The 576,716-nt window shown below is 45.2% G+C and overlaps 1 protein-coding gene across 2 annotated transcripts; it reads left to right on the plus strand.

Annotated features, from left to right (window-relative positions):
• The first annotated feature begins 53,484 nt into the window (after window positions 1–53,484).
• AMZ2 (archaelysin family metallopeptidase 2) lies at window positions 53,485–467,659 on the plus strand. 2 transcript variants are annotated; one of them, XM_085617284.1, is made up of 10 exons: window positions 53,506–53,772; window positions 62,292–62,376; window positions 64,477–64,612; window positions 102,765–102,867; window positions 130,789–131,071; window positions 164,279–164,452; window positions 190,791–190,919; window positions 421,142–421,305; window positions 457,348–457,524; window positions 465,280–467,659. In XM_085617284.1, exons 5-10 carry the CDS (start codon window positions 130,789–130,791, stop codon window positions 465,424–465,426), a joined length of 1,074 nt encoding a protein of 357 aa, XP_085473410.1. In that variant the 5' UTR covers window positions 53,506–53,772; window positions 62,292–62,376; window positions 64,477–64,612; window positions 102,765–102,867; the 3' UTR covers window positions 465,427–467,659. The 2 variants fall into 2 exon arrangements, with proteins under 2 accessions (XP_085473409.1, XP_085473410.1); XM_085617283.1 differs by lacking the exons at window positions 62,292–62,376; window positions 64,477–64,612 and having other exon boundaries at window positions 53,485–53,772.
• Window positions 467,660–576,716: the final 109,057 nt, after the last annotated feature.

The raw sequence follows: 576,716 nt of genomic DNA on the forward strand, positions 1-576,716 counted from the left end.
AAAAAGAAAATCGTCAAAATGGCCATATAATATTAGATATTCAATTGGCCCATGTGCTTAACATTTCACAAATGTGAGCCAAATATAAAAAAGAAATATTAAAAAGAAATTCATTTAAGAAAAGTTATATCATTTATGAACTGTGTACATCAATATACATCAGACTGTACAAATATCAAATAAATAAAATGTTAAAAAAGAAATGTAAAAAATATAACATAACTATCTGCATTGTACACATCTTTACTGATGACATTATAAAGATGTAAACATAACAGATGCAAATACACAGAAATACAGCTATGAAAATTGTTAAGGAATTAAACAAGAAGCACGACTCATCTCACATCTAAAACTACTCTACAAATGCTCAAAGACACTGCATGTTTCAAACACACACATACACACAATGACACACAACTTAAATGTTGCTGGTGTCTGGCTCCACGGCATTTTGCTGCACAATGGGAAGAGGACTGTGTCCAGGATGTGGGTTCTCTTTATGTGTTCCTAGTAGTAATGTGTTTCCGGTGTGTATTTATTTGCTCAGATGATGCCTTTTCCCCTATTCTTTTCAATTAATAGTTCTACATAGCAAAGATGAGATCTCCTCCTTACACATGTGGAACTATATTTGGCAAATTTATGCCTGAAATACGTCTGTAACAATTCTGGCAGTAACTTTACAGTTGTATTTTGAGTTTTACATGTGTCTATCTTCTCATGTAAGGGCCTGGAGACAAAAACTCATCCTCCTAGGCTTAAAACAATGCCTGAAATAGCTGCATTGCATAGGTGGAAATTTATTCCTACATGAAGGTAATACATTTACAAGTGCGGGAATCTCAGCACACATATTTTTCCATTGTGAATCAGGTCCTATGTGCGGATGGTTTTAGATGAGACATGTGGTTTCCACAGTGTATCAGAAAATGTAATGTATTGTTGAACAATGGCAGGGGCACGAACTGAGATGGCACTTAGAATTTTTGCTTTTAATATTAATAGCATTTGGTTGTAGGTAGGTGGTAAAGATGAGTTTATTGGAAGTTAGTATTTGTAATAACAGAAATCAACAAATAAAATTAGGGTGTGTTTTGTATGTCTGTTTGTTTTGCACCAAGCCAAATTATAATTCATCATGATGAAGAAATTGACAATATTTCGAACCATGTAGAGGACTTAAAACAATATTGTCCTCTAAAAATATCAAGAAATATTGTAATTTCTTGAAATATAAAGCATTCGAAGAGACAACTAAATGAAAAAGTGATGTCCGTTTTCGAAATTGTGTGGACTTTTGATCCTGGGAAGGTAAACTGCAGCGCAAAGTACATTGACCACTGAGGATCCCTATTCCGGTCAGCCCCATAGAAAATATTTTGTAATTGTTCACATTTGTTTACAAAACAGAATGCTTTTTTCCAGTGTATTTCTTTTGTTTTCTTTATTACCTTTAATGACTACGATATATTTCCTTCAAATTTATCTTTTTAATTGACTTTGTTTGGAACTGTTATGATGTTTGTCTCTTAACTGTATTGTTACTTGGCTAGTAGCTTCACACATTTCTCTGATAAAGGACTTTCTCCTTGAACCAAGCTACCAAAGTTGAGGCAGGGTTTCCTCAGAGGAACCACTTTATCTTTGTGTTTGAGATTGTTTGGGTATTCTGACAGCTGAGCCACTGCTCACATTCTCATTTTGTACCTCCTTTACGGACTTCCTCGCCCAAAGTGGCACTGCTGCAATGTGTTTCGCATCTGATCATATGATCGTTTTCAACATCCCTATTTGTATTTGCTCTTATATGCTCTTTTATGCTCCTTTATATTCTCTTTGCAGTTCGCAATATATTGTTCCTCTTGTATACACCGGTATCTTGCATACTACTGCTGCTGTTACTGATCCACTTGTCTCACTCGTTTTTTGTTGTTGTCCTTGATCATTTATAAAGCGCTCTGATACCTGCATGGGTCATGTTTGCGCTATATAAAACTATATGAATACAATAAATAAAATCCCTCTCCAATAGCCTTACAATCTATTTTCCTGCAAGGAATGTCCCTGGGAGCGAAACATGCGGTCTTTGGGCATGAAGACTTCTTCTGGATGAAAGGCGAACCAAGGTAGTAAACATATCATTTGTCATTGTCAACCACTGTGTGATTTGGGCTTGTCTGGCACACGGCTGCCTTATTTAGGCTTATGAGTATGTCTTGAGCTGGGTACCAAGAAACAGTCTCTCAACCCTAGGGGAAGTAGCATATTTCACAGGTCCCTTTCCAAAGACACTTTGAAACAAGCATTTGCAATGCAATAGGTCTCGCAATTACGCAAGTTTAAGCTATTGGCATTGTAAATGACTCCGCCTTTTATTTATGTTTTAAAAACAAAAATAAAAAGCATTGTTATTTCCATTGTTAATAGCTCAAACTCGCGTAAATGCGAGACCTATTGCATTGCAAATGCTTGTTAAGACGAGCACCTGAAAAGGGCATATCTGATATCCGAGATGCAGGCAACAAACCTCTTCTGTGAGCCCGGAAAATGAGGACACAGCTGAATCCTCGTCAGGGGTACTAAGCGCTATATCATGCCATTAAGATATAGCAGGATAATACTGGAACCCTCGACCGCATGTGTCAGAGGGGGGCCCATCCTGATCTTAAATCTGAAGTCTGACGGCGTCACAGCCCCTGCTGCAGCGCCCAGTGTCTAACAGCACCGCGGCAGCCATGAAGCGCTGTAAATGAATGGACAGAAGAAACGCTCTAGCCTTTAAATTCGGTGCAAATAAAATATCCACCAAATGCAACAACCAACTCGATCCAGTAAATTAAATATCTTACTTTTTTTCCTCCGAAATTCGTTTGTTATAAAACTGTTTGCAGTAGTGCCTGTGGGGGCTGGGGGCACAGATCATACTCGCGGACTACGGACTGTCAGAGACCCAGAGCAATGGGGGTCATGGAGAGTAGGAGCGCTATCAGAAGATCAAAGAACAAGCTGCTGGGAGAGGGAATGGGAGGAGGACGGGCAGGGTGGACGCAACAAGCAGACTGTCTGGAAGCTGCGGGCAGAGAGCTTTGTGACTGAACCGAGCTCTTCACCTTATAAGTATTTAGTTATGCAGCACAATATCCTTACTGCAACAACATTAACTGTTGCATGGCTGAACACTTATAATGTCTCAAAGGCGAGACCTATTGGCTATGCCAATGCTTGTTCTTTCTCTTGCTCTTATCTTAGTCTGTTGCAACCTCAGACCAAATTGGCCCCTGCATCTCAACCACACGCCTCTGAGCTGTGCTATATTGTAGTGAATAAACAAAGCAAGTGAACACCCACTGGGAGAAATTTCCGTAACATTCTGCACTTGAACTAGGGGTGGGCAAACAATTCTGTTCCGCAAGCGGAGTTTTGCCGTTTTTTTCTCGCGCAAAAGAGAGAGAAATTGCATGCTAGACCACCTCCCGGAGAGATTTCTAAACGCGGGCGGTCGCGGCAGGTTGCTACCGCTCGCGTAGAGAAAGCTGCCGCTCGTGTTGAGGAAGCTGTAATTCGTGTAGAAAATCTACTCAAGATTCAGATAGAAGCAGTACCCTCTGATGCTACGCATGATGCTGTTCATGCTATTTTACAACGCAGGAGAAACTCCTGGTGCTAAAAATCAGCGCAAATAGCACGACGTAGCACACTCCGCTGCTCGCAGAACTCCACGTAGCGAGGCAGAGTTTTTCGACACTTCGCAGAGCTCTGCATAGTGCGATTCAGCAAACTCCGCCCAGGCCTAACTTGAACCTTGACTGGAGGGTTCAAATCCTGCCTTCTTCCACTGAACCAACAGCTATGTATTTGTGGGCAGCTCACTGTATCTTTCTGTGCCTCAAGTTGGACTAATGTCTGGAATTTCATAAAAAGTAAAACAAAATAAAGAAAACTGTACAACTATGCCTCGTAAAAAACTAACATAACACGAAATTGTCGCAGCACTAGTTAGCGCACTGCACTGACTGCTTCCGAATGTCCCTCACACTACATCCTGGTTTATACAATCTATTGTGCTACTGTTGTTGGTACAAGACCTCATGTCTGAGATGCTGTTCCTGCTGCAATAAAAATGTACGCTTTAAAGTTCTTGGCTGCTTCTAGGTGCAATGTCTGATCTGTCGCAAATACCTAAAATAAAACTATTGCTGTCGCGTTGTGCCAGGGTGTGGCTAAATACCCCAAGGTTGTGCTCATCACCACAGTGACACTAGCACTAAGGTGCTGCAAAATTTGCCAGGGGTGCCACTCAAAGATCCCATAGGGCCTGTTAAATGAGCAAGGGGTGGCACTCAACAAGTCATGATTCCATCCAATATTGTAGGGTAAATTCCTTGCCAAGTCTCCCAGGTCCATGCATGAGTGATGTCTTTTGGCTTTGAATTGTGGGACTTGTAGTATTGTTTATTCCATTATAAAACAGAACTACAAGTCCCAGAATTCCAAGCCAGAAAACATGGACTGGTGCAGCACATCGCGCATGGACCTGAGAAACTTGGCAGCTATGAGGGTATCACCCAATGCACCACAGTGCTACATAGTATGGAGGTGCTAAGGAGAAGCTTACAGAGCATTCCTGCACTTTTGACGCCTACAACTGAGCCATTCAGGGGGCAAGGAGAAGCATCTCTTGAACAGTCCTTGGGGATTACAAGTGATGCATCTCAATGCCAGACACTAAAGCACAACATTTGCACATCAACACCACTCATGACTAACAATCCCCTCAAAAACATGAAGACACAATGCACACTCAGCACCCAGCAACAAACCAGGGGTACAACAGGCCTCTCACATCACTGGATACTTACATTAACTCAGCACATAAGATTCGATACTCCAGAGATCAGAATATATGGTCTGCAATAATTATTGCCTATTACAAGTTTAACCCTGCAAAATGGGGCATAACATGCAGATTCTAGGGCATAAGGTGAGCCCATGGGTCCAACTGAGCGAAGCCGGGATGGTATTTGAAAGGGGTGAGGGGGTGGAGTGCAGCAGCAGACAAAAGAAACCCACACAGCATGAAGCGTGACACACATGTACCTAAAGTGCCCACACAGACAAAAACACAGTACAATGCCTGGTTGAGTGTGGGGGAAGCACTGCTGGAGTGAAAGCTCGGCGAAAGGGAATCACGCACCCCCTGGTGACGCCTACAAGCAGGAAGAAGGGATCGCAAGATAGCCCGCACAAAGGCCGGGCGCCGATGCGTTGTGGCTAGGAAGGTTAAAGAAAGGAGAGTGCGGCGGGAGAGAAGCATGACTGATGGTGCCCGCAAGTTAAGGCCCTGCAGCCTATGCTGACCCTCCTGCAAGAGGCGAGAGGCCTCCCCCGTACATGAAGTGCCCACGTGGGTAGGTAAAAGGATGGCACCGATAGTGAAGCAGGCTAAGGGCACACCAGCGTGGTAAGTGGGAGTGGATAGAAAGCACGCTGCCTGTTAGTCTGTAGCACACCCCCGGTGTGGCCCAAAGTACTGTTAATAAAGCGTAGCGCAATTGGGTTGGGAGGAGGCCCAGAGTGGAGACCTCGGCTTGAGGAGCCTGAAAATGAAGAAACTCTGGGACAGCCGTGCCACCATGGACACATCCGTGCCCTCGTCATCACTCACCTGCTTGCTCTGGGCTGTGCAGTGCTGGTAAGAGAAGGGGGCGATATGGCGTGTGCCATTCCGCTGTCCGTGAGGGCTGCTGGGTGTTGATGTGGCATTCAGCCAGCAGTAAAACTGGGCCTGCACTGGCCAGGGGCTACTCAGGGCTGCATCTGCACCAAATGCCCCCAGCAATCTGCCATTTATTCGCGTTTTCGTGTCTGGGACTGATCAATCGCTGCATCCACACCGGGGGAGGCTGTGCGGCCGGGAACCCCCCTCTCCGTCCCACATGAGGAACAACACCCGGGACCACTGGATAGCTTGAGGCTGGCGGACTGTCCCGACCCCCTCCCGCAGGTAAGGCCGGGGGAAGCGGCGCCGAGGGTCCTGTCTGTGGTCGGCGGGAGGAGAGCAGCCCGGGTCAGGGGCAGGAGAAGCGGAGGGCGTGGGAGAGGGAGTAGGAAGACACGGAGGGGAGATGTAAGGCGAGGGCGTGGGGGAGGAGGCAGATGTGGAGAGAGGGAGCAGTCAGGGCAAGGAGAGGTGAATGTACGCACAGGCAGGGAAAGGGGGACGTGAAAGGGAGGAAGAGAGGGGAAGAAATGAAAGTGCAAGAAAACAAGAGAGAGAAGAGGAGGAAGACGAAGAAGGAAGGGAAGGCGAGTGAGAGCAGGGGAAGGGCGGTAAGGAAAGGTAGTGCCTAAGAGGTAAGCAGAGATAGGAAAGAAGTAGGGGTGAATGCAATAAAACGAAGAAGGACATGAGCTTCAGGATGCGAGGGGGGCAGAGAGAGAACAAGCTTTCGCCACTTTCCTCGGCCACGAAAGTGAAAGTGATCGCGATTGCGATCGCGTGCTGCCGAGGAAAGACACATGGCGCTGCGCGCGTGCACGTTCACGTGCACTGAAGCTTTAGGCCACGGCAGCACTTTGAAAATCCCAACTATAAAATGTCTCTCCGAGCCTGCGCAAGCGCTGGGGCTCAGCGAGACCTTAAAAAAAACGAATGCACATTAAAAGCACATTTGTCTAATAGAAATCTTGTGATCTCAGCTCTCTTTTGCCCTCGGTTTCTGTCTTTCTCGCTGATACTATTTCCATCGATTTCTCTCTCATCTCTCTGGATAGCCTCTCTCACTCCCAATCTCTAGCCTTTTATTTGAACCTCTCTGCCTTGGGCATTTTCTCCCTTCTCTCCCCCCTCTTACCACTATGTTTATCCCCTCTCTCCTTTTATTTTTATTTTTTATTTCCAACTTTTCGTGGACTTTCCATGGTGCACAGCACTTGGAATCCTTGCTGTTTCCTGCACATTAGGAAAACAATGCATAGGTGTGCGAGAGAATTATTCAGCATAATGAGAAAAATGCCCCATTAGTAACACACTAAATTGCTGACAAGCAAAAGGATGACCTTTACTAGCAGGCAAAAGGTAACCTGGCTACTTATAGAGGAGTTTCAGTTAAGAGAAACCACTTGCCACAAAATGTAGCCCACTGGAGTTTTATAACAAAAAACATGCAGTTTGCACCTAACGAGTTTAAAGCATGGCAAAGCTTGGTGACAATGTAAACTGTGCATTTCTGGCAGTCTTTCAATACCCTGTATCGACAGTTAGTGAATGTTCAGTATAGGATATCACTCTGCTAAGGGAGGGGAGAATTTTCTGAAGATAAGTCAAAGGTTTTGTATTTTACTGTTTCTAATTAGTAAGAAACATGTTCAGAGTAGCCCTAAATGGGCATAGTTGGGAACCTCACAAATGAAGATCCGAAGTTTGTATTGCCTGAAAAGGTCTTTCCTCCAAGTCATCACTAGGATTAATGTGTTTTTTATTGAGTGAGGTGTAGACTATCAATATCCTTTTCCATTCTCATATAACTATGGTGATTTAAAAGCGCCATAGCATGAACTGATTGCTCGCTCATTTGGTATACAGGTATACATTTGCTATACCGAGAGTAGTTAGGTTGGAATGATTATAGTCATGCTGGGGATTTGGTTTAGTACTCCTTTTTAGGTCTGGCATTAGCCAAGATCTTTTGATTTTACTCAAATTATGTATATATTATATATACTTGAAGGGGCTTTTAGCCAGCTCTCTTCATCAATTGGTTGGTCGTTGTGTCATCACATTTTGCTTCCATCCACTATTGTATACAGCATGGGGCAATGGGTCAGCCTACTTAAGCTACTGGTTAACTTCACTTTAAGTGACTGCATTTTGTTCTCTCACAAACAGCGCATTCCCTTCACTGGCAGTGTTTTAGTTTGTACTTTATTACTTTAGTGTTGCCTTTGTTTTGAGAACCTGATGTGATAGGAGGACGCTTTCTACAAGCTCTTCATGCACAGAACACTTTCCAGCTTTATCAGTTTCTGTCTCCTGCAAATGCTGTTGTTAATTACTTTTGAAGTGTCCTTTTTTCATTTCACTCCTGTTTTTTCACACCATACCAGATTGAAACTGTTTTATATTAAGTTACATTATTTTTACTATGCACGAATACTCAAAGCAGAACACGTTTATTCTAGACTCACTTTCATCAATGGTTCTTTAATAACCTTTGCCCAGAACGAAAACCAGCCTTTATTGTGTTAAATTTGTAACAATTGTACTTTTTTCTTTTCTTTCCTGCTTCTTTTTTTCCGTTTTTTTCTCTCTTGCCATCTTTCTTCCCTGCCTTTGTTCTTTCTTTCCTTCCTTTCTTTTTCATACCTTCTTTGATTTGCTTTCATCCGTTCTTGTTTTGTCTTTCCTTTGTAACTTCATCCTTTCCTTGTTTCTTTCTTTCCTTCCTTCTGTTCATTTTCTTTCTTTCTTAGTTTTTTTCTCTATTTGTTGACTTTTTTATTTCTATCTTTCATCCTTTTTTAAAGGCAGGAGGCTGGCAGCCAATGATTGGCTTTTTTAGATCTGTGTTAGCTAAGACCTTTTAATTTTAAAGAAATTATGTGCTTGAAATTGTTATTAATAGTGGTTTTAGCCACACTTCATCCATTCATCTGTGGTTGTGTCATTTACATTTTTTCCACTTACTCCAGCATGCATCAGAAGATATGCATCAGAGGATAATGCATCTGTCCACTTCAGCCATTGGTTGACTTCACTATGAGTTACAGCATGCTACCTTTTCTTTTACAAGGGCAGCTTGCCATAACGCGTTCACACAAAGTATTTCCCTTTAGTGCCATGGAGTACTATGGTAGTGTGTGCTTTTTTGAGACAAAAAAAACTATTTTGCCTTTAGCCATTAGATTGATGAAGGCCCAGCAGCTTCCTGAAGAATAAGTTTTTTCAAAAATCATGACACAACTAAACAAGCTTTGCAAAAAGGCTAGCAGCCAATGTTTAAGATGAAATTGAAACATTCTTCATTAGTCTTGTGTTCTGTCTGTGTTGACAGGCTCTGATAAAGATGTAGGATGTAACACTCACTCAATAGCAACAGTTGCCTGTGTACTGAAGGGACTAGTTAGTTACTTTACTCAAGTTTTGCAATTTAAGGGAAGTGTAGCATCATCTTCCGTCTCATTCATTGAGGCTAACCATAGCCTTGTTGGGTTAACTTAAGGTATACGGGTGACATAGCTCTCTTTCATATGTATAAAAGTGAACTGTTCTTATTTGTGCTTTATTATACAGATGTCCACAAGAATGTTTTCAAGGTTTCAGAACTCTAATTAGCCTGCATATTGAATAGTATATTACAGTGGCCAGCAAGAGTGTGACCTCGTAATCGTAAGAGGGGGATTTGAGAAGAACCACAATTATTCATACTGGGGGGCGAAAGTATCTATCTATATCCATTGCTAATTGTGTGATAGAGATGCACTTAGTGTGTCATTAACAGGAAAATTGATGAGTATCATCATTGTATGAAGAATGCAATTGATTTGTTCTCCTTCACAGGTTTATCAAAACAAGTGCTGCTGCCTATCTCCAGAAAGCCAATGGGGTGGCTAACATTTTCTGTAATAAGTAATCCACTGCCCTTGAAGGATTGGAATATTTTCTCCAATGACCTCTCTCTACTCCACTTACGCTCTCATCTCTTTTTCATCAGTTCTATTCTTTCCTCTGCATCGCTGCTGTCCAGGTTCCTTTACTCCTATACTATCCGATACTGAAAGAGCCGCTCTGGGGAAACCGATAAGCGAATTGGAAGTGTCAATAACCATTAAATCGCTGAAAGATAACAAAGCTCCGGGCCCTGACAGGTTTACAGCCAAATTTTATAAATCTTTCAATGAGCTTCTCCTACCAACAATGTTAAAGGTATATAACAATATAGCTATGCTTGGCGTTACATCTGACTCTATGATAGAAGCTAATATCGTAATTCTCCCAAAAGCAGGTAAAGACCCCTTACTACCAAAAACTTATAGACAAATTTCCCTCATCAACATTGATTGCAAAATTGAATACGAAAATATTGGGCAACAGACTTAATGCCTTCCTTCCACAACTTAGAAGCAACTCCCAAGTTGGCTTTATCAAACACCGCATGTCCAATGACAACACCCATCTTCTATGCCATATCCTTGAAAACGCAATTTTTAGCCCCACCCCATCGATAGCCATAACCGTTGACGCTGAGAAGCGGTCGATAGTGTGTCGTGGTCTTTTCTAAACCTATGCTTACATTCCTTCGACCTTCGTGAGCCCTTTATTAAAATGGTCATGGCACTTTATGCAAAGCCCTCGGCAAGCATCGCGATCAACGGATCCCTTTCTGAATAACTCTGCCTTCAACAAGGGACTAGGCAGGGCTGTCCCCTATCTCCTTCCCTCTTTTTGTTGGCACTAGAACCCTCATACTAGATATAAAACAGAATATCAATATTGCTGGGGTGAATTTTAACAACACTCAGGTTAAACTTGCGGCTTACGCAGACAACATCTGAATCTTCTATTCTAGCCATTATGAACACAATCAACACAATAAACACCTACTCCATATACTCAGGTTACAAGCTAAACAGGGTTAAATCGGAGGTAAAACCATTAAACATTCACTGCATGAAAGAGATCCTAGGCACATCTGGTCTGACCTGGCAAACCGGTTACATTAAATATCTGGGGATTGAATTCGGCTGCAACATTATCGACACACTTCTACACAATGAAAACTCTACCCTAGAGAAGATCAATAAGCTACTAGACAATTGGTTCCCCCAGAGGTAGTTAGAGAAGCACAACTGGACTTCACTCACCCGCAATATGTCCCTATAACTGCTAGTCAACATAGGTTCTCCTATACCGCTCAATTCTCCTCACGCCAACTCATACCTATGTTCTTATACAAGCACGATTGAAGTATGTCCCACACTCGCTTAACAATACTCTTCCTCGTCTCACCTCTATACAACTACTTGCTGTGAGAAGTTGGCCTGGTATATGCTGACCACTAATTAAAGTGGGCACCTTGTAACAGTCCAAACAACCCTTATTGATGATTAGGTTAAAGACAACCTTTATTGAAAGCTATCCTAGTGGTAGCTATTGAGAGCAGCCTTCAGGCTAAGTCTCGAAGGAATGTAAAGTAGCTTGGTTTACCAGATTATAACCTCCTGAATGACCAAATGAAAGGAGAACTACACAAGGAAAATATAAAATATATGAATTTATTACTAAACACTCTCTACTAAGCTCTTTATGAGATTAGAGAACAAAGCACACCAATATTAAATCACTAGAATGACAGTAAATAGCACAATACACAGTGGGCTCCAGGGGGAGACCGAACCATACACTAAGAAAGTGGTATAACAACTACGACTTGACTAGACACAGTGCCTAGAGCAAGTAGAATCGCTGGGACCCCAAGGAACCACCCAAAGTAGTGACACAGGGGACCCACGGAGGACGGGTGCAGTGTGAGAACACAGACGCGAGCTCCGTACAATTCTATGGGAAAGTCGTGGTTGGAATTTTAAAGATTAAGGACACTTCGGAGAGGACTTTAAGCAAACCCAGTTAAACATAGAAGGTTCTAAGGCCAGCACCCTTGAGAGTACTGAGATACCCATGTTACCTATCCCAGAGGAGCCGGGTGCATAGGGGTCAAGTGATGTCGCAAACCTTCGTAGTTTTCAATGGCGTGATGCGTAAAAGTGCTGCTGCCGGGAACATGATAAGTGTCCGGTGGAATCCAGGCCTGGATTTGAGGTGTGAAGAACCAGAAAGCAGAGGGGACAGAGTCTGGGTCACTTCACAGTGACCAGGGGCACGATAGACGAATGCCCTCCGATGTCGGGTGTTTCAGGTGAGAAGAGGTGAAGCTTGGCTCTGCAGCCACGGGGACCAGGAGACGTCGACGATGACCAAAGTCCGGAGGGGAGCTGTCCCACAAAGGATGTCGAGTGCTGGGGGGTCAGTGTCCGGATTGAACACTAACAAGCCTTGGCAACTGCAACCCACGCGGTCAAAGGAAAGATGCTTCGGTGAGGACCAGCAAGGTCCTGGGGACCCTCCAAGCTATGGAAAGTCAAAGGCATGTCTGGAGCAACCAGGAAAGCCCACGGAAAGTTAAAGTTACCTTCACCTGGACCCACAGGCCAACGGACCAGGGATCGCGAAGGGACCTTGAGCTGAATCACAAAGTACCAGCCCACGGAACACTCGTGGAGTGTAGGCCGGATATCTTCAGTGCAATTACTGCTCGATATCAGGACTACAAGTAGCCCAAAGCAGAGCCTCAGGGATCGCCGAAAAGCATATGCTGCTGCAAAAGTACACGGTGCACAGGGGTTTGGGTTGCACGGTCCCCACGAGGGATACGGGCCTCAGAATAGCTGAGAGCGCAGATCAACTTCAGAGACCACAGGAACCCACCTCCTGTGTTGCAGAAATCTTCGGAGTCCTCAGGAGCTCGGGAGATGCAAACCGGTCAGATGCGTTTATGTGCCTGCCTTGCAGGGGAGTAACTCCTTTACTCCAAGGGAGATTCTTCAGTCGTCCAGCGTCGTGCAGATCGTCGAAGTACTTGGTTTCTGTAGCAGAGTTTAGTCCAGGTAAAATCTAAAGTACTGTAGTCAGGGGTTCCTACTTTATACCCAAGGAAGGGGTGGGACAAACTCTGGGGACCCACCTATGGGAGGGTCGGGACAGAGGGGTGGCTACACCCATGTCCTTTGTCTAGTTTCGCGCCAGAGCAGGAGCAAATGGCTCCTGCAACCAGTTTGAACTGGACTATGCACAGGGACACCAAATGTGCCCCCAGTGCAGACATCAAAGCACTCTCAGAGTGCACCCACCCAGCCCCAATACACTAAAGCCTGTCTGAGAGGTGGTCATACCTCCCTGTGACAGGAAGCCTATTGTCAAGCCTTCCACTGCTCAAGCTTGCCTCAGCAGCAGGAGGGCAGACTCGTGTCTGTGGCTGGCAGCATTCATTTTGTGATGCCCAGGTCGAGAAAGCTGGTACCGGGTAGCCCGGTAGGTCACAATTGCCTCTCTAGGAGGGTGGAAGGTGTGATTCCAAGGTGTTTGACACCAAACACGACATGTTTCTATGCAGCCATTTTAAAGATAGCATTTACCGCGGATTTATAATGCACTTAAGTATATATGGTTGGCTGCATCACAAACAACCCCAGAATATAGGTTCTGAAGGCTGCAGAGGGGCTCTGCTCATGCAGGTGCACCCTCTCACATAAATCCCAGCACCCTGCCTTCATGATTGATAAGGCCTGCCATAGGGGTGACTGATAGGGTTATATGTGCAGTGATATAGAGTAGATATAGTGAACCTATATCTAAGTAAGTGGTGCATGCACCACCTTACACACGCTGCTGTAGCAGACCTGTGGTGTAATTTGGAATGGTCTCCCAGGGGTGGCATAATACTGCTAATAATGCTGCAGCCCCTGGGAGGCCTCTGGGGTACCTATGCCCTGGGTACATAGTATACCATATACTAGGGACTTATAAGGGTACCCCAGAATCCAATCTGGAGTGTAGCTAAAGTACATGCAATCAATTTAGAGGAGAAAGCAGCTAGGCTGGGGTCCTGGATGGCAGGATCCCAGTCAATCTAAGTCGAAAACAGTGAAACATCAGCAACAAGTGGGGGTAACTATAAGAAGCAGATCCTACTCTCCTACACTTGCTCCTTATCTGATTCACAGAAATGCAGGCCATCCACTCATAAGTATGTTCTTATACAAGCACGATCAAGGTATGTCCCACACTCGCTTAACAATACTCTTCCTGGTCTCACCTCTATACAACTACTTGCTCCTTATCCGATTCACAGAAATGCAGGCCATCCATTGTTTGCTTTGTATTAATCTAGTTCTTTATCATTTCTATATTAATTTGTGTTTAATTTGCTGTCTGTTTGTAAATGCTCCCCTAAAATGTAAGTGCGAGCATTGGATCATTTCCTAGGACTCTGTTATTGATGCTCAACGTCACCAATTTACAAACTTTCAGGTATTATATCCTGTTTTATTTCTAAAATGCTTAATAAAAATCATTTGCAATTAAAAAGTTACTTTTCATTTTTTTGCATGCTTTCCTTCTTTCTCCCTTATGGTAAACTTAAGGTTTTCGCTATGAAACAATTTATGTATACTCTTGCAAGAGAAAAAGTAAACTACCCATACAATAGTGAGTTACATCAGATGAAATAGTGGCACACCTTTACACTCTGGAGCTTTGGTGAGGAAGCTGTACACCTTAAAACGACCTCCAGACACTTTAGACAAACAGAAGTTATGAATGAAATTACAATGGAAGCAAAGAAAAAAGATATTTCCATTACTGTTAAATAAACCCCTTTTCAGACTCTGAAGGAAATTCCACATCCAGTATACAACAATACTCCTGATCTACCAAATACTGGTGAAATCTTATTCAATAATATTTTCAGAGTAAAATCCATAGCTCAAGACCATTCTCCCTAAGCAAAATCTAAGTTCTAGTATAGAGGCGTCCTCCTATATCATGAGTAACCGTGGGATACCTTCTCTTTTAATGAGGCACCAGAGAGGAAACTTTTACACTAATCAAATCTGTTCATCATACATTCTGTTATGGCCGCCCATGTCCTTTGGGGCTATTTAAGGATGGACAAGAATAAAGGTTCACACTCATTAGGAATATAATTAACTGCTCACTCAGGGAATGGGAAATTATGATTCCCTTAGAGAAACCTAAATTACACCTTTATCAAAAAAGACATCTTTGAACTCATCAGATACAAAAGATTACCACCCCCCCCGCCCCGCATTGAACAGCACACTCAAACTATCAGACTTAAGATACTGGATTCTGGAGACTTGGCATTGCTGAGGCTTCTTGATCTATCAGCTGGGTTTGATGTATTCCTCACTTCACAGAAAAGTGCAATCCCATTAACCTCTTCTTCAGAGAACACATACAGTAGGTTTGAGACCAGGTAAAGAACATGAAGCCTGCTTCATCTCTTATGCCCACCCCTTCCCGTAGAAATCTGTAATGTTACCCTTCAAAGTCGCATCTCTCACAGATCTCACCGACATTATCAACTCCCTCAAAGCCACCTGTTATGAAGAGGATGTCTTACCTTGGTACTTCAACAAAGCTCTCTCTGTGGACCCTCTCTCACCCCTACTCAGCAATGTAAATGCTTCCATCATTAAGACATTTACTCACAAGCTCTCAAGAATACTTGTTATCTTCTATGTTATCATCCTAGCACGATGAGAAATATGTAAAGCCTGGAAGAGTGAAAATGCCCCAAACTTTGCAGACTGTCTGAAGTACCTTATATATATAAGTGAATTTGATATGGCCTGTGATAGTACCAGCCAAGATAAGATCTGGGCGGCCCTTGTGGCATGGCGGAACAGATGAGCATATTCCAATGATTTTCACCTGGGCACTGTTGGTTCTTTGCCTTCAAAACATTGGGTCAAATGGCCTGAATGGAATGGAGTGGAATAAGAAAACAGTTGCTACTAGAGGGGTATTTCCTTCCCATCTCTCCTCAGACCCCTAAACATCGAGATTGGAATAACGCGGGAAGAGGAGAGGGGGCGGGTTTCCCCATCTGGAATGCCCACCTTGGTATATGAGGAATAAAAAAAAAAAAAGAATACTTGTCAGACACTCCTAAAGAAACCTATATGAGATCCTGATGACATCACCAACCATTCATCCGCAAGATCATTGAAAGAAACAGTCAATGTTCAACTCTAAGATCATATCAATGATAACCAACTCCGGTACAACTACCAGTCTGGCGCAAATCATTCTGCAGCACTACCTTACAGATTGTAGACGATGCCTTGTTGACCACAGATGAAGATGACCAAAGCTTCCTGATATTACTATTCCTCTCAGCTGCCTTTGAAACAGTCGATCCTCATAAGCACCCTTGAGTCTCGAATGGGATTTACAAGCAATGCTGTTCATTGGTTCTCTTCCTCCCTTTTAAACCAACATCAGTTAGTTCACAAGGGCACCTCCAGGTCCCAAAATATCCCTGTCCCCTGCAGAGAACTCCAGGATTCCATACTATCTTCTACATGGAGCCACTTGGTGCTCTACTCATCAACATGCTTATAACATGCAAGTCTGCTTGAAAGTTTCCTCTGCTTCAGTCATACAACGCCTCAGACACTACCTGCCCTTCATCCAAACCTGGATGTCCAGTGTCTACCTGAAGCTCACTCCAACCAAGACAGAACTCCTGTTATTTGCCAAGAAAGAGTACAAACCTGTCTCAAAGACATGACCTTTCATGGCTTTGCACCCAAACTTTTACTGAATGTCAAATCACTTGGATGTATCCTGGAAACCAATCCACCCTCAAATAATAAACTGCCAAAAAACAAAGGCCTCCTGATACCAGCTCTATCCTAAAGAAAATGCCTCTATTCTTCCGGAAAGTGTCTTCGTAACTACAGTTCAATCCATTGTACTCTGGCATCTGGATGGCGGTAATTCCCTGCTCCATGGCCTTCAAAAATCCACACCAGCACACCGCAGCATGTCTCATCCAGGACCTGAAGAAATAGGATCACATCCCTCCCACTCTGAAGAATCTTCATTGGCTCCCCATACCAGCCTGCATCATTTTCAAAACCAGCTGTATTATTTACAAAGTAATGCCGACTAGCACCCTCACATATCTCATTGACAAGCTCACTGTCTCTGGTGGTTATTTGCACACCAGCAGCCAAAATACCATCAGACTTTAGAATATGAAGTTAAAAAAAAAAAAACAAGGCAGCAGGCTTTTTCCATCTATGCACCCAGGATCTGGAACAACATTCCTGTATCCAGCCACAAAGCTGCTCCAATTCAGGAAAACGTTGAAAACTCACCTCTTTAAAGACCACACCATCACAGTACATTAACCGTCTACATCTCAGGGACCTCTCTGTCTTGGTGACTTTATGCTTGTCTGACTCTGTGCAGCACTCTATTACTTTGTGGCTAGGTTCACACTATAGATATACCATATACATACATATTTACATAATTTCTACATTCCAAAATAAAAATTGAACAGATGGTAAGGGTGTTGGGCCTAACCCTGAGCTGGCCAAAATCCTTCTTGTCGAATAAGGATGTAAGAGTGACAGTTGACCAAGAGTGAGTTGAAAACTGAATGGTTGAATAAAGGGGATCCCAACAGTCTTGCCCTGCCCCTCTTTTATTCAGCCTATGTGTGTAGTCGCTCCACCAGCTCATGATGGATCTCAGGGTCAAAGTTTCAAACTTAAGCTGATGATGTACACATAATCAAACAAACCTATCTGTGATCATAGGGCAGAAGATAAAGTCTTTCAACAGCAAATAAATAGAAGCTATTTGAGCCTTAATGAAGTAAATTGTGTGCATGGGGTGCAACCTCATATTATACAAGGTGCTACATAATTTGAAAAACGTAGCTTCTCATCACTGACACAGATCACTGGTTGAAGATATATTGCTTCATTTAACACTCATTCTACACCAAGCTCCGAGTTAAAAAATGTTTAAAACTCTTGGAAGCGTTTTGACTCCTGACTTCCATTAATAGCTAGACTAATAGTATTGTAGCAACTTGAAATTATTATCTTAAGTTGCTGGGGAAATCTCAATAATTGTTATCTTGGGAAAAGGGTTGGTCAACCAGAGCAACGAAAGGGACCAAATTAAAATATGGTAAATCCATCTTGCTGGCACCTGTAATATCAATTTTAAGCATTTGGAGGTCCTGCAGAAATCAGCTGACAGAGCATTCCCATGCAAATCTAACATGTCCCCTGTGATTCAGCGACTTCATTGGTTATCAGTCCCAAAGCAAATTCAATTTAAAAGTTTGGCCATAAATCATCTCATGGAAAAGCTGCTGTATAAATGAAGAAACAATTCACCATGCCATCAAACAAGGACATTAAATCTTCTTATAAAAATATACTTAATTACACTACATAAAGTAGAAAGGAAAGAGTGGGTGGTAACCTTTTCCCAACGCAGCACATTCCCTTTGTCACTATATGCCAGATGACGTAGGGCATTTGGACCACCTTAGCTATTGAGAAATGCCTTGAAATCACCCTGCTTAGAATAATTCTTGTGAAAATTGTTATAGTATGTTGTTATTTTTATGTTTTGTTTTCAGTGGTTTATAAGCTAGATAATTGACTGAAAGTTTTGGTGAAGGAGGTATAAAGGATTAGGCTTAGAGTGGATATGTCCTGTTGACGAAAAATAATGACCTCCGTTTCAGTGGTGCTGAGACAATTTTCAGAGTGGCGGTGCTGCCATTAATGTTCCATCACTGAACTCATAGGGATTGTGAACAATTCAAGCGCTACACAAATAACAAGTATAGCAAATGAGCCACTCCATTGGGCAAGAGTGGTAAGGGGGAAATGGCCGTTACACGCATGCCGGTTCCCTGCAATTGGAACCACGCACACCTTAACCACGCATATGGGTGGTTGAGCCAGTGTGTGGTCTCAATGCGCGGATGGGTGGGCACATAAAGAGGAAGGATAGGACATGGACGTGGTAGGGTAAGTGGGGGGTTGGGGTTGTTTTCAGGGCTCAGGGGGGTTGGGGTTGTTTTCAGGGCTTGGGGTTATTTTTAGGTCTTGGGGGTCGGAGTTGTTTTTAGGGCTGGGGGGTCAGGTTGTTTTTAGGGCTCAGGGGGTTGGGTTGTTTTTAGGGCTCGGGGGGAGGTGGAGAGGGGGGAGGGTTGTATTTAGGGCTTAGGGGTGTTAAGTTGTTTTTAGGGCTCAGGGGGTCAGGGTTGTTTTTAGGGCTTAGTTTGTTTGTAAGGCTCAGGGTAGGGGGTTGTGGTTGGTTTTAGGGCTCGGGGGGGTCAGGGTTGTTTTTTAGAGCTCAGATCCGGGGGACTCGGGTATGATCTTTACCACACATATCCCTTTACCATGGAATTGTGTGGCTAAGGCATGCATGGTAAAGTCATGCGTGGTAAAGGAATGCGTTGTTCAGACGCATTCCTTGTTCGGCCAGCGTTGTAGAAGCACGCGTGGTTTAGCCATGCTTGCCTCTGTCATACAATCATGGCAAGGGTGAAGTACGTAGTTGTTTGTATATTTTAGGGTACACAGTTGCACATATATTACAAAAACATGAGGTGGTTGAATACTGCCCATTTACAGACAGCACATTCTACATTGTAATTTAAACTAAATTGGCACGGACATATAGTTTGACTAATAAAAATATAGCACACAAACAATAAGGTGTGGAAAATGTTTTTCAGCGATTATGTGTTATTGGGTATCACCAAGTTAGCTGTGTTTATTTGTTTTGATCATATTAAAATATTTTGTTTCTATCACACTTCAGAATGACAAAAAAGAGCTTTATTGGCGCGTTGCTAACTGCGGATGTATTTTGAATTATTGTACAGTTCATTTACAGATATGAAAACTTGTAGGCTTTCCTTCTGCGCATGCAAGATTGGCCCAGTTCGTTTGATAAAATCCTCTCATCTTGCAGTCAACGAAAGAAAAGTATACACCAATTCCCATCATACAAAAACAAGTAGCAATTTGTGAGAAGACAAAGCCTAACATTTGACCCTTGCCTTTGGGCACAGAAAAAGTTACAATTTTAAAACAAAATGTACAGGGCCATTTTTATTGCTCATTCACCTTCGGGACTGCAGAATAGCTATTCTAGCCCCCCCCCCCAAAGCCTACTACCGCTTACGCTCTGTTTTGAGCCTTTTAACTGTAAATAAATGCATGTTTATATCTTGACTTCAAGGAAACAAGACTGTAAGGGACAGGACCACGGACTTTGATGTGAAGTTGAGTATTGATGGCGTACAACTGGGACTTAAGAGTATTGTTTACAATTGTTCCATACTGGAGCAGATACACATTGAACAGTGCCAGAGGCAATGGAGACCAGAGGGACTTCGTAGGTAACAAGCATTTTCAATTCAATAAGTCTTGCCTTTTTAAAGTTTGAGCTGTTGGCATTGCTAATAATAATGCAACACCAATAGCAGCTCAAAGATTCAGTAATGTGAGACCTATTGCATTGCAATAGTTTTTATTTTTTATTTTTTTATATAGCACGAACTTGAGTGAAAGCTGTGTATTTATGTTGCGTTGCACAACCAAGAGAGAAAAGAACATTTCACCAAAAAGGATTGGTGGGAAAGGGGTCTTAAATTTAAAGGACAGTGAGGTGATTCCAGACAGAGATCCTGCTGTACTTCGAGGAATTACCTTTCTGTAAATCACATGAAGACCAGGCTGCTTTTGTCGTTTGGGGAACCAAAAACTAGTAGTAGTCAGCCAGTGCAATTTTTTTAATTTTTCATTTGATATAGTGTCACTCTACCTGTGAAATGAGGTAATGCACTTTACAATGAACAAACAACAATTTTCTTTACATTTAATCTTAAGGGAATAAAATAAGGGAAGGGAGAATTAATTAAACGATGGTCAAGTACATCATTTGAGTGCAACATCTTCTTCCAAAAAGGTAAGAATGGATAATGAGATGTGTGTGGTTGTGTGTGTGGTTGTGTGTGGTTGTGTGTGTGGTTTTGTGTGTGGTTGTGTGTGTGTGTGTGGTTGTGGTTGTGTGTGTGTGTTCTTGTGGTTGTGTGTGAGTGTGGTTGTGTGTGGGGTTGTGTGTGTGTTTGTGTGTGTGTTGTGTTTGTGGTTGTGCGTGTGGTTGTGTGTGTGTGGTTGTGTGGTTTTGTGTGTGTGTGGTAGTGTGTGTGTGCTTGTGGTTGTGTTTGTGGTTGTGTGTGTGGTTATGTGTGTGTTTGTGTGTGTGTTGTGTTTGTGGCTGTGTGTGTGGTTGTGTATGTGGTTGTGTGTGGTTGTGTGTGTGTGGTTGTGTGTGTTTTTGTGTGGTTGTGTGTGTGTGTGGTTGTGTGTGTGTGTGGTTGTGTGTGTGGTTGTGTGTGTGGTTGTGGTTGTGTGTGTGGTAGTGCGTGTGTGCTTGTGGTTGTGTTTGTGGTTGTGTGTGTGGTTATGTGTGTGTTTGTGTGTGTGTTGTGTTTGTGGCTGTGTGTGTGGTTGTGTGTGTGGTTGTGTGTGGTTGTGTGTGTGTGGTTGGGTGTGGTTGGGTGTGGTTGTGTGTGTGGTTGTGTGTGTGGTTGTGTGTGCGTGGTTTTGTGTGTGTTGTGTTTGTGGTTTTGTGTGTGTGGTTGTGTGTGTGTGTGGTTGTATGTGTGGTTGTGTGTGTGTTGTTGTGTGTGTGGTTGTGTGTGGGGTTGTATGTGGGGTTGTGGTTGCAAAAATGCACCCGTTCCAGTGGCGAGCTGGAGGAAGTGTAGTAGATGGCTTCCTTCAATAAAGGTTTGTAATAATGCTGCTACAATTGTTCCGAAATTTCAGCAGCTAAGGCATATTTGAAATGGGTGTACTGGGCGGTGGGTGAAAATGTGGTAACATCTCAGTGTTAAAAGAAATATGACCCATCTTTTTTAAGATTCTGTGTTAGAGTTAGAAGAAACACAATTTGTTCAAAGGTCTGTGGAATGGAAAAGAGGTATGGAGAATTTGCCTGTTCCTATGAATTTAACACATTGGTTGATATTGGTAGAAGTGGAATTAAGAATGGGGACACAACATTCACATTTACCATTTCCATAATGTATATCTATTTTATTTATCCAGGCTAACTGGTTACATCTAAAATAAATCACCCAAGACACAAACATCTCCGTAGATTGAGGCAGAGGCATTGTAATAAGGGAATAGAGCAAATCAATTGCAACCCCAAGTTCCAATACAGGAGGGTAAAGAGAAGTAATTTATGACCACCACATAGGAGATATTTAATGGCCACTTGCATCTTTGATAGCACGCCCTGAAGAATCTTATAGCTAAGCAAAGACTTGCTCAACAACTGCCCTATAAACTTGTCACCAGTCCTGCTGCCAGTGTAACAGCCTGTGTAGATTTTCAGCCTGTGTAGATTTCTCCAATTAAAAACCGTAGCTACTGTGGACCTTGCTGAATGCGCCAATAAGCCCGAAAGCAATGCGACTTCGTCTAGCAAGGTTATGATATGGGAAATACAGACCACTATAGTTTCTAAGGATTTACCAATAAAGGCCGAAACAGCTGATTTTTAGAATGGTTCCGTGAAACATTCTTCGATCTATATAAATATAAGGACTAAGTAGGAACAGTGGCCAAATAAAAAGTTTCATTTCAGTGTTTCTATGACATTTATATGCTGAGATAGCCCTTGGCACAACTTTACCTACCTGTATTTTATTATGGGGACCATAAAGAGAGCATGTGCATTCTCAACTATTCTAGTAGTAGCTATTTGCACCATAAGAGAATAAAGGTGGTTATCGTATCACTACTGTACCTTTGTGATATTTTTTGCCTTTTGACATTAGTGTTGCCGGCTTGTTATATTTGTCCCGGGAAACCTCTAGCCCCAAAACATAACAAGGAAAGAGATCGCTTTCACTTTTGCGAAACAGATAAAGCCGCGAGTGGTGCGCGCGCGCCACAGCGAGCCATATGGTTTCAATTATCGCGCCCGTGTCTGGGCACGATAATTGAAACCATATGGCAGAAATGCGCGTGATAGACACCAATAGGCCATGGGCGGAGCTATGCGCCCGCCTCTGGCCTATTGTGTGCTATCTTTAAAACAAACACTCAGGTAAAGGCCAATAGTAGGCCGCAAAAGTAAAAACACGTGCACGAGTGTGTTCATTTCCAGGGTCCATTTCTGAACCCCGGACAAAAGGACTCTCGCCTGTGCGAGCACTGCTGTGCAGTGCAACGCAGGTCGCGAGACCTAAAAATACAGATTTTGAAGGAATTGTCCTTGTTTGATAGGGAGTGAATAACTAAAAACGATTTCTATAAAATGTGCAGTGGATGAATACAAGGAAGGAGGATGGGGACACAAACTGGATAAGATAGCAGAAGGAAATGCAATAAAGAAGAAGCAACTAAATAACAGTCATAAAAAAGCAAACCAATTGTAAGCTATGAGCGGACAGTGGGTCTACTGTAAATTCTTGGTAAGACCACAATAGGTCTTTTAAAACTTGGTAGGAGAAACTTAACAAGTCCCATTATGGCATCACACCCCACCCTTACCACAACAGAGTATGCATGCACAAATAAATACACAACACAACTTTTGTTTGGGAAAATATAGCTGCAGGTTTATTCCATACAAAAGTAAGCAACATGGTGGGTTATCTTACGGGCGATCCAAGGGCAGGCAGCTGTACCAACCTATGCTGCCCTGCCCGCCTGATGAGTCAAGCACTGTGGAGAAACCAATCAGCGCTACCCTTATGGGGGGTGATCCCCTTACTGGATCACGGGTGATCCCCTACTGGATCACGTGACACATTGGTCGCTTATTACTCACGCCCCTTTCAGGGCGGAGCGTAGCAAGGCATACCCCCGGTTGTTCAGGTCCACAACCGCACGAATGACTAACGGGGCGCCAACGTAGTTGTTCCAGGACCCTCCACACGAGGTTCCTGTGATTTGGCTCTGGCACTCCTATTGTGCTCTTGCATAGGTAACCTTTCTGTACCCATATGCTTCCAGATCGCCCTGTAACTCCGCCTGTGTGACGGGACACTTCAGTCGGCTCAGGGGACACAAGAGGGTACAGACTGGTGGACACCGGTATCAGGGGTCCCTAACGTTCTCCCCTCTCCACAGAACGAGTGGGCAGCGGACACAGAAGAACTGCCTCTGTTGGCCGAGGCCGGGCCCTTTAACTGGGACGATCTAGGAACACAAGCCCCGCCCAGGGAAGACGTCACTCAGCCGGGAGATCCAAAAGGAGGCGGAACCAGGAAGTGGACGAACGGCGATCCCAGGAGGAAGGACGGAGACGAAGGAGACGGTGACGAAGAAGAAGACACGAACGAGGCGAACGAGCGAGAGCAGGTGGAAGCAGGGGGAAGGAGAACCGAGAGACCCAGCGGCTACGGACTCCGCAAAGCGCCCGGCCACGTTCCCAGGGGAGGAGCGTGGCTTGGACAGGTACGGGACCGGGTAGCGGGTTAGATGGGAAGGCAGGAGAGCCCGGGTTAACCGAACGGCTCTTAAGTCCCTCTGTTCTTTAGTTTGTATGAATCCCTCACCACTTATGACACTCAGTTTTCTGTTGTTGTACACACGTATGGTGCTTCCTCACTCCCGGTCCTTGGTGTTAGGGATACGTGCATACATTCCTCAAGACTAATATAGTCCCTTATCTCTCTCTTCCTTGGGCACACGGAGAGCCAACCTCGTGACCGCAGAAAGGACCAAGAAAGAGGGGAGCAGTTCGTCCCGGAGGTCCACGGAGGTCTCAACCACCACAGATCCCGCTACCTTCGCGAGGGAAAGGCTAACCAGCCGGACTAAACGAAAACTTGTAACAATAAAACCCCATATACCCAGAGCTCGTGTAGTGTCCCTCCTTGACGCCCCTTTACAACTGGTGCCAGAAGTGGGATTTCCATCTCACTCCGTCTGTGATCAAAAGATGGAGGCCCTCGTGCAACACTTAATCCAGGGGCAAGAGAAACTCAGTTGGGCCGTGGAGAGACAGATGACATCCGCGCAGGCGGACAGGGAGCTCTTCCAAAACTCAATGAAAGCGCACCTTGAGTCCCTACCAAAGGCCACAGCCGACCCAGGTGTACCGGTACCAGTAGAAAGACGGCTCCCGTATTCCAGCTCGGCCGGAGTGGCCTTACAAAAATACGTTGCCGGGGAAGACCCGGACGCTTTCCTGACCAACTTCGAGCGAGCGGCTCGTGCTTGCGGATGGCCTGAAGAAAAATGGCCTTTCTTTCTGGCGCCCCTCCTATCAGGAGAAGCTCAGGCCGCATACCAGGTGGCCAACCCCAGTGGTTTGACAGGTTATCAAACCATTAAAGAGGTCATCCTGGAACACCTAGGACTCGATGCTGAGGCCTACCGAAGCAAGTTCCGAAAAGAGAGAGGGGTGCAGGGGGAAAACCCAAAGACTTTGTATTTCCATCTGAAAATGGCCGCTGACAAGTGGCTCAAGCCGGAGTCCAGCACCAAGGAGGAGATTATGACGAAAATATACATGGAACAATTTTTGGAGGCCTTACCATTCGGGACCCAAAAATGGTTGAAACAACACCCCCATTTAACCCCTGAACAAGCGGTCGATATGGCCAAGTATTTCGCTCGGGCCCAACCCCGCTCCTACCCCCTGGAACTGGAGAAATCTTTCAAAACCCCAATAGGAGGTAGAAACGAGAGAAAACCAGCCCTCCCCCCTGCCATTCCCCGAACCAAGACCCCCCGTTCTGACGGGCCCCTGCCCAAAGGCCCCCAATGTTTCGAGTGTGGTGAATGTGGCCACATCGCCAGACTTTGCCCGCGCAAAAGAACGGAAGAGCCAATGGATGTGGGGTACCTCCCCCGGAGTGTCCTGTACTCAGCTGAGATGGGTGCCTCATTTTACGTACGTGTGGGGATGAATGGCATCACACTGAACGCCCTTTTAGACTCGGGATCCCGACAGTCGGTGGTCCGGAAAATGTTAGTGTTGCCCCACCAGTATCTGCCCCACCGAATCGTCCACATACGGTGCATACACGGGGAGGTCAGGCCCTATCCCTTGGCCCTAGTACCCTTGACTCCCCATAACGGGCCCACATGTACGGTGAGGGTGGGGGTGGTTGACTCCCTGCCCGAAGATGTGATATTGGGGGTGGACAACCCCGACTTCCTCACAATGTTCAAGCATACCATGGAACAAGAGACCAGGGATCGAGAGGCGCCCGCCTCCGGGCTAGTCACTGCTGAACCCTGGATAATAGACCGAAGCTTCCGCTTCGCCCAGTCTAACGACCGCACCCTGTTTAATGCCTGGGAAAGCGCCCACCTCAACCAGACACACTCTAGAGACACGTATCCCCGGTTCATTATACAAGATGGGCTGTTATACCGGGAAGGGAATAAGGGAGGTGATCAGCAGCTGTTAGTTCCCCAGCCCTTTAGGGACCAGATACTGTTCTTTTCCCATGCACATCTCACAGCGGGTCATGCAGGGAAGGAGAAAACAACTAACGGGGTACTACGGTTTTTCTATTGGCCCGGGGTATATAGGGACATAGAGACATATTGCCAAACCTGTGAGGTCTGTCAGAAAAAGTCCTCCTATAAGCCCGTAGCTGCCCCATTACAACCCATGCCCATCATAGGGGTCCCATTTGAGAGGGTGGGTATGGATTTGATAGGCCCTCTCCCTCGCACCAAGAAAGGACACCTACACGCTCTCGTTATCGTGGACTATGCCACCCGGTTCATTGAAGCGTTTCCCCTTACCACCCCTACCACTAAGAACGTGGCCGACAAGGTGATCGAGTTGTTTTCCCGTGTAGGGTTCCCTAAGGAGGTGGTGACGGACCAAGGGACACCCTTTACGTCCCGCCTCATGAAAGAGGTATGTGCAACCCTAGATATCCACCAGTTACACACATCTGTGTACCATCCCCAGACGGATGGGCTGGTGGAGAGATACAACCGCACCTTAAAATCCACACTAAAGAAAATGCTGACGGCGGAAAGACGTGACTGGGACAGGCTACTTCCCTTGGCCTTATATGTGTTACGGTCCCAAGTACAAAGCAGCACGGGGTATTCGGCTTTTGAATTGCTATATGGAAGACAGCCCCGGTCCTTGTTGGAGATGACCAGAGATGCATGGATCAATGAAGACAACCAAGACCACCGGTCTTTGCTAGATTTCACCTCCCAGCTAAAGTCCAAAATCGGAAAACTGCGAGACCTCGCACATTCCAATCTGGAAAAAAGTCAAGTGAAGCAAAAGAAATATTACGATCACGGAAAAAAACTACGGACGCTGCAAGCGGGTGAGTGGGCCCTGGTATTGCTGCCCTCCAGCACCAGTAAATTCAGGAGCGAGTGGCAAGGTCCTTACCGCGTAACGGAAACCATAGGACGCACCACTTATAAGCTACAGGTGACCCCCTCCAAAACACAAAGCTACCATATCAACTTGCTCAAGAAGTGGCTTGGATCACCTCCGAAAAACGGCCACTTCTTAATACCTACCTACAGCCAGAAGACCTCCACGGTGGGCTCCTTGGTGGTAAACCCGGACCTACCGGACGTACAAAAGGAACATCTGAGAGAGGTCCTCCGTCCCTTTGAGGACGTTTTCTCGGACTCCCCGGGGAAAACCCACTTAGCAGAACACTCCATTGAAACCCCCCCCAGGACAAATAGTGAGACAAAAGGCCTATCGAGTTCCCGCCGCAAAAAGAGAAGCTATCAGGAACGAAGTAAAGGACATGTTGCGGTTAGGGGTCATCAGACCCTCCACCAGTCCATGGTCCTCCCCGATCGTGATGATTCCCAAACCCAACGGGTCATCCCGATTCTGTATGGATTTTAGAGCGTTGAACGACATATCAGCATTCGATGCCTACCCGATCCCGCGAGTGGACGACCTGATTGAAAAAATTGGAGACTCCACGTACATAACAACATTTGACCTCACGAAGGGGTACTGGCAGGTGCCCCTCCGGGAAGAAGACCGGAAAAAAACTGCCTTCTCTACCGACCTAGGGCTTTTCGAGTTCACGGTCTTGCCCTTTGGGCTCCACGGGGCCCCGGCAACCTTCCAGAGGCTAATGAACCAAGTACTGTTGCCATACTCCACCTTTTGCTCAGCCTACTTGGACGACATTGTGGTGTTCAGCCATTCCTGGACGGAACACATACACCATATCACCACAATAATCACCGCACTCCGCCAAGCAGGGTTGCACATTAACGCTCGAAAATCAAGAGCTGCGTTCCAAAGGGTACAGTATCTGGGGTATGTCCTGGGGGACGGGGTCATATCTCCCCAAGAAAAGAAAGTCATGGCCATAGTAAACACCCCCTTTCCTTCCACCAAAAGGGAACTGAGGGGTTTTGTGGGCTTAATAGGCTACTACAGGCACTTTATTCCCTCTTTTGCTGACCTAGCCTCCCCTTTGACAGATCTCCTCCGTAAAGACTGCTCCACGCATTCCCTCAGGCATCCCACAGCTGAGACACTGCAGGCGTTTAATGAACTAAAAGACGCCATCACCTCGGCCCCGGTGTTGATATCCCCCAACTTTCAGAAGCCATTCCTCCTAGCCACTGACGCGTCAGACACCGGGATCGGGGCGGTGTTGTCCCAAACAGGGGAGGACGTGCTAGAACACCCGATCCTCTACGTAAGCCGCAAACTATTCCCCAGAGAGAGTTCCTATCCCACTATTGAGAGGGAGTGTTTAGCGGTTAAGTGGGCGGTGGAAAAGCTGCGGTATTACCTGGAGGGGAGGCCATTCATCCTGTACACGGACCATGCCCCATTACAGTGGATGTACAGGAATAAAAGCAATAACGCCCGTGTCCTCCGATGGTTCCTGTCCCTACAGCCCTTTACATTCTTGGTGCTACACCGCAGGGGTAGGGACAACTGTACCGCTGATTTCCTCTCCCGGTCCTCGCCTCTCCCCGAGTGGGAGCAGCCAGGGGGGGTGGTATGTGATGGGACACTTCGGTCGGCTCAGGGGACACAAGAGGGTATAGACTGGTGGACACCGGTATCAGGGGTCCCTAACGTTCTCCCCTCTCCACAGAACGAGTGGGCAGCGGACACAGAAGAACTGCCTCTGTTGGCCGAGGCCGGGCCCTTTAACTGGGACGATCTAGGAACACAAGCCCCGCCCAGGGAAGACGTCACTCAGCCGGGAGATCCAAAATGAGGCGGAACCAGGAAGTGGACGAACGGCGATCCCAGGAGGAAGGACGGAGACGAAGGAGACGGCGACGAAGAAGAAGACACGAACGAGGCGAACGAGCGAGAGCAGGTGGAAGCAGGAGGAAGGAGAACCGAGAGACCCAGCGGCTACGGACTCCGCGAAGTGCCCGGCCACGTTCCCAGGGGAGGAGCGTGGCTTGGACAGGTATGGGACCGGGTAGCGGGTTGGATGGGAAGGCGGGAGAGCCCGCGTTAACCGAACGACTCTTAAGTCCCTCTGTTCTTTAGTTTGTATGAATCCCTCACCGCTTATGACACTCCGTTTTCTGTTGTTGTACACACGTATGGTGCTTCCTCACTCCCGGTCCTTGGTGTTAGGGATACGTGCATACATTCCTCAAGACTAATATAGTCCCTTATCTCTCTCTTCCTTGGGCACACGGAGAGCCAACCTCGTGACCGCAGAAAGGACCAAGAAAGAGGGGAGCAGTTCGTCCCGGAGGTCCACGGAGGTCTCAACCACCACGGATCCCGCTACCTTCGCGAGGGAAAGGCTAAACGAAAACTTGTAACAATAAAACCCCATATACCCAGAGTTCGTGTAGTGTCCCTCCTTGACGCCCCTTCACAGCCTGCAACAACAAAGAAAACATTACAACATCCTATGTACTTCGCCTGCCAACCCCACGCCGGGTAAGCGGTAGGGTGGGAGACAGCGTGTCCGGCGCAAAGAGGACACCACGATGGCCGGGGAGGCATAAATACCTCCCCCTCCTCTACGTGCCGGAAGTGACGCATCTGATAAGGGGACTCCTCCTAGAGTCCCCCATTATTAGTAGGGGTGGGATATGCCCAAATGGGACTAAGGGGGGCCGCCCGTTTAGGGTGCCCCCCTGCGGGGGCCACGGGCAGCCGCATAGTCCCATTATGGCATCACACCCCACCCTTACCATAACAGAGTATGCATGCATAAATAAATACACAACACAACTTTTGTTTGGGAAAATATTGCTGCAGGTTTATTCCATACAAAAGTATGCAATATGGTGGGTTGTCTTATGGGCGATCCAAGGGCAGGCAGCTGTACCAACCTATGCTGATCTGCCCGCCTGATGAGCCAAGCACTGTGGAGAAACCAATCAGCGCTACCCTTATGGGGGGTGATCCCCTTACTGGATCACGTGACACATTGGTCCCTTATTACTCACGCCCCTTTCAGGGCGGAGCGTAGCAAGGCAAACCCCCGGTTGTTCAGGCCCACAACCGCACAAAGGACTAACGGGGCGCCGACGTAGTTGTTCCAGGACCCTCCACACGAGGTTCCTGTGATTTGGCTCTGGCACTCCTATTGTGCTCTTGCATAGGTAACCTTTCTGTACCCATATGCTTCCAGATCGCCCTGTAACTCCGCCACAGCTCTGGAGGCGGCCACCGTCGCCTAAAGAGCCCCCCCACCACAACAGTTCCTTTCTCCCTGCAACTTCACGGGCCATCTTCATGTCCAGTAGGAATAGATCCAAGCCCACCTGTGCCAAGTGCACCCCAACTTTGTAAAATAACCTTTGGTGTTCGCCCGGCATGGCTCATGCCTGATGAAGCCAAAGCCCCTTGCTCTGCGAATTTGCGCATGGAGCGGTTTATGGTTCTTTCTCCCTGCAAGGATGTGATGGCCTCCCAGGAGGGGGCTCTTAAACATCGCTATCTTCCTTCAAGCTGAAGTGGCTCCCACCTCCTGAACCCTGCAGTTGCAGCTCTCTAGCCTTATGTGCACCCTATCACCTGGTTCAATGGAACCGCAGCCCACTCGTTTATAGGACCGCTTCCACAACCAGCCTATATACTTGGCTATGTGGACGGGGCATTTCATGCATCACTGAAGCGACCCATAGCCTGACCTGGGAGCAGAGTGCACCTCTTAGTTGAGGTTGACCTGACATGTGCACAGACCTTCTCTATAATAATCCATAGCGAACAAGACTGTTTTCCGCCTAGCGCACACTATTGCAGTCACAACTACAATTTGGAGAGAACTTACGCCTACTACCAGACATGCTTGACTAACGCTCTATCACAGATGCCAACGTCTCTGCTAACCAGCTGAGATCCCTGATGCTCTATAGGTCTTGCCCCCACTCTCTTAATGCAGGTTCCTGCAGTGTAACCTTCTGCCCTTGTATGGACGGGAAAATACCTATGACATTGAAAAACCCACTGAACTCGCATTCGCAGGCAGTTCGGTGGGGGGGAGGGGTCCTTAGGATTGGCTCTGCTACATTGCCTGGCCTCCCAGCCCGCAAGCACCCTCTTCTGGCAGCAGCCTATTTGCTGTGTTGCCCATGCAGTATCCGCACCCTGGCGCAAGCCGTCCCGTTCTATACCTCAGCTAACAGACTACCTTCAGTGAGGCAAGGGTGAACGGTTGTATGTTGTGTGTCTGGCCATAAGAACCTTGGTTTGCTTTGGCTGGGATCAAATTGCTGCATCTGTCACCCCCACAATAGTGGCATGTGCAGTTCTATTGCCTTCTACACTTCACGGTGGGACTAACATACCCCACGAGACCACAGAATCGTGAGTGTCTTCCAATGATTATTAGGATCCGAGGTTCCCGGTGTCAGTTGGTGATTATCCAACTGGTGTGGATGGGTTGTTAACCGTGCCTGGCAATACGTACTACCTTAGACAAACCTCTCCTGACCTGCATCTATGTCCTTCTTACACATGGTGAGTAGACAAAATATCGGAAATGTAATATCGACATACAAAAATATCGAAGTCAAAATATCGATGGAATAATATATCTCAGTTATTAATATCGATGTAAATAATGTCGAGATTGTTATGTGTAGTAAATTATCGAGGTATAGTATATCGAAAGACATAATATCGTGTAGGAAAAATATCGAAAAAGGATAGTATTTTGTCATTTTGTGATTTGTTAAAAATTATTGTTTAGAAGTGTTAGAAAATGTTTATTTAAGTGTATTAAAAATAATATTTTTGTTTCTAATAATATAATATTTTTAATTTTGATATATAATTTTAGGAGCGGGATGTTGGGTTTATAGGGGATAAGGGTGGGGAGTGTTTTAAAAATATATATTTGAAATAAAATATTTTAAAAAAAAATTGTACAATTTGAATTTAAATTTTGAACAAAATTGCAATATTTACATTTTAATTAGGAAAATATTTTTATTAGTGGGATGTTGTGTATATAGGGGTTAAGGGTGGGGAATGTTTTGGAAATAAATATTAAATTTAAAATTTTATGATATAATTTTATAAATAAATTTGGGAATAAAATTGAAATTTTAAAATTTTAATAATAATTTAAATGTAATAAGTGGTAATTTGGGTTCATAGGGGATAAGGGTGGGTATTGTATTAGAAATAAATTTAATATAATATATTTAAAAATAAATTTAAATGTTAACATTTTAATAATAAATAAATGTAATAAGTGGGATTTTGGGGTTATAGGGGATAAGGGTGGGGATTTTTTTATAAATATATTTAAAATTTTATAAAAAATATAGCAATTTACATTTTGGTATTAAAATTTACATTTAAATTTTTTTAGAATAAAATAAATGTAATAAGTGGAATGTTGGGGTTATAGGGGATAAGGGTGGGGAGTGTTTTAGAAATATATTTAATATTTAATATTTTTAAAATAAAAAAAGAAAATTTCAAATTTGGTATTAAAATTAAAAAATAAAAATTTTAGTAATAAAATAAATGTAATAAGTTGGATTTTGGGGTTATAGGGGATAAGGGTGGGGAGTGTTTTAGAAATATATTTAATATTTAATATTTTATTTAAAAAAAATGGAAATTTCAAATTTGGTATTAAAATTACAAATTAAAATTTTTCGTAATAAACTAAATTTAATAAGTGGGATTTTGGGGTTATAGAGGATAAGGGTGGGGAGTGTTTTAGAAATATATTTATTATTTTATATAAAAAAATAGAAATTTCAATTTTGGTATTAAATTTTACATTAAATATTTGTATTAATAAATTAAATGTAATAAGTGGGATTTTGGGGTTATAGGGGATGAGGGTGGGGAGTGTTTTAGAAATATATTTAATATTTTATACAAAAATATAGAACATTCAATTTTGGTATTAAAATTAAAATTAAATATTTTTAATAATAAATTACATGTAATAAGTGGGATTTTGGGGTTATAGGGGATAAGGGTGGGGAGTGTTTTAGAAATATATATAATATTTTTAATTTAAAAAATAAAAATGGAAATTGCAATTTTGGTATTAAACGTTAAATTTAATGTAATAAGTGGGATATAGGGGTTATAGGGGATAAGGGTGGGGAGTGTTTTAGAAATATATATCACATTTAATATTTATTAAAACTAATTTACATTTAGAATTGTTCTTTGAATAAAAATGTAACAATTTTAAGAAGATAATTAATTTAATAAGAGGGATGTAGGAGTTATAGGGGATAAGGGTGGGTAGTGTTTAGAAATTAGTAATTAGTTTAAACAAAAAAAAAATAGTAACCCTAATTCTATATAGATTGGAGTGGGAATAGTTAATTATTTATGGTCAGTGTCCAGCACCTACTTTAATTTATTATAGACTGGAGTGGGAATAGTAAATTATTTATGGTCAGTGTCCAGCATCTACTCTAATTTATTGTAGAATGGAGTGGGAATAGTAAATTATTTATGGTCAGTGTTAAGCACCTACTCTAATTTAGTATAGACTGGAGTGGGAATAGTAAATTTGTTATGGTCAGTGTCCAGCATCTACTTTAATTTATTATAGAATGGAGTGGGAATAGTAAATTATTTATGGTCAGTGTTAAGCACCTACTCTAATTTATTATAGACTGGAGTGGGAATAGTAAATTATTTATGGTCAGTGTCCAGCATCTACTCTAATTTATTATAGACTGGAGTGGGAATAGTAAATTATTTATGGTCAGTGTCAAGCACCTACTCTAATTTATTATAGACTGGAGTGGGAGTAGTAAATTATTTATGGTTAGTGTCCAGCACCTACTCTAATTTATTATAGACTGGAGAGGGAATAGTAAATTATTTATGGTCACTGTCCAGCAGCTACTCTAATTTATTGTAGAATGGAGTGGGAATAGTAAATTATTTATGGTCAGTGTCAAGCACCTACTCTAATTTATTATAGACTGGAGTGGGAATAGTAAATTATTTATGGTTAGTGTCCAGCAGCTACTCTAATTTATTATAGATTGGAGTGGGAATAGTAAATTATTTATGGTCAGTGTCCAGCACCTACTCTAATTTATTATAGACTGGAGTGGGAATAGTAAATTATTTATGGTCAGTGTCAAGCACCTACTCTAATTTATTATAGACTGGAGTGGGAGTAGTAAATTATTTATGGTTAGTGTCCAGCACCTACTCTAATTTATTATAGACTGGAGAGGGAATAGTAAATTATTTATGGTCACTGTCCAGCAGCTACTCTAATTTATTCTAGAATGGAGTGGGAATAGTAAATTATTTATGGTCAGTGTCAAGCACCTACTCTAATTTATTATAGACTGGAATGGGAGTAGTAAATTATTTATGGTTAGTGTCCAGCACCTACTCTAATTTATTATAGATTGGAGTGGGAATAGTAAATTATTTATGGTCAGTGTCCAGCATCTACTCTAATTTATTATAGACTGGAGTGGGAGTAGTACATTATTTATGGTTAGTGTCCAGCACCTACTCTAATTTATTATAGACTGGAGAGGGAATAGTAAATTATTTATGGTCAGTGTCCAGCACCTACTCTAATTTATTGTAGAATGGAGTGGGAATAGTAAATTATTTATGGTCAGTGTCAAGCATCTACTCTAATTTATTATAGACTGGAGTGGGAATAGTAAATTATTTATGGTCAGTGTCCAGCACCTACTCTAATTTATTATAGACTGGAGTGGGAATAGTAAATTAGTTATGGTCACTGTCCAGCACCTACTCTAATTTATAATAGACTGGAGTGGAAATAGTAAATGATTTATGGTCACTGTCCAGCACCTACTCTAGTTTATTATAGACTGGAGTGGGAATAGTAAATTATTTATGGTCACTGTCCAGCACCTATTCTAATTTATTATAGACTGGAGTGGGAATAGTAAATTATTTTTGGTCACTGTCCAGCATCTACTTTAATGTATTATAGATGGGAGTGGGAATGGTAAATTGTTTATGTTTACTGAGCAGCAGCTACTGTATCCTATTGTACAGTGGAGTGGTAATAGGAAATTATTCATGTTTACTGGCAGCATCTATCTACTACAATTTATTGTAGATTAGAGTGGAAATAGGTAATAGTTTATGTTTAGTGTTTTAAGTATTTATGATGTTTTGTTATAGTTTGTAGTTAAAATAGTATATAAATTGTGTATATTTGTTATTATTGATTTAATTAATTTAAATAGCATTGGAAGTGTAGAAGTAGTTATTTTTACTTTGGAACATGTACTGTGATTATTGTTAAGTGCAGTGGTTCTAGTATATTTTGAGGTTTACTGTCTGGTATTTCATGAAAATAAATTACATTGATATAGCAATAGTAAACATATATTTTAGTGTATATTAATTGTATTTTATTATTATATATTGGATTTGTAATAATTAATTCAATATTTATAGTTTAGGATAATAAATACATTTAAAGTTATAATGTGATATGTTTACTGATATATGTAATATTATTAGTAGGAAACAAATATTAATATTTTGTATTGCAATAATGGGTAATGGCATTCTGTAATTTTATTATATTTATTGATTTTTATTTTTGTTAAAACATTGTTTTCTATGTGTTAGATATTCATAATAGAAGGTAAATATTAATAATCAGAGAAACACAATTAATAAGACAAGAACATGGTATTTATTGTACATTTTCTAATTTTTTATTGTGTATTCATTTGAGTAAGATCATTCAGAAATATCATTATTTACATTGTAATTAAATTCAAACATATTGAATATAGGTCAGAAAAAATGTTATGTACATTTACTATATTTTCTAACATTTTTTCATAAATTAAAATTAATAATAATGTTGTAGAATTTAGTGTTTTAAATTAAATTTAACATAGCAATAGGTTTTGTAAATCTTTATACAAAACATTTGGCAAATATTTTCATATATAAACATTTTAATATTTGTAGTATGAGGGAGGAGCCAAGATGGCGACCGGGACGGCAGCGTAGACTCCCGGCTCCGTGAACCTCCGCATCCCGCACGGATATCCTGCAAGAGATCCTCAGTCTGCGCTATGCGATCATGTTTGTGAATGAGAGTGGCACCCGATCGTGTGACTCCGAGGTTTCTGGCTGCGGTACCGCCGGAGAAATGTGCATTTGAACTTTGCGGCCCGTGCAGCCCTGGAGCCTGGACCTCGAGTGGACGCCTTGGCCGGGTGGCAGTTCAACAACAGCGGCCTGTGGTGACTGGGTGGAGTCGGTCCACCGGAGCGGTGCTAACCTCGGCCTGCATTTCGCCGTGGTCGCTCCCACTGCTAAGCGTAGCGGACCGAGGGCATGCCCGGGGGTGCATTTCTCAGATTCCCCGGTGATTGCCCCTGCCTTTGACGGTGAGCTGCCCGGACGCCGCCCGTAGCTTGCCCTGATCCTTGCGGGCTGCTCCCGGATTTTCGCGGGAGCTGGTCCGTGGTGGGGACGACTGTTGCCCGTGACCACGCAACGGATAATTTTTGCCTGCCCCCGGAACCCTGTCTCCAGCGACGTGGACCTCGAGGCGCTTGTCCCTGGGTCCCGGCCCCAATACGGGTCGGGCCTCCCCGGCGGCCATCTTGTTGCGATGCAGCCTACCATCCTGTCCACTGGGTCGCAGCGCGATTGGGAGTGTGGGACTTTTGGGAGTGTGGCGGAGCGCTCGCGGAGAGCTGTGCTGGGGTACGGCGACCTCCTAGAGGCCCTTGGTGCCCTTCATTTCTCCTTGGTTCGTGGCGTCGGGGTCTTGGGGAGTAAGCTCGATGGTGTGGCATCAGTGTTGGGACAGTGGCGGCCTGCCTGTCCTCAGGTACACAGGGACTTCCCACACTGCACACAGGAGGACAATGTCGCGGCCACCCCTGCGATTAGTGTACAGCTGGACACTCCGGACAGTATGCTACCGTGTGATCGGCTGGCTGAGGGTTTGATCTGTTCCGGAGGTATTGGACCTGAGTGGGAGGTGGTGGCCTCGTCCCGTGCACGGCCTCCGGCGACCCAGGGACAATTCCAGCAACAGTTGTCTACTTTGGCTGATTCCGCCTTCCTGGACCTTGTGTGCAGTGCAGATCCTGGGGCAGCACTGGGAAAGACGTCCCTCCATGATGCGGACTGTGTTGGTACTCAGAGACTTCCACCCCACCTGTGTGCGTCGCTTCCCGGTAGTTTTTGGACACTTTTATACCTGGGAACATCGGACATGGCGCTGGGTCGAGGGGTAGGCATGGGCAGAATTGCAAAGAGAGGTCAAGGATAAGGCTGATCCTTCGGGGGTGGTCATCTAGTAGACGGGCGGACTCAGGGGTTGCGTACTCTCATGACATAGCTATTAGCATATTAGGTGCATATATGCTCCCCATCTCTCTTTGATATGGTCGCTTTTGTGCTGCTTATTGTTTGCTGTGGGGAGACCTCACCGTGCGGGAGGGAGAAGCCGGGGGTATGTTTTGAAGGCCCTCCTCCAGTTTATTATACTTTCTCTACCCCCCCCGTCTGGTGGGGTTCTTTTCTTACTCCTTTTTCCCTGTTTCTTCTATATTTCGGGTCTAGTTCCAGGGCGACAGGCACACTGCTGGGGGGGGGGGCCGTACTCATTTGCAGAGGTGCAGGGTGGGGGGTTGGGGGAGGGGATTCTTTAGTCTTTCATCTCTTTTTCCATGGCCTCCTTTTTCTTCTCCGCTTCTTCTTGTTTTTTTTTTCTTTTCTGGGATCAGCGTGGTACACCTCCTTTGTTGTGAATCGTTGCCTTCTCATGTGTGCCACAGTTTCCGGGGTGTTCTCTGGGCGTTAGGGCGGGGGCCTGCAGGCGCAACTGTTTATGATATTCTTCCCTATCCTGAATTTCCTGTGTCTGCGCCATTGATTCAATAGATTGCTGTTTATTGCTTACGTCTATTATTCTGCCTGCCTCTTATCGCTGTTGGGAAATTGTTTGGCACCTGATCCTACTGTTTCGTTCCATTATAAAATGAAAAACCCTTTTTCTCCTGGTGTCCTACCTGGGCTGCTCGCTGGCTGGACTATACTAGCATGAAGACTCTGCTCTCCGAGGTGCCGCCTGTGTTCACATTTGATTTTTATTGTTCTGATTGCTTAGCGGCCGGCCCCGGGGGGTTGTAGGCCCATACTTGTTATTGATTGAAATGTCAATAAAGGTTTTTCCAAAAAAAGAAATAAAAAAAAAAATAATAATATTTGTAGTACAAACATGTTATACGGTTTTTATTAATATTAATATGTAAAATATTAATATTAATTTTTTTAACAATGTTTTCAAAACAAACATATTTTTAACACAAATAACATTTTAGCATTCATGCAAAATATTTGTAACAATTTTTCATACATTGTTTTGTAGTCTTTTCTTTTTAGAAATTATAATAATAAATATTTTATATTTTGTAATATTTATTTTTATAATTTTACACATTAGGAACATTTGTTGACAATTTGTAGGTACATGAAAAAAATAGGTCTATTTTTGCTAAATAATATAAAATATTTGTGTGTGAATTTACTTTTTTACCTGATTTAATGATGGTTTTTTGGTATAGTTAAATGTTTTATTATGTTTTGGGCACTCTATTTTGTAACCCGGTAATGTTGTTTAGGGTCATTTGGTTTGAAGGGAAGCTCGCGGTTGGGAGTTACTTCGCGTCGTGAAAGGTAAGGTTTGTTTTATATGTTTTAGATGGTTTAAAACTTTATTTTGAGCCTAGTTAGATAATGTTTAGTGTAGTTGTATATATATTAGTTATATTTGGAAATGTTATGTGTTAGAGTTGCGTGTTGTGTTTGTACGTGTTTTTAACGTTGTGTAGGCATGTTTCGAGAGTTAGGTTTAAGGTGTTTAATGTATATTTAGAACTGTTTTAAATCTAGTACTATTGTTAGTAAGTGTTAATGTGTTGTTTTATGTGGGTGGGAATGTATGTTGCTTTGTTTTTATACTTTCTTTTCTAGGTTCTTCGTTTCGGATGGAGTCGTTTTTTTTTTTAAAGAAGTGTGTGTTCATTTTATTGAACAATATGTTTTTTACACTTCTTTAAATGTTTCGGTTTTCATGGATCGTTTTTTAATATTTTTAACTATTTTCGGGTTTTTCATGGTTTTTCGAAGGATATTTGGTGAATGGATTATGGATTTAATCGGCAGTTGTATTTTTCCATTTTTTTTTTGGGAAACTTTTTTTTTTAAGTTTGGATTGTGTAAGCAGGAAATGGATTTTTCCGACTTTGGAATAAACTTGGTAAGTTAATTTATTATTATTTCTTGTGGGTGGGTATTGTTTAATATTATTGTTTATTTTTATTTTATTACAAAGATTATTAATGTGTGTTAATATATTTTTGACAATATGTATAAATATGTTACACACAGTAATTATTTTTGTAATAAGATAAATATATTTTATGTGTTTGATATTATTGAAAATGAGTAATTAGTCATTTATTTGTATTGGTCTTTTAAAGAAGTGTTTTAGCTATGATGTTTAGGTATTCTAGGCCTTTGGTAGTAGGGTACAATTTTACTTGTTGCTCTAGATATTTATACATTTGTTTAGTTTGTTTTGAGGTTTTTGGAGTTAGCTGAGTTATGGATTGTTCCATTCGGAACTCTTGATAACTCTGTTCTTTTTGTAGGCATGATATAAATCTTTCTAGTGTTGGTTTTGTTCTGCCTGTTGATTGTAGGAAGGCGTTATGCCATCCTTCAACTGCGTTATTAGTTTTGGATTCTCCATTTAATGTGCTTCTGTATACGTTCCACCAGGGAATTAAGAATTTAGGGTTTCTTCTGTGGCCAGATCTATGTAGTCTGCCTACCCATGTATCTTCGAAATAGTCCAATAGTGAACTTAGTTTTTCTTCATTTTGTTTGCAGAAGGCGCTGTCTATTAAAATGTTGTAATGTTCTGTTACGTCTGTGTCAGGTACATAAGCTAGTGCTATGAGTTTTTTTATTTGATATGCAAAAGCTGAATTAGTTGCATATTCAATGCTTAGGGCTGATTTTTGCATGTGTCTCCATAGGCATTGATTAAAATGATAGTAACAGCCTTGTATGGAGGTATGGGGGTGTGTTTTTAATATAGTATTAATCATTGCATGTTCAAAATCTAGGATTATTTTTTGTGGGGAAAAGTTATTTGTTTTTTGTTTTATTGTATTTAATAGTTCAGTGTATGTGGAGTTATGTTTGTTTGGTAATAATGTGTAAATTAATGGTATATTGCAATTGTGATATAGGACATGTATTGTATATAGTTGGAAAAAGGGTTTGGGACATATGGTAAAAGTCCCATCCATCATCCAGTTCTGTGATTCTTGTAGTTTACAGAGATTATTAGCTGTTCCAAATATTATTATTCTTTTGTCATTGTTTTTATTATCAAAAATGACAAATGGTTCTTTGTTTAAAGTTATACTTTGTTCTGGACTTAGAATAACTTCACTATATGTGTGAGGAATTGGGGTTGAAGTAGTAGTGGTTTTTTTAGTACGTGCTATAGTTCTTTTGAGTGAAGTTACAGATGGCATTTGTGTAGTAGCAGTTTTAGGAATTTTGGGAAGCTGCTCTTTTAAAATTACACTTGTAGGTTTTTGAGAACTTGTGCTAGCTTCCTTTATAGTTTCTAAAGCAGATCTGACTTCTATTTCAGTAATGTTTGGTGGGTGGTTATGTTCTCTAGTGTACAGTACTGTTGTTTGTCGTGTTGTAGCACGCCCATAGCACTTATTAGAGTAGTATTTAGTGCATTTCCAGTTAACTTTTAAACCATACACTTTTTCCTGTGTGTAAGTGTATCCCATATAGCATAGTAACATTTTTCCCTTCTGGCTTGTTATGAATTCAGCTCCTTCAGTCATTTTGATGTAGCTTTATCTATGAAAAATATATATTATAGTTATTATATATGCTGTTGTATTAATTTTCTGTAGCAAAAAAAACAATATTTAGTTACTATATACTTACAAAGTTGGTTTTGATGTGTTTGAGTAGAATGCTTTTTCTTCTTTATTTGTGGAATTTTCTTCTAGTATTTTCTTTCTCTGGAAAATAAAAGTAAATGTGTTTTAATAATTGTTTCTATATTTTTATAGGGAATGGTTAGGGGATTTGTAATTTGGATTTAATTAGGGTGGTATTTTAATCTATTAGTTGATTTTTGGTTGTGAAATACTTACTTTTTAGTTGTATCTTTTTTGGTGCTGTTCTGTATTTTCGTAATTTCTTTTGGAGTTTCCTGTAGTGAAAACATGAAATAGAAAGAAGAAATTTATTTATTTATAGTGTATGTATATTGTAATTACAATTTATTAGATTTGAGTCTTAATGAGTATAATATAGTTAACTTACTTTTGATAGTTTTAAATATTTGCTCTATGTTGATTTCCTTATATCTGCAGTTGCAATCCAGTAGATTTTCTTCTTCATTCAATTTCGTTTTTTTGGTTCTGGACTGTGAATGAAGTTGAACTTCTTTTTATAGTGCTTCGGATGTTGTAATCTGTGTTTTATTGGTTAGTTTGAATTAGGAGTGTTTTTATTGGTTAGTTCGAATATTTTTTTTTTTTATTCTGGTAGTTAGTTTCCTAATAAGGGAAACGCTAATTAGTCGTTTTGTGGTGTATTATTCTATATGTATTTTTCTAAACATTATATTATGTATTGTATGCATGAATTGATAAAGTATAATTTAATAATATAGTTGTTTAATGTAGGAAGGTTGTTAGTAATGTTTTAGTAAATAGTTAAATTTTTTAATAGATTTTTAAATGTAGTAAATATATAATAGTTTAATATTAATTTTGTGTAGAGTTAAAAGACATTATTTGGTGTTTATGTTGTTTGATTTTAGGTTTTAATTGAATGTTATATAGTCGATATTAGTAAAATGGAGATATTTTAGTGGTCGATATTTTAGTTTACGATATTTTGTAATGAAGTATATGTATGTTATTGAGTGTCGATATTTCAGGATTTCGATAACTGTGTTTGCGATATTTTGTGTACCTATATTTATGTAGTTCGATATTGTGTGTTCGATATTTTTGTAATGTTTTAAATAAGTATGTGATGTCGATAATAATGTGAACGATCATTTTGTATCGATATATTTGTAGGTCAATTTTTTGTCTTTCGATATTGTGTCAGTGATTCCTTACACATATTTACTGGTTTATGCCACATGGCACCCTGCTGGTTGGTGATACGGAACCTCCTACCCAGCATAAGCTGAAAATCCTGCGTTGCCATTACACCACCTGTGTATCTTGGGTCACACTCCTGTGTCACCTAACCTTGGTTCTAGAGTGCACTTAATCTGCACCGTTTGCCAGGTGATTGCACAGCCTTCTTTGATTGCTAGACCCTGGTGAACACATTAATGGTGTTGAATCTGGTTTGAAACAATATATGCATTGTGCCCTCTATTTGAGACAACTCCCCCCCTTCGTGGAGTGATGGCTACACAGGTGCCTGCACAAGTCACCCAACGGACAAGTTGGCCCTGACTACCTTGTGTTCTGGTGACAGATTTGGAAAGAGCCTTGCCTTCAATTGCTGCCCCCTGGGAAACACACAATGCCCGTGTTTGGTCTGAGACGCGGTGATGCCCTCATGTAGCCTCGAACCCCTGTTCAAACAAGAGTGCCAACTCCAACTAATTAAACCCACACCTAGACAATAGGTGGGGTCTAGCTATCCCCAAGCTTCTGCTATTGTAACCCACGGTCACACGTCCTGTTTAGTTCAAAGTAATAATTAATGGCACTGACAACCACACTGGCCTAATACTGGGCTGTGTAAATGCGGCCCAGGGTGATCTTACAAAATCTGCTTGGTGTGGATGGGTGCAACTTTACCCGGCTGAAGTGCAATCCCTTTGACAATTACTCCTGACAAGATGTGCCAATGCAGGTAGAAGAAAGTTATCCGGCCCGCCTTACTTCCTGTCCCAGTTATCTGAGTAAATTAGTGACAGAAGCATGCTTGGACTGGTAGCTGATACGGTTACTTACGCCTGCAAAACGCTCAGCTCAGCCCGCTAGACAATTGTTTCCATTGGAAAGCGGTGCAAAACAGACCTCCAAGCACTTAAGGCGGTACCTCGGAGTAGGGCTCTAATCCCCCGATGCCCTTTGGATAGGGTACCACATCTGTCTGTAAGCCGCTCAGTGCTACTGATGCCTGGCGCTTCCTGACCCACACCCAGCACTCCCTGATACAATCCGCTCATGGCTGGGACTCAACGGTGCAGCGAAAGACCGAGACATACTAGCCTGACCTTAGCTCTTCACCAGGCTCCCAAACCAGAGCCTTCCACAAACCTAGTGACCTAAAACATTCTCCCTGTGGGGCGGCTGCGAATGGACTGCAAACAACTCCTAGGCATTCTCTACCAACAATGTAAATAGCGTTTCTGGTTGGTTAGGGTATGCACCTAACCCTGGCTGAACCCGCCTCTCTAGTCAGGAGAAGAAAGTACACAATTAAGCTGATACCTGCCCACCCCGTAGGTGGTTAGGCAGAGATACCAGCTTATCCTAGAGGCAAATGTAATGTGCCAACCACACTCCCACAGTGACACTATGCACCCTACAGAAGAGACTCCATACCAGGTTATTTTAATTACCCATTGTATCGTCCATCCAAGAGAAACTTACTTCCATCTGCCTCTATTACCCTGTTCTATCAACCTCATCATGACATTACAGGGATTACCTAACTCATTGGGGCAATCGGACCACCATCCTACAGCTCAGTTAACACCACCCTGTAGCTGCTGCTAGGAACTGTAAATAGCATAACACCGTATGCATCCACTCAATCAGCAGTGTATCCTACTAACACTTGTAGCAGGGCGCATATCATAAGTACCTCATGCCCAATTGAGGCATCACACATCTCATATAACGCACGGACACACAGACCCTTCTGCGATTAGAATTACCACCTCGCGTGCCTAGCAGCGCCCGGACGCATCACGCAGACCAGCCAGTAGAAATGCCGGTGATGACTGGGGTAAAGCCCAAAACAAACAAGTGTCACTGACACTAAGTCAGTCACTAATACAGTAGCTAGCCAATGTGCCGGTTGAAAAAGACTAAGATTTCCCTCCTCCGGTCCGAAGCCCTGCACACGTTGATTTCATTGGTCAGTTTCCAGTAGTCTCTGAGCTCTCGGTCGGCCGTTCTGGTCGTCAACCACATCCACTCACCCCATGTATAGCATCCTGCAGCGCAGGACAAGCCTCACGGCCAGACATAAAAACAGCATCAAAACACCCCGCGCTGCTGCTCCAAACCAGTCCCGTCACACCGCAGAGATCGTCCCAGACTCTGCCCAGGGTGAGCCGAGAGCCAAGGTATGCTGCCCCCTGGATATCTCAGATAAGACCCTTAAATTGTCTAGCGGCGCTAGAACGCCAGCAGCTGAACAGCAGGGGCCGCACTACAAGACTGCCTCCTCTAAAGCCTGAGGCATCAGTGCCTGCAGCTTGGTCACATACGTGACTGGTGGCCCTTGGCTGTATAATCCCCCCAGAGTGTGGCAAGACCCATAATTTGCCTTCCTACACAGAGAACCGAACAATGCCAGGCTTGTGTAACAAACAGGCGAGTGTTATAGATGTCCATTTCTTTAAATCCGGCTATGACAACTCCTGGGTGCCCCCACGCCACGTTAAGATGCGTGGTAACCCATTCAACAGACTGTCCACTCTACGTCGTCACTAGACATTGCCGCCCTCTCTTTGCCAATAAGCTGATTCAAGAGTCATAAATGATTTCCTTGTCACTGTTGGCCTGATCATTCTCGCTACTGAGGCTCATGGATAAGAATTCCGGGGAAAAGCAAGTGTGCCACTCTTTTCTGCTCCCCCGTTGCATCTCACTCAGTCATGCATGTCTGAAGCACACAGAGGCAGGGTTTTTTATTTATTTATTGGGGAAAAGGTACAGCTCCCTGCCACAGACCATCACATAGGCATACCTGTCCTGTACCAGCGACAAGCAACCAAAATATATACCAAGCGCAAGGCCGCAGGTGCGCACAGCTCACCGCTAGGAACATTTCCCCTTCAGGGCACACAAGCAGGCCCACCCGGCGAGAGCATAGCCAACATCACCAACGACCTCAGAAATGGAGCGGCGCCCTTATACAAGTGCAAGCATGATACCAAAAGCGAGGCCCAACGTGCGCCTTTTAAATCATTACCGGACAAACCCATTAAATAGGAACACCGGAGGGTACTTATATGGTGCAGGGCAGCAATGTCCTCTAGTCCTCTTACCCTTAGGTGACGCCCCATGAAAAAACACAGCCACAGGACGCGCAGTGCCCGAAACACGTCTGTCCCAGGCTCCGGCAAGCACACTTCGATGTCTATTCTCAATTATACTGTGCTTTCAATCCCCTTTTGAGGTAGGCACACTCTCAGCCCTTGCACTGTTATCCCGGGGTACAACTCGTGTCTTGAGCTCTATCCTCACCTCAGGGGGGCCATCCTCACCCTGACTGACTGCATGTCCTGCCATACCTAGGCAGTGCTGGTCAAGACACTGAGGGACTGTCGTTCATTAGACTTGCAGCCAGACGCAGGGATATGATAGGGCTTTGTGTTCGCCTGTGGGGCAGTAGCAACAGGACCGCAAACCACTCCTGGAATTTTTCTAACAATATTGTATATGGAGTTTCTGGTTGGCCGGGGTATGCACCCAAGCCAGGCAGAACACCCCACTCCAGTCAGCGGAGCCAGCGAGGATAATCTGCCGCGACTGAACACTGCAACACAGCCTGTGCTGCAACAAACCAAAACATGCCTCAACAGGGCCCAATGGCCAGCCTGACCTAGAGCAAAGGAACCTGCTTGGCTTTTAACAATGCCATCACCAGGGTAAAAGGCACCAGTGTAGCACCAATGCGCACCTGGTGCACTTGGGCCACTGCCGACAATCCTATTTATTTAAAGATTTATAAAGCGCCTGGTGACCCGGAGGCATCCCCGCGCTGTGAAAGCTTGAAATTGGCCACGAGGGGAGGAAAAAACTTATTTAGGGAAAAGCAGAGTTTTAAGCTGCTTGCGAAAACGCAAGTAGCAAGGTTCCAACCGCAAACTGCGGGGAAGCGAATTCCAGCGTGTGGCTGCCTTTACGGAGAAGCGACGGCCTCTAGCACGCACCCTCCTAAACTTGGGAACATTTGCCAGTCGCTCATTGTCCGAGCACAGAGATCTCGAGGCTTTGTACGGGGTAACCATATCACCTAGGATCGAAGGGCCTTGTCCATTGAGGAGCTTGTGAGCGATGCACATTGCCTTAAACTCGATCCTCTCTCGCACTGGCAACCAGTGGAGAGCCTTAAGCGCAGGTCTGGCAGAGGTTCTGGAAGGAAGACCCATCAGCATCCGGGCAGCCGCATTTTGGGTTCGTTGTAGCTTGCCCAGAGTAGCTTCAGGGGCTCCTAAATAGACAGCATTGCTGTAGTCCAATCGTGCAAGGACCAGTCCTTGAACCAGGAGTTTCCTGGATTGGAGGGGAAGCAGAGGAAGGATCTTGCGGACTGACCGCATAAGTCCATAGCAGGTTCTAGCTGTTTTAGTTGCCTGGGTTTTCATTGATAAGTCGGGTTCGAGCCAGACCCCAAGACTCTTGATTTCTTTCTTGGGGGCGGGTACCTCACCCATAATATCGGGCCAAACAGATGATGGAATTGCTGACCACTTCTTGCCCATCAGCATAACTTCTGTTTTGGACCCATTGAGTTTGAGTGAGGACTCGCACATCCAGAGATGGATTTTCTGGAGGCAGTGCAGGAGATTATCTGGGCATTGATCAAGATGTGAGAGAGAGACGACCAATTGCATGTCGTCCGCATAACTCACAATCTTGATGCCGAAGGGGGCAACTACATCCTCCAGAGGGGCCATATATGCGTTAAAAAGAGTGGGACTAAGTGAGGAACCCTGGGGAACCCCACTTGTCAAAGGAAGAGAGTCAGAACGGGAGTTGCCATCCCAGACCTGGAACGAACGGCCCGACAGGAATGACTCTATCCAGGCCAACGCAGTGCCCCCGAGTCCTGCCCTGGCCAGCCGGTGGAGCAAGACACGGTGATTCACCGTGTCAAAGGCTGCACTAAGGTCCAGGAGGATCACTGCCACTGACCCCCTCGAATCCAAAATGCACCTTGCCTCCTCGATGACGGCGAGGAGGGCAGTGTCCGTACCTTGGCCAGGGCGACACCCCGTTTGGGAACGTCGCAGCAGATTTTTAGATTCCAGAAAATGGGACAGCTGGACGTTAACCAGTTTTTCAGCAATTTTCTGATGCCCGGGAGGAGCGAGATCGGCCTGTAGTTGGCCAGATCAGCGGGGTCCAATTGGGGTTTTTTGAGAAGGGCTTTAACTACCGCCCCCTTCCAACTAGGAGGGACGGAGCCTTGGGACAGTGAGGCATTGATCAACTCCAGAACTGGAGGAACAATCGCAGAGGCGACTGCTTTCAAAAACCTCATGGGAGCAGGGTCACGGGGAGAGCCACTTTTCATCTTGGCCAGAGTTTTTCCAACTTCTTCCGATGAGACCGCCCTAAAAGCATTAAGCTGCGGGCGAGGGTCGCCTACTGGACAAGTGTCAGGCGTCACGTTGTCCCAGCAGGGTAGCTGGTTAGGCTGTGGAAGTGAAGTTAAAATGTGGGAGACTTTAGAGTCAAAGTATTTTGCAAGTTCATTACTCCTGTCCGGTAGGGCCCTGGTCAATGAAGGGGGTTGTGGTATCTTTAGGAGTTCTTTGACGATGAGATAGGATTCTCTCGCGGGGTTTGTGACATTTTTTATCCTATCGTCATAGTAAGAGGCCTTAGAAAGTTTCAAAGCAGATTTGTATGCTCTCACAGTCCTCCGGTAGGAGTCTTTACTAGAGTGGAGCCAGTCCTTCCTCCACAGTCGCTCCGCTTTTTTACATTCCTTGCGGAGGGCTCTGAGTTCCAGGCTAAACCAGGGGGCCGAGCCTGTCTTTCCGCTCTTGTCTTCACGGGTTTTTATAGGTATGATCAAGTCGAGTGAGTCGGAAATCCACTTCCTAAAATTGCTATCAGCTACGACAAGGTCCCCCGAGGGGGCGGGGGTCGTCGATTCCAGATCTCTGGCCCAGTCCTCAGTTGAGAGTCTGGACCATGCCCTGTCCTGGGTGTACGTGACGGGCTTGTGGGGCTTCCTGAATTCTCCTGGCCAGAAAAGAGGAACCAAAAAATGGTCTGTCCAAGGGAGGGGGCAAGAAGGTTTGGCCTGGAGGGTGCGAACATTTGTAAAAACTGGGTCTAGCAGGTGGCCCTTGATATGGGTGGCTCCGGTATTGGCCAGTTGGAGGCCGTAAGCAGCCAAGTCTAGTATCAGATCAGCAGCCCCTGTGTCTAGGGGATCATCAAAGTGAATATTGAGGTCCCCTAGCACAGTAAAGTTAGGTGTAGAGTGGGCAAGTGCTGAGATAGATTCTAGTAGGGCGCTAGCAAAGGGACCAGAATGGCCGGGGGGGCGATACACCAGAAGACCTGCCAGAGAGGTTGTCGGGGCCAGATGGATGGTAAAATGGCAGCTCTCTGAGTCTGTGATATGAGCATCGCTAATTCTGCAAGAGAAATAATCTCTATGCAAAATGGCCAGTCCGCCCCCTCTACCAGAGGGACGTACTTGGGACTGGATAAGAAAACCCGGGGCCAGAGCCAAGACCACATCCGAGTCCGAGTGTGTTGTGAGCCAAGTTTCCGTAAGAAACAGGACGTCTAGCTCATGGTCCACGAGCAGGTGGTTAATAAGCAGGGCGTGCATGGGGAGCGACCTACAGTTCAATTCTGCTAATTTCAGGCCAGAGTGTGAAATTGGTGCCTGAGTCAGTTGTAAGTTGACCGGGTGGCAGAGTACACAATTTATAAAATGTCCATCTGATTCGTGTACATAATTACACTGTGCGTTCTTTGTAGGTCTAAGACTTAGTAAGGCACGACGCGAATAGCTCACCCTATCGGTGTCCACGCCCGGCATAGGTTCTGGCCCTAAGCCCGTTCGTGCGCGGACGGGCTTGCCTTAAGCGCGCCTTCGGCAAGCATTCGTCGCGCCCGCTGCGCTCGTCCGCTGCGCTTCCGGTAAGGACACATGCTTTATAGTGGTGGAAAATAGGAACAATGGGGGCGTGGCTATGGTTGTGGGCGTGCCTCTGGCAACCGGCCAATCACGCTGCTGCAACTGGGAATCCCTGCCCGCGTCAGCTGTGTTCGGTCTACTGATCGAGGGGGATAGTGCAGAGACGGCAAGTAAAATCAGGTAACAGTACAATGAAAATTTTTAAAAGCGAGCAATCAGTTCCCTACTCCCGGCTGTGCCTCAGGAGTCTCAGCTGTAAGAACGCTGCGCTCGAGATCGGCGCGCGTTATAACGCAAAGGGGGCGTGGCTATGGTTGTGGGGGTGCCTCTGGCAACCGGCCAATCACGCTGCTGCAACTGGGAATCCCTGCCCGCGTCAGCTGTGTTCGGTCTACTGATCGAGGGGGATAGTGCAGAGACGGCAAGTAAAATCAGGTAACAGTACAATGAAATTTTTTAAAAGCAAGCAATCAGTTCCCTACTCCCGGCTGTGCCTCAGGAGTCTCAGCTGTAAGAACGCTGCGCTCGAGATCGGCGCGCGTTATAACGCAAAGGGTGCGTGGCTATGGTTGTGGGCGTGCCTCTGGCAACCGGCCAATCACGCTGCTGCAACTGGGAATCCCTGCCCGCGTCAGCTGTGTTCGGTCTACTGATCGAGGGGGATAGTGCAGAGACGGCAAGTAAAATCAGGTAACAGTACAATGAAATTTTTTAAAAGCAAGCAATCAGTTCCCTACTCCCGGCTGTGCCTCAGGAGTCTCAGCTGTAATCCTAGGGCCAAGTGCAGCGTTGGATTCCCATAAATGCAATCACTTGCCGGTTGGGCGAAATTATAGCGAACGAACACATCCGTTGAAGGCTAACAAATATGCACATCGCCGTTGAAGAGTACTAGGCGCGGCGTTGAGAAACCGATCAAACAGGGTTACATTGGTGGCCCCGCTGGGCAAGATTACTAGCAATGAACACATCTGTGCAGTTCTAAGGTTTGCTAGCGGACTGCGCAACAGACTCGAGACCGTGACGATTCCCACTACTCGTGATCACCCCCCCGAGCACCACAAAAGCCTTGCCCGGTCGCGAGCCCTCCACTTGCCGCTTCCTCATGAATTTATTTATTTTTGCATATTTATATAGCGCAGACTCAACCCGAAGGTATGGAGCGCTTTACATAGCACGGTATTTACATTACACATTCAGGCACGGGGAGACCAAGTCATTTGCCCAGCATCTCAGGATGTGGTCGCGACCTCGAGGCTCGAACCCTGGTTTTCCTGCAAGGTTTCCCGTTCGGCCATGACGACCCTCCCCACCCCCACGGATGGAGCCGCTTGATGATGGCTTACCCCGCCACGGCCCCTGATCGACCGGGCCGCTCCGGCTGGGGACCCCATTCACCGCGTGGGCAGAGGGCCCCCAAAACGGTTGGGACGTTCTACTCTGCAACAACCTGCTGGTTGTCCGATGCTAGCGAAGCCACTAGGTGTCAGAAAGAAATGGGCCAGCGGTCTTCCCGACCCCAGATCCCCCCCACACCAGCTGCCGCACTCCGCCCATATTCTGGCCGGGGGAGGAGGGCCCGTTCAGAGTTTAGGATTATGCGGAGGGACCTGGAGGTTGGGCACCCCAGGTAATGGCGAGGCAGTTGCAACCGGGCCCACGCAGCCTCTAATACCTGCTGCCGTACACCACAAGCGTTGGAACAACGCTGTTTAAACACAGCCTTTACCGTCATAATGGAAGACCTTAACCCCTAGCCACCGTGACACATGAGGATTACACCCCGCCCGTTGGCACCGCCTGCCCAGTCATGTTGGGACCATGTGAGGCCCGGCCCACTGACGGGCGAGGCCTCCCCCACATGAAGAACATGCCATTGCCTGCAATGTTAAACTCTACACCCCAACATTGAAACAGCGTGTTTTTTTGGGGGGTTTTTTGCGCATGCGGCAGACTCGCACTACCCCGCTGGTCTCGTGAACCCCTTGCAATACGCAGCAGCACTGTAGGGCATAATGGTGTGTAAAACTTCCCCTCAGAGGCACACTTGCAATGTGGGTAGCTGTGGGGGGATGGTAGGGGTGGCAAACCCGTTGCCTCACGCCCAGGCCCGACTCGCTGCCAGGACGACCCGGCTAGATTAGCACCACCGACACCCTGCTTGCCCGCGTAGTTCCAATAAATCATTGAGCTGCACAGGCCATGATTAGCTTAATGAAAACAGGGTCCAGGAAGGGGGGGGGGGGAGGGGCAGGGGGCTGCAGGATGTGCACGGCATGGCAACCCGGCGTTCACCGTTTGCAATCTGGAACGCGTGGTGATGTGCAAGCATGGCACGGCCTCGTTCTATGGAACGCACCAATGCCGAACCCGCCAACAAGATCCCCAGGGATCGACTGCCTCGCCTGGACCCCACCGCCAATCTTTGCTGCCCTGCGACCTGGAAACCTTGGGGGGGAATGAGCCTTACCCTCCACAACAGTTATGGCGCAGAGGTAGGAAGCCCCCATGCGGGTAAACCGAGGATAAGTGCACCCACCCGAGGCTAAGTGCACCCACCACTTCCCGGGGACGTCATGCCGTGCCGACCGGCAGGAGGGGGCATAGGTAGAAGGCCCGCCCAGTCCGGCACAAGCCAGACTTTGAAAGAAAGTGAGGCTGGGGCGAGTTTGCCTCACACTGGAGGTGCCTGACAGAGCCGACCCCTTGACTTTGTGTCCTGTGTTCCGTGGCATCACCCAACTGAGCCAGCAGCTCGGCAAGGGCAGGCCAGCCGCGGCTGGTCCACCTCACTCATAGCCCTGAGCGATCCCACGCTGCACCCCGCCACCGAAAGCACAGGATCCACTAAGAAAAATTACCACTGCGTCGCCTGTCAGTGGGATCGGAGGGGTGAGGAGGTGGGCGACTCACCTCACATAGCAGATCTCTTGCTTGACGACGAGTCCCGACAAACTGACGACGAGACAGCGTGTCGGGCGCAAAGAGGACACCAAGATGGCCGGGGGAGGCATAAATACCTCCCCCTCCTCTACGTGCCGAAAGTGACGCGTATGATAAGGGGACTCCTCCTAGAGTCCCCCATTATTAGTGGGGGTGGGGAAATGCCCAAATGGGACTAAGGGGGGCCGCCCGTTTAGGGTGTCCCCCTACGGGGGCCACGGGCAGCCGCATATGGGGCACAGTTTGCTATCCTTGTGGGTAAATATTACAATATAAACCTCCAACTGCTTGAGTTGTAGAGAAGTGGAATGAAGTCATTGACTTTCACACTTCCTCTCTGTCTCCGGCAGGTTATGTCTGAGAGCTGTGTTATTTTATCTGCTCGGGACTGACCAGTCATAATGAAAAAAACACCAGGGAAGATCTGCACTACAAAACTACAATATTGAAATCCATTTCTCATCCCTAATATATTCTATTTTTAATGTAAAGTCGTCCGTCTTTAATATCTATTATCTCTTTGGTCGAGGCAGTCCCTTACATTGCTGGATACGATAGAGTAATAAAAAGAGGACTACACTTTTTACAAGACAGTGGCAGCGGCAGTGGCAGAGTCAGTGTTACCACTTGCTTACGGCCTTGAGCCTTGGCCTGGATGAATAGCAAACTGAGCTGATAACTGGGAATAAAAATGCATGGCTGTTTTTGCATCGTAATCTGATCATGGCCCTCACAAAAAATAAAGATCTTAGTCGCTGCTTTCAAGTTTATGTTCCTTTACCTTAATTGCCTCGCTGCGCCTATCGATCACTGAGCATACTTGTTTCATTAACAGGTGGCGCGTTCATTGAATTTTTAGCTGTTCAGCTATTACAACATGTCCTCTACAGTTAACCCCGCCTCAGATTACAATTGGTAAGTGATCAGACGCGACAGAGTACTAAAAGAAGAGGTCATCACTTATAAATATTGCTTCCACCCCCACTGCAATGATGTGACTGTAGGAGCCGTTTTTTTCTTTATCAAAGCAACGACCTCTAAGCTTTTCTAAAATATTGTTTAACATTAATTCACGTAAATACCACGCTCCTTTAAAAAAAATTAAACGTGAAAAAGAAAGTGACACTGTTCCTTCTCAACCCGTTCTATACGATGTGAACTATTTTCACGAGATAATACATGCCTCGCACTCAGAAGTGGCCGAACGTATCCGCCATCTTGTAACATAGGTGATTTTTATTCTACGATACCACGGTCACGTGAAAACAAATTACAAGTCACGTTTTACATGAGTCATTTATGATCGCTTCGTGTAGTAAAGCCATGGCTTGCGTCGTGGTTCTGATTTATACTATATGACTCATTCTTTTAGGTCCAGTCATTTTCCCCCTTTTATAACATCATATAACATCATTTTTTCCTGGAATTTCCTGTTTATTATGACTTCAGCTGATGTCCCTCTTTTGTTGCGATTGCGCCTAGGACCAAACTGATTGCTGTCGTTCCCTGGGGAGTCAGCTGTGAGGTACCACAGCTTCGATATTTTCGTACAACGCTACATTGAGAACTTCCAGGTAGATGCTTAGTGTCACCGTGTGTCAAAGTTGGCAACTGCACGAAATTGTGTGTTTTTTGTGCTCAAGTTAAAACACTTTCACTTTGTGCACACGTAGTTTTTCATTATTGCTCTATGTTTTAAAATTGGCTCCAGGTTAGATACGTGTTGTTACATAAGTACATAGCATTGCGTCACTGTGTTCAGATATATACATTGCCTGTAGGCTTTCTTTCAGGCACATTGTATTTATATAGTGCTTACTACCCCTAACGAGGCGTCAAAGCGCATTGCAGTGAGTAGCACGCTACTCTGGGACTCAAAAAGGATTAGTGGTGAAGTAGTATAGGGAAATATGAAATTAATTTGAGCGGTGGACATGTGTCTGTTATTTGGGTTGAAAAGGATAGTGGAGGAATAGAAAAGGGAGTGGTTTGCATTTATATTGCGCTTTTCCACTAGCCTGCGACTTAATAATAGAAAGACATATATCCTTCATTATTCCGTGCATTACTGAGACCATTGACCCTACCGACTGAGTTTAACTGGGCGCCGGAGGTATTTAAGTATCTGGGGATACGGATTTATCACACTCCGGCGGATTTATTCAAGGGTAATCTGTGCACGGCTCTACGGGGACTCCGGCAGACTGTAGCCTTTTGGCGAACACTGAAACTTCCTGTGATGGCAAGGGTGGCGCTATCTAAGATGGTGATGCTGCCCAGGCTCCTATAATATTTTGTTAATTTTCCAGTACTCGTACCACGTAGTTGGTTTAAGAAACTAGACTCGATTTTGAGAGATTTAATCTGGGACGGTGGCCAGAATTGAGTGTCCTTACAGACCTTGCGCCTCCCATCGGCGGGTGGAGGCCTGGGAGCACCGGACTTTGAAGCATATTATTTGGTGGCCCAATTGCAATGGCTGGCAAGATGGCTTGACGGAAGAGGGTTGGATATGCCCAGATAGAAATGGGGACCTTATTGCCTAGAATGCTGGATAGACGTCGGCAGGTTAAACCTATTGGGATGTTACTCTCGGTGGCTATAGCGTGTTGGGACCAAACTATAAGCAGGCCGGGAAATATGAAAATGTATTCCCCATGCATCCCCCTTTTGGGACTACCACAGGCAGGTAGGGGCCCACCCCTCTCAGAGAGATAGTTGCCAGGATGGGAAGAAGCAGGGGTCCAAACGGCGGGAGATTGCTTTAGGGATAGGGAAGTATTACCATTGGCAGATTTCCAGGAATATAATGAACTGCCGGCCGGGCAATTCCTGACTTACCATAATATAAGAGGTGCCATGATTGAGTTGTGGGGAAGAGGGACGACGGAGCCGGACACACACTCAGCACTGCATGTGATGGTGACGCAGGGCTCAGCTGGACATTTGGTGAAGTGGCTCTATCAGGCGATTGTAGAACTGTCGAGTCACCCGTTGAGCCAACTTAATGAGAGGTGGGAAGATATGCTTGCCTCTCAACTATCGGATAAAGATTGGGAGCGTGCTCTGAGGAGCCCCAAGAAGGTGTCCAGAAATGCGGCCTTTAAATATCTACAATTTAACTGGCTCCATAGGACATATCTCACGCCGCACCGGTTGAATGTAGCATTTGGAGGGGGGGAGCGGGTATGTCCCCGTTGCTCGCAGGTTGACGGGGACTGGGAGCACATGACCTGGACTTGTCCGAGGATAATGGACTACTGGACGAAAGTGGTTGAACTGATTAATAAGGTATTGTCCCTCTGCTTGGAATGCTTACCGGCGGTTTGCTTGTTGGGCGTATTTCCGAGGCCTAAGGCTAAGCGATTGCGACTCCTCTTTTCGGACTTGGCCTTGCTTTTGGCTAAAAGGAGAATAGCCTTCTGATGGAAATCGGCAGGGGTCCCATTGGTGACTACATGGGAAGATGATGTCACCTGTTGGGCTAGAGCTGAAGAGCGGGTCTTGATTAAAGAGGATAAGGTCACTAAGCGGCGCAAGCCGCTTGCAGAGCCTTGGGCGGATATAGTTGAAGTTTGGGAAGCCCGTCACATGCCGCTACCGCCACCGGATTTAGACTTGGCTGACCCAGTAGCCTAAATCTAAGCATATACTTGCCCGGGTATGAGAATATAGTAATGGACTTGGGACGCTTCGCGAGGACTTGGATACCTGAGATATAAAATAAGACGTCTAAGATAGACTGGTACGGTGAGACACAGTAGGATTGCCCTCTCTTGCTTGGGCTCCACCCCTGGATACATGTATACCTTAATACACGGCATTTAACTCACTCACCTTCTAATGAAGAAATCCCCTGGTAGATGGTTGTTTACATTTAGTGTTTTTGTTTACAAATAAGATAGAGCACGAATTGGGAACATCATTGTTCCATTATGTGTTATAGGATTATGTTTGGCTATAGTTATAACTCCCATGTACTTTCATATTATCGATACCTGAGATGTGCTTGTAATTATAATAGTTGTGTTACAGAATGGAAGATAGGTCTACGGTAGACGGTTTGACTTCCAATTGGGCCTCTTGTGTCAATCAGCAGAAATACCTGGTTCATATCACTGTATGAAAGTGTAATACGTGCTGATTATCCTTTTTTTTTTTCCTTTTCATTTTTTTTTTGTCTCTTTAACTCCTATTTGGTTCTGTACGTTCAGTATAAGTGCTGAACTCAGTTAATATTGGACATTACAGGACTCGAATGACAGATCATACTCATTTATCCTGACATAGAGATAATAGAATTTGTAATTGTCTGGGTGTTTCTTCTGGTTTGTAAAAGAGATGAGTACCAGAGTACTAATTAATAAAAAGAGGGGTTACCTACGTAGATGTGTAACAAAAACAATTGTACAATGTGGATTTGGAATTTAATATAAACTGCCAATAAAAATGATATTTAAATTTAAAAAAAAGTGCTTTTCGGCTTGTAGCACAATACTCCGGACCCAAACAAGAATAGTTGTGAATTGGTATAGGGAGTTATAAAATTAATTTAAGCAGTGGACATGTGAGTCTTATAGTTGGATTGAAAAGGATAGTGGTAGTATAGAAGAGACACGGGTCTCTAGAAAGTGTTTATTTGTACATCATAACAGCAGGGTTTAGAAGGCTTGTTTGGGAGATCTGACTAGTAAGAGGTTTGAAATAATGCAAAGGGTTGGGTACCTACACTGGAAGAAACAGACCAGGGAGATGGGGTGGGGGACCAGATTGACACCCAGAACTCCGTTGTGGGAAGGGTCCAGGCTCCGCCTAGTGTATAACTCTGATGGGATTCTGAAAGAGGGACAATATTGGTATTTCAACCCTCTCTGATGTCTGGGAATCTAATGGGGTGGTTCTCTTTTCCCATTTGCAGACCGAGTTTTAGATGCAGTGTCTGAAATACACTCAATTGAGGACCGCTCTTAAAAATAATGTGTTCCCTGACAAAGAGACCCAAAAAGTGTTGGCTGGCCTAGTTGGGAAGGGACTAATCTCCTTAACGTATGGGACCCTGATGGGTAACACACAGACCCCCTGACTTGAGTGCTGGATAGGTGGTCGTAGGACCTCAAAGTTCTAGATGGCGCGAGACACTGATATTCCCAGCGGAGGTGGCTATCCAGGTGAACCTCCATTTGATTCACTTCAAAATCTTACACACCGTATATTACACATGCACTCTGCTCCACAGACCAGGTAAGGTTGAGGATTCCCGCTGCCTCTGGGAGTGCGTCCAGGAGGGTGCTTTTTACCATACACTCTGGAGTTTCCCTAAGATTGTTTTTTTTTTAGGAGGTGGTGAGGGGCACATTGGAGGAAGCGACAGGTGTCCACTGGACCTTCAGCCTAGACTTGCGGTACTGGATGTATGGGGGCAGACGGACCACTCCTAGTATCATAACCTTTTGGTAAATCTAGGGTGTATGGTTGGAAAGCGTGCTATTGCTAGGAAATTACACTATGAGATCCTCCCTCAATATCAAGAATGGGTGCAGGGTATGGACCACTGTAGATTGTTGGGGCAGGAAGTCTGGGACTGAGGTGCCAAAAGAAATTTGAGAACATTTGGGGTGGTTGGGACACTGCGCCGGGCTAGATGGGCCATGTTTCGAGGTAGTCTGTCATTGTTTTTCCTGCTCTCAGAGGCGGGCGGGGGACGGAAATATGGGGGGTCCCTGTCTGAGAAGTAAGATGCGCTGACCAGTTGAACTTGGACATGATGCTGAGACGAACTACATGTGACTTTATATGTTTTGCATTAAGGGTACAATGTGACAATGATGGTGGAGGGGAAGATGCTGTGTTGTATTGTGGGTGTTTGGTTGATTTGAATATCAATAAACATACTTAAAAAAAAAGATGTTCAACAATTGGATCACCTCCTACACCAACTGCATGCCCACTCCTCCCAAACACATCAAGATCTAGACCCCAAGCCAGTTGGTATACGGGGTAACTGAGACTGATTAAAACCCACTGCAAAAAAACAGGAGTACAAATGGCGAAAGAGCCAGGACAATCCAGAAGGGAAACCTGTTCAAATCAGCCCCATGACGCTACTATGAAGTGATATGGATGACCAAATGCGCCTCTCTGGTGGACCACATTGATAACAGCACCAACAGAATCAACAAAATCTTTGCCATTGTGAAGTGTTTCACCTCAACAGTGGCCACAACCAACTAAAATCAGTCCCTTTATAGTACCTCTGCAACAACCTCTCTCAATTCTTCAGCAACAAAATTGCTGCCATTTATAGCAACTTCAATCCAACCAATAAACGCCTCCTGATCATATCCAAAGAAATAATATTATCACATGGCTCATCATCACCCAAAAGAAACCCCGCCGCCATGAAGTCCATCTACTCAAGGGCCCCATCGGACCCCTGCCCTCACCATGCCTACTCTGAGGACTGCAACCCATCAGCTCCATGTTCACACCGAATGCCTCCAACCCTTCCGTGACCTTCCCAGATGCTTGGAAGGACAAAACTGTGCTCCCATTGCTGATGAAACTCTTCGAGGACCCTTAACACTCACCAGCTAAAGGTCGATCACCCCACTACCATTACTGGCAAAGGTCTTAGAGAAAATAATCAACAAATGCCTCCCTGAAGGGGTTGGTATGGTCAGCAGCGAGCAAAGATAGGAAGACTCTAGTGAGCTATCTAGTCCACGCCCATAATACGCATTTATCCTGCCTACTGGGATCCCCAGCAGCCTCCTGCTGACCCCTGTAACTGGTGAGCTTTGATATGGGTGATTTGCTGTTTTGCTGACCTGGGAGATACACAGTATCAGGCTGTGGTGGATTTCGTTAGTGCTGCTTGGCCGTGTATGGCTGCACCCTAATCCAGGGCACTGGGGGACCTTGAAGAGGAATGGTGGAGGACCTCAACGAGCCCTGCAGCCTGTGCAGAGAACAACGTTGGGGGAGCTGGCTGACTCCGCTTGACTATGCGGCTGTGCTGGGGGCCTACGTGAGCCACCAAGAGGACTGCTCGCCGCTGGAAGCACTGCCTGATCTGCCCTGGGACTGCTGCAGAGTGGATCCCCTGTGCGCTCACTTTGAACTCCTCGCCTTGTCTGAGCGGACTACCCTAGCCGCTGGCGCCTCGCTGCTGTGAACGGCCTCTTGTAGGGTGGCGATGAGCAGCAGACTCTGTGCGGGGCCTAGGCTGGGATCGCCTGTGGCCCCTTTATCTGCTTTGGGCTGAATGGCATTAAGTGATTAAGACCCCAGGCACTGATGGCCTCAGTTCTACCGGTTATTTGTTCCCCTGGCACCGTGCTAGGCTTCCTATGTAGCAGGAGACATGCGCAAAGGGGATGCTTCTGGCTACAACTCGGCATTGATAGTTTCCATGCCCAAACCAGGTGAGAAGTTGCTGAATGTTTCCTCCTCTAGACCCCTGTCCATGTTGAAACTGGACTATAACATTCTTAGTACGGTCGTAACTGACTGCCTTAATCTGCTTAATCTTCCCGAGGGTCCCCAGCGCCTTGACACCTTCGGGTAATTGTATGCGCTTTACAAATACTGGACATTTACTGCCTTGAGCCCTACCTACAGACCCTCATTACCAAGACCAAAATGGGTTAGCTCCTATAAGGAATACCTCATTAAATATCACGCGGTTAGTTCAAATAATTGACGAGTTGGATCCAGGGACCCACTCAACCTCGAGGGTGTTGTTGTTCAACTTAAAACAAGTCTTTAACTCGCTTCACTGGAGATATTTGATGTCAGTACTGTGGTGGATGGCCCATGGAGGAGGATGGGAAAATGGGGTGTCACTCCTGTACGCGGAGGCGTGGGCTGCAGTCTGGACAAATTGCTGTATCTCGGGACCGTTCGGAGAACACAGGGGAACAAGACATGATTGTCCGCTTACCCCTATGCTGTTTGCGCTGGACTGGATCCGTTTGCACGTATAGTCCAGATGGAGAGATGGGTCCAGGGGCTTCGGTTGCACAATGGGACCACTGCATATCGCTTTATGTTGATGACATGTTTCTATATTTACAGACGGCGGAAACCGGCATTCCCTGGTGTGTGAAACCCGAGCAGGGTTTCTGGTCTTTGTGAACTGGTCCAAATTCTTCCCTTTCCCACTAGTGCCGCACTCCCGAGTTGCCCTGCCAGAGGTACTGTGCGCAGGACTTCACTGGGAATCAGTCACCTTTAAGTACCTGGGGGGGTGCAGGTTTACCACAAAGAGGCAAAAGTTCACGAGGGCAACCTGGGAAGTGTGCTGCAAACCCTCTGGGCCAGCATAGAGTTCTGGTGTACTGTGAAACTGCTGATCATGGCAAGGATCGCCTTGTCTAGGATGGGGGTGCTTCCACGTACGCTTTATCACTTTGCAAACCTCCCCATATGGATCCTACGATCTTGGTTTAAGGTTGCGAACACAAAACTCAGGGATTTGGTATGTGACTGGAGCAGGCATTACGTGCTGCTGACCACCCTTCGGTGACCTACTTAGCTGGAAGGCCTTGGTGCCCTGAACTTTGATTTATTGTATCTCACCGCCCAGGTGCAGTGGATAGCACTATGGCTAGACAGCTGCAGCTTAGCCGAACTGGGACAGATGGGTGACAGACAATGGGAGGCAGCACTCATTGCCTTGCTACTGAGCATCAGACTGCCAAAACCTAAGCCTACCATGCTGGTATCCATAGCTCTTCGATGCTGGTGAAGGACGCTGCGAAGGACAGCACCATGCCGGCCGTATGCCTCTGTGATCCCCATGGTGGGTCTCCCGATAGCTCACGGAGGGTATTTCACAGCCCAGAGGATGCAAAAATGGACGGATATGGGGCTTAGCACAGTGAGCAACTGAGGGATGATTGCGAAAGCTAAACTCGCTGTCTGAGGAGAACAAGGTCCTGGAATCGCAGTGTCTGAACTATGGACCCCTGGCGCGATCTCTGGAGATTCTATGTAGTGGCAGCCACACAGAACCAAGGACCCATAAAGTTTTACAGGTGCTGCTGACATTCGGAGGCGGACGCAAACTTGTATCTTGGTTGTACAAGTAGCTGCAGGCAATATCCGCCTCCACCCCGATGAAGCAGAGGACATACTGGGAGGGTGTGCTGGGCAGGGAGCTGCGGGACAAGGAGTGGGAACAGATGCAGGCCCATCCACATAAGATCTCTAGAAACATTTGATACTGCTACACACAATTCAATTACTTGCACATCACTTATCTTGCAGGTTGAATACTATCTTCATGATGACAGACAACGTGTGCCCCCTATGCCACACGCTGGACCATGATTTCTTGCATATGGCTTGGAAGTGCCCATTGGTGGCAGGATTCTAGACAGCGGTTGTGACACAGAGTTGGGGAGAGTGGAGGGGACACCTCCGGCTTTAACTATAGAGGCCTGCCTGCTGGGCCTGTATCCACGTCTCCACTCCAGTGCGGCACAATGCTCGTGAAATCTGTAGTAGGGCCCCTCACTGTCGTTGGAAGGCTGAGGTTAGCAGGTGGGCTAAACCTAAGGCAACACTCCAAGTTGGAGCTTCACAAACGTCCCATAGCTGATGCCTGCAGTGACCTCACTGAAACTGACGATGATCGCACAACATGACACAGACACTTATAGGTGTGCGAAGTAGGCACACTGATGTCATTGCTCAAGCTGGGCATTCAAGGTGATAACTTGTGGCCACATGCAGGAGGGCAGTTGGGAGGGATAATGTCCGATAGGGAGAGTGACACTCCTTCACTACCCTGGGACACCTGTAATACCACAGTAAGGCCAAGCGCTTTCTGTCATTTTGTTGTTTCTCTTTTTACTTCCCCAGTTTGCTCTTGACTGCCTATTGCCATTACCGCTGCTGACCCCTGTTGGGACTGAACCATACTGTGATTTAAGCTGCAATGTATGTGTAATCATTAAATCACATTATCTTTGTATGTAAAGGCGCTACTGAAGAGCAAAACCATTAAAACATTGAAAAAATCACAGCTGCTCACTGAATACCTCTGCTACCACTAACTCCTTGACACTAACTCCTTGACACCACTCAGTCTGGTTTCAGATTCAACCACAGAACGGAAACTGCCCTTCTCGCTGCCACTGATGACATCTGCATGATTGGACAGAGGAGACACAGTGAGTCTCGCCCTACTTGACCTCCCCACAGTATTTGATATTGTCTTCCAGCCCATACTCATCCAACTGCTACACAACATCAGACGCCAAGTAAACGCACTCCAATGGATCTGCTCCTTCCTGACTACAAGGACACAGCCAGTCAGCCTGGCACCGTACACCTTTGATTCCCACAACCTCATATACGAAGCTCCGCAAGGATTGGCTGGGTCCAAACTGAGGTGGCATGGTGGGCAAAATAACGATGGGTTGGAATGCTACCCCAAGCAATTGCCAGTAGTTGGACTTATTGCAAGCATCCCTCCCAACACCTTTTGTGTGTTTGATGCACAGTCATAATATACACGGTCACTAATAATTCTGGACTGAAACTTTATTAATGGAAAATAATATTTCTGCATCACTAAAATCAGAACTCAAAATACTTTATCCAAAATAACAACCCTTCAGCCCCAACTCATAACTATGATAAAGTTTCATAAAGGTGTGAGTTGAAGCCCCAAGCAGTCTCTCTATAAATGTGTAATAAAGCAACCCCTTGAACCTCAGCCGAAAAAGCAGCAACACCTCTGGTAGATCCTTCAAAAACCTTCGGCATAGGGATGTCCGGTACAATGTATGCCATTGAAGCAAGAGATCAAATCCATGAGCTAATAGAAATATTCAACACTTTCTGGCCTTGTCCTGTACCCCCCATAGTAATAAAAAGATTGTGTGAGTTAAACTAAAGTGTCCAAAATACCCCATGTCAACCTAAACTGCTCCCTTAACATCCAATATATATGTACCAGGCTCTCTTCCTGGGAAAGAGAAGGCTACAACCACAGGAAACATAATCTCTTGATGTCTCTCGGCCATTAATACCATGTTGGGTGTGAATTTAGGGTTTGTTTCAACATTATACCATTCTTTAAAGTTGTAGAAAAAAAAGGTTTACATAAGAGGGCACCATGCTCCCCAATACCTATAGCAGAAGTAATTGCTACCAAAAAGGCCACTTTCATGGTCACAAATTCCAACTCAAGTTAATTAAGAGGCTCAAAAAGGCACCCTCAGCGAGATCCTTAAAAACCAGGAGCAAATCCCAAGGAGGGAGAGTAGGTTGCAGTAAAAGTCTGGAAATAGAAAAACCTTTCAGCATTCTAAAACATAGAATCTCCTCCCCCTCTAGACCCCTCCTCCCCAAGGCTCACCAAAAGCTCTGATTGATGCCCACAGAGCCTTAAGGGTTGCCACAGCTAGCTTCTTATGAAATCCCCAAAACGTTACACTTGATAGGAGAAAATATTTTATAGTACTCCAGTTCTAAAAGTGCTTCCAGTCTTTAGAGTAGCCTTTAAGAGTGGAAGGATGGCTAGATCTTTGAATGGCCCAAGCAAAGTAGAATGGTATGTCCCTACTTTGCAACCCAGTCTTCTCAACCTGCATAGTGATAGAGAAAGGCGTTGAATAGAAAGACATCCTGGTGCTTGTAGAGGAAATGTAGAGTGTGGATGTTTCCAAACAGGAAACAGATTCATGGGTTGCAGTAGAGGGAACCAAGTTCTGTGAGGCCAAAATGGAAGCCACTTTCACCTCTGCTGCTCCTTCCTGAACTCTCAGGAGAAGTTGTGGAATAGGAGAAAAGGCATAAAGTAGAAGTGGCCAGTGTGTAAACAGGGCATCTACTCCACAAGATTCCTGGTTCAGGAAATCAAGAACACAATCTTGGAAGATCTGGTGAAGCAAATTGATTTAGAAAGCGGTCTTGAAATATCTGGCATATTACCCAAAATATCTCTGGAGAAAGAGAAAGATTTTGGTATGAGAGAAAGATTATGCTTAATCTGCCCTTCTGCAGATTGTCTTGTGGGCTCAAATTGACAGCTTTCAGGTGAAATATGTGATGTTGCTCCCTTGCTTCAATCTTCATCACTACCAGTTAGGCAGACTAGTACCCGCAATTTGCTTATGTCATGACGACCAGGTTGTCTGTCTGGACTAGAACATGCTGGAGTTGACGAAGACTTTGAAAATGAGACAGTCTTCAAAGAATTCCAGACAGTTCTCTCCAATTTGAAGATTTTGAATCATAGTAACTCTATTTTCATGCACCTGCAGGTTCATCAATGTTGTTCCCCAACATCGTATGCTGACATCCCTTGTCACCACTTTAGAAAAACTTGGATGAAGAGAAAAGCTGTTGCCTAGTGATCCTGGCTTTATCTACAGCTGAAGATGCATGCAGATTTGAACTGTCAGTGAAATTTTCTTTTTGCACTTAATCAGTTTAAGACTCCGGAACTTCGGCAGATGTACCAGGAGCAGTTTAAGATGTAACCTTGCCCAAGGATGTTGTAACACATGACTCTGTATTTGTATGACTAGCCAAAGCTGTTCCTGGGCATGATGTTGGGACAAAAGGAATAGGGAAACAGACTGAGTTTCTCTGCTGTCTGCTGGAAGGCACACCATTTCTGAAGTGGGCTGATGTGTATGTCTTGTGTTGCAGTTGATTTACCTGACATTTTGATACTTTATAATTAACCTATATAGAATTGAACATTCTTAAATTGCTTGCTTTTTCCTTTGATGGAGCATGAAACAGCCACTCGTCTAGATAGCAGGGAACATACCAACTGTCAGCCTTTAAGATGACCAAGGGAAATCAAACGAGTCATCATCTTTGTAAAAACTCTTGGGGCAGATCTGACACCATATGGCAGATCATGGAACTATATGGTGTTTCCTTAAAATGCAGAACCTCAGAAACCTCTGATGACGTACTGCAATGGGAATGTTGAAGTATGCATCAAAGAGATCCAGAGTGACCCTGAAAACTCCTTGCAGAATCAAAGGAATATCCTTTGAAGAGTCTCCATCTTGAATGGGATTTTCAGAATACTCTTAATGGCTTTCCTTAAATCTGTAACCAGCCTGAAACCTCCTGTGGACTTTAGAATCAAGATGACTGTGGAATCTCCATTTTCCTGCCCCAGCACTGGGACAGATCCGATTGCTTTCTTCACTATTAGGGAATGAATCGCTGATATCATTGCTTCCTTCTTGATCATATTGAGGAGGCACGATGTATAAATGATCAAGGTCTCCGGCTGACCTGAAAAAATGGATCCAATAACCCCATCCACCCCCCTCACAAATCCTCAGGACGCAGGCATCTGAAGTGGGTAGTTGCCAGGCAGGCAACTAAAAAGGTCTATCCCTCCTCCAACTGGCCACTGTGGTTCATTTTCAGCATAGTCGGAAGCACTGAGATTTATTTGGCGAGGAAGGCTTCTCCTTTTGCTCCAACTTTTTGAATTTCCTATCACTCTAGAATATTGATTTTTTTCTTCTTAATTGAAATTTCTCTTCCACTTGTTATCCAAATAGTTTTACCGCTTCAGAAGATATGCCCCCACGTTGAAGCTTTCTGCATTGTATCATTGTGCCAATCCTTTACTTTGATATTTCTTCGAGCCGCAATCGTTGCATCTTCTGCCAGAGTAGATATTCACACTAGGTCAGACGAAACATTAGACAGATATTCCACTTGTCATTCCATGGATTCAAATTAAGATGAAGCTTTTACCCTTACTGAATGGCTTTAAAAGTTCTTAAAATCCCTCCTCTCATGGAAAGATTCGTCCTAGTCCATGACTGTGTAAATGCTAGGTCTCGCATATGAGGCAGCGCATGCACTTTATGTTAGCTTGCAGTGGGCTTACAGCACACACATTGCATATCATTGATTGAATTTGTTGTCACTGTCATTTGCTTGCTTCTTATTCGTTAGTGCAGGTGGGCTTTCCGTCCTCTTCCTGTGTTTGTTCCTTCCCTAGCGTATGACCGCGTTAATCATATCCTTAAAACTACCCATTACCCTTACTCCCTTTGCAGGTGTAACCTTTTTCTTTTTGCTTAAACACTCTACAAGAGTGCATACATTTTCTAGCTGCCTTCCTTGTGTACTTCTCTCACTTGCCGCGCTCTCTCATGTTGCTCTTTCGCTGCCCGTGTATGTCTCCCCCCCACCTCTGCTGTGTTACCATGATGTGCTTATCCCCAGTGCTGCTTTTTTTGCCCAAGTACTTCTCCTCTTGCTCCATATTGCACTCTTGTCTGTTTGCTCCTCCCACATTCCTCTCTTCATTTGCTTCCTCTTGCCTGTACCCTCTATGTTGCTTCTCCCCACCTGCGCCCTCCATGTTGTTACCCAGCACCTGCACCCCTGTGTTGCTTGACCTGCACTAACCTTCTGTTTCTTCCACAGTACTCTTTTGATTCTGCCCTCCCCACCCCTCTGTGTGGCTTTTCTCAACTTGCTTTACATTTTGTAGACACGGGCTTGTCTGCTACGTGCACCAACGAAATAGCGCAACTGGTCGAGTCATAGCCTTCTTTTTATTTTAGAAAATGCAAAAGCTGTGCTGCACAGCATCAGATCAGGGATTCTATACAGCATGACTAGAGCCATTGTCAAGGTCAACAAGTCCCAAAATCTTGACTTTTTGGAATTGCCAATGATTGTTTTATCAGTTGGAGCCTTCAAAATAATGTATTCAGCCAAAAATGTATACACAACCAAGGAATCCACAGATTCAAGGATGGTCTTGTCCATATCATCAATAGGACAGAGCCTGGACAGGAGTCTGGGAACCGTAATGTCCGAATATTTCAATTAACGCAAAATGAGATCCAACATATGCTGGTGTAAGGGAAGACCCAACAAATGGCGCATGCTGAAACTGCCTCAGAATTGCTTCTTAGAAAGAGCAAGGGGGTTTATAATTGAGAATCCCATGTTGTGGCCACTCTTCGTACGGATATCAGGTAATATGTAATTTAATGTAAATAATATTTATAGAATGACTAATATTTTAAAAGGTGTTCTTGCGCTAAGGTATATTATTAGCAAAAAACAGTGTGTAAATTGTGCAAGAAGCCAGGTTTTCAAGGCTTTCTGAAAGGGTAATTGCTTGTGAAAAGTACACAAAAACAAAGTCAAAGAGTTCCATAGCTAAGCCATCTCTACCCAGACGGCTTGGGCACCCACTCTGGATTGGCAGAACTTAGCAACTACCACAGGCTGGGAGAACCTCAAGTTGCAAGTAGGGTGGTATGGTTGGAAATTGATGTGGAGATAGCTTGGGCCAAGAGAAGAGAAGGCATGGAGAACCAATCGGACCAACTTAAAAGACACACTTTTTGAAACAGGCTGCCAATGAAGAGTTCTCAGTGCCAAAGATGCTGAAGAGAATCAAGGCTACTGCAGTGCAAGTCTCGCAGCAGCATTTTGGAATTGTTATAGGTGTTTCATTATCCCAATAAATGAACCAAGAAACTGGTAGATGCAATATTCTAAGCCAGCAGTTCTTAACCTTTTGACTTCAGTCCTCTCCGCCAATGAATCACTACTGGAAGGCGGGACCCCCATCTGAGCAGTTTTTAAAATTTGGACCTCAAAACAATTCACAAAAATACAAAGCAAGTCCATATCAATCAAATACGCAAATATAAGTATAAAATATTTTATTTCAATCACGGATACGACCAAAGGTACACCCATATACCAAGAGGAGAGAGGGAGGAATCGGAGAGGGAAACCCAGCTATTTAGCTCTGTAGCTTAGGCTGAACAGGAGACGCTCTAACAAGGCATGACATTGACTGCTTGCTGGATATTGTTTTTTTTGTTTAAATCTGTTTTTATTGACTTTCAGTTTACATTTACATCAATGCGACTCGCTCCTGTACTGAAGCATGCATCAGAGCACGTATTACTGATACTGAAATACATATCAGGTGCAAGGAGGTAGAGGGTTGTAGCAGTCCCTGGGGTGCTTGTCGCACCAGAATGTTCGTGAGTCCCATGAACAGCTCATACCATGAACATAGCAGGTTACAGTACAATGAAAACACAGTTACATCAATACAACGCATGAGGTCTCTCAAACGAATCGGTACGGACTTCTGAACAGATATCGATTTAAGTGAAACAGTTAAAAACCCCAACAACCTCAACATAGACCGGTGCCAGTATGAATGTGCCTATCCCCACCGCCTCCCTGTTCCCCCATCCCCCATTCTGGTGTACAGCAGCTTAGCTGTTGCTCCCAACCATGTTTCTAGCTATGCTCTCCCATGGTACCTGTTTAGGTATTGGTCATACGTGGAACACTACGATCTCGCTCCAGCAGAACCTCCTTTGCCTATCCCGGATGTGTATCCGTCCCCTCAGATCGTCCCCCTGGGCATGCCTCCCTGGTTCGCCGGAGTGCCTGGAGCAATTCCTCCCATTGTGCAGCTATGGGCGTCTTCCTCAACCCCAGCGTTTCCTCCCGGCGAATGGCGGTTCCCTCCGCTCCGGCCCACGCAGCAAGCGAGCACCTCCAGGCCTGTGGATGAGGTGGGTCCTGCGCTTTCCACCTCCTGGTCAGAAGTCGCTTTGCGACCGCAAGCCCCAGGTCAAGAAACCGGGACGTCACTTCGGTGGTCGGGGTTCTGCGGAAGTGGTGCAGCAGGTAAACTGTCCAGTCAAAGGGTATGTCGCGACCCGTACTTATGCGCAGTGACTCGCTGATTGTGTGCCAGGATGTGTGTAATTTGCAGCAACTCCACAGCATGTGGACTAGATCAGCCCCTGGCTGGGCGCATCCAGGGCACACCGCGTCATTGCAGGGAAAGTATTTGTTGAGAGCCGCAGAGGTGAGATATCCCCTGTGTACAATGAACAACTGTATCTGTCGGAGGCGCATGTTTCTGGGTATGCGTACTGGACCTTTCAATACTCTTTCCCACTCCTTATCCGCCAACTGTCTCCCTAGATCTAGTTCCCATTTGCGTCAGAGAGGTTCTAGGGTGATCGCCGAATGTGTGCGTAGTGACACTGCGAACCAACGGACCAGGTGTCTGCCTCGCCCCATGACGTGTAGATACTGTATGGTTAGGTGTTGGCTGGGTTCTGTGGACATATCACCCCATTTAGCAGCCAGGGCCCTGATTAATGAGCGGTGAGTTGAGAATTGTCCCGGTGGCAATCTCCCGACCTCGACCAGAGAATCATTACGGGAGGAGCGCGCCATCTCGGTACAGGTCGCCCAAGGTCTGTATATCCGCATCCCGCCAGTGTGCAAGCGCGAGGGAGGTGAGCGATCCTGTCCCACTAGGGTATCCTTCCAGCGGTATTGCCGGCGCACAGGGGACCAAAGTTCTAGTGAGGAATAAGCTCCTACGGTAACATCGGTATGCCACCGCGAGGAGGAGCGGGGTCGGCGTCGCTGACTTGGTGGCTGGGTGGAACAGCGCCAGAAGCTGCTCCAAAGAGCGTGGGGGCAGTGTGGATGCGGTGTCCTCCCGACCCCTATCCGCCAACCAGTGAGCGATCCACTGCAGCTGAGCAGCTAAATAGTAGTGCTCAAAGCAGGGCACGGCCGGGCCCCCTTGGTCCGTGGAGAGATAGAGTTTCGCTAGTGACATCCTGTGTCTACTGTTCCCCCAGATGAAGTCTCTAAGTAGTTGCGACAGTTTAGCAAAAAAGGCTGCGGGAACATATAAAGGCAGGTTAGCGAAATAGTACAGTAACCGTGGAAGGATCACCATTTTGGACAGCGCTACTCTACCTGTGACTGTTAGCGGCAATGTGCCCCAAAAGCGCACCTGTGACTTAATGGCCGTGAAGGTCCTGCCCAGATTGCCATCAAATAGGTCTGCCGGCTGACGGTAGATCCGGAGTCCCAAGTATCGAAATGTATCTCCTCTCCACTGTACCCTAGTACCATTTAGGGTGTATCCTGGATCTTGCCTCCCCTCGCCGAACGCATAAAGACAGGACTAACTGGCATTCACCCGAAGACCCGAGATAGTAGCAAAGTCTTGCAAGGTGCCGGCTAACTGGGGTGGGATATCGTTTATGTCCCTCACATACACCAACAGGTCGTCGGCATAGAGCGACACCTGGTGAACTGCATCCCCTAGTGGTATGCCATCTCCAAGGGCATCGCGCAAGGTCGCCACCAGGGGCTCCATCGCCAAAGCGAATAGGAGTAGCGAATGTGGGCACCCCTGCCGGGTACCCCTGCAGATTGGTATGGCGCCAGAGATGTACGGGCCCAATCGCACCCTCACCGTGGAATACTTATATAAAAGGCCCACCATCTGTAGAAAGCCCAATCCAAGATCGTAGCGCATTAGTAACACTGAGAGGTAGCGCCACTCCAGGCAATCAAATGCCTTTTCCAGGTCCAATATTAGGCAACCCGCTTTGGTCCACTCCTGTATACCATCTGCGGCTACCCTGAAAAACCTCCTCAGGTTCAACGACGTGCTGCCCTTAGGCATAAAGACGTTCTGGTTCCTGTGGACCAGGTCGGAGACCACTGGCGCCAAATGCTCCGCCAACACCTTGGCGAGGATCTTACAATCAACGTTGAGGAGTGCTAGCGGCCTGTAGGATCCCAGGTCTGTGGGGTCCCGATCTGGTTTGGGCAAAGACACCAGGTAGGCTTCGCGCATCGAGGGGGGTAACGTGCCATTCTCGAGCGCCGTTGCGTACAGCGTGTGGAGGTGCGGCACTAGGTACTCCCGGGAGGTTTTGTAGAACTCGGTGGGTAGGCCATCCGGACCCGGTGTCTTCCCAGAGGTCATGGAGGAGAGCGCGTCGCCTATTTCCTCCAGGGTGAGGGGGCAATTGAGGGCCTCTTGATGTGTATCGGAGGCTGTGGGCAGCTGGGCCTGTTCGAAGAACCGCTCTAGGTCGTCCCCCGAGCAATGAACTTTTGAGTGTAGTGGTCTACCATAACCTTGTGAATCTCCCTTTGTGTATACACAAGGTCTCCCTCCTACGTGCGCACAGATGTGATCGGGGTGCGGGTGCCTTCTTGTTTTAAGAGCCAGGCGAGTAGACGTCCTGCCCTATCCGCCGCGGCGTGCGTGCGGGCTGTATGTGCCGCATAATTAAGGCACCTCAAGTGCTCCAAAAGCGCTGCATGTTGCGTCTGAAGGTCCACCAAACAGTTTGCGTGCCTGCCACTGCCCTCCCCCTCATACTGTAACAGTTGGGATTCGATGTGGGTGAGTGACTGCGCCAGTTTCTTTCGCATATTCTATGTGGCCCCCGAGCAGTGACCCCTAAGCGTTAATTTAAGGGCGTCCCATTCCACCATCGCATTGCTCGCTGTGCCTTCGTTAAGTTCAAAGTATGTAAGGATAGCATTCCCCAATGAGGAGCGGAATTCGGGGTCCTCCAACGCAGTAGGTTGGAGCCGCCATGTGGGTATGGGAGGCCGATCAGCGTCCCAGCTGAACTGGAGCCACAGGGGGTTATGATCGGAATGTGTCCGCCCCAAGTATTCTGATTTCACAACCAGCGGTAGCAAAGACTGAGATCCCATCATTCTATCTAATTGCACATGTAGGTCGTGTGTCTTTGAATAATAGGAGTAGATGCGTTCGGTGGAGTAAAGGGCCCGCCAGATATCTAGTATCGCCCAGTGTGAGAGCCAGTCAGTGAGTGCCTGCGTCATGGAGACAGCTGACGTGGTACGAAGAGGAGGAAAGGACCAGTCGAGGTGCACGTCGAGCACTGAATTGAAGTCCCCTCCTATCAGCCAGGAGAGCTCAGCGTAGTGGCTCAGTTCCAGCGACAGTTGTGTGAGGAAGGGTATCTGGTCGACATTCGGGGCATAGATCAAAGCCAGCACTAAGGGTTGACCATTGAGTGAGCCCCGTACAAGGGTGTACCTGCCGTCAGGGTCTATTGTCACGCCCGTACTAACGAACGGGACACCCGCCCTAACTCATACGAGGGTGCCTCTTGCATGCACCGAATACATGTTACCATACACTTGACCTCTCCAACGCCTCCGCAGCCTATCTAACTCTGGCTGTGTCATGTGTGTCTCTAGTAAGAGAGCGATTCTGACTGAGTGTCGCTGGAGGTAGGCAAAGATGGAGTATCGCCATGTGGGGGTGTGCATGCCTCGTATGTTCCACGTGAGCATGTTAACGTGCGTCACGGCTGGAGTGGATGGTCGCTGGGGGAACCAGGGGCGGGGCATGCGCCAGTGAGCATAAAATGTGGTGGAGTGTGAAAGCACCGGTCTGAGGTAACAACAATATGTGAACAGTAAAAAACATAACGGCTGGGGCGAACTTTGCGTGTGCGTCCGTCCAAACTTATGCTACCTTGCGTAGGTGAAAACTAGTTAAGGGTGTGACCCGGAGGGGTGTGTGTGTGTGTAGGTAACGGCTTGCTGTCGCTGTCCCCCCGTGTCCTGTGTGTGCAGTGCGCCATTAATAAGTTATGTTATGTTATGTTATTTACTTTTATTACGCGCACAGATACTCGAAGAGTGTCCCGGCGCGATTCAGGGATGACAAAAATAAAAACTCGACCCTACGAGAAGAGGTAAGTTTTAAGTAGTTTTTTAAAAGCCCCAGAGTCTTCAACCAATCGGAGAGAAAGGGGGAGCTCATTCCAGGCGCGTGCCGCAAACAAAACCAGGGAGGCGCCACCTAGTCTATGTCGCTGGAAACGCGGCACCTTCATAAGCCTGAGGGAAGAAGACCTCAAGTTACGCTCCGGCACGTAGAACGAGAACCTTTTCTGAAGGTATCCTGGCCCCCGACTGTGCAGGGCACGATGTGCAAGGGTAAGAGATTTAAAAACAATCCGGGCTCTGACCGGAAGCCAGTGGAGGGAGCGACGGTAACCCTGAACACTCTGTCTGGGACCCAGCCCCCCCAGCAGGCGGACAGCCGCATTCTGGGTAACTTGAAGCTTATTGAGAGCATAGGCTGGGAGTCCAGCATAGAGGGCATTGGCATAGTCCAAGCGGGACAAAATAAGAGCCCGAACCACAGATTCCCTAGCCGCTTGAGGCAGCAACGGAAGAAATCTTCTCAAAATTTTGAGAAGACCGAAACAACAACCTGTCAGACGAGTAACCTGGCTAGAAAAGGAAAGGTTATTGTCGAAAAAAATGCCCAGGTTCTTAACGGTCTGGCTGTTAGACACAGGTGGTGGGAACTCAGGTGGCCAAATAGCCTCCCTGAATCCAGAGGGGAAGTCACCAAACATCAACACCTCGGATTTGTCCTCATTGCATTTTAAATGAGCCGACGCCATCCAATCAAAGACCGAGGAGAGACACCTCTGTATACGGGCCACTGAGGACCCCTGTTTGTCCCAGGTGAACAGAAGTTGCGTATCGTCGGCATATGCAATGACCTTGGCCCCCAGCCCCTCTGCTAAAAAGACCAGAGGAGTAAGATAGATATTGAACAAGAGGGGGCTAAGGGACGAGCCCTGGGGAACAACTGTACCAACTAAAAGTGGTGTTGAAGCCGCCGGGGGTAACCAGACTTGCTGGTAGCGGCCATCCAAGAAAGATTTGATCCAGTCCCAGACCGGGCCCGACACACCAATCTTCGAGAGTCTGTCCAGCAACAACGAATGGGGGACAGTATCAAAGGCTGCCGACAGGTCGAGCAGCACAAGGGCAGCCTTCCCGCCGGCATCTAGACAGTCCCGAATTGCTTCAGAGATTTCCAGAAGAGCACCTTCCGTACTGAAGGAAGGCCGGAAACCCGATTGTGCAGGATGAAGGAGATTCGCACTTTCGACAAACTCAGACAACTGTCTGTTCACTATCTTCTCACAGACTTTAGACAGACTAGGGAGGAGAGAAATGGGTCTGTAGTTTCCTGGCACTGAAGGATCGAGAGTCGATTTCTTCAGTAAAGGGAGGATTTTGGCCTGCTTCCAACAACTAGGAACCCTGCCCTCCTGCAAGGATAGATTAATAATAAAATTCACTTCCTCATTGACTGTTTCTGCTACCGAAGCCAGGAGTCTTGCAGAGCAAGGATCGTCCGGAGAACCGGACTTCAGACCCTGAAGAATTCTCAGAGTGCCCGGGAGATCCACCGGGGAAAAGTTGGAGAAGGAGTGAATAGTAGGCAGAATCACTGGAGCAGAGAGAGAGGAGACAGAAGGAGCCATAGGCCCAGTAGAAGCCAGCGAGGCAGAGAAGCTGTTTTGTATCTTTAAAATCTTGTCTCGAAAAAAAGTAGAGAGCGTCTCGCACCAATCAGTTGTTGCAGGTAGGATGCAGCTCTGCGCCACAGGGGACAGAAAGCTTTGGACGATGGAAAAAATTTCTTTCGAGTTGTTCTTGGCTTGAATAATTCGACTGGCGAAGAAAGCCCTTTTAGCAGAAGAAATCGCTTTATAATAAGTCTTTTGACCTAGCCTGAGTTGCTTCTTCGCTAGCGGACAATAATTACCAAGACGCCAGGCGCGCTCCAATTTCTTACAACCCTGTTTGAGGAGACGCAGATCCTCCGTAAACTAGGGTTTAGAGGGGGAAGCTCTAGACTGTCTAGCCGAGGTGGGTATGGCAATGGCCGCCCAGGAGCCCAACAGCCAGTTAGAAAAGGCATCAAGACACTGGTCAAGGTCTTGTGACAGAGGTGGCCTATTTGCCGCCAGCGCCTTAGCAAAGAGAAGGGGGTCAACCTTCTTGAATGCTGGTTTGTGGCTGACCATTGGACTGACACCGGGCGGGGTCACCACCCATGAGAAGGGGATTAGAAAATGATCCGACCAGGGGACAGGGAGTGGAGCTTTGACTGAAATAGGGAAGTTGGAAAAGATAGGATCAAGAATATGTCCCCCAATATGAGTAGCCTGATCGACCCATTGAGAGAGCTGCGCAGAATGGCAAATGTCCAGAAAATCGCGTGTGTCTTTTAAATTATGTTGATCGAAATGAATATTGATGTCGCCAAGAATCACATAGTGGGAGAACTGTAGAGCTCTCATAGAGACCGCCTCCACACAGGCCTGGAGGAAAGCATGGGCTACTCCCGGAGGACGGTAGATCAGGGACCCACCCAGAGAAAAGTGGGCCGAACAGCAGAGGTTAAAGTCAAGAACTTCACAGCCCACCCACGTGCTGAGCGAGCACTTATCCAACGCCCACGTCTCTTTGAAAATAACAGCCAAACCCCCTCCTCTCCCTGTAGTACGATCTAATCTGCTGATTTTATACCCCGAGGGAATGGCCAATGTGACAATAGGGTCGGAGGAATTGTCAAGCCACGTCTCTGTGAGAAATAGAAAGTCCAGAGCTTTATCGTCTAGAAGCTCAAACACTTCTGCGTGGTGCTTTTTCAGAGAGCGTGCATTGAGTAGCGCCGCCGAAATGACAGGGGAGTTAGATGTTTTAGTGCCAGAACCCACACCCAACTCAAGGCAGAAGCCACACGCCTCGCACACAAAGTCTTGCGACCCATACAAATTAGGGAGCTGCTTCGGATTCCAAGATGACCCCCGCATCTGGATAAGACACTCACGTGAGTAGGACCAGTTGCGAGAATCCTCCTCCCTGAAATGGGCAGCATAACTGGCCCCGGCTCCCGTCGGGCTGCTGACGGGCGCAGACGGGCTTGCCTTAGGCGCGCCTTCGGCACGCCAACGGCGCGCCCGCTGCGCTCGTCCGCTGCGCGAACGTGCAGCGTGCATTTAAATATTGCCGGTGGTGGGGAGACTAGAGCGCGGTCAAGAAAAAATGGCGCCTAGTTCTGTCCCGCCGGAAGTGAGGAGGCTCACACGGCAGCGAGAATTACAATATTGAATGCCCCCAAAAGTATCTCCTCACGAGTGTGCAAATTTCGCAAATATAAAAATTATCACAGATTAAACACAGTAAAAAGAGCAATCAATTGAGCACATTTAAAAGAGCAGCAAAAACATCGGTATTAGTAAGAGTACGAGCAAAATTCTGTCAGCCCTAAAGCACCTGCGAACGTGCAGCGTGCATTTAAATATTGCCGGTGGTGGGGAGACTAGAGCGCGGTCAAGAAAAAATGGCGCCTAGTTCTGTCCCGCCGGAAGTGAGGAGGCTCACACGGCAGCGAGAATTACAATATTGAATGCCCCCAAAAGTATCTCCTCACGAGTGTGCAAATTTCGCAAATATAAAAATTATCACAGATTAAACACAGTAAAAAGAGCAATCAATTGAGCACATTTAAAAGAGCAGCAAAAACATCGGTATTAGTAAGAGTACGAGCAAAATTCTGTCAGCCCTAAAGCACCTGCGAACGTGCAGCGTGCATTTAAATATTGCCGGTGGTGGGGAGACTAGAGCGCGGTCAAGAAAAAATGGCGCCTAGTTCAGTCCCGCCGGAAGTGAGGAGGCTCACACGGCAGCGAGAATTACAATATTGAATGCCCCCAAAAGTATCTCCTCACGAGTGTGCAAATTTCGCAAATATAAAAATTATCACAGATTAAACACAGTAAAAAGAGCAATCAATTGAGCACATTTAAAAGAGCAGCAAAAACATCGGTATTAGTAAGAGTACGAGCAAAATTCTGTCAGCCCTAAAGCCCTAAGTGTCACCAGAGTAGCCTGTGTGGTTAGCAAGATACAGGTGAGGAGCAAGAGGGTTCTCGCGTGCAATCTACTGATTGGTGAAGGGACCCGAGGGGCGTCTGGCGGTAAACCGAGTGACTCCCCCAACCAACCCAGCGGGCACACACAATTGGTGACATTGCCGCCCCACCCCCGCCCCACAGCAACAGAAAGTGAGCTACTTGCGTGAGCGGTGCACCGCATGGTGTAGCATAAGCGTTTTCTCAGTCCATGATACCGTCTGCAGTTTGCGGGGTAACTTCTGGCCCGCAGAAGTCCTCAGAGATTGCAGTTGACGGTGACGATGAGTCGCTCACCACCACCGCATGTCCCTCGTAGGAGTCCAGACGGTCCGCGGGACTTGGGCTGGCGATTGTTGTAACTACTTTCAGCGCATTTTGACGTTCCAGTTTCATTTTATCCGGGGTTAGGGCTGCTGTTCTCGGCATTGTCTTGCGTGTGGTCCCGTGTCGTCTGCGCCGCCTGTCTCTCTTGCCCGGCTGGGTGCCTTCTCCTGGATCAGCCGGCCTCGTTCCCGTCCACAGCCCAGACTCCTCGAGCCAGTCCCATGCCTCCGCGGGTTTTACCTTTCTCAACCACTCGCAATCTGGTGGGGAACAAGAGCGAGTGCAGCAACGCCAGTTCCCTGAGTTGACGTTTCACTGCCATGTAGTTGTTTCTGCGACGTTGCACAAGAGCAGTATAGTCCGGGAAAAACATGACCTGGCTGTCGCCCACAGCGAGACGTCCATATTTCCAACCTCTCGTAGTATCGCATCTCTGTCTCTGTAGTTGAGGAGTTTGAACATGAATGGGCGCAGCCTGGCTCCCGGCCGGGGCTTCTGCGTGGGTACCCGGTGGGCTCTTTCCACCGCAAATTGGGTCGACAGTTTTCCCGGCGGCATTAGTGCGCGAAGCCAGGTCTCCACGTACTGCTCTGGATTTCTCCCCTCTTCTCCCTCCGGCAGACCCACAGCGCAGATATTGTTGCGGCGGGAGCACCCTTCCGCATCCTCTGCCCTGTCTTCTAATGCCTGGATGCGATCCAACATATCTTGCAGAGCAGCAGCATGACTGCGGGTGACTGGCTGCAGTTCCTTGAGCGTTTGCCCTTGGGCGATGACTGTATCCACCAGTTTGCGGTGATCCGCATGCAGGAGCGTGAAATCCGAGGTGACTTTGTCAATCCGGTTTTCCAGAGATGTCCTGGTGTGGTCTAAGGCAACCCCTATTTTCTCCACCGCTGCAAGGACAAAGTCCATTTGCCCGCGAGCGCTGCGGATGTCAGCCCTTCATCGTTCTTGCTTCGCAAGTGCGTATGGTCGGGAGTAGTAGTGCGCAGCGGTCCCTGCTGCATCTTAGCACGCATATGGCCCATCACCAGTTGTTGTGCCGTGGGCATCTGCAGCCAGCGTCCAGCAGAGTGGGCGTGCCTGCGGCGTGGCCGCGTCGGCCGCGTCAAAGAAAGGTCGACTGGCTGACAGATGTGCGCTTCTCGGGTGATGTGCTTAGAAGGAGGCCCCAAGTGCTACCCCAGCATGGGAGGCCATCAGTACACCGGGTTCGCGTCTGCTCCGCGGGTGATGATCCGCAGCAGCCCCCAGCAGCAGGTTCGCACCCACGGAGGTCCTCTGTCACGGCACTTTAGTGGTAGAAGTGTGTTTCAATTGTGGGCGCCTCCAGCCCGCCAGTTGCACCTCTTTCTGCGAAGACAGCGAGAGAGACCACAACTGCATGTCTATGGGTTGGCGCCAAACGGGGACCAGAAGGGGCTGCGTGTGTGGGCCAACAGGGGCTAGCACGTTCCAGGCCGAGGTCCGGAAGCGGGACGGGAGTTCCTCGTCAAGGGGCAGTGTTGCACCCCATGCAACAGCCTGTTAGCAATGCTTGCGCTCCCCGCGACCGCCCCCACCAGCTGGGCAGCAACCACCGAACATTATTTGCGGGGCGCAGAAAAAGGCCAGGGCGTCAGTGCAGCTGCTATGTATGTCTCCCGCTGCAGGCCAACCGCCCGCGTAACTCAGCGGGTCTCAGCTTCTCCGTGGGGGGCTAACAGCAGGTCTGACTGTGGCCCAGCACACTCCCCAGCCACGCTCCGCTGGTCTCAGTTGCGGAGTTGGCGCCGACAGGGCCACAGCACAAAGCCCCGCACAGGCCCAGAGCACGTCCTTCACCCCACATGGCTCCACCTCCTCAGCGCTCACCAGAAGTCCAGGGCAGGCGCACTTGAGGGGTCACACATTATAGGTGCCCGCTCCCCCTCCGCCGTCACCAAGGCCACCACGTCTCACGCCTCCGGGGTTCTACGAGGTAAGGCGCAGGTCTCGTCTCTTCCCGGAAGGGCAGCCTTTACCTCTCAGCGCCGGCACGTACCATAGAAGCCACCTCCTTCTCCGCTCGTTCCCCGCCCGACACACAGCCACAGGGCGCAGATCTGCGGTCGCCCAGGGGTCCGCGGGCCTCTCAGTACTTCAGGCTGTTGTGTAGCCTCCGCCGGGTGGCTCACCGCTGATGGCAGGGCGCAGCTTCGTCCGCCTCCAACACTGGGCCCAGGAGCGTGGGTTAGGTCCTTCCCTCCTCTCCGGAGGATTCACAGCCCAGCGGCTATCTCAGCCCGGGCGCCCACCGCCTTTCAGGGCTCACCGCAATACAGCTGCACCACTCCAGCCCAGCATCGGTCCCAGCGTGGGCAGCCGCCGCCTTCCGGGGGTCGCAGAAGCGCGGCCTCACCACGCGGGAGCCGTGTCCAGTCTCCTGTCTGCAACCGCAGCCACAGCAACGAAGAGGGTACAAGTGGGTCCGATCCGGCCGCAGTAGCTCTACCAGAGTCGGAGTCCACACATTACCAGCGCGGATGGCGCGCAGGTAGGAGGATTATTGCGGATAATAGGGGATTTCGGCTGGAGCACTAAGAGATTGCGTCCACCATGTTGGCTGGCTAGCCACGCCCCACTGCTCGCGGGATATTGTTGCAATAATATATGTGAAGGTAGCATGTTGTTATTGTTGCAATAAACCATAACAATGTTTTAAAAAAAAAAGATTATTACCAGGTCTTTGTCCTGTAAAGGTCCTCATCTTTCAGTGACTTGGGCACCTCAACAATGCCTGAGATGCATGTTAGAGAAGGACGACGTGCCTCCACGTCATTTAGGCTTCTGGGATGGGATGGGAATGTCCCCTGCATGACATATGGGCTTCTGCTCCTGTCCAGAGTGAAGAGACTGCATGTAAAGTTGCTTTCCTGACTTTTTCTTTACTGGTTAAGCCAACAAACGAATTTAGCGTATTTACTGAAGGCTTGAGCCTGTCCATGGTAATGCCAAGATCCAGAGCCTGTTCTGAGACCTGGAGTGGCGCAAAAAGCATGCCCTATTTTGTCAAAATGGGACTACCGTCCAGGTCCTGAGTAGTAGTATACAGAGTTTTGTGAATTAATAGTCCTAGACCAATCTTTTTTCCTGTGCCAAGAGAAGAGGGTCACCTACCAGACTCATTCATGTAAAGCGCACTGCTTCCATGTAACATCCGGACCTTTTCCACGATATTCTGTGTGCGTGTTACATTCATATATGCATAGTGAATTAGTGGCACAAATATGTTAGCTAGTGTTCATGTTAGTATGGTTGCTAGGACTAGTGAAATCCATTTTGGAATTCCCTTGGCTTAGCATGGCACAAGATGCAGCGTGGCTATAGCTTCCAAAGACACTGGGAGTGTATAGTCCACATTCTTGACGATGGGTCTAGTTGGTGAGCTAGATATTGAATTGAGGAAGAGTGGAGAAAGGGCTACCCTTAGAAATTTTGTGAGGACCTTTCGAAACGGAAAAGTCCCCTGCATGGTGAGAGACCTGCACCCTTATGTACCCCAGTTCCATGGATATCTTGACCCCTGGTGCTGATTTTAGTCATGGGCGCATACGGATCAAGTTTGTGGGCAATGATCTAGGCCTGTCTCATGGTAATATGCCCTTGCAAGACCAGGAGGGGCACACCAAGCACTACTCTCATAATGATAGAGAGCTACTGCCCTTGTCTGAAGTTAAGCGACATTAGCGCGGTGGTGGCAGCATACCCATGTGTTTCATAACGGCCAGTAGTGCGAACGTCGCTTTTTACCTTTGTACCTGGAGTGGTGCCCACAGGTCGACTCATGTAAATTTCTGCTGTTGTGTACTTAGCTCACCCTTGGCCTACATGATGACTGTATGTAGCTCTGTGCAGTGCGTGATGCTGGCATGTGCATGCTGTGTGTAAATCACAAAAAGAAGAGGGATAATAATAATAATGTGTGAATATTGGTGAGTAAGTGGGAATGCACCAACCTTCTAAAACTGCCCTCACACACAGCAAGCTGTGTCATGCTTCATCATAGCGCTGCTAACACACCTCTGCACCAGCCCAGCGCTGGAGCAATAGGGGGGGAAAGACAATACAACATAGAGTGCCAGATCACAGGTGAGAAATTGTGCAGAAAAAGTGATATAAAACTGGTCTCAGGGAATCCTTATTACAATTTTAATATTATGTACCCTGTCCAGATTTAGAGGAACGCGGTGCAGGAGGAGAGACGGATTACGTAAGGCGACAGCTCACCTCGCAAGCAAGAGTGCTAATAGGGAGCTGTTGTCACTCCTCCACCAGTTCGGGATTATAAATTAAATAAACTTGGTTCCTTTCCAAATGTGAGGGGCTCTATGAAAGGTGACATCCCCTTTTCTTCTGGATTTATAGAAGGAAGGGTGAGCACCCAGGGATCACAGTGGTGAGAGTCCTGAGGAAAGCTGGGGTATTGCTTTTTGCCAGCTGAAACATGTCAACACTTATGCAGAGTGGAGGGGTTGGCGTCTCATTATAAGCTCCCCAACCCAGCATCCACCTTTCTTGGTTTAAATCTGGACAGGGTACCTAATATTAAAATTGTAATAAGGATTCCCTGAGACCAGTTTTATATCACTTTTTCTGCACAATTTTTCACCTGTGATCTGGCACTGTATGTTGTATTGTCTCTCTCCCCCCCCCATGCTATGTGTGAGGGCAGTTTTATAAGGTTGGTGCATTCCCACTTACTCACCCATATTCACACAGTATTATTATTATTATTATCCCTCTTCTTTTTGTGATTTATTTAATTACTGAGCGGGAGGTTGAAGAGGGTTCTTTATCCTCTACCCCTCTGTTTTTTGTGTATTTATTGTCATGCTGTGTGTGTGTGCCTGTGCTTAATACATAACATGGAGGACTGTGGGTTCCAGTTTGGAAGCCAGGGCCTTGAAAGGCTAATTGGAGGCGAGGACAGCAGCCCCAGTCAGGAGATGTGGATTGCTAATATTCCTATGAGCTGCTGTGGGAACACGCAGTCTGGAGGAAGGAGAGCAGAGCATCCTCTGAGCACATTAAAGGTCTCTCTGATCCCAGGAAGAGGTCAATGGGGCCTGGCTCATCAGCTGAGATAGTGGGTCTGATAAGGTTGGAATTTAAGGACCAGGGAATCCTAATAAAGGGGAAGACGTAGGCCTTTGAACTAGACATATTTCAGTGAAGGCTAACAACCATTTGTAATCACTTGTTACTCCCTTGGCCTTCGTTGTAGGTTAGTTGAAATTTCAGACACTCCCGCTGTAGCAGACTGTCCATTTGGTATAGAACAGGACAAAAGAGAGGACACATCAAGGGAGTTGACAAGCAGAGCCGAATTTCAAAAGACCAGGCACTAAATCACATCTTTGTCTGTAAATGGACAATAAAAATGGGAGAATGAACCCCAGAAGTTGTTCATCATTGTAGACAGGTTCACCACATCGTCAAGCTGCTCAAGACAGTTTTGTGGCCCGGGGGTCTGCTATTCTATCAGCTGGGGGAGGAGCCATCTCCCAGGAAGCCAAGAACACTTGTCCTGTGCCTGTAGCACCAACCTTCTGCCTGTCTGCCAAGAACAGTGTGCCCTGTGAGGAGAAGGAGAGAGCCTGGAAGTGAGAGGTCCAGAGGGAATCTCAGTAAGTGGAGAGAAGTGTGGAGGATTGTTGTTGCAAGAGAGCCACCGATAAATTTTGGACTTTCTCCCATTGAGGCAAACATTGTTGGGAACATAGCCCTTGGCCGTGTTCCCTGTGTGCCAGGAAGGGGCCACTAGGACTGTTGGAAGCATCGCTTGTGGAAGCGAATCCATAAGCGCTGTCGCCCATAGCAGAGGAGTCCCCTCATCCTTCAGAATGATTCATGATCAAGTGTAAAAGCTACCCTGCATCACAATCTCAGCACCTGTACTGTATGTATGTCCTTTCCTGAGCAGTTAATGTACCTACGCAGTAAAGGCAACAAACTGGGAGACAGTGTGTACAAGAGACTGGGCACAATTCGTAGATGAGGCAGCAAATACAGTGGGATACAAAACAAACTTATCATACTAACTATCATGGAAGGTCTCGACCTAATATACACATTCTTTTGTAGGATAAGAATCACCAAATGCATTATTGAGGACTGGAGAACTGAATCGAAGGTACACAAATCTGCTCAACTATATTATCACGTTGTGTCCTCCGATGCTCTCCTGTGTGAGGAGCCAAAGTAATAAGCAAGTTCACAAGAGCAACTAGTGTTGTATAATCCTTGGAATACACAAGATACGTTTCGTCCATTGGGTAGGATATTCCTACGCTATTATTAACACAATAACAACTATGGATGCAACTGATAGTTCTATGTACTAACTTTGCTCTGAACAGGGAGAGGCAAAAGAAAAGCTCTTTCCTTATCAATTGGGGGGCAAAACGAATACAGTGTTATTGGGAGAGAAACACAACAGAATGGAATTGGTGGCCAGGGAACGAGAGTATGGGCAAAACTCTTCTGTCCAATGTCTTTTCAGAGATCCATCACTGGTAGTCTCCAATTGTTCATCTAGCGTAGGCGCTATTGAGCACTGGCGGTGGAGCTGTGCGTCCAGCTCGGATCCAGATCCCACGTTGCAGGGCAAGGTATCTCTCTCTTTAGAATCACAGTCCCTTTGCCCCATTCGTTTACTGCCCAAACAATGCACCACACTCTCTTCCTGTACTCTATCGCTGGTACCTTAGACAGGGTACCCGCACCCTATTCTTCATCCATGAAGTCCATCCCTACTAACCCTATTCTACCTTGGTGCACTGTTCCTCCGTCGGGCAGATGTCATACCCTACACCAAAGGGGTCAAAGGAAGAAGGGCGTCAGACTCGAGATGGACCAAGGGGCAGAGGCTTAAATACAGGTGATCCCACCGGCTAGGCTCAATGGGCTGGGACTTAGGCACAAGTTGACCAACAGAATGGGGCTCCTAGATAGCCTGTCTTTCTCTTTCTCCTTTTTGGTAGTACTGCCTCGTCCAGCATGTCTTTGCTCTGTAGCTCCGCCTTGGTCGTATTCATAGGTCATCACGTTCGACCCCTCTCTCTCCCAATGACTGAAGGGCGTCCCGGACTATTAGCGAGTATAAAACAAACTTTTAGTGAACTGGCAAGGGTAAAATGTTACACAATTTATTTTTCTCTCCCAATTCCAAGTAGTAGGGTAAGCCTTAATTCTGTTACTAAGCTCTGAAAGAATAAAGAAAAACAATATGATCTGCCCATTCCTATACTATTTATCTTAAGAACCTCAAAAGGAAATTTCAAAGCAATGGCTCCTTTGTGTTTCTTGTCTTAGCAAGCTTGTGTTCAATAAGTCATAGAGATCACGACACTTCTACTTTGTAAACCTTCGCTACTGTGCAGGACTGCAGACACTTCTAAAAAAAGATTTTTTTTCTTCGAGGAAGCCAAAATAAATATTTGTTTGTGACCTTGCTCTCATGTTATAGTCGTGACTGGAAAGTCTAAAACTGCTAATTTAACAGAGATCCTCATTGTGTAAATAACTGACAAATTAAGCATAGTGTAGCAAGTACATGAATTCTCCAGCAAAACTTGTTGTTGCAAACAAGCTCCTGTAGAGCTACGTGACCTTCAAACTGTTAATCACTAAAATGTGTGGTGCGCAATTACCGGGGGCATACAGGCACCCTTCCTAGTATTGTGCATCGTGTGCACCATACTATACACAATCTGGGCCATGTGGCATCATTTTCAAGGGAAAAACGTATTCACCAGCTCTAGTAAGGGCTGTCAGCTCAATTACACAGGCTAACTGATAAGGGACTCGTGATGCCTTTGCGACTGTATGTAGTTTTGCTATATCATGTACAATAATGGTGGTGCCACCTGGGCATTCAAACGAAAGCCACCGACATATAGTTCCCCTTAAGGGTCAGATAAGGGAACATCAGTCTAGTCTACCCGTCCTTTCATCTTCTTTCCAATTCAATTCCATCAATTTACAGAAAGGAAGAGCAGTAACATGGCTGGCTTCAAGGTGACACATTTTCTTAAGCATGACAATTTTGCCAAACCATGGTATTTTATAGTCAATTAGACGTGCACTGGTGAGGTGCTGTGTCTCTGTTTATTCAAGGGCATGTTCACAGCTTCCTGTGAAATGAGTGACTAAAGCGAGTCCAACCGATTGTCTTTATGGAAATGGTCACCAGCATGACCATTCCTAGACAGCTCGGGTAGGGTCAAAAGAGAGCGAGAACGTACAACAACAAGCTGTCTCACATACTTACCACGCAAAACAGCACACAGCAAGACACACAATAAGCACATAAATCAAGGAAAACATACAGCCGTAAAACGCACAGCTGTCTTGTTTACTCACAACACAAAACAGGACACAACAATACGTGTACCAAGCACAGAAACGCAGTGTGTTAGTTGCTCAAAAAGACTTGTTCATGCACGTCATGCATCTCATGCGTTGTTAATGCACTTAATTTGCCCAGGGGGCTAGTCTCCTTTCCCACCTTCAACAGTAGGTGACCTAGGCAGGTGACCTCCTGTCGAAAAATACTTGCCCCTTTTTGGCAGCTGGACACGAGCAGACTTGTACCAATACTCACAGGAACACAGTGAAGACAGGACACTACACCAAATGCACATCCTCCACCTCTGTTACACTGAAACAAGTCTATTCAATCCACAAAAAGACAGAAACACACAGAAATATTGGACAAAAAAATAGCCACTTACTAAAAGTGCCTTTTTCAAATACATACTTTAAAACCCATTCTTACTAAAAGATGCATTAGCAAAGTTTTAGCTCATTCGTATTTTCTATCTTATCCCTATGAAGTATATACTTACCTCATTCTATCTTATCAGCAGCACAGCCCTGCAATAGTGGAAAAAAAGGAAAAATAGCAGCTTTTCACATCCAGGACACGCCAAACACACCAGCACACCTCAGCTCAGAACACACACACACTGCACCCCAACCAGCGGGTGGGCCCTGGGCCCACCACAGGGGTGTCCTATGGGCAAACTGCACGCAGGCACTGTGGTGGCAAGCCTGCTATATATATATATATATATTTTTATTTCCGGTCCACTCAGGTGGGTGGCACAATCAACGCTGCCAACCTACTAGTAGCTATTTATTTTCCAGCTCTGGCACAATCAGTGCACTTCACTAGGGATCTATTAATAAAATTACTATGCCAATCAGGGGGAACCTACCACAATGTCAATTTACTCAGAAAGCACTCGCACTGTGACATTGATCAGCAGTGGCAAAATACCCAAAGCATCTAAGCTTAGCAAAAAACGAAAACCAGCACAGCACCAACATGCAGGTGGTGGAGGCAAAAGCTAGGGGAAACCTCACCAAGGATGCCATGTCTAATTCTATTTTACTGTACCACCCTGCAACTCTTGCTGTATCTAAACCGTTGAGCAAGTAACTACCTTGTATTTTAAGACTTTGTATAGGTATCCTGCCATTCTGCATGGTCCTAAAAGGCGCAGCAGAGCCTATATCTCCTACCAGCTAATGCAATTCCAGACAAAGACCCATCATATATTCTACAAGCAGTACTGCCAAAGAATGCACTTTTAGATCGGCGATAGAAAAATATTGAGGAGCAAAAGAAACTGAAAATAGGCAAAGCAGCTTACAACTGGAGGGCCACATTACTATTTTTCCTTTGAACTGCACACAGGTCAGTCCCAAATTTTGAACACAATCAAAATAGTGGGACTATTATAATGTACTAGGTATCCCAGCTCTACATCACCTGTTGTCCACAAAATGGGTGGCACATCTGCAAACACTCAAGGGAAAACAAACACTACTAAACTTATCCCATGCTCACCACATCTAGGCCTTAACTGAAATGAAAAATTCACAATAAAAAGTCCAATTATCTAGAGAGAGCACAAAACATATGCTAAACGAATGCGTCTGAAACACCCACCAATACATGCATAGCACTGTAATATGTCTAATACATAACAGAAGGTAACAATGCAGACTAAACACTTCCCAATATCTATAACCAAGTCGTTATTGCAAACACACAATAAAAACGAATCTGTAAATAAACAATCAAATTCCTATTTTGAGACACAAGTCCTGTCCACTAAAATCTAAATGACGCCCTCACTCCCTCTTCTTTCCTCTGACAGCACAACCAGAACAGCCTGAACGTCACTGCAGGAAACAAAACAGCAGAAAGAAAAGGACAGCATTTGCAAATTGGCTTTTCTGAAACGATGCTACAGCTGTCTCCGGCTAGGCAATTCTAAAATGTGCATCTTAATCAGGAATCTGATGATTAACATCATTGAGTGAACAGTAATCTGTACTGTTTAATTTGCAAAACAATCATTTTCCTGCTAGGCCTGTATCACAAACAACAAATTGGCAGCTTGCTGCCACCTTCTCTAAAACTGTGTTTGTAATTTCTCTGTTTAACACTCATACAACAAAGTCTGGCCTCTCCACCTTTTTACAATAGACTTGGTAAATAGAGAATTGTTAGTGTTAAAACTCTCATTTTCAAATACAGTAACCTGTTGAAATGAGTTCTTATTTTGTTTCTGGAAATAATTCACATTTGCTCTGGACAACTTATTTAAATTCATTTTAGCATTCTTCATCTTTAGTGGGAGCATCTGGTCTTGAAAAATTCATGTCAGTGGTACCTTTTGTTTAAAAATTGATATTAGCTTTTACTGAACTGGCACATTTTGCACCTGCATTTCTCTCTGTGTTTGCACATTTCCGTTTGCTGCATCAATTTTAAATTTACATTTCTTCTTCCAATGCTCAAACCTGTTACAAGGATGGCAAAAGGACACTTTTGACAGCAGTGCAACATCCATACCTGAATTTGCACAAACCAAAACACATTTACTTCCATCCGGTGAAACAACACCTTGCAACTCACTTTCTTTCTCTGCAAACAACTGATTCTGAAAACGTTTTCTGTGCAAACCATCCCTATACCATCATATTTTTCCTTTGAACTCTTTTCCGCTTCATTCCTTCAGAATACCTTCTATCATCTTTCCTTGAAAACAAACCAATATTTACTGTACGTGCACACTAGTCTGATCAGAAAACATTAATCCAGTCCACAAAGAATCTCATGCTACTGGCTCCAGAATACTCCATCCACAGTGTTGTAGAAAACTGTGGATACACACTTTCACAAAACTCATGAACCTATTCTTCTAGCTCTTGTTTTGTTCCTTTAGTCCGTTCCCCATTAATATCTTTTCCTGACATTCTGCCTTTCAGACAAAATAAAAACCTGGCTGTGTGCTATGCAGCTCAGCCTGTCTGTGTCTGACACAGGAGCTGCTCCTTGAATGAGCCCTTCCTCCACAAGACCACTCTTCCCCCAGCGCCTCTCCTGTCCTGTCTGCTGCTTTCAGTCCTCCTGCTCGATGAGCACCCTCCTTGGGAATGCCTTCCTTATCACAAGGTCATGGCAAGCTGGCCACAAACTGAATTCGCATGCTATGTCTTCCACTTTGAAAATCCTTTTTATTCAGCTAAACACTCACAGCCCAGAGCTTGAAACACTTTTTCTAAATTAATACACGTTCCATTGTGGGCAAATGCAAATGCAACACTCCCACTTAGCAGTCTGTGTCCGAAGCTGGAAAGCTCTAAACACAAACATACTTTTCTCTTTCCAGAAAACCTGCCTCCCCCCCCCCCTTTTTCATAGAGAGAGCACATTCAGGGCTGCTGAATTATGAGGGTGTATTTCACCTCTCCAACATTTTTCTAATTTTGCACTCTTCCTATGTCAAAACAAATGTACATTCTTGCTAGTATTTCTGATCTAACCATATTTCTATTTATGGACTATTATTATTATTTATTTATTCTTCATAATGTAAAGGGTCCAATGGGCATCTGCAGAACACAATGACAACAAGTGACCAAATTGAGCTCATTCCAGACATTTTCAAGAAGGGGCCACTCTCATAAACACAGAACATAGTTACCTCCACACGAAAAGCACAGTCACTACTCACACAAACAAGCATTTCACAAGCACCATCACTGACGTCGGTCCACACACCTCATAACACCAAACACCGCAATCAAACCACAAGTCAGCTCAGAGACTGCATCAGAACAAAAGAGTCCAAAAACGGCACCAAGACAAATAGACAGCCCAGAGACTGTACCAAGTTCAAGAAGACAGGCTCTAGCCCCAGACCTTTTCAAGCATAGACCAACTTACCAATTGGCCTGGCAGATTACCTGCAAACAGGCCCAGACCTTTTTGAATACAAGCCAAATTACCAATTGGCCTGGCAGACTGTTCACAAATACTCTGTCTTTTCCAAGGGCCCGCAAACCCCCCAAATTCAAACAAAATACTCAGAAGATTAAACCAAAAGACACAGCCCGTCGACTCATGTCATCCAAACAAGGCAGTCTGCAAACTGCACCCAAAACAGTCCGGAGACTGTACCAATACAAAGGGACAGGCCGCAGCCCCAGACCTTTTCAAATCCAAATCCAAATTACCAGTTGGTCTAGCAGATTACCTGCGAGCAGTCGCAAACCTTTTCACTAGAAAGCCAATTACCAATTGGCCCGGTACTACTCACTAGCATATGTAATCAAACACAAAGCTAGCGGTGGCCCTCTAGAACAGCACCGGATTTGAAAATTACCCAATGTAGGTTATGGTGAAATAATCCAATCACCGTAAGTGTGCATACTTGGTAGACACCCGCCAGCACAATGTCGTTCCAAAAACTGGAAAATACATGTACAATCACCAAACCAAATGCACCACTTTTAAAACTGTAAATTAAATCAAATTCAAATTCATAAGCAGTTTTTATGTTTTTACAAAGGATTCACTTTTATTCTTCGATATTTTTTACACTTTAAAAGACAAAGTTATCCAGAACAGCCGGAACAGCCGACGCGTTTCGTCCACCAAAGGACTTCTTCAGGGCAAAAAGGGTTATTCAGTGTGACGTGCAAGGTATCTTCATAAATTATTCTTGATCTTGTAATATCCTCACAACTGCCAACGTCCACAGTAATGAGATTCAAGGTCAATATATTTTATATCAGAAATACAAATGTCGCAAATGGTAAAGCCAATTAGTGTATAGCAGAAATCACGTCCAATTAGGAACGGACAGTGAAGGCCAGTCAGATTCGAGTATCGTCCAATAGGTTAGGCATATGTAGAAAAGTGAAGATACCAGAATTCGTATCTCCAAGGAGGGTCAAACATCCACCCATCCCATCAGGCAGCCGTGATGGGATGGGTGGATGTTTGACCCTGGTGATTGTACTACTCACTAGCACTCTGTGTCCTGTAAGGGTCCGCAGACCCACCAAGTCCGAAAGAAAACAGTCCGCAAACTGTACCAGGCAAGGCCCACAGGCCTGTGTCATCCAAAGCAAGGCACCGTTTTCCAAGAATCAAATCACTCACCTGGTGCACTCCAGGTTTAAGTCAAGTTATTCTCTACTGCCGACTCTTCGGACCAAACGGACAACTCCAAAGTTCGCCTTCTCAGGACCCCAGCTGGCGACCACTAGCCGAGGATCCGCCGGATCGGAAGGGCGGTGCAGCTGTGACAACCAAGATCGGTTTTATAGATGTGGGGGCCATGTCTGCCCAACCGACCAGACGCCACCACGGCCCCTGCGACCCGATTACGGGCGAGGCCACCACACTTCGTGGGGTCCCTGTTCGGGCGCCATCTGAAGGACGGGGCTCTCTAGGGCCCCGCAGGTTGTACACACAACCACTTGCTATGCCTTCCGAAAATGAAGAGTCGGTCAGACAGTAGAGAATATGAACAGGCTTTATTAGTAAATCTCTGCAGAGAGAGCCCCGGCCAGACCTACACCCTAAGATGGACGCTGAGTGGACTGACTCCCCAACAGGTTACAGTAGGTAAAAAGGGCTTCCCAGCCATCTCCAACCCCACCCACCGTGGAAAAGTACTGGCTTGAGCCGGACCTGAACAATGGAGCACAGAGAGATGAGCGAACACATGCCAGATGGGAACATGTTTTCAGGGATACAAGGCCACAGTGCTGGGTACTCCGCATCTCCTAAGGTGGGGGCAGAAGCTACACATTCAGCTAGTCATGTGATTGCAGAATACCTTATTCATTAGCACGTCAAGGAAATAGCCTTGGACAGCAGAAGAAATATTAACAAAACACACTGTTCTGCTGAGGCAAGCAATGTGAGCACTGAGTCCTAACTCAGGCACAGTCTAATATGGATTGCGAAATACAAAATGGATGCACACTGGCTAACTAAAGCTTACATGCTGCGAGGATAACTCAATGGGTTGCATAATGTGAATACAAATGCATGTATTTTAGCCACACAGTGCTAACCTAAAACAGCACGGCAGAGGCATCATAGGAAAGGGAATTTTAAATGTAACAATACCCAGGCATTCATTGGGAGAGGCATTAATTTAGCACACCAACACTTTTGGATGTCTCATAGCAGTTTGGCACTGTTCACCATAGACTTATTGAAACTGACCCGAGGCACCAAGCTTTCGAGTGTTTAGTTTTGTTGCACGGATTCTGTTTGAAAACAGAACTGTGTCTGAGATCACAGGACGTTAGAATGTAGGGACTGAGTCACCATACCACATCAGTACCTATGGGCCTGAATCCGACTAGCTCATAGTGCCTTACATGCCCTCCTAACCATCCCAGAGTAACAGGTGAATTGACAACCTAGAACACAACACCCTAGTCCTCAAGGGAACCGTAGAAACAGATCATCACCTTTCGCTTTTCACTCATGCATGTCCATAATAAACAAAAGAAAGACACAAGGAAAGTTTCAATATTTATTGAAGCTGTTGTGCTCTATTATGAAGCAACTGTTGTGTGATTAGAAAACATATACAACTGAGCAAAACATTACAGGCAAACTGCATACAATGAAAAGCCCTATCATGATGAATGATATATTTGTCTAAACCTACCCTCACTACGTGAGCACAGGAATATATCAATGATCTCTGGAAGTAAAACCAGACCCCCTACCTGGTATTTTATAGTTAGGTGGTCTGAATCTTAAGTGTAAACTGAGTTTATGCAAGGCTGGGGTGCCTGCTCCATGACCTGTCCCTCTGCAAGAACCCTCCTTACTGTTTTCCCAAAGACAAGTCTCAGTTTATATAATAAATAAGGCCGTGTTGGAAAACAGCAGCTGTGCCCCTGTGTTGTGTATAAACGTTAGGAGCTGTTGCTGACCAATCATAGCAAAACAGGGCACCGTGTTGTTCCACCTTGTACGAAATGTTCAGACTGAATCCCAAGAAGGAGAACTGAATAATAAATAATATGTACAGCATATTTCTAAAATAATATCATGGCACAAAATAAACGTTATGTGTGGCTGTGCAAAGCAAAAGTGGCCTAAAACTTGCAGTTAGGCTAAAATATGGGAGAACCAAGTGGACCATAAAGGGAACTTACGCCAACCCTCCTTGGTCGGGAAAGTAACTTAGTGACTAAATAAAAGAGGTGCAAGTACAAGCCAACCAAATTTACTGCTTTGCTAATAAGCATATTATACAAAAAACTATTATAATCATAGAAAGAAAACATGACATGATAGTTTTAAAATGAGGCCAAATTAAAGTGAGCCAGAGGCACCCAGGATTTCTTCCACAAGTTCAATGGATAGTGAATCTAGAACAGATTGTGGAGGAGCAAAAATAGAGCCAAAATACCACAAATCAGAAATAACACCGACCGTATGCCTCCGAATTCACTGGAAAATAGGCAATGAATAAAAGCTGGTATTACACCAAAGATTTTCTGAAATTACCTGACTAAGTCATTCTCAATGACTTTTAAAAAGTGTGCTATTCCGACGGTGTTGGACACATTAAATATTCAGTGTACTATCTCTCCGACATGCAGTGGGAGATTAAGTTCTCATTGTACTCCATAGAGGTGATGATTCAACTATGTCCTGTGCCTAATACTCTAGCTGTTAAAGTCTGCTTTCTTGTCCACATCAGAATTGCCCTCGTGCCCATATGGAGAAGAATAATTCACCTCTGCAGCCAGGAAACCATAGTATCCTGATATGCGTTTGAAGCAAAAACTGGGCCTTGGTCCGAGTAGAATGACGGGCATGCATATGTTCCGATAAAGATTTGCATATCTTTAATAACAATGCGAGCGTCAGCCAAACACTGTGGCCAAACCCAGAGGAACCTGGAGAAAGAATCAACTGCAACTATGATCAATGTAAAGGCAGTATCAGAAATAAAAGGACCACAGTGGTCGAAATAAATGGAGGTGAAAGGCTTGTTGGAAATCAACTGGTGTGTCTGCAGTGGACATTCCACAGTGGAAGTTTTAATTTGTTGACAATTGTCACAACAAAGGACATATTGTTTGGCTTGTTGAGTCTTCTCTGCACTTAACTTTCAACGTCGCTTTTCACCACTAGCGATGGGATCTTAGAACAGTCCAGGATTGTTTCCTGCCTGTATAGTGTCAATTCTACATGATATTGACAAAGATGTATTGTCCTATGTAGATGATATCTACTTGACGGACGAGAAGTTAAACCCACATTTATCTAGCGTAGATCACATGATTGGAATTTGCTGAAATTTATTACAAGTTCCATTTTAAGAAATCGAATATAGCATTTCTAAGCGTCCTTGTCTTGGGATATGAACTTGTTGATGAGGGGAAGAGTCTTGTCCCTCACTTTTTGGAGAAATGTTCACAACTGCAGCCTCCAAACACTTTAAAGATATTGCAATCCTGATTGGGATTCCTCAATTCCCGATTATGCACAATGCTTTAAATCAATTTTCTGAATTAATACACCCTAATTTTTCAGATTCCTGTTGGGCATGAGAGGATACAGATATACTCAGGTCCTTACAATCTGACCTACTTGGAACACGTCATTTACATACATGCGTAAACATCACAAATTTGGTCATTTGTGTCATAGCGGGTGCAGCTGGATTTTACCGAAGGTGAAACAGTGCTGATTGCATATAAATCACACTTCTATTCCAGTACGAAAATGCATTTTGCATCCACTGAAAAAATACTGACTGTAGTGAAGATGAGTATTCTCAAAGAGCAGCCACTTGCACAAGGGAAACGCATCATTGTCATTACTCCCGTGCCAGCCTCAGAGCCCTCTTTTAAGATATATTAAATGCAAGATATTTCAAAAGCATAGTGCGTGGTTCTCCTTTCAAGTGTCTTTTCAAGCCTGCTCTCCAGACACAATCCTTGTGTGGGATAATTCTCCTCATAGCAGGGTACTCTCCAGCATGGAGCACCCACGTAAGAGGCACAAAGAAGGTGTGTGAGCTTTCTGCATATGGCTATTATTGGCCATACTGAAAGATGGATCAGGAAAAGAGAAACGCTGAGCCTCTGTTAAGGGGCTCTGTTCATCATTGCACAACAGAGACTGTAGTCCCACACTTCAACTCTGACATGTACCAAATGTTAGTGCTTCAGGAAGACTATTAGAGAGCGCTGTGTTCAGCAAAAGGCTAGCCAAATTTCTTAAGGAGCCTTGTCTCCTCCCTCCAGCTTCAGGAATGTTAAAGGTACTCTTCCACTGTCAGATTTAACAGTATTGCTTCCATCCTGTGCAAAGCGCTAGGCATGGGACATTCAGAATAGATCACACAGTCCTCCTTTACTGTGGTTCACCCCTACAAACCAGGTATGTTCTATGAAGACTACACACATAGCACACCTGGCATTTCGGTGATAGGTTCTAGGAAAGTGGATAAAAACTGAAGTGGGCCAGCAGATCTCTACTCCAGTGACACGGTCAAAAGATCTGGTCACAACTATAGATACACAAAACATGGTACGGTACCACCACCACTCAAGGAGGGGCGTGGCCAACTGCCTAAGATGGAGGATGTGAATTGAGCCTGCTCCGCACCCTTCCCCTGTTTATCTTTCAACATCAATGCGACTGCCTTACCCGAAAGCCCATCCACGGCTAAGTACATCGCCCTGCGCTGCTGCATCGGTTGGTGTAATGGCCCGTGCCCTTGTCCTGCCATGATTGCTGCGGCCACGGGTGAGGCCTTGTCTGGCGTGGGCGCCGGAGCCTTTCTGCAGCTTGCCTCCCCGCCCTTCACCGGAGTGGCAGTCGTGCTGTGGACGGAGGGAGGTGGCGCGACAGGCCGTATGCCCATAGCCCTCGGGCTCCACTGACTAAATGCGCCTCTGGACCGCATGGATTGCTGGGGCTCCCAGGCCTGAGGAAACGGCCTGGTGCTGGACTGGTCCCTTCTGAGGCCTGCTGCGTGGGGGCCCTGGCCTGTCCCTTACAAACACGTCCTGGGTGCTCTCTCCTGGTGTGACGCCCCCGCTTCTCTGCGTCCAGGGGCTGGCCCTGTGCTGCTGCCCCACTGTCGACGAGACAATCTGCTGGAGAGCGGCATCTGGCCCTCCCATGGTTTTCTGAGTCGAGCGCCCGCCTCGTCTTTGGAGGTGAGTCCGGCGCTAGGTGTCTGCATCTGCAGGCCTGCGGGACTAGGGTGGGTGCTCGGGGGTCAATCGGGTCTAGGCTTCCCCTCCCTGCACAGTGATACAGCACCAGAGGTGGGCTCTTGGACAGCACGACTCACTTCCCTGTCTGACTGCCGGCTGCTGGCGTGCACTACCAGGAGTTGGAACAGCACGAGGGTCGTGTCAGGCCTGAGCTGTCTCTCTCACTCCGGGCACGGGTTGCAGGTTGCTTAGCTGCCCCACGAGCTCACTGTCATAAGCTATTGGGCCTGTGAGACGTGGGGGCGGCCCAGTGACTGGCTCGAGCCCAGGCTTTCCTTACCTGACTTCGTTCTTTGGCCTGGCCGGGGGCACAGGGGTCTATCGGACAGTGGAGATTACTGGAACAGCTTGGGACCAGACACGCACCTCGCTGGAGGCAAAAATAGATAAAGTGGTATCAGACTTTACGCTCCTGAAGGCCGATCATCAAAAACTTGCTGATAGGGTCCACAAGACTCAACTTGCACTCACCGACTTGCAGCTGAAGTCTCGCAACCACACTGCCACCCTACAAGATCTTCTGGACTGGGTGTGCACTCTTGAAGACAGACTGGATGATGCTGAGGGTAGCTCGCACCGTAACAACATGCGAGTGGTTGGACTCCTGGAGGGATCAGAGGGCCTAGATCCGGTCGACTATACTGCGAGCTGGTTGAAGTAGCTGCTTCCACCCGGGGTTCTGTCTTCCCAATTTTTGGTGGAGCGGGCGCACAGGGTGCCCGCTCGGAGGCCCCCTCCTGGAGCCAACATGCGTCCATTTCTATTCCGATTAGAGATAGAGACACAATTTTGAGAGAGGTCAGAAAAATGCTGGGACTCACCATTTAGAACACATCAGTTATGTTCTTTCTGGACTATACTGCCCAAGTACAAAAATGACGCGGCTCCTCCGGAGCGGTGAAGCGCCAACTCCGCGACCTCAACTTGCGATACTCCTTACTATTTCCAGCACGCCTGCAAGTGGTTAAGGATGGATCTGCCCGCTTCATCGATTCACCCTCAGACGCTTGGGACTGCGTGGCCAGGCCTGGCCATTATGTCTAGATCTGCTGATGACCCTGCCCTGGCGGGTCAGATGTGGCCGGCGCAGGAGCAGAGGGGGTGAGCCGCGTCGTTGTACCCCATTGAGCAAAGCTCCGGACCCAGAACAGATCCTCTCTGAGCGTCAGGTGGCGCCCCAACAGCTGCGACGATTCGCAGCACGAAATCTGCCTCTGTATCAGTATTGTCACAACCCAAGTCGCCTAGTGAAGATGGTTCTTTACCGGCGTGGTCTGGGGACTCAGGCTCACACGTCTCCTTATTATCACTTACCAAACCTCGGACACCATTATCTGAACGTTGTGAACATATTGCATATAATTGGTCAGTCTGATTTGTACCCAATCAGGCTCTGCGTTTTTAAGCTCAAACCCATCCGCCTTTTCCACTCATTTGGGCACCAGAGTGGTGTGGGGGTGGCTCTTTGTTTGGGTGGGGCCAGGCTTGACTTTGCCCTATGGCCCGGATATGCAGTGAACAGGGCCACAGTCTTATTTCCGCACAATATTTTTTCCTTTCTTTCATACTCAAATTCTGGGTAATAGACACCAAGTAATAACTACATGCGCTTCCGCCCCCCCTTCAATCACTAGCTCGTTCACGCATTTGTTGCCATGGTTTGGGACCTCTGTTTGGAACAACTCCCATTACGAGCTGGCTCTCATGAGGTTACACAACACCCAAACAAGTTCTTTAATTTTCCCCCTATACCCTTTGTTGCCCCTGTTGGGGTGCCGCCCAGCTGCCTGCTCTCCTCTCACATGTCCGCACCGCTGACTGAGCTCAGATGCTACTATTGTCCCCAATGGCTCACATTAATGTTGTTACCTGGAACGTGAGTGGAATACATCGCCCCTCGCGTAGATACTCCATCTACTCTTATTTACAGCGCAGGTCCACTGGCATCGCCTTGCTCCAGGAAACCCACCTCCCTAATCTTGAGGCAGATCGGCTACAACGCCGCTGGCGAGGTCAGGTGTACAGCACTAACTTTTCTTCCCAGGCAACTGGCACGTTGATATGGGTGAAGGCAGGGGCCCTTGTGAGGTGGAAGAGGTCGAGCCGATGCAGAGGGTAGATATGTGTTTCTCAAGGGTAGACTTAATTGCCAGCCCCTCCTTATTGGGTCAGTTTATGCCCCCAACGTTGACCAGAACTCTTTCCTTTGTAGACTTTCTGGGGTTTTGGCCCTTTGGAGCTGCTTGCCCTTGCTTATAGGGGGTGACTTCAATTCCGTCCTCAACGTCTCACTGGACCGCTCTTTCTCTCCCCTTACGCGTACTACCGCGATAGCCAGCACATAGGCTCTACGCACTTGGCTCAGTCATTGGCCCCTAATAATGTTTTGATGCTCATGTAACCCCGACGCCAACACATACTCCTTCTATTCACCTGTCCATAATCTTCATGTGTGACTGGATCGTATGTTTGCTTCGTCTTCCCTCCACTCCCTGATTCAGTACACTGAATATATAGGGCGCACACACTCTGATCATAACCTTCAGCTTTTGAGGCTTAGCTGGGACGCTGGACCTCCTCCAATCCCTACTTGGCGTCTTCAGCCGGCTGCACTGGAGGACCACGTTTTTCGTGGGTCTCTGGGCGCGGCAATCTCCGGGTACTTCGCCCCCAATGTCGGCTCCACAGGTTCATCATCACTGGAATGGGAGGCGCCACTTGGCTGGCCACACTCGGGGTTCCTGGTTTTGGACCTCGAGAAGCCCTTCGACTCCCTTGAGTGGGATTAACTTTTTGCAGTATATCCAAATTCGGTTTTGGAGCCATTTTTATTGGTATGATCAGGTTGCTTTATACTCCTCTAACTATTCGTGGGAAAACAGGTCCTTATATATCTGATCCCGTTACTGTAGGTCGCGGAACTAGACAGGGCTGTCCCTTACCCCCTCTTCTTTTCTCCTTGGCTATGGAGCCACAGGCAGAATGCGTTCGTACCCGAGTAGATATGGGCATACCCCTAGGTGACTGGACACACACTATCTCACTGTATGCAGATGATATCCTGTTGTACATGAGAGACGTTCATTCCATTCCCTCCCCATTGGCTCATACTCTGTTGACGTTTGCTGATGTGTCGGGTTGCGCGTCAATGCGTCAAAGTCCTCTTTATACCCCTTTTCGGGATCCACTCAGGACCCTAAATATACCCTTAATGGTAACCAAGTAATGTGGTGTGCCAACTCCTTCCGATATCTTGGCATTCGCATTTATCGGCAAGACACCGACCTCATCGACGGCAGCATAGGTAAAGCAATGACCTCATTCCGCACCCATCTCTCCTTTTGGGGCACCCTTCCACTATCTGTTACTGGTAGGATTACCCTTACCTAAATGGTGATCCTTTCCCGGCACCTCTACTATTTCACAAACGAACCCCTCCACATACGCCCCCTTTTTTAAGGAATTAGAGAATACAGTTAGAGATTTTATTTGGGGTACCTCTCGCCACGTGTCTCCATTAAAAAAACGTTATCTGTCTACAGACCATGGAGGCCTGGCTGCCCCTAAACTAGAGCATTACTATCTAACTGCACATCTACAATGGATCGTCAGGTGGCTGGCCTCCCACCAGCTGAATGACACAGCCACTCTATACCCTCCCCTATCGCATCACTCCCTACTCCATTTGTTTCACCTTTGCTTGCATCCCAAGATCATTGACTCCCTATTGCTTGCAGTAGCTCACAAATAGATCCGCAGAAGCCTCTTTATCACCCGCTCTATACCATATGCACCTGCTATTCCTCTCCAGGAGGGCAGGAGGTCACTGTGGCGGCCGACTTCACAACTGGGAGACGGCTGACATACATGACATTGGGGATCTTTTCCAGGACGGTACCCTCATCCCATACACCATGTCACTGAGGAGGGGCTCCACCTAGGCCACTTTATATTACATCGCTCCCTAATAGCAGCCCTCACAGCCCATTGGGGTGACTAGACCATAGAGCCTCCCACACATCTCACGGTTCAGTATTTACACATAATGGGTACTGAGGGTCACCTGATGCGGTGATTTGCCGCCTCCCTTAGGCAGCACGGTGCAATTACACAAGATCCCTTGAAGCTTCATTGGGAAGGGGACTTATAATGACCTTCCACGGACATAGTCGGCGGCAGCCCTAGAGAGCCCCACACGAATACCTCGCAACCAGCGCTTCTGCCAGATCCAATTTTTTATACTGCACAGAGCGTACCTCACCCCAGCTAAAATTAATGAGTACTCCATCACACAAACACCACCTGTCCCAGGTGCCAATTGGTTAACGCTGACCTCTTGCATATGTTGTGGCGCTGCCCTGCTCTTAATGAGTACTGGAAAAAATAGTCAGCGTTCTTGCTCTCTGCACTGAGTGTGATATTACCTTGCTATGGGAGACCCATGTTTTGCATCTCTTTAAGAGCGGCATAAGGGAACATCTCCCTTCCTGGATTTGGATTTGGCAATCGCTAATCGTCTGATCACTAGGACATGGAAATCTCCTATGCCCCCTCACTTTATGGCGTGGCACTGCTCTTTACTGACGGGGGCTAAAGCGGCGAGGATTGCCATCCACAGAGAAGTTTTGCTAGGCCTCCGTAAACTCCCTCTAGCCGCCAGTTGGGACGCAATATTAACGGACCTACAGAGGTTCAATCCTATGGATCCAGTAGATTCATCCACTGAGGAGGAGCTATAATTTCAGGGGCGTTTACCCGTCCCTATTGGGTCATGATGTCCCTTCATTAATGACTTCTCCAACAACCTATGGCCGATTACACATTCAACATACGTGGCAATTATCTGCTAAAGAAAGAAGAATGGTGCACGTGGGGGGGGGTTGTGTCTGGAGGTCACCTCGGCTGCATAACACTTATAGTTAACTAGGCCTGGGCTAAAATTCCGTTCCGCTCGCGGAAATTGCGATAATTTGACATTTTCGCGTTCCGCGGAGAGCGTGAAAATGTCAAAATTTCCGCAATCCGCATTTTACCGGAAATTTTTTGCTTGCTCGCGCTGTAAAATAATACATCCTCGCGTGCGCGCCATCGCCTTACCTGAATCCCCGCGTTCGCCGACAAGTTTTCTGGATCCGGTCGCGTTCTCCATGAGATGTTGGATTGTTGGTAGCCATTTGCGCTGTCTCGCGACAGTTCGCGCCCGCAGTAACGTCATGCTTCGCGCGATCACGTCTTTCTTCTCGCGATCATGCACCGCGAGACAAGTGAAAACAAGATGGCCGCGCCCGCGAGCAACCGCATGGGTAAGTTGGCGAGCCGCGACCACGCAGAAAATACCGCGAACGGGCGGGAAAAAAACTTCCGCATCTTCGCGATATTTCCGCGTTTGCGGAGATTTTTAACATTTTCGCGATAATTTGCGAAAAATTTCGCAAATTCCGCCCACCCCTATAGTTAACCCTATCCTTTGCTTCCTTTGTCCTCATATTGTTGTACCCCACTTCTCCTGTTAAGTATTTGTTGAACAATATTCTTGCATTGTATGCATACACATGTGATGTACAGAGGTATCTACTCTGTCGGTATCCGTAACTCACTATAACACACTTTTGTTACTCTCACTTACTGTATTTGAAATGCAATACCCTACAGATCTGAATCACCCCTCGTTTTGGGGTCCATTCTGAATGTTCCTCTGTATATGTCACTGTTTTTCTTCATGTTCTTATGTGAAAAACCAATAAACCGATTTACGAGAAAAAAAAAGAAGGGGACTGTAATCCAGTGTTGTAATAATGCAGGCATGCTTGATGCTCCCCTCCAGGTCAAAGGATAGGTCCAGGACTTCTCTAATTTCCAAAGGCAGGCCTAGGCCACTGTGCACACACACGATTAGTGTGAGGCTAGGACCAAAATCAACGGTACCAGTTACATGCAGTCAGGTACTCTGTGAAGTGGAACACAAATGTACACCTTGCTGGAGACATTCCATTCCAACAGTAAATGAGCGTGTGCGTGTGTAAGTATGTATGTATGTTACACTTGTGAGTCTGCCGCTCTCCCTGGCATATTGAAGGTAATTAATTTGCTTACAGAGATACACATGGGAAAATGCTGGCTTATTGGAGGTAATTGATGGCATAAGGGGTACATGGGCAAAATGCTGCCATATTAAATGTAATTCTTGGCATATGGAACACCCATGGCAAAGTGCCGGCACTGGTACCCTAGAGTTAATTCGTGACGAAATGGTCCCCTGTGGCACTACAGGTAATTCTTGGCTTTAGGGAGGACCACAAGGGGATACTGATACTGGTGGGTTGTGTATGCAACCATGATGAAATACATCCATTGTCATACAAGACATACTTCTATACATGTGAGTCACCCATTGTATATGGATGCAGTCATTGGCAAAATTCTGGCACTAGCATATTGTATGTAATTCTTTTCATAATGAAGCATCCGTGGCATATGAGGGACATCTATGACAAAATGCTGGCCCCTGCACAGTAAAGTTAAGTAGTGACATACGCGGGCACCCACTGGCCCATTTGGCCCATTTGGTAAAAATGGGGTCAACTGTAAGGCTGAATCAGGCTGCATTGACTTGGCACACCATGAAAGTACTTTAATATTTAAATAGTGCCAGTACAGAGGATATGTATTTTAGCTAATGTAATAGAAATTGATTATTTCAAATCCATATTTGACCCTATCTTTTTAACAGTTTCTCAGAGGAGAACATTTCCGCCTCATTCCCCCTACTGGATGCCGAAGGTGGGCGTGCTTGCTTCATTTGCTCGTGTTCAGGGCATGTATTACACCCCTCCACTTTCAGAGATAGCCAGGCAGATACACTGGGTCATTGGGGTTTCGTGTGTTTTCACACATTTGGAACTTTTCCTGTGTTATCAGTGTATAATGTCATTCAACAGAAGATTGTTTATAAATATCAAAGTGACAAGTAATAATCGTCATGCACTTGAGCTTTACCGGTGCCTTTTTGCTTTTTTTGGTATTTTCTGTTGTAGATAGGACATCCTGGGGAGGAGATCCTTGCCTTGAAATTGAGCAGTGGAGGAGGAAGAACTATCTCAAATATACATCCTGCTGGAAGTGCTGCACACCTGAAAGGTGAGAACACATTATAAACTCTTTGCAGGAATCCTGCAGAACCCCATGGTCAATCTTATCAAGTGGGCATGGTAGGACGTGTACCAAAATGCTAATGTACCATTTGTAATGGTAATATTGTTTGTCTGTTAGAATTTTGCGAGAACTAAACCCATAGTTTGCATCATTTGAAGTAATGCAAGTTAAAATTCAAGAAAGGAATTGCAGAAGCATGAGTAAGATCCTACTGATGACTTGTGGAAAAGCGAAACCATGTGCCCAATGGTGCCTGTGGAATGCCAGATTGAAGATAATGTCTTGCTGCCCTTATTTATCTGTATTTCTGGATGATCAGCTTTCCGGGAATCATCTTGTTGAATAACAATAGGAGAGTATTATATGTATATGAATACCATTTAACATTTGTATTCAAGATAGTGTGAGGAGGGGTATGATCTCAAGATTTCAGAATACTCCATATAGTAACTTTTGGCACAACAATCGTATCTGAATCTGTCATTTATATGGGTACTGTGTTGCTACGGGTTTATTTGTATGTTCAGAAGTATACACAGTGTCTTTTGAATGCCAGATAGTTGGAGCATTTTGTATATTATCACTCTGTCTGTTCCAATAATGTTAAAACTATTTTAGTGACTGTTACTCGAAATAATAACATCCATGTAATCAGGCCTTACTTTTTCCGACTCACTATGTATAGTTATTTGTGTAGTTGCTGTCATTTCACAGGTAAAACTGACATGTACATATCCCGACACTTAGGAATAATCTTTTATATCGCTATATGCCATGTGGCAGACTGCACGGCTGGCATAGCATGGAGCTGACGCTACCCCAGACCCACCAGTCCTTCAAAGGAGAGTCCAAAAGTACCTGAACCTACATGTCGTTTAACCACTCCTCATTCCCTGACTGGCCCCAGTGTGTTCCATGGGGGACCTGGATATGTGTACACTACACAGCAACCCCAGATAATGCTACCGACATCAGGAATTATTTAGTTCATTTATGAACTGCACCATGCATCCCTTTTCACCATGCCCTTCTTTGGGAGGGAGAGAGTGGGTTAAGGGGAAGGCCTTGTTCCACAGCGTTGCATTAAACCAGGCCTGGTGGTATGGCATTTTCCCTGTATATTGCCGAGACATAGGAACCAGAGATGCGATGAATTGCTGTTTGAATAAGCACAGCTGTTTGCAAAGTCTCGTTCACATGCATCCAGATAAAGTGATCTTTGCTCTCAGAAGTGTGCTAATGACGGGTTTTAATGCCGTATTAAGGTATTCATCAGTTGCTCTCTACAATTTATTGCTCTTTGTATGAATCCTCAATTTGAAAACTATTTTAAACGTTAAGGACACCTAATCCAGCTGAGTCCATCTTCCTGCATTGGGCTCCTAAGTGGGGCAGAGCATTCGAAACAATTTTAAAATTCTATATTGATGTTAATTTACAGCAAGAAGTGCTACACTGTCTTTAATAAGAGACATTTAACCTGAGAAGTGTATAACCTGAACCTTAATCTGGCGTATAAAAAGAGTGAAAGGTCTCTGGCCTTCATATAATGTTTACTGATAAGGGCTGTATTGCACTTAACCCCTTCAGCGCGGCGGGAATTCCCCCGCGGTGCTGAAGGGTTCGAGCGCGGGCGGGGCCATGACGTAACGGTTCCGTCATGAGCACAGCGCAACCGATGCTCATGACGGAACCGTTCCGTCATGGGCATGGAAGGGGTTAATAGAGAGACAGACACATTTGCTCCATGTTAGAACATTGGAATGTTGGGAGCTCCTTTGAAAACGGTGGAATGCTCTGGGTTTCTAATGGCTGGTAGAAGCCCGGAGCATCAACATTCTAATGTTGGTTCACAGCTATTGCTGTGAACAAAAGACGTCAGGGAGCCCAAGGGGATTTCAGTTCCCTCGGGCTCCGTGAGGCCTTTGTGTTACAAATTAGAATGTTCTGCCCTCTATGGGCAGAATGTTCTAATAGCTTTAGAGCCCTCTGTAGCGGGCTCTACTGGCTGGGCCGTCTAAGGCTATAGTTACGACAGGGGGGAAACTATTTCCAATGTAATATAATCTTTCTCATCAGCTGAACATCACTGCTTTTGCAAAACTGACTTTCTCAATTGTCAATAGCAAGGAAGCAAGTGTGGAAATCTACGTAGACCACCTATGTCTCTGTAACTCCTCATTCTATGTCTCTATAGCTCTCCATGTTACGTCTCTACAGCTCTCCATGTTCCGTCTCTACAGCTCTCCATGTTACGTCTCTACAGCTCTGCAGGTTACGTGCCTACAACTCCCCATGTCATGGTTAACTTCTAGCAAGGACATCACAAAGGACTGTGTGAGAGTAGTTTGCTCTCTAGCGCTTTCAGCCAGCAGCTGATCTGTGAAGAGGCATCTCCTCAGGCAGAAGTATCCTTCCTCGTATTTCAATATACCCAGATTCCTAAAAAAATCATTCCACTGTGGGTCGATAAAAACTAGTACATTTAGGAGTCAACTTACCCAATATATAAGATGAGAAATATGCCTTCAAAACTTTTAGATTACAATGAAGACACACTTGTTTTATGCCTGCCCACTGAGACGTCCTTATTGAGTGGTTTCACAATAGGTTAGCGGACCATGATACACAGCAACAAAAATACTCTTCTATTTGGAGGGCAGGAAGTGGCGGATGCGATAATTTTTTGTCATATCTCTACCCTCATTTAACTTTTTTGAAACATCACCTCCTTCTGAGCAGTGTCTTCCTCATGCAACAGCAACTACAATGGCCCTCCAGAGTGGCTAGTCAGCTCTCTTCCTTTACGCAGGGTCTAATCATCCCCTTCTGGTATTCTTGTCGAAGTTTCCAGCTTCTGGTCTGGCAAAGGATACCCCAACCCAGGATCTCAAAAATGTTTCTTTGTTGCGGCTAGCATTGACACCCCAGATTCTGTTGGTACATCAGCTGGAGGATTCCGCCCCATTTTATATAAAAATTACAGATGCTAGTTGTGTATTCCAACAGTCATCTCGGAGACTGGCTCTGGGAAGTTTGCCCTTTTGCTTATGCCACTCAGACAAGTCCAGCCAAGGCATTTCTAATGAGGTGATAGCAGCAAGATTGAGGAGAGCTGGGAGTCCCCAGGCAGTAGCAACCCAAAGCAAGGGTACAAAAGCAAGGTAGTTTGTCCAGTTTAACTAATTGTTAACCTTAGGGGGTTCCAGAGAACAAAGAGCCTGTAAAGGGAATGAGGAAATTCCCTACCTTCAGATGAACTCTCTGCCTCCCTTCCACCAGACTCAAAAGTCTGATCCACTACGAAGGATCCCTGGAACGTCCTGAAACAGCCAGGCCGTTCATATCTTCTGTTTTTGCCAAACCCAAATCATAGGTACCGCTTGGATCTAGCAAATAAAAAATGGATTCTAGTATCACATACACTACATACATGCATCCTGTACTCCCAGAAAATACACACATACAACATTCATGTCCTACATGGATGAACGAATGACTTAATTGCTGAGGACTGGTAGACCAATTTACAAAATGCTGGGAAAGGCAAGTAGGAGACTCCCATGGCACAGGAAAGTAAACAATCCTGTCAGACCAATATCACAATATTGCTGCCACCACTGTAAGTTCTCTACAGCTCTGGGATTAAACAGTAGTCTTGCTGTGTAAAAGGAGGGTGTACAGGGTGTGCCCTTCTGGACCACAGTACCTCACCCTGGGTCTTGATGTATGTTACAAAATCCAATGCAAACACATGATCAGCCTGTGAAATGAGACGGGAGTCAAAAAGGTGCAGCCTGCTATGATGAATTCAAGGCAGTGGTTCACACTCTCTAAAGCAGGGGTATGTTGTGATGTAACTTACCTTCGTCGTGGTGTTCTCCGTATACCTTGCCTCATGTGGAGTGTTCTACCTTCAAAGTTCTTAGAATGTGAGGCTGACCGCACTCGGTCTTTGCCAGTTGCTGCTGGATCGTCGAGGTGGTCGGATGCCAGGCTGCGTTCTTCATTAAATCTTCTATTCCCTTCATCTGTCTCGAAAATGTATTATCACAAGCAACTCAACAATTTTGGCGACGATTTCCTTGTTGTCCTGGCGATCCATGTTTGCTGTCTCCTTGTTCTTGCCGTATTGGATGATTGCCTAGCGTCTGAAGGAATTCTCCTTGTCTTGTTTTACTGCGTGACTCTCAATCGAGGTACTGTGCCCTTTTTTGGTTGAAAGTTGAAGGTTTAAGTGAGATCTTTAGGCTGTTTGAGTCGCGGGCTCCTCCCTAAGCCCAGCGCACGCTCAACAGCCCAACCGACATCGCTACGTCGTTCTCCTGTGAAAAGCACGGCGTACGGAGAATGCGCACTAGTGCGTGTGCGTGAGTAACGCCGTGCGCAGCGTATGACGACAGTTATGTGCCAAAAGTAATATAGAAAAACCAGAGATGTATCTGGTGATACCTAGTGCACTACTACAATACACTATCCAGTGTACGTTTCTCAAAAGGATGAATCAATCACTTTAAACACAAATTTCTCACTATTATCATTGAACCAAAAACATTTGTACATGAATCAAATAAATCCAACAAAACGTTCGTTGATAATGAAACAGTTCTTTCTTTACCCATAGCTCGGTTACAGCAAAATCCCGCTGTGATGATCACATTTTCAAATACATGATTGTTCTCAAAATTTCCCAATGCATTTCGGGCTGAAAACGCAAAGCCCTTCGTCAGGGGAATCTATAAAACAAAATGACAGCCATGTACACAGTCATATGACCTATCTGAATAACCAACTTATGTAAAACATAGTGATTTTGACAATAAGGGCTCATAAGTTCGGTAGGACTAATGCGTTGTTAGAATAAAGCAGTAATGATATCAGGATGTCAGAAGTGAAAAGACAAAAAAAGTAAAAAATAGATTCGAGGATCAAGTCACCACGAGTGTTGAATAACTGTGCATCAATTCTAAACTCAATGTGTTCAAAGAAAAGGTGAATAATTCAAAAGAATGCCCTTCACAGATCCATGCTTGAAGAGAAAGAAAAAAACAATGAGAAAATATTCTAGCTGATCTCGTACCAGAGGATCACAATCACCACGCTGTTAGATGCGTGTCGATTCATCAATAACAAACTGCACGAAGCCTGAAACATGAGGCAGAACAGAAATAAAGAAGCGTAAGTGAAAACCATTACAAGCTGTATGACTGAAACACCCAAGTGCGCTAAAGGTTATCTTACCGACACAAGTATGTGCCGCGTACGGCAATGAGTCCACGGAAACACAATGACTACAAAATAGAAGAAAACACGAAAATAAATACGTGACTCGAGAAAATCGTAAGCCTTAGTGGTGCGTAAACGGAAAACGACAGCAGCTTACCCTAAGCTTAGAGAACTCAAAATCCGTCACCGAAAAGTGTCCACTTCACCGGGATAGCAAGTGAAAACTAGAAACAGAGCATGCGTGTTTTAAACTAAATTCAGTGTGAACGAAAGAGGACTGCATCGGAAAACCTCCGCGGCCATGTTGAATAGGGGAAATGAGAGACACGGGCACTTGTAGCAAGCCTGCAAATGTAACTAAAAAATCAGCGTTATCACACTCGTAACCCTAAATTGAAAGTAGGCAAAACGCAAATGACACTTTTGTATGGCAATAAATAATATAAATAAAATAAAGAGTAAAGAACTCGTACTGTACAATAAAGTTTAACAAATTCAAAAAATGACCTGACATTATGTAACTGTATCAACACTGTCCATATGAAATTACAAAAAAGCATGATGTTAAAAAACAATAATATACATATATACAGCCATATAGACATATGGCACAGTCAGCAGTTTACAATATAAATCATAGAGTACCAGGCAGAGAGATGACAATAATATACACAACAGATGGATTACAGAAAACATGCTAATTCAAATTTATCATTAAGCCCCAATGGGGCAAGTGTTTGTAGGAACCAAATCCAATGTGATTCCCTCTGTGCAAGAATTTTAGGCAAGTTTCTCCCTGGAATGTCTTCAATTACTTCAAGAACCCCAAATTTAAGCTGAGCTAGTGAATGTTTAGAGTCAGTCCAATGTTGTGCAAGTGGGGAACTGATAGTTTTAGTGCGAATCCGACTTTTGTGCTCTGTTATCCGTATTCGGAGAGCGCGTTCTGTCTTTCCTACATAACATAAATCGCATGGACATTTAATAATGTAAACAACGTGATGACTATTGCAGTTGGCACTAAAATGTAGATCAATCTTTTTCCCTGTTCTTGGATGGGAAAGGCTGCTGCCTACCATTACATTATTACAATGTGAGCAGTTCATGCATTTTGACATGCCTTTGTAGGCCTTCTTTGGTTCAATTTTGCATTTGGTCAAAAGTTCTTTTAGATTCCGTGATCTCTTGTATGCAAACAGTGGAACTTCAGTGAACAGGCCTTGGAGATCAGGCTCGCATTTCAATAAGTCCCATCTTTGTAGTATACTTTTTTTTAAAGAGTAAGAGTCCGTTGAGTAGGTGGAAACGAAAACCTCTCTTTTTTTCTCAGTCGGTATCAATCTCTTCCTGAATAGATCTTCACGATTAGACAATTTAGCCCTTGTGGCCGCCTGTTCAACAATTTGAGGAGGATATCCTCTATCAAGGAATTTACTTTTAGAGGCTTCAATGGCCTGCTCGCCAACCTCCAGATCAGACGTGATACGTTTGATCCTAAGAAACTGTGAGTACGGAAGGTGGCGTTTTAATGGCCATGGATGAAAGCTTTGGAACAGCAAAGCATTATTTCGATCTGTCGATTTTGTGAAGACAGTGGTCTGAATAGAAGAATCTACTAGGGTCACTTGCACGTCAAGAAATGCTATACTTGAAGAATCAATCAGGTGTGTAAATTGAATTCGAGAATTAATCTGGTTAAGTGCCAAAATCTTAGTCTCAAGGCTGTTTTTAGACCCTTTCCAGACAATCAATATATCGTCGATATATCGACGGTATAACAGGAGATTTGAGGTCCACGAAACGTCTGTAAGAATGTGCTCTGTTTCAAATTTGAACATAAAAATGTTCGCATAACTGGGAGCCCCAGAAAAACCCATTGATGTGCCATTGGATTGAAGAAAAAATTGACCCTTCCACTGGAAATAGCTATGAAACAAGCAAAAATTCAAAATTTCCAAAAAGAGTTATGTGCCGCCATCTTGCTGTCCATCAGCTGCTCTTCAACATCGCGCTGCCTCACAAGGTCGAGCGAAAACTCACCGCATCACGTAAACTATTTTTATATAGTTAGCGAATTCCTGCAGACTCCAGCGCTCAGCGGTGATCTGCACACCAGTTTAGTAAGTTCCCGGTTGAGTGTTGAACAGCGCCCTTTCACTGTTCTGTGCAAGTTTCAACATTTAAAGGTTACGTTCCTTCATGGATTGTGTACATGCGTGCAGGCACTCTAGCTCAACGGTGATCTGCACACCCTTGGTGAATTTTGAGTAAACTGTTCTAAGAGTGAAAAATTTTGTGTTGAAAAAAAAACTTAACCCATACTTTTATTTGGACTGTGAAGTCATCGTTGGTGGTCTGCACATCTGTTACCATTGTACTTTTGCTGATCCGCTTACTGCAGTTTACTCTCAGTGACCATTTTTAGTCAAGCATTTTTGTTCTTGTTTCATTCTATCATGGCTGAATCACATTCCAATGTTGTTATGCCCCTTCCATTTTTACCTTCTCCAGGCACACCTAGTATCATATGGGAGGATTGGGTGGGAATGTTAGAAAATTACATTGTAGCCCTTGATGGTGTTAACTTTTCGCCAGAAAGAAAGAAAGAAAGAAAGCTTTACTACTTAGTGCTATGGGAAGTGAGGGTCAGCGAGTCTTCAAGTATATTCCTGTTGCCATGGGTGCAAATGGTCAACCCATGGATAACGAATACAAAGAAGCGATTAAACGTCTTGAAACAAGGTTCACTAAAGGAGTAAACCTAGTTATGACAAGGTACAAATTTTACACGCAACCTCAATCTGAAGGTGAAAGCATTGATGATTTTGTGACCAGATTACGTAAACTGTCGGTAAAGTGCCACTTTGGGACAATGGCTGAAGAAATGATTCGCGACCAGCTCATCGTACAATGTCGTGACAGAAAAATTCAGGAGAGATTGTGGGCTGCTAAAGATCCTTCATTAAATGAGGCAATAGATTTAGCTAAGGTGATTGAAGAATCACAGAATTGTATAAAGGAGTTAAGCAAGAGAGACAGACCTAACAATGAAATTACTAATGTTGAGAGTAACAAAGATGTAAATTTGGATATTAGTGCAGTCTCCAAAAACAGTATAAGAAATGTCCATGCCTCTAGTTCTCTATCTAGAATGAAGAACAGAGAATGCTTAAGATGTGGTAGTCAATATAATTGAGCTGATTATAAGAAATGTTTTGCTTTGGACCAAGTATGCAGGAAGTGTGGTCATAAGGGACATTATGTGCGTATGTGCAAATCTTCAGATACCTTGGATAAGGCTAAGTATAAAGTCAATGTGGTTCAACCATGCCCTGTTGTTCAACAAACAATTAACTGTGTGTTGGTTTTAGAAGAAAACACTAATTATTCGGGGGGAACTCGCTCAAGATATACGTAGAATAACTCGACCTACTGCAGAGTTTAATGTGTGTGGAGAGAATGTAACTCTCATGATGGACTCGGGGTCCATGTTCACTATTATACCGGAGTCCCTTTTTCTCACACTATGGAAGGGTGTCACTCTTTTGGATAAGGATATCAATCCCGTTAGTTTTCAGGGTCAATCGATAGACATTTTGGGCTACATGTCTGGGATTATCAAATTTGGTTCGAGGAGTACTCAAGGTAAAGTGTATGTAGCTAAAGAAGGTCCACCAATCATTGGTTGGATGCATCAGTATGATTTGCACATTATCCTCAACCCAAGGTCCCCAAATCAAATTATGGTTGTTGATGATGACATACAGGTTGATCACATTTTACAAGGTGCGCATAAAGTGTTCGAAGACAGATTGGGGTGCGTAAAAGGCTATCTCCACAAAATCATTCTTAAACCGCATGCTTGTCCGCTGCAACACAAATTGAGAAAGGTACTGAGGCAGGGACTGAAAGATCTTCTCCAAGATCTGTTGAACTCAGGGGTCATAGAACCTGTAGAAGCATCGTCATGGATTTCACCCGTGGTTTTGACACTAAAATCTGATGGCCGTTTGAGGTTTTGCATTGACTTAAGATCACTCAATAAAGACATAGTGTTGGACACTTTTCCGTTACCTAACATTAGTGAATTGTTACAATCTGTTGGTGGTGAAAAGTATTTTTCGAAAATAGATTTGAGGAGTGCTTATCACCAGATCAGGTTCCATGTCACTCGCAGCGTTCATTACCACAGAGGGAACATTTCAATTCACTCGCATGCCGTTTGGTCTAGCGTCGGCCAAAAGTGTTTTTCAGAGAATGATGTCCAATATGTTAAAGGGACTGGTGGGAGTGGTCTACTTCCAAGATGACATATTAGTCTCAGGCAAAACAGTGGAAGAGCATAATGCTCTGCTGAGACAAGTTCTTTGGAAACTTGAAAATGCAGGTTTAATGGTCAACAGAGACAAGTGTAAGTTCTTAACTGAACAGGTCGAATATCTTGGCTATATCATATCAAGTAGTGGGTTAGCTCCAAAACGCAACTTGTTGAAAGCAATAAAAGATGCGCCTTCTCCCAAAGACAAGGATCAGCTCAGGTCCTTTTTAGGCCTTGTGGAATATTATTCCAAGTTTGTCAGAAGTTTTGCTGATATCTCGGAGCCGTTAAGGTGTCTTCTCCGTAAAGGAGCTAAATTTGTCTGGAATGTAGAACAACAGGAAGCTTTCTCAAACATTAAACTCAAGATTTGCGATGCAGGAATTTTAGCTCCCTTTAAGCCTGAGTGTAAATCCTTTCTTACGGTAGATGCAAGTCTCACTGGGATTGGGGTTGTATTTTCTCAAAACCAACGTGCAGGGGAAAGAACTATTGCATTTGCATCTAGAACGTTAACACAAGCGGAAAGGAATTATTCTGTAATTGAGCGTGAGGAACTCGCAGCAGCGTGGGGTGTTGAGTATTTTAGGGTGTACCTTTGGGGCTCAAGATTCGTTTTGAGGACGGATCATATGCCTTTGATGAAAATCTTGTCTGCGGGTGGCGCTGGTAAAGGATCTGCTCGCTTGGCGAGGTTTGCTGCCAGGTTGCAAGAGTATTCGTAAGAGATTGAATTCATTCAGGGATGGAGGAATTTGCAAGCGGACTGTTTATCTCGCATGACCTTAGATTGGGAAGTTGTAGACAAGGATTTAGTGAAGCAATCGGAATCTGAAGAAGCGGTTGCCATTTTAAGTGAAGTATGCGAGTGTAGTCAAGGTACATTTTCTAAAGCTCAATGGGTGCATGAAATGGAGACTGATTAGACGTTGTTAGAAGTTATTTCTTTAATCAGGAAAGGTGCTCCATGTGAAAACATGGTTTCGGTTGCTGTCAGACCGTATTGGCAGCTTTTAGATGAGCTTTCTGTAAATGGTTCAAATGTGGTTATGAGAGTTGACAGGTTTGTGCATCCTGATGGACTTCGCTTGCATATCTTTAAACTGGCCCATGAAGGTCATCTTGACCAAGAGATGACTATTAGAAGAATTAAACAAGAAAATTGGTGGCCAGGAATGGATGATCAGATTCGTAGGTGGGTAGAGAATTGTGCTCTATGCAAAGAGAGCGAAAAAAGGCTCCAAGTTGGAAATCAGAAGATCATGGGGCATATTACTGATCCTGGGAAGGCTTGGTATACTATTTGTCTAGACTTTATTGGCCCTCTTTCTGAACTTTCGACAGATATGCGTTTTGCAGTGCTAATAATTGATGTCCATTCAAGATGGCTTGTGGTGAAATTTTTGAGGGATGTCACTACTCAGTCGACTATTGGAGTTTTCGAAAAATTGTTTTTGGATGAAGGTGTACCCCATATGCTGTTAACAGACAATGGTACGCAATTAACTTCTGGTGAAATGCGTTGTTTCTTGGAAAAGAGTGGCGTTAAACACACTTGCACCTCTTTGTACAATCCCATGGGCAATAGTATGGTTGAGCGAGCAAACAGGTTAGTAAAAGGCACCCTTCAACTAGCTTTGGCTAATGGGCAATCCCCCATACGTCTTATTGAAGAGATGCTCTGGGCGTATCGTGTCACTATACATAGTGTTACTCAAGTTTCTCCTCTTCAAAGAATGAGAGGACGGGTACCTGGGTCTCGATTGGTTCCAGGTTGGCTCAAGGAGTGGGTAGTTTCGGGGGGTGAACGTCCTGAGGAGTTTTTTGATTCCAAGTTCAAGGTTGGTGATTGGGTTAAGTTGAAGTATGGTAGAGTCAAAGCTGGGCTAAACAAATTTTCAAGTCCCTGTAAAGTGGTCAGTGTGGGGAAGCATTTTGTTGTTGTCGAAGCAGGACAAAAATGGAATTTGCGCAGGGTAGCTCTTTACCAGAGGAGTGGATCTATTGTCAAGCAATTTTGTCGTGATGAGGGGTGCTCAGGTACTATGTTCATCCCTGATAAGGATCCCAACGTTGACCAAGAGAGGATGGGGCGAGGGGCTGTTGCTGGGTCGAGTGCAGCTTCTCGTGTGTCTGAGGATGTAGTAGATGGTTCTGATTTAAGGTGTAGTGTCAGAACACGCAAACCACCTTCGTATTTACAGGATTATGTCACTGTTTGATTTCTTCTTCCTTTCAATGTTTTTTTTTATTTTTGCATCAATTTAGTCTTCTACTTTCTTCACTTTTCTTTCAGTGTTCATTAAGGAGGAGGCTATGTTGTGATGTAACTTACCTTCGTCATGGTGTTCTCCGTATACCTTACCTCATGTGGAGTGTTCTACCTTCAAAGTTCTTAGAATGTGAGGCTGGCGGCACTCGGTCTTTGCCAGTTGCTGCTGGATCGTCGAGGTGGTTGGATGCCAGGCTGCGTTCTTCATTAAATCTTCTATTCCCTTCATCCGGCTCGAAGATTTATTATCACAAGCAACTCAACAGGGTCTCCAAATTTTTCTGTAGTGAGAGCTTCTTCTGATCAGTGAAAATCATTGTGAGCAAGTGAAGGCTAAGCAACTCGCTCATTATTACCATAACCCCCCACCACCTGCTTCATTGACTTTAAGCATAATGTCCATAGAGACAGTGTAGAAAAGTGCCTCTTTTTGCATGGTTAGCCCCCACTTTTTGCCTGATGTGAATTCGAACTGTAAGTGCACCGGGTCTCTGCTAATCAGGTCCCTAGTGCCAGATCTCTTTTCAAAAACACTGTACCACGCTTGGCACATCTTCAGCTACCCCTGTAAGTCCCTAGTATGGGGTGTCCCTGGTACATGGGTGTGCAACCCAAGTGCCCCCTCACCAAGGCTGTGCACTCTGTCATTGCAGGCTGCGTACCTTGGTGCAGGAAAATTCAGATTTTCCACAGCTTGGTGTAGTGTTGATGAAAGGACGCTTCAAGCCAGGTAGTTTATCTCGTAGATTTATTGAGGTGGTAAATTATATACAGAGAGATAAAGTTAGAGTCTAAGTAAGAGCCCCACCAGGAGCAGCTTCCCTGCTGCTCAGCCATACCACACTTGGCTGGGTAGAAAATCATGATTTTTATTTTGTGGACTTTGGAATGTTAAAGTAATGTTCTAAATTCTTTACATTGTTTGGTGTTGCTGCTGTGAGTTTGCAATTAAAGATATATGCATAATATTGGCCTCCGTGCCTTGCCGTAAAATCCAGAGTCAACATGGCACACTGCCCTGTGTACCATGCCTCCCCAATCACTGGATAAGATATAGGTAAGTCACCCTTGCTGCAGGCCTTTAGCCGTAAGGCAAGGTGCACTATATGGCTTCACTGATTTCGAAGATGTTTGGTACCAAGCATCTTTTCTTAATAAACCCCGCTGATGCCAGTGTTGGATTTATTAATAAATTCACACTGGAGACCCTTTTAGAGGATCCCCTGAAACCTAACCATACACTAGTGGGATCTCTGGATGGTTTTCACCAGCCTGCCACAACCAGACATGTTTTTGACCTCATGGGGTGAGAGATCACGCTCTCAGAGGACTGAAACAATACCTGCTCAGGGCAGGGGTGTTTCACACCTACTCCAGGACAGGAGGGTCTTCCAGGGTAGGGAGCTTCAAAGGCAATGCCGCCATTGATATTCAACCCAGGAAGATAGTCTGCTCCACTTTTGGCTGGAGGAAAGGCTTGAAAAGTGGTTAGATGAGGAGGAGGTCCCCCCTTAGCCTGCACCACCCCTAGGGCAGGGCATGTGAGGTGAACCCCTCTCCTGAAATTCCACCATCTTGAGATGATGAGAAAACCTCCAGTTAGGACTAGGGTAGTGCCTCTGTCACTAGGGGCTGCAGACACTCTAAAGGTAGGTATCCCATTGACTATTACCGGTCTCCCCTTGTAATGCCCCTAAATTCAGTATTTAGGTGGCTCCCGAGACCTAATGTTCAGATTCATCAGACCAAAGAAGACCAGGATGAATGAAGACCTGGTACGCGAGAACAGAAGCCCTGATGCAGAAAGAAAAGGCACCAAACCGTGCCAGCAGCAAGAAGGAATAGGCAATCGCTGCTGCTGTGTCGTCCTGAAAGTACTCCAAGAACCCCAGAGCACATCAAGCCTCCAAGAAATCTCCAAAAAGCTGCCTTGGAGTGAAAGTATCACTCCCCTGCACAGTGCAGGCACTGATACCGTGAGGTCTGGTTTGTTGACTTGCTGCTCCTCGACGCAGCACCAAAGCAAGAAGAGGTACAACAGGTCTGGGTGGTCAGATCTGCCTCTCCACTAAATTTGGAGGGACCAGGACCTAACGGTGCCATGGCATACCAATACCCAGGGTACTGGACCCCCAATGGGAAAAACCAAGAAGAAGAGTCCACACCGGACTCCCAAAGCACCAGAAGCAAGCACCCATCTAGGGACGACAAGACACCTCAGAACTTACTTCCTGAGTGGTCCAGCTGCCCGAGATTGCCAGTCCTAGTTGCCTGCTCCCAACTATACCCCAGACCCTCCCTATAGCTCAATCAATGACCCTCCCTCAGTCCGAACCCCTAAACCCACCTAGCAACATGACTCCTATGACCCCAGCACTCGCACTTAGCCAGCACTCAAGCTCTCCATCTCTCGAGCTTACCTCCATCTCCAGCCCGCCCTCCCCTGGTTCTCCCTGGCCAACAGTATTCCAACACCAAAGTCTTGAACACACCCCAACTTCCTTGCCCCCATCTACAAGACTTGACAACTTGATTTCACACTTCACTAGAATCCAAACTTGATGAGATCTCACTAGAACTACAGCAACTTAAGGGTGACTTACAAAGCCTAATATACATCACCTCAGAGCTGGCGAGCAATTGGTGGCCAAACAGGACTTAGAGGATGAATAGTCATAACCACGATCAATCCAGCAACTTCCGCACTAGGCTTCCATCACCTCCCCCAACCAACATGATCTCCCCAACCTCGACCTCTCCTCACCTGAGATGGAGAACTATACCCCCAACGCCCCCACTCAGCCCATAACACTGCAAGATCCACTATCCGGCAGGTATATTCACTTCCTCTTCCTGTCATATAATTCAACATACTTTGGTAACACAGACAATCTGGGTCAACTCCACACAATTCCTTTGGACCCACACAGAGAACCTAGGCCCAATTCCAGAGCCGTAAACAAGTACAACCGTAAGCGAGTTACCTTCACACATACTACCCCAGCTGGCTCCAAACCTCATCTCAAATGCATATTACTCAATTGTAGATCGACAGTCATATATGCAGCAGACATCACTGACCTCATCCTCACACACAAGCTTGACCTCTTAATCCTGACTGAAACTTGGCTAAATGATTCCTCTGCACCTATCATTGACGTACTAGATCCGCCTAGCCCTGCCATCATTAGATTAGATCTAGTAGACCAGGTGAAGGTATCGCCTGAATACACCTTAACAGCATCCCAATGAAACAGACAAAGTCCCCTGTTCTATCCTCATGCAAATACTCAAGCATCGATATTGCATGTAACAACAGGCTACTATGCAAACTGCACACGATCTACCAACAGGAGACAAAATCTCTTTCATAGAGCAAATTATGGTAGTTATCTCAACTAACATGGGACAACACTGCACCCAGATCTTCCACGGAGATTGCAACCTCCACTGAAATGACCTCAATGACCCTGCAGTTAACAGCCTTAAAACCTTCCTAGCTAACCTAAACCTGATTCAAATCTGTGACAGTCCTACACACAAAAAGGGAGCAACCTTCTATCTAATCATTACTAAGGTCAATTCTATTCAGCTTGAATGTATCGTGCCTTGTGACTGGACAGACCATCACTGCTTGACCTTCCTAATCACAGATTCTGTGAGAACAAATATGGCGCAACTCAAGAAACCCAAACACTGGAAAAGGAGCATGCGAAACATCAACCTGAATGAACTGACATCCCTCAGCAATACCACCTTGCCTCCTCCTGTGGACATGTCAGATGTCCTTGACCTAACCCCTCCTAGACGTGCGAGTGGTCTTTGTCCCCTTTTGGCCGACCTGAGCACCTTCCACTTTTATTGAGTACATTGGGAAACCACATATGGTGCAAACAGGCCGCAGTTTATTATATCTTGCGTAACACATGGTTTATCAAAATACATTACTTGGTTGTTATAATACAAAGCATAAACGGTCAGTATTTAAACAACCATTGTCCTTACAAATTTTTTGACAGCACGACTTGTCCCAGCCTTGTGCAATTGCCCCTGAGCAGGTGTCCAGTGTTTGCGGCTTCTAGGCTTCCCTTGCTTCCGCGATCTGTGTGGGTGGCCGTCCTGTCCAGCCCGGACTGCAAGTCCTATGTCCCCTTAAACCTGACCCATTGCTGACCAAATGCTTGCTCCCAGTGCCCCGGCAGTGAGGCATCCCAAGGACACTGTTTGAGCCACTCTTTGACCTTTGCTGACCAATCACCTGCTTCCCAGTGCCTCTGCTGTGAGGCATCCCAAGGGCACTGTTTGAGCCACTCTTTGACCCTTGCTGATCAATCACCTGCTCACAGTGCCCCTGCCATGAGGCATACCAAGGGCACTGTTTGAGACACTTTTTCTACTGGGCTACTGATCTTTTTTTGTTTGTCTTTGCGTGTCTACCATGCTGCCGGTGGTTCCTCGATCATCGGCAGCTCCCCCTTCATCCGTTAGTCTACGAGATCCCTTGCTGCTCGAGCACCCCAACTATATTGATAAGGAACATATCCCGGGTCAGGTGTACCCCTTCTGCCGCGTAGAAGCTTGGCGTCCTGAGGCTCATCCGAAAATGTCTCATGAATCCCCAGCTGTTCGCCCTGCAGGCTTTTGCCATGGAGATGTCCTGCTTCCGCCTAGACCTCTCCACAGCCCTGTGGTCTAGCACCCCCTTCCATTTGCGACGTGCTAGGATCTCTGTCCATATGGCATCTGCTGGGCGGATCAATCTGGCACTGTCTGCATGGCAGCTAGCTTGGCTCCACAATGACTTTCTACCCCAAGCCAGCCAGATCATTGCCACCCCGGTGTACTAGTACCGTGTCCGGTATTCCTTCCTAATGCTGCGACTCCTGTACTGGTGGCCTAAGTTAGCCCCATCTCAAGCCTGGGCACCACAACCATGTTACTCCTGTGTTGTGCAGCCCTATCACTTTGTACTCCCGCTGCGACAATGCCCACTGCCATGTTCTTCCGACGTAGGAGTGGTCCATGATCCAGACTCTACGCCGGCCACCTGGTGGTCCTACTGAAAGAAAACACTCCTCAGATACTTCCGTGCCAAATGTAGCCTTCCTTAAGTAATCACACATGCAGCAAGCTGGGGAGAAGTCGCTGTCCAAGAGGCAATGCAGGCATAGCCGAGCATTGACTCGTCAGCCCTAGGGATGGGGGCGCTTGATGCCATAATCGCACAGGTTAACTGTCCGAAACATATTTTTCCACTTGCTGGTGTCATTGGCATCCTGCATACCGCAAGCAGTATCTCTAGAGCGAGGAGTTACCCTTTGGCTCCTGCAATGCTCTTCTGAAACCACATACGGCTGTCCTCCAGTAACTTCTGCTCCATAGGGACTGCACTAGGGCTGACCATTCCAATTTCATCATCTGACTTCTAGATTAGTTCTGATCCAGCCACTCCCTCACCATTCCCACCCCTGAGAGAACAGTCTGCTGCTTCCCCCACTCGTGATTGATAATCTGTGACCCATCACAATGGTTTAGTGCCTGCGATTTCTCTGACCAACTAGTCACTTGTACCTTAGACATCTGACCCAATCTTCTAATAGCCTTAAAATAAATGAGCTATGCCTTGTTTGCTTGCTATACTATTCTCATCTACCCTTGTATTTCTATAAACATCCTCTCCCTCGTGGGTGCACTGTCAACTAAATACTTCCCAAATAGCTTCTTAGTCTCTGTGGCGTCCCCGCAATACCATCTGACCTTCTGGCCTGGAAACCTCTCTTCCTCCATGCAGCTCCACCTAGCCGTAACCGCCTCCGACCTTGAAGAGCAGGGTTTGAGACCGCTCCTGACCCGCTCTGTGCCTTGCCCTGTTTTAACCTCTGGCATTGTGTAAGTTAATTTGATTTAGTTTTGCCTTGCTTAGTCTGGTAATTTAGTTTATTCTGCTGCCCCTCGTTTCTTCCTTGCCCTCTTGTGATTCTCCCTCTATTGCAGACCCCGCCCACCTCCCGCTCACCGCTTCCTGTCCTTCCCGCCTCCCAGCTGGACTTTCCCTCCCCTACTTAATGGAGGCCGCTGCGCGGATGAGCGAGCGAGTGCCCTGACCTTCTGGCCTGGGAACCACTCTCCCTCCACGCAGCTATGCCTTGCTGTAACCGCCTCTGATCTTGAAGAGCAGGGTTCGATACCGCTCTCCACCCGCTCTCTGTGCCTTGCCCTGTTTTAACCTCTGGCATTGTGTAAATTCATTTAATTTAGTTTTGCCTTGCTTAGTCTGGTAATTTAGTTTATTCTGCTGCCTCTTGTTTCTTCCTTGCACTCTTGCAATTCTCCCTCGATCGCAGACCCCACCCACCTCCCTCCAGCCGCTTCCTGCCCTTCCTGCCTCCCAGTTGCACTTTCACCCCCCCTCCCCTACTTAATGGAGGCTGCCCGCCTGAGCCCGTCCGCGTCCCGACCGTGGCCAGGGCCAGGGCCAGGAACCCTGGATCTACTACTCCCCACCACTATGACTCCGCCGGCCTCCTCGCACTCAACCCCGGAACATGCAGAGACTGGCAACAGGCGCCACCGAACACGACCCACGGCCAGTTCTCCTGCCTCCACTGCCGCCGGACCTTCACCACCACCCCGGCCCTCAACACCACCGACGCCAGCATCGACAACACCCTCAGATGCATCCTTCTCAACATGTGCTCCGTACACAAACACGCAGGGGAAATCTGGAACATACTCAACTCTCCCTCGCCTGACATCGCCTTCTTTTCGGAGACTGGACCAACACCTCCTCCGCCCCCAACATCAACACCGCCATCCCGGACGGACACAAGATCCAAAGGAAGGACCGCCCCGACCACCCGGGAGAGGGCCTCGCCATTGCCCACATGAGCACCCTGGGCCTCACCACCTCCAGCTAAACCTTCCCCCCCTGCCGATTACTTGCACTTCCAGATCCAGACCAGCCCCAACACCACACTCCGAGGAACCCTTGTCTACAGACCCCCTTACCACCGGACACCCTTCGCCGCCACCATCACCAACTTCATCGCACCCAAAGCCATCGCATCAATGAACTGCATACTCATTGGAGACCTTAACTTCAACCTCGACAACCCCAGCGACCCCCAATTCCACCACCCTTCGTGACAACCTCGCCAACATCGGACTCAACCAACTCGTCACCACTCCGACCCACAGAGCAGGACACACCCTCGACCCCATCTTCGCTGCATGTAACAGTGTCCACTTCAGCCACACAACGCAACCGCCATGGACCGACCACCACTGCTTACATTTCACCATCAACAAACCCAAAGCACCTAAACCAGCCCCTCGCCCTCCACGAAGAAACTGGAGCAAGGTTACGGACGAGCAACTGAACTCCACCCTCATCCGAGGAAGCCACATCTGGCCATCCGACACAAACATTGCAGCAAGAGAACTCCACACCTGGATCTCCATGGCGCAGACCAGCTCGCCCCACTTCGCAACCTCGGCAAACAGTGCCCCAGGAAAGCCGCCTGGTTCACCACCGATCTCCAAGAAGCCAGGCGCACCTGCAGACGCCTGGAGAAGAACTGGAGGAACACCAAGACAACCGAAAACTACTCCACCTACAAGGACGCCATGGCGAACTACCACAACCAAATCAGAACCACCAAGAGAAACTTCATCCACAACAAAATCCTCACCTACTCCAAGGAACTCTTCAGTGTCATCCGGGATTTCACCAAACCACGCAGCGAAGCCACAGACATCACCCCATCCCAAGACCTCTGTGACAAACTGGGAACATACTTCCACCTCAAGAATAAAAAACTCTACGATAACTTCGACCACCCTCAAGATGCTACAGCCACCCCTTCCGCCCTAGAGACACCAGCCAGCCCACCATCTCCAACTGGACACCGATCATGACCGATGACACCACCACGACCATGAAAGGCATCCACTCGGGGGGCCCCCACCAACCCCTGCCCCCGCACATCTACAACATAGCATCAGACACCATCGCACCCGAACTACAACGCACGATCAACACCACTTTCAAGACCGGCACCTTTCCAGACTATTGGAAGCGCGCAGAAGTCAGGCCCCTGCTCAAGAAGCCTACGGCTGACCCCACCGACCTCAAGAACTACTGGTCCATCTCGCTCCTCTCCTTCGCAGCCAAAGTAGTAGAGAAAACAGTCAACAGGAAACTGACACGTTTCATCGAAGAGAACGCCGCCCTAGACCCATCCCAATCCGGATTCCGAAACAACCACAGCACCGAGACCGCCCTACTCGCTGCCACAGATGACATCCGCACCCTCCTGAACCAAGGTCACTCCGCAGCCCTCATCCTACTCGACCTGTCGGCAGCCTTCGACACGTCTCTCACTGCACACTAGTCGCCAGACTACACGACGCCGACATACAAGGAACAGCCCTGGACTGGATCCGATAGTTCCTCGCCGGAAGAAGCCAAAGGATCAGACTACCTCCCTTCCTCTCCGCCCCCACGAAAACCACCTGTGGAGTCCCACAGGGGTCATCACTGAGCCCGACCCTCTTCAACATCTACATAGCCCCTTTCGCAATCATCGTCAGACAACACGGCCTCAACATCGTATCCTACGCTGACGACACCCAGCTCATCCTCTCCATCACCACCAGAGACCCCACCACCGCAAAACTCAACTTCCAGAAAGGAATGCAAGACGTCGCAGTCTGGATGACCAACAGCTGCCTCAAACTCAACGCAGAGAAGACAGAAGTGCTCGTACTCAGAACCACCCCATCAGCATGGGACAACACCTGGTGGCCCAGCGCCCCCGGAAGCCCATCCACCCCCTCAGACCACGCCAAGATCCTTGGCATCGTACTCGACTCATCACTTATCATGAACCGATAGGTCAAAGCCGTCACCCACAGCTGCTTCAACACCCTCCGCATCCTTCGAAAGACCTTCAAATGGATCCCCCTTGAGTCAAGGAAGACAGTCACCCATGCACTCCTCACCAGCAGACTGGACTATGGAAATGCACTCTACTCTTAAACAAGTCCCTACTCTGCAAACTCCAGACTATACAGAACACCGCGGCCAGACTCATCCTCTGCATCCCCCAGCACGAACACATCAGCCAACACCTACGGAGACTCCACTGGCTTCCCGTGGAGAAGAGTCACCTTCAAAGTCCTTACCCATGCCTACAAATGCCTACACAACAACAGACTCAAAAACCTCAACGACAGAATCAACTTCCACACACCCAAAAGAAACCTCTGATCTTCCAACCTCGCACTGGCCAAAACCCCGTGCATCCACCGAGCCAGAGCAGGCGGAAGATCGTTTTCGTACATTGCAGCCAAAACCTGGAATGAGCTACAGGCAGACATCAGACACACCTCCTCACTGAGCAGCACCTTCAGGAATACTCTCAAGACCTGGCTCTTCAGCTAACAGATCTGCGTAGCCACCCTCCCCAGCGCCTTGGGACCCCCACGGGTGAGTAGCACGCTTACAAATACCTGATTGATTGATTGATGTGCCAGCTGCATTGTCTTTTCAAACTTGAGTCCTTCTGGTTCTACTGTCATGGGAATTTGCTTGTGCCTAATTGCATCAATGCAGACAAGGTGTTAATGGACATAATTCCTTAACAGTGGAAGCCGAGTTAATGCTAGGGGAATAACCCAGTTTCTGGGAGCAGTTAAGGAGAATTATTTACTGTTGTTTAATACAGGAAGAGCCGCGTAGATGAAGACAGAGAAACGTGCAATTTTTCCCCAAACAGATGGAAAGGCTATTCAAAACTACAGCCACTGCTGGTGGCCCTGACTACTTTATTTTAAGGTATGCATAATGCCTTCAAATTTAACTCACCCATTGGGTAAAAGCTCAGTGTTTTGTAGAGCTTGTTCGGCCCAAAGACTGCACACACAAACATGCATGCTCGTGCACGCTACCCTCCAAAGTATCTGTTCATGGTAGGTCCAAAAATGTGAGAAAACTAATCTTGCAAGTCAGGTATGTTACATAAAACACCGGGATTCTGTTTACTCCTACGCCATAGAAACTTGTGAAATGAGGTAAAAAAAAAATAGGAAAGTAGAAAAGGCTCGGACTGCTGGAGTTTACAAGCTCCTTGTTAATGCTTGATATTTTTTCTAGCAGGTGCTGTAGCCCGAAAGAGAAGATATCCTACTCTATTTCTCACAATACCCAGTAAGGTGTAAACTCTCTGCCAGAACTCCCGCACAGCTCACTCTGCCCTAGGGCAGTACCATCCTTTTGGAGGACTGTGCACTAACCATATTGTGGAGGCAGACAATTACTTGTGCCCCAACTGCCATTTCCTGATTCACATATGGTGTCGGCTAAGAACACTGGGTTCTACCTTCTTACAGCCCTGTAGGCTTTACATGCCCAATCGTGACAAATTCAACGCAGAGGTACTCGTTGTATCCAGCCATCAGGTGAGGTTGCAGACTGTTAGCAGGAACTTGAATGTCATAAAATCCTTTGATAGGTGCCCTTATGCAAAACCACCCACCTGCAACCGCAGTTGCAATCAAATAAGAACTGGGCAACTCAGCCTTTCATCCATATTGAGATTCTAAATAGAGAAGGGTGAGTGTTTACTTGCCGTTTTAGCACCACAAGCAGTGGTTTAAATGGGCCGGTACTCACCGGTACGGAGTACCGGCACTTCCAAATTTTCTAGCAGTCAGCACCGGCACTTTTCGTTAGTCAAGGGAGAGTACCGGTACCGTGATTGATGGCACGGCAGGCTCAGGTTCGGTATCTCCTCCAAGGCAGGACAGATGCCACTCTGCTTCCGGATCTCGCAATCGCACTGAGCCTCTGAAGTAGACTTTTGCAGAGATGCGGCTAAAGTCCAGAGGTGACCCTTTGAATTTCCCCCACACTGCAGGGTTTTGAGAGAGCTTGCGTCACGCGCTGTGATTAACAGAACAGGGTCTAGCCAGACCCTGCACTGTTCATTAAGTTGGCGTGCAGCGACCATTCAGGTGAAAGTGTTTTAGTCCCCCACCCCACCCCCCCCAACCCACTCTCGGTCAAGTGTGTGAAATGGCCTGGGCTGGGACAATGGTCAGTAATCCAGCCACATTTAGGGTATTGCACTGTCCTTACTAAAGTGAGTGGCAGTGCAGCACAATCCTACACCTTCCTCAAAGCCGTTTTTTAGGTCTCACCTACGAAGCGCGCATGCGCCGCATAGGAGGGCCTTTAGCCATTGTTCTTCAGTTTTTCAAGCACTGCACTCGTGCTTGTGGCGGCATCCACCTTGTGGGAGCGCGCAGTGGCGCGCCACAAGCACAAGTGCATTGCTTGAAAAAGTGAAGACTACTCTCGCGGCCGCACGTCTTGTTTTACTTTGCATGCACTTTATGGCCGCTCTGAGTGCCTTTACCTTGCTTCAACGCTCCTCCCCCACCACAGAGCGCGTCTGTGGTGGGGGAGCTCTTTCTGTGGCCTGTCCCATGTACGCACCTTTCTTACATCTATGTGTTGGTGCTACTCTTAAGGTAAACACCCAGCCGTTTACCGTTGTAAATTCTAAAAGCTTCACTAGTCGCTGCTTTTGGAGGCTGATAATAGTCATATTCTTTTGTAGGAAAATTGAAAATAGATTCTAAATTGTGTGGGCTGTGCTCCTTTAGAGCAGCATCTCCTATTTGAACCGAAAATCTACATTACGTAGTGCCAAACGTGAGTTCACAAGCGGAAAATGTGTACCATATAAATAATCTAAATTGAAATTAATTGTAGTCTGTCATCCTGAAAATGTGGCATAAAGAAGTCCTTCGTGGGCAAAGTCTGGCAACCCCTGAATTTGAGTATCTTTTGCAGAAGCGTACTTTTTGTGGCTCTGTAGGTAGTTGAAAGTGCTATAATTTACAGTACTTCGATAAAAATGCATGTAATATTAACTGTTCAGTTTAGAAAACTACCTTTTAGTGGTTCAACCAGCCTCTGTGCTTCCTTGTTTGCTCCCGACTCCACAAACTCCAGCCGTACCCTCGAAATCCATAGTTATGTTAAAGGTATTGTTATACGCATCACTTCTATAGCATGCTGTCACCGTTGCATGCAAATAAGCTCACCGAGTACTGCCCCCCCCCCACCTGCGATACGTCGTGAGGGCAAGGAATCTTCCTGATATTAACACTTTCCTCCCGCCAGTTGATACAGGACTTGCTGGAAGTGTTTACCACCACGTAGCACTGCAGGGGAGCTGTGGTAACTGCTGCCAGTTGCGTTGACATAGGCTCAGCATAACAGTCAAACAGAGATGCGGGGATCCGAACCTAGGGTCTTGTATCATCAAAGCGTGCGCTCCACCTCTGAGTCACCTCCCTTCACATGGAACAATACTCTAGTCTATAAAAACAGTGAGGATGTGACCCCAGGGTCTCCATCCGTGCTCAATGTTCTATCTCTCCTCCCAGTGTAAAGCTGCACTAGAAGCAGGGTCTAAGTAGTATGGGATCTAATGAAAAGCAGCTGATCAATTCTGCGGTAACGGGAGCCTCAATATGAAGACCCACGCTTACCTCACACAACCCGCGCAACTGCCGGAAGCCTCTCCCATGATACAAAGCTACAACTTACCAGTTGAGTGCAAACTTGAAACTGGCATCAGCGGCTCCCAGGCACCTTTGTGCCTTTCAAGACAAACAATGCCAGCCAGCCTCCCTGCAGCCATCTGCCCCAGATAAAGGTGTCTTGCCCCTGCGTGGGTTGCTCCCCAAGAGCACTGTAGTTCTGGCTCCAGGTGCATCTGAGGGGCCTGCCCTGCTGCTGTTGCTTTCCTCATTGCACTTAGAGTGCCTGCCAACAGTTCCATGATGAACATTCTAGACTCAATTGCACCCTTACAGCTAAAAAGAATGTCCACCAAAGACTCCAAACCATGGTACAATGGTAGCCTAAATGCAGAAAGCCGTAATTTGAGACTGGATGAACGATTGTGGAGATTCTCACTGCCCCTTGAACACTTCACGCATTTGAGAGGACTGAGTAACATCTATAACAAATGCATTAAAAGCTTGAAAGCAAATTTCTTTAGAAACTAACTAGATCAAGCTAGAAACAGCAAAAAAATAGTTTGAACTCGTCTAAACACAATCAAATGGCCAACCCAACCCTTCCCCAGCTGGATCTAGTCCGCAGCCAAACTGCTTCCTTCTTCCATGAAAACATTGAAAATGCTTGCAGATTGCGTTGGAGCACCCTCCAGTCATACCTCATATCAGCCTCCCCTTCCTGGATCCTTGCACCCTCATCTCCCCCCCCTGGGCCCACCCCCAAAAACAATGCTTTGTGGAACTTATTCAAAACCTTTGAGGAAAGCGCCATTCTCAAAATTCTAGCAGTGAAACCTTCAAACCACTTCAGCGACCCGCTGCCGTCGAATTTCTTCAGTGAGATCAAATCTTCTATACTGCCACTTTAGACCAAAATAGTAAATGCCTCACTACTTCACGGCACTATGCCTGACTGTCTGGGCAGGATACCCCCATTCTGAAAAAACCCACGGCAGATCACACAGACCTAAACCACTTCTGTTCAATCACCAACATTCCTACACTGGCGAAGCTCCTCCAAGAATGTGTTCACGTCCAACTATGTAACCATATAGAAGAATTTCGACTTTTAAACCAATTCCAATCTGGCTTTGGTCAGGGCCAAAGCACTGAATCAGCTCTTAAACACATAGTGGACGACATGTTAAAAAATTTGGATCAGACTGAATCTTGCCTTCTAATCCTTCTCGATTTATTGTTAGATTTCTATACAGTTAAGCATAACAATCTACTAGCCTTACTGGAAAATAAAGAATTGGGTTATCAGGATCCATCCTGAACTGGTTCACCTCATTTCTCCACAACAGAACTCCGATTCAAGGCTAATCAGTCCTTGTTTAAGTCCAATACGGTCACTCTATGGGTTCCAATGGGTCGACACTCTCACCCACTCACTTTAACTTATTCATGCAGCCTTTAACTGAAATAACGAAATTATCCAACATCCACTATCACATATACACTGATGACACCCAATTGTACCTGAAAGTCTCCTCCCCCAAATACATCAGGTCCTTCAACATATCTCTTCAAAAAACTCAAAACTGACTTGCAACCACCTCAAACTAAACACTCTCAAAACAGAATTCCTCTTAATCGCCCCGCCCAAACAGTCACCCAATATCGAGGAGTTAATGAAACAACTAACAGCCCTAAACTGCTTACCACACGGTACAGATTCCGCAAGATCACTGGAAATACCTCAAGACAAGAAATTGAACATGCAGAAGCACTGCCACCAAAGGAGCGAACTTCCAAATGAACATCTCAAGAAAAATAAAACCCTTGCTCCACCTCAATTATTTCAAGTCTGCTGTCCAAGCCCTAGTGATTTCCCAGTTGGACTATGGAAGTGCAACCCTCTGCAGCCTACCCAGATACAAAACCGCTCCTTAAAGTCCCTCTCTCTCAACTCTGCTGCAATGCTCATCACAGGTGCTAAAAGAAACAACTTCATCACTCCAGATCTGAAATCTCTAAACTGGCTCCCATGTGAAGCAAAAATATAGGTAAATATTGCCTGCATGATCCATAAAGCCCTACACTTCAACACCCCGAGAAACCTCACACAAAAACTGGAGATTTCCAGTGGCTGCAGATCCTCTAGAAGTACCAGCACCTTACTGTTGGAACCACAGAAATTCTATAAAAAGAAAACTTACAACCGAGCCTTCTCGTGTATTGCCCCAAGAATTTGGATCTCTTTGCCTCTGAAATCAGACTGAACCCCTCAACTACATCATTCAAAAAGGAAGTTAAAGTACTATTGATGAACAAATGTCTGCCCTAGAACCCAACCCAGCCCGACATGGCACGTTGCCTAAACCCATGTTTGATACTCACCTGTTACGGTCATGTTTTTTGACTTGTCGGATTAGTCATTGAGGTGGCCCCTCCCTCCGCTGGGGAGTAGCCGCATCCTGTATCGGTTTTGATTATGTTGTTTGCCCTACATGTTTTTTTCATTCTTATCATTTGTAAACTGCTCTGATACTCTCATGGGTCCTATTTGCGCTATATAGAACTTTTAAATAAATGTTCCATAGAAAACTTTTTCTTCATTTTCCATTTCTCCCATTTAAATAAAAATGACTTTTCATGTATAAATATGGCACAGTGCTTACTCGCCGCTGGGAGCAAGAGGCGTGCTGTTTGTAAATGTGAAAGTTTGAAATGGGAGAAAATTAAAATGAAGAGTAAACTTAATCATTAAGGTAACTTTTCATTTTAATTTTCCTTCATTGAAAAGTATTCAGAGACATCATTTTGTTCTCGCACTCCAATATTGAGTTGACAAGGACTTTTATTTAAGAGCTAAATATCTGAGTGTACAGTTCTTTATCTCTGTGTCCCAGCCTGTATCGTAAATCTGATTGAGCAGTGCTCATTATCAGGCCCTGCTATCTGCAGCCTGATAATAATAATGTAAAATTAACACAACCTTCCCCTAACTTTAAAAATAAAATGTGACCGTCTGCTTAAATAAAAATCAACTCAAGGCTGCGAGCTACTCTGAAGGTGTCTTCGAGCTACTTGTAGCACGCGATCGACAGGTTGGAAATACCTGATCTAATCAGACAGTTTTAAAATTAAACCCTGCACCTGGTGGCAATAAGTATGGATTTATCTGTCTCTAGATCAGACAGCTTGTGGAAGCGAAGTGGCTTTTTGAGTGAGACCTGTTTCAGTGGTGTTTATTCCATAGTGAAGTGCAACACTACCATAGCCTCAAACGTGTTTACAATCCTTAGATGGCTTTAAATTTTCTTAGCAAATGCAGAAGAAATGGTAACCATGAAGGTCTGTAAAGTCTACAATTGTTGAAAAGCTTCTGGGCAATGCAATCACTGCAAATTAGTCTGTCTTACTAGAACATTTGGCCCTTTTAGCATGGTATGTTTTATTACTGCACCTTTCTAATATTTCTTAGCTTATTCCTTAATCATAAGTCTCACAGGAGTATTTCTGTTCTATTTTCTTTTCATTTCTTCAGATGCAGGTCATTCAACATAAGGAAGATGCTTTGAGAACAGCATTGATATCGAAGGATCGTAACCTTGCAAAGCTCTTCGAGCAGGGTACCCTGGGAGAGAAAAGGTTGCTCAGTGAGGCTTTTCGCTTGGACAGTGATCTCTTCAAGCCTGTGATCATACATTCAAATTCTGACTGGATTCCCTCTCATTCTGAGCCTACGCAGGACTTCCAGCAGTTTTATGAGGACCCTTGTCGATGCACACCGAGCTCCAACAAGAGCATCATCTACGTGCAACCCATTGGTAATCTTCTCAAATTAAGAGTTTGTTTGGTAAATGTTCTCTTTCAGGAACAAAGTGCACATCGTAAGCAGATTTTTCCAGAAACGACTTGTCTTGAACAGTTCAGTTGTTTAAAACAATATCTACTGAGACCTTGAGTGTGAGAAGGTGGCCTGATATATGCTGTCCACTAGTTCTAGTGGGCATCTTGTATCAGTCCAAACAACCCCTTATGGTGAATTGGTTAAAGACAACCTTTTTTTCAAAGCTATCCTAGTGGTAGCTATGGAGAGCAGCCTTCAGGCTAAGTCTTGAAGGAATGTAAAGCAGTTTGTTTTACCAGTCTATAATCTCTTGAATGATCAAATGAAAGGACAACTACACCAGGTATATATTCAAAATATATGTATTTAGCATACAACACACCCCTCTAGTCTATTTATGAGACTGGAGTTCGAGGTACTTAATTTACAATGTAAGCAATCAACAGTAATCGCACCAAAACACGTTTGGGCCCTAGTGGCGCACCAAGCCCTATACCAAAAAAGTGGTATAAGAACCACGACTGAACAAGACACAAGGCCTAGAGCCTGTAGAATTGCTGGGACCCCAAGGAACCACCCAAGATTGTGACACAGGGGACCCACGGGGGCCGGGTGCAGTGTGTAAACACAACCGCGGTTTCCCGTTAGCTTCTATGGGCAATGTCGCGGTTGGAAATTCAAAGATTAGGGACACTTAGAATTGAGTCAGGACCAAACCCTTTTGGACTTGAGAAGTTCTAGGGCTAGCACCCACGGGAGCACCAGAGTACTCGAGTTACCTCACCCAGGGAAGCCGGGTGCATAGGTGTCTTTTGGTGTCGGGTCGCGTCGTCGATTACAATGGAAGCTGGCGATGAAATGCTGCTGCCGAAAGAGGAGAAGTGTCCGAAGAGATCCAAGCCAAGATATGGGATGGAAGGAACCTGAAAGCAGAGGGGACAGAGTCTGGCCAGTGACCGAGGGCAGGATGGACCAATGCCCACAGATGTCGGGTGCTTCAGGTGAGTTGATGAGTGTCTTGACTCTTCAGCCACGAGGTCCAGGAGGCGCTGATGATGACCAGGAGCTGGATTCGAGCTGTCCCGCGAAGTCTGTCGAATGCTGCGGTGTTGCCGACCAGATTAGAACCAACAAGCCTTGGCAACGGCAAGTCACTGGAATTCAGAGAAAGCACTGCGGTGCAGACCAGCAAGGTCTGAGGGACTCACCCAGCGAGGGTAAGTCTGGGCACGTCTGGAGCAACCAGGAAAGCCCAATTAGAAGAGGAGTTGCCGTCGTGGAGACCTACTAGCCAACGGGCTAGCGATCGCGAAGGAGCCTCGAGCGGTTGCACTTGAAAGTGGCCCACGGGTCACTCGTGGAGTGGAGGCCAGCAATCTTTGGTGCTGGAGGTGCTCAAGGCTGGGGCTACTCGGAGCCCAAAGCACAACATCGAGGAAGTCCCAGAAGATAGCGTTGCTGCAAAAGTTCACAGTTTCAGGGGTCACGGTTCCACGTCACCCACGATAGCCACGGGCCTCAGCTTTGCTGTGAACTCAGGGTAGCCTTGGGGAAGTCTGGAAATCCACCTCTGGTGATGCAAAGACTTCGGCATCCGGCGGGAGCTTCAGCGATGCAGACCGGTCAGTTGCTTCTTTGGTGCCTGCCAAGCAGGGGAGTCACTCCTTGACCCCAAGTGAGATTTCTTCCGTCTTCTAGTCGAAATAGAAAGTTGAAGGTCCAGGATATATGTTGGAGAGTTTCGTCCAGGGTAATCTCAAGTCGCAAGGACTGGGTTCCCATACTTATACTAAGTTTGGGGGTTGGACATACTCTAGGGACCCACCTATGGGAGGGTTTGGAAAGAGGGGTGGTTACACCCATTTCCTTTGTCCAGTTTTGCGCCAGAGCAGGGGCAGGTAGCCCCTGCAACCGGTTTGAACTGGATTATGCGCAGGGAATGGCGTATCTTTGGTGGATCTCTAGAAACCTCGGACACAGCTCTCTCGCAGGGTGGGCTCTGGGTCGGGACGATCCGCAATCCTCACCGCCTCGTATGGATGCCTGGTCGCAGTCCGTCTCCTTCGTTGGCCTGAGGGAGTTGGCGGGAAAACCCGCGACGTGTACACTTGAAGTCCGTCACGGCTGTAGAAGGGGGCAAAACTGGACCTTCATCTCCGGCGCGTGGGGAAGGGGATTCGTCCCTGTTCGGGCGCCATTAATGTCGTAAATAAAGTATTACGCACTCATGATTTCTATAGGTATCAATAGGATCATGCATAAAGCAAGAGGCTGAGTCCGTGGTATCAGGTTCAAAAGGGCTTTATTCTAATAACTCGAGTTATAGGGAGAATAGTTCCATCACCACAAGGGATCAGGAAGGGTCTTCTGCTCAGAATATTCTCAAACTTTATTCACAGAGTACAGTATATATACATTCCATATTGTACGTAAGCAGGAGCGCTTCAGGCAGAGCAAGAGAGAATGAGATAAGAGCATGTGGGCGTGTAAGTAGGCGTGAAGGTGGGCGTCCATGTGGGCGTCCACTTGATGAGTCATAGGTGAATGTCATAGGTGGGTGGATGCCTAGAGGGGGTTGCGTGATCAGCTGGAACTTTACTGGAACTTTGCCTTACGTGTGCTCAACTTGAGCATGACGTGTAACTGACGTGGGGAAAGGCTGCTGTGCAATCGGGGAGTCTGGAAGTGAGGCCTTCAGTGTCAGGACGACCAGTACATCTTGTATTATCTGATATCTAAAGTCCGGAGCAGGGACTGATCTGTGACATAGGTTGCCCATCACCAAGAGCCGATGTGGCATCTATTTCTTCATTCACTGCGTAGGCCTTACATGGGGGCTATGGGCTTTTCACTGACGTGAGCTTTGCAATCACACAAAAAGAGACAGAAAGGCTAGGCTCTCTCCTTTGCAGACGGGTTGTGTTTATTCCTCCTTCTCCAGGCAGGAATGTGGTTCAGTAGGAGTAAGCAGATAACCGTGCTCAATACTGTCTCGGCACCTCGGACAGGGCCCCTTTGGCTGAGGCCCAAGTGTGCAAGGCCAAAGATATGCAGCTGCAGCTCTCAGAGCGTCTGAGGCCTGAAACCTCTTTCCGGCTCTTGGCTGAGCCACAAAAACGGGCTTTCATGAAAATGACACGAGTGCAGGAAAACATGATGCAAAACGTGTAGGCCTCAATGCAGATTTGTCGTTTCTCTCATGGGAGACTGGATGATGGCAGGCCACGTTATAGCATAAGCATCATGATAGACAGGCCATGGAGGGGAAATGCATGGCGTACATGCATGTAAACAAAAAACGTTTGGGGAACACATAGGGGACACATAGGCCTCATAATTTGTATTTCCTCAGTTCCCCCAATGCAGGACTTCAAAGCACCAGAGAGTGCTCCCGCCCAGCCCCAATATACATCTGCCTGTCTGGGAAGGTGGTTACACCTCCCTGGGACAGGAAACCTATTGTCCAGGCCTCCCCTGCCAGAGTTTCGGTCAGCAGCAGGAGGCCAGACCCGTGTCTGTGGTAGAGGCATCCATTTTGTGATGCCAGGGCTTTAGATAGTCCTACTGGGTTAGACCAGCGTGAACCTGTCTCTTCCCTCTAAAAGGGTGGAATGCTACTCCCGCCACCAGAACTGGTGGGCGGGGGTAGTATTCTAAAGCATTTGACACCAAACACAACATGTTTCCGTGCAGCCACCCCAATGTTAGCATGCACCACAAACAGCATCAGAGGAGATACTCCGAACACTGCAGAGGGGCTCTGCTCATGCAGGGGCACCCTCTCACATAAAAACCAAGCACTCTGCCTTCAGGATTGTTAAGGCCTGCCATAGGGGTGACTTATAGGTTTTATATGTGTGTGCAATGGTAGTGATATAGGTAGCCAATACCACTGTAAGGGGTGCAAGCACACCCTTTCCCAGGCTTCAGTAGCAGACCTGTAGGGCCATTTTGGAGTGCTTCCCAGTGGTGGCATAATACATGCTTCAGCCCCTGGTAGGCCTCTGAGGTACCTATGCCCTAGGTACATAGTATACCAGATACTAGGAGCTTATAAGGCACAGAATCCAATTAGATATGTACCTAAGGTACATGCAAATCATTTTAGAGAGGAAGCAGCTAGGCTGTGGTCCCAATTAGCAGGGCCACAGCCAGACTAAGGTAAAAAAAACAGTGAAACACCAGCAAAAAGTGGGGGTACCCATGTCAAGCAGATCCTACTCTCCTACATTGAGTACCACATTTATCCAGGCAAAAGTAGATTTCTACACCCTTACATTATGAGGGTGAAATCACCTAATTAAAGGCCCACCTGGGCATTATTCTCTTGCCATTTCTTTTCTATTATACAGCCAGAGATTAAAAGAAGTTCATAGGAGCGTGGTCCTGCACACTTTTACTTATGGCAGTGTTTCTGGTTCAGTCACTGAGACCACTTCTTCCAGATAAGATTGAGTGTCTAAGTTGTGGGCATTGATGACAGGAGATCAGTGTTCCAGTCTCCTTTTTAGGTCTCGCCTGCAACAGTGCATGCACTGCACCCGCTCTCGCTTGAGAGTGATATTTTATACATCAAGGGGCTTGCAGCCTGCCCATTGCTTAACATTCGTTGGCTTCATTGTCACTCTTATTTGCTTCCTTCTAATTGGCCAGTGCATGCTGGTTTAACATGCTATTCTTTCTGCTGAAGCATAGACCAAGTACTTATTGCTTCAACTTGCTTACAGTCCTGCCACTGATCGCGCTGTTATTGAAGTACTACTTTTTTTCTTTGTTCTTCCCTGGCATTCTTGTTGAACCTCTTATGATTTGTAACTGTTTTACAATGCCACACGCACTTCAAAAAAGTCCTTTTCTTTTCTTCTCTGAAATGAATGTTTATTGTGACAACAGATGTTGTCTGCTACCAAATGTATTCTCACTAAGACAGGGACATGGGCGCAGTTGCTTTCTTTATGTGATAGTTTTTTTTTCCACGTATAGGGATATTAACTGATTTGCTCAGAATCACAGGGATGTTGTGCTGAGACCTAGAAAGCATTGGCAAAGCCAAAATGTCTCGCCTTTGAGACTATTGGCTCTGCCGTTGCCTTTTGTTCATGATGTGCAGCATGTGCATTGCCAACTTTGGCAATGTTTGGAGCCATGCTGAATAACAGTGTCACAGCTGTCCAGCGTGGCTAAAAATAATAATAAACAAGCATTAGCATAGCCAATCTGTCTCAACAATGGGAGTGCCTTTTACAGAGACGGCGAACGGGGCATTGCTTTTGTACAGCAGTTTTTTTTCTGACTTTTTAATGAATGGATGTGTGCATTGCTGAGAAAAAATTTTAATTTGCGGAATGAGATGCACTTTATATTTGCTTGAGGGGCTCTTTTGTTTGAAGCACTGACATAGTGAACCTTGCCGTATTGTTAACAAACAGGCAGTGAAGAGCCCATTTAGTGCCGTGAAGCTAAGCACAAACATGTAATGCTGCTAGGGGGATAGGGGCATGGCCAGGGCCGCTGAAAATACCACCCCTGGGCACAGATACACTGACTTTTTAATGAATGGATGAGTGCAATGGTGAGAAAAGATTGTGATTTGCAGCTGGGGTAAATGCCTAAAACATTAAAATGTAAAACATACACACACTGCAAATATGGAAATGACACCAAAAATGTTTGCTTGTATTACATGCACGTTTGTATTTTGATAAATTGAAAACATTCTTGAATATAAAACTATGTCTATAATCCTTAGAGGAGTTACCCTCAATACGCTGTCCGTTTTTTGTCTTGAATGCTGTATGAATCACGTTCCAACTTGCATATTAACGGTGAAAAAACACGTAATTTTGGGGGAAGAGTTTTTGCAGGGACGACTGGACACAAAGGTTTGAACCCCGCCACCCCTATACTGAAAAGCGAGCATGCAGCAATATCGGTGTCTTCTGAGGCCGTGTTGGAATCAGTCAATCCTCAGTCTGTGAACGTTAGGATTTCACTTGTTAATGATAACCACTTGACTAGCCTTAACATGGCGATACAAAAAAGTACAGGCCTTTGGCAGTTTGTATAGGTTTGTTATAAAGCTAAGCCTGTCACAAGATGGCCCCCATTAGGGAGGCGTAGGGTGATGGTGACGTCAGTGCATCACTGACGGTTGTGCGCAGGTGGCTTTTGTTTGCGTTTGTGCATGTCACCTGGCTGGCTCGCCATTGCTTGCGCAGGCCCCTCCCGGCACCAGCTCGCTGCAGCACAGCCGCTTTGAGGTGAGTGCCCTCCAGAGGCGGTGCATCTGTAGCACTGGCCTGATGAGCGGTTGTAAAATATGCCATCCTTGACCCAGGCTCAGTGTCCTAATCCAGGATGCTGTTCAGCAAGGAGGAGGGTGGGCCACAGAGCCCAGGAGGGAGGGGTACTAAGGCTCCATAAAAGGTGAGGAGCTAAAAGTGGGAGGTCATATTGTGCCTTGCGGGGATCGTGGAATGAGACATGGATGCATGATGAGGAGCAGGGTCATGGGTAGTTACTGAGGCACCATCGCAAACTTGAGAGAGAGATCTTTATTCTGAGGGTATGTACAATGTAGGGATAAGGGGAAAAGAAACAGCGCTTGAAGGGAATAAAAACACCAGCGCTCCTGAGGAGGGCTCGTAAACCAAGGTAAAAGAAGTTGCACAATTGATCATAAATTGAGGGATAGTGGAGGGATAGTGTACTTGGTCCCTACTCGCGTGGAGGGGTTAACACAGGAAGCGGCATGACAAATCCATGCCATGGACAAATGAGGAGAAAGAATAAGAGAGCGACAATGGAGCCAGGAAATAGGTAGCCTATGGTTGGACTGAAGCCCACACAGTAGATACAGCATGTCTCTTCAAGATGGCACATGCTCTGTCTACAGCTGAGACCTAAAAAAGACTGTGATGCATCCAGCACTAATACATTTTTGTTTTTAAAGCGCATTAGCCCTGGCTGCTTTATATAGCTTTTTAAAATTTGTTTTAGCCACTCCAGAAAACATCTATGCTGCTGTACAGCATGACTACAAAACATTGCCAAAGCTAATAGCTGTCATGGGCGAGACCTATTGAGTTTGCCAATAGTTGTTTGTATTTTGTCGTACAAATTGTATAGATAATGGCAAGTCCAAAAAATGTGTTTCATTTGAATAAGGCTGAAACTTAGCAGCTATTCATGGAAAAAGTAATCATTAAGATGTACATATTTTCTTCTATTTAGGAAATGTTCAGATAGATTTTAACGAAAAAAGCTGTAAACAATACATTTTTTAGTTACATTACACATTTGTGCCTGCATTCTTCTCAGCGGACCACCCATTCAAGAGATGTATGCTCCCTGAAAACGAGCCTGTGTCCTACTTGCTCACTTTTATTCCACTCAAAGTGTGCTATAACATCAAACACATCAACAACACCATAACAGGAATCAACAATACATTCTGGTACCTCCATAGCGTTCATTTCACCACAACAGGCCCATTTCACCACCAGGGACTGTTAAACTGTGCCGAATCAGTTACTTTGTTCCTCTATCTAGTAACGTGCTATAATTAAGTGATTCCCCTGTATCTTTGTGTGCATGGTGGATTGATACATTTGCAGCATACTGGTTTCACCAATTAAAATAAGTTGTTTGTGAATCATTTTCTGCCTAGGCACATAAAAAGTGTTATTTTGGTATTTTTTTGTAAGCTTGGGGTATTTTCTTTGCTTATAAGCCTTTTCTTAGTGTGAGGTTCTCTGATGCATGCAGTACGCTGATCAATTCCCCATGAAGAAATTCTGATTAAAGTTTTATTTTAGGTCTGCCTCGACGTTTCCGAAGTCCCCATCACAGACTGGTGCCTGTTTCAGTTTGTGTAGATAATTCTGTATTGTAAATGGAAAAAAAACTGTACAATATAATATTTCATTGGCTATCAAATCATTATTGGATTTAATGTTTTGCATATGACAGCAATGTCACCACAAGTCTTATAGCTTCATGCAGTAACAGCAATTGAAAGTAAAGCTTTAATTACTAGACTCAAGTAGTGGCCATGGTTTTATCTCTCCCATCTGACCTTTTTACATACACTTTTCTGCGCCATGTGAGTATCCAGCTCTCCTGATTGTCAGACATGGCACCACGAGTGGGGTCTCCAGAGGAAAGAAGAGGATTCTGATGATGTGCTGTTACAGCCATAGCCCTGTCTTTGGAACTGCGAAGCAAAGTTTGAGTCTCAGCGTCGACGCAACATCTTGTGATTCTGGGCAAATCACTTAATCCCCACGTGCCTAAAAAAATAATGTGACCTTTAGTAATGTAATGCTTTTTTGTGAAAAGCACAGCAATACCTTTGCGTCGCGTTTGTCCTTATAAAACAGTAAAAAAGCAGAGGGGAGAGGATCACAGTGTAGAGTGCCACCAGGCCTCTACTCTGTTTTGTTGCAACCTGCACCCTGAGGGCCAGGCTTGGCCTGAAATATACAAATGAAGGGGACAGCGGCCGCTTGTGGCCATTACCGTAAAGCTCAAGTGTGTATTCCTTTATATTGTATCGCCTGCGCATAGGGCCGAGCACCAGGTTCGCGAGGTCGCGCACACGACCCTGGTGATGAGAATTGGTGGCTTTCCCCGCGTGCGGAACACCCGTTACCCAGCGACTGCCTGGACTCGAACCGGTTGGGGCGCAACCATGAGGTGACTTGACAGCGAGGGAGCTATGTTGTTATCCGGCAGCTAGCCTGCTGAATGTGCACTCTCGTTTAAAGGGAGTGGAGACTTGCCCAGGCATCATCTGCTGCTGACCGGTACGGTGTGCCCCTCTTCGGCTGCATTCATGGCTCTCCGCATGTGCAGCGAGACCCGCTGTGGAGATTTCAGAAGCTTGTAGCGCCATCTGGCGGCCGCTCACCCAACAATGCATCCAGTCATCGGAGAGCTGGCAATAAAAGGTGCTCGGCGAATAAAGTGGCCCTGCGGGAGTGAAGGGGCGTGCCACGCGTTTGGATGTGTCTGTCACACATGAGATCTGCCGGTAAAGCTGGGACAGCCCTGGTGTGGGACGTGCATGGACTCATGTATGTAAAACGACCATGACAGGAAGGTGCACACTAAGTTGCAGTACTGTCCTCAAAAAGAGAACTGGTTATTACGCATGAGGATAATTAGTGAAACATCAGAACAAGTATTTGTGGCCCAGGAGTCACCAGCAGAATGTGAGACTGTGCATGCGATTGTGCCACTGAGTTAGCCCATTCCAGTAGCAGTAAGGCCAAGGTACAGGTCCACAGTGCCTTGAAGGGGGCGAGAGTCACGTTCATATGCCACCAGTGCCCATCACGAAGATGGAACAAAAGGCAGCTCCAGCTCCTTGGCCTCCAGACCCATATGCACAGGCATCGGTGGCAGCGCTACCACCATTCAGTGAACTTGCTGACCCAGCAACAGAGGCTCCGAAATGGCGCTCCTGGATCTGGCAGCTACAGCACTACTTTCGCGCCATCCGTGAAACCAACGGAGCAGTGAAGGGGTCTCTGCTGATAGATTTAGGGGGACAGAGCTATATGACGTATTTGAGAACCTGCCCAAAAAAGGGGGGGGACAATGACTTTGATGCAGCTGTGGCTGCCTTGATTAGGCATTTTGATCCACAGCTGAATCGAGGATATGAGCGTTTCAAACTACGCCAAGCCCGGCATGCGGAGGAAGAATCTGTTGACATGTTCTATGTGCAGCTCCGAAAGTTGGCAAGCACATGCGTGAACATAGACCAACCGGACAAAATCCGTGCCCAGATAATCCAAGGCTGCAAGTCAGCGGCACTCAGATGCCTCATGTTGAGGCAGCTAGGCATCTCCGTGGACGGTATCATAGTCCTAGTCCACGTACATGAGCTGTTCAACAGCAGTGCAGACAATATGGAGGTAGCCCTAAGAAGGAGCGTTGCACAAGGAGGGGCCCCAAAACTGGTAAAGGTGAAGGAAGGGCCGATGCGATCCAGAGATGCAAGAGGCCTGCCTGCCCATCGGGTGCGTTGAAGCCACAAGGGAGTCTATGTGGAAGCTGTGGCCTGGAGCATCGGACACAGAATGTCTGCCCTTCAAGAGGGCGACCCTGCTCCAACTGTGGAAAAATTGATTTGCCAAGGTGTGTAGAGGCGAGCAGCTAGGAACTCAGAGAGGGTACCCAAGCAGACAGTCTGTGGCTCTGTGCCAACTGTCTCTTGAGGGGGAAGTAAATATATCATATACCCGATGCCGGCACTCCAGGTGGTCCAATGGATGATGAAGAGGATGATTATGTGTTCATGGTGTCGTTCACTGGGAAGGAGGCCAACAAGAAACAGCACCCTCCCATGTGTACTGTGGAGATTGGGGGTGCTTTCATAACTTCCTTAATGGACTCTGGGGCATCTGTGAACCTCATGGACTCAGCGCAGTTTGAGAAGATCGTACCGCTCCACTATCTAGCTGCTACCAAGGCATGAATCTATGCTTATGGGGGCACCAAGCCGCTACCCCTGAAAGGAACTGTGGAAGTCGAAGTGGTGAGTGAAGGTTCTGTGTCATGGAGGGAGAAACCTGCACGCTGCGGAAAACCTAGGACTAGTGTTTTTTGCAAAAGGGGTGCACGAATCACATGCCGTGGAGATGATGGAAGAATTCCCCCAATTGTTCATCAGCCTCGGTTGGCTCAAGGGAAAACACAAAGCAATTCTACCGGCAGCGCTGCGCCATAGAAGGGGCCCTTGTCACCTGAGGCAGCAGATGGAAAAAGAACTCTGGGGCCTGAAGCAAAAAGGGTCATCAAGAAAGTCACAGCCCCACACCCGGGGTGTCCCTGTTTGTCATCACGCCTAAGCAATCTGGAGCCATCAAACTGAGTGTTGATAGTAGGTTCTTGAACAAAGCCATCTGGCGGGAGCGACACATCACGCAGATCATGTGCGACATTGTGGCATACCTGAATGGTGCCCAATGATTTTCAAAGCTCGATTTGAATGCAAGCTATATCACCATGTTCTCCACCCACATAGGCCTCAGGATGTACTGGAGGCTCAATTTGGCATATAGTCAGCTGTAGAGGTGTTCCAATACTCCATTGGGGAGACCCTCTCGGGTCGGGTGCTCAACATAAGTGATGACATTCTGATCATCTCTGAGAGCCAGGAAGATGTGTGGCTAAGAACCATGCTGCAGTGGCTGACAGAGTGTGGACTGACACTGCATCAGAATAAGTGCTTGTTCAACCAAAACTCCATTGAGTTCTTTGGCTACATCCACCCAAGGGATGGCCTGAGGGTGGACCCAAGGAAGGTTGAGGCCATCCAAAAAGCGACCATTCCGCACAACGCAAAAAAAAGTTGAGAGCTTTCTTGGCATGGCAATGTAATGCATCCAGTTAATCCCAAACCTGGCCACCTTATCAGAGCCACTAAGGGTCCTCACACGAGCAGACGCCCCATGGGAATGGGGGCCACAAGTGGACAAGGGTTTTAGACAGGTGGAACAAGATCTCTTTGACGACGGCATATTTTGATTATCATCGACGCGCGCCCTGTTGGGATGGGAGCAGTGCTCCTACAAGAGAAAGCGGAAGGCGTCCCCATAACCTACATGAGCAGGGCGCTGTCTGACAGAGAGATCCATTACGCTCAAATTGAGCGGGAAGGGTTGGCCATCCGGTGTGCGTGTTGCCACCTCCACTTGTACCTGTGTGGTCATCGATTCAGGGTGGTCACCAGTCACAAACCATTGGTACCTTTGTTTGAGGGATCTAACCGGCTGGCCCCTCCGAGGATTGAGTGATGGGCTGTGCAGCTCCAACCGTACTCTTTCAAAGTGATCTATCTCCCTCGGGCAAACGGCCCCGTGGATTACTTGTCCAGGCACCCGTCCACGCCGGAGGGTCGAGAATAAGCAGACAATGGTGAGGGTACTGAGGAGTTTGTACAGATGGTAGGTACACGAAGCGTGCCCAAAAGCTCTTTCCATACAGGAGATGTATGAACCTACAGCACTGAATGAGAGCCTTGGAAAGACCAAAGAGGTGCTTTCCAGGAAACAATGGAAGCACTTCTTCTGTGGAGCCAAAACGCTGATGCAAGCCCAGCAGGTCACGAGGAACCAGCTTTGGCGAGTGAAGGATGAGCTAAGTACCAGCAAAGGAGGTTTGCTTCTCAGTGGTCAACAGATTGTGGGTGCCAAGGAGCCTCTGGGCCCGAGTGATTGACCTAGCACACCAGGGTGTGGTCAAGACAAAGGCACGGTTGAGGGGCAATGTGTGGTTCCCCATAATGGAAACCCAAGTAGAAGAGAAGGAGCACAACTGCCATTTCTGTGCAATAACTATTAGGGACCCAGTGCTGGCCCCTGTGATCACTGAAGAGCCAAGCCTGAGGCCATAGTCGAAGGCGGGCATGGACTCTGGGAGTTTCCCAGACGGCCGCCTTACGGCCATGCTAATTCACTCCCACTCAAAATTCCCCATGGTAGAGTTGGTGCAGTCAACTGTGCTTTACAGAGTCAAACCAATGTTGGAGAAAGTATTTGCTCTGTTTGGTCTGCCAGAGGAGCTGAAAAGGGACAGTGGACCCCCGTTTCAGGGGCAGGAGTTCCAACAGTATCTGACTTCCCTGGCAATATGACACCGGACAGTGACGCTGCAAGGGCCCCAAGCAAACTGGGAAGTTGAGCTTTTTATGAGGACTTTGAACCAGGCCCTTAGGATTGGGGCCGAACAAGAAGATGATGCTGAGTATTACCTGCATTGCATCCCGAGGGCCTAAAGTCAGACTCCGCACATTACCACCAACTGCACGTCAACAGATCTGCTGTTCCAGAGACCACTAAGAGACAGTCTCCTGATGGGACTATAATAACAGCCGGCCATCTTAGACGTCTAAGTGACACAGGAAAAGAAGAGAGCAACTAACATCCGGGTAAGCCTGGACATAGGGGCCATCATCCCTCACCTCCAAGTAGGTGATCACATCATCATGAAGGGCCGTCCGCTGGGATGGACGTTCCAGACCCCATTTGAGGCAGAAACCTGGCAAGTAATGAAGCTTTGCAGGACCATTGTCATTGTCCAGCGGGGACAGCACACTGTGGCCAGGAACATATTATGATTCAAGAAAGTGACCAAACTGTCAGTGGACTTCGACAGGGAAGTTGTGGAAAGTGCTGATGCCAGCGGGAAGTGTTCTTTCACGTCCTGTTCACGGGGCGGAAGGCACTGGCATGGTCCTAGGACACCACCATCTCCCCTGGTGGCCGGAGCTCGTCACTCCCAACGGCTGGTGCCCAAGCTTCAGTCCCGATTTAAGCAAACCTAGACACCCCTGAACCAGTCTGTCGGATCAAAGGAGGGGCGTGAAGTCAGAGGTATGATCTTCGCCCCAATCCACCACCAATCAAGCAGCTGAGGGACTTTGGCTGCCATGTTTGGTTGGCGGAGCGTCCTCGGATATCTCAGTCAAAGTTGGAAGGGATGTAGAGTGCCACTCGGCCTCTACTCTATTTTGTTGCAACCTGCACCTTGAGGGCCTGTCTCAACCTGAATGCTATAAATAAAGGGGCTAGTGGTTGCTCATTGGTAGTGCCTGAATGCTGAGTACGTGTATTCCTTTAAATTTTATCGCCTGCGTATAGGGCAGAGCATCGTGTTCGCCAGGACGCCAACACAGCACATAGGAAGGACAGCCTTTAATCCAGTGAACTTTTCTGTTTTTTACTCAATGCTTAGAGGCGGTACGAAACAAACAAACCACTTTCCCTTCAAGCATGCGTTTGTTTTTATAGAAGCACAGCATGTCCAGTGCTCCCACCCTTCCACCAAAAAGTAACCATAAACAATTTAAGGATAGAACATCCACAAATGAGGTATACCGTCAACATTCTGGAAGTTAAACTACTACTGGAGCAGAAACACGTATATGTTTAATTTTGCTTCAGTGTTTTGAAGCATATGAGTCAAAAATGGCTACAGCCTATCCATCAGAGAAAGCAATTCGGCGCTCTGCAATGGGGCAATAAGCGCTATTTAAATAATCCAAATTAACTGGAGAAAAGGGATGTCTTGAATTGAATTCCTGCTGCGGCACTAAAGATGATTTTCATGCCATGTAGTGGTTTGTTCACACCGTGTATATGCGTGCCTGGGTGAGATACATGCTTCACCTCTTTCCCTACACTGTACCTCTTCTGTCTGCAGCTGTATCCCGGTAGATGGCCTGAGATAATAGTGGTACAGCTTAAGTAGAGAGTGCAGGCCACTCCCTCAAATACCAACCATTATAGCTGCCAACTGTCTCGTTTTTTCCAGGACATTCCCGGCAAGTAGGAGACTGTCCCAGGTAATTCGCTATCTTGGGACAGTCCCGGCAATTCCACTGCCACCCCTAACAAATTAATATAAAATTAGCTAGCATTCGCGCCAAGAATTTTCAATTCTATTAAGGACACGGAGGCGAGGATTATGCTTCTCTTTCTATTTATTGCCACTCACAGCAGCCAATGAAAACTTGTATCATGTAAATAAAACTACATTTCCCATGATGCACATGTTGCATCACATCCTGTAATGCCCCATAAGAACCACCATCTTCGGAACTCATCCTCTTTCTTTGCTTCGAACAGTAAAAGTCCAACAATATAACTGAAGTCCAAACAATAGCTTCCAACGTGGAAGAATCACACCAACTGGGAGATACGTCGTCTCAACCAGGATTACACTTAATCCATCTTCTTCTCAGACCCTGAAAAAATGAGAGATACAACAACCCGTAACTTCTGCGTAACCAGAATATAAATACAAAACGGGTGGGTAACAATTACAATATTGTAATGTAACCGGGTGGGATAATCCTCGCCTCAGTGTCCTTAATAGAATTAAAAATTCTTGGCGCGAATGCTAGCTAATTTTATATTCTATTACAGGACCGGAGGCTTCGTATTATGCTAGTTTAACGCTGATAAAAACCACAGAGGATATATCACCCACCGGTTTATAATAAAACTGTTTAAATGTCGACTCAGAAGACCAATCTGCAGAATGCATAATGTCCTGAACATTAGAACCCAACATGAAGGTCTTAGAGGCCATGGCGCCTCGAACAAAATGTGCTCCAAACACTTGAGTATTAATACCTGCTACCTGCATAACATATTTTAACCATCTGGCTATAGTAGCCGCAGTGACAGGCTTGTAAGGTTTCTGCAAAGCAATTAATAATTGCACCACACCATCAGGCCGACTAGACCTGGTACATTCTTCGTAGGCCTTGAGACATTGAACCACACAGAGCTTGGTATTACCAGGAAAAGCATGATAGTCCACATTGCGTGACATAGTTTTAGTCCTGGAAGTGATATTAAAAGAAACTCATCCAGGAGTAAATACTCTACCTGTAATATCTAGAGCTTTAACGTCTGACGAATGTCTACAGGACGCCAGGTATAACAGCATGGCCAATTTGGATGAGAGTTGTTTCCTTGTCAACATATCGTTGTTGGGCCATTGATTGAATAAGGAAAGAACTAGCGAGACATCCCACAAGGAAGAATACTCGAGTTGGGCGGATTAGCTACTCTAATACCTTTCAAGAGTTTACAAATTAGTGGATGCATCCCTACTGGTTTGCCCTCAAGTTGAGAGTGACCCGCCAAAATGGCTGAACGGAAATTGTTGATGGAACGATATGCCAAACCCTCAGAAGCCTTTTTGGACAAAAAATATACAACATAGGGTAAGTCTGCCCCCACGGGATCCACGTGCTGTTCCACGCACCAACAAACCCAACATTCCCAGGCTGAAGAATACCTCTTCTTGGTGGAGGGGGCCCAAGCTTGGTTGATAAAGTCTGAAGCTTGTTCCGAAAATCCTGGCATTTGCCAACGTTGCCGGAAAGTCTCCAGGCCTTCAGGGACAATTGCCCCAATATTACCATCGGGTGCATCTCTCCATGAGGGCCCTGGAGCATCATTGAAGACCATGGGATCCTCCTGGGGAAGTCGCAACTCACCTCCAACAGTATCGGGAACTAAGGCTACGACTTCCACAGGGGAGTTACTAAAATCACCTCCGCCTTCTGGCACATCACCTGTGTGAACACTCGGGGAATTAGAATGAAGGGAGGAAACGCATAATTCAGATTCGGTGTCCAATCCTGTGAAAAGGCATCCGTCGCCAGAGCCAGCGGATCCGGCCTCCAGCTGAAAAACGTGGTCATTTGACGATTCAGTCTGGAGGCAAACAGGTCGATCTCGCAAAGTCCCCAGATCGCCTGCAATCACTGCACTATCTGGGGTTGGAGCTGCCAATCGCTGTAATCCTTGAGATAGTATCAGACCACAGGAGGTAGCCCATAAACCACAGTGAGACTGGGGCAGTATATGATATCAGACAACAATGTCTCAACGTGGAATTCAATGGAAGGACAAGTTATTCAAAGGTGAGCTGTATATTACAGTATCAGAGGAATGAATCCATACAGAGAGGACAACAGGAGACCAAGTTTATAGGAAAGAGTTGTATTTTCAACAAATGATGAACATATTGCGTCATATGTACATTTCATGTAGGTTAAAAAGCACTGCGTGACACTTAGTGAAAGTGTAACCGAAAGAATACTGTGCACAAGTGCTCGTGGGATTTGTGACGGCGCAAGTGACACATAAAGTGGTATATACAGCGGTGAAACGGCGCAACAGAGAGAACAATGGTACTTTGATTATGCCAAAATTAGGGCATCTACACAGTAAATGTAGGAGATTTCAAAGGACAGTAAAGCAAATGCCCATGTTTGTAAATGCGCCAACAGTAACGCTGTTGAAGTCGACGGCGTTTCGGCCCGTAACACTCAAGGCCATCATCAGGACTGGTTACACATATTTTGAACAGTGCTAGGGTAAAGGAAAACAATTCTCAAAAGCTGGACCAAAGAGGGAAAAAAAGGGGACAGTAGTACAAATGGTGGTGAGCACGGCGACGTATAGTGGTCGTAGGTACGGGTCTGATGTAGGGCCGTGGGTACCGGTGTTCAGAAGGCCAAGGAACAGTGATTGGTCGCGTGGTGAAGGCGAGAACGGGTATCGCAACGGCACACGAGTAAAGTAGGGCGTGCCCAAGTAGGCAGAAGGGTCCAGGCATAGAGTAACTAGAGACCGGGGCCAAGGAATGGTGAGCAGTGTGGTGGTTTATGAGAAGTACCCGAAAACGGAGTGAAAAGAATAGGCATCGCGCGAGGTGATGGTGGAGGGGGTGGGAAGGAGTGCCACGGAGGGGGAAGTGGGATTGCCGGGAGAGAACGGAAAGTGACAGTGGGCAAAACACTAAGAAAGGGACAGGAAACTTACTCGTATGGAAAGGGCGAGCCGAGTGAATCGGTAAAGCTGGACCCCGTGTGGAGTCAGGCGGGTCCGGGGAAGTCCAAACTAGACGGGGGAAGAAAGCTGGTGGTGAGGAAAAGGTCAGGTACAGTGCGGGGAGGGAGACAGCAGGAAAGGAGGAGGGACAAAAAACTTACTCGTTCGAAGAGGGCGAGCCGAACAAAACGGCAACGCTTGACCACGTAAGGGTCCGTGGTAGTTCACGCTAAAAGAGGACAAAGAACAAGGAGTGAGGAAAGGGCAGGGTGGAACAGTGGGGAAGAGAGGGAGTAAGGGAGACACTTACTTCGGGAGGGAGGCGGAGAGCAATCAATGAAGAAGCTGGAAAGGAAAGGGGAGGTTAGAGACGGGCCAGATGGACGGTTCCGGGGGGAAAAAAGGGGGGGGGGGCGCGAGGAGAACATACTTACATTTAGGCGAGGCGAGTGAAACACCGAGAGGGGGTCCGTGGAGAGGGGCGTGCCGGTGTGAATCAGGCAGAGAGCGAAGACGGAAGAACACTGGCGGTAGTTATGTGGTCAGTGCTTCCGGGTCACGAGGAGCGTCAACCAATCCAAGGGACGGAGGAGACGGCAGGACGCGCGCGGATGGGTGCTGGGGCATGATAGGCTGGGAGGTGCTGAAAGGGGAGTGACGTGTAAAGGTCACCAATAGAACGGAGAAGGAGTCATGGCAACCGATGGTGAAACAGTCCGTAAGTAGCGTGTGTATCGCTCGAATGGGAAGAGGAGGAATAAAGGGATGACAATTGAAGGGAAAACAATGGAAACAATATGGTCATATCCATAGGTCCAAGGCGAGCCAATTTAGGACGGATAACAGCTTATGCAAGAATTACAGTAATTACAATACAATCGTTTCAATTAAGCAATGGGCAAACGAAAGGCAGTAATCCTGATAATACATCATTGGTAGACATATTTAAGGTGGGGGGGGGCGGCAGGGAGGGGAAGGGAAGGGAGGGAAAGAGAAGGGAAAGGGATGATATTGTGTAAATAACAAAAAGAACACATAGCAAATTTATAAATGAATGTGACCAGTATACTTTAGGGTAAAGAGAAAGCAAAATAAACAAATTAATTACTATACGTATACTTTGGGGTGAACCAGGGGTGGGGGGGGGGGTTGGGTTGGGGGTTGGAGAGGCGGGGTGGGGGGGGGGTTGTGGGGGGGGGGAAGTGATAGAGGGGGGGGGTGGGGGGGAAAACAATATGTACAGAGTTCAAAATAAATAAGCAAGGGTGGAGATCGTATCAGCTGTAAAGAAGACAGAGCAATAGATCACAGTCATGCACAGGATAATAATCATGCAAGGGTAGAGTTCCATTCATCAAGGGAGTTCAGGCCCTGCTCAATGGAGTTAAAGCGAGAGATCCAACGGCATTCACACCTATTTAGGAGTCTTTGGGTATCACCACCTCTTAGTGGGATGGACGGTTTGTCAATTACCAGCCAGGTGAACTCTGCTTCACTGTGATTCTTTTCTTTGAAGTGGGAGACCAGGGGGGCTGTTAGGACTCCACATCTAATGCGGCTGCGATGTTGTAAGATGCGGTCCTTTACCATCTGGGTGGTTTGGCCAATGTATATTTTATCGCAGGGGCATTTTATCATGTAGATAACGTTCTGAGATCTGCAGTTGGTGAAGGAATGTAGGTCAAATTTCAACCCATTATGTTCAAACGTCTTTGTATTGGTTGTAGAGGAGCATGCTGCGCATCTTTGGCATCTATAGTGGCCGAGCACCGGCGGTAACTTCCATGAGTTTGGGAGTGATTCTGATATGCTTGGTGCAGTGGGCCAGGTGATAGCATGCACCAGATGGTCCGCTATGTTTTTGCCCCTGCGGTAAGAGATAAGCTGTTATCCGTCCTAAATTGGCTCGCCTTGGACCTATGGATATGACCATATTGTTTCCATTGTTTTCCCATCAATTGTCATCCCTTTATTCCTCCTCTTCCCACTCGAGCGATACACACGCTACTTACGGACTGTTTCACCATCGGTTGCCATGACTCCTTCTCCGTTCTATTGGTGACCTTTACACTTCACTCCCCTTTCAGCACCTCCCAGCCTATCATGCCCCAGCACCCATCCGCGCGCGTCCTGCCGTCTCCTCCGTCCCTTGGATTGGTTGACGCTCCTCGTGACCCGGAAGCACTGACCACATAACTACCGCCAGTGTTCTTCCGTCTTCGCTCTCTGCCTGATTCACACCGGCACGCCCCTCTCCACGGACCCCCTCTTGGTGATTCACTCGCCTCGCCTAAATGTAAGTATGTTCTCCTCGCGCCCCCCCCCCCCCTTTTTTCCCCCCGGAACCGTCCATCTGGCCCGTCTCTAACCTCCCCTTTCCTTTCCAGCTTCTTCATTGATTGCTCTCCGCCTCCCTCCCGAAGTAAGTGTCTCCCTTACTCCCTCTCTTCCCCACTGTTCCACCCTGCCCTTTCCTCACTCCTTGTTCTTTGTCCTCTTTTAGCGTGAACTACCACGGACCCTTACGTGGTCAAGCGTTGCCGTTTTGTTCGGCTCGCCCTCTTCGAACGAGTAAGTTTTTTGTCCCTCCTCCTTTCCTGCTGTCTCCCTCCCCGCACTGTACCTGACCTTTTCCTCACCACCAGCTTTCTTCCCCCGTCTAGTTTGGACTTCCCCGGACCCGCCTGACTCCACACGGGGTCCAGCTTTACCGATTCACTCGGCTCGCCCTTTCCATACGAGTAAATTTCCTGTCCCTTTCTTAGTGTTTTGCCCACTGTCACTTTCCGTTCTCTCCCGGCAATCCCACTTCCCCCTCCGTGGCACTCCTTCCCACCCCCTCCACCATCACCTCGCGCGATGCCTATTCTTTTCACTCCGTTTTCGGGTACTTCTCATAAACCACCACACTGCTCACCATTCCTTGGCCCCGGTCTCTAGTTACTCTATGCCTGGACCCTTCTGCCTACTTGGGCACGCCCTACTTTACTCGTGTGCCGTTGCGATACCCGTTCTCGCCTTCACCACGCGACCAATCACTGTTCCTTGGCCTTCTGAACACCGGTACCCACGGCCCTACATCAGACCCGTACCTACGACCACTATACGTCGCCGTGCTCACCACCATTTGTACTACTGTCCCCTTTTTTTCCCTCTTTGGTCCAGCTTTTGAGAATTGTTTTCCTTTACCCCAGCACTGTTCAAAATATGTGTAACCAGTCCTGATGATGGCCTTGAGTGTTACGGGCCGAAACGCCGTCGACTTCAACAGCGTTACTGTTGGCGCATTTACAAACATGGGCATTTGCTTTACTGTCCTTTGAAATCTCCTACATTTACTGTGTAGATGCCCTAATTTTGGCATAATTAAAGTACCATTGTTCTCTCTGTTGCGCCGTTTCACCGCTGTATATACCACTTTATGTGTCACTTGCGCCGTCACAAATCCCACGAGCACTTGTGCACAGTATTCTTTCGGTTACACTTTCACTAAGTGTCACGCAGTGCTTTTTAACCTACATGAAATGTACATATGACGCAATATGTTCATCATTTGTTGAAAATACAACTCTTTCCTATAAACTTGGTCTCCTGTTGTCCTCTCTGTATGGATTCATTCCTCTGATACTGTAATATACAGCTCACCTTTGAATAACTTGTCCTTCCATTGAATTCCACGTTGAGACATTGTTGTCTGATATCGTAATCCTTGAGATGGCGTGAGTTCCAGTCTGCCACTACATTCGACTGGCCCGGAATGTACTCGGCTATGACCGAGATCTGATGACTCAGGCAATAGTGCCAAAAGTCCTTTGCTATATCTACCAACATTGAGGACCTCGTGCCCCCCAGCTTGTTGATGTATTGAACCGCCGTGATGTTGTCCATCCGCAGTAGGATGCAACACGAGACTTGTTTGGGTGAAAGAGTCCTGATCACGAACGACCCTGCAAGGAGTTCTAGGCAATTGATGTGGAGATCTAGCTCGCGTAGGGACCAACGCCCTCCTGTGGAAATATTTCCGCAGCGAGCTCCCCAGCCCCAACGACTGACGTCGCTACTCTATGACGACCTCTGGCAGAGAGCCGAAAATGGCCCTGCCGTTCCAAGCCTCTACGTGGGCAAGCCACCACTGGATCTCCTCCCGCACCGCTTGGGAAAGAGGTACTAGGTCTGTGCAAGAGAGACCTTTCTGCAAGTGTTGAATCTTGAGCCTCTGAAGGGCCCGGTAATGTAGGGGCCCTGGAAAAATTGATTGAATGGAAGACGCTAGAAGGCCCACTATCCTGGCAATCACTCTGAGTGAGACCATCTGTTTGGATAACAGGGAGCATAGCTCCTTCTTGATATCCCGAAGTTTGGAGCGTGGAAGACTCAGCTGAGCCGTTTGAGAATTTATGACAAACCCCAGGAAATCTATTGTCTGGGTAGGACACAGAACTGACTTGGACTCGATCACGAAACCCATGTTTTGTAAGGTAACAACGTGGTCATGCGCAACTGCTGAACTGCTAGGGTTGGAAATTGTGCCATGATGAGAATGTCGTCTAGATAAACTATCATGCGCACTCACTGTTCCCTGAGATAAGCTATCACTGGCTTCAGTACCTTGGTGAAGCACCATGGTGCCGAGGAAAGCCCGAAAGTAAGGACCAAATATTCGTACCATCGGTTCCGCCATTGAAATTGCAGGAATCTGCAATGGGGAGGAAAGATGGGAATAGACAGATAGGCGTCCTTCAGGTCCAAGCGGACCAGCCAGTCCCCTTGTTTCAGGAGATCCGCCAAAAGATGGATGCCCTCCATCTTGAAGTGTTTGTAGGTCATGTAATGATTGAAATCTTTTAAATTGAGTACCAACCTGTAACCTCCGCCCTTCTTCTGCACCAGAAAAATATTGCTGCAGAAACCACGAGGGCCCTCATCGCAAGAGGCCATCGCGTGTTTCTGCAGCATTCCTTCGATTTCTGAATCTATAAAATCGCACTCTAGTTGGGAAAAAGAAAGCTGTCTGGGCTGTCTGACCTGATAAGGGGTCTGGAAGTAATCGAGCTGGAAGCCCTGAACCGTCTGAAATATCCAAGCATCTTGAGATAGTTGAACCCAATTGTGATAGAAAAACTGAGTACGCCCCCCCCCCCAAAGGTAGTACAAATACGTCCGGAGCTCTTACCTGAAGAGTCAGGGTTCTGGAAGCCACCCCGGTAGGATCCTCTATTGAAACACCTTTTGTTGAAGCACTGTCTGGTGGGGTAAAAAGTTCCCCCACAGGTGGAGTCCCACTCTCCTCTGCCTCGACCGAAATCTCCTCTATGAGGACCTTCTGAGAACTGGCGGCCAAACGAGCGTCCTCGGCCTCGTCCGGCCCTGTTGAAAACATCAGCTTGAAAAACCCTTTTTTTTATTATTTTTTTTTTAAACCGTTTATTACAAAATTCAAAGAATATACAAAGATGGGCCTACAACCTTCAGGCCGGCCGCTAGCAAACTTGATGAGCATATGATACACACAGTAGAACGCATGCTGCGGCAAAGGGAGACGTACAGGAGTTAGCAGCGTTGATGGCCACACCATCCGGACCCCACATAACGGTTTCTTTTTAACATAAATAACAACAACAAAAAAAAAATCAAACCACAAGGCAACCCACAATCGAAAACAGCAGCATGTGCTCCCCTAGAAGGGGGACCCTACCGATCCATGGGAGTATCAAGGGGGGGAGAAGGTCAGGACAGGGACTGGGTGGACTCCATGCCCGGTACCGGAGAGCTAAACCGGCTAAGGGGACGGGGCAGGCGAAGGATCGGGCAATAACGGCGGGGCACAGATTCCCCCGCGATAGGCGTTCCAGGGGCCCCATACTTTCACCCATGTCCCAGGCTTACCTCTCGCTACATACACCACCTTTTCCCGAAACATGCACCAGTCCATATTTTCCTTCCAGGCCGAAACAGTCGGGGACCTCTGGGAACCCCACAGTTCAGCAATATCGCGCTTGGCAACCATATATCCCAGAGTCACCCACCACGTCTGTGGCGCCGAGTAGTCGGTTGGTTCCCACACGTTCAACAAGCATCTCCTCGCTTCGGGCAGTAGCGACACATGCGTAACCACCCGCAGGACCTCATGCACACCACGCCAGAATCGCTCCACCTCTGGGCATTCCCACAAAATATGAAGAAAGGTCCCCAAAGAACCACACCCACGCTTACACAACCCGTCCACAGCATAGCCCATACGCAATAGCCTTGGCCCCGTTATGTAGACCCTATGGAGTATCTTGAGCTGGACGAAGCGAAGGCGGGCCGGTATGGCCACCTCTTTCGGGGAGGCCACCGCAGAGACCCAGTCCTCGTCGTCCAGCTCCAATCCATCGGCAACCCAAGCCTCACGAAGATTAGTCAGCAATCCCGAGCGGTCATTAATCAGTTTTTTATAGATTAATGAGATCGTGCTTTCCGGTACATGTCCATCCAGCACTCTATCCTCCAGAGGGGAGTACTCCGGGATGGAGGCGACGTCCGGGAAGGCGGAGCATAGTGCATGACAGATCTGCATATACCGAAAGTACTCCCTGTCCTGCAACTGGAATTCCGTCCGCAGCATCTCGAACGTTTTGAATCCCCCCCTCGTCCAGAGATCCCCCACCCTGCTGATGCCTATCATGTCCCACTTCTCGAAGCCCTTCGAGGTCCACAGGGAGCCCAACTGCTCAGATGCGTATAGTGGTGACGCCCGGGTCAAACGATCCTTCCACCCCATCGCTACATTAGCCGCGTGCCACACTCGTACCATGACACGCGTGGGGCCCGTCAGACGTGCGTCGATCGAGCCGGAGTAGAGCGCTCGATTATAGTCACCACCCGGCAGTAGCATCTTATCCATTTCAAAGGCCGGGTTTAGGGCGGGCCCGTATAGGCCGTGATTAATCGCAGCCAGCTGGGAGGCCCAATAATACCGTTTAATATCCGGGAGGGCAATCCCCCCGTCATACCACGGGAGCGTCAGCTTCGCCAGGGCGATACGCGGTCTCCTGTCCCAGAACAGGCGGCGTTGCAAACTCTCCACCTCGCGGAAGTAGCGCGCCGGGACGAGGTCCATTGCATTCTGCAGAGCGTACAGGAAACGCGGCAGCGACATCATCTTAAACAATGCCGCCCGGCCGAGCGGCGAGAGCGGCAAACGCCGCCAACGCGCGACATCCTCCTTCAGACGCTGGAGGGGGGGAAGCAAGTTTCGATCATACCTCCGCGTCCAGGGTAATGAAGACACCCAGGTACCTAAATCCCTGCGGGGCAATCTGGATAGGACAGCCCCGCGGAAGGATAGGAGCCTCCCCAGAGAGAACAGACACGCACGATTTAGCCCAGTTGATGACAAGGCCGGAGTTACGACCAAATGAATGCAATACATCAACCAGTACTATCAGTGATTTACGTGGGGAAGCCAGGTACAGGAGAATATCGTCAGCGTATAGAGATACGCGGTCCTCATACTCGGGGGTCCAGCGGAGACCACGAATAGAAGGTTCACACCGCAGCCACTCCGCCAGGGGCTCCAAGGCAAGCGCAAAAAGGAGCGGCGATAACGGGCAGCCCTGCCGCGTGCCCCTGCCCAACTCAAACGGAGCCGACACTCTACCGTTCACAACCACCTGCGCCAGTGGGCCAGAGTACAACAATTTAACCCAGCTAATAAACCCTGGGCCAAACCCAAATTTCGCGAGCGTCACCCAAATATATGGCCATTCAAGTGTGTCAAACGCCATAGTGGCGTCCAAGGACGCCAAGATGGCCGGCTCCCGTATGAACGGGACACGTGCGAGCACCCCATGCAAACGCCACAGGTTAAGCGCTGTGTTACGATAGGGAATAAAGCCGGACTGGTCCTGGTGGACCAAGTCACACACTACGCCGACCAGCCGATTGGCCAACACCTTGGCGAGAATTTTGGGCTCTGCATTCAATAACGAAATGGGTCGATAGGACGTGACCCGGTCCCGTGGCCTCCCCTCCTTGTGGATAAACACGATGGTAGCCAGACGCTGGGCTAGCGGGAGGGAACCCACCGAGTGGGCCGCAAGGAACATAGCACGGAGATGCGGCGCCAGCGTATCTGGTCGCAGTTTATACAACTCGATGGGAAGACCATTAGGACCCATGGCCTTGCCGGAAGCGACCGAGCGTATGGCGAGGGCAATTTCTTCGGAGGTTGGAGCGGCGTCCAACGACACTCTGTCCTCCTCTGAAAGGGAAGGCAGCGCGATATCTCTGAGCATGGCATGGGAATCCTCTTCAGAGCGGGAAGACACCGGGGAATACACCCCACGGAAATAGTCCGCGAAGCAGGAGACAATTTCCTCCGGTTCAGTGACACACACACCATTCGTTTTCTCAATCAACGGGACAACTCGACTCGCTCTCTCCTTTTTGTCCAGCCACGCAATCAATTTACCAGCCTTATCACCCACATCATACAGTCTCCCCTGTTGCTCTCTACTGAGGCCCCTGGCCGCCTCCGTGACGAGGGCCTTATAGGCCGCTTGCTTGAGTTGGAGAACATGTAATTTGTCATCCGTCACCCCACATTCTAGGTCACCCTCCAACTCGGTTATCTCAGCTTCAACACGGGTCACCTCCTCCCACTCGCGCCTCCGGGAGTGGGAAATAAGGGACAGGGCCTCTCCTCGGAGTACTGTCTTAAACGCCTCCCACAGTGAGACCGCCGATGACACAGACCCCACATTCTCGTCAAAATAGCGCTTAAGGGATTTAATCAGCTCTGCGCGAATGGTGGGGTCACGCAAGTACCAGGGATGGATCGGGACCACCCTACCCTCTCCCCTCGGCAAAATGTCAAAGTGCAACAAAAGCGGGGAGTGGTCCGAAATACCCCGTGCCAAATGGCGCACCTCTCCCACCCTCCCCACATAAGCCGCTGGGACCAGGACATAATCTAGCCGTGAGAGACTACCATGAGCCCCTGAATGGAAGGTGTACTGTAGCTGCGTGGGATGTTTTAAACGCCAACAGTCCACCAGCCCCAGGGTATCCAAGAGGCCAGATAACCACGCTTGGGCCCGGGGGAGATCCCTAGGGGGGGTGACGATCCACTGTTCCGGAAACTACAGCATTAAAATCCCCCCCACCACTAGAATCCCCTCCGGAAGGCCAAGGAGGAGGAGCCCCAGGTCCGCAAAGGTGGTCGTCTGCAGCCCCGGCGGGACATATACTGACACAAAAACGACCACTCTGCCCTCCATTCTGCCCACCAAAACCGTGTAACGTCCCCTATCGTCATGGCGCACCTCATCAATCTCCAACGGGAGCGAGTTTTTAACCATAATGCCCACACCCCTTGAACCAGACGTGAAGCCCGAATGGGCCACAAGGCGGTAGCCCCGTCGATTCATAGCGCAAAAGGAGTTGCCAATGAGGTGCGTCTCCTGCAGAAAAACTATATCGGGCGAAATTCGCTTCAAGAACTGCAGGACCACACCTCGTTTTATCCTGTCCCCCAGTCCATTAACATTCCAGGACAACAAACTCAGTCCCCTACCTCCCATCATAAACAGAAGTCATCACTCGTCCCCCAGAGAGCACTGTAGAGATAACACAATGATACGTTTGCCTTGTGGTGTAAACGAACAACACCCCACCCCAACCCACCCACTCCAACAAAACTCCCCCCTCCCTGCACCCCTGCATGAGCCCGGACAGCCCCCCCAACTTGCAGTGTGCCTGTCGCCCCTATAGAATGAAACTAGCTAGACCCCCTAGAGGAGGAAAGAGTACCCCTTCTAGACCCCACACAACCTCCATGGGAGGGGAATGTACAAAGACAGACGCTTGATCGAAAACAGCATCGTATTCGTCCAGAGTGAGGCCCAATATCGACCCCTCAGTCCCGATCCAGTGGGCCGTCTCCTCCCGCCGCCCCCCCCCCGCCCTCTCGATCACGATCCCCAGACAGAGTGTCCAGCCAGTCCCCGGCCGCTTCGGGACGATCAAAAAAGTGCGTGCGACCATCCACCTCCACTCGCAGCTGGGCCGGGAAGAGCATGGCGTATTTTAAGTTCAGGTCCCGAAGTCGGCGTTTGACGCCCAGGAAGCTCAGTCTCTGCTTCTGGACCGCTTGGGTGAAATCAGGGTAAAGGTTCACCTCCATATTTTCCAGCTTAACCGGCCCATGTAGTCTGGAGGCTTGCAGGATCGCGTCTCTGTCCCGAAAGTTAAAAATCCGGGCAATGAGAGGTCGCGGAGGGGCTCCGACCTTCGGCCTTCCCCCGGGAACTCTGTGGGCCCTCTCCACGGCAAAAAGTTTACTTAGTCCCCGAGGCTGGAGATGGGTAGCGATCAGGTCCTCCACAAATAGATCCACCGCCGCTTCCTCCCGTCCCTCGGGTACTCCGATGATGGGGATGATATTCCTCCGGGCCCGACTCTCGGAATCCTCAAGGCGCCGATCCATAAGTGCACTCGCCTGACTAAGCCGGCGCACCTCCATTTGTAGTGCCGCCACCTCAGTCGTGAGGCCCGATGCGGTTTGGGCCAAAGAATCAACTCGGTCGTTGGTCTTGGAAAGATCGGCCCTCACCAGGCCAACATCCACGAGGACCGCGTCGATCTTCTGTGCCAGGGTGTCAAACCGCTGGCCCACCGAGGCCTTCATCTCGGAAATGGCGCCCATGACGTCGTGGAGAGTCAGATCCGTGGGCAAGTCCGGGGCATCAGAAGGGCCCTCAGGGGACTTGTGCGGTCCGCCGGGAGATCCCCTCTGGAGGGTATAGCGGTCCATGCTGTTGGCCTGATGGACGGTGCCACGCCGGGTCGACTTGGTCTTTGACCGATCTCCATCTTGTTTCGTGGCCATCGCCCCTGGTCCCACAATCGCACCAGCAACGCCGTAGAGGGCAGGCAATCAGGGCCACGAGCTCCGGGGGGGCCACCCCAGATCGGCGGGGTGGGTCACAGCCGGCAGGCAGGCAGGGTCCCCCAGCGAGGCCACACCAACACAAAAAGCTCCGCGATCCCACTTGCAGAGACGGTGCGAAAGCGAAAGTGCGGGGTACGCGACTCGCCAGGCCCGCCGTTGTTGTTCACTTTGCCACTGGGTCACCCCCCAACGCAAATCCGGGGTCCGGCGAGAAGAAGGCCGCAAACTTCAATCGGTGTTCACTCCGGCACCCGAGGTCCGATTCGAGAACGGAAAACGGGTACCACCTCAGCTCAGGCTCACCAACACAGTCCCCTCAACCGAGGCAGGATGAATTCAGGATAGACGTAGGAGGTTGCGGAGGTCCTCGGGAGCCTCGCACCTACGCGGCCATCTTGGTTGCGCGCTAGGCTCCTCCTCCTGAAAAACCCTTTTAATGCCGGACTGCCCCTTATCCAAGGTCGTGAAAGTGCCCACATACTTGGCTACGTCTTTGACGAAACGGTCCCCAAAAAGGTGTCTATCCGCCAGGGTACCAGGTTCTGCCGCCGCCAATTCTGTTAGATTGGAGTCCATGCGCATGAGTATTGATTTGCGCCGCTCAGTAGAGATGGCACAGGTAGCATTACTCAAGAGACAAATGGCTCGTTGAGTCCATCCTGCCAGGACATGGGGGATCTACTGCAGTCTTCTAGGGCCATTTCCAGGATCTTGGCCAGAGGACCGACCACATCCAAGAGCTTATCATGGCACCCACGCCAGGCGCGGTCGATACCCTTCTTGGGGTCTTTTGCGAACTTCTTTAGAAAGGTCAAGAGGCTGGAGTCTATATCTGGGGTTTCGGCCACCTTATCGGAAATATCTGGTCTAGGGCATTCAGAGCTTAGCCTGTTGTGTACCTCTTTATCAAAACATTTGCGTAAATTATCATGCAGATATGCAGCAACCTCAGGAACGGGTAACCAATCCGATGACCTGGGATGAACAATATCAGTGGAGTTAAAAGTAAATGGAGTGGGAATGACCTGAGGTGTTTCCACGTTCTTTGATTTCTTTGTTCTTTTCTTAGGAGGAGACTCATCCGGGGTGTCAGAGTCCAGAGTATCGGGGTCTGTGCCAGTGTTCGGAGCCTTAGCTTTATCAGCATCAGGACGAGGAAGCGAAGAGTATGAGGCAGAATGAGGCCAGGGCTTAGGTTGTTCTGGGGGGGGTGATTGGCGGGGCAGTGAAACCATGGCGTTTCGCAAATTTTTCAAGTTGTTTAGTTCTGGGTTTTAAGGCAGTAGCTAGTGCCTGCTGTACAGTTCCCGGAACTGCTTTCTCCAGGGCCTTGTTGATCGACTCCTGGACAGAGGCGTCCAGGGCCTCAACAATGTTGTCCTCGATGAAAGGATTTTCCACTTCCTCTTCATATAAGGTATCATCCTCTTCGTAATGGACCCAGTCCTCCATTGCGGAACCAAACTTGTAAATATATTTGCCCATAAGGCAAGGAAACAGAGAGGAGTAAAGGGGAGAGCCAACCCACAGCACAGATAACAAAAAGGTACCTAGCTCATCAGCAAATCTGTAGCACAGTTCTTTCAGCCCTCAGTGCGTAGTGGAGCCAAAGAGCAATACTGTACATAGGAGGTATGCTCCCGCCAGGCCCAGATAGATTTTGCAGCCAGCCAGGCGTAGGGGTGATGCTCAGTGGGAATGCCAGTGAAAAATGAGCAGAAACGAAAGAAAAACTAAAGTAAAATGGGCAGTAGTGACATGCGTAGCCCAATCCTACCAAATATAGCCCAATTGGGCTACGCACGTCGAAACCTAAAATAAAAATGAAAGGGGAAGGCTCCTAGCGCACTCGGCTGATTAGGGAAGCCTCTGCGCTTATATTTAATAAATAAACTCACCGCCGTAGGCAGGCGGTACCAGAGAGCGGGGAAAGGTATTGAGTACGGAAGCGCTCGGAGTGCTAAACACCATCCCGCACAGCGGGAAATTCAAACATTGTTCCCAGCGACGGGGAACACAGCGGCATTAACAATATACTTGTCTGATGACAGCGGGAGCGGACCCACGAGACCGGGCACGAGGCTCACGCTGTCAATCAGAAGCGCCACACAATCCGAGGACAGCAATAGACGCGCTAACAATCAGAAGCGCCAAGTTGAAAGGCAACAGCAAGTCAAATACCAACAAGCACGATAGTCGTGCTCAAGCAAATCTAGAGCAGCGCGAGCCGATATCAAAATAAATCTGCATAAATCAAGCATGAGTGTTAAAGAACGTAAATTACACTTAACTGCCTGCGTGAGCAGCAAAGAAAGAGGACGAGTTCCGGTGATGGTGGCTCTTATGGGGCATTACAGGATGTGATGTAACATGTGCATCATGGGAAATGTAGTTTTATTTACATGATACAAGTTTTCATTGGCTGCTGTGAGTGGCAATAAATAGAAAGAGAAGCATAATACGAAGCCTCCGGTCCTGTAATAGAATTGCAAAAGGAATTTCAAACTTTAGGCAAAAGTAGCTGATTTGGAAAAAAATCTCCAATACAGCTGAATGGGAGAATTTTTCCAACTCTGCTACTTTGGCCTTAAGTTTGAAATTCCCGTCTCAATTCACTACAATTCTTTATTTATTGGGTGGACCCTGTAATCAGCACTATGATAAGTAGGCGGAGTTAAACAATGCTAAATATGTGGGTTGGGTGGAGCTTTGGGGCAGTGGGTGTGGTAAATTTTCAAGTAAGTAATAGCATGTTGGTTCTAAGCACACGAAGGAAGAGAGCAACACTGGGCATTTGTTGGGAGCGGGGGCATTTCAGGGAGGTGAAGCACACAAGCTGAGAGAACAACACGGAAACACCAGACTGTGGAAGGGAGTGAGAGGGTCGGGATGGACGCAAGTAACAACGGAGAAACAATAATATGAGTCCAATTGCGAGAGGCGGAAAGACACTACTGAAGCTATCAATCTGTACTTGGGCCATTCTCCATCTGAAGGATAAACTCACAATGGAGATATGAAGAAGAAAGTGAAACTGCACCCGCTGGTCAATGAAATGAAGGGAAATTAGAGTGACAACGACGCCACCCAGTGGTATGTAATGAGCAGGCTCTAAGCCCTCCTTATGCTTTAAAAAAATACAAAAGATTGTCACGTGACAGCACTCAGGCAAGACCTAAAAAGAGACTATTTTATATCTTAAAGTGCACTGAATCATCACATTGTCACATTCATTTTTTTTCTCCTGTTTGCATTATACACTGAAATGAATCATTCTTTCTTTCATACTTTTGCCCAGCATTAGCTAAGCTGGTAAATCTGGCTTTAACATTCTATACAGTAAACGTGTATAAAATGCATGCACACAGCATTTATGCATGTCTTTGTTTGCATGTGTTAGCACAGAAAAAGCCAATTAAAACCAATTGACTTTGCCATGCTTGTTTTACATTGGAAATTCCACGCCACAGAACTTTTAATATTTTAGGGATCAATGGAAAAGCATGGTAGATACATGGGAGCGGAGACCAAGAAATTATGCTCTGGTTATCTTCCAGCCTACGTTGCGGTGTGCCTTACTTTTTTCATATCTGTGCATCTTTTCATGTATGTACGTATTTTCATGTCTGTCCATCTTAAATGTTTCACACGTACAACACTGTGCCATATCCGGAAAATTGTACCTTTATCCTTCAAACATGTGACATTATTGATCACAAAACAAGTTTTTTAAATCTAAAATCACTGACTGAAATGAAATTCCCAAGATAATCGAGTACCTCTTTTGTGAAATTAGTTATTTTTCCTCAACTCAAACAACACTTTTTCAGCGGCTTTGATGCATTCCAAAATACTTCTGCGCTGAAATACAATATAGCTGTTTTAAACACCTTTGAATGAATGGATATTTGTTCATTGAAGGATAGAATCAGCACAGCTGATGGAAAAAGTAAATGTAGAGATCTAGAAACCAACTTCTGAATTGTTTTTTTACCTGACTCACTTGACAACAAATGATTTTGCCAGCAAGAGGGCACCTCATCCTAAAATAGGGCAGCTCAGTGGAGCACGAGAACCCTATAAATATCCATTGTTAGATCCTCGCAAAAGCAGCTTAGTAACAACTGAATCAAGGACAAACAGTGGAAAAAAGAGAATGGCACCACATCCTTTAAGACATATCATCAGTACAGCGCAGGTACTCGGGTCCTACCCCACCCATTGTGGAGCCAGAGTCCATTCTCCGTATCAAAACTCGCCTATGTCCTCAAAATAAAACTCTACTTTATTGAGCAAACACTTAAGTACCTCCAGCAAATGCAGTCAAGCACTGGTTCACCTTGCTCTCCAAGCATAAAGGATACTTGATCATCCACTGAAAACAAGAAATTAAGCTGATATAAAGTTTTGACCTCTGTTAAAAACTTACCATTCTTTGTGATATACGGTGAGTAGTAGCTCATGCGGATGGCTGAGTAACTTTAAAAAAGGTTACATTACTTAAACCCTAGTGTCTATTAAAAACATAGGTTTCTACCTACAAAGGGGAAACAATAAAGCCATCCACTTTACAAGTAATTATTGGGGGCAAGTACCTTACATCAATAGCCTGGTAATCCATGAGATGTGTATCCTATTGAAACTTGCCCTTTATTATAATACATCAAGATATTGTACCCTGAACATAAAATGTTGCACTTTCAGATGGAAATGTCAACCTAGGAGGGTTTTTCAACACAAGTCCATCCCATGTTTTGCACCTCAGGACTTTGAGCAGGGGCTTTATTAGATTTCTTTGCACACAGTGAGGGATGTAGGCTAATTTCTGAGATTACAACAGACTGGAAGATACATGTATCTTTTTATTTCCCTGCATATATAGGTTCTTTTGGGGACTCCAAAGTTTCAACAGAAGAATACATTGGATGGCTGAAGGATTACTGCGAGTCATTTTATTACGGACTGAGAGTAAGGATCCTGGAACCCGTGTCTGTAAAGGATGCAGAATGTGTGTTCCGAGTCAACGAGTACACTCAGAATCTACAGATTCATGCAGGTATTTGTGGAGGGGAAATTCAATTAAATTTTATTTTTTGTTAGGGTGAACTGTTGTGTTGGTTGAGTAAAAGAGGGAGGAGTGTTTTTAATTTTGCCAAAGTATTGTGCTTTTATTAAACAAAAAACATATGTACACATGACAGTCGAATTCTGAAAGGGTTTATTAACAAAAGAAAAATAAATTCTCTGTGAGTCCCTGAGTTGGCCAACCTGGAGGCCCTGTGCAAGTACAAAATAACAAAACACTCTTAGCAAACACAAGGCCCCAAATATATAGGATGTTACCTGTACTCTTCCAATGCGAATCACATAATATTGAAAAACAAAGGTAGTACACAGGTGCCAGAGTCTGATATCTTATACAGGAAGAAAAAACCTTCAGTTGTTACAAGAATGTAAATATTTTCAGCTAAGCAAGCTAATGAACACTTTTTTTGTCTCTGGAGCAAAGAGATAAAAGAGAGGCTTGAATAGACATAGATGGGCACCTATTAAGCCAACACATCTAGTTCAGCACTACTGGGGGCAGCCAGGGGCATCCAGTGAATGACTAAAAGATGTTTTACCACAAAGTGTGCAAACAGTATATGTTTTGATAGATATATATTTTTCACCAGAAGATGTAACAACCCAGGTAGACAAATTGATATGGAGAGGGTTAAAGGTTCTATGCAGAACATCATTGAGTGCTTATCAACCTTTAACCGCAGAGGAACTAACTTGGGTCACTCTCTCTCTTACTCTCTCTCTATGTATGTATGTATGTGTATATATATATATATATTCACTGACAAAAACATAGGTTTCAGGGACGTTATAGTTAGTTGGACATTTCACTCATACAAAACCAGAGAAATTCGGCTGTTATAGTTAGTTGAGCCAACTATAACTCGCGCCCCCGCAATGCACTGCTGATGACGGCACATATTACATCATTCATGACATGGTCAGTGACATCACTGATGACATCATCCAGTGACTGTGTGTTTCTGTAAAGTTTAAATATGTTTGATATATATATGAGATTTCATGTGAAGGTTCAAATAATAATGACTTACCGTACATCTATGTTGATTAACCATCATTAGAAATGAAATTTATAAAGGAAACCTTTGTTGAAGTGCTGCCCAATCAGATGACATGATGTAAAGAATGTAAAAAAATGTTTTTCCTTTAAATACCGTATGCCATTGGATAAACTGCGTCATGTGATCAAGTCCCCCAGGAGGGATGAAACGCGTAATGGCTGCCTTGTTTGTTTAAGTCTTTGAATAAACGAACAGATATTTGAAAAGAATCTTGTGGTCCGTGCTCCCTTCTGCTCAGCTGGTCGGATACGAGAGAGGAGAGTGCTTTGCCGATATTTTTGAGACAGTTTCCGGACTCCTTCTGTCTCTTACACGGACCCCCCCATGATTTGGGCTCACCGGCTGCAAAGGAGCTGCCGCTTGGGAACGAGCGTCTAATTGGAATCCGATAGGATTAACAGCCCAGAGGCCCCCCAACGGAACCAGGACTACGGAGGAACGAGTGTCGTAAACTTGGCAAAGACACAGGTGAGCGAGGGTCGTCTCGGAGGAAGCGACTACCGCATAACTGTTGATCTCTGTTCTGAGTAGAGACCCGCTCCAGTTTCAATTGTTCCGGGTTGGGTGTGGGGTGATTCGAGTGTGGCGAACACGGGCTGTGTGACTAAGTGAAGTCAGGGAACAACCCAATCCAGCCTGATATCGCCAGCAATCTTTCATTTAATTTTATTTGACCAAAACAAACTTCAGATGGCAGCAGACGCATTGAGAGAAAGGGAGGAGGCGGCGGCGGCAATGTTTTGTGATGACAATGTACCGCCAACGGACTACAATACCCAGAATGCCCCAGTGACAGGAAAAAATCCAGGAATAAAAGAAAAATGCAAACAACTTGAGAAGGCAATGAGAACTGAGCAAAAACGTTGGTGGGAAGCAAAGTCCTTGCAGCGCTATATTGACGTAGGGAGGATTCCCCGCGGTCTGAGGATACTCATAGCCCCCAGCTATGAAGCACCGGACCGTGACATGATGCGCGAATGGGAAGAAACCAATCTCGAGTCTTCCCGCAAATTGCTTTTTATCCTAGTCAAATATGCAGAAAAGGACTGCATCAAACTGGCGGATGAAATTGAGTCCTTAAATAAAGAATTGGAGAAAATGGAGCAGCAGGATGACATTGCAAAACTAAAAACCGATATGAAAAAACGACTCAAAAAAGAGGATAAGGGAGCGTAAGACATTCAAATTTCATAGAGACCGATGCGACTATGAACAAGGCCGAATATTTACCTTTGCCAGAAAGTTTGATTCGCTTAAAGCTGATAACACAGACATAAGGAAAAAAGAGGCGGCGAGGGTCAACCAACAAACTGACTTAACATCCGCATCAGAGGGAAGTTCAGCAGCAGAAAGTGGATCAGAAATTGATAAAGCCAAATCAAATACAGCACGCAGGCACTCCCTCACAGACGAAGTGGATTTTTTATGTATGGAATGGCTACAATCCCTCAGGCCAAGAAAACAACAAACCGGGGAAAATCAGGAACAGTCAAAAATAAAAAACGGAGAGAGAGGAGAAAAGCCCAGAGAAGAAGGATCACACAAAAAGTATCCAAAGAAGCAACAGAGGAGATACTGGAAGAAATAGATCCCAGTGCTGCTGATGATGTTTCTAACAATATGACAGTCATCAATCTAACAGATATGATTCTGAACAAAGCTGAATTACAAATACTTGCTTTGGGTCTCTCTTATTGCCCGGAAAATACGTTCAACTACTCCAAGTCTAGAGTTGATATTTACAAAAGTGTCAGGAAATTAAAATTGAAAAAATTCCACGCACTGGCTAGGAAAAAGAATACAGCAATTGAAACAACGCCAGGCAGCTACAGGTCACTGACACAAGAAATGGTCAATGAATCCAACACCATGCTCGATTCTGAATCATTGATTGACACACTCTATGATTTAGCCTGTGAAGGGAATCAAACATTTGAATCTCATGAAACCTTTCCTAGCAATACTCAATCATCCACAATTATAAAATGTGCGACACCGTTTAAACCACCTTCCTCATTTTATCCTTTGATGCTTAAAGATACCATTGATTTATTTCAAGAAAAAGTTATTACTGAATTGAAAGGTCTAAATAGAATGACACACAATGAGCCAAGACGCAGCAAAAAGAATGTACAGGAACTGCAATATCATTCTTTGATAACCAAAATCAAAAACGATAAGGAAATAGTCGTGCGGAGCGCCGACAAAGGAGGCAATGTGGTGCTCTGGAAAAGAGTGGAGTACATTAAAGAAGCGATGAGACACCTGGAAGATAAGTCGTGTTATGGTAATAGTAACAGAGTGGCTTGGAACGCAACGCATACTTCTTATCGTATTACTTTGATGGCATGGCGAGAAAAGGGCTTGCTAACGTCAGATGAATACAAATATCTATGGAAATCCAATCCAACAATCCCGATTCTTTATTTCATACCGAAGGTGCATAAAAACAAAACCAGCCCTCCTGGCCGACCCATAATATCTGCCCGCAACAACATCTTTGAGAACACTTCCATTTATGTTGACTATTTCCTTCAAGAACATGTACAAAATTTAAGGTCATACATTAAAGACACTGGTGACTTTCTCTCCAAGATTAAGAACTTCAAATGGAACAATGAATACTTCCTAATTACTCTTGACGTTACATCACTTTACACCTCTATCAGACACAATGATGGTCTTCGAGCCATGAAATATTATCTGGCAAAGAAGGGTGCACAGCATGAAGAACACAACAAAATGCTTGTTAACATGGTCGAACTGTGTCTTATGAATAAAATTTTTATGTTTCAGAATACCATATATCAACAACTGAGAGGTGTAGCGATGGGGGCCAGCTTCTCCCCCAGCTATGCATGTCTACACATGGGCTGGTGGGAGGAGCAGGTCCTCATGGTAAAACACTCTGAAACTTTTGAGCGCAATGTCAAATGATGGCTGAGATTCATTGATGATTTATTTTTTGTTTGGCAAGGTACAGAGGAGGGAGCTTCGGAATTTATTGAATCGCTTAACAACAATGATCTCAATCTCCACTTTACATCCAATACAAGTAAAACAAATATAGTTTTTTTGGATGTAGAAGTTTATGTGGAACAAGGCAAAATAGAAACTAGGCTACACAGGAAACCCACGGCGGGAAATGCTATCCTACATGCAAGCAGCGCGCACCCAAGCCATCTTATACAGAGCATCCCCTATGGTGAGCTCTTACGTATAAAGCGCATCTGTAGCCACCAAGAAGCTTTGAAAGTAGCACAACAGGATTGTATTAACAGATTCAAGGCTAGAGGATACAGCAAAAAATGCCTAGACAAAGCTCTCACAAAAGTTAACCTCCAAAACATTGATAAAATACCAGACAAGAGGATACAGTCTATGGTCCCTGACAATACTGTTGATGATTTTAGATTCATCCTAGATTTTAATCATCATCAAATGTCAGTGAGAAAATTCATCAACAGACACTGGTACCTTGTTAAACAAGACCCTATCATTGGCACCATGGTACCGAAGAAACCCTCATTGACCTATCGGAAAGGGATTTCCATGAAGGATTCTCTTATTGACAATGATCCTTGCGGAATTGCAGCCAAGGGATCTTGGCTGGCCCAACGACTAGGCTTTTTTAAATGTAAGACCTGCAAGGACTGTCAGCATGGCGTTTCCTTGTCCAGCTATCCAACTCCTTTTGGCGGCCCTGACAAAGTCATTACCAAAGCCCTTAACTGTAAGACAGACTATGTGGTGTATGTTTTAGAGTGCCCCTGTAATTTAAGGTACATAGGGAGTACTATATTACCAGGCCACAAAAGGGTACTCCAACACCTACGAGCTATTAAGAACAAGGACCAGGCATACCCGGTAGCACGGCACTTTCATGAAAAGCATGATGGCAACCCCAAAGACCTCAAATACTTTTTCATTGATTCTGTAACTAGAAACAAAAGAGGGGGTGACAGGGAAAAATCCCTTAGATTATTGGAAATGCACTACATTTTAAATTTGGATAGCAAACACCCAAATGGACTCAACAGCTCTGAGGAGTTACATGCAAGTCTATAACAAGGTTTTCCATCTATAACCTGTCCAATATTTGAGTCACCTTAGCCTTCTTGCCGCGCTATCGAACAACATCTGCCTAGACCATTGAGCTTCTTAATACATAAACATTCCTTAACATGCCACAACCATGAGAATATTGTGGCAATTACACATTCATTGTTATATTTAATAGTCACAAGTCTAAGGGTCCCTTATTGCCTCCACTTGAAACATCTACCTCTCCTTTTCTCTCAACCACATTAATTTTTATCACGGTGTTTTTAGGTATTTTTTAGTACACAATTAAATATGAATGTTTTTATATGTACTTATACTGTATTTTAAGTATATGTTTTTAAGAAAAAGAAAAAATGTTTGGGCATTAAGTCTTTCACTATTGTTTGTCATCTAGCAGGTAGGCACTAACAGTGGTTCAACACACTTATAAATTGGAATATATGCTCATCATAACTTGTTGGTCCAGTTGACTCAACTCAACTTAATGCAGATCATTTAGCCTTAAAAGACATTTCAGTCTACAAATTGGTGAGACAGTGTGTGAACCAACTTTGATAACTTGGAAACATGAACAATTGATGGTTTTAGATATTGTGGTATTTAATATTTAATATTTATTATTTATTGTGTATATTTATGTGTTTTAATATATATATTTATGCACAATTAACTTTTTAACCTTTTAACCATCTTAATTGTGAATTGTTGTTATTTAAATATATTTATTCATGATATTTATTCATATGACTGAATTTTAGAATATGTTGGGTTTTAACACAATAAGAGAAATTTTGAACAGAAGTACACACACATACTGTGTTTAAATATATGCATATGTTCATATATTTATATATTTACATATTTCATTATTCTTTCTCTTTACCTTTTGAGAAGCTATATGTGGCACTAGTGACAACTATTCTACCTCATTCCATCAGGACCAACATGAGCGTTTTTTTAATTTATTCTATTTAATTTATTCAATTTTATAAATAAATTGGGCCCAAATTTTCTGAATCAATATCACTAGTATTTAACGGTGAGCATTACAGGATTTATCCTGAGATTTCATGTGAAGGTTCAAATAATAATGGCTCGATATCACTAGTATTTAACGGTGAGCATTACAGGATTTATCCTGAGATTTCATGTGAAGGTTCAAATAATAATGGCTCGATATCACTAGTATTTAACGGTGAGCATTACAGGATTTATCCTGAGATTTCATGTGAAGGTTCAAATAATAATGACTTACCGTACATCTTTGTTGATTAACCATCATTAGAAATGAAATTTATAAAGGAAACCTTTGTTGAAGTGCTGCCCAATCAGATGACATGATGTAAAGAATGTAAAAAAATGTTTTTCCTTTAAATACCGTATGCCATTGGATAAACTGCGTCATGTGATCAAGTCCCCCAGGAGGGATGAAACGCGTAATGGCTGCCTTGTTTGTTTAAGTCTTTGAATAAACGAACAGATATTTGAAAAGAATCTTGTGGTCCGTGCTCCCTTCTGCTCAGCTGGTCGGATACGAGAGAGGAGAGTGCTTTGCCGATATATATATATATATATATATATATATATATATATACATACATATATACATATGCCAAGGTGTATTGAAGTATGAGTGTCTGAATGGATGATTTAGTAGGTGGGTGACTGACTGTATAAGTGAGTGATTAAACATGTCTTACTGAATGCATGGGTTAGTAAGTAAACTGTGTAAATGTCTATCAGTCTGTCAGTGGTGTGTACGCGGCTGCATGGGTTGGTGAGTAACTACATGAGTGTCTAAATTGGTTATTGATTGGTTGTCTTAGTATCTGTATGGGTGTCTGAGTGTCTGTGTGGGTGGGTGGGGGTGTGTGACTGTGCATAGAAGTGTGAGTTGGTAATTCACTGGGTGTATGAGTTCAAGAGTGCATCTGTGAAGGGCTGTATGGGTGGGTGAGTGTGTGTATGGGTGTGTTGGTGAGTGAATGGATGTCTCAGTGGCACATGTATGAGTAATTACATATGTGAAAGGCAGTATATGTGAGTGTTGGAGTATATAAATCACTATAAATGAGAGTGAGTGATTGTGAAAGTGGCTGTATGGATGAGTGTGTGCTTCTATCAGTGATTGTATAAGAGAGTAAATATGTGTTAGTATCTGTATGAATAAGTGAGGTGGTGTGTGTATAACTGTATAGGTGAGTAAATGGGAGTGTGAATGATTCTTTGCATGATTGACTAGGTGTGTGAGAAACTATGGATGAGTGGTGATGTGTGGGTGTCTGTATAGGTGTATGAGTACAAATGATAGTGCTGTATTGAAAAGTGACTGCATGTGTGAGTGACTGTATGGGTGAATGATGGACGTGTGTGTAGACCTAGGAATCAGTGAGTGGGTATGTAGTAACTGGTATTAGTGTGCCTATGGTTTCCAAAAATGGTATTCTGTATTTTAGAGTGGGTGTATCAAAGGTTATATTAGGTTGTGAGGAGGCGCATCAAATATCGCATTGGTGCTGTCAACAATGATGTAATTTGAGATGTCATCAGTGATGTCACTGCCCATGTCATGAATGCTGTAATATGTGACGTCATCAGCAGTGAATTGCGGGGGCGCGAGTTATAGTTGGCTCAACTGACTATAACAGCCGAATTTCTCTGATTTTGAACGAGTGAAATGTCCAACTAACTACAACGTCCCTTAAACCTATGGGTTTTTCAGTGAATTTCTAAGGTTTTTTAAATGCTAATTTCTAACAATGCCTACAGAGGTAGAACATGTGAAGAAAGAGGAAGAAAGGTGCAGAAAGAAGCAAGAGACATGCAGAAAGAACCAACAGAGGTGCAAAAAGGTAGGAGGGGTTCACAAAGAGACAAGAGAGGTACAGAAAGAGGCAGGAGGGGTGCAGAAAGAAGGAAGAAAAGTGCAGAAAGAAGCAAGAGAATTGCTGAAAGAAGCAACAGAGGTGTAGAAAGAAGCAAGAGAAGTGCAGAAAGAACCAACAGAGGTGCTAAAAGAGGCAAGGGATCGGCAGAAAAAGCAACAGAGTTGCTGAAAGAGGCAAGTGAGGTGCAGAAAGAAACAAGAGAGGTGCAGAAGAAGGAAGAGAAGTGCAGAAAGAAGTAACACAGGTGCTGAAAGAGGCAAAAAGGGTGCAGTAAGACATAAGAGGGATACAGAAAAAGCTAGAGAGGTGCAGAAAGAGGAAGAAGGGTGCAGAAAGAGGCAAGAGGGGTACAGAAAGAAGCAAATGAGGTGCAGAAAGAGGCAACAGACTTGCAGAAAGAGGGAAGAGAGGTGCAGAAAGTAGAAGAGATTTGCAGAAAGTAGCAAGAGAAGTGCAGAAAAAGAAAAATGTGCAAAACGAAGCAACAGAAATGCAGAAAGAGGTAAGAGAGCCGCAGAAGGAAGCAAGAGTGGCTTTTACACCATTAGTACCAATTTAACACCCACATTTAGCAATAAGTAACAGATGACCATTCTAGGTTTGCAAAGGGCCTCCTACCACGCTGTAACACTTGTCGCTGCATTTTTGGTAACGTTTGAGCCGTTTAAGCTAGAAATAAGGCTTTTTTGTTCATATCTGCAGATTAGGGAGCAGATGATGAATTATGTGGCTAATGGAGAAAATGTATAATAGTGCAAACGTCGGTGCAGCCAAACAGTTGCATAATTCCAGTGGCCCTGTTCATACCTCTGACTAAGTCCACAAGTGCTCCTCAGAGATTCCTTCTTTTTATGTCTCACTGAGTTCATAGTTGAGCTTCTATGGAAACGAGGAAGACTTATCCTGAGGTTACCACTCCACAACACAGACTACCATACCACATAATTACTCTCCATAACACATAATCCCACACTACATAATTCCTATAGACTAAATAACACATACTTTCTATCCACATAATTTCATAATGAGAGCGAAGCACATGTCAGGGGTTGCTTTTATTAATTTCAGGTTGGCTTGGATGGTATTTTACCAATCCAAATCCGTAATACTGTGCCTGGAGTGGTAAAAGGCTTTGGTCATTTTACAGCTCGGCAAGGATAGCACTGTGCTAATCCTATGCTTAAAGACTTTGCTATGGGAATGGTAAAATATTTTGTCCCTTTCTATCTCGGTGTGGATGGCACTGTGCTAATCCTATGCTTAAAGCCTTTGATAGAAGAGCAAACATTTGAGGTGAGCAAACTTAGAGTGTCTCTGTTGTTGAGTGCGCTTCATATTGAAGCTGCTCCCCGCCTAAACTTGAGAACTAACCAGAGTTCTCAGCTTCTTTTTTTGCATAATTTATGCGTCACTCTATGCCTGAAAGGGTTTTGTTTGAGATATATATATATTCTACTCTCCTGCACTCTGGCGTCCAGCCTAAATCATGTTCGGTAGCTGCGGCCCTACCTCTCATGAGTTTAAAAGGACTGTGTACTGTGATTGCACAAGTGGTTACCCTGTGTGCCAACAGCATAAACATAACCTTTCTTGTCCAACTCGCATTCACATTCTCATAGCAAGCTACATGGTACCATTAATCTCATGGTTAAAGTGCTCCACAGCACCATTAACCACTAGGTGGTATATAGATGTAGTTCTATGAGTGATCCTATTCCTCTTTACAAAAGACTTAAAGACATCAGACATAAATTGAGGCACATTGTCACTCAGAATGATTTTAATTAACCCTTTTTTCCCAAATACTCTATCCAGAAATCTCACTTCGGAATCTGCTTTTGAAACTATTTCAATCTCAGGCCACTTTGGGAAATAATCTATCATAACAATGAGAAATTTCTGTTTGTCATTCTCCTTTACTGGTCCCATGATATCTGTTTCAACCTTCTCCCTTGGCATGCTAGGCGCGCTCACTGGACATAAAGGGGATTTCAAGGTAACTGGAGTTTTGTCAGCATCGTTCCACAACAAGCAGTCCCTTACACATGTTTTAATATTTATATCCATACCAGGCTACCAATACAAATTTTTACCCTAAATTTGGTTTTTACAATCTTTAAATGTCCCTCATGGCAAATTTTCAAAAGGTTCTCCTTGAGATTCAGATGGAGTAACAGTTTACCATTCATATGATTTTCTCTTCAAAGATGTAAAGTTCTTGCTGCAACTCTTAAAAGACTTGTACATCCTAGCTTAACAGTTTTTTCTCTGGCCACTCGTCAACAATCCACTTTCCAACTTCTTTCAAAACCGTATGCTTTTCCTGCTCACTCATCCATTCTTCTTGTAAAATGACGTTCTCATCCTCACACACTTCAGCAACACAGCAGTCTTCAAACTGTCTCCTGGTAGCATCCTTTAATGGTAATGGAAGGCGACTCAAAAAATGTGCAATTCTGTTTTTAACTCCTGCACGTACCGAACTTCAGAATGGAACCTAACAACCTCAATGACAGGCGTGCCAACCAAGGGGAAGCGTTAAAAAAAAAAAACCTTTGTGATCAGGACTTTGGTAGTAGGTACACATGTTCCCCATATGTACTGTTTAAAATGTTTCATACACATGCAAGTGCTTCCTGTTCTATAACAGAAAATGTCTCCTTAGTCGGAGAGAGCAAACAGGCGACGAAAGCAATTACATTTTCTCTACCATCAGAGTTTTTTTTTTTTTTTTTTTTTTTGAAAAACCTTTATTGACGTTTCAATCACTTACACGTATGGGCCTACAACCCCCCGGGGCCGGCCGCTAAGCAATCAGAACAATAAAAGCACATGTAAACACAGGCGGCACCTCGGAAAGCAAAGTCTACAATACAGTATAGTCCGGCCAATGAGCCGCTCAGGTAGGACACCAGGAGAGAAAGGGTTTTTCATTTTATAATAAAACAAAACAGTAGGATCAGGTGCCAAACAGTTTCCCAACAGCGATAAGGGGCAAGGATAAGAGACGCAAGCAGCAAGCAGCAATACATTGAATCAATGGCGCAAACACGGGAAAGTACGGATGGGAAGCAATATCAAAGATAGTTGCGCCTACAGGTCCCCGTACCTAAAGCCCAGCGAACCCCCCGGAAACTGTGGCACACATTAAGAGCAAGCGATTCACAATAAGAGAGGTGTACCGCGCTGATCCCAGAAAAACAAGCAAAAAGAAACAGAGAAGAAAAAGGAGGCCATGGAAAAAGAGATAAAGACTAAAGAGTCCCCTCCCCCATCCCCCCACCCTGCACCTCTGCGAATGAGTATGGCCCCACCCCCCAGCAGTGTGCCTGTCGCCCTGGAACTAGACCCGAAATATAGAAGAGACAGGGAAAAAAGGAGTAAGAAAGAGCCCCCCCAGACGGGGGGGCGGAGGGAATGTAATAAACTGGAGGAGGGCCTTCAAAACATACCCCCGGCTTCTCCCTCCCGCACGGTGAAGTCTCCCCACAGCAAACAATTAGCAGCACCAGGTTGATCATATCAAAAAAGGAGGGGGGGAGTGGGGAGCATTATGCACCAACTATGCGAATAACCATGAGAGCACGCAACCATGAGTCCGCCTGTCTACTAGGTGACCACTCCCGAAGGATCAGCCTCAGCCTTGACCGCTCTTTGCGATTCTGCCCATGCCTGCCCCTCGACCCAGCACCATGTCCGATGTCCCAAGGTACAGGAGTGTCCAAAAACAGTCGGGAAGCGACGCACACAGGTGGGGTGGAAGTCTCTGAGCATCAGCACGGACCGCTTCATGGGGGGGCGTCTTTTCCAGTGCCGCCCCAGGATCTGCACTGCACACAAGGTCCAGACAGGCTGAAGCAGTCAAATGAGACACACGTTGCTGGAATCGTCCCAGGGCCGCCGGAGATTGCGCACGGGACAAGGCCACCATCTTCCGCTCAGGCCCAATACCTCCGGAGCAGATCAAGCCCACAGTTAGCCGACCACACGGTAGCATACTGTCCGGAGTGTCCGGCTGTACACTAATCGCGGGGGGGGCCGCAACATCGTCCTCCTGTGTGCAGTGTGGAAAGCCACTGTGTACTTGTGGACCAGCATGCCGCCACTGTCCCAACGCTGATACCACACCATCTAGCTTCCTCCCCAGGACCCCGGCGCCATGAGCCAAGGAGTAATGAAGGGCACCAAGGGCCTCCAGGAGGTCGCCGTACCCCAGAGCAGCTCTCTCCGATCGCTCTGCCACACTCCCGACCGTCACACACCCCCAGTCCCGCTGCGTCCCGGCGGACAGGATGGTAGGCTGCATAGTGACAAAATGGCCGCTGGGAAGGCCCGACTCGTATTGGGGCCAGGACCCCGGGACCAACGCCTCAAGGTCCACGTCGCTGAAGACAGGGATCCTGGGGGAGGAACAGATTCAACCGTTGCGCGGTCACGGGCAATAGTCGTCTCCGCCACGGACCAGCTCCCGCAAAAAGCCGGGAGCAGCCCGCAAGGATCAGGCCGAACCAGGGACGGCGTCCGGGCAGCTCACCGTCAAAGGCAGGGGCAAACACCACAGAATCCGAGAATTGCACACCCGGGCATGTCCTCGGTCCGCAGCGCTCAGCAGGGGGGGAGCGACCACAGCAAAATGCAGGCCGAAGGGAGCACCACTCCGGCAGACCGACTCCACCCAGTCACCACAGGCCGCTGTTGTTAAACTGCCGCCCGGCCAAGGCGTCCACTCGAGGTCCCGGCTTCGGGACCGCACGGGCCGCAAAGTTCAATCGCTGATTTCTCCGGCGGTACTGCAGTCAGAAACCTCAGGGTCACACGATCGGTTGCCACTTTCGTTTACGAACACGATCTCGTAGCGCAGAATAAGGATCTCATGCAGGATATCCGTGCGGGATGCGGAGGTTCACGGAGCCGGGAATCTACGCTGCCGTCCCGGTCGCCATCTTGGCTCCTCCTTCTCTACCATCAGAGTTAATTTGTGTCAACACTGCCACCAAACCTTTTCCACTTGCATCCTTTGTGACAATACTCTTCAGGGTTGTAAAGGTGGTGCACTACATGCATCCTCTTTCATTTCCTGTAACACTCTCTGGCACTCATCAGACCGATCAAATCTTGTGTCCTTTTTCAGAAGTTGCTAGATAGAATAGGTCTTGCTAAAAAAGTAGCATAGGAATTTGGAATAGAATTCAGTCCTAAAAATACCTTCACCTCATCCTTATTCTTAGGTGATGGTGAGTTCTTTATGGCTTCTATCAACTCAGCTGTGCGTTTTATGCCCTCACCACTCACCTAATGACCAGATTCTGATCTTTTCTTTAGCAGTTTTACATTTACTCAGATCAGCTGTAAGACCATTTTTGTTCAAGATTCCCAACACTTGCTTAAATCTTTATCATGTTCTGCCCTAGTTCTTCCCATGACCAAAATTCCAACCTTAAAAAAACATGACTTTCATCATATCTCTAACAATTCTTGCATCAGTCTTCAGAACATTGCTGCAGCCGAGGCTAGTCCAAAATTCCCTTACATATTAATGTCAACCAAATGGGCTGATGAACACTGTTAGCGTCTTGCTATCTGGGTGGATCAGACCTTGGTGCCAAGCATCAGTAAGAGCAATAGTGCTGAAATACTGAACCCCCTTGGTCATGGATAACATCTTAATAATTCTTTGGGGAGGGAGGAGCCAAGATGGCGACCGGAGCAGACGCTTGAGCGCCCGGCTCCGTCGGCCCTTGGCCTCGGACTATCATCCTGATTCCTATCCTCGCCGATTTTCGAGGTGCACCGTGTGCGACGACGCGCTGACCACGCCGCCGCTTTCCTGGAGTCTTAGCCCGCCCGGATGCCGGAGTTCTTTGTGCCTTTGTTCTTCGCACTGGACCCCTGCTCTATTGTGGCCTTGGCCGGCCCCCTGGAAGCTCCGCAGTCACCGGACCCGCTGGCGTAAACCTGAGCCCCGCGGTCCCGATCCCGCCTCACACCACGGACTGTCGCCAGATGAGCCGGGGGAGAGACGCCCGGACACCTCCTGCACCCTGCACCTGACGGGCTGGAGCTATAGGGTAAGCCCCGGTGTGGCGGGTCTTCTGGCCCGCTCTGTGGACCGTGCTGTGGGAGGCTGCAGACCCCCTTCTTCTATCGCCTAGTCGGCGGCAAAGAGAGCCCGAGGGAGGGGAAGCGACTGTTGGCTTTCACCTGTTGCGGCGCAGACCTGATGGGAATTGCCTCCTTGTAACGACCCCCCCCTGGCCACTGCACCGTTCAGCGATAAAACATGGCGCTGATTGCCTGCCTGCTGCTGGGGGGTGATGCTCCGGTCTCGCCCGCTACCCGCCTCGCCCTCCCTCTACCAGACTCTAGCTCCACAGTGCCGTCCCGGATTGCTGCCGATGTGGGGGCGCAGCTTCCGCTGACATGCGGCTCCGTTCTGGCTGCCCTGCGGGACTTTCGTCTGCAATTGTGTGCTGGCTTGCAAACACTGAGTGAGCGGTTCGACTCCATACTGTCGGCTGCGGGTCGTGAGCGCCCCGTTTGTTATCAACAAGACATGGGTCTGCCGGTGCTTCTGTCCTCTTGCGGGGCCGCAATGACTGTGTATAACCGTGCTACGCTGGTGTCTGCAACTGGCTTTCCCGGCATCCAGGATCAATCGCTCTCCTGCTCAATTGCGGATACTTTGTTTCCCCGTTCATCGCTGCCTGCCTTGTTGTTGCCTGCCCCACCGCGCCCGCAAGAGTATCCAGCTGAGCGACACCTGACGTCCTCGAGGAATTGTTCACGGTGGCCTACGGCTTCTTTTATGTGGAACTCGTGTACTTTACAGGCCAGGTCTGGATTTTATATGGTGCACAAGGGGACCTCAATAGCCGATCGGCGGCCATTTTGTGACTCTACTTCTCCATCTTCTCCCCAGCGGCCATATTGTCTTTGTCTGCACGGGATGCGGGGCCTTCATGTGGGGGCTGGTCTAATCTTAAGCCCGCGATCGGGCCAGGGCTAGGTTGAGTTATATCACCATGGTTTCACGGCTGGACTGGACTCGGACTGGAACTGTTTGCATATGTTGTGCGCACTCGTCGCGAATTGTCTGCCTTCATTTAAATTGCTGTGACACGTTATCTTCACACGATTGCTTTTGGGTATAGTGGGTTTTCAGTGTGTGGAGGCGTGGCTGGCCGGTGGTCCCGGGCGCTCCGAGGTTACGTGGGGCTCCTCCCCGCTTTCTTTCTTCTTTGTTTTCTTATTTTCTTCATTCTATTCCTACTTTCTCTCTTGTCTATATTTCGGGTTCATTGGGCGACAGGCACTATGCTGGGGGGGGGGGCAGGCCGTAGCCTCCGCATTGGTGTAGGGTGGGGGGGTAATTCACTGTTTTTTTTTAGTTCTATGGGCCTTTTTCTTCTATGTCTCTGCGCTATACTTGTTTCGATTCGGGGTCCGGGTGTGGGGTGGATTGAGTGGGGGCGGCTTTGGAGGGGTGCGTATTTACTCATGTGACTATCCTGTTATCTAACTGCACCGCCTCACTGTCTGAGATTTTCTATGGTCGTTTTAATGATGCTGCTGCTCTCCTGTGTGGTGAAGCCATCTTGCGGACTCGAATCTCCTTGGTTCTATCCTTTACTGACTTTTTTCTCGAAAAAATTATTTTAAAAACCTTAAAATTAACCTTCACTTCTCCTTCCCCTGGTGTCAAGGATCTCTCCAGTGTATACCTCTTGAATCGTAGCTAAGCTTGATCATCAATGCACAAGGGATGTAATGTTTGACTCAGTGCTTAACCGTATTGTGGCCGGCCGGATGGTTGTAGGCCCGTATTTGTTCTTTTACTATGCACAAATAAAGGTTTTAAAAAAAACAAAACAAAAAAAAAAAAAAATAATAATTCTTTGGGGTGGAGGGAGTGATTGTATGCAATGTTATTGTTTAAATCTCTCAAGTCCACCTACAACGAAACCGAAATCAAAACCGATCGACATACTATGCAAACATACCATAAATGTAGATAGCAAGGAAGTGAAATGCAATCACTGTAACATGACCTTAACATTTAAAACGAATCATACCAAGGAGGGGAAGCTACACCTAGCAGTACTAAACTGTAGGTCACTAGCTAAACATAAATATAAGATCCATGACCTTCTTAGGGAACGAGCACTGGACGCTCTTTTCTTGACCGAGACTTGGCTCAGTGAGTGCTCCACCCCAGATGCTCTGGTCGCAATCCCCGATGAATATATGATAGAAAGGCAGGACCGTGATGGTCAAAGAGGTGGCGGTATTGCTATAATCTACAAGTCCACACTGAAGTGTAAGATAATAAAAGCGGATTTAGAAGACTGCGAGGCTTTCTCATTTACCCTAGCAGCAATGGAAGATAACCCCATAGCTGGCCTTCTAATTTACCGCCCGCCAGGTCCACCATCGAAATTTATTACGAGCCTGGAAGAAATGTTAGTACACCCAGTTCTCCGACACAAAAACATTTTGGTACTGGGTGATCTGAATATACATTTCGATAATAAACAGAACCAAGATGCTAATACTATATGTAAGGACCTATTGACTTTTAACTTAGCACAGAAAGTAGAGACACCAACGCACCAAGGGGGACACATTCTGGATCCCATTTTTTCAAATATCATGGAGATAGAGGTTGACACACCTTGGCCTTTTCCCCGGTCAGACCACTATCTTATCCAGTTTACAGTACCCTCCCACAGAAAGAGGCAAGAACAGAACAAGGAGATTACCACTAGGAAATGGAATAATTTCAACCCAACTTCCTTCACCCGGGCGCTGTTGGGAAAAAAGCCTACGCTAGATATAGGCATTAATCTAGCCAATGCTAACCTGGAAATGTAAAATGTAAAACGCTCGAGCGAGTATGGAGGAAGGAGTATTGCAGTAGGGCCAAAGAAAATTACAAAAAGGAACTAACACAATACCATGCACTAATCAAGAAATCCAGAAGTATTTTCTATACTGAAAGAATTGAAGGGGCCAGCAACTCCTCCAAAGAAATGTTCACCATACTTAAGTCCCTCAGAACACACGTAACTAGAGATGACTCTATCGCCTTTACTGAGAGCTGCAACAGGGTAGCAGAATTTTTCGCGAATAAAGTGACTAAGATATACGACACCTTCCCGGTAGAAGCACGGCAGGGTATAGGCCTGACATACGGAAGCCAGACAAATTTTGCAGGGGTGACGCTGGATGCCTTTGAGATTCTCGAAATAGATGAACTTACAGCCTTATCAAAAGGAATCAAATCTGGCTCCCCTCTGGATCAAGCCCGACCTAAAATAATAATGGAGGGAGCCAGTGCAATTATGCCGTATATATCGGATCTTATCCAACGCTCCTTCCAAACTGGCATTGTCCCCACAAGATGGAAGCAGGCCATTGTCAATCCACTAAAAAAGAAAACATCATTAGATCAAACTATATTAGAAAATCTCTGCCCTATCTCACTACTGCCATTCATGGCTAAGATTGCAGAGAGGGTAACAAACAAACAGCTGGTAGAGCATATAAATAGGAATGACCTATTGCATCCCTCCCAATCAGGTTTCAGAAGGGCTCACTCCACTGAGTCAGCGCTACTCATGGCCGCTGAAACTCTGAGAAAATATGCAGACAAAGGACAAACGGGCGCACTGATCCTGTTGGATCTCAGTGCGGCGTTTGATACCGTCTCCCACAAACTGCTCCTCCACAAGCTAGAGACGTGTGGCATCAGACATAGTGCCCTGAACTGGTTAGCATTGTTCCTCTCTTCACGGAGCTTCCAGGTTACACAACAAACATATCGATCCAAAAGTATCCCCCTGTCCCAGGGGGTACCACAGGGCTCAATCCTGAGCCCCACTCTCTTCATTATTTACGTGGGACCACTAGCCGAGAGAGTGGAGAAACATGAGGTGTCGATTGTCTCTTACGCAGATGACACGCAGCTTATTGTTTTGCTATCACAGAACAAGGACCAGGCAGCTGTACGTTTCTCTGAATGTTTAAAAGAAGTAGCACACTGGTTGTCAAATCAGTGCCTCAAACTAAATGACAATAAGACGGAGGCACTGATTGTAGCCAAGCTGCCATCCATATGGTCCATCGTGTGGTGGCCTGATTCACTAGGCCAAATACCGACCCCAAAAGCAGAAGTAAAGAACCTCGGGGTATGGTTCGACTCAGAATTGACATTTGAGAGCCAAATCAGGAAGGTAGCGGGAAAATGTTACGGCGCCATGAAAATTCTGCAGAAAGTTCTGGATCTCCTACCATCTAATGCCAGGAAGACCATTGTACATTCAGTAATAACCTCCCAACTGGACTATGGGAATTTACTATATCTGAGAGTCACAAAGAAGGGTCTGGACAAATTGCAGAGGGTACAGAATGCGGCGGCTCGTCTGGTACTCGGCCTGCCAAGAAGATCCAACGCTAAGAAAACTCTGACAGCTCTCCATTGGTTGCCAGTAGAAAAGAGAGTCGTGTTTAAGGCGATGTGCCACTGCCAGCAAATTCTACTAAAGAAAGGCCCAAGATATCTGCAACCTCTAATCACCAAATACATACCAGGGCGCAGCTTAAGATTGCTGGACAAGGACCTGGTGATTGTACCGAGAATTTTCAGAGCTAGAATGGGTGCACGCTCATTCAGGTACCGCGCCGCAAAAATATGGAATAGCCTACCTATGAACTTAAGAAGAGAGCCATGCGAAAATAAATTTCGTAAGCAACTAAAGACCTGGCTATTTGTGCAACTGCTTCAAGGATAAGTCACGGTTGGCCTTACATCACGGCCGAACGTGCAGTTAGCAACCGCATCTCCTAGAGTTCTCTCGAAGCGCGGGGACACACCAGTGGTGTAACCAGGTGCTCTACAAATAAATAAATAGCCTCCACTTGCCATTGGACTTCCTTGCCACTACCAATGGAGCAACCCAATCAGGGGATTCAACTGGCTCTATTATACCAGTTGATTGTAATTTCCCAAGATCCATTTGAAATTTCCTCCCTTACCGTCATGGGAATATTGACTTTGTGGACACATTGCACAGCATCTTTTTTTTTTTTTTATAGGATTCTGGTTGGAACCCTTTAAGCATCCCTATTTTGCCAGAGAAAGTCTCAGAAAAAGATCTAACGCGTAATGCTTCTGCTTCATCCTCCGCTTGCACAATCATGACAGGTTCAGGACTGTTTGGATCTAAGATCATGCCTAAATCCCCAATATCTCCCACCCCAGTACTGATGGTCCATCTAAAAACAAGTCTATTGAAGCCACCATATCTATAGTGTCTTCCGTAAATCTTTTTGGTGAAATATCAGGCAGTTCAACATGTTCTCCTTATGTGTAAACAAACCTACTAACCAAGGCCTCTCTATTCACAATAGTATATGGAGACTCCGAAATAGCAACAATTTGCTGTTTTACTCCACCAAAATCCATATCTCGCATTGGTCTCTTTTTCATCGTCTGAATATTTGACGTAGTGGGTCGCCCCTTAGAAATTGCACTGTCTTCTTCCTCCCTGATATTCAATACACACATTAGTTTCTGCCCCACCTGAACCATCTGAATCAGACTTGCACTCCTCCATTTAGATTTGTACTGTAATATCCTTCTTTCTCCTACACACTTTAAATATATTACCTACAAGACCGCACCCTGAACATCTCTGTTTACGTGCAGGTCATCTTTTGTCATTGGTAGAATGCCCACTATTCCCACACTGCCAGCATTTTCTTTCCAGCATCTTATAAGGTAGGTTTTTCTTGTTAATTGATTTCTCACTCTCCTCCTTCTTCCTTCTGTTTTCAGTTCGTAGCAGATCCTGCCTCTGTTTTAGCATTAGTTTGTCTTCTGCTCACTCGTCTCTTTTTCCTCCGATAGCACTGCCTTCGCAAGTCTTCTGGTTAGTTCTGCTCTTTTAACTATATCTATCCTCTCTTGCAATGGTGACTCTCCCTCAGCCCCTAGACGTTCGTAAATATTGGGGTTAGATGTGAGCATAACCATTTGGTGATAAATAAATTCATTATGCAGAATTCGAAACCGCCAAGTTAATGCTAGGTTTTTCATAGCAGAAATAAAGGCTTCAATTGTCTCATCTTTGACTTGTTTCCTGTGAAAGTATGTGTACCTGTCTATTCCTACACACACTGTAGGCTTGAAATATGCATCTAAATCCTTCAAGGCTTTAGTAAAATCATCTGCTTGTCCTTGCAATCTCGTTTTTTTCTCAATAGACTGAAGATTTTTAAACCATCTGGTCCAAGACAATGTAACAGTACTTTGTTCCTCTTTCCAGGAGTAATTTTTTTGTCCTCCTTAAACGTGGAAATGAAATATAAAAATATTCACGCCACTCTTCCCACTTAATAGAGGAGTCCCCAGAAGGTGAAATGAAAATCTGTGGTGTTGTGAAATTCCAAGATTTTAAAGTAGGCATTATAACTATGAGAATCCAATAATCGTGGAGAAGAAAATTGCAGGTAATAATCAGTCAGAATTTCTTCAAATGTCAAGTGCACTTACTATAGTTCTGCATGAGGTGCCACTCTTTAAGTTCATGAACGCTAACGTATAGCCTGGCTGAAATACAATGCATGCTCTGCGAGCCACCGAATAGCTGAAGTGTTCATTGGAGCATCCACAACAACTGTATAAAATGGCGATACGCTTTGTATCCAGTTGACAATGCGGGCAGTAACAGAGCCGATTCAAAATGGCGATCGTTTTGTGTCTGAGATGACTTCAAAACGTGACACCTGTGCGCACAACATTAGGGTCATGCGATGTGTTCACATGCAGCACTGGGGTTGTGCGACAGCATTCGTTATGCCTGGCCAATAACATTGAAGATAACTTACAGGTTGTCTTAGAGTAAATTCACTCACAGTAAGTTCATTATTATGTAGCTCAAAGGCATCTCCCCAACTTTCAATGTAGTCGATGACTCAGAACTGTGGGGAACAGGAACAGGCTTCAAAAACTTGTAAGCAAAACTTGCTGCGTTCTCATGCCATTTCAGCTCGTCGCCAGTTCTTTGGAGAATAATCTTCAAGACTCAAATAAGTAGAACTAGCTTTATTGAAGAATACTGGTGCAACTGTACAGGGAAGGCTCCTCACCCAACCAACGCTCCTTTCCAACTCTCACACAGGAATATCCCCATACAAGAATTCTATGTTGGCATAGTAATACAATTCATAGAACAAGCCTGACTGTGCAGCCTATATACTAATCTAGTAACCTAATATCAACACACATCACTCCAGGTTTACAGGTTTATCATCCTTCTCAGGACAGACCTCTTTGTCTGCATTAATGGCTCTCAACCGCCACCAGAATCATGCTGCATTTTCATGCAGGCTCTTAGCAACTTGTCGTCAAAATGTTGTTAACAGTGCAGGGTCTTCCTACAAGAGTCTGGAGCCTATCAGGTAGGAGATACGTTCTTTATTTCATAACAGGCCCTTAGGTTACAGCAACAGTTCCTGTTCATTGGAGTGAAGAGGAATCATATGTGATGTGTCCCCAGTCTTGGGAGAATCAATAGGGAATCTGGCTCAATCAGTAAGTGTAGAGGGACGTACTCCACCCTCTGTAAAACATCTGTAAGGAACGAGAACATAAACTCTATCAGGCCGTCTGTTTGTTTCTGTAAAAACAATGAGGTGATAGATGGAATAATTGAATTAATCTTAGCCACTTGCAATTGCATGGGGTCGCATTCCAATCCTATGTTTTCACCCACCCTGCCACCTCAGTTTGGACCCGACCATATGCAAATCAGTCTTGACCCTGCTCCTCATGGGAAAAAGCCCAGCCTGAACTGCCAGTATGTGACAGATGTGACAAATGTACTGTATGCTTAGGATCTCTTAGCCTTTTCTTAGGGTCACTATTACATTTTTTTGTGTTGTAGTTGTTTATTGAAAACAGAACTATGACTCGGGTGTACAGGACAGGACAATGTACATAGTGTGGCAGAAGGGAAGGATGCTAACAATATCAATAAATAGTAGATCCTTGACGAAGTGTAGGAAGGTAGGATCCTTCTGCATATGTACCCCCACATTTTGCCAGGTGCTAAGCTGGTTTTTGACCAGTCTGACTGGGATCCTGCTAATCAGGACCCCAGTCTATCTGCTTTGTCCCTTAAATTGTAAAGACAAGTACTTACGTACATCCCAGTTTGGATACTGGAGTACCCTTAAAAGTCCCTAGTAAATGGTACTAGGGTACCTAGGGCATAGGTACCCCAGAGGTTCCCCATGGGTTGAAGCATGCATTATGCCACCCATGAGGGACAATTCAAAATAGAACTACAGGACTGCCATTGCAGCCTGTGTAAGTTGGTGCATGTGCCACTTACGTAAGATATAGGTTTACTATATCTAAGTGTCACTGCACTTAAAACCTATAAGTCACCCCTATAGCAGGCCTTTTCAATCCTAAGGGCAGGGTGCTTGTTTCTAAGTGAGAGGGTACCCCTGCATGAGCAGGACACCCCTGCAGCCTACGCCTACGGAATCCATTCTCCAGGGTTGTCAGTGAAGCAGCCATATACTACTTTAGAGGGGCATTATGCGACCGCGTGATGACCAACTCTAAAACGGCTGAAACAAACCCTATCGTGTTTGGTGTCAAACATGTTGGAATCATACTCCCAGACCGGTGACCGGTGTGGGAGGTATGATCCCACCCCTCAGAAACGTCCTTCGTGGGGCTCCCGGTGTTCCGGGTACCAGCCTTCTAGTCCTAGACAGCATAATCTGGTTGCTGCCGACCAGAGACACATTTCTGCCCTTCTGCTGCTGAGCGAAGCTCAAGCAGGGGAAGGCAGACCAATAGGCATCCTGTCACAGGGAGGTGTGACAACCTCCCATACAGGGCTTAGTGTATTTGGGCTGGGTGGATGTGCTTGCCAGTGAAAGTCTGCATGAGGGGCACATTTGGTGTCCCTGTGCATAGTCCAGTTCAAACCAGTCCTGGGAGCCGTTGGCTCCAGCTCTGGCGCGAAACTTGACAAAGGACATGGAAGTAACCTCTCCCCTGTCCAGACCCTCCCCTGGGAGGGTCCCCTGAATCTTTCCAACCCTCTACCATGGGTACTTAAGGGCTTACCTGGCTGTAGAAACTTGGATTCGTCGTGGACATGATTCAGAACTGAAACAACTGCACTTCGACCTTCTGGGCACTCTGGACTTCGCTGGACTTTGTTTGAGCCCGACTTCATCTCCCTCTTAGTCTGCTGCATTGTCCATGCCTGTGCACCATACAGGATCCGTATAGGACCTGTGGAGCATCCAAGACACCTGAAGAAACTCCCCCTTGGAGTGAAGGAGTCACTCCCCTGCATTCGCAGACACCACAACACTGCTGACCGGTCTGCTGATCCCGATCTCCTACGGACTCCGAAGGGTCCAGCAACACAGGAGGTGGGCTCCTACGTCCCTCGAGGCCTGAGCTGCCCTCTCACTCAGTTTGCGTGAGTTGCCGTTGCCAAGGCTTGTTGGTGCTCCCACTGGACACCGACTCCTCAGCACATGACATCCTTCATGGGACAGCTCGTATCCGGCTCTTGGTCATCCTCGACGTCGCCTGGTCCCTGCAGCTGCAGAGTCAAAGTCACCGTCAACTATCCTGAAGTCCCCGACATCGGTTGGCATTAATCTACTGAGCCCCTGGTCACTCTTAAGTGATCCAGACTCTGTCCCCTCTGCTTTCAGGTACTCTTCAACAAGAATCCACATTTAGATTCCTACAGACACTTTCTCCTCTTCCACTAGCGGCACTTTCTTGAAGTCCTCCATTGAGTTTGACAGCAGTTTCCGATGCCACTTCACACCTATGCATCCGGCTCCCCTGGGATAGGTAACTTGGGTACTTCGGTATCCACTGGTGGGGTGGCTCTCCAACCGTCTGTCTTCCACAGGGTTTCTTTGAAGTCCACTGGGAAGGGTCCTTAAACCTTAAAATTCCAATCGCGACTTACACATAGACTTGTACGGAGCACAATGTCGTGTTCTCACACTGCACATGCACTCCGTGGGGACACTGTCTACTCACGTGGGTGGTTCCTTGGGGTCCCAGCAATTCTACGTCCTCTCGACACTGTCTTGACTCGAGGCGTGCCCTCTTTCTTAGTAGATGGTTTGGTCCCCCCATGGGGCCCTCTGTGTATTAGTGCTATTTACTGGTACTTCTTTGCTGAAGTATTGTGTGCTTTGTGTCTATCTCCGTGTGGGAGATACTGTAACGTACTAGATAGTGTTATATAATAAATACATATTTTTATAACTGCTGTCTGGTTCTCTTTTCATTAAGTCTATACTACAAGATTGAATTCTGGTAAAACAAGCTGCTTTACACTCCTTCAAGACTAAGCCTGAAGGCTTCTCTCCACAGCAACCTCCGGGATAGCTTTCTAAGGTTGTCTGAGACGTCTTAAATCAACATAAGGTTTGTCTGGACTGGTGCAAGGTGCCTACTTTAATTAGTGGACATCTTGTACCAGGCCAGCTTCTCACATCGAGGAGCAGCTTGCCCAGTTGCCCCATTGGGAGAACTAAGGCGTGTAACCATTCAACAATGAAGGACGAGGAGTCCCCGGATGAGGGGGCGGTAGGGTGAGTGGAGGAGCGAGGGAATAATAGACGAGAGGTGTTGCATGTTAGTAACCTGGAGTGTTCAACGGGGCAGGAGGAGGTGACGCTTGTGTCAACAAACGGTAAACGGTGTGGGTCTGTGTTAGGATACGGCATTGAGGCATGTCTGCAGGGGAGGAGGTTAAGACAGGAGGAGAGAAAGTAAATAGAGAAAGATGACTAGGAAGAGGATAGTATAAATTAAGAAGAGCGAAAGATGGGAAACGAGAAAGAAGGGATTAGTTAGAAGAGGGGGGGCGCACTATTACATTTTGAACACGTTTCTGGGTATATGATCATTACACTACTCCATGTAATGTTTCCTTAGCCAGGTCCATTTGGGCACATCTGCAAATGCATAAATAATTCTTTAGGTATCTTAAAATGTTCATTTTCTTCTTTTATTGCCACATTTTTGTCTTGAAAATTTACGTGAATGGGTTCCTATTTTTCTGTATTACTATTAAGGCTCCCTGTTTTACGTTTTTACAAGTTTTTACAGATAAATATTTATTTTCCTGTCTGTATTTATTTTTAATTGTGGATAAAAATGGAAATTGGGTTGTTTTTTAATGATTCTGAATGCTGTCAATTATGCCTGCCTGGCCAATAGCTGTGCGGATTGACATACAAGGGATTAAACAAATAATGGAACTTTAGTAACGAGCCTTAAACAGCAGTAGATATGCAGAACCTTGATACCAAAATGTGCAGGTTTTCTTATAAGTGCGTAATTTATCATCTGAGTGTGTTTATATTATTAAGACATATCAGGCATTCAGGCACAAGTGTACATTAACTGGTTAAATAAATGCAGAAATATACACATTTCGACTTAATTTTTTCACAAAACCTAAAATAAATATGGATAAATACAGACGGAAAAGACAACAATATAAATACCATAAAACCGGGAGCCTTAATTACTATTAATGTTTCTACTGAGATTTTACTGTGATTGTGGATCACTCAAGTTGCTCAGATATAATTTGATTCTCAGTGTGGCTATCGATTTCCACTAACCGTGTTTCTTATTGACTTGTTACGCTACAGTAAATGAACATGCCCATTGCCTCCTCCACCCTAGTGTTTACCTCGTCTTTCTCATGCTAGCCTCTTCTGTACTCCTGCCTATGTCGTCAACGCTTGTGCTCTATACATGTCTATATCATCTCTTTATGTACATGCAGCATATTTAATTTTGTCTGTACTTCGTGTACATGAGGTCGCCTTATTTTTACGCATATGAATGTATTTTGTACTCATGCTTATCTTGTCTTCACTCGCCTTGTTTTTCTTTTGCATGCCAATATAATTCTATAGAAGTCCTCTTTTGACGAAAATACTGCAAGACATTGAGAGGAATGAAATCTGATTATACCCTCTTGCTTCCACTTGATTGTTATAATGGTCCCTGATAGTAGCTAACATTTTCTATGCAAAATAGCAAGGACAGAGAAGCTACTTAATTTTCCTATGTGAAGTGACCTTGTACTATAAGGACCAAAAACATGTATGTTTAGTTCCTTATATCTCTTGAAATCTTTGCATGGTTGCTTCTTATGCAAATAATGATGACATCTTTTGCATTTTACTTTTTAATGCTTTTCATTTGTTGCAGCGCGCCTTCTAAGTTACCTAAAGAAAAGGAAACCGAGTGATGCATTTTGTATTGTGGGGATAACAATGATAGATCTGTATCCAAGAGAGTCGTGGAACTTTGTGTTTGGACTGGCTTCATTGACTGAAGGTAATTCATGGTTAACGTAAGGATAAGGGGGTCTTCTCTCTGAAACAATCCATCTCTGCTTCTCCTATTTTTATTTTATTTTATAAATGCATTACATAAAGTTAGGTAATACGCTGGTGATTTAGCAGTATACTGTTAAAAAGAAGAGTTGACTAATTTGGTCAAAAATATATGTTCAGATGAAGCAAGATGTCATCTACTGGTATTGTAGCATTTTCTAATTGCTTACTTTTCTTTTAAGTGTATCTGCAACCTAACAGATTTGTTTAGCCTTTTTTGATCAGACAGACGTCTTTTAATGTTCTCCATCCGTACAGTTCAATTCAAAATTATTTTCATTAGATGAAGCATGCTCATGTAAACATAAGTATTCGAATTATAAAACCTAATGGATATAAATACAGCTTAGAATAATTATTTTAAAATAGTTAGAAATGAGAATGCCTTTATAAATTACTGATTTTAAAGAACTATCCAACGAAATAGTGATCCAAGCTGTGTCTTAATATACATCATAGCAAACCCCTATAGTAGAAGCCTGTCTGGCTGATCTAATTCCATCCCTTCTGAAGAGAGGTCACAGAATATATATCTTAAGCCGCAAGTGGTTAGGACAAACTAGAAAGCCTATGAAAACGAGCACTCTGAGTCTAAAACGAGCAATTGCATGTTTCTTTGAAAACAATATCACGCAGTGGTATGAGACAATATCTGCTGTTGTCAAGTCTCATCATTAACCTTCATTTTGGGAGGTTTGGGAACGAAAATTAAGTATGCTCTGGTTTATTTACTAATATTGAAATTGTAGAAGGTTATCAAATACACTTTACACAGACATGGCTGTTGTCTTTACTATAAGATAATGTTTTCCTTTGAGGTATGTTATCAAAAGGTAACGTTTTCTTTTTAACAATATAGTCTTGTCGTAGCCTAAAGTCAGACTAGAAAGAAAACTTTTGAGCAGGCCAGTTGACTTTCATCTCCTATTATCTTCTGACTCATAGTCTGTAAGCTTTATTCGGTTACAGTATAAACCATGAAAGCACCACAATAAATGCAATGAGGATATGAATATACACACACATATACAGTAAAAAAGATCACCCATAAAAGCAACATCATAAGGGACCATAAATGCCCTGAAATCATTCAAACCTCTCTAGATCTCCCTAATCTCTTTGCGGCTTTTAAAGAACAAGCAACATTAAAAATATTATCAACTGAAAGCAATTATTATAATAGACGGGCTGGTCGAACTTTATTGAATTGATGAGCCTTCAACAGAGGGACAATATAGTCTTTCCTAGTGAATTCTTAATATCTGCAGAATATAAAATGCATGGTGTCCTGTGGAGACACTGGGTTGCAGCCGCTGGGTGGACATCCTGCCAGCCCAGTGGAAATGGCAGCAACTGGGGTAGGAACTTAAGTCTAAACCTGGTAAGCAAGTAACAATCATAGTTATAGGTTACAGTGGTGCGATAGGGCTCTGTACATTGAGTTGATTCCACAAGACATAACCTTGCACCGAGGACTTCTGTAGTAACACTTGTTCCCTGTCTAATGACCTCCGTTTGAGAAAGTTATCTCTGACTTAAGTCTAATCTGCCTTAACAGTCCCCCCAGAATTAGTGACAAGCTCAACCCACCCTAGACTCTGCAAAAGCTCTTTAATGTATTTGAGCCTTGGAATACGAAGGGCATAGTCGAGGGAGAGGCAGTCTAACAAGACCTCCTTGTTCTGCTTCAGATCAAATTTCTACCCAGTGTAGAAGAGGCCGAAGGGCTATTGTGTCCAATAGGTAGCCTACCCCCAATTCTTCATGCACTATAAAGGAGGGAATACATTGGGGAACACAAAGAAGACATCTTAAGAAATTATTTTTGACCAACTGTAAGTGATTGTGCTTGGTGTGTCCCCAGATGTGACTTCCATATGATGCTTTGGAGACACATTTGGCCAAATAAACTTGCGCAAGTTAGTTCTTAACATATCCAACTTTTTTCCATTTAGCATGGGATTACAACACAAGTCTTGAGTTGACCATGACACCCAAATGCAAAACTGGTTTCACCATAGATAGAAGCTGAGAAACCTACATTAAAAGTTTTGTATTTTGTTGTACTGGGTCCTACCTCCATCACATGAGGTTCGCTAGTATTAATACTTAGTTCGAGCTCATCCATGAAGCCATCAAAGGCATCCAAGGGCTTGCAGACCCCTTGTGGTTTTTGCCATGAACACTGGGTAGCCTGCTTAAAGCAGGACAGGCAGAGAACGGACTCCTATCTTCAGGCAATCTGCTCCGCCATCCACTAAGAACTGTTCGAGCTTGTTAATATATAAGGTGAATAGAAACCCTGTTTCCCCCCCCCCTTCCAGTTTTAAAACGGGCCGTACAATTTGAGTCATAAGTGTACCTGACTGTCGCCAATGTGTAGGCATGAAGATCCTTCATAAAATAAACTATATACCGATCAGCCCCATTAGCTATCTTTTGACTTATTAGCCATGTTAAAGAGGAACCTAATGGCTGTAACTTCATATTCATACCTCAGACTGCTAAGCCTCACTCTGAACATAGAAACTGGATCCTAACTGACTTTACCAGAAGTAGGACTTACAGAATTTACTTTCTAATTTCTTAAAGCTAGAGAAGTCTTCCGAGACTAGTGGGTGCAAAACTATAGAATAAATGAGGAGCGTTTTAACACAGCATGCTCTTAGAATAGCCTCGATCAAAATGCTTCCTTTAGAGGGTGGTTAACCTTATCTAGCCATACATTGTTGTTATAGTATTGCTTTAACTCATTTCTAGGTGCTTGTTCGAATTAAGATACCCCATGAATAGGAAATCCAAATACTGAACTACAACACGCATCTCCGAAGGTCCAGTTGTATGAGGTTTTCCTCCTCTAAGATGGAGGACCTGAGTTTTGATGCATTGATAGTTAATCTAAAACATTGCTGATGTAAGCAAGCTAGTTGTTGCTTTAGGCCTCAAAGTTTTCTTTCACGCAAATCTAGTTTGTCACCATAAAATAAGATATTGACTTGTGTCCTGGAGATTGTAGGATGAATCCTTTGGACTATCGCAGTGCATTGGGTTGATCTGAACCATTGCCTATGCTCATTGAAACCAAGGGAACTTAAAGCTGAAATACGACATTTGCCCAGCTTGGCCCACAAGCAACTAAGATCAACCATGTCAAATGCTACACAGTTGTCCATACGGTGAGCATATAAAATGCCTGCCAATTTGAACCTCTGCATGATGAACTGAAGAGTGAAAATCGTATTAGCTATGCTCAGGTTAGGTCTAAAACCTGCCTCTTCTGGAATCGGTGCTAAATTCACCACTTTGGTATCCAAGCACTGAAGGGGAAGTTTACCAAATACTTTCAGTTTGGATATTAGAAGATAAGGTGCCAGATTGTGCTTGGTCCCCTTCTTATAAAGAGATCTGAATAATGAACCATCCCACATAGGATGTATATGGCCAATGAGGATGATCTTATATAAAAGAGCAACCAACATTTTTGCCCAAAACTCAGGACACTTCCTGAGCAGGTGGTTAGATATCCCATCCTATTCGCAATTAATGATGTAATGATAGAGATTGGATTAGTCATTATAATGAATAGCACATCTTTTCACTGCCAATATGGGAAATCAATAGCCTTGTACAGCTTTAAAAAATAAGGCTGCCAAGGTAACTTAGGGATGAGTAACACAGTGGCTTCTTGAATCTTGACTGACCATTAGTAACCAGGCACCAAAATGAATGTCAGTCACCTGCCTCAATAACTTCTTCAATTGAGATCTAGGGTGTTGGTTTCTGCAGCTTCAGTTTTTAACTTAAGCAATGACTTGTACTTCCTTGACTTCCATTTCTGGATGTTATAGTCCCTAAAGGTGTTCTCATGATGATGACAAAGCTTTTGATTGGTTGCTGTAGCATCACAGCAATCCTGATCAACCCAAGGATTTCCTCTCTTTTGCTTCACAACTGGAGACTATGGTTATTGGTTGCATTACATAATTGATTTTAGCCTTTGAGTTGTGAAATGTCCTTATAGTCCATGGTCATGTCGTTGGTACCTTAGGTAGCCCCTTAATGGACCCCGGATATCCTTTGGGTGTTGGTTGTTACACGACAAAGGTTTCTGCCCATTCCTTACATAGCAGTAGGGCCTACAGCTAGTTCTGGATTCCTTTTCCATGCCATGGCGACTCAGCAGTTCACCAGCAGAAGTTTCACTATTGGCAATCACCTCAGACAGACAGGTTAGTGCTTGCTTACAGCGATCTAACAAATTATGACAACTCCAACCTACTTGAATGAAATCAACATGAATGTACTGACATATGCAGGCGTTGTAATGCAAGCAATCAAATGTGTGCAAATAAACAGTATGTCATAAATATGGAGCAAAAATGTCAAATGCAATAGTGGATGTCTATAGTTCGTGCAAATAGATGCCATCTGGTTGCAGCAATATTACCAAGATCCATTATCTATATATTCTCACATCTCCCTCACAGCAGCGTTGGCTTTGATTACAATGACCCTTAGCTGTTTGGTTACACTGTCGAGCTTTGACAACATTTTGTACAAATTCAGGGGTTTCCTTTAGAACTGTGGAATACGTCGGCCTGATTATATGTTGAAGCAGAAAATATACTAAGGTATCTAATTCTATTTCAGAACCTTTTTCTTTGTAGCCATGTAATGTAAGGAATGTGCCATTGTAAATCTGCTGTGCCACCTGATGTTTATCCGTCCTGTTCAGCAAGTCAGTTACAGATTTCTCCATTATCAAAGCGAGCAGAGGGTTATGATCAGGGCTGCTGAATTCTTGCAATTCTGCGGCCGTGGCTGTTTATACATAATTACGGATTTAGCGCATTTGCAACAATATCCGTCATCTCCTGCATAATCTGCAGATTTTAACAAAAAAATATTTTGCTTGTAGCTCAAAGGGATCAAAAGTTATAAAAACAACAAAAAAAGCGATATGTGTGAGCGCAGTAGAATGCCCTTCACAAAGGTTAACTGGTCATCTTTCAGTTTTATATTCCTGTATTTGGTTGTTAAGCGGGTACTGATAGCGTGAAATCTTCACCCAGACAGTATTACTATGTGTAAAAAGGACAAAATAATTTAGTATTACTATAAAAAAATGTGCTGCATTATGCCGCATAATTTGTCTTTTCTTGCCCCATAATTTAGTCAACCCTGTCACATAGTGTGGTTCTTTCTGGCCACATAATTAAATGTCCCTGGTTATGATGAGGGGGAAGCACCAGCAAGCATACAAGCATAGCTGTGTATGACCCACACGCCTTAGTGTTTTTAACAACCTCGGACGACGGGCACAGGGTGTCTACCATTAATTGGGAGAACCCTGGCTTGATCCCTTCTCTGTCAACAGGTTTGCGCATTGGAGTTCTCAAGAAGGCTCTCAGAGATGCATTCTGCCTAGAGTGGAGCTCGGAAATCCGGTATACCTTCCCACCTCTCCTAGTCTGAGTTCTGAAGAGGATCAGGAGCAACCTGGCCCAAGTCAACCTAGTAGCTCTGGATTGGGCCAGGAGAGTGTAGTACCCGACACATCTGGGCAGGATGTCACTTCATTTAGGCCTGTGCAATCCACACCTCCATGCATGTAGATTTAGCTGCGACAGTTGACTGTTTTTGACCTCCCTCCTGAAATTGTGGATATCATGGCAGCCAGGCATCCATCTTCAAAATCTGTTTACCCCAGATGCTGGGAGTTTGTCTCATGGTGTAGTTCCCGGCATACAGACCCATTGCAAGCAAAGTTGTTGGATACTTTGCATTTTGTGCTGTCCTTAGCCCAACAAGAACTGGCCAAGGGCACTGTTAAAGGTTATTTTGTGGTCCTATCTGCGTTTTTGCATTTGCCGGAGAAACCTTTCTTGTTTAAATTACCAATTGAGAAGCATTTCCTTAAAGGTTTTGTTCATATGTTCCCACCCAAATCTTCTGTGATGCCACAGTATAACATTAATTTGGGACTCATATTCCTTATGTGTACCTCATTTGAGTTGATAGGCACCTGTCCTCTGCATCTCCTGATTCTTAAAACAATTGTTCTCATTGCAGTAAGTTCAGCGTTTCACATTAGTAACCCGCAAGCTCTTTCTGTCCAGCCTGCATACACTACCTTTTTCCCAGATAAACTAATATTGAAGACCAGAGCAGAATTTCTGCCGAACGATGTGACTCCCTTTCATGTTGGCCAATCTATCACTCTTTTTGCATTCTTTGCTCCGCCTCATCCCTCGAAGGGGTCGGAGCCTAGAGTTTTCACATCAGTCGTACCAAGGACCTTCAGGTAGAAGATCAGCTCTTTGTGGGGTTCTCTGGGGGCAGAAAAATATCATATTGAAATGGCTAGTCCTCGTTATTCTACCTTCTGGAGCAATTCTAAAAAAATCTTAAGGTCCAGTCTGGCACCTGAAGGTATTCAGAAGATGAGGAATCTGCTGTTAGATAGAGTATCCATCAGAAAGAGTGTTACAGAAAGTAACTAACGTGTTCACCTGGTATCAATGAAGGGTTTTAACTGCCGGATGTTTTTTTTTGCACTTAGCAACTTGCTGAATCTCAGAAGCTTCCATCCTTTGTCGGATATAGTCACACAAATGTCCATGATACAGTTACAATACGAATCCTATGCTTGCCTGTTGTGTGGGAGCAATTCTAAGAAAAATCTTTGGATCCAGTCTGGCTCCTGAGGGTATTCAGAAGGTGTGAAATCTGCGGTTAGTATCCACCAGAAAGAGCGTTACTGAGGTCAAGTAACTTGTTCACCTAGTTTCAATGAGGAGTTTTAACTGCCTGATGTTATGTTGCACTTAGAAACTTGCTGAATCTCAGTAGCCTCCATCCTTTAAAACTGTGAGGTGTCAAGAAGTTTACAGGACTTGTTTGAAGCTAGATCATTGCAGACCTGGATAGTTGGTAGGGCATAAACAAAATATTTCTTTATGCACATCTTAGATGAATAGTTAATTTGACTGATTATTATTAACCATGTTGGATACAGTAACATACATTTCCATGTTATACATTTACAATATGGATCCTATGCTTGCCTTTTTGGTGCAGAGTTTTGAAGTTGATGATTAGGTTTTAGTATTTGGTCATCGGTAAAGTAATTTGCCTGTTGCTAGTGTAATTGTGGTTCTGTTCCATCGACAAACAGTGCAAAGTTGGCTGTCAACATCATTGTTCAAGTTCAGATTTAGAGAGCCTTTTGCCTGGAAACATTGACAATCTATGGCTTAAAGTCTTCTTTCTTGGTGCAAAATTAAAAATGTTTACTTTTTGATGATGCTCCGGCCCATTTGGGTATCTCGCAATTATCTACTGGAACCCGCTCTGGTCAGATGGACCTTTTTACTTGCCCAATAGCGTGGAGGGAAAAACACACAATTATCAATTACTGTCCGCAATTTTCCATAATCAAGGACTCGAGACTTAATCTCTTGGCTCTCTGGTTTTTATTATCAGCATGAAGATTTGCAGATACAAAGTCCTCAATACGAGGCACAACATGTACATAGGCACTAACACAAAAGCTACTCTACGAAGAATCCGCATACGGCTAAAAATAACTAAAAGTACAATCTCTAAAAGCATGAGGTAGAACACCACCAAGCAAATGTCGATACTAGGGACACTGAACCATACCATCTCTGTCCCTACTCTGCACTAGATGACATCCCTACTTAGCAATCCCTTGAGACCCTCATCGAATAAAAGGTGTCAGAGTGAAACTTCATAAGAAGACTTCACTTAGAGAGCTGGTCTAAGTTGCCCCCTCTATCTCTTCGCCTAGCCTTCCTCTGCTCAGGGCTGCTCTGATCTGCCTCCACCCTCGGGGCGCTGTCCCTAATACAGAACCCCAAATCCCAGAACACGCCCTTTGCGCCTCCTCTTCTCCGGGGTCGTCTTTCAGTAAATTTCCACAGAGCGCTGTCCAGTTCCATCGTCCATCGCTTGGCCTTGAGTCCCAGACGCCATCCGCACTAGGAGTTACGATTGGCACATTCCAATACACTCCCATGTCTGGCTTTTACTACATAAGTCAATTTGTGAACAAAGAGCTTCTCTACTAACGAGCAACTGTCCTTGCACCTGGGGTGAGATCATGCAAAGCAGACATTCTTCACATCTTTTAAGTTGCAATTTACTACAGCCTAAAACCTCTACTGGAATAAATCCTTTTTGGCCTATTGCCCTTGGCTAACATAAGAAAATACCAGGCCTTTCGCCTCAACGATATATGCGAATTCTGGCCACTACTTCGGTTACACAAGCAGGTTTCAATCACAGTATTGACATTTACGTCTTTCTTTCATGTGTGGTCAAACTAAACAAACTACAGACACGAAGTCTAGGGTGCACATTTCTAACACCACATTACATTTCACATAAACTAAACTCTATACATTTCTCCAATACGTTTACAATGGGCTTGTACATAGCTAGCACTTCTATTAAAAACAATATAGGTTACACAATTCATAATACATTGCACACAAGATACCTGAGTACACATTTGATTATATGCGGGTGCCGACTAACAATGAGTATAATGCACCCCTACAATTTTCAAACTTTTTAAGCGCTACATCAGTTCCCCCCTTTGATGACATCCGTCATCACACCATTACATTTCTCTTCTTTAGAACTGATTTAAACCACGCTAGTCATAACCTTGCCATGTCAAACTCCCTCTAGTTTCTTAAGACTCTCATATTGCTGCTCCTGGAGCTTCGCCATCCTTTTCTCGTTTGCTTTAAGAGCCCTCTCAACCTTGCCTCCTTGATACCACTTCCATGCCTTCACGCATCCCCACAAACAAATCACACAAACCACAGCAATGATAATTGGCTTCAACACTGATCCCAGAAATCCTCTTCCCAAATTCGCAAACCAGGTTCCCACTCTTCCAAAGCCTAATCCAATCTTCTCCCACACATTCTCCTCCGTCAAATCCATAATCTCCTTGTGAATAGTCGTGATGTTATCTATGTACTTCCCTATCTCCTTCGTGTTGTCTGGAATATATGTGCAGCATTCCTGAACCTTCAATAATTTGCAGACTCCGCCCTCTTTGGCTAATAATACGTCTAAAGCAAGGCGATTCTGCATAACCATATTCCGTATCGACAACATCTCTCCAGCCACCAACAACAAAGATCTCGCCGTGTTCATAGACAACTCATCAACCACAGTCGCCAACCTCCTGATCTTCACATCATTCAACACCACACCCATACTAGGTATCATTGCTCCGTATATGTCCCCAATCACTGCACCAGCGTTCGTAGCCCTACGTTTCCTAGACTGTCGCTTCGTCTCTAACAACTCCAAGTCCTCGGTGTGATAGATCTTCGGGAATATAATGGCCAAATAGCATATGCCATACCAATTCGCAGGTAGCCTGACATAAGCATTCTTCCCACATACATAATATACTGTCGGAATTACTTCTACTGGACCTACCATAAAATTCTTAGCAGAAGCTTCCACTGTGAAGGTCTGAGAACAAGTGCTATGTCCTACTGCGACCTTATCCGTGTCGGATTGAGGCCGTCCAATACACAAATTCCCTCTCTGTACCTCATCCAACGCTATTGGTCCATAACTTCCCTTGGATCTGTGAGCTCTCTCCTCGTCTGTCCAATCTACTGGGCTATCTCCGGTGTGTCGTGTCTGGGTCAACCGTCTGTATCTGTCCTCTACCTGGTCTATGAATTTCTTCTCTATCTCAGATAACGCACATGTCAGGTTATTCCTGTGAGCATGCGCCGTATCCAACTTCATAGTCGGTCTAAAATACTTCAGGAGTCTATCCTCTTTCTTGCTAGAATCATATTTGTTCAAATGCTTGATTGCTGGAACTTCAGGAAGTACCGTGTCAAAATTTGAAAAGAAATACTCGAACTGTCTCCTGTCATAAAATAAACTGAGTAATAGACTACAAGAAATCCCATAAGTCAATGGGAGATGATGATACTTGATACCCTCATCCACTGAAGCAGGCAACTGCATGCACACATAGCAATCCTTCACATCCATCGCATCAACATACTCATACAGCAACCTTGCATACGCATTAAGCTTGAAATCACCCTTGGACAAATCCATGTGGAGTCTGCGATCATCCCTCATCTTCGATATTTCCTGTTCTCTAATACTGACACCACTCTGCCCTGGGGTAATAGGTGTAGGTGCTCCCTGAACCTTCCCCTCTTGCCTGTGAGCCACCATGTATGAACTTATCACTACCGCAAATATGGTGACTATCACAACTCCTACCAATGTGCCTATTATCAATTTAGCCCTACGATGTGGGTTTGCAGGATCTGCCATCTTCGGAATGTACTCAGCGTCCAATACAGTCTCTGAAAGGGTAAGTCTCTTTCTCATCAGTGTCTCTTTCGTGAACTTAGGCAAACCTCCCTAACTTTTCTTCGTTCTATAACGGAAAAATCCCTAAATTTATTCTTCTTCCGCTCGGATCTAGGTTATCTTCTTTTCTGCTTGCAACCTTCTCAAATCAATCTAACATAAGCGCTGGTCCCAACAGCTCCAAGACTCCCTGCAATATTTCGAGCTTAAGAATGATCAGTTCTTGTGGATCTGGCACAGTCGTGAACGTCGGGAACTCCAAATTGTCCAAGATCATACCTCGAATGACACTTAGGAATGGCGGACTCGGAATATGAATCGTCAAAATTCCTTCGATCTCCAATCCCGGAACCTTCAGCAACACTTCCACCCTCTGGAGCGGGACACTGTTGACCAATGTCATCGACCTCAACCTTCCCGTGCTCGGTAACCCTGGCATCAGTCACTTGATATGCCCACTCGGGTGAAGCGTACTTCCGACTTGGCACTCTTGTTCTCTTTGATCTTCTCACACCTTGAGGATTCTCCTCATCCCCTGATTCTTCTTCTGGTTCTTCCGAAACTGGTGCAAGGTCTGTGTCCGGAGCCGACCTCAGGTTTACCCGGTTCTGTCTTGCGGGCCAAACCCTTTCTGCTTCGGTGGCACCTCCGGTCTTCTCCCCGATACCCTGTGCACTGACTTCCTCTTCTTCGCCCGAACTCGATTCTGTACTACCCACTGCACCTCTTGCTCTTTCGCCGGTTTCTGGGTCAGTACTTCTTTCACGTTCTTCCTCAACTCGATTCAGTGCACCCTCAGCCGCTTCAGCAACCCTTACAGCTTGACTGGCCCTCTCAGGAGGCTCTGTCGGCTCACTGGGATCCTTGTTCTCGAGAGGGGCTGTATCTTCCAAGGGTGCTGGAACTCTACGGGTATGAGAAGCATGCACCCAGTTCGGTAAACCTCCACACTTGACAGCGGTGTTCGTGACAAGGATCACTTGGAAAGGGCCGCGCCACCTAGCATCCAAACAACTCTTCCTCACGTGCTTTCGGACTAGGACCCAATCGCCTGGGTCCAAGTCGTGGCACCGGTCACTTGCAGCTGGAACCGTTGCTGTCTGCACCTGCTGAGACACAGAACGGACCACGTCAGCAAGGCCTTTACAATAGTCCAGGATCATATCATCAGTGATATTTATCAGAGCAGTAGCAGGTATTGCAGGCAAACGCATCGCTCTTCCCATGAGGATTTCATGGGGTGACAACCCAGTCCTTCTATCAGGCACACTTCGGAGGCTCATAAGGACCAAAGGTAATGCGTCAGGCCATTTCAGAGACGTAGACGAACACACTTTCGCCATCCGAGCCTTCAGAGTTCCATTCACCTGCTCCACTATCCCTGAAGCTTCTGGTCTATAGCTACAGTGTAACTTCTGATCTATATTCAAAGCAGCACAAAGCAACTTCATAACTTCGCTGTGGAAATGAGTTCCTCTGTCCGATTCAAAGGACGTCGGGAACCCGTACCTAGGAATGAGTTCTCTCAATAATAGTTTCGCTACTGTGAGTGTGTCGCATCTGCGTGTAGGGTATGCCTCCACCCACCTGGAAAAGACACATACTATCACTAATATGTACCTCAACCCATTACACTTCGGCATTTCGACAAAATCCAGCTGCATCCTATTGAAAGGTCCTCCTGACCTCCCTATGTGGCTCAATGTCACAGCAGTTCTTTTCCCTACATTCATCTGTTGACAAGTGACACACCTCTGGCACACGGTTTCAGCCACTGCACGAAACTTCGGGTTGTACCAAGTCTGACGAAACACTCTCATCATGGCATCCCTACCAAGATGTACAGCACCATGTATCAACCTCGCCATGGGATTCAACAAACTTTCCGGCAACACTGCTCGTCCATCATTCGAAACCCATATATCCACATCTCCCTTCTCACATCCAGCTCGTATCCAACTGTCACGTTCCTGATCCGAGACCCCTTCCTGAAGCTGTTTCAGTTCCTCCCATGAGTCTGCCATTGCTAACATCTGACCGTACACCACCTCCTCCCCAGTTTCCTTGACGTGGGTCTCAGTGAAGTTGCATCCCTGTTCTGCACAAAACCGAGCTACTTCATCAGCGTAGTTATTCCCCAACGAAACGAAATCGTTCCCCTTTGTGTGTGCAGCACATTTAACAACAGCAATTTCATCAGGACCTTGCAATGCTTTTAACAGTTTCCGCACATGATCACCATTTCTTATGGGAGATCCTGAAGACGTCATGAACCCTCTCTGGGACCATAGCTGTCCGAAGTCATGAACCACACCAAACCCATACTGGCTGTCCGTGTAAATAGTTACACGGATCTTGTCGGCTGCCAAACAGGCACGAGTCAGAGCAATGAGCTCAGCCACCTGCGCGGAGTGTACTCCTTCTAAACAAGCGGCTTCAACCACACCCGTGATGGTGCATACAGCAAACGCTGCTCTCAATCGACCGACACTGTCTCTTAAACATGAACCATCTACAAAGAAAATCTCATCTGACACTGGGAGCGGTTCATCGACAATGTCAGGTCTCGGTTTGGTGCATAGTTCAGTCACATCGAGACAATCATGGTCCGCACAATCTTCATTATCATCTATAATTGGAATAGGTAACAATGTAGCAGGATTTAAAACAGCACACCTCTTCAGTGTCACATTATCGGCTGCAAGGATAACTTGCTCATAACGAGTCAGCCTATTATTCGTGAGGTGCTGCGTTTTAGTCCTAGTCATCAACAGTTCAACAGAATGTGGCACATGTACAGTAAGAGGATGCCCCATCACAATGCTCTCGCATCTCTCGATGCTGACACCTGTTGCCGCAACGGATCTGAGACATCCGGGCAACGCAGAAGCTACTGGATCTAAAGTAGCTGAGAAATAAGCAACTGGTCTACGGACACCTCCATGATTCTGGGTTAACACTGCTAATGCGCAGCCTTCTCTTTCGCAGCAGAATAATGCAAATGCCTTGTTGTAATCCGGCATTCCCAACGCAGGAGCGCTACATAAGGCTTCTCTCAGCCTCAGAAATGATTTCAAACAGTCGTCGTCCCATGGTACCGGATCACTATACATCCTTTCGCGTCAGCCGCTGTAAAGGCTTCGCTTCAAAGGAAAAGTTTGGGATCCACTGGCGGCAATAGCCCACCATTCCCAAAAACATTCTAACTTCCCTCTGTGTCGAGGGAACTGGCATCCTCAGAATCGCATCAATGCGATCTGGAGACACTTTCCTTTTACCCTTCTCAATTCTGTGCCCCAAATACTGTACCTCAGGTAAACAGTATTGCAGCTTGTTTGGAGACACCTTGTGACCGTTCTCTCCCAGGAAATTCAACAACGCAATGGTATCGACCCTGCAAGCGTCTTCTGTCTCTGACGCAACAAGCAGGTCGTCAATGTATTGCACCAAAACAGAGTTTTTCGGCAACACAAGACCTTCAAGATTCTTCTTTAAGAGCTGATTAAAAATTGACGGGCTCTCCGTATACCCCTGTGGGATACGACACCACGTTAATATACGATTCTCTAGCCTAAATGCAAAAAGAAATCTACTCTCTTCATGTAGGGGAATCGAAAAGAATGCCTGACACAAGTCAATCACTGTGAACCATCCAGCTTCGCATGGGATCTGGAACAGTATCACAGATGGATTCGGTACCACTGGACAACATGGAACAACTATGTCGTTTATTTTCCGCAGGTCTTGCACTATCCTAAACTTCCCGCTTGGTTTCTGCAGTCCCATAATGGGTGAATTACATGGACTACCCATGATCTCCACCAGTATTCCCTGCCTAATCATAGACTCAATCACAGGTTTAATCCCTGCTACTGTTTCAGGCGACAGTTTATACTGAGGTGTTCTCGGGAATTCTGCGTTTGGCTTAACCTGTATCTTCACTGGTTCCACTCCCCTGACTAAGCCGATCTCCTCTCCGCTTAGATCCCACACATCGGTCGATACAGACTCCCTCAAATCCTGTGGAAGCTCCTCCACTGTCAAAGCCGGGTACATTTCCACACACACCCGCTGATTTGCAACCTTAAAGGTCGCGTCATCATCTCTTGTCTGTACCTCTACTCCCTTCGGGGTACAGTAAATTGTGCAATTGAGCTTACACAATAAATCTCTTCCCAACAGACAAACAGGACTAGAATCGCACACCACGAACTGATGTCGATCCCTAAAGTTTCCTATCCTGACTGGAATCGGTTCCGTTAAGGGGCTCACTAGCCTCTTGTTCGCCACTCCAACCACTTGTATGCATTCCCCCGAAAGGGCTACCCCCGGAACTACTGCTGATCTTATAGTTGACCTGGTAGCCCCCGTATCTACCAAAAAGGTAGTCGGGCGTCCGTCGAGTTCTGCTTCCACAAAGGGTCCTCTCTGATCTACCTCTAGAATAGCCCTAAGTATGCAATCATCATCCTGACCTAGACTTAGCTGCGCCAGCAAATCTGCATCCCTCTCCTCTCCCACTTCGAACATGGGCATCTGCAAATAAGTCCGAGCTCCCTGCTGTATGTTCTGCATCCGGGGTGGCTGGGGAACCTGCACCTGCGAGACGCCGGTCCCCCCTTGCATCATTCTCGGTACAGTCACCGTCTGTACCTGTTCTGCCCCAGGGACCTGACCCATTCCTCCCTCCATCTGCGGCTGATTATAGGGGTTCAAGGGACACTCGCGCCTCCAATGTCCCACCTGGTGACACTGGTGACAGGCAGTCGTTTTTTTCAAGATCGCTACATCTATGCCTGTCCTAGGGTCAACGGGCCTCGGCCTTCCCTGACCCTGCGCGTTCTGATTCCCTGTCTGATAATTTCCCTGTCTCCGCCCCACCTGACCCCCATTCGGCGGTCCCTGAGCAGCTTGCATCTGAATGAGCAATAGGTTATCCTTCATCTTCTTGTGCTTGGACTCAATCTCATCCGTGCAGTACCTAGCATACCGCAAGATCTCATCTACAGGCTTATTCTGCCAACAAATCAAATGCTGCTGTATCATGAGACTGACTTCGGGCTTCAAACCCAGCACAAACTTAGACACAAACTGTCCCATGTCCTTCGTTTCCAGCTCATCTAAACCACTGTACTGCTTAAAAGCCTTCAAAAGTCTCTCATAAAATTCATGTACTGTCTCCTTTGGCTCCTGCACTGTCCTGTCTATCTTCACCCAATCGATGTCTTGGGGTGAAACCTTCGATTTCAACCAGGTAATTACCTTATCGTACAGCCTCATTACCACGGGCGACGGACCATTAGTAACTATGTTCCTATCAGGCTCATAGTCCGGCCAATCAACAGCAATTTTACATGCGTTCCACAGGTCTCCCGGAACCACGATATCGAATAAGGTGTTCAGATCTATCCACAACACCTTCGAAATCTTAACGAAACGCTCAACTTGCTTGTACCACTCTGCAGGCTTCTCCCTGAGCCTGGGAAAATCATTCGTAAATGATGCCAAATCCCCCCTGCTCCATGGTACATGCACATATCCTCCATTCGCCACCTCTCTCAAGGGAAGGATCTTTACCTCCTGCAAATCTCCTTCAGAGCTCCCTCCTTTCGCTCCCCTAGAGTTCTTTTTCCTAGCCCATTTCTCTTGCCATTTGTCAAGCATCAGCCATATTCTCATAGCTATAATCAGTTCCCTAGTATGTGACCTTAGACCAACAACTCTTTTCTCTTCCAATTCCCGCTCGGTACAATGCATTCTATGGTTCCCTTGCAATGCTCTAGTCTTGGATAGATCCACCCCATATTCTCTAGCCAAACCCGCCAGTTTCTCATGTGCCACTCGTGCTTTTCGAGTCACATCTTTTGCTACAAAAAGCAATTCATCCGGAGTATATGCCACTACTCTCTCAAGAGGTAGATTCCCATATATTATTTCATCCGCCTCTGCTTTAAGTCTTACTACATCTATCATTCCTGCCTTCAAGGCCCCTTTCAACACCTGACAACTTGCTCCACGTCCCTCATCATACTCGCATTCCGGTTCCTGCTCTCTCCTTTCTTCTGGTAGTTCTATAGGAGCAGAATGGCTCGTAAAGGCAACTGGGGTTGTCCCCGCTCGGCCCATATTCCAGCTCATTTGCTTCTTTGGCGGTACCCATGACCCTGAATCTGATCTTGACTCCATCAGAGTCCTCGGCCTCACCGGTCTCTCGTCCTCTTCGCCCCTAGATGTGTCTGACACCGCTGCTAATGGTGTACTCCATTGTACAGGGCTTGGAGGTCGGGCCGTTGCCCCTTCCAACTCACTTTCCCCGCTTTCTCTCCTCGTTCTTTCTGCCACTCGTTCTGACCTCTCTCTTTCCTCTGATTCCGGACTGTATATCGACACAATCGGTCCAATGGTGACCGGTACCCTTAAGGCATCCGGTAACCTCATCTCTCTTCCAATCCTTCCACTGGTCTCCGACTGACCCTGAGAACTCGCTGTTTCAAACGAAACCAACCCTTCCACTCGGGTCTCAGGCTGGATTGTTACCCTCCTAGAGTCTCCCCTCTCACCCCACCTATCATCCTCTTCATCTGGATTATAAGGGGGTGGTCTCTCGTCTAGCAATCTTTGCAATACCCCATCATCAGAATCACTATCCTCTTCTTTCTGTGCTTTCCCATGCCTTATCCCAGTCTCCTCCATTAGCGCGGGATACAGTTTCGCTTCCTCAATTGTCTGCACTCTCCATCTTTTCTCCGCTGCGTCCCACTTGGCATCCTGAAATGCCCTAATCGACTTCCTCATTCTCTCCTGACTTCTTCCCTTTTCCTTATCATGCGCTGCTCTTATCCACGCATGTAATGCTTCAAACTGTGCTGGTCTTGGCAAGGGTTTTAAGGACCCCATCACCGTCTTCAGTTGGTACAGCACTGCTAGTCTAAATGAGCCATACCTCGGGAAAGCTAGTTCCCCTTCGCCTTGTGTAACCTTGTGCCAATTCTCGATCCAAACTATAGTATGTAACCCCACATTCTGTGCCATGTAATGTGCCGGGGTATCCTCGGGAGGGGCTTCTTCTCCCCCACGAACCACCACATGCTTATCGCCTCTACACAACTCTCGCAAAGCCCTAAGGCACTTCATAATGAGCGAATTCGATCTCGCGCTCTATTTACTTCTTGTTCTCGAATCCTCCAATAACAGCGCGACTCACACCAACCGGCCTATCACAGCGCGACACCCTCTGACGTCACCTTCCTTCGTTCGCAGCAGTTCCCTTCTCCAAAACTCGTTTCACGCTTACTCACGTCCCATTCACACACCGAAATAACCGATTAAGTTACTTCTCTGGCTGTCCGTCCACAGCCTCTGACTGTTCGTCCACAGTCTCTCGACCTTGTTGACCTCGATTGGCGCCCGTCTGCCCCGTCCGGCCAGACGACTCGCCTCTGATAGGTTACTAACACTCCGATCTGCACACCACAACCCACGACCAGCGTTAAGTTGCCATACACACACGCATTCGCTCCCCCTATCTCGGTCCAGGTGATCGATGGTACCTCACGATCTCCTTTGGGTGGTCAACAAAATCTATCTCAGGTGTCTTCTACACCACAATTCCCGGGCTGCGCGCGCTCACAGCCTAATCTCACAATCACACGACATACACAACAACTCCGCAAGACATCACACAACAAATCAACACCGCAATCTACAACATCTCATTTTCATACTCACTCCTGGAACTGCTGCTTTCGGCCGTGCTGCTACTCGCCGTCGATGCTCATCTGCTGCCGTCTGCTGCTCGCCATCTGATGATTCAGCATCACTTATCGTCTCTTGGGCCTCAAGGGTCACTTATCCTTATCTAATCTTCCCTCGCTATCAGTAAGAAACCATCCTCGTTCGCTACCAACTGCTCCGGCCCATTTGGGTATCTCGCAATTATCTACTGGAACCCGCTCTGGTCAGATGGACCTTTTTACTTGCCCAATAGCGTGGAGGGAAAAACACACAATTATCAATTACTGTCCGCAATTTTCCATAATCAAGGACTCGAGACTTAATCTCTTGGCTCTCTGGTTTTTATTATCAGCATGAAGATTTGCAGATACAAAGTCCTCAATACGAGGCACAACATGTACATAGGCACTAACACAAAAGCTACTCTACGAAGAATCCGCATACGGCTAAAAATAACTAAAAGTACAATCTCTAAAAGCATGAGGTAGAACACCACCAAGCAAATGTCGATACTAGGGACACTGAACCATACCATCTCTGTCCCTACTCTGCACTAGATGACATCCCTACTTAGCAATCCCTTGAGACCCTCATCGAATAAAAGGTGTCAGAGTGAAACTTCATAAGAAGACTTCACTTAGAGAGCTGGTCTAAGTTGCCCCCTCTATCTCTTCGCCTAGCCTTCCTCTGCTCAGGGCTGCTCTGATCTGCCTCCACCCTCGGGGCGCTGTCCCTAATACAGAACCCCAAATCCCAGAACACGCCCTTTGCGCCTCCTCTTCTCCGGGGTCGTCTTTCAGTAAATTTCCACAGAGCGCTGTCCAGTTCCATCGTCCATCGCTTGGCCTTGAGTCCCAGACGCCATCCGCACTAGGAGTTACGATTGGCACATTCCAATACACTCCCATGTCTGGCTTTTACTACATAAGTCAATTTGTGAACAAAGAGCTTCTCTACTAACGAGCAACTGTCCTTGCACCTGGGGTGAGATCATGCAAAGCAGACATTCTTCACATCTTTTAAGTTGCAATTTACTACAGCCTAAAACCTCTACTGGAATAAATCCTTTTTGGCCTATTGCCCTTGGCTAACATAAGAAAATACCAGGCCTTTCGCCTCAACGATATATGCGAATTCTGGCCACTACTTCGGTTACACAAGCAGGTTTCAATCACAGTATTGACATTTACGTCTTTCTTTCATGTGTGGTCAAACTAAACAAACTACAGACACGAAGTCTAGGGTGCACATTTCTAACACCACATTACATTTCACATAAACTAAACTCTATACATTTCTCCAATACGTTTACAATGGGCTTGTACATAGCTAGCACTTCTATTAAAAACAATATAGGTTACACAATTCATAATACATTGCACACAAGATACCTGAGTACACATTTGATTATATGCGGGTGCCGACTAACAATGAGTATAATGCACCCCTACAATTTTCAAACTTTTTAAGCGCTACATCAATGACTTCACAATAACTTTAGCTTTTATTTACTCTGATAGTTCGTACTTCTTCTACTTCGAAGCAACATTAGCTGGGTTGTTCGGTTTGTTGTTTTTAAAAACTGGGGACACTGTAGGTAGGACTTTAAAGTTTTTCTGAGAACTGCTTTCAGTATTTCCTACCAGAAGCACTACTAGATCCAGGTGTACATCATGTGCTACTTCTCTGCTAACAGGCAATGGAAACACAATGAGAGATGCTGCACTACAGGGACTCACAGATGTGGCACTCTGAATCCATGGCCAATGTTTGACTGCATCTCCAGGTTGTGTTTTCCATCTTTTTTCTTCATCACCATCATGCACATGTTTGCATGAAAAGTATTTAATATAGTGCTTCTAAACTCGGTTTTGCTGTCTGAGAGATTATTAACATGCAACACTTGAGGGTGCAGGCTAAATTCTGTTCAGGTTTGGTTATTGTCATTTATGTGACATAATGCTTAATTGTACAGGGTTTGATTGGCTTCTTATTGGTCAGTAAGACCACTTCGCAAACGACGAGTGGTAAGGCAAAAACGAATACCATGAATGTGAGACACTGACCAAAAGTATTTCTGGCAAGACATAATTTTCACTGATTGTGTAAATGCAGGGAGTCCACACTAGGTCTGTGGTAAGGTTATGTGGCGGTTATGTTCAGATTTTGGATTCTTTGCAGCAGTTACAAGTGGCTGGTGGCCTCAAGCGATTTCATACAGCCCACAGTGACAGGTGCGTCTTTTAGGGCGCTGGGGCAATGACCCACTCATTGTTTTGGCTCATTGAACCCCCATAAATAAATGATTAGCAAACCTTATTCTCTCTGCAGCAGCTTGACAACTGATCGAGTGAGGAGAGCTCCAGGCGGCTGACGAAGGGTGATGCCCTGAAACCAGTCCCAGGATGTTTGTTTCCAGTCCAGGGAGAACCTGGCTTGGCAGTTCGGGCCGGATTGTTCCCACAAGGAACAGGGTTAGGACTGATTTGCATATGGCTGGGTCTAAACAGGGATGGTGTGGTGAGCAAAAGAATGATGGATTAAACCCAGATCCTTGTGACTGGGGGTGAATGTTTGCATTGTCAAGCATTCCGTCCATCAATTGTTTCTTTTGCATAATGTTTCAGCAAAGCACTGCGCATACAGTCAATGGGGGCCACCGTTTTTTTTTCCACAGCACCACACGCCACTCCTAACACAGGCGCTGTGCAAACAATGGCAGACTGAGCTTTTTTTCCTCACAGCAGGCTTCCTTGAATTTTAATTAATTAATTGTGTTTTTTTAACCAGTTCCGCACTTGCGCTTCAGCAGTGGCGTTGCTGCTTGCGCAATGGCGGGCTCTTCTTGTGTTTATGTTCAGCGTGCTTTCACTTTCACAAAGGCTGCACGTTTCTTTCTTTCTGCACGGCTCACCTTTTTTTTCAGAGCAGAGACAGCCTTGGCCTCTTCATATGGGAGGAGGTAAGCAGGGCGTGACGTATTTGATTTCTCAATGAATTCCCAGAGACCAGTGGCGTAACAAGGTCAGGTGGTACCCGGTGCGAAAAATTGCTTGCTGACCCCAGCTTGACAAAATGGCAAAAATATGTTCAAAACACATATTTTTGTTATTTTGTCACCCCCCCTCAGTGATGACACCCGGGGCGGCCCACACCCACCGCCCCCCCCCCCCCCCATCCCTTCCTAAACCACTGCCAGAGACAGCATTCAACCCTGCAGTTTAATGGCCTCGAAGATATTCACTAAGAATATATTTCTGTGGTAGACAAGTTGATGTTTTTGGGAGGACTCCCTACGGGTCTGACCTTCAGATCGCGGAAGAGGGTGAACGAACTTTATGAAAACAAACATTCCCCCTTCCGCTGTTAACCTGTAGGATTTCGGACATGTTATTTATGTTTCTTTACTTGATTCTTTTACTGAATTCAAAAGTAGCCACAATGACTTTCATATCTTTACCACAGGTTTTGATTGAGGCTCCTGTAATGTAAATCAACAGCACAATTACCTTTTCATGTAGAACACAAGCGGAACATACTTTGTTTAGTCAATCGCAACAACATGAAGTTAAACTACTGCCCGCAAAGACGTGTTTTGCTTTCTGAAACTTGTAATGATGTGGTTTCTACAGTAAACATGAAAATAGATTGTTGTAAACCGATATTCTAATAGAGGACTGCCTTTAGGAAATCAATGATTTTTTTTCTTGCTTTTTCCTCTTAAAAACATTTATAATTCACACTAAACAGTTTGAATAGGTAGGTCGTCTTGTGGTACATTCTTGAAAAGATTATATATATCCGAAGATGTTTCATGTAGTTACAGGCAGAGTCTCTAAAATGAAACATGTCACAAGCAGCGGTACCACTAATTTCTAAACTAATTCACCATTTCCAGAAATTAAATACTTAATATGTTTTACACGTCTTCAATAGGAACTTAAAATATTGGTCAAATTCTGTAAAACGTAGTCCAGTTTTATTTTTGACGCATTCTGCGCATTAACCATATGAGGCTTTTGTGTAGATCTGTATGAAAATCAAACCCACTGTGGAAAATAAGAAAATGTATACCTTTTTCCAGGCTGACAAAAGCAGCCTAACAAATGTCTGTCTCTTGACTTTTGGTTGTTGTTCGCTAGGATCCTTTAGATCATTAGGCGTTTGTGTGTGCGCGCGTCTGTGTGTGTCTGTGTGTGTGGTGGGGGTGTTGGAAGAGTGAGATGGGCAGTCTCTTCCCTCCAGTTAGCATAGCCTTGCCCCCGTGTTTGAGATTTCTTTTCTGAACTCTTCCCACTTCCACAGTTAGCATCCTTTTTGACCCCTTCTTTACATTTATGTGTAATATTTCTCCTATAAATTTGTTCCACCCTCTTTCCTTGAAAGGGTTTTTTCCCCTCACTAATGTATCACCACTCAGTGCTTGTCCCAGAAGTAAATAAAAATAAAAAAAGACTAAGATTGCCATGTCCCTGTTCCCTCTTTTTTGATTTTTTTCTCTTTTTTTTCCTGTTTTCAGTTTCTATTTTTGGTAAATTCTGGTGGGGTTTTTTCAGTACCTTAAAAAACAGTGGTTATCGGTGGTTACACATTTTTGAGCATTAAAAACAACAGAAACAGTATTTTTACGGTGTTTATGGAATTTCAATTTAATTTTAATTAATTTTAATTATTGCTTGCCTTCTGCACTGATAGTGCATGTGTATAGTTAGCGTGTGCACCGGGTATATGAGGTCCAAATATATTTTTACTGCACCAAATTGGACTACAAAGTCAATACTATTCTGCATTATCTCTGAAGATTGTAAAGATGCTTTCAGCATACCATCTCACAAGGGACATTTTTCAGCAGCATTCCATGTGACACTGCGTTCCATGTTTACCAAACATCTGGTGTCATGTTTTCACCACTATCTCAGATGCTTGGTGGCAACATTCTTTTCACATGTACCTGTCACTACATCTTGCATTGAATGTTTAAAGGCTGGGGTGTTTGGCAATTCACTTACACGGGGCAGATGTATCAAAGGATTACACCCATTCTCTGTCTGTGGGTAAATGTGATGATACATATTAGGAAAGATTCTTATAAAACCAGCCATTTTACCTATCAGTGAAATCAAATGTAGCCAAAATATCAAATATGATTTTGATATTTCCCAATTCTCTACAGTTTATAAAATAACTAAATAAGACCGAAACATGCATCGAAACAGTGCATCTTTAGACCTAAGACCACAAAACTGAAAAAGGCAGGAGGAAGAAGAGACAATGTTTTAGTGACATCCATGAACCACAAAACTCAAGCAGAGTAATGTTAGCCGAGTCTTTCTTGATGCTAACTTTTATAACAAAGTTACATTGTATTGGCCCCTTCAGGAAGAAATAAAAATGGCTCTTTCACTTATCTTTTCCTTTCTTTGAATGGCACTTAGTTTGTGGCTGCAAATGTGTTTTTTCAGTGTTTATATGTTTACACTGGTGATGGCTATTTTCCTTTCAGTGGGGTTTTACAAGTTATCATAGGTTTAAACCTAAAATCAGATAGCCTATTTATGATGTATTATATTCACTTTCTCCATCATATTCCTGCCATCTATTGCCACTTTCCCTCCTTTGCCCTACCAATACAGTCACCCCATTACCACTCTTCTTTCCTTTCCGCTAGTTTAGTAATTCTTTCAGTTCTATTAAAGCATGGGGCTCAACTCGTGCTTTCTAGGCAAAGGCATAAACGGGGATCATGCCGCCCGCTGATTGCACTCCTCTATTACCTTTCTGCCTATGTGGGTTCTATGCCTTGTTCTTATGAAGGGCCTTGTTATTCAGTTGAATAACTCAAATTTGTTGACTGATGACAAAACAGGCACACCCCAGAGGTAGATTCATTCTTCTTACACACCATGCTGGTAAAGCAAGACTTAGATTTCCAGCTCTTACCTCATATCCTCTCCAGAGGGTAAGAATTGTTTCTTACAGCCGATTACCATTTGTTTTCACCAACTTCTTTTAAAACATTTTTTTTTAACCTAGTATAAAACGTACTCGGGTTCTCCCCACGGGAGTCTTACTTCTCACTGCAAGTGTTTCTGGAGAGAACCTTGTGGGATTATTTATTTTATTTAACGTTTTTTGAAACACCTGTCTTCACCATTGAAGGTTATGTGTGTGTCGTGTAAGGAAAACAACAGAATAAAAGTACTGGCCACGTCTCCTACTGCATTTGTGTTGCTACTTTCCCCATCTTTCGCAGAACTATTCTGGTGTACTATGAGCTATAAAATGCGTGGTTTACCAGCTGCATTATTGAGTGCTAATCTCTTGATATATTCCAACCAAGCACACAAATTCCATTTCTGGTAATATTTCCGAATGATCAGGCCAACTTGACTGTGATTAAAATGCCTTGGTCTCATTCAAGTGCTTAGACCATCCTGTATGTCATCCTCTTTTGCACGGTGTTAACCAAGTATTTCGATACGGCTACCATCAATCATCAATAGATCATGCTTGATTAACTTGCATAATGTCAGAGCACTGTTGGACATGGGACTTTATAAATAGCTGCTAAGTTTTGTATGCAAGTGTTTGAATTTAGTTCAATTTAAATACATATTTGAGAATCGGCTAAATAGAAGATTGGTTATAAAAGAAGCAGCAAAAAAATAGGCAACATTATGAACTGTGAGGTGCGTATGATTAATAGACTTTAGTGTGTGAAATGGAATTACTCCCCCTCCCCCTGCCCTCTGGTCCTTAATGGGATAGCGCAGTTGAAAATTTGAGCTGAACTGCATTATGAGGCAAAGAATGGCCTCTTCACCAATGGGACTGAGTTGCCTCATACTATGGTTAAAGAATGGCTTGCTTTGAGTTCACTTTCAGTTGATCTGGCCTATGTAAAAAGTAAAAAAAAAAAAAAAAGTGCAATGGTTTCTAATTGTTTTTTATACAACAGAAAACCAAAGAATCTTACATAAAAATGCATGTGTACAGTTAGGATGCCTCAGTCTAGTTTCTGTTCTCTGGCCTAGTAACGATTTAGATCATGGGTCTCCAACCTTTTATGTAATAAGCGCTAGTTATGATCAATGAAAATCATCCTGAGCTGCTAATATTATTTATGTTGTAACAGTAACCACATCTGACAAGAATACATTGGTGATGCAAGCAATCCTTAGCACAGGTACTCGTATTATACAGTAAAATTATGACGTGTTTTCACAGTACAATTCAATCCACTTTACAGAAGAAATGATTTAGTCTCTTTCTTCTAGATGGTTCTTTATTCATTGGTAGTCTTCTTTGTGGTACATAACAGCCAGCCAACACTTGTTTCGTCGCAACTAGGGAATGTAGTCCCGCGACTTTTTCAAGGCTATTCTTGGCTTGATAAATGTATTTAGTAGGTGGTGATAATTCCAAACCACCTATGGTTTCTGTAGTAATGGCGTCACTTTTCCTTTGAATATATGTTCCTTGGCCAGATTCAGTTACTTCTCAGTACTTATTCGACTGAAAATAGAACCGCCGTGACGCCCGTCTCTGGTTTCCCACTTTAACCGGGAAACCAGAGACGGGCGTCACGGCGGTTCTATTTTCAGTCGAATAAGTACTGAGAAGTAACTGAATTTGGCCAAGGAACATATATTCAAAGGAAAAGTGACGCCATTACTACAGAAACCATAGGTGGTTTGGAATTATCACCACCTACTAAATACATTTATCGAGCCAAGAATAGCCTTGAAAAAGTCGCGGGACTACATTCCCTAGTTGCGACGAAACACGTGTTGGCTGGCTGTTATGTACCACAAAGAAGACTACCAATGAATAAAGAACCATCTAGAAGAAAGAGACTAAATCATTTCTTCTGTAAAGTGGATTGAATTGTACTGTGAAAACACGTCATAATTTTACTGTATAATACGAGTACGTGTGCTAAGGATTGCTTGCATAACTGTATTGAGCAGAGGCTCTTAATTCTGGGAAGTCAGGCGGTACTTCCCACCTTATAGCACCGTCAATCTATTAATTCAGAACCTGATAACATATGTGAAATTTCCCTGTGGCGCCTTTACCTAAACCCAAAACCCCAGTGACAGCATTACAAGAATACATTGGTGGCCACCGCATGCATGATAGTCAGCAGTGGTCACCTCAGTGCATCATGCAGGGTTAACTAAACACTCTCTCACACATAGCAAACTTAGTGAATTCTAATATCTAGCAGATGACCCCGTAATACCCTACCAGTTGTTCACATGACCCAAATAGTCAATGATCTCACCGTTCAGGGCGGGTCCAGTTTCCATTTTTGGGATAGGGTCAGAGTGCATCTTGGAATGTTTAATGCTTGAATAATTCATTTTCTATTGCAAACAGTTCCTTGTGGTTTCTCAGTTTGCAGGAAATGAGACAGGTGAGTGACCCTATGGCTCAAAGGACCACTCTGTCCTTTGAGGATTTAATCATAAGTCTTATAACTCAATTTTCTGTAGCTGACTATTGCTTGAAGCTAGAACAGAGCACTGGCTCTTTCTGGGTTTTTCTCTTACTTCCCAGTAAAAAAACTGAATGTAACCAATGTCAAGTAGCTTAATCAGAATCTAGTTTTTTGCAGATTGTTCACTTTGCCAGTATAATCATTTAGAACAACGTGCTTATGTTTTTCTTCAGGAGGCAAATGACATTTATTGCTATCCATTATTCCAAAAATTATTTAAAAATAGTTTAACTTGATGTCTTTATGTAGGATACTGGACATCTGCTTACTCTTTTCTTTCCAGAAAGTGTGGAGAGCTGCACAGGATGCAAGCTTATGTAAGTCGTTGGCATCTGATTGATCACATTATGGATATAAAACTAGTCTTCTAGTACAGATCTTGGTGAGCTTCTCAGGTGTCCAATAAATCATAAGGAATGTTAAAAACATTATTATTTAATGCAGCAGTCCATATAATTTTTTAACTCATATTAATTGCTACTTGTCATTTTTGTTGATTCTCCAGCATAAGCAACTCTACCAATAAGAACACATTTTCCTCCAAGAGTTCATGACAATAGTTGTACAACCAAAAAGCTCCTGGCTTTCTGTGATTTGAACCTCTCTGTGATTAGACATTGAGTGGGCGTCTATGCCTTGAGTTGCAAATACTTAAGGTTAGATATACTCCCACTTGTTTCCGTTATACATACGTTCTATATATTTTCAACTGACTTTTTATAATCAGGGCTCCCCAGAAATGATACAATAATGTCCTTACTGGGTTAGCTCAGTAGTCCTTTAAACATTTTGGACTGCCTGATGAATCTTAGGTTGACTGCCACGTTCCATCGTATTCAATTTTTCTTATTTTCATAATTCATTAACACATTTTTATTGCATTACGTTTAACATTTACACAAGCATTTTAAAAATATGTGGGTATAGAGAATTTGTATAAGTAATCTTTCTTCCAGCTAGATGCAGTCATTAACTTAAGGAGTAGGCCCATGCCGACCCTTCCCGCTGAGCTACTGATGTTCTAAACTTCTTTACTTGAAATACCACAGTGTATATTTGTAAGTTTGGAAAGATCAGCCCTTCTTTTTCTAATAGATCTTCTCAGTTTAGCATAAGATAGCCTGATACTTTGAGATGTCTACTGGAAGCTACTGAATATCCTTGAATTGTAATAATTTTTGTTTTGCCACTAATGGAACAGAGTTAAATAAGAATTTACATTTTGACATTGTTCACCTCTTTTTGAAACATTGATTCTTCCAATCACTTTTTTAAATAAAAGGGTCAATATTTTACCACTTGTATTCACATTCTCAAACATAACCTTGAAGAAGTTGCTCTTCAGTGCTGTTACCAAATATTTTACCACACCACATATCTCATAAGATGGATATGCTGTATTCCAGACCATAACCTCCTGATTTTAGTAGATTTACTGCTTACCCCAGAGCAGTGATACTCAAAGCACGGACAGGGGCCACATGCGGCCTGTTGACCTTTACAATTGGCCCTCTGGTCAACAGCAGTGGGCTGCTGTTTACTGGACTCAGCACGAACATTGAAAATATGTTAAATAAACTAGCAAGCATTTATTTAAAAGTTAATGGAAGTTAACAAAAAAAGTAACTATGGTGTTCTGTACAGCTTAAATTCAAAAACACCTTAATTTTTAAAGACCAAATTTCTCCAATTTCCCATCTATATTGGGGATTCTTATTTTTGGATTTATTATGTAGATGATTAAATCATCGGGAAAAGAAAGTAAGTAATTCTGTTATTTCAGTTGATAACAATAAACATTCTACATGACAATAAAAGTGCAAAGTATTCAAAAAGTGCCCAGCTCCAACATTTTGCCACTACAATTTACATACGACTGCAATCTGGGAAACGGCATTTACAACGCTGCTGTTACAACGCAGGTAGGTAACAACGCGGTCGTTGTAACCTACTGCGTGGTAATAGCACGCGTAGTAACATGCTATGTTCCTGCAATCTATGCAAAAAGGCAAATAATTAAAATTGATATTAAATATTTAAAACCATTCTACATATTTTAAAGCCACAGATGAATTAAATCTCATCTTTATCAGCAAAAGGAAAGGAGGAAAGTATAGCAACAACTCCATGTGCAGTTAAGGCAAATGCCAAAATAGAGTCTTCCTATACAAACATCAGAATCTTATGTTGCTAACAGCCTAGCCCCAAAGCACAATCAGTTTACATTTTGAACAGTCACTTACAGCTATTAAACAAGTATTCCTCATTACTGCTCTTTCGCTGTTAATAACCTATCTACTCTGTTCATAAATATAATAAACTGTACAGTCACAATGGCAAATCCTCCCCTCCATACAAAAAATAGTTTGGCGACACGTTCTGATACCATATTGGTTAAAAGCATTAAGAAGCTAATATTTGTGCTCAATCACCAATTATGTACAGATACATAGTACATGAATAAGTGATTCTTTTTGTTGTAGACCCAGTCTACATGCTCCTCAATCAGGTTTATCTGACTATTTTGGCAATTGATCATAAGAAGAAAATTGCCCACCTCAGCATGTAGATGAAGTTTCTGTGCCAGTGGTTTGTTAAAGAGATCAAAGTGGATTGGTGATAAGTCATCCCTTCCCAGTACCTCGCTTGATTTCAAATCCCGAAGTGAGATCACCATTTATTAATATCTTTGCCATTGGACTTGCATGTGGTGCCTGTATAGCTGTCAATTGCTTTGATCCCAAACCAAACTGTCTTAGTTTCTTCCTTAAGTATTCCAAATTGACACAATGAAAGCCTTGGTGGTTGTATGCAGAATAAACTGCAGGTGCTATCATATATTGAGTTACACTATCAATTGTTGTAATTAGTGTGTGGGTCACTTAAGCAAGCTTTCTCATTAGAATTAATCCCTTCTGATATTCATGCAGTCGATCTGTAATGAGCTTATTTTTCTATGCAGCTTAGATGTGTGAGACTTGTGTATCTTAATTTAACAGAGATTAGTCTGTAGCACTCCCAACTCTTGGGATCCTTGTCTGGTTTAAGTACTAGAGCTATACCTGACTCTGTTCAAGTATTGCGAGCCTTGTTCCCATCCATGATTTAACTGAACAGGTTATACCACACTGGCAGGATTTGACTATGCGGTTCTGTTGGCAGGACATCCCCACCTGCAACCTCATCTTCCTTAGTCTATCAATTTCTTTCCTATTTTGTGATGTGAAATTGGCCTTTGTTACTCTACTCATTGAGTTTGAGTAATAGCAGCCAAATTGAGTTTTTATAACCAAACAAATCCTCCTCCTATGCTCCTTAAACATGCTAGCGAAATGCTGCCTCTGTTTCCTGTCTTGTAAATACTACTGTTGATCCGACTAGCTTCTTAAGTTCTTTGATAATGTCTCGAAATATATCTGTTCTAATTTTCCGTGCTATAAGAGTCCAGCTAGCCTTGCTTTTCAGAGTGCTGAAGTTTACCACCTTCTTCTTTATATCTGGTCTATTTTGCATTTTAATTATGCTTGTCCAACCTAAGTGTCTCATTCAATCTAATAACGGAGTCAAGCATGTTGTCCAAACTGCCAGGTGTACTTATAGCGAACCCCAGTTTTCTCAATTACGATTTGTAAGACACCCTCTCAAGAACCTTTATAGACAAACATATACTTGTTTCACTTCTTTAATTTTCTGGTCATCTAGAACCATCTTTTTATTTAAAGTCCAGGATATACTTTCATTTAGAGCACAAAGAATGTGATACCCACATATTGAGGCAACTCAATATTGATTTTTGGTAATGCAACAATATTCATGGCATCATGTTGATAGAAAAAGAAAGGCTTCTCTCATGAAGGACACTGATACCTCACCCACTGCGGTGGCATGCTTCAGGAATGAGTCTGCCCCTCACCCTTGACATTAAGTTTGTTATCGAGAGTAGACTTCTGAGTAGGAGGCTTCCAATGAGACTTTTATGATGTTTCTTCTCGTATCACAGGTATATTTATGCCCTTCACCAATATAGCTCTCCTAGACTCTTTAGTGCTGAGGGAATCATGGAGGATCTATATGAATGTGATAAATGTACTTAGTGGTAGACTGGGTTAATGTTTTTATTATAGATCCCCTATCCCCCTGTTATAAGACTGAAAATTGATGTGTGACACTTGAAGTGAAAATGTTCCCCTATTTCTATTTGAATGGTCAGCACGTTTTAGCTATTATTTAAATCACTTGTGGAGTCTCCGGCTTTCTTCTGGACTGAATCCAAGCTAATTTTAAAACAGACTATCAATGTGGAATTTATAATGTGGTGAGGTTAGTGAAGAAGTATTTGTGAAATTTTTTAAAAAATCAAACACAAAACCTGTAGAGCTTGCCTGGTTTTAAAGTAGTTTCTGTTATCGAGGCGAATGAGAACAACCAAATGTCTCAGAAACGTATTTTTACAAACCGTATTTTAGTCACATTGCACTTTACTCATATCTGCCATCTATAAAAGATTGTATAAAAAAGATTAATTTGGGGTTGTGTATTAACACACGCAGCTGGCACAGTGTAAACACAACATGCTGTGCAAGGCATATTGAATGATATACACTGTGTTCTTTGTAATAGTTCTGGATGTAATTACTCACCCTACTCTATACACTTCAAGGAAACTCTAAGGAAAGAGCTCAAGGTTCAACCTCAATGACTGTTTAGATATTTTAGCTGATTAAAGTAAGAGAACAGTGTGTGTTAAATAGTTGATAAAGCGATCAGTAGAAGCCAGTACAGAGAGGCTAGGTTCATGACCTTCATTTTGTAGATGACAGTGGGTGGGACATGCAGGAGGGATGACTTTTTGAAGGTAAGAAAGTTCCTAGCTATAACCTGAAGTTGGACGAAGGTGAACTCGAAACAGTACTGCATGTGTCCTTGGAAAGGATTTTGATGAATGGCTGTAGGTAAAATGTGTAAACTGCAATAGTTCATTCTAAACATTGGTGTAAGTAGGTGGCAGTGCTTTGTGCAGGAGCTAAGGCCACTAATTTTTGTTACGGGGTGTCCAACGTTGTTCCATGATGGCATGATCTATAGAAGAGTTTTAGGATAAATTCGCAGAATAACTTTACAAATTCCCAATGGGAATCATTTATATAGTCAGTGGTGTTCATGAGAATCTGTCATAGATCCAACTATTGGTTACAATTGTTGGATACTTCTGTCCTCATAAATTCTGAATTATTTTGCGGAATTTGAAGCTTCTGTTATTTTGGAATAGAAATGGGTCTTTTTTGGCCTTATTCCCTTTAGAGGTCCACTGATTTACTTTGAGGTCAGCCAGAGTTTGTGCTTTGATCAAACGTTGCCACAGAGCTATGCTCTTTTGGTTAAATAAGCCAAATGTTAACTACCTCTTATTGATGCTGTTGATGGATTTAATTTCTGGCTGCTTGAGGGGAAACATACTTTAGTGCAAAGCTGCGACCTTTCGCCATGTGGATTTTCACTGATTTCTTACCACCTTCACCACAGGGACAGCTCGGGTATGGGCCTTGTAGTTAGTTTTGTTTTGCATGAAGATTAGTAAGAACAGTAGCTCTAGATAGTGGCCTTTGGAGTCAAGTTGTGTCCTTTAGATTAGATTGGCTAACTGACTAGTCACTGAAAGTTCAGGCTGTTCATATTCTGTGTGATATCTGGAGCATAGATTTTGGGTGAATCTTTGGCCCAGATATTCAATCAATCAAGGGTTTATAAAGCGCGCTACTCATCCGTGAGGGTCTCAAGGTTCTGGGGGGGTGGGGGGGGGGGGGCGAGTGCAGCTCAGGTTCAGTCAAAAAGCCAGGTCTTGAGGATCTTCCTGAAGGTGTCCAGGGTAGGGGAGCGTCTGATGTTAACTGAGAGCTCGTTCCAGATCTTGGCTGAGATGTAGGAGAATTCTCTTCCGCCTGCTCTGTTTCTGCATATGTGGGGGGTCTCTGACAGGGCGAGGTCTGCGGAGCGGAGGTTGCTTTTGGGTACGTGGAAGGAGACTCTCTCGTTGAGGTATTTGGGTCCGATGTTGTGGAGGGATTTGTAGGCATGGGTGAGTAGTTTGAAGGTTACTTTCTTCTCAAAGGGGAGCCAGTAGAGGTCTCGTAGGTGTTGGGTCATGTGTTTGTGCTGTGGGGTCCCGAGGATGAGTCTGGCTGCGGAGTTCTGGATGGTTTGGAGCTTGTGAAGGAGAGTTTGGTTGGTTCCGGCACAGAGGGCGTTGCCGTAGTCCAGTCTGCTGGTTATGAGTGCGTGGGTCACGGTCTTTCGGCATTCGGGGGTATCCATTTGAAGGTCTTGCGGAGGCAGTTGAAACTGGTGGAGGCGACGGACTTAATCTGGTGGGTCATGGTGAGGGAGGAGTCGAGGATGATGCTGAGGTTCCGTGCGTGGTCTGTTGTGGTGGGTGGGCTCTTTAGGGCGGAGGGCCACTAGGTGTTGTCCCAAGCGGAGGTGGATATTGAAGTTACCTAGGAAGAAAAGCCTATTCGAGAGTGAGTAAAGTTGTGGATGCCCACTCCATTTTGTAATACCCCCATAGATCCAATGTTTATTTAATGGGCAGAAAAAGTATGAATTTAATGTCTACGTAGAACTACTCTTTTGATTCTTCTTCACTATCTGTAGTGGATTCTTTAGATAACAGACCAGACTTTCAGACCATCAATATGTATGGAATGTCACAGGGACCCTTTATGTGCTTTTGTCAGAATACCTACATCCATGTCATCATGTTCGCTCGGTACGCTTGTCTCGCCTGTGGTATGAAAGACTGACTTTTCCTCTTGCTGGTCACTTCAGAGGTTGGCGTATCAAACTAGTAGGTAAAAGCATCCGGTATAACCATCAAAGGGGTGAGTGAGTATAAAGCTCGTTACCTTTATGAAAGCAAGCAAGCAAGCAGTGTGGATTAAGTAGTTGATCATATGAGGTCCTTTCAAGTGACCTCTTGTTGTTAATTCTACATCAAATTGATTCTGTAAGGGTAAACGTTTTACCTGCAGCTATGCCAGTTATCAAAACCAGTACTTAATTTGTAAAAGAATGAGTGCTGGTGCCCAAAGCTCTGCTTTGAAGCCCCCAGCAGGTGTTTTTATGTGTCAGCTCGCTGAATATCAAGGCTGCATAGACTTCATTTTACATTAGGCCCTTTTAATCAACTCCCAGACACCCCATGCTCTATTAACTCACTCTTACGGGTTCCTGCTTTCTCCCTTTGCAATGGTTTTCCATCTTTCTCTTTCCGCTTCATTCCCTTGTTTGCTTTTCCCTCTCTTGCTCTCAGGAAATCTCAAATGAAGAAAAATAAGTGCTAGCCCCCAAAAAAGAGTGCCGGTGGGCCCCACCAGCAACCACTGGATCAAATTAAGCATTGATGAAAACTATTTCTATGGAGATGGTACAACATGCAGCACTGCTTGCGTTCACTCTGGTCCAACTTCAGGTCATGGCTACAATCTTCTCACCATAAAACATCATCTCCCACGATGGTCATCTGCAATGTGAAGAGCATAAATCTAGCCTCCCTGTTCTTGGTGCTCCTATCACCAGCCCCATCAACACCATCGGTGATGTCCCTTTAAAACTCTCACAATATGCAATATTCAAGCCAATACAAAAATTGAATCGAGCTGAAAAACTTTCTGTCTGGGTTCTAAAGTCTTGACAAAAAACACACTATTCATTATTAAAGAAGAACTACCCATCCTCATAAAAACAGGGCAAGCATGCACCGTGATGTTTCTGAAAATGTATTCAGAGTTTGATACAATGGACCATGATGTTCCTGAGCAACATATTACTCACAGCTTCCTGAAATGTTGACTGCCAGGTGATCCAACCCCTATTGCATTGTTTTGTCAGGACTATACAGCACAAGTATATCATAAGATAGAATGAACGCTTATGGAATGTTTGTCCCCTGGCACTTGTTCCCATGGAGTATTTTGTGGCACAAGCACAGATGTTGCAGGATCGCTCGAGTCTGAGGCATTGAGGCTACATCCTCTTTAAAGATGGGTTTTTCTTGCTGAAGCCTCTATCCAAGTCAAGAGTAGGAAGCATTAAGTACAGCATCTGGGCAGAGAATTAGAAGGAGGAATACAGAGACAGAATAACTTTGCTTCTCCAGCCTACTAGCTCGTGGTCCCTCCTGCAACATGTATTTGTTTCTGCATGTTTATTTTTCATTTTGGACCTTTTGAATTATGGCCTCTGTTGTGGTCAAAACCAAGTTAATCATATCCTAGGAACATGGGCTATGCCATATTAGTGTGCTGGGTTCTCCCGGTGTAGCACTTGCTATTGTGAGACTAGCCAGGCTGCTTTTCAGGGTCTGTCATTGATTAGTCCCGTATATGTCAACACACGCCTGTTGTATTGGGGTCAGTTGTGGAATCCTGGAGCTTCATGCCTTTCCCCTTAATTCTCAGTTTCAAAGTGAATTCAAAACAGCTTAGAAAGCTGCTCTGTCTCTTTCAAGCTCCGCAGAAAGACCTATGTCCATGAGAATAAATATAAATACTTAAATTGGATCTCTAGAGTAGTAGAATCAGCCAGTAGATGATGCTTACAAAACTCTTATGGAGATTGCAAACTCTGCATAGTGGTGTCACACTGCAGTATGCAGAGAAGTGTGTTAAGTGTTACAGTATGAAACATTGCAAAGTGTGATAACTGGGTCGTAAAATAAAATGTAAAAGTGTGATCTGATTCTTGTGTAAAATGGTATTCACAAGATGACTCCAGATCACTTAAGACACAATGCTTCAGTGCAGTCCTGGGCATTTCATTTACAAATCATTGTTGAAGGTGTGTGAGCTCAAGTGCATCCATTAAAATGAACCAAGACACCAATTCCACAATGCATTAGGTTATTAAACAAAAATGGTGCCCTTGGGGACATAGAGCCATCTGGTAATTGTATCCTTCTTCCTGCCATTTTCTCACAATATATCTGTATTTAGGGCAATAGAATGCACAGTTTGCCACACTGTTTGCCACAAAACGTCCAAAAGAATCTTAAGGGTCAATCCTAACTCCACTTTTAAAGCCCCCTTTTACATCCTACCATATTTTGAATGTTTTATAGCTTAATAGTTTTAAAAGCACAATTTCCACGAGATTTACCAGACTACTCTTGCACAGAACAGTTGATTCACTTGGATGTGCTCTTTCCATCCGACCAGATTTTGACAAAGGTTACTGGCATATGTGCTTTAAATGCTGTGTGCTACTAATTGTCCACATTTTCCTGTAGGAAGACTCTACAAGTACTTGAAAAGTTTATTTACATCCAAACAATGTGTTTCAATGTTGCTGGTCTACTGTGCTTCAAAGTGCACTATTTGAAATAATTTTATTTCACAACGCAAATCGGCATAAAAAGTAATGACATGCTGGTATCTCACACCCGCACCTACTCACTATCTTCCCCGCCTCTTCACCACTCTGCTGGCGTTGTATGATGGCGCTGGGAGACTCCATATACATTTAGTGGTCCTGTCCAATCATCACAACTTTTTGGAAAGAAATTCTTAGCCGCATTAAGGGAATGGTAGGTTTCCCGCTCCTGGAATCCTACTTGATGATAATTCTCGGTGTCCGACCCCACTCTTGCAAGGCATGACTCAGGCAGAATGGCACCTAATTAGCCACATGTTGGGTGCTGCCAAGCAACTAGTAGCTCTAAAATTGAAAAACACACGTTCCTTCAATAGCTCAATGGTACCCAATGGTCCTTGCAATAGAAATTCTATCTCATAAATTCGCCTGCACAGAAGGGATATTCACCCACACTTGGCAGCTCTCATACACTGCTTGTTCGCTTGGAGCATTTATGTTTTACACCTCCTAGACTCAAAGTGCTCCAACTTTTTGACTGAACCCTCATGTCAAACCCAAACAGCACGTCACCTCTCTTTACCCCATGTCTCTTCCTCACAGGTCCTCCTGAGCTTCTGCATGCGATGGATGGTTACTTTCAACCTAAAGTGAACTGTCTTTTTATCAATGTGCATCACTGTTTTCCTTATCGCTGTTATGCTGAATGTTTTTTTTCCGAACATGCTGAACTTATAGACTCTAGGCTCCCTTTCGTCCTTTGGCGGCCCCTACTACCGCAACAGAAATGCGAAATAGCTATATTATGGCTGGTGGCCTTTACCACCACAATGTAATGGGATACTGAAACTTTTCTTTTTGCAGAGTTTTATATAACGCAAACTTGACCCAAATCGGGTATCAAGCACTTTACCTAGCACCAGTTATGTTACATGAGGGCACGTATTCATTTTGGTTAGGCACGGGGAGATTAAGTGATTTGCCCAGAATCACAGGATGTTCAGCGTCATTGCCGAGACTCGAACCCAGTTCCCCAGATTCGAGGTCAACCGCCCTAGCCATTAGGCCAACTCCTATCCCCATGATGTGCCCAAGGTGTACCGCTTTTTCTTTGTTGTCTTTGTATGCTAAAACGGAATAAAGAGATTTTCAAACGAAATTCACTATATGTTACTAAATTTCCCAAACATAAGTGGGAATAAGTGACCAACTACCTTGGAGATTGGTCTTTACAACCTTCCATCTGTGGCTAGTTTGCCCCACTGGCCTTTAAAATACTCAGTCCGTCTTTATTTTTCCAAAATGCCTTGAGAAGACCCGTGCCAACTGTAAATTGGACTTTAAACCCTATGAAATGTTAGCGCTGTTTGTGGACAGTATTCAGAGTTTGCCACTACATTACCCTTCAGTGTACTATTAATTAATCTACATTGATACATTCCATTGCGATTCAGATGTGTTTGTCCATTTTGATCTGACTCAGAAATGTTTTTTATATCTCAAAAAGCCCACAGTTCACTGTGTATACAACTGAAGAGGAGCACTCACACGCTATACTTTTAGATGAATAAATAATGTGCAGCCTTGACAAGCTACAGTCCATACGTGGGATACCTTTACTCCCCATAACTACTCATGCTCATAATATTTATTATTAAAATGCAGAACGGAGTAATCAAAAACTGCAGTGCTACACGTGTGTGACTGAACTTTGCCAAGCAATGAAAGATTCCCCTTACTGGTTAGACCCACCAGGCTAAATGTAATCCATTGCTCACCATCAGCAGGGCTCTGGCCTCTCTTCTAACTTCTTCTGTAAATACTTATAACCCCCATTAATTGATATCCTGGAAGCCCACGATATTGGACAACAGCAGTAAGCAGTAAGCATGTCTATATCAAGATAAAAGAGGGATAAGGAGTCCAAGTGCAAGTCCTAACTTGCTCGAGGGATTTTCTGCCCTGAATGCAGAGGAAGTGGCTGTGCCTCAAAATCCAGAAACCAGAGCTGTTGCTCGTAATTACTTTATATCGATTACCTCTCCCCTTCTCATGGTTCATCTCCACGGAGAGCCCCACTTTCCCCCACAATTCCAAATTAGGAAAGCACCTTTTCTTCATCTCCTCGCTAATGAACCCAACAAGAATGTATTTTACAATTTACACCAATTGCTGTTGTTACCCCATAATGGGACTACTGCAGTGTATTTTATACTCCTCTTCCCCTATAACTAATCACCAAGCTTATGAAAACCCATAACCATGCTCCTTGCTTCTTGTACAGCTTTAAACTGTATTACCACCTCATGTTGGCCTGGAATACCCTACACTTGCTTCCATTGGAGACTCTTCGCTTGATCAATAAAGCACACAGTGGCGCCACTCCTAACCACATATCCAGTTTTTCCCAACCTGTAGCAAGAGGTCGACCACCCAAAATCTACTGGGTGGCTGCCTTCCTAGATACAAATGATTTGGTTTAAGGTTAGTGCACATCCAAATTTCCTCCCTATGAGATGTTCGTCCAACACATCTCAGATTTGAGCAAGACCTAATCAGATTTTGCAGGAACTGGTGACATTCCACTTCTGCTCTGCTTTGAACTGATTTCCCCTGACATGACACAACAGAAGGGCCCTCTACCTGCAGCAGCCCATCTCATCAATGGTTGCCAAGCATATTTGGAATCACACAAATGCTCATCCCTTCTTTGGAATTCACTTCCCACACAGATCACATTCAAGACATGCTCTATTTTCTGCAAAAAAGCCAGCTACAACACCCAGCTATTCCTGGTAACCATAATCACGACATGCAGAGGAACATGAGACACACCTCAGCAAGCCGCATTATTCCCAAATTGGAGCCAGGAAATGCAGGTTGGTGGAGATGAGATGCCAAGCCTTCCACTGTGCTCGCAAAACGTTGTCATGAGTATAATCATCCAGCTGTCACACCAACGTTATGAGAGGCCCCACACAGCACCGACTTCCACCCACGTCTGCGCCCATTGCCCTTTATATTCCCCACACTTCTCTCCCTGTTCTGTAACTCCAACCTTGTCTCCATTTGCAGTCGGTGTGGTGAAGAAGGGACCGGAGCTAGAGAGGCAAAGTGACCGTTTTTATTGGTAAAGTCTCACTCACGAAAGGCAGGGACTGGTCAACCCGGATCCCGGTTACAACTGACCCAGTCAGCTGGAATCCTTGTCTGCAGTTCTGTCTGTGAGCACGGGCAGCTTTAAACAGGCATGGCACGAGTGATGCAGCGCGGGCATGAGTACACAGCGCACAAGCTGCACAACACCATGTTACATCATATTACACCACCTTACCCCCAAAACAAAAAAAAGAAAACATAAAAATACAATCCTGCAAAATATGTAAACAGTTATAACTGACACCAAAGAGCTACAGGAGCTAGTAAAGGCATCAGCACTAGAACATTGCACAATCCTTTGCTAGGTCTTTTAACCTCTCGTGATCTAGTACATACTACAGTGGAGTGACTGAACTGCTGTGAATACTGTCACTTCCCTCATGAAATTGTCTAACTTCCCCGGTGTCCTTTTCAGACTGTACCCACTGTGCCAAATCTAAATCTGACCCAGTACCCTTTCTCCTGTAAATGATGCAGGCCTGCTGCTGTGTGAGCTTGACCGATTCTGTTTGTTCCACCAGCATCTGTCTTCCAAACGGACAAATTCCTTTCCAACTCTGCAAACTCTTGTTGGAGAAGAAAAGATCGCTCCCCCTTTCTGACCATCTCGGTTCTTTTGATCAGAACATAACCTCCAACCATAAAATCAGAGTCTGCGCTATGATCCTTACCAAAGACCTATTTCATTCTTTCCTTTCCTCAATGACCCTTGCACTAACCTTTTCCTTCAAAGAGTTACTTTCCTTTGTTTCCTTGATGGCAATTTGGTCCATTAGCCACACAGGAAACAAAGCTGAATGATCATTTCTCCCTCTCAACAACAAGCATTGGCATAGCCAATAGGTCTCGCTTTCGGGACTTAATAAGAATTTAGTTCTGCATCACAATATCCTTGGTGCAAAAACATTAACTGTTGCATGGTTAAACAATTATAAGGACCCAAAGGCGAGACCTATTGGCTATGCCAATGCTTTAAAAAAAAATTTTTTTTTTAAAAGACCAGCAGTGCTATCGGGCTCCAGCTGTCACTTAGAGGTAGAGAGAAAGAGGTGTGTAGAGAGAGAGGTGTGTAGAGAGAGAGAGAGGTGTGTAGAGAGAGAGAGAGGTGTGTAAAGAGAGAGAGGTGTGTAAAGAGAGAGAGGTGTGTAAAGAGAGAGGGGTGTGTAAAGAGAGAGAGGTGTGTAGAGAGAGAGAGGTGTGTAGAGAGAGAGAGGTGTGTAGAGAGAGAGAGGTGTGTAGAGAGAGAGAGGTGTGTAGACAGGTAGAGAGAGAGCGGTAGAGAGAGGGAGAGGTAGAGCGGTTGAGTAAGGTAGAGCGGTAGAGAGAGGTAGAGGTAGATCAGTAGAGAGAGAGAGGTAGAGAGAGAGGTAGAGAGCGGTAGAGAGAGGTAGAGCGTTAGAGAGAGAAAGGTAGAGAGACCGGTAGAGAGAGATAGAGTGGTAGAGAGAGAGAGGGGGGTAGAGAGAGCGGTAGAGAGAGAGGTAGAGAGAGAGCGGTAGAGAGAGAGGTTGAGAGAGAGAGGTAGAGAGGGAGAAAGAGGGAGAGGTAGAGAGAGAGGGAGAGGTAGAGAGAGAGGGAGAGGTAGAGAGAGAGAGGTCAAGGTAGAGAGAGAGAGGTCGAGGGAGAGAGGTAGAGGGAGATAGGTAGAGGTAGAGAGAGAGGTAGAGGTCGAGAGAGCGGTAGAGTGAGAGAGCGGTAGAGAGAGAGAGGTAGAGAGAGAGCGACTTGACCTAGCTCCCATATATTTATGAAGCATTACAGGCTGCAGCTGGGAGAGAAATGATTCGCATGATTTGGATCACTGGTGTTGGATGCAGGGACAGAATAAGGGGAAGTGAATAAACCTCAATTCTTGGTTTGACTACAAACCCAATGCACAGCTTTTTGGGATTAAACAAAAAATCACTCCAAGTAATTTGAAAGTACGTCTATTGCACAAGAGAAAAACATGCTCATTGTATCGCTTATATATTTTGCTAAATTCTAGACGGCTGCCCCTCAATGTTATTCAGTAAAGAATGAGTGCACGGGCAACAGCGTTAGTTGTTCGAGCATCTAACGCGTCAGTTTTTTAATCTAGAGGGTGGAGGGACAGTACTAGGAGCACACCCATAGATAATCCCCCCGTACAACGCCACCACCCGCAAGCAGAAGACAAATGAAACTAGGAGAATGCCAGATGGCAGACAGCTTCAACGAGTAGGACAAAACATGCTATGTTACCTCTCCGTCAGCCATTTGTTGCTCCACATGTTAATGGCGCCTCGCGCAAGACAAGAATCAAGACTGATATAGTTGTGTGAGCTAGTCAAAACAAGTCGACAAAAGTAAAAGTGAGGGAGGGTGCAAGCCCGGGTGATGTGGGTGCGCGCACGCGCTGAAAGTAAAAAACAAGGGAGAGCATAAAGGGAGTGGTGCGTGCGCGGCCGTTGTGCGGCCGCGAAAAGTGAAAGTGATCGCGATCAAGCACGAGGCGAGCGATGCGCTTTGAGCATGAGGAATGCCATATGGCGCCTCTGCTCATAAGCGCGCGCCTGTGCACATGCACTGCAAGCTGTAGCCGGCGGTAGCATTTTTTGAAGCCCTTACTTAAAGTCTCGCCAGACCAGCGCAAGCGCTGGGTCAGGCGAGACCTAAAAACGGAGTGACCCCAGTGGTACAATAGGGTGTAGTATTGACCAATGAAAGCTCACTTGCAACCTGAACATAAGCCTTGAAGTCACCATATAGACCTCTACCCTCAGACCAACCTTGTATTATATACAGACCGACTTGTTTAAAAATGTCATCTTCTTGACATGCATTTAACCAATCATTAGCACCAAATGTGGAATTATCTTCTTGAATGGCTTGAACGGCATCAATAGAAGCAACACACTCAATGTCATCCATGTCAAATTCCTCATCCACTTTTTCCAGAGGCATGCGAGACTGGCAATCTGCCCGGAAATTCTTGCCTCCTGCCTCATGACTAATGTTAAAAGTGTATGCATGCAGTTTCAAAACCAATCTTGTAAATTTTCCAGACACATTGTTGTGAATATCCCATGTGAAAATGTAAACTAAAGGTTTGTGGTCGGTGTGTAGCTCAGAGTGTCGTCCCCAAACATACATTTTGAACTTTTGAACTGCCTAGATACACACCAGGGCCTCACATTCAAACGTGCTGTATTGTTCAAATTTCCTGAGTGACCTGGAGAAAATGCGACTGTTGTCTCCTTACTCCCTACCCTTTGACTCTGGACTGCCCCCTAGACCCTGGAGGCTCGCACCCACAGTCATCACAGATGTGCTATCTTCCCTAAATGCACAAAGAACTGGTGCCTCCATGATTAAATATTTTACTTTGTCAAAAACAGTTTGCACTTCCTCTGACCAAATGAATGTATGTCCTTTTCTCAACAGAGACCTAAGATGCTGTACTGCTAATGCATACCCTGGTCCAAGCTATACATAATACTCAGCAAGAACTAAAAAGGAAAACAAGGCATCACGATCAGTGGGTGCACCAGCCTTTACCAACGAGAACTTTGGTTTGATGCCTAAATCCGTGATGGTTTATATCAGGTTCTGCAATTCTATGGTGGCAAACTTACATTTATCTTTCCTTACAGTCATTCCTCTGTGCATAAGAATAGACAGAACTTTGTCTGGAATGCGATTGTGCTCTTCAAGAGGATCTGCAAAAACCAATATGTCGTCCTGGTAGGCTTGTACCTCTTCGAGGTTGGCAAACTAGACATCCATGAGTTTTTGTAACAAGCTGGCAGCTGATGCTAGCCCAAATGGTAACCTTAAGTACTTATAGGCACCAAAAGGGGTGATTTAAGCCGTCCATTACTGTGACTCCTTGTCCAAAGCGATCTGGTGGTATGCAGACCTTAAATCAATGATGGAAAACCATCTTGCATTACCCAAGTTATCTAACATTTCTTGTATCCTGGGCAAGAGGTGACAGTCTACCAAAATATTGGCATTCAAAGTGCGCAAGTCTACACACAACCTGATATCGCCTGATTTCTTGCGTGCAACCACAATCTGTCCCACCTATTGAGATGATCCAGCTAGTTCTATGATACCCTGGTTATATAAATCCTTTAATATTTGTTTGAGTTCTTCCCGGACTGAGAAGGGAACCTGCGTACTTTCTTCATAAATGATTGTGCATGGGGCTTTACCTTAATGTGATGAACGAAACCCTTGACAGTTTCCACCTGTTCACTGAACAGCTCCTTATGCTTAGCTAGAATTGCGTCAACAGATACCTCCATACTTCTCACTAAGCTTACCAGCATATCACCTGCGATCACAGGCGTGCTTGAACCAGGAACAAGGTAAAAGCCTATTTTAGCAATGTCCTGCCAACCAATGATGTTCTTACCTATGATGACACCTTAGTATTTGTCTCCCTACCCATGCACTGTACTTTAGCCATAAAGAAGCCTACCATGTCAATAGGCTTCTCACCAAATGCTTTTGGGCGCATATCTGGGCAAATGAGTGACTTGCTTTTACCCCTATTTGTTATAGAAGGTAGTGTCTCAAAGAATAGTGATTGGTGAGCTGGAATCTGCCATGACCTGAAACAAACATTGTCAATCAGAGCATCACAACTGGGACCTTTCACTGTTGTGGAAACAATGTTACATTAATTGGTTAAAACTACGTTACTTAAGGACTCTGTACAAGAATCAAGTTCAATATCCACATTGCTAATGCGAATAGGGGTTTCGCTACTCCTGCACACAATCGAAAAGTGTCCTAACTTTTTGCAACCAAGACAACGTTTACATATTGCAGGACACCCTGGAAAGTTGCGGAAATGGTTCTTTCATCCACATCTGTAGCAAGCAGCTCAAACTCTTTTTATGTTTCCTTTCTGAACTTGTGATCTTCCTGTATTATGCACTGCACATAACGAATCCACCTGGTGCTCAGAAGTTGGACCAGCAACCAAATTGACTGTGGCATCAGGATTTAAAACGTTTGATGAAATTAAAGATCGCTCAATCCTTTCAGTCAAATACAAGACTTTATTGAGAGTAGGATTGTGGCAGCTGAGCAACTGCTCCTGAATCTTTTTTTAAACAGAATTGAAAACAAATTGATCATGAATATACATATGCAAATTCAGACCAAACTCGCACGTAGCTGCCAAAATTCCAAGTGCAGCCACATAACCCTCCACTCCCTCATCAGCAAGTTGTTTCCGTTTGACGAAATCATGTCTTTCTAGCATGACATTGGGTTCCTCTGCGTATTGTTTCTGCAGACTTTCGATTGCCTCCACATATGTTCCAGTTGTCTCCAGATTGACAACGAGTGGCGGAAATGGGTGGTGGATTATCAAATATTTGCTGTGCAGTATCGCTCAGACTGCCGAACAGAAGTGTAAGTTTTCGCTGTGGGCTGTAACCACCCACATCCATGGCAACAACAGGATTTTCCAACAGGCTAAACAATGGGGCCCACTTGATGGTAGGTTTGCCTGTTAATGACAAGAAGGGAGGAGGCTTTGTGATTTGTTGTGGAGTGGCCGTAATGAGGAAACAATAAAGTACAAACAACCAAAATTACTGTCCACCTTGAAATATCTTTAAGAACGATGCTACTGTACCACAATATAAAATGGCACCATACTTGTTTTTGTGTGTGAGCAGTCACATAACTTAAAAGAGAAAATTGAGTAAAACCAGTCAAATTCGTGAGAAAAGAACAAAATGAAAACACAGTACCTGCAGCTGCTTATTAAGCAATGAATAGCAGCGTAGGTGTGTCCACACACAAGGACACCATGCCGCTCAAACGTGAGGAAACTGGCCAACAAATGAATCGTTGGTTAAATTCATCATCCTCACCAAATTGGCAAATGTGAGCCCAATCAAATATGGCAGATGCATGGAGCGTCACTGCCGACTCATGGTGCATGGAGAGTCACTGCCACTGCGTGGAGCGTCACACGCAACAGCGTCCTGCTGACATGGGCCTACGGTCTGTTGCCAGGAAACTGCTTGTAACTTTATATCTCTTGTAATCAAACCTGTTTTCATGTAAGGTCCTCTAACACCTTTTGGTAATGTACACAGTGTATAAAAATGCAAAAATAACTGATTGGTACTTGCACCCTCAGTCTGTTGCCCAAATGAAAAGGAAGAATCAGACAGAGTCCTTGCTGGAGACTTCCCCCTGCCGAGCCTGCCTGCCTGAGGTGAAGGCTCAGACAGCAGCCAATGAACACAATAGGCCCCATCAAAGATAGTTAAAGCTCAGGGATGAAGCATTTTGGTTTTGTCCTCAATGGAGCAACTCCATTCCTGCCAGCCTCCGTTCCTCCCTGCCACTAGTTCTGTTATCTGCTCGCTCCACATCCCAGACCATGCCTCAGCCGACCAAGTTCATTGGAGACACCATGTTGGTTTTCCTGGCCTCCCAGATAGACACAGCTCCAGCTCGGTGAAGGCCTAGGGAAAGCAAGACTGGACCACAAGGTGGACAGATGCACACTGACACCAGAGACCCAGGTCCAGACACTAAGACACGCATTGTCGGGCACCCTCAAGGCACACAGTGTCACACCCCACCAATCATGCCTGATGGCAGTACCACTTCAAGGCGCATGCTCTGCACCACCCAGAGAAAGGAGGCAGAACCACAGCTCCCTAAGGAGGTACCAGAAGATGTAACACCATGGAGTAGGAGCACCAAGAAGAGGGAATATTCAAAATGTGGCTGGGCATCATACAGCCCTAGAGAAGTCAGGAAGAATTGCGTCAGCAACCACCTTGATCATCATCAAGCCGGAGCTCAACACCTGAGGCAGGTGGCCAGACTACTTAGACAGTCGACCATTGAGCGGTCCTGTTGGCCAGTCCCAGAGAAGGTGCATCCCACTACACCCAGAAGGAGTATAGACTCAAGCAACGAGTGGTCTCAGCTGCATAATTGAAGTGATAGTGCATGTTGAGGCACCAAGGAGGAGAAAGAAGAGAAGGAAGTGTAATTGTGACCAGCCAGTTCACGTTGGGAAACTCGATGACCATCCAAGCTTAGGAGGGAAGATCAAGTGAGGCCAGGGCTCAAAGGTACACTCGAGAAGACTCAAGCTGCTGACGGAGGGCATATAGACACATATGCAGGCTACCAATGTCAAATTAAGATGGCGTGGCGACAGCCCAGCGGGAGAACCACAAGTAAGCCGCACATACGGGGGAACTGAGTCTCTGCCTGATGCTTCCCAGTGCACCCGTCCAGACACAGTCACTGATGGCTCAGCAATCCAGAGCATCCAAGCTAAAGAATGCAGATGCCTCCACAGAGAAGGTATGCAAGCACATAGCCACCATCACTCCAAGTTGTCGACAGCCCAAGCAAGAAGGCCTGTGACCATCAAGGGAAGTCGTCCCCACCTGTCATACAAGTTAACCACGCAAATGGCAACACCATCACACCAGCCCTGTCTAGTGTGTCATCACTTCAAGCCATTGAGCCAAATAACCAGAGTGGAGTTCAGCACTGTCATTATACCTACAGGCAAGAAGCACCAATGATCATCTGAATAATCAGTCAGCTAGTGACTACCTGCTTACCCCACCTGCATCCTGATCCCAGTGGTGAGAGCACGTCCTGACCATGACTCATCTACCGCTGTGGTGGCAGAAGTGACTCAGAGTAGCTCCTCGGTAATCCTGCAGTGGTGCACACACTGCCGCAGCACAGAACACATGCAGTTACATTGGAACCCATCCAAGGGGCCTCCACAAGCACAAGAGATGGACTTGACACTGTCCCTTCAACAGATGCCAAGAGGTTGAGGGGCCTCAGAGCCGAGACTTCCAACAGGTTGCAGACTGTCCAAGTCCTCCAGTGAGTCAAACAACACCACCAGTCAAGCTTCAAGATGGACTCCGGCAACCCTCAGAATGCACCCATTTTGAACAGTTGACACCAACCACAAATCAACTGGAGCATCAGCAAAACGGACTGACTCCATACTGTGGACATGACTCCAGCCACAATGCGGTTAGAAGGTTTTGGACTTCTTTGAACCAGTGTTCGTGTCCTGTCTCACATAGGTCAAAGTTTGAAGGTGAGGAAAGATATCCTGTTGCAGCCAGTTACCTACCCCTAACAACTACTGTGTATGTCATCCTTTTACTTAGCATGTGGGCCCAGAACGCTACAAGAAAGTATACATAATTTCGGTTCATCTTCCTGTGTGTATGTCATTTATATAGCAGTGACCTCGCTACAAAGTAACATTGCTGTACAAGAGAAGGGTTTACAGGAGGGTCTGAGGGTGCATAGAGAGATCACCTAAGGGAGGGGATCGAGGAGAATTTCCTAGGAAGGTGAGGGCTGGAGGGGTTTCTGGTTCAGTAGCAAAAGGAAGGTGGTAGACTATAATATAATGTAACGCGGTGTTTTGCCGCTCATGCACTGTATACTTGTGCCCGAGCCGCACTGCATCACCCGTGCCACGTTTATGTTCTAAGCTGCCTGTGCTTGCAGACTGAATGGCAGGAGAGGATTCCAGCTGACTGTGTCAGTTGTAACCGGGATCTGAGGCAGCCGGTCGCTGCCTGTCATGAGTAAGACTTTACCAAAAAAAATAGTCACTTTACCTTTCCACATCTAGTCCATTCTTCACCACCTATTGGCGATCAGTAGGTTCTCGCCCACCGACGCACCTCGGTACCTTTCGGATTTACCTGATCCCTTCATAGTGATCGTTTTTGAAGATTAGGATACAATGTTTAATGCAACGCTAGCCCGTCTTCAGCTTCAGTGCTTTCCGGCAACTTGGCACCCCATGCGGCACATTCGGCTCCTGAGAGGGTCCGTCTATGCATTTTGAAAACACATGCGCACCCTGGCATCCTCCATCCGCGACGTTGTCTAGCAACGGCCTTCGCTGCTATTTTGTCCGCAATTGCTAGTTAGGATAATTACAAGAGGCACAAAGTAGGGGGTCGTGACATAGGAATGTTTGCTCTTTTCAATTGTTACAAGGCCCGTACTTACGGATTATAAAAGAAGGTAGGTGGTGTAGATTGTAGCAGCAAGGTTAGGTTAGGTGAAACAGAATTAGTGCAGTTAGTCTCAGTCTTAGGGATCAAGGCTGGACTAGCTGTACCGGGCCTCTGGCATTTCCCCGGGAGGCTTGAAGATTGGGGGGCCGGTTTTGTTACTGGGGGCCGTTTTTGTAGCAGTGCAGCAGTTTTGAAAGCACTCACTGCAAAGTTCCTTGTATAGCCAGTAGTTTTCAGGCAACAATAAGTGTCAAGATAATCCGAGTGATTAATGTACCTGCTGCAAGATTTTGGAGTTTTGTCTAGTGGCAGTTTTGACTCATCTAAGATAGCGCACTGCAAGATTTTGGAGTTTTGTCTAGTGGCAGTTTTGACTCATCTAAGATAGCGCAGAGGGTTTATATGCCTGCTACAAAGGACTGTGCCATACAGATCACAGAATAGTTTTTTATGTGCATAGCTTAGTGGGTTACTGCTTTTGTAACAGAGACCCTTTTATTATTGTGCAGTTTATAAATTACAATCATAATTTAACACAGTGAGCTATGAAGTGTCATCAAAGAGCTGCAGGCAAACTACATGGTACAGGTTAGAAAGTTATGTTTTTTTCTGAGTCTTTCATTATCCTAATGTTGCGGAAAAGGGTTTGTTTGGGTAGAAATAAATTCTTATTAGTAAAGCCAACCCTAACCACTGTGTTACATTCTGAATCCTGGGATTGTGCTTCTCCAGACCAAGCACTCTTACAAAATGCATACCAGTATGGATGACATGAGTCCTACAACTTGTAGTCCCCTTTATCTTTCTATACACTGATTTACACATGTATGATTTGTTGTCTCTGTATTTGTGTGTGATGTAAAGTGCTCTGACACTCTACGCTGGTATGAAAGGTGCTATAAAACAAATGAAATACATGTGAGAAAGGGGCTATGGGGAGGTGAGGGCACTGTTGGAGGGTGCTAGTGAGGGAATCATTGAAGAGCCCCAACAAAGATTGTTGAATCCTGGTGCACTCTTAAGATTATCATTTATTAGCTATTAAAAGCCAATACAGTTGAATATTTATGAAAAATGTGTAGTAGGATGCGCCATTTTTGCCCACATTTTCTTGCCCCCTACCCTCCTGGTAGGGGTCAGGTTCACTCGCTGCACTCACAATGCATCTTACTGGGGCTAGCCTGACAATATTCTTCAGGGCTGCTTTGGGTTCCCAGTTCGGGAGGGTAAATTATCTTCGGGGAAGGTTGGCTTAGGGAACAACTGGGAAAAATGTCTGTGTAGGAAAGGGATTTCAGCTGTTTTGAAGATTGGCAATGAAGTGGTTGTGCGTAGTTCAGGGGTAAGCAGTTCCAATTTCTAGTCGCACTACCATAGAAAGATTGTGCCATGAGTCATACCTTTGTAAAGGTTGAAGGCTCTAACAACATAGCTTCACCATGTAAACGTTGTCTGGAGCCTCCCGAAAGCTTCAGTTCAGTTTGTTCGCTAGATAGCAAGGAGTGGATATATGCAAGGCCTTGTGGGTGATACAGGCAGTCTCTTAAATCACTGTGGCTTCTATGCGGAGCCAGCAAAGAGTGTCAAGCATTGGTGAGATATGGTTGTTTTTCTCACCCTATTGCCAGAGCGTGTGGCTGAATGTAGAACTGAATTCAGAGGGGTGAGGTGGGTCTTGGGGAGACCTGCCAAAAGAGAGTTATGATAGTCGATTCTGGAAAGATTTCAGATCTTGTTAAGAAATATAGCGGCAGATTCCTCAAAGAAGACATAGTTGATATTGCACATTCCTGGCCATGGTGCTGATTTGGGTTTAAAGGTTAAGACTTTTATCCAGAGTGACACCTAGAGATTTTGCACTGTCAACAACAATGGGTTGGCTGTTTAGGACGTGGGTGACTCCATCCAGGATTGTACAGGTGGGGGTGAATTCGAAGAGCAAATGAAGACGATTTCAGTTTTGGAAGAGTTCATGTAACAAATTAGGTTGTTGGTTGAGTGGGGTGTTAAACCTGCTCAAGCAACAGCCACAGTCTCTGTCAGGCTGAACCACAAAAGTCACTAAATTAACCTGTGCTTAACCCTTTGGTAGCCTGGCACAAAAGCAGTCAGGTTTAACTTGGAGGCAATATGTAAAGTATTTATGCAGCACACAAACAGTAATAAAGTGAATATACCATACATGAAAAATCCCTCCTGAAGTTACATAGTAAATTTTAATAAAATATTCGAAACCAAAACAACAAAAATCCAATCAGTAGAACCAGAGTTATGAATGTGTGAAGGTTAAGGCAAGAACGAGTGCCTAGAAGATCAAAGCACCAACCCGATCTAATCACACGAGATCGGGTAAAAGTCGAAAACTGTGACAAACCAAGATGGAGCGAGCGTCAGATACAAAAATTGGGTTGGGCCCAGTCAGAGTTTACCTTTGGACTTAGTTGAAATTCCAGCAAAAGTCTTTGCGAAAGTAAAAGTTCAACGGGGCAGGGTGGCAGGTGGTGTCTGAGGTGGAGGGGTCATCCTCGGGGAGCTGCTGGATGAAGTGATGGTGAAAATTTCCATGTTCAGGCTTAGTCTATTATTTTGGAGTCTAAAATATCCAGCAAGACGAGGTTGGAGGCTGTACCCATCAAGAGTTCCACAGAGCCGAATACCCCGTTGGCAAAGGGCAGCTGAACAGTATTTGCTGATGTGGGGAAGAATGTAGCGGGAGCTGCCATGAATTGAGGTCGACCAGCGATGCACCTTGGGCAGCTAGATGAGCAGGTTGGTCCATTCTCGTCTCTGTTCTCAGAGCATTTTTTAGCCCCAAAAAGTTTTACGTCCCAAGTTTTGGATTTTAACTATCTTGGCACATATAGCACTTCTACCAGGGGTCCAGGACTGGGGGGGTAGGGGGGTAGGAGCCTTTTCAGTTCCTCTGGCTCTGATCAGAAGGCCAGCAAGTTAGCTTTTGGTGTCACACTGGTTGTCTTGGGTTTAAGCAGGGAAACAGGGCTCAAGCAGCAGCACAGGCCTTTGAGGGCTCAAGGCAGGGTCCGGGTAGCAAAGCAGTTTTTCCAGGTGCAGCAGAGCAGTCCTGTGGAGTACACAGAAATCCACAGCATCAGACAGTCCTCTGAGAGTCCTTCTGAAGGTCCAGAAAGTGAAGCGTGGGACTGGGGCCCTATTTTTATACCTGGTGCCGCCTTCGAAGCAGGCAAAGTTTCTAGAGAATTCACTTTGAAGTGCTTGAAGTTTCCTGCTTCTTCTGCCCTGTCCCCCGACTGTCTGCGTGAAAAGTGCAGAGGTGACAAATCTGTATGAAAAACAGAGCACAGCTTATTCAGTGGCAAGTGGGGCTGTGCTCAGCTATTCACCCTTTGCCCATCCTGACAGTGATGGCCTATTCAGGCACACCTAATCCCTCTAATGTGCGGCTCTCTGGGAGGAATAAACAACCAAACTGCCAATTACACCCAGTCATGTGACCCTGGAACATGTTGCAGGCATCAAATAGGGTAGAAAAATGGCAACTTTCTAAAAGTGTCAGTTTCAAAATTGTAACTTAAAATCCGACTTTACCATTAAAGAGGAATTTAAATTTTAATTCCATAGACACCAAACATGAAATGTTTACCTGATCCCAATCAAAAGTTAGCACGTATTAAATGTAATAAGGTAACCCAATGTTATCCTATGAGAGAGGTAGGCCTCACAGTAGTGGAGAACTACTTTAGGAGTTTTTCACTACCAGGACATGTAAAATTTTAAAGTATATGTCCAACTCTTTAATTACAATATACCCTGCCCTATAGACTACATAAGGCCTACCTTAGGGATGACTTACAAGCAATAAAAGGGGAGTTTAAGGCTTGGCAGGGGGTTATATTGCCAAGTCGAATTGGCAGTTCAAAACTGCATGCAGGCTCCAATGGCAGACCTGGGACATATTTTAACCCCTTCAGTGCTTATGACGGAATGGTTCCGTCATGAGCACCGATGCTCCTGTGCTCATGCCGGAACCATTCCGTCATGAGGACAAGGGCACGCAATCCCTCTACTGCAGACAGCAGAGGGATTTCCCTTTAATTTTTATTGGCCTCGGGAGGCCAATTTGCATTTTTATTACAATGCCTATCGAGCTCATGGCACGCTGTCGTCATTGCAATGAAAATGAAACAAACTTAGTTTCAGTTTCATTGTTTTGGTGCTCATGGGGCTATCTCAGCCCCCCGAGCACCAAAACAGATGGGAGAGGCATCGTTGGAAAGGGGAGAATCTCCCCTTTCCAATGGCACCCCTCTCTAGTTGATCCCTGCTTGGGGATACCCAAGCAGGGATCCATCCACTAGGCACCAGAGAGGGGGTAGCGGCCCCTTGGGCAAGGGCCTTTGCTCCCCCCATATTTTTGGGCAGCAGCCCACTAGAACCAGGGATTGTTTTTAGTATGTAAATTAGGGGTGGGGGCTGCCCAATATGGGCACGCCAATGCCCCCATGCCCCCTGCACAATAGCAGTCTTTCTGCCCCCCCTGGGTGCAGATGGGGGTGGTAGCCCCAATCTTCCCCCCAGGGGGGCAGAAAGCCCACTAGACGCCAGGGTTTTGGTTTTTTTACATTTTATTTAGGGGTGGGGACTGCCCAAAATGTTCACGCCAAAGCCCCCAATCCCCCTGCACAATAACAGGCTTCCTGCCCCCCCTGGGTGCAGATGGGGGCAGTAGCCCCCATCTTCCCCTAGGGGGGGTGGCAGAAAGCCCACTAGATTCCAGGGTTTTGTTTTTTTACGATTAATTTAGGGGTGGGGGCTGCCAAAGATGGACATGCCAATGCCCCCCCCCCTCCCCCCCCCCCCCCCCCCACAAAATTCCAGTCTTGGTGGGCAGAAAGCACCCTAGACACCAGGGATGTTTTTTTATAGGCCCGGGTGGGGGCTGCCCAGAATGGGCATGCAAATGCCCCTACCCTAACCCCCCAAAGAAAACTAAAGACTTGCTGCCCCTCTAGGAGGAAGATGGGGGCAATAGCCACTGATCTGCCCCCGGGGGGGGGGGGGGGCAGAAAGCCCACTAAGCGCCAGGGATTTTTCTTTTTTAATAGGTAGGGGTGGGGGTTGCCCAGAATGGGCATGTCAAGGCCCCCACCCCCCAAAAACAAAGTCTTTCTGCCCACCCGGGAGGCAGATAGGGCAATAGCCCCTTATCTGCCCCCCCCCCCCCCCGGGTGGGACAGGATGCCCACTAGCCACCAGGGATTTTTTTGTTTCCAAAGTTCGGTGTGGGGGTTGCCCAGAATGGGCATGCCAATGCCCCCACCCCCCCAAAAAAGATGCCACAGCCTTTCTGCCCCTAGGAGGCAGATGGGGGCAGTAGTCCCCAATCTGACCCCCCGGGGGGGCAGAAAGCCCACTAGAAACAGGGATTGTTTTTAGTATGTAAATTAGGGGTGGGGGCTGCCCAATATGGATACGCCAATGCCCCCTGCACAATAGCAGTCTTTCTACCCCCCCTGGGTGCAGATGGGGGTGGTAGCCCCAATCTTCCCCCCTGGGGGGGGGGCAGAAAACCCACTAGACGCCAGGGTTTTGTTTTTTTGACATTTTATTACGGGTGGGGACTGCCCAATATGGGCACGCCAAAGCTCCCAATCCCCCTGCACAATAGCAGGCTTCCTGCCCCCCCTGGGTGCAGATGGGGGCAGTAGCCCCCAATCTTCCCCCCGGGGGGGGGGGGGGCAGAAAGCCCACTAGATTCCAGGGTCTTGTTTTTTTTACGATTAATTTAGGGGTGGGAGCTGCCAAAGATGGACATGCCAATGCCCCCACCCTTCACCCCCCCCCACGAAATTCCAGTCTTGGGGGGCAGAATGCACCCTAGACACCAGGGATTTTTTTTTATAGGCCCGGTGGGGGCTGCCCAGAATGGGCATGCAAATGCCCCCACCCTAACCCCCCAAAGAAAACTAAAGACTTGCTGCCCCTCCAGGAGGAAGATGGGGGCAATAGCCACTGATCTGCCCCCCGGGGGGGGGCAGAAAGCCCACTAAGCGCCAGGGATTTTTCTTTTTTAATAGGTAGGGGTGGGGGTTGCCCAGAATGGGCATGTCAAGGCCTCCACCCCCCAAAAAAAATAGTCTTTCTGCCCACCCGGGAGGCAGATAGGGCAATAGCCCCTTATCTGCCCCCCCCCCCCCCCCTGGTCGGACAGGATGCCCACTAGCCACCAGGGATTTTTTTGTTTCCAAAGTTCGGTGTGGGGGTTGTCCAGAATGGGCATGCCAATGCCCCCAACCCCCCCCAAAAAAGATGCCACAGCCTTTCTGCCCCCAGGAGGCAGATGGGGGCAGTAGCCCCTGATTTGCCCCCCGGGGGGCAGAAAGTCCACTAGGCACGAGCGATTATGCTGGCTTTACTATTAGTAGGGGTGGGGGCTTCCCAGAATGGTCATCCCAATGCCCCCACCCAACCAAAAGAATAGTCAGTCTTTCTGCCCCCCTTGGGGGCATATCGGGGCAATAGCCCTCGATTTACCCGCTCCCCAGGGTGGCAGAAAGCGCACTAGGCACTGAATTTTCTTCAGGATGTGCCTACCTGTGGATTTGGGGCCCTAGCGCAGCCAGCACATAGGGAAATGTAGCAAACCTGTACATTTCTGAAAACTAGACACCAAAGGGAATCCAGGATGTGGTGACTTGTGTGCCTCTCACCAAGTTCTGTTACCCAGAATCCCTTGCAAACCTCAAACTTTGTCAAAAAACCCACATTTTCCTCAAATTTTTGTGGTTGAAAGTTCTGGAATCTGCGTGGATCCACAAACTTCCACCCACTCCGCGTTCCCCAAAGTCTTCTGAGAAAAATGGTACCTCAGTTGTGTGGGTAGGCTTAGTGCTCGCAAGGGCCCAAAACGTATTGAGGCGACATCACAAAACTACCTGGTTTTGCAAGGGGTGTCACCTGGGTTTTTGGCCCTGTGCTCGGCAGCCAGCTAGGGAATCCTACTAAACCCACACATTTCTGAAAACTAGACATCCGGGGGATTTTGGGGAGGTATGGCTTGCGTGGATCCTCCAACTTTTTCCTATCCACAATCCCCTGCAAACCTCAAATTTAGCTGAAAAAATCACCTTTTCCACACATTTCTGTGTGGCAAAGTTGTGGCATCACCGGGCTGACACAAATTTCCTACCACCCAGCGTTCCCCCAGGTCTCCCGATAAAAATAGTGTCTCACTCGTGTGGGAGGACCAAGTACCCGCAATAGGCAAGACATTTGATTTTGGCCTGTGAACTGGGAACCGCCGCTCATAGTATTTTCAAATTGAGGTGGCTTACATCACTAATTATGTAAATTCCAAAATGCATTAGAAACTGTGCACAATGGGGGTACATGCAAAGTATTCTTTGCAAAGAGTTAGAACTTCAAATGTTTTCACTGGTCTCAGTCTGGAACTAAATGGAGGCTAATTTAGTAACCTCAGTAGAAGAAATAATGTATATAAAAGTGATACTGATTAAACGTTTGTTCATATACAGTATGATAAAGTGATTTTATTGTTACAAAAGACCATGCGTCATGTGTACTATCAAGGTCCTTCTTCGACCGTTAATAAAAGCAATATAATTTCAATTCATTTCATACATTTTAGGGCCATTTCGAAAGTTAATAAAAACAATTTCATTTCAATTAGTTTCATACATTTCAGAGCCATATCAAAAGTAAAAATTGAGGCCCATAGTTACTTGATATATGCTCACGGCTTTGGGCTTAGAGACTTAAGTTAAGCCAAGGCTCGATCTTTACTTTACTTAAAAGCTCTTTACATTTTGGTGCAAATTTTGCTAGTTTAGCCAGTTCCATGGGGATCTCTAAATTGAAAAGAAGCTTCATTGCGTCTGTGCAGGTACGGATGCCGTATTTTAGAAACAAGGGTTTTAGTAAAGTGCGACGTGCACGAGACTTAGTTCAGGGCAGATGCAGAATAGGTGGGCCAGGGACTTCTCGAACTGATGGCAGAGTCTACAAGAGGTCTAGTGATTTCCAGCGAGTATTAATGTCTTTATTGACATGGCCATGAGTCTGACCGAAAGGATTTGCTTTAGTATTGGTTTATTCAGAGCTGAGTCAAGGTAAGGCTGCCTCAGTTTGTCCTTATAAGAGCTAACTAGTATCCCAATGTTGCTGCTGGAGGACTCTATAGTCGCAATATCATCCTGCTTTGATAGTGTTCTAACTTGTTTCATTAAAATTGTTTTAAGCAGGCCCAGTTGATTAATAAAATAGCCCCAGTCAGATAGATCGAGGTGCAGCTCCGTGAGGGCTGTTGATAAAGCATCTCCTCATGGATTTTTCCCTTTCGTAAAAATTTCTTTCAGGGTAGCTTTCATTGTATCAGGGGGAAGGGGCAGCACATGTCCCTCGATAATAACGGATGACCGAGGCCCAATATTCATAAGATTGCTTAATTCAAATTCCAGCCTTACTGGCGCGTTTGTGGCGTAGGCCGGTATCTGGAATATCTGTTTGAATGCGCAGCAGTTGGCAGACTCCATGATGTTAATTAGGGCCCTGGGAAATACTAGTTGCCCATAGGAGATTGAAGGAATTAGCTTGGCTCTTATGACCTTTCGAATTGGCTCAGTCGACGCACTACATAGTTTTGAATTGAGTTGGCAAAGGGCGTACGTTACTGCCTTGGCTTTAGCTTCTATTGATGCGATGTAAGCTGTCAGCTTGCCATTGCTCATGAGCCATGCCCCCAGGTAGTTATATTTGGTTGTTGTTAATATTAACAGGTCGCCCATTTTCCATCGATGTTTAAGTATGTTGGGGTGTTTTCCAAAGATGACTACCTTTGTGTTGCTGGCATTTGCTGTCAAATTGTTTCCTTCATTGTAAATGCTGAGTGTGTCCAGTGTTCTTTGCAGGCCTGTTTTTGTATGGTCCATTAAGACCATGTCGTCTGCATATTGCATTAGGAATAGTTTGGTCGACCCAATTTCGGGTGCTAACAGGTTTGCTTTTGATATTGCTTTGCCAAGGTTTGCAGTGTATACATTTAAGAAGTAACGGAGCCAATACGCAGCCTTGTTTCAGCCCTCTGTCCGTGTATATCGTCTTTACGGCGCTGTTCCCAGTGAGTTTGATACGTACCCAGGTTCTAGTATAGAGGGCTATAATGGCGTTCAGCAACCTGTTTGGAATCCCCCAATGTTGTAGTTTTTGCCAAAGTAGATTTCTATTAACACAGTCAAACGCCTCTGAGTAGTCAACAAAGCAGGCAAAGAGGGGGCACTGGTTTCCCGAGTAGACTGATCTACATCATATACAGTATGTGTTGAAGTACATTTAATGAGTGTGACCAATAGTATGTGAATTGGCAGAACTGTTCCTGAGGTTGAAAATTAAACAAAGAAAGTCAGTATGTTGTTAAAGTCTGATTGTTTCATAAAATGGCTGGATTTCGCTACATCACACTTGTTAAAACTGATATCACCTAGCACCCATGATCCTTTACATTATATCTAAATAAAAATCACTTGTCAATTTAGCAATGTTGTATTGCTGTCCATTAATTTCCATTGCTCACAACAGGGCAAAACTGCCAACGGCAGAACGTTTCTTTTTAGGTCGAGCCTAGGCAGCCCATGCGCTGCTCTGCGAGGTATGCTGTATCCAGGTATGGACTTGAAGCTCCGCCCATTTTCCTCCCATGTTTTCAATTGACTTCTGTTACTGTCCTTTCAAAATCATTGCTTTTGATTCATGAATAGGCTTAGTAGTCCCCCCCTTAGTACCGCCTTGTCTGCAATTGTAACCTCCCCGGAGATCTGGACTTTTTACTTGTGTTGTTACACGTTCTGTTTTATCTACAGTCTGTGAGCACTATTTTCTTTAATGATTTTCCCCTAATCCACCCATGACGTGTTTTCCTACAACGCAGCATGCCGTCCGTTTTTATATTTGTATTAGTAATGGCGGACGGCCCGCTTAAACTATAGCGGCTGCGCTTCTTTATTTTATTTGCGAGCGAGGTCCGCTTTAACTGTAGCGGCCACGCTCCACAACCTTAGTTTTTTGTTTTTGTTGAAAGCGCCTCATACCATGCTTTCAATTTAATGGTTGCCGTGCCCCTTTCTTTTGACGCTGCTCGTTGTATTCAGCTTACTGCGAGCCACATCTAAAGAAAGGGGTGCAGCTGCCATTAAAGTGAAAGCACGGCATGGGGCGCTTTTACAAAAAAAAGCACATTTGTTTGTGAATTTCACAAATAATAATGCAACAGCAATAGCTCAAACTTTCAGTCATGCAAGACCTATTGCGTTGCACTGGAACGAATGTTGGCAGGCACAGTCAACAAATGGACGCCTCAGCTGGTAGCCCTGTGGGCCCTGACATGCCAGTGCTGGGTCCAGTCTGCCTCCTCGCCAATGTAGCATTCTGGGCTCTAGCCCACATGCTAAGTAAAAGGACAACATGGACAATAGTGTTAGGGGTAGGGTAACAGGCCTGGGGCGCATGCACCCAGCCCCCTTTATTGGCAGGGTCATCCATCAGGTGATACCTGTACTGGAACGGGCTGGGGTGAGTTTTAGTACAGCCCCAGAAGACAGGCGGACATGTGTCCATTAGACATCCTAAAGTATACATCAAGCAATCAACCCTAGTATATTTTGACCATAGGTCATAAAAATACCAAGCATTAGCACCATGCCGCAAACGTTTTAAAAAACGTAACATGCATAAAAACAAACATTTTTTAAAAAAATAAGAGATCTATCAGATTGATAATTAATCCCTATCCTAAAAGTGGAACACGGTTAATCGATCCCTTTCCTAATATTAATAGAAACCCTTATAAATCTAGACACAGAACAGCATGTTAGCGGCGAATGTAACAACAGTAAACACGTAAAAGCCATCCTAAACGTTACTGTCCAAGTAGATCTTAACAAGGTCTGCAAAAGAAAAGAACGTGCATACAGGATTGCTTTGAATTTCGGTCACATGGCCAGTTGGGTGCATATAACACAACATATACATAATACAAAAAAAAAGATAAAAGCATTGACTGTAACTCCGCTTGTTTGAGTATATATATCCCTGTGGTACTTTACGTGTGTTTACGTAAAAGTTAAAAAGTGCCTTCTAGAACGGAGCTGCGTAATACTCCGTTTGACCATTAGAGGTCACTCGCAAACCATACACAAGCCACGGAGTGCTAAATTCGGAAAAATAAACAATGCAGGCAGCTTGAGTTTTGTGTCCTGGTATCAAATATCAACCATGTATCCCAAATGCACCCAATTCGGGCGGGATACTCATGATTTTGATTATAGGTTTCTAATCTCCCACTTTCCTCTTCTAAAATGTTGGCATGTATGAAATATCGACGTATCCCCAAGTTCGCGGTGATATTATATACTACTTCAGGTGGAACAGTAGTCAACATCTTGGAATTATTTAAACTATTTCGGAAGGCAGGCTCAAGGCTGCATGCAGGCTTTTGTTGTTTTACATTATGCGGCTTCCGTAACGTTCGGCCTCGCACCGCACATCCCGATGAAGTGTGCCTGCCGTGGTGTGTTTTTTCCACGGCGGGGTTTCTCCGTGGGGTAATGGATCTGAAGCAGCACTGCCGCCTCTGGGTCGGCGGCTTTGCCATCCCTCTCGCAATGCGGTGCTTTCGAAAGGCCCGGCTCGCCCGGGGTAAGGTATCTCTCTCTCTCTTGCCCACTGAACTCCGTGTTCTAGTAGGCGAGTGTCTGGAATATGTTCGACGCGAGGACCATTTGATGGTACAAATAGAGTCCCTTGAACAGATTCTTGGCTCCGCCCGAGGTGTGCGTGACGTTTCACAGCCTCCTGGGATAGCGAGCTGCCGCATGCTGCTGGAAGGGTTCCAGTCTGCAGTGCCCAGGAGCACCGCCAGGACAATGAGGACAAGAGGAGCCGCGAGTTAGCCACTCTACGCATTTACCATCGACTAGCAGGCATGCTTGAAGCACCAAAGAGAAAGAAGATTTGGCAGGGGGGGAAAGGGGACGTTATTTTCCCTATTGAAGCACATTGAAGCAAATGCAATATTAGGCAGAACGCTGCTAATTAATAGGCAGAAAGGTGATTTCACCCCAGCTTTCTGCAACCTCGAAAGGGGGTAAGTTGAACGGTAAACCCCTCTGTCTTCCCGTAGGAAATTCAAACCGAATTACTTGACAATGGCATTCTTACATCCAGCAGAGGGAGGCTCTTGTCCATGACGGTGATTTGAAGTCTGGGGAAAGTATTTAGGATTGACACACGTGAGCAGCAGTGACAATAGAAAACACTTGTAAGCAGAACAGGTGGACTGATCTTAAGTACCAGTTGTGCACTTTACGAACTTGTCTTTGCTATGTCTGAACAAAATGTTTCAGTTTACTAACCCTGGGTGTAGGGATGGAGATGAACGAATAATCTATAAAGATAAGCAGTTTCACTGTAGGTATAAACAGCTGGCTATTCCTCCTGTTGGGCCAGGCCCTTTCTGCAGGGTCACCCCAGAGATTTGCCTTATTTGCTGAACCTGTTTTTGTTGTTTTGAAGACTCTGCACTCTCTTACTCCTGCTAATCAGTAGTCAGTCAGTGTTCCTTTATTGTATAATTAATTAAAATCATTACAATATATGTGTAAAACCTAAAACAATTCAAGAATTCCCAAAGAGGAAAAAAAAGGATGCTATAAAAGTCATCATGGGCATAAACTCAAGGTTATTACACGCGTGAAGGCCAGATTTAAATAGATACCATATACATTTCTGGCTCCTAAACTGGGCCTAATGCTAAAAATGATCAAATTACTGTGCAAAATAGCTTAGCTGTACAAACAGTACATGTAGTGCATTTGATCTTAAACACGAGCATAGACAGTGTCAATAGTATAACACAGATAAGGGTCAATTTTAAATAAATGTCATTAAAATTTGGGAAACATAAATGGAAAACGTGGCTAGATACCAGTTTATTACTGTGCAGAATAGTTTTGGTGGGCAAACGGTGCAGGAAGTGCATATAAACTAAATACTGTAAGACAGGTAGTTGTCTAATTATGTGCTGAGAGCGAGGCTAATAGAAGCATTAACAAGTCTATCCAAGCGGATATTAAAAACAACCATATAAGACGTTAATATTCACTGATTTGGTAATTTTAGTAGAAGTAGTGATCAGTCGTGTCTTTAATACTTGTAGCAGGCTGATGTATTTGCCAAATTTCGCCAAGTCATACTATATTAAAAACAAAGTTAGTTGCTTCTGTACAGGTTTGTATGCTGTGTGTAAGGAACAATGGTTTTAGCAAGGTGTGGCGAGCATTCAATAGTGCATGACTGCAATAGAGAAGGGGGTTAAATGTTTCCTTTTTATATTCGCAGACTCTGCACTTGACTATCATGGAATGGGAGTGCCATTTTGGGTTCAAATCTTTGGTCTGTAGGCACATCAACCTTGCAGCCATGATTTGTCTTAAACATGCCTTTCCGAGTAGTCAAGGCTTGTGCTCTCACTTTTAAACATGGTAAAATTGGTATATACCTTATTTGCCCATTTAATTTAGTTATAAGTCTGTAGTATATGATACTACATGTATCCAGGGCCTGTAAATGTAATGCTACAAGTGGGCTGCAGCACTCATTGTGCCACCCACTAAAGTAGCACTGTAAAACATGTCTCAGGCCTGCCACTGCAGTCTGTAGGGCACTTTTAAAACTGCCAGTTTGACTTGGCAAAATAAACTTTTGCCCAGCCTAAACCTTTATTTTTAATACTTATAAGTCACCGCAAAAATAGGCCCTAAAAGCCTATACTATAAAGTGCATGGTATTTAAAAGGTAGGGCATGTGTACTTAAGTTTTACTTGTCGTGGCAGTGAAAAACTTCCAGAGTTGTTTTTCACTGCAGCAAGACTAGCTCTCCCATAGACTAAAACTAGGTTACATTATTTTATTTAAAAAGTGATAACTTCAGGTTGGGAACAACTAGGGAAACACTGCTTCCTCTTGTTTGAGTTGTAATTTAAACCCTCTTTAATGGTAAGGCCAGATTTTCAATTGCTATTTTAAAAATGCCACTTTTAGAAAGTTGGCATTTTTCTGCCAAAACCAAATGTGAAAATACCAGTGTCCAGAGTCACATGGCTGTTAATAGCTCTCTTGTGGTGTGATGTGTCTCGTTAGGCGGAGAAATCTAGACCTCCCAAAATGTTATATTAAACCTATCCATAGCTTCCGCTAAGCTATCGTGGTTTTCCATGCAAGTCAGGTTCCAAGTCATTGGCCTTGCTAAATGGGTTCTTTAAAAAACTGTCAAACACAATTGAGCTGGGGCAGGAGAAGGAATAGGGCAGGCAAGGGCTACAGGATCCCAACCATTAGTTTATTTGTCACTGATACCCCAGGCTATTCCCATGGACTTGCTACCTGGACCAAGAACAACAGCTTCTGCATTTGACTCTCAGTGTAGCAAGGATGAGCAGTTACAGGCCACTCAGGGAGGAAGGTTGAAGGTGCTCAAGGTATGCGCTCAACAATCAACCAACAAACAGTATAATCTTAATGTCTAGGCCAGTGCTTATCTTTGAAAGAAAGAAAGTACTTTACTCACAAAGTTGCACTAAATAATACACAATTCAGTGATCACACAAGTCTGTGTTCTTTAGTGTAATCACCCTGGATGTACTATTCTCTCCCTGCTCTATCTACAAGTCCCTCTCAGGTGCTTACCAAGCTCTGTATTGCTCCCTTTTTTAAATCAGTAGTGCATTCAATCCGATTCTGGTGCAGTTTACATGTGGAAAAGTAAAGTAACGGGACCTCCGTTCCTATCTCGCAGCGCACACTAAAATGACTCTTAAGGTTTCAACTAAAAGATAAAGCGCATGTGATAATGTGAACCAATTTTTGGCTTGTCTACCAAAACACGAGTAATTTGCTATAAACAAGTTTCTTTAATTACATGACAATGTTTATAATCACATTGATGCAAATCACATTAATTATGAGAATACTCTATATCAAAAACAATATGAAGAATCACAAATATAATTTGCTTATTTTAACAATGTCTAAAACGATCCCAATGCATTTCGGGTTTCAAAAGAACCCTTCTTCAGGGGAAAGAACTTTAAGGATGACATGGTCCAAGTAAATACATCTGCCAGAACAGTCAAAACAAAAGATAATCAAAATACAGCGGTAAAACAACAATGTTTTAACAATGTTATTGTTACATCCTTTCAAGTACACAACAGCGGGAGTCTGTGCCTGTGTACCTTGCATGCCAGAGACAACGCTCCCATAGATCATGTATGAGTTACTGTGAAGGTGAAATAGTGTGTGCTCGTGTGAGTATCAAATCTACGCGGAAACCAATGTGTTCAACGCTACCATGCTCATGAAATTCCATCATGCTTATGAAGCCGAATAGGTGCCGAAGTGTTGAAACAAAAGGAAACGAGCAGTGTCAAAATTGCATTAATGCAAACAAGACGCGGTTACCTAATCAAACAGAATGTCTACGGGTACGATACAAAAAATCTGTAAGTGGGAACAAAAATGATTATTAAAAAAATATGGTGTATACGACTGTAATTAGTAATCAAAAACAAGTGCCCAGCAGTTTACCGATATCCGCTAAATGCAAACGAGCAAAGTTCTGCTGTGAAAGTAAGTGCAACAAATCACGTATACAGCCAAAGATACGTTTTTGTGAAAAATACTCCTTTAACCCTCGACAGGGTCCTACCTTCAGAAAGTAGGTGTGCGAGAAGTATGTTCTGTGAAAAATAAAGTAAAAGAAAATTAGTGCCTTATACGAGCCTGTAAACTCCTACGGTGCCGACCCGGTAAAGAAACCCTGAATCACCGGCGTGCAGAGTATCCTGGAAGTCTAGGTCACATGACATCTAGAGGGTGTATGTTGTCCAATAGAGGCCCAAGCCCTTGAAATCGTTGAGCGTAAGCGGGTTTGCTACGTGAAGAGTAAAAACTTTATGGTTGCGAGCAAGGACCCGTAACTGAACGATAACCCTTGTATAAAAAGTATGTGTGAAAAGCGAGGAATTAAAAAAACAGTGTTATAGTGCATGAAACAGAGTCTAATGAAAAGTCACTGAAATACTGATTTTCTGATAACAGAAATTCTCGAGAGATGTTTAACGATCATTCACGGTATAAATGGGTGTGTGTCGGCTATTTAATAAAGTGCTCCTCGAGTGAAAGTACATAGTGTTATTGTTGCCTGAACAATGCGATGAGCATGAGCACAGAGGTACAAGCCTTGAATAACGGAAACATACTCCTATCATGAATTTATAGAAAGCATGACAGTTCATAATGATCATTTAGTCCTTTGGGTATAAGTGTCCCCAAGTAATCTATCCAAAAGATTTCACGCTGGGCTAATAAGGTATTGTATTCAATGCCTGCGCGCGATTCTATACAATCAAGAATGGTAAATCGTAATTGTGGGATGGTGTGTGGTGTGTGTATCCAATGAGCGGCCAGACATGATTTTAAGTTTCTAGTACGTATCGTGCTCTTATGCTCGATGATACGTGTTTTTATCTTCCGCGAGGTTCTACCTACATAAGTTAATCCACAAGGGCAACACATGGCATATATAACCCCTTCCGTGTTACAATCTGATGTGTGTTTTAATTTTATTATTTTACCCATGTGCAGGTGAATAAAAGTGTTTCCTGTGATCACATTGCCGCATTGTCCACAATTGAAACATTTCCTCATTCCTTTGTAAATTGTGCGCTCAGGTGCTGATGAGGCCTTCAGGAGTTCTTTCAAATTTTTAGATCTGGTATGCGCAAAAAGCGGTTTAAATACTGGTGTAAAATCCGTTTCTTGTTCCAAGATTTCCCATTTTTGTCCTAAGTATTTGTTTGATTTTGACAGCCTGTTGGGAGTATTTAAGAACAAATACGTCTCGGTTGCTTTTGATCTTTGGGGTATTCAACAATAAATCTACCTGTTTTTTGTTAGGCACCACTTCTTTTGCTTTTTCAAATGTGTTCAAAGGGTATCCCCGGTTCTGGTAGCAAATAATCTGTTCATTTATCAATCTCTTGGATTCCTCTTCATTAGCTGTGATTCTTTTAATGCGGATCAATTGTGAAATGGGTAAATGTTTTTTTAGCTATGGTGGATACGCACTAGAAAAGTGAAGGGCGTTGTTTCTGTCTGTGGGTTTTCGAAATACTGATGTTTCCAGACCTGTTGGAGATTTTTTTATTTCAGTGTCCAAGAAATGAATCTTTTGAGATTGTATGTCGTGTGTAAATTGAATGCGAGAATTGCATTGATTCAAAACTTGAATATTATTCTCCAGTTCCAAACGATTACCATGCCAAATTATCAATATGTCATCTATAATTGCCCTCAAACCCATGTTATTCAAATACAACAAGACATTTATGACACAGTGGTACGCCATTTTGAACAAATGTTCATTGGATCTTATACTGCTTATCATTGAGGAACTATCATCTATTTTAGAAGAATTTTAGATGAATTAACAATTGAAATTTCTACTTTAAAAGAGGATTTGTCTACACACATGGAAATGGAGGAGTGGACAAAAATTCTTAATGAAATCAACAGCAAACTTGACACACATGCAAAAGAGGTACATGATCGTAAACTACGCGAATTTAAAAGAGACACCATCGACCACAAGTTGGATGAAGTGTACTCGTGGGGTGAGGCATATGCCCCAAAAAGATTCTTAGAAAACCTGGAAATACATCATCTGAGGAGAGCATCGCCACCGACCAGGACCTATCACTTCAACGACCGCCAGTACCTACTGGGAGAGAAGTACATTTGAGAACCACGGAGGGGCAGACCCCCACGACAAGTGCAAAACAGGCTGTTTTAGAACAGAGCCAAATGTCCAATCATCCACCAGACAAAGGAGACTCTGCTCGAAGCAACGGACAAGGCGGGCACAAAAGCAAAAAAACATGAGAAACTTCCCGCCCTCAACGCAACATCAAGACGACGACAACCTTGTCATGAACATCTCCAATAGAGACCTTACTCCTGCGGAAATCGCAGTACTAAACAAAGGGATGTCTTACGTACCAACATATACATCTAATCCATTAGAAACTGAAATAGCATTTTTCAAATTCATGAGGAAGTTGAGATTAAGATGGTTCTTTCATACTGTTTCTCAAGACCAGACCCAAACAGCACCACCTGAGAGATTCCGGCCTAAGAGCACATTCCTAGCACCCTTCTCACATAAGACTTTGGACAATTTTGAATTGCTACTTAAAAAAGATTTGCAAAAAATCAGATTTACTTCACCCAAACATCCTAACTTGACGGCGTAAAGAACAAAGCATTATATGTTCTCTAAAACAGGACACAACCCTTATTTTTCAACCTGCAGACAAAGTAGGTGCAATTGTTGTAATGGATAAGACATTTTATGAGCAGAAGGTAGATGAACATGTTCACAACATAGACTCATATGCTGAATTACCATCAGACCCTACACAGGAATTCAAGATGATATTACAACAGATTTTAGATCACGCCGTAGAAATGGGTTGGATAAGTGACACCACAAAGCGTTTTTTACAATCGACCACTCCCAAAATACCACATAGATATATGCTACTGAAGATGCATAAGGATGCAGTAAACCCTCCATTTCGTCCCATTGTAGCTGGCTGTGCATCTACACATGAATCCATTGGTCAGTACATTGATTACCACTTGCAACCATTGGTACAATCTTGGATTACATATGTAAAGGACACCACCGCTTGTCTAAACAAATTGGAACTCATACAAAAAACTCTTGATGAAGACGTTTTACTATGCACCATTTACGTAGTAGCACTATACACGTCAATCCCCCACGGGGAAGGCTTAGAAGCTGTAGAATGGAGGTTACTTAACAGTCATCAGGAAGATACGAACCATGTATTCTTACTTGAACTACTGAAATTCTCATTATACTACAGTTATTTCACATGGAAAGACCAGTATTATTTACAACGCACCGGCACTTCAATGGGTTTGCCTGGGGCGCCTGCGTACGCCAATACTACATGGCCTATTTCGAAGAAAAATACATTTTAAACAATGAGCAATGGCAAAAACATCTATTGACCTACATGCGATTTATAGATGACATATTGATAATTTGGCACGGTAATCGTTTGGAACTGGAGAATAATATTCAAGCGTTGAATCAATGCAATTCTCTCATTCAATTTACACACGACATACAATCTCAAGATTCATTTCTTGGACATTGAAATAAAAAAATCTCCAACAGGTCTGCTAACATCAGTATATCGAAAACCCACAGATAGAAACAACGCCCTTCACTTGTCTAGTGCGCATCCACCATCGCTAAAAAAACATTTACCCGTTTCACAATTGATCCGCATTAAAAGAATCACATCTAATGAAGAGGATTCCAAGAGATTGATAAATGAACAGATTCTTCACTATCAGAAACGGGGATACCCTTTGAACATACTTGAAAAAGTGAAAGAAGTGGTGGCTAACAAAAAACTGGAAGATTTATTGTTGAATACCCCAAAGATCAAAAGCAACCGAGAAGTATTCGTTCTTAAATACTCCCAACAGGCTGTCAAAATCAAACAAATACTTAGAAAAAGATGGGAAATCTTGGAACAAGAAACGGATTTTACACCAGTATTTACTGATAAACTGCTTTTTGCGCATACCAGATCTAAAAATTTGAAAGAACTCCTGAAGGCCTCATCAGCACCTGAGCGCACAATTTACAAAGGAATGAGGAAATGTTTCAATTGTGGACAATGCGGCAATGTAATCACAGGAAACACTTTTAATCACCCGCACACGGGTAAAAAAATAAAATTAAAACACACATCAGATTGTAACACGGAAGGGGTAATATATGCCGTATGTTGCCCTTGTGGATTAATTTATGTAGGTAGAACCTCGAGGAAGATAAAAACACGTATCATTGAGCAAAAGAGCATGATACGTACTAGAAACTTAAAATCATGTCTGGCTGTTCCTTGGATACACACACCTCTCACAATTACGATTTACCATTCTTGATTGTATAGAATCGCACGCTGGCATTGAATACAACACCTTATTAGCCCAATGTGAAACCTTTTGGATAGATTACTTTGGGACACATATACCCAAAGGGCTAAATGATCATTATGAACTGTCATGCTTTCTATAAATTCATGATAGGAGTATGTTTCCGTTATTCATGACTTGTACCTCTGTGCTCGTGCTCATTGCATTGTTCAGGCAACGATAACACTATGTACTTTCACTCGGGGAGTACTTTTATTAAAAAGCTGACATACACCCATTTATACCGAGACTGATCTCTAAACATCTCTCGAGAATTTCTGTTATCAGGAAATCAGTATTTCAGTGACTTTTCATTTGACTTTGTTTCATGCACTATAACACAGTTTTTAGGTCTCGCTGAGCCCCAGCGCTTGCGCTGGCTCGGAGAGACATTTTATAGTTGGGATTTTCAAAGTGCTGCCGTGGCCTAAAGCTTCAGTGCACGTGAACGTGCACGCGCGCAGCGCCATGTGTCTTTCCTCGGCAGCACGCGATCGCAATCGCGATCACTTTCACTTTCGTGGCCGAGGAAAGTGGCGAAAGCTTGTGACTGCTCCCTCTCTCCACATCTGCCTCCTCCCCCACGCCCTCGCCTTACATCTCCCCTCCGTGTCTTCCTACTCCCTCTCCCACGCCCTCCGCTTCTCCTGCCCCTGACCCGGGCTGCTCTCCTCCCGCCGACCACAGACAGGACCCTCGGCGCCGCTTCCCCCGGCCTTACCTGCGGGAGGGGGTCGGGACAGTCCACCAGCCTCAAGCTATCCAGTGGTCCCGGGTGTTGTTCCTCATGTGGGACGGAGAGGGGGGTTCCCGGCCGCACAGCCTCCCCCTGTGTGGATGCAGCGATTGATCAGTCCCAGACACGAAAACGCGAATAAATGGCAGATTGCTGGGGGCATTTGGTGCAGATGCAGCCCTGAGTAGCCCCTGGCCAGTGCAGGCCCAGTTTTACTGCTGGCTGAATGCCACATCAACACCCAGCAGCACTCACGGACAGCGGAATGGCACACGCCATATCGCCCCCTTCTCTTACCAGCACTGCACAGCCCAGAGCAAGCAGGTGAGTGATGACGAGGGCACGGATGTGTCCATGGTGGCACGGCTGTCCCAGAGTTTCTTCATTTTCAGGCTCCTCAAGCCGAGGTCTCCACTCTGGGCCTCCTCCCAACCCAATTGCGCTACGCTTTATTAACAGTACTTTGGGCCACACCGGGGGTGTGCTACAGACTAACAGGCAGCGTGCGTACCTATCCACTCCCACTTACCACGCTGGTGTGCCCTTAGCCTGCTTCACTATCGGTGCCATCCTTTTACCTACCCACGTGGGCACTTCATGTACGGGGGAGGCCTCTCGCCGGAGGGTCAGCATAGGCTGCAGGGCCTTAACTTGCGGGCACCATCAGTCATGCTTCTCTCCCGCCGCACTCTCCTTTCTTTAACCTTCCTAGCCACAACGCATCGGCGCCCGGCCTTTGTGCGGGCTATCTTGCGATCCCTTCTTCCTGCTTGTAGGCGTCACCAGGGGGTGCGTGATTCCCTTTCGCCGAGCTTTCACTCCAGCAGTGCTTCCCCCACACTCAACCAGGCATTGTACTGTGTTTTTGTCTGTGTGGGCACTTTAGGTACATGTGTGTCACGCTTCATGCTGTGTGGGTTTCTTTTGTCTGCTGCTGCACTCCACCCCCTCACCCCTTTCAAATACCATCCCGGCTTCGCTCAGTTGGACCCATGGGCTCACCTTATGCCCTAGAATCTGCATGTTATGCCCCATTTTGCAGGGTTAAACTTGTAATAGGCAATAATTATTGCAGACCATATATTCTGATCTCTGGAGTATCGAATCTTATGTGCTGAGTTAATGTAAGTATCCAGTGATGTGAGAGGCCTGTTGTACCCCTGGTTTGTTGCTGGGTGCTGAGTGTGCATTGTGTCTTCATGTTTTTGAGGGGATTGTTAGTCATGAGTGGTGTTGATGTGCAAATGTTGTGCTTTAGTGTCTGGCATTGAGATGCATCACTTGTAATCCCCAAGGACTGTTCAAGAGATGCTCCTCCTTGCCCCCTGAATGGCTCAGTTGTAGGCGTCAAAAGTGCAGGAATGCTCTGTAAGCTTCTCCTTAGCACCTCCATACTATGTAGCACTGTGGTGCATTGGGTGATACCCTCATAGCTGCCAAGTTTCTCAGGTCCATGCGCGATGTGCTGCACCAGTCCATGTTTTCTGGCTTGGAATTCTGGGACTTGTAGTTCTGTTTTATAATGGAATAAACAATACTACAAGTCCCACAATTCAAAGCCAAAAGACATCACTCATGCATGGACCTGGGAGACTTGGCAAGGAATTTACCCTACAATATTGGATGGAATCATGACTTGTTGAGTGCCACCCCTTGCTCATTTAACAGGCCCTATGGGATCTTTGAGTGCCACCTCTTGCTCATTTAACAGGCCCTATGGGATCTTTGAGTGGCACCCCTGGCAAATTTTGCAGCACCTTAGTGCTAGTGTCACTGTGGTGATGAGCACAACCTTGGGGTATTTAGCCACACCCTGGCACAACGCGACAGCAATAGTTTTATTTTAGGTATTTGCGACAGATCAGACATTGCACCTAGAAGCAGCCAAGAACTTTAAAGCGTACATTTTTATTGCAGCAGGAACAGCATCTCAGACATGAGGTCCTGTACCAACAACAGTAGCACAATAGATTGTATAAACCAGGATGTAGTGTGAGGGACATTCGGAAGCAGTCAGTGCAGTGCGCTAACTAGTGCTGCGACAATTTCGTGTTATGTTAGTTTTTTACGAGGCATAGTTGTACAGTTTTCTTTATTTTGTTTTACTTTTTATGAAATTCCAGACATTAGTCCAACTTGAGGCACAGAAAGATACAGTGAGCTGCCCACAAATACATAGCTGTTGGTTCAGTGGAAGAAGGCAGGATTTGAACCCTCCAGTCAAGGTTCAAGTTAGGCCTGGGCGGAGTTTGCTGAATCGCACTATGCAGAGCTCTGCGAAGTGTCGAAAAACTCTGCCTCGCTACGCGGAGTTCTGCGAGCAGCGGAGTGTGCTACGTCGTGCTATTTGCGCTGATTTTTAGCACCAGGAGTTTCTCCTGCGTTGTAAAATAGCATGAACAGCATCATGCGTAGCATCAGAGGGTACTGCTTCTATCTGAATCTTGAGTAGATTTTCTACACGAATTACAGCTTCCTCAACACGAGCGGCAGCTTTCTCTACGCGAGCGGTAGCAACCTGCCGCGACCGCCCGCGTTTAGAAATCTCTCCGGGAGGTGGTCTAGCATGCAATTTCTCTCTCTTTTGCGCGAGAAAAAAACGGCAAAACTCCGCTTGCGGAACAGAATTGTTTGCCCACCCCTAGTTCAAGTGCAGAATGTTACGGAAATTTCTCCCAGTGGGTGTTCACTTGCTTTGTTTATTCACTACAATATAGCACAGCTCAGAGGCGTGTGGTTGAGATGCAGGGGCCAATTTGGTCTGAGGTTGCAACAGACTAAGATAAGAGCAAGAGAAAGAACAAGCATTGGCATAGCCAATAGGTCTCGCCTTTGAGACTTTATAAGTGTTCAGCCATGCAACAGTTAATGTTGTTGCAGTAAGGATATTGTGCTGCATAACTAAATACTTATAAGGTGAAGAGCTCGGTTCAGTCACAAAGCTCTCTAGCTGCAGCTTCCAGACAGTCTGCTTGTTGCGTCCACCCTGCCCGTCCTCCTCCCATTCCCTCTCCCAGCAGCTTGTTCTTTGATCTTCTGATAGCGCTCCTACTCTCCATGACCCCCATTGCTCTGGGTCTCTGACAGTCCGTAGTCCGCGAGTATGATCTGTGCCCCCAGCCCCCACAGGCACTACTGCAAACAGTTTTATAACAAACGAATTTCGGAGGAAAAAAAGTAAGATATTTAATTTACTGGATCGAGTTGGTTGTTGCATTTGGTGGATATTTTATTTGCACAGGATTTAAAGGCTAGAGCGTTTCTTCTGTCCATTCATTTACAGCGCTTCATGGCTGCTGCGGTGCTGTTAGACACTGGGCGCTGCAGCAGGGGCTGTGACGCCGTCAGACTTCAGATTTAAGATCAGGATGGGCCCCCCTCTGACACATGCGGTCGAGGGTTCCAGTATTATCCTGCTATATCTTAATTGCATGATATAGCGCTTAGTACCCCTGACGAGGATTCAGCTGTGTCCTCATTTTCCGGGCTCACAGAAGAGGTTTGTTGCCTGCATCTCGGATATCAGATATGCCATTTTCAGGTGCTCGTCTTAACAAGCATTTGCAATGCAATAGGTCTCGCATTTACGCGAGTTTGAGCTATTAACAATGGAAATAACAATGCTTTTTATTTTTGTTTTTAAAACATAAATAAAAGGCGGAGTCATTTACAATGCCAATAGCTTAAACTTGCGTAATTGCGAGACCTATTGCATTGCAAATGCTTGTTTTAATTCCTTGCTTTTCACACATACTTTTTATACGAGGGTTATCGTCCAGTTACGAGTCCTTGGTCGCAACAATGTTTTAACTCTTCACGTAGCAAACCCGCTTACGCTCAACGATTTAAAGGGCTTGGGCCTCTATTAGCCCTCTAGATGTCATGTGACCTAGACTTCCGGGATACTCTGCACGCCGGTGAGTCAGGGTTTCTTTACCAGGTCGGCACCGTAGGAGTTTACAGACTCGTGTAAGGCACTCATTTTCTTTTACTTTATTTTTCATAGAACATACTTCTCGCACGCCTACTGTCTGAAGGTAGGACCCTGTCAAGGGTTAACTGACTATTTTTCGCAAAAACGTATCTTTGGCTGTATACGTGATTTGTTGCACTTACTTTCACAGCAGAACTTTGCTCGTTTGCATTTAGCGGATATCGGTAAACTGCTGGGTACTTGTTTTTGATTACTAATTACAGTCGTATACACCATATTTTGTTAATATACATTTTTGTTCCCACTTACAGATTGTTTGTATCGTACCCGTAGACATTCTGTTTGATTAGGTAACCACGTCTTGTTTGCATTAATGCACTTTTGATACTGCTCGTTTCCTTTTGTTCCAACGCTTCGGCACCTATTCGGCTTCATAAGCATGATGGAATTTCACAAGCATGGTAGCGTTGAACACATTGGTTTCCACGTAGATTTGATCCTCACGCGAGCACACACTATTTCACCTTCACAGTAACTCATATGTGATCTATGGGAGCGTTGTCTCTGGCATGCAAGGAACACAGACACAGACCCCCGCTGTTGTGTACTTGAAGGGATGTAACAATAAAGTTGTTAAAACATTGTTGTTTTACCGCTGTATTTTGATAATTTTTTTACTGTTCTGGCAGGTGTATTTACTTGGACCATGTCATCCTTAAAGTTCTTTCCCCTGAACAAGGGTTCTTTTGAAACCCGAAATGAATTGGGATCGTTTTAGACATTGTTAAAATAAGCAAATTATGTTTGTTATTCTGCATATTGTTTTGATATAACGAACTAACACACTCATTGGATGATGTCATCAGTGATGGCGTGAATTATGTCATAGAACATGTCTTGAGTGGTGTAATATGTGAGGTCATAAGAAAAGCATGGTAGGGCGCGTGTTATAGTCAACTAGTGAATTTCTGTGTTTTTATTTAGTTCAAAACGTTAATGTTGTCACTGACCTATTCGCCTAACTATAATGGTACTTTAAACTTTGTTTTTTTCAGTGAATTCCTAAGGTTGTGTTTTTAATAAAAACAGATCTTTTTATCAAAGCTAACTATAACGTTCCTTTAACCTTTTTGTTTTTTCAGTAGTTTTTTTTTAAACATAAAGTAGTATTTTATTACCATACGTAAAGCCAAACACCAGCCTCCCGTGGCCTTTGGCTGTGTACAGTGGTTTTCTTTTGTGTTATATTTCATGTTTCAGCTTTGCTCCCTCTGTGGGTTTCAACCCTAACAACCGGGGCAGTTGCTCACAGGAAAAGGAGCTGCTGGACATGGGCTCCTATTTTCTGGTATAAAAGTTATTTCCTTCTTACCTGCTTTGATGCATCATTCACTCCTAAGCATGTCATGGGGTGATGTGATTTGCATCAATGTGATTATAAACATTGTCATGTACTTAAAGAAACTTGTTTATAGCATATAACTCGTGTTTTGGTAAACAAGCAAAAAATTGGTTCACATTATCACATGCGCTTTATCTTTTAGTTGAAACATGAGGGTCTTTTTGCTGATCGCTGCGAGATAGGAACGGAGGTCCCGTTCCTTTACTTTTGCACTTCTAGTCACAGGACGGTTAGGCATGCCCATAAGCTCTCAGCTGCACGCATTGCAGGAATATTATTGATTAACCACATTTAAAATATTGGTAAACATATGCACCAGGAGGAGTGCAGGTGGGAAACCACTCTTTATGATGCAGTTTACATGTGCCCAAAGCCAAGCACTCTGCTTACATTTGGTTGTACTTTTCAATGGGATGGCTGACATCTTAAAAGTCCTCGTTCCCTGCATAGTGTCAGGGGCAGCTCTCCTGCCCATTGGACCTGCACGCCTAGCAGGGGTCACAGTGAGCCAGCAAATATTCTGGAGGATAAGACCTGGGCCACAACTTGTAGTGCGCACACCCAGCCTTGGTCACAGAAGTCACAGTGCTGGGGTTGTGCAGATTCAGCTACATACCCCTCTGCATCGGTCCTCGTCTGGTGCGGTAATGCGGACCTGACTCGGTCACCATAGTTACAGCTTGAGAGTCGGGCTGTGGCAGTTTTGAAGGTCACAGTCCTGACTGGACAGAAGTTAGGTGCCTCCAGCTGAGTTTACGAATACCCGGCATTTGTAGCCCTTGACCACACTGTCGGCAGTTGCAGCCACCATCTGGGCTGACAGCAGTCACGCAGTTGAAACTCTCATCCCAGGCCTTTGCCAGTCACAAAGTTGCAGATGTTTGGCAATCATGCACTTGCAGCACTTGTCTTGACCTTTGGCTATCGCACAGTTGTATCCCCAAGTGGGCAGATTAGGAGCACATTGTATCAGTCTCACCCTGGCCCCCATCCCTCCGGGAACCAAAATGAGAGGCTGAAATGGGGGGGGGGGCACAAAGGCACATGGGTCAACCCTAGGTTGCATTTGAGGTTGAGGTACTCTTCCCTCACCACCCCCCCCCCCCAACCCCTCCCCCCAATAATGCCACAGAGCCCTGAGACGCATTGGGCCTTGCACTTCCCAGATGGTCTCTCCTTTGCAGTGCAAAGAAGACTCCTTCTACTCTCAGAGTCTACTCTCAGAATTGCTCCAAGGCAGAGCCGCCGTTTCTCCACTAGAAAGTTCAGACTTCATGTGATGTCCCTTCACCTCTGGGAGACTGGCTGTAAGGCAGACACCAGCCCTGGTTACACAACAGTACTTTGAGGACTCTGCATAAAGCCCTTAGAACTGGAAAAAAGTGAGGTGGTTTGGGACCCACTGTTACACACATCTTCGAGAGAGGTGGTGTAAATCCACTATCTCAAACTGTAGAACCAGTTTGGGGTGGTTCTCCTTTCAAGGGTCCGATTCATACTGTTCTTTAGACATAGCCATTGTTAAGAATGATAGTTCTCACATCATGTACCACTGGGGCTGTCTCCATTCCGGAGCACCCACAATGGAGGCAAAAAGAGAGGAAGTTTTCTGCACCTGCCGGCCTAATTGGCGTTACACTGAATATGGGAAATTATCAAAATTGTGCCATGTTACATTATTGCACTGCCATTTACGTCAAAATTACAGCACGGGAACAACATGTACACCCAGAACGTGAGTGACTGCTGTTCACGGCAGCTGAGTTTCCCACACCAGTTTAAAGCGCAAAATGGGTCCTGCAACAAAAATTGACATGAGGACACATTTTGTGCTAAAACATATAGCTAAATGGCAGATTTGCAATTTGCGTAAATTCTAGCTTTTTTAGAAACCTTACTTAGTTGCACAAAAGCAAATGATTCGAATTTCGCACACCCCTACTAAAAAGTTCCTCACCTTTTACAACAGACTGTTCAGTCCAACCACTCACCCCTGTCATCCACCAAATGGCAATGGTCAGGAAGACAAATCAGCAGCTCCTTGCTAACCAAAAGCTCTGATAGAATTTCTGGAGGGAGCTGTGGCATCCCCCTCACATCAGTGTCGGTGTCTCCTCCCTCCAGCTAGAGAAACGCAAGCAGTACACTTTTGCTAACTGGGAGCACAGTCCTCCACTTCCATTGTGTGCTAGGCTAGGGCGATGGTATGTAAAACGGACCCCACTGGTTTCCAGTATGCTGGCTCACTCACACACAATGCTTGTATTATACGCAATACACACAAATACACTCTTAACATACACACTGCATACCAGTGGAAGGGTCTGGCCATACAAATATAAGCCGAATTTTAAATAGGCGCACCAGTAGGCCTCAACCCTAGTCACACTGGTAAAAATGACTCGTAACACTATTGATTTCTCTTCAACATGGTATGCTGCCACCACCAATGTATGTGCTATACCTATGATAAGGTTCAGTAGTCCACTACTAACAAAGACAGCATGCTTGGTGTTCCACTCCGGGTTAATAGGATGGGCCAAGACCTCATATAGTGAGGAAAAGGCTTAAGCCTCTTTGCAAATACTGAAATTATCATCCCACTGGAGCCAGAGTAAAAGTCAGGATATCATATATATATATAGGTAGTTGGGCACGTAGGGTAGATGAACACACCCATATGTCATCAGTGGACATTTCTATCCCAACCCAAGCTCCCACCCTAGTCTGGCCTAGGAGGCCAACCTCAGCCTTGATGGTGATAAGACAGGGCGACACCGGCTTTGTTATGCATGCTTCCTGAACTTCAAAAATATTGTTTCTTCTTCTGCTCCTCTGATCCCCTCATCCAACTTACTTCATGCCTAAGGTGAGAGGAAGCGCCTCATTTAGGAAAATCATCAAAACAGTAAACCTCTCTAGACTTTACCTGGTTACGCGTAACGTGGCAACAACAAAGTAGCAACAATTGCTGGTCTAAAATTTCTTTTGTGCCCCTTTGTCTATCTTTTTGTTTTTATTTGGCTTAACCCCTTCAGTGCCACGCCCTTTCCCCCTCCTGTGCCGGGCGTTGCACTAGTGGGTGGGGTTCATGACGAGATAGTCTCGTCATGGGCACAGCGCAACCGTGCTCCATTACGAGACTATCTCGTCATGGGCACTGAAGAGGTTAAGATGGCAATAGAGTAATTCAGACTGCATGCAGTTTTGATCAATGGATTGTGTCCTGAACAACATTTTTATACTAGCTTTGCAGAACTGTTGCAAGGGCAGCATTCACATCTGTCTGCCTCCAAACACTGGGCACCATGGGGGTCCAGACAGCAGGAGTCTTCTTTTTAGCAGAGCAGAATTTTTTCTGGTCTGCTTTCCATTATGCTTTGAGCCCAAGTAGCTGTGATTAGCGGTCCAGACTGTGAAGGGAGCCACTCTTTACTGCCCACTAACTTCAAATGAGAAAGTACATCTCTGCTCCACCGTGGTATCTCTTTTAAGGCACAATTTAAGCCATGAGTTGAAGAAAATAAAAATAGCTGTACTTGGCGCTCCACAGGCGGCTCTAAACCATGCACCAGCAACTGACCGGAGATCCAGTTCCTTTATTTCAGGAAGTGGCCTCTTCTCAGAAACTGGTAGGTAATTTGTCAACTTTTTCCATGAGACGGTCAAGAAGCCCAGAAAGTAATTCTCCGTGATTGATGGGACCGCGGTTATGGCCTTTGGTAGGCCTGATACCGCTGCAATCATTCGATAAATGCCAACTTGTATCAAAGACAAAGTATGACGAGCATATAACTTTAAGCAAAACAGAGTTTCTCCTAAATGCTTGTCGCTGTTAGATGATAAAACTGTAAAAACAAAAAAAAAACATTTTTGGCAGATATCAGCTTATTCCTATGTCCTGACTGCTACCTTAACAAATTCACAACACTTCTTAAAAACATAGGCTTGATTCTAAAGATCAAGCCAATCTTAGGCCAATATCCATGGTTCTGTATTTGTCATATGCAAAAAATACAATTGATGGACAGAATTCAGAACAGTGTTATACATTCACCCCAGTACAGAGATCTGGGCTTAAATCCATCGTTTTTTTGCTCACCATGCCATTCCAGTTTGGACCCAGCCATATGCAAATCAGTCTTGACCCAGCACCCAATGGCAACAGTCCAGCCCAAACTGCCATGCCAGGTCCTCCCTGGAATGGAAACAAGCATCCTAGGACCGGTTTCGGTCTTTCAGCCCTCATCAGCCAGGATAGCTTGACTCCAGTGGCATGGAGAGCACGAGACCCACGTCTGGGCATACCCGTCCCACTCTGGGTGACAAATGCAAAAAAAACAATTGATGGACAGAATGCAGAAGAATGTCATACATTCACCCCAGTAGAGAGATCTGGGCCTAAATCCATCGTTTTTTTGCTCACCTTGCAATTCCAGTTTGGACCCAGCCATATGCAAATCAGCCTTGACCCACCTCCTCATGGGAGCAGTCCAGCCTGCTCTGCCAAGCCTAGTCCTCCTGGACCGGAAACAAGCGTCCTGGGACTCGTTTCAGAGTATCACCCTTCATAGCTTGAATCTAGTGGCACAGTGGGCACGGGACCCACGTCAAAAGCTGAGCCAGAAAAGGAGGGGTGAGGGAAGCCATGTATGAACGGTAAGTGGGAAAGCAGGATGAAGAGTGTGAGGCGGTGGATGGCCATATGAAGAGGGAAGCAGCACAAAGGGGAGAGAACATGAAAACACATGCATTTAGATGGAATGCTGAAAGCAAAATAAACAAGCATTGAAAATGCAATAGGTCTCGCCTTTGATTAAGTTAAAGCCATTTGCTTTGCTAATGGTATTGTATAGCAAAGCAAATGGCTTTAACTTAATAAAAGGCGAGACCTATTGCATTTTTAATGCTTGTTTATGTTTCTTTTCATCTATCCTAGCATCGAAAAAAACAGCCAAAATCTCATTCCATAAATGTGTATTGGTCCATGCCGTAGGGCTCTCCTTTTTTAAGTCTTCCCTGTGTGAGTATGCGCTCCTGCTTGCGAGACTCTTGTGTTCTGTAATGGGCTTGGAACCAGCCCGTTACTTACCAATGGTTTGCAGTGTTGTCACTTTTCTTTGCTGCCTTCTAATTGTGAAGCGCTTACCATGCGCCACTTCTTTTTCTTTCAGGGGCGCATTGACCAAACACAGATTAATGACATCAAAATAGTGTCCCTACACTAACTAGCGATTTCTTTTTTTTAAAGCGCTATGACAGGGTCAGCGCTGGCCGCATAATACGGCTTTGTTTTTTTTACCTTCCGCCACCTGCCCCATACTGTTTCTTCTCGCCCTTCCACCTGCCCACCCTCCCGTCCCTGTTTCTTTTCCCCCCTTAACGCCCTTCCTCCCATCTGTTTCTTTCCCTCCTCCCATTGACAGAATAAAATAAAAAAACACTATGAAGCGGCCAGCACGTGTTTTATAAACACTCACACCCATTAGCTGGATACAGGCTGTACAAAATTTGGTAGAGAAGTAATATGGTGGTTATCTGCCACTATGTAAACTATAAAACGAACTAACAAACTCATTGGATGATGTCATCAGTGATGTTGTGAATTATGTCATAGAACATGTCTTGAGTGGTGTAATATGTGAGGTCATAAGAAATGCATGGTAGGGCGCGAGTTATAGTCAACTAGTGAATTTCTGTGTTTTTATTTAGTTCAAAACGTTAATGTTGTCACTGACCTATTCACCTAACTATAATGGTACTTTAAACTTTGTGTTTTTTCAGTGAATTCCTAAGGTTGTGTTTTTAATAAAAACAGATCTTTTTATCAAAGCTAACAATAACGTTACTTTAACCTTTTTTTTCAGTAGTTTTTTTTTAACATAAAGTAGTATTTTATTACCATACGTAAAGCCAAACACCTGCCTCCCGTGGCCTTTGGCTGTGTACAGTGGTTTTCTTTTGTGTTACATTTCATGTTTCAGCTTTGCAGTTGCAGTTGGCGCTCGCAGGAAAAGGAGCTGCTGGACATGGGCTCCTATTTTCTGGTATAAAAGTTATTTCCTTCTTACCTGCTTTGATGCATCATTCACTCCTAAGCATGTCATGGGGTGAGGCACGTGTTCACCAGTGATGTTTGAGAGGGAGCTAGAAATATTAGTTTGTGCGATGGGCCAGTGCTGTAGGAGTGGGCGTATCTATTCGGTAATATTTTGTGGGGGTTGGGGTGATAGGATTATCAGTGATGGGTGGGTAGCAATATTAGTAAAAGCGTTCATAGTTGAGGAGTGTACAGCATTTCATAATTGAGGCTAGGGTAGGATTATTAACATATGTAAGGGGTCAGGACTGGCCCACTCTGTGATAAATGGGGGTCTGAGGGGTAGAATTGTTAGTATATGTGACAGTGCTGCTACTGGGGAGTGTGCCCACTCAATGATAATTATGGGGTGGGGAGTAGAGTTGTTAGTATGTGTGATAGGGCGGTGCAGGTACAGGGGACGTGTCTACTGGGTGAGATCTGAGGGGGTAAGAAATGTTGGTGTTACTAATGTGGCACTGCGGGCAGTGGAGGGGCGCGTCCACTCGCTGCTATCTGAAGGGGGAGTGAATTGTTAGTACGTGTGTTGGGACTGCTGGTAGTGGAGGGGCGCATCCACTCGGCGTTATGTGGAGGGGGGTTATAATTACTCGTACGTGAGATTAGACAGTGTGTGGGTGAGATGACCACATGTCCCCAGAGCAAGGAGTTGTTTGAACACGACCCACTCTAGGGGGCGACGCGTGTGACGGTGGATGGGGGCCCTTGTGTGGGGGAGGGAGAACTCTGGAACTGTTGAACCTCATCAGGGGGCAGCGCCTGGAAGAATGGGGCACTTGGCACAGCTGAAGGGAGCCGAGAGTGCTGTGTGTTCTGCAGGGGGTAGCGTTGGGGCGAGCGGGTTGCTTGCAACAGGTGGGTTTGTTGTCTGCTCCGTCACTATCGCTTGCTTCACATCACGTCGTTTGCAAATAAATCATCAAAAACGAATGTGTTTTTGATAAAAACGGCCGAGATAGGCTGGCCTGATGATCGCGTGTGTGTGGAGCGGTGGCTTGGGAATACTACAGTGTGTCACTTTAAAGAGTGGTTTTTAATTCCTCTGATGGACGCTGTTTGACATTGAGAGGGTGTGGCGTTACTGGCGACTTAGGAACTGGGCAACCAGGTTCTAATCCCAGCATCGGCTGTACATCCTATGATTCTGAGCAAATCAATTACTCTTCCTAAAAAAACAAATGTGACCATAACTAGTGCTCACGTAAAGTGCCCCACCGCCCCTGGGCCGAGTTCTCGCTACATAAAAAGGCAAAATAAATATATAGGGCTGCACATGTTAATGAGGAGATCCTATCAACTATCCGGTTGAGTAACGAACTGAGCTAAAAGAGGGCAGTGGACTTGTTACAGCACTCTCCCCCCCCCCCCCAAATGTGCTGAGCCGGAAAGATGTGTATAGCGAAGTCCGAGCAGGCGTACCTGTGGAGTGGGTTCGGGGTCCAGCAAGCAGTAACCCGGAGGCAAGATCAAACCAGCAGTCACGGGCCGAGCCGGAACGCTGCATGAGTACCAGCGTGTGCAGAAGGGAGGTGCTGGCAAAACCTCTTATATAATACAAAAAAAATGTTGAATGTTCTAATTGTGAAGAGTCTGATTTGTGGTACAACCCGGACACGCATACCACACCTCGTTGTTGTGTAATTTAAGTAAGTACTGCAGAAATCCAAACAAGAACCGTAGTAAATGTCCCATTCTGCATCGGTGCCGTGCGGGTTGCCACTGACTGGCGTTCATTTTTCAAACGTCTCATATATTTTCTGTCTGAGAGTAAAGATCAGAGGATGAAATAAAAGCTGGCCAAGAACACGTGTAAAACGTGCCACATGAGCCGTACTCGGGATAATCAGTCATTTCGTGTGATCTTCAGCCCTTCTCTCGTTTGAGTTATTCTTGACGCAGCCACGAAGTTCCTTAATGTTGGACCTTACTTACATTTTCTGCGCTTCATAATTGTAAAGTATCCCTCATAAAATTAATATATGATGTATTTGTATTTTTAACAACGAGGTGTACGTCATTTTGTTATAAGTACCTCCACTGCACGCCCCATGGTCCGTTTAACGGGAAGGGAGGGGGGCAGGCAGATGCTCCCAGATCAGTGTAGGGGCTGGCATTTTTCTGGGGTGCATCTTGTATTACCTCGTCCACACACGGGGCGTCCGCTGAACCCGCGGTGTACACAGTAAGCAGCCAGGTGCGCGACCAGCGCGTCGGGAAAAGCAAAATAGAAAAAGCTTCGCAAGATGGTGGCGGACTGTCCACGGCAAGCTGCATGCGCGAAGCGGCATTTTCGTTGCTATGACAACAAGATGGCGTCGGACTGTCCATAATCCGTACGGACACACGCATGCTGTTTCCTTTGGACAAATGGCGAGAGCAGCCATCTTTGTCCATGTATGCCTTTGGGAGAATTGATTGCAAAAGGTACTTGCATGGCGAGGGCAGCGCATGCGCTGCTATCGCCAGGCGAGACCTAAAAACAAGGAGTTCCCTGCAAGTAAGCAGGTAAAGGATACAAGTCGTCTAATCAGAAGAATGATAAAGAAGCTATGCTCTGTGGGAGAGACAAAGACAAAAAAGCATTGAATAAGAAATAAGCAAATGAGATTGGCAGAAAAGTCAATTAATGATAAGTAGTGGCCTGACAAAGATCTGATGGTATTTTACACAATTTTTCTTTCAACATCAGTCTGTAGGCGAGACTTAGGAAAGGAAATTGAATGTAAATTACATAGGTTTTTTAATGAACTTTGTACAAACTAAGAAGAATAAAGAATACAAAATAAACTATGCATATATATTTTGAAATCCACAAAGTATTTTGTTTGCCAAGGCGACACCTCGTTGCCGATGGAGTTGTATGGAGAAGTGTGACAAGCTATGGCTGTTGATCGAAGAAAAAGTCAGTTTGTGGTTGTCAGCCAGGAAAAGCACCACAAAAGAAACATGAAAAAGCACACGAAAAAAATCGTCAACAAATCAGTTTCCTATGCGATTACCTACTTTTGTTTACCGAGGAATTGTTCATTTCATGTTTCTTCCAGAACGTCTGCCACTGTGTGGTGAGGGGAATTTCAGGCTGTTGACAAAAACAGGTGGATAGCGACTGGGGCAGGGCGTACTAACCCTTGTTTCTGTAAACAGTGACTTCAGTTTGCAAAGTTGCGAAATCTGCATTATAGTGTTTCACAAGAGCAGCGGAGGTTCAGAACTTGAAGTACTTTTTCATGGCCATGATGTTGTTGAGCGCCTGTTCACTACAGCTGCTACTTTTTGGACCACTTCAGCACTAGTCTAGACACACACGACAACAGGCTCTTGGCCTGTGGCTCTGAAAAGCCGGTCTGACTGGGGTAGAGTTGGGCAATATCAGGCAAGCCTGGAGGCAATAACAACAAGTGAGACTTGCTTGCACAGGCTTTTCGGGCAATATTAGGTTTTGATCAAATTGCTTTGACAATGTTGGACCAAATCTCTCGCATTGTTTACTGAATTGTGCAACAATAAAAACAAGCTCTCTCGTATTGTTTACTGAATTGTGCAACAATAAAAAAAAGCAGTGGCATATTTTGTATTTAATTGTAAACTAAGCAGCATATTCTGATGTATTTTATCTACCTCTTATGACATTTTATCACACACGGTTATTGATGTGAAATGAGTCGCAATGTTACGGAAAATCTTGGGGCCAGATGTACGACGCTTTTAAGCATGCGCAAACGTGTCTTAGACCCGTTTGCGCACGCTAAAAAGCATGGGCCCATGCACAAACAGTATTTTGCGACTTGCAAATAAATTGTGACTCGCAAAATTCTGTTTTGCGACCTGCTATTAGGAAGGGGCATTCCCTTCCTAACAGCAACCGCAAAGCTATGCACCAATGTTTTGCAACCGCAATTGCGGTCGCAAAATAATCACAAATTACCACTTACTTCCCAGGGACCACTTCCTGCCTTTTAAAAAATGAAACAAAAACTTTCATTTTTTTTTTTTTTTAAATGCAGCCCATTTTCTTTCTAGGAAAACGGGCTGCATTTAAAAAAAAAAAAAGCTGCTTTATTTAAAAGCAGTCCCAGACATGGTGGTCTGCTGAGCCCAGCAGGCCACTATCCCAGGGAGGGCCTGTCATTCTCAATGGGCTCACAAATTGCGAGAGGCTCATTAATATTTATGAGCCTCACAATTTGAGACCCCATTGGGAATCGCAAACAGTGTTAAACACACTGTTGTACATGCCAAAAAACACCTCGTAAATTGCGAGTCGCAAATGCGACGCAATTTGCGAGGCGCTATTTGGCAGGTCGTAATTTAGGCCCTTGGTTTCTTATGGAAGAAATATATAGAGTTTGTAAAGAATGACATTGGACACATAAGTATTACGGATTTTGTATTGCATGGACGCACATGAACTACATTTTATTAATACCGGCCCATCTCATCATCAAAAACTAATTATATAAAACAAAGCATGAAATGTTGGAATCAGCAGAACAGAAACCTCCATGTACACACTTCTTGTAATAAAAAGTGTCCGCCTTTTATTCTCTGTACCCCGACTTCGTTTCAATCTAGTTTTCTGGCGTTAAAGGTTCGAATCATCTTATGTTGACCTTGTTCATCTCTAGTAGAACTCTCCTTTCAAGACAGAAACTGCTCTTTGGAGCAATATTACACACTTCATGTTTATTAGCAAGCTATTTCACGAGGAGGAACCTCTAAGATTCGAGAAATTCAATATTAAAACAACTGCAAAACGGTTCTGGCTACTCTGATTTCTGAGGACCCAACATACCTTATTCATCTTTGAAAAAACGTCTACAGAAACATGCACCAGCAGCAACAGTTAGCAACGATAATGAACCAGTCTTTTCACCCCAGGTGAATTCTAAATATACACCTACAGTTTTTGTTCCTTATAGTAGAAAAATACAGTTGAACACCCCTCCTAGTCTATCTTTTAAGGGATATTAACCCCACCTGGGTTCAGCCCTTTACTGTTCAGTTGTAAAATACAAAAATCAGTTGAAAGAGCCATTCAACTTTGGCAGCGTGTCTAGATCTGTGCTGCAATCCATATGTTGCATCATTGGTAGGTTGTGATCCATTTCTGCAAGAAACCTTTCTCCTGGAATCTGCAAATTATGCTGCAGAGTGTCGGCTAAGTGACAGATTTGGCAAACCCAAAAAGATGCTGAAAACACAATCCACCCTCCCCCCCACTCACATATTACCAGGGCTCTTGTACAGAAGTGTTCTTTGTTACTTTCTGTCAAGGATCTGAATCTTCATTGCATTCAGTTACAAATCCTCCACTATGCAAGGTCGGGTCGTGCTTATCTTTGATGTACAGGGACGGCCAAGGCTTGTGTGTCCTGCTTCTTTGTTCAACTCTTGGTCATTACTGTACATGTGAACCTGATGTGGCTCTTATTTTCAGCTGGACAGTTGGCTTTGTGTGTCTTACTTCCCTCTTGCAGTAATACTCTCTGCCAGCTGTAGAATCTGGTGCAGGACCAGATAGGCTGTTTCCTTACCCTGTTGTTTACCTCAGATGCTTGAGACTGCACTTGATTTCAAATTCCATGCACGCAGCATGCACACATCATAGCGCAGATTGTATTACAGCTCAACTTTCTGAGCGATGTAAAATGATGCATGTTATTTTAAGATCTTTCTATGGCGGAAACCTTAACAAAAAGATCTACAAAAAAAGCAAAGGTTGTACAGCATGAAATGAGAGAAGGGGTAACATTTCAAAGCGAAGCAGGAGGTAGTCTTCCTCTAGTGTTGTAGCCACTGTTGACTTCTGTCTCCACTTCCTCTGTAAATCATGGTTTATAGTGTATGAGACCAATTAAAAGTTGGCTGTAAAATCTGTGGGGACATACCAGGACCAGAATTGATAATTCCAGCTGGTATCTCCCCATGTTGTTAGGGACATTTCAAGTTTAAACACCGCTATGGTGACTAACCATGCAGACCCTTACCTGGTGTATTCACTGACTTTTACCGCCTCATCTGAGCCGGTGGTAAATGTGGATGGGCGCCACAGCGGATAACTGTATCGGAGCCCTGGAAAGGGGTGAAGCCAGGCTTGAGGGCTGCTGGGGAGTGTTGCATACTTCCCTGTTTATTGATAGGCACCACCCCCAAAATAATCATGCTGAAATTCAGCAGGTGAATGAACAATAAAGATTCCTTTTAATTGTGTTTTTATTTTATTACATTTGCTGTGCCTTCTAAGACATAGGTCAAATGCTAGGCTGTGTCTTCTGACAAATAACTTTTAAGTAAGTACGTTTATTGTACAGTTATTAAAAATCATTACAAAGAGAAATTCTACACAATCATGTAAAAAAAGGCTACCCCAATTAAAGCATTCAATTCGTTAAATTAAATTTTTGCATTAGCCTAAGTCCTAAATATGTAAAATCATCACACCGGATGTTTACATAGCACAGCTAAAAAGGACGAAGTGGCAGTGCATCACACAACTACAGATCAATCCAGTTGTACTTCTAAAACATTAATACTCTATAGTTTTAAGCTAGTGCGCTGTGCAAGAGACTGGATACTGGAGATTGGTAAGCTGATCTTGTATTTAGTATCACTTGGGATGGAACAATCGTTTGTACAACCCACTTTAATGCTACATCTGTTAACGTCAGGGGTAACTAGAACTATTGCCAGGCCATGTAATCAGATGAACTCTAATTCTTAATGTTGTTACAGCAAGTGGATGGAAAAAGAATACTTCAAAGGTGATCTGTTCCGGACGCTGGTTAACTTGCTCCTAATTGTTGTCCTTGAGTTAGTCAAATGGTGCCTCCCAGCATTAGGAAGGGTCTGTTGTAATCTGCGGCCTCCTCCAGCATCTTAACTTCATGTTGCATGAATTTCAAGGGTTTGGCTGCAAGCGGCGAGGATTGCAGGGATAGACAGTAGTAATTGCTTCCTGGCATGGTCTGATCTATAGCAGCAGTGATGGTTCATAGAAGCAGATCATGTGTAAAGAGGACTGATGCTGACCCGCAGAGCCTGCAGAGTGCAGACCCACTCTGTCGATCCGGATTTCCCACCAAAACTATACTCCTTAAGAAGAATGATGATGCACCTTAAGTGTAGTATATCATTTTTCCTATGAAGTTTCAGCAGAAAGTGCAGCAAACTTGTAACAGTGGCGTCACTAGGGTTGGTGTCACCCGGTGCGGGTAACTCATGGTGTCACCCCCTCACGACTTACCGCAAGGACCTCCTCTGCTCCGAGTCTGCCAGTGGACACAGTTGGCAAATAACGGGACCATACAGAATCCTTAGTAACGTTTGTAAATGTAGGTCCTATATTTACAAAATGTGCCTGTTAACAACAGTGTGATAATGACTCATTAATCAGGTTGTACAATGAGTTACCTGCTAGTCAACAGTTTATTGGAATTTATAATATCATAGGTATGGTACTTTTTACTAGTGTGGTGTTCCCACTATTTAGCAATACGATATATCAGTGGTCGAAGTGGGGGAAAAAAAAGTAGGGGAACTGTGGGCGGAGAATCAGAGGGCGGGAATAACCCAAGGATTGGATCAGTGGGCAGAGCCAGAGGTGCGGCCAGAATGTGCAAACATCCCAATTTTTTGTATTTGTTTGGTTTCACTGCCCAGTTTTATCAACCAATGGATACACATGATTATTTAAGGTTATAATGAGTTATTGACAGTAAAATGTGTTCACAAAGTGGGATATGCTTCTAATCACAGAATGTCCCAAATACGATAAAATGTGGAAGCACATTGTGTACCGGGAACGCTGCAGAGAGTACGCCACCGCTAAGAAGATGGCAACAGTTAAATCACATGTTCGGACCTACACGGAGGCCAGTACTACACTTTGAGGAACGACCAACGATAAACAGCATATATTGTACAAATGGCCAAAGGCATTATACCTATGGAGTGGAGGCAGTAAGGAGCACACACGTACCTGGGCTTTCAATCTTCCCGCTGTGGCGAGAACACCCACGCTGCTCGTTTAGCTGCCGCCGATTGCCATTCACGGTGGCAGCACAGGACTACACCTCCCAGCCTCCCAGGCGCTACTGGGGCACTTCCGCCCACCGTCGCGCCCGGAGGCCCTGAAAACAGCGATGCTCCCTCGGTGGAGCGGGGCACAACGATCCTTGCAGGAGTGGAGGCAGTAAGGAGCACACACGTACCTGGGCTTTCAATCTTCCCGCTGTGGCGAGAACACCCACGCTGCTCATTTAGCTGCCGCCGATTGCCAATCACGGTGGCAGCACAGGACTACACCTCCCAGCCTCCCAGGCGCTACTGGGGCACTTCCGCCCACCGTCGCGCCCGGAGGCGCTGAAAACAGCGAGGCTCCCCCCGCGTCGCGGGACGCGCCGGGAGAAGCCCGGGACAAGGGCGGGGCCGTCCTAGGCCGTCAGGGGCCAGAAGAGGCCGGGCTGGGCACCCCCTCTGACATCCATCTGCATAGAAGGTAATCATGGTGAAAGGAAAAAGCTCCAAATCGAAAACACCTGTTGGTGCTGGTGCCACACTGGATTAATTTTTGATTAGGGCAACGAATCTACTTGCACATGAAATTGAATTAACTGAAAGGAGATTGTCTTTGGAACCCGGATGTGCACCATTGAGATGCCAGGGTTCGCCTGCCCTTCAAACCAGCAATCAAGCCTCCCCAGGCATTCCACGTGACCTACTTGGTACCGAAGGATCTACCACACATCTTTAAGCATTGGAGACTTAAATCCAACAACTGGCATCCATTCAAGTCCATCAACCTCTATAGAGGCCTTAACATCACCCCCCAAGTTGAGAGAGACCAGAACCAGGAACACGTTGGCTGTCCATAATCCTATGGCCCCTAAAACGGCTTGCGTTGCGAAAAAGAAAGATGCTTTAAAAAAACCACCAAAAAGCTTCCCCAGCCTAAAGCAACTCTTCTAACATCCAACCTAGCTGTCCCTCATGTTATCAACCAGGCCTCAATTTGGTATGACTTACTTAAGAAATTGGACTCTATTATTGATCCGATAATTGATAAATTGGTTAGTATCGAAGCAAGGATCTCCAAGTTGGAGTCCCAATTCGACAACTTTTCTGCAAAAGCTCGGGATAATGATATTTCCGATGGTCTCTCATATGGTCCTCAGCCAATCTTAACAGGAAATTCTCCCATGTCAGGGATACAGGCTGCTCAACCCTCGATCACAACAGCTCTACCCGTAGTGCATACGAGGAGCCCACAACATCCTAATGCTCCCCAATATAGAGCTGAAGGGCCCTGTGCATTAGCTCAGCCGAAAACACCTAAAGCTATATTCACAACGACGAAGACATCACAAGTGCAACCAACGTTCCATCTATCTCCTCTAGCAGCTCCTTTGGCGTTGGTTCTGGCACAGGTACCCCCGCTAGCAGCTAACCAAAGAGAGTCTACCATTCACTTAATGGACAAATGTGCATACTGGATTTCGTCAAATCTTAATGCCCCTGACTGGGTATGCCAATCACTTGTAAGTAAGATCATTATGGCGAGAAGAGTTCATTGGGTGGGCACCCAGGAGAAGAAGTTAAAAGGGGACTGTGTCATTGTACACTTTTCGAACACTAATGTTTTGCCTGTTCTCCTTAGAAACTTTTTTCCCCCACAAAGGAGGATCATATGAAATAGTGCCTTTAACATTTGATTATTTTTATAATAAACGTCAATTTAAAAACACAAGCTTAGCCAGGGTAAACGGTTCCATAGTACAGTCTAGTGTCCCATTCACTGCCAACTCATCTTCTGCTAATACGTTACCACTTTCCAATAGATTCGAAGCACTTTCCAATCTAGAAGAGTGCGACTGACTAGGGAATAATCTTTTACCCTTAACACAAATCCCAATCAAACATATGAAAGAAAATGCTAATGCCAGTGGATCTTGTTTTAACTTATTTAGTTCAACCCATTTGTCAACTTATTGTGCATTGCCTAATTTTAATGAACCAGACTTAAGGGAGGAAACCATAAACGCAGCCAATGTGGAGACGCCTCATACTGAATCTCAAATCACCATAGCCCCCTGCTCAGACCTTAAAATCAGGATTTTATCTTGGAATATTGCTGGTATAAACTCAAAGATAGACATTCCACAGTGGTCCAAGTTTATATCAGAACATGATGTTGTATTATTCCAGGAGACCTGGTCGCTTGTGCCTACATTGTTCCCAGGGTTCTCGGTTTATAATGTAGTAGCAACTAAGGGGAAAAGGGGTAGACCTTACGGTGGGCTCTCCATATGGGTCGCATCTTATCTAGATTGCACTATTTCTGAATTGGATTTCTTCTCATTGGATCTTCAAGGTCTGGTCCTTTTTTTTAAACCTAATTTTAAATTAATTCTTATAAACGTTTACTCACGTCCAACAAGCCTATCTCAAGATTCTCTGATTTTTGATTTATTATCTACTTGTATACTAGATTTACCTAAACATGACAGATTAATAATTGCGGGTGATTTTAATTGTCAATACGAACCGCTTGTTGATCTCCCATATATATTAGATAACGAGGAAGATAACTGTAATCTTATACCAGATCCCCAAATTCAGAAGGTAAAGGCATGGACTCCATTAGTTATGCAAATTAATGCATTTGTCTTTATGCATTCATTGAGGGCCTGTAATGGCCGTTTAAAATCAGACCAGCCAGGGAAACCTACCTTTAAAAGGGATAATTATTCTTCCCTAATAGATTATATTTTGGTGGAGGTATCTTTTTGGAACAGCATTGTTGATTTTTCTGTCATCTCTCGATTTGACAGCGACCACGATGCGTTGTTGCTTGAGTTATTAATTCCTGTCCCTCAAGTATCTTCTACTACTGGCCCTATGGCTGACCAGAACCTTCTTCTGGACAACAATAAAAGAAGAATTAGATGGGACTCAGTTAAACGCACTCCGGATAAAATGCTAGAACTTTATGGGTTGATCCTCCCAGCGCTTCTTGAAACTGAAAGGTTATTCACCCCACTTCCAAGCGTTTGGGACCTACAAGCGGTAGAATCTACTTACTTGCACCTTACTTTGGCTCTCAAAACCTTTTTTAATCCTTCCACAAGTAAATCCAGGCCAAAACATTTTTCTAATTCGTGGTATACCAATGCATGTAGGCAAACTAAAACTGTTCTTATTAATGCAATTAAAACAAAAAACAAGGCTAAATTGAAGTCCTCTAGGAAGCTCTATAATGACACCATTAAAAAGGCAAAAAAAAAATGGGAATTTGAAAAATGGGAGGCCCTTAAAACTGTTCTTTCCAATAAGGATATGAGGGGATTTTGGAAAATTATCTCCAATACAGGTAACAAGGACGAACGATCCCCGATTCTCCCGAACATTGCAGCATCTGCTTGGGAAGCTCATTTTAAGTCTCTGTACTCTACTGGAGATGACTTGACTGCTGTGGAGGGCCCCCTTCCGTTAGTCCAATTTGAATCTATTAACGAAATAACGGTTTTAGAAGTGGAGGGTGCTATCAAAACTCTTTCCACCTCCAAAGCACCTGGCCTTGATAAAATCCCTGGGGACCTATATAAAGAAGAACCCTCAATATGGGTCCCATATTTATGGACCCTATTTAATGCCATCATGAAAGGTATGAGTATCCCAGACACATGGCTAGGAGCCGAAATATTTCCCATATTTAAAAAAGGATCGCCATTGCTTCCTGTAAATTATAGGCCAATTAGCGTAATAGATGTTGCACAAAAGTTGTTTGCCAGAATACTACTCAATCGTCTGAATTTATGGATGGAAGAGATGAATATCCTGAGTGATTTACAGGCAGGATTTAGGAAAAGGGTGTCAACTGTTGATCAACTTCTAAGGCTGCAATTACTATTCTGGAAGACAGTATCAGTGGAGGGTGGCAGCCTCTATCTGATATTTGTCGACCTGAAAGCAGCATTTGATATGGTTCCAAGGGCTAAACTCTGGACAGTATTACATGAGATGGGAGTCCCCTTGGACCTATTAGCCATGATTATTAGACTGCATACTGGCAATTATGCGCAGGTCAGATATGGTAAGGCAGGCCAACTAACTGCGCGCTTTCCAGTCCACAGAGGAGTCAGGCAGGGATGCGTACTAGCCCCTACCCTGTTCTGTCTTTATGTTAATGCTCTGGTAACCCATATTAACAAGACGGACCGTGGTGACTCCCCTAGACTCAATGGTAGAAAGGTTCCAGTCATGCTTTTTGCAGATGACACCCTTCTGCTATCTAAATCCCCGATGGGCGTTCAACGTGTTTTAGATAGCTTTTTAGTATTTTGTATTGACCACGGGCTCGAAATAAACATTTCGAAAACTAAATACATGGTTTTTAATCCAGCTAATACTACCCGACCTAATCCCACACTCAATGGAATAACTCTAGAAAAGGTCTCATTATTTGAATACCTAGGAATTACACTCTCAGAGTCTTTTTCCTGGGCTCCCCAACTAGACAAAGCAGCTATGGGGCTTGCCCAATTATCTGGTGCGATATTAAGAATTTCTAAACACACTACACATAGGGCCCCCGGCCCTGCGGCAGAAATCTATAAAGTGCAAGTAAGAAATGCAGCTCTATATGGGGCAGAGTTGTGGGGCCATACCCAGCTGAAAAGTCTTTCTCTAACAGAGAATAAGTTTATTAGACTTTTATTGGGCCTACCACAAAGCACCCCTTTAATACCACTACGTCTTGATCTGGCAATTCGACCAATAGATGAAGAAGCAGGCCTACGTCCCTTAACATATTGGCGAAGAGTTTGGCTTACAGACGAGCTAGGATCTTACTGTCGTGACCTTAGCTCAATAATTGCACTTAGCACTTCTAAGAAGTTTCCCTGGCTTGATTACATCAAGGAAACGTGCTTCAGGATTGGTTTGCCTGAACTTTGGACTAATCCTGGGGCATTTTCTTTGATGCTTCCTCGTGCAAAACTGGTCCAGGCATATAGGCAGTATAGGCTAAGTGTACTACAACGAAATGAAACTCTTGGCAGTCTTTCAAGACAGTTTTTATCAAATAAAGATCAGTATACCTTTGAGCCGTTCCTGAATGAATTGCACCCACCTCTGGCAAGGAAACCATACATTCAATTTAGGTTGGGCACTTTACCACTTAGGGACTTTACTAAGAACTGGTCCAAACGAGTAGAAACAATTTGCCCAGCCTGTGGAAGGTCGACTGAGACATTAATCCACGTATTGTTCCTCTGCGTTGCATATAGAGCCCCCAGGAAATATTGGCTCATCCCTCTATGTAGGAGTTTAGGATTTACAAGATGTACTGAAGCCTATCGCATCTTAGCCAGTGATTCAAGTACTGTTGTAGTGTTTGCTGTTTCACGTTTTTTACATGCAATGTGGATTAAGCGTCTTAGTTTTAAATAATCTTACGCTGCTATGTATATTTTGCCCCGGTCTATTTTAAAACCAATTTTTTTATGTTTCTATCCGTGTCTAAATGTGTTTCTTAAATGTATTTTATGCAACTTTTATGATCTTCTGATCGAAATAAAGTTTACAAATGGAATGGAATGGAAGCACAAGCCATTTGTCTCCGAGCCATGGAGTTTCTGTCATCAGCACTTCTCCCTTTTACAAAACAGCAGTTCAAACATGAATGGCTAAAAATCCTAGTTTGCAAATGTTTTCGAAATAATAATGGCTCTGCCATATTTGCCTCATAATGCAAGATCTGCAGCATGATCTGACCATTCAAACTAATAAATTGTTTGTAGCTCAAACGTATCAAAAGTTAATAAAAAATGTGACTTGTGTTGTTGCGGAGTAGATGACAGTTAATAGCTCACTGTTCTATGTTAGGATTTTAACTTATAAACTGCAAGTAACAAAATGATCTCTCTGACAAAAGCAGTAGCCCACTGGCCTATTTACATTATGTGCACTTTGTGAACTGCATGGTACATGTTCTTTGCAGCAGGTACATTAACCCTCTGAGCTACCTTCCCATGAGTCAAATCTTCCATTAGACAAAATTCCGATCCCTCTCTAGTAAGAACATTAATCACCAGAGTCATCATGGCATTTTTATTGTAACCGAAAATTACTGGAGGCCAGGAATGAGGCGGCATAGGCCTGCCCGCAAGACTGGAGGTGAACTTCAGTATGAATAGTGGTGGACAAGCCTTGAAGGTTAACCTACACTTGTCATGCTAGGGTCCACCTGCTGGTGCTACGACACCGGGGCTTCTAATGTCTTGCGAAGCCTTCTAAGGTCTAGCATGAGATAGTGCTCTCTCAGGAGAGTGGTCTGGCAGACTGGTTATTGAGGCTGACCTGGTTCCCCAGTTCCAAATTCAGCAGCTCTGGCCATAGTGCCACATCCTCTCCCCCACTGAACACCATACTGCCCCACTGAGAAAAACTCAGACTGCCTTCAACTACAACCCAATTGTTGCTAGCTATAAACACCTGGATGCGGCTCAATTTAAATTTCGCACTGGGCAAGAGCAATATGTGGCCTACAAAAAAAAGTGACAGCATCCTGGAAAAAGCAAACAATCATTGGGAATGCAAAATTTTGCAAACCATGTGACATGTAAGCAGGAACAACATGGTTACCTTAACGCTTTTACACTCACTGTTCAGAAATCAGTGAGTGCTTTTGCCTGAAAAGTTAAGGACATGACAACAGGGCCCTGAATGGACCCATTTCAATGGCCATTGCGTACATCCTTACAAAACGTAAGCAGTATGGTAAAAAATAGACAACATCCCTAGATACAGAGCAGCAGTACACATTTTGTTTTTCAATCCTCACATTGCAGTACCTCCAGGATTGGTGCACTAGTTCCAAGCCCTGGGAAAACAAGGCCAAGACAACAAAAATAGCGCTTCACTGGCAAACTCTGTAAAAGTGGCGCTAATGTGTTTGGGTGTGAATAAAATCAATCTGGACAGTTTGCTACCACTCTGTCTTACTTTACTTAGTTATTTATTTTTCATATTTTTTAACTTTTATTCCCGATGCTGCACTTTGGAATTAAATGTCAGAAAAAAACGACATTGATTTCCAGCAAAAGTGATTTTCTTTTTTGGATCCATTTCACAGGGAAGCAGATATAATAAAGGAGAGGAGACAGTGCGCACTGCGCACAGACACGTCGTCCTCCTCCTAAAAGGTTAGGTTGCTCTGCTCACACCGGCCCTGTTGGTGTCACCCCATGTGAGGGTGTCACCCGGTGCGGTCCGCCCCCCCCCCCCCAACCCCCATAGTGACGCCGCTGACTTGTAATACTGCCTTCCTTTATATAGAAGTGAAGCAATGCTTATAAAGGTAACACTGTTCACAGCTTCGATGTCGAGATCTCTCGAAATTAATTTTGCATGTTTTTACAATAATCTACCTAACATTTTAGGTGGTAGGGAGCTTTCCAGAAATCATTAGCCTTCAGGATTTCATTTGAGGCTCTCAAATATTTGTGCCACCTTAATTTTTCATCAGTAATGATTTGCCAAATTATGCGTTTTAAGGTGCCATTAGTTGCATTCTTCACGTGTAAACCGTATGACAGAAGGGAAGTTTAAAATCAAGCTTTGCCTAGGTAGATTACATTCCAAATTACTTCTCATTCTTTTAACAAGGAGATTGGCATTTACTTTTCTTTCTCTCATTGCTAAATTGTAGGATTTTGTAAGGTGAGCTATCTTACAATCTTGGAGGGAGATACGGACTGTGAAAGGAAAGGCAGTAGGATGTCAGTTTTTTTTCTAACACACAACAACATTTAAATACCTGTAACTTAACTGAACAAATATTTCAAAATATATCAGCAGTTAGTAAGGCACAAATGACGCTCTTTTTTTGTAATTCTGAAGTGTGATGCAAACAAAGATAGGCTCAAAACAAATCAAGAGTCTTTACTTGATGATGTGCAAATGATAAATATTAGTTTGAACCCAATTTCCACACATTATCATTTGTGCGCTATATTATAGCAGTAAAACTGCATATCAGTGTACATTTAGTGGCCATTTCAATGGAAGATGTGCTACTTGTAAATGACCGTGTGCTACCACACCATGCTTTAGTAATATATGTGCACCTGATGCACCACTGGCTACATACCATATCCTACCGCTCTCCTGCTGTACGGATGTGGCTCTTTTGCTATACTTGTTCTTTGTGCGACGTTTGCATTTTTCACGATTTCTATGACTTCAATGATGTAACAAGTCTTTTACTGACTCGCCTTCGCATCTGGCTTGACGTGTTACACAGGTTTGATATCAGTGGGCGACTGTCCCAGGTGTTCACCCAGTAATGCAAGCAGCTACTTATACACTTAGGGACTCAATGGCTGGGTTATTAAACAGACCAACTCAAATGTCTTGACTAATCATGAGAGTGAAACAGAGATAACAACGAAACCCTAGCACCAGACTCAGCCGATCAACCCCAAAAAGCCATAAAGGTGCAACACACATGAGTGGGAAGGCAGCCAATCAACCACCAGGAGGAGGGGATAGCTAGAAATAAAATAATAAATAATTGAACTTCCATCAAAGATCACATTGAACTGGACCCATACTTTTGGACCGCACAGGAACCAGGAGAGACAGCCACTGTAGTACTTGTGCCTCGTTGGTTGAGACTGTAGCAGAGGTATAAACCTATCAAGCTAGCTGTCACCAATAGAACCAAATGGGTTTAAATTATCAAGACAATGTGGCCTCTGATTGGAAGAGCTGCAGTGTACATCACTGCATCAACCTCTGTTGCAATCAACCAAATGTGTCCCAGTAGTGAAAGAGGTTAGATATTAACAACTGTCAGAAAAATAATCAAACCAACAGTGAAAGGTATGAAAACAATAGTAGAGGGACTCGCCTTCTGGTGTAAAAAGATTGACTCAGCTTCCCAAACACAGGAAGAGAAAACTCAGAACAACTTAACACAGGCTACTGAAACCAGCACCAGTGCATCATGTGAGACACTGTTCTTGCTGCACAGCAAGCTAATGGAATTCCTCACTCTGCTCCAATGATGCAATCCATAAGTAAAGTGTCACCAATACCTACTCTCATAAAGAGACTAGCTGACACAGTTGTAACAAGATCCTAGGAAGTTGAGATCCTGCCAAAAATGACATGAAAGAATTTCACTTTCTGTCATTTATTAATATAACAAGTCAATTGTGAGTCTCGTGTCCCCTGTAAGGAAATATTTTCTACTCGTAAAACAGCTTGCAAAATGTCCCATATTTGAGAGGTCACAAAAACAGCAGGGAGAACAGCAAGCCATGCCTTCATTTTGGCATCAGATATGTAGACCACAAACAAAGTGAAGCTGCACCTAAGTCAAAACAAGGAAAGATAACACACAACATTGTTAATCACAGACCTCGTGAATTTACTTTCTCAGTACTATTATGAAGTTTCAAGAAATACTTTTCATTGTAGATCAAGTAATTTGATGACCTAGAAAAACCTAAACCCGAGTACCACACCTAAGGTGACCCGTGAGATCCACAACAGATAATTCCTATCCAAAACATGGATTACACATCACGTCTCCATCCCTGCTGCGAGCTGTATCAGAATAGGTCACCAACTCCTGTAAAATCCAACCCACAGGAAGGATGCAAAAGGTAATACCTTTGGCACCTATATAAGGGGCATAATTCGAGAGAAAGGATTTCCTCCAGAGGGTTTATGAACAAAAGAATGGATCCCAATTTCCATGCCTGATCTCCTCTTGTTTATACTTCAATACTGACCAAAATTGATTAAAGGTCAGAGTGGCTCCATAGCTGGGTGTAAGTGGCTCAGTGAAGCCAGACGTGAGTAATCAAAAGCAGTTGCATATGTGAAGTGATAGTGCATGGCAAAGAGCATGCATGTTTCAGGGGGTAGATTTTTTTTATTAACACATTTGAATTTATTTGGAACTAGTACAAACCAGTAGATACACTTAAGAATGAGTAAAACACCCTCATGGAAAATGTTATAAAAGCATGGAGTGTCTCAGACATTCCCAGCCCATTTAGTTTACAAATAGTGCACGCAGTTCATTTCGTCCTATACTTATAAACAAAATACATCTTTAATTATCACATCATAATAATTTATCACACAACTTTTTTCTAGTTGCGTAGTCGATAGAGCCAACATTAATAGTTTCCACTCCTTCACATCTTATATGTAGTCCTTCCTAGATTTGTTATTATATGTATTGCCTCTACCTTAAAACATCTCATGACATCCTTTAATCATGTATCCAATTTCATGTGTTTGTGGTGCAACCACTTTAACACTATATGGCCTTACATCAGCACTGGTTCATAGTGCAAATATTTCTTTTCCGGATCTCGCGCTCATTGGATTTGGGACCTACCCACTGGAAAACGGTTTTTGGACTAAGGAGACTTACTATTGTTAAACATGTTAACTGGTTAGTCATGGATTCCAAAAATTCAGAAATCTGTGGGAAATTCCGTATCAGAGCAAGAAGGTGGCTCCAGTGTGATTGCACTTGGGACAGTTCTCTCCTCTAGTGGGAATTGTTCTGAGTAGTGTGACAGAAGTCAGTTGAGGGCGGTATAGCACGTTAAATTCTATTAGTTAAATATGGCATTACTTGAGATCCTTTAAGCTGCAGGCACACCTTTCTCCATTTTGCTTCTTTTATTTCGCAGCACAGTCAGTTTCCCTTTCATGCTTGTGTTATCTAGATGGCCGCAATAAGCCTGCAGAATATATGCAGTTCACATCTGCCATTTTAATGCAAAAGTGAGGAAAGTATACAAGGCAAGCTGATAAATTATCACACTGCCTGGCCCTTTTCAGGAAGTCTGTGACAGTGGTTAACTAGCAGACTAACACAGTGGCATTGGATGAGCCTGCCAACCACAGAGCACAAGCAGCACGCATCCAAGCGTGTTCTCCGTTCTGTTCAAAGCACCTTATTTCGGTCAAAGTCCTTAAAAGCATAGCAGAATCAATTGACAATTATAAACAAGACATGTACATAAGTAATTTCCACTTGTACATAATCACAATATGCCAAGCATCAGAAAGTCATAGTTCACGCCGAATATTTTGCCCCTCCCCATCTAACCTGTATGTTTCCTTTATCTCACCCAATGTGGAACAAATATCTCAGGTGGTTAGGACTTCAAATTCTGGAGCTCCATCGGATCCATGCCCCTCAAAAATACTCCATCTTGCTCCTGAACATATCAATGAACAACTAGGGTCTCTATTCAAAGTGATTACCTGATTGCCTTGATCCTTCCACTTCTGAAGAAACCCAATCTGGATCCAGTAGATCCCAGCAGCTACAGACCAATCTCCAGACTACCTTTCCCGGCAAAGGTACTGGAAAAGGTGCTGAATTCCCAACTCAGTGTTTATCTTGTCTGCAGAACTTATAGACCCTTCTCAATATGCCTTCCGGGGGGGGCCATAGCATGGAGACAGCCTTGGTCATGGCGGCTGATGAGCGTAGAGCAATCATGGACACTGGTGGCAAGGCTGCTCTGATTTTATTTGATTTATCAGCAGCTTTTGACACAGTGAACCATGAAAAATGACTGTCAGATGTAGGGATAAAAGAGACAGACCTCAAATTGATTAAATCCTACTTAGCAAACAGGGTTCAATTTGTACAGACCAGAGCTTCTTCTTCAGAGCGATTCATGCTTCCCTGTGGTGTGCCACCGGGCTCTTCGCTAGGCCCCACGCTGTTCAACCTGTATGTTATCCCCTTGGCTAAAATTATCAGGCCGTTTGGTTTCTCAGTTGTCACTTATGCAGATGATACCCAGTTAGTGGTGTCTATCTCAAGCGACGTGAATGGAACAGTAGACCAATTCAACAGCTGTATGACCCAGGTGAACCAGTGGATGAGCTCCAACTGCCTAAAGTTGAATGGCAGAAAGACTGAGGTCCTCTTGCTGGGTACGGGCACCTGCTTCTGGTGGTGGCCAGCTAGTCTGGAAGATCTTCCAGTTCTAGTCAAGAGGGTGAAAAACCTTGGTTTCGTATTTGATGACAATCTGACTTTTAAACACTAGATCGGCAATCTTACCTCTACAATCTTCTTCATCTTAAAGATAATTAGGAAAGTTTGTCCTTTTATACTGCCGAACACCTTGAAAACACTTGTGACAGCATTAGCCCTGTCTAGATTATGGCAATGCCCTTTATGTGGGCATTCAAAAGCAGTACTTACTCAAGCTGCAACGTTTTCAAAATGCGGCTGCCAACCTGTGGTTTATCCCTAAATTCCAGCTAATCTCCCATGGACTGAAATCGCTACACTGGCTCCCGGTTGACAAAAGGATAACATTTTAATCTGTATGCCTAGCTTTTAAGGCATTGCACTGTGCTGGTCCTCAATACCTGAAGCAACACTTGACCTGGTATGTTCCCTCCAGAAATGTTAGATCGTCACAGAGCAAACTCTTACAGATCCCCAGATTTTAGAAAGTCCGCTGGGGCGGAAGAAGTTACAACCTGGGGGACAGTCAAAACATGGAACTTGCTCCCGGCTGACATAAAGAAGAGCTCAACACTGCTATCTTTTAGAAAATTACTAAAAACATGGCTCTTTGCCAACTAAAACTATGCTCTTACTCTCTTGTTGGCAACCTTCCGGGCACCTTTGGTTCTAGCGCCTAAACGCCCTTGGGCATTCGTGCGCCATTCAAATATTCTAATCAAATAATTAAATAAAGCTTTCATGTGACCTGTAAAGTGCATAAGTTAAAAACTGTACAAACTTTGATATATACAGTCCTGCTAACTATAGTAAAACTAGCATTCACATTACTGAAAGTTTGAGCTATTGGCGTTGCATTTTTCTTTTGCAACGCCTATAGCTCAAACTTTCTGTAATACGAGACCAATTGCCATTGCAAGTGCTTGTTTTATGTGATCTTATCTGCACTCCTCTGTGTTTCCTTCAGACTATTCCTGTCTGCGCCACTTAATGTTGTACTGCTTCCTTGAGCTGCTTTCCCGTAGTAACTTGTGCCCTCTTCTGTGCTTTGCCCCCACTCCCCACCTCTCTACTTCCCTTACATACCCCATAGTGGTGCCCAAGTACTTTGAAGTTGCAGGAATGCCAGCTATGGGACTAAAACGATAGAAACTAGATATCATGAACTCCGGAATAGGCTTACCGATGCATATAAACAAACCAGTTATTAGTAAGATTACCAGATGACTCTACGTCATCGGGGTCATTATGTTCCAATGCTGTGATTTCCGTTTACAAATCTTTGTTTTAATGTTAGTCCAGTTGAAAGGAACCTAGACTTAAAATCCTAAAATGCAAATAATTACTTCAGGAAATGGTGTTCCCTGATGACACGAGTTATCAGGGACCTATGTGGCCCCAAGTTTGGTGTGACATTTTAAGCTGGTTCCGGTTTTTCAGCTAAAAACTCTTGCCTGCTGTTCAAGTTCATACTTATAAATTATGCACTGGAAGCTAAAAAAAAAAATGCCACAATGAAAAACAATGTTGGATGAAAAGCCAGGGCTGGGTGACGGATCATATGAAAATGAAACCCATATGCCTGAATTAGAGAACCAAAAACAGCCTATGGAAACCTGGTTAGCAACACAGATGCACCCCATGACTCAAACTCAAAATGAAACGGTGGGGAAACGAAACTATTTATAAAGCAGAGAAACACAAATATCCTCGGCGTCGCTGCACAAAAACAACTTAAAAGAGAACAATTTGTTTAATTCAAAACTTTTCTTAAATAGAAGGTTCAGAGCGGATACATCGAGGTCAATTAGCCAATCAGGATTGACGCATACAGCCACAGCCCAAATTATAGCCAGTAGTCAGTAGAACGAGAGCCTGTGCTTGAGGAGGAGGAGCGCAGGAGTCTCATGGCTTTCTGTTGTGGAGACTGGCTGCTTTTGTTTTAACAAGCATTTGCAATGTAATAGGTCTCACATTACTGAAAGTTTGAGCTATTGGCGTTGCAATATTTTTTGCAATGCCAATACCTCAGCCTTTTAGTAAATTGGACACCAATTGCTCCATTTTTTTCAATATTATATGTTTTTAGTAACCAGCAGGGCATAAGCAGCCTGCTGCGCTACTTGCAAAAACCATAACATTCAGAACAAATTGAGTTTGGTGAGCCGCGCTGATGAAAAGAAAGCCGCAGCTCGCCAACCTCTATTTTTTCAATATTGTAAGTTTTTTGTAAGTAGCGAAGCACGCCACCTGTGCCTCTCTGGTTACTAAAAGCATATATTATTGAAAAAAATAGTTTGGCGATCCCCGCCTGAGAAAAGAAAGGAACTGCCGCCATTGTTAAAGATGAAAGTGTGCCTCGCAACGTGTACAGGGTGAAGAACGAGAGCTTATCCTGCCTGCAACAGCAGCTAGTAGAAAGTAATTAGTAAAATAGTGCTCACTGACTGTTAATAAAACATACCGAGTAACAACACACTTTCGAGGGCCAGTCCCCATGGGAGGTTACAAAAGGAGAAAAGGCTGTACTAAGGAGGGACTACTAAGCCTATTCACGAATCAAAAGCCACCATTTAGAAAGGACAGTAACAGGAGCTGATTGAAAAGACAGGTGGAAAATGGTCAGAGCTTCAACTCCATCCCTGAATACAGCATGTCGCAAAGAGAGCGCGCACGCGCTGCCTAGGCAAGACCTAAACATGGAGCTGCGAGCACCCATAAAAGAAAGGGATATGGGAGAGCAACTAGTGATCCTCATTCTCCTTAAAATCATAGCACAGTGTGTCAAACATCAATGATTCGTAATTCATAGCAAATAACTTGTCATATTATTCGTATAGATAAGTAAATCTTTCATTTCATCAATAAGGTACACAAATTATGTATAGTCAAAACTTCAATATGTGCAATCATACTAGAGATTCAAATCTGGGGGCACCTGTGGAGGGGGATGATATAGAAGGATAGATTTCAGTCCTCCTTCCCCGTGGGGACAGAGTAAGATCTCAAGGCTGAGTTGCTTAAATAATGCACACTTGAATAAGCAGGGTACGGTTAACACAACTATTACAGTAGTGATATAACTCCTCTACCATTATCCATGGTTGAGCTGTTATGATTAGGATGTTTAAAGCATCTTTCACTGCAGGTCTGAAGGGGGGACTGGATCTTAACTTGAATTAGACAGATGCCCTCTAAATACTTGGCTATGGGAAAAACTATGTAGGGTGAGATGTCAATCCTACAGATTCTTAGTGCAATCTGGTGTTGACAAGTACCCAAGGTACGGTAGAGGGGGGCAATCCAGCGTTTACACAGCCCAGAGCACCTCACAAAGAAGAATAAAAGGTGCTGTACATGCTCTTTAGCTTTACTACACGCTGGGCCTAACTTACTCCCTTACTTCGGGCCTTTCCACTTAGCAGTCAATGTGGCTGACTACAGGGTGTTAGAAGTAGTCTTAGGGCATTTGGCCATTATATCAAAACAACCTATTATAGGGGAAACACCTAACAGGCTTACAGATGCCCATCTACAAGACAGGTGCACAAACTGTTCAGCGATGTCATGACGTGTGGAAACACCGAAAAGGAGGGTCTTTCATTTGATAATAATAACATGGGTCCAAGTGAAACCTGACCATCTAGTTGGTTGAAAGACCAGTGGAAAGATGACCTGCTCATCAATACCGAACACGACCGGGTACCAGTTCTCCATTGGTCATGTGTTAGAACTGACCTCAATCTATTTCCCAACTTGGCCTCTCCTGTCCAGAAGGAGGGTGCCTAAGGCTGCTCGTCTGGCCTGTACTCTGCCAGGGGTTTCAGAACCTCTGTAAAGCTATCTTTGAGAGAAATACACGGGCAGTCGTAGAAAAGTATTACTAAAGGCGACAATTTGACCCTTGCTCTCAATTGGACAAAAGGCCTTATACTTCAGTCCGATTGGCAAAGAACTGTCCACATGCTAACAGGCCAAAGATTCTGTCAGTGGGAAAGTGTGATGACTATGACAAAAAGGCTAGTAGCCTGGAATTTCTTTCATGGAACATAGCAGGGGTAGATTCCAACCTAGACAATCTAGATTGGCTTGCTACTGTTAGACAGTATAATTTTATATGCCTTCAGGAAATCTGAGCCTTGGATTTTTTCCACATAGATGAGTTTCCCACATACTCTACTCCAGCTCTTCCTTCATGGATGGGCAGGGCCAAAGGTGGTTTGATCATTGTTATTTCTGTCATGTGCTTAGCTCTCATCTGTACCAGTTGTTACATATTCAGTTTCCCAGTCACTTAAACATCTTGGGGATTCATTTGAATAATAACTGGTTTGATCCTCGTAGCAGTAATTTAATCAACAAACTCAATATTGGTAGTGATGTTGATTATTATATTGCCATTCAAGAGTGTAGTCTTCTGATTATTTGGGCGAGAGATCTTAACGCCCATCATCTGTGGTTTTATGAATATTAGCGGGGAATATCAGTCGCATTTTTAGTCAAAATGCATGAGACGACACCCTTAATACCTTTACGATGAAATACAACCTTGTCTTTTCTTCTGAGTTATGTTCTTATTCCCTTCACTTAGTATCTAATTTGAATATATGACGTTTCTTAGCAACTGCCATTACTTCGCATGCTTTTACTGCGATGTTTTTCCTTAGCAACTACCACAACTTCGTACGTTTTTACTTAGCATGCTTTTAAAACGCAACTGCATAGTAATGATCTAAAAATGGTTTAACTCCGCATTGATTTACTATTCTTTGCACTACATCGTATTTTTTCCTCGTATTAACTATAAAATAATCGTAATAGCAAACTATCCCGTGACACAACACTACCCAAAAGCCACAATCACTACAGTACCCTTCACTACTTAAACAACACTACACTACCCTAAACCCTAATACACTACCCCTAAACGACCATCCCCCTTCCACCAGTCCTGTCCCCACACTCTAACACTACCCTGCACGACCCCCCTACACTACCCTAAACCCTAAAACACTACCCTACACTACACAAACACCACACCACTACCCTAAATGACTACCCCCTGCACGACCTTTCACCTTCCCCAGTCCCCTCCCTACACTCAAACACTACCCTACATGCCCCTCTACACTACCCTTAACCTTAAAACACTACCAAACACTACAACGCTACCCTAAACCCTAATACACTACCCCCTGCACATCCCGACCCCTAGTCCAGTCCCTACTCCCCAACACTACCCTTCATGACCCCCGACACTACCCTAAACTCAAATACACTACTCTACACTACTCAAACACAACCCTGCAACCTAAAAGACTAACCCCTGCATGACCCCAAAAAACTACACTTACCTCTCTCTCCTCTGTGGTTCCTCTCTTCTCCTGCATCCAACGATGTCAGATCTGCACGTCGTTGTTTTGAAACGGAAGTGCCTTCCCAACACAACGATGTGGATAGCGCATACCATTACAACGCATACGTTGTAACGACGCTTGCGATGTTTGGTACGCGTTGTAACATCGCAGGCATAGTAACGCTTGCGAAGTAATGGTATGCGCACTAGCAGCTGCGAAGAAAGGGTTGATTACTGTTGGAAAGTGGGTTATTGGTAGGAGCAAATGTAGGTCTGCCACTGGCAATGAGGCCACTAGCACATGATAGGACTCAGCATAGGTCTTAGAAAATTATTCCTATGCTCAACCCTTGGTAACGTGGCTGCGAGCAGACAGGCTTAACTTCAAAGACAGGTATGTAAAGCATTTAAAAACACCATTTCAGTAAATAATTAAGACACAACACATTATAAAAATCCAACACCAATTTATAACAATAGGCAATATTGTTATCTTTAAAATGACCCCAAAACGACAACAATCCAATGTAGGGAACTGGAGATATGAACTTTCAAAGATTTAATAAAATATAGCACTTAGAAGATTATAGCACCATATTGTGATACTTGCTCGCGATAGATCGGGGCAAAGTCAAAGTTTCAGGCCGACCGCAATGGAGGCCTGAGCGGCCACAGCTTGCAGCAGGTCCCGGTCTCAGTTTCTACCTTCGCACTTAGAAACTTTTCTGGAGCTTTTCTTCCCGAGGGTCCTCAAAGCTCCCAGCCAGTCCAGATCCGGTGAGGGTTCGCTGGCTTGACTTGTGACGAGGTCCCGGTCAACTTCCCTGGAGCGGACTTAGAAAATATTTCAAGATTGCTTCAGCGGGACAACCCAGGAATCCAGGCCGACACGCAATGGAAGGCAGGCGGCTTGGCTCTCGCGGTTGTTCCTGGTCACCTTTTCTACGAGCGGACTTAGAATAATTTCTGGAGCTATTTCTCGGGGGGTCTCTCGATGCTCCTCATGTAGCCGGATCCGGTGAGGGCCAGATCCGGTGAGGGTTCACCGGCTTCAGATTTTCTCTAGTCCCGGTCAATCCCTGAAAGTTGATGCAATGGAGCTTGTAGCGGGACGAACCTGGATGGCTTGGCCAGCTCGCGTTTGAAGGTAGGCGGCCTGGCTGGCCAGGTTGAGTCGGTCCCTCTGGAGCTTTTTAAAAAGTTGCTCCAAAGTTCTCCAAACTTCTTGAGCTTCTTCCTGAAGTTCCTCAAGGGGTCCCAAAGTGTCTCAAACGTACTCCAAGGGTCTGGAAGCTCCAAGATGGTCCTTGAAAGTTGAGGACTTCAGTTCCCACAATCCACTGGTACAACACCCTTACAAATCCACTGGTGGTTCTCCAAGGTGTAGTTTTAGTTGGTGATGTTCCAGTTGAGCTCTTTTAACCTGTAGCTTTCAGGGAGTCCACTCTTTAGTTCTTTTTCAGCAAAATTATCCACAGGATTGTAGTTTCAAATGGTGCAGTTTTCAGAGGTCAGGCCTTAGAAATCTTTGCACAGCAAAACATCTCAGCAGGGCACTTCTTGCTTCAGTAAGTTTCAAGCAGCAGATCTGGAGGGCTCTGCCCCTCTCAGATACTTTTTCTAAGTTCTCTGAGTCATGCAGGAGGTCACTTCTGAACAATGGGAGCAGGGTAACTCCTCACAGTTATGACCACATCCTGTAGAGTGTGGCATTATTTTGTCCCAGAGTGCATGAAATCTTCCAAATCCATAATGGCTAATTTTCCAGCAAGGAGGTAAGAGCTGGCTAAACACACCCACTAGGATGGCTTATTTCCATAGACTCTCCTCCTAACATCTGCACATACCTTCCCTAATCCTGGCTCTGGTGGGGATCAAAAGTCTAAAGTGGAAACTGACACTCTGGCCATCCCTCTGCCTTTGAAGACCATGGTTTACGACTCCTCCCCCTGGCCTGGCATTCCTATGGAACAGCACACTGCCCTTCCAGCAGAGCTGGTTAACCCCAGGGGCTCTTTATCACCTCTTCAAGGCAGCCTGGCTAATCCACTTAACCCTGACCAATCAGGACAGACCACTGGATGGCTGAATTTGGACTTGCAAACAAGAAAGTCTTATAACGTCTTGTATGTACACTTTAGGAGAAATTCAACAATATAATATTGTTGGATCTATTAATACCATTCTCGGTAGTCTTTGAATGGCATGTCTAGTCCTCTCCTATCAATAGTTATTAATCAATAATGTCCTACCATGTTAACCTATGTAACAAGGGATTTACAAAGGGAAAAATGACTTGGGACATTTTTCCAGCACCAGGACTTACACAAACATATTTTATAAGTAATTGCCTTATATTTACAGGAACCCCACCCCATGTGCAACTAGGGGAGACTTTAGGGGTACTGAATCTGTAGAAAGATTGCAGATTTTCCCTTTACAGTGCTCCTAGCATCAAAGTCGAATTTGAGTAGCACTGTACCACAATGTGGAGAGTGACATTTGAAATTTCACTTTACCCAGGCATATAAAAACTCATTTTATAAGACCCCCCACCCCTGGGATACCTAGGGGAGACACTGGGGGTCCCTAATATGCCAAAACATTTTAGGTTATCCATTTGTAAGTGCCCCGAACACCAAAGTCAAGTTTGGGCACAATTTACTTTTTAAAAGCAGTCCTGGCACCCAGTGCTGCTTTTAAACTGACCTCAGGCTTCAGCAGTGCACACATGCAAGTACAAAAAGAGCTGCTGGCCTTTAAACTGCCATTCCCCAGGGTATTAGGAACTTGTAGGTAGTTTCAATCCCCCTGCCCTATTATATACTAGGGGCTTATAGGGTAGGCCATGCCAATCACAGGGGTACCTCGCCATACCATTGTGTACCCTAGTGTATGTAGGTGTTTTAACTGTATTCTAATGTGTTTCTTTCAGCATAGCACTGGCCCTGGGCCTCGTTAGGCAGAGCCCAGAGTCAGTCAGAGTCCGTTACCACCAGCATCTGTCAGCAAAAAGTTGGGGGGTGCCCAGGGCACAGGATGACTTTGCAACAATTATCATCTAATTTATCCAGATGGGGAGTTAGCAGCATTATAGATTATATCCTTTTTTATGAAGATATGATTTATTTTATGTATAATTATAAGATAGTGCCTAGTTGTTTAAGTGATCACTCCTCCCCTCCCACCCCACCTTACTGTTAGAGCTATTTGAAGCGAACGCAGAGGCATGATGGGTCTGTTTAAGTTTGGACCCTCTTAAGATCTTGAACACCTTTTGGCTCATTTTGTGGTTCCCTCAGGACGTTGTTAACTTCCCATACGAATTCCACTGGAGCCAGGACTTACAGATAGGTTTAATCAGCTTGATCCCAGGTCCACTAAATCAAATCCTCCTGTTGGCATTAGTGCAGTTAGTTCTGGGGTTCAAATTGTAATATAAGCTTGTAATTGGGTGGCCCTGTTTACTAGTGCCTGTTCATCTGACCAGCTGCCCCATCCCCCAAAGTTGGCTAGAGTAACCTGCGAAGAAAAATTTAAGTCAACTTGATCTTTCCTTAGAGGTTGCAGAAGTTGTCTCCACAATCAGGAAGAGCCCAAGCAGTAAACCACTAGGGCTAGTTACCATCCATATGGACTTCTTTAGGAATATTATTGCCCTATGGATCGCGCTGCAAACTAATGTCATAAGAGCTGCTATCAAGAGCACCCTACCTTAATGATGGTATAGCTCTACCAACAAACTAATAAAAAAGGGGATAGGTCTTATCCAAGGTGCCACCCACTGATATCTCTCCTCGACTTTACTGTCAAGGTTGTGGGAAGAATTCTGATGGGAAGAAGCATGGGCAGAGCAAAATTCAATTTTTACAGATGTCCAATAGAGATTTCACTTCGGCCTCGGGACAGTGGAGCAGAGTTAAAACCTATATTTGCTTACTAGTCGGGAATGTATTTAGTCTATTAAAGTTAATACTGGTGTGTGCCAAGGCTGCATATTGGCACCCTTTCTTTTTATTCTATTTATAAGTGGTTTGGTGAGTTATCCGATAAAAAATGGAAATCATATGCCTTAGCTGGGATATTGATCCATTCCAGAATTTATTATACATGGAAGGCAGAGTGGTGTTGGCTAGAATTGCTAATGGGCTCCAGATTCTTATTGACACTTTCACATTTTTTATGGAGGGACTTGACCTGAAAACTAATGTGACACAATCACACACTGTGGTTTGTAGATTAAAATCTGTGAAAAGTCTGTATCATATTTCCAGAGGTTCCCTGGTGGGCCGAATGCAGAATTTTACTTATTTGAGCATACCAATGGAGTCTGCTCTCAATTGGGGGCATTTGCTTTGGTTAAGTCCTAACAGTTCATGAGAGCATTCAAGGCCGTTAGTCAGATACCAGTTAGGAAGAAGTCCACAGCAAGTACCCATTGGTGGCTACATATAGCTCTGGGCTGTGGGGGTATTCAGCGACAAGCATTTTACAGAAAGTTAAAAATAGTTTCCTCCTAAGGCTTCTGGAGGTACCTCAAAAATGCCCAACATTTATTTGCCATGATAAAGTAGGGGTTTCCTATATAGAAGATTTATTTAAAATTCCTCCACTGTTATTGTGGATTTCAGTTTTGGACAAGCCAGTGACATGCTTCACCAGGCCTATCATATGAGACTGTCTGTCATTATATAATGTCGCTCAGATCCCCCAGATACAATGTATCAAAACAATTTGCTCTCTATTGAGTATCCCAGAAATATTCGATATCCATAATATAATCAATCTTCCTACAAAAGAATCTGTTAAGCACTTATTTTTCGAACCTTTTGAGAGTGTAAGAACCTCCAGGGAATTTTGTGAACTATCGGTAAAAGCTCACTTGATTATTCCTGCACTGCTGGTACCTTAGCGACTAATCCACAATATAGGTTTTATAAAGCTGTGTAGCGCGTATGACGTGATTTGTTAAATTTTAGTAGAAGTATTTCTGATATTTGTAATTTTATTGATGTTCACTTGTTTTTAAGTACTGTTGCTTGGTTTTAAGCTACGGATTATTTATTTATTTATTTATTTGCATATTTTATGGTTTGTTTAAACAAAATAAAGAATTAATCGGTTTGTAGAGTTATGCCATTTTGGTATGTTGTTCCTGTTTTGTGGGGCTGTGCTATATTATTATGCTACTGTGTGGTGGTAGGGTGTTATGTTGGCTTGCCTAGATTTGAGTATGTGAGTGTTTAATGCCATAAGTTACATATTCTCTCAAATTGAACTATGTCTCAAGGGACATATGGTGTTCAGTGAAGCCATATGTGATCACCTAGTGGCCATTAGGACAAGGCAGATTTTGTATGGATTCATCACAGAGTAGATGATCAACATTTCATAGGCATGGCAAATGTTGAAACACTAATAGCATGGCATCATTTGATGAATCAACACAAAAATACTGAAAGCCCTGGTTCTCTCAGCCGAGAGTCCATGTTTCAAATTTTATGAAGGGTAGTTAACCCAGGACAATGTTGTTGGGGACAATCCAAGATAGAATTTCCCACTGTAAAACCTTTATACAGTTTGCTGTCCATTAAATTGCTTAATAGAATCACACCACACTTGGCACAAAAATAGACATTTACTAAAACCTTTTTTTGGCTTATTTCACTAGTTCTTGAGATATGTCTTACAAAATGAGACTGAGAGTGTGAAGGGGTTAATTGTTTGTGTCTTCAAAGTGTTGGGTGTGTAAAGTTTTCTGACTGGCAGCAAAATAGCACTTTCTCCCTTGTACTAATAATTCAGTGGAGCCTTTCTGCCACATTGGCTATTGCAACAAGAACGTTTTTTTGATGGTGCTGCAATTTACTTGCTGCAAGAGTCCACAAACCATCCATTGAAGAACAAAATATAAGGGGCTCTGAAGAGCATGGCCCAACTGAAGGTGAGAGGAACTGTGGTATACTAATGTATAATTTATTCACTGTTTCTTTAATTGTTTAGAACCTTTACTTAAGATTCTGGCTATGTCACGATTATTCTATGAAGTAGCAGTTGCTGTTATGTTCCTGTCTTATCGGTTGCTGTTTCCGTGGGCTCTTTCATGTTCTCGTCCACTATACCTCCATTGAAATAAAATAGTGGATTTCATGTGGCCAGCCTCTTGGATTTATTGGCGTCTCCCTACATACTACAATTGGTACCAGGAGTGGGGTAAATCGCTGATATTCCTGATAATTTGGTTGCCGACATCTTGAAGCCCACTGGACTAATACTGTCGTACTCCTGGGGATTTTCTACTTCATATCGACTTTCTTATTGCTACTAGTCAGGTTGGTGAATTATATTTCGGATTTCCCTAATTCCAGGATACGCTAGCGCGTGACGCGATAAAGCCACTTTTGAAAGTCGCTCACCTGCTCGCTCTCCACGTTCCAGTCTCGTTCCTCTGCTGTGCCTCTGCCATTCCGATCCTCTCCAGTGCCGTCATCGGATTCTTCCTCCCATTAGCCTCTGCGAGAGCGTGCTGACATCATACGCTCAGTGGCGGCCATATTGGGTTGGTAACGAAGCGAATCCACTGTCAGTTGTGAAAACGAAGCAGCGTTTCTTCTGTGAATCATTTTATTACATCGCTTCTGTTCGGTGCGACGCTGGTATCGGTGATTCGCACACCATTTACCTGACCTGTTACTTCACAGTGAGTTTTGCCTGCAAATCTTAAGGAAAAAAAAAATTACTTTTATTTGGCAACAAATATTTAAGTTTTCAGTTTTGCTCGTTTATGGGAATGATACAATTACTTTTACATTACATCTGCAACTCAGTTTACAACATTCGTCTTATTTACTAACTTAACTTTTGGTGACCAAATTTGCCGGCATTTTACTGCCTGGACTAGTGTTATAATAGCATCCAGTCAAGGAGTCATCCAGCCAGCACCTTTCCTAGTAAAACCTGGTAAACCTGATTTGAAATGGTCTGAATGGTTGAAAGATTTCGAGAACTATCTCACTGCCATTGACGCTGACAGTTATTCTCCTACAAGGAAACTGGCTCTTCTAGTCAATCATCTTGGCACAGCTGGTCGCAGAGTTTTTGACAACCTTCCACGTTACCCTTCTCCTGCGACCGAAGACACTGTATGGAATGTCTTCATCGAAGCTAAATTGCGCAAGGGTAAACAGTACTCTGATGCTACTATCGTTCTCTTAGAGAGATTTAATTTTGCCAAGTGCAAACAATCTCCCGAAGAGTCCATGGAGGACTATATTGCAACTTTGAGAGTTTTAGCAGAAAAATGCTAGTTTGGACCCAATGTAGATATTTACATTAGAGACCAGTTCGTTTTTTTGGTGTCACTCCAAGAAAGTTGAAGAACGCCTTCTCACCTTTCCGAATCCAACTTTAGCTGAAACTATTGATGTTGCCAAAAGTATTGAAAGATCAATTGTCACATCTAAAGTACTGTCCGGTCATATTAATCAAAATGCAAATGTTTTTTCTCCTACAGAATCTTCAAATGTGAGCTTAATTTCGAATGATGACGCTGTATGTGCTATAAATACAAACACTAAACAAACATACCACAAGAAACAATTCACCAATCAACCATTTAGAACTCAATTGGTTTGTTTCCGCTGCGGTTTTAGGAACCACATTGGAAACAATCCTAGCTGTCCCGCCATAGGAAATTTTTTTACTAAATGCCAAAAAATCTGACATTTTCAAAGTGTTTGTAGAAGTAATGTGTACAATGCATCTTCTAACAGAGTAAGATTTCTACCGTTTCTCTAGATTCATCAGACACACCAGAATACAATTCTCCATTTTCAAACATTGTTGTTACTATTGAAGTTCCTGAATTCTCCGAGAAACTTATAAAAGGGCCTTTGGTTAACATTTGCATTGATAACAAAACTATCCTAGCCATGGTTGATTCAGGAGCGCTTGTCACAATATTAGCAAACACTACATTCTACAAACATTGGCCCAACAATACACCTCTCATTAACCCTGATATCAACCCCAAAGCCTTCGGTGAATAAGACATAGATCTCATAGGGTTTTTCTGGGATAAACTAGAATGTCTTGGCCGATCAGTCAAAACTAAAATATATGTAGCTATCAAAGGTAGAGATATCATTGGATGGAAAGACCTTGCGCTATTGGGCATTGGGCATTATTTTACGTCCTGGCCATGATCCTCCAATTGTTTTAGGTGGCTTACCTTCGAATATTCTGTTAATCAATGACTCTAACTCAATGATTGAAGACCTGTGCAAAAACTTTCCTGAAGTTTTCAAGAATTCTGTGGGCACTGTCAAAGGCTACGAACACACCATAGTATTAAAAAAAAATGCCATTCCCATTACTCATAAAGTTAGACCTGTACCTCTTAGCATCAGAGATGATCTTAAATCACTACTTATTAACCTGCAAACTGAAGGTATCATCTCTCCCATTGATTCATCACAATGGATTTCTCCGGTTGTTTTACGGAAAAAAAAATGGCGATTTAAGATTATGTGTGGACTTGAGGTCTTTAAATCAAAACATATTAGTTGTTTGCCACCCTTTACCTTTAATACACGAAATGTTAGCCAATATCGGTAAATCTAAATTTTTCTCAACCATTGATTTACACTCAGCATACCATCAAATTCAACTTACCACTAATTGCCAAGCTCTTACTGCTTTTGTAACTCCTTTTGGAGCTTTCAAATATTTAAGATTACCGTTTGGTCTTGCCTCGGCCGCAAGCGTGTTTCAAAAACTTATGGACAATTTATTTGGCAACATTCCCCAAGTACAAGCTTTCCAAGATGACATATTAGTTCACACCGAAACCAAGGAAGAACATTTAAAAATACTCAATGAAGTATTCAACATTTTACGTGACAGAGGCATGACCGTAAAAGCCAGTAAATGTAAACTTTTGGTCAATGAAGTTGAGTATTTAGGTCACACTATTTCTGTTAATGGCATTAAACCAAAGTTTTGTAACATAGAAGCAATACGCAATGCTCCTCCTCCATATGATAAGGATTCTTTACGTTCATTTTTGGGGCTATGTGAATACTATGCAAGATTTGTACCTGGATATGCTCAATTGGTTCAACCTTTGAGGTGTCTTCTCAAGAAGGGTGTTAAATTTGAGTGGGCTGACAATATAAACGACACATTTGAAAAAAATAAATTATTAGTTATTGATGCCCCTGCACTACACCCTTTTGTTTCCAATGCTAAATCTTTTGTATCTGTAGATGCCAGTCAAAGAGGACTTGGGGCAGTCTTTGGACAATGGGTTGATGGTAAAGAAAACACTATTGCCTTCGCCTCACGTGCCCTGACTGCTACTGAGTGCAACTACAGTACTATCGAGTGTGAAGCCCTTGCTATTTTATGGGCAGTGCAAAAATTTAAAACATACATCTGGGGTAATCAATGTGAAATTTTCACTGATCACAAGCCTCTAGTTTCATTACTTTCTGGCAATGGTCTAGGCAAATCCTCAGCGAGATTAGTCAGACTGCTTTCCAAACTACAAGAATACAATCTGATAATAAAATACATTCAAAGAGGCAAGAACATTCGGGCTGATTGCCTTTCCCGAATTCCTCTATCTGACTGCAGTGATGGCGAAGATGATACTAACAAAGATTGTGTAGTTGGTTTGGTTGATGCTATTTCTTCATGTAAAGGTAGCATATCTAAAGTGAATGGGCATCTGCAATGTCATCTGATGAAACACTTAGGAAAGTTGAAGTGTTTATTAAAAGTAAATTGCCTAGTAATAAGAACTTAAGTGATGATCTGAGACACTTCGCACAAATCAGTGAGGAGTTATATTTTGAAAATGGCGTTTGCATAAGAAATGGGTTGTTTGTTCCCCAACTTCTCTCAGAGAAAGAATTATAAAAATTGGGCATGAGGGTCATCTAGGAGTTTCTGCTACTTGCAAGAAATTAAAAGACATTTATTGGTGGCCAGGTATAGATAAGCAAGTGGCTACATTTATAGACAATTGCCCAAATTGTGTTGTCTCTGATAAGCTTTGGAAGACTAGTAAGAAATCATTACTGCCAGTTCCATTTCCTGATTCTTCATGGGAGAAAATTGCATTAGACTTTTCAGGACCTTTTGTCATGTTACCAGCTGATAAAAAATATTGTTTGGTTGCTATCGATTATCATTCCAAGTGGATATATTATTCTTTCACACATGCAGCCAATTCTTCCACTGTTATTTCTTTTCTCCAAACGTTATTTAGAGTTGAAGGTATTCCCAAATGTGTTATTACTGACAATGGCCAACCTTTTCTCTCACACCAGGTTTCTGACTTTATGGAAATCTGTGAAATTAAACACTGTCAGGTGGCACTGTATAGTCCTTCCTCCAATGGACTTGTGGAGAGGGCCAATAGGTTCTTAAAGGAAGGAGTTCAAACTGCTCTGGCAGCTAATCTTGATGTGGGAGATTTTTTACAAGAGAAAGTATGGAGTTATCTCACAACACCTTATTCAACTACTGGTGTTAACACCATTTAAGGCCTTGAGAGGCAGAGAAGCTAGATCTAAATTGATGCCACACTGGTTCTCTAACTTAGCTGCAGGTTCAGCTCTACAGAATAAGAGGAATGCTGCACTAGACCCACAAATTGTAAGAGACAGAGTAGCTGCCAAACAGCTAATACAAAAAAAGGCATATGATGGTTCTCACATATCATCTAGTCCTGACCTCAAATTTAATGATTGGGTTTTGATTAAGAAACCTTACAAAGTATACAAAGGCCAATCTAAATTTACTCTTCCGGTTCGAGTCATCAGAGTCACAAAATCTTCAGTCCTTCTAGAAAATAAAGGTTGGTGGAACAAAAACAATGTGGTGAAAATTACTGACAACCAACTTAACATATTTAACAAAGTATATGCCAATAAATCTGACATCAATCATTCTCATTTGAATTTTGGACCTGATTTTAATATTTCTGAAACCACAATTACTCAAAATGTTGTCCAAATTCAGATTCTTCAGTAATCTCTTCTCCTAATCATCCTAGTGATTCACTCACTCGAATTTGTAATTCACCAATATTACCATCACGTGATCAACGAGTCTGTAAATTACCTGTCAAACTTCATGATTATGTATTATATTAATTTTTTTGTTTTTTTTGTTTCATATATGGGGAGGGGGTGTGTGGTAATCTAATGTGTAATTTATTCACTGTTTCTTTAATTGTTTAGAACCTTTACTTAAGAATGTGGCTATGTCACAATTATTCTATGAAGTAGCAGTTGCTGTTATGTTCCTGTCTTATCGGTTGCTGTTTCCGTGGGCTCTTTCATGTTCTCCTCCACTATACCTGCATTGAAATAAAATAGTGGATTTCATGTGGCCAGCCTCTTGGATTTATTGGCGTCTCCCTACATACTACAGGAACATCCAGAGAGGCCAAATATAATTTTATGTGAAAAGAAATTGAATTATCATAGTGCTGTCACACCACTCACTCTGCTGTCTTCTTTGAATGACCACAACATATGCCAAAATTCCAGTACTTGTAAGCCATTTTGAAATGATTGCAATTACTGGGCCATTTACCTGAAGCTCTATCAAACTATTAGAGACCACAATAGGCATCAGAGTGCTGAAGAGACTGTCAAGCCTAGATTAGCATCTGTTCAGGGTGACATACTTTGGTCAATTTATCCCAATCCTTGCCCTCCAAAAATTTTGCAGCTCATCCCTGACTTGGCAGCTGTTCAACTCTCCATTTTCACAAGCTCTTAAAAACCTGGCTTTTTACTAAATCCTAAATGAGGTCTTAATTTTTCCTTGTTCTTTAGCGCCGAGACGCCTCAGGGTATTCGTTCGTGCTTTACAAAACTCAAATCAATCAATAAATGAATTACAACATCAGTTCCTGAAAGCTGATAAACCCTTTGGCCTTCGTTTGCAGCATATTGTCGTTAGTCTCTTGTGGTTGGGTTTGGCAAAATCGAGTTTTTCATGAATTGCCTTTAACATTTGATTTTATCTGGTGATACACATGTAGCTTATGTGAGCTGTGAATACCTCCCTGACAACACGTGTGCTTTCACCAGGCCCTGCATTAGGGTCTAATAGTAACCCAATATTATCCATACTGCACCCCTCGATTCTAAATATATTCAGTTTTTTCTTTCAATTTTCAAACAACACAATTTTAGGAATGACCCAACAGCATCCTAGTAATAGATATAGGTAGAAATAACATGAAAAGCCCCTAGTTCTGCTAATAGTAATACATGTTGATTCCTAATGAATAGAATGACTATAAATTGTATGACAGCTAAGTCGGGGATCGCGTTGGCATCGGATTCTTCTTTTACCAAAAGCTGCTCATCCCCTATTCTGCCACATATGAGTTCACACGCTCACGTGGTCACCTCGCAGCATTCAGTTGGTGTTGGAAGAGAGGGGGCAGATGCTTTCTATGTTCTCCGTGCATTTTTACACCGAGGGGAGCTATTTTAACGCAGCTTCACTCAACTGCGGACTGGATGACTTGGACGCCAGGAACGTGCAGTTCCGCCTACGTGTAGGGTGAACAGAGTCCAATAACGAATGATCTGGATACCTCAGCGCAACTCGTTCTTCTTTGAAGTCTCTTACATAGTTGCCAACTGGAGGCCTGTCATTTGTGACACCTTCATCCTTTTAGACAACGGCTCTTTGTAAACACGGTTTTTTGAGCACCTACGTAGATGACAAACTAAACTACACGTCCCAGAATACATTCTGCTGCTGGGTAAAAAGCCAAGACTGGCTGAAAGCGTTGCACTTGTCCATGGCCGACTTTAGCATTGGCTGCGCACATCAATTAAGTAATGGCAATTTTAAAAGACTACAGTCTATTATGCTCGGGTGTATGTGACACATGGAGGAGGGATTTGAAGTGTGACACTTCATGTTAAGAGTCCTCCCACCTTCCCCCACCCCCCAGCACAAATGCAGCAGTGGGTTTCTTAGTACACGTTTATTTACGGTTCCATGCTCGTGTTCCAATCGCTGCTCCATAATTTTTAATTTATATATATAGTATTCCTTTATTAATTATATATGCGTGCTACATGGAAAAATACTTATAAGGTCTCAAAGGCGAGACCTATTGGCTATGCCAATGCTTGTTTTGGGTTGGAGTGAATATGTTACAATATTTGGACATGGATATTCAGTTTTGTCTTGGAATTGGTTATACAGCTGTTGCACAATTGTTGGAGCTAAATTGGAGTATAGTGTTGGGCATTTGGTTGCCTTTTGTAAAATGCAAATGAGTTCTATTGAGGAGTTGTGGGACTAGTAGCGTTGATTTGGGTCTTGTTTCTAGACATGTTGGTAGATCTGATGCCTTAGTTTATCCGCTCGTGGGTTCGATTGAAGATACTGCCATTCCAGGTCTATGCCACATCTTTTGAGGTGTCCGAGATCATGTACTCTGAATGATTTGTATTTGATTTGTTTTAGATGCATGACTATGTCCCCTGTTTTATTATCCTTTTAACAAACTTGCCCACGCCTTTGTAAAGGTTTGTGTCATGTAAGGTTATGGCTGAAATGGGTTTATAGAAAGTGTCAGTGTGTCTACATTTAGTCACCTTTGGCATGGGTAGTGGAAGCAGTGGTGAAGGCAGATTCTTCAGGTAGCCTGGAAGAGTATGTAACCCAATGACCAGAGCATGAGAGAAGTATGTTCTCTATGATGGTGAACTTGAAGTTTTGAATAGCAAGGTGTCTAACTTAGTGGCCCTTTTCGTATTTGATTTAATTGACCTGTAGCATAAACCAAAGGGGATATCTATGTCTGCTTACACATCGTGTGCAAGAAGTCGAAAGGATTACCTGTATGATAAGAGGTCACTCATGAGATTTGCATGGTAGAGGTGGTCTGCACAGTCTATGTTAAATGAAGGAGGAGCCCAAGGAAAGAAATGCTTTTTGGGAAGCCCTTAGAGAACTGTACCGATGAACAATGTGATGGGGCTAGTTAAGATTTTAACAGCTGTGTTCAAAGGGCAAACAGCACATATATGCATGTCTTTGCAGGTGATCATATAAAGGAAGAGAACAACCCACCCCATATCTCACTTCCCCACCTCAGTTACTGCATCGGACAAAGTAATTGGTGACTGATCAGAGATCAGAGGTTGCAGTGGGGCATTGTGTAACCATATCCCTGTGAGCAGCCGCATTTTCTCGTGGTTATCTCCTGGACTTTTGCCTATATAAGGGTCAATCAAACATCAAGAAGGGCACCTGCAGAGAATGTTGCAATGCAACGTATGTCGTTGTGAAGTAAATTGTGCAAGAAGAGCACAGCTCAGACGCGAGATCTGGAGGGGAGAGGTACACTGATGGTGTTCTTAGAGGCAGGATTTTTGAGTCTACATTGTGGTGGGTGTGGCAATGTGGAGAAGGGTGGTGCCCCTTTTGTTCCTTCCGGGATTTTGTGGTGCGGGACACATAGAAACACCTTTGCAGCATTGGTGACTGAAGGGAAACTATGGATATGGTGAAGCAGAGGCAGACAGGCGAAGGTTAGATGTAAAAGGGTGATATATTGGTTCCATGTCAGTGCCTTTGGGGTCTGAGGATGGGACACTTGGGTAGGGTGAGTGGGGACTTACATAAGTTGATCTGAGGCTCTTGTGTTTCCTTTGAAGCATTACCGTACCCTTTATGTAGATGACTATTGGAAGGGACACACATTGAGACGTCCCTGGTACACCTGGGAATATCATATGAGTGAGAGATATATGTGATGTACTGTAAATTGTTGTTAAGTGCTCTGTCATTCATTGGCAAGTTCATGCTTTAATAAAAACAAAATAAATAATTGGCTTGCTAGGCATTCTGGAAGCGTGTGATGTCTGTCGTGTGGAACAAGAATGTTTTACTTGTGAACTATATGAATTTTATATATTTCAATAGTACAGAAGAATCTTTCCATATTTTCTTAGCTTTTGTAACTGATTGCATCCAGGCACACGAGGTTATAACTAACATTCCCTGGTTTGACGAAGAATAGTTAGAGAATTGCTTGGAGAGGAGCCTATGTAAGTGTGTTATTGTGAAAGCTGTGAGCCCGAGGAGGTTATGTGTGAGGGATAGACAGTTGCCAAGAGGCCTAGAACATCATAGAGCCTTGGCGTTTCTCAAGAAAGGTGTCATTCAGGAGAATGTACACATTAGATCTTTGAAATTAGCCATAAGCTTCGGCCCATATGTGTAATATTTGTGTGAAAGACTGGTCGGCTCCAGTCAAGCACTTTTTATCCTTATTAACAACCTTTACAACTTAGATGTTTTTTCAGACATCCACTGTGCTATTTAGCCACTCGCAATAATCTGTCATCAAGTTAATAGTGACTTGTTTCCACTTCTAAATACACAGTGAATGCCTTACCCAATTCATTCTAACGGCTATGTAAATTAGAGAGATTGTTCACATTTATTATGTATTTGAACTTGTATCCGATCCAAATGTATTTAGCATGACATTATCTTCCTCAGATGGATGCTGTGTTTTCACATCATGGTTCAGGCACTCAAGGCAGGGGGTATAGCTTGTTGGCACCATGGACCAGACAAACCATTTAAGAGGGCTGTAATGACTTGGCTTAGCATTTATAATACATCCTGTTCCTGTTTACAGAGAGCTACTGACATTTGGTATGTAGTGAGAATGAGGTAATAATCCTTATTGGCTTTAAAGTTCAAACCCTCCGATGTGGTTTAGTTTTGAACTAGTTGATCGATTTAACCCCTTAAATGCTGGGCGTCCCCCCCCCCCCCCCCCCCCCCCCCCACGAGCTGAGTCCTTTTTTGGCTATTTGGGGTAGTTTGCGCCTAGGCCCCTGTAACTTTTTGACCACATAAGCTATCCACGCCAAATTTGTGTCCTTATCTTCCAACGTCATGGGAATTTTAAAGGTACCCAGCGTTTGTTGATTCCCCTAGCGTCTGTTTTTTTCCCTGCAAAAGGTATCAACAAAGTGCTTGTGGCGCTGCAATTACAATCTTCCCAGCTTTCAGGGACAAGCAGACTTTTGTCAGAAAACCAAATCTTTCTACACAGTTTTGGCATTTTTCTAGCCTATTTTTGCTACTTTTTGTGCTTTTAACCTCCTTCCATTTAATGGTAAAAATGGTATGAAAGCAATGATGGATGAAAAGTGAAAAAAAATTGAACTCAGCAATGGGTCATTTGTGTAGCTCCTTCAAGGTTTTCGTATAGAAACTAACAGTTGTAATTAGAAAAAATTGAAAATGCGTTAAAAAAACAGCCATTTGTGCCAACGTTTTCACCTGTAACTTCTACTAAGTATGACAGATATTTGAAAGCAAAATACCGTTACATCCGCAGGACCCTTCTGGTGGTGGGGATATATAGGACATGTATGTTCACTAAGTACCTGAGGAACCCTGAACCAATAACTGAGCAGCGTCTTGCAATGGTTTTTTATTGTGTACCGGGTATACAGCAATTCATTTGGGAAAATATAATCGGGAAAAAATCGGTATGAAAGTCAACTATGTATTTATGAAATGGGAACAAAATATAGAGTTTACAAACAGTAGCTATTAGCACATCTTCGAAATTGTGGGTACCCATACCAGCATGTGAATTAAAGGTAATTTTTCAACGTGACTTATTTTTTTACACATTGTCTTACATTTGGAAAGCAGAAATGCATTGAAAGTCAATAGGTAATAACAGTTGGTCTACAATTTTGTGTTCCCCTAAGTCTCCCGATAAAAATGGTTCTCACTTGTGTGGGTAGGTGTAGTGCCTGCGATAGGAAACGGCCCAAAACGCAACGTGGACACACCACATTTTCACAGTGATAACTGACCCTTTTTTTGCAAAGTGCCTAGCTGTAGATTTTGAACTCTAGCTCTGCCGGCACCTAGGGAAAGCTATGAAACCTATACATTTTTGAAAACTAGACACCCAGGGGAATCCAGGATGGGGTGATTTGTCTGGCTCTCACCAAGTTCTGTTACCCAGAATCCCTTGCAAACCTAAAAATGTGTACAAAAAAACACATTTTCCTCACATTTCTGTGGTGAAAAGTTCTGGATTCTGGGTGGATCCACAAAAGCCCACCCACCCCGCATTCCCCAAAGTCTTCCAAGAAAAATGGTACCTCACTTGTGTGGGTAGGCCTAGTGTCCACGACAGGAAACGGCCCAAATCTAGGATGGGGTGACTTGTCTGGCTCTCACCAGGTTCTGTTACCCAGACCCCTTGCGAACCACAAACTTTGTAAACAAAGAAAAACACATTTTCCACACATGTCTGTGGTGGAAAGTTCTGGTTTCTGGGTGGATCCACAAAAGCCCACCCACCCCGCATTCCCCAAAGTCTTCCAAGAAAAACGCTACCTCACTTGTGTGGGTAGGCCTAGTGTCCACGACAGGAATCGGCCCAAAACGGAACGTGGACACACCACATTTTCACAGTGAAAATGGACCCTTATTTTTGCAAAGTGCCTAGCTGTAGATTTTGAACCCTAGCTCTGCCGGCACCTAGGGAAACCTAGCAAACCTATACATCTTTCAAAACTAGACACCCAGGGGAATCCAAGATGGGGTGACTTGTCTGGCTCTCACTAGGTTATATTACCCAGAATCCCTTGCAAACCTCAAAATCCGTCAAAAATACAAATTTTCCTCAAATTTCTGTGGTGGAAAGTTCTGGAATCTGCGTGCATCCACAAAATTCCATCCCCCACACATTTCCCAAAGTCTTCGGAGAAAAATGGTACCTCACTTGTGTGGGTAGGGCTAATGCCCGCGACAGGAAAGCGGCCCAAAACGCAATGTGGGCACATCACATTTTCGCAGTGAAAACTGACCTTTTTTTTGCAAAGTGCCTGGCTGTAGATTTTGAACCCTAGCTCTGCCGGCCTCTAGGGAAACCTAGCAAACCTATACATTTTTTTAAACTAGTCACCCAGGAAAATCCGGGATGGGGTGACTTGTCTGGCTCTTACCAGGTTCTGTTACCCCAAATCCCTTGAAACCTCAAACTTTGTAATAAAAAAAAAAAACACATTTTCCTCAAATTTTGTGATGGAAAGTTCTGGAATCTGCGTGGATCCACAAAATTCCACCCCCCCTGCATTCCCCAAAGTCTTCAGTGAAAAATGGTACCTCACTTGTGTGGGTGGGTCAAGTACCCGCAACAGGCAAGGGCCCAAAACGTATGAGGAAACATCAAAATGACTTATAACAAAAACAACCTAGTTTTACAAGGGGGGTCTCATGACTTTTTGGCCCTAGGCTCAGCGGCCATCTTGGGAAACCTACCAAACCCACACATTTCTGAAAACTAGTCACCTGGGGGAGTCCAGTGAGGTATGGCTCAGCATTGAGGTTTGCTGGGGATTCTAGATAAGAAAACATTGGGGGATCCACGCAAGCCATACCTCCCTGGAATCCTCCGGGTGTCTAGTTTTCAGTAATGTGTGGGTTTGGTAGGTACCTGACCCACCCACAGGAGTGAGGCAACATTTTTATGGGGAGACCTGGGGGAACCCTGGGCAGTAGGAAATTTTTGTCAGCCCAGTGATCCCACAACTTTCCCACACATAAATTTGCGAAACAAATGATTTTTTCAGCAAATTTGAGGTTTGCAGGGGATTCTGGGTAGGGAAACGTTGGGGGATCCACGCAAGCCATACCTCATTGGACTCCGCTGGGTCTCTAGTTTTCATAAATGTGTGGGTTTGGTAGGTTTCGATAGATGGCTGCCGACCTCGGGACCAAAAACTCATGTGACCCCCCTTGCAAAAGCAGATAGTTTTGTGATAGGTAATTTTGATGTTTCCAAAATATGTTTTTGACCATTGCCTGTTGCGGGTACCTAACCCACCCACACAAGCGAGGCATCATTTTTTTTGGGAGACCTGGGGGAACGCTGGGCGGTAGTAAATTTGTGTCCGCCCGGTGATCCCACAACTTTCCCACACAGAAATTGGAGAAAAATTTGATTTTTTTTCATCAAAATGTGAGGTTTGCAAGGGATTCTGGGTAGGGAAACGTTGAGGGATCCACGCAAGCCATACCTTCCTTGACTCCCCCTGGTCTCTAGTTTTCAGAAATGTGTGGGTTTGGTAGGATTCCCTAGATGGCCGCTGATCCCAGGGTCAAAAACCCAGGTGCCCTCCCTTGCAAAAGCAGATAGTTTTGTGATAGGTCATTTTGATGTCTCCATATTAAGTTTTGGGCCCTTGCCTGTCGTGGGTACCTGACCCACCCACACGGGTGAGGCACCATTTTTATCGGGAGACCCGGGGGAACGCTGGGCGGTACGAAATTTGTGTCAGCCCGGTGATCTCACAACTTTCCCACACAGAAATTTGCGAACAAATTGATTTTTTTCAGCAAAATCTGAGATTTGCAGGGGATTCTGGGTAGGGAAACGTTGGGGGATCCACTCAAACCATACCTCATTGGACTTCCCCGGGTCTCTAGTTTTCAGAAATGTGTAGGTTTGGTAGGTTTCCCTAGATGGCCGCAGAGCACGGGGCCAAAAACCCAGGTGGACCCCCCCCCTTGCAAAACCAAACATTTTGATGTTTCCTCAATACGTTTTGCGCCCTTCCCTGTCATGGGTACTTGGGCCACACACACGAGTGAGGTACCATTTTTATCAGAAGACCTAGGGAAACGTTAGGTAGATGGAAGTTTGTAGGTCGCCGTAGATTCCTGAACTTTCCATCACTTAAATGTGAAGATATTTAGAATTTGAGGTACATTTGAGGTTTGCAGGGGATGCTGGGTAAAACAAAAAAAAGTGAGAGCCACGCAAGTCATGCACCCCTGTACTTCCCTCGTTATCTACTATTCAGAAATGTGAAGGTTTGCAGAGGTGACGACTGAACTAGGTCACAAAGTCCCCTGCTATCCATATTGACAAAAAAAAGGTCTTACAAAAGGCCATTAAACCACCACAAATATAAATCTGACACTCATTTAATAAAGTTAATTCACCACTTACACTGGTTGGTTTTAGCACCTCCAGAAACACTGGCTTCAAAGCACAAGTACTTATCAAAGTATATAAATATTGAAGCCAAGCCTTCTGACGGTGAGCCATAAAGCCACTTCACGGCACCAACCACTTTATGGTCCATTCACGCACCACACACAAGACTTCCATATCGCTAGCCAGGGGCCCAATCAACCAGATCACTTGCACTCACCTAAACATACCATCGCCATGCAAGGGCCCATCACATTCATACGCCACAAGCCATAAAGAGTTGGACTACATTTTACCACCTGTCAAGTCTCCGCCTCCTTCTTCCTTTACGTTACTGAACGCATGCCGAATGAACCTTTACTAATGGCTCCCATGAGGCTCAGGAAGACATGTCTTTCATGCACCTTTAGCACACTCACTGTGCTAAATCCAACTCCTTCCAGTTTGTGGATGCATGTTGGGTGTGCCCGAGTATGCCGCAAAGCCATTCCTCAAGCTGAGCAAGCATATCTACCTTTGAAACTAAGGCAAACATGCTGGAAACTTTCAAAAGCTTTCTAAAGAGAACATCATAAACTATGAAGAACGGTTGAATGTGAAACACGGGTAGTCCATGACAACGTAGCATATGTCCAATCCACTGTTTTGTGCAGTGACTGTAATGCATTTATCATACAGCAAACTGAACATCTACTAGGTTCTAACATAGGATGAACATGGCAAGCAGTATTGACCCATAAGTGCTTCAGTAAATTCAGTGTGAGAGTGGCAGCAATGGATTTGAATCCATGGGTGAAGATGAAGTCATGACGTGTTTCTGTACTACCTTTACTATCTGCCTTCTACCTTTGCAATATTCCTCAGAAAGCGCACCTACCATAAGCTGTTCTAACCCATTTGTGTGTCTGTCCTCATCAGAATCCTGACTAATTCTATCTAATTGTCAAGTGACGCTATATTAATGCCTTCCATCTCTAGCTGCTTGAAGCTTGATAAAACGTTTCTGTAATGTGCCATCAATGCTCTCACTGTGCTAAATCCAACTCCTTCCAGTTTGTGGATGCAAGTTGGGGGATGTCCGAGTATCCCAGTAGGCCATATCTCGAACTGAGCGGGCATAGCAACCTTTGAAACTAAGGCAAACATGATGGAATTTTTTTTAAGCTTTCTAAAGAGAACATCCTAAACTATGAAGAATGGTTGAATGTGAAACACGGGTACTCCGTGACAACGTGGCATATGTTCTGTCCACCAGTATGTGCAGCGTGTGGACTATAATGCACTTTTCAATTGGCGAACAGAACTACCACCACGTTCTGAAAGCAGATAAGTGTTGTGAAGTCCATGATTTCCTGAAGTAGAGGAAAGAATATTCTGCAGCTGCTTGCATAGTGAAGGAGTGGCCAACAGACAGTAGGTATCCATTCACACCAATTGAAAGGTTTACCTATTCGCAGCTCCACCTCAGTCAATATCCCAGTATTTTGCTTTAGTACGATACAACATAAAGCAAGTAGGAAACCGGAAGGCAGTCTTACTTGGGCACTGGGGACAGTAAACATGAGTTTCCTACCTCTTTCCCTGCATCGAGCACACTTTACAATGACGACATGGTCGCTACTTTTTGGGTGTTGCAGGAATTTTATCACCAAAGTGTCTCTCCTGCAGCCTTGCCACGTCCTCCAGAACACATGCTGCTGCTTCTGCAGCTGTGAGACTTTCAATCACAGACAACAGAAAGTCCAGGAAAGACATGAGTCTTCCTGTGGTGGTCTGACGATGAACAACATACGCATTGTATGTTGCCACCTGGATCGGGTGAGTAAACAGTTTCTTATACAAAGTGCGAGTTTAATGAGTCACATTGTATGGCTAAAGAACCTGATTGTTGTTGTCCTCTCCGCCCATGTACTTGTTGTAATCCAGTATACAGGTGGGCTTGTGGTCTTCGCCCATCTGACCCCAAACCGTGACAGGGGAAGGCTCTCAGCATGAATTGTAGTAAGCACGTACACGTCACGTCTATCTGAGAACTTGACTGCGAGCAGTTCGTTGGAACACAACGCAGTGCTCTGGAATTTCTGGAGCTTCTTGCAAATAAGCTCCTGTGGGAATCCTTTGCGGCGACAACTAATTGTACCGCAAGCCACGGTGCCAGCTTTGTAGAGCTCACTGAACAGCTCTACTCCTATATAGAAATTGTCCACATAAAGGTTATAACCTTTGTGAAAGAGTGGCTGGACAAACTCCCATACGATCTTTCCTGTGACCCCCAGCGTGAGAGGGCAACTTACAGGGTTAAGAGTTGTGTCCTCCCTGTATACACTCTCAAGCTGTACACATAGCCAGTCGAGCTCTCACACAGCATGTACAGCTTGATGCCATAGCGAGCACGTTTGCTCGGAATGTACTGCCCGAACAGCCACCGCTCTTTATACAAGATCAAGGACTCCTCAATGGCTATATTCTTGCCAGGAGTATAAACCTCTGGAAACCTGGCAGACAAATGTTCCACAACAAGCCGAATTTTGAACAACCTGTCATGGTCTGGATGGTCCTGGGGCAATGCAGCAGAATTGTCATTGACATGCAGCATGCATTGCAATAGCAAAAACCGTACTCTGCTCATGTGTGGTGCGAAGATGGGGATTCACCAAACCGTGCAAGTAGACCAGTAGAGTAGCAAGAATGATTTATGCACTACCCCATTTTAAGCGTGAGGCTCACAAATATCTTCAACTCCCCTACAGAAGTGGGAGTCCACTTGTGTGCCCTAGAATGAGGTCCAAGAGTTCCTCAATTTGGTATGCAAATTTGTTTGCCGCACAATTTCATCAAGGAAGTCAGCATCCAAAAAGAGATGGACGTAGTCGATTTTCAAAAATTTAGCCGTATCGACTTTACATCCAGCGTCACCAGTGAAATGCAGAATTTGGGGCTGATCTAAATTGGGAGGCTGCCAAGATAGCGCTCCGTCTGTGCTTGCGGCCGCACGTGCCTGCTCTCTGGGTTGCTCTAACCTGCTACTGGTGTCCCGCTGCACAGACTGTGCTGGCAAAGGGACAGCACGACTGACATCGTCTCCTTCAGAATCGCTGGAAGATGAGTCGTCAGATGCAACTGCGCCGACTGAAAATCACTCCCATATTCTGCTCCATTGTCCTCTCCCTCAGATGCTGTCTCAGTATCTGCTGCATCAGTCTCTGATCCTAATTTTGATAAAGCTACGGGGCCCCTGCTAAATTGATACAACACCCAAGGAGGGAATCAAATATTTGTGAAAAGGTAGGACACCGGGCACAGTGTCAAAATCAAATTTGTTGCATATTGACTCCCAAGGGAAGCCTGAAACGCGGATTATACTCACTTGCTGGGGGTATCGACGGACGCTCTGCTGGCCGGTCCTGTGGTCGCTGTCCCTGACTCTTTTGGGCTGTGTGTCTCCCCCGCCGCCGCCACAGCATCTCGCGGCTCGGAGCGGGGGGAGACTACAGCCCCCAGACTCCCTTGGGCCACCGACGTCATCCACGCGCCCGGAGGCGCTTAAAAAACATCAGCTACCGCTGGGGAGCGGGAAGCCTGAAACGCGGATTATACTCACTTGCTGGGGGTATCGACGGACGCTCTGCTGGCCGGTCCTGTGGTCGCTGTCCCTGACTCTTTTGGGCTGCGTGTTTCCCCTGCCGCCGCCACAGCATCTCGCAGCTCGGAGTGGGGGGAGACTACAGCCCCCAGACTCCCTTGGGCCACTGACGTCATCCACGCGCCCGGAGGCGCTTAAAAACCATCCGCTTCCTCCGCGTCGCGGGACGCGCGCGGGCGGCGCCGGGCTAAGCCCGGGCAAAGGGCGGGCCGTCTGAGGCCGTCAGAGGACGAAGGAGGTCGGGTTGGGACTACCCCTTAATATTGCGTTACATCTGTCATATCTACTGGAACTGGGGTGAGTCCTGTAAAGTACATTAAGCCGTGTCGTCACACACTCATATGTGAGATGAAGAAGGGGCCTTCTAAATCAAGCACAAGGGCAGCGGGCATGGGGACTTTGGACAACTTTTTAAAACAGGCTGAAACTGCTGTAGTTAATGAAATCGCCTTGGTTGAACGGCGACTGTCTCTTGACCCCATTGGTCATCCAAATGTTGCGCTACCTTCGGTAGATATTCCCTCTTCTAGTGCACCCCCAGTTGCATTGTATCCCCGTGTGATTCCCAATGGGTCAATCGTGGAAGATTGTCAATCGATAACTACTGCCCCCTTACACATAAAAAGCACAGCCCCCTCACCTGTGGCCATACACACCAGACAGTCTAGGGTTAAAAGCGACTTGCTGATTAAAGGGGGGAAAATTGTCGCGGGGAAAAGAAAGGCTAATAAAAATCTAGAGGGCAATCGGAAACAGGCAAAACAACCAAGGACTAATACTTCTGCCTCAGGGTTAGATCGAACTAATAGCAGTCTTTCTCATCTAGATAGTGTGGGACTGGATGAGAGAAGGTGTGATTGTCCTAATTTAGTCACGGACAAGAGTAGGGAGTCACTCATGTCGAGCTTTGTCACAATTATGGATGCTCACCTTAGGTCATTCACCCAGCCCTTAATGGATACTTTGAAGCGTATTGAGGACCGCATCAGTATTATTGAATCTCACTTCTGTACCAAGGTACCCAAGACAGGCCCAAGTACCTTGGTAGGGGACACACTTAGTACAGTTACGGCCTCAGTTGATAGTTTGTTGAATTCAATGATTACTCCTTTACAACAACCAGTTCTCCCCGCTGTGACTAACAGTTTGGGATCTAACATTCTCCCATCATCAAAAGACACCCTGGGAAACACACACGGTAAGGCAGGGCAAACACAGATTAAGGGGGGGGGGGCACAATCTTTAGTACCCCAACGTGGAAGGGATTTGTCATTACATTTACCGGTAGAGGCTTGCCCTTACACTATAATCCTAGCTAATGTTCCTAAATTGGAGCCCGATAAAAAAGAACATTGGACCTCCCTGAAAAATAAGGCTCTCCACTACTTGTCAAATAAAACGGTCTTGGGCCACCATCTTGACAATCACTTTTTGATGATTAGAAGGGTTCCATGGGTGGGCAAGACTGCTAAACACCTGGAGGGAGACTGTATAGTTGTAAGTTTCAGATCCCCAGGGCTGGTGAATGACATACTGAGACAGGCAGGGTCATTGAAACTTCATAAGGAGCTTGTGAATGTTCTCCCCTTGGGTTTTTTCTACCCCCCTTTTTATACTAGACCGATGGTTTTTGACCAACCCAATAGACCTGGCCCCAATAATTTTGCTGTCCCAGTCTCGAATAGATTTGATGTCTTTTCCAACTTGGAAGAAAACGAGTGACTAGGAACATGCGAACAAAGTATCACCCCCGACATACAGGCTGATGTCCCTGAAGCCGTGATATCACCAAATAATGTCCCTATTTTAGTAAACTTGAATCAGGGATCATTGGGTCCCTCCTCTAAACTGATTACCTGGAATATAGCAGGCCTAAAAAGTAAATTAGGTGACCCTGCTTGGAGAGATCTAATTAGTCAGGGCGATGTCATTGGCTTGCAAGAAACATGGGACATAGAGGACACGCTGAGTATTGATGGGTATGTTAGCTTTTTTGTATCTGCTACCCCGACTAGTATGGGGAGGGCGAAGGGTGGGCTGGCCACTTTAATCTCTGCAAGTATTCCCGGGTCATTGACTCAATTAGAAACAGGCTCCCCAAATTGTTTGGCAATCCAAATTTCGATGACCGAAGGATCTGACATTTTAATTGTTAATTTTTACAACTCCTATGATAGAGTTGCCACGACTGATCACCTGGCCGCGTTAAACTGTTTTTTGGCTAATCACAAGGAGAACAACAAAAATAATAGTTAGAATTGTCTTACCGTAATAATGGGGGATTTTAATATCCATGGTTGTTCTCTTAAGTGCTCTTCCTCGGATCCCCTGGGTCCGATTGAGTTAGGGGATGCACACTTCGAACACACAGTGGCGGGTGATTTTCTGGAAACCATACTGGCAGACCACGGTCTACTACTCCCTTTTATGGAAGATGATAATATACCCACTTTCAAAGGAAATAGGAAAAATTCAGTTATTGATTATATCTTTGTTAGCTCAGTTTTTGGGGCTAGTATTAACAGCTACATGGCGACTTGGACCCATTTCAGTGACCATAACCCCGTGATCCTCAGTATTTTGAACCTCTTTATAAAACCTGTTAAATCCCAAGTTAGCGTGGATAAATCTGATATCCGTCCTACAGATCAGGATCGTAGAATCAGATGGAACAAAGTTATTCCAGGCGATTTTTACAATAATCTAAAAAGTAAAGTAGGACCTGAGCTAAATACGTGCCTGGATTTTGACGCAGGGAATGATGAGGTTCTGGCGGCATACTCCGTAATCTGCTCACAGATCCTTGCAGACCTGAGTTGCCCAGGTAAACACACAGATAAGGCCGAGCTGGGGTGGTTTGATAAAAACTGCTCAAATGCAAATAGAAAGCTGAAGGCTGCCTTAAAATCCAAGCCAGTGAATAGGGTTATTGTTGCTGGGCTGAGGAAAGAATATAATAAAATCCTGGACATTAGGAAAAAGAAGATTAGGGAGGACGCGTGGAAAGAATTATCCTGTGTGGATGTTCTCAGAAATAGCGCCAAGTTCTGGTCAGTGGTAAACAAACCCTTTTTTCGTGATACATGTAATGACCAACTAGATTGCGGTATTGGGAAACAATCATGGCACTCTCATTTTAAATCAGTCTATGAAATGGGCACCTGTGGGGAATGGAGTATTTCTTCCCCCATTGTGAACCCATATACTTTATTAGTCTCTAAGACAGAGGTGGCTGAGGCCATTGGGAAAATGACAAGCAACAAAGCTCCAGGTCCCGATGGTGTCCCAGCGGACCTCTTTAAATCCGATCTTGAGACGTGGTCCATAGTATTAACAAATGTTTTTAATAGGGTATGTATCGCAGGAATTCCGGACACTTGGTCCGAATCTGTGATCATACCCATTTTTAAGAAAGGTAACAGGGGGGATCCTAGCTGTTATCGGCCTATCTCCCTTATTGATTCAGCAGTGAAGGTTCTTGGGCGTGTGGTCCTGGGCAGACTAACAGACTGGTTAGAAGATACGGATACCCTCTCGTGTCTACAATATGGGTTCCGTAAGGGTCGCGGGACCATAGACCAAAGCCTGAACCTTCACCTTTTAATAGGTAAATATACCATTGCTAAAAAAGGGACGTTATATCTAGCATTTATGGACTTGTCCTCGGCATTCGATCGAGTAAATCGTTCGAAACTATGGGGGCTACTCCTTAAATGTGGCATAGATGCAAATATTGTGTACTTCCTTGCGGATCTACATAGAGATCTCACTGCCACTGTCAGATATGATCGCCTTGGTAATTGCACGGATAAGATCGGAATAACCAATGGCGTTAGGCAAGGTTGCATCTTAGCCCCCCTGCTTTTTACACTTTATATCAATGATTTGGGCTCTGTATTAACTGAGTCATGCAAGGATATCCCTAGGGCGGGTAAATACCTCATCCCGGCATTATTATATGCAGATGATGACGCCCTTTTAGCACGAACAGCAGTAGGGCTCCAAAATCTTTTAGATTCCTTTGCAAAATATATGATTGCACTTGATCTTGGCGTGAATTTTTCCAAATCCCATGTGATGATCGTGGGTACCAAACCAAAGAAAGTAAAGACTATGTTTTGGGAAGGCCATGTTCTATCCCGGGTTACGAGATTCCCTTACCTGGGGGTCATCTTTGATGATAAGTCTACTTGGGCCCCACAATTAGCAGCTAAACGTAATGCTTTTGCAAGGGCAACACTCGCTGTCCTAGAGTTTGGACGTAAATTGGGGGTGAAACCTATGCAAGCTATGTTGAACATCTATGTAGCTAAATGTACCTCAATTGCATTGTATGGCGCTGATCTGTGGGGAATTAAAAACGTTTTAGAATTACAGGTCGTAGAAGACAAATTTTTAAAATCTTTATTATCCCTCCCCTGTTCAACCTCGGGTTATATTGTCCATCAAGAATGTGGGATAGACCATCTAGCGGACCGTATAGCTAGAGCCCCACTTTTGAAATGGATTTCAATTTGGCTAAACCCTGAACTAGAGCTGAACCATGCGATCATAAAAGATTGCCTGTCGCTAGAGTATGGTAAAACTATTCCCTGGTTGAATTATATCAAGAACTTAGCCAGGGAACTGGGTCGGCCAGATATATTTGACTATCCTAGCAACATATTAAAGGGGGATTTAAAATGGGCTAAAGATATCCATAAACAGAGGGCAATGCTAATAAGGGAAGAAAAGGAGCTACTTAAACCCACTGTAAGGGCTCACCAGTTGATTGTTACTTCAAACAGCTTAGAGCCGTACCTGGATATTGTCAACAACATGCATCATCGTTTTTTATTGATCAGATTCAGAATGAACAAGTTCCATCTTCTACTTACTGATTCTCCTGGGTGGACGAAGGAGAGGGATCTGGAGATCTGTTCTTGTGACAGATTTTCTATCAAAGACACTATGCACTTTATCTTTTTTTGTAGCCACCTGTCTTTAATTCGTAAAAAATTTAGTATCCCCCTCATAAAAAATAAAGGATTCAGACAGGTTAAACCAGCACTTTTGTACCTTCAGATGTTGGGTTCTCCTTGGGAGATTTTTAACATAGCTAACTTCTTAGTAATCTCAATGAGGTTAAGGAAAAAAATCACGTGGTCATAGTGTAATTAATTTCTGAATTGTGAGTAATTTTTATCAAATTATTTTTTAACATGTATATAATACCATTTTAAATATTTTTATAATGTTTGTATCGTTTTATGTTTATTGTACTTTTATGGTTTTTGCTATGAACCGAATAAAGTAATTTTGACTGACTGACTGACTCCCAAGGACAATAAAAATACTAACAGTTAGATTACAAGATTACTTGCATATATTCCTAAAACGTATGTTTGCAAATCACAGAACAAACAAATTTGTATGTTTCTCATTTTTCTCTTTAATTCATACTAAATGTGAATGTTATTTTTGGTAATTTTTGTTTTCTTGTTTTACAAAAAATATATATTTTTCAATCAATTAATTTCTCTGTATAAACATGTACATTTATAGACCACAATGCATCAATAAGGTCTCTTTATATATATATAGAATGATTCATAAAAAGTGCAAGTTTAATCTAGCTGCGGCATGATTAAATATTCAAATTTAAGATGCAGTGCAAACGTTTTCATAACTTGATCATTTCATACAATGAATATTTCCAAGACACAATAGATATTTATCCTGTTCAGGTTATTAATCTATGAACAGCGGAAATACATGGGCAGTAGGTAGACAACGCGTTTCGGCTAGGCCTTCGTCAGGAGCCCGTTCAGGTTTGTGCACTTTTGTTTTATGAAAAAGTAAATCGGTATCTGGATGTCAGGAGGATATCTGTGTCAATCCTATGTAATGGATGTCTATGCCTGTTGCGAATCTTTGCTTAGACCAGGCCCATAAACTTTGAGAATGTTCTTCTTCACTTCATTATTTTCCTTAAGTATAATCAGTTGAAGTTCAACATGGCTTCTGGTAGTGAAATAAAGTCTCTTTTTCCCAAAAGTTGACAAAATGTATCCTTGCTTCAAGCGAAATACGAATTTGTGGGCCTGAATTAAAAGCGGTATTATGTTGTAACTGAAATGAATCTTTGTCTTGTTTACGTGATCGTTTGTCTTCTGTGTACTCGAACCCAATCCATCAATCTCTTCATTTCTGCAGTCCGCGTCTTCGTGTGGTTCTGAACAGGACAAAGATTCATTTCAGTTACAACATAATACCGCTTTTAATTCAGGCCCACAAATTCGTATTTCGCTTGAAGCAAGGATACATTTTATTTCACTACCAGAAGCCATGTTGAACTTCAACTGATTATACTTAAGGAAAATAATGAAGTGAAGAAGAACATTCTCAAAGTTTATGAGCCTGGTCTAAGCAAAGATTCGCAACAGGCATAGACATCCATTACATAGGATTGATACAGATATCCTCCTGACATCCAGATACCGATTTACTTTTTCATAAAACAAAAGTGCACAAACCTGAACGGGCTCCTGACGAAGGCCTAGCCGAAACGCGTTGTCTACCTACTGCCCATGTATTTCCGCTGTTCATAGATTAATAACCTGAACAGGATAAATATCTATTGTGTCTTGGAAATATTCATTGTATGAAATGATCAAGTTATGAAAACGTTTGCACTGCATCTTAAATTTGAATATTTAATCATGCTGCAGCTAGATTAAACTTGCACTTTTTATGAATCATTCTATATATATAAAGAGACCTTATTGATGCAGTGGTCTATAAATGTACATGTTTATACAGAGAAATTAATTGATTGAAAAATATATATTTTTTGTAAAACAAGAAAACAAAAATTACCAAAAATAACATTCACATTTAGTATGAATTAATGAGAAAAATGAGAAACATACAAATTTGTTTGTTCTGTTATTTGCAAACATACGTTTTAGGAATATATGCAAGTAATCTTGTAATCTAACTGTTAGTATTTTTATTGTCCTTGGGAGTCAATATGCAACAAATTTGATTTTGACACTGTGCCCGGTGTCCTACCTTTTCACAAATATCAGTCTCTGATCCTGCCTCAGAGCTGGATTCCAGAAACAGACTTAGGGCCTGGGCAGCATTCATCCAACGATACACCATCTCTGCTAATGCCTAAAACTATCCTTTTAAAACGCTATCCTACGTAGAAGGCATATACGTTGCTGGTTTCAAAGTGTAGGTGGGTGTGTGCATGAGTGAAGTGTTTAACAGTCAGTAATGATGAAGTCACATTACCTTTTTTTGCAAAATCAGTACGCTCTCCAAAAACACTAAGAAAGAGAGAAAAAAGACAGAGTATTACTTTACCTTGCCACATACCCATCCTCGCAGCCTTTAGCGCTGGTGGAAGCCAGTGCAACAGTTATTTTGGCGCCCTCCCATGACTTTCAATTAATATCTGTTATTCAGCGCCAGGATGCCTATGGGTGAACGTGTGCTTTACAATTGCACACTGTGACCTCCTTTGATTCCCTCACTACCATCCAGCAAACGGGCCCCTCATCTCTCCATAGCCCCTCTCTCACATACATTTAATCTGTTTCAAAGTGTTTCTAATGCGTGGCTTTACTAATCCACTTAGCGATCCACATAATACAGATCTGTTCTTTACAGCATGCCCTCTGCATTACTTTATGGCGTCAAAACTGCCACTAAAGAAAAGTCAGATATCTCTATGTAGCAGGAGATAATTTTTGTACTTTGCAGCAGTACCACACTTTACTGCCTTTCATGTAACTTCAAAGAGACTCATTATAGTTCTTTCACAGTCTCATATTTTCAGCACTGATAAATCTCTGTAAATATATGTATATGTGTATATATATATATATATATATATATATATATATGTATGTGTACATATATATATATTCACTGAAAAAACCATAGGTTTCACACATGTTATAGTTAGCGGAAATGTTACTGATAAAAAACCAATGAAATTCCCCCGTTATAGTTAGTGCAGGAAACTATAACTCACGCGACCGCAATCCTCTGCTGATGCTAATACTGTATTTAGACACTTATTTGCCCATGTCTTCTTCCATAAATTTTTAGCTATACATATATTACAAATATTTTTTTTTCATAAAGACACATATGTCATCAGCAGAAGATTGCGGTCGCGTGAGTTATAGTTTCCTGCACTAACTATAACGGGGGAATTTCATTGGTTTTTTATCAGTAACATTTCCGCTAACTATAACATGTGTGAAACCTATGGTTTTTTCAGTGAATTTGCAAGGTTTTTTAAATGCTAATTCCTAACTATAACGTGTGTGAAACCTATGGTTTTTTCAGTGAATTTGTACGGTTTTTTAAATGCTAAGTTACTTTACGCCATTCGTGGCGTGCGCGCCCACTTAACGCAGTTCGTTCCGTGCGCGCACGGTGCGCTTCGCGCACCGTGTGCGCACAGTGAGCACGTGGTGCGATTCGCGCACCGCGCGCCCACTTTACGCAGTTAGTGCCGTGCACGAACGGTGGGCACGCGGTGCGCTACGCGCACCGCGTGCCCACGTTACGCTAGATGGGCCATGTACGCACGATGCGCTTCGCGCACCGTGCGCACATGGAGGACATATTATGCGCTTCCTTGTGATAGGTAATCTGTTGAAATTTTTTGGGGAAATGCTGTGCTCTTATATGCCATGCACAAATGGTGGCCTTCAGCCACCATTTGCACACGGGGTGGAGAGAGTGAGGTTTTTTTTTTTTTATAATTATTTACCGTACGCGTACGGTAAGCGTACGGTAAGCGTAATCGGCAAAATTTTCGAAAAATAAAAAATTACCGTTTTTTGCATTGGGGGATCTTTGAAGACTCAACTAACATGGTTATGTGCATGGGCGCTGTCTAAACAGCCCCTTTATATGTTTTTGGCATTTGTTTATCAGCTCCCCCCTCAGAGTGCGAGAGAGAAAATGGCGGCCGCCGCTTCCTGGTTTCGACCGATTCGAATGTTTACTAAGATCTAAGGGCCAATCAGAATCGCGCTCGCGCACGCCACCGTACGCGTACGGTAAGCGCACCGTAAGCGCACCGTAAGCTGGCTCAGATATATATATTGATTTAAAGGCTATTTTCTCAGAATCTACTGAACAGATTTACACCAAACCTACAAAAGGCACTTCCTTGACCTGAGGACTACCTCTCTGCCAAATTTCAAGTAATTCTGTTCAGCCGTTCGGGCTGTAGCTGTGTCTAAAGGTCCTATGGAAAAATGCATGGGAAAAACGCGTTTTGGGACCCCCCTTTTATCTCAGCCCCCGCTTGACGAATCCCCCCGAGACTTTCAGGGTAGGAGCGGAGCGTAGCGCCCCACCTATTTTGAAAAATTCGCAAGGATTCGTCGACCGGCGCAAAAGTTATTCAAAATAGAATGTTGCGGATTTCCTATGGAAACGTGGTCCTAACTATAACTACCTACTGGCGACCGCCAGTAGGTAATATATATATATATATATATATATATATATTTTTTTTTTTTTTTTTTCTTCCGTACGCTTACCGTACGCGTACCCCGTGATTTTTTTTAAAAATCAATAAATGTTTTCTTTGTACTTTTCTGTCCTTCTTTGACCCCCTCACAAATGTAAGGGGGTCTGTAACTCTCCTCCTTGCCCCCTTTTCTTGTTTTCACTCTTTTTTTTCTGAGTGAAACACACAAAATGGCGGCCGCCGCTTCCTGGTTTCGGCCGATTCGAATGTTTACTAAGATCTAACAACCAATCAGAATCGCACTCGCGCACGCCACCGTACGCGTACGGTAAGCTTACGGTAAGCGTACCGTAAGCTGGCTCAGATATATATATTGATTTAAAGGCTATTTTCTCAGAATCTACTGAACAGATTTACACCAAACCTACAAAAGGCACTTCCTTGACCTAGGGACTACCTCTCTGCCAAATTTCTAGTAATTCTGTTCAGCCGTTCGGGCTGTAGCCCTGTCTAAAGGTCCTATGGAAAAATGCATGGGAAAAACGCGTTTTGGGACCCCCCTTTTATCTCAGCCCCCGCTTGACGAATCCCCCCGAGACTTTCAGGGTAGGAGCGGAGCGTAGCGCCCCACCTATTTTGAGAAATTCGCGAGGATTCGTCGACCGGCGCCAAAGTTATTCAAAATAGAATGTTGCGGATTTCCTATGGAAAAGGGGTCCTAACTATAACTACCTACTGGCGACCGCCAGTAGGTAATATATATATATATATATATGTGTATATATTGCGTACTGGCGGTCGCCAGAAGGTAGTTGTAGTTAGGACCTCGTTTCTATTCAAAAAGCTTTTTTTGTTTTCCCAAACTCTTTGGCGTCGTTTGACGAATCTTTGCGAATTTTTCAAAACTTGTGGCGCTCTTCGGTCAGCTCCTGTCTTGAAAGTTTCAGGGTGATTCGTCAAGCGGGGACCAAGAAAAACGGGGGGTCCCAAAACGTGCTTTCCCCATGTTAATTTCCGTAGGAAACTTTAGACAAAGCTACAGCCCGAACTGCTGAACGGATTGAACCAAATTTGGCATAAAGGTAGCCCTTGGTTCAGAAAGAGCCCTTTTTGTTAAATTGTGTAAATCTGTTCAGTAGTTCCTGAGAACTTTGAAAAAGAAAAAGTTTTGATATCTGAGCACCGAGGAGGGTTTCCGAACACTCCCGAGCACCAGCTCTATTCTGATTGGCTGCCAACACTCTAATCCAGAATGTATTGGCAGCCATCGTGTGACTCGGTAACTGAGTCACAAGAAAAGAGTAAAACAAAAGGTGAAAAGCAAGACAAGGGGACAGGGTAGAAACACCCTGACCCCCTAGGCCAGGGCCAGAAAAAGCATTTTTTTTTTTAAATAAAAAATCTGCAGAATTCGCGCTGGGGTGGCGAATCCTGCCAAGAAAAATTTGAAAAAATGAAGCGCGGGCTTCGCGCTTCATTATTTGTAAGCCTCTGAGTGGGTCAGGTCCCGGGGGCAATGCCAAAATATATTTGCGGGGGTCCCTCCCTAATTGGCCAGTAATCACCCCTTATGTGGGCAGATACTTGCTCTGGAAGAAAGAGCCAAACCTTGGGAGCTGCCCACTCCCTCTGGGAGGAGGAGGGAGGGCGGATTTGAGAGGGGGTCTCTGCAGCAGCCCCTCGTGTGGAGGGAGGGGAGGTCGCTATTTAGACACCTGCTGACTGCACACACACCGCCCCCAGGTTCGACTGACCAATGCGGAGAGGCTCAGACTCCAGCAGAGGACATCTGATGAGTGAGTGCTGACATAGAGAGGGTCTGTGGTGAAAGGGTTCACCACATACCCATGCATTTCAACAGTCGAAAATGTACTCGTTACTAAATAGCAGGTAACAGGTGCCGGGGGAGGGCGCGTGCACTAAGTGACACAAAGGACAAAGGCGCCCTTTCTCACCCAAGGACCGGCTTCCTGCAATCACTGCCCCCTCCTGCCCAACCAATGCCAGTCAGCCGGACAGGGTCCGTGGTGCACGAGAAATGCGGACCCCCGGTCTCGAGCCCCCCCAAACTGGGTGCAGAACTCCCGTGTTTGGTTCTCTGCCCGGAAAGGAGACCGAAAGGAACACCAGCCAGTCCCCCAACTTTAAAGCGCCTTGATGGGCTGCACCAAGCGCCTAAGGTTCCACCTGGCCGGGCAGAGGGTCGAATCCGCCGGCCTTAACATGCTGGTAGAGGTGGGCCTGACACTGTATTACAGAGCTGTGCTTGTGATTGATGGTGTGTGATTTGTGGCCCCTCCCAAGAGCTTCGCTGCACTTCGTTACTTGTACTTCGTTACTTCTACTTCGTTACTTGTACTTCGTTACTTGTACTTCCTTACTTGTGCCTTGTTACTTGTGCTTCGTTACTTGCACTTCTTACTTGTGCTTCGTTACGTGTACTTCGTTACGTGTACTTCGATACATGCTACAGAAGGACAGGTGTGGACCACAGTAAGAACTAAGAAGGTAGATAACAAGCTGATGTCGGCGGAGGTCCCTGGATGGAAGTCCGGACGTCGCGTTAAAGTGCTTCAGTGGTTGCATAGAGCACTTTAATAAGGGTGACAGACGAGGCCGGAGGAGGGAGATGAGAAGCGGTTCTAATGCGCTTTAAGGTGCCTGCCAATATCTCTAGCGTGCTCTATCATTGCAATAAAGCCCTATATAAAACGCTTTAACATGTTATGGTCTGCTTCTATGTGCATTTCATATACTTTGAATAAGGTGCATAGATCGCTGGGGGAAGCGGTGGGGGTGCCTGGCGGGTCGGGCACTGAATTAAACGGATGTCAGTCCGCGCATGCAGTCCCCTAACGAGGCATCTCAAACAGCTATAAAGCGCTTTAGTTAGTCTTATGAACCGATTTAAAGCAGGAGCAGCTACACGGCAGGTGAGAAGACGTTACAGCGCGTTAGCTAGGTGATGATTGATGGCTAGTCACCCACAGTGTTGGAGTCGAAGCGCTTCCTACAGTCCTTTCGCTAGAGGGGCGGGAGGACGGCGAGTTTGACGCTTTTAGAAGAGCTTCTGTCCTCTCTATTCTTCCAGTTTAGGAGTCCCTTTGGGGAGTGGGCCTGCTATAAATCGCGGACTCCTCACTGCCGAATAGGAAAAGCCACGGCGCCATGCCCCGGCCGCAGAAACAGGCTGTTTCGGCGCAACATGCACCCGACTTGAGCAGAAATGTCTTATTTCGAGAGACCACATTTTTGGTGGGGTCTGTGCTTCCTGCGTGTGTTAATTGTCATCATTGCACGCAAAGTGCCCCGTCCGGTGAACCCTTTAAATAAATCATTTTTGGGTTTGAATCGCGCAGTTAGACGACCTATACATCTCTAGATTTAAATGTAAAACTAACCCGCGAGGTCGGTGTCCGCATTGGATTTAAGGAAGCTGCTTAAGCCACCACAGTTCGGACAGTTTACGCATGACCGTATGCGCCCATGTGCGTAATACGCGTTATTTTGTTTAAAATGTTCCCCGTTTTGTAACTGCAGCTTTTGGCCTTTTTTGTGTGCAAATAGAATTATTTTCGAAACACATCGAATTAATGGAGAGTTATTATGAAGGGCCAGGTTGGACTGGGCATTTTTGGCTCTGTGGGCCAGGTGTGCACCGCGCCCCGAGTGGGTCTCAGGGACAGGAAAGGGGAGGGGGTGCAAGACGTCTGGAAGGTGCCGGGGCCTCTGGACTTATTGGAGCTAAAGGGCGGCTCATGAAGGCTCAGAGCCCGCGGGTGGGAGACGGACTGGGAGTGGGGTGCGGTGCTCTGCCCCACGCTCCTGCACACACTCTGTGCCACCTGTTGGGGCAGAAACCTACTCAAAGGCTGGCCTTCGGGCACCCCTTGTTTGCTCATCCCGGTTTCTCTTCTTCCTCTCCGCGTTGTTCCTCATCTTCTATCATTTCCCCTGTCCCTCTGTCTTCTTTTATCTCAGCTTCTCACATTTGCTCTCCTCCTTCTTTCTCTGCTGGCTTTTCTCCCAGTTTTCAGGTCTCGGCTAGCGATGGCTGCGCTTGCGCAGTCTCGCTCGCGAGAGATAATGACTTGGGAGAAGAGGGGCTTGAACCCGCCCCTCTTCTCCCCTGTTCTCCATTGGCTGGCCTAGTAAATGCTGGCCAGCCATTGGAGAAGAGGTCCCGTCACTCCAATCATGCCCCGTCCTTTTCGGATCGGGGGGCGTGTTTTTTGCGAAAAGTCTCAGGGAGGAGACAACATCAAAACACGCCCCCGAATCCGAAAAGGACGCTCCCTTTCTCCGAGGCATTTCTGCTCGGCCTCGGAGAAAGGCGGTGGTGTCCCGGCGTTGCTCCCTCACCTGATCTCCTTGTTTTCTCCCTCTTTACAGACTGCGATGAAAAAACATCCCGGCCCCTCCACGTGCCTCATCCCTCTGCTGCTGAGATTACCGAACGCTGCGCGCGCTGCCGATCCAGAATCGTTTATTTCCAGCGGTATCCATTTCCCCTGGTCTCGCTCTCCTCGTTTTATCTGCATCCATTGCAGCTCGTAGCTTCCTCCTTGTCTTATTTCTGTTTCGATAGACTGCTAGCGTTTGCAGCAGCAGCTGAATGGCCGCCATTGGTTGAACCGAGTCTGGGAGGCAATCTAGGAAGCGGAACATGTCCGAGAGCGGGGCGGCTCTGGCGGGAAACAGCGAGATGCCGGGCAAGAAGCAGAAGCTTAGTAGCGATGAAAACAGCAACCCCGACCTATCCGGGGACGATAACATGAGTAACGCCGGCAAGAGCAGCGTCTTTAACACATAAAGAACGGCGAATGCACCTGGGTTACTTTAACTAAGGTACCAATTTTGCTAAGTTTGGTAGAGGGTAGACGTCCCCCCCCCCCCCTCCTGCTAAGATGTTGCGCTCTAGTGAGTTGTCCCCTTGCCATATTCAGGATCGCCTGCGCAGTTGACTGCTTTCAGTGGGGTAACAACGTGCAGGGGGCAGTGGATCCCCCCACCCGCTGAGCCCAAGACAAAAGGCTAATTTAAAGGCCATCAGTTCTCCTTTTGTGGGAGTACCCTGGAGCTAGCGCAGTGGAGGGGAAACAAAGGCTTGTTATCACTTAGCAAGCATTCAAGGGACACTCCGGTTTGGAAGCAAGCTTTTCACTTTGTTCAGTCCTTAAATATAAGAGCTTGTACTGCAAGGAATGTCAGCTGTATTGTTATGTGTGAGTATTTACACGAATAGCCATTTAAATGCTCATTTTTAAAAATTATTTTACAGATGATGTGATGTCACTTCCTTTGATATCACAGTCGATGTCGCGTGCAGTGACGTCACACGTCGTGATGTGACTTGCATGTTAACTTAGTTAGCCCCCCCCCCCTTTTTTTTGGACTTGTGCCATGGCATTGCAATAACTGTTTGTGTTCAGTGAGCGTGGTTGTGTATTGAGAGCTTTCTGTATGTAGGTCTGCGTGCCTCGCGCGTGAACATGGACTGTATCCGTGCAGTGTTTTGGAGTATTACGCATGTCTGTTGTGTGCACAGTCATTTCACCATAGGCGCATCCAAACTATCTCTCCATTACAGATACAAGTTAGTCAAAAAGCAAACAAAAGTCTCCCTTTTGGTGTTGCACTTGCAACATGTGTTTTGCGTTTTCTCTAATGAAGTGAAGCTTGCACCACCCTGGTCTTGCTAGACCATGTGATGTGATCGTTTTGCCTCGTGATCCTTCTTTGCCGAATGCACCAGGAACTTCGGCAGTGATACAATCCTACATTATTTTGTTATAGTTATAGCTTGTGCGCAGAGCTGGAAGTGCGGCCCCACATAGATAGAGCGGGGAGGGGAGGGTTTATGCGGAGGCACAGTTCTCATCTGAGTGCCATGGAGCGAGGGGCGGAGAACCCGAAAGAAGCTTAGCACAAGCATTTTTTTTTAAAGTCACGACCCTTCCTGCAATCAGTGCCCCAGGGCCGGTGCTCCGTTTGCCGCATAGCTGTGACTGCTGCCCCCAGATCTTAAGAGATTGGCACTGAGATGTGAGGTGATAAATTAGCAACCAACGCTTGTTTTACCTAGCGTCTTATGCGATTGGTGATGGTATGTTACTGAATAATTACAAAATGCGCGAGATGCCAGATCCGTATGTGTGTCCGAGGTCCGCGATAACAAGGCACAACAAGCATTTACAATGCAACGGTCTCGGCATTGTTAAAGTTAGAGCTATTGTCATTGCTCATGACAATGCAGTTTCTTTAAATGTTTTAAAAACATAAACAAAAATAATGTCATGAGCAATGCCAATAGCTCTAACTTTACCAATGCCGAGACCATTGCATTGTAAATGCTTGTTTTTATTTCCTCCAGTTTCTCAATTTTCCTTTCAGTGTCTTCTCTCAGTGTCTGTCCTCTCACGCTCTACCCTTTCCTTTCAGTGTCCCCTCTTAGTTTTTTTATCATTTCATTTGGTTTCTCTCCTTTGGTCTTAGCGTATCTCCTCTCTACCCTTTCCTCGCACTGCCCCCCCTTTCAGTTTCTACCCTTCCCCTTTTCTCTCCTTTTCCTCAGTTTCTGTCATCACCGTTTCACCTCTCAGTTTCTTCCCTTTCGCCGGTTTCTCAATTTTTTTCCGCTTTCATTCCTCTCTTATCTCTTTTGCTCCATTTTATACCAACTTCTCAAATTTCCTCCACCTTTCCATCGGTATCTTATTTCCTCTATCCTTCATTTCCTTCTGTCTTTCAGCTTTCCTCTCACCGTTTCCCCTTTCTCTTTGTTTCTCTGTTGCAGACCCGCGTTACCTAATTTCACTCGGCCTCTTTCATTGTCTTCCCCTTTTCATTATTTCCCTCATGGTCTCTCCTTTTCTATTTGTTTCTATTTCCTCCCAGCATGTCCCCAATTCCTCTCTCTTTCCCTGTCTTCCTTTTTTCATAATTTCACCTCACCCTTTCTCCTCTTCTATTTGTTTTTCTGTTTCCTCCCAGCATGACCCCCTTTCCTCTCTGTGTCACTCCTGTAATGTCCTCTCCTGCTTCCTTTCATGGCTGCAGTGTCCAGTAACAGATCTGTATTTCCTGGAGAGCTTTCATTTTGGTCATGCCCTGTGCGAGTGGCACAGGGCACGCACTTAGTCTTGCTTATGCACAGTATTATGCCACAGTCCCAGCACGACATAAGCTTCAGTTATAACCAGTGGCTACTGGAAACATTCCCAGCTCCAGGCCGGCAGTGTCTCCGCACTGGGCCTGCAGTATGGACCGGCCACGGTCTGCGGATAAGCCACCTGCCCTGCACAAGTCCGCAGAACACACAGGGCACAGCACTCGGCTGTTTCCTGTCATAGTATCACTACCATGAGCCCTGGCACCTGCCCACATTTGCTGCCTGGCATGGTTTCCAGTTATTCCAAGCTGGCAGTGGGCACAGAGCATGGCTGTGGTGCCCCTGTATGCAGGGCACACAGGATGCCCAGGGCATAGTGTGGCAATGGTCTCTGCTCAGTGTATCTTCGCCCTATATTTTTTTTAAAACGTGAGTTTTTCGGGCAAAGCCCTGTCTGTGGACTTCTACATTTGTCTGCACTCCTGAGTGTGAAAGTGCCCACAAGGTGAACCCCAAGACTGAAAAGAGTGTTGTTTTTTTTTAAAGGGGTTTTGTGTGTGTGCTCCTGTTCTTGTGCAACCCTTATCACAATATTTGACAAAAAAGACTCCTTTGCGAAAAGTAACTTTCGTTACACATATGTAACTCCTCTTGACCAATCTGGACTAAAGTTTCCAAGCTCAGAACTGGGCGGGAGACTATGTTTTCGTCTGTGTCAGTATAATGAATCCAGTACAGCCAAAGGGGAGGATCTGTTAATCTCAGTAGAGATGGAAAGGGTAGGGGGCCTCTCAAAGTCTTTTTTTGTAGATATCTGCCAGCACAACATACTACTCTTAGTAACATGTGCAACCAAACATGTTATGCCCCCACATGAGGAACACATATCAACTTCCAGTCCAAACATCATGACATCAAATCGTTTCAGCCCAGCTACTTCTTGTGCGCATGCTTACTGAGATTGAATATTTAGTGATTGCGGCATTTCTATAGCACAAACCTGCCAGAAGGCGGCCCCGCCGTGTACATGGCCACAGACACAGCCAACCTGCTTTTGGAGGGGCAGCTGGGTTGTTACTGTGTTGTGATGGCGTGTTCTTTAAAGAAGTGAGTATTCAACTCTTTCCTCCACTGCAGCAGGGCTTGGGGGTCCCGATGGCTTCTGAATGCCATTCCTGATCTTAGGTGCAAACATGTTTTATTTTTCTCAGTGTGTTTTCGTCCCTAGGGCCACTGTAGGTGCTGTACAGCTATGTGTGGAAAGGCTGCAATTTTTATAGTTTTGCTGCGCTACACTATGTGTGTGGCATGGGGGAATCAAAAGCAGGTTCTGTCATCTGCAGGTTGCCTTACCTTGGTTCTCTTGCACATGACTACCTAGCTATCACTATCCTTTCTAGGCATAACACCCAGCATCATGCAGTACAGCCTAGGCTTATCATATAATGACCACCCAACTACGCAATCGGAACACAGTTGACACACATGCATGCAGACACACATGCATGAAGGCTGACACACACACACACACACATGCACATGCACCCACACACAAGCACACAGACACGCACACATGCAGACACACACATGTACAAACACATGCAAATACATGCACACACACATGCAGATATGCACGCACACACACATGCATACACACACGCATGCACACATGTCTTTACATGCATCTCGTCTTCTGTTTGGATCAGGTGCAAGTGAAGATAAAATGCATGTAAACACGGGCTGTGCATCCAGTTTTATGGGAAATGAATGCCTACTGAAATAAGGATAGTAGACCTACCCTAGACTGATTAGAAATAAACAAAACATAGGAAAACTGTGACCATACATAGAAAACCATATAGAAGGTGCAGACTAAACATAGATGTGGCATTTAGTGGAGAAGGGTGAATAACCAGCCTTTGGAGAGAAGGACGATGCAGAGGGGGATTTTTTTAAATAGGAGATTAAAATCTCTCTCTCTCTCTCTCTCTATATATATATATATATATATATATATATATATATATATATATATATATATATATATATATATATATACCTGCCTTGTTCACATGGGTAATCGCAATACATATATATATGTATATAAATATACATAATATATAATATATTGCGATTACCCATGTGAACAAGGCACGTGTGCCGAAACGCGTCAAGCGGAAGAATAATAAACCTAAGCTGGATAGCGGAAGCATACTCCTGTGTCGGTGTCCGATTTTTAATGAAGTCGGGATTGGTTGGAATATATATATATATATATATATATCGCTTTGTCTACGTAAGCAGCCGTCGTTTTTTTCTGCCAAAAACCAGAGTGCAGACCACAGAGTTCGTGTTGCCATTCAAGATTTATTCAGCCACAGCTAACACGGTCGGCATGACGCGTTTCGTTACCGGAGGGACCTTGATCACATGACGCGCTCATACATCTCACGGTATCTTAAATTACATTTTTTTGCATTTTACTTAAAGTGACATGCATGCAAAGTTTGGTTGGGTCATAGACACAGAAGAAACCTTCAGAGTATGTTTTGGTTTCGTCTTGTAACTGAATCAATGTGCAAATAGCAAATTCTTAAAATTGTTTCACAATGTTAAGTTACATATAAAAACAACTTGATGTATATACCTTGATAAAACGTATGTAAATGTTGTCTCCTAGCAATCAGCCATGTTTAAAACTAACCTCATTGTAATAAATAAGATTAAAAAAACTATAAATATCGCTGATTTGCTAAAAGAAAGGACATTGAAAGTATGCCAAAAGCGACGTCCAGGTATAAATACCTTGTTGAAGTATATCTAAATAGATTAGTTTAGTGTAGACGTTGCAATGGATTCGTTACAGTAATATTGAACCGTGTCTACCAACGTTTGACTCGCTAATTGCATGTAAAATAGTGCAAGTGAAAAAAATCTTTAAAGTGCTTAGTGCTAGTGTATAATTTTGTCCCAAAAATTAGTTAAAAAAATACTTGTGTTTAAAAGACCCGATGTGTATGTGAATAGATTGAGAATAAAATATGTACAATGCGGCATAGGGAAATATAGAATATGAACATAATGTTCCATCATATACTCTTTACATTTCATGATTTCCAATGCTAGATGGGCAAACCTCAATGTCTTTCCGATTGTCAGATAGCAAAGCTTTCGTAAAACTGTGATTACCTTTGAGCTGTTATGACAAAGGAGTGACCTGGCAGAAACTTACAGGCAAGTGTATAAATCTTCAGTTTGATTGAGACCATTGGGATGCTTAGTATCCAAATTTAGGATGTACCTGGTCTCTAGTTGTCTGAGTGCTCTCACCCGGTCTCCTCCTCTTTTCTTGTATGGAATATTATCTATCAGAAAATATTTTAGAAGAGTGGGGTCAGATTTGTGGAGATCCTCAAAATGTCTTGCAACAGGATAAGTCGGATCGATGTTTCTAATTGCTCTCAAGTGCTGAAGTACCCTCTTGTGTCCCTGAAGGATAGTACTTCCTACATATCTCAGTCCACAGGGGCACTCCAGCACGTAGATGGCATGATCCGTTTAGCAAGTTAGGTACTTGGTGATCGGGATTTCGTCTTTGTTGAACGATGTTGTAAATGCAGTGATATAAATGCCCTGTTGGCATGCTTTGCAAGATTTACACCAATAGAATCCCTTTCTTTGACTGAGCCAAGTGACTTGTGCTTGATTTTCAGTCATTTCTGACCAGAGCGTCGCGCATAGATGGAGCTCTACTGAATGTTATAGCGGCCCTTTTGGGGAGTAGGTGACCAATGATAGGATCGCCCAGTACAATAGGCCAGTTTCTGTTGATTAGATTCTTTAGGGATTTGCCCTGTTTGCTAAAGTTTAGAATGAATCTAAATTGGTCCTCCATCGTTTTAGGTTTTTCTTTGTTTTGAAAAAGAGTTGCTCTGTCTAATTCACTGAAAAAACCATAGGTTTCACACATGTTATAGTTAGCTGTACATTTCACTCGTACAAAACCATTGAAATTCCCCCGTTATAGTTAGTTCAGCTAACTATAACTCGCGCAACCGCAATCCACTGCTGATGACGTCACATATTACATCACTCATGACATGGTCAGTGACATCACTCATGACATCACTCATGACATCTCAAATGACATCACTCATGACATCACTGATGACATCATCCTTGTGTAAGAGTGGCAGACGACCTCTTATCAGAATATAAACTTTGATACACACATTGAAAAATACAAACTAAAGTTTTGAAAACTATAGAGATACCAATACCAGTTAGAACAACCTATTCAGTAATTCCAAAATCTACATACGCATCCACTCATTCATCAACACTTCTATATAGTCACTCATACATGTACTCAGTCATCATATGTACTCATACACCTATACATCCTGTTAAACACCTACACTCATACATAGAGTTACTCACACACATACTCACACATGCAAATAAACATCCATTTACTTGCATATACGGTTATACACACACCAGTACACTTACTTCTACAGAAACGTACACATACTTACTCTCTAAAACAATCACTTATAGAAACACATACTTATTTATACAGGAACTCCTCCAATCTCTCACTCTCATATATCCTCACTTATATACATCAATACTCACATATACTAGTTCAAAACATATGGACTTACTCATAAAGACACTATTGAGACAGTCATTCACTCTCTTACTCATCCATACACACACTCATCCACCCATACTGTCCTGCTCACATACTGTCTTCAAAATACATACAAACAGTGAGTCACTCATTCATGCATCCATACGCTAAGTAACATCCCCCACTGAACCATACAGACACTCATACTGATACTCTAAAAACGAACTAATAACCCATATACACACTCATGTAGCTACTCGCCAACCCATGCAGCCACTTATACACAAAGTGAGACACTGATACAGATATTTAAATATTTAAACATTACTCACTAATACTTGTATTCACTAAGATACTGTTAATAAGTCAGTTATACATTTAATTTTACAAAACAAAACATCCATTTAGACACTTACTTACCCATTTATTCTTCCATTAACCTTTAGATATACATATATAAAAAATATTTATTTTTCAGAAAGACACATATTCACTGGATGATGTCATCAGTGATGTCATTTGAGATGTCATCAGTGATGTCATGAGTGATGTCACTGACCATGTCATGAGTGATGTAATATATGACGTCATCAGCAGTGGATTGCGGGCGCGCGAGTTATAGTTAGCTGAACTAACTATAACGGGGGAATTTCAATGGTTTTGTACGAGTGAAATTTCCAGCTAACTAGAACATGTGTGAAACCTATGGTTTTTTCAGTGAATTTGCAAGGTTTTTTAAATGCTAATTCGTAACTATAACGTGTGTGAAACCTATGGTTTTTTCAGTGAATTTGCAAGGTTTTTTAAATGCTAATTCCTAACTATAACGTGTGTGAAACCTATGGTTTTTTAAGGGAATTTGCAAGGTTTTTTAAATGCTAATTTCTAACTATAACGTGTGTGAAACCTATGTTTTTTTTAGTGAATTTGTAAGGTTTTTTAAATGCTAATTTATCTATGTATTATTATATTTTTTATCTATTTATTTTACAATAAACTACCTATGTATATAGTTATAGATTGACTGTATCAATCAATCAATCAATTTATCTTTATTCGGATACAATGATGATCCATAAAACTACAACAACACTATTGATATACATATAACATACAATCTTCACTCAAGCAAAAAATGGTTAAAAATAAGAACATGTGAAAATTTTTATAAAATAGATACCATAAAACCTATGCATGGCTAAAAAAATACAATTTAAAAATGGGAGTGGGTTTAACCATGGTTCATACTATAACCAACAATATTACTGTACAAAGACCCAAAATGTAAACTTTAGAGCACTGTGCAAAATAGGCAATTTGTAAACATCCGACTGTGTAAATAACAAATTAGGCGTTGGGTGCTATACAAGCCCTGCATATGCTGATATTAATAAATTGCAAATGGACAGTAATATATCTTGGGTAAACTGTAAGAGTGTCCTCAACGTTGCTATGCAGAAATAGCAGACACGTAAACATATTTGTAGTGCAGATAAACAATTTGTAGCAACCAGCTTTGATCAAAATAAACATGTCTTAGTTAGCCATGATCAAAAAGAGTTTTACATATTAATAACATTTTTCAAAAGGTGAGCATAGAGGCTCGGGATTTAACAGCTGCTAGTAAAAAGGAGCTAACACGATAATTCATATCCTCACTGCCCAGTTGCAATATTTCTTCATACGCGGAGTTACGATTAATCGTCCCATTTGCCTTAAAATAAGGGATGAGATATTGTTTAGTGTACCTTACATAAAATCTGCAGGAGAACAAAAAATGTGGTAGGGTTTGTTTGCAACCATCACCACATGGGCAAACTGTCTCCTCCAGATTTTTATTAAAGCCAATAGGGAAACATAGCAGATATTTTACACTATTGTCCCGAAGGCGGAAGAGCAAACACCTATTCCATCTCCCAATGTTTTTTCTCAGATACTCCTGTGGTTTTGAATAGTTGGTGCCTACTGTCCTCAGGATGGACATATATCTAATAATGGATGGCTTACTAAACTCAGCCTTTGCTCTATCAGTACGATATAAATCATATAATGCATCCCTTGCTGATCTTAGGATTATATTTTCAGCGGCAGAGGGGAAAGAAAAGCTATGTTCTAGATGTATACTGGCTAAACTTTTATAAACAGCGTTAAGCCAGGGTATATATTTGCCCCTATCGCATCTCAGGCAATCTGTTATAATTTGTTGGGTTAAGATGGCAGCAGGATTGCGCCATATCTTCAGCCAGAATAATGCAGGACGAGATTTAATAAAATCTTCTACATAGTGTAGATTCAATTCTTTGTGGCATAAGAAGGTGGGTGATGAGATTTGTGCCCCAAGTAACCTTCTACAAAATCTGTTTTCTTCAGATTGTATCCCACTGGAGTCCACAAACCCTCAAACTTCAGAGCCATAAGTCGCAGTCGGCAGACACTGAGTTCTGTAGATCTGCAGTAGTGGGGTTACTACGTCTGCCTTTTTAGGTTGTCGCAGGCTGATTATAGAATTGATTGCCATGCCTAGTTTGTTTCTGCCTCTGGCTACATGCGATTTCCATGAGCCCGTGTCAGAGAAGACTAGGCCAAGATAAGGAAAAGTGCTTGTGGTTTTTAAGAGCTCGGTTCCGATCCTTATATTCTTTGTGCGATATTTTTTAGGTCCACATGACATTATAAACGATTTGTTAAAATTGGTACGTAATCCCAACTCTTCCATAAAAGATACAAAACCGGAGATTAAAATGCGTAATGTTTTAGGTGTGCGACCCATAAGGACCGCATCGTCTGCATATAAAAGTGCAGGGTACAGTTGGCCGTTAATTTTTGGTACGTCACTAGTTAATTCAGTCAGGGAATTATTCAATTCATTAATATAAAGGATAAAAAGCAGAGGGGCCAAGACACACCCTTGTCTGACCCCTCTGCCAATTAAAATATCCCTGGAGACCTCCCCTTCATTGTTGATCCTCACTCGTGCTTTCAAATTTCTGTGCAAATAAGCTGAAAAGTGTACGAGTGCATCATCCAGCCCATAATTTAAAAGGATCTCCCATAGACGTGAACGGTTGACAAAATCGAACGCTGAAGTTAGGTCCATAAAACCCAAATATAAGGGTACTTTTTTTGCTACTGTATATTTCCCCAATATAAGGTTTAAATTTAAGCAGTGTTCAACTGTGCCAACGTGGCTCCTAAAGCCCAATTGGCAACAGTTTAAAATTTGTTCCTCTTCTGCCCAGTTCCTGATTTTATTAAAAACGACCCGGCCCAAGATCTTCAGGGTGTTATCGATCAAGGATATTGGGCGATAGCAACAAGGGTCGGATCTATCCCCTTTCTTAAAAATGGGTACTATTATACTTGTAGTCCAGGTTTCTGGGATGGGGGTATTAATCAGATTGTTAAAAACGTTACATAAAAGAGGGGACCAAAGATCGGGTTCAGATTTAATAAGCTCAATTGACAAGCCGTCTGGGCCTGGGGCTTTATTCCCTGCGCTTTCATGTATGGTGTCTTCAACTTCGGACAGTAATATGGTAAAGTTGGAGGGTGAGGGGAGACTATCAGTGCTTGATGTGTCAGCTAAATAAATTTTTGAGAAGTGCTCCTCCCATACGTTGCTCGGTATGTTGCAACCTATGGGGGCGATGTTTGATCCTGTGGATCTAAATGCTTTCACCTCTCTCCAAAACCCTGTTACGTCTTTGAGAGCTGCAGCGCAGGCAAGGGAATCCCACCGTTCCTTAAGCACCGCCTCCGCGCGTATTTTGGTTGTGTTCTTATAGCGCACTCTAAAAAGCTTCACTAGTGCCGTGTCCCTAGGTTCAGCTTTTAAAGCGTCGCGTAAGGACCTATTTGCCCTAGAGCAAGTGCCGTCAAACCATCTGGGGTTCTTGCCCTGGGTCGTGACTGGTTTCGAGGTTTCTAATTTTATTCCGGCACACAGCATAGTAAAAGCCTGGATGATATCAGTTCCAGGACAAGTGCTAGACAGACACGTCTCTATAAGTAGGCGGTGGGATTTTATGATACGGCCAATAAAGCATTATTATCTATCCCTCTCCATATCACTTTCAGCTTGTCAGTGGATAGTATCAGATCTTTTGCCCCTATTTCTTTGCGTTGCCTGAATTTATTTAAAAATCTAATAATAGTGAGAATGGGGTTATGATCACTATAGCTCGTACCCAAAACTTCGGCCTTCACTAAAATTTTTTCGAGGGAAGCAGAAATGAAAATGTAATCAATAGTGGATGAGCAGCCACGGCCTCTATAGGTAGGCAGTGGGGGGTTGACTGGGTCGTGACCGACTTTTACCATTACATCGACTAAGTCGTGAATGGATAAATAATTGTGCAGTTCATCACCTCTTCTACAGGGGGTTTTCCCAACACTATTCGTAACAGGTATATCTATACTGTTATGCAGATGGGCGTTAAAGTCTCCCCCCAGACAAATACCGTCTAATTTGCCGTATTTTTCTTCATGCACTAAAATGTCGATAAATTCGAATAAGCTAATAAAATTTTTGTTATGCAGTGAAATAAAATCATTATTATAAAAATTTATTAAACAAACCGTGATTCCATGCGTGTAAATCAAAGCCTGGACATTATCGTTATTAGTCTCTATGGGTTTTATACTATTGCCTTCGGTAATTTTTATCCATATAGATAGGCCCCCGCTTGGTCTGCCGAGATCAGGGGTGGATGCTAACTTATTGTGGCATGCAAATCCATCAAGCAATAGACCACTAGTGCACCAGGTTTCTTGGAACATCAAAATGTCAAATCGACTGACCATGTTAACCCATTCATTTGAGGTCAGTTTAGCTTTTAGGCCTGCGATGTTCCAGCTAAGTATATTCAGGTTTTGTTCATAGGATTTAAAAACAGTGGTCTCGGAAGGGGTGGCTAATGCTGATTCTACCTGTCGTGATCCCTGAAGATTATCAGTAAGGCTACGTTCAACTATGTCAGGATTGTCATGCGGGGGGCTCGATTGTGGTGTTTCAATGGTAATGGGACTATGTATTGGTCAATCCTGGTTCTCCAGGTCAGATAAGGTACTAAACCTATTAAATAGCTGGGGTACCAGATTGGTATTATTGTATGACCTTACTCGGGGTCTGTAAAAGAAGCCTAATGGTACAAGTATGATATTTGTGGGACTAGTGAACGGATCAAATGGAGCATTCAGCAACCATTTTGCCAGTGAGGGAAACCTTAAGGATACGATCGCCCGTTATGTGTTTGGTGGAGGGTCCCACCCAGGCCACCCTGCGAACCATTAGGATGTCATTTGCAATCTCTCACCCGACACCCTTGTGTTTACATAGCCAGTCCATACATTTATTTTTGAGCTCATCCCAAGACTCTGTCTGATTATGTCTAAGGGGGGGTACGCCAGCTAGTATTATTACGTAGGGACAGACTTCTGGGGGCAACTGAAGAGTAACTTCCGTACATTTGTTAACCCGAGGAGTGGCTATAGATCTATTAGTTGTCTCAAAGGCTAGTTTTGCAGGACCTGGCATGGGTGTTACAATTGGTGCAATAGGGGGGGTACCAAATTGCCAGAGGGGTTGTTCAGGGTGTGTGCCTTTTGCGATGACACCATACTAGGCACTGAGCTATGTATGGGGTTAGTTGGTAAAGGATTTAAATTAACCCCCCCAGTACATCCTTTACACACACTAGTTAGTCCAGACGAGACACTGTTACTGATACCCTCTGTAATTCATTTGTGGAGAGCGTCCAGATCTTTTAATAACTTGTCACCTCTGGTTTGTTCTATAGTCATAGTCCCTTTTCTCTTTGTTTCCTCATTTTTTATAATGCTTTCCAGTCTATCAAGTCTTTTGAAGATGATATTAAACTGGTTTGCCATTAGATCCTTCAGTCGATTGAAGGTAGAGTCCACTATGGTATCAATTAGGTTTCCATTCGGACTTACATATAAACCATCCCTTGATGCCGGCTCAGTTTGTGTAAGAGTGGAGATACGAGCCGTTTCCGCTGTTATAAGATCGGGGGTGCTGATTGCTGGATGCGCGATGCAGTCAATAGGTGCCCTACCAGGGTCCTCAGCACCTCGTGACCACATGCTCAATGGCGTCGGTTGAAGTTTATTACAAAGGGGCTGTTTCCTCTTACTACTAGTAGATTTACCAGGACCCCTCTTCCTTTTCTCCCCCGCAGTCTTTTCTGATGTTATTGCAGAGATATTGTTACTCATGACGTTAAGGCTTTGCTGAGAGTCAGGAATGGTAATTACAGCATCAGGGATCGTAGGAGCCTCAAATATAATTTCAGGGTGTACTGGTTTATTGATTATTACAGTAGGGAATAGTGGAACAGGGGTCACGATCCTGTTCTCACATGGGCCCTCAGGCAATAGTTGATGTGGTGGTATATAACCCATGGAAAGTCTCCTCTCGGTGTTCTCAATTTCTTTGTTGACCCTGTTTACAGCGTCCTCCAACATGTTCTCAAATGAGGAGGTGAGCATGTCGAAACTTCCACATACAGGGGCAGTTGGGGCAGAGGTGGATGTAGAACTCACGTATTTACTCATTGTACAAAATATAACCACTTACCGGCGCTCAATGCTCGGAGGGGTGCCCAGCACAGCCACGACCAGCCCCGGACAGCCACAGACGGCCCGCCCTCTGCCCGGGCTCAGCCCGGCGCGGCCCGCGCGCGTCCTTGCGGGAGGAGGAGCAGAGTCTCGCTATATGCGCCTCTGGCGCGCAGTTGAACGTCGTGGGGGGGCGGAGCCAAGCCCGGCCCCCGGTGAAACAGCTGAGAAGGCAGCGGCAGCACCAGCGAACACGCCGGCATCAAAGAAGTATGGGACTGTATCCTGTAATATGGAATGGTCAGCTCTTTTTTTTTGAATTTGGATAAAGTTGAACAGCATAGTTAATATCTCCTATGAACTTATAAACAGTTTAAAATGTTTTTTTTTAAGGGTCTTTCAAGGTGCGCGCACCGGCAATTTTTTTTATTAAAGGAAATGGGTTTTTTTATTTACGAGGTCATTTAGGGACCCCCTGAGAAGGTCTAGGGGGTCAGGGAGTGTCTTCCCTGCCTCCTTTTCATGTTTTAGAAATCGGGTTAAAAGTAATTCATTTCTGATGCGTGCGCGCATGCGTGCAAGCACCGTGCGCGCACCGGCATTTTTTTTTTATTAAACGAAATGTTTTTTTTTTATTTACGAGGTCCTTTAGGGACCCCCTGAGAAGGTCTAGGGGGCCAGGGAGTGTCTTCCCTGCCTCCTTTTCATGTTTTAGAAATCGGGTTAAAAGTTATTAATTTCCGATCCGTGCGTCCACCGTGCGCGCACGGTGCGCGCACGGCAAGTCATGTGATTACGAAACAACACTTTTCATTGGTTCGTAGTAGTTTCTGGTCCAGAATCTTCAAACGCCACACCCACTCCCCTCACTATTTCTTCTTATTTCCTGGGAGAAGGTTGCTGAACAGCTACTCAAGTGAAATCTTACTTGAAAATGGCAGAACATGCGCAGCTTTGGGGGTCCGGTCGGCCCCCCACAGTGACGAAATGGAAAGAAAACATGGATTGGTGCATGTTCCGAGAGAAGACGGTTTACGTGGCCAGGGGCAAACCTAGGGCATGGAGTAAGATGTGGGGTCCCTGGAATTCATATCGGGGGGATATCTGCGCCCCCCCCCTTGGTGGTCGCACCAGACGTAACGATGTCCCCTTGACGTTGATGTTCCTGGTCGCTTTGCGGTAGTGATGATCGACTCTCTTCCTGCCCCCCCTGACCTTTTTCACGCGAATAAATGTGTAATTGGCTGCGTTGTCGCTGTTGTTCCCCGCCCATGAGAGAGCAAGTCCCTGTTAATGGAGTTCTTTTGCCGGGTATAAGTTTCTTTTTGTTGTTTTTATTTATGAAAAAGTTAATAAGAAACCTTTCTGTAGTATTATGTTTAGTTGTGGGCGGCTGCAGCCGTTATGCGTGCGGCTCGCTCCGGCTCATCTGACTGCTGTGTTATTGTCTTCCTCCCTTTTCTTTACATTAGCGGCCGGCCCAGGCGGTTGTAGGCCCATGACTGTGAATATTCGATGTTTCAATAAAGGTTTTAAAAAAAAAAAAATGGCAGAACAGCAGTCAACTTCAGGGAGTGAGGAGGAGACCTTTGTGGAACCACCAAGGAAGAGCAAACAAGAACACTCTTTCATCTGGAATTATTTCACATTTCCAGAGGGCCAAAAGAAGGTGAATGCGCCGAAGGTGACATGCACTATTTGCAGAAGTGTCCTAGCTAGAGGAGATCCGAGCAAAAAATACTCCTTTTAGTATTTATTCCATGCTGAGGCACTTCAAAACAGTGCATCCTATCCGCTATGCTCGAGAAACAACTAGAGCCCTAAGGGACAACCCTCCACCTGCTCAGCCGAGCACATCATCTGCAGCCGCAGATTCACCGTGCACCAGGCAACTGGACATCCGCCCCCTTTTCAAGAAGGTGCACATACATTGCAATGTGTGCAATGCTGTTATTTGCTACGGTGAGAGCAGCATAAACTTGGTTGAAAACAGAATACAGCAGCACACATGCTCCAGCCCATAATTTTTTTCATTTTTTTTTTGTTCCTGTTGAACTGTTTTTCATCACCAGTTTTTTTTGGTGCTCTAAAAAAATAAAATAAAAATACAAAATTGTTAAAAACTTTAAAAAAAATACAAAACAAAAAAGACAAAAAAACAGTTATTTTCAGAACTCACTTCACTTCTCCAAGAAGAGCTATATTCCTAATATACTGTGTTGTAATTTTATTGAATGAATGTGTAGTGTATACATGAATGATTGAAATGACTGAGTGAAGAGGAGGAAAGGACAGACAGAATAAGTGAGAAAAGGAAAGTATGATCAGTCATGAAAGGGAAGTGAAAGACTGACTGCAACAAAAGGACTAAGGGTAGAGGATACAGGTAAGAAGAGTGAATGAGTAAGGGAATGGCAGTGAGTAATGGAGAGTGATGGAGGGGAAGTGAGAAAAGGGGAGTAAGGGACGGAGATAGGAAAAGGGAGTAACAGATGAAGCGGATGAAGTACAGCAGGGTAAACGGATTGAAAGCAAGAGAAGTGGAGTGATGGTGAGATAAGGGGTATGAGGATTAGAAAAGGGGGTAAGGGAAAGTGAGAGATGGGGAGTGAGGGGATGGAAGGATTTAGGAAACTGGAGTGAGAGAAAGGGAGTCAGGATTTCAATGAGCAAAGGAGAGTGAGGGAGAGTGAAGGAAATAATGCGAAAAGAGGAAGGGGTGTGAGATACAGACAGGAGGAAGTGAAGTAGGAGAATAGGAGTGACTATGAGTAAAGGATAGTGGCAGTTAGGGAAGGTGAGGGAAGGAGAATGACGGAGAAGGTTAAAAAATTAACATAGATGGAAAATGAGTGATGGAGAGAGGAGGAGTGGTAGAAACAAAGGGGCAGATTTATGTTAGACTTGCGCCACTTTTACGCCGCCGTTGCGTCACTTTTGTGACGCAGCGGCGGCGTAAACTCTGCGCCACGCTGCTCCCTATTTACATCGTTACGCATCTATGGAGATGCGTCACGGTGTAAAGCCCTGCGCCACATTAAACCTGCGTCAGGTTTAATGTATGCAGGGTGGGTGTTCCAGCGGAAAAAGCCTCAGAAAAGTGACGTAGTGAAATCTACAAGATTTCACTCAGTCACTTTTCCGACGCTGCTGCGTCAAAACCTTGCGCCTGCTTGAAGAAGGTGTAAGGCATGGCGCAGCATGTTAGGTATGGGCAGCCCCTAAACATTGCTGGAGTTGCGTCGTGCTTGCGACACGACTCCAACAATGCGCCGCCCTTACGCCATCAGATGCGTCACACATCTGTTTATCCTTGCGCCACGATGCGCTGCATTATAAATGCGGCGCATCTGTGGTGGTGCAAGGGTAAACTTGCGTGACGCATCTTTCCTGGCGCATCCCTGCTGATTTTCAGGGATGCGCCAGGAAACATAAATCTGCCCCAGAGATGTTATGGAAATTAAGGGTAAGACAGACAAAGGGAAAGCGACAGAAACAGAGACAGAGAGCAAGGAACTGAGAAGGAGTAAGGCAGTTAGAATGACTGAGACATATGGAGACAGGGAGAGAAACATGGTTGAAAAAATAGTGATGGAGGCAGTAAACCTAGGGGAATAGTAGAGAAGGAGTGAGGGAGTTACGAAAGAGCAGTAAAGGAAGAAGAGAGAGGGAAGGGGAATGAGAAGGGAGCATGAAAGTGAAGGGGTGAGAAATACAGATATTTTAAACTTACCTGACCAACAAAATAACTTAATTAGAAATAAATGGTTTTTTTTAATTACAAGAAAAATGGATTCAATTTCCTAAATTTTCTTTCTCGATCTGAAAAAAAAGAAAAAAAGTAGTAATATTTAACAATACATTTTAGAATACAGTACACATATTTTCATATTTTGCTGTTTTCAGAATACATTGAATTTCACTGAAAATAGTGATATCAATTGCATTCATCACTTAACAGCGGGCAAAATAATAATCAATCTGAAAGATTGTTTAAAAAAGCCCTGAATCTATCCTCAGTAAAATATACCTTGATAGAAATGTAACATATATATTAAAAATATCTTCTAAGAACAATAACTATTTGCAATAAATAACATCTGTAAATCTTGTTGCTTAAGCACATACACCAAAATAATATCTGTCAAAGAATTCCACAATAGAAACATTTACCTTTCCATGAGGCCAAATGGTAATTTTTAAACCCTTTTTTGGTGAAATATCCAATGATAATCCTATAAAATCGAAATAATGGTTTCTTCAGATGCTGCAATTTGTATCTAAAATTTTGGTTTTAGAAAAATTAAGTAGGAATTTGGTAATTCTGCAGGCAAACGTTGCTTGAAAATCAATTGAGAATCATTACACAGTGTCCAGCCTTTTTCACATTTTAGTTAAACTGTGTAATGACCAGAAGTTATAGAAGGTCCATCATGGAAAATTATTGCAACTGCAACAAAAGTCTTTCCTGATATTGATAATTGATTTCCTACAAACTTCTTTATAAAAGTGTCCAATTTTGTTCCATCAGCTCTACAATGTTGCATCATTAAAATTATATACTGTCCATATTTCTTTAAAAATAACGCTGATAACATTTCTGATTTACATTGAGAACATTCCATGTTGTGATTTGCATCTTTAACTAATTTACTAAAAGTCACTGATTTACTCTCTGGTAATGTTAAATGTATGAACCTTTCAGAATCAACATTAGTGCTGCATGTGTTCATACAGTTTTCACAACAATGTTCCCATTTATAAGAGAGACCAAACATATTTTCTATTTCTACCCCTTCATCTTCAAGTACCATAAGCATATACATTAAGAATTCCTGTGCATCTTGCTGGACATTTTCAGTAAACTGTGTACATCCAGAACATACATCTAAAAGATTTCTAACATCAGAAGCACTTTCTATTTTAGTTTTATCATTACTCAACTTCTCATAAAGGAAACTCAGCAGAGAACAAAATCTTTTTTCATGATTTAGTATTATCTGCTCTTGCAAACGTTCAAGATAAAATACACCATTCAGCACTACATTAGCGTAGCAGTTGACACCAGAGCTATTTTCAAAATGACAACCAACAACCTCTTCAACATTGTCCTTTTTCTTTTTGCTTGCAATCACATCACTATCCTTTTGTTTTCTCTTTTGTACATCCTCATTACAGATATTCTCAATTCTCCTTTTCCCACAAACAACACGTTTTTCAAACACAGGATACTGACCTAAATGAGGAGCATAGCTTCTTCTTAATCTATTATACTCCTTTACACAATTTGCATCAGCACTAACTTTTGAGTCATCAAAGTCTATCATGAATAAACCAGATCATTTTTTCACTCGTGACAAAGCAACATATGCCATACCTTCTTTAAACACACTAGATCCAATGTTTACAAAAGCACTATCTACAGTTAATCCTTGAGATTTGTGAATAGTTACAGCATATGCTAGAGAAAACGGAAACTGCTTCCTACGTACATATAAGTCTTTCACAAGCATGAAACGAACTGAACAACGACTAATGTCTTTAACCTCTTCAATCTGATCAAATTTTATTTTTAAAAATTCAATTCCATCTTTTTTCTGGTAGTTAACAAAACCCACAACTTTACCCATAGCTCCATTCACTAAACCTTTTTCTACATTCAAATTACGTCTTAAAATTACTCGACAGTTCATTCATACATAAAGATTCTTTTCTAAACCAGCTGTTTTCACTATGTTTTTCTCTAGAGGATCCAATTTAGTTTTCAATTTGCCTGTCAATATAATAGTTATTCCTTCATGCTGTATTTTCTCCACGGCTTCCATTTTCATAATCTCTTCATTTTCCAATTTCAAAAGTTCTTCATTGAATATAGAGCATTCATGTAGTGTTGGCATTAAGCAGATTACAGTAGTTTTTTCTGCAATTTCCTTGTATATTTTCTCTGGAACTATTTGTTCTGTTGGAAACAAATTACATAGCAATCGACTCTGTAAAGCTTTTCTGCCATGTTCTGTGAGTATTCCAATTCTGATATCTTTGAGAATACTTGCATAATCATCATCATTTGCTTGCCGCATATTGGTAATGAGTTCTTTGTACTCAAAGTATGACCAAATATTCACATTACCTATACTTCCTAATGACTTTTTCGTGTCTTCATGTGCAAGAGTATTAAATACTGGTTGTCCTTTAACTGGAGTGAGCTGCAGTAGATCCCCAAAAACTATAACATGTTTTCCTCCAAATAACACGTCATAGTCTGTCTTTAGAATTTGCTGCATTCTTAAATGCACAAAGGCAAGCATTAAGTTTGATACCATGCTTACCTCATCAATAATGAGAACTTTCATTTTCTTCAACACTCTTGAAACTTCAAAACATGCTCCTCCTGTTAGCTTGTGGTATTCTATTTTGTTCTCATGCTCTACTGGTAACATTAGCAAACGATGTAAGGTAATTCCTTTTATGTTATATGCTGCTAACCCAGTTGGAGCAGTAACAACACAAGACCAAGTTGAATCAGTTTTTTTCTGTAGGTAGCTTCTAATTACTTTAATTAAGAAACTTTTTCCAGTTCCAGCTTGTCCACTCACATACATTCTGATTGGTTCAAATGATGTGCATGAGCACTTTTTATTTTCATGTAGTAATCCATGATCAATTTGTTTTGTGACTTCTTCATAAATTTGTTGTTGTTCATCATTCAGTTGTTGTTCCAAATTTGGTAAGTCTTTTAAATCTTCCTGAGCTTGATTCATAGCTGTTTCCACTTCAGTCATGGCTATTGCAGCTTCATTTTCTACGATTGGTTGACCTAGGGGATCTTGACTGAGCGTACCAGAACTTTGACTGTCTTGAGAACTGTCTCTAGCTACTTCAGCTGCAATTGTAGCTTCTTGTTCAATTTCTTCATTTAACATTTGTACATAATTTGTGAAAGTACTGCATTCTATGCTATCTTTACATGCATTAAAGGAATCTTCATAGCTCTGAAAATCTCCAAGTAATTCATCCTCTGAACGCCATGGTTTAAACAGCTGTAAAAGTGCTAAGTAGTAAAATTTATTTTTGTCAGTAGTGTCGCAACTCAGCTTCCTGTGATTAATCAAACGTCCTTTTGTTTGTTTCACCAAACATCCTTCCTCACCAATGACTTTATATTTTCCATTGTTGATGTCTTCTGTGGCATTCCGTGTAAAAATGTAGTTCTGCAGCACTTCATAGAGACACATGTTCTCAAGATGATGACTTCTGTTTGGGTAATATGTGTCCAACATATTTGTTTTCAAAATGTCTGTACTTTCTGGTTCGTTCTCTGCTAAATATTCAATTTCTCAAATAGATTTCAGTACCCGATGTCGCATTCCTGCAAGGCCTAAACTTACCCAAATTATTCTTCTGGATTTGGAGTACAGACTTGCAGATGATAACCTATCTGAGTATTCGTATGACCCAATTTCTCGATGCGATAACATCTTTAAACTGAAACTGTATAGCTTTTTACTGACAGTCTTCTCGTGAGAAATCTCTTCCCACATTTCTTTCAATTCCGTTTTCTCAGATTTAGTGATGTAAGATGTCACATACCGAGCAACAACAATAGAATTGTCAGCTACATACTGAATATCCATGTTAGCATTCCACATGGATAAAATGACTGGGTTGTAGTCATTTATATATTTTGACTCTTCTTTTCTTCTTAGGTTATAGGTATTTTTCGGAGATTTTCTTGTAATGGTATGTCGCACATCTGACATAAAACTGTTTACTCTTCCTTTTGAAAGAACAGGTCGTGGAAATCCAAATCGACATTTTGTGAAGAATTTATCTTTACTCTTGTACTTTCGTCGACAGTATTTTCAACACCGATGACTTTGGAAACGTAAAACTTGCTCTTTTAAGTTTTTTTCTTCTGTGCTTTTAGGTATAGCACATGTTGCATATTCTTCAATGAAAGATAAAACTGCATCATCAGAATCTGTTCCAAATTTTGGGGCATCCTTGATCCACAACAGCATATGAATATGAGGAGCACCTCTTGCTTGGTACTCTTTTCTCCAAAAGAAATCCACAACTTCTCCAAGAGGTGGTTTTTTTTTATTGCAGATAAAGAACATCATAGCCTCAAATCTATGATTGAAATATCTGCAAACATTAACCGGATCCAATGAGCACAATTCTCCTGCTGTCTTGTATTGGATGTTTTCAATATTTGAATTTGCCTCTCGAAGAAAATCCAGTAAATCATCCCAAGCGTACTCAGCACAGCTTAGGGTAAGGAACCATGTAGGAGTTCCTAAATTCCGTAACATACATTTCAATTCTCCATGGCGTCAGTACCAATATTCATTAGTTCCACGCTGACAAGCCATCAGATTAATCAATTGAGATTCCAAATGATCATCTCGCTGTTGCACTTTGTTCATAAAATCCTTTGCAGACACATTATGTAGATGTACTCCAGTTTTTAAAATGTGATTTACTGCATAAGATAGTGCAGACAAGTCACTTTCAAATAAAAGATGGAACAAATAAGGAATACTTTGACGAAATCTTGGATCTTCTGCATATAATCTTGTAGTCCGATACTCAGAAGCAGGAATCTGTACTGGACGTTCATCATATCATCCACCTTTTCCTGTAGGAAACAGCTGGGGAAAACAACGAGCTTCCAAGCTCTCCTCCCATACACTCACGGGAGTTCCTTTTGCTTTTTTCATCTGAAACAGATCAATAGTGTTTCCCATAACTTCTTTAGAATGAAAAGGATGTATGCTGAAATGTTCATAAATTTCTTCTTCTTTTGACTTATCCACTTTTTCAATTTGCCCAGTTGGTATTCCAGTGTCTGCTAGTAAAACTTCCTCATCTTCATCCATATAAATTGATTCATAGTACTTATTATTTCTTTTCAAATATAAATTTGCTCTTTGTACTTTTCGTACATCTACTAGCTCCTGCCAAATTTTCTTATTCTTTGTAGGTACACCATTAACCAGAATAACTAATGGTTCAGTTTCCAAACTATCTGCATCAATTGTTTAAATATTGTTTTTCAAATCTAATGGCAAATAGACAACTCTTCCTTTTAAACCTCTTTGTAAATCTGAAGGAGGTAATTTACCTGTTTTGGGCTCCATACGAACTATAGTCTGAAACGGATGGACACATTGAATGAGTATAGACTCATACGTATTTAAATCACTAAGTTCTGCAGGAATATCAACCAATTCTAAATTATTATGTACAGCTCTAGCTGGCATTTTATTTTCTTCTAACTTGTTTATAACAGTATTTACAAATACGCTGATCTTCACCCAAATCAAAACAATTTTCCAGAAACAAATATGTAGCAAAATCCTTCCACTCATAATTATTTTCTTTTTCACTTTTTTTATAGAGATCAAAATTCATTGTTTGAGTTTTATAATGGCTTCTCCGGCAACAAATACAAGTAATATTTGGTCTTTCATTAGAGATGATAGTAAATTTTGTCATTTGATCTTCAAAATTTTTACTAACAGTGGGTTCTACATTCTCTTCCACATTTTCTTCAATAACTGTGTCATTTCCTGCACTTTCTTGTTCTGGACCAAAGTAACAAAACTGAATACCATCAGTAACCTTCTCTACAACTGATACAGATCCACGCAACAGAGCACTATTCAACTCATTTAACTTTAGTGCTGGACTTTTAGCAAAATACAATCTTCTCACAAACTTTCTCATTTCAGTATGATGTACTGCCAGCATCCTAAAATGGTGAAAAACACTTTGACAAACTTTCCTAGAAAGACAAGCCAGAGAATGTCCTTGCAAACCAGTATTCTTTCTCACTCTGCATGGATCTAGTCTTTGAAGCACCTTAATCTTCTGTTTAACTCTTTTTTTACTATATTCTCTTAGAAAGTCACGTAATTTATCAATAGATTCTTGTCGTACAGTACAAATACTACTACAATTCCAAGTGTACACTGGGGCTTTAGGACGTTTCCCCATAACCTCATCAGCTAACACTTCTTCCTCATTTCTTGGAACCATTTTCTCCTTTTCTATTACACAATCATCTTTAACTTCATAACTTCGACCACTGGTGTCAACTGCATGCAGCAAACTATTACTTTGAAGATAACTATCTTCAATAAAAAATGGTTCAGTACTTGAACTATGCTTCCATTCTCCTAAGAACACATTACAAAAGTTATTTTTTTTCACTACTCTTTTCCTTTTGCTTTTTGACTTCATTACATTGACTATTTTATCTAATGTACGGATCCTGTTCAAAATTAAAATGAATAGTTTTCTTTTTAATTCCAAAGCCTTTGCAACAATTGATTCAATATGTTTCTTTTTCTTATAAAATATTGCTTTCTTCCTATATTTTTTCACATCCTTTAGCAAATTGAACACCACTCTTCTCTGAAACATTTTTTTACAAATGTTTAGAAATTCTGTTTTTTTTTTTAAGTCATTTTTTTTAAGTCATTCTTTCTTGCTTCTGATTGTACATTAGCATTTAGTAATTTCTTTCTATTGTCTTGTTGTTTTCTTCTTGAAACACTATTTGCAGTGGATATAGTTTGTACATTTTTTCTATGTTTCAGGATATTTTTTAAAAAAAATCCTTAGTCTGCTTACCAGAAGACTTTTTCTTTTTTCCAACATGAGGTTCTTCAACTAATTTCTGTTGTCCAGTTGTCTTCAAATATAGATGTTTTTGCTGTTCTTTTCTCTTTCTTGATTTTATAGGCATGTTTAATTTATTTCAGTGTTGTTCAGCAATACCTAAAGGAAACAAAAAAAAAATACCTTTATGTAATTTAAATATATTACTATATTTTTTTGAGCTTTTCAAATCCTATCATATGAGCTGCCCCTTTCCTACGAGTGCAAGTCTTACAGAACAAGAGCAACACAAATTACATCTCTGACTACAATTCCTGTATGCACACAGACTCATGGTGTGATTCTAGGCAGAAAACGATATTTGATTGGCAATTTCAAAGCACATTTACTACTGTGGAAGAGCAAGTGATAATTACTGTAACAGCCTGACACATTTTCCTTATAGTTTAGAGAGGCAGAAAAGAGCACATGTCCTAACAGCTACTTGAGACCATGAGCATGTGGAACCTGGGTGAGTGATTAGAGTAGAGCAAAGGAAATGAGCCTTGGTGATGTTGAATGTGTTAGCGTTACACACTGCTATCTGAAATACCACACAGTGCTAAATAGTAAGCATGGGAGTGCAGGAGAAGCAGCTGCCTGTGTGCTAAGAGTGTGTTTCTGGAGACTGTGTATTGTCAGGTGCAAGAGAGATCTGCATGGACGCTTGCACAACTGCATGAAGACTGCAGAGATGTATGTAAGATCACCTGTGGTAAGGGTTAATTGGAGTTTTGAACATGTGGGAACTACCTCACCCATTGCAGGAGTGGAAGGAAAATCTACCCTGTTGTTTTCAAATGTGTTAGCATTTGTCTCTCATCTGTGAGATAGTGATTTGTGCTGAATGCTAACCATCACAGTTCAAGAAAACAAGCTGCCCCTTTCCTGCGAGTGCAAGTCTTACAGAACAAGAGCAACACAAATTAAATCTCTGACAACAATTCCTGTGTGCACACAGAATCATGGTGTGATTCTAGGCAGAAAACGATATTTGCTTAGCAATTTCAAAGCACATTTACTACTGTGGTAGAGCAAGTGATAATTACTGTAACAGCCTGACACATTTTCCTTATAGTTTAGAGAGGCAGAAAAGAGCACATGTCCTAACAGCTACTTGAGACCATGAGCATGTGGAACCTGGGTGAGTGATTAGAGTAGAGCAAAGGAAATGAGCCTTGGTGATGTTGAATGTGTTAGCGTTACACACTGCTATCTGAAATACCACACAGTGCTGAATAGTAAGCATGGGAGTGCAGGAGAAACAGCTGCCTGTGTGCTAAGAGTGTGTTTCTGGAGTCTGTGTATTGTCAGGTGCAAGAGAGATCTGCATGGACGCTTACACAACTGCATGAAGACTGCAGAGATGTATGGAAGATCACCTGTGGTAAGGGTTAATTGGCGTTTTGAACATGTAGGAACTACCTCACCCATTGCAGGAGTGGAAGGAAAATATACCCTGTTGTTTTCAAATGTGTTAGCATTTGTCTCTCATCTGTGAGATAGTGATTTGTGCTGAATGCTAACCATCACAGTTCAAGAAAACAAGCTGCCCCTTTCTTACGAGTGCAAGTCTTACAGAACAAGAGCAACACAAATTAAATCTCTGACAACAATTCCTGTGTGCAGACAGACTCATGGTGCGGTTCTAGGCACAAAACAGTATTCCTGGGTGATACCAGTACACCTTAACTTATGGTGAAGACATACTCCATAATATCTTACAAGTTCAAGGCAGTTAAATATCTTCCAAAACATAAAATGTAAAACACAACTTTAAAAGAAGAAACACATTTCTATTATTTATATCAAAATACACCACATACATCCCCTCTCAAATTCATAACTCACCTTTAAAAGTAGTTAGTTGAGAAAGAAATGTGCCACTCACACAGCAGATTATCAGAGCCAGAATCTCTGAGCTGTACTCCTCTCACCAAAACCACTAAATGGCAACATTTCCCTCTCTTTTTTCACACATATACATGTTAACTTCAAATCACATTGCTTCCCACATTTTTTTAAATGGGAACAAAAATTTCTATTGGTTGCAAATTTCAACCCTTTCCAAATGATTCCTACCCCCAACATGACTTCTGCCTGCTACCATAGCAACAGATCATGGAACACTGGTGTGAGCAGAGAGGTCAGAAGTTCAGCACACAATGTTTCTAATCCAAAGAGCAAGAGTGCTTGACTTTTCAAACCTAACCGCATATCCAAAGTAATCTTCTGTGGGAACACATTTTTCTGAACCAATACAAAACATGCTTTTAAAAATTTAAACATACAGCCTAGTTTTTAGTGTTGAATGGTCTGAAACAGCCAATGAGCTCTTTTTATTAAAAAAAGTATGTAAGCCTCCATTTTACAACTATCTTTCTTTTCATATTGCCATTCTACTGAAAGACACCTTCTGAGTGCATCCAGATCTCCTTGAAAGATGTTCACAGTGTGGATTGTAGGTCATAGCTATGTCTACTGGAGTGAAAAGTATGCAGAAAAAAGAGGTATTGTGAAAGACCTTGCTTTGCCAAATGTAGACATTAAATGGATTGGTCAGAGAGGGTTAAAGTGGCACCAATTAATGCCTTTGGTGAAATCCTTTCTACATCTCCCACAGCCTGACCGTATAATTGTGCACTGTGGTGGAAATGACCTAGGCACTTTAACTGGGGTAGGTCTGGAAATGCTTGTTAAGGACACCCTTGTGCAATTGATGTCACTTTTTCCACAAACTACCGTTGTATATTCTAATATATGCCAAAGGCACAAGTGGAACTGGTCCAACCAATATTGTCCGCAGTTTGAGAAAGCAAAAAAGCACGTCAATAAGTCTGTTTCTGCTTTCCTCAGGGACTATGGTATGGGATCTATATACCACAACAACTTGCGTTACAACATGCAAGGCATTTATAGAGGAGACGGTGTTCATTTCACAGATGAAGGGAACAGAGTCTTCCTCTTGAACTTTAGACTCTGTATCGGTACTTACTTGTAAGTACAAAAAAACACTCAATGAACACAACGGCTCTTTTTAGAACCAACCAACATCTAAACACTTAAACTTGATTTTTGATTCTATTTTTTTTATGATTTTTTTTATGAATTAACAGAAACACACATTCACTGGATGATGTCATCAGTGATGTCATTTGAGATGTCATCAGTGATGTCACTGACCATGTCATGAGTGATGTAATATGTGACATCATCACCAGTGCATTGCGGGCGCGCGAGTTATAGTTAGCTCAACTAACTATAACGGGCGAATTTCTCTGGTTTTATGTGAGTCAAATGTCCAACTAACTATAACGTCCCTGAAACCTATGGTTTTTTTGTGAATTTCAAAGGTTTTTTAAATGCTAATTCCTAACTATAATGTCTGTAAAACCTATGGTTTTTTCAGTGAATTTCGAAGGATTTTTAAATGTTCATTTCATATTTTAATATTAATAAAACCTATATTTGTTCTATTTAAAAAAAAAAATATTTTGGAACTCTATAATCCAGTTTTCTAAAAAAAAAAAAAGAAGTCCCGTACCGGTAGTGTACCAAGCTCCATCAGCACGCGAATCCTATCCGCCATATTGCTAAACTCGTAAATGATGTGCATTTCGTATCCGACGGGTTTGTGGCACCGCGTCCCGCGTAACATCATATACGTATGTGGTCGTGCCAGCTGCTACTTTGGTATGCGACGGGTACGCAGTACCAAGCCGCGCGTTACATCATGTACATATGGGGTCGCGCCCGCTACGTGTTGCGTATGTGATGAGTGCACGCTGCCAGGCCCTGTGTTACGGCATAGACGTATGATGTCGTGCCAGGTAAGCCATTCCCTCATTTTTTTTTGTCTCAAAACTATATCTAAATAAGTTCAGAGTGTATATGAGAACAAGCGATAATCTAAAATATTTTAAACATTTATATTTTTCTAACTAATAAACGTATATTATGGTAAATATATTTTCTCAAAATCGCGTCAGGTGCGGCCTCCTTGCGCGCTCGGTGCGCGATTGCCAGGTGACCTTAAAAAAAAGCATTTGATTGGTTCATAACATTTCCCATTGTAACAGTTGGAGGACCCCACCCATTTTAGTTATTCTCTCTACAGCGTTTGATGAGAGACTCCTCTTCCGCTTAGAGAGCTTTTTTGAAAACATTTTGTTATGTAAACATATCTGACACCACACACAACATGCAACCATCATCTTCATCAATATTCATGCTCTGTAAAGTAGCTTTCCCCTGTGATAGCCATGCACCTAAAAGTTACATACCCAAAGTTTTCCCCACTGCCAGAGGTAACATGGTTCCATACGCTGTCCACAGCACAAGGTAATGTGGTATGGCCCAGGGGCAGTATCACGCATATATAATGAACACACAGACACAGATAGATAGTGGAAGTGGGTATGGGCACGTGCGCTCGACTCCTCTTTATTACCAGGGTCACATATCCAGTGACGTCTGTGCTGGATGCGTGTGGGGTGAGTGTAAACCAGCCCTCAGGGAATGGTTGCTGCTAGCATCAATTACAACAGTAATCATTGGATCACACACACAGATTCTATAATAAAAGGGTCAATAGTTTGTGCTGCAGTAAGGTAGAGACAGTAGATGTGAAATAATACACAAAAGATTCTATCGTAAAAGAACCATAACTTGTGGTATACTGAGATACGGGCAGTAGATCTGAAATAATACACAAAAAGATTGTATCATAAAGGGTCCATCAGTTCTAGAGCACTCAGATAGCCACATCAAAAGCATTCAGCATGTGCACAGCCAGCGATGATGCGTGCTGCGGGTGGGCCCTACTAGGAACAATGTCTGTTGCCTACAGGACTACATCATCTGCAATAGCAACTCGATCTGAATTGTAAACACTGCTGTCTGCAGTGTAGGCCAAAGAGCAGTCAGCAAGGGCCCACAGCCACGTGGCGTTGACTTGAGCTGCCCAGTTTGTTATACACAAAGCAACAAATACCGTGCGCGGACCCTGCGATGATGCGAATGCGTGGTTCGGACAGAGCGCACTGGAGCAATGTCTTTTGCCTACAAGACTGCATCATCTACAATAGCGACTCGATCTGAATTGTGAACACTGCTGTCTGCAGTGTAAATTGAAGGCAGTAGTCAGCACAGTCATCCATGAATACTTTTTCTCACTTCCTCTTCACAAAATACAACATAAATTACAAAAAACTCTGCAATAAATAAATCAAAACAATTTGAATTGCGATCTCTGCTGTCCACAGTGTAGACTGGTATTCAGTGTTCTTTTCCACTACCAAGAAGAATTTGGTCATTGTACGAAACCTATAACTCATCTAAAAAAAAGTTCTTCAAGCAAGTATACTAAAAGGATATCGTGTATATTTCAATAGACGTTGTAGTTAGTTGCCTACTGAATTCTGTAATTAAACAATCACCACTCGATCTGAATTGTGAGCTCTGCTGACCGCAGTGTAGGCCAGAGATTAACGCCTCACAGCCACGTGCCGTTGGATTCGAAAGCACGGAGTTGGTTGCACCTGATCGGAGGGGGTACACACAAATCATCACAGACTTTAACTTCTGACATCCTCAATCACAGAATCAAGACCCCGTTTTACTGTTCGGACATGCTGTACTACGGTGTACTCCACCGACTGCAGTCAGCCAAGCCCAATAATCATGTGCAGCAGTTAGCTACGGAAGCAGAGTGTGATGCACCTCAACGGAGGGAGTTGTGTGAAAACCAAGCAGCAGGTAATATCGGACATCGTCCATTCTGGGATCAAGACATCGTTCCACTGTTGGAACCTAGAGTTGGTTTCACCTGGTCGAAGGGAGTACCTTCATCTCCTCTCTCGGATACAGTTCTAACACCGTCCATTCTGGGATCAAGACCCCGTTCCACTGTTCGGACCTGCTGTACCGCGGTGTACTCCACCAACTGCAGTCACCCAACTCCAACAATAATGTGCAGCAATTAGCTACGGAAGCACAGTCTGATGCACCTCAACGGAGGGAGTTCTGTGAAAACCAAGCAGCAAGTAATATCGGACATCCTCCATTGTGGGATCAAGACACCGTTCCACTGTTGGGACCTAGAGTTGGTTGCACCTGGTCGAAGGGAGTACCTTCATCTCCACTCTCAGATGCAGTTCTAACATCGTCCATTGTGGGATCAAGACACCGTTCCACTGTTGTGACCTAGAGTTGGTTGCACCTGGTCGAAGGGAGTACCTTCATCTCCACTCTCAGATGCAGTTCTAACATCGTCCATTGTGGGATCAAGACACCGTTCCACTGTTGGTACCTGTTGGACTACTGTGTTAGTAGTATACAGAGCACACCACGGTGCTGGGCATCAGGCTGGGCACTGTGTGCCTGTGTCGCGGTAACCAGTGTTGATCTCAGGAGCCTTCCGAGCTCGCAGACCTCGGCCCAAAAGCTTCCGCCGGCTTGTGGTGGGCCCTCTTTCACATACGGCGGTGTCGAAAGGTGAACTGTGGGGCATATGTGCGTCGCAGCGGGCATGACGGGCTGAGAGCATTATTCACGCAGCCACCTTCGCTCACGGCGTCAGCCTCGTGGCGGTGTAAGCTGTGCAGACCTGGCAGACATGTTCGCCATTCCAGAAGAGAACCACACTTAGAGAAACGTGCCTTTTATTCATACCCCTACGCTAGCCTTGCGTACGCCGAGCCAGCCCACTACGCTAAAGATTTTGGGGGGGAGGGGGCACGTACGCACTATGGTTTCATAATCTTCCCTACTGACTGTAATATTATGGTTGTGTCCACTGTCCACTTCACTCAATAGACCATCAGTGTATCTTCACATGTACATGTCTGTGCTCTGCATACTCAAGTCTGTCCAGTGCATCCCCTCAACACTTTGCATTGTATACTTTTATAATCGAGAATCACTTGCCACCTTCGCACATACTTTGCTCCCATCCCTCCCCGCATTCTGCATTGTGTGGCAGAGGTGCTATGCCATGTTTGGTTTGTGTACATGGCTAGCCACGGTTCCCTCAGTACGTAGTGTCATTGTGTCTGCTAGGTGTACATGTTGTTTGTCATGTTGTATGTGATTATATAAGGTAGCGTGTTTTATTTACGAGCAGTGGTTTCTCCTATTTACATATCGCTGTCTTAAAGAGGATAGATGTTTTTCTCACAGGTGAAAAGTGTGACCACAATGGCAGTCATTCATTGCTATGCAAGAATGTCCAACTGCATGACGCTTCTAAACTTACATCCCCCAATCTTGCGTGCCGTCTTAAAAGCACGCCAACTCCCACAATCAGACCAACATTCACACAGCTTTCTAACGGCTGTTATCTGGTTCTTAATAACATGGACTGCTACGGAAAGTGAGCTGGCATACCGTATGTCCTTACTGTTTCAAACCGAGTAACTTCCTGTTGCAATGTCTATTCCCACCCACACAAAGTAACTCCCACAGTTCAACTTGGCCTTCAATACCTACTTTGAAAACAGATTTTATTAAACTGAGCAAACTGAAACCGCTTTTGTTTCAAACAGAAGTGTCCCTCACTTCTGCAAAAGTAATTTATCGACTGCAGATAGCACGAACTTCAAGTAAAATACAGTCCCTTTTAAATATGAACCTCGCATTACACTTTGTGAATTGTTACACAATTTTCAACACATCTGACATTTAAGCTCTGGCACACTTTAACACTGTCTCCTCCGGCCATGTCACAGGCTTTCAAACTGGTTTTGGTATAATACCAGACTTCATTCATTTGATCATCTCTGGAATAACAGGAACAGTGCCCATATTTCTCGCTCTGTTTGCGGCCATCCTACTACTATTTTTGCTTGCAAAAAATGGCTGCGCTCCCTGTGGTAACAAGCATGTCCGACAGAATGTGCCTCTACGCGAAGCTATATCAATACCGTGAAAAAATGGAACAACTTTTCGGCTGCCTGCCTCTGTCTATTATCGGAGCCAGCTACAACATGACATTTATTTACACATATGCAATCTGCGTGCAACCATCTTTATATTGCAAAACTTGCCCATTCGACTGGCGAATAGATCTATGCCTTGCCAACATCCCAACAATCGCTCCCGATATCCAGCAGGTAATGGAGTATCTTGAAAACCATGAACTTGATTGTTCGGGCAGTGGAGCAATGGCGGATGAAACGCAGAAAGGTATCCTGGCAGAATGGGATTCCTGCGCAGCCGCGAAAGATCTCCTGCAACGTGCGACCTTTGACAGCATCGCAGATTGCCTGCCAATTCAAATTGCCGCTTCAACATTCGAGGAACATTACTGTCCCTTCGAGGATATGAATTGGATCGCTTCGATTTTCTCACACAATGGCAACAATCGCCTCTTGGAACATTACGCATCTCAAGCCGCTGAAGAACTTACGGACTGCAATCTCCAAGACTTGGTAGAAATTCACTTTATTCTTGGATTTATTCTTTACAACTTTTTTGGCTTTTTCCTACAATTTCTTTTAATACACTTCAATTGAACTATTTTCATATAATAACTTTCTAAGTATGCTTACGCATTTGAACTCTGTTTTCATTATTGCCCCTTACGTCTCCAGCCTAACCATGGATGGGTGATCTATGGCCTATGCAAATACGCTATTTACTTGCTAAATTAGCCTAAACCCGACATCCATTTTGAAACCATGTCTATTCTTTGTGCACACGTCTCTCTGCCTGCCTGTTATCCACGAAGCCCTTTCACACAAATTAGCTCATTCTCAGACTCTGCTCACGAGCTAGCGATCAAGATAAAAAAACACGGCATTGTTTAGGAACTGGTTGGCACAATGTGGTAATCTAATCCTACCTTTATTTTCATTTTACAATTTACAGTCATTCATGTCTAATAGGTATTGTTTATGTCACATGGAACTGTAACATGTAATGTGGAATTGACTGATGCAGGAGCTTAGGTTTGAATACAGCAGAAGCCGTTGGAGTTTGCCTCAGCTGGATGCCTTAGCTCTTCCACCAGTGGGTCCATTTATGGCACTTAAATAAAGACACTTTTTATATAACTTTCAGACTCCATCGCTTTATTACACACAGCCACTTTCTTAAACACACCTGATTTCACCATTTGTCTTCTGAGGCATTGCAACATTCTGCATTATATTCTTCATGATTATTTCTTTATTCCTGCTTGCTAAAACACTCCATTCGAGTCTTCAGTGGTGAGTAGTTTGCTTCCCACAACCGCTGTAGTCTAAACGCATACTAACACCACTTGCACAGCTATGCTACAGCGGCCAGTATGCTACAGTGCCCAGATCACCTCAGTTTACAGCAATCAGCTCACGGTTTAATCCCCGAGTGTACCGGCACCTCACCTCAGCACAATCTCCCTCTGGGCAAAACAGCACTTTCACACTTGATGAGAGACTTGATGAGCTGGGGAACAAGGGGGCATGGTGGGAGTAGTAGTGCAGTCTTCCCACCCCCAAGCCCCCCTCCCTGTGAAGATGGCTACCTATCTGTTATTTGTAAGTGTACAATGCAGTGGCTGACACATGCATCTGGGTGGGAGGGAGTGCCCCATCTTGATGAGGTGGGGTGAATACTTCGCTTCACACTCAATGTATAGCACACCCTAACCACCCCACAGAGCTCACAGCGCTATAGTCTAAACGCATACTAACACCACTTGCACAGCTATGCTAGAGCGAACAGTATGCTACAGCGCCCAGAGCACATCAGTTTACAGCAATCAGCTCACAGTTTCATCCCCGAGTGTACCGGCACCTCACCTAAGCACCATCTCACTCTGGGCAAAACAGCACTTTCACACCGGTAAGGGTGAATACTCCCTGTATAGCACACCCTAACCATCCCACAGAGCTCACAGCGCTCCTACCCTCCTCTTTCCTACTTTTTTGCCCTTTTTTCCCCTTACTCGCTTCAACGGACTCACAAAATGGCTGCCAACATTTCTTAGTTGCAACTGTTCGCAGCCAATAACCAGCAAGCTCGTGCTCGTAACGCCTCAGCGAATCAGATGGCAGAATTCCCAAATATCGATAGCTGTAAATTTCAATATTTCTTCAAAACTACTGAACGGATTCACACCAAATAAACAAAAGCGCGCTTTCCAGACCAAGACCCTTCTCCCTACCAAATTTGGGGTAATTCCGTTCACCCGTTCGACCTGTAGCCTTGTCTAAAGTTTCCTATGGAAATTGCATGGAGAAAACACGTTTTGAGACCACCCTTTTTTCTTGGCCCCCCCTTGATGAATCACCCCCAAACTTTCAACATAGGAGCTGATATGAACAAAGAATTAGTTTGGAAAATTTAATGAAGATTCATCAAACGACGCCAAAGTTATAAGCAAAACAAAAAATGCTCTTCCTATGGAAACTTGGTCCTAACTATAACTACCTACTGGCGACCGCCAGTAGGTAATACATATATGTGTGTGTGTGTGTGTGTATTTATATATACATATATTTATATATTGGTTTGATGTTTTACACAGCGGCTCTGGCCGTGAGCAACTGCACCGCCGCTATCGTTATGCGAAGGTCTGAGAGGCTGCAGAATCTTGTTGCAGCCATTTTTCCAGCACAAGGAATTGAAGCATTGGGCAAAAGCTGACAAACCTGGGGCCCACTGGAGGGCTATACGAATATAATTAATATTGGCAGCAAGATCATTGTTTAAAAACAGACCCCACCGGAGGGGAAGAGTTGGGACTATGGCAACCAGCATGTCTTACACTGGAGAGCGCACGCATGGTGAAAAGAAGCGGCAGTCCATTTTCCATATTTTGTTTTTGAACTTGCCTACCCTATGATTAAGATGCCGGAGACATCGAAACACGTCAGGGACATTCAATAACCGGGTGCGAATGCTGTTTGCTGCTAATAAAGAGTTCTGAGGAACTATTTCCTTGTGGTGTGCGTCTCTGAAGCTCGGGAGCTTCTTTTGGGTTGATAGATACATATATATACATATATCATCTACAGAGAGAAAGAGACTCCCCTTCTCTCTCTCTCTCTCTCTCTCATATATATATATATATATATATATATATATATATATATATATATATATATATATATATATATATATATCTTCACTGAAAAAACCATAGGTTTCAGGGGCGTTATAGTTAGCTGGACATTTCCCTCGTACAACACCCTAGAAATTCCCCTGTTATAATTAGTTTAGCTAACTATAACTCGCGCCCCCGCAATGCACTGCTGATGACGTCACATATTACATCACTCATTACATGGTCAGTGACATCACTGATGACATCACTGATGACATCTCAAATGACATCACTGATGACATCACTGATGACGTCATCCAGTGAGTATGTGTTTCTGTAAAGTTTTAATATGTTTACTATATATAGGGAAAGGCCTGTTGAAGAATGAGTGTGTGTACAAGTGTGTGAATGGATGATTTTGTAGGTGTGTAACTGACTCTATAGGTGAGACATTAAATGTATCTTACTACAGACTAGTGACTAAACTTTGTGAATGTCTGTATGTGTCTGTGTGTTGGTGTATAAGTAGCTGCATGGTTTTGTGAATAGCTATATGAGTGTCTATATTGGTTATTGATTGGTTGTCTGAGTATCTGTATGGGTGCCTGAGTGTTTGTGTGCGTAGGCTGTGTGTGACTCTGTGCATAGATGTGTGAGTGGGTGATTCTATGGGTGCATGGTTTTAAGAGTGCATCTGTGATGAACTGTATGGTTGAGTGAGTGTATGTATGGGTGTGTTAGGGATTGAATGTATATCTCAGTGTACATTTGTGACTATCTACATATATGAAAGGTAGTATATATGCGTGTAAGAGTATATAAGTGGGTATATGTGAGAGTGTGTGATTGTGAGAGTGGCTGTATGGATGAGTGTGTGCTTGTATAAGAGCGTAAGAATGTGGTTCTATTTTTATGAATAAGTGAACTTGAGTGGGTATAACTGCATAGGTGAGTAACTGGGAGTGTAATTAATTATTTGCATGACTGACTAGGTGTGAGAGTACCTCTATGGATGATTGGTGGTGTGTGAGTGTCTATGTAGGTGTATAAATGCATATGATAGTCTTGTACGGAGTGACTGTAAGTATGAGTGACTGTACAGGTGAATGAGTGGAGGTGTATGTAGACCTAAGAGTTAATAAGTGGGTATGTAGTTATTGGTATTGGAGTATCTATGGTTTTGAGAATGGGCGTCTGTAATTTTGAGTCGGTGTATCAACGGTTAAATTAGGGTGTGAGAAGATGCAGTAATTTATCACATGGATGACGTCATCAGTGATGTCATTTGAGATGTCATCAGTGATGTAATATGTGACGTCATCAGCAGTGCATTGCGGGGGCGTGAGTTATAGTTAGCTGAACTAACTATAACAGGGGAATTTCTAGGGTTTTGTATGAGGGAAATGTCCAGCTAACTGTAACGCCCCTGAAACCTATGGTTTTTTCAATGAATTTCTAAGGTTTTTTAAATGCTAATTCCTAACTATAACGTGCCTGAAACCTATGGTTTTTACAGTGAATTTCAAAGGTTTTTTAAATGCCAATTCCTAACTATAACTTGCATGAAACCTATGGTTTTTTCTGTGAATTTCAAAGGTTTTTTAACCCCTTCTGTGCCCATGACGAGCTGGACTCGTCATGGGCCGCGTTGCGCTGTGCCCATGACGAGTCCAGATCGTCATGAACCCCGCCCGCTAATGCAACGCCCGGCACAGGGCGGGGAAAGGGCGTGGCACACAAGGGGTTAAATGCTAATTCCTATCTATAACTTATCTCTAAAGATATCATGAAAAGCATTCTTTTTTAAAAGTAGGGTGCACATTAGTTTTGTGGAAAAGCATCTTTGTGATTGGTTAAGAAAAAGCAGTTTCAACGTGGAGTACATATCATAGGATAAAATTTGCTCAGCTCAACCACACCTGCTACTTGCATTTGGAAGGCACTGTTCGAACTTAAAACAATCATCAACTTTTAACCTGCACGTGTCGTTAAATGTTCAAGAAAATGTTACAAAAAAAATCGTTAAGTTTAAAAAAATTGATGAACTTTTAACCTGCACGTGTTGTAGAATGTTCTAGAAAGTGTGTTGATAGAATACGTTGCACTTCTGACTTCTATGTGTTGTTGAATATTAAAAAACGGTTCATATGGAAAATTAAAAAGAAACCAATAGAGAAGTTTTGAAGCCTAAAAGAATCAAAGAACTATTCTAATTTATTGCTTACATGTACTTATGTGTGCAGCAACAAAATTATAGGCACAACAGCACTAGGAAGAGGAAGAAGCAGGGAGTGGGGGGAGGGGGGAGATGGGCAGAATGGCACACATGCACAATTAAGTACAACACACATATAGACTAACAATGGCCAAAATGAAACACACCAACAAGGAGCACAAGTCACACAACCCGCCAACATCACACCACTGAACGAGCATAGAAGTGAAGACCACGCTGCATTCATACAGGATGTGTACAAAGGCCAGTCGTTGGTGTTGTGGGATGTCTGCGACCGTGGTCATCATGGATGAGATGCCCAGCATGTGGCACATGGTCGAGTTCACTGTGTGTTATGTTGCCAAACGGCTGCTCCTCCCTCCCACGAGCCCCCACACTTTTGTACGGTGCGCTGGTGTATCTCATGCACTCGTACGGCACACCATTGTAATGCCTATTTGCGCATGTCCTGCTACATTCCAACTACAACATCACAGTGCCGTTTGGAGGTGGTGCATGCCACTTTACAACATCGACTGCTGTGGCTCTTGTAGCAGGCCACACCAGAACACAGAGACACACTTACCGCACTTCCTGTACACGGACATGTCTGAGACACCCCGTTCCCCTTGCCGGATAGGCACACCCCTGCACTGACCTGTGAACCCCAGACCAGCACACGCCAGTTGTGCATGCAGGAGGATGCGTGCGTAGCTACACATCCAGGCTCACTGCCAACGCTGAGGTGACAGCACACTGTGATGTTGTAGGGCTCGTGCCTATCATGCTAAGACAATGACCACAAGGACACACTTACTAAGATGTGGGTTTGGGGGGCATTGGCGGTCCTGGAGTTGTTGAGATGAGTCTTCTGGCCCTCATGGGTATCCCTGTATCATGCTCATTGACTCTATGGCACCTGTGGGTGTTCTGGTGTGGCTCTTGGCTTTGTTCCCTTTTATGGTGCAGGTAGTTGTCCTGCTTAACACCAGCAGAAAGCAGGTGTAAAATCCCTGGTGCTAACGTGCCTTATCGCCGGAATTTGTTTCGCATTGCAATTGGTGTGAAAGTTGTGATGTGATTTTTTTTCGTGTGCAGAACAATATACGAACTGAGCAGTGTATCTCGTCAAGATCCAGCACCTGACGCACTATTCCCAATCAATATAAATACAATGAGATTTCTTAATAGATTTTGTGTGTACACTGTAAGTGCAGCCAATACCTCAGTGCAATTCAATACAGGATTTTAGTATTTAGAATAAATCGGAAAGGTGCACCTTGTGTCTTTTTGCACGGGAACGGCTACTCTCCATTTCATTATCAGCACTTTAACAGAAGTAAAGTTGAGATAAATCTAACACACTATTCAGAAGTTGGTGCAAACTGCAGATATCACTAGTATTCCAGCGATAAGTGCCCCAAAATTTAACACCATGGTGGACTCCATCAAATAACAGTAATGAGAACAAGAAAGAGTCACACAGCAGTTAAGAGAACAACCAAAAACGTTATTAATTGTTTTTTCAAACTTTATTTTTTATAATAATAAATATATAAACGATAAACTATTTTCAAACTTTATTTTTGTATTAACATATATATGAACAATAAACTAATAAACAAAATGTAACAACAATAATACAAAACAACAAGGCGGAACACTCCTGTGGGGACCATGGATGTCGACGACAGACCTGGAAAATCAGAAAGATTGTTAAAAAAAAAAAACAACATGGTATTCTCAACAAAATACCACAAGAAACAAATCACAGATATATAAAATGCATACAGCTAACAAAATGTTATAAGATTAACTTACAAAAACTGTAAATGTTGCCGCTTTAAAATATTTACCGAATCGGAGGACATTTTTTTGCAGAAAGCACCACGCCCACAACGTTTTTCTTCAGTGTTGAGGAAATTTTTTACATTTCCCAAGGGGCAAACAAAGACCAATGCCACCTTCGTCACTCGCAAGATTTGCCAAAGAGTTCTGTTATGAGGGGATCCTAACAAAAACTACTCGTGTGGCACAGCAAGTATGATGAAACACCTAAGGACCCTTTATCCAAACAATCTTGCACGAGAAGAGTGCAAACAGATGAGAAACACTCCTGTTCTGTATCTGTAAAAAAGAATCACAAATAAATGTATATTAATAACTTTCAAATTTATACTATTCCATTACTGTACAAACACATTTTATATAAATACTGACTAAGAAACTATAGCCCTGAACCACAAGTGTGACGATGGTTAAAACACTACATGCATAGTGCACACTACTTTGAAGCAATTCATGCCCTAAAGCCTACCTCACTAAAAGACTACATGCTAACTGACTAAATGATTACATTACTATAAGGAGACACACTGGGTGAGTGACAGGGTGTTTGCTAGAAGTGTATGAATACTAACTGGGGAATTGAAGGTGTGAAAGACAACTGTGTAGGTGATTAGAGGACTGCATCCATACTGCATAGGCATTTAAAGCAGTCCATGTGATAAGGCCTGGCTCACTGCTGGACTACTCGGGTACTGACTGAATGATTAGAGTACAGCAAGGGGAGTGCCTAGGTGAATTTATAAGTGCTAGGCTTTTCGCACAGGGAATGGATTAGTACTTGGTACTGAATGGGTCACAAGTGCTGGACTGTATGGATACTGACTAGGAAATTCAAAGTGTGAAAGACAAGTGTCTAGGTGGTTAGAAGACTGCATGCATAGTGTATAGGGGTTTGAAGCAGTCCATGTGCTAAGGCCTGGCTCAGTGTATGAATACTTAGGCATTGACTGAATGATTAGAGTACTGCAAAGATAGTATCTTGGTGAATTTATAAGTGTTTGGGTTTCAGCACAGTGAATGGATTAGTACATGGTGCTGAATGGGTCAATAGAGGACTGCAAAGGGAGTGACAGGGTATTTCCTGGAATGTGTATGGATACTGACTAGGGAATTGAAGGTGTGAAAGACAATTGTGTAGGTGGTTAGAGGACTGCATGCATAGTGGATAAGGGTTTGAAGCAGTCCATATACTAAGGCCTGGGTCACTGGATGAGTACTTGGGTACTGACAGAATGATTAGAGTACTGCAAGGAGAGTGCATGGGTGAATTTATTAGGGTTTGGCGCAGTGAATGGATTAGTACATGATGCTGAATGGGTCACTAGAGGAGTGCAACAGCAGTGACAGGGTGTTTGCTGGAAGTGAACAGATACTGACTGGGGAATTGAAGGTGTGAAAGACAAGTGTGTAGGTGGTTAGAGGACTGCATGCATAGTGGATAGGGGTTTGAAGAAGTCCATGTGCTAAGACCTGGCTCAGTGCATGAATACTTAGGCAGTGACTGAATCATTAGAGTACTGGAAAGAGAGTGTCTTGGTGAATTTATAAGTGTTTGGGTTTTGGCACAGTGAATGGATTAGTACATGCTGTTGAATTAGTCTCTAGAGGACTGCAAAGGAAGTGACAGGATGTTTCCTGGAAGTGTATGGATACTGACTAGGGAATTGAAGGTGTAAAAGACAAGTGTATAGTATGTTAGAACACTACAAGCATACTGCATAGACATTTGAAGCAATCTATTGGGTACTTAGAAACTGACTAAATAATCAGACTACTTCTAGGACAGTGCATAGGTAAAACTTTTAAATTTTCAGTTCTGCCACAGTGAACAGAATAGTACATGGTACTGCACCTTAGTGTCAAACCCTGACTCATTTTATCAACGCATAAGCAAAGACTAGCTTCTAATGCTACTAAAACTTGACAACATGAGAGGTTTTAAATTAGTTATCTGTCAGCAAATACACGATGTTACCAAATGCTTCTCTCACAGTGATCCCAAATACACACTAACTCGCAGTGTGATTCTAGACAAGCACCACTATCCCTATGAGTTTACCAAAACTCATTCACTACAGTGCAAGTGGTAAGGGAACTGCACACAATCTACATATTTCACAACTGCAATTTACTGTCAATGCCTGACTCATATAATGAAAGCATAAGCCATAACTGTCTTCTAATGCTACTAAAACTTGACAACATGACCAGTTTTAAACCAGTTATCTGTCAGCAAATACACAATGTTACCAAATGCTTCTCTCACAGTGGTTCCCAAATGCACACAGACTCACTGTGTGATTCTAGACAAACAACACTATCCCTTTCACTATACCAAAACACATTTCTTCATCTAGAAGTAGTACTATATTTTAGAATAGAAATATAACATAACTCATTTAACAAATTCATAAACAATGACTGGTTTCCAATTCTACCAAAATATAAAAACATCACAGTTATCTGTCTACAAACACATGAAACACACAAATGCATATCACAGAATGGTTTCTACATGCACACACATTGTAGAGAAAAAAAGTACTCCCTACACTTTAGCAGGAGAAATACATTAGTCTGATTAAAATCAAAATAGTCTACATACATCCCCTCACAATTAAATAACTCATCTTTCAAGTTCTTTTGTAGATTAAGAAGTATATCAATCACTCACCATATTTTCTTTTACAGAATCTCCGCACTGTGCACCTCTCAGCAAAAACAAAGAATATACACCCTACCTTTCAGTGTAGAAAGTAGTCATACAACCAATGATTTCTTGTCTTTTTTAAAAAAACATTGCCGTGGATCCGCGCACCCAGCGCGTGTGAATCCGTGCACCCAACGCGTTAGGATGCGCGCACCCTGCGCGTACTTCGCCTTTTTTTTTAGAAAAAAAAAGGGGGCCTCAGGGGGTCATTCTGGGACCCCCTAAACACCTCTAGAGGGTCAGAGTATTTCCACTCTGCCCCCTTTATATGTTTTACACACTTATTCCCCTTGCTTCTTCAGCCTCGCTTCTACCGAGACAGAAAAGGGCCGCCAACAGTTCCTGGTTTCGAATGTAGAGAGACACTCGACAGCCAATTAGCATTCAGCGCGCGATCGGGAGGGTGCACGCTCGGTTCGGGGAGGCTGCGTGTTCGGTGCGTGTACGGTCCGCGGATCCTCCGCGGCCATAGATATCACTAACTTTTTTACCCTAATTTTCTCAGGCACTACTGAACAGATTCACACCATTTATGCAAAAGGCACGAGTCTGAACTGAGGACTACCTCTTTGCCAAATTTGGTGTCATTCCGTTCAGCGGTTCGGGCTGTAGCTGCGACAACAGATCCTATGGGAAATTGCATGGGGAAAACGCGTTTTGGGACCCCCCTTTTTTCTCGGCCCCCGCTTGACGAATAACCACGAAACTTTCAGGGTAGGAGCGGGGCGGAGCTGGCCAAAAGTTTGGAAAGTTTCGCAAAGATCCGTCAACCGGCGCCAGACTTCTTGGGAATAGAATGTTGCGGATTTCCTATGGAAAATAGGTCCTAACTATAACTATCTACTGGCAACCGCCAGTAGATTATATATATATATATATATATATATATATATATATATATATATTCAATTTATCTGGAACATGGGGTAAGAGTGGAGGAGAAGCTGGTGGGCTGGTGAGCTGTTGTGTGCCCCCGGAACTGGTTTTCGGGCCATTGGTGATTCATATGTGTTCGCGTTTCCGAGCCGCGATGGGGAGCACCATCTCGTGAGACAGCAGGAATGGAGAGGCCGTTTTCTGGACTGTCTTTGACCTGAAACGGCACAGCAAGGCCGCGTTATGCACACTTACCCGTTGTTCCTGGACCTTACTATAAGGACAATATTTGTATTAATGAACATGGGCAAACACACCCACTCAGAGGAGATTGTGATTCGCTTCGGAATACAAGTTCCATAATGCCTTTAAAAATTAACAAGTTACAAGTGAAATAATAAAAGCAGTATTTTTGCAAAGGTGAAGTGATTCTGTGTTGCCCTTTGTTACAGAGCCCAGAAGAAGAGGTTTGTTCCTTGAAACGCGTCGGCATTCAATTTATCTGGAACATGGGGTAAGAGTGGAAGAGAAGCTGGAGGGCTGGTGAGATTTTGTGTGCCCCCGGAACTAGCTGGAGGGCCTTTGGTGAATTATTTATTTTTATATATATATAAATATATTATAACTTTCTCTATTTTTGTTATAGTTATGGCTACTCTGGGGGCCGATTGTGACCCCACAGAAAGCACAAGACTATAAAAAAAAAAAAAATCCCCCACAGTGGGTTGGCCACTGAGCAGGAGGACCGACCCCCTGCCAATATCGCTGCCATTTTTTTAAATTTTTTTTTATTTTGGGGGGCGATCGCGTCCCCCCAGGGAGAGCCAAAGTATTTTTTATTTAAATATATGCCTCCAAGGGGGGGCGGCCTATTCCCATGAGGGCCGACCCCCCCAAAGACATCCTTGGTGTCTAGTGGGGTTTCCTGGCCGTGGATCGCAACACTGTCACGATACATGGCCAAGAAATCCTTTCAGGAAGGCCTTGTTTGAAAGGGGAGACTCTCCACTTTCAAACAAGGCCTCCCTGAAAGCTGGGGAGGCCGTTTTTGGCCTGATTTCCCCATCGGAGTCGAGCGCGGCCTTACCTGCGGCTGTCCTCGGCTCAGGTGGGGAAATCAGTGCCGTCAGAGCGCCACGTGGCACGCTGATGTCACAGATGGGCAGGGGGGCGGGGGGAGACGCAGAAAGCTTTCCGCGTCTCCCTCAGGGTAAAGAAAAAAACAACAATCTCTGATGCTTTGCACTGGAGGATTTATGGGGGCCCTCCCTGGTGACGGCCAATGGACGTGCGCCACACCAGGGAGGTAGTGCTTACGTCAGCCATGGGGGCCAAGAATCCCTCCTGATACCCTCAGTAAGTCCCACACAGTCTTCAGAGGCCCTGTCCCCTTTCGTGACAACTCTGCAAACACACCTTCTTGCTCACTACTGGTTGGGGGATGAAGTCCCCTTGGATGCTGAGGGTCTTTGGGGGCCAAAACCCCTCTTGTTACCTCCAGTAAATCCCACAAAGCGATTGCTAAGAGCTGGTCGGGCCCTGACCCCCTTTCTCCACCACTTTGCAAAAGCACCTCCTGGCACACTACTGGTTGGGGAAGGATATCCTCTTGGATGCAGAGGGTTCTTTTGAGTCAAGGAGCCCTCCTGTTACCTCCAGTAAGCCTCACACAGCAAGATTCCTGAGAGCTGCTCGGATGCCTCGCCCATTTCTCCACCACTCTTCAAACACGACTACTAGTTAAAAACCCATATACATTTATTTAAAAAAAAACAAAGGTTATAGGGACGTTATAGTTTTGAATTAGAATTTGAAAAACCTTAGAAATTAATTTAAAGAAACCCAAAGATTACTGGGATATTATAGTTAGGAAATAGAATTTAAAAAAACCTTCGAAATTCACTGAAAAAACCCAAAGGTTGTAGGACCGTTATGGTTAGGCTCGGATTTCACTTGTACAAAACCAGTGAAAGCCAGCAGTTATAGTTATCTGAGTTAACTATAGCTTCTGACCCCGCATTGCACTGCTTATGACCTCACATAGTACATTATTCATGACATGGTCAGTGACATCACTGATGACATCATCCACAGAACTACTCACACTCCCATACAATCTCTTGCATGCCCACCCCCACAACCACTCACATACCCATACCAGTACTCACACCCAAAAGGCACGAGTCTGAACTGAGGACTACCTCTTTGCCAAATTTGGTGTCATTCCGTTCAGCGGTTCGGGCTGTAGCTGCGACAACAGATCCTATGGGAAATTACATGGGGAAAACGCGTTTTGGGACCCCCCTTTTTTCTCGGCACACACCCACTCACTCCTCCATAAGGCCCATCACATACCCTCTCAGCCACTCACACAACCATTCACTCACTCATACAGCCACTCATACAACCAGTCATTCACCCATACAGCAGTCACATAGCCACACTCACCCATACAGTTACTCACCGCTCACTTTTTTACCGACAATCACTCACACACCCATACAAGCACTCACTCATCATGCACTCATACATCACACACTCGCACAACCACTTACATACCCATTCACTCATCCATACAAGCACCCTCATATATGCTTACTGACCCATATAGTCATTCACAGACACTCACTCTCCAGTACAACCATTCACACACCAACACACAACCAGAAACTCACTAAAACAGTCTCTCACTCACCTATACAGCCATTTATACACTCAGTCACTCATACAGTCATTCAGACACCCACTCACTTGCCCATACAGCCACTCACTCAGGAACAGTCAGTCACACATCCACTCACTCACCCACACAGCTACTCTCATACTTACGTATACACCAATACAGCCACTCACATACCCACAAAACCACTCACACACACATCCATCTAATCACTCAGATACCCCCTCACACATCCATCCAACCACTGACACAACCACTCACTCACCTACAGACCTAATCAGAAATCCACTCACTCACCCATACAGTCACTCATGCACACACACACACACACCCACCCACCCATACAGTCACTCACACACAGATACAGTCACACTCCCATTCACATCACATGTGAGAGATACTATCACTCATTAGTAGTACAACTAATATACTTATCTAACTTTTGTTGTAGCTTAGTATACATGTTTAGCGCCCATCAACTCTTGTAAATGCTTGCACTCACTTGATGTCATCAGTAGTAAAACTAGTATACTAATCTAACTTGTGTAGTAGCTCAGTATATATGTTTAGCACCCATGAACTCTTAAAAACACTTGCACTTACTTGATGATGTCATTTAAGATGTCATCAGTGATGTCCCTGATCATGTCATGAGTGGTTTAATATGTGAGGTCAGAAGCAGTGCATTGCAGGGGTGTAAGTTATATTTAGATCAGGTAACTATAACTGCTGAATTTCACTGGTTTTGTATGAGTGAAATCTGAGCCTAACTATAATGTCCCTGTAACCTTTTTTTTTTTCCAGTGAATTTCTAAGGTTTTTGTAATTCTATGTCTGTACTATAACGTCCCTGTAACCTTTTTTTAGTGAATATATATATATATATAAAATATCCTACTGGCAGTTGCCAGTAGGTAGTGATAGGACCATGTTTCCATGGGAAAAGCGTGTTTTGACTGCCTATATCTTTGTTTCTGGTTAATGAATCTCCACAAGAGTTTTCCCCAAAAATCGATGCTCCCTTCAGCTGCAGTCTTGAACATTTTGAGGTGATCCTTCAAGCGGGGGCCGAGAAAAAGGGAGGGTCCTTAAACGCATAATTCCCATAGGAATTTTTAACACGACTAGAGCCTGAACTGCTGAACAAAATTAAACCAAATTTGGTAGAAAGCTAGCTCTTGGTCTAGAAAGCACACGTTCTGTGATTTGGTGTAAATCCATTCAGTAGTTTTAACGATATTAACCAAACACTAGGGGCCCGATTCACAGAACTAACTTAAGTCAAAATCCTAAACTTACTACCATTTTCGTATTCACAGAAGGCACTTACTCATTTTGGTATTCACAGAATACACTTACTCACTTCGGTATTCACAGAAGTTAGGAGTCCTAACTTTAGGACTCCTAAATGCCTTCTCTGAATACCAAAAGTCTTAAAATTAGGATTTTTCTCAGTTTAGGAGTCCTAAAGTTAGGTCTCCTAACTTTACTACTACTAAACTGAGAAAAATCTTAATTTTAAGGCTTTCGGGATTCACAGAAGGCATTTAGGAGTCCTAACGTTAGGAGTCCTAACTATACTACTACTAAACTGAGAAAAATCCTAATTTTAAGACTTTCGGTATTCACAGAAGGCATTTAGGAGTCCTAAAGTTAGGACTCCTAACTTCTGTGAATACCGAAATGAGTAAGTGCCTTCTGCGAATACCAAAATGAGTAAGTGCCTTCTGTGAATACCAAAATGGTAGTAAGTTTAGGATTTTGTCTTAAGTTAGTTCTGTGAATCGGGCCCACCGTTTTTATTTTTAGGGACGCGGATCCTCTGTGGATCCACTCGCCAACAGGAATTTTGTGATTGGTCCCAACCTGAGAACTAAAGGTGCAGCTGCCATTTTGTTCATTTTCTTTAGGTTCAAAGTGGGGAAAATAAAATTTAAATGTGATAGAAGAGGTTAATTTAAAGGTACCCTTACCCAATGGGACTAATGGAGGTGTCTGTGAGGGTCCCATCATGGGGAAGAAATTGTCCAAAAACCTTTTTTTTCCAACATAAGGCTCCATGGATCCTCCCAGATTCAGGTGAATTTGTGGGGATGCAGACCCTGATTAAAAAAAACAACATACACTCACTCACAGACCCACAGACTTACTAATATACTTACACAACCTCTCACACACCCACCCGCTTCCAGTAATCTGTCATCAAGTTAATACTGATTTGTTTCTACTTCTAAATACACAGTGCAAACATTACCCAATTCATTCTAATGGCTATGTAAATTAGAGAGATGGCTCACATTTATTATTTTTTTGTCCTTGTATGTGATCCAAACTTGTATTCGATCCTTACGTTTTTGCCACTTTGCTGCTTCCTTTACATTACCTCCATACTCGTGATACAAATGAATTGAGCATGAAATCCTTTTCGTCAGATGGATGCTGTGTTTTTCACGTCGTGGTTCAGGCATGCAAGGCAGGGGGTATAGCTTGTTGGCACCATGAACCAGACAAACCATTTTAGAGGGCTGTAATGACTTGGCTTAGCATTTATAATAAATCCTGTTCTTGTGTACAGAGAGCTACTGACATTTGGTATGTAGTGAGAATGAGGTAATAATCCTTATTGGGTTTAAAGGTCAAACCCTCAGATGTTCTGTAGTTTTGAACTAGTTCAACGATTTAAGGATACAGACTGTGAGAATTCTTGAAGAACTCTACCCCTTCTGTGTTCCTTGGCCACGTTTCCTATAGCACAGAAAACATAACATCACTTCATTTTAGTCAGAACTCAAACTGAAAGGCAAAAATGCACAGAAGAGCAAAAATCATCCCCTCAGTAACATAAAAAGCATATACCCTTAAGTTATACATTGGTTTGTGGAAGTCCCTCCTATGGATGTCTCAGTGTGCCCCTGACAGGTGTGTGCTGTTTCCCAATCTTTGACGCACTATGAATATCATTTAACCTCAGGAACAGAAGTTTACTCATGCTCCCCGTTTCACTTGAATGGCCAAGACAATCATAGCAACAGGGACTTGCTCTGATTCCAAAAATTGCCTCTTTCTATTCCTTGATCCTGGCTATATTGCCGTTTGTTACATATCTCAATAGTACTCCTCCATTCCACCTCAAAACAAAATTATGATTATAAATTGTATATATAAATAAATAAAACCTACTGGCGGTCACCAGTAGGTAGTTATAGTTAGTATGTATTTCCCATAGGAAGAGTGTTTTTTCCTTTGCCAATAACTTTGGCGTCGTTTGATGAATTCTCGTGAAATTTTCAAAACTAGTTTGCCACTCACTTCAGACGCTGTCGTAAAAGTTTTGTGGTGATCCATCAATGGCGGGCCAAGAAAAATGTCGGATCCCAAAACACATTTTCCTCATATTAATTTCCATATGAGTTTTATACACCAGATCCAGCCCAGCCCCAGAACCACGCTGCGTGGGACCCTCATCTACAGACCCCCCGGGCCTCACGCCTCTTCCACCACCACCATTGCCGACCTCGTTTCACCCCACGCCGTCGCCTCCACGGACTACATTCTCATCGGAGACCTGAACTTCCACCTCGACAACCGCAGCGACCCCTACTCCACCACCCTCCTTGACAACCTCACCAACCTCAGACTGAAGCAGCTCGTCACCATCTCCACCCTCAGAGCTGGACACACCCTCAACCCCATCTTCGCAGGAGGGACAAACATCTAATTCAGCCACACCACGCAGCCCCTCTGGACAGTCCACCACTGCGTACACTTCACCTTCAACACCACCACTGCACCCAAACCCGCCCCGCGCCCGCCAGGAAGAAACTGGAGTAAGATCACAGAGGAACACCTCAACACCACCCTCCTCCTCGACCCCCCTCCGCCACGACCGACACCAACTCCACAGCCAAAGAACTACACCGCTGGATCTCCAGCTGCGCAGACAAGCTCAAACCCCACCACCACCCTGTCAACAACGCCACCTAAAGGCCGCCTGGTTCACCACCTACCTTCAAGAAGCCAGGCGCTCCTGCATATGCCTCGAGAAACTCTGGAGGAACAGGAAAATCACTGAAGACCAAAGCACCCAGAGAAACGCTATGACTGAATACCACCAGCGCATAAGAGCCACCAAGCGGACCTTTACAAGAAAAAAATCCACACCAACGGCAGTAACGCAAAAGAACTCTCCAATGTGGTACAGCAGTTCACCAAGCCCCCAGCGAAGCCACGGACGTCACACCATCCCAGGATTGCTGCAACAAGCTTAGCTCCTACTTCCACCTGTAAATCAAGGCCCTCTATGACAACTTCAGCTAACAGACTCCAGACACCACCCCCCTCTCCACCACTAACAACCAGCCCACCATCACCACCTGGAAACCTGCTCTCACCGAAGAAACTGCCACAACCATGAGCAACACCCACTCAGGAGCTCCTAAGGATCCCTGGCCGCTGAACATCTACCACGGAGTCGCCGCCGCCATAGTACCCGAACTAGACCGGACCATTAACGCCTACCTCAAATCCGGCATTTTTCCTGACGACTGGAAGCGGGCAGAGGTCAAGCCCCTCCTCAAGAAACCCTCGGCCGACCCGACGGACCTGAAAAACTGCCGGCCCATCTCTCTCCTTCCCTTCGCAGCCAAAGTCACAGAGAGATTCGTCAACGCCCAGCTGACCACCTTCATCAAAGAGAACGCCATCCTCAACTCCTCCTTGTCCGGATTTCGCAGCAACCACAGCACCAAGACCACCCTTCTGGCCGCCACCGATGACATCCCCATGCTACTCGGCCAGGGACACACTGCGGCCCTCATCCTACTAGACCTCTCCGCAGTCTTCGACACCGTCTCACACCGCACTCTCGCAGCCAGACTCCAACATGCCTGTATACGAGGATCCGCCCTCGACTGGATCCGTTCCTTTCTCTCCGGCAAAACCCAAAGGATCAGACTCCCATCCTTTGATGAACTGTGGAGTACCACAAGGATCCTCGCTCAGCCCCATGCTCTTTAACATCTACATGGCCCTCCTCGCCGCTATCGTCAGACAGCATGGGCTCAGCATAGTATCCTATGCCGACGACACCCAGCTCATCCTCTCCCTTAAGAAGAATCCCGAAGACACCATACTCTGCTTCCAGGAAGGAATGAAGGACATCGCAGCCTAGATGAACAATAGCTGCCTGAAGCTCAGCTCTGAGAAGACAGAGGTCCTCGTCCTCGGACCCTCCTCCACCACCTGGGACAACACGTGGTGGCCTTCCCCCCTTGGAAACCCTCCCACTCCATCAGACCACGCCCGAAATGTCGGCATCATCCTAGACTCCTCCCTCACCATGACTCACCAGATCAACACCGTCACCTTTACCTGCTTCAACTCCCTCTGCATCCTCCGCAAGACCTTCAAGTGGATCCCCATGAATGCAGAAAGACCATCACGCACACACTCACAACCAGCAGACTGGACTACGACAAAGACCTCTATGCCGGAATCAACAGTACCCTGCTATACAAGCTCCAAACCATCGAGAACACCGCTGCCATACTCGTTCTTGGAACCCCACGACATGAGCACATGACCCAACAACTACGAGACCTCCACTGGCTCCCCCGTCGAGAAGAGAATAAGCTTCAAGCTACTCACCCATGCTTACAAATCCCTCCACAACATCGGACCCAAATACCTCAATGGGAGCATCTCCTGCAACGTACCCAAAAGGAACCTCTGCTCCGCCGACCTCGCCTTGGCAGAGACCCCACGCATCCACAGAACCAGAGCAGGCGGAAGAACCTTCTCCTACATCGCAGCAAAGACCTGGAATGAGCTCTGAGTCAACATCAGACGCTCCCCTACTCTGCACACCTTCAGGAAGAGCCTCAAGACATGGCTCTTCAACTGATCCAGGGCTGCACCCCCCCAGCGCCTTGAGATCCTCACGGATGAGTAGCGCGTTTTATAAAACCCTGATTGATTGTATGATTGATACACGGCTAAAGCCCTAACTGCTGAACAGTATTCCACCAAATTTGCCTTTTTAGGTCAAGCCTAGGCAGAGCGCATGTGCTATCTGCAAAACATGCTGTAATAAAAAAAGTTATTCCCGCCTGCTGCTTGCCATAAGTTCACTCCAGTGTCGCTCTTCTTTGCTGCTTCCTAACTTGTTTACGTAGCCATACAGCCACTCACAAACCCACGCACAGAACCTCAAACCCAATCACAGACCAATACAGCTTTCATAAACCCACTCACACACCCACTTACCCACACAACTGCTCAAACAACCAAACCACACAGCCACTCACACACCTACTCACACACCACACAGCCACTCCCACACCCACTCACAGACCCACATAGTCAGTCACACATGCAATCACAGACCCACCACACATTCACACACCCACTTACACTCCTACACAATCACACACACACTGCCTCAAACACCCAGGTTACAGGGACGTTATAGTCAGGAAATAGCATTAGAAAAACATAGAAATTAACTGCAAAAACAAGGGTTACAGAGACGTTATAGTCAGGTTCAGATTTTACACACACAAAACCATACAACTTCAGCAGTTATAGTTATCTCAGCTGACTATAACTCATGCCCTAAAGTAACTATAACTCACACCCTCGCCAGTCACTGCTAATTAACCCACATATTACATCACTCTTAACATCTTCTTTGACATCATTGATAATATCACTGCAACATTTGCAGTGAAATTATTGATGAGAAAACTTGAGATAACTATAACTTCTGGATATATATATATATATATATGCACCGGAGGCCAATTAAGGTACTGTGTACTTCAGAATGCGAGGGGTGGCGAGTCATGCACGTAACTTTTTCCTGCTCACGAGGCCTCTGAAGAGATGGTGAAAGTCCATCGAAACGCGTCAGGTCACAGGATGTATTACGGAATCGGAAGCTGCCTGTTTCCCATATATAAGGATGTTTCCTTCTTCGCAGTATTGTGCGGCCTCAATTGCTGGGCAATATTTGGGATATATATATATATATATTTATTTCAACTATGCATCAACGAGAATGGACCTCTACAAATATGTCAGGAAACTTAAGAAATATCACATTCTGGCCAAAACAGAAAGGAAGCACCATATAGACCGAAGTCCACATTCAACCCCCGAGACTCCATCGACATATTCCACGAATAAGTCACATCACAAATCAAAAAATTGAACAGGACTGTACAAAACACAAGATTTAAATAAAACAGACGCAATCAATAGTACAATGAGTTAATTAAACGGTTGCAGAAAGACAACAGTATAGTAATTCGCAACTCCGACAAAGCAGGCAACATCGTCGTATGGTCTCAAGATGAATACAAAAAGGAAGCATTCAGTCAATTAAACGATAGGTCTTGTTACAACCGCAGCAGTGTCTCCAACCTGAAAGCTATGTACAATGAATTTTACAGCAAATTATCGTCATGGAGAACAAAGGGGCTTATAACCATGCAAGAATTCAGATTTTTAAGTAAAGAGAACCCAACTAGCCCCAGCATGTATTTTATCCCCAAAGTGCATAAGGATCCGAAAAAAAAACCAGGGCATACGATAATCTCAGCCAGGCAAGGACTTTTGGAACACACATCTCAGTATGTTGACTTTTATCTGCAGGACTTTGTAAAAGCACTACCTTCCTATGTACGGGATACTAGCGATTTTTTACGAAAGAACAGTCATTTTGAGTGGCGACATGAATATCTTTTAATTGCACTTGATGTGACTTCCCTATACACCTATATCAGACATGTGGATGGAGTGAGGGCTGTGGAGCCCTACCTGGCTAGGAGACCTATACAGTTCAACAAACATAACAAAATGCTGATTGAAATGGTGACATTTTGTTTAAACAATAACATCTTTATGTTTAACAATATTTTGTATCAGCAGATCAGAGGTGTGGTAATGGGGGCCAGCTTCTGGCCCAGCTATGCATGTTTTCACATGGGCTGATGGGAGGAGCTGATCCTCGGGGTAGAACACAGCCACTATATCCACAACAATATCAGGATATGGCTTTGTTTTATCGACAATCTACTCGTGATATGGGAGGGCACACCTGAACAAGCAATGGATTTTGTCAAGGCCATTAATACCAACAATGTCAGTCTACACTTTACTGCTACAATCAGTACGAATACAGTAAATTTTCTAGCTACACAAGTCTATATCAGAAATAACAGGATTGAGACTAGACTGTACAGAAATGAAACAGCGGGCAATTCAACATTACATTACATGCTAGCAGCTCGCACCCCAGGCATTTAATTAATAGTATACCTTACGGGGAGATGCTACGCCTTAGGCGCTGTGGCGGGTCGAAGTGAAGCAAGGGGACACTGCTTGATTTCAGGAAAGGTTTTATTGTTTTTAGGGCTCGAGGGGGTCTTTGGATGTTCCTGTAGTACGGTAACGGTGCTTCGGCGTGACGAGGGTCGGGACTGGAGCGGCTGCGTCTCTCTCTCTCTGGCTCCGGCTCTTCTCCAGGGTTTCGGAGCTCTCGGGAGGGGGTCTCCCCGGTCAGGAAGGGTCCCGTAAGGAAAGAAGAGATAGGGGGGGTGTCAGGCACAGGAACGATAGAATCACACTTCAGGGAGAGGGAGTGAGGGATCACACGGTGCTCTCGTTAATCGACCCAGATAGTGTTATGACGTGAGGAGGTGTTCAGGGGAGGGTAACACACTCTTAAGCTGGTGTCGTTAACTAAAGGGTAGCAGGTCGTGTGTCTCAGGGGGGTTTGAATCCCTTTCGTCCCACCCACGCTCTGACTCGACCCCGTACCTGTTCTAGCCACACTTCCCTTGAAGTGTGGCACGGGGATTCGCCGGGACGATGGCCTCCAGGCACTGCTGACAGTCCGTCTGCTTCGTCCGCGTCTCCACCTCGACTTCCTCGTTTCCCACGCTCTTTCTCTCCGTACTCCTTCTCGCCTCTCGTTTCGTCTTTCTCCTCGCCTCCGGGTGTAGAACACAACTCCTCACCGTCCGTCTCGGCTATTTCTGGTTCCGGACCGCTGACGTCATCGTTGGAGGCGTGTCCGGGGTGAAACTCTGTCCAGTTAAAGAAACAGTCCCCATGACTGATTCCTGCTTCGTTTTCTTGATACCAGGGGGTTGTCCGTTCCCCGTCCGGCTGTGGGGGAAGAGAAGAAAGAGTTGTCCCACTGGGAAAGGGGTCTTGGTCCCACCTGATCTTGTCACAGGCGCATTAGCAGTAATGATGTAGATTTGAGAGAATATCAGAACAAGATTCTTGGAAAGGGGGTATTCAAATGATACTATCAACAAAGCCATATCTAAATCCATGCTGCAGACAAGGGAGGATCTACTTAAGGACAAACAGTTGAGTCCCCATGTGAGTCCCGATTTAGCAACAACAGCGAGAGGCCAGAGTACTAATGAATTTAGGATAATTATGGGATATGGCAAACAACAAAAAATCCTGCAGAGCATTATCCAACAGAACTGGCCAATAGTGTTAAACGACCCGGTAATAGGACCCATGCTACTGCAGAGGGTGTCCATTACCCACAGTCGAGCTACATCCATGAGAGACAGCCTTGTCAAAACTAATCCAGAGATCATAGAGTGGACTAGTTGGCTTCAGATACACAAAGGATTTTTTAAAAGCAAAACCTGCAAAGCGTGCAATGCGGTATCAATAAAAGTACTTATCGTACCCCCTTCAGTGACAAGGAGTACAAAATCCAGAAGTTATTGACATGCAAAACAGAGTACACTATCTATGTACTGTTGTGCCCGTGTGGCCTGCAGTACATAGGCAGCACCAAGCTTCCAGTACATAAGAGGGTGCTGCAACATATACGGGCCATAACCAATCAGGATAATACCTATCCCGTAGCTCGTCACTTCAGGGATTTCTATAAATCTAATAGTCTGGACCTCCGCTATTATGTAATTGATGCATGCAATCTCCCCAAACAGATGGTGGGGTGATAGAGAAAGTAGACTCAGAAAGCTGAAAACACGCTATATATTAGAAATGGATTTGAAACACCCAGGGGGATTGAACATAACAGAAGATTTATATACCTGTCTGTGAGAATAGGATTTTATGGATTTTATCATGTTTATGATCTTATCCAATATTATTTACATTTTAAAATTTTAAAGTTATATCTATATAATTCTATTTATGTAATTGGTACAATTGGAGAATGCTATTTATTTATTTATTTATTTATGCATATATGTAGTTGTGTAGCTATGTATTTATATATAATTATATTAGCAGAGGTTTGCACAAATCCATATAAAGCAAAAGCAATCAATATTGAAATCAATATTTCAAGTGGGTATTTATACCAGAATTGAACAAACAGTGAGATTACTTCAGATTATATTCCCAACATCTCCCCATTATCATGCTCTCAAATAAGAATTTAAAGAAACAAGCTGAAATAGATGTGGAGACCCTTATTGCTTGAGATATGAGCAATACGTAAATTATATACACTGAACACATTAGGCACTTAAGTATTGCACTATCACACTTTTATATCGCTTAGCGAAATAGGACGAAGAGTTACAAACACAACACACACAGTATCACAATGGTTATGTGGATACAAGGATATTTATCATGCTTTAAATGTATTTTACAAATGAAATGTTAGATACAAATAAATGAGGATCATATATATTTTTTATGATCTACAATGTTCGTAGCATGATATATCATGATAAATTGTTGTGTTGTAATTATGACAAATTCCATGACGACTATACTTTAATTATTCCCATATTTACATAGATCTAATGCGAGGTACCAGCTGATAAAACAAGGAGATGAAACGTGATTTTAATGATTGGCAATTTTAGACAAAATATCTATACAAATTATGTCATGACATGATTTATTTCAGTACCAACTCTTTTATGTCTATGCTGGCTAAAATCACGTGGTATATCACATCATGCACTTGTCACTTTGAAAATGAAATGAATTGAACCTGCCATGTCATGTGAACAAGGCTCGGACGAGCCAAAAAGCGTAATGGCGACGGAGCAGTTAAAATAATTTGTGAAGCACTCACCAATGGGTTCGTGTTTGGTGATATCCAGGAGGCAATGGAATGGATATATATATATTATATAATATAATATATATATATTAATTACCTACTGGCATTTGCCAGTAGGTAGTTATAGTTAGGACTTCGTTTCTATTCAAAAAGCGTTTTTTCTTTTCTCAATAACTTTGGCGCTAGTTGACGAATCTTTGCGAATTTTTCAAAACTAGTGGGGCGCTCTGGTCACCTCCTGTCTTGAAAATTTCGGGGTGATTCGTCAAGCAGGGGCCGAGAAAAAATGGGGGTCCCAAAACGCATTTTTGCCATGTTAATTTCCGCAGGAAACTTTAGACAAAGCTATAGCCCGAACTGCTGAACGGAATTAAACCAAATTTGGCAGAAAGGTAGCCCTTGGTTCAGAAAGAGACCTTTTTTTTAAATGGTGTAAATCCATTCAGTAGTTCCTGAGAAATTAGAAAAAGAAAAAGTTTCGATATCTGTGGCCGCGGTGGGTTCACGAACCCTTCCGAGCAAGTGCTTCATTCTCTTTGGCTGCCAACACTCCAAACCAGGAACTGTTGGCAGCCATTTTGTAACTCGGTAGAACCGAGTCACAAGAAAACAATGAAACAAAGTGTAAAATGAAGAAAAGGGGGCAGGGTAGAAGCACCCTGACCCCCTAGGCCTGCTCAGGGGGTTCCACAAGGACCCCCAGGGCCAAAAAAAGCATTTTTTGTTTTTTAAACGTCAGAAGTGGCGTTGGGGTCGTGACTCCTGCTGAGAAAATAAAACAAAACGAAGCGCGGGCTCACGCACTTCGTTTTCAAAAAGCCCCCGGGTGGGCCAGGTCCCTTGGGGCACTTGCCAATTAAAGTGCGGGGGCCCCTGCCGCCCCGGAAAGCGCCACCTCCCCGGGGCTGTAAAAATGAATGCGCCGGGGGCCCCAATCCCCCCCCATTGACCTGGGGACCGCCACCTCCCTGGGGCATTGATGAAAAGGTGCAGGGGGCCTCGCAGGACCCCCCGAGCCCCAGGCACTGCACCTCCCCGGGGCTATACAGAATAAGTAGTGTGGGTGGGCTCAAGTCCCCCCACACTGCCTCGGGGACCACCACCTTCCCGGGGCTTTGAAATGAAGGGAGGGGGCCACGTGGCCCCCCTCCAGGAGCCCTCAATGGCCCTGGGGACCGCCACCCCCCAGGGCCGGCTCCTGCAGTGTCCCGGGGTGTCCACCCCTAGGACATTGCTGTTTGCTATGGCAGGGCGAGAGCCGTGCGGCTCCCACCCTGCCATAGCAAAAAAACAAAACAAAAAAAAATAACAAAAAAAAAAAATAGATTTAGGCATGCCCCGGGGGATGGGGTCCCCGGGGCGAATATAAATAAATGGAAGTGGATGGGGTTTTTTTCCCCAAAGTTTGGAGTTGCGACTCTAGCGTGGCACTCATCGCGGCCACCTAGTGTGAACGCGATAGGTGCGCGGCGCTCAGTTGGCCCCTTAGTGTGAACGCGATGGGTGCGCGGCTCCTAGTGTGAACGCGATGGGTGCGTGGCTCCCAGCACGGCCCCCTAGTGTGAACGCGATGGGTGCGTGGCTCCTTCAGTCGCGCTGGGTGCCCGAATCCAAGCAAAAATATTTAAGATTTTTTTAATATAAACCTAGGTTATATGTTGGGTTATTGGGTGGCTCTAAAAAGAGCCCTTGTTTTCATTGGGAGATTGTTGTAGCTACAGTGCGGATGCAGAGCTTCCGGTTGTTGAGAAACACTCTGTTGCCTTGATCGGTCAAGTGTACTCCATCACTGCTGTAGATGACATCCATATGGAAACGTAGATTATTGTTATAGATGGAGCCCATTCTATAGTCTCTGAGGTAAGCAGAAACAGCTTTATTAACATTTTTCTAGATTTCTCAATCTGAGGACAAAATTGATTGGACCACTTCCATTTCTGTCTTTGGCATATGTTAGAGTATACAAAGACAGTTTGGGGGAAAAGCAACATCAATTCTGCAGAGGTGTCCTTCATTAGCATTTCCAGACCTACCCCAGTCAAAGTGTCTAGGTCATTGCCACCACAGTGCACAATCATGAGGTCAGGGGGTTAGAGGTGCAAAAAGGTTTTAACCAAAGGCATTAATTGATGCCTCTTTAATCATCTCTGTCCAATCCATTTAATGTCTACATTTTGCAAAGCTAGGTATTTGTCAATACCTCTGCGTTCAGCATACCTTTTGCACCAGAAAACATAGCTGTGCCCAACAATCCACACAGAAAGCATCTTGAAGGAATGTCTGTAAGTAATCAAAAGATGTCTATAGCTGAGGTAGTCAGTTGGTAGAATGAGAGGTATCTAAAATGGTAGAGAAGATGCTGTTTTTAAGAAAGTAGAGAAGTAGAGAATTGATTGGCTGTTTAAGAACATTGTACATTTAAAAATAGGGTGCATTTTACTTTGTTTAAAAAGCATGTTTCTTATTGGTTAGTTAAAAATATTTGAAAGGATAAGGTAATGTTTTGCACAGCCAACCACACCTGCTATTTGCATTTGCAACATTGTGTGGTGCACTTAAAAATATGGTGCACTTGTGACCTGTCAGTTAGTTGAATGTTCCATGAAGTGTTACTATGGAAACTGTCATTAAGCAGAATGGGGGAAGAAGTCAGTTGCTAAGGGTTATTATGTGAAACCAATGGAAATGTGTTTTACAATTTGAAAAACTCTGGGAAGCAATGTTATTAGTTGCTTATGTGTATTTGTATGGAAAAAGAGAGGGAAACCTTGCCATTACTGGTTTAACTTTGCTGAGTCTGGTGCATCATATGGATTGTGTGTAAAAGAAAATCCTGTCAGAGTTTGTGAGCTTTTTCATTCAACACATTTATTTGCAAGGTGAGTTATACATTTGTGAGGTTTATTTAAAAAATAATTGACATTCTAAAATTGTGTTGTTTGAAATATATTATTAAATGTAGAGATGTATATTGGAATTTGTTTCATTGTACTTAAATGTTGTTTAAAAAAGAGTCTGTACAGTAACGTGTATTTTGTAAGATCATTACTGGTGTTATTAATTAAGTTGTTTTTTAAGTCTGTACAAAGGTATGGTTGAATGATGCCGCATATTTTTAGATATTTGGTTGAAGATGCAGTAGAAATGTGTAGTTTGAAAGATATTCATATAAGGTGTAGTTTATTAGGCTTCATTTTTTGTTGTCTCTACAAAGGTATAGTTGAATGATACTGCATAATTATAGATACTTTGGTAAAGATGCAGCACAACTGTGCTGTTTGAAAGATGATCATGTAAGGTGTTAATAATTAGGTTTCTTTTATTAGTTTGTACAAGAGGTAAAGTTAAATGATGCCATATATTTAAAGATTGAATGGTGAAATAAGGTTCTGTTAATTAGGCTTCTTTGTGTTGTCTTAACAAAAGTATAGTTGAATGATGCCACATAATTTTAGATATAAAGGTGAAGATGTAGAATAAAAGTGTGGTTTTAAAAATGCTCATAAAAGGTGTTGTTAATTAGCCTTCTTTATTAAGTCTGTTGAGAGGTATAGTTTAATGAATGTCGCATATTTGTAGATAGAATGGTCAAGATGTAGCTCAAAAGTAAACCACAACATATTACCCTTGCAGGCATGTTGTACTTATCTACTTATCTACTTAACTAGATAATATGTAATGACTCAGCTATGTGTTCAGATTGTATTTATACAGTTATATGTCTGCTTAGTGAACTATTGAGAGGTGCCTGACCGATTAGAGGAGTGCAAAGGTAGTGTCTAGGTGAGTTTAAAACTACATGAGTAATGATTGACTGATTCCATATACTGCAATCACCCAGTTAGTATCCAAGCACTAATGAAATCGCTCTGCCACTACCTAAACACTTATGAAATCACCCAGGCACTACCCGTGCACTCTCCCAATCAGCCAAGCACTACCCATGTACTCATGCAATAAACCAAGCACTTATAAATTCACCATGCACTCCCCTTGCAGTACTCTAATCATCCAGTCAGTACCCATGTACTCATGCAATGACCTAGGTACTAACACATGCAGTGCTACAATCCCCTGAGCACTACCCATGCAGTCCTCTAACCACCTACACACTACTGATTCACTCTTTCAATTACCCAGGTATTACCCATGTCTTCCAGCAAACTTCCTGTCACTAGCTATGCACTCCTCCAATCACCCTGCCAGTACTATGTACTTATCCAATCACTCCTCCAATTCCCAAGCACTTATAAATTCACCATTCACTCTCCTTGCAGTACCCTCATCATCCAGTCAGTACCCATGTACTCATACAATGACCCAGGCACTAACACATGCACTGCTACAATCCCCTGAGCACTACCCATGCAGTGCTCTAACCACCTACACACTACTCATTCGCACCTTCAATTACCCAGGTAGTACCCATGTAGTCCAGCAATCCCCCTGTCACTCCCCATGCACTCCTCCAATCACCCATTTAGCACCATGTACTTATCCAATCACTCCGCCAATACCCAAGCACTTAAAAATTCACCATTCACTCTCCTTGCAGTACTCTAATCATCCAGTCAGTACCCATGTACTCATACAATGACCCAGGCACTAACACATGCACTGCTACAATCCCCTGAGCACTACCCATGCTCATCCTCTAACCACCTACACACTACTCATTCACACTTTCAATTACCCAGGTGGTACCCATGCAGTCCAGCAATCCCCCTGTCACTCTCCATGCACTCCTCCGATCACCCATCCAGCACCATGTACTTATCCAATCACTCCGCCAATACCCAAGCACTTATAAATTCACCATGTACTGTCCTTGCAGTACTCTAATCATCCAGTCACTACCCATGTAGTTAGTGACCCAGGCACTAACTCATGCAGTGCTACAATCACCTGTGCACTTCCCATACAATACTCTAACCGCCTAGACACTGCTCATTCACACCTTCAATTACCCAAGTAGTACTCATGCAGTCCAGCAATCACACTGTCAATACCCATGCACTGATCCAAACACCCAGCCACCACCAAGTACTAATCCAATCACTCTGCCAAAACTCAAGCACTTATACCTTCACCATGCACTCTCCTTGCAGTACTCTAATCATCCAGTCAGTATCCATGTACTCCTGCAATGACCCAGGCACTAAGACATGCACTGCTACAATCCCCTGAGCACTACCCATGCAGTCCTCTAACCACATACACACTTCTCATTCTCTCCTTCAATTCCCCAGGTAGTACCCATGCAGGCCAACAATCACCCTGTCACTCCCCATGCACTGCTCTAATCACCCAGCCAGCACTATGTTCTTATCCAATCACTCCACCAATTCCCAAGCAGTTGTAAATTTACCATGCACTCTACTTGCAGTAAACCATCCAGTCACTACCCATGTACTCATGCAATAAACCAAGCACTTATAAATTCACCATGCACTCTCCTTGCAGTACTCTAATCGTCCAGTCAGTACCCATGTACTCATGCAATGACCCAGGCACTAACACAAGCAGTGCTACAATCCCCTGTGCACTACCCATGCAGTCCTCTAACCACCTAGACAGTACTCATTTGCACCTTCATTTACCCAGGTAGTACCCATGCAGTCCAGCAATCACCCAGTCACTACCCATGCACTCCTCCAATTGCCCAGCCACCACCAAGTACTAATCCAATTACTTTGCCAAAACTCATGCACTTATAAATTCACCATGCAGTCTCCTTGCAGTACCCTCATCATCCAGTCACTACCCATGTACTCATGCAATGACCCAGGCACTAACACATGCAGTGCTACAATCACCTGTACACTACCCATGCAGTGCTCTAACCACCTACACACTACTCATTCGCACCTTCAATTACCCAGGTAGTACCCATGTAGTCCAGCAATCCCCCTGTCACTCCCCATGCACTCCTCCAATCACCCATTTAGCACCATGTACTTATCCAATCACTCCGCCAATACCCAAGCACTTAAAAATTCACCATACACTCTCCTTGCAGTACTCTAATCATCCAGTCACTACCCATGTACTCCTGCAATGACCCAGACACTAACACATGCAGTGCTACAATCACCTGTGCACTACCCATGCAGTTCTCTAACCACCTACATACTGCTCATTCACACCTTCAATTCCCCAGGTAGTACCCATGCAGTCCAACAATCACTCTTTCACTTCCCATGCACTGTTCTAATCACCCAGCCAGCACCATGTTCTTATCTAATCACTCCGCTAATACCCAAGCACTTATAAATTCACCATGCACTATCCTTGCAGTACTCTAATCATCCAGTCAGTACCCATGTACTCATGCAATGACCCAGGCATTAACCATGCACTGTTCCAATCACCGAAGCACTACCCATGTACTCATGCAATAACCCAAGCATTACCCATGCACTGATGCAATCACACATGCAGTACCTTTGCAGTTCTCCAATCACCCACACAGTGCCTGGTAGTCTGTATATTAGACTGGGTGTATCAATGTTTATATTAGGGTGTGAGGAGGTGCATCAGATTATCACGTGGATGATGTCATCAGTGATGTCATCAATGATATCATCAATGATGCCATCAGTGATGTCACTGACCATGTCATGAGTAATGTAATATGTGACGTCATCAGCAGTGCATTGCGGGTAAGCGAGTTATAGTTACCTCTACTAACTATAACGTTCGAATTTCTCTGTTTTTGTCCGAGTGAAATGACCAACTAACTATAACGTCCCTGAAACCTATGTTTTTTTCAGTGAATTTCAAAGGTTTTGTAAATGCTCATTTATAACTATAATGTCTGTAAAACCTATGGTTTTTTCAGTGAATTTCAAAGGTTTTTTAAATGTTAATTTCTAATTATAATGTCCATTAAACCTATAGTTTTTTCAGTGATTTTAAATTATCATTCCATTCTCAACCTGATTAAAACAGCCGATATCACCAGTTTTCCAGCAATAGCTCCTACCCAAAAAAATGCCACAAATGAGAGCAACAACTAACGCAAATAATATGCAGAGTAGGCGTTCCTGTACAAAAATAACACGAAAACACCACTTCCCGATATTTTCAACGAGCAGCCAAATCTGCGGTGTGTTCCAAAAACAGGCAATAAGCTGCGTTAGAAGTAGGAATGTAACATCTGCCTTTTACTGGTGTAAAGTAGGGCGACTACCTACAGTGTGAAAGGGAGCCCAGCCCTGAATCACATCTGAAGACCAACACATGTCATAGAGCTACTGTTCATGCACCTCCGACACCCAAGAAGGCCACATAACCCACTGCCACCACCCTCAGGACCTCCCCCGGACCACCCCCCCTACTACCACTGAGGCAGCGCACAACAGGACAGTGGACCTTCCAAAAACGGCATGGCCCCTCAGCCGCGCAATAGCTGAATGTAGCGAGATGTGGCAACCAAACATGTGTGAAGAACGCAAGTCACCCACCAATAATAATGCAGACTATACCAAGAGTACAGAGTGACACATTGGCGCTTGCGGCCCGGTTGGTGGCACCACTACAACAGGGACACCCGCATCAATTGATTCCTCATACAGCCCAGGACGGAACCACGCCCAAAGCTCTGGAGTCATTGTTCACAGCCTCACGCAGGACTGGCATACGCCAGGCCCGCCCAATCCGTTTACACATACAGGGAGGGACAACAACGCTACATGGCCCAGCTTTTCATTGTAGTGATCTGCTGCTCACAGGTCTAGTTCTCAGTACGCCACAGCCACTCCCTGACGGCTGGTTTACACCCACTCCACACCCATCAAGCACAGGCGTCACAGGACGCGTGACCCTGCTAATAAAAACAACTGGACGCACGTGCTCCACGCCATTTCCATTTCAGACTTGGTGCACCGGATGCACTGCGATCGGCACAGGCACACCGCCACGGGACGGTGAATTTCGGTCCACTGAGGTAAGGGCATTGTAAGTGCTGAGCGGGTGTGCAGCCTGCGATGATGCCCCGTCCCGGTGGTCCGGACAGCTCATGTTTTGTGTGCAGTGCTGGACCGCAGTGTAGGCCTAAGCCATCGAGCAGCGGGGGCCTACCGCCACTTGCGTGGCCTCACTGGCCACTGATTTAGTAGCACCCCAAGGGCTGAGTGGGTGTGCAACCTGCGATGATGGTGGGTGCCCTGGTATGTCCTCTGCCATAGTAAAATCAAGACACAGCACCAAATGTAAGACCTGGTGGCCTGCAGAGTGGGGCTGCATGATGTGGAAGGTGCCCAGTCCGCAAAAAGGTGAGTAGTGAGGCCTGGGTGACCAGTGAGGCCTGGGTGCGCAGGGGCGGGCAGACACCTCTGGGCGGTGGGATTGGATGGGGTACAGCAGCCGGGGTGCGCAGCGGCGGGCAGACACCTCTGGGCAGTGGAAGTGGATGATGTGCAGCAGCCTGGATGCACAAAGACAGGACACCGATTTAGGCGTGCGGAGTCGTATTTACTCTGCAATTCCTAATTCTGTACTATGTTTCAGATGTCGGAGCTTGAGGGCTCCACTAGGTCCCAGCACGTGGTTGGAGACACAGCAGTGGCGTAAAGGTGAGCTGTGAGGGTTTTGTCCACAGTGTGGGCACTCACTGTCCCTCTTCATCTCTTCCTTTCTCTCCCTCTCTCTCTCTCCCTCTCTCACACTGTTTCTCTCTTCCTCTCTCTCTCACTTTCTCTCTCTCTTTCTCACTCACTCTTCCTCTGTTTCTCTCTTCCTCTTTCTCACACTCTTTCTCTCTCACTGTTTCTCTCTCTCTTCATCTCTCTCACTCTTTCTCTTTCTTTCTTTTTCTCTCTTCCTCTCACCTCACGGTTTCTCTCTTTCTCTGTCTTCCTCTCACTCTTTCTTTATTTTTCTCTCTTCTCCTCACTCTTTCTTTCTCTCTCTCTCTTCCTCTCTCACAATTTGTCTCTCTCTCTCTCTCCTTTGATGGACACATGACGCACAATCTTATCTTGCTTTTTGTCTAACAGGCTGTGATTCACGGATTGAGATCCCCCCAACACGGAACTCCTGTCACTCCGTGCCACCAGAGCTGAACGCGTGTGCAGCATGCGATGATGCGTGGCCATCCTGACAATGAACACCCAGTCTGAATTGTGAGCTCTGCTGTACCACGTGTACACAACGCCTGAGAAGGTTGCTTCGGCACATGGTGCACCCTCTTACACACACAACGGTGGCGGTAGGTGAGCAGAGAGGCTTGTTTCCGCAGCAGCGGGCAGTCACCTCTTGTCAGTGGGAGTGGATAGTGTGCAGCAGCCTGGGTGCACAAGAGTGGACAGACACCTCCGGGCACTGGGAGTGGATGGGGTGCAGCAGCCTGGATGCACAGGAATGGGCAGTCACCTCTGGACTCTGAGAGTGGATGGGGTGCAGCAGCGGGCAAACTCCTCAGGGCAGTGGAAGTGGATGGAGTACATCACCCTGGGTGCGCAGACACGGGCAGACACCTCTGGGTGGCAGGAGTCGATGGTGTGCAACAGCCTGAGTGTGCAGGCCGGACAGACACCTCTGGGCGACAGAAGTCAATGGGGTGCAGCAGCCTGAGAGCGCAGGGGCGAAACAGAGAATTACGCATGTGCAGTTGTATGTACTCAGCCATTACTCTTTCCATACTATGTTTCAGATGACTAAACTTGAGGGCTGCATTAAGTCCCGGCACTTGGTTGGAGACACACTGGTGGCAGAAAGGTGAGCTGTGAAGATTTTCTCCACAGTGTCAACACTCCCTCTCCCTTTCCATCTCTTCCTTTCTGTCACTTACACTCTTTCTCTCTCTTATTCTCTATCTCTTCCTTTCTCTCTCTCACACTTTCTCTCTTTCTCTGTCTCTTCCTCTCTCTCTCATTCTTTCTTTCTCTCTTCCTCTCTCACTCTCTCTCTTCCTCTCTCTCACACTGTTTCTCTCTTTCTCTCTTCCTTGTATCTCACTCTTTCTCTCTTTCACTCTTCTCTGTGTTCCGCTCTCTCTCTCTCCTTTGCTGGACGCATGATGCACTATCTTATCTTTCTTTTTGTCTTGCAGGCTGTGATTCACAAATTGTCGAGGGGTGACACACCATACCTGTACCTACTTTTATTTTGTTCTTTTGTTTAAATAAAATCTTTTATATGTAAAACCATACATGACTAAGATTCTTATTTACCCAACCTCACAAGCATCTTCTTATTAATAATTGTACGACGTTAGCCAATTTTTTACGTTCCAGATTCCCTAACGTGACTGTCACATTAGTTTGTGGGGGGTGGGGGTGAGGGGGAATGGCAGACAAGGAGCTTCTGCTGGGGGGTGTCAGAGCAGTTCTGGGTGTCCGACCTGCATGATCGTTGGCTCCATTGCATCTGTTCTCAGAGACTTGTGAGTCGGCGGGCTGGCTCATAGATGAAGAGCTGTGAGCCGACTGGCTGGCTCGTAGAGGGAGAGCCGCAGCCCGTCAGTTCGCAGAGGGAGAGCTGCGGGCCAGCTCACAGAGGAACAGCTGCGGGCCGGCAACTATAGGAAAAGGTGGGGGCCATCGGCTTCCAAGAGATAGCTGAGTAACAGTGATGTGGGGAGAGGAAGCATGAAGGGGGTATCTCGCAGAGAGAGACCTGCGGTAGATTTCCAGTCTTGGCTTCACAGATACAACTGAGGGCCTGAGAAGTCGCACCCAAAGAGGTGCGAGCCGACCGGTGGTTCGCAGAGGGAGACTTGCGGGCCCAAGAAGGTTGTTGGGGGTATGCTGGTGATGTGGAAAGAGGGTGCGTTACCTGCTGATGTGGGGAGAGGCAGCGTGAAAGGAGTATCTCACACAGACAGAGCTCTGGTATGTTTTCAGAGTTGGCTCGGACAGATGCAAGCTGACGGACTGAATCACAAAATGGCTTTTCAATGCTCATATAGTGTGACTTATCAACAGTTCGCACCCAGGCTCGCAGAGAGACAGCTGCGGCCCGTGGGCTCGACTCACAGAGGTAGAACTACGGGCCGTCCACGCCCAAAGGAACAGCAGCATACTAGCTCGCAGAGGTAGATGCCCAGCAGCATACTAGCTTGCAAAGGTAGAGAGCTGCGATCCGACAGACTGGCTTCTAAAGGCATAGCTGCGAAGTGGTGATGTGGGGAGAGGGAGCGTGAAACGGGAATCTCACACAGACAGAGCTCCGGGATATATTCAGTATAGCCTCGCAGAGGTAGAACTACGGAGAGATACGAGCTGACGGACTGAATCACAAAATGGCTGCCAACACTTCCTAGTCTCAACAGTTCGCAGTCAATGAGCCGCAAGCTCATGCTCGTAACGTCTCAACCATCAGATGTCAGAATTCTCAAATATCGATATCTGTACAATATGATATTTCTCAAAAACTACTGAATGAATTTACCCCATTTAAACAAAAGCGTGCTTTCTGGACCACGACCTTTCTCCCTGCCAAATGTGGCGCGTCCGCTCGCATAGAGGCACAGCGGTGTACTAGCTCGCAAAGGTAGAGAGCTGCTAGCTGAGCTGCGAGCTGGTGATGTGGGCAGAGGGAGCATGAAAGGGGCATCTCGCACAGACAGAGCTCCGGTATATTAAATTGCCCCCGGCACCTCTGTTTTATATTTTCACTCGATGCGAGGCACAAGATGGCTGCTAACACTTCCTGGTTTGAAATGTTAGCAGCCAATCAGAGGACTCTTCCTGGTTTGAAGAGTGAGCAGCCAATCAGAGGCAAGCTCGTGTTCGGGAGTTAGGCTCCGTCCAGATATATATATATATTTTAATATCTCAAAAACTACTGAATGGATTTACACCATTTCAACAAAAGCGTGCTTTCTGGGCCAAGACCTTTCTCCCTGCCAAATTTGGCGTAAAGCAGTTTGACCTGTAGCCTTGTCTAAAGTTTCCTATGGGAAATGCATTGAGAAAACACGTTTTGGGACACCCCTTTTGTTCAGCCCCCCCTTGACCAATCACCCCCAAACTTTCAAGATAGGAGCTGATCAAAAAAGAGAAAGTTTTGGGAACATTTCGTAAAGATTCGTCAAACGACGCCAAAGTTATCAGCACATGAAAAAATGCTTTTCCTATGGAAACATGGTCCTAACTATAACTATCTACCGGCGACTGCCAGTAGATAATTATATGTATATATATATATGTATATTCACTGAAAAAAACATTTTTCTATCTACATTCAATCCCATTTGAACTGTTTTAAGCTTATTTATCCAAAAGGTTTCGCTGGACCTTACTTGTTCTCCAAATTGCCTCCTCGTCTACCAAAAGTAATATGTTCCAATCCAATAAATCTGATACCTTCCATTTGTGTTAATAAATGTTCCTCTCTGAAGTGGATTGCCACAGGATATTTGACATCATAATTCCTAATGGCCACCACCAGCCCCACTCACGGCCAGCTACAGAGTCAAGTACAGCCATGTCATCGAGCTCACCTGGACAGAGCACACCATCGTCCACTTCACCATCACAGGATTCCCTGGCACCTCCACCAAGCCTCCCAGCACCTCTCACCTTGTCTCGAACAGAGTATCAGAGAGCCAGTGGACTGACGCCCTCAACACTTCCCAGCTTGACACAGCAACCAACGTAGAACAGGCTGTCTAGAACATCTCTGATTGGATCACCATTTGAGCTGACACAGCCTTCCCCATCAAACCCACCAAACTCAAGAGATCCACCAAACAGGCCAGTTGCTACACCATAGAACTGAGAATCCCGAAACGCAACTCCAAGCGCTAGAAAAGAAATGGTGCACCAGCAGGGAGCCCACAGACCCAGTCACCTTCAAGACATCCCTCAACCAATACCGCCAACTCCTGAAAAAGACTAAAAGGAGTGCTCTAGCTGACCACATCGAAGCCAGTTCTAACCACAGCAAAAAACTCTATAACAACATAAGAGAGTTCTCCAATCCCTCAGCCACTGAAAACATCATCACCTCTTTCCAGGAACTCTGTGACACCCTGGTGGACTTCTTCCATGGCAAGATCGCCACCATCTACAAAAACTTAGAACCCCTACCCACCACTGCCGACATCCTCAGCCTCCTCGCTCCCAGAGATGCAAACCCCAGCAACCTAATGACCACCTGGGACCAGCTCATCGCACAAAACACCACAGCCATAATAAACTCCGTCCACTCAGGAGCTCCCACGGACCCCTGTCCCCACCACATATTCAACGTATGGAGCAAGGTGATCAGCAACAAGCTCACCACCATTTTCAACGCATCCATCACCATGGTCACCTTCCCTGAAAAATGGAAACATAGAGAAGCCAAACCCCTTCTCAAGAAACCATATGCTGATGCCAGGGAACTCAAGAACTACCCTCCCATCTCTCTACTCCCCTTTACTTCTCTCTGCTCCGCTTTATTTATTTATTTATGTCATTTGTAAAGCTCTTGAATCACCCCGGGTGGGGTATCTCCGCGCTGAGGACGAGAAGGGTGAAAGCTGGATGGAATTAGAAGAGTGATGTTTTAAGTTTTTTCCTAATGGACAGGTAGTTGTTACAGAGCCGGATGTCCAAAGGAAGCTGGTTCCAAAGTTGGGGGGCAATGTAGGAAAAAGACTTGCCTCCCAATCTGGTTTGTTTTATCCTAGGAATGGTCAGGAGACCTTTCCCTTGGGAACGTAGGGTACGTGAAGGTGAATACCTAACTAGTTTGTCCGCCAAGTATGTAGGTCCCATGTGATTGAGGCCTTTGAACACCAAACAGCAGATTTTGAACTGGATCCTCTTACGTATAGGTAACCAGTGAAGTTTACGGAGTAGGGGAAGAGAAGGTGTGCGGTAAGGTGCACTGGTCGTCAGACGAGCTGCCGTGTTCTGGACCACCTGCAAGCTGTTCAGGGAGGATTCCTTTGCGGCGATAAGTAGGGCATTGCTAAAGTCCAGACGGCTGAGTACTAGGACATGTATCAATGTTTTCCGAATTGACGTAGGGAGGAAGTGGAAAACTCTGCGGAGTAGGCCAAGGGCATTGAAGCATGCACGTTTAGTTGATTTTATGTGTTCATCCAGATTAAGTTTACTGTCAATTAGAACTCCTAGGTTTTTAATCACTGTTTTAGGGGAGGGGGGCATACCTAGTTCTTCGGGCCACCAGCTCGGTCCCCAGCTAGTAATTGCATCCTTGAATAACATTATTTCTGTTTTTTCCGCATTGAGCTGTAGGAAGTTATTGCTCATCCAAGATGTTATAGCCTTCATGCCTTCTGAAAAAATATTTTTGGTGTTGGGGGAGTCTTTATCAAAAGAGAGAAGAAGCTGAGTATCGTCAGCATACGAGATTGGAGTGAATCCAATGTTTCTCAGAAGAGTGGCTAGAGGAGTGACATACACGTTAAAAAGGGAGGGGCTGAGGCAGGAACCCTGAGGAACTCCCTTTGTGACCAACGTGGTCTTGGAACTAAAAGGACCTAGGTTTACTGTTTGTGTTCTTCCTTTGAGGAAGCTCCTTAGCCAGTCTAGAGCCATGTCCTGTATTCCTATATTTTGTAGTCTTTTCAGTAGAATCTGGTGTGAAATGGTGTCGAATGCAGCGGATAGGTCGAGCAGTATGAGAATTACTGCTCGGCCAGCGTCCGTCTGCATTAGAATGTCATCAATGACATTGACTAAAGCTGATTCTGTGATGTGCCGGGGGCGAAATCCTGATTGTGAATGGTCGAGGCAGCCGGAAGATTCAATGAATGCGGAGAGGTGGGTGTTGATATGTTTTTCTAGCAGTTTGCTGTGTAAGGGGAGTAATGAAATTGGGCGATAATTAGATATCACATCTGGAGATAATTTAGTGTTCTTTCTTATAGGCATGATCTGTGCTGCTTTCCAGTCATCGGGTAGCTTGCCTTCCTCAATAGATTTGTTGAGGATTTGACAAATTGGTAAGGCAAGTTCCCCTGCTAAATTTTTCGAGATATTGGCTGGAATAAGGTCCCTGGGAGAACCTGATTTGGCAGATCTCAATAGTGATTCAGTTTCTTGAGACGTGAGTAGAGGAAATTTATGAAGGCTGAGTGCAGTAGGAGGAGGGGAGACTGCTGTAATGTGTAGATTCTGGGGCGAAGTAGTGGAAGTTATTTTATTATACATATCGTTTATTTTCTGCGAGAAATGATTGGCTATGTTGTCACAAAGTGCCTGAGTGGGTTCATCTTCTGGGTTACAGGCTTTGGGGCTAATGAGAGTGTTGAGTATTTGGAAAAGGACTTTAGGTGTATTGTCTATAGCCTCTAAAAGATTGGCAATGTGGCTTTTCCGGGCAGCTTTAATGTTTTTATGATAAGAGTCCAGGGCTGATTTGTATTTGCCTTTATCCACAGGGTCCTTAGTTCTGCGCCATAAACGTTCTATTTTTTTGCAATGGCTTTTTTCTACACTGAGGTTTTCGGAGTACCATGGGGCCTGAGTGCGTTTAGTGGTGGCTGAAGAATATTTCAGGGGGATTAAGGCATCTATGGAGGATTTGATTGAATTTTGAAGAGTGGTTATACAATTGTCTAATGGATCAGAGGCAGAATGTTGAGGAGGGATGAATGTATCCCGGAATAGCGTGGGGGTTAGTTTGTGCCATTGTCTGTATTCTCGTGATACTGGTTTATTTATGGTTATTTGGTCTGCAGGGCCTAAAAGATTAAATTCTATAGAGGAGTGATCAGACCAAGTCAGAGGATTAGTTGATAGGTATTTAATGTGTGATGTATTAGAAAGGACTAAATCTAAAGTATGGCCTCCGCTATGTGTAGGAGCAGTATTGATTTTGGTAAGTCCTAGTGTTGATAGTTCGGCCAAAAAAATAGACGCCTCTGGATCATTAGGGATCTCGCTATGGACATTGAAGTCACCCAGAAGAAGAAATTTACTGGAGGATGTCACATGTGAGGCAATATTATTGAGGAGGTGGTGGATTGAATCAGAAATGGGTCCAGGAGGACGGTATACCAGTGCTCCTTTCCAACTTAGCCGCGAATGAATATCTATTCTAAAGGCTAGAATTGCAATTTTATCACTAATATACTGATCAAGCATGGTTGCTTTTATCGGATCCTTGTATATGATGGCTATGCCCCCCCCCCTATTTTATGAGGTCTGTCAACTTTGAGCAGATGGTATCCATCAGGTATTGCGATGGCAATGGCGGGGGTGGAGGAGGGTTTTAACCATGTTTCGGTAATGAATCCTATGTCGGGGAGGGTGGAGGAAATCAGATCCCAGATGTTAATTGCGTGTTTGGGCAATTGGCGTACATTGGCTAAAAAGCAGTTCCAGCTAGTTTTTGCTTCCCTCGTATTGTCGGGGTTGATCATTAGCGTCGGGTCGGTAGTCGGAGGAGGTGGAGTGCTTTGAAAGCCGCAGGTTATGCATGCAATGGGGCCTTCGATGGCCGCGGGAAATTTTTAAGTACATAAGAGGGTTTGAGAGTGATAGGGGTGGGGGTATGTACTCTTTTAGGTATTTTAGCTCCACACTTGAGTAAATAATACGCTTGGTGGGATGAGTGTTCAGCTGGGCGGTGGTTGGACCAGGGTTTATGGCTCCTGGCGACGATCTGGCGCGGACGGGCGCAGACGGGCTTGCCTTTGGCGCGCCCGCTACGTGCATCCGCTGCGCGTTCGCCTAGCATAACTTTTATCCTCGATGCCCCGGAAGTGAGGGGGAGAGGGGGAGGAGTCACGCCCAAGGTCCACCCTCCGTGCGATCGGCACTAGCCGCGACAGACCGGGGTGCAGGGCAGCTCCAGGTATAGCAGGTCAGTGTGTTGCGCCACAGAGTAAAAACACAGTATACACAGTAAAAGCAAAGTTTCGAGAAGCAGTAAAACTTGTGCAAAATAGCGATCTAAAAGTTACTTTTGAAGCGATCTTCGCAGCTAGCAGCATTCATCTACGTCTGCTGCGCGTTCGCCATAGCATAACTTTTATCCTCGATGCCCCGGAAGTGAGGGGGAGAGGGGGAGGAGTCACGCCCAAGGTCCACCCTCCATGCAATCGGCACTAGCCGTGACGGACCGGGGTGCAGGGCAGCTCCAGGTATAGCAGGTCAGTGTGTTGCGCCACATAGTAAAAACACAGTATACACAGTAAAAGCAAAGTTTCTAGAAGCAGTAAAACTTGTGCAAAATAGCGATCTAAAAGTTACTTTTGAAGCGATCTTCGCAGCTAGCAGCATTCATCTACGTCCGCTGCGCGTTCGCCATAGCATAACTTTTATCCTCGATGCCCCGGAAGTGAGGGGGAGAGGGGGAGGAGTCACGCCCAAGGTCCACCCTCCGTGCGATCGGCACTAGCCGCGACGGACCGGGGTGCAGGGCAGCTCCAGGTATAGCAGGTCAGTGTGTTGCGCCACAGAGTAAAAAACACAGTATACACAGTAAAAGCAAAGTTTCTAGAAGCAGTAAAACTTGTGCAAAATAGCGATCTAAAAGTTACTTTTGAAGCGATCTTCGCAGCTAGCAGCATTCATCTACGTCCGCGGCGCGTTCGCCATAGCATAACTTTTATCCTCGATGCCCCAGAAGTGAGGGGGAGGAGTCACGCCCAAGGTCCACCCTCCGTGCGATCGGCACTAGCCGCGACGGACCGGGGTGCAGGGCAGCTCCAGGTATAGCAGGTCACTGTGTTGCGCCACAGAGTAAAAACACAGTATACACAGTAAAAGCAAAGTTTCTAGAAGCAGTAAAACTTGTGCAAAATAGCGATCTAAAAGTTACTTTTGAAGCGATCTAAGCAGCTAGCAGCATTCATCTACGTCCCAGCAGCTTTCCAACTCTCTGCTCCCCTTTCCCTCCAAAGTCCTCGAAAAGGCCTTCAACTGCCAACTCACAAAACTCCTAGAGCACAGCAATTTTCTGGACAACTGCCAGTCCAGATTCCAATTCAATCACAGCATCCGAAACCGCCCTGATCACTGCCACTGACTACATCAGAACACTAGTTGACCAGGGAGAAACAAAAGCCCTGGTCCTATTCGACCACTCAGCAGCGTTCAACGCCATATCCCACCACACTCTTACCAAGAGGCTTCATCACATCGGAATCCAAGGAGACGCCCTTAAATGGATCCCCTACTTCCTCACCAGCTACCACTTTTCACCTTGGAACCCAAGTACATCATCTGCGGCGGTCCTCACGGCTAATCCCTCAGCCCTACACTGTTCAACAACTTCATGACCCCCTTGACCAACATCCTCAGAACCCATGGACTAAACCTCATATCCTATGCAGACAATACCTAGCTCATCCTCTCACTATCAGAAGACTCCTCACCACGAAGACCAACTTCCGCAGGCGTATAACGAGCTTTGCCAACTGGATGAAAGACCACTGCCTCCCCATTCAGGAAAGATGTCAATTCAAAATGCTGATCCAAACAAAAAGCCCTTCACAATCAAGGACCAGCATATATTAACCACCACATGAACTTCCACCACCCCTCCAGACACCTGCGCTCCGCCTCACTCTCCCTCACACACACCCTCACATCCGTCGAAGCAACAGTGGAGGATGCGCCTTCCCCTACCTTGCTGCGAAGTCCTGGAACAACGTCTCCCTTCACCTTTGTACCATATCCTCTCTTCTGTAATTCAAGAAGGCTGTTCAACTGAACCCTCCCCAAAGCAGCAAGGCTCTCAGTGCCTAGATACCCTTGCAGGTGATTAGACGCTCTTTATAAATCATGTTTGAATGATTGATCCTATATATTGTTTCTTACAAATTTCACTATATACATATATATATATATATATATATATACATATATATACACACACACACACACACACACACATATACGTGTGTGTGTGTGTATATATATATATTCACTGAAAAAAACATAGGTTTTAGGGAAAGTTATAGTTAGTTGGACATTTCACTCGTACAAAACCAGAGAAATTCCCCCGTTATAGTTAGTTCAGCTAACTATAACTCGCGCCCCCGCAATGCACTGCTGATGACGTCACATATTACATCACTCATGACATGGTCAGTGACATCACTGATGACATCACTGATGACATCACAAATAACATCACTGATGACATCACTGATTACATCATCCAGTGACTGTGTCGTTCTGTAAAGTTTAAATATGTTTAATATATATAGGGAAAGGCATATTGAAGAATGAGTGGGTGTATAAGTGTCTGAATGGATGATTTAGTAGGTGCATGACTGACTCTATAAGTGAGTGATTAAACGTAGCTTACTGAATGCATGGGTTAGTGGCTAAACTGTGTGAATGTATCCGTCTGTCTGTTGGTGTGTAAGCGGCTGCATGGGTTTGTGAATAGCTACATGAGTGTCTATATGAGTTATTGATTGGTTGCTGAGTATCTGTATGGGGGCCTGAGTGTTTGTGTGGGTGGTGTGTGTGCGACTCTGTGCATAGATGTGTGAGTGGGAGATTCACTGGGTGCATGGTTTCAAGAGTGCATCTGTGATGGACTGTATGGGTGGGTGAGTGTGTGTATGGGTGTGTTAGTGAGTGAATGTATATCTCAGTGGTACATGTGTGAGTAACTACATATGTGAAAAGCAGTATATATGTGTGTTAGATTATTTAAATGGCTATAAGTGAGAGTGTGTGATTATGAGAGTAGCTGTATGGATGAGTGTGTGCTTGTATCAGTGATTGTATAAGAGCGTAAGAATGTGCTAGTATTTGTTTGAGTAAGTGAGCTGGTGTGTGTATAACTGTATAGGTGAATAAATGGGAGTGTGATTAATTATTTGCATGACTGACAAGGTGTGTGAGTACCTCTATGGATGAGAGGCGGTGTGTGAGTGTCTATATAGGTGTATGAGTGTATATGATAGTCCTGTACTGAGTGATCGTAAGTATGAGTGACTGTACGGGTGAGTGAGTGGGTGTGTGTGTAGACCTAAGAATCAGTGAGGGGGTATGTAGTTATTGATGTTGGAGTGTCTATGGTTTTGAGAATGGCAGTCTGTAATTTAGAGTGGGTGTATCAAAAGTTATATTAGGGTGTGAGAAGATGCATGAAATTATCTCATAGATGTTGTCATCAGTGATGTCATCTGAGAGGTCATCAGTGATGTCATCAGTGATGTCACTGACCATGTCATGAGTGATGTAATATGTGACGTCATCAGCAGTGCATTGCGGGGGCACGAGTTCTAGTTAGCTGAACTAACTAGAATGGAGGAATTTCTCTGGTTTTGTACGAGTGAAATGTCCAACTAACTATAACTTTCCCTAAAACCTATGGTTTTTTAAGTGAATTTCTAAGGTTTTTAAATGTTAATTTCTAACTATAACTTTTCCTAAAACCTATGTTTTTTTCAGTTAATTTTTAAGGTTTTTTAAATGTTAATTTCTAACTATAACGTGCCTGAAACCTATGGTTTTTTCACTGAATTTCAAAGGTTTTTTTAAATGCTAGTTTCTAACTATTCCTACAGAGGTAGGACATGTGAGGAAAGAAGAAACAACGCACAGAAAGAAAAAAAAAGAAATGCACAAAGAAACAACAGAAGTCCACAAAGACGAAGAAAAGTGCAGGAAGAAGAAGATATGTGCAGAAAGAACCAACAGAGGAGCATAAAGTCCTCCTGTGCCCACAACTTTTTCAGACGGGTACTGGTGGTAACTGACTCTGACTAATCAGGCCTAGAGCCAGTGCTATGCTAAAAGACACTTAGAATACAGTGAAAACACCTACATACACTAGGGAACACTGTGTTGGGGTACCCTGTGATTAGCATGACCTCCTCTGTAAGTCCCTAGTACATAATAGGGCAGGGGGATTAAAACTACCTCTTAAAACGTGCCACGGGCGCGTTTGCACACTGGTGAAGGGAGGGGGGCGCCTGAGGTTACATGTGTGCAAACACGCCCTGTGGCCGTTTTAAGTTGTGGGATACAGTCCCCTTGAATCCTGAGGGTCCCTGGGGTCCAACTAGCTCACCAGGTACCTCCAGTAAGCACCACAGAGCTGCGTTGCAGTTAGGTGTAAAAAGGGGCGTGGCCTCTGAACACCTCTCTGCAATGCAGCTTCCTGGCGCATACTGATGGTACCTGGTGGGCTAATTGGCCTCCAGAGACCCTCCGTATTCAAGGGGAATTAATTCCCCAACTTACAACTCGCCAGGGGGCGCGTTTGCACAGTGGTGAAGGAAGGGGGCGGGGCCTGAGGTGACATGTGTGCAAACACGCCCTGTGGCGCGTTTTAAGTTGGGGAATCAATTCCTCTTCAATCCTGTTCAGCTGAACATCTCGGCAAAAGAATCCAGCCTCGTGGAGCCCTGCTAAAGCTTGCAGCTTTGTCCCACTGGGGATTTTCCACTTCCAAAGATTTGACAAATTTTTAAGGTGGAAATCCATACAGAGGATCTCCAACGATTACCCCCCCACCCCTCCTCTGACATCGTCTGGTGCCTTGCTCCCATGAACTTTACATTCTCAGGAATTTTCTTCAAAATATTGTCTAAGTCCAAAGGTAAGCTGAGACCGGGCCCAATCCACTTCGTGTTTTTGACCCATGCTTCATCGTGGTCAGCCTTAAATTTTGACTTTGCGACGGTCTCACGCGACCCTATACCTGCAGTTGGTACTTTGATCTTTCCGGTGATATTTTACACTAAAAACATTAAAAATTCATAACTCTGGTTCTACTGATTGGATTGAATTAATTTTTTTGTTATTTTAATTGTTACATTGTCCTCTATTTTTCTAAATTGTATGGGATTTTTCCTGTGTTGTGTTTTCCCTTTATTATTGTATGAGTGCTGTATACATTCTTTAGACATTGTCTCTAAGTTAAGCCTGAATGCTTTTTTGGCAAGCTACCAGAGGATTTAGTGCAGGCTGATTTGGCGACTTTTGTGGTTCAATCTGGCAAGGATTGTAGTTGTTGCCTGAGTGGGGCTTCCATCCCTAATTTCTTACATGGTGAAAAATTGTTGGTTTGGCATAATGTTGGGGATGCCACGAAGGCTCTCATGAGAAGAAGGTTGATCTAGTGCACAGCTCCATTTATTCGAATGGCAAACCAAAGAAAATAGCCCTTGTTTCCCGGATCCAGGCCATAGAGTCCCAACATAAATATGCCTGCTCATAGGCTATCAACAAATCTCTTAGGCTAGCAGGAAGCTGTAACAACTCTTGCTTTCAGAAACAAACAGAAAATTACTGTTTCTCAAGCAAAAATATTATGAATGGGGAACAAGACTGACAGTCTCCCCACCCATAAACCTAAATAGTTCCAAATGAGAAATAGCATAAAAAGTATTGTTGTCACAAATGGTAGGTGACTAGAAACAACACCTGCCATCATAGGGTGCTTTACCAATTTTCTATATCATTATGCATGACTGGGGTGTGAACCTGAGACTTTAGATAATTACCTGGTTGATTTTGAACTTCCCAAAAATTATATTTATGTTATCTTGCAATTAGAGGAACCTTTTTTTAGAATAAGAGGTTTGAGCATTTATCAGAAGCTTCCTTGGCAGTAATGTTCCTGGCCCAATGGCTTAATAGCCTTATTTTATTTTAAAAATGTAGTACTTACTTACCCTCACTCACCAATGTTTTCATTCATTTCTTACATACAGAGGTTGTCACCAACACAATGATGATGTCAATTCTAACCCTAATATTGAAAGCTGGCTAATAGCCCAAATAAACTGTAGTTTGTATGTTTAGGTTTATATGCTTGTATAGTGCTCGAATGCCGTGGCGTCTCTGCGCTGAGTGTGTGGACAGGAATGGTGCACTGTGCTTGGAGGCATATGCAGATGTAAACCACAAGGCTTTCAAGCTTTTCCTGAAAAGCTGTAGGTTGGATTGGAGCTTCATAGGTAATGGCAGTTTGTTCCAGAGTTTTGCCGCACATTGTGATATTTCCCTACCCCCACATCTTGCCCGTCAGGTCTTTGCGATCTTAATGAGGCGCAGGCTGGCAGATCTAAGAGCACGTGGAGGGATATATGGTGGGAACAGTTTTTTATGTCTTCAGCACCACCGCCATATATTGCCTTGTGCACTAGGCTGAGGTACTTGAACTCTACTCACTGTTTGACCGGAAGCCAGTGGAGTGATTTAATTCCAGCAGAGGTTGACTGTCCTCCGGAAATGCCCAGGAGTAGTCTCGCTGCGGCATTTTGTAGACTGTAGTTTTCTCAGTTGGAATTGTCAATGCCCAAAAAAAGGGCATTACAATAATCTAACTTAGATAGAAAGAGTGCTACCATCACCATCTTCTGCAGGAATGTATGGTAAAAAATGTTTTCAGAGTTTTTAGTAAGAGAAAGCAGGATGAAGTGAGGCTGTTTACCTGGGGGCCAAATTTCAGTTTATCATCGAAGATGATTCCTAGGTTCCTGACCTTATTTACCGGGCTGGGGCATTCTCCGGCCTCAGTTGGCCACCAGGACCTGTTCCACAGGGGCTGACCCGGGCCGAATTCCTTCACCTCTGTCTTATCTGTATTTATTTTTAGGAAGCTATGGCTCATCCAGGTCATAATCTCCGTGAGACAGACATGGAACCTGGCTGCAGTAGCCTCAGGCTGATTGTTGATAGAGATGACTAGCTGTGAGTCATCAGCGTAAGAGACCAGGACGAAATCATGCTTCCTGATAATGTTGGCCAATGGGGTGACATAGAGGTTAAACATTGTCGGGGAAAGGGCAGACCCCTGTGGAACACCGCATGGAAGATGAAAGCTGTCTGACATCAGGCCATCCCAGAACAGCCTCTGCTCTCTTTTCTCCAAGAAAGAGGACAGGAGGGCCAAGGCGGTCCCCCCTACTCCCACATCCCTCAGCCGCTGCACCAGGACTGCATGGTTCACGGTGTCAAACGCGGCTGATAGGTCCAGGAGCATGCCCTCCCCCCCCCCTCGTCCACCACTCTTTGAATCTCCTCAGTAGCAAGGATCAAAGCGGATTCGGTAGAGTGGCGTGAGCGGAAACCATGCTGGGAGGTGTCCAGCAGCTTATTTACATCCAAATAATCGGTCAACACTACATTCAGTTGTTTTTCCAGGACTTTGGCCACAATTGGTAGGCCAATAACTTTACTAAATCAAGAGTTAAAGATTTACATACAATTTTTGGTGTCCTATTTAGACCAAGATAATGTCAGCCTTCCAGGCTGGTTTCATTAAAAAGACATACATGGTATTAACATCTACTTTGCAGTAAATGTTATTGATATAGCAGAACTCACTTACATGCCATAGACTCTGTATTCACTCTGTGCTGATAAAACATTAAACAGGGTCAAATGGGCACTATTGGCTTGACTGTTAAACAAAACCGGCTTGGGCCCAAACATCAAGAAATACATTTTAGCCACCTTTCAAGACCCAAAAACCAAAGGAATTGTAAATAGGCAATACCCCGATTGTACATATACCAAAGGGACGAGAGAGGGCTGCCCCTCTTAGGTCCTGCTGATTCATGACATTGAGGCAGGGCTCTTCACAGTTGGGTGAACTATGTTCCAGTGGTTTAGTTCTGTTGTACAACTGATTTTGTGTTATCCCCTGCAGATACCTTCAGATTGCTTCAAGTCCTTCATTGGGTACATACTGATATTTGCATGGAAAAAGATGCTTGTGACAAAAGGCATATTGAAGATGACCATGAGGGTTGGCTCACCAAGGCTGAATCTCAGTCCTTTATGTGATGATGGGGGATAGCCAACTGCCACATAAGCATAAATACTTGACAAAGAGGAGGAACTTGGCATTGAGATCACAGAAAATAACTGGAATGCGTTATGAGCAAGTACTGCAAACTCCTATATGTGCTTCAATACAAAGAGAATATATATTAAATCTTAACACATTGGTACCTCGCTTCAGTATATCCACGCATTATATTTGGCTCTCCTGATGGGTGTTGGAGGGGATGTGTAAGTTGTGGACCGATGACCCACATGTGATGGACCTGTTGCCAAATTCATTATCGGATTATGATTTTCACTACCCTCAGACATACAAATGATATTGTTTGGTTACTCAGTAAAAGTTCATTCTTACCTTTAACAACTTTCATCTTCAAATTGTTAACTCACATGCTGTTGGTGGCCCTTTTGTTGGTAGCACAATTTTTGGAGTTACCAGATCCTCCATCAATGAGTCTTGGGTGGACAAAAATATACTACATATACACTATGGGCAAGCTCACCGCTATAGTTCTCCAAAAGATATAAAAATTTGAAAGAACCTGGGCCTCCCTCACCTCAAGACATTGAAGGGTTCCCTCTACGAACAAAGTACCAGTTTCTACGCCAAATATAAATTAATAGATGTGGCCTGCGTTGTCACTTCTTTCCAGCACGACTGACAGTTTGTAAGATGAGCTTAATGATAAGCCAAGAATCTTGCTTTTCATGTGTGTGATAAATTAAAGGTTGCTTGATTACCCCGTCCGCTACATTATATTGTCATGCTGTTAACCTGTCCTGAAACGCAGAAATTTGTAACCTCTCTGTTCTGATTGAAAAGAATAACATACTAGGTATCTGCATCTGAAATAATAATGTAAGTTCCCATTCCAACCTCCGAAAACCTCTAAAGTTATCAAACAAAAGTTCTAAAAACCAGGTTAGGAGGATTGAAGAATCAGAAGAGAGCTTCTGAAGCACTGGAACATAAGCTGTAGATCTCCAACATAATTATGTTTATCTGGCATTTGACCTGTGCCCCTCCACCAGCCGTAAGTCATAACTGAGGACCATCCCCACTTTTGAAGAAGGGCATAAGTGACAGAAAAAGACCAAAAGTTGGGTTTTCAGTCTTGGCACAAACACATTCTGGCACACTCTCCCCATCTGCTCATTATTGCCACTAAATTCCTGGATCCACCTTTCAATTGCTAGAGTTCCTCAAGATCCTGAAGCTCCAGTTGACAACGTCATTAGTCTGCTCTGGGAGACATGTATTTTGTGAACAGTACACAACACTATATCTTGTCTTTCAGTAGTCACTAAGAACCTTCTAAGAGTTGCAGTCCGTTGATGTCCAGTTATAGTTTGTCTCCTGACCAGTTTCCTGAACTAGATAAGTCTCCACCTTGTGCACCCCTGGCCAGCTTGCTAATGTCCAGCTTGATCATAGTATCTGGTGCGGATCAGGGAAAGGGCTGTGCCATTCCATGCCTACAGGTGATCCAGCTAGCCACCTCTGAATCTTCTCAGACAATTTCTCCTCTTCCATGTAGCCATATCTTTTCCTCAGATGCAGTATCATGATTTCTGCAAGGCCTAATAATATAGTGAACCTGTCAAACTTGCTGTATAGACATAGAAAGGAGCCCTTCAGTCCTGACCATGACATCCTCTGAGCCACCAGAAAGCTTGCTTCTTAATATAAGCCATCCTGTCAAGTGAAAGAAAGAGAGTCCCCGACACAATGTACAGCAGAAACCCTGGGACCTCCATGTTCAGTTTGGGCATTTAATTTGATTTCTCCCAATTGACCACGAAGCTCAGACCCTCTGCAAGCTTAGCATCTAGACATATCTGAGAAATGACTACCTCCTGTTCCTGAACATCATTCTGATCCCTTTGCCTCTCAACCAGCTTCTGGAGCTTCATAAAGCACCAGCTGGTGGACGATAGGCTACGTAGAAGAACCTTGAACCCCAAAACTGTCCTCTCTTGGTAAACTGGAGAAACCTTTCATGTGGTATGTAGACTAGAATTATCACATACAGATCCCCAAAGGTCATCCTGGTCAACCAGACCTTCACTAATAAGATATCCTTGTGGAGAAATAGCAACTCTCTGTTGAACTATTACTTGGAAAGAAGGTGAATGGATCCCCTGTAAAGGATCATCTGACACTTTTGGCCCATCCAAAATTGTTAGGAGCAAAAGCTTTACACACTAAATTTTGTGCTTCATTAATATCAGCAGATATCTGCAGGAACCAACCTAGTTCCCTGACAAAAAACTATCTGAAAAAAGAGTCATGGATTGTTGGTTCAGCCTCTGAAGACACTAGTTCAGTTAACTTGGTGGCCACTCAAATCAGAATTTCTCACTGGTGCTTCACAGAGATAGCACAATTTATATTTCCCAAACAGTCAAAGGACCTGTTTCGCCACAAATCCAGCAATTTGTCCTGGCAAGATCGCCATGACCTGCCAATGCCTTTCATAGGTCCCTTGGAAAACGTGCCATAAACATGACCATCCTGGAAATTCGGGTTTATGCGAAACTTTCCACTCCACAGATGGCCCAGAACATTCTGTCAATTTCTGTAGTCCATATACAAAGGCTTGTTAAGAAAACTTTACATGTCACTTTTCATCTTGGACACGGGCGGCCACTCTGTGTTTCTATAATGCCTTAAGCCGAACATACCCTCCCGAGCTTTTGTTAGGCCTTTCTCCTGGCCAAACAAAGTCCTATCACAATTTGCTCTGGTACTTGGTACATGCCATTCATTCCCTCCTCCAAGTCCTCAGAGTAAGAATCATCCATGATTTCTTGCTCATCTAATGAGGGTGTCCCTTCTTTCCTGGACCCAGAATCAGCAAGATTTCCATAGCTTTGACCGTTTTGCTCTTCCTCTTGTTCCCGAAATGTTAATCTTTATAAAGGTCCTATTCAGCTTCTCTGCTTCTCTGAAATCCTTTTTTCTGTAGCTTCTCAAAGCATTCATACTCCTCTGAAATGGTGGAGCAGGGAATGTTCTTCTATTTTAGCTATGTGAAGGGGAGATAAAAATGGATACTCCCAGTATGCTGGGATCTAGGGGTAAGGAAACATGCAGTGGCTTTACATATGTTGAGATACGACATGAGACAAAGTATTGTCTTTGCTGTCTACCGCTACTTGGTAATGATGGAGAGGACCAAGCGTATGATGTGCCGGCTTAATGCTGACCCTGACATAACAGGTGTCCTCAATAATCCTGATCTCCTTAATGCACAACACATTGGTAAAATTGCTGCGTAATTTTAGTTATGTCCCCTTTTCTGGCCTAACTTATTGACATTATGAAATGTTTTATACATATTATTTTATCTAATAATTTTATTATGGTGCTTGCTTGTTATAACCATGTACTCTTGCTCCTGTGAGTGTATGCTTGCTCCAGTTTTAATATTAAACATACTTTATACAATGTTTTTACCTGTACTTTTATGGCTTGTACTCTAAATAAAGCTTTGGCTGACTGAAATGGGCTTTTTTTCTAGTGCTTGTCTCACTTAGCAGGAGGCTCTATCGTCCCATTGTGCATGGATCCATCCCACACACTTAGGGTGGAGTTGCCATGGGGGGGGGGGGACAGTTTGCAAAGCTGCTGCCCACAGTGCTTCGCAGGTGGGGTGACGTTTTTCTAAAGCACCCCTGGAGCATATGGTGGATGACCTGTAACAGATCAAAGCACAGGAGTCTTCTTACTCCACAGCATATGCAGCTTCAACAAAAGAACTGAAGCTGCTGTCAGATGGGATTGCCATCTGTCAGCCAATACTGGGCCAATAACACACACGACTGCCCACACAAAAGGTACATTATTAGTTGCGCATAGTAAAACAACAAAAGGAAGATTGCACTGTCCCGGGAACATCTTTGCTGATTACTGAAGCCCTTGCCTGACTAGCAGAAAGCTCGCTCCCTAGCAGGGCGAAGGAATCCTCTGCTGAACCGATCCACCGCCCCGCCCTGGGCTCGGTGTGTGCGGTTTCGGAGGCTAATGTGCGCCCACGGAAGTGGGAATCGGGGAGCAGGAATCATGCGAGGAAATGTGCTGCCTGGACCACACACCGGGGGAGCTCCGCCACTCAGTCCACAAACTCACAACAAAGGTGTCCCCAGTTACTTAAGAAAACAGTCAAAACTACAGACTTTACTTAACTGACTATAAAGCAAAAAAGAAAGAAGCAGAAAGAATAATAACAAAGGACTGTATTGGACTTTATCAGTAGTGTTTGGAGTCCATATCCGTGGAGTTTTGGGGAAATATGGTCTGTATGTTGTTGACGTTGTTTGGCTGTTATAGTTTTGCAATAAAGGAAGAACAGCATAACCCTCGCTATTGTTCTCGCCATAGACCCAGACCTGGCGCCTGTTCAGAGTGCTAGGTTAGATTTCAAGTGGTTGTTCTGCAGTCCAGTGCTTTTCATCCTAGTTGGACCGAGGGTTTCGGCTTTTATGGGGGGTGTCTCCGTTGTTCCTCGCTGTGCGTCAGATGCTAATGCATATGCACAGCTTGCGTTATACTGAATTGTTGTTTCTAGTGCTGTTTTAACATTCCCCTAACGCTTGTCATTTTGAACTGTCACGCACCAATGTTATTTCCTACTGCTGCGCCGCACTTGTCTTTTTTAGCTGCATTTTCTTTTCTTAACACAAATGTAAATGAATGCCTTTATTTCCTTGTGTCAGAGGAACTGCCACTGTATGTAAAATAAACGACATCGTTTGATATATGGTTCTTCAATTATGCAAATAATCTCCAGCAAAGAAGGGCTGAGAAAGTAGACAATTTTGTCCCTGCCGGCTGCCTGTAGAAGAGATGCAGCATGATCAACATAGCACAGTTTCTTTGTAGTACAAATGTTTTTGGCTTCCCCAGATGTCCATTTCAAGCTGCTGAGATGAGGTGCAGGTCCAGGACCCTGCCATGCCTATGCCACTCCTAAGTATTGTAACATGCTGTCTATACATTTCTTTTTCTCTCTGAAGGAGTGGGCGTTTTCAGCTTTGCAAGATATGACAGTCATTTTTACAGTGAGAACTACAAGGGCAAATTGGATAAAAGGAATTCCGTCATCCGAGGAAACTACTCCGTGTTTAATGGATACTACACCCCTCCCATCACTGGGATGCTACTCCAGCGGTCCTGCAAGGTGGGTGTTGGTCTTACATTTCCCCCAATTCCTCCCTTAATTCAGTCACCCTCTTCATATGTCACCGGACACTATCTGCAGTGTCTGGTCTGTTCATCCTCTTGTCTCCTCCACTTTCTCATCCTCCTCGTGCTCGTGTGTACGGAGGCTTCTCCTCACCTCAGTGTTCGTCCCACGTTTCACTATCCACTTACCTCCTCTTCTACTTTACTTTTTCCACCCAGTGGTTTAGTTTCCTTTATGTTAGGATTTTTCCGCGACCACTGCAGTTGCAGGAACAGCCAGACACTATCTCAGGTAAGAGCACTTGTGTTAGCCGAAACCCTTGACACTGGGTATGCTGTGTGTGATGCAGACTTGGCCCCCCAAGCCTCGTTAACTAGTTGAGTATACGTGGTTGAGCAGTCAAAGCCTAGCTCTAAGGTTGAGATGTAGGCTGTGAAGCAAAATAATTGGCACAGTTGCAATAAAGATGGGAATGTTCAGCCAAAGTTGTAAGTTTATATAAATACACAACATTTTAGTAATAACTCAAAAATAAACACGCGCATTTATAGTAGAGATTGGACTTAAACAGTAAAAAGCACTCAAATCAAAATATACAATAAAACAGTGGTGCAAAACTAACCAGTTAGAAAACCACGGTCCCTGGCAGTAAGCAGTACGTACTCTATGCTGTCAGTAAATTGATTGCAAACATCAGAGTACTCCGGGAAAACGAGAGAACTCAACAGACTAGTAAAGCATTTATCTTAATGTTGGAATTAGTCTGAAAATGTTCTCCAACATACTGTTCAGCCAATTGTGATCACACTACCCAAAAATTGACAACACTGCTAAAACTGAGGTACTTAATTGGGATTCAGACACCTTTATTGTTAGAGAAAAAGAGCAAATACAAAAAACAAAGTAACAATCACAAATATTGTGAAATTGTATCCTGCAAATGAAATGACTATTGCCTTGTAGGTAAGAAAAGAGAATTACTGTAACTATGAAGATTAGCTCGTTTCCTGCTTAATCATCATCATCAAAGAACTTTATTTATATCTCTATTGATCATAAAAGTGTAGACAGAAAAAACAGCCACAGCACACACATGCATAAAAATAGAAATATAAAAATCAATAAATGTGATTATATCAATATATAAAAAGCTCTGGCTAGCATATTTAAAAGGAACAATATAAAACCACAAAATTCATAACACGAACCAGTGTGTAAAAATATAAACAGACCGTGGTCACGATTAAATTCTATAGCAATATTAAATGCCCCACCACAGTACATCACAGACATCAAGTCATTCGTTTCATAGATCAGAAGCTGACTGCACGAATTTTAAACGCCTAATCAAAATGCCTTTAAAAAAATTGCCAGACAAAAGTAACACAATCCGACTGGTGTCACACTGCATTAGTCTGAACATTTCCTGGAGCTCCCTACTACCCAGTTTTTTGCACAAAGGAACAATCCATTTTGTAAGTATGTGTTTGTAAGAAGGGCAAAAAACACATGCTTTTCAGAACATCCAACACAGCCTACACACAGATCATCATATGGACCATTATCATGTTGCTATCTACCAGTAAATGATTTTACAGGTAAAGTACCATACCTTAATTGAAGGTAGATTTTCCTGGCTAGTGGAGGCGCAATTTCATTGATGGTACTTTCATTGGAGGCCATTGGTTTTCGGTCAAGGAAAGACACAGATAACGAGCACTTGCACTGTGTACCAATGTCTATTGCCACAGTCTCCCAGAACATTTATTTTATGCTGGCCTTGCCGATCAAACACATACTCTGGTGAGGCCCAATATTTATCCACTTTCAGTCTATGAAGTAGGGCCTTAATAACACAGAGTCACAGGTTCCTGCTTAATGGTTTGGTCACTTCAGGGCACAGCCTTGATTATGGAAGGACGCTCAGCGATGATGGGCATCCCTCAAGCTCAAACGCCTTATACTGGAGCATGCAAGCCTCTCTTAATCTGGTAACGTGGAGGCCAGCTTTGTGCTAGACTTCTGTCAAAGTAGCTGGATCAGCCAATAACAAAACAATGAGAGTTAGTTCTGAGATTGAGTGCGCTTGCATGCTGAGGCACCACTCAGCTTACCTGCACGTTTAGATTTAGTTTGTTGGGGCAGCCCGCCTCTGGTCAATGATTAGGGGTCAGAGGGCACTTTTCCGGTGCCTGCGGATTCTGTGAGTTGGCTAAGGGCTTTCATGTGGACAAGGTCAGCAGCAGTGGCCTCAGATTCAGAAGTGCTTTGGGACTTATTCCTAGCCACGAGAAAAGGGTTCAAATTTAACTCGCCACATTCTGTAAGTACAAACGGCTGCAGTGTCTATGAAGGTAGGTACCCAAGAGGTGCTCAGGAAGCAGGAGGGAATCTCAAGATTCTTCCATATTCTGGCAGTCGGAGAGCAGGTCCCTCTTAGATTCAGTGCATTCTTGAGAGTTCAAGAATCCAACTAACCAGGTTGGAGCCGTTTCTATCCTTCGATTTTTTTCATGGAGACAGACAGTTCCAGCATGCAATAGCCACTGCCTATATGCAGCTGATGTGTGGAGGTGGGGAGTGGTGGACAATGTTATACGATCTATACACATGGTGTTTCATTATGAAAACACATCTGTGACCCTTTTCCTAAAAGTCTTGAACTACTTTAGATTGAGGATTGTATAGATGTATATTTAGTTCACTGCCTGCCTGCCTACATTCGGGTCTGCTGCTCATTGCTCTCTGACAAGCAAACTTATTTCTGAGTCGCATGCCGAATGTATGAACAGATTGTTGTAGACTCCCCTTTTTAAGAGTACTCTTGGTTAGATTTCCATAGCACACATAGTTGTGGCTATACCCATACTTCTTTGGTGATAGAGAAAATTGATATGACACCTCCTACTAGTCCTTTTGGGATATACACATTAGCGGGAAAATGGATTAGAGGGCTGAAGACCTGCCAGAGAACTCTCAGAGTTTGATAATAGGATCACCCTGTTTCCAGACCCTTCTTAAATCATCACACACAGGAAATTATATGTCTGTAGCATGTGTGGCTGTAGATGCACATGCTCTGCATACTCCTGCCATCAAGTGTCGGGCTCGGATGTTTGCAACTTGTTTTCCTTCAAAAAAGTCTTTAGAGTCATGAGGTATAGTGACTCTTCCATTTGTTGGCAATGCGCACAGGCTCCAGCTCCATTTTTAGATAGTTTTTTCCCACCATCTTTTTCAGATGTGTACTGATGGGGCTCAGTGTTCAGCTCCTAATAGCACTTACAGCTGGGCCCAGTCACCTCATGACTCCAGTGTCAATGAAGCCTCCCAACAGATCCATGATTTAACCTCAACAACAAGATCACCTCGGTGCCCTTCCGCTGGGGCCTTTCACGCGTTGTATCTGGTAACCTGTCAATGAGAAAGCCAGGCCATTGATGGAAAGGACTTGCTTCCAATACTGCCCCCAATAGTACTTTGTTCCCATGGATCGACCACCACCAAGTCTGAAATCTAAGCCTTTCTCCTGAGCACAGAGACACCACGTGCCAAGCCTCCCTCACTTGCCGCTCAAAGAAGACTCTTTGGTACTGACGTGAGCAGAGGTGGGCGCATCGGAGAATGTAGAGAATGGTGTCTGATAACACCTCTGATATCTTCAGGGAACGCAATGTCAAAGTGCAGGAAGAGGCCGGTCCATGAAAGACCCAGCAGTTCCAGTTCAGAAGCAAGCACACATTCTGAATCCAAGAGTATGGTCCGCACCCACATGCAATCGACGGTCGTGCAGCAACTCTGGACAGACAGCAGGGGTCGGACATTGAACCCATAGACTCAACAACAGCCTACCAGGCCACAACTGCCTTCGGGCCATTGTATGCTCCAGCCAAAGCCTTCTGAGCAGACAACACTTCCCTTTCCAACTACAGAGACCCTGCATAAGCTGCTGCCCCCTTCGAAGCCAACAGTGTCCTCAACTCTGGCACCAAAGCTAAAATTGCCACCAAAGCTGATATCACCACCAAAGCAGACATCATCACTGAAGCCGACCTCGGCACAGAAAACAACACTGACACCAAAGGCCTCCACGCAGAAGGCCCATCGATGCCAACTATCCACTCAGTCCAGAAAACTCTCTTGAAGTCGAGCTCTGAGGAATCAGAGCAACTGATTCTCTAGCGGCTACAGGTGGAGTTTGATGCTCGTTGGAAGGATATCTTTATCCACCCATTAACTAGGAGAGTCCCCACCAAGCTGCTGCCGAAGACACAGGACACTTGTTCAAAGAAGATGAAGTTGACTTTTGAAGAGCAAATTACTTGGAACATCCACCTTCTCCTAAACAGAATAACATAAGAACAGGGGCATTAGCCCCCTCCCTGCTTAACCTCCTCCTCCTTCTATTCCTCCTCCTTTTTCTCTTCCACCACCTCCTGCTTCGCCACTACTTCCACCACTGCCTCATGCCCTACCTCTTCCAGTTGCACCAGATTGGTCACCACATTCTACCTAGGGAGCAGGTAATCCACTGTGTCCAGCTGAACCCTACAATGCAATCTACGACCCTTAGCCTAAGGATGACCAGTGGATGACTAGGATGTCAATCCCTGATCTGTACGCAGCCAACCCCTCCTCCCCAAGGGCACTACCACATACCATGAGATTATACCTAGGGCAGCTACATATCAAGCAATTAATATACATGTTGGCCAGGAAGACGACAACTTCTTGATTAAAACATTATCAAAGATCCATTGTATCCTTCAGTTACTTCCAATGCTTAATGGAATGCTCAAGACTGTACTAGAGATTTTCAAGAGATTTTCAAGGAATCAGACAAAGCTAGGGTCATTACATCTAGGGTCGACAAAGAATACAAGTTGTCACCCAAGCATTCATTGCCATGTTCCTCCAGAGTCACTCGTCGTCCATAAAGCACATACATTCGCCAATACCCCGAGTACAGGGGGTGCTGCATCTCCTGATAAGGAGAGTAAGAAGCTGGAAGCAGCAGGCAAAAGAGTGGCAGTGCAATTAGCCACACACTGGAGGATTGCCAACTCAGTTGTCCTGATCTCCTAATTAGCCACGGTGCATGGGGATGAGATAGAGGAACTCCTCAAACATCCTTCTGAGGAGTATAGGCAGCGTGGACAAGATCTGGTTACAGAAGGTAAAACCATTTTGAATGCCACTATCCACTGCGCCTTAGATGCTGCAGATACCACAACCAGAGGAGTGAACACCAGCATCTTGCTCTGTCGTCACACTAGGCTCCTTGCCTCTGGCTTTAAGCCAGAAGTACAGCAACGTCTGTTGAACCTGCGGTTTGAACGTGCACACTTCTTCACAATACCAAGTAGATAGATGCTTGAAAAGCTAAAAAAAAAAAGGCACAGCCAAGGCCTGGGTGCCCCTCAAACCACTAGCAGGTAACAACATCAGGGGCAGGGGCAAAGGAGGCTTGGTTAAATGAGCTTCCTCCTCCAAGCTGTAACTACCTTTTGCTCTTCTCTGATCACACTACATCTGTCGTGGGGCAGACTGCAGGAGTTACTTCCACGTTGGGAAGAGATCACCTCCGACCAACAGGTGCTCTCCATCATAGAGCATACCTACTGTCTAGAGCTCATTGCAGCTCCACCAAACATTTCACCCCGCAGACACACACTCTCTGCAGAACATCAGCATCTTCTTAAGGAAGCGGTCCAGGTTCTCATTCTCTAAGGGACGATAGAACCAGAGCCACTGCAGCATCATGGAAAGGGGTTTACTCCCCATATTTTTAATCCCCAAAAATGATGAGTCACTAAGGCTCTTACTTGACCTCTGGCACCTCAACAAGTGCATCCTCTAAGAACACTTCCACATGGTCACTCTGCAGGATGTCAACACTCTGCTGCAGCACAGTGACTTCTTGACTGTACTTGAACTCAAGGATATCCACTTCCTCACACCTGTACATCCCACTCATCAATGCTACCCATTTTTTGTGAAAATTGGTCAACATCATAAGCTCAAAGTGTTGCTATTCGGGGTCACCACTGCCCCCAGAGTATTTACAAAATGCCTCGCTGTGGTAGCTGCCCATCTCAGAAGGAGCGCCATTCACGTATTCCCCTGTTTAGACATTTGACTAATCAAGAGAGCAAGCAAAGAACAGTGTCTCGCTCACACCTAAGCCACTATGGGGCCTATGCATCAACAATGCCATTTGCGATTCCTTATTAGCGAAAAATAAGGAATCGCTAATAAGGAATAGCAAAAGGCTATGCATGTAGGAATCGCTATTCAAATAGCGATTCCTTAATATTCCTTATTACCGAATCGGTAATACCGAATCGGTAATAAGGAATACCTACCCATTCATTCCTATGGGCTTGGAGGCCCATAGGAATGAATGTAAAGCCAGTCTGTATTAGCGATTCGGTATTACCGAATCGCTAATAGCGGGAGCACTTTCAAGGGTGCCAGGGTGTCAAAAGGACACCCTGTTGCACCCCTGAAAATGATATGTGCACATATGCTGCACACACACATGCTCTAAGGGCATGTGTGTGCGCAACATGAAACTTTGAAAAATGCACAAAAGTGCATTTTTCAAAGTTTTTGCAAATTACCATGCAGTTCATCTTCATGGTAATTTGCTCCCCCATTAGCGAAATCGCTTATTTTTTAACTTTGATGCATTGCATTTAAGGAATCTCACTTTGGGATTCCTTAAATGCAATCGCTATTTAAGGAATCGGTATTTAAGGAATCCTTATTTAAAGAATCGCTATTTAAGGATTCCTTAAATAGCGATTTCTGCTTTTGGGTTGATGCATTGGGATTGGGTATTTTTTACTTAATACCGGGAGCTATTACCGAATCGGTATTTTACCGACTGGATTTTGGGTTGATGCATGAGGCTGTCTATCCTCTCTTCACAGCTTGAGCTTCATCATACATACCTTCAAATACTACCTCCTGTCCCTTCAGATCCAGCCCTGTCTGGAGGCTGTACTCAATACAGTCACTGGCAAGTCATACCCCCAGTCAGGCCTGGGTACAAGCATTTCAGCAGATACTGCCTCTTTTTCAACAACTGACTGTTAATGGCCGCTACAACAAAGGGGCCTGCCCCTCAATTACTTATGGCTTCTGGCTAGCTCTTAGGGCTTTGAACCAGCAGGTTCAGCACAAGAAAGTCATGATAAAGACAGACAAAATAACACTATGTATTATCACCAAAAGCAAAGCAGCACACACTCAACATAGCTAACAGCACCGGCGCAAAGCATTTGGCATTGGTCAGTTGACCATCAGATACACCTCCTGGTAGGGTTCTCGGAGTGGACAACAACTTTGCAGACCTACTGAGCAGGATGCTGCAATAAGTCCATGTGTGGGAACTGCACCTACTAGTCCTACTGCCGTACTTCTGCCGTAGGGGGTCCATGAGATCGACCTTTTTGCTACTGCCCAAAGCAGAAAATGTCAAAACTTTGCCTCCAGGTTCCCACAGTCCATGGGCAATGCTCTATGGATGGATTGGTCAGGTTTATTTGCATACCCCTTTCCTCCTCTCCAACTGCTTCCATATGTGGTCCAGAAGCTTTGGAAAACCTCCCTTGCTCTCATCCTGGTGGCTCCCACGTGGGCCAGACTACACTGGTTCTTGGCCCTTCTAGAGATGTCAGTGTTCCCTACGAGAAACCGCCCAACCGGCCAGGCCTTTTCACTCAGAACTAAGGCACAATCAGACACCCCAATCCAAGGCAGCTCAATCTAGCTAATCTGTGGAACGCCGACACCGGCGGTGAACAGAATTTGAGCTGTGAAAAGTGTTTCTGGAGAATAACCTTTGGTCTCTCACAGTTGCTTGCTTGTAGGTATTTACCCTGCAGACAGTTAGTCCGATGCACATATGGGTGAAATGAGGTCCCCCTACCCTGAAGAAATTGCCAACGAGTAGGAAAAGCAATGAGACATTTTGGTTTTCTATTTGAAATATTCTAATATATGGTAGGGTTTTCTTAAATCATGAGTGTGGGCATTATTAAATACAACTTGCCAGAGGCCCTATGCATCTCATTTCTAACCTTTTTTCTTGTGAGGAAGAAGCTTCTCCTCCCTCTTAGGGGGCTCTGGGGATTGATAGATGTGTGCCGTATAAAAAAAAAAACATTATTAGACAAACAATGCACACACATACACAACATTCTTCTTGAACTTGTTCGGGCGTTGGTTCCTTTCGGTACAGAGGAGAGGTGCCAATGATGATATGTGAGCAAATTGACGAGAAAATGGCAACTGCTCCTTGATGGTTGCTTACGTGAGGCTCTACCCTGCTTTCTTGTCTGGGTGTTCTAGGGGTACACTTGGTCTATCTCTTGGCTTTGACCTGATTTCTTGGTTTTATACATTAACACATGCTAAGGGATGTTCTTGTAGCTTTGCACTAGAGCTTGCCCTTATCACAATAGTGAAATGAGAGACCTCATAGAAGTGTTAAATATGATTAGGTATTAGTGATATTCCCAGGACTTATTGTTTGTTAGCTCGATATAGCAATCTGGCTCTGATGTCCTAGAATCTGTCTACCTTAAGAAATCAGATCTAGCTTGTACTTCCTTATTCCTTCATTTAGCGCTATTGCATCCTATATGCAGGACTCAAAATTCATGTCACCAAAGCTTTCATGGAAAAATTCAAATGGGTTATCCCACCTAAGGTACCTGCCCTGTCCACAACCATAGCATTATACTTACCAGACTAATTGGTCCTCCCTTTCGGTCTCTATATTTGTGCCCTTTACAGTTCATCTCCTGGAAAGATGCTTTCTTTGTAGCTATTACACCCTAAAGGTGTGTTAGTGAGTTACAGCACCACACCCTTGAGGAGTCTTTCATTCAAGTTCATAATGAGAGCTCTGTACTCAGAACTAATCTTAAATGTCTTCGTAAGGTGGTAGTCCCCTTCTATCTTAACCAGACCATTGAGCTCCTGGTCCTTTCCCCCCAGCCAGACTCAGTGGCAGAGAAGTCCCTTCACACCATTGATGTCCAGCATGTCCTCATCAACAGCACCAAGTCCTTTCATAAAACACTGCAACTTTTTGTTTTTGCACAGAAGCTGTGTCATCACATAACAGCAATGGCCATCTATATCAGTGTTATGTACGATTAGTGTAAGCATTTCTCTGTGGGAATTGAGCTGAGGTAGTCCTCTCACATCTTTATACCAATAAACACATAACAAACAGTTTTAGGCCCTTCACACTTATACATAAGACACTTATGAGGGTCCTTATTGAGGTACTGCAACCTACCTAACAGTAAAATATATTATAATGATCAAATATATAAAGCCCCTTCCAGGAGTGGGGGGTGAAAACCACACCAAAAGATGAGACAGATGCTTCTCTGTCACAACAACCTGCTACAATGGAATAGCCTCACTTCTGACAATTGATACTCCCAGGCCCAGCTCTATATTTTCTCCCCAACTCATGCACCAACCTTGAATGCCAAGCACTAAATGAACGGGATTCCAGTAAAAAGTGATGCTCATGATTTTCCGAGCAAAATGCACGTCACGGTACAACATGGTTCAGGGTAACCTAGATTGCATGAACATTATATTGCACTACTTGAAAATGTATAGCACATGAGCGGACCTCAATGTAACTGCATATACTTTGTCAGTTAAATGTTAGCCTGTGCATCTTTCAAGTGTTTAGAATCAAAAGATGAGCAGTGAGTTGTACACAAAGATAAATGTTTTGGGTAATTGTTGGTGCTTATGAGAGGATTCTGATGAGAGCATTAACACTGCTATAGGAATGACGTGTAATCACTGCTATAGAAGTGACGTGCAATTGCATATGAGATTCTGCGGTAAAGTCCTTCACTGAATCTCCTCCTACCTTTGCAGTCAAAATCAGTTTGTTCACATGGGTACCTCCTGATCCCAAATGATCCCTATCACCTGCCCAGTCTCTCAGCTTCCATACTGTTCTCTGTCATATTCAACCTCTACATGAAGCCACTCAGTGCTCTTCTTACAGATAATAGCATCAAGATTAATTCACGGGGCGTGGCTACGGAGCCAATGGCGACGGACGAGTGAGCTTGGATCTCCGTGCCGGCCCGGCATATTATCCTGCTGGAAATCGCTGCTGCCTTAGATCCGAGGGAATGTACATGGCCCCACCGAGTCTGGGGGTGGCTAGCCCTGCTACCGGACTGCTCTGAGTGACTGGGGCCCCGTGTAGTCCGAGTGGGGCAGACGTGGAGGCGCCGGCCCAGAGTCCCCCAAGATGGCGCCGGTCGCTCCTCTGGAGAGAGCGCAACGGAGGTCGTGAGGGGCACCCAGCTGACTTCGATGCTGGCAGACTTGCTCTTGGGAGTGGTGAGTGAGCAGCTGTGGACCCGGCACTGACGGAGAGAGCCGTACGAGAGGAGCACTGATAGCTGTGCCTTCTCCCGATGTGGGAAGTCGAGTGCTGAGGCGGGATCTGCTGCTGCCGCCCAGCGGCTCAGGAGGCAGAATTGGAGTGAGGGCCTGCGTTGCCACAGGGCCTTGCTAATTTGTGGGGTATCGGAGGGGGCACCCCCTCAGATTTGCAGCTTACTAGTCGGCTGCTGGTTGAATCGTCCGGGGCTGGGATCGCCGCCATTTTCCTGGCTGCCGTGGCGAGCGACGTTTGACTGGAGGGGTGCTGGAGGACTTCCTCCCCCAGGCCCTGGGAGTTGCATGGGGGCCTTATGGTAGCAGGCACGAACTGGAGATGTGGTGCGGCTGGGTGCCCTGGCCTGAGTGAGTGCTGCCGTGGCTATTGGAGGTGAGGGACTTGTACCTGGGATTGCCTCCCCTTGGGACCCTGTGTCTTTCCCGGTGACTGAGGACCTTGTATGCGGGGACCTCGAGACTGTACCCCATAGCCTATGGTGGATATCGGCTGGTCTTTGGGAGCCACTGCGGAGCCACTGAACAGGTTGGGGAGAGCTCTGCTGGACGCGGGGACGCTCAGGCCCCAGGATTCTTGGTGCTGATGCCCACACTGCTCGTTGAGTGAAAGTTGGAACGCGCGCCTTCGCAGGGCCTCGCGACCCGGAACGTGTTGGTCGTGGTCCGCGGTGCTGCATTGACTATCAACAGGGGCGAAATTAGAACGCAGCTTTCACCTCAGAGTTTGAAACGGCCACTCGTGCTTGGTTCCAGAATTGCGGGTATAGGCGCTTCAACCCTTCAGTGTCCGGCTGGTGATGCTGTGCTCCTGGAAACATGGGAAAACCGAGAGGAAAGCAGGTGGGGGCTCCCCCAGACCTTGACGACTTGGCATGGGACCGCAAGCAGCAGGATTCCCCTGAGCCCTCGACAGACAGTCTGGTTCAGCAGCAGTTGGCCCAGATTTTGCAGGCGATAGCGGACACCAGGGACACTCTGCACCAGGATATCGCAAATGTGGTTGGTGGGGCTGGGGCTCCTCCACGCGGAGCATACTTAATTGGCTGACTGGGTGTAGCAGACGGAGGCGACCCTGGAGAGCACGGAGCCGGCTCAACAGTCCCATACTGCTCAGATGGGGGACATCGCACGCAGTATTCGAGTACTGGAGAAAAGAGCTGAGGATGGCGAAGGTCGCAATCGTAGGAATAACGCACGCGTGCTAAGCCTGCCGGAGGGAGTGGAAGGGTCTAGCATGATTGACTATCTGGAGGGCTGGCTTCGTGATGTAGTGGCGCCTGCTGGATTGACTGAGTTCTATACTCTAGAGAGAGCCCTCAGGGTCCCTGCCTGTCTGCCGGCGCCGGGGAGGCCTCCTCGTTTTACCGCCTGCTTCATTATAAGGACAGAGACTTCCTGCTACAAAAGGCACGCTCTTCAGGGCCCTATATAGTCGACAATTGTAAAGTATCACTGTTCCCTGACTATACATTAGACATCCAGTGCCGCTGCACCTCTTTTCTGGCGATCAAGAGGGCACTACATGATGAAGGGCTGCAGTACTCTTTGATGTTTCCGGCACGACTATGAATAGTTTTGGATGACAAGACTCAGTTTTGCGAGGACCCCAAGGAAGCGTGGGACTGGATTGAATCCTACAAAATTGGCCGCGGATCAGCGGGGCGACACAATGAACCGGTCATGGAGGAACAGCACCTGCGAAGATCGAGGCGCACAAGACGTGGACGCACTGTCCTGCTGGCGCGCACTTATGTTTTGCTTCTTTCTCCCTCTTTCTCTGCTGATTGCCTGCTATCTTGCTCTGCTGATGCTGCATTGTTATATATTGCACTGATGGGCTGTTGGAGAGGTGGGGCGGGTTTTTGTCTTAGGTATGGTTGCCCTCAGATTCGGGGCATTGTTCTCTTTTTGGGGCCTGGCGCTGATCTGCTAATAGACTCTTAGCGGGGTAACGTTGGTTCCCAGCCGCCTCCCCCTTTGATCCTCTGTAGCTACTAGAGGGTATTGTGTGTTTAGCTAGTTTGGATGGGGACTAGTGTTTTAGTGCCTGTTCTGGGGTGGGGGAGTTGGTTTTTTGGGGTATTTGTTTTGGGGTGTTTCGGGACCTCAGCATGTCCCTTATGGGAGTCCTTTTTGGGTATTGTTTTAGATTGTATCATGGCATTATTACTTGAACTGAAATGTGTATCATGGAATGTCAGCGGCATACATACCATGGTGCGACACTATAAGGTACATGCTTACTTAGTGCGTAGAGGGGTCCAAATCGCTTTCCTCCAAGAAACGCACATCACATGCCACGAGGGTCTTGCCCTGCAACGTAGATGGAGGTATCAGATTTTCTACACAACGTATTCTGCTTTCGGGCGGGGAGTGTTGATCTGGATCAGAGCTGGGGTACCTTTCCAGCCAGTGCAGCAACTAGCAGATCCAGAGGGAAGATGTGTGGTGGTTGCGGACCGCCTCAATGGTAGAAATGTGGTGCTGAGTAGCATGCGCCCAACATGGAACAACCGGCCTTTTTCACTCAATTGTCTGGGAAGCTGGCATCTTATCTGACCAGATCAGTGATTATGGGCGGGGATTTTAACTCTGTTCCCGATATTTCCTTGGATCGGTCCCATCCACCCCTCCCTGATGCACTTGTCCATAAAATCTCTAAGGCCAGAAGGGATTGGCAGCTTCGGTGGGGATTAGTTGATACCTGGCGGGCGCTGCACCCGGGAGAGCGCGATTACACTTTTTTCCTCAGCGCCCTGTGTCTTGCCCGGTGACTGAGGACCTTGTATGCGGGGACCTCGAGACTGTACCCCATAGCCTATGGTGGATATCGGCTGGTCTTTGGGAGCCACTGCGGAGCCACTGAACAGGTTGGGGAGAGCTCTGCTGGACGCGGGGACGCTCAGGCCCTAGGATTCTTGGTGCTGATGCCCACACTGCTCGTTGAGTGAAAGTTGGAACGCGCGCCTTCGCAGGGCCTCGCGACCCGGAACGTGTTGGTCGTGGTCCGCGGTGCTGCATTGACTATCAACAGGGGCGAAATTAGAACGCAGCTTTCACCTCAGAGTTTGAAACGGCCACTCGTGCTTGGTTCCAGAATTGCGGGTATAGGCGCTTCAACCCTTCAGTGTCCGGCTGGTGATGCTGTGCTCCTGGAAACATGGGAAAACCGAGAGGAAAGCAGGTGGGGGCTCCCCCAGACCTTGACGACTTGGCATGGGACCGCAAGCAGCAGGATTCCCCTGAGCCCTCGACAGACAGTCTGGTTCAGCAGCAGTTGGCCCAGATTTTGCAGGTGATAGCGGACACCAGGGACACTCTGCACCAGGATATCGCAAATGTGGTTGGTGGGGCTGGGGCTCCTCCACGCGGAGCATACTTAATTGGCTGACTGGGTGTAGCAGACGGAGGCAACCCTGGAGAGCACGGAGCCGGCTCAACAGTCCCATACTGCTCAGATGGGGGACATCGCACGCAGGATTCGAGTACTGGAGAAAAGAGCTGAGGATGACGAAGGTCGCAATCGTAGGAATAACGCACGCGTGCTAAGCCTGCCGGAGGGAGTGGAAGGGTCTAGCATGATTGACTATCTGGAGGGCTGGCTTCGTGATGTAGTGGCGCCTGCTGGATTGACTGAGTTCTATACTCTAGAGAGAGCCCTCAGGGTCCCTGCCTGTCTGCCGGCGCCGGGGAGGCCTCCTCGTTTTACCGCCTGCTTCATTATAAGGACAGAGACTTCCTGCTACAAAAGGCACGCTCTTCAGGGCCCTATATAGTCGACAATTGTAAAGTATCACTGTTCCCTGACTATACATTAGACATCCAGTGCCGCTGCACCTCTTTTCTGGCGATCAAGAGGGCACTACATGATGAAGGGCTGCAGTACTCTTTGATGTTTCCGGCACGACTATGAATAGTTTTGGATGACAAGACTCACTTTTGCGAGGACCCCAAGGAAGCGTGGGACTGGATTGAATCCTACAAAATTGGCCGCGGATCAGCGGGGCGACACAATGAACCGGTCATGGAGGAACAGCACCTGCGAAGATCGAGGCGCACAAGACGTGGACGCACTGTCCTGCTGGCGCGCACTTATGTTTTGCTTCTTTCTCCCTCTTTCTCTGCTGATTGCCTGCTATCTTGCTCTGCTGATGCTGCATTGTTATATATTGCACTGATGGGCTGTTGGAGAGGTGGGGCGGGTTTTTGTCTTAGGTATGGTTGCCCTCAGATTCGGGGCATTGTTCTCTTTTTGGGGCCTGGCGCTGATCTGCTAATAGACTCTTAGCGGGGTAACGTTGGTTCCCAGCCGCCTCCCCCTTTGATCCTCTGTAGCTACTAGAGGGTATTGTGTGTTTAGCTAGTTTGGATGGGGACTAGTGTTTTAGTGCCTGTTCTGGGGTGGGGGAGTTGGTTTTTTGGGGTATTTGTTTTGGGGTGTTTCGGGACCTCAGCATGTCCCTTATGGGAGTCCTTTTTGGGTATTGTTTTAGATTGTATCATGGCATTATCTTGAACTGAAATGTGTATCATGGAATGTCAGCGGCATACATACCATGGTGCGACACCATAAGGTACATGCTTACTTAGTGCGTAGAGGGGTCCAAATCGCTTTCCTCCAAGAAACGCACATCACATGCCACGAGGGTCTTGCCCTGCAACGTAGATGGAGGTATCAGATTTTCTACACAACGTATTCTGCTTTCGGGCGGGGAGTGTTGATCTGGATCAGAGCTGGGGTACCTTTCCAGCCAGTGCAGCAACTAGCAGATCCAGAGGGAAGATGTGTGGTGGTTGCGGACCGCCTCAATGGTAGAAATGTGGTGCTGAGTAGCATGCGCCCAACATGGAACAACCGGCCTTTTTCACTCAATTGTCTGGGAAGCTGGCATCTTATCTGACCAGATCAGTGATTATGGGCGGGGATTTTAACTCTGTTCCCGATATTTCCTTGGATCGGTCCCATCCACCCCTCCCTGATGCACTTGTCCATAAAATCTCTAAGGCCAGAAGGGATTGGCAGCTTCGGTGGGGATTAGTTGATACCTGGCGGGCGCTGCACCCGGGAGAGCGCGATTACACTTTTTTCCTCAGCGCTGCATGAGCTTCATGTTAGATTAGATGCAATATTATGTTCCCCCGACATACATGCTGTCGTTGGCATAGTGAACATCTCACTAGAACATTGTCAGATCATAATCCACTACTTCTACAATTTCATTGGTCCCAGGCGCGCCCAGCGATCCCAACATGGCGCTTACGTCCAGAGCTCTTTAGAAGATCAGATCTTTCGAGAGGTGATGGGGGCTGGTATTTCCTTAAAAATGCGGGCATGGCATCCTCGCCTGCAGTGGAGTGGGATGCCTTTAACCCCTTGTGTGCCCCGCCCTGTGCCGAGCGTTGAATTAGCGGGCGGGGTTCATGACGAGATAGTCTCGTCATGGGCACAGCGCAACCGCGGCCCATGACGAGACCATCTCGTCATGGGCACTCAAGGGGTTAAAGTTGTGCTGAAGGGTCTCTATTTTTTTTTTGAAAATTCTTTTTATTGGCATTTATAGTAAACAGAGTGCGGATATTTGCACATACAGATTTACAGTAGGGCTGCTATGAATATCCATATCCCCTGAGTGCGTTGTCCCTCCGGTCGGTGAAGCGTGGCCAATTAAGTACTATAAACGAACTGGGGACGTGTAAACTGGGGAGTGCACCATATCTGGAATTATAGTCAGTGTGTGGCTAACGTCGGGGAGCAGTTTCCTTGCCTGTCGCAGCGCTAGGTTTTCTCAGACGTGAGGAAGGGTCTAGGGAGGGGAGGGGCAAGGGTCGATGGCGGGAGTGTAGATCCCCGGCCGCGCATGGGGCGGATAGGGTACCAGCTACAGGTCAGGGTTAGGGCCCATCGGATACCCGGGTCTCTCGGTCATCTCCCTCCTGAGTCGCGGGGGCCTCCTGAGAGTCAACTATTCGCGGGCCTGCCGCCGGTTGTGTTTCTTGTGTGAAGGAATGCATGAGCATCGCCCATGACAGGGAAATCGGGTGTTTGCGGTGTCCCCGAGCCTCCTCCGTTCGAAGCAACGTCTGCTCTGCTTTCCCCCACTTCTTAACTGCCCCCACCCATGCGGCCATGGGAGGTCCCTCCGGCGCCTTCCAGTGCATAGTAATGCATCGTTTAGCCAGAATAAGTCCCAAGAAAGCAAAACGCCTCTCCACCTTCTTATTCTTGTGTCGCCCATGTATGTCTAAGGCGCTGGCCTCCCACGTGTAGAGATCCTGCAACCCAGTGACTGCACGAATGGCGGTATGCACCGCTTCCCAGTAATTATGGAGTGTCGGGCGATCCCATAGCATGTGTATGAACGAGGCAGCCGGTTCAAGACACCTAGGGCAGGCGAACGGTGTATCAGGAAAGTATTTCTGTAGTGTTTCAGGAGTGAGGTACGCCCTGTGTAGGATATGTAACTGTATGTTCTTGAAGCGGTAATTACGGGACACTTTTTTGGTGTATTCAAGGGCCCTGATCCATTCCCTGTCGTGTAGGGGCCTGCGAAAGTCCTGTTCCCATTGTTCCCTGAGGGGTGCAAGTGTGGGTTGCCTGAGGGTACGGTGCTGAAGGGTCTCTATATTGCTAATATGGTGGGGGTGCGTAAGACACTACTGCAAGATATAGAGGCTGCGGATCAGCGTTTGCGCGCAGCGGAACGGGCCACGCCTGAACTGCCTAGTGGGCAGCAGGATTTATTGGACACCAGAGAGGCGGCCGCCATGCAGGTTGAAAGGCTGCGCTGTTTTGATTATAAAAAGTATTTAGTGCGAGTACACACAGAACGTGACAAAGCAGACACGTTGTTGGCTTGGTTGGCCAACCCTGCCCGAAGGGGTATGGTTATTTTAGAATTCATATTCATACCCAACAGGGGATTAAATATCAGTTTCTTGCCTATTATATGGATCTTTATCAGAGTAAATTGGAGCGGAGTGAAGACGCCCTTGGGGAGTTTTTAGTTGTGGCTGAACTACCTCACCTTGATAAACCACAGGCCGACCTCCTGGGGCAGGATATAACATTGGGAGAAATTAGGGGAGCCATAAAACATACGGTGCGAAAAAAGTTGCCTGGGGCCGATGGATTGCCTATCGAGTTTTATTTGACCTATATTGATCTTTTGGCTCCTAAATTAATGACTCTTTATAATGAGGTGAAAGGTGCGGGAGTGCTACCTGTCTCTACCCGCGAGGCAGTCATTATTCTGTTACTGAAACCAAAAAAATCTCCTTCTGACAGGACTGCTTATCGCCCACTGTCCATGCTCACCACTGATTATAAAATATTGAGTCGGATACTGGCGACTCCATTGCTCCCGCATATGGTGCATTTAGTGCACAGGGACCAGGCTGGGTTCATTCCAACTCGGAACACCGCCATCAATGTAAGGCGCCTACTTCACATATTGGAAGCTGAGTCATACCCGATGGAATCTGCTGCCATTTTATCGGTTGACATTGAGAAAGCCTTTGACAGCCTGGGATGGCCGTACTTGTTTCAAGTCATGCGCCGCTTTGGTTTAGGCGATACTTTTGTGGTTTGGACGGTGTTATTATACAACTCTTCTACTGCTCGAGTTAAGACGGGTGCCCTGGTTTCGGCTTCCTGCGCGGTGAGTCGGGGGACGTGGCAGGGATGCCCTCTCTCCCCGCTGCTGTTTGCCTTAGCCATAGAGCCATTAGCGGCCCAGGCCCGGATGGGACTGCGCTACTCTAGGCTTAATGTGAGTGGCTTTATTCAATACATTGCGCACTATGCTGATGATCTGCTCCTGTTTCTAGCAAATACGACTGACGCCCTTGCCGGTGCAAAGTGTTTACTTCAGGATCTTGAAGCGGTCTCGGGCCTCAAGGTGAATTGGGCGAAGTCTTGCCTGTTCCCTGCTGCCCCACGGGATGGGAGGCCTTTACTTACTGATGGAGTGCAATGGGAATATCGCTGCTTGTCATACCTTGGGACCCACATTTATCATAAGCCGGTTGACCTGCTTGACTGTAATGTAGGTAGAGCTATTCAGAGCCTTAGGGGTAACGTTGACTTCTGGGGGACCTTACCTCTTTCATTAACAGGCAGAGTGGCCCTCCTTAAAATGGTGGCTCTCCTTCAGCTGTTGTACTATTTTCAAACACTACCAGTCTGGATTCCTGCGTCGATCTTTAAACAAATTCAATCCCTGGTCACGGGTTTTATTTGGGCAGCTGGCAGGCAACGGGTGGCATTGAAGACTTTAATACGACCGAAGGCAGATGGTGGGTTGGCGGTCCCTGACTTTGAGACATAATATTTGGCAGCTCAATTACAGTGGCTTACTCAAGCAGTGGCCCTTGAATTTCGGGGTCCGGCTGAGCGAGATGGGGGCGGGTTTCGGGACAGGTGCTGTTGTCTATTATTCTACAACTGCCATTGAGGCTCCAGACGCTTCCTAATGAGTTGCGGATGTTTCGGCTTTGCTGGAACCGGAGTCAGCGAAGGGCGCTGATTGAGTGACCTTATGACCCGAAGATCCCTTTAGCCATGTGTACTGCTTTTCCGCATGGGGGTAATTGGACTGCATTGATCGACTGGGGAGAGAAGGGTTTGCACATGTTAGGGGATTTGTATGAGGATAGTACCTTCCTCCCATTTGACGCACTACGAGACTGGTATGACCTCCCCCTTGGGGATTTTCTGCTCCATTCGGCTCTGGTTTTGGCCATCCAAAAGCATTGGCAGGAGGGGTTATCAAAACCACGGACTTCCATGACTTGTCAATACGTTGTAATGGCGGGGGGACCTTTAAAGCAGTTACTTGTTTGTATAGACGTATGACATGTGAGGCGCTGACTCCACTCCAGGAACTGCAGCGGAAATGGGAGGAGGACCTAGGCAAAGAAATCCCAGAGCAGGTGTGGGCTGAATTGGTTGAGAGGGTGTGGAAAAGTACTAGAAATGGCCGTTTCCAACTAGTGCATTTTTTTTATACTGCATAGGGCGTACCTCACCCCGGCTAAGATTAACACATATTTCGATTTGGACACAGCGAGGTGTCAACGATGCAGCACGGAGAGTGTAGATTTCCGACATATGTTGTGGGACTGTCCACAGTTGGGGACATATTGGGGGGAGGTAGTTAAGCTATTATGTGATATTACTGAAAGGGAGATAGAGCCCAATATTGGTACTTGCCTGCTCCACTGGTTTCCCTACACATCCAAGACCAAGGTCACTAGTAAATTTTTGGACTTGGGTCTTCTGCTGGCCGAAAGGAACATTACGGCTCATTGGAAGTCTAAACGGGGCCCCAGCTATCCGAGTTGGAGGGCTGACCTCCTTCAATGGGCGGAATGCGAGGCTACAGTTAGATTACAGCTGGCTAGCTGAGTGAACAGCGACAAAGCTTTGGATGCTGCAAGGGCCTGGGAAGCACTGGTGGCGTTATTGAAAACCCCGGATGCTGAGTTGGAAGTCGGCTCTATGGCGAGCACCCCGAACGTTTCACCCTGATTAATGTATATTCTATGCCTGGTTGACTGCACCAACCATATGTATACATACATCGTTCGTTGTGGGAGTGGGGCTCCTTGATGTACATCTCATGATATCGGTTCTGTGCAGTGTTGTGCCCTATATTGATGCTCTTGCAATATTTACTCTGTGTGACACGCCGGGGATGGGGGTGGGATAAGTGGGTGGGGGACTGCCTTGAATCCCAACTTTCGCTGAATGCCAAATCACGTGGATTCATCCTGGACACCAACCTCACCTTTAAGGAACTCATTGTCAAAAATGCAAAGACATTTGGGGACTGCTCTTTTCCAAAGAAAGTGTAGCAGTTTTTACCACAAAGCGACTTCATAGCTGCTGTTCAAGCCCTCATACTTCAGCATCTGGATGATGGTAATTACCTACTGCATGGCTTCCACACTCCACACTGCCAGCCTTTAACGACCTCCTACACACCGCTGCACACCTCATCTAGTGGTGGGCGTAATGTTTCATTCTGCCTGTGGAATTTTGGTCACTGTGTGTCACTCTTTAACGTGGCGTTCTAGCCAAATTCTGCCATTCACTGTGTGGTGGAATTTTTCTTCTGCAAGGCTCCAGAAAATGCGAGCTGGTGAGCACGAGTGATAATTGGCGTCCCCTAGCACGATTTTCTAACATGAGCAGCGGTCACGGTCAGAGGGCTGCTGCTCTAGTAGCTATATTTCCGCTCTAGAAGATTTTCATCTTGAGTGGCAGCAAAATCAACTCAAATGGCTGCACACTCTGGCACAACACATGGTGCCATTCGTGCCGATTTTTCAGCGCTACTCACGCTACTGGAGCTAAATTGTGGCACAAGCTGCATATTTTCTACCCGTTGGTGAAACCATGTGGAATCTTACAGGGTTTTTATGTAACTCTGTGGGATTCCAAAACACATGAAACTCCTCGAGTTCCTCCCACCCCTAATCTCATCCAGGGCTTGAAGAACCAATCCATACAGATGGAACTCACATTGACTCCTGTGGCCTACCCTCATCATCTTCAAAACTAGCTGCATCAATTACAAAAGCCATCCCAACCAGTACCCTGCTTATCTGGCAGACAAGCTCACCGCCTCTGGTGGTTCTTGGCATAGCTGCAGCCAGGATATCATCAGATTGTAAACTTCAAAGTGTAAAAAAACGAAATCTAGGCAGTAAGCTTTTTCCATCTATGGACCTAGGATCTAGAACAACATCCTTGTATCCATTAGGACTACCCCAACATTACTCCACTTCAGGAAAGAATTGAAGAGTTGCTTTTTTAAATAACACTACATCACAGTACAGTCAACAAGCCATCTACCTCTCCTATCACTTGTTGAATGTTTGTTGACTGTTTGCTGGACTTTGACCATGTTCAGTGCTCCAATACCTTTTGAGTTCTGACTAGGTTTGCATTATAGAAATACCACATGCATGCATTACATGGATGCAACTGAAGTTATAGTAGCAATGATTATGAGCCAACATGCTTCCGCATCTGTTCTGCAGTGACTGCTGATGGTGGATGCAGGGCACCAGATTGTGAGACCATGGGGAATAGCCACCTTAGTCAAGATGTGAGCTGTGGCTGCGTTTTAATACATTTAAACCAATTTAGCATCTACAAATAAACGCAAGTTTCTTTTAGATATCCTGAGTTCACACTTCGTTTCCTGACAGCCCTTTTCCAGAGAATAGGCATGTGGTCTGTGCATAAAAGTGCAAAAAGAACCTTAGTTTTAAGAAATACATTTCCCACGCTACTTTATTTGAAAAGTTAACTGTAACAATTAAAAATACACTCAAATGACAAAACTGGTCAAAGGGATTAGGAGTTTTTAAGTGTATGAAAAATCGTCGCATGGAAATTAATAGGGACAAAAATTATTTTTTATTCCATCATTATAGGCTTTATTTCGATATAAAAATATCTTAAAAAGCAGTACATTTGGCACAGAACAATAAGACAATAAAAGTGGCCAATACATTAACATACATTTCATTATACAAATAACCCCAATAAATTAGATAAAATCATTTAAGAACAAATTAAACAAGATAGGAACGCCTAGATGATCTAATGCGCCAGGCCCAACCCAGGAACTTAGCTATGCCGCAGGCATAAAGTGGGCGTGGATCATTTTTTAAAACACGTAAAGCCTCCTTAAAATGCCTTGTCCCAAGTTCTCTACATAGTGGTTTTAACCATCTACTACGGGGAAGGGCATAGGCCGGACATTCAAAAAACAGGTGCGGGATTGACTCTATCCTGTGCTCACAAAATGGACACATGGAGGTAGTTTGGGTCAAGTGCTTCCACCTAGAGGTAAGATCCCCGACGGGGAGTAGGCCTATCCTAAACTGAATATACAGTGCCCTATCACAACGCTTTGTGACGATGTCCAGATATGGTTCACAAAGGGGCATATCTTTTATTAGTAGGAAGTCCAAGGAGGTTCTACACAATTTAGAATTACTAGATCTGCTATCAGCTACCCAATTCCAATATATTTTCTTTAGCACAGGTATTGGGGGAGCAGTTCTATTAACCCAGGCATTGCCAAGACCCATGTTGAGAAGAAGACGCTTAACTTCTCTCAACCACTGGATCTTGGACCAACCCGGCGACTCCAGCACATCAGTTAGGCCATCCGCAAAGCAAGACAACTCTGGAACTCTCCAGATTCTTGCCCATAAAAAAAGAGGGCGGAGCCTAGCCTGGTCGCTAATTGATCTTAACCCCATGTCTAATAGCAGAGGGAGGGTTGGGGTGCTATAGGGAAGCCCCATTAAATCTTTCAAAAACTTGCTTTCCGAGCGAGACAACTGATCCACCTTATGTGTCCCCCAGAGTTCGGCCCCATATAAAACTGCACTGACACCCCTAGCCCTGTAAATGTCAAGAATTGGTGCAAAGGGTTTTAGGGTTGAGGCACGTTGTTCCTTAAGAAGGACACCCAATACCCTTTTATGAGTCAGCAACATCTTGTGTAGATGACATTCCCAACTCATCGAATCAGAGGCGTATACCAAGATAGTCAAACTCAGTAACCCTCTCTAGGGAAACAGCCTCTAAGGTTGGCGGTTTAATGGTCTTTTTTGGAGGGTTGAGAACTAGATACTTTGTTTTCCCAGTATTGATAACTAGCCCCCTTACATCACAAAAGGATTTGAAGCTAGATAGCAGGCTCTGCAGGCCTACCGGGGTTTTGGAGATCAGGAGGGTATCGTCTGCAAATAGGAGAGTAGGTATTCTTCTACCAGCCAGGGATGGTGCATCTGATGGAACTTTCGATAAGTAGTCCACCACTCCATTCACATACAAGGAAAACAGAGTGGGGGCTAAAACACACCCCTGGCATACTCCTCTATTTACAGGTATTCGGTTTGTTTTTTGGCACTGGTTACCCCACCTGATCTGCGCAAAGTTGTCGGCATGCAACTTTACCAATAAGCTTAGAAGGTAGGGAGGGATGCCCAGGTCATTCAACACACCCCAAAGTTGGTTGCGCGGAACCAGGTCAAAGGCAGTCCGCAAATCTATAAATGCGAGATACAGACTGCCCTTGCCCAGTACAACCACTTTCCAATAGAGCATCAAAAGCCGAAAAGATTGCTCTATCGTCCCCATACCTGATCTAAAACCGGCCTGAAAATCCGAAAGAATACTTTTTTCCTCAATCCATTGTAGTAACCTGCCTAAAACCACCCTGCCTGCCACATTCTGGGAGGAGTCTAAAAGGCTTATGGGGCGATAATTGGCGGGGTCGGACTGGCTCCCTTTCTTAAAAATGGGAATAACTTCAGCGCCCTTCCATGAACCTGGGAGAGTTGCCCCACTGAAGCTAGCATTCAGTAGAGCAGCGATAAGTTTCGCCCACTCTACTGGGTTAATACGAAGCAAGTCCCCTGGCAAGCCATCCGGGCCTGCGGCTTTATTAGGGACAAGACATGTAATAGCCCCCACCACTTCCTTAACAGTGAACAAATGCTCCTCAGAGAGTTCACAGGGTATTACAGAATAACTTTCAGTCTCCGCACTCAGAACCACAGTATAGAGCTGGGAGAAATGGTCAAACCACGCGTCCTCTGGTATATTACATGTTATTAATGAGTCCGTGGGCTCATCCCTTGCTCTTATTAAATCCCAGAAGCCCTTAGAGTCCTTCCTTGTGCTAGCAGCCTTTAGGTCATGCCAAAACTGATCTTCCCATGCTATTTTGGCCTCCTTTATAATTCTCCTTTGGTTGCCCCTCGCTACACTAATCAAGGCTCTGTCCTTAGATTTAACCGCCTTAATTAGTTCCTTTTTAGCCTCACGGCAAACAGGAGTGAACCACCCGACATTGCCCTTTGTGGCACCTCTTGCATTAGGTTTCTTTCCCATAGTGCGGACTAAAAATAAATCACCTAGTGCATGCGTAGTTTCATTGAATAATAATGAGATCTCCTGGGCACTACAAAGAGGAGAATCTAGACGGTGGGGAACATTTGACATTATTAAATTAACCTCCTGGATCTTACACTCCCTGGCAGCAAAGTTGTTCCATTTTAGGCGCCTACCACAGTTTGAAGGGCATACTTCATGTGTAGCTATCCACGTGTGAGGGAATCGAGGTGGGGAGTGGCCCAACCAAGGGGGGCACAGGGATAGAGATAATGGATTATGGTCGTTATCAGTAGACGGCAAGACCACCATATCCAACAGGTAGGGCCATAAACAGTAGTTCAGCAGAATGTAGTCAATCCGTGAGGAATGACCTACTCTGTTGAACGTGTGGGCCCCCATTTGGTCTGAGTTGGATCTACCATTAGTGGCTCTAAGATGATACTCCAAGCAGAGTGCATTGAAGTCAATAGCACCTTGATTCCATCTCCTAATTGGTGGAATTTGCAATGTTGGAATGCCTCTCCTATTATCATCTTCCCTGGTACCCAACACATCGTCCAAGGCAAGGGGTTCAAACGTACAATTAAAATCCCCTGCTAACAAGATAAGGGCGTCGGATTTAATATTTCTGAGTTCCTCATCGAGGCCAGTTGAGGATAACGTAGATGAACCCCCCCGTGCTTCTCTAACGTAAATATTCAAAATTTCAAGTACTTTCCCTCCACATGGGCCTCTAACTGTTAGCCTTTGGAGATCAGGAGACTTCGTAATAACAAGTTTAATAGAATATCGCAAGGAAATATTCACCCAGATTGTCAGCCCTCCCGAAGGACGGCCTTTCCCTCCCTTTGCGCGTATAGCGGGGACAGAATAAGTGGTATAGCCCATCTTGTGTTGGGGTTCCAGGGACCAAGTCTCCTGGAACAAACAAATCCCATATGCTTCAATCATGGCATTCCAATCTGGCAAACCTAAATTCCGTCCGAGTCCTGCTATATTCCAACTAACAACCTTCAATGGGGCACTGCCTCCCTCCTCCCACCCCGACTCCAAGTTACTGACGAGGGGGGCGCTAGCAATGATTGCAATTGCCTCAGCAGTCGGCAACGACATAGTCTCTTTAGATGTAATGACCTCCTTCAAAACAGCCTTAATTTGAACGGACAGGGCAAGTGGTTTAGGACATGGCAAAGGCGATTGCAATTGTTCCCTAGGGGGATTTATATTAGATGGAATACAAGTGGGAGGCCTCACCAATTCCACACCAGTCGGTTGACTAATGCTTGGCAACTCCTCTAATACCTCAAGGTGTGTTTCCCATATTGGGCAGGTAGGATGTCAATAATATTGCAAAGGCCAGTCTCGTGGCTGGTACAGAAACTTGTTGAAAAAGCTAGGTTGGAGGAGGGGTCGACCGAACTGTCTGCCGTCCCTCTCTTCCCACCCATAAGAACCAACTATCTTCCCAGGCAAGTTAGGGGAATAGAAATAACTGAGGTCATATATGTCAATTTGGCCCCCACAAGCGAGTGGACTATAAGTCCTCTGGGGTCCACCACATACATAACTGGCCAACCTTGGGTCGTCGAAATTTACAATAATGCAGTCCCCATTTATAGTTTTTTGTTTAGAGCCAATCCAACCAACTCTCCTAACTTGTATGATCCGTCCCTCCAAAGGTTTAGGCAAAGGCCTATTTTCTTTGAACCAAAAAAGAGTCTTATTATACAAATCCTCGAAGGTCTCCCGCTTGCCCGGGCTAAGCACAGGCACCCCAGTCAAAACAGCTACATAAGGCTGGCAAGCAGGGGGGAGATTAACGTTGTTCACCCTTCCCTCTCTTAGTCCCTCGCCAGTCGAGTGAGTGCCGGCCTTTACAGGCTTAAATGCTTCAGGGATTGGGATCATAGAAGGGCTGGAAGCCGTAGGCGTAAAGGCAGGGGTAATGGGATTATCTTTAGAGGCAGTACCAGAATCTGTGGGACAGGTCTTCTTTTTACTTAACTTAATGTTGGATATTTTAGTGGGCTTAGTTTTATTTGCGGGTTTAGTTACTAACGGACCAGACTTCCTTCCTATCCCTACAGTTGTAGAGGTAGGCTGTGGGGCACAAACAGGCGCCTCCAGTACAACTGTTGGGGTGCCTGTTATAAAGGCTGGACTTTGAGGGACTATGTATGACTCCCCATTGTCATCCCCTCTCCCTTGTCCGACCTCCATATTTCTCAACTGTAATTTGATAAATGTTTTTAGCGAGAAAAAATTATCCAGGTTTACCTGCTCCATTTTGTCCACCCGCTGTAAGAGCCCCCCAATTTTATCCAACACCGGGAGAAGCAAAGATTTCATCATTTTCTCTAGATGTGTTACGAGTAGGGAGTCCGGGAGTGGTTGAGTTAAAGGGCCTCCAAGCGGTACTCCACAGCCAGTATTCACTGTCCCTCCTGATATACCCTCCTCTACATCTTTCTGCGACGGGCAAGAATCTCGCCCCGCTTTCTTATGAGGGCCACCCAACTTGGCACCAGCCTGCCTGCGCCTCTTGTAATCTTTAACCAGATTGCCTTTCTGCGGGGTGAGCAACCTTTTCCTTTTGGTAGAGGCAGGGTGAGTTTCCGCCTGTACCACTAGGGCTGGAACAACAATTGTTCTTGCGAGGTTTGGGAGACTGGCCAAGGGCGAAAGCATAATGTCCGCCTCATTAATCGCTAGATCTGTGGCCATATTGTATTCCACTTGAAGTACAGAATCTGTCAGCACTTCAAGATCATCTATATTGGCTCTCAGGGCTGCCACCCGGGGATGGTCCAGGGGAAAGGGGACATGGAGGGGGGGCTCCTGACTGTGTTCAGGTGAAGGCACCAAAGCTAACTGTCCCAACGATGAACGTCGAGTACCAAGGGGCCCTCGCGACAAACGGCGCTCAGCCATGCCAATTTCCTTATCAATTACATTGGCCACGCGGGTAATAAAACGATCCATGGTGCCAATCATGCTCCCCCCCATCTCCCTCCCCTCCCCCCCTCAAACTTTTACCAGAGCGAGTTGACATTACAACGGGAGCTCAGTCCAGATCAAGTCCCAGCACACTCAGCACAGCCCCCCTAAGACAAGGGATTGATAGTAATGATAATGTCTACTTATCTAATGGGGCGTAGCTGGATGCAATGAGTGTGGCCCAACCCGACCTTGTACGACCACGGACGGCCACAGATGGTCCCGCCCTTGTCCCGGGCTTCTCCCGGCACCGACCCGCGCGCGGACCCGCGATGCGGTGGCACAGGAGCGATTTAAGCGCCTCCAGGCGCGAAGTAAGGTCCGGCGGCTTCCGGGTCCGCCGCTAGGGCTGATGGGATTTGTAGTCTCCAGGCCCCCAAAAACGGCGAAGCAGAACACACTGACGGGACCTCGCCGCACTCCAGCAACCAACAGCACCTCGTGAGCTACAGGGCTTGAAGGGAAATGGCACACCCCTGACTAGGTTTGCATTATAGAAATACCACATGCATGCATTACATGGATGCAACTGAAGTTATAGGAGCAATGATTATGAGCCAACATGCTTCCGCATCTGTTCTGCAGTGACTGCTGATGGTGGATGCAGGGCACCAGATTGTGAGACCATGGGGAATAGCCACCTTAGTCAAGATGTGAGCTGTGGCTGCGTTTTAATACATTTAAACCAATTTAGCATCTACAAATAAACGCAAGTTTCTTTTAGATATCCTGAGTTCACACTTCGTTTCCTGACAGGCCTTTTCCAGAGAATAGGCATGTGGTCTGTGCATAAAAGTGCAAAAAGAACCTTAGTTTTAAGAAATACATTTCCCACGCTACTTTATTTGAAAAGTTAACTGTAACAATTAAAAATACACTCAAATGACAAAACTGGTCAAAGGGATTAGGAGTTTTTAAGTGTATGAAAAATCGTCGCACGGAAATTAATAGGGACAAAAATTATTTTTTATTCATTAGGTTGTGTTGGACACCCTTGCATCTGAATGGCGCTCGAGCAAAGTTGGATAGAGGTTGCTGCCTTACTCCAGTCACGTGTAATCGCAAACCAGTACTTAAGCACCCGTTACAGCTGATCAGCAAGGGTCGGTAATAATGAGCACTTAGTCCCTGTAAATAGTTTACTTAAAACATTTTTTGGAGTTTTAACACCTTTAGCAGGCAAGGCTGGAAGCTGTGGACGAACAGAGTTCTACAAGGTTGAATACCTTATTTTTGCAGCTGTGAATTGGCTGCGAACTTGGTTCTAAAATGCTCTTAGTGGGAAAAATCAGGAAAACGGCGACAACAATAATGTGCTTTCCTCACATAAGTTTGACACCATGTCCTTATCTTGCAGAAGTGAAAACCTATCTGGGCACCAACTTTTTCCAAATGATGCATATCTTGTTTTCTAGTCCTCTAATTGTCACCAGCCCACAGGTGAAAGTGGGAAACAGGTCTTTTCCTCAGCCTATTTCAGGACCACAGCCAAAAGAACAGTTCCCACTAGTCTTGCTGCGTTTCTCCAAGACGTACGGTAGATTATTTTCTTCATATTTTCCCTTCCTTCCGGGCTTCCGGAAAATAGACCACAGCAGTAATGCAGTTCTAGCTAAGTCCTGTATTCTTTTTCAGAAACATAATTAATAAGCGACTAATAGCTTCAGTCATCAGAACAGTGCTATAAGGCAGCGGTCTGTCCTCTCAAAAAATACCTGGAACCAGGGGCAATTAACACACACAGAAGAAAGGCTCCATATGGTAAAATGACTAACTAGTTAGTCGAATTACAGTAGTGTGCATAAAGATAATACTGCATCATTGAAAGAAAAAGAGAAACCAACACGCTTTGCAATTGTGCAACATTTACTGCTTCAATAAAGGTGTTCGGTACTCAAATGTGCTCACACTGTGATGAATAAAAATTACAATTGTTTATAAAAAACAATATATTAGAACACATCAGCTACATTATCAGTGCAAGATTCATGAGCCAATGAATGATTAAATCCAAAACAAGTTCCATTTCCCGAATGCATCCACGACGTTTCGACCCGGGATGATTAATGCTTCATCATCCGGACTGCAGGTAATTGGGGGAAGCAGCAAGGCATGAACTTTAAAGAAAATAACGGATAATTAAATTGTTAAAGGGTAAAACGTGTGTGTATATAATTTTACCAAAAGGCTACTCACTGTCGCCATTTTTTCATTACCTACAACAAGACCGGAATATTAAAAAATGAATCAATCGCCGGAAAGTTTTTAATTGTGCAGTGAAATACATGAGTCGGTAACCAAAACCCAAACCTGAGTACTTACTGGGGTACTAAGTACTCGTGCTGTGTTATACTGAAGTATTAGCCTAAAATTGCGGAGCCAAAGACAAGTATATCAAAAACACCAAATCAAAGGAATAAAATGCAAAAGGCTTTACCAATCAATAGCAGAAACGTACCTGCGCAGTGTTGTAAAGCTGAAGTATGTTCGACTCAGTGCGGTAGTAGTCCAAGCAACAGTTTAATCACAAAGCGAGTGTGCCGAGGATGCACCCTGGACAGCCCACGTGTCTAACAAGCATTGGCATAGCCAATAGGTCTCGCCTTTGGGACCTTATAAGTGTTTAGTTATCCAGCACGATATCCTTGGTGCAACAACATCAACTGTTGCATGGCTAAACACTTATAATGTCCCAAAGGTGAGACCTATTGGCTATGCCAATGCTTGTTATATAGTGCTCTTAATTAGGCTAGTTGGTATAATTGGTAGTCTACCATGGTGAAAGATCCGTTGTCCCAAAATGCACCAATACATATATGTAAGAAGTGCCTGACCTGCTTTAGGATGTGTGGGAGAAGCGTCGCACACTGCAGTGTTGTTTCCGGTGTCCGATCGTTTCTAGCGTTAAGGTTGGCGAGTCAGAGCCTGGACAAAGATGCAGCCTCCAGCCGCCAATCATAGCTCGACCCTAGGTGGAGGGCGGGTGCATCCCCACATGGGCTGAATGGAGCTTAATATTCACAACGGACTGCAGCCGTCCCAAATGCGTTGTTTGGGCGTGGCTGTGGTCTCATATGTGGCGCTCAATTGGTCCGCGTCAGTTACTAAGACTTGTAAGTCAGGTCAATCGCCTGAGGTTATCTCCCTTTACATGAGCGTGCCTCGCTCCGTGTTATGAAAGAGATTTAACCCATGAGGTCGGGGAGACTAGTACTCTCGGTGATTTGAGATTTTCGGAGTGACATTTCCCGAAAAAGACTAGCCCCAGGTGAATAAGTAATATGTCTGGTACCATATTTATGCTGAAAAGTGTTGCATCATCTACCATGTTTTAAAATGTGTTGGGACATCTTACTGCTTAAACAAAGCACGGCGGGTGGGCGGGCGGCCAGCCATGCACATAAATGGTAATGCAAAAGTAATAATGATGAAAGCGCCGGTGCATAGTAAATGTATGCGCATGTGCAGTTTTCAAAGTGCTGCTGAAGGGTGGCGGTTCGCGCGTGCACGCTCGCGTGAACGCAAGCTTGTCGCCAGCCAGCAGCACTTTGAAAACTCACCTACTAAAGTCTCTCCGAGCAGCGCATGCGCGCTGACTCAGCGAGACCTAAAAAGGGAACAGCGAGAGACTGTCTGTTCAGGGAGACCGCAGAGTCAAACATATTTCGGCTTTACAATACAGTGCAAGTACTTTTTGGCTATCAATTGGTACAGCATTTTGCCTTTATTCTTTGATTTGAAGTTTTTGATCATTAATTGATTTTGGTCACCTTTGGGTTGTTGGCTGTTGAAACATGGACACAGAGGACAGCATAGTGTCTGGTTTATGTTTTCCAGCGCAGTTGGCACCTATCTTAGATAGTTGTGATGCCCACAACGTGCTTGCATCTTATGTAGTATTCCCTGGGATGTTGATCTCTACCAGAGGAGTGGCTTCAGGGGATGTTTTAGGTGTTACACCCCCCTTATAAATGTATGCTTCAATTAATAGTTGTATACAGGAGCTTTCAGTTTGGTATGATAAGGTGTCTGTTGCATTTCTAAAACCTCACTTAGACAAAACACACAAATACACTCTCAAATACTGTTTTTAAGTCCCTTCCCCCCCGCAATCCTCACTCCTTTCCCTTTCCACTAGCACATAAGCCCATTCCATGTGTTCCTTCTCATATAATGATAAACGTGATACATCAGCATGATTGACGGAAAATCTGACGCTCACCACACCTGAGTCTTACTGACCAAGCTGCGTTCCTGATCACACAATCGCTCATTGCTCCCATTAAAAACTAGTTCGCTGTAACACCGCAGCAAACCTGATCCTCAGCCCACTCACTTTGTGATTAGACTGTTGCTTGAACCGCTAACGCAATGAGTCAAACATACTTTGACTCTACAACACTATCCAGGTACTTTTTGAGAATCGATTGGTGTAGCCATTTGCTTTTCATTCCTTTGATTTGATTTTTTTATTGGTTCCCTATTTTTAAATACAGTCTTCTGTATAGCGCTGCCTGAATTTTAAGTTTTGCATATTTATGTACCCATATTTGGGTTTTGGTGAATGACTCTCATATTTCACCGCACAATAAAATAACTTTCCCACGATCGATTAATTCAGTATATTCCCATCTTTTTTTAGATTTTGAATAGCCAGCAAGAGTGAATAACCATTGGGTATATGTTGGGCCTTGCCTTCTTTGTAGAGTCACCCCTAACTTTTTTTTCTTCACCCCCTTCCTTTGCAAACCTTAATTTTGTTGACTTTCAGGACTGAACCCAGTGCTAAAGTGCTTGTGTTCTGTCTCTAAAACATGGTACAATTGGCTTACACCTGATTGGTACATTTCATTTACTTGTAAGTCCCTAGTAAATGGTACCACCAGCACCCAGAGCCTGTAAATTAAATGCTACTGAAGAACAGCAGTACTCCTTGCACCACTCACTAAAGTAGCCTTTTAAAACATCTCTCAGGCCTGCCACTGCAGCCTGTAGTGCAGTGTTAAACTTCCATTTCGACCTGGCAAAGTAAACATTTTGTCAGACCTAAACCTTCATTTTTAATACATATAATTCACCCATAGATAGGCCCTAAAAGCTCATAAAGCAGGGTACTTTGTGTGTAAAAAGTAGGCCTTGTAGGTTAGAAGTTTTACATGTCCTGGTTGTAAAAAGCTCATAAGTCATTTTTACTGCTGCAAGGCCTATCTCTCCCATTGACTTGCATTGGTCTACCTTACCACAGGATTCTCCAAAGTCGGTCCTGAAGGGCCGGATCCATGCCAGATTTTTAAGATAACTACATTTATCTAAATGGGGATGTGCTCAAAATCTGGCATGGATCCAGCCCTCCAGGACCTACTTTGGAGAACCCCGCCTTATTAAATTTAATAAGTGATACATTTGGATTAGGAGTAGATTAATGTCATGTTTAGATACAAATAAATGACGGTTTAAAATCCTCTCTGATGTTAGTGTCAGATTTTAAGTCGCAATCCTGTAGATGCCACTTTTAGAAAGTTGTCCTATGCCTATGTGCTTTTTGCCAGTATCCTTGGTCACTTGGCTGTGAATGGCTTTGCTGTTGGGCTTTGTGTATTCCTCCCAGATAGTGAGACAAGAGAGGACTTGGTGTTGGCGGGATGTTCCATCCTGTCAGGATGGGTGGGGTTGGAGCTGTTCCCTGCCCAACTTATACTTCGAAGGGCTGCCTCCAGCACACGCACAAAGAAACCTGAAACAAGCCTTTTGTCACCCTAGACTTCTTGGAACCTTGACAGGTGAAGAGAAGAACTTTCCAGGACTAGATTATGGGGTAGTATAAGGAATCCCCGCACCTCGAAGGCTGGCCAGACCCTCAGAACCACTCATTGCTACACACCTGGACCTGTGGACGTTACAGAAGAAGAACTGCCTTGTTCCCTAGATGACTGCCCTGCTGCTTGAGGCTTGCCTTGCTCCTCAGACCTTGCTGCTTCCCTCAATTGCCAGAGTGCTGAAGATGACCCATTAATCCTCCCGGGTCGCAATGCCAGTGACGCATACAGCAAATGGAACTTGTTTTGGATTCACTCATCCAGTGACTCATAAATCCTTATTCATAATGTTACCAACTGATATGTTCCATTGTCACATTCTTTTTATGCACACTGTAGTTATTATTTATCTATCACTGTGTGATTACACATGAACACTGAGCATCTTTATGGAACCAATACAGGTACTCAATTGCAAAGTGTGTTGCTTTCTGTTTTTCTTTCTTTGATACAGTATTATCTTTATGCACTCTTTTAATGTAATTTAACAACTGACATGTTGGCTACTTTATCACATGAAACCTTTGTTCTGTATGTGCTGGTCATCAGAACCGCTGTAGAGTCAGGAATGCCTGCCTGGGAAAAGACAACAGTCCTTTCTCAAACAGATGGAAATTCTTTCATGTATCCTGTCTTATCGTCGTTTTCCAAGAATGCACTTAGCACTCTTGCTTCAAGTTGCTGAAAACTGGTTTAAATAAATATTAACCCAATAGTGATTGGTGAATTTCCACAAACCTAACATAGTGAAATTCCCTCTCAATACTCTCCTATCTTTCTTAACACGTTCTTTATTTATTGGCAACATCTGTCCCATAATCCTCTATAGTTTCTCTTCTTCCAAGATGGCACCACTCAGCCTTGATGATTGATCAACCACGACGAATGAATAAAATTCAAACTGGAATTTCAATTTCGGATTATGTTGATTAACTTGGATTACTCCATTTCTTTGGATACTTTGCTGTGCATTCAGGGCATGTTACTCCTGGGCTGACGCTTTGTTTTCCACTCTGAATTACTCTTTTGGATCAGTAAGCGATACCCTGTTTGCACGCAGAAAGGTGATCTACTTTCCTATCAAATTTCTTTAATTTTTGGATTATCCCAGAGTGCATGCACCACCTATTTCACAACCACTCAGCCTTGGCCACGATGGCCTAAGTGGCTTCTTAGTTCACTCTTAAGCCCACTTTGTAATTAAAAGAAGTATTCAGTGATGGTATTCATGAAGATCTTAAATGCAATATGTGGCAAGTACAGTACTAACAGCTTAACTGCCACAATGGAACATGATTCAAATAATGCAGTGGACGCATACACTTAGAATGCTACAGGAAGCACAAGCGGGTAGCCAAGGAGTGACCAGTATGAAGAAGTACATCCCTCAATCATAATAAAAGGTTTACATATTAAGTGATGGATTTAAAACCAAGGTTTAATAATCAATCATAACACATATAAAAAAAATTAAGAATGTAACATCCACCACTTCCAGCCCCTTCATGATAAAAGTGAAGCATACTACTTCTAGACACCCCATGCTAATTCTCCCAGGAAGTTCTTTGCCTCGATGTGGCATAAACCTCATAATAAGGACCTCCTGTGCTTCTAGTTCTTCGGCATGTAGATGACAACATAAAAGGTAGGATACTTCTCTGTGTGAGCTAGCTCTTTGCTCTTTCAATTTTTTCCCCATAACATGAGAAATTGATAACTAGTCAGTTATTTATGCATCTAGAACTTTTATCAGTGATGTGTCCTGACTGCTGGCTATCATACACAAGGTAGGGTGGAGAGCAAGGAGGGCAGATTTGCACCTTTTAAGCCTCATGTCCAGACTGGAAGAGTGTAACTACTGGTGCCTGTGGTTAACAGCCAATCCAGCAATAGCAGTTCTAAATATGTCTGACCATTGTGTGCAGTGAATGCTTTTTGGTCACCTGGTTTGGGTCAAAACCACATGAGAATGTGAAAGCCCTTCTGCAGCCCACGTGGTTTCCTTGACTTTTACGCCAGTTGTGCAGTTTGTGGGCACCTACATACAGTGGATTACAGAAAGTCACTTACGCCAGTTAATTATCCTAGATAGTAGCAAAGGCATAAGAAAAAAAACATGCTAAGAAGAGCTGTTTAGCACCCTCTCATAGCGCAGAGGTAAAAAAACACCAGCAATTCAGGTCCATATAAAAGCAAGAAAAAATGCACAAAATGGTGGCTTTCGTAGAGAGACAGGTGTGACTGGCAAGGGAATTGTGCCAAAACCCATTTCACACAGTCCACCAGGTAGCCATACATAAGAGTGACTCCTGAACTGGTCTCGAAATGGTAAGGTAATATTCCTTTCGTAAATTTTCTTTTATCCAAAGGTCTTCACATACTGGAATGTGGTACTTCTTACCGACCTAAGATGTGTAAAATGTGGAGTCTACATCCTTAGAACAAGAATCAGTAACCTTTGGACTTGGATAGATTCTACAGCTGGTACTTCTATCATTCTAACGGCTTACTGGCTGGGTACAGAAGGCTTTATGTTTGAGAGGCTGCATAAACAGTGCAGAGAGTGAATCCCTGAAGGCAATATATATCCGAGATCGATAAACAGAGCGTCATTGAGTTGGGTAAAAAGAACACCGGTCATTCAAGTACCAAGAAATGTTTTCTTGGACATGCACCATATGAAATGGTCAATACAAATCAATACTAAAGCAGAATAGGATTTTGGGAAAGGCAAAAGCAACTAGTTCTCTTAAACATATTCTTCCTTAAAAACTATTGATTTCAAATGCCCTCGGTTAAGCCAATAACAGTTATGCAGCGCTCATGATCTTTTTTCAGACGCTGACCCATGAAATCGGGCACATTTTCGGGCTTCGTCACTGTCAGTGGCTGCAGTGTGTGATGCAGGGGTCCAATCACCTACAGGAGTCAGATCGCCGCCCCCTCGAACTCTGCCCTATCTGTTTACGCAAACTGCAGAGTGCTGTCGGCTTCAACATTGCTGAAAGATATAAGGTACGAAATACCCTGACGGACAAGGAGGAACAGCATAATGTCTTGGACTGTTATTTGCATTTTTTATTTCTCTTAATATTTCTGCCATTGTTCATATTTGTTTTAATGATTTGGAAATGATCTCTTGTAATACATCATCTTGCAAAGCTTTATCTCACTACATACAAAGGTATTTTAATTTCCTAAAGTGGTTTCGCTTCACTCCATGACAAATCTGAACTATTGAATAATGTGGAATTTAAAAATTGACCCAATTCCACAGAAAAGGTGTTTACTACATTCCATGGTACACTCTCTTGATTTTTGAAGCTCTTTACAAGGCGTTGCTATTGCCTTTTGTGTACTAGGTTTACATTGTTTGCAGCACAAAACACACTTAGACACGCAAGGTGAGTAAAGTTGAAACTTGTAGTAGTTTGGCTCGGTATGTTTACTGAGATTTCAAGAATGTGGTGCAAGAGAGCTAAGGGAAAGAGGATGCCCATATGTATTAGTGTGTTGGTAGTTGTTAAATAACTGAGGAGGAAAGATGGTTCTTCCTTTTAAAGAAAATACTGTTGTTATCGGTATTTTTAGAGGTCCATACAAGTTCAATTTGAGCTAAAGTATACGGTCACGTTGAAACACTTGACAGTCAAAAATGTTTACAAGCAATAATATAATTGAGAACAAAAAGTGAACTTTAAGGTCTACCAATCCAAGAGCCTTTTATACAAATGCATAAGGATCGAGTTGTTTTGAGGAAGCTGCACCAGAGTTGCCTGTACACACTAGGTGCAAGTAGGGCTCTGATGTTTTACACTGATAAGCTAAAATGTTTTAGAAACACAGATGAGCTTTTCGTTTCATTTGCTACATTACAGAAGTACAGTCATATTTTCTATGGTAAATATTACAGGCTGGACTGTGAATTGTATCCTCTTATATTATTCATTTGCTCACAAGTAACTTATGGATAAGACCAAGTGCACATCTTAGACAAAAAGGTTGCAGAATTTGCTTTCATTGGTAGCATAGTCATGAGTGCACAGGTTCACTAAACATTACTGAGGGGTTATTAGCACTAGACAAGAAACCAAATTCGGACTGACAATATAAAAAAAATGTGTGTGTTACTGCTGTTCTGAATTCTTAGAAAGTAGAGATATGCAAATGAAACACTTCACCTGGGGGCGCTAGGTGGAGCACAAGCAAAATGGCCGCACTGATGTGAGGTTCTTGCTGCTCGGCACCGTGATCCTGCCCTTAATCCTGCCCATGCATTCCTAATTGGTTTCCCGTGACGTCGCCATGAAGGCTGAGACCTGGTGCCTGGCCAGTGCTAATTTGAGGCTGGTGGCGCGCTGCTGAAGCTCCCTACGATGCCGATCTGGTGCTGCCGCTGGAGAGCCCTGCCTTGCCTGGAGCCCCTGCCGGTATTGCCCCGGCACTCGAGCACCATGGCGACTGGGCCCCGACCTGGCGGCGGTGTAAGACGGGGCTGATCAACTCCACAGGGGTGAGTGTTCCTTATACTGCCCCCGACGTGCGCTGCATTGCATCCTCCCCTACCTGAAGTGCTGACGACAGGCCAAGAACAGTGAATCCCCGTGGCGGCTCCTGGCACTGGTGACCGGCGTTCCCCCTCCGCTACACTGAGCTGCTGTTCGACCGCTCGGTCATAGATCCTGCCGGCGGCGTGGCGGTGTAGTGCACAGCGTGGATTGCAGCCTCCCAAGCCCGGAGAGGATCAGCCTGCAACACCTTGCTGCTCCTGCACCACTCCACTGCCCCATTGCTGTCCCAACAGAGGGGTGCGCTCGCCGATGCCCAGGGGCGCCACGCTAACATCTCTGCAGCGGTCCAGTTGTGGGCCCCGGTGGTGTGTGTGTGGTGACCGGCGGGGAACCCAGCTCATCCGGCGCCTATCTGCTCCACCTGCACTAGAGGGACATAGTGCTCCTGCCGCCAACCTGCACTGTCGGCCTGGGGAGAGTTCTTTCAATCGCATCATATCCGATGGCGCCTCAAAGAATAACCAAATCAGGGGCCTGACTCTACTTCACTAAAACGACCGTGGACTAGAGGGTAGACTACTCCTCCACTACAAGAACTGCTGCCTTCCCCTGACAAGCGCGGGGCTCAAGCGGCGGAGTGCAGCCTCCCTGGCACTTTTGGCCACCCTGACCTTTCCCTTGCGGCGCGGACCGCTCTAGAGGTCATGGCTAATTCGACACCTCCTCAACACCTAAATGTCCTCACCTGGAACGTCAGAGGGCTGGGAGACCTGAGGAAGAGGCGTAGGGTCCTTGCATACCTGGACCGACACCAGGCACAGGTCGTAATGCTGCAAGAAACCCATCTCAGTCCCCATCACCCCAACACCTTTGCATCCAAGTGGGCAGATTATAGAACATTCTCATCATACTCTTCATACTCCAGAGGGATAGCCATCCTCATCAAAAGGAAAACCCCCTTTGTAGTGTTTGGGACAACACAAGATCAGCAGGGGCGTTACTGCATTGTATGTGGCAGATTGGGTCCCATATCCATCACTTTTGCTTGCTGTCATGGCCCTAATACAGACTCCCTGGAATGTTGTGCTTCACTGTGGGGGGAAATTATCAAGATCGGCTCTACTCACATTATATGGGGGGGGGACTTCAATGTTGCACTTAACCCTGCTGCAGACAGGTCCAATCCCACGCCGCACCATTACAATAGGTCACAAGAAACGCTGCAAGACATATTGACCTACAATGAGTTGATAGATGCATGGCGCCATACACATCCACACACCGCCGAAGGAATACACTTCACAGCACATGGGCCAGATTGGATTATTGTCTCATTTCCCGGGGTCTCGGCCCATCAATTAAAGTTAGATATTCTGATCACTCACCCGTGATATTATCGCTTACTCCTCCGGGACATGATCTCCCACATAACATCTGGAGACTATCACCCCTCACGCTGCTATACACAGCCTTTCGTGAAGAACCTGCTGATTTCTTTCAGAGGAATCGCGGCTCTGTCGAGTGTGTCGAAACGATATGGGAGGCCTTCAAGAGCACAATTCGGGGATTTTGCATCTCCAAAAGCTTTGGAGTCTTACGGGACATCCAGTGTACCTTACAGAAACTAGAGAAGGATGTAAAAAGCACAGAGACTAGTCTCTGCCGAGGAGTTGTCGGACGGGCTCAAAGTGAGCTCCGAGACAAGCTCTCAGAATATACCACCACAGCAGACCGGGAGACGAAATTCAGAGGGAAGTATTGGGTGGCCCGGCAGTATGGTGAGGGAGAACGCCTTGGCAGAGCTTTGGTGGAGACCATACAAAAACCTCGCTTCTCTAACTATGTCCTGGAGGTTGAGGGTCCGGGGAGGTGACATGTAGAGACTCGGAGGACATACTTAATACATTTACCACACACTACTGTAAGTTATATACCTCGGGCAAGTGGGATACCCTTGACCTCGACGACTTTCTTCCCGATGTGGCCCTGGGTTGGCTGGGCGACTCGCAAAGGGAGATCCTGTGTGCCCCATTTGAACAGGATGAAATACGGAAAGCAATCATGCAAATGAAGTCTGGAAAGACCCCTGGTCTGGACGGACTCCCAATTGACTTCTATAAGGCTTACATCGACCAATTAGCTCCCATCCTCCGGGAGGTATACGAAGATGCCCTAGAGCAAGGTACGCTCCCCCCGTCAATGAGAGAGGCGCTCATCATCTCTTTACTTAAACCTGGGAAGTCGGACACCCACTGCGACTTGTACAGGCCATTGTCCCTCATCAACGGTGACACCAAAATTCTGGCCAAGGTCCTCGCCAACAGGCTGAATCTGCTCATGGAAAAGCTCGTCCTCCCCGACCAGTCGGGATTCATCCCTGGGCGTTCAACTACACATAACTTATGCACTTTTTTCTCCATATTGCACAGTGTTGACCCCAGCCTGGCCCTGGTAGCTGTCTTTTTAGATGCCACCAAGGTTCTGATTCTGTTGAGTGGGATTATCTATTGGGGGTATTGCAGCGAATGGGTTTCCCTCCACTTTTCCTTTCATGGATCCGTTTACTTTACCATCTCCCTGCGGCTAAAGTCATGATCAATGGTCGACTGTCTCCAGCTTTCCCTATAACCAGAGGCACTAGGCAGCGGTGTCCACATTCCCCCCTGCTCTTCGCCCTTTGCGACTGAGCCTTTGGTGGCTAAGATTCAACAGCGTCACCAGGACAAGGACAAATACTCATTTCTCTATATGCTGATATCACCCTCTATGTTCGGGATCCATAGCACAACATAAATCCACTACTTCATGAATTTATCATCTTTGGGAAACTTTTAGGGATTCGCATTAATTGGGAGAAATCGCAAGTGCTTCCCCTTACACTTGCTGCTACACAATTCCCCCCTGGACTTCCCACTCGAATGGTGTAACTCCGATTTACTCTACCTGGGGGTACGCATCACTAGAGATCGGGAGGAACTAATGCGCCTCAACTACGGTGCAGCACTAGAGCGTATCGCGAGCTGTGTCACCCAAAGGATTTCTCTCCCGCTATCTATGGCAGGACGGGTTTCCCTAATAAAAATGGTTGTTCTCCCAGTTACTGTACTTATTCCTTAACATCCCATACCACCCAGGCAGGCATTTCTTCAAGGCGCGGTGACCCGAAATGAACAGGTTGATATGTGGGGGTAAACAGCCGAGGCTGCAGTGGAAAATACTCACTAGGCCCAACGCCGTGGGAGGCTTCGACGTCCCAGACTTCGAACTATATTACACTTGCGCGCAGGCACACTATGCTTATTTTTGGTTCCACCCACCCACATACATGCCCAGATAGCAGCAGAACAGTGGTTAGCAGACCCCAGTCCCCCTTACAGGTATGATTTATGCCACCTCTCAGCCAAGAGACAAAACATCTACAACGACTACATGCACGGTTGACGCCTGGCACCATATTCTTACATTACTACGCGGCGCCTTGCTTTACTCCCCATTACTTCCGCTGTCATACCATCCCCAAATGCCACTGCTGCAAGAGATGGGATTTCTTAAACTAGTAGAGCGGACAAAAATCGCCACTTGGGGTGATCTTTATCTCAATGGAGAATTCAAATCGCTAGAGCAGATCTTCCTCGATCTTCAGCCCTCTACATTAGACGTATTCTTGTATGTGCGTCTTAAGCAGGTTGTCCGTCACATATCCCCTACTTTCCCTCAGGAGCCCCCCACACTGGCCCCCCTACACTTAATCCTGCAGGCCACTTCTCCAGGACATGTCGTCTCCAGACTCCACCACACCATTCAAACACAGCAGGTGGTAGCTCCCTGCCCCTCTCGGGATCAATGGAACACAGAGCTAGGCTCCGAACTCACTGACGAGCACTGGACTTACTGTTGCCTCCAAACGGAGCAAATATCAGCCAGTAGCCGACTCCTCATTACTCACTTCAAATTCCTGCATCGTTTATATTATACCCCTGTCAAAATGTATAAATATAAATTAAGGGACTCGGATCGATGTGACAGATGTGGTTCTGCTGGAGCAGATTTTCTCCACCTGGCCTGGGACTGCCCTGCAGTTAGTGATTATTGAGACAGGTCTATGAGGCTCTAGAACAGATGACAGCAATTTCATTGGAACCTTCCCCTTTAGTGGCCTTACTGGGCTACACTGCATTAATAGCAAAACCTCATTGTCGCTTCCTATCTATTGCCTTGCTGATGGCTAAACGCCGGGTCGCCTGCAGATGGGGCAGATGCAGAGCGCCGAAGTTTAAAGATTGACTCTCCGATCTGACATATTGTCAAGAGCAATTAAGTAATTACGCAGAACTGCTCCCCTTGAGGTCCCGACCCAGGGACATCTGGGATCCCCTAAAACAATACCTTAATATAAATCCCTCGACATCTCCTGATCTCACCAACGGCGATCCAGTGACATAGCAGTTTAAGAGTACAATTGTTTGAAATATTCTCTTTGTACACTTTCTGTCTACACTCAGTCCTCACCCTAGACATGTGCACTGCCAGGGGATCTAGTGTTGGTCGTTAGACATTGGGGCCTGGACTCTCATTACATTAGCGACACTTTCTCCCTCAATCCTTACCCAACTATCGCTGTGAACGGGGACAGGATGACCACGTCGCTTGCCTGTTTGGGTGAGGTTCATGAGCACATTTGAGCCGGGATGATTGCTCCACTTTCATTTTAAACTTCTTCTGCATGTAATGAGGACCGCGTGTGAAATCAAAATGCATTGTCTGTATCTGAATGATTTTCATGTTGCAATGCTGTGTCATTGAAAACTAATAAATACAAATAAAAAAAATGAAACACTTCACCTCACCAATAGTCTTTCAGCTACTGACACTACAGAAGATTTTCTTATGATCCTTCTACTTTCTGAGAACTCGACTTGCTATTTGCTTGTTAGTTATACATAATTTATTGATTTACACTTTAGAACAATCTGAAGGGAAAGTACAGTCTAAACCTGATGTCTAGGTAGTAGGGTGCCTTTTGGGATTTATGTCAATACGATAATGGAACATTCTGGCCACGTAAATGGCTGACACCCACAATTCTGTAATCAAGTTGATATTTTGATACCAACCATGACAATGTAAATTGCAGAATTTCTTTACAAGGAAATAAATCATTGCATTTTATAAGTTGGTATTTCAGTGTTTTGGGAAGTGGATCAGTAATAATTGGGTTTTAGCCATTTATTGATAGATGAAAATTAGTACGAGTCCATATCTCATCAGTGAGTGTATTCTGAACCTTCAGAAGGCCTCAGAAAAAGACTGACAAGAACATTTGTAATCAACACCTTTTACAGTAAGAACCCCTTGCTCTTTTAGCAATAAACTATACCACACACTTTTTCAGGGAGAAAGTGGAACAACAGAGAGAGGGACAGACCTCACATAACATTTTCAAATAAATTTGTGTTTTCCCTCAGTACGATTCTTCGGTGCCAAACAGGGCTCAGTGCATGTCAACTGGAGCCATACAAAGAACCATATGATACTTGGGTCCCTTTAAAATCTTAGAATGTGAGCAGGCGCTCAGATTTTCTTGCATGACTGTCATAACCCGCCCCTCCTCACACTGTAGGTGCACTGTTATACCTTGTGCTGCTTAAAATGTAGATTCAGTTTGGGGTGGTCAGGAAAGGCCTTCATCTCAGATGGCTGTAATCACAATACCTCAACTTTGCCTATCGTTTCATGAAGAGGTGAAAATGTGGCTCTTAAATTTCCAAGCTTTTAGTAGCCACCTACTAGCACACTACACATTACTCGAGTCCTCTCAAGTAGATAAAGTAACTTGCAGTAACCACTGTTTCCAATAACTCAACTCCAAAGAGGGCTGAACAGTAGAAATTGTCAATAAGTCAACATTGATCATTTTCGACCACATTCACATTTAGAACGTCTGCCATGACTCTGTTTTGAATGGATAGCTGTAATTCGTTGTTGTTGATAGGCTAACTGGGACTCTCCATCCTCGAAGGTCTACCACAGCACTCAGTTTAAAAACAGACCCAAATGACGCAACAGTCATGAATGGACTGGCACAACATTCTGTTATAAACCAATTGCCTTGAATTTCTGTATCACAGTTCCATCACTTTTTAAACTCTTGCTTGTAATGCCCAGATAATTTTTTTTTTGATTCCAGGTCACTAATACCAAGTTTGCCTATATATATTTATGTACATGTATACACATATATGTGTTTATTTGTTTGCAGGCATTGCTACACTGGATCGATGAGGGAAATGTTGAAACACATCAAGAAATTTGTGGTGGAGCTGAAAGATGTTCACAAAAACCAGTGGAAGAATTCCAGGAGCATCGTAACTGGCTCTTGAAGTGCCTTGCTCTGTTACAAACCTAATATACAGAATGTGATTTGACAGCAGAAATCTGATACGTTTCGACATGCCGCTCAGAGGCAAACTTTCAAAGTAACCTGAGTGGGGAAAAAAAGTATTTGTGTTCAACTCTGATGCATTCTGCGAAGTGTATAACTAAGTGTTTGAGGTATCAAAAAATGTGCCTTTGTTCAGTGATTCCATCTGTAATGATAAGACATGCAAGTAGTCCTTGGAAAAAGATGACAACTATTACACATTTGATAATTAGTTATCCTTAAAAAAATCTCTTTTGACTAATCTGGTCCTACACTTATATCTACAACTAGCATTTACATTTGGAACTATCATTGTAAAGATGCTGAAGTGATGAGGCTCAAAGATTCTGTTGTTGATATTTGTCCAGATGCATCCATTCCTGCTGTGGCCCTCTAGGACATTGATCCTAGAGATAATCATCATTTAGCATCTATACCAGTGGCAGCAATCCTGGGGGCAGTCTCCTTTTACATGCCCTAAAATGTATTTTCCATAGGTTGCCCTTCTAAGCAGATTGCAATGCACATGAACTGGGGTCATTCATGAAACCTCTAAAACGTGGTTCTGTTTAAACATTTTGAATGTGAGTGTAAAAGCAAGCACTGATGCTTTGTTTTGTTCATTGAAAAGCTAAAGGTCTGTCTAGGGTGACTAAACCCTGAACAGGAAATGGAAACCTGCAAGCTGTTACAGATCCACTTTACAAGGGAGCATAGATATAACACACAAATCGTCCACTTACAAAGGGAGACAACTGAGGCCATGACAAACTAACATTTGGTAATTTTGTGGTTTAAATGTTTAATTTACCTTATTGTATTTGTTGTTTACTGTTGGCTCTGCTTCTCTTGGAGACTAAACTGCACTGCCCATTGCACCACCAGAGGGTAGACTAGACGAATTGGCATTACAGGAGAATGTTGAAGGCAGATCTTGACAGAATCTAATGTGAGACCCATGCCAGAGACTTCCTAAACTCCAGATTATAGTGATCCATGGGAAGACAGCGGATCCATATGTTTGCTGAAGTGGTTGTCGTTTCTACACACGCTCTGCCCAAGGTCTTGCTCCCAAGACCCTTGGCAGCTAGGTTGCAGAGAGGCTATCAACGGTGGAAGCAGAAACATGTTTTCCAGGTTCTCATCGCAAGTAGTTTCTTCTGTATATCACCAAAAACATGCATTTTTTGCTGGGTTCCAGGTTTCCATGTTGATTTATTATATGGAAAAGACATAAACTGCTATGAGAATGCACATGATAAAGTAGCACTCTCTGTACGACGAGCACCGTCAAGACCCCATCAAGGTGTATTTTGGAGGATCCAAAGAAAAGAGGGTAATGCGGGCAGGGTATGGAATAAGTCAGGTGAAGAGATAGGCTTAATATAACCATCTGAATAGATTTTCAACAGCAAGCCTCCTCCCATTATGGGAAAAGGATTAAAATACTGTTCTGGGGAGACAACACTTTTTTCCAGAAGAGCCATGGTCATGGCACATATTTAGGATAATAAATGACTAAGAGCTTACCTGGAAATTGGCGGCAGGTAATCCATCATAAATGTGGCCTATCCACCTTGTTACGAGTGTAGTAGCCCTTGTCGTACTTCCAACGGAACAGCCGCCAACTTAAGGGCGGAGTTCCTTGTCTATCAAACTCTAAATAAATCCATAAATAATTTCCTTATAGATTTATTTCATGCAGATTGTTTCATGTGGCTATTTTGGAAACTTGATATGGTTTAATCGCTCATTGACTAAGACAGGATATGCCTGGGCCTACCAACTAAACAGCTGCTTCTGTGTAGGCACATGCCTAATCATTTGTTGCAGTATTCAACTTTATTTTTTTTTACTTTCGCTTCATGTGGCTGGCTTGTTTGTTTAAATTTGGAAGCCAGCAAACTGGCTTCTGTGGCTGGTAGCTGCTTTGGTGATATTCATTCTGTGATTGTGCGATCAAATTTGTCTAATAGTTAGTGCACCATATTCTTTTAAATATATACATTCAAAATGAAAGTTGATGGTGATTTATTTTTATTAAAAAAATAACAATCAGCGGGTGATTGCAAATGAGTGTCTGCTTACTGTACATACAAATTATTATGAATAATGCTATAGTTATATATATGTGAATGTGCAGATTATGCTTGAATAATGTTAGTGGAATTTCCTAATGGAAGTACTGTGGTATTCCAATAAACAAAGTGGCACTAGCTCCTCTGCCATGCAATAACTTATAGTTCTAGTCAAGTATATTTTCACACACAATTTTATAGTCGTCCTACTGTGTTTTTTTCTTTTTTTTCATAACAAAATCTAGATACAATCTAGAGCAGTGTTGTAAATCTTCATAGTGTGGTGGGGCTACCAGTGCAATATAGATCTCCCACTAGGCGCGGCCTGATTGCTGCAGTGCAATGATTATACACATGGTGAAGGTACAGGCAGAAGACCCCATGCGGTCTAAGCCCCTGTGTAGCCTCTGGTCACGCCTGGCCAGAGGATGTTACAGGGTGTATATCCGGGGCAATGCCCTAGCACGAGGGAGGTCAGGATGGCACACTACATCCCTTCCCAACTTGGCTTTGCCTTTCTCCGGGGTGTGCCTTCCAACATAGTCTCGTCTGCTTCCACTTCCAGCTCCTGTTGGCCCGGAAGGTCTACTTTCTGAGACCATGAGATGTTCCTGACTGTCTTGCTTCCTTAGCAGACAGTGACCATGGTGCCTTTGACACAGACGGTCTACACTCCAGGTTCTCACTTGTTCTCACTTGGCAAGACCAGCTGGGTTGCGGCACGCCGCTTCAGGCTTGCGCACATGTTGTTCTGCATGTGCCAGGCTTGGGTGCTCACAGGGTCATTAGGTGATGGAGTCCAGCCTGGGTGGACCAGGATGGTGTCACCCCTGGGTCCTTTGAGCATCAGAGACAGTGGAGGGCACTGTATGGTGCAATGCAGTGTTCCCCGATACTCTTACAGGAATCTTTGGAGGCTGAGTTCAGGGTTGACTCCTTCCATTGTGGCTATCCTGAGGGCTTTGTTTTTTGTGTGCATAAATTGATCCGCCGTTGGCCTGTGTTCACTGTGGTGTGATGCGGCGATTTCGTATCCCTAGGTGCTCGAGTAGTTCTTTGAATTCTGACCCGTAGAAGGGAGGGCCATTGTCCATCTTGATCTCCTCAGGTCCATTTTGATCGCCTCAGGGAGGCTGAATAGTTAAAAGGTCCAAACACCGGTGCTGCAGTTGAGTCTACCACATCGACGATGGGGCACTTAGAATAACTGTCCACTAGAACTACGGTCACTCTCCCATCGGGGAAACGCTCACAATCCAAACTCACTTTGGACCACGGGCTGTGCATGGTTCTTCTGTAATAATTGGTGCAGGTGCTTCCTGGGAGCTGGTGAGTTGACATGAGGGACACCGCAGAACCATCTCGTCTACGGCGGCTTCAAGGTCTGGGAGCCACACTTTCTCTCCCATCTGTGACTTCATCCTTACCTTCCCTTGCTGCCCAGCGTGGACCTGGGGTGTAACCTGGTGTTGTAGGCTGTCGGGTATTACTAGTCATCAGCCCCTCAGTATGAAGCTGTCTAGAGTGATGCTGAGTTAATCGCGCACTCTCCTTATCTTTGTGAGCCGCTCCTTATTTAGGCCATGCCAGTTGTTGGCATTGTGGAGGAAGTTTTGCCACGAACCTCTATGCAAGGCATCTGTTACCTTCGGTAGCATGGTGTCTTTCTTGGTGGCCTCTTCAATCTTGCTTAGGGTGTGTGCCGTTCAGACAGGCTCCTTGTGGCACCATGATAACTTATTCTTCAGTCACCTCCGCATTGTCAAAATTTCCATCTGTTAGGTGGGGCAAATGGTGTGAGAGGAAGTCTGCTGGGTTCTTGGACTCCTGACAGTAAATCACCTCAATGTGGTAGTGCTGTAACTGGATGGCCCAGCGCTCTATTCATGCCGGTGGGTGTGGCGCCGTCCTCTGGAACAATGGGACAAGTGGTGAGGGTCAGTAATTACTCTGAACGGCCTCCCACAGAGGTACAAGTAGAAATGTCCCCTGGCTAATTTGATGGCAAGGGTTTCCCTTTCTATCTGGGCATATCATGCTGCAGTCTGTGTTAGTGCTTTGCTGCCAAATACGGGCGGCACCCACCTCCCTGGCTCTACTTCCTGGGTGAGTACAGCCCCTAGGCCTATAGGGTTTGCATCAGTGAACCTCTTCGTCCTATACTTTGGGTCAAAGTAGGCCATCTTTGTCTTGCTAAGTAAGGCTTCCTTTATCTCCTGAAATCCCTTTTCCTCGCATTAGTCTCATGTCCAGGGGGCATCGATCTTGGACAGCTCGGTGATGGTTGTGAGTTTAAGAACGAGTCTGCCACAATAAGTGGGTATGCCCAGCAAGCTGTGTACTTCAGAAACGGCGGTCGTAGCAGGGGCCTATTTGATAGCTTGCGATTTGCGGAGATCGTCTTGCACTCCTGATTGAACAGGTATCCAAAACACTCAATGGGTGTTTGGAAGACGGAGTATTGTTTTCTGTGCAGGGTGATGCCGTACTCCCACAGGCACTTTAGTGTTGCTCACAGGTGTTTTTGGTTCTCCTCTGCAGTCGTGGAGTAGATCAGGGTGTCATCACTCCCATTTGTAACGTCCTGGATTCCAGTCAATGTTTCCCATATGGCATCTCTGCTGCTGAATAGATGTCGAATTTCAGTTTTCTGTACTGACGTAGCCCAAGGTACGTGGAGAAAGTTGTTCTATATCTGCTTTCTACCAAGAGGAGCAGCTGGTGAGAGCCGGCATTGAAATCCAGTTTAGAGAACCACCCTGGTCCGTTTAGATCGGCAATAATATCGTCCATCGTGGGTGTGATGTGCCTCTTCTGCTTGATGGCTTGATTGGGGAAGCTCATATCAATGCAGAGGCGTACTTTCACTGGTTGAGTTGGCTTTTCTGCTATGACCATGGGGGACACCCAGGGGGTAGGGCTAGACACTTTTCAATCAATCCCAGGCTCTCAAGCTTGTCCAATTCCTGTTCCACTAGTGGCTTCAGTTGGAAAGGCACACGACGATGATGAAGGGCCACTGGCTTGACTGACTTATCTATGTGTAGTTTGATTGTCAGGGCTTTCAGACACCCTAGGGCACTGAATTGCACGGGAAATTAGTTTATCAGTTTGTCAGTCTGATAGGCTCGTACATTTTGTGCAAAGGACACAAGGCCCAGATCTTCAGCCGAGTGACTCCCTAACAGGGTGCCATCTTCTTTATGGACCACGTGGAAAGTCATCATGATCTCCTGGTCATCGGACTTCACACTGACGATCATGCCCCCTTTCAGTGGCAGTGGGGTCTGGCTCCCATACATGAAGATTTTGGTGTACGACGGGGAAATTGTCCACTTGGACCATAGATACCGGACCTTTGAATGCCCATCACATTTACTGACGTGCAAGTATCAATGAGGGTCTTGACTTCCAACCCGGGAATCTCCACCACGCACAAGGGTTGTGACCTTCTGTGCCTCATAAGGTGACTGCGAATGAGATGAGGAAAAATTCCTCCTTGTCATTCGGCGATGAGTCTTCAAACCGGTGTCTGTAACATGGCGGCTGTTTGGTGGCACCTGGGGGTTCTGGTTCATCCAAGGATAGCTTTCGTATAGCTCTGGGTGTGGCCCGCGTTCCTCAGGCCCCTCTCCCTCTCTACCCCACTCTGCATACTTAAGCAAAGTGATTCAATTTGCAGCAATTCGAGCATGTGCGGCCCTGCATGTGGCAGCCATCTAGGGGGTGTTCACCCCAGCCATAGTACCTGCTGCGAGATCTAGATTGAGGTGGGGCTGCTTGCCTTCCCTCAAGTGTACAATGCATCAGTCCTCTCTACTTTCATCATGAAAGCCTTTTTGGGTAGTTGGATAATGGCGATGTCCATTTCTGTGGCTCTTGTGCCCGACAGGTCATGGGACCTTGCCATGATAAGAATGTCGTCGAGGCTGATTTTCGGCTGTCATAGGATGAGGCTTCTGAGTGTATTGTTTCGACACCCATGGATCTGTGCTCTTCCTTTTGTCTGGTTGTCTGCTGTGCATGTGCTAGCCAGTTTACGTAGGCAGGTGTAAAAGGTGCCTTTGGACTCACCTTCTCGTTGGTAGGCTTGGTGGAGCTTGAAACAATCAAAGTCTCGATTTAACTGCGGATCAAAATGCGCTTTGAAGGCTCTCACGGATGCTTCATAGTCGGTCGCCACTCCTGTGTTGGCTTGGTGTTCAAATAGTTTGTAGATTTCTTCTCCGGCGTAATGGAGTTGGAAGCAGCGCTTGATGTCCCCATCTTTCTCACAGGTGGTGACAAAGTAGTTTTCCAGCCTCCATACCCATGTCTTCCAGCTGGGTGAGGCTGCCGCTGGATAAGCGATCTCGCTGAATGGTTGTAGTACACCTACTGTTGTGGGGAAACTGTCTGGGTGGTTGCCTTTGTGAGGGTGCAGCATTTGCACCATCGGTCATGGCTACGCCAAATGCGTGTGGTTCACTTCTTTCCTGTGTGAGGCCTGCTGTTAGGTGCTAAGGCTGCTGGCACTCTGTTACATATGATGTGTTGCGCCTGACTCTGCTTCTCTCTTGCTGTTTGTGTGAGGCAGGTGCTTGTGCCTAGTTTCTTGTGGCTGCTGCATTTCTTCTCCTTACTGTTAGTCTGTCTAGGAAATGTCCTCTAGCCAAATGCAGTGATCGCCTCGTTGCACGTGTCACTTCTTTTTTAGTTTTTGTTTTGTTTTCTTTATTTATATTGTTTTTTGGGATGCCTACGTACAGCAAGTCCAGTATAGCCCTAGGACAGTTCCTCAGCGGCTGAGCAGGCACAGGTATACCTTATAAGCTGGAGGATTCTGGGCTCCCGAAGCACTGCTTTCCTGCCACGATGGGCCAGTAATCAGGCAGCAGGGTGTGGTAAATATTTCATTACCGGTACTATTTTTTATGCGGTAAAGTCTAGTAAGAATAACTCAGTAAATATAAGAGGCAGAATCCGTGGTATTAGAGGTTCTAAAAGGCTTTATTCCTCTACAAAGGAAATACAGTTCGAACTGCAGGCTGCACATTCCATCACCATGAGGGTTCAGGAAGGAAGGGCAATACATTATTGACAAGTAATGGTATTTATATGGAAAGCATTACATTAAGACAGATGCAAGAGGCGTAACAGCTGATAATACAGATATGATATACATACGTAATGAAAAAAAAGGCGTTAACATAGGCGTAACTAAATACGTCATTAAACATGATGTCACAAGTGGGTGGATCCATAAGAGAATCCTGCAATGTCAGCAGGAATATTTGGCAGAGATGCGCGCGCAGCCGCATGACGTGTGATTGACGTGCAACTAGAGGGTGAAGGGGACTTGACATTTAGCTCTACATGTGGAGACAGAAGTCTGAGGGGTCATGTCAACCTAATCCCAAATCATATCTAATATCTTATGTTTAAAGAACTGTATTATCCAAAAGGAAAGGTCTCTCGGACGGAATCTATTCTATACTGACTGTTAGTGCGTGTACAAGCGTCTAAGTGTCTACATGAGATGCGAGGGGGCAGGAATCTTCCATGGTAACAGGGGCTATGAATTACTTGCATGAGGACAGTGAGGCCTGGCCCTTTGCATGGTAGCTGGAAGAATGTTTACCTAAACTACTAGACAGGAATGCATCGGATGAGGAGCGGAGCAGATAATCTTGAAGGTGAAATACAGTTTTTGGCAGGCAACAGGCTGGATCAGGCACCGTTAGCCGCGCAGGGAGTTGGACAAAGTTCATGGATACAGATGCAGGCTCGGACTGGAGCTTTCAGAGGCAGAAGGCAGGGAAAGGCTTGATGACAGAATTCAGGGCCTACTCGCCTGAATCTGTAAAATGTGGAAAGTGAACCACATAAAATCGGTGGCCTTTCATACTTAGGAATGGCATATCTGACCCATTCATGGCGGATCTGAAAGAGGACATGTTGACGGTGGACGCACATGTATTTGCGTCTTCAAAACTGGAACTGGAGGGAACATACATGTACTTATAGCATGCACATGGAGCCGTTGTGGTCTACGATAGGGGACATAACTGATCACAAAATTCATATTTCCTCATTCCCTCCTTGTCCCCTACGGACCCTCAGGAGATATCGATCTTCATCAATCCATCGATCTGTTCATATAGCATCATTTGTTCTTCTTTCTTCTTCCGGGATTTCGAACGAAAACTTGGATGCGGGATACACGATGTGGCACACAGGCCGCAAATCGCTGGCCCACATTGTAGACATAAGCAGCAACTGAATAGTATGAGAAAGCCAATACCTAGGAAGGATAGGATCCTCCATCCCCAGGCTGACAACACGCTCCAGAACCAACCGGACCAAGTCCAGGTGCCTGGACTCTGGTGTATCTGGCTTATAATCTTATGAAGGCGAGTTATGGCTTTATATACTGACGGCGAATTTTCTGGTATGAAAATGCAGCAACTTGATCCGATGACTCTACAAGCTCTGCCCCTATCGGCCAGGATGACGTCAAGGACAAGACGATTTTGAAGCACAACAATCCGCATAGCAGACTGCTCTTCTGTTAAATTGCCTAGGGCGGAAGTAGTCTCGTTCACTACTGCTTCAAGGGTTCTAGTTAATCTACGTATCAGCTTACTATTAGTGACTGTACCTATATAGGGAAAGAAACCTTTATTGAAATCTGTGTATTGCTCCCATGCCGTTTCGGTGTAATCGACAATCGGGAGATCTCTCTGCTGTCTATTGTGTACTAAATGGGTATTTCTGTGATAATCAGGAGGAGCTAGGAAAACAGGTGGCAGAAGGAATGCTATGTAACAGGTACCATCCCAATCTAGAGGTAGACGTATATATGCGGTCTGGCCACATATGAAGTAGGAATGACGGGAAGCTCTAAATGTAGATTTGCCTTGATCACTGAATTTTATCACAGTGGTGCATTTACTATGGCCCATGTGTATGGAACCATTCTTTCTTACACATAATTCCCCTTTAACTGGGAATACTGACATAGCGGGCAAGATTGGTGTGGCTTCGGATTCAACATTCAGGATCATGAGGTTAAGTGTAAAATTACCTAATCCATATACTTCATTTTCTAGATCAGTTCCTGTTCTTTTGGGAAGTCCCTCCTTGTTAGGGTAGCAGACTTTAAGCAAAACCAGGTTCAGGTTTCCCCATACCCAGTTGTCTTGATAAACTGCGGAATTTGAATCTAGGGAATTAATCAAACTAAACCATGCTCCACAGGAGCCATTGTGTGTGAACGGATACGGAAAGAGGGGCAAAACTCCCTTATAGTTCTGATAGGGAGGGAGTCGGCCACATAACCAACAATTTGTAGCGTTGCTGGTCTGATGGGAATGGTGTAACATACTAATGAATGTGTTGTTGCGCAGCGCAAATCTATAAGACAACTCATGCGGAGGTAATTCGCTAAAAGAATGTTCAGCAGTAACATTGTAAGCACTTTTAGAAATAGGGTAATACATATGAAGCAATACACTAGTTAAAATGATCAGAAAACTTAGAAGAAACAAAATAAATAATGTTACTGTGCAATGACTACGAAGTGATTTACAATACGCATGCTTTTTAAGCTGCATCTGTTGATTTCTTTCTCTATTCCGGTCTAGAGGATACATGTCAGAGACAAATTCAACCGATTCACCTTGTAGAGGACTTAAACAATCAAATTGTCTGACTTGCTAGACCTTAATTTTAGTTTATAAAGTTCAGTTTCCGTTGGTTCAACCAAGGGGAGCTTTGAATCAGTCTGTGAGGGAATACAGGGCTGAGCGTTCACATCGGACGATAGTCCATAAAATTTCTTGATATGACTCGAGTGCAACCACCCTTTACGTCCCTCGATCTTCACGGCTGTCCTTGTTGTTAGTAGAACGAGTTTAGGCGATTTCCACCTAGGCTCCAGTTGGGTCTTCCGGTCGAAATTCCGTACCAGAACCAGGTCACCTGGAACCACGTCATGGGGCTTCACCTCAGTGTTATCGGGAAAAGCTGCAGCTACCTGTGAACGACAAGATTGTAGTGCAGACATCAAGGAAGCCAGGTAATCTGTCAGCATATTACAGTCAACATCAGTGATTTTGCGAGGTATAGGCGTCCCCCACATATTTGGTGGTCTACCGAAGATCACCTCGTACGGGGATAGCCCTGTTCGAGAATGTGCTACCATTCTCATGTAAAAGAGCGCAACTGGTAAGGCTACTATCCAATCGACACCTTTTTCTCTACATATTTTGGACAATCTAATTTTCAGAGTCTGATTATGGCGTTCCACGAGACCTGCTGCCTCGGGATGTCGGACACAGTGGAATTTCCATTGGTAGCCTAACAAAAGGGAAACGTGTTTCATTAGTTCGGATGAGAATGGCTGGCCGTTATCTGAGTAGACAACACGTGGTAAACCGTACCGTGGGAAGAATTCTCGAACTAACTGTTTGGCAGTAGTCGGGGCAGTGTAATCTGAAACCGGGTAGGCTTCTGTCCAACGGGAAAGAGCACAGACGACTACGAGAACATATTTGAATCCTCGACATCGTTCCATCTGGATATAATCCATCTGGAGGACTTCAAAAGCATGATCGGGAGGTTGAAATCCACCCTGCTCTACGGGGATGCTTTTACCTGGATTAAACTGACAACATATCATACAGGTATGTACTTTCTGTTTGGCTGCTGCTCGCAAGTGTTTGTTGAACCAAATGTGTTGAATACTGTCTAGCATAGCTTTTTCTCCTAGGTGTGCTGGACTATGTATTGTGTTAATGATGACTTGAACCATGGAGTCGGGAAGAAACCATATAGATTTTTCCTTCGTCATCCATCCTTGATCCGTTTGGATCCCTCCTAATTCAGTCCATTTCTTTATTTCTTCTGGTGTAGCATGTGTCTGTATGTCAATTATATCAAGGGCGGGATCCTTAACTATCATGCAATGTGTTGGTGTCGGAACTATTGTCTTTGTCGCGTCAGTTGTATGAGTCTGGTTCTGAGCAGTCTGTTTAGCTGTTCTGTCAGCTAGGTCATTACCCTGAGAAATGATATCGGTAACTTTTGTATGAGCTTTGCATTTCATAATCGATATTGCAGTAGGTAGATGAATCGCGTCTAATAGGACTTGAATGAGGGGTCCGTGTTGGATGTGGGCACCGTGAGAAGTTAAATAACCTCTCTCTCGCCACAGTACGCCGAAGTCATGGACGACTCCGAATGCATAACGTGAATCTGTGTATATGTTGACTTTCTTATTTTTAGCTTGAATACAGGCTTGTGTCAGAGCGATGAGCTCTGCTGCTTGAGCTGACAAAGTGTTAATACAATTTGTTTCAATGACTTCAGTGTCTGTTGTGACTGCGTAAGCGGCCACTAACTCTCCTGTACTTGTTCTCATACATGACCCATCTACATACAATGTCAAATCTGGATCTGATAAAGGGATATCTGTCAAGTCTTGTCTGGGTTTTGTCGTGATAGTAATGACTTCAATACAATCATGTGCTAATGGATCTGTTCCGTTTACTGGCAATAGTGTGGCAGGATTTAATGTATTACAACGTCTGATTTCTATGTGTGGCTGAAACAATGTTAATTCATAACCGGTGAGTCTCGCTATAGTCAAGTGTTGTGTTTGTGTGCGGTTCAAGAGAACCTCTACTGCGTGTGGTACTTGTACTGTCAATTGATGTCCTAACACTATGGCATCGCTTTGTCTGATTGCTAAAGCTGTTGCTGCCACTGATTTCAGGCACGCAGGAAGAGCCTGAGCTACTGGATCTAATGTACTAGAGAAATAAGCACATGGTTTGTGTGATCCTGCTTGTTCCTGAGTGAGTACTGACAAGGCAGTACCTTCGCGTTCTGTAACAAAGAGTGTAAACAGTTTATTGTAACATGGTGTTGCTAAAACAGGTGCTTGGCATAAAGCTTTCTTTAAGCTTTCAAAAGCATGTGTATGTTCTTGAGTCCAAGGGAGGACAGTCGATATGGCTGCCTCCTGTGTTGTCAACTGGATGAGTGGTTTTGCTAGAAATGCATATTGAGGGATCCACTGCCTACAGTATGAAGTGAGACCTATAAAAGCTTGCACCTCCTTTTGTGTCTTGGGTGGTGACATGTTAGCAATTAACTGGATGCGATCAGGTGTAAGCTGTCTTCCCTCCTTGGACAGCGAGTGCCCAAGGTAGACAACTCGCGGGACACAGAATTGCAGCTTAGAAGGGGACACCTTGTGCCCCTTGTCGGCCATAAATTTTAAAACCGTCAGTGACGCTGTTTCACATTCAGGTTCGCTTCGGGCGGTGATCAGCAGATCATCGACATATTGAAGCAAGGCAGTGTTAACTGGCATGCGGATACTGTCAAGTTCTCGTTTTAGTGCTTGGCTATAGATGCTGGGGCTTTCTGTAAATCCTTGAGGTGCGCGGGTGAATTTAAAACTTCGTCCATTTAAACTGAATCCGAACAGATATTGACTTTCCGGATCTATTGGGACGCTAAAAAAAGCATTCTTGAGATCAATTACCGTGAAGAACGTTGCTTCTGAGTCAATAGCAGTTAGTAATGAAGAGATATCTGGGACCACAGGGTATTGTGGTACAATACATTTATTTAATTCGCGCAGGTCAATAACTAATCGATATACTGGTGATGCTTTTGGATCCGTTCTTTTAAGAATCGGAATTATCGGGGAATTGCATACATTGGAGTCGGTTTCGACAACCACTCCTTGTGCAATGAGCTCGTCAATGATTTGCAGTAAGGCCGCAACAGCATCTGGTGGTAACCTATATTGTCGCATTCGTGGTAGTACTACTCCTGTTTTTAGTGTGACTCGATATGGTGTAATGTTCATGCAACCAACATCAGTGGGGCCTTGTGCCCATAAATGCGTAGGTAAACTCTGCAGCCGGTGATCCATGTCTCTGGACACGTAGTGACCTTTAAAGTCACGTAAAAATAGTCGTACTCCTTCCGGAGAACAACATATTATAGCTCCTAGAGCTTTCAATGTTTTTATACCTAACAAGTTTTCTGGGCATGATTTAGTAAGCAATAAATCTGTAGTTCGTGTCAATGGACCAACCGTGAGTGGGAGAGGTTGTGTTACGTCATTAATTATAGGTTTTCCTGAGAATCCAAGGGAAATATTTTGCGAGCCTGAGAGGGGTGCCCCTGGAACTTCACTGCGTCGTATAGTTGTTCTGCTTGCCCCTGTATCAAGTAAAAACTTTCTGTCTTCCCCTAATAGTTCACTATGTACATAAGGTCCCTCTTGATCTACAGGAACCTCAATAAGGGGTAAGCCAACTTCCCTCTCTAGGCTATTTCATGTGTATCGCTGATAATCGGGATAATCTGCTTGTGCATACTGATACATCTGTTGCGTTGTCGCTTGTGTGGCAGCAATAGGCTGCGCTTGTGGTGGTGCTATGGTCTGTTGTGGAGCTGCCTGTTGCGGAGCTAATTGTTGCGGAGCTGACCTAGGTTGTGCATGCTGAGGAATTTGTTGTTGATTCTGATCCTGTCTGGGTGGACGTGGTCTTTCCTGGGTTCTACCTGTGGCAATGTTATGTTTCAAGACTGGACAATCGTGTATATAATGACCTTGTTGTTTACAATAATTACATGTCCCTTTAACTGGACCTGTTGAATCACCCTTTTGATGACCATTAGCTGGAACTGACTGAGCAACAAGCATTTTCATTTTTGTATCTTTCATACGTCTTTGTTCATGTTCTTGTTCTTCTCTAATTCTATTGTGGTGATATTGTAACATCTGTAACATCTGTGACGGGGTATTACCTTGCCAGGTACTCTCAAATTTCAATACTCTATTCTTAACTTGCGGTAGGGAATTTTCAACTAATTTTGTCACAAACAGATGTGGATATGACTCGCTACTTGCTTTTATGCCACTATTTATACCAAAACATTTTTCAAATCGGGAATAGAAATCACTAGTGTCTTCATCTTGCTTTTGTTTACAGGCTGAGATTGCACCCCAGTCCTCCTTTTTCGTAGTTAATAAACGTGGCAGTACCTGCACTAGTAATCCTGGTAGTGCTGTAGTCTTTTCCCCAAGCCCTGCTCCTGCAGCTCGGGCCTTTTCTTCGTTTTCTAATGCTGTCCAATCTATCTTTTGGTCTCCCACCTCCCATTCCTTTTCTTTGAGTTTCTCGTAAACACCGGCAGGCATTAACACTTTCAGTATTTTCATAATGTCGGGGTAGGTATACTCTCCCATGAGTAGCATGTCTTTTATCTCACGGTGGAAACCTGCTGGATCCTTGTCATGGCTGGGTACTACTTTCTTCATTTCTAATAATTCAATTTGTTATAGGCGTGTACACAAACACGCGTGTAAAGTTATTACCTTCACCTCTGATTGGGTGTACTTCGCGTAAGGGATTCTGTCTATCTATGTGATACATTTTTCTTCCCATAGTGGGTACTGGAACGTGTTCTGGACACACGAAAATTATATACTGGTTTCGAAATTCTAGAATTTCTTTAATCAAATCAGTACCTGACCCTCTCCATTTATTCGTGAGTAGTTCTGTCAATATATCAGGTAAGGGTCCTGGATCGGAGTGTTGGCTTTTATATAATATAAGGAGGTGTTGAATCATGTATATACTAGCTAAACGCTGTTCGTCTGGGGCAAGATTCAGAAACGTGTGTGCTAGTGCATCATCACTGTAATTACTGGGACTGTCAGCCCATTGTACTGCTGACCTGGCTAATTCTTGTTCGTCCATGGAATCGAGTATATGGTACCCCCTTCGATCTCGGAGTAATTTATCAGCGACTTGGAATAGGTGTTCAGGGGACCTTGTATTTAACATAGGGGTTTGAAAATGTCTATTACACTCTGGACGTATCGGACGTATCGGATCATTAAAGCCTCTAGCATTATTATGGGGTCTTCCTCTACCTACGTAAGCTATCGTTTCTAATTGTTCTGATTCTTGCTCCTCCTCTTCCTCTGATTCAATTCTGTCTGCTTCTCGTCTTTCTTTATGTATTCGTTCTACTTCCTTGCGGATTTTTCGATACATGGCGATTATACACGCCTGTTTATCATGTTTCTCGTCTGATATGTTCTGACCCCATTTGGCAAGTTTTTGCATGGTATCATGATCTGCCCCAGGCCTGTCTTGGTTCCTAATCACGCAGTTTATGAAAAACGTAGTAGTTGTCTTTGGACATCCACTTTCTGGTATTCCATAGCTTCGTTAATACTTTCTGGACCTCGCCCTGTTTGGACAAAGTGATATATATTGTCTAGGTGTTCAACCATTCCTGGTATCGTCATTAAATATAATGTAGCTCGTCGTATACGTAGTGATGATATTAGCAATCTGTCCTGTTTACCTGGCACTGGATCGTATCTACAATCCACAAGATGTTCTTTAAACATGTCGGATGTCACTAGTTGGGGTGTACGTTGGAGTGCTAAATCTCTAAGGGTCTGTTTATTTCGCGGCGGTGTGGCAAACATGTCTGTCGTACCTCCTGTAGCACCATCTGAGGTGCTGGGCAAGAAAGGATTCGTTGGACGTAAGATAGAAATTGTAGATGCCGGAAAAACAGTAGAAACGGATGGACCTGTGGGAATGGGCGTAGGAGTTTGTTGTTGCGGGGATACAGACGGATGATCTTGACGTTGAACACCATCGGCAAGCGGTGTGTGTGTTGTGGTATTAGCTTACTCGGGAGCTACGTCATCCAAATAGGAGGAAAGGAAAACGTCCTTTGCTGTTTTAGGATGTGCTTTTATCGGGAGCAATGGAGGAGTCAAGTCTTTTGGTATTTCCGGGGTAGCCTTAGGTAATCCTTCGGCCAGAAGAGGATACATACCATTCATAAGAGTGTTTCTTTGTCTATCTACTTGTTCTGATTTAACTCGGGTACCTTCCTCAATTAATAGATTTTCTCGGGCTTTTTTTGAATTCTCTCTACCTTTCTCTTCCTGTCTGAGCGCTTTTTCTGTACGTCTATATGATTCTTTACGCCATAATTCAATGGCATCTTTCTGTGACTGTCTGGCTTTCTTTTTCCATAATTCTTCTTCTACTCTCATGATGCAATCTGCATCCCAGGTCCCCGCTGCGGGCCATCTCTGACTCTCTGGTAAATCCTTGGTGTAGTCCACCCATAAATCAAGAAATAACACGGCATCTAAGCCATGTTTATGATACATAAAGTATCCTGGAGTGTCCCTAGGTGGAATGGGAACAGCTTCTTCGAGTACCCCTTTTCTAGTTTTGATCTGTCTTAATTTCGAAAAGAGCGGCATTTTTAGATCTGGTTACTTAATCTTAAACACACTTAATACAAATAAACACAATAATGAACAGTCATTCACACCACAATGTATAGAACGTATTAAAACATTTAACACTTAACAGTTTTAACGAACGATGATAACTAATAGAAAACTAGTTACTGACATAATACTAACACTAAATAATACTTAATTATATGCAAGACATACTAGATATACTGCTAAACAGTACAGATACACTGCTGAAACAGTGCAGACCGGATTTGTGTACCCAAACCCGTCTTGACCGGCACAGATTATGTGCACGTTTAAATGCCTCCCCGGCAATGGTACTCACCGGGTAGCTCGGAACGGAAGGCCTCGGAACTGAACTGAAACTGGACCGGACTGGACTCGACTCGACTGGACTCGGAACTTCGGAACCTGGTGGGCCTCTGTATACCTCGGATCTTGCTCTCTCAGCTAGGCTCTGGTCGGGATACTTCGCACTTCTCACCGCCTCGTCTGGGTGTTGATCGCAGCCTCAGTCACCCCCGCTTGGCCGGAGGGAGATACAGGAAATCCTGCAGGTACGCGTTTTTGTCCGTTCAGCTGTGGCAGGAGACCGGGCCTGCAACGCACCTCCGGCGCGTGAGATGAGAAAGTGTCCCTGTTCGGGCGCCAATTTATGTGGTAAATATTTCATTACCGGTACTATTTTTTATGCGGTAAAGTCTAGTAAGAATAACTCAGTAAATATAAGAGGCAGAATCCGTGGTATTAGAGGTTCTAAAAGGCTTTATTCCTCTACAAAGGAAATACAGTTCGAACTGCAGGCTTCACATTCCATCACCATGAGGGTTCAGGAAGGAAGGGCAATACATTATTGACAAGTAATGGTATTTATATGGAAAGCATTACATTAAGACAGATGCAAGAGGCGTAACAGCTGATAATACAGATATGATATACATACGTAATGAAAAAAAAGGCGTTAACATAGGCGTAACTAAATACGTCATTAAACATGATGTCACAAGTGGGTGGATCCATAAGAGAATCCTGCAATGTCAGCAGGAATATTTGGCAGAGATGCGCGCGCAGCCGCATGACGTGTGATTGACGTGCAACTAGAGGGTGAAGGGGACTTGACATTTAGCTCTACATGTGGAGACAGAAGTCTGAGGGGTCATGTCAACCTAATCCCAAATCATATCTAATATCTTATGTTTAAAGAACTGTATTATCCAAAAGGAAAGGTCTCTCGGACGGAATCTATTCTATACTGACTGTTAGTGCGTGTACAAGCGTCTAAGTGTCTACATGAGATGCGAGGGGGCAGGAATCTTTCATGGTAACAGGGGCTATGAATTACTTGCATGAGGACAGTGAGGCCTGGCCCTTTGCATGGTAGCTGGAAGAATGTTTACCTAAACTACTAGACAGGAATGCATCGGATGAGGAGCGGAGCAGATAATCTTGAAGGTGAAATACAGTTTTTGGCAGGCAACAGGCTGGATCAGGCACCGTTAGCCGCGCAGGGAGTAGGACAAAGTTCATGGATACAGATGCAGGCTCGGACTGGAGCTTTCAGAGGCAGAAGGCAGGGAAAGGCTTGATGACAGAATTCAGGGCCTACTCGCCTGAATCTGTAAAATGTGGAAAGTGAACCACATAAAATCGGTGGCCTTTCATACTTAGGAATGGCATATCTGACCCATTCATGGCGGATCTGAAAGAGGACATGTTGACGGTGGACGCACATGTATTTGCGTCTTCAAAACTGGAACTGGAGGGAACATACATGTACTTATAGCATGCACATGGAGCCGTTGGGGTCTACGATAGGGGACATAACTGATCACAAAATTCATATTTCCTCAAGGGTGTGGTGTGCGTGCAGCTCCTAGCAGGCGCAATGCGGCCCAGACACACACCGCAGGCAGAGTGGGTCATGCGGCCAACTGCAGGATATCACCCTGGCTGAGATCGATGAGGGGCGCAGGCAGTGGAGGGGAAACCGTACGAAACAGCAGGTATTGTTGAATTAGGCGTGGCCTCTGCCATGCTGACGGGGTCATGGCTCCTTTGCCAGAGTGGGAAACCAGCACGAGCCGCTTGGTGCGGTGGCTGCATGCAGTCGGGGGCTGGGCCGCGGAAGTTGCACGACTAGGCATGGAGTAGCCAGAAGGACAAGGTAATCTGCTGTCCTAGGGAGACACGCATGGAAGACCCTCATCGCCATTGTAGCGGACAGTGGCGTAACGAACTGCAATGTACACGGAGGGGCCCCCACTTAACACGGAGTGCTCGGACCTAAGTACTGTGCTGAGGGGCCCCCTGCAGCTCGCCCCCCCCCCCCTCACCGCGGGGGATGCGGGGCCTGTGTTTCGCCCCTCGTAGCAGAGCTACCTTATGCAATATGGGTATCCCAGAGGTGAGGTGTGGTGCAGCGGCCAGGGCAGCTGACTTAGGAGCACAGGATTCACGGTTCGATCCCTGGCTCCGGCAGCAGCTCATCTCAGCACCATGTGACTCTGGGCAACAGCTCACTATTCCACGACGGCCCTCAGCGCCTTGAGACCCGTAAGGGTGAGTAGTTTGCGCTTTACAAATACGGATATTTTTTTATTCCGCAAGGCACAGCCTGGTCACTGTAGTGCAATGATTAGACACTGGTACACACAGTGAAGGTACAGGCAGAAGGCCTCTGCGGTCTACGCCCCTTTATTATATAACCTCTGGCCAGACCTGGCCAGAGGATGTTACAGGGCGTATATCCGGGGCAGTGAGCTACAGCAGGGGAGGTCCTGGTGGCTCACTACACATAGAGGAACACAGTAGAACCTTTCGGTTTACATCTGGTTCTGAGGCAGTCTAGAAGACATCATTTACAGATTGAACACATGGGGCTCGAACAAGCTCAGCAGTCGGTGACAACTTTCTATTGGCTGTCAAGTCTCCTTAGTGCCACGTGCCTGCCCTTCGTGTATTTCAAACAACTGTATTTTCAGTTGTATTTGGTGCCGAAGTAAAATGTTTTATAGTAGAAGCATGAAGATGGAGGGTGAGAGTAGTGTTCACGTTATGTGGATGGGCTCATAAGCAGCTAGTAAGTTTCGTCGTCACAAGCGAGTTTCAAGTGGGTGTCGCATAAATGTGAGGAGTGACTTTTCTTTCAGCACCTAGCTTGACTGAGGCTGTAGAAAGCAGCTGAAAAAGCTGTCGCGCGCGCAGAGCTTTTTAAGACAGTCACAAGAGACATACACAATTAAAAACATATTTAAACCGACCCCCTCTTTCCTTAACCACTGGCTGCATCACCTTGCTAGATGGATAAGGTTTTTAATTAAATACCGGGAACAGGCTTACTTCGGTTTCCTGTAATACGTTCGAAAATGTTAATCCTTTAAGTAGCCCCTGTGTACTAATGATTTGATTATTCTTTTAACCTTTGCAGCCGGTTCCTGTTACTCAACAACAAACATATTTCTGTCCTATTAAATTCCCTGTCCGCGGACCCCACCACGTTACTCCATCAGTGATTCCAAGAACAGGAGTGGAATACATAGCCCATTGAAGACGTTACTGTATATCTAGTGCCTTAAACGCGCGCGTGTTGCCGAGATTTTTAATTCTTAATTTAAGTTAAATGTTTAATCAAGCACAAGGATGTCTCACCAACAGTAGATAGACAGTGTTATATTCATACATGGGGATCTCCAGCCAATTGTATATGCGAGCATGTTTTGACAAATAGCAGAAAGCAACCCGCCTATAGTAAACTAGGAAAACAGAGGTGCAGTAGAAAGGAGAAAAAAGTAGCCAACACATATCCAAGAAAAATAAATGGCCCAATATGATGTTGTGCACGGGCATCTTCATCTACAAAGACGTTGTTCAACTATTACCAACATTTGGCCACTATTACTCTTGATTTTGCAGACATAACGTAATTTTCCTATTTCCAATTATGTAAAATAGGATGCAGCCGGATACTTTCAAATATTTTCAAAGTGTCCATTATTTAAGGAGACAGCTTTGTCAATCACACTGTCATTGGCCTATTGACTGCTGAAGGGTTTACAGTCCTGAGCTCTTTTTAGGTTAAAAAAAAGTACAAGTAGGAAGTTGGATAGAGAGAGTGGGCTTTGAGTCAGACTACTTCAGCCATTGGCTTTCATGCTTTTTACCAGGGCCGGTTCTAGGATTTATGGGGCCCAGGGCAGAAAGGAATGCGTGATGCCCACATAATTTTCATACAACATAAAATCACAGAATCGTAGGAAGTGCCATCAATTCACTATTGTTGAGCAACTTTGCAACAAGCACCTTTCTTGGTGCAAGTATTAGTAAAAGCAAAAAGATAAATGTTAACACAGGAAAATATGTGCATATATCTTAAATTTCAATTAACTGGAAATGCATGATATTAATCACACTGGATGGAAAGGTTTGGCCTAGGTCTTTCCAAAATCGTATAAGTTCAATCAAATGGTAACAATTTGTTTCTAGATTAGTGCATTAGATACATATATATGTATGTGGTATTTATATAGCAGAAACCTCGCAGAAAAGCTGCAAAGCACTGTCCAGAGTCCAGGTCACATTCAACATGTGATAAATGGAGTAGATGGAATGTGGCTCGTGATTGCATCATGATTTTGTTTTGTTTTTTAAAGTTGAGTATTCACTGTTTTTAGGTCGAGCCTAGCGGCAGCGCACATGCACTCCTCGCTCTCTGGGACTGCTGTTGTAGAGTATGGGAGAGAAGCTGCGCCCACTCTCCTCCCATATTTTTCATTGGCTTGTGTCATTGTCTTTCGTAAATGCTGTCTTCGGATTCGTTAATAGGCTTGTTAGTCCCTCCTTAGGACGGCCTTGTCTTCATTTGTACCCTCCCATGGTGACTGGCCCTTTTACTTTGGTTGTTACCCGGGACCTGTTATTTAGTCTGTAAGCAATATTTACTTTATTGAGTTTCTCTGTCTGCAGGCCGGACATGCGCTGCTTCAGCTGAAACCACTTGTGTTTTTTTAAGCAGCACAGCCGTCCTGTAGCACAGGTGCCTGATTTCAATCACTTTAACCCGGCATTATCTCATGTCTGTTTAAAACACCCCACCCCAAGTAAAATGGATTTTGAACTGATTAGTGAATTAAGTTATGTAAATTCCAAGTAGAACATAATCCTGTGCTAATGGGCTGAAGCTGACAACAACACATCTGTGTTACATGTCATCTGTACTAAAGCCACCTGACAGGTTGTTTTCAAAAGCCTGTTTTATTAACAACATCACCACCACCAATACCACCACCACCACCATCAATATCACCACCTCCACCAATACCACCACCAACAACACCACCACCAACAACACCACCAGTACCACCACCAATACCACCTCCACCAATACCACCACCACCACCAATACCACCACCAACAAAACCATCACCAATACCAACACCACCATCACCAATACCACCACCAGTACCACCACCAATACCACCACCACCACCACTAATACCACCACCACCAATGCCACCACCAACAATACCACCAACACCAATGCCACCACCACCACCGATACAACCACCAATACCACCACCACTAAGACCACCACCAATATCCTCACCACCAATACCATCACCACCAATACCACCTCCATCACCACCAATACCACCACTAATACCACCACCATCACCAATACCACCACCACCAATACCTTCACCAATATCACCACTAATACAATCTCCACCCATACCAGTACCACCCCCACCATACCACCCCCACCAATACCAATACTACCCCCAATACCGCCAACACAATACCACAACCTCACACCAATACCATCAATGCCACCGCCACCACCAATGCCACCACCAACAATAATAGCACCACCAATACCACCTCCCCACCAATACCAATATAAAACCACCACCAATACCACCACCTCCGCTCCTCTCGCTCACTAGTAATAGCAGGGGCACTGTACGAGGCTGGAGCTGCAGCCAAGACCCTCACTCCCTCCATGCCTGCCATAAAGCACAGTCCGCCCTGCACTAGGAGGTGAAGCCAGGGCCCTACTACAGCTAGATTGTGTGTCTTATATTACGCTAAAGATAGCAATGACATTACGCAATGCCACACTGCACACTCAAACCACGGAGAGAGCAGGATATAGCTTCCCCCTCCCGCTCTTCCTCCTGAGCTGTGCGACGGTGTATCATAGAACGAAAGGTGTTGGAGCGCTTTGTTAGTGTTTATAGCTTGGATCATGTGTAACTGTCACTTCACACTTTGTGTCTGTGTAAATTGCAACACTTACACATCTTCTTCACTGCACTATTTATCACTACTTTGAAGACGTCGCAGGCCAGTCTTTTCTTCTGATATTTACAATCTAACTAGCTGTCGAGAAGGCCCTTTATTGCAATGCAATAGGTATCGCATTTGCGAGAGTTTATGCCATTATTATTGTAAATGAAAATGCCTTTTATATATGTTTTAAAACCAAAAACATAAATAGAAGGCATTGTCATATACAATGCCAATAGCTCAAACTCGCATGAATGCGAGACCTATTGCATTGCAAATGCTTGTTTAATTCGGAGCTGGGTTTGGGCTGTCCGGATATTTGGGAATAACATTCCAGATTCTTGGTTTATAGGTGGGAAAGGCCTTTTTCATGTTTTTCTCTTTTTAGCACATCTGCAATCTGAAGCTGCCCTTGCTGCCGTTGTGTGGAGAACCACTGTAGATGGTGAGCTTGTTATCCAAGAAGGCAGGGGTGTTCTTAATACAGTGGTATAGTGCTGGCCTAGCCAAAAGCAGCAGAGCACTGTATAGGGTCCAAGACCAGCATAAAGTCAAGGAATGATGGGAAGGGTATCTGGTTTGTTGACTGTTCACGTATGTTGATGGCTTTGCAGATGATGCAGCTGAGCTTGAAGATGGTGAGGGCTGGCAAAGAGTACCTGTGGAGCTCCATCATGATGTTGTGATGTGATCATATTTCTTCATGCCTTAGGGAGGTGTGCTGCAGCATATAGAATGCCCTTAAGGGAGCCACTGTGGATTAAAATTCCAAGATGGTTTCCCGGATATCCAGTACAAGATAGGGTATATGCAAAAAAAATATGAAAGCAAATAAAACAAACAGTTGAAAATAGCTTGACTTCTATTAAAGGCATCACCTTATTCACTGGAAAACACAAGAAACTATCAGAATACCAACATATGTAGGCTAAAAGTGTTTAATGCCGTGCCATGAGCCATGGCTACAGCAATATTATCAATGTCTCCTTAAGCCTTTATATGTTCTGATACTAATAATTAGCATACACTTACATGGTTCCAGAGTGCATTTCAGTTTGTACATTAGCATGATGCAGATTCAGTTAACAGATTTGAGATACATCTCCTGTCATTTGATTGCTCCTAATTTTGAACAACACCTAGAAAGCACACGTTCAAATGCAATTAAATAATGGTGAGAGCCAGGCCCACTAACCGGCCCATTTCTTTGGGCCTCACCGTGCTGGACTATTGCTGCAAGGCCCATGGAAGGGAGGCCCAGCCTCAAGGATTGTGTCTAGTTAGTATTTTACCATCATGGATAGTATTTTCATGTCTAAAACAGAGCAGAAAAGCAATTAGTGTAAGCAGAGGTATTCAAATTGGGGCGAGGATTCCCTGGTGAGCCTCAGTTGATCTCAGGGGGGCATTAGCCGTAGCAGTGGCTGAGATTAAGTCAAGCATTCTAATCTTTACCTTTTTGTATACTTTAGTGTATCACCATAAGTGGGACAGGTATGCCCAGACGTGGGTTCCGTGCACATTGTCACTGGAACCAAGCTATACCTGCAGATGATCCCTAACTATTGCACATTTTGCATATCTATGGATTTGCCACACTTGCAACACAATCCATCATCTGCAGCATAATCTGCAGATTTTAACAAAAACAATTTTTGTTTCTAGCTCAAATGGTTTAAAAGATACTAAAAACACAGCGGTACGTGTTGCCGCACAGTCAAGACCCTTTGCAAAGCTTGACTGTTCACCTTTCTGTTGGTAATTGCTACATTTGGATGTTAAACTGGTACTAATGTGGTGCCACCAATGCCCAGGCAGTGTTAACAAGTGCAAAACAGACAATATAGTGAAGTAGTACTATGATTAAGATGTGGCGAAATTATTTTGCATAATTTGCCTTTTTTTGGTGAATAATGTATTCATCCCTGCCACATATTTTGGCCCTGTCCTGCCACATAATTCCAGTGGCCCTGCTTATTGCTCTGCTGCTCCATTTTTAGCAATATTGGAAGTATTTTGATTCAATGTAAAAAGTGCTAGTCACAGTGATGTAAAATAATTTACTGAATATTTCCTGAGAGGAGGGAGGTGTCCAGTGATATGTTATAGTCACCGAAATGCAGTAAAGGGGTAGATATATTGTCTTTGTACCAAGTAGCGGTGTACTGCAGTCTTGGGCTTACTGATTTAAGAAACTGTTTGATCCTGGGCAAATAATACTCTCCCTGTGCCTTGTCCAATGACCTGACAATATGGCAGCACTTTGAAACAGGCTGAATATGAGAAATAGACACCAAAGGCATACTCCCTTGCTATGGCTCAGCTCGAACTCCAGCTTTAACCTCAAGTCCATACCTAGCCAAGCTTTCACGTGGCTTCTGCCTGCCACCCTTCGTGTACCCAGGATGTGTTGTTACGGCTAGAGCTGCCGACTTTGTAACTGGGGAACCAGGTTCCAATCTTGGCGTCAGCTTAACATCTTGTGATTCTGGGCAAAAAATGCAATCTCCCTGTGCCTAAAAAAAAAGTGTCCTTGTGTAATGTAACCCAGATTGTGCTATAACTTACTGCAAAAAATGGGTTTAACTCACTCAGTCAAGGCTGTTTGCATCTAGGGTTGCCACCTGGCTGGTTTTCTTTCTTATTCTGTCTTGTTTAATGTCCTTGCCAGTACAAAGATTATCACAAATAAGCAAATCACCTAAAGCGTTATTTTTAGCCCTTATGTGTACATACTTCAAACAGCATGTGTACATACTTCAAACAGCAAATATAAACAGAAAACAAATGTAAGTGTGTTCTAGAGCAGCGTTCAATCCTTGATTAATAATTAAAGTAATATACACACGAGAGGGGGACCAGGAGCTTCCATGAGAATCACTATATTAAAACTCATTTTGTATCCCTTTGACAGTTTTGATTCACTTGACACTTCCTTTGCACTCACTCTTCTCTACACACATCGTATCCTCACACACACCTTCATCATTACAGCCGAAAAACGAAAAAGATCTCCGACAAAGAGCCCTCTCGCCGGGCCTGTAGGGCATTGCAGCGCCGGCCGGATGAAGAACTGGCCCTTTGATGAAGCATGACACTCAATTGGGTGTGTGAAGGCACTAAAAAATAATCATAAGGATTTCCCTAAATAATTAAAGTAAACAAAGACAGAAAAATCTTGTTACAAATTAATACGTATGATTTTCTTTAAAGTCCTATTTAGTATCGTGCCCTGGGCTTTGCAGACTCCTAAAACAGCAACAAATGGCCAGGATTTTTCTCCTGGAAAGGTGGCAACCCTATTTGCATGCCAATAGTTGAAGGTGACCCTGAATTAACATGGTGCAGGACCTCTCCTGTGCAGCAATGCCCCCTCGCAGACACTGACAAGCATCGCTTTCACACCTCATCAAGGGCTGAAAGAGCGAAAGTTGCTTGTCGTTTGAAAGGACCTTCCAGTATTTTTGGCTGCCCTACACTTACCCCTCCCCTGGGCTTCGCAGTCCTGGAGCATTTTGAGAGACCCTGTTCAGGGGTAATAAAGACGTGAGGCCCCATGTTGGTGGAATTAGCACAGGGCTATGGGCAGCTTCCCATGCCTAGCACAGGCCCTGCTTTTTACATCTGGGTTAGCATCTCCGCTATTGCGAGACCTTATGTGACCAACAAAAAAAGAGGTTTCAGAGTACTGAAAAGGGCTTAGGTTCCACCCATGTGTTGGCTGCCATTGATATAGGATTTGATTGGACCAAAGTCATGTGCTTCCACTAAAAAGAATGCTGGCATTGCGATTTTTAAGTTGTGATAAAACTTATACTCCTTACAGCAGGACTGAGTTGGTTATGGTAGTAAGCCAATGAACATGTCTACAGGCCTATTCTGTTTATTATAAAATGTTTGAATATAGGCATTCATTGTGAAAAACATAGGTTGATACCAAACCAATTAAGGTGGATAGTTATCACCCGGTAGGGAAGCCTGCAGAGAAGGATTTTGTTACATTCAAACTCACAGACTACTGCAGTAGATAAAGGTTTTGGTTTTGGCCACCCCCTGTTACAAACTGTGCTTGTAGAAGATTTGTTCTTTGTAAATCCTTGTTGGACCTTCCTAGGTGAGATGCTATTTTAACTAGGCCAATGTAATTTATTATACCTTTCTAATGTTCTTGCTTTCAGGAAAACATGCGCTCAAAACAGTAGGTCTGAGTTGGTTTTGGTGACAAGCTATAGTCCCTATTGGTGCACTGGAAAAAGTTCTATCCGATGCATAGATCTGAACTTCTCATTATGAAACGTTATGACAAAGGCAGTAGGTGTAGCTTATTTATTGTGGAAAGCATTTGTTAAAGTCAGTAGACCTTTAACAGTGGGCTGTTATCATATCGTCTAACAGACTGTAGACATTTTATGACTGTAGGCCTGATTGTTACCTTGTGGGAAAACTTAAGTTCAGTACAGTAGGCCTGAGCTGGATAAGGGGGCAAGGCAATGATAATAGTTATATACCTGAGTCGTACACTGGATAACGGTTTTTCAGATGTCCTAGGTCTTATCTGTTTATTATGAAAATGGCCAACAAAGGCAGTAGGCCTGATTTATTTACTGTGTAACACATTTTTTAAAGCCAATAAGCCTTTATGCATGGATTATTCTTTCATCATGCCAAAGCCTTCTGTCTGGTATTTTGTTACATTAAATCTTACAGATCACCTTTGTAAGGAAAATTTTTGGCGATGGTCAACCCCATTTGGCAAACTGTTGAGGTAGAATATCTGAACTATAATAATTTTTGCTAGAATCTTTTCAGAAGGCCTGGCAGACTGGCCTGTCTGCTAGGATGTTTTATTGAAAAGATCATTAAATAATACATCTATATATTTAAATATATCCGTATAAAGATTGAACCGGGCTAGCCCGGTTCAACCTTTCGTCTGCCTGAGTGACATCTACACTCTGCTTCTATCCATGACAGCATTCTGTGTGGGATAATTACTCTATGCACATCAGTCAATGGCTCTATTGCCCTGTGAATGGTGGCCTTTTCTGATCAAATGTTCACATCCACCTGAAACTGAGTGTGCTTTTGCATCAAAGACAGTCCTTTAATTTTCAGTGTTCTCTTTTAATAGTTCCCGTTTCTTTTCTGCTTCTCCTCTGTTTATGTAAACTTTCCCCAAGCAGTGCTAATGGGCCTCTGCTGTGCACTGCATCCTGAGTGGCCACATCTTCTAAATGAGGTAACCATTATGGAATGCTGTTTTGAACAGTGTATCCTTGTTTTACCATTCCAAGACGTCCAACACGTTGGCTCTAAACGTGCCAGCCAAGCTGGTACTTAAAAGCAAAAACAGACTATGTACAATACCACTGCAGGATGGGTACCCCCTGCTATGTTTAAGTTTGTTATTGCAAGCATATGCTCATCATGTTTAGACAGCGGCGTGTTTTCTTTTGCTACATGCTTTCTTTTAATTTATCTTCCAAATGTTGTAGAATATGTGTGTGTTTTATTGTGGTTGTGTCAGAGAGTGAATTTAAGAATGATTCAGTGGCTGGATGAATGTGTGCTTGAGTGCAAAGATGAGTGACAGAGTGCATGTATGATGCCTTACTGAGTGCCTAAAGTTATCAATGACAACAAAAGGCACTTTCATTCATAAAACAGGTATATTGTCAATGCAAAGGCTTATTTTATGATTTGCCATTGCTTGAACGGGCTTTACTTCAAGGCCATGGCAATTCGTGGATTATTACTTTGTCCCATTGGTAAGGCAGCTCGAATATTCATATTCTTAGACTGCAGAAGCAACATGACCTGCAGCTTGTATTTGAGAGTCAGTGTCTCTTCTTTATTATAGTTCCTTTACTGACATGATACATTTTAATATTTGCTTCATGGCTGTTTTTGTTCAGGAATCACATCTGTTTTGTCTTCATGGCGGTTGAGGCTATTCACTCATTTCCCTTGCAAACTGATTTGTTTGGCTTTCTCTTGTCGATAGGCTGGATTTTTCATGTCCCAAGTATAGACTGTGCTCTCTGCTGTTTGTGTCTTTTAAATTTGCCCCTTAGAACGCAAATCTTATCTCCTGGCTCCGTTTTATCTTTGAGGTTACCACTTAACTCTGCTGTTTCTTTCTGTTCAACAAAGGATCACTACTTCCATCTTCCAAATTGTTTTAGCATAAGACGATGCTTCCTTGTGTTCGTTTTCTTTCTAGGACAACTGTGAGCCTGTCTGACCCTGTTCCGGGAGCCTAGGGTTAGACAGTAGCTACTGGGCCTCAACTGTGTGTGTTGAGATTGTTTGCCATTGGTGTCCTAGGCTCTGCATACTGGGCCATGTATAACCACTCCCACACTTGGTTATCCGGGTAGCAAGGGTACATAGTCACAGGCTTCCCAGGGAAGTAGTGTAAGTGTGCTTGAGTTCAGATCTCAACAAATAACCAAAATATACAATAATTAAATGTTCAGCCCAGCACATAACTTTGCATGAAAGAAAGTACCTTAATCACACATTTGTACTAAATACTACTCACTTCAATTAACATTTGCAAGTCAGTGACTCTCACGTGGGTGCTACACCCAGTCTGCTCCTTCTCCGTTGCCTCCCAGGCCATCTTCCATTGTCCTGATTTCCCTATTTCTAAGAGCGATCAGGAGTATTGTGAAGCAGGCTCCGGTGCAGTTTTTGTTACCCACATTTAAAAATTTGCTCAGTACTTATCTAAACCGTTCTCGTGATAGGTGAGTTCTCAGTTGTCCTCAAATGGCAGATTTCAGGAAAACTGCTCCTTGGTAACAAAACACCTCATGGCATTCATAAAGTAGGCGGGTATCCATCCTTCTTACTTCAGTGTCTGGATCTACTCCCAGATGCTACAGGAATGCAGGCATACACTTACACTGTCAGAGAGCACAGTGCACACCCATCATGTTGAGCTATGCCAGGCCTTTGGCCTCCAAAATGGACCCCACTGGCCTTCATTATGCATGCTCACTCATTCAAACAACTGACCATCACATATATGCCATGCACATGGACATGCACTGGATACTAATATGGGATGTCAGCGTAAGGTTATGAGCATACACATAATAGTGGAACTAAACACAGGTGGGGGAGTAAATCTCACTTTCAGTGACACTTTAAAAAGGTTGGGCAACACTACTGATCTCTTCTCAAAAACCACTTGGCTAGTCTAAACTCATGAAAATCCATGACGGAGGCCTTTGGGAAGTTAGAAAGAAGTTCAGTTACCTCAAGAGGCTTCAGGACAGGCACTGGATGCCTCTGCAGGGCTAAATTGGTGGCCACCTCCGACTGCTTGTGCAGTCAACTGACTGTCTTTGACATTCTTCATATCCTCTGGTTGTACCCTGCAGTGCAAACGTTCTGATCGAACATTGAACAAATGATGCAAGAGAACTTTCGCCACCCTCTTACTCTCGTGGCCATTCTTCATGACACCCAACACATGTTAGACCTCAATTCACTAAACATATAAAGAAATTGATAAAGTTGGTTCTGGCACTGCTAATCCGTGCATCTTAGGCAGGCGGGCATTCACCATTGCACTTAGCTTGGAGGATTGTCTTGAGGCCTTGGCAACAACAGCTGCCAACAAAAGTCTGCTATACAGATTGAATGACCAAGAACACATTTTTAGAGACATTTGGGGAGTCTTTCTCCGGTAAGATGAATTGTTAGCTAGAAACCATTTTCTCGTGATGTGTCTGCTTGCTTGAACCATCATTCTGGTGCAATGATGTGCATTTGGTACTTTTTTTAATTTATTTTTTTAGGAATGTATTTAACCCCTTCCATGCTCATGACGGAACGGTTCCGTCATGAGCATCGGTTGAGCTGTGCTCATGACGGAACCGTTCCGTCATGGCCCCGCCCGCGCTCGAACCCTTCAGCACCGCGGGGGAATCCGCGCCGCGCTGAAGGGGTTAATTGCATTTTTCCAATTACATTACAAAAACACTTCACATAGTCAGAGCAGCTCATTTTCTTGTTCCCCAGATGCAGAGCGCAATTCAACAGTACTATTACATAATCATTCAACATTACCAAAATATTGCGTGTCAACGTGATCAGTTGTTTCTCTCTCCCCCTCCCCTTTTCCTCTCAGTTCACTGTGAGTCTGTGAGTGTAAGTCCGTAGTAGGTCCACCAAGGCTTCCATATTTTTCTAAATTTTTTCGGGCACCCCCTTGCTAAATAGGTTGTTTTTTCCCCCAACAAATACTTATCCATACTCCTCTGCCATTCTTCTAGCGTTGGATTAGATATAGCACCCCACGCTTTTGCCAAGTCCCTTTCGGCCACCACCAATTCCAGCTGGAGCAATGTTAGTTTTGCCTTGGGGAGATCAATGTCCGTAGGTACGCCCAACAATAAAAACAGAGGATCTGGGGGGTATTGAGTCTTGCAATACATTCTCCAGCTCCTTCAACAATTTTCCCCAATATACCTGCACTTGTGGGCACCCCCAAACAGTGTGGAAGAAGGTACCTTCCATGGTGTGACATTTCAGGCAGTTGGGAGATTCCGCTCTTCCAATCCTATGCAGTCGAGCTCTATCATAGTACATTCTGTGTAGGTACTTAAATTGAATCAATCGAAGTCTAGACCTAATAGCTACCTCCCTAGGATGCATCAGAGCCATTTCCCAGTCCAAGTTACCTATGTCCCCCAGATCGGCTTCCCAACGTGACCTCAGTGTCTGCAGAGGGTCCGGTGTGTTATTCATGATTGTTCTATAGGTCCAGGACATTGCTTCCCCCCAAATTCGTCCATCAAAAGCCTACCCTCCAGTGGGGATTATTCCGGGAGGCCCTCCATATCAATACGCTGCGCCCTCCATGCAGGCCTCAATTGTAAATATTTAAAATGCTGCGTCCTGCTCATGTCATATTCAGTCTGGCGGCGCAAAAAAGTCACCAGTTCCTTCCGGTATACTATATCTTTAAGTTGGGAAATGCCTACCAAGTCCCATTTCTGGCAACCTGTCAGCTTAGCAAATTCCGTGAGTCGTGTTCCCACCCACAGCGGAGTTTCTTTGGTTACCTTGGCTTCCCATTTCGTCCGGCTCTCCACTTTCTTCCAGGCCATTATTACAGTCTCTGTTGCTGGCAACAATCTCGCAACCCCTTTACCTCCATAGAGATAATGCAGATTTTTTTTTGAAGAAGAATTGTGTGTGTTCAAGCGCGTAGGTAGGGTGATCCCTGTCTCCGAATTCCCAGTCGTTGATAACTATCAAGTGGGCAGCCTTGGTACTTTATTTTTTAAACGTACACCCTGGGGTACTGCTGGGGCCCTGTGAACTCTTAGACAATGTAGTGCCTCCCTTTTTTCATCTTCCCTTTACTGCTTTTCCCCTTTTTCAATAGTGTTATGCTCTCTTGATGACTCTTTCTACTTCTCAGTCTGCACGTATGCAGTTTGGCATAATTTAATGCAGTTTGATAGAATTGGCTGCCCGTTTATATTACAGGTATGTGGCTAATTTTTGCACCATTGCTTTCGATGTTTACTGTCTTTCCAAGCATGCTTATAAAAAGATTTAAATACAAAAACAAAGTATACTGCCAACACCATTTTATGTGCTATTGTCAGGACAGGGACATGGTCTAACAATGAGGGCACGTTTAGTGCGCCCCCTCCAGGTCTCAGATTAGGTCCAGAACATCACATTCTCAGCGACCTGTCTAGACCACTGCGCATATGCTCAGATTAACATGATGCCATAGCCAAAATCAAAGTCAGGATACAAGATATACATGTAGTTGGGCACTCTTAGCAGGGGAACACAGCCATATATCAACAATGTGCAAAAGTGATAAGCATATATAGAGATATTGAAGCCATACATACTCTATGATTTGCCTTGTGGTAAATAAGAGAAGAGTAGAGATGCTTAGCGGCTGCTTCTTTCCTCTGTCAATACAAGGAGTCATTCAAAGGCATCTAGTGTGTTCATAATTCATTGATATCTTAAGATTGACGGGTAGTGCTGGAAGCTTAAAGGACTTACAAAAACCAGCTGAAGGGGCTGGTGACTGATATTCCTTACCTATATAAGATTATCTGGCCATTGCTGAATCTTTGGGGATAAACAATTAGTAGAAAATGGACTGATGCCGTTTTATTTATTTTTATTCCTTTAAAAAAGGTGCCCTGTAAATAATAATAGACGAGAAATTAAATAAGCACTTTTTATGAAACCTTGTTTGCAATTCATCAACAATTATTTAGAACAGAAAGTTCAATTCAGATTAAATACTGTGAATATATTCAAGGAAGCTTTATTATCACATTGCAAAAGATATCAGTTATAAACCTGCATTCTGTATTTGTCACTTGTGTCTAAATAATCAACATAATATGTAGCTTAAACAGAATATTTATCTCATCCCTTGAATTATTACAAAGGTATATGCGATAAATAAGTGTTTGTGTGTATATATATATATATATATATATATATATATGTGTGTATATATATATATATATATATTGCATACTTGCGGTCGCCAGTAGGTAGTTATAGTGAGGACATAATTCCCATAGACAAAGCGTTTTTTGTTTTGATAATCACTTTAGCGCAGTTTGACGAATCTTCATGAACTATTCAAAACTAGTACACCGATCACTTCACTAATGTCTGGAAACTTTTGGGGCGATTCATCAAGCAGAGGCTGAGAAAAAAGGGGGGGCAAAATAAGTTTTCCCCATGCAATATCCCATAGGGATTTTCAACACGGCTACAGCCCGAACCCCTGAACGGAAATACACCAAATTTGGTACAGAACAATCTCTTTTTGTGATTTGGTGTAAATCCGTTCAGTAGTTTTAGAGTTGTTAAAGAAAAAATAAATTTGTTTATCTAGAGATGCAGAGGGTCTGCGGATCCCAGAGATCTCAAAATGAGATCTGATTGGCTGTCAACACTTCAACCAGAAAGTGTTTCCAGCCATCTTGGGACTCGGACAAGTCTCAAGCAAAACGGGTAAACAAATACAGAAGGGGGCAGGGTTGGAATATCCTAAAAAAAAAAAAAAGAATTGCCTCAAATTCACAAAGCATTCATGAATCCACGACAAAAAAGCGTGATGTCCTGTGCTTGGTTATTATTTTGCCCATACGGGTGGACCAGTTCCCGGGGGAATATTATTTAATTATGTAAGGGGGTGCATGTGGCCCCCAAGCCGATTGTAGCCCTGAAAACCGCTGGTTGTCCTGGCTGAATCTGAGTATGGGGTGGGGGACTGCGTGGTCCCCCTCCCGGTCTGATTTCGGCCCTGCGGACCCCATCGCCCGGCACCTGGCCGATAGGCTGAGCTCCTACTATATCCTGGGATGCCCACCCTGGGACATAATAGTTTCCCTGCCCACACTCGTGCGGGCAGGGACCCCTCTGATTGCTCTCACTCGGCGGGAGCAATTTAAAGCTCCTGCCAAGCGAGAGAAAACAGTAAGTCTGCACTTAACGGGCAGGAGCAGGAAAAATGTTCCCTCCCACTGAAGCAGACATTTCATCAGTTTCACCACCAGCTGGAAGCGGCCAGGGAAACATAACTGCTTCCTGCATGTGGGAGCAATTCTGGCATTCATAAGTGGTGATATGCAGAGCGCTTTTTGAGTGTTCTGCCAGCCAAACTGGCGAATTTGGTGTATTTTGGCTTCTTGAACATGGAACAGTCTTTTGGGCTGTTTTTATGCAGTCTTTTGGACTACTTTTGAGAGCTTTTCCTGTAAATATGACTTACAATTAATATTTACAAATGGTTTGGTTTAAGTACAGTCTGTGGGCTGTCTCTTGCTTTTGTTCTAAGTGTGGATTTGTGGGTTGAGTGTGTGTTTGAATGTCTATGTGGTTTGTGGTTTGTCATCGGTGGTACTTGTGTGAGTAAGTAGATATTGCGCTCTTTGTGTAAGAATGGCTAGCCTTAAGCGCGCTGTATTGTGTGTTCTGAGTGTATGACTCCCTTCTGAAAATGTCTGGAATGAGATCAATGTGTTTTTTGTCATTCTGTTATGCAAAATGTAATTGAATGAATTACATTTTTTAACAAAAAATCCATAAATGAATTATGTAACATATGTTAAATAGCTGCACGCTACCATTAAATTGACAAAGTAAGAAACTATAGATATGTGCAAATTGCCACAATGCTAAAGATAAAATTAGAATTCACATTCAATAGGAATGAAATAGGCCACTTAGAAAGGAAGAAAAACGAAATTGTGTGCTTTACACACCTAGGACTCAATATAAAATGTTACAGCATTTATCCCTATATATTAATGTTAAAAATGCATTCACATCATTTGAGTGAATTGGTTGTTGCTGAAATGAACACGACATTACAGAACGATAGATTTGTGCTGGCTTGAAAGGCATGAGATGAAATACGCCTGCTGGTCAGAAGCACAGCTGAGTCAATACCACATGGCTATTCCTGACCGCAGAACACAGAGGGAAACTGCTGGGTCAACTAGATTTTAAGTTAGTGCAAACATGGTATAAAGGCATGCATTAGAGACTGCTGATTTTAAAAGTTAGAAAGACAGTTTCAATATTTTGGATAACAGAGAAAATGCCTTTTTACATAAGTACATCTGTGGATCTGATGGTAAAATTATCACTGCTCTTTAAAAAGTGGCGCAAGCTATTTTAGGTTTAGGTAAAGCCTCTGTGCTTAGGGTTATAAATGAATGCATTTAAAGGCAAAAGGAAAGGAATGAGGCTTGCTTTTCATATGTGGAAAAATTAAAAGGGTTGGTGATAATTATAAAAAAAAAAAAAAAATGTGACTATATGACAAAAATGTATTAAAAAAATAATTGCACTAAATTCGTTTTTCTTTGTAATGTCTAATAATCGTACTGTCAAAAATATAAGCTCCTAGCATCAAAGTTTAAATTTGATAAGTGCTTTACAACAATGGGTGGAGTCAAATGGAAAATTTCACTTTACCCAGGCGTATCAAAACTCATTTTTATAAGGGTGTACCTTATTTATTTCTGATCCCCATTCCTGGGATATCAAGAGGACACTCTGGGGGTCCCTAATATGCTAAAACATTGTAGGTTATTCATTTTTAAGTGCCCCTACTACCAAAGTCGATTTGGACAAAATTTACCTTTTAAAACAGTTCAGCCACTCAGAGCAGTTTTCAATCTGATCTCAGGCTTCAGTAATGCATGCATGCAAGTATAGAACAAACAGCTGACCTCTATACTGCTAGAAAAGCACACCACACACTGCACACAAATGAAAATAAGTATAAAAACCAGCAGAAGTTATTAGCCTACCTCTAAATTACTGGAAACAGGAACGGAATAGGACTGCTTTTCAGCTGTCAGTCTCCATAAGGTGCTTTGAATTGGAAAAGCCGCATGGAAAGCCTTGCACAAAAATAGGACAGCTGGTAAGGGTTAAGGGTCGAGTTCTACATTTAGCAGCCTAGCAGGGCTAAAGGCGGGGTTTTGCTTTAACACTTCGGTCTCTGAAAGATTCTGAAAGACGAGATGACAGTGCAGGGAGAGAAAGAGAAGTTTTTGCTTCCTATTTTTGGCAAAAGCAAGTTTTTGTGCAGTCATATGAACAAGAAGGAAATATAGTGGTATATGTGGGCCCTGTGTAGAGCATAGCTCTGCCATGTATATAAAAACAATGGTTTTAGTTTAAAGATTACTGTGCAAGGGCTGAGATAAGGCGGCAATGGGATTTAGTTTGCATTCATTCGCCCTCATGTTACACTAGTACAATTGCTAAAGGAATTGGTGGTTGGTTATTAATGTTTTCTAGCTAGCTCAATGTGCTATTTACCTCTTACAAGTTTGTTTGTGCCCAGTTGCCACAAATAGGGGTAGATAGTGTCGACAGAAGGTAAACCTATTTCAGGTTTTCCTACTGTCGAAATAGGGGAAGGAGGTTAGCTCCTCTGCAAATTAAGGGTAGGCAAATTTATGTTTTCTCTCTCTTTTTCTCACTGTCTTTTGAGCCTGTCTAAATTGTCTAGGAAATAGCCATGAGACATTTAATTGGCTATTCAGTAATACTGTTTTAAAATTGTTAGCATTTAATAAAATGAAAAAAATCTATATATATGCCATGTTACTGTTCATCCTGTCTGATGAAAGGATGAGTAGTCTAGACTGCTGTTCCCTTATTTGGCCTTTAAGGGACACTAGATGTGGGTAGTTTTTGTTCTAAAATTCTCAGGTGATAACACCTTTATTGTTTTTTATTCTCATACTACATACAGTTTTTGCAAGGGCATTGTTAGTCTTTTATTAGCTAGTCTGTGTCAACAGCTTGGACTTATCATGGTGCCGAATGTGATTTCGTCAGCCTATCTATGATACCAAGACTCTTCTTGTAATTATTTGACTTGGGATTTACTGGACAACAGATTAAACATAGCATTCAGAACTGATAAGGTACCGGTGTGTTTTATCTCTTTGGACTTGCGCTTATGCCATATACTCTCTCACGGTGATTTGCTTAGGGATTATTCTCATATAATTACTCCTCAAATTTTCTCTGCAGAAATATTATTACTTATTATCGTCGGACTCGGATTTGGGAAGAGATTCTTTAGAAGTAGTATTGTTTCGTATTGGAGGTGAGATATACCTGCTCTCACTGACATAATATTTGTAATTCTTTCACTTTTTCGGTTTAAGACAAATGGAATGGTTGACACACGTAGTTCACTAAATCAATCTCTATTCACTATTCACGGGGATATGATTTTAGGTTCACTTTAATGGTGGTTGATACATTTTCTTTCAGGTGGTGGTCTAATCTTGGCATAATAGGATATTATTTCCTCAGTATTCTTGTTTTTATGTTTGTGGTATAATATATATCACTGTCATACTGTTTATATATAGTTTTGTCAATAATTTCACGTCTATACTCTTTTGTAAAAAATGTTTTTACATAAATATGTACAGAAAAAACTGTTAATTAATGAATGATTTTCTATTGATTTTTATATTATATATGAAGCATAAAATGCTGATTGTTTTATATGATCTTTACAGCCTTGAGGAAGCCCATTGGACGAAACGCGCGTCGGCTGGCTGTGAATTGAAAATGATTATATTTTTATGAACATGGAATAAAAGCCAATTGTCACCAATTCGACGTGAATCAAATGAACTTGGTTACACTAGATCTACAATCTAGTGTGGTGTGGTGTTCTGCAGTGTGTAAATAAGCTGACAACCCTTATTAGAGCTAGTGAATAGGTTTTTTTCCTTTGAAAATGATGTTGCATAGTCCACATCGTGAACAGTAGAATGCATAAGGTTTATAATGTCAGGGAAGACGCCCATGTGATCCTCAGCAAACATTTTTGAAGGAAAATTTTGTTTTATAGGAGTTTCGTTTGTCACATGTTCTGCTGGAGAAATTTATGTACCCACTATGTTGAAGTTTTTTTTAGATCTTTATGTAATAAGAATCCCTGTTAAATTAGCAGTTTTAGATTTTCCTGCTGCACCTATAACATGAGAGCATGGTCCTAAGCGAACAATGTAGGTGTCTCTATGAAAGAAAAATCATTTTAGAAGTGTCTGCAGTCCTGTACAAGTAATGCAAGGTTTATGAGTAAAAGTGTAGAACATTTCCTTTTTTTCTTGAGGTTCTTCAGATGAATAATCTAGGAATACACAAATGTAAGGATTTGGAGTATGTCTGTATTGTTTTTCTCTTTTCCTCAGAATTTAGTAAATTAACACAGACTTCCTTAGCTGCTTCAAATAGTGTAATAGGTTCAGGTTTTTTTTACTCTTAGATAGATTAAGTGGTTCTTAGGTGCCTTGCTAATATATGGGGTGCCCCAAGAATGAGAAGGTATTCTGAGACTATCCTATCTGTTGATAGATTATTTGTATGCCTTGTCTAAAGACCTTTTGTTCTGTCCACCAATAGATATTTGCTGCCTTACAACCATTGCCAGAGGGGCCCGGACATCAGATCCAGCCTGAGGAGTCAGCATCAGTCTAGCTTGAAGCCAAGGTGAAGGTAACCAGCACAGGCGTTGCTGGCAACAATGACCCCAGTGAAGGTAGAAGGCCGGAAGCACTGGGATGTGAAGTGTCTACCCCTGCCACTGTCTTGGACGAAAGACGGGGTCACAAATCAGAAAGCAGAAGAAGTGGATCCAGTTTTTGGTGCCCAGCTGAGAGTCACAGACCAACCAGAACGGCAATGAGGCTTTTGCTTGAGGTGACCCCCTTTGAAACCAGGGTTGCTTCAGGTACTTCAGCATCACACCCCTGAATCCTGGCCGTAAAGTTTGCACCTTTGTTTGTTGATCAAGAGATACCTGGGCACACTGAATACAATTTGTGGCCCCAACAAAAGAGCAGTGCGCCAGCGGAGCAATACAGGAGTTAGGGAAGGACTTGAGTTTAGGGTACAGGTGCTGTGCCTTTGGTGCCGGTTAGATTAAAGTGAAGAAAACTGGTGCACTGCCTGAGACACTGGACAGGATCGCTGAGGGCCTTTGCCCTGGGGGGTGATTGCCCTATACTGAAAGAAGAAACTTTTCCCTTGAAACTGGGCCGTGATTTTTTATTTGGAGTTGCAAGTTGTGCAGCTCCACCGTTGGATGAACAATAGGAGCCTTCCTGTGAGGCTCAAATGGACACAGGGAGAAGACTCCCCTCTGGCTGGTTGTACAGCGGCCTCAATTTCCCAAGGACTTCTTTTTGTTAGCAATGTACCTTTTCGGTCGTCCCATTATTGAGGAGGAGCAGCCCTTTGCGGCTCCTCGTTCTAATTCTTATGGCCCTGTGTGGTCCTCCTGGTCCCCTGGAGCCAGGATTGTTTTTGTAATGCTTTAATATTTGCATTAGGAATAATGTTTATTCTGCAAGAGAAACATTCATCTGAGCAGTTGACAAATGTTACTTTGCCCTTTCCTTGAGTATATTAATTGATACTCTAGCCCTCATAAAAGGAACACTGGAAAAGTCTATTGAGAATGTTTTTTTACATAGAATTGGACTAGATGGTTCTAGGATTTGCTTTCTGCTTAGGGTTGAAAAATATTGATGTTCTGTTTGTAATAATAGCCATTACTCTCTCCTGATACCCGGGTGTTAATTATGACCCAATGCTCTGTTCCCTTTGTACTCCTGCTTATACTTTATATATGCCCGCTTAACAATATTTAGAATGAGAAATGCCCACCTAGCACTGGATTAGAATATTGATGAATTTATGAGAATAAATAGGCAAAATATTTTCTATGTTTCTTCTAGATCATAGGGAGGTCTTTAGCTCATGCTAAAAGGACCGTCTGTTAAAGATTTCAGGAATTGCTGTTAGCATGAGCTAAAAGCCATTTTGTTCCTGGCAGCCATTTTAGTTAGCCATGTGCTCACCATGTGCTTTTTCCATCTTCCAGAGCCTTGCACATGCTCAGAAAGACCTGTAGCTGCCAGAATGCACCTGCTGCTAGTGTGTAACTGTCAGCAACTCATTACTCCTCCTACTTGTTGACTGTGCATTTACTGTATGACCATCTATGTGTGTAACTCTTCTCATGTGTACCTGTACCGCCTCCTTTTGTAGGTATAAAAGGCCCCTGTTCTCTGTACTCCTTAGACTGTCTCCTACAGTGGCCTGAGGGTACTGTATGACACAGTCTCCCTCATGTGAGGTTATTAAATATGTTCCTTTGATATTACAGCTTCCGTGCCAATCTCTTCTTTGTTGGTTTAAAGGACCAGGTGTATCAGTGAACCCCTTAGAAGGTTTTTATTTCTTCATCGTTTCCAGCTCTGAATCGTACCTTGAGGACACATCATTATCAAACACTATACCAATGTTTCTCCACTGAGAAGAAATAAAATAAAAATAAAAAAGGAAAACCAAAGTATAAAAGCTCTGGAAATGCACTGGATGAAAAGTGTGCGCATCTAACAGGTCTGGGGGCAGCCAAGGAGGATGGTCAGTAGGAGTAACATATTAGCAATTATTCCTACCCAGCCAGAAGAGGGATGGGGGTACTATTGTGACAGTACCAGTAATTATGCCATTTGTTAGGGAAGAACAAGACCCCATGTGTGTTCCAGGTTGGCCAAATAGTGTGTGGTTTCAGTGATCTTGAGTCCCTGTGTGTCCTGTGGGCCGGCAGGAGGGCGATGGTATAACCATATGTCTTTGTGCGCAAACTGTGTGATACATGTAAGCGTGAGTCAAGGTGAGCGCTCATCAGTTTTGGCCTCCACAGTAAGTAAAAAGGTCTCCCAGCATTCTCCGCCCGTGCTGGAATCCCCTCTCATTCGGAGCTGCTTAGCACACTGAGCGAGTGCCGAAGTTCCGGAGGGGCAGGGACCTTCTACGCCATAGCTATTTGGTGTTTGAATAATACAAAGGCCAAATCGCTGAAGCAGTGGAGATGTTTGTCCCCTTTGGCCCGGGCGTAATCCCAACAGACAGGATTCATGTGTTGGTGTGAGATTATGCACCGACATCTCGGCTATTGCGGTGGTCACTTCTTGTCAGACTGGGTGCATGACCATACCATGTGGAAGAACTCAGCATTCTGTAATTTACAGGGGGACGTTCATGGGATAGTGCTGGGAACATGCGCTTAATGCGTTGTGGCTAGAGTTTGGTGTGACGTACATAGTTGAATTGTATGAAGCGGAACCAAGTGTTACAGGATATCCCTTTCACCGACCGAAGAACTCTGGCCCTGGCCTCATTAGACAGAGGTGGCTGTAGCACCAAATCCCATTTAATAGGTGCCCCAACTGCATGGTCAGGAGGAGAGATTTGAGTGAAGTGTAGAGGGACGTGACCGCATGTTGTGTGCCAACAGATATCAACAGTGGGGCTCTTCGTCCTCATTGTTCCATGTTTCGCACAGTGCATGTTGTATAGCTTGAAAGGTCAGAAATAACCCGCGCCCAATCTTTGTGTCCATGACATGTTGGAAAGACATAGTCATCCATTCAAGACATAGTCATCCCTTCATTGTAAAGGTCTCCTATGTGTTCTACTTTCGCCTTCCTCCATGGGGTGATGTCAGCGCTCTGACGCACAAGTCGTAAATATGGTAGCCCCCAGGCGACAATCGATGGGGAGTATGGAAGGTGGGAGCCTCTGGGGTGTTCGTATCTTCATCAACAGCAGTGTGCCATTGCCACCTGTCTTGTATCCTCTTGAGGGCGGACAGTGGCATCGGAGAGCCATGTGTAGGTGCTTACACCGCTTAACACCTCCTAAATGTGCAGTGATTCAGGGCTATTTGAGGCACGTAACCATGCCAACGGCCTCTGCAGCTGTGCCACCGCATGATAGAGTTCTAAATAGGTGCCCTAAGCCCACTCTCTGACAGTGGTTGTTGGAGCGTGATCAATGCGGCTCAAAGCCTTCCGGTGCTCCATATCAGTTCCCACAGCAACCCATTAAGTTCTGGAATGACCCAGTCTATCGCTCGCTGGCGAAGATGGCAAGCCAGAGAATCCATGGCCAAGGTCAAGATGAGAGGAGAGAGGGGGCAGTCCTGTCTAGTGCCCCTTCTAATATTGAAGCTGTAGGAGATAATCTGACCAGTCTTCCCCCGTGCCGACGGTTCAGTGTAGAGTGTGCTGACGCAACCCAGGAACCCTGGTCCAAACCCCATGTTGGTGAGAGTCAAGAGAAGGAAATCCCAGCTCAGGGTGTCAGACGCCTTCTCAATGTCCCAGAACACCGCCACCTGAGCAAAGGCATCTGCTGGGGTGCTATACAGAAGGCGTAGGAGCCAGCGGATGTTAAGAAACGTGCTGCAACACAGTATGAATCAGGATTGATTGGTGTGGACGAGTGAGTGACTTATAGAGAGCAGTCAGTTCGCCAGTACTCTTCCCAGGATCTTGCAAACTAGATTGAGCAAGGAGAGGGGGCTGTAGGAGCAAACGTCAAGCAGGATTTTGCCTGGTTTGTGAAGAACCACAATCAGGGCCTCTCAAAGTGAGTCCGGGAGGCATCCCTGTACCCTGGCTTAGTTGCACATGTCAAGCAAGCATCGAGTGGTCTGGGTAGTAAAAGTGGTGTAATACTCAATTGGTAGACCATCAGTTCCTGGGGTCTTTCTACGGGCAATCTGGGAGATAGCCACCTGTATCTCTGCCAATTGTAGGGGTTCATACAGTTTGTTCCACTGTAATGTGTTCAACCGTGCTCGCTGTAAACCGTGGAAGAACTCAGGTGCACTCAGGGGCTGGAGGGTCAGGTGCAGTACATATCTTCTGGTAGTACACCCAGAAGGCTGTGGTGATTGCCAACTGCGAGTTGGCCAGCTCACCATCGGCCCGACGGAGTGCACCAATAGGGGCACGCTATTGGTCTTCAAGTACAAGCCACACTATCAGCCTACCTGAGCGGTCACCCTCAGCCTATTGCAGGCAGTTGGTTGCCTATAGTCGTGTCTGTTCAAAAGTGCGACCGGCGACCCACACTTACAAGAAATGGAGGTCGCGCTTGATAATTGGGAGTTCCTTGAGCAAACACCAGTGTATTCTCCAAGAGAAATCCAGGCAGTGGCCACGCACCACCACCTTATGTGCGTCCCATTCGATAGCTTGGGACGTTGTAGAGTTTCCATTGGTCTCAAAGTAATGCTCAATGCATAGTGCCAGATCCACGTGAAACGGCGGATCAGAAAGAGCCTCGGCCTGCAGACTCCAAGTGGGTATGGCAGGTTGCCTTTGGCCCCAGCGCAAGGTTAGCAGCAGGGAGCCATGATCTGATTGAGCACCGAGCAAATCAGTGGATAGGAAGAGGTCAGTACTAGTGTGTACATCGTGCACCTGAGGGAAGAAGGACTATTTGCACTCACTTGGGCGTGCCAGATGCCAAGCTTCATGTAGGCGCATCCTTGTGTGCCAGTGACCAAAGTGCTGCGTGGTGTGATCGCTGGCAGCCGTGCGCAGAGGAGAGGGTGGACTGGTCAACTCACATCTGGCACACAGTTAAAGTCGCCTCCCTACAGTCCGGGGGACAACAAGTCCTTAAAGAGCACCAGCGTGAGCGTATCTAGGAATTCTGCCTGATTGGTATTGGGTGCATAGATTGCTACCAATGTAAGGTGAGCTCCATCCAGGTGACCTTCCAAGATCGCTTAGCGACCTTCAGTGTCCATCCTCTGTGTACTCAGTACAAAGATGAACCCCAAGGTGATCCAGATAAGAACCCTACGGGCGTGCACCTGACCCCTACACTTCGCGCAAACCATGCGCAACTCTGAGCAGGGGAGGCAAGTTTTATGTAGCATTATAGTGTGGACTTGGTGGCGTTTAACGTGTGCCATGCATCGCACATTCCAGGTAAGGACATGGTATTGCGGGATATGAATGTCAGGTTTCGCCCCTGCCATGGAGTTCAGTGGTAAGAGCCCCAACGGCGCTGTACTTCCATGGTATAATCAGGATACACAGTGATCGTTGCATTTTCATAACGCCAAAGGCTCTTAGTGTGAAATCAAGCAGGTTGCGATCTCGTTAATGGAAGAGGTGAGCTATGATGGGCCGCGGAGGTGCACTGGGGAGGCTAGTCAGCCTGGTGTCTGATTCACCCGTTTACTAGATAAGAATTTTGGTGCCTTGTCTTCAAGAACCATCTTTAACAGCCAGTCCTCCAAGAATTGTTCCACGCTAGGATCGTCTGAGTGTTCGGGGAAGCCCATCAAGCGAATATTCTTACACCTTAACTGCCCTTCTATGTCTTCCACTCTACGATTTAGATTAGCAGCCTCCTCTTCCACATGTTTCAGCCACTCCTGTAGGTCCTGCACCATTGGCCTCACCATAGCCAGGGTGGCCTCTGCTTCCTCAACTCTGTCCACTATCTTGCGGTGATCACCTTGCAACAGATTAACATCTAGGGAGACAGTGTCAAAGTGGGTCTGCCGGGAGGTTTTAGTGTCCATGATGGCCTGAAGCACCTTGTCAGAGTCAGTAGCCTAAGTTTGAAGAGTCACTTCAAGGTGGTAGTGGCTGTCTTGAGCGTTGTCCCTTGGTGCTAAGTTTGTCGACGTATCCCCAATGCCAGTGGTTGGTGATTTTCTGTATTTAGGCTTCCCCATCATTGTGAGCCAATCTGGGCAAACACGGGGTGGCTAACAGGCAGCCAGTGCAGCAGATGTCTGGCACTAGCACCAGGAGATACCAAGTCTCGAGTCCGTCTAACAGATCACCTATTTTCCAGCCACAGGGGAAGTCAGAGGTATCCCTGATGAGGAGAGAGGAGTTAAATCAGGCCAGGTGGTCTACCTTCCAGGGAGGGCTGTAGGAGAAACGGAAGGCAGGCGCAAGGCTCCAGAGCAGGAAAGAGGCCATTCCGTGCCAGGGGCTAACCAAGTGTCCCATGGCCATCCCAGGCAGCAGATATAGTGCAGGATGCAAACTAGTAGGGCTTGAGAGACTCTGGCAGAGAGGTACATGCTGGCACAGGAGCTAGAATCACTGATAAAGTCTCACAGTTCAGGCAGGGTCATCCATGTGCTTGTCCCCTACATGGCAAAAGAAGGCCGTGTGGTAGAAGATGCGGAGCAGTCAGATGAACAATTGGACTTGCAGCAGGATATGCATGCATGACTCAATCATACAGTATAATCAGTCACATGAATGTCTGACAGAATATCGACGGACAGAAAATCGACCTACAAAAATATCGACACAAAAATATCGATGACAAGAATATCGAGATCCTATCTACAACATGGTAAGTACAAAAATATCGAAAATAAAATATAGAGTGTCAAAAATATCGTTATTAAAAATATAAAGTATTTCTTAGTTAAAAAAAAATATGTAAAATAAACCAAATACTTATAAATAAAATAAACATAATTAAATATATGGTATAATGTTTAAAATTAATAATTAATATAAATAATGTAATAAAACATTAATTAAACATATACATATATATAATATATATACTTAATAATACATTTTAATAATTGTTTTAATAACTTATAACTTGTTAAAACAATAACATGAATAAAAATTAAATAATTATATATAACACATTTAAAAAGTTACATTTAATTTGAATATTGTTAAAATTAGTTATATATTACATTAGCTAAAATAATACAAAAAATATTAAATAGCACCGACAATAAAACTACTACTCCAGCTCCAAAAAAAACAGTAAAGAAAATGTTGGATAGCGTAGAGCTAAAAATTACTATTTCCACTCCAGGGAGTGTAACAATAGGGAAAGTGTTGGATAGCGTAGGGGTAAAAATTACTATTCCAACTCCAGAGAGTGCAACAGTAGGGAAAATGTTGGATAGCGAAGGGGAAAAAATTACTATTCCCACTCCAGAGAGTGCAACAGTAGGGAAAGTGTTGGATAGCGTAGGGGTACAAATTACTATTCCAACTCCAGAGAGTGCAACAGTAGGGAAAGTGTTGGATAGCATAGGGGTACAAATTACTATTCCAACTCCAGAGAGTGCAACAGTAGGGAAAGTGTTGGATAGCGTAGGGGTAAAAATTACTATTCCCACTCCAGAGAGTGCAACAGTAGGGAAAGTGTTGGATAGCGTAGGGGTAAAAATTACTATTCCAACTCCACAGAGTGCAACAGTAGGGAAAGTGTTGGATAGCGAAGGGGTAAAAATTACTATTCCAACTCCAAAGAGTGCAACAGAAGGGAAAGTGTTGGATAGCGTAGGGGTAAAAATTACTATTCCAACTCCAGAGAGTGCAACAGTAGGGAAAGTGTTGGATAGCGTAGGGGTAAAAGTTACTATTCCAACTCCAGAGAATGCAACAGTATGGAAAGTGTTGGATAGCGTAGGGATAAAATGTACTATTCCAACTCCAGAGGGTGCAACAGTAGGGAAAGTGTTGGATAGCGCAGAAGTTAAAAATAACATAGTTATAAATAAAATAATTATTTAAAATAATTAGTGATTTAATTATTAAATAACTCGAAATTATTTACAAATACCAATAAATAATTATTACAAACATAACTACCAAAGAATAATTAATTAACAATACATTAATAATAAATACCATGAAATAATAATTAATAAATATTAATTACCAAATAATAAATATTAAACGATAAAATATTTTTCATAACCAAAAACATATGAATTATTAAAAAGTAAATACCAATTAAAATATATTTAACCATTTAAAAAAATATATACCGCAAAATAAGAATTGTGAAACATTAATTACCAATTAAAAAATATTGAACTATTAAATATTTTTCATACGCCAAAATAATAAATATTACACATTAATCACCAATTAATAATTACTTATTAATATATTAATTAGAAATATCAATGCATAATATTTAATTATATTTAATTCACAATTAATGATTAATCAACAATTAATTATTTTTCATAACCAAAATATTATAATTTAAAATATTTACCAATTAATAATTATTGTCCAATTAATTAATTATCAATACCCAACAACTAATTTAATAATTACTTAATTAGATTTCAATTACTTCCAACACTATTCCCCTATAAACGCACGACACACTCCACTAATAAAATAATACACTTAACATAATTATCAATTAATCAACTAATTAAAACTAATTGCCAATTAATACTAATTAATTACCAATTAATACTTAGTTAACAATAATATAATTATCAATACCAATAAATGAAAATAAATTGTTAATTAATTACAATTAAATTACTTTCCACCCTATTCCCCTATAAACCCACAACCCGCTACAGAACTTAAACGCAAAAATTAATTAAAATTAATTTATAATTCCTAAAAATGTATAATTAATTCCATATAATTAAATTACTTCCCACCCTATTCCCCTATAAACCCACAACCCGCTACGGTACTAAAACACAAAATTGACTTAAAAAACCATTGTTAACATATAAAAATGTTATACATATATGTTAAAACCAGTAGAACACTTAACTAAAAACATATAACACATACATATTAAATACATAATAAAATACATAACAATAATATAAATATCGATATTAGTAACATCAATATTAGTAAAATCGATATATATTTGATGTCGATATTACTAACTTCGATATTACTAACATCGATATTAAAATACTTACCTTAGGATCGATATTCTGTCCATAGATATTATTGACATTCATATTCTGTCCCTTCGATATTTAAAACTCGATATTACTGTAGGTAGATATTTTAGTTTCGATATTTTGGCTGCTCACCCAGTCACATATGGGCCAGGCGTGGGGTACACAGCAGCAAACAACTCACCCCATTCATAGTGTTCCAGGATCTAGTAGCGAAGTGCATTGTTCTTGGTGAGTTGTATGTGGCAGCAGTGAGTCCACTCACCAAGCATTGCTTGCAAAGAAATCTCAGTTTGGTTCCACAGCAATACCGATCAAACAGGGTCCAGTCCACATGAGCAAAGGGTTATGCAGTCCCGGGCAGGTGGAGGTAGACACCGGAGACAAGCATGCAGCCCCAAGCCGGCAATCCGGTGGCGGATGCACGCTCCATCCCGCTCTTGTTCACTGGCCTTTGACTCAGGCCCCAGTAATGTAAGGAATTCTTCACTGTTCCACAAATTGGATCTGCATTTTATAAAGTCTCTATAGTGGGTGGCGAGGATAAATGAAGGATATTGTATTGTATTGTATGATATTGCATGGCAAAACCTTCCGCATGCACCCAGCCCCGTGCTGCTTGCGGTCTTTGACCGTGCACGGAAGGGGTTTGGTGTGTAAGTGGGTGTATTTTTTTTCCATTGTGATTTGGATCAGAGGATCCATTGTGAAGTTACACTGAGGGCTGCGCTGAGCACTACGGTGGATCCCCGAATCTGCCCCCCCCAAAAAAACTCCATGCGTCCTATGGGGTCAGGATACCTGTATCCTGCCCTTTATGGTTTTTCATACATTGTTTTTCATTCCCCAGGTCAAGAGGCAAAGAAAACGGTGGCAGCAGCTTTCCTGTCAGGTTGTGGCCAGCCAAACAGGGCCTTTCTTTTCGCCCAGATCCTCGGAGCCCCTGCGAGTGGATCTACAAGGAATTTGCATCCCGAAATATACTATTTCTTTTTCTTTAATAACTCCGAAACTACTTAACATATTTACACCAAATAACAAAAAGCACAATCTGCGGACCAAGATCTACCTTTCTGCCAAAAGTGGTATAATTCCGTTCAGCGGATCGGGCTGTAGCCGTGTCTAAAATTTGAAAAATTCCCATTGACATTGCAATAGAAAAAAGTGTTTGGGGACGCACCTTATTTTCTTCCCCCGTTTAATAAATCTCCCCGAAACTTTCCAGGCAGCAGCTGAACTAACTTTATATTAGTTTTGAAAATTTCATGAAGATATGTCAAACGGCTCCAAAGTTATTAGCAAAACGGAAAAACGCTTACATTATAGTTAGGTGAATATGTCAGTGACATTAAACGTTTGAACTAAAACAGAGACATTAACCAGTGATAATTAGCAGAGCTAACTATAACTTGCACCCCCACCATGCCCTGCTTAAGACCTCACTTATGACATCACTCATGACATGTTCCATGCCATTATTTAGGGCATCAGTTATGACGTTAATGATGACATTATCCAATGAGTGTTAGTTTGTTTTATTGTTTACATATTGATGGATAACTACCATATTACTTCTCTAACTAATTCTATACAGCCTGCGTCTAATGGTTGAAAGTGTTTATAAAACACTTGCTCCTAATGTATCATAGGTGTGTAGAGATATTGGACATGTTATACATCTTTGTTTTGAAGAGCAACTCTGTGTGTAGATGACAGTAGACAACTTGTGTCCAGTATGTTCCACGCAAGTTTTTTGGTATGCAGAAAAAGTTTCCAACAGGGCATAGAATCTACATAGTAGATACTAAGGGCCACATGCATCAAAGTATGGAATTGCGATTCCTAAATAACGATTTTTAGGGAATCGCTATAGAGGAATCGCAATTTCTTATGCATGTAGGAATCGCAAAACAAATTGTGATTCCTATAAATTCCTTAATAGCGACTCACAAATTGCGACTTGCTATTAAGGAATGCCTTCCCATTCAATCCTATGGCCTAAAGGCCCATAGGAACGAATGGGAAGTCATTCACAATTTGTGAGTACCAAATAGGTACTCGCAAATTGCGAATGCATTTTGAAGGGTGCTAGGGGGCCTAAAGGCCACCCTGCTGCACCCCCAAAAATGTCATGTTTCTACATGTGGCGCATACATATGCCCTAAGGGCATATGTGTGCACCACATTGCACTTTGAAAAATGCACTTTTGTGCATTTGTCAAAGTTTTTGCAAATTACCATCAACTTGCAGTTGCTTGTAATTAGCGTTTCCTACATGCGAGGTCACATTTAGGAAAGGTTTGATGCACCCCAAATCGGGAATCGCAATTTGCAATTCCCTAAAAGCGTTTGCAATTTAGGTAATCGCAAACTTTGCGATTGCCTATATTGCGAATGGGTTTTGGGTTGATGCATCCCAATTGACTAAATACTGGTCGCAATGGGGTCGATTCTGCAAATCGGCCCATTTGCAACCGGTATTTACCTTGATGCATGTGCCCCATAGTCTTGTAAAGATCCTACAGTTATTAGACAGAATGGTCGTAGCATGACAATTTCTACATAACATAGAAGATTGTGTGCACCAGGTACTAACCCATGTACATGTGCGTCTTCAGCTTTTTAGTTATCTGTAAAGTTTTCACCACAGTATGAAGGCTGTAGGTGGTATAATCTATAGCACCTTCAGACCATGGTTATTTGTAGTGAACAGTCTCTCTTTGGACACGTTATGCTTATAGTGTACACAAGTCTTAGTAGATACTTTTTAATACTCTGATGTGTATTTCTCATGAGAGTTTCACTGTCTGCAAATAGTGTGGTACAAAGTGAAGTCTCTTCATAGAATAAATACTGTTTACTGTACCCACTTTTCTACTCATATCAACTTAATTTCTCAATGTAGGTTCGGTGCTTGTTAGAGGTTTGATACAGATAAAGATTATGTATAGCAGGGCATTATTTTTGGAGCAGACATCGAGTATCTTGAGGAACTTTGTTTTCTTTGAACAGTTGTATACAGATTGAACACAGTGCACAATAAGGGTTTCACGTATATATCTCTGGTGTATTGTTAATGTGAAATATTCTACACATGAAGTGTGTAGTATTGGGTCTGTGTTACATATAACACAAACCTACTACAGCTAAGGAAGTTGTATCTGTGATGGCATTAGTGATGCTTCATATTGTTCAGAGTTATTTTGTACCTAATTTCAGACCTCTAATGCCATACTCAGTTAAGGGTATGGCATTAGAGGTACATAAGAAGCTTGGATGAAGTCATCAGTAATGTCATCAATGATGTCATTTGAAATGTCATCAGTGATGTAATATAAATTGTCATGAGGGATGTAATATGTGAGGTGCATGGTGGGGAGCAGTGCATGACGGAAGCAAGTTATAGTTATCTCTGCTAACTGGCAAGCAATCGGAGCGCTCACTCCCGTGAAAGTCTGACTCCTACTGGAGCAAATTGGCCCCAGGGAAATAAGCTCCTTGAGCAAATCAGAACGATCCATATTTTAAAATTGGGTTTGAGGGACACTCGAGATACTCCCTCGTTCCCAACCATCCAGATATACAAATATTTGTAACCCCCTTAATATCTCAAAAACTACTAAATAGATTTATAACAAATTATGAATGAAGTTATTATTAATGGGTTATACACCAAACTTTAAAATATGAAGAAAAAAAATCTAGTCCTAATTAGTATATGTGTAAAGTGTGTAGTTCACATTTTTCCTCCTAGCTTCTGATAATTTAGGTAATTCAAAATGAAAAACCAAAAGGAAAAACAAAAACTATCTGCATATGGCATAAGTAATTCAATGACAGGGGATCCATTTATGATTAACAGAGAACTTCTCAAGCTATTCAATGTCACTTGGTTGCTACTTTGAAAAACACGGTTTGGGACTCTCCCTTTTTTCTTAGCCATCGCTTAACGGATCACCCCGAAATGTTCCATGCACAAACTTGGCATAAAAAAGAGCACTTTTGTAAAGTTTCGTCAAAAAACGCCAAAGATATTAGCAAATCAATAACGGCTTTTCCTATAGAAATGTGGACCTATCTATAACTACCCAGAGGCGACAGCCATTGGGTGATATACATATATGCAATGAAAAAAGCCATGCTATTATATTTCTTTGACTACCTATTACAGCCGAGTACAAAATATGTTTAAAAAAGGAATTACAAATTAATAAAGGTACACAGTTTCCTTCTGTAAGTTTTCCTCAAAGAATTTATTTGCAGTGATGACCAGACTTTTTCATGTTTTAGTGCAGTCTTAATGTTTTCTTCCAGAGTGTCTCAAAGAGCAGAGTTGTTGATATCATAGGTGAGAAAGAGATCCAACTTGAGGGACCAGCTGTAATAGCTTGTGAAACAGTGCTAATTGAATATGACAGTGATGTATGTAAATGTATTTGTACTTATATAGCGCACTTCTACCCAGGGGTCTCGTAGCGCTGTATTCATACCGTTGTGGAACCCTTCCTGGTTTTCCTGTGAGATGTCCACTCCTGGGCACCCCCCAAGGTGAAGCCAGGCATCCTAGCGCTGTGGGGGCCGTTGTGGAGATTAAGCAAGCTATTGCCCAGAGTTGCACAGTGGGCCCCATGATTAGAATAGGCACCGAGGTGAGAATTATCAGGTCCGGGGAAATTGAATCCAAGAGCAGCCGAGGCGGGAATTGAACCCTGGTCCCGGGCCAGATCTCTGCATCAGGGTCTGCCGCTCTAACCATTGAGCCACACTTCTCCATGATCTTGTTGATGTTCACAGCATGTCAGAACACGACGCCAATGGATTCCAAGATACTATGGTAGTTTGACTCTCACTAAAGCCAGTATCGAAGGTGACAGAGCAGGTGTTGCCGGAGTTGGTGGGCCATCATATACAGCATACTTTGATTGCTAACTGCATCGCAGTACAGTATGCTTGATGCAGTCTTATTGGTCGAATCACGTCACTCATGTTAAGTGATAGTATTTGTTGTTGTTCCACATTGAAGTAAATATATTTTCAAAACCATTTAAAAAACATTCACGAATCAAAATGCAGATCTAACTCGAAGAGCTTGAAATTTGTAAACTGACAAAGTACAGTTTGCACTTATATGGTTTAATAACTCTCCAAAGGAGAATGCCATAGTTTAACAACATTGTTGATCTGTTGGATAGATGTCACTTACATTTACATTAGCATTAATGCTGACTCTATTCCTATACTAGGACAAAAATGCTATACCCAGATAAAAGAAGTGTATTTCAAAATCCACCAAACAGAGTTTTTTTTAAAAACTAAATAATGAAGAAATGAATCGTAAAATGGGCCTAATGCCTGTCAATAGGCCAGATTAAAGGGTTTTAAAAACATGGGTTATACCTGTTGTTTTTGATACATTGAAGATAGTGTGCAGTAAGTGAGCACAAGGAGTTCGAAATTGTGCCTGCAATAGTCGTTGAATTTCAAACACAGACCAGGCAAACAGTTCTGCTGTAGAGGGTAACAGTACCTCTTTTTGTGTTAGATTCTCAACAATCTGCTTTAATTTATCAAAACACATGTGTACCATGTCTATATTTGGTGGTGGATCATTTACAAACAAGTTCCTTGGAGGGGTATACAATGAAATATACTACAACTTTTCACTGTTTTATGAATGGTTAACATGAAAGTGAAACCATGATTGAATATCAGCTTTCATTTGATTCTAATTAGATAAGAATTATCCCCAAGGATTTTTTAGAAGAGGGAATAAATGAGGCAGGTACTGCAGGTAATTTAAAAGCCAGTTGCAGACTGATCAAGTCACAGAAGAGTGATTGTCCTAGAAGATTGGTGCTTGCAGATAAGGCTTATATCTGCACAATAGTTTTTTTGTCCCGCATGGAATGCAAATGGAAACTTCCAGACATGGAAACAAAATCCAAGATGTCGTTTTTTTATACCCTCTTTGGGATGTGTGTTTTTGACAATCATAGAAATTAAAGGCAGTAATTGGCAAGGAGATTACTCCATGTTGGAGCCACACACGATGTGGGTATTTGGTTACATAAAATGGAGTACTTGCAATCTCTTCTGTCTTGAAGTCAAAGTGTAGTAGTCAAACATGGCACTTTCATTTAAGCTGCTAGGGCATTTTATTCGCCATCAGACTTTGTAATGCCAAATTCAGTTGTGTTATTCCTCGCACCTGAGCCTGTTCTTGTTGCAAAAGACTTATATCTTCTTTCAGATGGTCGAGGGTGGAAGAAATAATAGTCATACTTGGGTATACTCCTTTTGAAAGTGTTTGAAAGCCAATGTCAATAACCTTGAAAGTCTGTAGTTTATCTTTGTCAGTTTCCTTAATTCTTTCGCAGCTTCTCCTTCAAGATATGATTGCTCTTCCTTTATAATGGCACATGTTAAAGTGGATACAAATCATTTATTTTTTACGGGGAACAGAGTCTGGAGAAAATCACAAATGCATGTCCTTACTAATCTTTGACTAATGTTCTTTCTCAGCATTTCAGCTAGAATGTGTCATCCTTTGGCACACCTTACCCACACTGTACGTGGTAATATATATATTTTTCAAACACATTTTTATTGCCTTTTATACGTCATGCAACATGCCCCTTCGGGGTGACAATGTACAATAGACAGAAAAAAACGGAACCCATCAGAATCACTGTATTCACCATTACCCTTGCTTGGTCCCATTTGTACATGTCAACTATAACGGTCACATTGCTGTCTCCTAGCAGTATACCATATATGCAAGATATTCCCCCTCCTCCTCCCCTTCCCCCAACATAAGACTGTACGTGGTAATATAAGTTATATTAGCGGTCCAGTTTGTTGCCAGTGGACCAGTAGTTTTAGAAGGAAACCTGTTCATACACACATCCGCATCTAGTGGCCACAAAGCCATCTTAATTAAATGCAGTCAAATTGTTCGTTCCATTTCATTTAGTTCTGCATCAGTAATATTTTTCACATTGCTAATCTGAGAATTCTATTAAATACATTTTTGCACTAGATGTGTCTGTAGCTCTTTAGTAGACCCATAGCTCATATATGTTGTCTACTGAATTGTCTTATGAATTATGCATTTTCTAAATAGTGATTCTGTATCTTTAATCTGCCAAAAGTTGTTTTTCATTTTTATTCTCCTTCCAATACGTACAACATTTTTGCTTTCCAATATGTATATCCTTAGACCGTAAGTGAATCGATGAACTAGATAGAGTAAATGAACGTGTGATTGGTGATCGGGATCTTTAGAAGTCATTCTGGGTCTTGGGAATAATAAAAGACAGATGATTCAGATCCATCATCACTATTCAAATAAGGGAACCTTGTCTGGAAACTTCAGGGACTACCTAATGGGTGGGCCCTGACAAATCTCCCAATGTGTACAATTTGATGTTTCTCAAGGACTGTTTGATTTATTAACGTAATGGAGTCCATAATGATGGAAACAAAAATATCCATGATGAGTTTCTTCATTTAAATAAGGATCTTCATTGTCTAGAGAGGCATAAGAGTTCAAAACTGTCATCAGTTGTTTAAACACATTTATGTCTCATGATTTTACTAAGGGTCCAGGAATTATAATGTAATTTAGGGATATGTTCATAACATAGGTTATTTGAGTGTTTTCTGGTGGGCCCATAATCTCATAAGAAACCTTTACCCAAACAGAATACTCCAGCACGGGACAGGCAGTGATGTTCACAGCATAATCACCTCAGCGGGTTCTGTGAGGAGAAAGCACGTAGCTTCAATTTCTGAAACACAGAAGCTGGCACTGTGTTATCAAGAGTATAGTTCCTGTGTACATGAAGCAGTTCTATTCAGCATTATGATCCGCTTTCAAAAAATAATCTTTTTATTGATTTTATGCAATAAAAACAAGAGAAAATTAACAAACAACCAGCGCATGACTCCATTCTGACAATACGTTTAGGCATAGTGAAATATGTGGCTGAACTGAAAGACATGACACATAGAATGACTAAGGGACCAAAGCACATCAAGGCTAAGTCATCAAGCTAAATATACAATGAAACAGGCTTGGCTGTAATAGTTACATTACAATGATACAAAGGGTACGAACATCACCTTACCCAGTCCGATCCCTTATTCAAAATAGCCCCATTGGGAAATTTATAAAGAATGGACCCCCACACCATGATTGCATCCATGGCACCCTCATCAGTACATGAAATACAAATGTACAACTCTTCCGCCAACCCCATTCAAGGAGATCTCACTGCCATGAAGACAGCAACGATGCTCGAGTGCCCATCCAACTGATGGCCACCCTCCGTTTAGCCAGTAACAATGCAAGCTGGGCCATCCTATAGGGAAACTTCCTCCCCTTGGGCTACACCACTACCCCCAAGAGGCAGGCCAACGGAGTCCGAGGAATCTCAATGTCTGTTGTCTATACTATTTTGGGTACCACCTCCCTCCAGTACTCCTGAACCAGATCGCAGACCCAAGCCAAATGCAAAAAGGTGGCCCCCCCAGCACCCTACATCTTGCTCATAGTGCCTCCCTCGAGGGGTCTGTCCTGTTCAAGTGCCTAGGAATCACATAAGTGCAATGGAGAAAATTGAAGTGAAGTAACTTGAACTTATGGTTGCAGAACACTTTCATCACTAATGCACATGCACTCGCCCACTCAGTATCTTCAACAGGTGCCTCCAGCTTCCGTTCTCGGGCCCCTAGTGATTTGTAAGGGGCAGCTACCATGTCACCACGGATTGCCTATAACATAAGGAAATTAGATGCCCCCTCAGTGAAGCAAGCCACCTAACATCAGGGAGAGCCAAGGGGTTGCAGGGAAACCAGCCCAGACCTCTCGTACAACACTTCCCAACTTGGCATAATGCAGGTAATGGCCTGGACCCACTTCAAAGTTCTCCCGAGCTTCCTGGAACGTAATGAAGACCTTCCCTGGTTAGAAGTCCCTTGCAACCTGACAACCCCCGTCCTCCAGAGATTCATGGACATATCCACATCAATTGCCCTAAACGGGGCGATCTCCCAGAGACTAAACTCCCTGTCAAAGGGGGCCCTGCGTAGCATCCTTTTCACCACTGCCTCCCAAATCACCACAGTCTGGCGCACACCGTAAGGAACCACACGCTCCCACCGTCTCCCTCGTATCAGCAAGCGTGGCAGTGTGTATTCCCCCAGCTTGTCAAGGAACATTCTCTTCTCCCAGTTATCTGGTACTGCCGACCATTGCGCCACATGCTGTAAGTTGGCCGCAAAATAATAATGTCATAAGTCTGGTATATCAAGACCCTCGTCCTCCATATCACACAGTTTAGGGAAATGAGTAAGCTATCCAGTTTGCAGAAAAAGTGTGGTCTGAGCGGAAACATTGAGTTTTTAGCCAAGTAAAGGCAGCGAGGAAGAAAGACCTTCTTGGCTAATGCAGCCCTACCCTTCACCGATAAGGGGAGCCTATTTCAGAATACCACGGAGCCCTCAAGGCCTGCTATGATTCTGTCCTCATTCAGTCACCCGGTATATGGGCTACCCATATACCCAAGTATCTAAAGCCCTCTGTTTCCGAGTGGAGACCTAGCCTGGATAACCAGACAGCAGGCACCCCAATCAGACCGCCAAGCGGGAATAAGAGAGATTTCTTGAAATAACCCGAAGGCCCTAGTTCCTACCGATGGCACTGAGGAGCCCCATTAATATTGGAACCACCTGGAAGGGGGAGCGGACATACACTAGAGTGTCATCCGCATAGAGAGAGATAACACGGGTGAAACCCCCCAGATGAAGTAGGCTCCAATTTTCTATGTAGGAGAAGTGGTAAAAGGCTCAAAGGCCAAAGCAAACAGGAGCGAGAGGGGACGACACTGCCTGGTGCCCCTCCCACTCCTCAGAGAGGTTGTCTCCAATCTTGACGTGGTCCGTGGGGCTAGTGTAGAGGAGCTGCACCCAGCTACAAAAGATGGAGCGAAACTCCATCCCTCGCAGCCCTGCCATCAAAAAAGGCTACTCCACCGTATTGAATGCCTTTTCCAGATCGAGGGAAACCAAGGTTAATTTGCGGTCATCCACCATTTCATGCAACAAGTGCATAAGGCTGCGGAGATCCAAGATGGTACTATGGACCGGCATAAAGTTGCATTGGTCTTTGTGGACTAATTCATGAATCACTCCCCTCAAGCACGATGCCAACATATTGAGCACCGTGAGGGACATATATGATAAGGGGTTAGCCATGTCACCGCCGGGCTTCAGTAGAAAGCAGATAACACCCTCTCATATTGTGTGGAAGTGTCCCATTTGCCCAAGCTTCCCGGATGACATACAGCAATTTTGCCAGAAGTGTAATGGTGTAGGTCTGATAAAACTCCACTTGGAAGCCATCCCCACCTGGAGCCTTGGATCTTTTGAGAGTGTGAATGCCTGCACCTAATTCCCCCAAGGTAATCCCGCCCTCCAAGTCCTCTACAAGATCTGGAGCCAGGGTAGGTAACCCCACTTCCATCAAAATATTTTTGATCTGTCCCGGAGGGACCCCACCTCGCCCGCATGATACACCCCCTGGAGGTGATCCACGAAGACCCCCAGGATATCCTGGCGACTTGTCACCAATTCCCCACTGGGAGCGTAAACATGCAGGACAGGAGGAACCTTCTGCTCCCTCCGCAATATTCATGCCAGACATCTGCTGAATGTGTCCCCCTCTATGTGGAGACGCTGACGATAAGCCCTGATCACACACTTATCTAAGGTGACCCAGGTCGACTGTACCTCTCACTGAGCCCAGAGCACCCCCTCCTGTACCTTCGGCGAGAGCACTTCGGAGCCCTAAAGTTCTGCCAATCGACGCTCCCACACCCCCAGCTCAGCCTCCAATTAACGTTACATCTCTCAGGTGGTACCAGTGTAGGCTTAACGCATGACTGCCTTGAGAGCCTCCAAATCCATAGCTCTGGAAGCAGCGGACACACAGTTATCATCCCAATAATTGGTAAAAGAAGTTGCCAGTGCGTCGTGATGATCCACATTGAAATGGACAGTTGTCCAGTAGCAGCCCAGATGTATGATCATGGTGGAGAAATGTATCTGCAGCAGTACATAAGAAGCATCTTTAATACTGATTGATGAGTGAAGGAATTATTTCACTTCTTTTAAAACCTACATCAGAATCATATTCACATAGCACAATTTCTTATAGTAGTATCATTTCAATCAATGTTGGTTCTGTCGGAGTTTCATAATAAACCACAGCAGATGTTGCAATAGTAGAAATTGCAGCATCTCATTGAAACTGGCACTTGGTGTTAAGCTGAAAGCACCGCAAACTCCCCAAGCCATGGATTGGGGCTCGGTATTTCAAAGTGGCTGTCTTGGGGTAGTCCCTCCAGAGTACGAAGATGTACTTCAGAGACACCTTGTGGTTGATAAGGGTCTGATGAAGAGAATCGGCCACATGATGCTTTTTGATGTATCTATCAACACCTACCTGCTTTTCTTTGTGCCAGGCAGCAGCTGTGAAATAACTGTATGAGATATTTCTACCCCAAGAGCTGAAATGTTCGATTGGTCCAAAGACTTGTTTGTCAAGTATTTCTTTCCTGAACTAGCTTCCCACTTGCAAGAGGCACCTATCAGCAGCTGTACAAATTTCATCTTCAGAGACTTTGCCCCCTTTCCAGGCATATGAAGAGCAGTCACATATATTGGTACTCCAAAGAGTAATTTGCATGCAGTATGCCCAACTAATACTCCTCTAGCAGTCACATATATTGGTACTCCAAAGAGTAATTTGCATGCAGTATGCCCAACTAATACTCCTCTAGCCAAGTTATTTAGTATCCGCTGAACCCCATGCAGGTTATGCAGATAGCTCAATCAATTATCCAATACCATGTTGATCAGGGCTTGTTAAAACGTAATGTTGGCTCGTTTTACAAAACCGTTCTATTCCAGATGTAATGGGTGTGAATAAAGCAGTCATACTCTCATAGCAAACATAACATCCATAAATGCCTTAGAAGTAAATGCAGGACAATTGAATGAATAAACAGTATAAACTGCTTCCATTGATACTAGGTATTGCAAGTCTTTTATGACTGCTTGAGCAGTGGCAGTCTTTTGTGGCCCAAAGGAATCTGGAGCATGAGCCGACTGGAACAAACATATATTTATATCGATTAACACTCAAGATTGGCCTGACATGGCTAAGCGAAATTACCCAAAGTGTTTATCAGATATATTAAGGGGGGGGGGGTCTTCGCTGGCCTTGCAACAGTTAAATATTTTATACGTTGATAAATTTTGCATTGCTGCACATATTTTTTGTAAGCTTCGGTAAATATGGCTTTCAGTAATATTGCTGTAGCATTGATACAGTAGTGCTGATCTTTGAGTCTATTCAAGCACCAGTGCGGTAATCTACATTATATCTTAGTCCGAAACAATAAGTGTAGGAACTGACAGATCAGCTCTCCTGAAGGGCAAGAAACAGGGCACGCATTTCTGTGGGCTGTGCAGTTGAATCACCCAAAACCTAAGTGTTTCCATTGCGCTCTGAAGATGCCATCCTCACAAATTACATGTACTGTAGCACAAGCTGTAGAATATTTCTATACAGCTCCAAGTACATCTTGTGCAGAGTGGTTTGTGTAGAACACGCTCTTGTGCTCAAGTATGGCTAGAACAATTGGAGTTTGTGTAGTATTTTGTGCATGTTGCGAAACTTCTTAAGTGCGTAGTGTAGGGTCATATTCAAATTTTCTCTCAGTATCTTTTAAAGAAGCGGCTCACTGCACCCAACACAAGTGTACCATGGGCATATTAGGAATTATAGCTTTTGTTGCTGCTTCTAGCTTGGCTATGGGAGAAGCTATGATAATGTGTTTTCCTGTTCCAAAGTGTGTTCCTTCAGTATTGCTGTTTGCACTGCTGTAAGATTTCATTCTATAGGAATAAAGCGTTCCTCAGCAGGTCCTCAGCAGGGGAATGATAGTGTGATATGTAAGCTATGGTAGTTATGTTTCTTTAAATTTACACTATATATGTGCAGCCTGTAGTACTGGTAACAACCCTAATCACTAGATTTGTTTTGTTATCCTTTGTAAATATTTAGTATCTAACATGTCTAGTGCAGTCTATGTAAGAAAGCTGTGTGTGCTTTCATCCAAAGTGATTTATTTATCCAAGGGCTTCACTCACTCAGTATAATGTAGAAAGTAAGCTCTTCCGAAGTTAAGAAACCCTATTAAGGCTTGTAACTTCTTTAACGTGCTCGGAGGTTGTAAAATAGCGCATTTCTGTAGGAAGGTAGATGCTAAGCTTTTACCATTGCTGGATAACCCCTACCCTAGAAAAATCACATTAATATATCCAATTTTAGATTTCCTAATATTAAATGTATACCAAAAGCAGGCCAAAAGAGTAACTATCCTGTTCACCTTAATCAGGTTTTCAGTGTGGTCATCGTCCATGATGTATATTTCATAGATGTATGATAGTGCCTCAAGATCTTCTTGTAAGATCTTCATTATTCTTTCTTCAAATTGCCCAGGGCTATTCTTATCCCTTGTAGCAATTGTGTATGCACATATTAAAAACTGTCCGAATGAAAAAGTGTTTAAATACTGGGATTCAAGCACTATATTTTGACTAAAGAAACCATTAGAGTTAGTTAATTTTATCGTTTTTCTTCACGAAATTTGTCATTAGTCCAGAACTTCTAGCATTTTGTACAGCATGTGTGCTGGTACATTCATTAAAATTTCTGTAATCCAAAACTTTCCTATATGAATTATCAGGTTTTGATACCAGAAAATGAGGAGTGTTCCTAGTGGAATGACAATGAACTTTCATACCTTGAAATTGTAGCTCATCTAAAATAACTTGTGTATTGCACCTGACTTCTGGCTTTTAGACTGTACATGGGGTTTATTTGTTAGAGGAATCACATATGGAACCGATTTTTGGTCCCAGCCCGTTTGGTTTCTATAAAACGCAGAAGCCTGTTTCAGAGCCCTCTCACATGCATATTTATCCAAGTTCCCCAGGTACGAAAGAGGAAAATGCTTGTATCATCACCTTCTCACCATCATTCCTTACAAATACTACTAGCCAATCATTCTCTGCAAGAATTATGTCATAAGCATCTGATAAATGAGGCCAGAATATAGCTTTTATTCTGATGAATACTTCAAATCACAGGTTCCTCACCTTGTGAATATCCCCCCCAGGTTTTAAACTGGATCTGGAAACTCTAAAGCAGTACTCCTGTGTGCCAGTAAGTGGCATAGTCAGCTTTGCATTTAAATGGTTCTGCTCTGGAAGTGATATTTGGGGCAACATAAAAGCACTACTGAAGCGTGCTGAAGTTAGTTCCTTTCTTTCTATGCCTTCAGACATGGATGCTGGAGCTTTCTCCTCTCATCCTTGATGAGTATTTTTCTCATCAAACTTTTCTTTTCCTGTGTGCAAGGGACAATAGGGCACCACCGACGATGACAGGGTTTAGACCTTGTGGGGACTGTGACAAATCCCCATGAGGTATGTCTGTGGGAGCATGGGGTTGGAACACTGCTCAGTGTCTGCAATGACTGTGCCCAGATGTACCTGAAGGCCATACATGACCACGAGGCAAAATTCTACTTCGCCATACACCAGAAGACTCTGCAGCATGACTGGTCAAGGTCAAAAAGAAGTTCCCATTCCTGCTTTGGAAGTAATTCCCATGGGAGGCCCTCATTACAGTCGAAGTCTGAATTCATAAGAGAAGTTCAAGAATTTAAAACTAGAGTCAGCCCCTTTCTACCACTCTGCACCTCTGGAGAGAGTGCAAAGGTGTCAACATGCTTCCCAGTCTGGCTCCCGAACTTCTGTTACTCGATTCTAAGTTTGGTCCCAACACAACCCGAATCTATGGGTGTGTACGCAATGTTGCAACAAATTAAAACCTTTAGAGAGATCATGCTGACTATATTCAGCATACTTCCGGTTCCGTCTGATGCAGGTTTGGGCCCTAAGGATACCGAGATCTCCATTCGGAACCCACTGACAGGTTTGTCCCACATGCCCCTCGAATCCACATTGGGGTCCACACTTCACATCTCACACTTTGCTAGTCCCTTTCTCATTGACACCGGTGCTGATGGAGTGTTAAATGGTAGCGGCAGTTTCAGTCGATAACCTTTCAAGTATTGCCCGGCGGTAATCGCCTCTTATACCATTCGATGATTAACCAACAAAAGAGGCAGGCGTCGAAGGCAGGAAACAAAGTTTTATTCCGTCGGAGCAGAACACATCAGATCGGACAGCAAGGTATCGTCTCGAGGTGCTCTAACCACATCTCTGAGGCCTGGCCTCTTATACACAGGTTTATGACTTTATTGCAGGTTTATCATACATGGCACATTCTTGAGATCGCTTTGATACATGAAAGAACATCCTCAGAATCCCCGGCTCAGATCCGCTCCCACACATAGTTACAGTAGAAGTCCCCACCCCACCCACAGTAGGAGATGGCTATCACACAGCTGGACATTCCGCCAATTCCCGGGGGTGTGTGCGACTGGTCGGGTCTCAGGGGGTGGGGGGCCTTGATCTACTGTAATCCCTTTGATGTGGGGTGTTTCCCTTACAGTAGGGGCAATAAACTGCATCCGCAGGGCTAGGTGATGGCCTGGGATCGGTTCGGACAATCGGGCGCAGAGGAAGAGGGTTATCAAAGGGATGTATGACCATGTATGGGATGAAAGAAGGTGTCGGTCAGGCGCGGGATGTGGTTCCATGGCAGGGTCGCGCAGAAGGAGAGAGTTTATGGCCCATGTATGAGAGAGCGGGGGTGGTCAGCGCGCGGGGGGATGTTCGCAGCGCCAGAGGGACGAGCTGGCGATCGGCAATGAGGTCATGGTGCCTAAAATGGCCGTCGCGCGTTTTCTGCGTGTGGCGCTTGGGGAGAGACAAGATGGCGCAGATAATGTTCAATTACGAACTACATTTCCACAGTCCTCCCTTTTAACATATCTCGCCAGCTTGTTTAGTTCGGATCTATCCCCATAATACCTCGTACTTCTATTTCATACAGGGCTTTCATTCGTTCTGCTTCAAAGTTCAGAGTCTTAGGGCAGATGCAGTTCGTGAAAAGTGAACATAGAGGTGGCAAGCATTGAATCCCCAGGCAGCATCCACACAGTACCACAATCGGTATTAGGATAAACGTAAACAACCTCCACCCCCAACTTTTAATAGTGTCCCAAAACCAACTCCCAAGCGACCATCCTTCTTGCTCCTGATGAACCTCTGCGGAAAGTCTGTGGAGGTGTTCAATCGCCTTGTAGACTGAGGGTGAGTTATCCGGTACGTAGGTACAACAGCTGGACCCAATGATGCGTCATGCTCCTCCACGATCAGCCAGAACCACGTCTAGAACGAGGCGGTTCTGAAGAGCTACCAGGCGGACGGCCTGAAGCTCAGCGGTGTTGTTGGTGAGGATGCCGGCTGTAATGTTCATTGTGGTTTCGACTGCCTGGGTCAGGTGCCGGATGGCACGGCTGTTTGCCATTGGACCCCACAGTGGAACAAGTCCCTTTACTGCATCCATGAACTGTGCTCCAGTGGAGTCGGCTTGTACAATGTCCTTTGCACGTTTCTGCCGGTGATGGTTTGCTGGAGCCACATATGTTGGAGGAAGGATAAAAGCGATGTAGCAGGTGCCTCCCCAACCTTTCGGAAGCCAGGTGTAGGCCTTAGTACCACAGACGAAGTACATAGTTGGGGAGGTAACAAAGGAGGGTGGGTCAACTGAGTCCAATGTTCGGGTGATGAGACAGGAACTGTGGCCTACCGGCTGTGTTCCTAGGCCTTCGAGGCACACCAGACCTGTGATGTTGACGACGGATAGGGCCACTGTTAGGGTGGCGGCCGTTCGTTTCCGGAGGTAAGAGAAGGTGGGTCTGGCTGGGTTGTTGAACACCTGCATTTCAACTCGCTCCTTGGCAGGGATGTCCATATGGAAAGAGGTGGTTGATCTCAAAGGACAAAAGGGGGCAGAGGTTTTTCCAGTTTGGTTCAGCCAGAACCCATGATAGAAGTGCGACACAGTTTTGCCGGAAGTGGCATTGTCCTTGTAACTTTCTTGCAGGAGGATTAGCCAAGCGAGGCAGGAGCCATGGACAGAGAAGGGCGAAGGTATGAAAGGGATAGAATGTCCAGTGGCATGTGGTAGCAATCCACAGATCCAGCAGTTAGTGGCATTGGCGGCAAGGTTGTGTTGGTGGAGCAGTTGCACAAAAGAGTTATTCCAGAACTCCTTACGTCTTTCTCGGAGTTGGGGTGAAAGTGAAATTAGATGGTGTTCTTTCATGGTGGTGGGTTGGGCAGTGGTCAGCAATGTCTTATGAGCGGGTGCGTTTTCTTCCAGGATCCAGAAAGTGACCATGAGAAGGAGGCAAAGGAGAAGGGTAACAAAAAGTGCAATGGTCTTTGAGCTGTGCATTTTGTCAGTCTTTGGATTTTTGTAGTGGATCTTCGGACGTCCGGTTGCTTCCATCATCTTCATGTCGGGTGCTTCCATCACCTTCATGTCGGGTGCTTCCATCACCTTCAAGGGACTCGGTAGCGGGCAGAACCACAGACTTTGTTTAGTTTCTGGAGGCCTTTGAGGTGACTAGGCAACCGTTCTGAGATTTCAACTTAGTTCGTGGTCTGCTTAGCCGAAGTTCCCTCCTTGCGTCGTAGGTTATACCCTTCTTTGGATGGCACAGTGGGATCGGGATATTCAGTCAATTCAAGTGTCTCTGTATTCGGGCAGCAGCTCAGGGATGGTCGGTCTTTGTCCAGAAGTTCCTCTTGGGCGGTGATGTTGTCGGTGGTCGTCAGGGTCGATGATACCTTCTTGCAGTGGTGTGCATGCAGCCAATTACGTTTCCCCTCCACTCGAAGAGCTGTTCGGGTGGTGATCAGGACTTGCAGGGGGCCCGTCCACCGGGGCTCCAGACTCTTGGTGCGCTGGAAGTTGCGCACTAGGACAAAGTCGCCGGGTTGGATGTCGTGTCCGGGGCCCCTGGAAGCATCGGGAATGGCTTGCAGCACCTGCTGATGGATAACAGACAACGTTTTAGTTAGATTGTACAGATAGTCAGACATGAGGACGTCCGGGACGTCGTGAATGGATGCTGGTTTTGGTGCAGTCCAAAGGTTCATGGGTCGCCCGAAGACGACCTCGTAGGGGGTTAGGTGGTGTTTGGTAGGAGTGGAACGCATTGATAGCAATGCTAGTGGGAGGGCGTCTGGCCATTTCAGTCCTGTGGTGGCAACTATTTTGGCTAGTTTGAGTTTCAATGTGGCATTATGTCGCTCAACCAAGCCTGCAGATTGGGGGTGGAAGACCGCATGAAATTTCTGTTTTACACCCAACCCTTTTAAGATGAGTTGGATAACTTCGGCTACGAAGTGGGGGCCGTTGTCGCTCCACAAAATTCGACAAAGGCCGTAACGGGGGAAGAATTCTTTCAGTAGTACTTTTGCGGTAGTCATAGCAGTGTTGTCGCGGGTTGGGTAGGCTTCCACCCATTTGCTGAAGGCGCACACAACGACAAGCACGTACTTCAGGGTTTGGCACCTTTCTAACTGAATGTAGTCCATCTGTAGGACCTCAAAGGGGTGACTAGGAACCCCAAAGCCTCCCCGGGGCACAGCAGTTCCTTTACCAGGGTTGTGTTGGAGGCATATCAGACATTGTTGGACTAGGCGTTTAGCTGAGTCTGGGATTTTGTCGTTGTGCCAGACTTTGGAGATGAGTTCAATCATGGGGGCAGACCCTATGTGTGCGGGGGAGTGTGTCATGGTCAGCATGGGAATCAGGTATGAGTCAGGTAGCAACCATTTGTTCGTGTCTCTAGTTCGCCAGCAGCCTTCATCATCTCTCAATCCCACCCGTGCCCATTCAGTCAATTTGTGTGGTGAGCTGGCCAATTGTATGTCTCTAATGGTTTCCCTAGCATCCTGCCATTTTTCAGTTTGTGACCTTGTCACGTACATGCGTGTTGTTGACCTATTCTCGGCTGTGGTTCGGGCAGTGATGTCAGCCAGCGCATTTCCCTGTCCTATAATGTCCGTCACCTTTTTGTGTGCCTGGCATTTGATCACAGCTAGCCGTGTGGGGAGGAGGACTGCTTCGGTCAGAGTGGAGACTAGATCTCCATGTAGGATGGGTGTGCCATGGGAGGTCAGGAATCCCCTCTCCTTCCATAGGAGCCCAAAGTGGTGAACCACCCCGAAGGCGTACTGGCTGTCGGTGTAAATGTTTGCGGTTGTCCCCGCTGCTAGGATGCATGCTCGTGTGAGAGCAATCAGTTCAGCCGCCTGTGCGGATCGCTGTGTGATGCGGGCTGTCTCAACAACTGTTCGGGCCGTGGTGACTGCAAAGGCGGCGGAGGTGGTGCCGTCGGGGAGCTTGATGCATGAGCCATCTACCAACAGCTCTCCGTCAGGATCTGGGAAGGCAGTATCTCGGAGGTCAACTCTACTCTTGGTCTGTTCGTCGGTGAGGGTCACACAGTCATGTATAGGGGACGCATTGGGGTCATTGTTAGGGAGAGGTAGCAGAGTGGCTGGGTTCAGAGTGGTGCATCGTTTCAACGTGATGTGGGGTGCAAGCAGTGTCAGTTCATAACCAGTCAGTCGTGCGCTAGTCAGGTGTTGAGTCTTAGTCTGGTTCAGGAGGGTGTCAACTGCATGGGGTACTAGCACGGTGAGGGGGTTTGAAAGCACGATCCCCTCACTTTGTCGGATAGAGACAGCAGCGGCGGCTACCGCTCGAAGGCAGGCGGGCAAAGCTCTGGCTACAGGGTCAAGAGTGGCAGAGAAGTAGGCACAAGGGCGTTGCTTGGGACCTATGGACTGGGTTAGAACAGACAACGCGCATCCCTCCCTTTCGTGGGTGAAGAGGGAGAAAGGTTTAGTGTAGTCTGGGGTTCCTAGGACTGGTGCTGAGCAAAGGGCATCTTGTAATTCTTTGAAGGAGGATTGGCATTCGGGTGTCCAGGGGAGGGGGAAGGGGACATCTTTAGCCAACAGGGAAAGCAGAGGTTTTACAATAAGACTGAAGTTTGGCAACCACTGTCGACAGAAGGAGGTGAGGCCTACCAGCGACCGCACTTGCTTCTGAGTTTTGGGAACAGGGGTTTCTAGGATGGTCTGAATTCGGTCAGGTGTAAGCTTCCTCCCATCTTTGGATAGGAGGTGGCCTAGGTATGTCACTTGGGGTTGGCAGAATTGCAACTTCTTCCTGGAGACCTTGTGACCGTTCTCCGCGAGGAAGTGGAGGAGGTGGATGGTGGCTGTGACTGCGAGCGGAGTGGTGTCGGCCGCCAAAAGAATATCATCGACATACTGTATTAACACCACTCCGTCCGGTAGTTGAACTGCATCCAGTTGTCTCTTGAGGACCTGGCTATATATGCTGGGACTCTCAGTGTAGCCCTGTGGTGCCCTACAAAATCTGTACGAACGGGCTTTTAAGGTGAAGCCGAAAAGGTAGCGGCTGTCTGGGTGGATGGGGATGGAAAAGAATGCGTTCTTGAGATCAATAACGGTAAAGGTAGGGGCAGTGGACGGAATCAGGGTGAGGATGGTGGTGATATCTGAGACTACGGGGTACTGAGGTATGACTACTTTGTTAACTTCTCGTAAGTCGACAATGAAGCGGTATGCTTTCTCATCTCCCTCGCCTTGCTTCTTAACAATGGGTAGGATAGGGCTGTTGCAAACATTACTAACTACTTCTTCTACCACTCCTGCATCGACTAGGGACTGGATGATTTCCACCAACGCCTTCTCGCCTTCGGGCGATATCCGATACTGTGGAAGCTTTGGGAGCACTGCGTCCGGTCGGACAGTTATGTGTACAGGGTCGATCACCATGCGTCCTACGTCTGAGTCGGTTTTAGCCCATAGATGTGTGGGTAACGTGTCAAGTAGGGACAGGTCAGCATCGGTTATGGAGAACATACGTCGTGCGAGACAAGGCCTGAACAGATCTGGGTTATCGTGCAGTATGACTCGTACTCCGTCTGGGGAACATCTGATGGTAGCCCGGAAATGTTTTAGTAAATCAAGACCCATAATGGCGTCGGGGGTGTTGGAGGAGAGCAGAAATGTCGTGTCAGTGGTGTTATTTTCCAAGTCAAAGGAGATTGGTGCGGACAAGGGATTAGTGGAGGGCGTTCCATCAAAGCCTATTGAGGTTACATGTGAGCCAGACAAGGGTGCCCTTGGGATCAGCCGTTTAGATAGCGCACTACGTGTCGCCCCAGTGTCTACCAAAAATGGAGACTTTGTGCCCAGGACCTTAGCAGTGACGTAAGGACCTTGCTGGTCAACACGGAGTTCGACTGGACCCCTCCCTTGCCCCTGGCGGTCCTATGCAAAGTCATGGGTGTTTTCGTAGTCGGACTGCTGGCACTGGTCGGGGGCGGTCGAAGGTGTTTGGTCTGTATGGCCTGTCACTGGTGGTGTCGTTCGTGTACCCTCGTCCCTGTCCTCTATTTCTGGGGTTGTTTGCTATGTCTCTCGTGTCCCTATCCTTATTCATATCCAGAAGGACTGGGCACTGGGATTTCCAGTGTCCGAACCCTTTACAGAACGCACACTGATTCTCGTCTAAGTCCCTGCGTCCAGCGTAGGGTGTGGGTGCATGGTCTCTAGGGGGTAGTTTTCTAGGAGCAGTCGGTTGGTAGTTTCCCTTGGGAGGTTCCCTTCCTATGGTCACCCCTTGTAACTGTGCGATCATCACCCTTTCCTTCAGCTCCTTTTTCTTTCTCTCGGATGCCCTATCGTTCTTATTCTTTTGGTGTTCGTAGTACTGGGCCATCTGGAGGATAGCCACGGGTTTGGAGGCTGCCCAACTACTCTCGCTGGTCTGTAACTTCTGGGAGACTTCCTGTGACAGACCCTTCACATAATTCTGGACAAAGAGGTGATGTCCGGTTGCAGTGGTCATGTCCTGGCCACTATAATCGGAAAACACTGTCTCGAATCGAGAGAAGTATTCGGATACATCCTCCTGGGGTTTCTGGCGGCAAGCCGTCACTATTGACCAGTCTACTTTCCTTTCTGGGATTAGGGTCTTTAATTTCTGAACAATCTTGTCTGGGAGTTCCAATATGGCCTTTAGAGGTTTCTGTCCAGGTTCTCGCTGCTTGTCTATGGTATCGAGTTGTACCCAGGTATATCCGAACGGCTCAGCGTGGTCGACTTTCCGGATTTGCTTCCACACATCAGCCAGCAGACATAACCCGAAGAACAAATCGATATCCGCCAAGGTCATTATAGTTGAACCTAAGGCCGTACCTAGTTCTGTGTAAAAGGCAGTCGGGTTCTTTCTTAAGTCGGGTAGGGTTTTTCTAAAGGTCAGGATGTCTTGTCGGTCCCATGTCTGATAGACCCAGTTATATACAACCCTTCCCTTCGCATCTTGGTGGTTGATGTCATCGTGTGTTCCCTGACCTCGTGGGGGGACCCAGTAAGGAGCGGCTTCCTTGATGGGCATCATGGTATCAGCTTTTCCTGCCTGGGGTTCAGTCGCTATGGGGGTTTCTGTCTTGGTCGTCTGTCTGTGTTCTTTAAGATGTCGGAAGACTTCGAGTGTACGTGTGAAGAGGTCCGTCACATCGCCCTCTCCCTCTTCACCAATATCAACCTTTCTATACAAGGTTGCTAAGCCTTCGGGACCTCTATCCTGGTACCTATCCTCATAGGCATTCAGAGTGTGATAACAAAGTCGTACGACAAGGTGTCGTCTGTGGTTGTCGGCATATGAGTTATACATATCTGTCACATATTCCTCACTTTCCTTCCGTTCTACTAGTGTTCTCACTACCTTATCGATTCCGTCTCGTTCATCCTTTGTTAGCCGATTCATTCTGGCGGAATCTTTCTTTCTCGTCTCGGGGTCATCTAACGTTATTGCTAACGTTGTGTTCAGTACAAGAGGCTCGGCCGGCGCGGAGGCCGTGAGGACCGAGGCCCTGGTACTGCTTTCGCTTGCGTTCGGGGGTTGTGGGTGCTGCACTATAGGTTGGGAGGGAGCGTATGGAGGGGGCATGTAGATGATCGGAGGACCTAATAGCAATTCATCGCTCGCCCGTTGCTTGGAAGGCAACTCAGGGTAGAGCGTAGAGGGGGTCCTAACAGGGCACTGGCCTGACGTTTCAGATTCTTGTTTTTGTTTAGCTTCCTTTCTCTCCTTTATTTCTTCCTCTAACTTTCTAGCGACAAGATGAGCTGCCTTTCATAGTTCTTTTTCTGCCTTTACTTCTTCTCTCTTTTTCCGTTGCGTTGCTTCTTTGCGCCACATGCCGATACTATCGAGCATAGTGGGCGTCGTTTTATTGCTACGTAGAGCTATTTCTAGCGTTTCTATTTTATGGTCATCAAAGGATCCCATCAGTGGCCACTGACTTTCGGAGTCCTTCTTTGTATATTTATGCCATAGTTTGCTATAGGCTACAGCGATTAGTCCATATTTAGTAAACATGTCCTTATTAGGGGTGCCTTCCAGTGGAGCCAGATGGTTCATCTCTAATAAGCGGTCCGGGCAGACCCAACTACCAATCAGTGGGGAGAAGATAGGCATGACGGGTTACAACGGGGACAAAAGTCTGCACTACCTATCTTTTCACTGCTTGCAAAGACGAGACAGAATATCTCTATTCCACGTTATTTGTAAGCAGAGAATACCTCCAAAGAACCAATATCGAACAACCAGTGTTCGGACAATCAATCAATCAATGGTGAGAAAGAGATAGGCACGACGGCTTACAACGGGGGACAAAAGTCTGCGTTACCTACCCTTCACTATCTGCAAAGACTAGACAGAATATTTCTATTCTACGTTATTTGCAAACAGAGAATATCTCAAAAAGCACTATTCGTCAAAAACAATCAATGTTTGGACAATCAATCAGTGGGGAGAATAATAGGCACGACGGGTTACAAAGGGGGACAAAAGTCCGCGTTACCTACCCTTCACTATCTGCAAAGGGAGAGAGAGTATTTCTACTCTTCCCCGTTTGTAGGCAGCGAATATCTCAAAAAGAACAATCAAATAAGCAATACTAGTATTTTCAATCAATCAATCAATCGTTTCGCAATTTGTCGTGTTACACGACCTTACCCGGACCGCATGGACAGTTTCTCGTCTTCCGCCTCCAGCGCCCGATCGTCCTCTACTCTCCGTATTTGCCGCGGCACTCCTGATGGTTCAGGACCGTAGATCACTCGAGAGAGGTCTGGTCGGAACCAGTGAAGTTCGGATGATCGGCTGCCAGACGAGGGTCTATCGGGCAGGAGCTCTTCCCGATCGTTGCAGTCGTTCACTCTGTCGTTGGGACCTCATTGGATCAACGTGTCGCTGATGGGCCCCACGTTTGGGACGCCAATTGTTAAATGGTAGCGGCAGTTTCAGTCGATAACCTTTCAAGTATTGCCCGGCGGTAATCGCCTCTTATACCATTCGATGATTAACCAACAAAAGAGGCAGGCGCCGGAGACTGGAAGGCAGGAAACAAAGTTTTATTCCGTCGGAGCAGAACACATCAGATCGGACAGCAAGGTATCGTCTTGAGGTGCTCTAACCACATCTCTGAGGCCTGGCCTCTTATACACAGGTTTATGACTTTATTGCAGGTTTATCATACATGGCACATTCTTGAGATCGCTTTGATACATGAAAGAAAATCCTCAGAATCCCCGGCTCAGATCCGCTCCCACACATAGCTACAGTAGAAGTCCCCACCCCACCCACAGTAGGAGATGGCTATCACACAGCTGGACATTCCGCCAATTCCGGGGGTGTGTGCGACTGGTCGGGTCTCAGGGGGTGGGGGGCCTTGATCTACTGTAATCCCTTTGATGTGGGGTGTTTCCCTTACAGTAGGGGCAATAAACTGCATCCGCAGGGCTAGGTGATGGCCTGGGATCGGTTCGGACAATCGGGCGCAGAGGAAGGGGGTTATCAAAGGGATGTATGACCATGTATGGGATGAAAGAAGGTGTCGGTCAGGCGTGGGATGTGGTTCCATGGCAGGGTCGCGCAGAAGGAGAGAGTTTATGGCCCATGTATGAGAGAGCGGGGGTGGTCAGCGCACGGGGGGATGTTCGCAGCACCAGAGGGATGCGCTGGTGATCGGCAATGAGGTCATGGTGCCTAAAATGGCCGTCGCGCGTTTTCTGCATGTGGCGCTTGGGGAGAGACAAGATGGCGCAGATAATGTTCAGTTACGAACTAAATTTCCACAGTAGGATCTGACACCTATAGTGGATTCTGACTCTGAGTTGGCTTAGACTCAACCTTGACCAAGGCACATTCTCATCCACAGGGGCACAGCCTATATCCAATCCTTCAGACTGTGATACCTTTGCTTTACCATGTGGCTCTGGCACACAATTGGAGTGAAATAGGGGCAAGCGCTATTTGCCAATTTTCGCATTCCCTTTTTTTTCCAAACAGCAGATCTTCAAAGCATGATATTTCTGGCTCCATTGGGACAGTTTTCTTCATCTTGAGCTCATTGTGCGTGTGTTGGCCGAGCCTGGCCACCAGTGGCATTTTCATAAGGCCTCCTGGCTTCTAAAGGAACACATTTTGTGGGGACCTAGATTTTCAGGCTCCCTGCGCCAGACCTGTCTTCTGCCTGACTTCTGGTACTTCCCTCCTGTTGGCGGGGGCACCTTGTGTAGCCCCTCCCCCCACAACAACACCCTCCTTGCCGCTCTTCCCAGGCCTCAGAGCCTCTTGGCTTATTGAAGGGCACCTGGGTGGCAGTGAAGTCCATCCTTTCTCCCAACTGGTGCTCCAGGGGATAAGGACCCATCCATCACTGGCCCTCAAGAGAGCCATCCTAGTCCAAAGGCTCAGCTGGAGTCAAAGTCATTAGTCCATCCCTTCAGGGCATCAGCTGGCTTCTCCTTCTAGCTGGACAACGCCTTTCACCATCATTGCCTCCAAGTCGAGGGTCTTCTCAACATCTCTACCTTGAGCAGGGTTGTTTAAGCTGGGGTGAAAAGTTTTAGGGCCCAGGCTTATTGAAGGGCACCTGGGTGGCAGTGAAGTCCATCCTTTCTCCCAACTGGTGCTCCAGGGGATAAGGACCCATCCATCACTGGCCCTCAAGAGAGCCATCCTAGTCCAAAGGCTCAGCTGGAGTCAAAGTCATTAGTCCATCCCTTCAGGGCATCAGCTGGCTTCTCCTTCTAGCTGGACAACGCCTTTCACCATCATTGCCTCCAAGTCGAGGGTCTTCTCAACATCTCTACCTTGAGCAGGGTTGTTTAAGCTGGGGTGAAAAGTTTTAGGGCCCAGGAAACCCTTTAAAATTCTGAGAGGCAGAGCTTGCCTGTCCGCAAGATGGCCGCGCTTTAGGGTAGCTCTGTGGGCCGACTCCCATCCGTCTCGATCCTGCCCTCCTATTCACCCTGCATGCCCGTGGGATCCTAAAGAAGTGTGCCCTGAGGCTGCCATGTCATAACGGTTACTTTCTGTGCTGACTGGATCCCACACTGGAGCAATGGTGCCGGGCCCCTGGTGCCGGGCCTCAGATGTGGTGAGTCGGTGTGCAGTAATCTACTCCTGGTGACAGCCTCTGCCTGATTTGGGTCTCCTGATGCTGCTGGGTGGCCCCCTTTTCCTACCGACTGGTGTACCTGGTGTGGCACAGTTTTCCCTGGTCCTTCTTCCGTGCAGTCACTGCGGCTCCACTGGAACTGTTGGTAGAGCAAGCACATACAGTATTGGGGCCTGGCTGTTGGATGTTTCCGCTGTGCCCACTGCTTGGATGTCATATGCGGGCCTGCTCTTCCCTCGCCCGGCCTCTGCAGGTGGGGGTGCGGCGGGATTGGTGGTGCACGCTGAACCCTAATCTCAGGTCTTGGTGATCCTACTAAGTTGTCCTTCTACTGCGTCTTTACACAACGCTGCGGCCTGCATCCCTTGGTCCTTTTGTTGCTTATTGTTTACCTGTTGCTGGATACGATCCCTTAATCTCACTCATCATAAGGCCCTGGGGGTCACCTGGCTCGACCATGGGCTGCACAGAGAAATCGCAATCCAAATTGCAATTTGAGTCATGTAAAACCCCAGACAACAAGACCTTGAGAAAAATGCATCTGAGTCTTGTTTGGAAATGGGTGATACCGCCGCCGATTCCGACCGTAAGCAAATTCTCCAGGCCATGCAACTCAGCCTAAAAAAAATAGACGTAAAGATAGATGCTCTTTTTTTCAGAATGGACAGGATGTCAGAGAATCTGGACAAACAGGCTGCTAGATTAGACACTGTTGAGCAGAGGGTGTCGGAAGCAGAGGATACACTTAATTCTACCATGAACTCTACTACAAAGCTGGAAAAGCTACTGCACTCTGTGCAGGCTAAAGTAGAGGACTTGGAAGCGGGTTCGAGAAGGAACAATGTGCGCATAGTTGGTATTGCTGAATCGACCAACATTGCTAATATGGAACTCTTTGTGGAACAATTGCTGGTCACACTCCTGGGCAAAGATACCTTCTCCAGTATGTTTATCATTGAGCGTGCCCATAGGTCTCTTGCTCCAAGTCTGGTTCCCTGGGTGCCCCCTTGCCCTATTATTGCCCGCGTCCCAAATTATAGAGACAGGGATGCTGCTTTAAAGAAAACCAGGGAACTACAATCTCTGAGATATGAGGGCTCAGAAATATCTATTTTCCCAGATTTTACGCAGGCTGCTCAGGACGCACAGTGACCATTTGTCCTTGTTAAGCGTGAGCTTCGCGACCTAAACCTGGAATTTAACATGATCTATCCAGCTAAGCTAAGGGTGCGTGCTGATGGAAAATGTCTCATATTTAACGATTCCAAACAGGTTTTACATTTCTTGAAAAGTAGGGAGAGGGACAACAGAGGCCAGGGTTCTCCAAATAATCGCCACTTTTTGGCCGACGATATTCCTGACCAGGAGGAACAGTAATCCTCCCTTAATGTGTTTCTGCTTTGTATGGGGTTGGGGTGGAAAGGTTGTTTAATTTTGGTATCCTATGGGGAGGCGTGGGGACCTTATTTTCACTAAGTTGCATATTATGCTTGATTGAGCTGATCAGTATTGGAGGAGCATATTGTTGTTCAGGCTCTGGTTCCTATTACTTGATGTGTCACAGGCCACATCTGCCCCGATCCCACCATCGACCTCTGGGTTTGATTTTGGTAGGGAATGTATATTTTGTTGTTTCTTTTTGCATGTACAGGTGGTGGAGGGTTGAGGGTTCAACTATGCCTAGTTGGGTTCACCATAGCGTGGGCGGTGGGTGGGAGGGGTTGAGGCTCATTAGTGCAGTAAAGGCAAATCACTGTTTTTTTATCTTATCTACGCTCTTTGCAATGAGGTATGACACTGGGATTGCTCATGTAATGTAAACTGTACTAGAATACCACATATGACGTCAAAGACAATTAAACTCTGGACATGGAATGTCTGGGGTCTTAATGATCATCGGAAGCTGAGAAAGGTTGTTGCTATGCTTAAAAGACACCACGTAGATATAGCAATGATACAAGAAACTCATCTTGCCCCCCCACAACAAGATGCTCTTAGAACGGCGCTTTCAAGGCTTTTTTTCAGCAGCTGGTTTCACTTCACATGCCAGGGGGGTCCTTATTTGGGTCAACCCGGTTTGACCTTGCATGAGGAGGAGATCGACCCCAATGGTAGATTTATTTTAGCCCGCTGTCAGGCGGAGTGCTTCAGTGCTCGGTTAGTGAATATGTATGGTCCCAATAATGACCCTGACAGCATGCTTGCTTAACACCAACGACTTACCGCAATTGTGGGGAGGGGATTTTAATTATATTCTTGACCTCAATAATAATAGATCACGTGGCCCACCTTGGAAACCTCCCACCTCAGCCAGCACCATATCCGCGCTCATGGAGCAGCTGGGGCTTGTGGACATTTGGAGGCAGCATCCGGCGACCAAACCAGGGTTTACTCACTACTCTGCCCCACATGACACTCATACAAAGATCGATTACTGGCTGGTTTCCAGAAGTCTGGTCCCGCAGATCTCGAATTGTGAACCACTTCCGAGAACTTACTCTGACCACTCTCCAGTACAGTTGATATTGACGGCCCCTACATTTAAGCATACCCCTTTCACATGGAGATTCCCATCATACTCCCTTCTTGACCAGGTGTTCCGCTCAGAAATGGCTACAACTATTGAGGTTTTCTTTAGCAAGAACATAGGCTCAGTGCCTTCCTTCTCAACTGTTTGGGAAACATCTAAGGTCTTTATTCGCGGGGATACGGAACATGGGTTAAGTAAGGAAAAGAGACGGCAGCGATGTTGTTTTCTGGTGGAAGGAGAGAGCATGCCAGAAAAGAAATGATAGCGACAGGCCAAAAAGGTATGGGGGATTGTTATGGTTGTCTAGTTTAATAACATTGGCTAATGCAGCGAAATGTTGAGCACAAGTAAATAAGGTTTAATTAGGGGGAGGTTTAAAAGTGTAGAAGCAGGTAAAACACGATAGAGCAAAAAAGTTTGTTTTGGGCCACTGATGCAGCGCGGTGTTGCGTGTTTAGAGGGAAAACGTGAACCATGGTTTAAAAAAAAAAAAATAAGACAGTATAGATGTCTGAATGCACTGTTGGCATAAAGCGAAAGTGCTGTGGTCTTAAGATACCATATAATAGTGATGTTTTGAATTTACAGTGAACCCCTGACGAAGGGCTAGAAAAAAGAGCCCAAAATGCATTGGGTAAATTGGATCTATAACTGTTGATGACGCATGTAAGGATCGTGTTACAGAAAAAGGCCTGGAAGGCATATCTGCAGCATTTGATTCAGGGATTACATGTTGTATCTCATGTGACATGATGAAAAGGAATAAGCAATGAAATAATGGATTACATGGAATAACATTTATAAAAGCTGGATGAACTGTATCTTCGTTATGAAGCTATGAGCAAGCTGTGCGTTTGGCGTGTGAGTGAATGCCGCTCCAGTTCAAACTTGTTAGCAGTAAATGATTGACAGTTAACATCTGAGACCAGGTGCTCTGGCAGCTACAAACTCTCAGCACGACAAGTGCTTTTAGCTGAGTCAGGAAGTCATCTAAAATAGATAGCACAGGTAGAGTGAAAAGACGAAAGAATTACGAAGGAAACTTAAATGGACACCACAGCCAAAATGGCTGTCGCTTATGCCAAGTAAAATATTACACGTTTTCTACAAGTGTTTTTTTATGGAAATGGTACTCAGGCGGTTGGATGTGGGCGAAGTTTACTTGCAACTGGTTAGGGTCCGCGAGAATTAGACTGGGAAATCTAGTAACCGTTTCAATACCCATAACCAGGAGTTCTCGGTAGGGGATGCCCCTTATCCCCTCTTTTGTATGCGTTGGTGTCCGAACCACTGCTGTGCGCCCTCAGGGAATACCACAGTCATAGGGGTATATGGTTTCCAGATTACCAGCTAATAGTCTCTGCATATGCTGATGATCTACTACTTTATGTTTGGGACCCCTCCACTCACCTCACCCCCATTCTGAATGAAATTTTCTGCTTTGGACAGCTGTCTGGGCTTAACATTAAGTGGAACAAGTCTAATATTTCCCTTGACCGCGTCCACTTCCCCCGCTATGATGCAATTCCTCTTGAAGTGGACAACTGAGTCTGTGTGCTATCTAGTGATTCAGATACACACCGACCCAGAAGTAGTGTTGGTAGATAATTATGGGAAAGTATTGGATAGACTGGAGGAGGATGTGACTAGATGGATGCGACTGCCGCTTTCACTACTAGGTCGTGTTTCGTTGATGAAGATGGTTGTCTTGCCCAGGCTAATATTTCTGTTCTTGAATATTCCTATGGTCCTTCCACAACATATTTTTGCTAAATTAAGGTCCCTCATGATACAGCTGGCCTGGGCTGACAAGCAGCCCGTGCAAAATGTAGCGTTCTCACTCTGCTGTATTCTTTAGGAGGTCTCAATGTTCCTGATCTAGACCTATACTATAGAGCTGTGCAGTGTTCCCATGCCCCTACTTGGTTGCACTGCCCCACTACTCCCCCACATATACACATTGAGAGAATTGCTCATGGTTCTGACACTCTCCCACAGGCGTTATTCAGGAACCCAACACGTAGACACAGTGTCCTAGACTCTATTAAATCCTCTGTGCATGCTTGGCACAACCTACTGAGCAGACAAACTGGCGCTATTTTGTACTCTCCCTTGACCCCTTTGAATTGGTGCTCTTGGTTCCCCTCCAGTATTGATAGCGGGGTCAACTTGGCTGTGAGCGAAGTTAGTGTCACTGTAATAGGTGACCTCTTTGAAGGGGGTGAATTCCGCAACTGGGAGCAGCTGACAGCGGGCGGTTCCCGCCCTACATTGTTGGTAGGTTGCCAGTATTTTAGACGTAGGTATGCCCTGAGAAATTTGTTGGGGAATCACCTACAGGAGCCCCCGTAAGTTCCTGCTCTCTCTTATGTCATTAGGACACCTTCACCCCCAAAGTTGGTTTTTAGAATATATAAAATTGTACAAGTAAACAGTCCGGTACAGCACTCCAAGCCTAGAAATGACTGGCAGAGGGACTTGGGACGGGCTCTTGAGGATAATGAATGGCAATATTGCTGTGAGATGACTAAGAAGATCTCGATGAATGGCAGGCATCGGCTAATACATTTTAAATACATTAATAGAACATACTACACTCCAGAACTTCTTCATAGATACGGTTTGCGTGACTCTGCTACCTGTTCCCGATGATCGAAGCCAGTGGCGGACTTCATGCATTTAGCCTGGTCTTGCTCTCACATATCGGAGTTTTGGGGGAAAATATTTTCGATAATAAACAATATCACTAAACTCACACTATCCACTCACTGCACTCCTAGGCTACACCAAACCTATTGACAAAACTTTCAGACGATTGGTGGCAATGGCACTGCTTATGGCGAAGAGACGGATTTCTATGCGTTGGAGTAGAGGTCCGATCCCTACTATCGAGGAATGGACGAGTGATATGATCTACTGTAATACTCAGTCGGACTCATATGGCGAACTTCTTCCCCCCAATCCAAACCTCATTCAAAAGTACCTGATAGGTAAAAAAACTGGTGAACCAGAGGGAGTTACTGACAGTACTCTTCTTTAATGTCATAATATGATTATGAGTTGTTGCTCGCAGCTAACTGTCTCTTTCTGGTTATGTATGCCTCTTTTCATCACAAAGTGAGGTGTATGTTTTATCTGCTTTTTGTTTTACTCTTTTCTCTCTCCCGAGTGTCTCTTTATAAATTAGGATGTACTTCTGCTAATGTACAGAGCCAATGTGATTGCCAAATTGCCTTGTACTTATTGCCTAATTATACTATCTTCATTGTTTCAAAATTCTAGAATTCCACTTCATCCCTCTACCCTGTTCCCAACCCTTCTGCAGCGCATTGTGGAACAATCAAAAACTGCAAATTCAAGTTTTCTCCGGTAAGAGCTCCTCTGAGAGCCTCGGCTGTGCCCCTTGATGACACGGCTGCCTGATCCCTTCCCACCAAAACTTCAAAGGCGATCCCTTCTTGTGTAGGCTCCAGAGGTTCATGCTACCTCCATTGTTCCAGTGGGCCCACACTTTTCTTTTCCCAGGGACTGAGTCAAGCACCAATATTTGCCCTTTCGTATTGGACGGCCTTTGAATCATCTGACAGGGAGCAGAGTAATTAACTTGGTCCACTATAGATGCCAAAACCTGGAATCTGATTATGGGCTGAGCCAAGCCTAAGAAGTATGACAAATCCTGAAGTCCAAGAACATGTAGATTATTTGGGAATGCAAATTCAAAGTTGACGTGCATGTTTTACCCTGTTTGACCTTCCCTAGACCCAGTAGGCTAAAGTTGAGCAAATCCATACTTTAGGACAGATTTGGTCTTTATGTTTCATGGAGTTAAAACACCACAGATTTCCCAGTAAGCACTACAGAGCTACAGCAACAGCCTTATGTTAAAAGGTGGACATGGGTGGTTAACTTGCTCAGTACAATTACTGTGAATTTACTGTGAGGGAGACTCAGGTAGTGAGAGTCCAAAAAACAGGTAGTCAAAAGCGAAAAAAAGTGGTGAACTAAAATGTATGGAACCCATTTGATACAGTGCCAAAAGGATATGATTTCTGGATCCTTCAGAACATGGCCTGGGAAATAGACTTTTTAGACCCCCTATCGCTAAGGACTTTGTCAATGTGCGAAGACAAGTCAGAAAGCCAGCTGCAAACACCCCACAACCCACTGAGCAGTACTGAAGAGAGGTGTGTTTTTATGTATCAATCAATCTTTTGAAGTATCACAGGGATGAGTAATGGAACTCAAATCCTCTTTCATGATAGAAAGGCACACTCGAGAACACTAGGGGACCAATTGACATATTTTAAAGATATATTTTAAAATTAAAATCCAATCCTAGAATAGTAGCAGCCACGTTTAAAAGAAATGCAGAGAAAATATTCCAAGATATTGAATATGTAATTTTATATCAATACCGCCCTTATATCTTCGGCTTACTAAGCTAACTCCGCATCAAGAGAAAAGCCTAGTTCAGCTTTCACAGCTGGGTCTCACGTGCATACCTGTTTTTAACAATGAGAATGCTGTTCTTTATTACTGTTGTCAGCTGTCCTATTTTTTGTTAAATGTGTTTTAATTGGTTTTATGCAAGAAACAACAAACAAATAGCATTCGCCGATTACGGGCAACATGCGCTCTTTGTATCTATTATGCATCAGCGATATGCAAGAGCAATCATGGATCAAATTTAACATTCCATCCAACGCCATTACAGTCAGTGCCAGCTCGGGAACACATTGTAAATGCAATTGTAAGGAACCAGCCCATCCAATCCCCAGTGACTGGGATCCCATTCCCTCCGGGTACTGCTGATGGGACAGCACCGCTACCTATGTCCTCCATTCCATAGTAAGTTCTCCATCCCCAGATCTTGTGGCATTTACTCGGCCATCCCCAAGTTACCTTCTCTGCTGACATGTAGAGATCCATCCCATGAGGTAGACTCCACTATACCCCAGTACCTCACAATATCCTTTTTGGCCACAACCAGGCCGAATACGCTAAATATGTGTTTGGCTCAAGGGAGATTTACATTATTAAGGATCCCTACTGTAATGTATTTGGGGTCCATTGGGAGTTGCTCCTCCAGTATGCGTGTAAGCTCACTAGTGATCTCTTTCCAGTCGTCTGTATGAGCGGTCAGCCACAAATAATATGTATAAAGGAACCAATTTCACTTGTGCATCACAGGCATGTAGGTGTGGGGTCCCTCTTCTCAAGCAATTCAGGAAGATTGAGTCATTTACAGTTAGATTGTCAGCAGTGATCACTTTCCTCGTGCAGACATAATGGACATAATAGTATCAGGATGCAGACCAAGCTTTTTTATTTCACACAAAAAAGATATAGCGTAGCAGCAACACCATTAGGTAGCATACTAGTAAGTCCTGTTATATATAGTGTTTAGAAAAAGTTAAAGTGTAAAAGCCTGGGGAAAGAGATGAGAATTGAGGGGTAGAGGATCAGGAATGGCACGAAATGTAGTTTTGCTAAGGGTGCTATCTCAGCAAAGGCCGACCCTAATGACAAGTTTGTTTGAAAACATTTTGCAATATGCATCATGCCATTTGAAACCCCCAGTTATTGGGCCTATAAGATGTCTAGTGCAGAATATGTAGGCATGCACTTCTCATCCTTTGTTATTGCACAGTACATCATCCAGGATAATTTCATCTAAACATGCATTTGTCTTCTATCCACAGAGCATAACATGGTTGACATTAAGAGAAAATACAAGTTCACATGCAGGTGGGAGGTAGGTTGCCGGTTCCGATCCTCAATCAGGGCTTGGGTCCACACGGGTCCCAATGGTGACATCTCCTCATAATGATGACTTGAACTCAGCAACAGTCATTGTCCTTTCCGGTGGCCCCACCAGACACATAGGGTAACCAACCTTACTCCACCCACAGGCGACAGCCTGATCGGCATGGCATTAATTTTCACAATGACCCCACCTGGCAAATGGGGTTGCAGGCTTTTTTTGCACACAGGCCACGGCCCAGTCGGCATGGCAGTAATCTTCGCAGCGACCTCACCTGGCATATGGGGTTGAAGACTTTACTCAGCACACGAGCTTTGGCCCAATCGGCACTGCTGTAATCTTCACGCCAGCCCCACCTGGCATACGGGGTTACCAACTTTCCTCAGATTGGACGGGCAGTAATCTTCACAGTCACCCCCTCTGACATACGGGGTTGCCGACTTACCTGTGAACACTGGCTGCAGCCTTATTGGCCCTGCAGCTGGTAATTTTCACAGTGGCCCCACTTACATACGGGGTCACCAACTTTCCTCAGCACACAGGCTTCAGCCCGATCGGCACAGCAGGACTCTGTAAGGCAGCCCCATCTGGCATACGGTGTCACTAACTTTCCTCCGCTAATGAGCTGCAGTTTGATTGGCATGGCAGTAATCTTCACAGCAGTCCCCTCTGACATACAGGGTCCCCAACTTGAACCTGCACACGGGCAGTGACCCAATCGGTGTAGAAGCCTTCTACTCATCCCTCACCACAGGAATCCACTTGCCAGGATCCCCCACTGGGCCTCGCTCCCTCTAGCGCTCTCTTCTTCCTCATAGACACACAGGTCTTGGCAAGCAGGCAGGCACAGGTGCTCTAGGCTCCCGTGGTAGTACTCTTGGATATCCCTGGGTGATGTCCCCTCAACTGGCGAGGAGACTGGCAGGCCTTAGCCTCCAGCCCTGATAACAGACAGAGAATTGTAGAGCTTCTCCTCACAGAGCTTGACTGGCTGCTTCACAGTTGTCAATTCTGGGGGTCTCAAGCTCCCTTTCTTATAGTCCATTTCCAGGTACCAAATGTTACTTAGGGTCAAAGGGGCACATGCATCAATCAATTTTGCAATCGCAAACAGTGCGATTCGCAAAAATTGTCCGTTTACAACCGCAAAATGGCCTTTTGCTATGCATGAAGGTTTTCGGATTCACAATTTAGGTGATTGCAATATCATACGATTACATAAATTGCGACTGCAAATAGGGAATCCCAATTTGCGATTCCCTAATGCACATGCAAGAAGCCTTTCCTAAATGCGATTTGTGCATTTAGGAAACGCTAATTAATATCAATTTGAAGTTGATGTTAACCATGTGCATACTTTGAAAAATGCACAAAACTGCATTTTTCAAAGTGCCATGTGTGGCACACATGCCACTAGGGCATTTGTGTGCCTTACAAGTCCACATTTGTTTGTGAGGGGCCCCTCAGGGGGGCACCCTTGCCTCTGCATTACCTAATTTACCAATTAGGTAATCACAATTTAGGCAACGCAAAACCATTCTCACCTGGAGTCGCAAAGGCAAATAGCGATTCCCTAATTGCGTTTGCAATTCTTAAAGAATCGCAATTAGGGAAACGCCATTTTGTTGTATTTCATTTTGCAATTACCAAATAGCGATTTCTTAAAAATCGCAATTTGGTTATCGCAAATTCAAACTTTAAAAAAAATATATATATTTTATTGAGGCTTCAACAAAGCACAATAATACATACATTTTAGCATTGTTGACAATCCGTTACAGACAATTTAAGGCATACTCATAGTACATTAGCAATTTGGCAGGGTAGAAATGAAGCTGGGATACGCAACAGAGTGAGACAGGACTCATATGGTAGAGGCGATGATTATAGGTAGGAAAATAGGAACATCACTGTAAACATACAAGTGCCGTACAAACTGGCAATCACGATTCGCATGGTAAAAAGTCCATACGAACCGCCTTGGGAATTATTCCCCACACGTCCTCGGGACGGAAAATGTGTCCGACACGTCCTCGGACGATTTACCGTACAAATGTGAAAAGTGAAGTCCGACCGAGGAATCACGATCCAACCCGTGCGTCCGATCTTACAACCGTATGGTAAAAACACCGTCCGCACCGAACTCCCATTGCAACCATGGAGACATGTGCCTGCATACACGCACAACACTCCCCCCAGCACCCATACGTACGAGTCGTACTCCCCGTGAATGTACACCCCCCCTGTATGTACACCCGTGTACGTGTCGAACCCCCACCCGTGTATGCACACCCGTGTACGTTCGAGTCGTACCCCCACCCCTGTACGTGTCGTACCACCGTGTATGTACACTCCTGTACGTTCGAGTCCTACCCCCACCCGTGTACGTGTCGTACCACCGTGTATGTACACCCCTGCACGTGTCGTACCACCGTGTATGTACACCCCTGTACGTTCGAGTCGTACCCCCACCCGTGTACGTGTCGTACCACCGTGTATGTACACCCCTGTACGTTCGAGTCGTACCCCCACCCCTGTACGTGTCGTACCACCGTGTATGTACACCCCTGTACGTTCGAGTCGTACCCCCACCCCTGTACGTGTCGTACCACCGTGTATGTACACCCCTGCACGTGTCGTACCACCGTGTATGTACACCCCTGTACGTTCGAGTCATACCCCCACCCGTGTACGTGTCGTACCACCGTGTATGTACACCCCTGTACGTTCGAGTCGTACCCCCACCCCTGTACGTGTCGTACCACCGTGTATGTACACCCCTGTACGTTCGAGTCGTACCCCCACCCCTGTACGTGTCGTACCACCGTGTATGTACACCCCTGCACGTGTCGTACCACCGTGTATGTACACCCCTGTACGTTCGAGTCGTACCCCCACCCGTGTACGTGTCGTACCACCGTGTATGTACACCCCTGTACGTTCGAGTCGTACCCCCACCCCTGTACGTGTCGTACCACCATGTATGTACACCCCTGTACGTTCGAGTCGTACCCCCACCCCTGTACGTGTCGTACCACCGTGTATGTACACCCCTGTACGTTCGAGTCGTACCCCCACCCCTGTACGTGTCGTACCACCGTGTATGTACACCCCTGTACGTTCGAGTCGTACCCCCACCCCTGTACGTGTCGGACCACCGTGTATGTACACCCCTGTACGTGTCGTACCACCGTGTACCTACACCCGTGTACGTCAGAGTCGTACCCCCACCCGCGTATGCATGGACCGTACCCCCACCACAACATCCTAAGGACGGAGCGCACCCCAGGCCCCAACATCACAACCGAATGTACGACTCGTACCAAGCCACACACAAGGACAGCACTGTACAACAAAATGGGCCATGTACACACCGTATACACGCCAAAAAACGCACGTACACAACCAGGACAAACCAAAACGACACAAGAATACACCATTCGAATGGCACAAAGCCACAAAACATGTCCAACAACTACCAAAACAACACATTCACTGACCTGCAACTGCCAAAAACAAACAGAGGCCCAAAACACCACCACTCCTTATAACACACCCACCCAAACTTCAAACACAGCCACACCCACCAATGGACCAATAAAAAGGGCCCACCCACACAAACCATGAGCCTTTGCAACAGACTCACTGCTGCCAGACCCCACAGACAACCTACAGCACCAAACTAGAAGCTTCACCACACCTTACACTTGCACACCTTCACACAACCACCTTCACAAACACCCCCTCATCACATTCACACACACACCTGCACAACCACAACCACACACCCACAACCATCCACACCCCCCCCAACATCCACACCCACACCCCTCACCATGCCCACTAACAAGAATCCAAAGTTCAGTAACCGAGAGTTGGAGGTCCTTGTCGATGAAATCCTCAGAGTCGAGCCACAGCTCTTTGGAACATTGGTCAGACAGACCAACATTGCAGATAAAACAGCCATGTGGCAGACCATCGTCGATGCTGTGAATGTTGTTGCGGACACCAGAAGGAACAAGCAGGAATGCCAAGCCAGGTGGTACGATCTGCGGAGGAGGGTCCGAGCCAAGATGACGGATGAACACAACCAGGCCAACGTCACTGGAGGAGGGCCGTCCCGCAGACCCGTACACTACCATCCCTGGGAGGAGAGGGTGATGGCCATACTGCCGGTGGAGGCAGTCGCAGGATTAGGAGGACTCCGAGACCCGGGTGAGTACACAAACAACGCACCTCACATGGGGGGAACGTCATCCACAACCAAACTCACAAACAGGCACGCAACCACCCCAAGCTATCGCATGACTCAACCACACTCCATGAACACGCACATGCCACTGGCGCCACCATGCCCCATGCACCCAGCTGGACAATGTCAAGTCACAGGCCACACAAGACACCAACACATGACACGGTAACCCGTATGGCGGGAGGGTGGGCCCAAAAAATCACATAGTGCAACTCAGAAGCAGACAACAATGCCCTCTGCCCATATGGCCTAGGTCACAGCCAGACAAACAGTGTGTCCCCACACAGGAAAGACTCGCCAGCAAATGGCGGACGCCTTGCATTAACACATGGGGGTGAAGGCACTGTTTTGCACATGACAGCAGCTAATGAACAGCCAACATTGTGAAAGAGTGGCAGCACACACCACCACAGCAGCAGCGCAGAGACACACACTACACCCAATGGGTGCCTGGAGATCAGAAACAAACTCACATCAACAAGCCAAGGGCCATTCAAAGATCTGCTAACAGTGTGTGCCCAGGAAGCTGGGCTGAGGTGACAGAGGGTGACACACAGAGGGAGGGAGAGGGGGATAGAGAGGGAGGGAGAGGGGGACAGAGAGGGAGGGAGACACAGGGAGACGGACAGAGGGAGGAGGCTGACACACAGAGGGAGGGAGAGGGTGACAGACAGGGAGGGAGACACAGGGACACGGACAGAGGGAGGAGGCTGACACACAGAGGGAGGGAGAGGGGGACAGAGAGGGAGGGAGACACAGGGACACGGACAGAGGGAGGAGGCTGACACACAGAGGGAGGGAGAGGGGGACAGAGAGGGAGGGAGACACAGGGACACGGACAGAGGGAGGAGGCTGACACACGGAGGGAGGGAGAGGGGGACAGAGAGGGAGGGAGACACAGGGACACGGACAGAGGGAGGAGGCTGACACACAGAGGGAGGGAGAGGGGGGACAGAGAGGGAGGAAGACACAGGGACACGGACAGAGGGAGGAGGCTGACACACAGAGGGAGGGAGAGGGGGACAGAGAGGGAGGGAGACACAGGGAGACGGACAGAGGGAGGAGGCTGACACACAGAGGGAGGGAGAGGGGGACAGAGAGGGAGGGAGACACAGGGACACGGACAGAGGGAGGAGGCTGACACACAGAGGGAGGGAGAGGGGGACAGAGAGGGAGGGAGACACAGGGACACGGACAGAGGGAGGAGGCTGACACACAGAGGGAGGGAGAGGGGGACAGAGAGGGAGGGAGACACAGGGACACGGACAGAGGGAGGAGGCTGACACACGGAGGGAGGGAGAGGGGGACAGAGAGGGAGGGAGACACAGGGAGACGGACAGAGGGAGGAGGCTGACACACAGAGGGAGGGAGAGGGGGACAGAGAGGGAGGGAGACACAGGGACACGGACAGAGGGAGGAGGCTGACACACGGAGGGAGGGAGAGGGGGACAGAGAGGGAGGGAGACACAGGGACACGGACAGAGGGAGGAGGCTGACACACGGAGGGAGGGAGAGGGGGACAGAGAGGGAGGGAGACACAGGGAGAGCAAATCAGCCATGTGGTGTGTGGGAATGTCTGCTCGTCAGCAGGTGGACTGCGTGCATGTAGACAAGGGTGGCCAGTGCCAGCACCCCCGCTCTCCTCCATGGCAAAACACAGGGCCATGTCACAACCTGTGCACAAGCACAACGACAGCTACCTGCATCATATAAGTGTGTGTAACTACTTCATGTGCCCACGTCCAGTGCAACACGGAAGGCGCCAACGCACGGCTCGCCACACCTGCCCAGTCCACTGCTGACTGCAGTCACACTTGACGCAGCAAGTAAGACTGTGCCACACATAGTTAAAGGCGCCAAAGTTGTGCCCAACGGACACACCCATGCACAAGTGCACTGTGAGTGGAATGCAAGACAGATCCAAATTCCCAGAGGAAATGTTCCAACTTTGAAACTGATGAAACATGGATGTTGCATGGACCAAACTTAACATTGTCTCTCTCACACACAGGTCAACCTCGTGGTTCACCCCCCAACACTGGGGGGGGAAGACTCACAGGACCCGGCTCTGCGGGAGGCCGATCCCACCGGCAGCGACGACTCTCACCACTCTGTGGACGACCCCGACCAACCTGGCCCCTCTGGTGTCCAACCACCTGCAGCACCTGCGTCAGGTACAACGGGGCCAACCACCACCCCCACTCCTGCCACATCCCAGGAGACACCCAGGATCCCTGCCCCACCACCACAAAGCAGCCAGGCTGGCCAGGAGGGACACGGTGTCCCGGGCACCCAGGAGGCGGCAGGCGACAACGCCAATGCCACCCCTCAGGGGTCCCGGAGACCCGATGTGCCCACAAGGGCAGGCCAGGTGCAAGTGGGCAGGGGTGGTGGGAGTGGAGGACGGCGGTGGCGCCAGCCTGACCAGTTGGCTGGGGAACCGGTATATTCCCATGTCCGAAACCTCCTGGACACATACCGGCAGGACACCACGGGCATGGCTCAGGTTGTGTCCACCCTCAATGAGATGAAGGGGACCCTCGATGAGATCAAGACCCAGCAGGCCCAGCAACATGCCTGTCTACTGCAACACCAACGGAGGATGGAGGACAGACAGGCTGAGCTCGTGACGGTGTTCACGGGAATTCACTATGCACTCCGTCGGATGGCCGACAACATGGGCAACCCTCCCTGTGCCAGAAGGCGTAGAACATCACCACCCACAGGGAGGGATCAGGAGGAGGAGGATACATCCGACGGAGCATCCCAAACATCGTCACGGCCTGCTTCTGAGGGTCCCCGCAGGAGGGCGGGTCGTCCACGGAAAAGACCGTGAGGGTCGGCGCTACAGCACCATCTCCCAGGACACCTGGCCTGGCACCTGGCCCACTGGAGCAACAGCAGCACAGCATCAAAAGACATTCTCTGCCACATGGCCTTGCTGGTCACTGTCTGACCAATGTTGACAAAGACTGTGGCATGGACTCTGAGGATTTCAAATGGCAAGGACACCAACTCCCCTACTGAACTTTGGATTCCAAACACCCGGAAAGCCCCTCATGTCATACCCCCCCCCCCCCACTAAAATAAAAAGTCACACCACGAAGAGAAGATGCCTGCTGGTTACATTATTACCTTACATGTGTTTTGTAAAGTCTAAACATGCCTGAGTTCTCTTTTGACTTCAACCATCCACACCCTGGGTCACGAGTCTGGCACAGGACACACGGGTCACAGTGTATTAGGCAAGAGAGACATGGAGCACCATACACACCCGTGATGGGCCCAACCAGCTGAGGGGGTGGCCGCACAACCGTGCTGACAGACATATTGAGTACAGCAACAGTCATGCGCAGAGGTCAGGGATCATGTCCAGTGTCCTGGGGGGCACCCAGGTATGTGTAGACAGGTGGCAGAACCATGTCCTGCAAGCTTGAGTCCAGTGGATGCACATAATGGGGGCCTGGCCAACGTTGGATGCATGGGGATGGCACATGTCACAATACCCACACAGTCATGGACATCATGCACAATACACAGTCTCATCCCACACACACAGCTTGCATCTTGCTACTCGACACATAGACACATAGCCACTATCAGGGAAAACCATGCCAGACATGCTGGATGCACCGTGGCAACACACCAGCATTGACTGAGAAGAGGCACCTTGGAGGCATAGGGACACCTTTATTAGTCATGTTTTCGGGATTGCAGAGGCAACTTGAAGTACACATGAACACTTCATGTGGAGTAACATGTGGGTCCAACACTGGCACCCCCCTCCTGCAGCACAAATGCGTGATAGCCATGGAACTGGCACACAAGTGTCGGCTAACAGCTAAACACCCACAGCTGCTCACGGAGAGCCTGCCATACACCATTGATCCGCTGATGTGGAAGTCCCACAGCATGTCAAGCCAATGCAAACCGTATGTGTCCGAGGGCAGTGTTACACACATTGATGCCATCATCACAATCCACTATCCCATCACTGATGACTGTCAACAAGTCTGACCATCTATTCAGGTGTACCCAGCTGCATGTAATGTGTACCATGGTGATGCAACATGTCTGCAGAGGAACCAAACATCGACAGGGGCAGTGTGCATACATCGTGAACAACTGCCACACCCAATACACCCCTGATGCATCCCTTACCCTAAGGAGACTTCCAAACGTGTCCGTGCCTGTAACCCTGAGTCAGCACACGATGACGTGTCCATGAGGAATAGCAGTGCCACAACAATGCAAGCAGCAGACGGCATGCGCAAGTACCTGGGCAAGAGAGACACACAAGAAGTCAGCTACAAAAAACACAGCCACTTGCATGTGCATTTACTCGACACATGTATGGATGACAACATGCTAGGTCACAATTATGACTAGGGAAATACAACCATCACTGGCACCATCACTCCAGTGACACACCCACACACACCTCTGACTCACGTGCCATACATGCAGGTGGAGACACACATCACAACACATGCCACACGGGGACCAATGCATGCACACTCAGACACCAGTACTCACCACTAAGCAAAGAAGTCGCGTATGAGCTGAGTCCGGATGTCCTCTTGCGGCTCCACATCCTCCACATCACTAGCCCCATTGCCAAGCCCTTCGTCCTCCACGGGTGGATGGTCCTCGTCATCTTGATCCAGGATGAGTGGCACAGCTTTCTCAACTGCCATGTTGTGCAGCATGCAGCAGACCATGAAGATTTTGCAGACCTTCGCCGGGGCATATGGGAGTGCGCCGCCGGTCTTGTGTAGGCACCTGAATCGGCTCTTCAGCAGGCCAAACGTCCTCTCTATCACTCGCCTTGTCCGGCCATGGGCGGTGTTGTAGCGGAGCTGGGCCGGCGTGATGGGGTTGCGGAGAGGTGTGATCAGCCATGGCATGTTGGGATAGCCAGCGTCCCCTACATGGGAAGCACATGGACATCGTTAGAACAGGAGAAGCGGTCGTGCTGGAAGTCAATGCAAAATACAGGACAGACAGACTGTACCCACCAACAACACATGCTCGTTCGTTGCGCAGCTGTGTCATCATTTCAGGCATCCTGCTACGCCTCATGATGTAGGCATCGTGTGCTGATCCTGGGAAACGAGCACAGACATGTGAAATCACCATGTTGGACAGACACACCATAAGGGCATTGATGGAGTGGTAGTGCTTGCGATTGCGGTACGCTACCTCCTGTGCGTGTGGTGGTACCAAAGCAACATATGTCCCATCTATGGACCCAATGACATGGGGCATCCCTCCCAGGGCATAGAATCCACGCTTGACCCCAGTCAACATTTCAGGGGTTGGGAAATGGATGAAGTCATCCAGGTGAATAAACATGGCCTCTAAGAAATCATGCAGCACACGGCAGAACATGCTCTGGGACATGCCACCAACATGATATGGTATTTTGAAAGGTATCCGTGGCTAGAAAATGTAGGGCTGCCATTACCTTCAGCTTGGGTGTCAGTGCCGTAGGATACCTGTGCAGCGGTTGCAGGTGTGGTGCCAGTCTCGCCGTCAAATCCAGAATCAACCGTTGGGGGAAGCGGTAGCACCGGATACAATCATTCTCCCGCATGGCAGCCAAGTCCGGAATTGGTCGGGGAAGAGGTGGCGCTCTGCAGTAATTTGGAAGTGACAAGGAAGAGTGAGTGCACCACAACAACAAATAATTTCTCCTGAGCACATGTTAATCTGTCTATACACATATGCGACATACGGAGTCAGGTATGTGCCACATGCCCTGGACACGTATGGCTGGCAGGTGACACTCCTACCAAGACCCAGCTACACACGCAGATTGAGAACCTCCACATGCCATGGCATGGGATTAGCTGTGTCCCAGTGCAAGTGAACAGCCAGACGCAAGACAGGAGTGACATACACCCACACATCAGCAGAAGTAGGATGTCGATTGCAGAGACTGGTAGCGGAACACTAGAGCCACAGGTCACATGACATCACACTAGGACAGCCCACACACCTTGCCATGAAGGTGCACATGTCATGACTCACCACACATTCATAGAGAGGATGCAGACATGTCCTTGTTACGCTACTCCGTGTCCCATGCATACATACGCACCTCACATCCGATACCACATGTGGCATGGTGTGCGGAACAGTGTGCCATGGCCATCTACACACAGACACATGTTGGTTGCTGCAACGGCTGCAGCTTTTGAGGGAGCTCAAACATCTACCTAATGTGAACCCCCCACACATACATGACATAGTCACATCGTGCACCGTGGGTAGTGACATGTCAGGTGTGGTAACCCCTGTACCGGGCCTCAGGGGACACTTGCGTGTGTTGTTGTCCGTGCCATGCCAGTGACGCTCATGCCAAGTGTGCAGTACGACATGCACACATGTCAAAGGAGTCAAGGGCATGCCTGGCACACATTGCACCGTCACACATTACATATGTACACATCTCATCATACATCTGGTGCCTTCTCCACTCAGGAGTATTGTGCCACATCACAGCCTTTCACACCTGTGCCCCACACATGTAGTACTGCCCAGACAATGCCTTGATGTCCATCCATGGACAAGTATGTCAGCCCTATTCCTTCCTGTGTGCTGCCTGTCACCACTGTGATGTGTGAAAAACACCGTACTTCTGCTAAGAGGGCCTGTGTACCTTCCCGTATCACTATGGGAGTGCTGCCGTATGTGTACCCATCGTGATGGTGAGCGTACAGGCGTGTGTACGGTCCGTATCACTACGAGTACGCATACGCAAGAACACTCATAGTGGTACGGCCCGTACACGCGTGCCTACGTTCACTTTCACTATGGGTGTCCTCGCGTATGCGTACTCGTAGTGGTACGGCCCGTACACACGCCTGTACGCTCACTATCACTATGGGTGTCCTCGCGTATGCGTACTCGTAGTGGTACGGCCCGTACACACGCCTGTACGCTCACTATCACTATGGGTGTCCTCGCGTATGCGTACTCGTAGTGATAGTGAGCGTACAGGCATGTGTACGGGCCGTACCACTACGAGTACGCATACGTGAGGACACCCATAGTGATAGGGAGCGTACAGGCGTGTGTACGGGCCGTACCACTACGAGTACGCATACGCGAGGACACCCATAGTGATAGGGAGCGTACAGGCGTGTGTACGGGCTGTTGCTATGAATTTGGGGTGCCCTAGGGCCCCGGAACGCACCCTACCTGTGTGTGAAGCTCCAAATTACATAGGGGACACATGAGGGACAAGTATTAAGGCCTACATGCATGCTGGTTGTCATGGAGACCAACTTTAAACTTTGATTTTGTTCTGGAAGGTGCACAGCAGAAGTCAGTTGGAATGAATCTACTTTGTTGCAATGTGTTTGTGGGGTTGACATCATGCTGAAGAAAAAAACAGAATAAGAACCCACTGACTGCTAGGTTTGAAGGGATTGGAGGAAACATAGGATGCAAATGTGAGTGACCAATCACTCTGCACTCCTGTGCATGAAATGGGCCAGCAAGGCAGATATAAGGCAGCCAGGTCCCATGAGGTAGCACTTGCCTGCACATCTCTGTATTCTACGACCCAGCTGCTGCTACTGATTCCCTGGAACCATGTCAAGGGCTGTGGAGAGGTCACAGCCATTCACCCTGGAGGAGAACATGGCTTTGGTGGATGTGATCCTCCCACAGTACCCCATGCTGTATGGGCGACCAGGTTATCAGGTGAGTGCAGTGTCCACTGGCACAGACTGTGTCCCTTTTTTGTGACTGTGACTTCTGCCATTGTGTCCAGGTGTGACACACATGCTATGTACTGTAGGGGGGGTCCCAGGGGGGGAAATGCCTGATGTCTCCCAGCAGTGCCCAGAGACAGGAGGGGTGTGTGCAGAGTCCACCCAGCAGTGCCCAGAGACAGGAGGGGTGTGTGCAGAGTCCTCCCAGCAGTGCCCAGAGACAGGAGGGGTGTGTGCAGAGTCCCCCCAGCAGTGCCCAGACATATGAGGGGTGGGTGCCTATCACTCCCAGCAGTGCCCAGAGACAGGAGGGGTGGGTGCCTATCACTCCCAGCAGTGCCCAGGGACAGGAGGGGTGGGTGCCTATCATTCCCAGCAGTGCCCAGAGACAGGAGGAGTGTGTGCAGAGTCCCCCCAGCAGTGCCCAGACATATGAGGGGTGGGTGCCTATCACTCCCAGCAGTGCCCAGAGACAGGAGGGGTGTGTGCAGAGTCCCCCCAGCAGTGCCCAGACATATGAGGGGTGGGTGCCTATCACTCCCAGCAGTGCCCAGAGACAGGAGGGGTGGGTGCCTATCACTCCCAGCAGTGCCCAGAGACAGGAGGGGTGAGTGCCTATCACTCCCAGCAGTGCCCAGGGACAGGAGGGGTGGGTGCCTATCACTCCCAGCAGTGCCCAGAGACAGGAGGGGTGGGTGCCTATCACTCCCAGCAGTGCCCAGAGACAGGAGGGGTGGGTGTGATGCACAGTGTGAGCCTGGATCATTGATTGTGTAGTTGCCCTCATTCCACCTGTGTCCTTTCAATGGCACTTACTGCTTTTGGCCTTCCCCAGAGGTTCATGTCCCTATGACAAAGGTGCAATGCATTGGATGCATACTATGCCTTGTTGTAAACAGCAAATGTGTTCTAATATGTGTCTCTGTGACATGTGCCAGGTGTATTGATGTAGTGTCACTTGTTCATCCTCACAGGTAGACGCCTCTGCCAAGGAGCACATATGGCTGACCGCCGTCAGCGCCGTGAGGAGTGCGGATGGTCGGAAGCGGCGCCTGTCCCAGGTGAGGAAACACTGGCAGGATATCCGGTGCTGGACGCGGAGGATCGCACGGGTCCTGCTGGGGGACTCACCTGAGAGCCATAAGAACCGCGGGCGCCGCCGTCTCTCCCACATCCACAAGCGTGTGCTGGCGGTGGTCTTTCCAGACTTGGACAGGCGCCTACAGGAGATGCAGCAGCAGGAAGGGGGTAGGTACATGTGTGTTTGTTGTGTTTCACCAGCATTTGTACGTGCACTGTTCCATGGATACACTGCCAGGGTTTTATGGTGCTGTGCAGATCCTGTTACCCACAGTATTGCAGTGCTCTCCTGCCTCCCTTCCCCTCCTTGCTATGTGTTCCCTGGTCTGTGTGTAGTCACTCCGTCACAAGGTTATGTAGCCTGGCACCTTCTCCAAGTGTACTATGCCTGCAGCATCATGTGTGGGGGTGGTGTGTAACAGGTTTTGGGACCTTGCCTGTGCCCTGTCCAGTTCTGGACTTGTGGGTTCCATGTCAGTTGGCACTAATGCTGAGTCCAGACATGGGAGTTAATCTCTCAAGTGCGAGGCCTTCCAGCACGCATGTCCTATGTGGTGGCCTGTGACATGATGTGCATGAGTGTGCGGTACGCATAGTGCAGGGATGTTAGCGTGTGTTGCAGTCATTCCCATTCAGGAGCATGGAGTTGTGTGGCCACTACTGTCCCCAGGGGCATCTTTACCTAGGTATCATGTGTGTAATCCGAAAATGTCGAAAATCTCTGTGTCTACAGCATAGGTTGTGCTCTGTGCCATTGTCCCCTGGCACCATGTATATTGACGTGAAATGTAGTACAAGTGTCCACTGTCCAGCCTGACCTGATTTTCCCAGTACATACTCATGGTGGCCATTGCCTGTGTGTCTTGTTACAATCATCTGATGATGCCCATTTGTACATGATTATTTGGACAGGCGCACCTTGGGTATTTTGTGTGCAATATTGAATTTTTGCATCCCATGTGTATTTCACCCAGACTAAGAGATGTACGTGCTTCCTGTGTCTCCAAAGAATTGTCTCATGTAGGGGGTGGGTGGTACGGGCATGGCCTACATGTCAAGACCTGAAATCTCCTTGCTGGGACTGGCCAGTGTGTGATGTTTGCCTGGACATACACTCAAGGTGCAGTGTGCCAGTCAGGGTGGGCATGTTAGCAGTATTACCTATGCTGCATGTGCCTCTAGTTCCTGGCTATGGTCCCTGCTCATCCCTATTTCCTGCCACGCTGTGTGGTGCAGATGCAGTGCTGGATTGTCCCCAGGGCCTTGCTCCTCAGTCAAAATTCCATGTCATCTCATTTGCTATTGTGTCATGCTCTCCATAGTTTTTCCGTGGCATGGTGGGTCAAACAACTGTGTCTTGCAGGGCCTACATATGTACCTTGTTTTGTAGTTGTAACTCTTCTTTTGTTTCAGGCTATGCACTGTAACCTAAGTAGATTGGACTCATGTGACATATGTATACAGGTGTATGATTAATTTCTGTCTCTTCACCCTGCCCACAGCATCGTCGGGGGACACGGAGGGAGACATGGACACAGACGGCGCAGAGGGACCGAGCACCAGTGCCAGCGGTGACATCGGGGCTGGCACATCGAGTGGGACTGAGGCGGAGGAGAGTGCAGCCGGGGACCTGTCGACTGGCACAACAGAGTATGAAGCTGACGGGTCCGAGGATGATCTCTCCGAGTGGGCGGTGGCTGCACCACCATCTGACAGCAGCCCTACATCTCGCACCGCCCCCTCCATTGGCATCAGCCGCCTCCCACGTGCTCGTGTCCCTTCCCAGCGTGCCCAGTCACCGCATGTCTCCTTCCTGCCAGGCACCGCACCCCCTGCCCCTGTCTCCACTGCTGCCGCCAATGCCGAGTCTGTGGGCATCCAGCGGCAGTTGCAGGTTGGTCAGACTGCGATCCTTAATGTCCTCCATGCCCACAGCCAGGTCCTCAACAACATGGAGGCATACTTGGAGGGCATTCATTCATCGCAGGCTGACCAACGCAACTTGCTGAGGTCGATAGACTCGACACTGACTGCAGCAGTGGGTCTCCTGCAGCGCTACGTCCCACCCCCTACCCCTGCCCCTTCCACACTTCCCACTCCCATACCTGTCCCACATACACCCAGACGTCAGCATGCACCCACCACAACAGACACAGGCACCACACCAGAAGGGAAGGTCCGCCGCACACCTCCTGCCACGCACACACAGGGTGTAGTAGGCACACCCACTGGGTCGGGGGGCAAACGTGTGACACGCAGCCAGAGTGGGAGTCCGCATTCCACCCAATCCACTCCCTCCAAATCCCCTCCCCTCAGCTCTCCTGGCCACATCTCCCCCAAAGACTCCTTCATGGCCGCTCTGTCCCTGAGCCCCACAGTGACGCCACCACGCAAGCGGTCAAGGAAGTCCTCGGTCAGGGTGGTTGATTCCCCCCCCTGTCTACACCCTCCCCCAGTGGCGCTGCGACCCATCCCTCTGACCCCCCCCCCTCCTTGGGGCCTGTGGTTCGTTCGGGTGCAGGGGATTCCCTGGCGGACCTGGCTGAGGTGTGCAGCGAGCTCCTGGCCTCCACCTTTGGCCCTGCCCCAGCCCCTGTGGTGGAGTCCTCCATCCCTGCACCCACGACGCCTACCCTTCACCCTCCTGTCCCTGCGGTGCCTGTTTCTTCCCCCCCACATGATGCCCTCACCCCTGTGGAAGACGACGGCTTGTAACTGTGAAGGCAAGCTAGGGGACACGCATCCCACTGTGTCCCCCATCCAGCTGTGACTTCTGGACTGCCCTATGGACTTTGTAAATATTGAACTTCCTACAAACAAGATTTTTTGGTTCATGCTGAATAAAGCAATTTCTTTTTTTCCCCTTGGAACACTACTGCTTTGCTGGTATTGCTGTTGGTGGGGCTGCTACATGGTTTTGGGTGGTGTTCATGTGTTGGGTGTGTGTGGGAAATGTAGTAGTGTGCTGGTCATAGGGGGGACCCTGGGATCTGTGTGCCATCACACGGTGTTAGCTAGGTTTCTCTGTCAATGTACGCAGTTGCTGCATGGTGGAATTGTACCAAGGTGTATTCCTTCCTCTGTGTACCCTGACATCTTCCCTGCAGGGTGTTCCCAATATGTGGTGCTGAGCTGTGTCTACATCAGCTGGGTGTGTGACGGACTCCTCCAACTTTGCACATGCATACTGAGCGATGTCTCCACCTGCATCATTCGTGGCATCCTTGGTAGTCATAGTACTTGTGTGTGTGGACTATTGACATGACTTCATGTGTACATGTTTTCTTTTCTGCGTAATGCATGCGTATACTCCCAGCCTCGCACACATGTGGTACATGTACTGCAGGGTCTTTGTGCACCTGACTGACATTTGTGGGCATGGTATCTGTGGCTACTCCACCCTTTGCGTTGCATGGGCACTGCTGGGTGTGTTAGGCACCCACCCCTCCTGTCTCTGGGCACTGCTGGGAGTGATAGGCACCCACCCCTCCTGTCTCTGGACACTGCTGGGAATGATAGGCACCCACCCCTCCTGTCTCTGGGAACTGCTGGGAGGACTCTGCACACACCCCTCCTGTCTCTGGGCACTGCTGGGAGTGATAGGCACCCACCCCTCCTGTCTCTGGGCACTGCTGGGAGTGATAGGCACCCACCCCTCCTGTCTCTGGGCACTGCTGGGAGGACTCTGCACACACCCCTCCTGTCTCTGGGCACTGCTGGGAGTGATAGGCACCCACCCCTCCTGTCTCTGGGCACTGCTGGGAGGACTCTGCACACACCCCTCCTGTCTCTGGGCACAGCTGGGAGGACTCTGCACCCACCCCTCCTGACTCTGCGAACTGCTGGGAGTGATGGGCACCCACCCCTCCTGTCTCTGGGCACTGCTGGGAGGACTCTGCACACACCCCTCCTGTCTCTGGGCACTGCTGGGAGGACTCTGCACCCACCCCTCCTGACTCTGGGCACTGCTGGGAGTGATAGGCACCCACCCCTCCTGTCTCTGGGCACTGCTGGGAGTGATAGGCACCCACCCCTCCTGTATCTGGGCACTGCTGGGAGTGATAGGCACCCACCCCTCCTGTCTCTGGGCACTGCTGGGAGTGATAGGCACCCACCCCTCCTGTCTCTGGGCACTGCTGGGAGGACTCTGCACACACCCCTCCTGTCTCTGGGCACTGCTGGGAGGACTCTGCACCCACCCCTCCTGACTCTGGGCACTGCTGGGAGTGATAGGCATCCACCCCTCCTGTCTCTGGGCACTGCTGGGAGTGATAGGCACCCACCCCTCATGTCTCTGGGCACTGCTGGGAGTGATAGGCACCCACCCCTCCTGTCTCTGGGCGCTGCTGGGAGTGATTGGCACCCACCCCTCCTGTCTCTGGGCACTGCTGGGAGGACTCTGCACACACCCTCCTGTCTCTGGGCACTGCTGGGAGTGATAGGCACCCACCCCTCCTGTCTCTGGGCACTGCTGGGAGGACTCTGCACACACCCCTCCTGTCTCTGGGCACTGCTGGGAGGACTCTGCACACACCCCTCCTGTCTCTGGGCACTGCTGGGAGTGATAGGCACCCACCCCTCCTGTCTCTGAGCACTGCTGGGAGTGATAGGCACCCACCCCTCCTGTGTCTGGGCACTGCTGGGAGTGATAGGCACCCACCCCTCCTATGTCTGGGCACTGCTGGGAGGACTCTGCACACACCCCTCCTATTTAACAATATGTACACTTTGTCCATACACGTGTGTGGGTTCGCTCCATGGGGGTACGGGTCGTACTTACACTGTTGGGGTGGGGGTACGCTCCATACGTACGCGGGTGAGGGTACGGGTCGTACTTACACTGTTGGGGTGGGGGGTACGCTCAATGCATACGCAGGTGGGGGGACGTGTCGTACTTACACTGTTGGGGTGGGGGGTACGCTCCATGCATACGCGGGTGGGGGGACGTGTCGTACGTACAATATTGGCATGGGGGTACGCTCCTTGCATACGCGGGTGGGGGTACGTGTCGTACTTACACTGTTGGGGTGGGGGGTACGCTCCATACGTACGCGTGTGAGGGTACGGGTCGTACATACACTGTTGGGGTGGGGGTTCGCTCCATACGTACGCGGGTGAGGGTACGGGTCGTACATACACTGTTGGGGTGTGGGTTCGATCCATACGTACGCGTGTGAGGGTACGGGTCGTACATACATGGTTGGGGTGGGGGGGTACGCTCCTTGCATACGCGGGTGGGGGTACGTGTCGTACTTACACTGTTGGCATGGGGGGGTACGCTCCTTGCATACACGGGTGGGGGTACGTGTCGTACTTACACTGTTGGCATGGGGGTACGCTCCATGCATACGAGGTGGGGGTACGTGTCGTACATACACAGTTGGGGTGGGGGTACGCTCCATGCGTCCGCGGGTGAGGGTACGGGTCGTACTTACACTGTTGGGGTGGGGGTACGCTCCATACGTACGCGGGTGAGGGTACGGGTCGTACTTACACTGTTGGGGTGGGGGTACGCTCCATACGTCTGCGGGTGAAGGTACGGGTCGTACTTACACTGTTGGGGTGGGGGTACGCTCCATACGTACGCGGGTGGGGGTACGGGTCGTACTTACACTGTTGGCATGGGGGGTACGCTCCTTGTATACGCGGGTGGGGGTACGTGTCGTACTTACACTGTTGGCATGGGGGGTACGCTCCATGCATACGAGGTGGGGGTACGTGTCGTACATACACGGTTGGGGTGGGGGTATGCTCCATGCGTCCGCGGGTGAGGGTACGGGTCGTACTTACACTGTTGGGGTGGGGGTACGCTCCATACGTACGCGGGTGAGGGTACGGGTCGTACTTACACTGTTGGGGTGGGGGTACGCTCCATACGTCCGCGGGTGAGGGTACGGGTCGTACTTACACTGTTGGGGTGGGGGTATGCTCCATACGTACGCGGGTGGGGGTACGGGTCGTACTTACACTGTTGGGGTGGGGGGTACGCTCCTTGCATACGCAGGTGGGGGTACATGTCGTACTTACACTGTTGGCATGGGGGTACGCTCCTTGCATATGCGGGTGGGGGTACGTGTCGTACTTACACTGTTGGGGTTGGGGGTACGCTCCATGCATACGGGGTGGGCGTACGGTCCGTACATATCCGTCCCCACGCTATGTGATGCTTGTGCGGGCCGTACCCAGGCCTTTGCCACGTGGGTACGAGCCGTCCCGCCATTGTTGGGGTGACGTAGGTGTGGGCGTGGTACGACTTGTACCCACGCTCTTAAGGTGTGGGTACGGGGCGTACCTGTCTGGATGTGTTGTCGGTTCGCGTCATCAAGAACTTCCGTTGTGGCGGTCGCTGGCTTAGCTGGACACGCCCCCACCCCCTCGTAGTGACCAGGGCTGAGGGTCAGGTATGCTGGGAGTGATAGGCACCCACCCCTCATGTCTCTGGGCACTTCTGGGAGTGATAGGCACCCACCCCTCCTGTCTCTGGGCACTGCTGGGAGTGATAGGCACCCACCCCTCCTGTCTCTGGGCACTGCTGGGAGGACTCTGCACACACCCTCCTGTCTCTGGGCACTGCTGGGAGTGATAGGCACCCACCCCTCCTGTCTCTGGGCACTGCTGGGAGGACTCTGCACACACCCCTCCTGTCTCTGGGCACTGCTGGGAGGACTCTGCACCCACCCCTCCTGTCTCTGGGCACTGCTGGGAGGACTCTGCACACACCCCTCCTGTCTCTGGGCACTGCTGGGAGTGATAGGCACCCACCCCTCCTGTCTCTGGGCACTGCTGGGAGTGATAGGCACCCACCCCTCCTGTGTCTGGGCACTGCTGGGAGTGATAGGCACCCACCCCTCCTATGTCTGGGCACTGCTGGGAGGACTCTGCACACACCCCTCCTATTTAACAATATGTACGCTTTGTCCATACACGTGTGTGGGTTCGCTCCATGGGGGTACGGGTCGTACTTACACTGTTGGGGTGGGGGTACGCTCCATACGTACGCGGGTGAGGGTACGGGTCGTACTTACACTGTTGGGGTGGGGGTACGCTCCATACGTCCGCGGGTGAGGGTACGGGTCGTACTTACACTGTTGGGGTGGGGGTACGCTCCATACGTACGCGGGTGGGGGTACGGGTCGTACTTACACTGTTGGGGTGGGGGGTACGCTCCTTGCATACGCGGGTGGGGGTACGTGTCGTACTTACACTGTTGGCATGGGGGTACGCTCCTTGCATTCGCGGGTGGGGGTACGTGTCGTACTTACACTGTTGGCATGGGGGTACGCTCCTTGCATACGCGGGTGGGGGTACGTGTCGTACTTACACTGTTGGCATGGGGGTACGCTCCTTGCATACGCGGGTGGGGGTACGTGTCGTACTTACACTGTTGGGGTTGGGGGTACGCTCCATGCAGACGGGGTGGGCGTACGGTCCGTACATATCCATCCCCACGCTATGTGATGCTTGTGCGGGCCGTACCCAGGCCTTTGCCACGTGGGTACGAGCCGTCCCGCCATTGTTGGGGTGACGTAGGTGTGGGCGTGGTACGACTCGTACCCACGCTCTTAAGGCGTGGGTACGGGACGTACCTGTCTGGTTGTGTTGCCGGTTTGCGTCGTCAAGAACTTCCGTTGTGGCGGTCGCTGGCTTAGCTGGACACGCCCCCACCCCCTCGTAGTGACCAGGGCTGAGGGTGAGGTATGTCCAGGGCATGTGTGCTGTGTGACTATGGTGGGAGTTTTGTGGCCTGCCCTGGACCTGCCACCCCCCCCCCTTTCCCCCCTCCTTTTGTTGTTCTGACCTTCTGCGGCGTCTGCGTCGTAACCTGTAGAGGAGGTCGACTGCTATGAGGGCCGGGATGACACGTAGGTTCGGGTCCATGTCTGTCCGTCGCGTACGGGTACTCCTTGTTCGCGTCGTCCTGTCTGTCCGTCGCGTACTGGTACTCCTTGTTCGCGTCGTCCTGATTTCCCGGCAGTTTTTGGCAGCCGGAAAATATTCACCGTGCGGGATGACGTCGGTGCGAATCGTAATTCCTGGTTCGTGAATGGCAGGCTGCGTGCGTCCCGACGTCAGGTCGGCGCTTTCCCGGATCGCATTTGTATGTTTATTTTGTTCGGTCGGGGTTTTGTACGATTCGTACGGAAATGGTGTTTCCGTGCGAATCGTAATTCCATGTTGGTATATTTTGACAACCGGGTACGCGTCGGACGGAGAATATGCTCCGTCCGACGGTTCGTACCCGGTTTTTACAGGATCGTGATTGGCACCTAAGTGTATAAACAAGGCGTCGGGTGCCGCGCAACATTGGCAGCGTGCATCTGTGGTAAGGTTCATTCTGTTCAGCGCGATTGGGGTGCGGTACATCCTATGAAGGAACTTGAAGTGTATTTGCCTGAGTCTGTACTTGGGGGACATTTTTTCAATTTGCATGCAGCAATATTTCCATTGTTCAGGTATAGAGCTGTCTAACAGGCCCACCCACCAGGTGCCTCGCACCAGTTCAGTGCTAGTAGATGTAGCCGCCATGGATAGTGATTAGATTCTAGTGACCAGCTTATGGTGTGTAGTAGCTGTGTGGGTGTATAACAGGGTGGCGTTGGTGGGAGGTGGCACCGGGAATATCTTGTTAGTGCTTTTGCATGTCGCCCGCATCTGGTGGAATAATAGGCTGTCCAATAGCATGGGCGTCCCAGTAGCTGTGCGTTCAGGGGGAGAGAGGAGGCATTTATGCTGATACCGAGCGCTTTTGCACGGGGCGCTATGCCAGGATTTTGCAGCGGGGGAAGGCAGGATTTGTGGCAAGCTGCATGGATGGGGCGTATAGGGTATCAGTCCCACAGTATTTACGGAGTCCTTCCCATGCCCACCACAAGCATTTACTTGTGTTTATCTCTTTCTGGGGATTTTTATAGGGCAGGAAGATAGCGGTGCTGAGCGTCCAGTGGAAGGCCAAGTCCACCTCCACAGCAGTCAGTACGTGGTTGGAATGGCATCGGGTGGAGCCGTAAATGTAGGAAACTCGCTTGGGCGCTGTAGGCATACAATTGCAAGTCAGGTGCCCCAAGGCCACCGCATGTAAAACGGAGCTTCAGGACCTCTAGGCTATGAGCGGTTGGCGCCCAGTCCATGCCAGGGAAATTAAGTTGGACCAGAGTCTGTTAAAAAATTGGATGGTAAGCGGGAGCGGTATATTTAGGAACAGATATAGAAATTTCGGCAAGACAATCATTTTCGCGATACAGCCGGATAGGGAGAGCGACAATTTGTTCCATGTTGGGATTTTAGCTTCGAGCCATTCAATGGCCCTGCCATAGTTAGAGGACCAGAGGTCGTCAGTGTTCCTGCTGAGCCAGATGCCCAAATATCGTGTTGGCTCAGTTGCCCATTTGATCGGAAATTCGGTCTCGCAGGGTTGAGTGGCATCCGTTAAAGGGAATAGAATGGATTTGCTCCAGTTCACTTGTATGCCGGAGAGTCCCCCAAACATATGACCTCTCTCGTCATAGGGTCTAGATTCTTTTGTGGCTCATGAATAAATAATGCAATTTTGTCGGCATACATGGAGGTTACGGGCAGAGAATCCAATGCTGCGGTGGGTATGGTGTTGGCGGAGCCGTGTCTCTAGGGGTTCCGTGGCGACGGCAAAGAGCAATGGCGAGGGGGAGTAGCCTTGCCATGTGCCTCAAGTAATTTTGATGGGATTGGTGATCTGGCCGTTAAGTTTGATGCAGATGGTATATAATAGGTTAATGTTCCGAATGAAGCCAGCACTGAGGCCCAGGCGAGCCAACAGGGTAAATGTAACGCCCTGAACGTCTCAGGATCGTTTAACAGACACGACAATGAGGACGCAACCACTTGTGAAGGGTTAGTTCTTTTAATGAAGGCAAATAAAATACAAAGAACAAACAAAAGTTATAGTCACTGGAATCCTCCAGGCTAAGTACGTTACCAGCCCACAGCACGGATGGTCCTAACCGTCCTCTGCATATACGCCGATCCCGGCGTATGCCAACAGAGGGCAGAAATGAAATGGCCGACAATGCCAATCGGTAGGCTGTGAGGGGCACGAAGAGTGTTGGGGAGAATCGAGGAGTCAGGGAAACACCCAGCCGGGGTCTCTACCTGAAGGGAGCAGCCGCTCAACCTCTTCCTCAGACTGCACCGGGACGCGGAGTCACCTCCTGGTGATGCGTCACCGATACCCCAATCACAAGCAAGAAGACTGAACCGAGAGCAGCCGCTCGATCGATCCTGTGGACTTCCGAGTCTGTAACGCGGCAAACACCTCCTGGTGTGCGTTACAGCTGGCAGTCCCTGTGTCTCTGGTCGGGCTGGGAGTTACGACTCCAACCAGCAAAAGCGCCACTGCGCTTGGACTCAGCCGAGTCAAAAAGCGAAGCTCAATGGTTGACCGGTAGAGCTTCCGGGTCCTTCACAGGTGACGATGGGGCAAGACACGGCCCAGGGAGTAACGACTCGACCTACCTCCGTTCTTGCCTTACTGGAGCACCACTCCGGAACACTGCTCTTCACGAAGCAGGTACGTCGGTGTAAACACAATTTCCGACAGCCTTGTACCTCCCGGTTCCTCCTTTTATAGGGCGTGTTTTCCTTGAGTTATGTAACAGCTCTCCTGTTTACATAAGGGCGTGTTTCCCTTGAGTTATGTAACAGCTCTCCTGTTTACATAAGGGCGTGTTTCCCTTGAGTTATGTAACAGCTCTCCTGTTTACATAAGGGCGTGTTTCCCTTGAGTTATGTAACAGCTCTCCTGTTTACATAAGGGCGTGTTTCCCTTGTATGACAGGAATTCTTGACAGTACATCCTCCCTCTCAGCGGCTCCCCACGGGTCCAGCGCTGGCAGGAAAACGCCGATGGAACAAGGAGACCAAGCGCGGAGCATGAACCCCTTCAGCCGGTTCCCATGAATGCTCCTCCGGGCCATAGCCTTTCCACGCAACCAGGTACCACAGCTTCCCCCTGCGCCATTTGGACGCCCGTATGCCCGACACTTCATACTCCACCTCCGACTCCACGCATACCGGCCTAGGTGTCCCAGACGGCTTGGAGGGTGCTGGTTTGAGCAATGATACATGAAAGACAGGGTGTATCCGCAATGACTGGGGCAAGCACACGTTCACGGGACCCATATACTTGGTAATTCGATAGGGGCCCATGTACTTGGGATGGAACACACTGTTCTTTCGAAACCTCATGTTTCTTGTGGATATCCAGACGTAGTCTCCAGTGCGGTACAGTGGCCCGGGCCTTCTCTTCCTATCTGCCGCAGCCTTGTATCTTCTCTTGGCCTCTATTAGGACAGCCCTTGAGCGCATCAACGTGTCTTTTATGTGTGCCACCCTGTCCGCTGTGGCGGGAATCCTGTCCTCTCTGAACGGATGTAGAAATGGCAAGAACCTGGGATGTTGGCCATAGTTGCTATAGAACGGAGATGACTGTGTGGAGCTGTGAGTGGCGTTGTTATAGGCTATCTCTGCAACCCATAGCAAGTCGACCCATTCTTCCCTGCCCTGGTCCACAAAACATCGCAGATACTGTTTGAGCGTTTGGTTCAGGCGCTCGGTTTGGCCGTCTGTTTGAGGGTGGTAGCTGGTGGACAGGGCGGTCTTAACATGCAGCGCAGTGCACCAAGTCTTCCAGAATTGCGCAGTAAACTGCGACCCCCGGTCCGACACGATCACCCCAGGTAATCCATGCAGTCGTACCACATTCTTTAGGAGTAATGACGCCAATTCCCCGGCCGTAGGGACTCTCTTGCAGGGGATGAAGTGCCCCATTTTCGTCAAGTAATCCACCACCACCAGTATTGCCGTCATCCCCTGGTCTACCGGTAGGCCCACCACGAAGTCCAGTGATATGCTATCCCATGGTCTATCCGGGGTCGGAAGTGGATGTAAGAGCCCTTGGGTTCGGCCATGGTCGGCCTTCATGGTAGCACACGTAGGACACTCCTGTCCCCACCTCCTGACATCCACTCTCATGGTTGGCCACCAGAAATGCCGTCCCATGCTAGCCACCGTTTTTTCAAAGCCCAAATGACCTGCGCATGGAGAGTCATGGCACCAGATGAATGCTTGTTTCCTTAGCCTAGGCGTGGGTATCAATAGGCACCTGCCCTTCAGGGGTATCCCGTCCTTCAGCTGCCATTCTCTGTGACTGAGGAGCCACCTCCGCCATGCGAATGACCTGATCCCTCTCTTTATTCCCCTCAGGAAAGTATCCGGTTGGATAACCCCCAATACCATCCTCGGGGAAATGATGGAACGCTCGGTTGCAGGCAATGGTTCCTTAACTGCAGATTGACGGGACAGGGCGTCCGCCTTCCGGTTTTCCGTCCCCGGCCGATATGTGATGCGGAAGTTGAACCCCGCAAAGAAGATCATCCACCGCAGCTGCCTGGGAGAAAGGTGTCTAGTGGCCGTCATGAACTGTAGGTTCCGATGGTCCGTGTACACCGATACCACATGTCTTGCCCCCATCAACCAATGCCTCCATTCGGTGAAGGCGTCCTTGATTGCGAGAAGCTCCTTCTCCGCAATATGGTAGTTGCGTTCGGCGTCGTTGAGTTTGCGGGACATGTACGCAACGGGATGAAGCACCCCTGTGTCGTGGTTGCGTTGGGACAAGATAGCCCCCAGCGCCACATCCGACGCGTCCGCTTCCACCACGTAGGGGAGATCCGGATCGGGGTGAGCCAACACCGGCGCCTTACCAAAGGCACTTTTCAGGGCCTCAAAGGCTTTGTTCGCTTCAGGGGACCAGACAAACTCCTTGGACTTCCTCAGTAGCTGTGTGATTGGGGCCACCACTCCTGAAAATCCATCTATAAACCGCCTGTAAAAGTTGGCGAAGCCAATGAAACTTTGGACGTCCTTCACGCTTTGGGGCACCGGCCATTCTTTCACCGCCTTGATCTTTCGTTCTGCCATCTCCTGTCCCTCTGGACTCAGCATCACTCCGAGGAATTCCACGGATGTGACGTGGAAGTCACACTTGCTGAGTTTACAAAACAGCATGTTTTCCCTCAGCTTTTGGAGCACAGCTTTGACGTGGTGTACGTGCTCCTCCACACTGGACGAATAGATGAGGATGTCGTCGATATATACGACCACGTAGATATCCAACTCCTCTCTGAATACCTCATTCAAAAAGTACTGAAAGGCTGCCGGGGCGTTGCACAGACCGAACGGCATGACGAGGTACTCAAAAAGGCCGAACCTGGTCTTAAAGGCGGTCTTCCACTCGTCTCCGTCCCTCATGCGCACCAGATGGTATGCCCCTTTCAAATCCAACTTGGTGTAGATACGAGCTTTCTTGACCTGTTCCAGAAGTACACTGATGAGAGGCAAGGGGTACCGATTTTTTATGGTTATCGCATTCAATGCCCTAAAGTCCACACAGGCTCTCAGCTCCCCATTAGCCTTCGGGATGAAGAAGAGTGGCGAGGCGGCCGGAGACTTGGACGGGCGGATGAATCCTAGCTTGAGGAGTTTATCCAGGTACCCCCGGAGATGCACGTTTTCAGGCTCCGTCAGGGCATACAGCCTGCCGCTGGGAACGCTGGCCCCTGGCACCAGGTCGATCTGGCAGTCAAACTGTCTATGTGGTGGTAGCACTTCCGCCTTCACCTCATCAAATACATCCTCAAAACTGTGATAAGCCTGGGGGAGAGCCACATCTTTTTCTGCCGCTGTAGCCACCGTCTGACTCCCGCTCTCATCTGCGTCAAGGGATTCCGTTCTTATTCCACAATGCAGGATGCAATACGGTGACGTCATTTCGATGCGATGTGTTGGCCAATCCACAAAGGGGTTGTGTTTCTGTAGCCACGGCAATCCCAATATGACGCCATATTGGGGCGCTCGGATGATGTTAAAATCGATTTGTTCCAAATGGTTCCTCCCACATCTCATCGGAAGGACCCCCGTGTGCTGTCCGATGGGCCCCGTCACCAATCGCCTTCCGTCTACCGCATAAACGTCTTCGGGTACTGCTTTGGGAAGAAGCACTAGCCCTAGCCTGCATGCCTCGTTGTGGTCCATAAACATGCCAGTGGCCCCTGAATCCACCATGGCCACAACGGGTATCCACTGGTCATGCACTCCCACGTGCACCGTGATAAACAGGTGTCGTTGTCCCTTAGTGACCGAGTTGGAAAGTGAAGGGATGGATGAGTGACTCCGAGATGCCCCTTCTCTGGTCTTGGAGTCCTCTAGTTTTCCGCCGGTATGTCCACCACGGCTGTTACCGACCGGTTGGCCCGATAACGTGACGTCTTCGGTTTGGCAGGGCATTCACGTACGTAGTGGCCTTTTTTGCCACAATATAGGCACAATCCTTGTTTACGGCGTGACTCTTTCTCCGTGTCTGTGAGGCTCGCTCGTATTGCGCTGATGTCCATGGGTTCTCCCTTGGATGCGGTGGAAGTTTCAGGACTTCCCACCGTCACATAGGATGGAAGGGATTTTCCTTTTCTCCCATGATCCCCCTTTCTTTCACTTAACCTATGTTCCAGCCGTAATACCAGGTTGATAAGGCCCTCACATGTCTTGGGTTGAGGGTCAATATGAGCCACGGCGTCCTTGAGCTCATCGCACAGCCCTTGATGGAAGAGCGCCGTCTGTTTAGCAACAGGCCACTTGGTTTCCGCAACCAGCCTTCGGAACGCGTTGAGATACTGCACCAGGTCGTTGGATCCCTGTCTCAACTCAAGCATTTCACGGTCCGCCGTGTACGAGTCAGCCCTTCTGTCGAATACCTTCAGGAATTCCTCGCGAAAAGCACCCCAATCACATAAGAGGGGGTCGTCCCTGCTCACCAGAGGTACGGCCCATTGTGCCGCGTTTCCAGCCAAATAGGATATAAGGAAAGCCACACGAGCCTGACTCGTGGGGAACGCCTTTGGTTTGCACGATAAATGTAGCGCCACTTGTGTGAGGAATACCTGCACTGTGTTAGGATCCCCACTGTACCTCTCTGGTGTTGCCAAGGGGATGGCTACCGGCATTTCCACTACTACCGCAGGGGTCTGGTTCGTGAGGGAGGTGCTGGGCGTGAGCGGGTCCAATTGGATAGCATCCAGTCTGGCTTTTACATCGGCTGTTTCTTGCCTAGAGGCAGCCACTTCAACTTGCATGGCCGCTAAAGCAGCCAGCACATCATCAAGTGTTGCCATGTCTGTTATCGACCGGGAGACAGTTAGTGTTATTAAGGTCGGATATTTTGTAACGCCCTGAACGTCTCAGGATCGTTTAACAGACACGACAATGAGGACGCAACCACTTGTGAAGGGTTAGTTCTTTTAATGAAGGCAAATAAAATACAAAGAACAAACAAAAGTTATAGTCACTGGAATCCTCCAGGCTAAGTACGTTACCAGCCCACAGCACGGATGGTCCTAACCGTCCTCTGCATATACGCCGATCCCGGCGTATGCCAACAGAGGGCAGAAATGAAATGGCCGACAATGCCAATCGGTAGGC

Source organism: Triturus cristatus, chromosome 7 (assembly GCF_964204655.1).
Source record: "Triturus cristatus chromosome 7, aTriCri1.1, whole genome shotgun sequence".
NCBI classification, from domain to species: Eukaryota; Metazoa; Chordata; class Amphibia; order Caudata; family Salamandridae; genus Triturus; species Triturus cristatus.

What these genes read in the sequence shown, in the direction of transcription:
- AMZ2 (XM_085617283.1), top strand. Translation starts at nt 130,789, where the DNA reads ATGCAGGTCATTCAACATAAGGAAGATGCTTTGAGAACAGCATTGATA. An exon ending in ACTGGCTTCATTGACTGAAG is followed by an intron (nt 190,920 to 421,141) that starts GTAATTCATGGT and finishes TTCTCTCTGAAG; the next exon opens with GAGTGGGCGTTTTCAGCTTT. An exon ending in ACATTGCTGAAAGATATAAG is followed by an intron (nt 457,525 to 465,279) that starts GTACGAAATACC and finishes ATTTGTTTGCAG; the next exon opens with GCATTGCTACACTGGATCGA.